We start from the raw sequence: 458,943 nt of genomic DNA on the forward strand, positions 1-458,943 counted from the left end.
ACCCAGTAGCTCACACAACGGCCGTCATTCTGGGTCATGCAAAACCATCTGCCCCAGCACACGCCCCCACAGAGGGTGTGATTGTAATTTAATCACTGCACAGTCTGACAATGTAAACTTGTCTAATTACTATACAAAGCACAAAACGATTGAGTAAGAGCAGTCAAGCACAGTGTGTGGTGGTGTATCAGTTATTGCAAAGACTTATTTTTAGAAGTCAGAACGAATTATGACATCAAATAGATTATGTAATTTATAATTATATATCAATATTTAAATATTTTTGTGTTAATAATATTGTATGGGTCAATACAGTTATAGTGTATAGTGTTTCCTCTGTATATAATTTACTCACCCCCATTTTGATCAAAACCTGTATAGCTTTCTTATACAGAAAACAAAAGGAATTAATGAATATCAAGGGCCGTCTTTTTTAATACAATGGCAGTGGATTGTGCCTCACTTTAAAGCTTAAAAGAGGACCCAAAAGTTTATAAAAGTAGTCCATGCAACTCATTTTCAAAGTTTTAGAGAGAAACGACCTGGAATTTAAGTCACTTTTCAGCAAAAATGTTTACATCTATTGCACGTTCATGAGTGCTACTGTATGAGACAAACTCGTTCACATAAACTTAGGCAATTCCATTGCAGTTGTATTTAAAAGATCTCCTATTGTGTTTTGCAAAAAAAGAAAGTTATACAGGTTTGGAACAACATGAGGGACAACAAATTATAATAATTTCCTCTTGGGGTGAACTATTCCTTTAAAATGTTTTATGAAATCAAGTGTATTGACCCCTATAACTTATGCAGTATTTAATGTGTAATTACACCAAGTTTGCTCTGTGATAAGGCCCATTTTTTTTCTCTCTATCCTTAATCTGCAAAAGAAACAAGAATAGGCCATAGTTGCCCTAACAGAGTAAATCAGCACAACCGGTTGAGTCACGTTAATGTCGGATGCAGACTTCTCCACTGAGCCTCTTTTGTGTTGCTTCAATGAAGTCACATGATGTTTTTTTTTCTATCTCTCTTTGAGGGGTCAAAGTGTCTCACTTTGTGTTCCAGCTCATTCTTTTCATTTGCAAAGCAGCTATTTAGGCCAAAGCGTGCCCTTTCTTCTCAGTGCAACCCCACACACACTTCTCTCCCCCTCCCAAACCACTGTATCCACTCCAGCCATCTATTTGTTGGTGAAAGAAACCGGAGTCAGATTTCCTGTGCAGGAGCAGCAGCTGCCACTGTGCCACACCAGAGCTTGATGCATCAACCATTCTCTCTCTTGGGGGAATATACTAAGAAGGAAATGCGCCCATTGATAGCGTTGTTTATTTGCACATGCTGTCTGTGTTGTTTTAGCACCAAATTCACTGTACGCAATTTGCACAGAGCAATTCCTGATCGTGTGGGTCAGTTCTGAGTTGTAGGTGGTGACAGATGCAGCAGATCACCATGATCTGGCTCACTTCACTGAGGCTGTACAGCATCGCTCCACCACTGCAATCCAGACACAGAAACGGCTCTTTAAAGGGATGGTTCACCCCAAAATTAAAATTCTGTAATTTACTCACCCTCATGTCATCCAAACCTGTATGGCTTTCTTTCTTCTGCAGAATAGAAAAGAAAATAATTTTGGCTAAATTCAATACAATAGCAAAACATAGTGACACATTTTAATGCTTAATAAAGCACCCAAAAGTAGTCAATGCATCATATTCCAAGTCTTCTTAGGTATATGATCACTTTTATGATGAACAGACCATAATTTAAGATGTTATTCACTCTCAAATCAAATCAAATCACAGAGAAACCGCATTGGCTTTTGTGACATGACGTCTTGAGATTTGGCCACGTGACAGAATTGATGACAGAATGACAGATAACAGAATTTTAATTTTTAATCTTTCTTTAAAAAGCAGAAAGTGTGCTTGACTACACCATACATGTGAATATGTGCCTGATTATAACTTTCTTTTCCATCATTTTATGAATTTCAACTGCCAAGATCAATAGACAATAAAAAAAATTATTTTTTTAATAGATTCATTCAGTCTTTAATTAATTCAGTCTTTTTTCATGCGATAGTGCAACATTAATAGTGACAAACAAATAGAGTTTGTGAATAAGCGCAATTCATGATAAGCCAAATTTACACAGAAAGGAGGAGTGTTTGCACTGAACAGAATTACATCACTCGTGATTTCATCAAATCACATAATTGACTGTAAATAATCAAAGTGCAAAACTATTTCTGTGCATTTAGCACCTGGTTAAATTGGATTGCGGCTGGATATTAAATTAGATGGTGATTGTGAAATACTGTGTGCAAAAGTGGCACAGTTGTTTAGTGAATTCGCCCCTCTATTTATGCCAGTCTGACTGACTCCTTTTGTCTTTTGTGTTATGTATCTCTGGTTAGAGCAGTGCTCCATACTGGATGAGTATAGGATGGGTGCCTGGAGCCTGGAGCCTGGTTGCCCCACTTTGCTGGTCTAGGGCTGCCAAGGCAGGGAGAGAGAGAGAGAGAGAGAGAGAGAGAGAGAGATGGAAAGAAATAGAGAGACATGGCAGGGGCTGTACATTGTCTCTGCTTGGAGCCAGTGCACACGTGCTAACATCTCTCTAATCTTTTTGAACCAAAGCCACTGAGGCCTGAGGCAAAGGCAGCTGTCGAGGAACAGGAGAGAGGAGGAGGGAATCAGAAAGAGATAGACAGAGAGAGACAGAGAGAGACAGAGAGAGAGAGCACAGCTGTTAGTTCCCTCAGTCTGCCACTCATTAGGAACAATAGAGCTGAATGGGTCAAGAGGCCCCTCACTGGACCAAAAATCCCTTTAATGTCCACTTTTTTTAACAAAAGTGTGCAACAACTATTGAACTGATACATGACACTCCAAAACCGTCCATCAGGCAGCCAATGATAGGCCTAACCACAAATACTATACTACTGTTGGGTTACAGAACACTGTGGTTGGGAAATTGGTGTATCCATGTACTTTGGAAAAGCACTGATGACATCTAAAATTAATGTCACCAGATAAACTTAGGTAGTGCATCTAGCTGTACATTATGATGGCAAAGACAAAAAGAAAGAAAGAAATAAGTACAGTATAATAAAAAACAAACATGTATGTGTTTGTGCACTAAAATACAAAAGTCAGCCAATGTGCAATATACCTGTACTCTCGACAGCATCAGTGTTGCAACTAAAACCCCAAAACTTGAGTGTGTACATGTGTGTTAAGGCTGCAAACAGGGGAAATGTGAGTGGATAGAGATATGTTCTACTTTTGATGTGCTTTTTGAGAATCAGAAAGCAATGTTAGTTTATATATATATATATATATATATATATATATATATATATATATATATATATATATATATATATATATATATATATAATTTTTTATATATAATATATATATAATATTTATATAATAAATTTATATAATTTATATAATACATTTATACTATATATATATATATATATATATATATATATATATATATATATATATATATATATATATATATATCATATACATAATATTTTATATATTTTTTATATTTTTTATATATTTTTATATATACAGGTGCATCTCAATAAATTAGAATGTCGTGGAAAAGTTCATTTATTTCAGTAATTCAACTCAAATTGTGAAACTTGTGTATTAAATAAATTCAATGCACACAGACTGAAGTAGTTTAAGTCTTTGGTTCTTTTAATTGTGATGATTTTGGCTCACATTTAACAAAAACCCACCAATTCACTATCTCAAAAAATTAGAATATGGTGACATGCCAATCAGCTAATCAACTCAAAACACCTGCAAAGTTTTCCTGAGCCTTCAAAATGGTCTCTCAGTTTGGTTCACTAGGCTACACAATCATGGGGAAGACTGCTGATCTGACAGTTGTCCAGAAGACAATCATTGACAACCTTCACAAGGAGGGTAAGCCACAAACATTAATTGCCAAAGAAGCTGGCTGTTCACAGAGTGCTGTATCCAAGCATGTTAACAGAAAGTTGAGTGGAAGGAAAAAGTGTGGAAGAAAAAGATGCACAACCAACCAAGAGAACCGCAGCCTTATGATTGTCAAGCAAAATCGATTCAAGAATTTGGGTGAACTTCACAAGGAATGGACTGAGGCTGGGGTCAAGGCATCAAGAGCCACCACACACAGACATGTCAAGGAATTTGGCTACAGTTGTCATATTCCTCTTGTTAAGCCACTCCTGAACCACAGACAACGTCAGAGGCGTCTTACCTGGGCTAAGGAGAAGAAGAACTGGACTGTTGCCCAGTGGTCCAAAGTCCTCTTTTCAGATGAGAGCATGTTTTGTATTTCATTTGGAAACCAAGGTCCTAGAGTCTGGAGGAAGGGTGGAGAAGCTCATAGCCCAAGTTGCTTGAAGTCCAGTGTTAAGTTTCCACAGTCTGTGATGATTTGGGGTGCAATGTCATCTGCTGGTGTTGGTCCATTGTGTTTTTTGAAAACCAAAGTCACTGCACCCATTTAACAAGAACTCTTGGAGCACTTCATGCTTCCTTCTGCTGACCAGCTTTTTAAAGATGCTGATTTCATTTTCCAGCAGGATTTGGCACCTGCCCACACTGCCAAAAGCACCAAAAGTTGGTTAAATGACCATGGTGTTGGTGTGCTTGACTGGCCAGCAAACTCACCAGACCTGAACCCCATAGAGAATCTATGGGGTATTGTCAAGAGGAAAATGAGAAACAAGAGACCAAAAAATGCAGATGAGCTGAAGGCCACTGTCAAAGAAACCTGGGCTTCCATACCACCTCAGCAGTGCCACAAACTGATCACCTCCATGCCACGCCGAATTGAGGCAGTAATTAAAGCAAAAGGAGCCCCTACCAAGTATTGAGTACATATACAGTAAATGAACATACTTTCCAGAAGGCCAACAATTCACTAAAAATGTTTTTTTTATTGGTCTTATGATGTATTCTAATTTTTTGAGATAGTGAATTGGTGGGTTTTTGTTAAATGTGAGCCAAAATCATCACAATTAAAAGAACCAAAGACTTAAACTACTTCAGTCTCTGTGCACTGAATATATTTAATACACGAGTTTCACAATTTGAGTTGAATTACTGAAATAAATTAACTTTTCCACGACATTCTAATTTATTGAGATGCACCTGTATATAATTTTTTATGAAGAGCTTTCAGTGAATCTCTCTATGGGTCTGAATAGGAATTCTCTCCCTCAGGCTCCAGACTAACGTTTGTGAAACCGCATTTCCATCTACCTCTCCTGGAGACCCCAAATGTCATGAAGCGAGGAAGGGATGAAGGTGAACGAGTGCAAAGGGAGGAGAAGGGTCCTTTAAACGAGGTAATGGAGAAAGCCTAAGATGAATAGTGCCAGACAGAGCAGAAAAGATGGGTGGTTGATGCATAATCGACTTTATTTTTATCAATGTCAAGATTTTAGCTTAAAAATTCAATAAATGTATAAAGAAAAGTGTATAATTTACAAGCATATTTACGTCACCATTTTAAGTTTCCCATAACCATTTTTAATCGCCTGTTTTCTTTGTTTTTTAAATGGTACTGTGGTGTGACATGAATTTTTAAAAAGATAGATATTACATGTAGTCTCTCAATTAATATGAGGTCATAAAATGGCATGTATTATTTATTGGCTGTAAATCGATTACATTTTTGTAACTAATTGCACAATTTTCTGTGATTTATAGCAATTAATCATGGTACATGGTTTATTAAAATAAACATTAAAATATAATGTAGCGCTCATGAACGTGCAATAGACGTAACATGTTTTGCTGAAAAATGACTTAAATTCCAGGTCGTTTCTCTCCAAAACTTTGAAAATGAGTTGCATGGACTACTTTTATAATACTTTTGGGTCCTCTTTTAAGCTTTAAAGTGAGGCACAATCCACTGCCATTGTATTAAAAAAGACGGCCCTTGATATTCATGAATTCCTTTTGTTTTCTGTATAAGAAAGCTATACAGGTTTTGAACAAAATGGGGGTGAGTAAATTATATACAGAGGAAACACTATACACTATAACTGTATTGACCCATACAATATTATTAACACAAAAATATTTAAATATTGATATATAATTATAAATTACATAATCTATTTGATGTCATAATTCGTTCTGACTTCTAAAAATAATTCTTGGCAATAACTGATACACCACCACACACTGTGCTTGACTGCTCTTACTCAATCGCTTTGTGCTTTGTATAGTAATTAGACAAGTTTCATAAAAATATTGTCACAGTCTCTCCCTCACTTTCTTCAAGGACTCTTATTTTGAAGTTTTCCCCTGGACTACATCTCCCATGTTTCACTGCCCTCATCACTTCCATCTGTTCCTTATTATCCTCACCTGTCTTCCATTCCCTCATTTAGCTCCTTTTGTATAAATATCCTCTAATTTTGCCCATTCCTTTGTTCAGTCCTTGAAGTGCTTCGTTATGTTGATGAAGTGCTTCGTTGTGTTGATGAAGTGTTTCCTTGTTTTGTTATTTTGTGATATTTAGCATTATCATTTGTTCCACTCCAGCGTTTATAATTCAAATACTGAAAGAATCTACTCCTGCGTCTCCTCTCTTCCACTCCAAGACACCAGCATTACAGAAGGACTGACCTACAAAGAATTCGGTTTCAATTACCTGCTCTTCCAAACGTCCTCCTCTCCCAGAAAGCCAGACACCGACGAGCACAATACATTTAGTCATGGAGCTGACTGGTCCTTTAATGGAATTATTTCAACAAGACCTTCCTCTCCTGGATTACACTGCCAAATTCTGTCAACTCATCACTTCCTCCACTGTCTCGGACCCCTACCTCTGTGCCATTTATGGAATGGGCCTAAACTTCCATCATTCCACAGCCCTTCCACAAGTGGAAAATCTTCCCTTTTTAGAATCTGTCTGAGCCACGCTGTCCCTACATCTCCTCTCACCACTAACGACACACAAGGAAGACCCTCCTTCCAAGCCGTCCACGACTCCTCCCAAGCCGTCCATGACTCCTCCTTCCAAGCCTGCCACGGTCAACGAGCCAGCGCCCACGCCTGCCACGGTCAACGAGCCAGCGCCCACGCCTGCCACGGTCAACGAGCCAGCTCCCACGCCTGCCACGGTCAACAAGCCAGCGCCCACGCCTGCCACGGTCAACGAGCCAGCGCCTGTAGCCCCGACTATCCCAGAGCCAGCGCCTGTAGCCCCGACTATCCCAGAGCCAGCGCCTGTAGCCCCGACCGTCCCAGAGCCAACGCCTGTAGCTCCGACCGTCCCAGAGCCAGCGCCTGTAGCCCCGACCGTCCCAGAGCCAGCACCTGTAGCCTCGACCGCCCCTGAGCCAGCTATTGCAAAGTTATTAGACCTGGAATTTCTCCCCGCCCTAGTTCCCACCCTGGCTACCCTTCATCCTCCGCTGGTTCCAGCCAGCTTAATGGACATTCTGGTTCCGTCCAGTGCCCTGTCCCTTCCTCCTCCACTGGCTCCACTTAGGACATTTCCTCCTCCTCCTCCTCCTGGTCAGCCAGCTCCTCCCACGTCACCGGCTTGACCTTCGCTCCCTAAGAAACTACAGGCAAGGGGAACTGTCGACCCTCCGACTCTGCCTTGGCCCTCTGAGCCCTGAACTCCACCTTGGCCCTCCGATCCCTCATCAAAACCTCGGCTCTACATCCCCTCATCTCCACCGTGGGCCGTCAGCCTTCGGCTCCACCAGGGACCTCCTCCCCTCCAGCTGCGCCTTGGTCCTCAGTCCCACCAGCTCTGCCTCAGTCCTCCGATCCCCAGCTCCGCCTCAGACCTCCGAGCCTTCGGTGCTGCCTCGGTCCTCCGAGCCCACGGCTCCACCATGGTCCTTCGGGCTTTTGGCTACGGTCCGGGCACCAAGTTTCCTGGCTCCACCCCTCAGGTCTCTCATGGCTCTGCCTTTCATGGCTCCACCCCTCGAGCCCCTCACGGCCCCGCCTTCCATGGCTCCGCCTGCCTTTGTCGAGCCTCTCCTAGCTCCGCCCTCAGACTGTTCCATGGCTCCGCCCGCATCCCCAGAGTCTCCTCCTCCAGCGGTTCCACCTCCTGACCCAGTCCTTGCCCAGTGGCCGCCTCCCAGTCCTCCTGACCCAGTCCTTGCCCAGTGGCCGCCTCCCAGTCCTCCTGACCCAGTCCTTGCCCTGTGGCCGCCTCCCAGTCCTCCTGACCCAGTCCCTGCCCTGTGACCGCCTCCCAGGCCTCCTGACCCAGTCCCTGCCCTGTGGCCACCTCCCAGGCCTCCAGATCCATTCCCAGCCCTGAAGCCGCCCCCCAGGCCTCCTGATCGTCCTCCTTGGATCCTCCTTCAACTTCTGCGTCACCCTACCCTCATCCTCTAGTTTAACCCATTGCTTTGTTCAGTCCTTGAAGTGTTACATTGTGTTGATGAAGTGTTTCCTTGTTTTGTTATTTTGTGATGTTTAGCGTTATCGTTTTTTCCACTCCAGCGTTTTTCCTCTCTTCCTCTTCAAGACACCAGCGTTACATATATTTACTTTACAGATTGAATTCATTTCAAGCTTTATTGAAAAGATAATCTTAAGTGTAAATTGCCAATGCATTATTAGACAATGTACATACAGATAAAAAACAAGTTGAGTGATGAAGTTTAATTTGCTGAAGTTTTAAATCTCATATTTTCTCTTTTGACTGGTTCAGATGACTGTGAGCGTTTTTAGGCAATGCAAAGAGGTATGGCAGCTTGCCTGTATCTCTCCAATAACTGGCTCACCGCATGCAGGTGAAGTCTCCATTCTCTTTACAGTAAATCCACTCCCGTGTTATTGTTCCCGGGACATGCGTCATGTGTAATGAATAACCTTGCACGGCTCCACACAATCAGTTTCTGTGCTAGGATGTGCAGTGTACCTGAACGTGTACCTCCTGAAAATTTATATATGCCAATTTTAGCCACAAGAAGGAGGAAGAACATTAGTGAAGTTTACGAAAAATGGAATACTGCATTAATTGCATGTTTTTTAACATGTTAAACAGTCTTTTAATTGCAGATTAAATTTTCCAGCCCTAATTAATTATAAACGAATTTGAGAAATACTGTTTAAAATTGTTTAAGATGGAGTATAGCATGTCACACTGGAAGACATGCCAACTTCCCAAAAACTATTTCATGTCAACTACCCAGAAAACTGAATATTTCAACACGCAATTACTACAATTACACCCAACCCGTTCTCATTGCAAGTCGTAATAATTAGTATGAGATAATGTATGGCTTTTACTCACATAGAGAAAAATAGAGGAACCAACTTATTAATTACCATTTTTCCTAAGTTTAACCCCTGAGCCTAAACCTAATAAATTAGGAATGAGTAACCAAATTTGTTCACTGAGTTTGATAGGAGGCTAGCTAAAAAATGATGCCTGTATTGTATCGATTCTTGATTGGTTGGTCTCTTTAACAATAAAAATCATACTGTTTTGTACAAGCCAAGTCATACCATATCTAATGATTTTACCATCTTGCACGAATTATAACAATATGTTGTGAGACTAAGGTGATTACACTAGTTATTGCAAAATGTTGTTAATATTTTTATTGTTAAACCTCGTCCGCACTAATTTGTTTACATTTGAAAACTCAGTTTTCAGTTTCCTAGTGTTGTCATTTCCCAGAGTATGCGGTAACAGAGTCACAATCACAACAAACAATCACAAAACATGGTGTTTGTTTCCTTGCAGGTCCAGCTGATAGGTCCAGCTGCACAAAATGAGAGAGGCTGTGGTCTACAGGTACTTCCACAAATTTTAACCATCGTCTAATAGAGTCAGAGAATTCTTCTCAGCCCACCCCTCCATCACAGAAGCACGAGGGGGCTCTTTAATTTGGCGACATTACAGCCTGCTGCAGACCCTCAGGCACAGGCAAGGCCTTTGTGCTCCTTCTATTAGCTCTGGAGGAAGGACATCAGCAGTGCATGAAGGGAGGGAAGCCTGACCCACCCCTCTCTGCTTCAAAAGTGTATCTCCCACTACAAACTGTGTGCTGTTTTATGGTACTTTATATTCTTGTGGGTGGATGCTGCAGTTTCATTTCTACCGTGTAACCAGGGTGCAGCTGAACAAACCTAGAGGAAGATTTTTGCATCTCCAGTGCACTCTCCATTTAATCTTAATTAATGCCTAGGAGAAATATTTCAAATATTAAAGATATCTCATTTGTAAAAAAATATTCTCCAATGGGAAGGTAGCTATCCGATTACCACAGTGCAACTTGTTTACCTTTCTTCTTCCTCTCATACATCTATCTTTCTTTACTCTATCTTTATTTTCTGTCCATTTGAGATACATGATGTTGCACAGTCTTAGGAAGTGCAGTTCTGCCAGCTGCATCCTGTGTGTCTGAAAGCCGGTTGCTTTTAGCTGTCTCCTAGCTGTTTACACAAGCAGCATGTGTGGCCACACATCCCCATTCACATATACTTATGACAGCTCCTGTTTCTGCACAACAACATGCATAATAGTGCTGCAGGAGGGTGTTTACTACGCTATTGCGTAATCTTGACAGATACTGAAAGAATGTAAACTTTATTATTGCTTGTTCTTCTTTGCTGTTGTTGTTGGCATCACTGTCATTATGACAGCCTGTAGTTTACTCTATGTCAAGTACATTATCTAAATGTAATGAAAGTCTTGAATGACTTTCCACTTCCCACTGGACTCTAGACTGCGAGTCACAATGCACTCTTCCTGAAGTCTTTCATAATGTCTTTTGTAAACATGTTTAACAGCTAATATTACAGCTGCAATATTAAAAATATTAAATAAATATATATTTTTTATAAAATATAAATATTTATAGATTCAATAAAATAAATATAAAATAATAAAACTTTAAAAACATATAAAATAGGCATACAGATATAAGTACAAATTCGAAATATTGCCTGTTAGTTTTACGTAATGCCTTCTGTACATGTTAAAATAGCAAATATTAAAATATAAAAGAATATTATTAATAATAATAATAAATATTAAAAAATAATCAATTAATAAAAAATATACATATTTTTTAGATTCAATTAAATAAATATAAAATAATAAATCTAGAAATTAAAATAAAGTACACATTTAAGTAAAAATCCACAATATTACCTCTAAGTCTGTCTAATAATGCCTTTTGTAAACATGTTTAACACTTGATGCTAATATTGCAGCTGCACATATTTATAAAATGAATAAATATAAAACAATACAAGAAATTAAAATTCACATGTACATAAAAACCCAAAATATGACAATAGATCTCTTAAAATAAAATAGTGATACCTTTCCCACATGTTATTGACTAGCAAACTGTTCAGTTTCCTCTCCTTATCTCTGTCTCAGTGGGGGTTTTTTTCTTACAATGCAGAAAAATATGTTTACTATAATACTGCAGGATTTGTTCCCAAAGGGGTACAATCAAAGTTGCAACAGTCCTCAACCTCTGATTGGCTGACAGCTTAGTCTGTTTCCAAAGCAACAGTCTTTCCGAGGGTAAAGACATCCCATTCAACCATCTTCAGTTTGCATTTTCTCTCTCACAAAATAAGGTTTAACTATTAATTGCCCTTGAACTTTGACAGGCAAAGAAACTCTCCTGAACCCTGACAAGAATGTTTTCATTTGTAGTTCATTGTGTCCTAAAGGTATTACAAGTTACTTATTAACCTAAGTTAAATGTTTTTAAAACATTAAACATTTTTTAAAGTGACATCTTTTGGAGACACCTTTGAGGCTGAGAATAAAAGAAACATCCAAAATCAATATTGTAATTTGACCTGTGGCACATGACCTTGATTTGAGACATCAAAGACATTTGGTCTATCGTGGAAGGATCACTGGATACAAAAGGTAAATGATAAACACATGTGACATCATCAAATGGATCGTAAACTCTGTTCACCCCTTCTGATGCCAAATAAAAACAAGCTTAATCAAAACACCTCTTTTGATCAAAACAATAATAACTCTGCTCAAAACTCCCTGCTCTTTGACTCTAAAAACCAATCAGAGCTCTGTTACCACCAGCAACAACCAGCATGGCTATGAATCCAGGCTTCTGATTGGCCAAAGCTTCACTAGCACTCATCCGACAACTCCTCCTCCTACTCGCTATCATCCACACAGATTAAGCAACATCATCATAACAAACAGAGCTTAGGTTTGTTTTCCTTTAGTAGCATGGCTCTACACAACAACAGTGGGATGAGTTTTGCTCTTTAGTGAAAGGAGAGTCTTGTGAAGGCAATTGGAAAGTAGTAGGGGCGAATCTTTGTTGCCAGGGTTACAGCATGCTTTGAGGAAGCAGGAATGATGAGATCAAGTGAAATATAATATGTACTACCGAAGGCAGGGTATTGCATCAGATAAATTATGGTCTATCCTTATCAAAATAGTAACTTGCTACTGAAATAAATTGTGCATGCAAAAAGTGTATACTGTAAAATCTGTAGGTATATCCCAGCAAATTTCATCCCATGCATACAATGTTACAATACAAATTACAATACTTAATTCAATAATTCACGTGTGATGCCTCATGCCTCATATTAATTGTTCAAAACTGGTTTGCTTTGCACAGAGAAAAAACAAAAACCTCTTTGTATCTCATGTAAGCTGACAGTATTTCATGTGTAAAAACAAGTAAAATGTGTTTACTGGGCTTTATAAACCATGCACCACCTCTGTATTTATTTATTTTTATTTATTTATTTTTATTTATTTATTTCTTTATTTATTGTTATTTTTTTTATATTTTTGCATCCAATTCTGGATGGAAACCCTGTTTTGTTTTGATTTGTTTTTGTTTTGTTTTTCAATTCTGGATGGAAAGCCTTGTTTTGTTTTGCTTTGCTTTGCTTTGATGTTTGTTTCCAATTCTGGATGAAAAGCCTTTTTGTTTTGTTTTGTTTTGTTTTGTTTTGTTTATCTTTGTTTTTTGTTTTTTGCATCCAGTTCTGGATGAAAAGCCTTGTTTTGTTTTGTTTTGTTTTGTTTTGTTTTGTTTTGTTGTGTTTTGTTTTGTTTTGTGTTGTGTTGCTTTGCTTTGCTTTGATGTTTGTTTCCAATTCTGGATGAAAAGCCTTTTTGTTTTGTTTTGTTTTGTTTTGTTTTGTTTTGTTTTGTTTTGTTTTGTTTTGTTTTGTTTTGTTTTGCATCCAGTTCGGGATGGAAAACCTTGTTTTGTTTTGTTTTGTTTTGTTTTGTTTTGCAACTCTGGTTGAAAAACTCTGGTTCTTTTTTTTTTTTTTTTTTGACTATACAAACTTCTCGTGAGCTCCCATAACCATTCAAACATTCCTCCTAAGAGCAAAACTCAGCTCTCATCCACCTCTGTCTCCCTCCTATCTCTGTGCTCGGGACGCTCTCATTCACAGTGTGTTAATCCAGACGCAGCTGCTCGCAATTCCTCGTCCTCATTCCTAATCCAGCCCTCATCAACCCCTCTATGTTATCCAGGCAAGTACCAGCACTCTCAACACATTCTCTTCTTCATTCTGTTTCTCCATTTAATTCTGATCCTTTTTATGGAGCTGACACGCTACAAGACTGTTTTGATCATGCGGACTGGGAGATGTTCCGGTCTGCCTCTGATGACGACATCGAGATTTATGCTGATAGCGTAACTTGTTTCATCAGAAAGTGTGTAGAGGATTTTGTTCCGACCAAAACAATATGGATCTACCCCAACCAGAAGCCATGGATAAATAGCGATGTTCGCACGGCACTTGATGCACGGACCTCCGCTTTTAATTCCGGGAACATGGAGGAGTATAAACAAGCCAGTTATGCACTCCACAAAACTATCAGAGCAGCCAAACGCCAGTACAGGGACAAGATTGAAGGACAGTTTAACACCACCAACTCTAGAAGCATGTGGCAGGGAATTAATATCATCACGGACTACAAATGGAATAAAAACTCCGCCATGAACACCGCTGCCTCTCTCCCGGATGAGCTTAATACTTTTTATGCTCGTATCGTGGGAAATAACACCGCCCTCGCGGAGAGAGCTCTCGCAGCCAAAGCTACAGAGGTTAGTTCACTCTCTGTAGTGGATGTAACCCGATCCTTCCAACGGGTGAATATCCGTAAAGCCGGGGGTCCAGACTGCATTCCGGGCCGCGTCATCGAGAACCAACTGGCTGGTGTTTTTACGGACATTTTCAACCTTTCCCTCTCCTTGTCTGTGATCCTCACATGCTTTAAAACATCCACCATTGTGCCTGTACCAAAACAATCCAAAATCACTTGCTTAAATGACTGGAGTCCTGTTGCTCTGACCCCCATCATCAGCAAATGCTTTGAGAGACTAATCAGAGATTACATCTGCTCTGTGCTGCCTCCCTCACTGGACCCATTGCAGTTTGCAGAACTACTTCACTGATGATGCCATTGCATCTACACTACACACTGCTCTCTCCCACCTGGAAAAAGGAACATTTATGTGAGAATGCTGTTTGTAGACTACAGCTCAGCATTCAAAACCATAGTGCCCTCCAAGCTTGATGAAGAAACTCCGGGCTCTGGGCTTAAACAGCTCGCTGTGCAGCTGGATCCTGCACTTCCTGTCAAGCAGACAGCAGGTGGTTAGAATGGGCAGCAACATCTCCTCATCACTGACCCTCAACACTGGAGCCCCACAGGGCTGTGTTCTCAGCCCACTCCTGTATTCCCTGTACACACATGACTGTGTGGCAACACATAGTTCCAATGCCATCATTAAGTTTGCCGATGATACGAAGGAGGTAGGTCTGATCACTGACAATGATGAAACAGCCTACAGAGAGGAGGTGCACTTCAGGAGAAAAGACAGAGGACACAGTCCCATCACCATCAATGGAGCACCGGTGGAGAGAGTCAGCAGCTTCAAGTTCCTCGGTGTCCACATCACTGAGGAACTCACATGGTCCGTCCACACTGAGGCCGTTGTGAAGAAGGCACATCAGCGCCTCTTCTTCCTGAGATGGCTGAGGAAGTTTGGAATGAACCACCACATCCTCACAATGTTCTACACCAGCACTGTAGAGAGCATCCTGACTGGCTGCATCACTGCCTGGTATGGCAACAGCACCGCCCTCAACCGCAAAGCCCTGCAAAGGGTAGTGCGAACTGCCAGACACATCATCGGAGGTGAGCTTCCCTCCCTCCAGGACATATATACCAGGCAGTATATATCATCAGAGACTCCAGCCACCTGAGCCATGGGCTGCTCTCACTGCTACCATCAGGCAGGCTGTATCGCAGCATCAGGACCCGCACGAGCCGACTCCATGACAGCTTCCTCCAACCAAGAAATCAGACTTTTGAACTCTTGATCTCTCACGATCAATATACATCAGCACTGCACTTTATTGATCTTATTATCTCACACTGGACTGTCATAATTAACAACACACTGGTAACTGACTATCAACTGACAGCCCGAATATCAATACAGTACAATACAACCTACTGTATATTTATATATACTATATATACTATTTTTATTGTATAATGTGTATTCTATATTGTGTATATTGTATACTGTACATTGTTTATTATTATTTGTATATTGTGTTGTGTGTAATTATGTGTATATTAGATATGTAAATTGTGTTGTGTAAATCTGAAGTTTATTGTAAATTGGTATATGTCTCATCACTGTCATGACTGCTATGTTGCTCGGAACTGCACCCAAGACTTTCACCCATTATTGCACTTGTGTATATGGTCGTGTGACAATAAAGTGATTTGATTTGATTGATTGACACCTGTGTGAGGATGCCTCCTTCAAACTGTCACCCCTTCCCCCCATTCAACCTACTGCATCTAAGCGGAGAGCGTACCCTAGCGTGAGGCCGCCTCCGCAAACAGTACCCCCCGGGAGTGTTGCCAGCCCATACACTCGCTTCTGCAGCTCCTCTTCCAGCTCCTTCCCATGCAGTCGCCTTGGAACCACCTCCAGTCTAAACCCACCTCCGCTCCCAAATCCTATCAAGTGCTGACATAGATCTTCCTGCTCAGTTCCCACCAATGAATCCCATCATTCTTTTGACTGCGGCCCCTTAACCATCAACCTAAAAAACTCTACTTCTTCTACAAAATGAGTGGTCACTCGCAAAATTCTGCATAGCTTTCAAGTGAATTCAACAAAGTAATTTGCTCTATTTTTCCCACAAGACACAAGGAACTAAATGAGTATCTCTCCATTATAGCAGAGCTCAGTCTCTCCTTCGAAAGCAGTCACTTTTACACCTACCATAAACTTTTCCCCCCGGTCATCCTAAGCATATACCTTGCTGCTCTTCGCTCCGGTTTATTTTCCCCCAACAAAACAAGAACCTTAGATGCTATGTTCAATTTGGCTTTCTTTGGCTTCCTCAGAGTCTCAGAACTCACCATCAACTCCAACACTTTCAACCCAGTCATCCCTCCCACCTTCTCTGACCTTCAATTATTAAACCATGACACAATCCGTTTCAACATCAAACAGAGTAAAACCGATCAATTGAAATGCGGACATTCCATTTTCATTTTCAGTCTGCCATCCCCCATTCAGCCATACTAGTCCCTGGCATTTTTTCTACTCCAGAGAAACTCTCGAATCACCTCTCCGCTCGACCCTCTATTTGTAGATAACAAAAACCTCCCCACGTCTAGACATTGGTTTCAAAAGAATCTAAAAATCATCCTCATCAGATCCGGCATTCCTACCAAACATTTCTCTTCCCATTCCTTCCACATAGGGGCCGCTACTACAGCCACCAAGAAAGGTCTATCTGAACACCAAATAAAAATGCTCGGTCAGTGGTCATCCCACACCTTCGAAACTTATGTTCGATCCAACCTCCATCACATCAGACAAGCTCGGACCACACCTCCCTACTATTACGCACCTCGCCTCTAACCTAGCCCCGCTGGGCTTGTATTCATCTGGACGCAGCGAGGGCCCTCCCATTCAAATGCGTTTGAGCTACCATGCCTGGCGTGGACTCTCACATTCGAATCACCATGTGGGCCCTCCCGACCAGATGCAACACGGGCTCTCCCATTAGAATTGCAGTTTGGGCTCTCCTGTTCGATCACAGAATGAGCTTTCCCATTTATATATTGGGGGCTCTCCCTTTTGAAGCGCAGCGGGAGCTCTCTCATTCGAATCACAGTGTGAACCCTTCGTTCAGGTGCCATGGGGGCTCTCCCCTTCCGAATTGCAGTGTGATCCTTCATATTCTTGACCATGGAGGATCTCCCATTCAGATTGCAGTGTATATGAACAGCGGACTGGAGGTACCAGGATTTGTTTGTCCCCCGAGCGCAGTGGGCCCTCGTTCTCCTTATGTGATCCAGGCCCTCACATCGGAAGGATTGTAACTCTGTGTCTTATCTATATACCGTAGGCTCACTCTCTCTGATGCTGGGAGTTTTTGCTTTGGATATCGTTCAGCCCGTTCCACTGGGGACGAGGACCTCCTTCCCTGTCTGTGACATTTACCTTTGACTCATGGGCTCCATGTCATGGACGCTGCGGTGGGATGTACTCCAGCTCTACTACTTTAAACCCTCCAGTCCAAACGCTGCTCCTGCAGGAGCAATTTCAGAGTGTCACTTCCACAGCAGTGCTCGCTCACAACTCTTGGTCGATAAATGTAGCGGCGAGATGCGTCCTAGCACTAAGCTTCTGAAATCCTAATGCAGCTCCCACAAGCTTCCCGCCTTTCACACTGCCGCAACAGTACCTCAATTACAGCTTTCGTTGCAAACGCATTGCTGGGACATGCTTTTCAAATGCAGCTCCTGCCGGAGCTCCTTTCAAAATAATACTGTCGCAGCAGTACCCCGCTCATAGCTCCACATGGTGGACATAGTAGGGAGATGACGGTCCAGCCTAAGCAGCTCCTACTCACGACTCCAGGTTGATAAACACAGCGGCGAGATGCGTTAGCCTTTCGAATTTTACGCAGCCCTAGTTGCCACTGCCACTGCAGTACTCACTCCTGTCTACAAATAGAAAAACGCAGCAGCGTAGTGCGTCCTAGCATTACATACAGCTCCCCCGCAAATGGCAGCTTCCGCAATATCTACCTCCAATGCCAATGCGCAACAATGCCCCGCTCACATCTCCCGCAGAAACTAGGCAACCACCATCCCTCACCATATAATCTTCATCCCTTTCAATTTACTCCTTTTCTTCTGTACTTCCAAGCCAAATAATCATCTACATCAATTCAGCCTCTAAGCATCCAATACCTTTATGTTCAACTTGCTGTCCTAAACTCCTTCTGCATTTTTGGGGGGTACTTCAGAGCTTGAGTTGAAGCTGCTTCCTCGAGCCCCTCCACCTTGGACAGCAAGCCAAATAAGTTTAACCTTAACAGCTTAAAGATTATATGGGCAAACTAACTCGTGAATTGGATTGTTTTGCTTTGCTTTGCTTTGTTGTTTGTATCCAATTCTGGATGAAAAGCATTGTTTTGTTTTGCTTTGCTTTGCTTTGCTTTGCTTTGCTTTGCTTTGCTTTGCTTTGTTTTGCAATTCTGGATGGAAAGCCTTACTTTGTTTTATTTAGTTTAGTTTAGTTTTTTTTGTTATGTTTTGCCAGCTACTGCTAACATGCAATGGTTAAAGTTAAATTAAGGTTTAATAAGGTGCTAATAATTTGCATAAATCTTATTTGGGGTTATGTGTTTATTTCCTATTGCACAGTATATAATGTCTTTACAGTGTGACATAGATATGACACCTGTCAAAGGCCGGGGCATCTATAGGGTAAAACAGTTAGAGCTGGAGCCCCGAATTATTTTAGTCTAGCCCCGAATGTTTTTGTCAGTGAGCCTGAATTGGGAGGTATTAAGTAAATGTTGGTTATTAATACTCAGTAATTTGGCTAAAATCTTTAATATTTTTTCCTGTCACCTGTTTAGAATCTAAACTAACAATGCCTGATTTGAACATTAATTTGAGTCGCTTCTTTTCAATGAATTGCTCAAACGGGTTGGCAAAACGGTATAAATGGCTTCGCGAATCACTCGGACTCAATCGCGGACTGACTTTAGATTGGTTTCTTGCACCGTAAAACAGCAACAGGATAAGTTAGAACATTAAATACCCATACCTATAGCCCCTGAGGTTTTCAAATCCTAGAAATGATACTGGTCAAAGTCTATCCAACAAACAAGATTTTACCATGATCAATGGAAACATGTAAATGCTTCACGCTGCAACCCCCCCATTGTTCAAGCCAAATCTACGCCCTTGCACATAGCAATGGCCTAGCTTTTAATAGGATTCTCTGCATTTATCTTTCTATTGTCTCTTTGATATGTCACAAATGTATTTGATGACAAGCAGGTGCATTTCTGAGCCTATGGAGCTTAGACCATCATACAGATCCATGGAGTGATTGAGGCTTCTAGACTCCTTTGATACCCTTGAGTAATCCTGTTAAATTCCAGGGCTTCTTGCACTAAGACAGTTCTATCTTATCCTTTTGGATTAGAGAACGATCCCTAGTGAATTGTAGAAGCCCTTTATTCTGATTCACTCCCAGATAGCAAAAACTGTTGGGCCAAATGCGGAATTTAGCAGTCACATCTGGCCTAGATATGGCATGACTAAACAGATGTGGGCCAAACTTTCACCATATATGTTGTGCCAAAGCTTTAGAATTGGAAGTAATTTTTTCTAGGGTCACAACTGGCATTGAGATATATGGTCCAGATGACAACACATAGCTGAGAGCCATCTGTGACTTGGCCATGGCAAGCCATGGAAAATGTTAAATTGTTAACATTTGGTTTATACTTGGAAAAACACATATAGGCAGCCTGTTCAACAATGCCAGTGGTTGGTCTGGTTGTTGTAGCATCTTCTTTCAGTTCCTATTGGTGGAGGAGTGAAACTGTCACTGCAGCAGCTTTAATACTGGACTGTGGCCATTTTTCCCACTCTTTTCTCTCCTCACAATTGCCGTATCCTGACACACCCTTAAGTAGCTTCAAGTAAGTGAAGTTTTGGCATTTTAAAATCCTATTACTGATATATTCAGAAAAATAAAAAAATAAAAATTATCTAATATTTTATTAGTTTAGGACCAAAAGCGTTAGGTGTAGATTATGTGTGTAGTGTTTTTCAGGTTGTAAAGAGTGTTTGATATGTGACTAATTCTATTAATTCTATCTAATTCTATTTCCTTCGTAACAGGTTGTGATTGGAAACGATATTGCCCACTGGTGAGATTTTTCTAATATGATGACCAACTTTAATACACATTTTATGTGTTATATTTAACATTATCTTAAATGAAAAATAAAAATTATTTTGAGTATGCTCACATCATGCATTAGACAGTTCTAACCACTAGAGATGCACCGATACTACTCGGTAGTACTCGTACTCGGTATCGGCGTAGATTCCGGGGGGGAATTATATATATACATAACAACCATGGCAGTTCTATCATAGAAGAGAGCGTAACGGCTAGTAATGGTCAACTAGCGTGTTACAACAGTAAGTTACCATTTATGGATACCATACAAATGAATGGGGAGAGCCGGAATCTGACACCTGCATGTCGTAAAATCTCTTAATAAATCGCAATTTTATCATATGAAACTCATAGTTTACACCAAACAAATTATTTAGTGTAAATCATGTTTAAGATTAGCGGACAGGCGATCAATTCATTAAGTGATGAACTGTTTCCTCACAAAAAGCACTTCATTCAACATCGTGAAGAATCTTCTCCATAGACTTACATTCAAAAAGAACGGCCTCTTGTCTCCTCACCTGTGTACGCCCATAGAATGTCTATGGGACCGCCACGTTACGCTATTCTATGCTAACCTTGAAGGCTCAACTTTCAGAAGGGCTCTGCTTGCGCCAGATGGTCATTTTTGCCATAAACACCGCAACTCTAAAAATCATATTTTACGTGTAAAATGTCATTTTTAATTATTGAAAATGATAATACTGGCAATATTAAGATATTAAATGCATATAGAATGGCATATGTTTACAAACTCAAAATTACTCGTATCAGTACTCAGTATTGGCTGATACCCAAAACTAGGTACTTGGTACTTGTATCACCTTCAAAAATTGACATCAACACACTTCTGTAATATTTAACATGTTATTTTTACTTAAAATAAATAAGATTGTGATTTAATTTTGTGGTATATGTTTGATTCATTGTGCAGTAAATTAAAGTATTGAGTAAGCTTGGTGTTCTTCTGGTTAAATACTGGGAGAATACTGGCATTTAGTCAATCAGCCACATATGGGTCACAAAAGGGCCGTCAGGCCTTAACAGAACTCAGCCAAACAAGAATTACATATAAGGCCCATGTATGGGCCACACAAGCTTTACTAATTTGGCTTTCTACTGGCTGAATTATGGCACAGTTTTGGTTCAGTTCTGGCAAAAATTATCTGTACCAGATTTGGGCCATCATTCACTTTCTGAGCTGGGCTGCATTTCAGCTGTTTATCTGGGTCAAAGCTGTACCAAAGGAAATTTGCTGACTGCTGTGTCGAGCAGACTGAAATCAGTTACTGATACTGTAATATACTGATACTGTAAACATTCCCTTCATCAGATGGACTGGGACTGTTCCAGTGTGCTGACATTGGTCTTAGTATAGTGGAGCAATCAGTGACTGCAGATAAAGTGCTTTAGCATGTGCTAGACGGAAATGCTGTACTGTTATGAGCTGAGTATATCAAGATACTTTGGGCACCACAGCTGAAAATAACTCCTGGCCCAAATTTATCCAACTCTTTTTCTTGTTCTCTCTCTCTCCCTTTCCACAGTCTGTCATAAAGTAAACCTTCTGCCAAATGGGTGATAGTTCTGCAAAAATTTATCCTAGTACGAAAGACTGTCCTCCAATTTAGAGCTGAAGTGTGTCATTTCTGTGCCACTAACTGCTTTCCAGAACTCTTCCCCTGTCTTCCATGGACCCTTTTCACACGACTGCGTGGCACAAAGCAGAAGTCGTCAAAGTTGGCTAAACTTGAATGGCGGTGAATGGGGGACCACAACAAATGAAATTTTTGCTTACCCGTTTGCTCCAACAGCAAAATAAAAAATCCACGAGTATGCTTTCACAGCTTTGCAAAAGAAGATACAAATATAGAGCACTGGAAAACAGCAGTGAGAAGTGAGAAACAAGACAAATTTTCTGTCACTCCCTCAGGATCTGTGTTAGAAGCCTCATTGCAGCTGTGGTAACTGATTTTTTAAAACGTATTCTAGAGTAATGCAATACAAAGTACAATGTTCTAAATTTACAGTAAATATTTTGAAAATTGGAAATACACATTTTTTTGCTGCATTTACATTGTTAAAGAAGGCAGAAATGCATTATAATAGCTCTGTGAAAAGGGTCCATTTGTCGGTCAAGCAGATCATCCTGCACCATACTCCTCCCATTCCGAGTCAATGTTGCTGTGTCAGGCTGGTCGGGATACTCAACAAGAGCAATACTGAGAGGCCACGGAGACACAGTGTGTCCACTTTTCAGAGGAATCAATCCCTGAATGGTTTACTTATAACAAACTCTGCATATTAAGCTTGCACAGCAGACATTTTTTTACATCGATAAATTACACATTTTAACTTTAAAATTAAGATAGCTTAACAATGCAAGGACCTCTTGTCTAAGAGCCGATATATAGTTACTGCTCAAGTCTTTCACCTCATACTTCTATATCTAAGCTTCAGGTTTATCATGAAAAGCTGGAAACATTTTTTGCATTTCTTTAAAGTGCATATGTGGTAAGTATTTGGCAATCCCCTGCTGTACCTGCAGTGGCATCTGCCACAGACTGTCAGATATCTCAGGCATGTGAAGAGTCACATACTGCTGTTATCATGACATACCTACTGCATTTCATGTATATATGGACCGATCGTGTCCGTACAGTTCTCCAGTTGTGTTATTTCATTCTGATATTTCATGGATGCCAGCTTTGCATTCTTAAATAGCAGCACACATACATGCTTATATTGACAAATTTAGACACTGACTTTTAGCATTGCACAGACATATGACTGGACAAGATAACCTAAACATTTCTGGAATGTCAACACTCTCTTCCACCCTTCAGTTCTGCCTTAATAGTAGATCAATGCGAGGGAATGCAGAACAATCTGAGTAGCATGTGACTCTTTAGTATCTTGGCATCACACTGCCAAGAGCTGTACTCATACCACACGGCTTTGGCTTGAATGCAGTGTCTGTATCCTACAAGGCTATTCTGGGCCTGTTAGTTCATGTGCTCTCAGATCAGTACAGGTTACATAAAGAGCAGCCAATTGTAATCCAAGTGAGAAAGAACTGGCTCCTTTGGAATGGTACTGCTTTTTTAACAACAAGTACATTATGTTTATCTGTTTATAGGTGCCACAATACTGTTTAAGCATGCTTGTTTTGATTTATCCTTCATTACATGCTTAATTTTAAAATAGAGTAGAATGGACTCTTTATTGCCACATGACTGGGCTGGTGGAAATTGTTGTAGATACAGTTTTAATACATGCATTAGAGCCTATAGAAAAGGTTAGCATTGCATTAGCATCTTAAAACTGTGTGAATGTGCAAATATGCAGGTATGCATAAAGAACAAGTTTGAAAAAAGACTAGGGAAGATATCATATACAGTATATAAAGACTCACTGGGCACTTTATTAGGAACACCTGTACACCTAATTATTCATGAAGTTATCTAATCAGCCAAATGTGTGCCAGCGATGCAAAGCATAAAATCATGCATATACGGGTAAGGAGCTTCAGTTAATGTTCACATCAACCATCAGAATGGGGAAAAAATGTGATTTCAGTGATTTGGACCATGGCATGATTATTGGTGCCAGATGGGCTGGTTTGAGTATTTCTGTAACTGCTGATCTCCTGGGATTTTCACGCACAACAGTCTCCAGAGTTTACTCCGAATGGAGCCAAAACAAAAACAAAAAAACATCCAGTGTGCGGCAGTTCTGCAGATGGAAATTGATGAGAGAGGTCAACGGAAAATGGCCAGACTGGTTCGAGCAGACAGAAAAGCTACGGTAACTCAGATAACCACCCTGTACAAATGTAGTGAGCAGAATTGCATCTCAGAATGCACAACACATCAAACCTTGAGGCGGATAGGCAACAATAGCAGAAGACCACGTGGGGTACTTTATTAGGACCATTGTGTTAGTGAAGACTTTAAAGCTATTTCTGGCTTGAATATCTTTGAATGGCTTATGCACATTCATGCACATGCAAGCCTTAAATTCATAGAATTAATGTACCAAAATGACTGGACATCCGAAAATTTCATTCTAAAGGGCATTTGATTACAGTCATATTAAGTGTGAGGCAGCAGTTTCAGAATGATCTGCAAAAGAAAATCTTATATACAACTAAAATTCTATTTTCCTATCAGCAGATCTTATTGTTCCTGAGTCATTAGATCAGGAGAACACTATGTATGTGGCTGGTGAGTGTTAGTGGTAACATATGTCAGTACTACTGTCTGGGTTGAGTCAATAGCTGCAGGGCTAAAAAAAAAAAGGAGGGGCACATGTGTGCAACACAGCTGCAAAGTGGTTTTCAGAGTGAACTTTTTTTTCTGTGTTTTGAAGCCTTGTGCACCTGTGAACATAAAATGAAAAGACACAAAATGTTTTAATCAGAGGGGAGTAACAAGTCACTGCAGTTTGTATGGTGGTCAGTATTGTAGGGCTGAAACTTTGAAACAGCTCATTACTGCCTTGTGCATAGGGAAGTTTGGTGACCTTTTTCACTGCCGTTTCCTGAAAAGTTTCAACTTCACTGTGTGGTTTTCACAGAAGGTCTCTTGGTGTCTGAGAAAAACCATACGCTCTGGGCGGAAATATAATGAGAAATTTATTTCGTATTCAGAGCATGTGAGGGCCTGTCGCATGTGATCACATGCAGAGCACTCTCCGCTGAGCAGGTGACAAATGTCTGAGTTACTTGGATCATTCTGTTAATGCGATTCCACTGCATGGACCAAATGACCAGCAAGAGGAATGCAAAGACAAAACATGAAATATTACTGTAAATGAAGTGTCAAATCTGTCAGATATTTGAATGTAACTGAAGTAAGATTGTGTTGATTTGACACTGTCTTCTCCCAACAAACTGTAAAAAACACTTTGGCAAAGAAATTCGAACAATAAAGAAACTGCATTATCCAATTTCAGTAAATTCAATTAATAAACAAGCACCTACACAGAGTGGTTGACCAGGTCACTCATTCAGTTGGCAGCTACTCTGAAAGTCTTTCCTCTTTTAGTCTTAAGATAGCTATCTGAATTATGAGAAGACTCTGACGGTTGTGATGAAAAAGACAACAGGCTGTTCTATGATCATGTAATTTGAGATATAAAGGTTCACGACTGTTAACCCAAAACTAAACATTTTGACATAATTTACTTACCCTCATGTTGTCCCCATATGACTCTCTGTCTTTGTGGAATACAAAAGTAAATGTTTTGAAAGGGAGATGCAAAAGGTTAGCCTCAGTCACCATTCACTTTTATTACATCCTCTTTTTTTTTTTCATACAATGAAAATGAATGGTAACTGAGGCTAACATTCTGCATAACATCTCCTTTTGTCTTTCATGGAATAAAGAAAATCATACAGGTTTGGAACAACAAGAGAGTAAGTGATGACAGAATTTCCATTTTTGGTTAATGCACATACAAGAATATATCTGTCACTGATTGCTTTTTAATTGCTCTTTGTTTCATGTATTTAGGATGCTCCAGTAAATAGAAACAATGAGTCAATTCGCCCTTAATATTCCCCTAAATCGTAATTATCTAAATTTGGTTTAAGAGAAAAACAAACATCCAAGGTCAGAATACTACTGTATAGTTTTCTTTCAAAGAAAATGTTTTGTGGGTGTTTGATACTAGAATGACCATAAGGGGATCTCCATGATGATACATATGATGACTGTAACTGACCCAGCTTCTTGATTTCATTGCAATGTGTCAGTCAGCATATATTGATTCCTGTAGTTCAATTGGTAGAGCATGGTGCAAGCAATGCTAAGTTCATGGGTTTGATTCCTAGGGAACACACAAACTAATAAAATTTATATTCTGAATGCACTGTAAGTCACTTTGGATAAAAGCATCTGCCAAATGCAAACATTTTAATATATTTATCCAGTAATTAATATTATTTAAGTGCAAAAATCAATTAGAAATGGTAAGATTGTTATTATGAAACTGCTTTGTGAACTTGCTGTTGTTCTTTGTTTTAAAGAGCAGGTGTGTGCCGCTTTGTGTGCACACATTTATGCGCTTTGCAGAAATGCTCTCACGTCAGTTGACTTTTAAGCACTCGCAACAAAGACTTTTCATACTGAAATGCTCTTTCAAGTTCTGATACACTTGATACACAATGGTACACAACACCTGGTGCAGGTATCTACTGTTAGATGCATGCACCTCTTTTCAAATATTTCCAGTGATGTAATTTATTGTGAAAATCGAAGATTGCTGGTCAGCGTTACTAGAGATGAAAGATCAAACACACCACAAATGAGTATCTGTTTTACAGATAGGCTGGAACCCTTTCTCTTGTAAACCACAAACCACACGCATACAACGGCTGAGTAGAAATCGCCTTTTATGTTAGTAAAGAAAGTCAAGAAAGAAAAAGGTCTCCCATGTATTGGTGCTAATGCATTCCAAACTGTGAAAAGTCAATTTAACTGAACAATAGTAAAACAAAAAGCTTTGCATTATTAGATTTAAAATTTAGAATTGTCCTCAAACTGAAATGTTGAAATTATCATTGTAACCTTCAGTATGTGTTTGGTGAGTTGAGCTCAATTAGTCATTCAGTGGTTCTGACTCTACTCTGTCTCTGCTCCAAATAGAGGGTGCAAAACCTACACATGACAGAAGTCAGTGTGCATTTGCAAGCAGTCCTTTCAGTTGAGCAAGATGTTTAAAAAGAGCAGCTGGTGCATGGGTGGTGAAAGGTCAAGCAGAGCCTGGAAAGATGCCAGCTTCTCTAGAGCTGCTACCTTTCTCTCTCTCTTCCATGCAAACTCAGTTACTGATCTGCTATGATCTCCCTACACTGAATTTTTTTTAACAGTTTTTGTAATTGGGTGAAAGTAAGCGCATTGTTGCAAGCTGATAATATCTCAAAACAGACTTGGAAAGAAACATACCATCATTGCATTTTTAAAGCATTTATTTCAATTTTCAAAGATGTCTTTATGCATATTCGCCACAATTTAACATTGCATTGTGAATATTTGACAAAAATAAAGTACTTCATACACCAGCAAACAAGGAAAATCCATCTTTTTTTCCAATACAGCCAAAACTACAAGACAAGTTATTCTAGTGTCCATGTAATATTTTTCAGTCAACTTCCCAAGTGTCCATTCAACCACAAAACAATTAGTTCTTCAGTGTCACACTTCTTTAAAATCCATATCTTCGCATTCCTTATTCCAAGGCTTTTCACCTCCAACAATTTCATAAATGTGCTCTCACAGTCCACTAGTCCTCTATTGCCTCCACGATACCACCACAATAGACTTGAGTGGCATAAAAGACTTATCCATGCTCGTCCAAATAAGATTCTTAACTGCAGCTTTTTCAGGACGGCCAACTGTACGCTGGGACTGTCCACTTGTCTCTTCCCCTGTTTCAGGGTAATCCAGACAATATGTCAAAGCTTTTAGCTTTGAGCTGTGTACCTTCAGGACGGACGTCTTCACACCAAGTCTTCGACTTAAATTCCTGCTTCATTCATGAGAACATGCCAAAATGATCCCCCATCAGCGTTCTGGCAGAGTAATAGTAGGCAGCCATTCATAGACATTGCGACTCTCCTCACAAAACATGCCAAGTCTCTCAAGCGCAGAGTCCTTCAAAGAGTCGGCATTTGGGCTCTATGGAGAAACAGAAGAGAAGCAACATTAATATCATATGTAGATGCAGTGTAGGTGTGGACGAGGTGTAAATGTAGGTTTAGATGCAGTGTAGGTGTACATAATGCACTCACCGTTACAAGGATGCAGTGTGGGTCCTTAGGTTCCTCATCCTGGTCACTGCTCACGATGTCAGCAAGACAATCAATATCATTCACACGAACAATGTTGATGTCGTTGTCGAAGCAGAAGGCTTGGATGAGAGTGAAGTGGATCTGGAGGGCAATATCACATTCATACTCTTCATCCGTGGCCAGGACACAGAAAGCCACACTGTCCGGGTCACTAAGGTCACAGAGAACAAACAATGATTAGGGACCAGTTCAACATGCATACGAAAGGCAATACTATTACTTACCTAGTAAGCTTTGAAATAATACATAACAGATACTTACACATTCATGACTTGTGCAGACTCATACACCCCCACGGTAAGACAGTCCTGCTTTTTAGCGGAGACCAGGAGCTCCTTTAGTGCTGTTCCTGCAGTCTGCATTCTGGAGAACAAAACCGGCACATTAGCCCAAGTATGCTTTTTATAGCATTGTTAAAAACGTAAACAGAGAAAGTGGTAATAAACATTGTCAAATGAATAAGAAACGTACCTATCGCCAGTGGCTGCTATGTTGTCTTGTCCAGTAAATTCTTCAAAAGTCATTTTTTAAATCCAAGTTAAGTAGCTATATAATATATTAGTAAGTCTTTCCTCCGCTGGGAGCTTTGAGCGTGCGAGTGATGCGCAGTTAGGCGGTCGCTGGCTTATATAGAGGACCAACGGAGTGTCTCGACAGTGGGTGGATTTTCCGCTCATATCCGTTTCTGATTGGCCGGCACGGGTGTATGCCCATCTCTCTGATGCAAGCGCCTTTCCTGTAAACAGTCCACGTGGGTGTTTAAATATTACTCCATCAACACAAAGCACGGCGCGTGCTCTTTCTTTCTTACTGCACAGATTGCGTGCTTTTGGGTAAAAACTGTGTTAAGTTGTTATTGGTCCATGTTTGCAGAATGGGTGTTTCTTCAACTATGGGCACATTTAGCCTTACTGAATTTTTTCCACACTCTTGCTAGTTTATTTAATTCGTTTATTAACAATGTCCAACGGTGTTTGTACATTTAAGGAGATTTATGTAATTTTTTCTGAAATGATTAAACATTTCCCATCAGCATCCTTTCCACCTTATCTCAAATTCTGTATTGTGTTTAAAGGAATAATTCACCCAAAAATGAAACTTCTCTCATCATTTACTCACCCTCATGCCATCCCAGATGTGTATTACTTTCTTCTGCAGAACACAAACAAAGATATTTAGAAGAATGTCTCAGCTCTGTAGGTCATTCAATGCAAGTGAATGGTGACCAGAACTTTGAAGCGCCAAAAATCACATAAAAGTAGCATAAAAGTAATCAAATCAAATCACTTTTATTGTCACACAGCCATATACACAAGTGCAATGGTGTGTGAAATTCTTGGGTGCAGTTCTGATCAACATAGCAGTCGTGACAGTGATGAGACATATACCAATTTACAATAACATCAAATTAACACAACACAATTTAAAGTCATAATGTGGTAAGCAAACTGCAATAGGTCTAGAGAGAGAGGCAGCACAGAGCAGATGTAATCTCTGATTAGTCTCTCAAAGCATTTGCTGATGATGGGGGTCAGAGCAACAGGACGCCAGTTATTTAAGCAAGTGATTTTTGATTGCTTTGGAACAGGCACAACGGTGGATGTTTTGTAGCATGTGGGGACTACAGACAAAGAGAGGGAAAGGTTGAAAATTCACCCGTCAGAAGGATCGGGTTACATCCGCTACAGAGACGGAGAGTGAACTTACCTCCGTAGCTTCGGCCGCGAGAGCTCTTTCCGCGAGGGCAGTGTTATTTCCCTCAAAACGAGCATAAAAAGTATTTAGCTCATCCGGGAGAGAGGCAGTGGTGTTCATGGCGGAGTTTTTATTCCCTTTAAAGTCCGTGATGATGTTAATTCCCTGCCACATGCTTCTAGAGTTGGTGGTGTTAAACTGTCCTTCAATCTTGTTCCTATACTGGCATTTTGTTGTTTCGGAGGGCATAACTGGCTTGTTTATGCTCCTCCAAGTTCCCGGAATTAAAAGCGGAGGTCCGCACATTAAGTGCCGTGCGAACATCGCTATTAATCCATGGCTTCTGGTTCAGATAGATCCGTGTTGTTCTGGTCGGAATGACGTCCTCTACGCACTTTCTGATGAAACACATTACGCTATCAGCGTAAAGCTCGATGTCATCATCAGAGGCGGACCGGAACATCTCCCAGTCCAGTGTGATCAAAACAGTCCTGTAGCGTAGAATCTGACTGGTCCGACCAGCACTGGATCGTTCTGAGAGTGGGTGCTTCCTGTTTCAGTTTCTGCCTGTAAGCAGGCAGTAATCTTAACAGTTTTAATCCGTAGTTTTAATCTGTAAAACTACAGTGGTTTAATCCATGTCTTCTGAAGTGATCCAATAGATTTTGGGTGAGAACAGACCAAAACATATTTCCTTTTTCACTATTAATCTTGCCATTGCTGTTTCTAGGCACGATCATGATTTTAAGATCGATTACACCTCCTAGTGCTTGATACATGCACAGAGTACTAGATGGCGCTATAGGAAATGTAATCCAGCTTAAAATCATGATTGCCAAGGAGACTGCAGATGTCAAGATTTATAGTGAAAAAGGAGTTATATTTTGGTCTGTTCTCACCCAGAATGATTGGATCGCTTCCGAAGACAATTATCCCTATGTCCCCCCAAGCGCGAGTGAAGCAAACAGTCAGATTGTATCACGGTAACCCTAACCCTAATGCAATGTGCTTGAATGAAAGATATGCATTGACAGTAGACACGCGCAACACACGCAAGAACACACATGCGCACGAACCCCCCAACCCCCCTACTCCTGTCGACAACCTGCCCCTTCGTTGTATGTCATTGCCCCCCTAAAGTACCCGTTCTAGATCTGGGTCTGTGGATTAAACCACTGGAGTCTTTTGGATTACTTTTATGCTGCCTTTATATGCTTTTTGGATCTTCAAAGTTCTGGCCACCATTCACTTGTATTGTATGGACCTACAGAGCCGAAATATTATTCTAAAAATCTTAATTTGTGTTCAACAGAAGAAAAAAGTCTTACACATCTAGGATGGCATGAGGGTGAGTAAATTACGAGAAAATTTTCATTTTTGGGTGAACTATTCCTTTAACAGAATTCAGTATTGGAAATTACATTTTAACGTTTTTGAAATAAAATACCAGACTCCTTTGTCTTGCTAAGTCTAATTTCCTGTCTTACATTTCATGTATCATAAATATACACAATTAAAAATATTTTTACACTTTTTGCATAATTTGGCCAATTTACAGAGAGAGAGAGAGAGAGAGAGAGAGAGAGAGAGAGAGAGAGAGAGAGAGAGAGAGAGAGAAACAATATAAATGGGAAAATGTTTTGGTGTGTTGGAAACTACACCACAACAGTGCGACAGTCGTAATGGATACAAATCATCTTCACACAATATATACTTACATAGTTTATTTTTATTCCACTCTTTGTCACAAAAGTGCCTGAAGTTAAATGAACCCCCAAAAATGCCAGAATCAGTGTTTTAACTGCAAACCCACACCACCAACACACATGCGCACAGACACGCGCACAAAGCCTGCTGCGAGTGAGACGCACGCCACTCGTTTGCATTTGTAAAGGAGTCATCCTAATTTACGCTATAAGGGCAGGGTATAATAACCTCGTGTTCCACCTGCCCCTGCCTTTGTAACCCCCTGCAGGAAGTGTGTGTCCCAATGGGACCATAAGCCAACAACTTTTGTTTCTACTTGAAAGGCGCGGACTGGCCATTGGGAGAACCGGGACTTTTCCAGGTGGGCCGTCCGCGAAATGGGGCCGCATGGGCCGCCGCGTTATGCAGAGCGCGCCACAAGACGGCGCCACGATAAGCGGAAGGGGACTGCGATATGCAGAAAAGGACAGTTTTGGGCCAGTTTCTATGTAAAATCCCGGGCCGAATCCGCCCCTGCTACTTGAAGTGAGTAGGCTCAATGCAGTGGTGTAGTAGTGTCTGAAGAGGTGGTCATACTATGAATAAATGCACCCCTTTAGAGAGAATCTCTGTACGCTCTGTACAATATATATATATATATATTCACTTGTATTGTATGGACAGAGCCGAAATATTATTCTAAAAATCTTAATTTGTGTTCAACAGAAGAAAAAAGAAAAATCAGACAGGTGTCTGATTAAAATAATTAATCATGGATAATTTCTGATTCTAAAAGTTTCAGAAAGAGTCTGCTTATAATTTGTAGGCATTCATCTTAAAGTATTTTTTAGCATTTTAATTAAGTAGGATTATTCTAATTATTTTAATATTTCTTATTTTAAATTAATTTTAAGTCATCTTAAGCCCCCCTTGGAAGTGTGCTGAGGCCCCCTAGTGGTTCCCGGCCCCCTGGTTGAGAACCACTGCCCTAGACTACACTACTGGCATAAATAGCCTACATATTAATGTCGTGATGAACTCCACCCTTAAATCTGTGGTTTAGCTCTTAATACCACGTTTAACAAAAAGTCAAAAATGGTTGGCAACATTATTCCCGTAAATAGAAAATTATAAAGTATAAATAAATAAAAAAAAGCCAATTCGCTGTATCATAAAACTAGCCTACATCTTGTACTTACGGCCTAGAAACTAATTATGTATGCAGTAGTATAAACTGATGCCTATTTGCTACTTAAAGAGACACCTGACATAATCTCTACTAATATGACATACACTTTGCTTGCAGCAATAAAATAAGCATTGAGATTTGTAGTGTGCAAGGCGCCATCTAGCGGTGGTGGCCGAGTGATTCACGCTGAAGAGAGATACAGGACTCGCTTGCTCATCATCTTAAATAGCACTGGTGATTATTTGCTCATGTAAGACACCCCACGAATTAATGCAAGTGAAATGAAACCCGCCGGGTATTGATAAATGATACCACAGTAAAACTGTACAACTGATGACTGAGATGGAATGAACTAGTTTTATTGTTACATCAAAATTCTACCAGTGCTGAACTATTAATCGTAGTGTTCTGGAGACATCTACTGGTACAAAATGGAAATGACACAAAATGGAAAAAACAATCCTTTCATCAACATCACTAAGATATTTCAGCTATACATACATTTTCTGGTTTATACTCGGTTATTGAAAAATCAAGGATTTTTTGTTTTGTTTTATAGATTTATATTATACTAAACAATATATTTTACATTATGAATATGAACTGCATAATTCATGACGTTTGTTTTGTGTGCTCTACATTGCAACAAATGTTTGAGAGGTTATCAGAAATAGGTACAGATTTACTTCTCAGTTTTGTATTTTGTTCAGAGCATTTGCATTTAAGTTAGACAGGTTAATTGCGTGTACTATGGGTACATTTGTGTTGACTGGCACATCTAGAGCAGCTTAAAGAGGACATGTCTGGTCTAATAACAGGCTTGTACTCCCATTGTTTTTTAAATTAGTGCCATCATCATATTTAGAATCATCAATTATTAGATGTAAAGAATAAGATAAACTGCATTCATTTACTTAATATTTATTGTCCAATTTTTATTGTGTGATGCATGTCGAAAACTTAGAAAATGGATCATAGTCTTATAGTAAACTGATCCTTTTTAATCAATGTGCTCAGTAACATGATCAAGACAGAAATTAACATCTTATGGACGTTCCATGTTTACAGATACATCAGTGCATCATATTATGATATCAAAGACTGAAAGCAATCAACAGGTAAATAAAAAAAGACTACAAAAAAGAAACTTTTAAGAGACAAAATATCAACATTGAAAATTACATTAAAATGTGTATCTGACACAGAATGTCATGACATTTCTTTTATATATATTGTATTTACACACACATAAACACTATATTATTATTGTCTGTATATGTGCAACACTTTACCCCCTCTAAAAGATACATTTTAGCCAAAATTTACAGCAGTTTAATGGAAGGTGTTTTAAGCTACAAAAAAAAATGTACAATGAGAGCAAAAAAAGCAAGCTTTTACAAAGAAAAGTTGCTTATCCCTTTTCTAAACAGACTGCTATATCACCATGACTGATTTTTATTCCGTAGTGGAATCTCTAAGCAACTGGCTCCCTTTCTACAAGGGAAAATAATATTCTAATAGATGCCCTACATTGGGTAGACACACGAATACATTTCCTGAATGTATCTAAACTCAAAATGGACACAATGCAGAGTTGAAGATGATCAAATTCCTTCACCTTTCCATTGAAAGAGAATCGTAATTTGTGCAGATTAAAACGGACAATAACATCCAAATAAATGACTAGGTACAATGAAAGTGCTATTAAAGTATAACAGTAGATCCATATAAAAAAAATTGACAAAATGGTCAGACTGAAATGGCTCTAATAATGTTTTTATCTAAAACAACAGTGTTGTTTTAGATGATGAACTTTTATGTGCTTTCCTACATTTCATCAGAGCGGTGCTGCTGTATAATAACTGATGTGGGTTTCTGCTCTATCCAGCTTTCCTTGGTTTTGCTCTGCCCATTGTAGATTACCGGAGCTGCCGCTGAGCTTCTGTGGGACTCTGAGAGAGCTCCGTCTGCTTTGAGATCTGATTGGGCAGGAGTGGGGAAGTCAGAGGATGAGTTGCTGTTTACACCAGACTCTGAGTCCGACTGCTCAACCCGCTGGTAGTCAGGTGTATGGTTCTGACCGCCTGACAGCAGCACCTGGTTACTTTCCACTGTGGCCAGAAGGACATCCTGATCTGGCACTTCTTTAGCAAGCGTGGATACAATGTCATCTTTCACGAAGGCTGGATAAGACTGCAGGGCTCGGGACATCCCTAGAATGGAGCAGAAAGCCATATTGTTTACTAAACACTCTTGTGCGTCCACATGCATGGACGTTGTATTTTGGCTTCTCTATACGCAATGTAGAATTTAAATTCATTTAAACCAACTGATCTCAGTTCAGGAGACTCTGTGCTGTCAGTAAAGGGTTAAACTTTCGACATGAGGAGTCATGTGACAAATCAACATGGCTCCGACCACAGCAGAGTTTGTCTTTGGGAGAAATGCCAACAAAACTACATCTGGTAAGAAATCTAATTAAGTTTTTACATTGAAACCTGTTTGAGTCCAAAAATAAGAGTCTCTAGTTTCATCCGATGAGCAATTTTTAAAATTTGAGAGATTTTTCGCAAAATGCCACAATGCTAAACACAATGTACACGAATGTGTACTTTAGCGCATTTTTTCCTTAATCATATATTTACTGTGCACTATCACATTGAGAATCAGTGGGTTCATCCAAAAGCTGAAAAATGTTGCTTTCTTTATATAAAGTTTTGAACTGTTCTGAGACCAGTGCAGATAGACAGCAGACTGCAGATTAAGTCATTTACTAAACAGGGAGCAAGGGAGCATCCTATAGCTCTCTATGCAGCTAAGTGCATTCAATCCAAACTTCCTGTCAAAAGTTCAGTTTCAGGATTCAGATGATGTTTGGACCACTCAACATGCTTGGCAGACATGGGACAATGGTAATCAGTAGATTCTGAGTTTATCATGTATAATTTTATTTGAACACGGTTGGTAGTGATTGGATAATGCTGGCCATTACTTTGAATCAGAATTATTTATGCTAATTTCTGATGTAATGTCTGTAAAGTCTCAAAAACACAAATAACCAACACTTCTGGAAACATAATAAACAATTTGATTAAACAAAATCTGACTTTCTTTAGCTTGGTATTATTTTAAATTTCACAATTGAGTCCTACTGTCCACATATGTTGCCATCAATTTTTAGGAAAATGATTTGCTCGGTCACGCTCAGGTCTCAGGAGGAAACTGCCCTAAAAAGCCTGAAAAAAAAGCCCTAAAAATAATTACTGTAGAAGATCGTCTGAATCGGTTTTCTCTGAATCTGAGCCAAACACATCAGTCACAGGACAGATCATAGTCTAGGAGACTTAATTCAATTTTGGCAAGTTAGTTTATGCGTTTTACCTTTGCAGGGCAGTATAGTAATATAGTATATATTACATAATGGTTATCTAAAAACAATAGGAATATCACAATTGGAGTCACTCGCCACTGAAAAGAGACAGTAGAATCTGCCTTCAATGTAGGCGCAAGAACAATGGGAACACAAACATATTTAGTGCTCACCTGTTGATGACGTATACAGATCTTTCTGTCCACTGCTGCCAAAAGGATTGACTGAGGGAAAGATGATCAAACAGAAAGAAAGCAGGAATACCTGGAAAAATTAAAACATAGAAGGTCAAGAAACACATCTTACTTTCTCTGCCATCGTATTTATGTAAAACAGAAAGATTACTCTTAATACTTTCCATTCCTTTTATGAATAATAAATAGGTGGGGATTAAGACCCATTTCTCATGCCGTGCCCTGATGGATAAAAATGCTCACCATAATACAAGTGCTGGTTGTGGTGGTTTTCATTGTGGACATTTTCACCAAAGCCTGCAGTTTTCTTAGCTGTTCAATAAGGGACCTTAACATAAAAAAAAATAAAAAAAACCTTCTTACCTTCAATAACATTAATTAATGAATAGATGGATGTTGTGATGAGTCTACTGAATATGATTTGTGTACTGTTACACATGATGAAAGCTTACATGTTTTGCTTTTGAAGCATCTCAACCTTCTTTTGTAATTCCTGGTTGTGAGCAGTGCAGATCGCAACCCTACAGAACACACAATATATTTATTTAAATCAAAAGTAATTTAAACAAAATAAAATCACAAAAGACATTATGATTGCCATTGGTTTCAAGAGAAAGCATGGCATTGGTGCTAACCTGTTCTCTAATCCATCAACATAAACTTTCTTCTTCTTGCGACTCTCCTGAGCAGACTGCTTGTTACGGATCTTCCTCCTCACTCTCTTTAGGGTCCGCTCCTCTGCCTAAAGAATCACAGCATTTCCTTTAACATTATCATGCTAAGTTCATCTAATAAACACATCATTCAGTATGAAATCATCCTGGCTTTGAAACCGGAGGGATATACCAATCTATTTACCTTTGTAAGAGGCATGTGAGCTGGAATAGTAGCGCCTTCTTTTGCCAAAAGTCTTCTCTCCTCATCAGTCAAAACGATCTCTTTGAACTGGAACTGAAGACAAAAAAATATTACAATCACATTACGTCCAAGATAGCTGTCATGGTAAAACCAAGCTGTTGTTATCTGATTTTATTTGTGTATTGTTTACCTGGTTGTCTAGTTTGCAGCTATGTGTTGAATCTTCAATTGTGAGTGAGCAGGGCAGCTCATTGGAGAAGTCCTCTGTCATATCAACATCCAAATCATCTGAAAGGAGGAAATAAAACTTGTACGTGGCACTTAAATCAACCCCGTCAATTGCCCTGTCAAGGTAACACTTTACAATAAGGTTCCACTCATTAACATTAGTTAATGCATTAGGTATCATGAACTAACAATGAACCATATATATATATATATATATATATATATATATATATATATATATATATATATATATATATATATATTTTTTTTTTTTTTTACAGCATTTAGTAATCTTAGTTAATGTTTATGTATAATAATACATTTGAACAATAGTTCACTAATGTTAACATATACAACTTTTGATTTACAAAAATATATTATTTGTTGAAATATGCATTAACTTTAACATTAATAAATTAATTTAATTAATAAATGCTGTAAAAGTATTGTCCATTGTTAGTTTATGTTAACTAATGTTATTAATGTTGACAAATGGAACCTTATTGTAAAGTGTTACCGAAAAAAAAGTTTGCAACTACTGTATTAATTCCCTCATCTAGTAAGTTTAATTTACCCCTACCAAGTCTATGTTATAGTTTAAGAATCCCTTAACGGTTTATTACTAATCAAAGCACAAACAACACATACCAACATCTATGAAGACATCTGAATCAGGGTTCTCTGAGCGGACACTCAGCAGAGCATCAGTGTCCTGCTGGAGGGTGTAGCAGTGGTCTGTCTGCACCACCTGGGCCTCGTAGCTCTCTGTCACACACTCGGGATACGGCAAGGAATCGAAGCCTGGACTGGGGACGGTGTCTATCTCACTGCCATCGTGTGGACTCTGGCAGTGAGGAGGGGTGGTGTCCTCTGAGATGCCACTGTCACTGCCGTGAGGAGAGTGAGACAGGCAGTTGACAGACAGACCATCCTTGTCGTCACCCAGAAGACTGCTGAGAAAGTCCTCTGTATCCATTCCACTAAGCATCTGCAACAATAAAAGCTTTTGTAAATACTATCTACTCTACCTGTCTGTCTATCTCAGTGGCATTTTCTCAGAGGAGGCAAGGGAGGCAAAAAAATTTGGATGAGAAAAATAATTGACGGTAAATCGACCAGCCCGTCATGCTCGCAGCGGATCCGCAGATCTTGAAATGACTTGAAACAGAACATGAAATGGTCTGTAAGTCGGTTTTAGTGAGAACTTCTGTTCATTTAAAGGCGCACTTCCATGTGATTATGACACCTGGTGTAAATTATCCAAAAAATAAGGTGACTATTAAAAATAATTGCCAGACAACAATTAAAAGTAATAAATACTTGAAATATGCTTGTTGCTGTAATTGTAAGTACTATTTTTGTTGCAAAGTAGAAAAAAAAAAAATAGAACACATGAACGTAATTTTTTTATTATAATATTTGACCTGGTTTACTAAATGGTCTGTAATTATGAGCATACAAAACATTATAGTACTGAATGCTTGTTAATATCTCTTTCCATACAGAAATCTAATATATGGCCATGAACATTTAAACTATGGTTTATATATTTGGTCACACATATTCAAATTCCACTTTGATTTGGGAAAATATATGGTACATACATGAACAGTCACTTCTTTGTACTATTTTGAAATACATGCTCAAGAATGCTACTTTTTATATCAGTGAAAACCATACATGAAAATACATGTGTTTTACATATATTGTGATATATATGATTTCTGTATGGGTCTCGCCTGAAAACTAGGTAAACGTCAAACGGAACTGAAATATGAATTTACACTGGACTCAAAAAATTAAACCATGAAATGTCACTCTGCCTCCTCATTTCAAAAGTCCACCACATGCCACTGCATATGTAATAAATAAGTATCAATACTATAATAAATATTGATGTAGATGCATGCTCTTAAAAAAAAATAAAAAATAAAATAAAAAAATAATATATATATATATATATATATATATATATATATATATATATAATAGAATAGAAGAACAGGGAGCCCTGCAACAGATGGCATGGCCCTCACAAAATCCCCCACTGAACATCGGGTCAATCTGGGATTACACGAAAAGACAGAAATAATTGAGACAGCCTAAATAAATAAAAAGAACTGTGGCGAATTCTCCAAGAAGCTTGGAACATCCTATCTGCCAACAACCAAGAAAAACTGTGTCCAGGTGTTAGTAGGAGAATTGGTGCTGTTTTAAAGGCAAAAGTGTTCACACCAAATATTGATTTAGCTCTTTTTCTGTTTACTGGACTTTGTATGACGTTAATTGATAAATGAAAACTATTTATGTCATTATTTTTTGAAGAAATCCTCACTTTGTTAAACGTAAGAAATATGATATAGTGTTTCTTCAAGAAATGCATCTTTCCCCGCAGGAAGCTGAAAAATTTGGGAAGATATGGGGTGGACATATTTTCTTTAGTGCTGGCTCAATTAAGAGCAGGGGAGTCATTACATTGATAAGTAAGCATCTACAATTCAAAGGTCTCAAACAGATTAATGATAAATTAGGAAGAGTCATTATTGTTTTAGCAGACATTCAGGGGCAAAGTTGATTTTGGCTAATATTTACTTTTTTTATTTATTGTTTTATTATTTATTTTTTTACTTATGTGTGTACATGCTCATGTGACCACGGGAGTGTTTGTTGGGGGTCGGGGGTAGTGGTAGTGGTAGTGGTGGGGATTAAATGTTAAATGTTGATTCCATGTACAGTTGTGCTCAAAAGTTTGCATACCCTGGCAGAAATTGTGAAATTTTGGCATTGATTTTGAAAATATGACTGATCATGCAAAAAGTATTTTATTTAAGGATAGTGATCATATGAAGCCATTTATTATCACATAGTTGTTTGGCTTTTTTTAAATCATAATGATAACAGAAATCACCCAAATGGCCCTGATCAAAAGTTCACATACCCTTGAATGTTTGGCCTTGTTACAGACACACAAGGTGACACACACAGGTTTAAATGGCAATTAAAGGTTAATTTCCCACACCTGTGGCTTTTTAAATTGCAATTAGTGCCTGTGTATAAATAGTCAATGAGTTTGTTAGCTCTCACATGGATGCTCTGAGCAGGCTAGATACTGAGCCATGGGGAGCAGAAAAGAACTGTCAAAAGACCTGCATAACAAGGTAATTGAACTTTATAAAGATGGAAAAGGATATAAAAAGATATCCAAAGCCTTGAAAATGCCAGTCAGAACTGTTCAATCACTTATTAAGAAGTGGAAAATTCGGGGATCTCTTGATACCAAGCCAAGGTCAGGTAGACCAAGAAAGATTTCAGCCACAACTGCCAGAAGAATTGTTTGGGATACAAAGAAAAACCCACAGGTAACCTCAGGAGAAATACAGTCTGCTCTGGAAAAAGACAGTGTGGTTGTTTCAAGGAGCACAATACGACGATACTTGAACAAAAATGAGCTGCATGGTCAAGTTGCCAGAAAGAAGCCTTTACTGTGCCAATGCCACAAAAAAACCTGATTACAATATGCCCGACAACACCTTGACACACCTCACAGCTTCTGGCACACCGTAATTTGGAGTGACGAGACCAAAATAGAGCTTTATGATCACAACCATAAGTGCTATGTTTGGAGAGGGGTCAACAAGGCCTATAGTGAAAACAATACCATCCCCACTGTGAAGCATGTTGGTGGCTCACTGGTGATGTTTGGGGGGGCACAGGGAATCTTGTGAAAATTGATGGCAAGTTGAATGCAGCATGTTATCAGAAAATACTGGCAGATAATTTGCATTCTTCTGCACGAAAGCTGCGCATGGGACTCTCTTGGACTTTCCAGCACGACAATGACCCAAAGCACAAGGCCAAGTTGACTCTCCAGTGGTTACAGCATCAAAAGGTTCTGGAGTGGCCATCACAGTCTCCTGACCTTAATATCATCGAGCCACTCTGGGGAGATCTCAAAACGGTTCATGCAAGACGACCAAAGACTTTGCATGACCTGGAGGCATTTTGCCAAGACGAATGGGCAGCTACACCACCTGCAAGAATTTGGGGCCTCATAGACAACTATTACAAAAGACTGCACGCTGTCATTGATGCTTAAGGGGGCAATACACAGTATTAAGAACTAAGGGTATGCAGACTTTTGAACAGGGGTCATTTAATTTTTTTCTTTGTTGCCATGTTTTGTTTTATGATTGTGCCATTCTGTTATAACCTACAGTTGAATATGAATCCCATAAGAAATAAAAGAAATGTGTTTTGCCAGCTCACTCATGTTTTCTTTAAAAATGGTACATATATTACCAATTCTCCAAGGGTATGCAAACTTTTGAGCACAACTGTATATATGTTTTGTTTCTCATGTTTTCTGTGTGAATCAATAAAAATGTTAATCACACACACACACACACAAACAAAAATAAATCCTCACTTTGAATATATATGTTTATATAAACCTGCTAACAGAAGCTGCTTTTTGTTTGAAATTACTTAAAGTGAAGGTGACATACATCTTGCTCTGAAAGCAAATTGTCCAGCAAGTTATTCGCCTCTGCGAGGAACAGATCACTGGATCCATGGTTTTCATCTGGGAAAATTAGACCAAGCAGGTCTGCATTATCCATATCCTCACTCACTGACATCTGAAAGAGATTTAGATACTGTAGTACAAATCAAGAGACAGATAACATGCAGCAGCAGCAGCAGGATAGATCCGCAGTGATACTGCGCACTGACAGCTCGATCAAGTTCAGCCCCGCCCACTAATCACATGACTGGATTCTTTCTTAAACACAACACAAAAGACAACTTTACAAATTTACAGGATTTACAATCTAGCGTATATCATAGCATAGGTCACACACATAAAACGAGTCCACTGTGATCAATAGTTCTGAAGCCTATTAAAATCAACAGGAAGGGCTTACTGTAACACTATAACAATTGCTTAAAGCATCTAAAGGTTACTTATTCTAAATTCGAATGTTACGTTTAATATATAATAATTATAATAATCGCAATAGAACCATATCAATAACTATATACGTGGAATACATTACATCAACTAAATAATATCTGGTAAAGCATGTGGCAGGTTTGACGTTTGACAGCTTAGCAAAAAATACATTGTGATTAAATGCGAAGATTCTGCTGAGGAACTTCAAAATCAACGACTCAGAAAGGCGGTAAAATAAACGCTTACCTCTTTTTGATCGTATACCGAAACAAGATACGTTGACATACACAAAAAATAGGAAATCTCTTCTCTCTTTGTGTTGCAGTCCTTTTCCCGATGAAATCACCCTCCAACGAGGCAAAAATTACGTCACTACGTAAAGGCGAGGTAGCTCTGGCACATGTGGGCACGTCTTCTTCGCAAAGCTCCTTGGGAAATGTAGTTTAGTGCTTCATACCTCGAATTAGCCAAATAAGTGTGTATTTTTGCAAGATTTTACATGTGAAATCTGAATTGTAATTTGCAAGTTTAATTTAGAAATTCTATAAAATTTACAGTAAGTTATTTGAAAACAAAATTGTGTTATCGGCTGGCATTATGTATACACAAAAGGTAAAAGACTAAACGTGTTGTTAACTTTTGTAGTGGTATATTATGATATTATTACTGTATATATTCCACACTATTCCATGGAATATTGTCCTACTACTCATGTCTGTCTGCCTGTTACATTGTTTATTATTCATGGGAAGCTTATATCATTTAGTGTCTAATTCAGTCCTCTAGGTATATTTTAATATATGAAAAATAGTGTTAAAATATAGGTTAAAATAATAATATGAAATATAAATTATCAATCACTATTTCATCATCATTTTGCACAATATTAACATTTCTTCATAAAGGAATAATTCACCCAAAAATGAAAATTCTCTCATCATTTACTCACCCTCATGCCATCCCAGATGTGTATGACTTACTTTCTTCTGCTGAACACAAACAAAGGTTTTTAGAAAAATATCTCAGCTCTATTGGTCCTTACAATTCAAGTGTATGGTGGCAAGAACTTTGAAGCTCCAAAACGCACATAAGGCAGCATAAAAGTAATCCATAAGACTCCAGTGGTTAAACCCATACCTTTGGAAGCTATATGATAGGTGTGGGTGAGAAACAGATCAATATTTAAGTCTAAATAATACTTAATATTTAAGTTTTTACCATTTATTCTCCTCCCTGCACATAGGAGGCGATAAGCATGAAGAATACGAATCGACAAAAAAAAAAAAAGAATGTGAAAGTGAAAATGGAGATTGATAATTAAAAAGGACATATTGATGTTTCTCCAATCAGCTATTAATGAGCCCCTTAAATTTCCCAGTATTCATACAATTTAAAACAATGCAGTCCAAAGAACTTTATTACATATATAAACAAGACATGATAAATCCATGACATCAAGACAATAGTCTTGCTTCGCTCACTTTCAAAACACTCAGACCAGCTGCAATCACACTTTCCTTTAAATTAGACTACTTTATTAGAAGCATTAGTTGATCTAATTTCAATGAAAAAAGATAACAAAAAGAGGTATATCAAACAAAACTAGCTAAGTTCCAGTGAGTAATCCATTCCTAATATATATCAAAGGTTGCCCAGCTTTTAGCATCACAGAATGATGCAGAGTTTAGATGTATGTCTAAGGCTCCTGTATACCTTCAAACGGTCTTTTTTAGCTTCATTTCCATTCACTACATGGGTAACTACTGGCATGCTCTCCACTGCTTGTCGTTTGTGTGCCCGGTGTAAGAGAATACGATATACCCCAGTGATGGAGCTCCTGCAGTCTTTGCCCTGGTTGTTACGAATGTGGTCTGCGGTGATTCCAAGTGTCTCCAGGGCGTTCCTCAGCTCTATCTCATGCTCCTCTAGCTGCCCTGGCCCAGTTTCAGCCAGGTGGAGTGGGTCCAATTTAAACGGCTCAATGGCTTTGGGAAACTCCACAGGCAGCAGCCACTCACAGCCCATCATCTGTTCTACACTGTAGCGGTCAGCTGGCTGGGGTTGCAGAATGCCCCGGATCAGTTTCTGGCAAGGTTCTGGTACCCACGTAGGCACTGTGTATGCCCCATCCAGGATATAGCGCTTTAGCTTGGCTACCGTTTCGGCACGGAAGGGCATGGTGCCAGTCACCATGAAGAAGAGCATGACACCCAATGCCCAGATGTCCACACAAGCGCCTATGTAGTGTTCATCTCTGAAGAGCTCAGGGGCCGCATAAGGGGGAGAACCGCAGAAGGTGTTAAGGGTCTCGTCACGACGGCTGATGGTGCTGAAGCCAAAGTCTCCCACTTTAACACAGGTGCTACAGGTGTAAAAAACATTCTCTGCTTTCAGGTCCCTGTGGATAATGTTGTTGTCATGCTGCATTAGGGAAAGATAAACAATATTTTTAAGATATTTTGAGTCACAAGGCTGATAAATTAACTGATTAAACTGTATACTCAATTTTATATTTAGAAGTCTTAGCATATCTATACAGTATTAAATCAGATACAAATCATATAAAGTAGACAACAATCTGACAGGCATCCCTGCTACAAAGACCAGCCTAGCCAGCATGCAATTCTCATGCTGGTCAAGGCTGGTTTATGCTAGTTAGTGCTGGTTCAGTGCTGGTCTAGCTGGTAAAGCTGGTTGACGAGCATGGTATTTCCATGAAGCTGGTTAGGCTAATTTAAAAGCCTGATAGGGTCACCATCATCCATTGCTGGGGGACCAGCAACCAAAACACAACATAAGCTTCAGCAGAAATGAGAGACCAGGAAAAGCAGACAAGATGAATCAAATTGAGAATATGAAGCTTGAAAGGGAGGGTCAACAAAGTATGCATTTGTCCTACAATTATAATGAATTACCTCCTTGATTTAAATCTGGACACTCAAGTCACCCTTAAAATGCATGAATTTCACTGCATAGATTACAAAAAACAAATCAAAACCAAGAGGCATATGCAAATAAATGATGCTACCTTTTTTGAGCCTTTTTTTTTTTTTTTTTTTTTAGTTACTTTTAACGTTACACCAGAGACTATGTAGCAGAGACGGGCCACTTCTATTAAAATGAATGGGAGAAATTGGAACACCCAACGGTTGTAGACAGGAAGTCCCACCTTACAGGTAAAAGAGCCAGTCACCTTTTAGATACAGACATCACCTGTCAATCAACTCGAGAACGTGCAATTCCTAGACAAGCTGGGAATTTTTTTTTTTTTTTTTTTTTTTTTGTAATCTGATGTAAAGAAGCACATTTTATGATTCCAGTGTTGTCAGATTTTACTGCTGATTTGAAATAAGTTCTTTGATCGTAATCTTGACCAATCATTTGGAGAGATCAGTCTTTCCCCATTCAAGTAGATAGGAGCTGTTCTTGTATGCTGCTTGTATACAAAGGAAAATAGTTGCCCGAGAGCATTCCAAAGATGGCCACCAGTGGACTAACTTGCTAGAAAGAATTTGGGTGCACTGAGTCATTTTTGTATGTCATTTTGGACTTATACTGACCTCTAGGGGCATGAATGCAGCATCATTTAAAATCAATAGTTTTCAGTTGTGGACGCCATTGTTGAAATTCACTATTCATGGTCAGCCATGATTCATTTAATCCCTGTGTGAAAGAATCCAATAACAGGGCTGTTACTGAGATTAAGCGAGTAGTATACAATGGTCATGTGATACTAAAGCTGGCTCTACACTAGCTGATTTTTCCAATGATTTTCAGGTGGTCGCTTCATTAACATAATCACCGGCCAGGCAGAGCGATACAGAGCACCCATTAGCACCTCTGGATGGGAGGTGTTAATCACTTGACCATCAGGACTCCCTGCTGAGTTAATAGATTCAAGCACTGAAACCCACATCTGTTTTGTTAGAAAAAAATCATTCTGTCACTGAGAAGAACTGACAAGATGACAAGCTGATCTGAACTTTTTTTTTATCGTACTCAGCTGCATATCATCAGAAACGCTGATTAAAATCCATAGTGATTCTGTCATTCTGCAGAAATAATGCAAAAGCAACTAATGACAGTTAAAAATAACTTTGATGGACATTTTACAGTTTTGGTGCATTTCAAAATATAACCTTGTGAAAGCCAACCATGAAGAAAATGCAATGCCCCTGTTTCGGAACAATCAAGCAAGCTACAGATCTAAAAATGCCACAAATCACTCTATTGCAATTGCAGTTTTATTCATGTTGTAATTTTGTCAGAGAGAGATAGTTGCAGTGATTTCTTATGTGTCACCCCTCCACCATTTTTAATTGACAAGTGTGTCATACCTCTGACTGAAGAGAGCGAGATCTCAACAAAACAGTCTCAGGGTTCCCACTCTTTTCAAGGCACAATTTTCCAGGACATTTCATGTGCCAAACAGGTGTAATATGTCACACGGGTTATAAACACACAAAAGGTCATGATGTATATTGTAGTTATTGGAAGGTTATTTTTCTCTGAATTCCGTATTTGACAGTTTAATTAAATTTTATTATCAAAAGGAAGTCTAGTCACACAAATTTATCAAAACTTGAATCAAATAAAAATATAAAATGATTTTAAATATATTTTTCAACATAATGCATAAGCAAAGTGCTTTTATACAAAATCCTCACAACACAATCTCAGACAACACTGGAGATATTTTTGGCAAATTAAGTGCCACAAAACAGAACATCACAGATGTGAGATATTGCTTTAAATTAATAAATTATTATTATTATTATTATTATTATTAATTTACATAAACATTACATTACAATAAAGAAGTAATATATTTTTGTCTTTTTTCCCCCTCATTTTCCATTAAAATCTAAAGCTTTAAAGGTATGGGTTTCTCACCTCCCAATAACCAGTTTGCTACATGGCCCAATGTAAAAAGCTGTGATTTAACTAAATAAAAATGTAATCTGTATATGCCACGCACTTCAGCTTGCATGATGATTATGATGAGGTGTTTTCAGTGAATGAGCATGTGACTTCACACATTCATTTTGAAGAAACCAGCAAATGCACATAATATATTTATTAATTTATTTATTAAATCACAACCTTTTGCGGTTTAATAATCATAACAGGGCATATCTTTTTTAATTGGATTAATTGTGCATTCAGACATTAATTTTTGTCTTAAAGGTGCTGTAAGCGATTTTAGCTGTTCTGAAATTCCCACAAGCTGAGCCGTTGGATTAGCCATGGGTTTCTTTCCAAAACCCCGCACTTCAAAGATACCAAATGAGCTTAATTGAGACCGACACCAAGCAGATGCAGTTGTTAAAACAACATCAGCAAAATAGCACCCTCAACTGACAACTGTTATGAACAAAATGGCATACAAATGGCATTCCGCCTCAATAATTAGCTGAAACTACTATACTATGAGAACGTGCAAAATCATTTACAAGTGTCAGAGACTGCGGCCCACGGACACATTTTTGTTTGCTGTTTACAGAGTCTAGAGCTGTCACAAAGACTGGTAAGATATCTCATGACACTTATTTAAATCATATCTTTCAGGGAGTAGGAAAGATTTTTGCATAACTTTCCATGAAAAACAAAAAAATCGCTTACAGCACCTTTAAATATTTCAAATTCTGTCACATTCCGAGTTTTATAGCTAATGCAATTTTATTTTATGACTGGATTCAATGATTCCGTCCATGTTTTCTGCATCATGGAAATCATAAGGCCCTTCATGTGGTAACCGCAGTAAGTGGACTCTGATTGTTGAATTATTGAAAATGTATTCACATCCCAAGGTGTAAAGGCTGAAACACCACGCTACCACCTCGAGTGTAAATTCATTTTTTTTTTTTTAAACAGCGGTCTGACTGTCATCGTTGTCTTAAGTTTACAACTCAAATGTTTTTGTAGTTAACACAGCAATGTTTTGGAATGAAAAAAAAAATCACATTTTGAACAATATGAATATTTTACACAATGATCACTGTAAGACATTATAGATATTGCGGTTTAATTTTTTGTTTTGTTTTTGTTAATGCATGATTTCCTTAAAGCTGCTTTGAAACAATGTGTGTTGTGCAAAGTGCTTTACAAATAAAAATGACTTGACTTAAACTATTTAGTTGGAGCAAAGCAGAGATGACAGAGGATTAGCAGAGAATGTACCTGACTGGGTTTCTTTCATGACAGTCAACTGTTGATGTTGTTTCAATGCGCAGCCGCCGGCAGTGACAAAACAATATGAATTAGTGTATTTTACACCTATCCAGAGTCCCAATCGTTACCATGTTTTTGTACATGTAACAAAAGCCTTGTTACAATCAAAAAATATTTTAGCCTATTTTTAAGATTTACGCATTTTAATTTAATACCAAAATTCCATCATACTGAATTGTGTAATGTTTAAAAAATGTAATTAATAAAAATGTATTAAAGATTACACAATTCAATTTGATGGAATTTTGTTATGAAACTGAAATGTGTAAATCTTTAAAATAGTATTTTGACTGTAGCAACACAATCAAACTGTTTAGTTATGCTAAAATATTTGAGGACAAATAATTATTCTTCAGGACATTTAGGTATTTTTCTCATTTTCCATGACTTTTCCATGACTGGAAAACTACATTGCAAAATTCCAGGTTTTCCAGGACGTGTGGGAATCCTGAGTCTGCATGTGTGACACCCTCGGCCAAAACGAGTTGTATTGAGTCTGCTAGTGTAGAGCCAGCTTAACATGGCAGCCCCTAATGAGGAGACCCTCTCCATGTAGAATAAAACCACTTTTAAAAGGTTACTGATATGACTGAAGTCTTCATTTTAATGTGAGTGGTCATGATCTTATATATATATATATGTTTCAAAATTACAATTTATTTATTGAGTACAACTTTTTTAATGAGGAAAAATTTACGGTGTGCACCTTTAACCAATGGATCACTGTTTAAGTTCACACAAGTTTCCTAGCAGAGTAACCATAGGTGTAGTTCATCAAATTAACTAAGGACATGTTTCACAATGATGAACAAAGTTTTAATTTCTTTAAAATATATAACATTTGGCTTGATATTTTTTTTCTTTTTCTTAAGTTAAAGACATTCATACATTTGTATGAGTATGAAGTTTGGCTGAAGTGTACTTTTTGGAGCCACAGTATATTCATGGCTCTCAGTCTAAACACACATCATTTGCTTCCTAAACAACTCACCATATGCTTTACAGCTGAGAGAACCTGAGAGAAGACAATCTTGCTGTCTATGTCGGAGAGCTTCCCCTCAGTGTTGATCTTTGTATAGAGCTCCCCTCCGCTTGCGTACTCCATGACCAGGTGCAGACGGGTCAGAGTCTCCACTACCTCATAAAGACGGATGATATTTGGATGGTGCAGCTTTTCCATGCTGGAAATCTCCCGGGAGAGCAGCCTTTGGGTCTTCTGATCGAGCTTGGTCTTGTCCAAGATCTTAATGGCTACTTTGTCTATGGATGACAACAAAAACAGCTGTATTTCAGTTAATTAATCATGAAATATTCATCTTTTTTTGTCCTTGGGACTTCAAGGGATAATTCACTAAAAAATACAAATGTTGTCATCATTTTACTCACATCATGTTTGTTCCAAACCTGTATGACTTATTGTCTTCCGTGGACCACAAAAGATGGTGTTAAAGGGATGGTTCACCCAAAAATGAAAATTCTATCATCATTTACTCACCCTCATCCCGTCCCAGATGTTTGAGACTTTCATTCTTCTGCAGAAAACAAACAAAGATTTTTAGAAGAGTATCTCAGCTCTGTTTGTCAAGTGAATGGTGGCCAAAAAGCATATAAAAGCAACATAAAAGTAATCTTTTTTACTATAAATCTCCACTGTCATATTCACATCTGAAAGTCACATGTGGCACCTGTTTCATTTTAGTTGAAAGTGGAGATTTATAGTAAAAAAAAAAAAAAAAACTTAAATATTGATCTGTTTCTCCCACACCTATTATATCGCTTTTGAAGATATGGATGAAGCAACTGGAGTCGTATGGTCACTTCTATGCTGCTTTTATGTGCTTTTTGGACCTTCAGATTTCTGGCTACCATTCACTTGCATTTTATGGACCTACAGAGTGGAAAGATTCTTCTAAAAGTCTTCATTTGTGTTCAGCAGAAGAAAGAAAGTCTTACACATCTGGGATGGCATGAGCGTGAGGAAATGATGAGACAATTTGATACAATCATTTTGGGTGAACTATTCCTTTAAGCTGAATGTTAGCTTCAGTCACAATTCACTTTAATTGTATGGAAAAAGATGCAATGAAAGCAAATGGTGACTGAGGCTAACATACTGCCTAACATCTTCTTTTGTGTTCTATGGAAGAAAGAAAGTCAAACAGGTTTGGAACAACAATATGGGGAGTAAATGATGACATAATTTTGGGTAAACTATCCCTTAAATGCATTTTCTGTCATTTGACAGGGCCTACATAAGCATTTATTGTTTTTGCATAATATATATGACCGTTTCTGTATATACAGTATATGGCTTATATATGGCTCCATTATAATAAAAGAGAGACCTCTGAGTAGTTTTGTCTTAAGATATCAGATATGGTATGACATGCGATATGTAATGTCATTCTAAACCCTCACTTCAATATCTGCTGTGGCTCTAAGAAAAAACGATTTGCCAATGGAGTAAGAAAATAAACATATTTTCTGTTTGAAACAAATATTCTATGAACAAATTAATCTCTATTGTAATTGGATCAGTCAGTGTGAGCCCATTTTGAACATTTTATAATAACATCCACATTTTTTAAGATCCAATATTTAATATTATTATAAATTTTGAAAATGTATGTAGCTAATGAGAATCGCTGAAATTATCACATATATTTTAAGACAGAATACTTATTTGTCATTTTCAGAATAAAAAAAATTCAAAATAAAAATTTTCAATAACTGTCCAAAAAAGGATGGTATTTGGGGTAAAAAGCCCCCCTGTTGCTGGGGCTAAATGCCCCCATAAAACATATTGTTTTTCTTAAGTGGGGGGAATAGATTTGTTATTATAAAATGTTCAAAGTGTGCTCACACTGACTGGTCCAATTACAGTGGAGATTAATTTGTTTATAGAATATTTGAGATGCCATGAAATGCTAAATGTGATTGAAATTAAAAGAAAAAGTTGCACCCTTTTCTAAAATGACTTTTTTTTTTTAATCTTAATTTGTTACTCAAAAAGCTCTTGTTGTCTAAAAAGTATTTGTCTAATTGACAAATTTTGCCCTTTAACTATTGTCCCTATATTACCAAAGTGTGGGGTTAAAGGCTACCTTGCCACCTTTTTTAAAAAAAAAGAAGAATTTTAAGCAAAACAGCCTTCTTTTATTATTTCTTAGAATTATATCCCTAATTTTAATTTAAACTTAAATAATTATAATTATATTTCTTTTGATTTTGGGGTGATTTACACAGTCACTTTTACAAAAAGGTCAAATGAACTAACCATCAATTACATTACATAGACACACACCTTTCGTCAGAGCGTGGATGCCTAGCTTGACGTGAGAAAAGTTTCCACAGCCGATCTCACCGCGGATCTTGTAGAAGCCGATGCGGCGGCCCAACGTGAGCTCTCTCACCATCTTCTCATCTTGGCACATATCCAAATTTAGCTTTTCCAGCGGAGTAAGACGACGTGACTGGGTCCCCTCATCGTCCGTGCAGATGTCGGAGCTGTCCTGTCGACTCCATCGTGTGTAACGCTGGGGAACCGTGGCCAGAGCCGAGCCCCCAACCGAAACCCCCCCAGCCGGGTAGACGGCAGTCATCCTGCCACTGGGGGGCTTAGCTCATGGCAAGAAACCTGGAACTAAGGCAGCACCTAAAGATGCGAATCAATACACACTCTATCAGAATTAGAGGACAACAAAATGAGATGTCAGGACAGAATGAATAACGCCAAGATTTAACTATTTAAAATTGCACAATTTCAACCACAGAGAAAGAGTAGGTGGAAAATAAGGAGGTAGAGAAACCGCAGCTGGCTTATTGATCTATTGATCTGACCTTCGCTGCTTTTATTTATTTCTCTGACATTGAATGAGAAATATGTAACATGTAACATCTACAGAGCTTTATAAATAACAACCTACCTACAAATAAGTCAATTTTAATGTAATATCAACAGGGATCCCACACTTTTTGACCATTTAAATTCCATGACTTTCCAGTTGTTCATGATTACTGGACAATGATTTTATAAATCATTTTATGGAGATTGCATTAAAAAGGTCACAATTTCTGGCTAAAAAAATATTATAGAGTCGAGCATAATGTGAAAAATGTATACTCACTATAGAAATTTCCATGACTTGTCCGAATTTCCACATTTTCTCATATTTCCAGGTTTTCCATGAACATGGTTACCCTGTATCAAGTTGTGAATAATACAAATTAATTGAAAACTATTTGAAAATACTTAATTTTAATAAACTAAATTCACAACGAATGGCCAACTTGAAAAAATATATTATTACACTTCAACTCTGACAATAACAGATAAGTGCAACCTTTCTCACCTTCACATGTTGTCCAGAACTCCTGCGACAATTTACAAAACAAGCTCTTTATCGTCACATCTCAGCTCAAGGTTACACACATATCCAAGCGCAAACAAGCAGATGTTAAGGGACGTCTTTTTCTTCAGCCCAGCAGCTAGGTGCACAGAGAACTTTCCCTTTCTCTCAATCCTGCATCTGCTCGACCCTCACCAGATATGCCTGATTTAATTGGCGCGCTGCCTCAACCAAGGATAAAAATAGACCAGAGATCAGAGTGGAGTAGCAAAAAGGCTGTGATTGTTGCCTGGGTGCTATAACGAGGATCCACACTGCTCTCTTTGGCGCTGGCCTCTTGCATGTTGTTTCCTCCCATTTAACATCTTTGACGGGTTGGTCATTCAGAATTAGCCACTCCCTCACATTTGTTTATCTGTGCTTTATTTCTTTGCTTCCCACTCACTCTCTCATCTTCTGCCGGGATTAGTGTGTACACAGATCCTAATCCCTGCCTTTTTTAGTGGTCCTTAAGTCTCCAACTTGTAACTATTGGATGGCCTTTTCCCTGGGGAGAGAGAGATAAAGAATAAATAAAGATCATGGCACTATTTTTACTCTGTCCTTACCTCACCTCTCCTTTAGGTAAGCCAAGTACAACACTTGGTTTAGCTGTTCTCACAAAGAGGACAGAAACACTGTTTACAATGGATTAATTTGAGATAAATTTGGATTTTGTAAAGACATCCTAAAAATTATTTGCTTAATAAAAAATACATATTAATAACCTTTTATATTATACAAATATATTTATACATATTCATTGAATTTCTTACTACAACTGAATCTGAGATGTTACTGAAAATGTGTGTTTGTATATATATGTTTGTGTGTGTGTGTGTGTGTGTGTGTGTTTCAGGATGTAATTAGGATGAGTTTGCTGATGGAGATTCCACAACGTCCCTAAAGAGAAGAATATACGAAAGAACACAGAGTGCTCTCACTTCACTCTCTCTAGACCCACCGAGCATACATCAAACCTGCATTACACACTCATTACTCCATGCTGTACCTCCAATATTATGAGGTATGCAGCAATAACAGAATATATCTAATCTTACTGACAGCAAAATACTTATAAACTCTTTCACCATTTAAGCTCTGAGGGTGTTTTTACAGATCTCCTGTTTCAGTGGCCTGCCCAAAATTAAAGGCTTTTAACTCCACCAAAAAACAAAGCAAAAAAAGAGAGGGTCAAAAGTCTTGTATCATTTTAAAGAAAACTTTCAATTTTTTTAATTATATAAATTCTGAGACTCTCAGGCTGAGGAACTGTTAAAAAAATAAAATAAAATTGAGCCAAAAATGTACTTTTTTTATTCTTCTGATTTGACATTATATATCTCAGGGTGAAAATAAGGTAGCTCTTTTGTTTTGTTCCCAATCATGTCACCTGTAACCGAATACAATTTTGTTTTGATATGAGAAAGCAATCAAAAGTTACAGCATTACAAATATAATTTATCAAAAAACGTCTCAATATTTCCAAAGCCTCTCAAAACAAATAAAACATAATAATTGTACATAAAAACTATTTACACATGCAAAAACAATCATTACTAAAGGTATGCTCTCTCTCCAAAGCATGCAGGCAGAATAACGAGATCTTATTGATTTCCATTCTGTGTCATCTGAACCATCATTGAGTCTGTATCATGTATATGGCACCATCTCCTGGTGGCCACATGTAATTAGAGTGAACAATCCTCTCTGCCCATATTTGGATGATTTCCTCCTCTGGTTGCAGCGATCTGAATCCTAATACGACTGGTTTAGTGTTCCATGATGCTGGACAACGTACTACATCACTTCCGATAAAGTCATCTGATCCAGGAAAGCTAATGTGTTTTAGCCAGATGCATTATGTGTTGTGTGCACATTGTGCTTCGTGTGGATTATCTAATGATCAATGCATCTGATTAAGTTGTATGTGGGCTTGTTTTAAAGATAACCACCTCCTCTGCAACACCTGTTTACATGGAACATGAATGTCAAAGACATGTACTTAGCTATTACTCGCTATATTTTTGTCTGTGAGTACAACAAATAGGCTGATTGTACTCTACCCTTTGAGAGCTTTCCAACGACATATGACACATGGCTATTTGATCAGTTTTATGTTTTTACAGATTACAATAATATGTGCAGTGCAAATTTATTAATAAATTATCAAAACTTAACATTTCTGATTTGTCAGCAAATTTCAAAGCACTTGTGTAGTTTTGGTCAAAATGCCTACATGCATTGTAAAGTAGAGTCTTTAAGCTTTCAAACAATACCTATCTTTGTTTTGGTCAAGACTGCATTTATAAATATTTTAATAATTATTTTTTTCTCGCGGATCCAAGCTTAAAGGTTAATGAATATAAACATATTTCTGGTACTACTGACCAACTGTTCTGAATTATAAGATAAGTAGCAAGCATCACTATTAAAATCGCTTAATCTTAGTGATTAGGGATTTGAACAAACCCCTAAACATAAATACTGAACTTTGGCATTTAACTTGTCCTGCACCATTTGTGCTACAGACATAAAATAATGTGGCTATTACTTTTCTAAGTGATCAGACAAAAGTGTTTGCTTTTCAGACAAAAATGAAGGAGGGATATGGGCCATATCTATGGAACAGAATATAACAGAGACTTAGGGCTGGGTTCTTTCAACCTGGGCCAGTAAGCAACAACCTAACAACCATCCAGAACACCTTTAGCAACTGCACAGCAATGCCATGGCAACTAATCACAGCACAATAGTATCAAGGCGGTTATGTTCATAAACATAACAATCAACCTACAAATAAGCCCATTTCAATGATATATCAACAGGGTTCCCATGCTTTTTGACCAATGATTGTTTATTAGAAAAGGATTTTTAAAATAATTTAATCCAGATTGGATAAAATATTTTTGATTTTTGCATCCCCAAGCATCACTCATGTTTATAGAAAATGTAAAAATCTAGTAACGTGTGCAAAACGCATTTGTACAAAGAACCATGGGAGTGTTGAATTGATGCAGTTTCTTCTCACACCTGCACATACACTTGTGTTACAATGTCTCCCTCGCAGGTGCAGATGCTGATATAAGCTGCTGAGCTTGGTTTTGCAACAGGGTTCTTTGACGTATGTAATAGACCCAAACCTTTCTGGTTTTATTCTTAATGAGTAAACTCCCTGTGTTAAAAACAAGTTTTATAAAAATGTGACAAAACAACACTTATGTGAAGATGTGTCTTTAAAGGAATAGTTCATCCAAAATGAAAATTCTGTCATTATTTACTCACCCTCAAGTTGTTTCAAATCTGTATGACTTTCTTACTTCAGTACAACACAAAAGGAGATGTTAGGCAGTATGTTAGCCTCAGACACCATTTACTTTTATTGCATCTTTTTTCTGTACAATGAAAGTGAACTGTGACTTAAGTATCTCTTTTTTTTCTTTTTTTTTTTTGCACAGAAGAAAGAGTTATATGGGTTTGGAGCGACATGATGGTGAGTAAATTATGACAGATGTTTTAGTTTTGAGTGAACTTTCTCTCTCTAAGCGTGTGTGTGTGTGTGTGTGTGCATACCACAAAATACATTTTAGAGTAATTGCTAGAACTGTCCAGTGATTGGGCAATCCACACTCTTCTATGAAAAACAGCATGACTTTCTGAGAAGTAGGTTTAATTCCCCATCATTCACTCACTCAAAGCAAAAGCTTAATTCCACTAGTGTCAGCACTGCCATACGAAGTAATCAAAGAATAAGGGGCATGATTCAAGGCACACAACATCATTTTGTTTATTAAAACTACTGTATGAGCAAGGCTTAAATAGAAATCTGTGCATCTCTAATCAAAAACTGATCAACACTGGGAAAATCAAAAATTTAGTACACAAGTAAAAAGAATCAATAGATGTATCTGAGGTATTTGACCTACCTTATATTGTATCTTAGCCTATTTCCTTTTATTTGTGATTAGATCCTCTTTGATTCCCCTACTTCACACACTCTAATTACTGAGGCACAGGACACAAAATTAAAGTGGTGTTTCTCATGAGTACTAAAACTCCTCAGGCTTCAAACACTGTATGTGTGTGTGCAATGTGTGATGCAGACTGCTGAAGGGGCTGTAAAGATTCACCCACTGACAGACATCTCTTTTTAAAGTGTAAAGCAAGCAGGAATCCAAAAACGATCCTTTCAGTGCATGGATGTGCACGTGTCTGCATTATGCATGTGTTTTCTCTCAACAAGAAAATCCCCAGTTGCCAAGCAAACAAAAAATAAATTAGTAGATGTCAAATGCATTCACACCTTACTAACGTGCATTCATGTGTCTCAAACTGCCTCCCAATGTGGTTGAAGCAATCAGACTCCAATCTGTCTGTTGTGGAGTGTGGTTACATTTACACTTGGCTATCTAATCAACCCAAGACCCATGAAGTTTAAATGTGGTCCAAAACGCTTTACATAAAGGGGTCATAACATTAATTTTTTATTATTTGAATATATTCCTTGAGGTTCACTTATAATATTAGTAAAGTTTTTGGATAAAAAACAGTCATATATTTGTAAAACATGATCATTTTCCACCCATAATTTTGACCGTCTGTCTGAAATGTTATGATTGGCTCTCTGCTCTTAGCTGACCTGCTCTCTCTTCTTGGCAACTCACTGCTCACCACTGCTGGGCGGGTTACGGAAGTGATTAAAGGTAAAATAGGCGTTGATGTGTTGTTGTGGAGGCAGTAAGATGCAAATGTCTACCACAGTGTGACATCACAATGTGGAGGAAGGAGAGAACAAGTTATTTGGCAGCTTGGCTTCAACAAAAGCATTTTTGCAGTGAGTAGGAAGTTTTGAGAAACTTACAGTGTTTTTATAGTACAAATACCTTTTATATGTCAAAAGATCAAGGAAAATCTGATTCCTCATATCATGACCCCTTTAAAGGATCATCCCAATATGAAAACTGAAAACCCTCATGTCGTTCCAAACTCGTATTATTTAATGAATATTGTCTGCTATCTTTTCAGTAGCAGTGGATAGTGCCTCACTTTAAAAATTAAAAAAGCACCCAAAAGTATCATAATAGTATTCCATGTGACTCCTGTGTCATATTCCAAGTTTTCTGAAGCCATGCGGTAGGTTTGTTGAGAAACAACCTGCAATTTAAATAATTTTGAAAATCACTGAAAATCTTGACATCTGTTGCACTTTCACGAGCACTATGAGAGAAGCTCATTCAAAGTGGCTCATGTGTTTAGTGCTAAAAAAACAGTGTGTTGAGGAAGTTACTTTGAAACTGTCGCTTCCCAAGCTACAAACTACTCAACATAAAGTCGTTAAACTACTCAAGTTACTCTTTTGAAAAAGTACATTACTACCTACTGACAAAAAGCTGTTAACCAAATTGAAGCTATTTACAGAACACATTTTTAGATATAATTATGCTATAACTATGCTAATTCAATAATATCACCTGATAGCAATATAATGTATGGAATTTGGGTGACATTGCCTTACGAAAGGTAAACATGATTTACTATAGTAACCATACTTTTACCATGGTATTTGTAGTAAAACCATAGTAACTACAAAATTAATTATGGTTACTACAGTATAACTATGTTAAACCAGGGTTACTATATGGACACCTCAGTATTACTGTAGTAACTGTAGGTTACTGTAGGTTTCCACCAAAAAACATGGTTACTACAGTCAGAGTTACTACAATATTACTATTGGTTGACAACATTAAATAACAAAACAATTAAAACTTAATACATACTAATAAAACTAGAAAACACTCTATGTAACTGAAACAAGCAATTAACGAAATATTTATCTACAGAAAAGAAAACAGTGACTTATGGCACAGTCCCTTTAAGGCTGCATGGGGCTCAAGAGAATTAGTGAATCATTTATGGTAACTAGTTCATTAACATGGACCGTCCGAAACTAAAGAACTGACACTTTAAAATGAATCGGATCAATACAGATCAATATTTCTGTCCTTGTTTTACTATAAATCTCAACTTTTCCTTTCACTTTCAGATGTGAAAGTGAAACTAAACAGGCACCACACGTGACTTTCAGATGTGAAAGTGAAACTAAACAGGCACCACACGTGACTTTCAGATGTGAAAGTGGAAATTTATGGTAAATGTTTACTTAAATATTGATCTGTTTCTCACGCACACTTATATCACTTCAGAAGAAATGGATTTAACCACTGGAGTCTTATGGATTACTTTTGGTTTCCTTTATGTGATTTTTGGAGCTTCAAAGGTCTGATCACCATTCATTTGCATTGTAAGGACCTACAGATATTCTTCTAAAAATCTTTGTTTGTGTTCTGCAGAAGAAAGAAAGTCATACACATCTGAGATGGCATGAGTGTGAGTAAATGATGACAGAATTTTCCTTTTTGGGTGAACTGTCCCTTTAACTACTCTGCAAAACTGGCGAACACGGCCTGCGATATTCAATAAAACATATTTTGTGTTCTGCACAAGAAAGGAAGTCATACAGGTTTGCATATATCATATGATATGCATAATTGCATAAATTATGAATTTTCATTTTTTGGTAAATTATTCCATTAAAGAGTATATTAATTTCAACTCGAAAATAGGAAAATTAAAAGACATTCATTATTTAGGTCCTCTCTGGTACACCTCCATTAGCATGTGTCTCATGGTCAGTATTTAGGATGTGGTACCTACTTCAACTGTGTAAATCCATCATTCTCCCATGGGACAAAACACTAAGCATGAATCCTGTCCTCAGGGGCCCTTTAACCTAATCTAGCCATGTTCTATCTACAGATAAATACCTTTCACATGTACATCAGAGGAACCTGGGTGAGAAAAAGCCTTGTTGTATGTGAAGGGTTCAGCTAGCAAAATCAGCTAGCTCTTTCTATGGACATTAAATTGTTATTCAATATACTCTCTCCATCTCCTCACTTCTCCAGCCCTTGTTTTTATCTCCATATCGCTCTCACATTCTGCCTCTGTGTACACACACATAGACACAGCTTGCTGCACAAAGCTCCCCTGTGTGTGTTTTGATTGAGACACATGGGACACAGGAAAAAAAAGAGCTCAGTAGTGAAAAGACAGGGACAATAGGGGGCGTGGGGCCACAGGGGCCAATCTGGAATATTCAAATGCAAATACAGCCTTCACATTTACTTAACATGGCTACAAATGTCAAATTTCACCTCACTGACAACTTACATATCAGATAATCTATTTAGCAATTTGATAGATATCATCAAATTTGATCATTTGATTACTAATATCTACATATTCTGGTACAAATAAAAAAAAATTCTAAACATTCTACTCCAGTTTCACTGATTATGTTTGTAACATAGACAGACACTAATGAGTGCTGTGTTGATAAACCCTCTGCATGTTTCTTGTTGCAGATCTTCATGGCATTCAATTGAAGTCAGAAGTTTACATACAACTTAGCCAAATACATTTAAACTCAGTTTTTCACAATTCCTGACATTTAATCGTAGAAAACATTCCCTGTCTTCATTTAGGATCACTACTTTATTTTAAGAATGTGAAATGTCCGGGGCCTGGGTAGCTCAGCGAGTAAAGACGCTGGCTACCACACCTGGAGTCATGAGATCAAATATAGGGTGTGCTGAGTGACTCTAGCCAGGTCTCCTAAGTAACCAAATTGGCCCGGTTGCTAGGGAGGGTAGAGTCACATGGGGTAACCTCCTCGTGGTTGCTATAATGTGGTTCTCGCTCTTGGTGGGGTGCTTGGTGAGTTGTGCGTGGATGCTGCGGAGAATAGTGTGAAGCCTCCACACGCGATATGTCTCCGTGGTAACGCGTTCAACAAGCCACGTGATTAAATGCGTGGATTGACTGTCTCAGACACGAAGGCAACTGAGATTCGTCCTCCGCCACCCGGATTGGGGTGAGTCACTACGCCACCACAAGGACTTAGAGAACATTGGGAATTGGGCATTCCAAATTGGGGAGAAAAGGGGGGAAAATCAAAAGAAAAACAATAATAGTAGAGAGAATGATTTATTTCAGCTTTAATTTTTCCATCACATTCTCAGTGGGTCAGAAGTTTACATACACTTTGTTAGTATTTGGTAGCATTGCCTTTAAATTGTTTAACTTGGGCCAAATATTTTGGGTAGCCTTGCACAAGCTTCTCACAATAAGTTGCTGGAATTTTGGCCCATTCCTCCAGACAGAACTGGTGTAACTGAGTCAGGTTTGTAGGCCTCCTTGCTCGCACACGCTTTTTCAGTTCTGCCCACAAATTTACTATCATATTTTGGTCAGGGCTTTGTGATGGTCACTCCAATACCTTGACTTTGCTGTCCTTAAGCCATTTTGCCACAACTTGCTTTTCCATTTGGAAGACCCATTTGCGACCGATCTTTAACTTCTTGCTGATGTCTTAAGATATTGCTTCAATATATCCACATAATTTTCCTTCCTCATGATGCCATCTATTTTGCGAAATGCACCAGTCCCTCCTGCAACAAAGCACCCCCACAACATGATGCTGCCACCCCCATGCTTCACAGTTGGGATGGTGTTCTTTGGCTTGCAAGCATCACCCTTTTTCCTCCAAACATAACAATGGTCATTATGGCCAAAGTTCAATATTTGTTTCATTAGACCAGAGGATATTTCTCCAAAAAGTAAGATCTTTGTCCACATGTGCACTTGCAAACTGTAGTCTGGCTTTTTTATGGCGGTTTTGGAACATTGGCTTCTTCCTTGCTGAGCAGCCTCTCAGGTTATGTCGATATAGGACTGGTTTTACTGTGGATATAGATACTTGTCTGTCTGTTTCCTCCAGCATCTTCACAAGGTCCTTTGCTGTTGTAGTACTTGCGTACTATTGTTTTTACAGATGAACGTGGTATCTTCAGGCGTTTGGAAATTGCTCCCAAGGATGAACCAGACTTGGAGGTCCACAGTTTTTTTTTTTTTTCTGAGGTCTTGGCTGATTTCTTTTGATTTTCCCATGATGTCAAACAAAGAGGCACTGAGTCTGAAGGTAGGCCTTAAAATACATCCACAGGTACACCTCCTATCAGAAGCTAAATGGCTAATTGTCTATCATTTTCTGGAATTTTCCAAGCTGCTTAAAGGCACAGTTAATTTAGTGTATGTAAATTTCTGACCCACTGGAATTGTGATATAGTCAATTACAAGTGAAACAATCTGTCTGTAAATAATTGTTGCAAAAATTACTCGTGACATGCACAAAGTAGATTAAATCTGTGGAGTGGGTAAAAAAAGTTTTAATGACTTCAACCTAAGTGTATGTAAACTTCTGACTTCAACTCTGTGAACTGTAAAACGGGGAGAGCCGTATGAGCGTGCTCTGTGTCATATACAGCATATCCTGGGATAATCGTGTTTACCACAGGGGATGCCCACTATACACAGCTCCTGTGCTCCAAAAGTGCTCATTAATCATTCTGAATGGAGGACCATTTAATCTGCCTGAGCTATGTATTTTGTGATGAGGAGGAACAAACTGTATAAAGGGTTATGACGGTAAAATTAACTGGCTGCTGTCTAATGGCAGTGTTTAAAAAACAGCAGGCTACATAAAACCACAAGCATCATCATACATGCTTCGGAACATGTATTCAAATTTTGATACATGTCTGAATATGTCCATATTAATGAGTCCTTAAATAAGGAACGTAATAAAGCAGTTCAATGGATGTTTGGACCTTTGAGGGGAAAAAACATGCAGATTATGCGATGGAAACACAAAAAAGATGTTTCCGTTGCATTGTGCACTGTTAATGTATTCCCGACCCATCAAAGCAGCTTTAATCTCAGACCTATCACCATGTTTCATGTCATCCAACTAAGGAGTCATCAAAGGAGCCTGAACAAAAGTTGACATCAATCTGGAAGAAACTAGAAAGGATCATTCAATATCATAAATTAGCCTACCATTCCCCAGTGAATTAATATTCCCATTCAAAAGCCGTTTGGGATCAGTTCTATTCATTCAGAGATCCACACACCTGTACTTTTGTCCAAACACTTATGTGGCCGTATTATTAACACCTCAGACCCTCTGTATCACAAGTGCAAGCAGCCGTGTGTGTGATTCAGAGGATCTGAAAAATATTCAGTCAGAACGGTCGGTAAAAACGTCAAATAATATTACAGCTTAGGGGTCATTCAGAACGAACGCGTCCTTGCTTACAAAAAAAAAAAAAAAAACCTATTCGGCTAGACGCAACGCCACGAATAAAGCAGAACTCGGGTGTCTCGAGACTCGTTTTTAAAAGTTGAAGTTCTTTTTAATCTGGCGCTCCTGCGCGAGACGCTGAAAAAACAGAAACGATCAAAATACGTCCATCCATCGCGTATTTACATAAAAAATCATATAAATAAATACAATAATAAACAGCGCGGACAGACGCAAAAATGTGTTCGGTGTGAACGGCCCCTTAAGCTTCCATAACAACCGGTGCTGGGTAATAATGCCAGGTAAATCAACATTAAGATATGTCGATTCATATCTCAAAAAATATTTAAAAGGTCTTTTATTTGTAAACATATGCATTTATCGTGCTTTATGATTCATTTAATGGTAATGACGGTCTCTCTTTATAATGAGAATATTGAAGATCACAAAATTAAAAACACGCTCAATTTTCTTACCTTTCTTAAGCGTTACCCATTGAATTATCGTGCGCATTCTCTGCGACACAATTCTATCGGTTTAAACGCGGTACGTCTCATTGGCTTCATCTTCACCATGAATGTATTTGATGCGTGAGGACTGAAACAACCATCACAGCAACTGGGAGGCATATTGACAGACAGTTCTTCTAACCAATCACAGCTGATTAGGGGTGGAACTAAAGTATGTTTTAAACCAATAGGCTACTAGGGCATTCCTAAATTAAAATTGTGAATGTCCTTTGAGTACTGCACAGAATGCTGGATTTTTTTAAACATCGGAAATAGTGTACAATTGTAAGACTTTTCTTTAAATTAAAAACCAGTCAATTGTTAAAATTGTAACTTGGAACTATCCAAGGTCCTGATCATGGTTCGTTTTTTCCTTTTACCTTTATTTAAACAGGCAAGCAAATTAAGAACAAGATAGGTTTTCTTTTAAGCATCACTTAAAAATTTAGAAAATATACTACCTGTATTCTGCAACGATGAGGCACAAGTGACCCTTTAATCCATGACTATAAAGGGTCACTTTTGCCTCATCGTTGCATGTATGCCAGTGCATTTGGTCTAGCAGTGAGGAACTGCTGCATGTCACAAATACATTGTAATTCAAGTTCACATTTAAGGTGCATTCAGTAATTTTTTTCCTCATTAAAAAAGTTTAACTCCTAAAGAATAGAATTTGTAATTTTGCTATATACGTATGTAGGAAATCATGACCACTCACATTAAAATGAAGACTCCAGTCATATCAGTAACCTTTTAAAAGCGGTTTAATTCTACATGGAGAGGGTCCGCACATGGGGGCTGCCATGTTAAGATCACATGACCAGCCGAATACTACTCGCTTAATCTCAGTAACCATCCTGTTATTTGACACTTTCACTCATTCATTAAAGTAATCATGGCTGACTGTGAATACTAAATCTCTACAATGGCATCTGAAACTGAAAACTATTGATTTTAAATGATGCTGCATCCAAGCTGCTAGGTGTCAGTGTAAGTCCAAGATGACACAAAGGCAAAAGTTACTGAGTGCACCTTTAAACGGCACGACTGAACTGAACACAGGCTTAACATGCCTTATCATTACGAAAATCTTAGGAAGTGATGCAAACATTTCATACAATATTTTATTGCTCTGTACAGCTCAATAGCAAACACTTACATTCAAGACTTCTTGCTTCTGACTGAAAATGAAACATAAGAAAGACTGATCCTTGTAAATGAGCACTGACTGAATGAGGAGAAATGTTAGAAACACAAGCCAGAACTGCATTTATATGGTCTCTGGATCATTTGGGGACATATTTTGCACTTTAATTCTTTTACAAAAATAAGCTTCTACAGCATACATCCCAAAGATAATTTTAAAATCAAATATCTCAGAAACAGTCTGAGCGATCTGCACTATTCTTGAAATGAATTACTCCTCTTACCATCCTCCTTATCCACAATGCACATTAGAAGCATGACTAAACCTGTGATCAAATTCATAGTGGCCATGCTGTCAAATAACAGGCTTGTGTAAAAGCAAAGCTTTCTTGGCGAGCCCTCAGAGAGGCAAAGAGCAAAGCTGAAAAAGTAGGTGAACCGATTTCCACTGGATGACACCACACTGACCAGGTGCCATTTTACGTCTATTATGGTTGAATTATAAGAGGGCGGGAAAGGAGAAAAGGCCTGTTTCATCTTACATTCCATTCTCAAAGAGTCAATGCGCAGTAGAGGCTTTTCATACATTTGTAATCTTTTCTTCTTTCAAACCATCCACAGCCTCTTGTTGACCTTCAGAGTCCTCTGGCTCAGCTACAGACACATGTTCCATTTGGATTTCCATTGCTTGCTCTTTTAATCGCTCGTCCTCTACTTGTAAAACCACTGTCTCTTCCACCCCACCCACCGATGGAGAAGGCTCTAGCTGCGTCTCTTCCTCTACCACAAGAGTCTCCTCAACAGCAACAATGTCCACCGGTTCCACCATTACATGCTCCACCCTCATTTCATCCTCCAGAATAACCCTCTCTCCAACCTCCTCCACCTCTGCCATTGCTAAAACTGTTGTTTGGTCTGAAATCATTACTTCCTCTGTGACAATAACCTTCTCCTGTAAGCCGTGGAATTCTTGCATATGAGTTTGGAGGTCTCTGGGTTGTGTGAACCACTGATCACAGATGGTACAGTGGTTGGGTTTCTCACCCGTGTGGGTGACCAAGTGGTCCTTGAACTGCTCCCAACCATTAAACACACTGCTACAGACCTAAACAGCAAGAGAAAACCAAAACAAAGAAAGTAGTTATTCAGAAGGTCTGGAATAATCAAAATGTGTGTTTGGATACTTTGTCAAGGGTAAAAGCCAACCTGACATTCATAGAGCTTCTTTCGCCCCTTTTTGGCTCCAGAGCCATTCTGACAGGCCGACATGTGGCACTTCAGAGTACTGTTCCTGGCGAAACGTTCATGGCATTCAGGACATTCAAACGGTTTCTCACCTATACAAACATGATAGATGAGATATGAAGATTTTGAAGAAAGAGTTAACTTGGATTCTCATTTTATGGTCAAAAATAAACATTTGCTAGTGCTACAGCTGCATTAACTTCAAAGCAGTACTTTAAATATTCAATTAAAGTTGTGTGTAACCTTTGTGCCACTATGGTCACCAAATGGAATTGTAACAGATAAACAATATGGGGTGTGTTTCCTAGAAGCATCATTAGCCAATTATGGTCGCAATTTCCATCGTTACCAACATAATTCAACTATCTGGTGTTTTCAGAAACCGTAGTTTCAACATTCGCAAACAGCACAGAAGAGTGCGCATGTGCTCAAGTGCATCGGGGGAACCACAAAGTCTGATGTGGAGGGAAACCCCACTATTGCAGCCCAATGTATCCATCACATTTACATAGTGCAGCTTTTGTCTCTTTAAAAGTTTTCACACATTAAACATCTTTCAGGAGTACGTGTAAATGAGCTATTAAAATTTGATATCTGCAAAATTTATTACACCCCCTGTGTAATGTTATTAATGACAGCTCTATACTGTTGAACCAACGTTGTTCAAACAATGGAAGTGCAACAGTTACTACGGTTTCAGGAATCAGTTGTGACTAGCTAGTTAATTTCTCCAATGATGCATCGTACTATCGTGGTTAAGCAGCGAGTTACGTAGTTGTACGGTAAGCACACCCCAAACTGACAGATGGATAAGCAGATAGTCCCGCCCCAAACTCACGCCATTGGTCAAGCCGATGTTGACGTGTTGGGTTGCTCAAACAAACAGAGCAATGCTGTGACAGCGCCAATGAGTAGAAATTAATTATTTATAGTTGTATTTTCATATTAAGCTGGGATTGGAGAAAGTATTTTTAACAAAAACAAAATTACACACTTAAAGGTGTGCTCAGTAATTTTTTCCTCATTTAAAAAGTTTTACTCCAAAAATGTTTATTTTTTTTTATTTTGAACCATATGTATAAAATTATGAACACTTACATAAGATGAAAACTCTTGTCATATCAGTAACCTTATAAAAACTCTACATGGAGAGGGTCCACTCATGGAGGCTGCCAAGTTAGGATCACAAGACCAGCCAGCCTCGCATAACCTCAGTAACCTCTGTTATTGGACCCTTTACTCGTGAATTTAAGTTAATTATAGCTGACTGTGAATAGTGAATTTCTATAATGGCGTTGGTAACAGAGGTTGGTAACGGCCTAGGTGTCAGAGTAAGTCCAAGACGACAAATTAAAAAAACTACTGAGGGCACCTTTAAACTTTAACTCCATATATCTCCCCTGCCGACCCACACACCTGTGTGCTTCCTCAAATGCTCTTTGAAGTGTCCAAAGTGATCAAATTGCTTTTCACAGTAATCGCAGACGTGCACTTTCTTTTTCTGCCGCCGAGACTGCTCCTCTGCCTCATAATGGTAATTATTCAGGTGCTGTTTAAGAGCTCCTTCTCGGGCGTACGATTTGCCACAGTGCCTGCAGACAAAGCTCCTATCCGGGGTAGCCGTGTGAGTCTTCAAGTGCTGTTTCAGGTGGTAGTACAGTTTGAAGCAGCGGTCACACTTGTCACAACGGAAAAGGTTGTCCAGCTGAGAAATCTGGACCTCCACCACTTCAATATTCTCAAGGGTCTTGGAGGCTATCATAGCCTCTTCCTGCACAACCACTATGTCATCTTCATCCTTTTTTACCACATGGAGTGTCTGCTCTCCATGCTGGTACTTGCTGGTGATGTCGGCCAACAAAGCCAAAGCCGAGTCATCTGAGGAGGGTTCGGTACTCCTGGCAGCATCTAGCACTTCCACCAGGCCACTATCCACCACCTCGATATGTTCCTCGCCAACCTCTACTTCGATTTCAACTGCTTCAGTCTCAAGCAAAGGAAGTGTCTCAGTGATCACATTGGAGGTCTCTGCAATCTTCCTCTTCTTAGCCTTGCTCTTTCCAGCCAAGGCCTGGGATGAGTTTAATGAGGTTGTACCATTGCTTCTGGATGCGAGAAGATGACAACTGTTGAAACTATTTTATTATTTAATGGGATAGTTTAGAATAATATAAAGGTGCATAAATAATGACATAATTTGTATTTTTGGGCAAACTAACCCTTTAAAATAAAATCAGACACAATTAAACTTTCAAAAACTAGAATAAGTGAGTAACCTGTTATTTAAGGCCTTGATTGCTTCCTGCATTTGAAGGTACTCTGCAGCTCTCCAGACATCACTGACTTCTGCCTCACAATTTACAGCTAATGTGGCTGTGTAGGTGAATTCCATCAGATGGTGGAAGGCAGAGTTGCTTACCCCTTGTCAATACAACAGATATAAAAAGATAGATTAAGGGGAAACACTCCCATGTTTCTTTATTCCACACACACTTGAATGAATTGTTACTTACCCTCAATCTCCACTAGAGGCTCTAGAGTGAAATCCTGGAAGAATTTGTGGAAAAACTGACTGCAGGCTGCTAGTACAGCTTTGTGGGCTCTAAACTGATGTCCTGTTAAAGTAACCACAATAATCAGCCACTTCCAATATTTAAATGTATAACACTGCTAAATTCAGAGGCATTGGAGTGAGATGTACAGACACTGGCAACCTTACCATCCACAATGAGAGTGATGTCTGTGAACTGATCCAGTTGACGTTGCTCATTCAGTTTGTCAAGCATGACTTTATAATGGGCTGGAAACTTATGCCCACAGTCATCAACATCAACATCACCATCAACAGACATGGTTCAGCCCTTTCCCTGCTCATGCAAATCCTAAGGGGAAAAGAAAAACATTAAGAAAAAAAAACTACCATAGGACTACATACCATAGTCTAAAAAATAAAATTGTGCATGTTACTTTGCCTAATAAACAAGCAAATTAATGTTGTTCAGGTTTAATACAGTTCATCTAGCTTCAGTTCAGATCAGAAGCTTCAAAACTCAGGGTTCAAAACATTTTAAGCTCAACAGAGCTGATCAGCAGTGACGTCAATTTGTAAGCAAACCCAGAAGGCTAATTTGCCATTGGTTCCCTCAGAATTTTCCTATGGGTTTTCATAATAGTTCAAAACTGTTAGGCAATTACAATGGAATGAGACCAGTCCATAATAGGGATGGGCATTTAGGGCTGGGCGATATGTAAAAACTATTTTAGCGATAACTGCCATAAAAAAAAAATAGCACGATATCCGACTTCATCATCAACCCACCTGCCGAGGGTCAGTGATTTTTTTTTACTTTATTGATTTTGCTTTAAAAATTAAATTTATTGAAACAAAAAAAACTTCAAAAGAAATTTCTAAATTCAAATTGCACTTTAAACTAAACAAAAAAAAAGCAATAAAATAACGAAGTGATCAAAAAATCTTAACCACCTCCCCAAATCCAAAAATTTACCCTCACAAACAGCTCCATTTGCCATCACACAAGCATTTGTCAACGACAACAGGTGGAAAATTACCAATAGCCTACAGATTAAGAACTAAAGACAATCACAAATGTAAAGACAATGATAATCAAAATAAATAAGGCTAATAAATTCCCTTGTGTTCCCAAAATAATGCTGCCAAATGTGTGTTCTTATCGAATGTGTGTTTGTATTGTGTTTTGGTAATACGGTTAATGCTGCCTAAAAAAACTAAATAAAACTCAATTCTAGGTTCAAGGTGAACGTGTCTTGTATTTATTCACTTTTGTGTTTGTTTCTTTATTACAAAGATATACGTATATTACTGAACCTGCAGAAACAAAGTGAACTAAAGTCACAACAATGGTATGATCAGAGATAATTTGCAGCATTCTCATAGACAACAGTTTTCTTGCAAACAGTTTTCAGATGAATGAAACAGAGAAAAAAGTGAGTGAAAACACTTTACGTGTGCTTGTTCCACGAGACACGAGACCTGTTCCAGCTCGCACTTCACGCCTCTGAACAAACAGTGAATCAGACACAAGCAGTAGCTACAGTTGAAGTCAGAAGTTTACATACACTTAGGTTGAAGTCATTAAACATTTTTAACCACTCCACAGATTTAATATTAGCAAACTATATTTTTGGCAAGCCATTTAGGAATCTACTTTGTGCATGACACAAATAATTTTTCCAACAATTGTTTACAGAAAGATGGTTTCACTTTTAATTGACTATATCACAATTCCAGTGGGTCAGAAATTTACATACACTAAGTTAACTGTGCCTTTAAGCAGTTTGGAACATTCCAGAAAATAATGTCATGCCTTTAGACAATTAGCTTCTGATAGGAGGTGTACAGAATTGGAGGTGTACCTGTGGATGTATTTTAAGGCCTACCTTCAGACTCAGTGATTCTTTGCTTGACATCATGGGAAAATCAAAAGAAATCAGCCAAGACCTCAGAAAAATTCTGGACCTCCACAAGTCTGGTTCATCTTTGGGAGCAATTTACAAACACCTGAAGGTACCACGTTCATCTGTACAAACAATAGTACTCAAGTATAAACACCATGGGCCCATGTAGCCATCATACCGCTCAGGAAGGACATGAATTCTGTATCTTAGAGATGAATGTAGTTTGGTGCAAAAAGTGCAAATCAATCCCAGAACAACAGCAAAGGACCGTGTGAAGATGCTGGAGGAAACAGGCAGACAAGTATCTATATCCACAGTAAAATGCGTCCTTTATCAACATAACAAAATAAAAGCTGCTCTGCAAGTTAGAAGCCACTGCTCCAAAACCACCATAAAAAAGCCAGACTACGGTTTGCAAGTGCACATGGGGACAAAGATCTTACTTTTTGGAGAAATATCCTCTGGTCTAATGAAATACAATTTGAACTGTTTGGCCATAATGACCATCGTTATGTTTGGAGGGAAAAGGGTGAGGAAGGGAAGTTAAAGCTCGGTCGCAAATGGGTCTTCCAAATGGACAATGACCACAAGCATACCTCCAAAGTTGTGGCAAAATGGCTTAAGGACAGCAAAGTCAAGGTATTGGAGTGGCCATCAGAAAGTCTTGACCTCAATCCGATAGAAAATTTGTGGGCAGAACTGAAAAAGCGTGTGTGTGTGAACAAGAAGGGCTACAAACCTTACTCAGTTACACCAGTTCTGTCTGGAGGAATAGGCAAAATTCCAGCAACTTATTGTAAGAAGCTTGTGGAAGGCTACCCAAATTATTTGACCCAAGTTAAACCATTTAAAGGCAATGCTACCAAATACTAACAAAGTGTATGTAAACTTCTGACCCACTGGGAATGTGATGAAAGAAATAAAAGCTGAAAGAAATCATTCTCTCTACTATTATTCTGAAATTTCATATTCTTAAAAAAAGTAGTGATCCTAACTGACCTAAGACAGGGAATGTTTTCTATGATTACATGTCAGGAATTGTGAAAAACTGTTTAAATGTATTTGTCTAATGTGTATGTAAGCTTCTGACTTCAACTGTATGTTTCCATCCATGTTGTGAATTTAATTTGAGAAAAATCAAAATATCGCAAAAACAATGTGCGGATAAAGCAGCATTTCCATCCTTTGCGTTCAAAAGAACAAAATCGTCACTTTTGCGGAAACTGTAGTGACTGTGTGACTCTTTTATTAATAAAATCCTTGCAGTTTAGGACGCCCAGACAAAACCCTTTAGTAAATCATTTAATGACTGGAAATGACAATGCGTCACAAAGTTGTGGGAGCACTGTGTGTGCGCGTTCCTCCATCATAACTTTGATACTTTAAAAGTATCAATACACCGTCGGGGCCTGGGTAGCTCAGTGGTAAAGACGCTGGCAAAGTCAAGGTATTGACTTCGCTAGTTCGAATCCCAGGGTGTGCTGAGTGACTCCAGCCAGGTCTCCTAAGCAACCAAATTGGCCCAGTTGCTAGGGAGGGTAGAGTCACATGGGGTAACCTCCTTGTGATCGCTATAACGTGGTTCGTTCTTGGTGGGGGCGTGGTGAGTTGTGCGTGGTTGCCGCGGTGGATGGCGTGAAGCCTCCACATGCGCTATGTCTCCGTGGCAACGCGCTCAACAAGCCACATGATAAGATGCGCGGGTTGACGATCTCAGACGCAGAGGCAACTGGGATTCGTCCTCCGCCACCCGGACTGAGGCGAATCACTCCGCGACCACAAGGATTTAAAAGCACGTTGGGAATTGGGCATTCCAAATTGGGAGAGAAAAAAAAAAAAGTAACAATACACCTTCTCTTTGGGTAAAAGTGCAAGTTATTTGCAGGCTTTGGACTTTTAGGACACCGGTATTACAGAAGAACCAGGGCAACAATTCAGTTGCGATGATTGGTCCACTGGTTCGTCCAGTTATGAATGAATTGTTCAGTCACATGATTTTCTTTTATGTGCATCTTGTATTCCTGTTAAATTCAATAGGAGTTTATTCGGTAAATGTGCTTCTATCATAGTTTATGCTCATTTCTTTTCATCGAATAAAAAAATGTATCCACCTCAAGCGAGCGTATAAGTTTTCCATGCGCATTTTTGAGATTTTATTCACATCTTGGTGTTTCCATCCAGCAGATTCTATGCGATATCCAAAAATGCATATAAAAAAGTGTTGATGGAAACATAGCTATTGACAGCTTTTCTATTGACTGTTCTTAAAAATATAATAAAGTGTGTCTCTTCAAGCGTGTGTCTTTGTGACCAACAGCATTTCTTGTCATGTGTCACTCCGAGATGTCTTACAGGTCGCCCGCCTGTAGATGAGCAAAATTACCCGCACATGAAATACATTTGGACGAGGAACTTGCAAACTGGACTCGGGTGCTAGTTTCACACCCTGGCCACTGTTGAAAATATTTGGCAACTTTCCAGATCCATGGTTTTGCCATTTCCCAATATCGTCCATCATCGTCTGTTCGCAATCAGAATCGGGATCTTTGTAAGGCATCATTGATATCCGATCACATCGTCCTATCGCCCAGCCCTTTGGGCATTATCGGGTAATTTTGTAGTTGAGTACTCTAACTCACAAAAAACGAGTAAATGATTATTCGTAAATTAAAATGCAAGTTAAAATAACAGGTATGTCACATGAAATGTACGCATTTGTAAACATTACCATGAACAGTCTCAAACTAAGCTAACTTAAACTATGCTTTAAATTTTTTTAATGAACAATATGTATAAATATGTAAAATTGATAAAAAAAAAATAATACAAAAAAAGATAATTAATAATAATAATTTGCACTCACCCAGATCTTACATAAAAACCAATACTGACAGCCATAGGGTAATAAGTCCACATACTATACAGTATAATTCAGTGTTGTCTACTGCAGGTAAATGGGTAAAGGAAAACAACTTGGGATATTCGAGTAATGATTTTAATAGTTGACTAGTTTGTGCAGAACAAGTACTCGATTAGCCGATTTTTTCGTGCACTTCCCTAGTCCATAAACATTAAAATACACACTGTATCAAATGTATAGCAACAAATGTAAACATTGTAGGTTGTACATAATTTTAGTATGATTTACCAACGTTACAGTGTTTACCAGATTAATGTTATTTACAACAATTAATTAGTTGTAATATTGTGATATAACTTCACTTAGGTAAGGTTAGTAAGTGATTTTATCACACTAAAATCAGGTCAACATGTATAATGTTTATGTTTTGTGGCTATACTTTTGAAGCAATTAATATTTTATGTTAATGATCTTGCTCCAATCACTTCCATTGTAAGTGCCTGTCTTCTGTTAAAAAAAGAGGGATGAGTCAAAATTATTTTTGTAGTAATCAACATTACGCCACAAATGCTGTCAGTTGAGCTCAACTTGAACCTGTAACCTTGCTTTAACTGTTATGCTGCAGCATAATATTAAACTGGCTGGCTGTCAAAGCATTTTGAAAGCCAAACTATGTGTCTACCATCTCTCAGAGACATGTTTCATTTAACACAGAAAATACTTTAAGAAGGAGCAACATACTTTATAATGGCCCCTGTGCCAGCAGATCCGTAGAGAAGCAGGCATTTTTATTCCGCATGCCGAATAAGCGTTCATTTCTACAGGGAGATTCTCCACACAAGATGCGCTGCTTTGCACCGTGCGAGTAAACTGCTGCAAAAGCCACGTCCTTCAACAGCCCGACAGTACTATACAGAAATCCTACAGACATGTGCATATCAGGTTCATGTTACTTGTACGCTGGGCCTGTGGCAGGTAACGCATACGCCATTTGTTTTTGGAACATTGTCGTTACGTCATCAAATCGCGCATTAAAATGCACTTTTAATCAGACATTTCTCCGTTCGGCTAAACAATAAGTGACACCGAGAGCCTCGCATCCTGGAGAACTTACCCCGGGTGACGATCTGATGTTTAGTGTGGTTGTTTATACGCTTCGGAGGCCTGTAGCGATCAATGTGCTGTTTTTCCTCCTATCGTCAGAAAAGGGCGGTCGATTCTGCTCTGGCCTCGAGTTCCCAGAATCCCCTACTGAAGAGTTTTATCGCGCGAAGCTATACTTGGGTTACTGGGGCAACAAGGCCGAACCAATTCTTGAACAGAAATGCTACACATCTTGATATGTATAATTTACATATACATGTAGATTATAAAGGCTTATTAAAAAGCCAACCAAAGATTTTTGAAGTATCCCATATTCTTGATTATACTTGATCGATGAATCTGAAGTAAAGCACACTACTGCCCTCCTGAGGCACGACTGAGAGAGCATTCATGCATGTCGGGAGATGACATGCAGACCGATGCTTTTAAATGCACTATGTAGGCTAGTATGTTTATCAAGAAATAAGATTTGATTACTGGAAGCAGTATGCTAAATTATATTTATATATACAATACGGGTCAAAAGTTTAGGGTCACTTACTCATTCTTTATTATTATTATTTTCACATTTTAGAATAATAATCAAGTCATCAAAACTATGGAATAACATAAATTGAACTATGGGAATTAAGTTGTGACTAAAAAAATTCCAAAATAAATCAAAACTGTGTTATATTTTAGCATCTTCAAAGTAGTCACCCTTTGCCTAGAATTTTCAGACATGTACTCTTGACATTTTCTCAACCAACTTCTTGAGGTATCACCCTGGGATGCTTTTTAAACAGTATTGAAGGAGTTCCCATCTATGCTGAACACATATTGGCTGTTTTTCTTTATTATTTGGTCCAAGTCATCAATTTCAAAAACTTTTTTTTTTTTTACATACAATTTTAGTTTTGTAATGAAATAAATAAATATGTTGGCACAATTATATTTTTGTCTACAAAACGAATTTCAAACATTTAAGCATACACCTTCAGATCAAAAGATTTTTAAGATCATGAGAAACATTTCAGTCAAGTGACCCCAAACAGCAGTGTATGAATATATACTGTATATATATATATATATATAATATATATATATATATATATATATATATATATATATATATATATATACTTCCACTCTTTTGGGAAGGCTTTCCACTATACTGTATGTAGTAACATGGCTGGAGGGATTTGCTCTCATTCAGACAAAAGGCTATCAGTGAGGTCAGCAACTGATGTTGGTCGATGGGGCCTGACTTACAGTTGCTGTTGCAGTTCACCCCAAAAGTGATCAGTGGGTTTCAGGTCTGGGTTTTGTGCAGGCCATTCAATTTCTTCCACGCCAGACACAGTAAACCATTTCTTTATGGACCTCACTTTGTTCACAGGGGCATTTTCATGCTGGAACAGAAAAGGGCTATCCCCAAACAGTTGCCACAAATTTAAAAGCACACAAAGCCCAAGCCATTACATAAAGAAACATTAAGATTTTTCTTTACTGGATTTAATGGAGTAACCAAATTCATTAATTAGAAGTGGGTGTCCACAAACTTTTGGCCATATAGTGTGCATATTATAAAGTTGTCGCAGGGACTCCCGTAGGCATACATGGACTTTTTGAGTCTAGAGGGATGGACGCCGGTTGGCGCTGTCGTGCGTGGGGATAATGCACACGTTTTTCTTTTTTCTGTTTATTTGGTTCTGCGGGATGTTCGGGGTTTGATTGTTGCATTAATGTTGGAAATTGGTCTTTATAATCTTGTTTTTGACACACAATCTATTTTTTCTAATATGTCAAATGTTAATATGAGTGGATTGTCTCTCTCCACATGGAATGTGAATGGGTTGGGGCACCCCATAAAAAGAAGGAAGGTTATTTCTCTTCTTAAACGTAAGAAATATGATATAGTGTTTCTCAAGAAACGCATCTTTCCCCGCAGGAAGCTGAAAAATATGGGAAGATATGAGGTGGACATGTTTTCTTTAGTGCTGGCTCAAGAATGAGCAGGGGAGTCATTACATTGATAAGTAAGCATCTACAATTCAAATGTCTCAAACAGATTAAAGATAAATTAGGAAGAGTCATTATTGTTTTAGCAGAAATTTAGGGGCAAAGGTTGATTTTGGCTAATATTTACACACCTAACATTGATGATCAGGGCTTTTTTATAGATCTTGAAGGGATGTTGCACGATGCTGGCACCCCTCATGATATAATATTGGGAGGAGACTTTAATCTTTTGATGGACTCAGTCCTTGATCATAGTGAAGCAAAAGTGTGTAAGCCCCGTAGAGCAACACTGACGCTTCATAGGATGTGTAAAAATCTTGGTCTTACAGATATTTGGAGACTTTTGAACCCATTTGTAGGGACTATACATTTTTACATCAGTCCATAAGATCTATTCTAGAATAGATTTTATATATCTAAGTCCCTCATTTAATCTGTTGTGGATTGCTCAATTGGAAACATCTTAGTCTCAGATCACGCCCTGGTGTGTTTAGAGGTGTTGCCACATACGGAGAAAAAGAAATCGTATAGTTGGTGCTTTAATGTGTCCCTTTTGCAAAATCTTGAATTCCAACAAATGTTAAAGGCTGAAAATAATGTTTATAAGGAGACTAACTGGTCCTCAGTATCCTCTGTGGGCGTGGCTTGGGTTTCGAGGTTTTTGAGCGATGTGGGCAGGTGGGCTTCATTACATTTATCTATGATTGGGAAGGTTAATGTTATTAAAATGAATTGTATTCCAAAACTACCTGCTACAATCTCTCCCTGTAGATGTCCCCCTCTCTTATTTCAAACAATTTTATAGCATAGCGAAGACCTTCATTTGGAATGGTAAGCATCCCAGATTACATTTCAATAAGTTACATAGGCCGATTGACAAAGGTGGGCTGGGCCTACCCAAAAGTTTGTTTTATTATTATGCATTCAGTCTCAGACATTTGGCTTATTGGTCTCTTCCACCTGAGAGAGCCCCTCCCTGGTTTTGTACTGAACACGAAGTTCTTGCCCCTATTTTGTCATTGCAAAGCCTTTCTATCAAACAAATCGGAGAAGTTAGGTTGCACCCCGTTGTCTTGCATTTGCACTTGGTGTGGACAAAAGTGTCCAGAGTGTTTAATTCGGACATTTATTTAAATGTTGCCTCGAGCATATGGCTGAACCCCAAATTATGTATCAAAAAGTCCCCTTTGTGCTGGTCAAGTGGATTGTGAGGGGGGTTACTACACTCGGTGACCTATATGAGAGTGGAGTGTTGAGATCCTTTCAAAATTTGGTTAAACTTTTTGGGATTCCCAGATCTCAGTTCTTTAGATATTTACAGCTGCGCCTACTATTTTTGGGAGTAGCATACACCCCCTAAAGCAGCAGATACTCTGGGAGTGGTGATTACTGCTTTTGGAAAAGGTCATGAGGCATCAGTGTATTACTCCCTACTAATTCAGAGTCTGAGGGATGGAACTTCAACTTTTCTTAAGAGATTATGGGAGAAAGATCTAAAATTGGTATTGGAGGAGGGAGTGTGGGTTAGGATTCTAAATAACATCAAGTCTGCATTTAGAGATGCAAGGGTTCGCCTTACGCAATTCAAGATTTTACAAAGAGTCTATTGGACCCCCTCTAGATTGTATAGGCTTAGTCTTAAAGACACACCCACCTGCTGGCAATGTCAATCAGAAGATGGGCACACAACCCATGTCTTTTGGGGATGTGTTAAGATCCAAGAATTTTGGTTGAGGATTAAAAGTTTTATGTGTGACGTATTGGGCTCCAGACTCTGTATTTTAGGTGATGGGGTGGTAATTAATATGGAGAATAAGCATGTAAAAAACTGGGTCCTAACTAGTATTATGATTGCCAGACAGATCATTTTAAGGGGTTGGAAGTCGGCTGGAGCGCCCCCATTTCAGGAGTGGTGTTCAGAGATGGGCAGGGTGGCAGCTTTTGAGGAGGGGGCATCCAGAAGACTGGGGAGTTTAGACCTGTTTGTGGAGAAATGGGGCAAGTATCTGTCTTTTTTGGAGGTCTCTCGGGGAGGGACAGTGGAGAGAGAGGTGTAGTGGATGTGTGTGTTTATACATATATATATATATATGGGGGGGGGGGCAGTTGTGAGGGTTAAATATTGATTCTGTTTGTATATGTTTTGTTTTTCATTGTTTAATAGGTGAATCGATAAAAAATGTTAATCACAAAAAAGAACATGCTGAAGCATATAGCTGATAATTGTTTCAGTTAATCGTTATAAATGCTTTCATAATACTTCCAATTGAACTATTAACATGCAGTATACAGCAAACAGTAATTCATATGTGATAACTGCATCTAAAGTGCAACACTATAAGGTCAACCTGCCCTCTCAATGGTCACGGAACAGATCACGAGACCTGATTATATAAATTAACTAAGTGATAAATGATAAATCTGTCCAGCTAAATGACACAAGGACACATATTCGTAACAACCTGAGATAATCTTTGACTGTTTGAAAGGGCTTTGAATGATTAAATAAGTATTAAACCTTTTAAATCAGTCCCATGTGAATGTGTTTTATCATTGTTTCTCCAGTCTTACAGCAAAGGATGTTTATCAAAGTTCAGCAAAGACAGGAAGCTCTCAAAGTTTCATCTCAGCAGGAAAAAATGCTGACTCTAACTCAGCTGTGCACAGACACTGGAGCCAAAAATAACAGGATGTTAACAAAAATAAGAAGAATGCAAATCATTTACATTGATTTTCTATGAATGAATGCTTTCATAACTGCATTGTACACAGTTCCACAGTGCTTTAATACCTGGTTGTTATTTCTTTTCAGTGTTACGTGCAAAAAAAAAAAAAAAAAAGAAAGAAAGAAAAAAGAAACTAAAAAAGAAAAGTTTACTGTTTTATCAGGTTTTTCCACAAATGAGAAATGCACGAAGGGCTGTTTTGAAGAGAAAAATACAAATAGACTTTGGTTGAGAAACATAACAACATACAGCAGATAGCCCACTTAGAGCTTTTTTCTGTTTTGGTCCATCCCCTCAAACACATTATAGAGGTTACAGTACATACACTGTTTATTTCCCAAAACAGAAATTGTGGCAAAGACTGGCCACTTACATAAAGCACAATGAAAGACATTCTTGGAAAGCCACTCCTGAGACATATCTTTCGATGTTTTACTGGTCTTCAAAAATGAACTGAAAACTTGTTTATTTCACAGTCAGAAAAAAAAATAAGTAAAAACAATGACAGTTGTTACGTAAAGTCTTACACCCTTCAACCCTCCGCAGCTGCCACTGTGGGAAAGTCTTAGAAAGGCAATGAACATTTCATAAAGCTTTTATTTATTTATTTTTTTTAATTATTTTTGTTATTGAATTATATTCAAGAGTAATACAAACTTAAAATACATACATCTCACACAATAGTTATTAACACAAATAAACCAATTGAACTTACATTTTGCCAAGGATAAACATTACAATGTAGAATAAATTAAATAAAAGAACTGACTTGTGTTTTTCGTTTTTGTAAAGACATTTTGAACGTGGTTTAATTCTGAAACACTATATTTTCTTATGGATTCTAAGGAATTTAAGCCTTTTGTCCTTAACTTGTTCGACTGTTAATGAACCAGTTCAACATGTCTCTCACAAATATTCAGACAATCATTTCCCCCTAAAAACAGAATAAGTGACAGATTGTCAAGATATGTTCAATAATTATATATTTCGTGCTATATTTACGTATCCTCACATCTATTCTATTATTATTTCATGAATTTCACATTGGCATAATATATTACTTTCATTTATTTAACTTTTCCCAATTTTCATCCATGTGAGTTGGAAGCTTGCAAATTGGTATGATAGGCAATACCGATCACCTGTTCAGATTTACATAGTAGGTTAGTTCATTACCTCATTGCTGGTTCTCAAGGTAAAAAAAAATTAAAAAAAAATAATAATAAAATAAAACAATAATACATTTGCCAATAATTCATGTGGAAAATGTATTAATCCATACATTATACAGAAATATATATAAAGAAAGGCAGTTTTAAATGTAAAAACATTTTAGTAACACAAACTGCTTTCCTTCCAGCAAGGTGCGTGGAAGGCCTGAGAAACATCAGCTAGCTCCAGTAAGAAGGTATGTATAATTCTTGTTTGTTTGGGTAATGACATTTGTTATTTTAGATTGTTAAACATATTGACAGCCATGTGATGATAATAACTGGCTATTTCATTAATTGTAATTGAAGGCAGCATCATAGTAGCATCATAGTAGTTTTTGAGTAGGCCTATAAATGTAGTGAGCAAGCTTGGAGCAGGTGCTAGAACAATCTAATCTAGCTCATTTGTAAAGTTTACCAGTTATTTGTGTAACTGACAAACTTGATATTGAATAAAGGGTGCTTTCATAGTGTCAGCGCAAAATGTTCACTTGCAAAATGTGCTCACAGAATTGTTCTACAATCCAGGCATGCAAATACACAGACATGTCTCTAACGCATATTTTAAGTGCGTGTTACCTAATTGTAACAAAACCTTTGAAAAGTTTGAAACTTTCAAAGCTCGCACTTATCGAAACAAAGATGGCAAATCAGATGTGAGGTAAGTGTTGTTTGCCACATTTGATTTAGCATGCCATATTAATTTGTGCAGTATCAAGTATGAGAATTTGAAGAACTTAATCTGTCATCTTAAAACACACATCAGAGAGGGAAAATCTGTTCCTTGTCCATTTCGACAATGTGATAAATCCTTTACAGTTTTGTCCACATTCACATCTCATATATCTAAGAAACAGCAAGCTTCTTGTAGCGAGTCCTGCCTGTTATTCTGGGTATATAGCAGAGCAGTTTGATACACAGCTGTTTGCTCAAAGCAACACTGAAAGTACTGAGGAATATATTTGACCAGAAATTGTTGATGAAGCCGAGTTTTGAGAAGTGTTTCCCTGTTTTATTTGAAATTGCAGAGCAAATTGCTGTGTCCATCGTCTGTCATACAAACAATTGTAAAAAATTTTCAAGAGCTTTATGAGATAAGGCAGTCACATTTACTTTTCAAGATGAAATAAAAATTGATTACACTTGTAGTTCAGAAAGAAGACCTAAATGCGGTCATTGATGTCTTGAAAAGTGAAGATCTTTTTTTATGCTTGCAATTCTCATATGCATAAAACTGACCAAAGAAGGAAAACAGTTTTCAAGAGTATGTTTAATTACATTGATCCAGTACCAATTTGTCTGGGGCAGAATGATGCTGGTAAAGAGTGCTTTGTGCAGTATGTGCCAATTAAACAAACAATCGAATCTCTCTTTCAGATGAGGTCTGTTGTGGAGCAGCACAAACAAGTTCAAATTTCTGTCTGATCTAGTAATGTTCTTCGAGATGTGTGGGATGACAAGAATATGGCTGAAAATGTGTTTTTCAAAGAACAGATCTCACCATTTGGCTTGATCTTGTATCAGGATGCTTTAGAAATAGCAAACCCTTTGGTTCTAGGAAGAAGAAGCACAAGATACTTTCTGTATATGCCACTCTTGCAGATATTGCACAACACAATGGATCAAGCATTGACCAAATGCAACTTGTGCTGCTTTGCAGGGAGCAGGATTTCAAGTATTTTGGACAAAATTTAGTGCTAGGTCCCTTGGTCCAAGACCTTAAAGATCTTGAGGTAAGTGGTATTACTTTGCCAGATGGACAGATGTGCAAGGGAACATTATGCGCCATTGCCGGAAATAACCTGGGATCTCATAATATTGGAAGCTTTGTTGAAAATTTTAGTAAGAGTATGCACTTCTGCAGATATTGTGAGATCGAGCAGGCAACATTTCAAGTAGATCCTCTTGCCAAAGGCTGTATTAGAACAGTGCAATCATACAGTGGTTTTGCACAGCCTCAGAGTTGTGGTCAATCATGATATGGCCATGGAGGTGTCAAATTTAACTCATATTTAATGAGCCAGATACTTCCATGTATTAGCCATGATCTTTTTGAAGGTATTGTGTCATCTGATTTGGCATTATATATTAAGCACCTTGCAATAGCGGAGAAGAAATTCACATATCAAGAATTGAATAGATGCATCAATCATTTTAAATACTTAGGCAATGATGCCAACAATAAACCTTGATAGGTTCAATCTGAGTGCGAAAAACTCTCTGATCAATCAGTGCAAAACTGGTGCTTGCTGATAATGTTGCCAGTCTTGATTGGAGACAAAATTGCGACTCCTGGTGATGACAATATATGGCATTTTGTTTTACAACTGAGATGATAACGGAGCTCATATGTGCACCAGCTATCTCTGTTGGCCAGGTAGTGTATTTAAGAATTTTAATTGAAGATAATTGTTTTTTTCAATTAACTTTTTTTTATTGATTCATAGACATATAACAAAGAAAAAACACAACATATATACATTGAATCAACATTTAACATTTAAACCCCACTATTACCCCTCCCCAATCACCAACCCCACCCTGACCCCCAACGAACACCCCTGTTTGTCACAATAAGAATACACATACACACACACACACACCCACACACAAAAATAAAAAATAAAACAAAAAAGAAAATATAATAATCATATATAATTAAAACTAAAGTACTCTCTCCACAGCCCCTCCCTGAGAGTCCACCAGAAACACTAAGTAATTGCCCCATTTCCTATCAAATAAATTCCGAACCCCCAGCCTTCTGCTTGACCCCTCCTCGAAAGCAGCCACCCTCCCCATCTCCACACACCACTCCGGAAATGAGGGCACTCCATCCGACTTCATCCCCTTAAAATAATTTGCCTGCCAATCATAATACCGGTCAGAACCCAATTGTTTATGTGTTTATCCCCCAAAGTGCCCAAAACGTCACACAAAACTCTGAACCTTCAACCAAAATTCTTGGATCTTAACATACCCCCAAAGAACATGGGTAACAACAACAGGTAGGAGTGTCTTTAAGACCAAGCCTATACAATCTAGAAGGGGTCCAATAGAATCTATGTAAAATCTTTCCCTTGCATCTCTAGATGCAGACTAGACATTTTTTAGAATCCTAGCCCACACTCCCTCCTCCAATTCCAAGTTTAAATCTTTCTCCCATAATCTCTTGATAGAAGTTAAAGCTCCGACCCCCAGACTCTGAATTAGCAGGGAGTAATACACTGATGCCTCATGACCTTTTCCAAAAACAGTAATCACCTCTCCCAGAGTATCTGACGCTTTAGGGGGTGTGTGCTACTCCCAAAAACAATACAGAGCAGGTGGCGCAGCTGTAAATACCTATAGAACTGAGATCTAGGAATCCCAAAAAGTTGAACCAAATTTTCAAAAGATCTCAACCTTCCACTCTCATATAGGTCACCGAGTGTAATAACCCCCCTCACAATCCACTCTGACCAGCAGAAAGGGGACTTCAGCCATATGCTTGAGGCAATATTTCAGCCATATGCTTGAGGCAATATTTAAATAAATGTCCAAATTAAACACTTTGGACACTTTTGTCCTTACCGAGTGCAAATGCGAGATAACAGGGTGTAACTTAACTTCTCCGATTAGTTTGATAGAATGGCTTTGCAATGGCAAAATAGGGGCAAGAACTTCCTGTTCAATACAAAACCAGGGAGGGGCTCTCTCAGGTGGAAGCTGTCCAAATTCGAATCCAGGGCGTGCTGAGTGACTCCAGTCAGGCTTCCATAGCAACCAATTGGCCCAGTTGCTAGGGTGGGTAGAGTCACATTGGGTTAACCTCCTTTTGGTCTCTATAATGTGGTTCTCATTCTCGGTGGGGCACGTGGTGAGTTGTGCATGGACTCCGCAGAGAATAGCATGAAGCCTCCACACGTGCTATGTCTCCGTGGTAACGCACTCAACAAGCCACGTGATAAGATGCGTGGATTGACTGTCTCAGATGCGGAGGCAACTGAGATTTGTCCTCCGCCACCCGGATTGAGGCGAGTCACTACGCCACCACGAGGACCTAGAGTGCATTGGGAATTGGGCATGCCAAAAAAAATTCTCCTCCCAATATTATATCATGAGGGGTGCCAGCGGCTTGCAACATCCCTTCAAGATCTATAAAAAAGCCCTGATCATCAGCCTTAGGTGTGTAAATATTAGCCAAAATCAAACTTTTCCCCTGAATTTCTGCTAAAACAATAATGACTCTTCCTAATTTATCTTTAATCTGTTTGAGACATTTGAATTGTAGATGCTTACTTATCAATGTAATGACTCCCCTGCTCTTACTTGAGCCAGCACTAAAGAAAACATTTCCACCCCATATCTTCCAAAATTTTTCAGCTTCCTGCAGGGAAAGATGCGTTTCTTGAAGAAACACTATATCATATTTTTTGTGTTTAAGAAAAGAAATAACCTTCCTCCTTTTGATGGGGTGCCCCAACCCATTCACATTCCATGTGGAGAGAGTCAATCCACTCATATTAACATTTGACATTTTGACATATTAGAAAAAATAGATTGTGTCAAAAATAAAATTATAACGACCATATTCCAACATTAGTGCAACAATAAAACCCCAAATATCCCCCAGAACAAAAAAACAAAAAACAAAAAACAAAAACAGAAAAAAGTGTGCATTAACCCTGCGCATGACAGCGCCAACTGGTGTCCATCCACCTAAACTCAAACAGTCCATGAATGCCTACAAGAGCCTCCGCGACAACTTTGCCATCGGATTGCTCAAATCCGGTGCTTCTATACAAATTTTGTGAGACAGAATTACACAACAGAAAATAATCTATAAAACAAACTCCAGCCAATAGGAGGCATAAGCACAATGAGCGTGTACATTCATCCACATAACTGTCCTGAAGGTGTGTTATTCCACAAAACAAACTCCAGCCGCTAGGCGGAACCAGCACAAAAAGAAACAAAAAAGGCGCCCAGTTTCCTCGGGCAGTCAAAAGAAGGTTCAGTGAGCCAGCTCATTCGGCTGTTACATGAGTGCAACAACTGACCTAATCACTCCAATGTCCTGCAAGAAATATTCCACAAAACAAACTCCAACTGCTAGGCGGAACCAGAACAAATGAATAAAAAAAGGCACTCAGTTTCCTCGGGCAGTCAAACGAATGTTCAGTGAGCTAGCTCATTCGGCTGTTACATGAGTGCAACAACTGACCAAATCACTCCAATTTTGTGCAAGACATATTCCACAAAACAAACTTCAGCCAATAGGAGGCATAAGCACAAAGAGCGTGCAGATTCATCCACAAACTGTCCCGAAGGAGTGTTATCCCACAAAACAAACTCCAGCCGCTAGGCGAAACCAGCACAAAAAGAAACAAAAAAGGCACTCAGCTTCCTCAGACAGTCAGGTGAATGTTCAGTAAGTCAGGCCCACTTGGCTGCAACATGAGCACCACAAATAACATACTCAGTCACTGACTTTATGAAGGACATTGCTTGCTGTGGGCATGTAAATATTTTGCAGCCATCCTTAGTATCTATTCTCAATTTGAGTCAGTTCAATGCGACCTTCCATTGATGTAAGAGTTTCTTGCATTCCTTGAATCGGTCACTTTTCTCTCTTGTCGAATTCGCAAAGTCTGGGAACAAGAAAATGCTGTGGTTCTTCTAAGAAAACCTTCCTTTACTCTTCGCCTCGCATAACACAAGATCTTTATCGGATGATCTCAGAAATTTGGCCAGAACTGATCGAGGCCTGTCTCCCTCCATGGATCTATGAGCCGGAACTCTGTGAGCTTGCTCGATTTCCAGCTTATGGCCTGTTATGTCGAGCAGACTTGGGAAGAGGCTGTCTAGGAATTTTACCATATCTCGGCCTTCTTCGTCCTCAGGAATTCCAACAATTCGGATGTTGTTTTGCCAGTTACAATTCTCCAAGTCTTCCAACCTTTCCCAGACACGTTCCAAATCTGCCTTCGACGCTAGTGGGTTAGCAGCTAATTCCCACTCCAATGACTCCAGATAATCTATCCATTTCTCAACATCCGCCACTCTTGTAACCATCTCAGTGAATTTCATCTCCATGGCAGTGATCGATCGACGTGTTACAGCAAGATCCTCCAAGTCAACAACAAACTTCGTCAGCATTGCCGAAACATTCATCAATTTAGGCCAAATTTCCTTCACCTTCCAAACTGACTCCCGGGCTTGCGGTCTGCTGCTCAGGGGCTTCAGCTTGAGCACTATGTGTCTTTTAATATCTCCAGAGCCCGAGGATTTTGAATTCTTTGACATATTGTCTTCCTAGAACAGTTAAGAATCAGGGTGTACCGAATCTCACCAATTTATGACACAAAAAGTATTAAAACTAGCAAAGTGCGCAGAGCTCGCTGTTCACATGTCCGAAACTCGCACGGTGCCACGCGATTCCCTAATTGAAGAGTATTTATTTTTTCAATTGCAAGCCTTTCCTAATCATCCACTAAAGGTCAAACACCATTTCATTATTATCCAGAGCTGATTGTCCACTTTGACCCTCTCATCCATCTGTGGACACTAAGGTTTGAGAGCAAACACACATATTTCAAACAGTGTACCCGGAAATTACACAACTTTAAAAATCTCTGTGGAACCCTGGCTGAAAGGCATCAACTTTTACAGGCTTTCCTCAGTGCTGGCAACATTTTCCCACCAAATTTGGTAATGGAAAAAAGCACACATTTTTTTTTTAGGAGACTACAATGATGACATTAAAAAATCAGTTTCTCATCTGAACTTTGAACCTGTGAACTCTCAGATAGCACACGAAATGTAAAGGGAATAAAGTACAAAAAGACATGTTTGTTGCAATTGGTGAAGGTGATGAAGGGTTTGTATTTGGACAGATCAAAGTTGTTCTAATCCATAAGGGTTCAGCTGTTTATTTTATTACTGAACAGTATCAGACTGTTTGCTGTCCTGACATGGGTGTTTATTACCTTGCACCAATGCAGAGGATGCATTGTTGTGTTAACCATGAGCATCTACTTGATTACTACCCTTTGCCCAAGGACAGAGTCCATGGCATCCTGCTGCTAATTCTTTATAATTTTTCCTCTCTTTGTAGAGCAATGTCCACCTTGGATGATGAGCTAATAGACATCACTCAGAAGGCTTTGCCAAACACTGATGAAGAGACCCAAGTAAAGCTTATTTCTACACTAAAGAAGTGTGGTGTAGAAAGTAAAGGAGACTTGTAGTATGTACGTCAAGAGGACATTGATGGCCTCTTGCCAGTTATTCAACTTTGCAAGCTACTGGAGGTATTTAGATTAGGTAATTAGGTAGACCAATCATGTTTGTTTTACCTAGTATGTTAGCATGCTGAGAATGTTTTATATAAAAATTGCCCTTATTGTTTAATGATTAAAAAAAATAATAATAATAATTCAGACACAGAGACCGTGTCTCTGCAGTTAATTTCTTGCCCTTCAACAATGCCTGGCCCATCTTCACATACCAGCCCATCACCAAGTGCTTTCTATTTCCGGCTCATCACCTCACACAAGCACATCTTCAATTTCGTCATCTCCTGAGGTGGATTGTACAGGCCCAATAATTCTATCTTCTTTCACTGTGTCCAAATCATGGCCCAAGATATTTCAGTTCCCTTTGGAAAAAATGCCACAAGAAATCCATTCAGCAGTTCTGCTGGGATGAGGCCTTAGCCTCCAGAGGGGCACCAGATGGTAAGAATTCTAGTGGATGAGATGTGCAAATATGAGTTTAACCCTTCATGATCACAACGTGTAATAATCTGCAAAAACATCATCAGGCAGTTCACCAATAACTTTGCTGATTTGTTCCCTGATGGCACCTTAATGGCTGGAGGATATTGTTCTCTCTTCAATCAGGTGAAAACTCAGATTGAGAATGTAAACCTTGAAAGCACATTCACGCACCATAAGGTTTCATCACATTCTGCACACAAGAGGGGACCAAGTGACATATGGATGTGTAAGATTTCAGCATCGGATCCCACCTGAGGAAACTGAACAGACATTGGAAAACAAGCGACTGAGACTAGAGGAAATTTACAAAAAGGAGGGCATGGGTGGAGTGGAGAGAGCAAAGGTGATGAATACAATGGAGGCTACATACAATGACAGTATTTTAATGCATCACCATCCTCCCCCATTGAAGAAGTCAGGAGCCAATGGCCTTATCTTTTCCATTTAAAGTCCATCTTTACTCATTTTCAACTCCTAACTGACATTAATGTTCTGCGTTCCTTGGAGCTTTCCATGGATCAAAGTGGAAGATCAATCATTGAATACTTTAACAAAATCAAATGATCAAAATGTCAAAGCTGTGTTCTCTCAGTCTCATGCTGAGGATGTTGAGGTGGGACTCCATGTTGTGAAGTTACTGATGGCACACTTTAAAGAAAACACCGAAGGACTACTGTTTTTTGCTGATGTAAGTAATCTGTTCTTTTCTGTACACCTCCAAATGTTCTTTTTAAATTGAATGTTTATTGGTTTTCAGAGTTATTATACATACAAATTGACACACGTTAAGATTAATGAAGAAATTGTAACACCTCCAGATGTTATTCTAACAATTGTATTCCCTACAGGCATCTGCCAGTGCAGTAGACATTGAGATGACCCTTAGTTTCCCTGCAAGTCCTCGTCTCACACTGCTTGGTATGTGCACTATTATTAAGGAATTGGGGAAGTAAAAGCAGAGTGATTGAACCAGATTGACCTCATTACATATTCCTGCACAATGTGTTGCCTATTCAACAGTATTCAGCAGGGTAATTCACTTAGGTTACCACAAAATTATGTTTTCTAAGATATATCGTTTAAGGTTTCAGGTAGACCAGATCAGTTCTGCATTGAGTGTTGGATGATCAGCTTTGAGGGGCAGGTCATTTGTGAGAGCATCCAACCTACATTTTTGACAGGCCTTGCTGCTGTTTTCAGTGTACTACATTTTCAATGTACAGTACCAGGAGGAGGCATGCTGTACACTGGAATTCATTCAGAGGTAAGACATTTCCTATTTACCTCCACTTCAACTTTCATTTGGCACTCAAGCACATATCATTAAAAAATGAATTAATGCTGAAGTGTATCATTTCTGCGACACTAGTGTTACCAAACAAAATTGCAAAAATGATGTATTTTAACATCCAAAAATTATACGTATCAGCTTTATCCATTATTTTGCTTAAACTCTAATCTAACAATGATGTTTATACAATATAGACACTTTATAGGTATAAACACAGAAAGGAGGTCTAAAACTAGCTGGGCCAAAGTGGTTTCAGAGAGGACTGGGAAAATGGTCCTAAAGAAGACTGTCACAGTCAATCCCCATGTCTCCACCCTATTGAAGAAACTCATAGACTTTGAATGGAGTTTAATTTAGAGAAGTCAGCAATAAGTTCACATTCTCTCTCTCACACACACACACTCACTCACACACACACACACACACACACACACACACTCTTACATTGTCACCTATAGTCAAACATGTAGTCACTCCAATTCTCGCAATCTTTTGACACAAACTCTCATGCATTCATTGTGACTGTCATGGTGACTTAAAGGGCAAGTCTTGTTTTTGCTTAATTTGTTTTTAGCTGATTTATGTGAACATTTTTTCTTGAATTTTATTTCAGTTTGTAATGCTGCCATTTTATTGTAATTTTTGATGCTGAAATTTTGATATCTAATGTGAGTTTTTCAGTTGAATGTAATATGGCAAAACTCTCTGTTTAGACTATAGAAGACTATTTGTTGACAACCAAATTTTCTCAAATATGTGAAATAAATAAAAGAATGTTTTAAATAAAAACGTATTCAAGTCAATACAAACTGTGTCATGTCATGTTAATAGTAATTTTTAATCTGGGGAGTGTTTTTTGTTTGTTGTAAAATCTTGAAAGTTACGGTATTTTACTGTATTTTGAAATCACAGTAAGAATATGCAAACAAAAAAACGGTATTGATACTTCATAAAACCAGTAAACAGCTGTCAACCCTGCTGCCAGCTCTATACTGTGTTTTTAACATTTACAGTATTTAACTGTGTAGTGAAAAATACAGCAAGATGCTGTCAATGTAAAAACAGTACAAACTCCGCAGAAACACAGTATGGTGCTGGCACCCCGATACCAGTATGTTACTATATATATTTTTTTTTTTGTTTGTTTTTTTGTTTTTTACAATTCTTTACAATTTTTTACCGTGTTGGAGATTTACAGCAAGAAACTGTAAATTAAAAACAGCACAATCACTGTAAAACAACAGTAAGGAGCTGGCACCCCTGCTGCCAGCTAAATATATGTATTTTTTCATTTACAGTAATCTACTGATTTTTTATAACAGCAAAAAAATTTATTCAAAAACGTAAAAACCATTGTAGTAAAACAGTTAAGAGCTGGCACCCCTGCTGCCAGCACTTTGCTGTTATTTTACAAGGCAATTTTTTACAGCACTGCTGCTGATATGTGTTTCTCCTGGGGTGAATATGTGAGCTATTAATGTTTTTGAAATATAAGGACAGAGGGACCTTTGCCCCGATTTGAGTCAGGAAAAACAAGAGGAGTATAAATAGGAGGGGCTGTGTGGGAGTGGGTTGTTTTTGCCCAGATCCAGTTCAGAAAGAATCGCTGCTGAAGACTCTAAAGTAAAGCAAGTAAGTGCACTCCTAAAAAAATCTCATAAACTTTTTGTCCTGCTCAGCTAGTTTGTAAAACAACATCTTCTATGCATTTATTTTGATAAATGGGTGTTTTCTTAAATACGATTAAAGTTTTGATCTTTTGGGATGTCTTAATGTAGTTATTAATGCACTATATAAAATCAGCTTGGGCACATCAGTTTGGCTCAGTCAAAATCCAAATTATTAATGAATGCCACTTTCCTAAAGTCCTTAATTTGCAACATCCTCCCTCCATTCATATCTGAACGGACTGTATAGACTTTGTTCCAGACTCCAGTCAAGACGAGCTTTGACTGACTATCAAGAAATCTGGTTTACTGCAGTATTACTTAATTACATAACTGGCTACATCCATAATGACTATAATTTTAGTTTCATGATTATCAAATGGCTAATATTTATAAGGATTATATGGTTTGTTCTATAATTGCTGAATGCACTGTATTTTCTTGTAAATTCTTAATTACAACTATTTAAATGCCCCCATAACTTCCCTTTGATCAAGGAAATTTAATGAAATAATTCAGGTGCAAAGCGTTATAGGTATTCCCCATAGCCTCAAATTTGTACTCAAAAGTTTGAGTTAGTAACATTTAAAATCATAAGTCTATGGATTTTTCAGATAAATAAGTTCACTGAACTTAAATATTTCAGTTATGAGCCCAAAACCTGACATTTCAAGTAGTTCTTAAGACAACTTGATATTTCCAGTAATGACAACTTAAGGGTTTACAGTGTATTAAGTTAATACCCTCTATAAAATAGTTTCGAACAATATTGGGAAAATGCAATGTAAATAAAATTAAAATGAATGAAATATCAGTATCTTATTTTTTATATATTTGTGACTTTTTTAATTATTGAATTAAAAAATATTTTGTGATTTGTCAGGTTGGAATTGTATTAGCATTTTAAGTATTTGAAGTTGAATGACTGCTCCAGTGAACACTACAAAAAATAAAAAATTTCAGTGTATATCTTGCAGAAAATCTGTTCATCTTTGTATTTAGTTGAGTGGGTTTGTTGTTTGGAGCCATGTGGAAGGCACTTAGCCTTACTCTGGCTCTCTGTCTGCTAGCGGGCTGCAGTGCAGAGAGCGAGACAGACGTTTCCCGCTGTAAGCTTCCCCCTGTGTGGAGGATCGGAGAGGCAGAGCCCATGAAGGATGCCCTTGGACGTGTAACAGTGGTAGCTTTCCTCCAGGCCAGCTGATTGTTCTGCTTGGAGCAGGCATCAAAGTGAGTCGCTGATACGATACCGATTATTTTAATGATTAAGTGTCCGATAACCGATATATACAACTGATTTTTGATTATTGTTTTATTTATCTTTTTCTCTCTCTTTTTTTTATTTTTTTTTTTACAATGATAACAAAATAATCATTAGACTACAGCAATAAAAACATGCATTATGAATATTTGTTTAACAATAATAATCATTATCATACTGTAATTATATCCTTACTTAGTAACACTTTACAATAAGGTTTCATTCATTAATATTAGTTAATGCATTAGGTATCATGAACAAACAATGAATATATTGTTTACAGCATTTATTTGTAATGTTTAATGTGTGTGTTCATGTATTTCATGTCTTTTATTTTGAAAGTTTAGTTCCTGTTTCATGTCATGTGGTTCCCTTGTCATGTGATTTCATGTATTCTCTCCATGTTCATGTGTCTTGTTTTCATTGGTTTATTGTCTCGTTATCTTGTTTATCTCGTTTATATTTAGGGTTATTGGATTTCACGTTTGTTAATAAAATTGCACTTGGGCTCATCTTTACTCCATTGTCATCATCTTCGTTATTGCCGGCATCGTTACAGAATACCTGACCAATCAATGAACCCAGCAATTCAACTCATATGCCTACGTCAGGGGAATTGTCCCCTGGAGGATTATGTAGAGGACTTCTGCGATCTGGCCTGCCAGGTGGACTTTAATGAGGTCGCCCTCAAAGACATTTTCCGTTTTGGATTGAGTGAGCCAATCTCCACTTCGATGCCTGGCGGTCGCATTTCCCTCAGCCTCGCTCAGTATATCGACCTTGCCCTGCAGATCACTGGTTCTACGTTCACTGTGGGGGAGCGGATGCCGAGCCAGAGGTCCACGACATGGCCGCCGAGCCAGAGGTCCACATCATGGCCGCCGAGCCAGAGGTCCACGTCATGGCCTCCGAGCCAGAGTTCCTCATCATGGTCCATGCCATGTCACAGCCATGCCTGAGCCTGCTCCATGCCACGTGACAGCCACACCTGAGCCTGCTCCATGCCACGTCACAGCCACGCCTGAGCCTGCTCCATGCCACGTCACAGCCACGCCTGAGTCTGCTCCATGCCACGTCACAGCCACGCCTGATTCTGCACCATGCCATGTCACAGCCACGCCTGAGTCTGCACCATGCCACGTCACAGCCATGCCTGAGCCTGCTCCATGCCACGTCACAGCCACGCCTGAGCTTACTCCATGCCACGTCACAGCCACGCCTAAGCCTGCACCATGCCACGTCACAGCCACGCCTGATTCTGTTCCACGCCATGTCATGGCCACATCTGAGCAGTTGAACCTGGAGATGGTTCCCGCCCTTGTACCCACCTGAGTATGTAAGGGGAACTTTCAACCCTCCGACCCCACCTGGACCCTCCGAGCCCTGGACTCCACCTTGGCTTGTCGGTCCCTCGACATTGCCTCAGCTCTGCGTTCCCTTGGCTCCACTGTGGTCCTTCAGCCTGTCGGCTTTGCCAGGGTCCCTTGTTCCTCCGGCTCCTCCTTGGTCTGTCGGTCACCTGGCTCCGCCTTGGCTCTCCGATCCCCTGGCTGCGCCTCGTCCCTCCAATCCATCAGCTCCACCAGGGACCTCCTTCCCTATGGCTCCGCCTTGGTCCTCAGTCCCACCGGCTCCGCCTCTGTCTTCCGATCCCCCAGCTCTGCCTTGCTCCTCCAAGCCTCTAGCACCGCCTTGGTCCTCCCTGCCATAGGCTCCACCCTGGCCCTTCGAGTCTTCGGCTACTTTCCGGGCACCAAGTTCCATAGTGTCACCCTTCAAGTCTCTCACGCTCTGCTTTCCACAGCTCCACAGCTCCACCCCTCGAACCTCTCAGGGCCCCACCTTCCGTTGGCTCTGCCCTAGTCCCATGCCCCACGTCCTGTCTCACTAGGCCACGTCCCATGCCTCAAGACCCCCCCCCCAGCTCCCTACAGAACTTTGGAACTATGTCATGTTTTATGTGTTCGTTCATGTTTTGGGGCATTTGGAGCCACCCCTAGTGGGGGGAATATGTAATATTTAATGTGTGTGTTCATGTATTTCATGTCTTTTATTTTGAAAGTTTAGTTCCTGTTTCATGTCATATGGTTCCCTTGTCATGTGATTTCATGTTTTCCCTCCATGTTCATGTGTCTTGTTTTCATTGGTTTATTGTCTCGTTATCTTGTTTATCTCGTTTATATTTAGGGTTATTGGATTTCACGTTTATTAATAAAATTGCACTTGGGCTCATCTTTACTCCATCGTCATCGTCTTCGTCATTGCCAGCATTGTTACATATGTAGTGGTGGTGGCGTAGTGGACTAAAGCACATAACTGGTAATCAGAAAGTTGCTGGTTTGATCCTCACGGCTACCACCATTGTGTCCTTGAGCAAGGCATTTAACTCCAGGTTGCTCCAGGGGGATTGTCCCTGTAATAAGTGCACTGTAAGTTGCATAAATGTAAATTAATCTATTAGTTAATAAAAATACAATTGTTCATTGTTAGTTCATGTTAATTCATAGTGCATTAACTAATGTTAACATATACAACTTTTGATTTTAAAATGTATTAGCATATGTTCAAATTAACATTAACTAAGACTGCTGTAAAATTATTGTTCATTGTTATTTCATGTTAACTAATGTTATTAACTAATGGTAACAAATGAAACCTTATTTTAAAATGTTACCAATTACTTTATATTGTTATCCAAAATTTTTGTTTATATACATTTTATTTAAGTAATATTTCAATTTATCAGTATACCCGATGTTAAGGAACCAATAACCGATTACCCAATAACTGTTAACAGAAAAGTAGAAAAGTGTGAAAATCAGTTAAAATATCGGTCAAACTGATCTCTATCAGTGGATGCACACTATTTACAATAAAGTTAAAACATAGCAATGAAAAACAATTAAAAAAATAAATAAAACTTTCTTCCACTTTAAAAGACATGACCTTGTTTTTCAAACTCTTATCAGGTCACATTTGTGTTCTTTCTGTTCTGTTTACACATGGAGTAATGATCTAATACTCGTTGAATGTTCTTCAAGGCTTGATGGTTTGCTCCTGAAGTTGGAGAACCAAGGTTATGTAAATATAACCTACATGGTGGTAAACAACCGAGAGGAAAGGTCCCAACGGCTCCACCACTTGCTCAAGGAAAGGCTGTCAGCAGATATCACCCTCTATGCCCAAGACCTTAACCAGCCTGATGTCTGGCAGGCAGTAAATGCTGAGAAAGATGACATTTTGATCTATGACAGGTTCGGCTCACCTACTACAAAATCATTATATTATTTATTCAATATGTCACTAAATACCCTTTTCTGATAGGTGTGGCCGACTCACTTACCATTTATCCCTTCCCTACACCATCCTGACCAACCCATATGTGGAGGAGTCTATAAGACAAACGTATTGTAATGGTACTTGTGGAGAGTGCCACATTGAGGTAAACACATGGAGTAGTTGATAATCTTAAACTTTTGGAAATAGGTGGAATTACTGTAATTACACATCTCATAATTCAGAATGTTCGTTAAAGTTGACGTGTGTAATTATTTCAATATTAAAATATTTTCTTCTATTGTAGCTTAAATGGAGAGTTCACCCAAAATTGAAAATTCTCTCATCAGTTACTCACTTTCATGCCATCCTATATGTGTGACTTTCTTTCTTCTGCTGAACACAAACGAAGATTTTGAAAAGAATATTTCAGCTCTGTAGGTCCTTACAATGCAAATGAATGGTGACCAGACCTTTGAAGCCCCAAAAAACACATGAAGGCAGCATAAAAGGCACAGAAATTACACACTTCAGCTTTAAGGACTGGTTTAGACTGTAATAATTTATATAATTAAGCTTTACATTATTTTGATTCTCTGGTCATTACAGAGTTCATTTCAGCTTGATGAGTGCAACAAAACCACAAATGTGAAGTCCGATAAGGAGCCACATACAACAGCAGAAAATAGAGGAAACACTGAAGAGCACCACCGTCACCAGTCCACAGAGGTCCATGACCACCGTCATGGTCACCACATAGGTCATCATGGACATGGGCGACATGGCTTCTACCACCATGCGAGTCACCACCAAGGTCAGCAACAGGTCGATGTTGGTCAAGTCCACCAGGGCCAGAAGATCCTGGGCCAAGTGGAATTTGGTCAGATAGCCCACAATGAGCCACCTGTCATGAAGCAGCCTTGAGCTAAGCGCTCTAGGTGAAAAGTCCAGTACAGCTGACACTGACGACATTTGTTTCCTGGGGAGGACAATGGACGTCTGGCCGGCCTCTGACAGTGTCAGGAAGAGCTTCCAGCCTCCTGACGCTGACAGGGCCTGTCAGGGGAGGACAACAATATCAGGGAGACCTGACAATGACGTCCCACTCCCTCAAGTGACTGACAGCACTTGCAGGCAATCTGAGACTGACCAGCAGAGGTCACAAGCTGAATGTGACAAGAGAAGTAAGCAGGGACAACAGTCTGTTACAACATTGTCTGATCGTTTACAGCCTAATGCAAACATCCGTGAGCCCAGCACTACTGCTCAGTGCTCTCAATTGTGCTTACCAACTAGTATTTACACTTCAGAGTGTGGCAGAACTGGACCTTGACATTTCATTCAGATTCTCAAATTGGCTCTTAAAGGGACATTGTTCCCAAAAATGAATATTCTGTCATCATTTACTTACCGTCATGTTGTTCCAAACAGGTTTGGCATTATCTTTTCTTCTGTGAAACACAAAACGGGAGAAGTAGTATGTTAGTCTCAATTACCATTTAACTTTCATTGCATCCTTATTTTGAATACAATGAAAGTGAATGGTGACTAAGACTATTATTCTGCCTAATATCTTCTTTTGTGTTCCACTGAAGAAAGTCAAGCTTGGAACAACATAAAGGTGGTTCAGTGTCTGTTTCCTTCTGAGGGTGTTAGGTTCAGTCATGTTAATGTCATTTCACCTCTGTATGATTTATGTAGCTTTTATGAAGACATGTGCATAAACTATGAACTAGTGGTGCTTGTCTGATGTTATGCCACACAGAAAAGAGGCAAAAGTCATGTAACATCCTGTAACCCATGCTAAACCCAATCTAAGCTCCTATATGAAAGAATGGGGTATTAAAATCAAGTGCCTTTTCTGAATTAATTAATTCTGTATAAAAAGAAAAGATGGTGGTATGAGATATGATATGAGATGTGAAAGTAGTCAGAGAGATTCTGACCATGAAGGTATCTTCTTGAGGACCAAACACTGTTTAAATACATTATTAAAGACTAATGTAATACTCTAGAATCTACATCTGTTTTATCTTCATTCTAGTTACTAACACAGACATTGAAAAGGATATGGGATTGTAAATGTAGTGGTCAATATTACAAAATCTGACGTTATTACATCCTAGGGAAATGTAAAAAACTTGTAAGTGTACTGCACATTTATTAGAGAGGAATTTGTATCCATGTCTCTCAAAGGGAGTAATTGGAAAAGGTTAGGTCAGCTTGTTTAGGATTGTTTGAAACATTTTACATACTTAATGAAGGTCTCCTGGAAAACCTCTGATAAACTGGACAACCTGAGAAACTGTATGAAAAATGTATGATGTTGTGCATTGAGAAAGACATGTTACTTATTAATAAAATAATTTAATGTTTTTACTTTCAAATGTCTTTTTTACTCACTGACTTAGACACTGTACCTAACATATGTGGACCAGACACTTGGCTTTTGAATTTAAACTCAAATGATACTTAAGATGACCATTAAATTTGATATAATATAATATAGATTATGAATATTTAAATGGATTTTCTTATTTTTTATCATTTAAATAAATGTTATATTTGATAATTATGTATTTAATAATTTTAAATACATTTAATAAATTTCAATATATTATTTATATATTTTATGATTAAAATAAATTTGATACATGCAAATATATTATTCATATATTTCAGAATTAAAATATTTACTGAATAAAAATAAATTATCAATGTATTTAAATCGATTAATAATATGTTTTGAAAATCGCCTGTTCGATTTGATTAAGTTCACAACGAACAAATTTGCATTTTAAGACACTTGTCATTCTGAAACTCACCGACAGATGGCAAACGTGCTTTTATTCATCTTTAGTCCACGTTGCTCTCCCTTTAAGAGACCCCCTAACATTTTCCTCCCAGACCTGGACGCAGGAACTGTCTGCTGTGTAATCCAGTTAGACCCACAAATTATCTTGCCTCTAGGCAGAAAGCGAGAAAGGAAATGAAGAGGGAGATATTTGCCTTTTTAATAGCTGACATTCAACACCTAAGGGTCAAATAGGCTAACGTACGAATGTTCCGAATATTATTTATAATAATAGCAATGCCAAGATGGTTCTTTGAATACTGAATCTTACATCTAAATCAGCTCACCCAAATTTAAACTGCCTGATTTTTCCACTTTGTTAGATTCATTAGTAAAGTTGCCATCATTAGTTAGGAAAGAAACAGTCTAAATGGAGCTTATTCAGTAACACTACTTAAAGGGGCTGTTAGTGATATTTTTATGGAATGTTATGCAGAAAAATGTAATTGTCCTTGAAAATATCACTGAAACAAGTGTCCTGAGACATCTCACAGCACTATATATCTGTGACAGCACTATACTGTGTAAACAACATCAAACTAAAATGTGACCACGGGCCGAGGACACATTTTTTGATCTAAGAATGAAGAGTTCTCATAGTGTAGCAGTTGAAGCAGAATACTCAGGTTTAATGTCATATTCAGATTCATAACAGATGTTAGCCGAGGGTGCTATTTTGCTACTGTTGTGTTTAACAACTGTGAGAAGCAGGGGCACCATTAGTATATTTAGGCCCCTGACAACTTTGCACTCTGGGCCCTTTAACTTACAGCAACCCGTAATATATATATATATATATATTTACCAAAAATTATCATTATTGATAAATGTGAACATAATCATGATTGCACATTCAATAAGAGACACTAAAAAGTAATTTGAGTTTGAAAATTTAAAACTTAATGCATTTAATAGGAACAACTATACAATATATGAACAAAGGCCTATACATTCTTAGATGTTCAAAACAAAAGTCATCTCTTGGAATATCTGAAGGCAATCAAAACCAGATTTCCCACCTTACAAGAGCATTAGAATAGAACAGATTTTATACAGGTGAAAAACTGATAGCTTGGTCCATCTTTCAAAGAGGTCCAGGCCTTAAAGCCCCTGATTTTTCTTTTTAATTTTATAAGAATTACCACAGGTTGGACCATGGATGGCTCATCACTGAGTAGGTCGATATAACCATGGTGTCTATGAAACAAATATGTTTAAAAAAAAAAAAAAAAAAGTAGCCTAAACGCATTTAGAATCTACAATAAAAACTGCTTTGTTATAATAAAAACTAAGTAGACCTCCTTCCCCTATTATATTTTTAATTTAAATAGCATTTCTTTCAAATCATACCTATTACTAAGTTAGTGATGCAACAGCAATGGCACACACTATGTTTTTGTTTGTTTGTTTGTTTTTTTTTCTCGTTAGTGCTGTTTAGAATGTCGGGTCTGTCTGGCCTCATGAGATGTTTGACATTCTCCATAGTGCTTTAAAGTCAAAAATTATCTGTATAATTCCATTTTTGTGGTCTGCGCTGCACTGTTGAGGGCTCCACACGATCCAGTCAAGTTTGGTTTGAGTTGTGCTGCACTGTACAAATGGGAAGCGCATTTATCCTAAAAAGGGCTTTCAAGATAAACCACTGAACGTCTTGAGGGGGACCCCACATACTAGACCATCTTTTATCATTAAGTAAGAGCAGTGCAAAGTGGCCATTTATTACAAAATCATGCAGGAAAAGACTCAGGGGTTCACCTGGGCCCTTAGAATCGTTCTAACCTTCCCTCCGTTATGGCGCATAGTGATTTGACCCTGAAACATTTGTAGCAAGACCAAGAATCAAGCTCCATCTCTAGTCCTTAAGAAGCCAAGTAAAACACATCTCAAACCTCCCATTCAAAGCATGCAACTGAAAAGGTCAACAAGCAAGTAGAGGCAATAAATGGTCAGGGTTGGTGGCTTGATAGTCATAATTGGCCTGAAGATCCAATACAGGAGGGACGAGACTCATCTGCAATTACTTCAAATGTCCTGAGAGGCGGTCTGTGAGAGCAGGCTACACAGATTCAATCAGCCTCACACGGTGTTGCTAAGTATGCACCACTCGCCAAATTGCCTGATCTGCTTTCCCCATCAGACAGGTTCCTATCGCTTCTGTATCCACTTAGCAGAGAGCTTCAATTTGCTACTTGCTGGATGTCTACTCTTCCCCCTTTTCCCAGTACATTAAGACTTGAGCTGTGTTGACCTGGCCTTCATAATGCATCAAGCTCTCTCCACAGCATGGCTCTCAGTGATGTAGTTAAGCTTGTCTGTCATACACATCAGAACAACACTGAACTAATGGACCCCTTGTGCTGTAGGTAACAATTTGTTCCAATTTTCTATTACTATCCAATGTGAACTGCCTGTTGTTTTATGAACTGGATAATACATAGATGTTTCATTTATTCATATCCTAACCATCGTGTCCGTTATGCCAAACAGAATGACAAGTGTACACTATTAAAAGTGGATACATGTAGTTGTTACCTTAAGGAGCTATTTCTACTTGATCTAACCCTTTAAAGGGATAGTTCACCCAAAAATGAAAATACTCTCATCTTTTATTCATCCTCATGCCATCCCAGATGTGTATGACTTTCTTTCTTCTGCTGAACACAAAGATTTTTAGAAGTAGATTTCAGCTCTGTAGGTATCTACAATGCAAGTGAATGGTGACCAGACCTTTCAAGCTCCAAAAATCACATAAAGTCAGCATAAAAGTAATCCATATGACTTCAGTGGTTTAATCTATATCTTCACAGGTGATAAGTGTAGGTAAGAAACAGATCAATATTTAAGTCCTTTCTTACTATAAATCTCCACTTTCACTTTCACAATTTGAAAGTGAAAGTGGATACTTGTCCTGCCATTTCCCACAACAATAGTCAAAGGGACTTCCACATTATATATATTAAAAAAAGTTAAGTCAGGTAACCTACAAAAATTTGCTTTGGTAACAACTTAATTAACTGGTTTTATTCATGCTAAAAAAGCTATTTAGTCTGACAAATTAGGTTACACCAACAAAATTAATTTTTATGGGTTAGATCAAGTAGAAAGGTAACAATTACAGGTCACCACTGAAAAAAATGTCAACCTAAAAATGTGCTTCATGTGGTAACATCTAAATTAACTGGTTTGTTTCAAGTCAAAAAATATTAGCTAACATCACTGAATCAACGTGAATACATTAGGTTACACCAGCAAAACTAATTTTAAGGGTTAGATCAGGAAAAGCTCCCTAAGGTTACCACTTTTTACAGTGTAGTTTGATCCTCTGTGACAACATTGTGGGCTATGTCTTTGCTAAAACTTGCAGGTTTACAATGTAAGTCTACCACTTTATTTTATATAAAAAAATATATTTATATTTTTTACCACCTTATGTTTATAAATGAATTATTCTAACATGCTAAAGGCTTATTTTGTTCCATATAGATCTTGTAATCGGGGTTTTTTTTTCTTTTCTTCTTCTGTATTATATCAGTCTGCTCTTACCTTGAGCTATATGATGTTTGAAAAGCTGGAACATATATTTTCAGTCTTTTCTCCAGCTCTCTCACTACTACAGTAATACTCAAGCACTCACACATTCAACCAGAGCAAAAAATAATTTTACTTGCACTGAGATTCAATTAAGTCTGTCCACATCATTAAACAAACATGAAACAACCTTTAATTCAACAGCACAAGGCCACATAATATCAGAATGTCTGAAGCTATCTTTATTAAATTGAAGAACAAAGAACAAAGCAAATGCTGAAAATTGTTATGTTCATTTGAGGTACAATGAATTCAATTCCAATAGCAAACCATACAAATCGTTCCAATAACAAACCTGAATTGTTAATTTACTTTAATAATGCTTAGCTGTGTGCATCCATAAGTCAAACACATCATTTGATGAAAAATTGCCAGAAAAAAGTATGCTCCAAAAAATGCATAGCCACATACATGACTAACCATACAGAAGACCTATATATACACTAGTATTTCTATATGTTTTGTACATTTGCCATCTTGCATGTACAGACAGGCATTTCACAGCCATGTGTGCATTTTAAGAATTTTGCAAAAGAGAGAAATTCATACAAAAATGCTACATAAAGAGGAAAGAGAAAAGGAAATAGAGAAAGAGCAGCAGGAGCTCTGTAGATGTGCACAATAACATAATGCATATCGTACACCACATATCATGAGAGCTTAAGACATTTCCATTAAAACATGAACATGCTGGTTCCACAGCAATGGCAGCAGCAGAAAGAGCTGTATAATACTTTGTATTTCCCAATAAGGCAATATCTTTACATATAAAAAAATGGCACATTGCTTAGCACAGTGTTAGGATTGAATGCAACATGCACTGTACAGGCCCACTATTTTTTGTATATACACATAATAAACGTGTGTGCAGAACTTGTGACATAACAAGTGAAATGATTAAATATTACGGAACAGAGACGTACTGTATACTCTGTACACGGATTACTTCAATACACCTTATCTATACATTACTAATATAGCTTATTTATGTCCTGTTTTGTATGTGTGGAGGCACATTAAGTGTTGGCTGATGTGCAGTCAAAGTGGTTTACCTTTAAAATCTATATTCTAAACATTTTAATATATATATATATTTTGCATGTGAAAATATTTCATTTAGATAAAAGTATCTTAGTTTGATAAAACTATATCTGATATTATTTTTCAGCTAAGTTCAAAATAAGAAAAATCTTCTTTCTTTAAAGCAAACTGTACCATACAACATTCTATTTCTTTATACATTGCAATGTATCTTCAATACGAATTTAAGCATCATTCTGGCTCATTGTTCTAACTGTATTTGGTCAAATTTGTCTTAGGCGTACCTGCGTGTTCGAACAATAACAAAGGCTTAGCATCATAATTATCCAATATACTTCATTCTACTGCAGGACAATAGAACACACGAGCAGTATAAATAAATTATTAAATCAAACAAAAACACTTGATTAGCCTTAGCTGTTATTATGAAAACACATGCATTGCCCTCCAAAAGCAATTTTAAAAAGTTTAAGGAAGTAAACAAAACTGTGGATTTGAAATGATAAAGTAACTCAATGTGTGGACTGTCCGCTTCAACTCAAGGACATGCTACCCTACAGTATGTGCAGTTCAAAAATAACAGCACATTTTAGACCTTTCACATACTAAGGAAAAAAACTGACTGCAAAGTCTGCCCGAAACAAAGCAGGTTTTGCACATGGCATCTGTACAGATCTGGCAGAACATCTACACGTAAGATCAGCCATGTTCTGTGATGTCAGTAAATAGCACATTTCAGAGATCCAATAATTAAAGTGAATTTTTGTAGCTTTCAGTCCATGTCTACTAGCTCTGAAGCAGTCTATATGCTAGTGTACTCCAAAAAGTTGTCCAAATGAAACTTTATCAGATAAACACTTTGAAATATTGATGACTCATTCTGCACTACACAGAATTTTGTCCAATCAAATGCTTGTGACGTAACTAAAGCTTATTGGCTGTTTAAAAAACACAAGGACGATCCATTTGGATATATCCCACACAAACTTCCTGTTTAAATAGTAAATTAACTCAGGAAAGAAAAACGCATCTTTTAAGCCATTTCATTGGGGTCTTTAAATAAATATTGCGGGTTCAATACAAGTTAAGCTCAATCGACAGCATTTGTGGCATAATGTTGATTAAGACAACTCGTTCATCCTTTTCTTTAAAAAAAGCAAAAATTGAGGTTACAGTGAGGCATTTACAATGGAAGTGAATGGGGCCAATTTTTTTGGAGGGTTTAAAGGCAGAAATATGAAGCTTATAATTTTATAAAAGCACTTACATTCATTGTTCTGTTAAAACTCATGTATTATTTGAGCTGTAAAATTGTTTAAATTGTCATTTTTATAGTCGTTTTAGGGTTTGTTGAAATTACATTGTGATGGCAACGAAGTTGTAAAACTGGCTAACTTTACACAGAAAAGGTTAGTAAGCAATTTTATCACACTAAAATCATGTTGTTTATGTCTTGTAACTATACTTTTGAAATAGTGAGTTTTTTAATGTTTACAGATTGGCCCCCATTCACTTCCATTGTAAGTGCCTCACAGTAACCCAAATTTTAGCACATTTGTTATTTTATTTTTTTTAATAATAAGTCAGAATTATTTTTTGTGGTAATCAACATTATGCCACAAATGTTGGTGACTGAGCTTAACTTGTTTTGATCCCAGAATATTCCTTTAAGAATGGCTTTGTAGAATGGCAGTCTGAATACTCCCTGGGCCTGAAAAAGGTAAAAGATTTAAAATCAGAAGTGATGTGTGTGCCAAACACTTTTGGAAGCCACTGCAGCTACAACAGACACCTAAAATCATTTAGGACCCAGTATTCAAGCATCATAGGGAAACCAAGGACCAATTAAGTTTGTGGTCCAAAGGTTTCTTCTTCACCATCATTAACCTCTATTGTGTTTCTCTGAAAACAGAGAACATGTAAAACAGTCACAAAAGCACTCAAAATAAGCTCATCTATACAATGTAACAAGCAACCATTTTTTTGTACAAATTTTCAACAGCATAGAACATTTGTTATAAATCCATCAGCTTGGCTCATTATATAAAGAAAAGAATAATTCAAACAGGCTATGATTTCAAATAAAAAAATAAGTGTTTTTTTTTTTTTTTTTGCTCTCCAGTCATTATTCCTTATAATAATGCATGATTTCATAAAATAACTCTTGTTAAAAGCAGCTTTCCCCCTTGTGTAGAGGCTGTGGTGCACAAGAATATGCTGTTTTTAGAGGAGGTCATTGAATTTTTTTGTCCAGGAAAGAATTATAGCCTCATTTGATAGCAAGCTTAAAATCTTAGTCCAGTAAAAACATTGGCACTTCCTAGCTTTCCATTATGTAACTTCCATTGTAAATGTATTTATACATTTAAAGTGTAAGAGAACTGTCTTCATTGATATAAAACGGCTACATTTACAAAGGCAACAAATAAGAAAATCTGCCATAGAGTTTGCATTGCACAGCAAAGGCTAGCATCTTCAAGCGCTTTGTGTTTTCAATATTTTCCCTGGATATATTAATACAAATAAAGAAAAAGTTAATTGCTCACTCTTTGAACAAGCAGAACAAGAGTCTTCAAGACAAATAGCAAAAATATCTATCTAGTTAAAGGAATAGTTCACCTATAAATTAAAATTCTGTCATCATTTACACACCCTTATGTGGTTCAGATCCATCTGACTTACTTTCTTTTATGGAACATGAAAGGAGATGTTAGCCTCAGTAAATGATAGCCTCAGTCACCATTCACATTGTATGGAAAAAAGAGAGTGAACATCCCTTTTTGTGTTCCATAGAAGAAAGAAAGTATATGGATATGGAACATGATGTGGGTGAGTAAATGATGATATAATTTTCATTTATGGGTTAACTATCACCTTAACACTTTAACACAGAGGGCTATTATCATACAAACACTTGTCTCAAAATATGCTAACGTTCACATTTACACCACAACCACACATATTAGTTTCTTTGATGCATTCCTTGAGAAATTGCAAAGTTTACCAATCTGGCTATGGCACAGGATATCTGTAGGGTCGTTGTTGTGTTAAAAATTGCTCCCATATACCTGGGAAAGCATTTTCCTGTAACAATATCAAGACTGTGCAGAGATTTGAGTCTGAGAAAAATATATTGTGCGGTGCGAGGGATGACTCATATCTGGTTGAGGCATCATTCATCCACTTGGCCAGAACTTACGTGAGTAACCTTAATATGATGCAATGGAAATAATTTTTTTTCTACACTTAAAATTCCATATACAAGCATATGGGGTTGCTGAATCACAGTAAAACAATATGTCTTTCACCTGTGTGTAAACAGTTTTGTCTAAAGATATGCTTGATTTTATCTTATCTAAATTGTGTAAAAATCTATTTCATCCCAAATGCCACTGTAGCTCTAGATCTGTATCAATGTAATAAGGTAAACACGCTTTAAAAAAATTATCTAACAGAGCTGGCAAGCATATTTCTGTAGTGTTTATATACATACATTATATATATATATATATATTATATATATATATATTACACATACACCACTGGTCAAAAGTTTTGAAACACTTGACTGAAATGTTTCTCATGATCTTAAAAATCTTTTGATTTGAAGGTGTCTGATTAAATGTTTGAAATTAGTTTTGTAGACAAAAATATAATTGTGCCAACATAATCTTTAGACTAACTATCCCTTTAAAAACACTTTCAGCCTTATCCGCTTTGTAGCCTACAGCAGAGAAAACCCAATCCCAATCAAAACATTTGCAGAATTCCAAGAAAACAGCACTGGAATTTCTGTCCCATTTCTTTCCCCATTATGCAACTTTGGTTAGCAGCAGTGAAAAAAGTAGAACGTGACCTCAACTAATGACTTTCTACTCCCTGCAGAGGGATGATTTTCATGGGGTCAGATTGCCCAGGAGCTCTGGGGTGAGGTACCCCATGGGCATCGCTGGCATGGCAGGGAGGTGTTTGTTTGGGCTGTGCGGGCAGACCGTTGGTTGTGGGGCAGAGGGATTCAGGAGCAGACTGTGCTGGGCATCCACCTCCTGTACTACAGTATAGTCTGAAACTGGTGGAGCTTCAGGTAAAAGATACAGTGTTTGGGACTCACTGGGAGAAGCAAGGTACTCCCCATTCCAGCCGAGGTTCCCCTCAACAGCCTGGGGTTGAAATACTTGGTATCCTTGCTCAGGACCAGGGCTGGAGGGCACATCAGCAGCTGAGGTGTAAGCTCCATCGGAAACAAGCTGGAACTGTATCTTCTCCTCTTCCTCTTTCTTCTTCTCTGAGATGTTCAGTTGTCCAGGCGAGAGCACCACTCTTCCTCCAGATGTGAAATCACTTACTTGGGCGTAAAAGTCCATGTTAACCCAGCTTGGTGCATTGGGTTGTGTTTGAATGGGTGTCTCCACCCCTTCAGATGTTTGCTGAAGACTAGGGGTGGACGAACTTCTCCTAGTAACCAGAGGATGGTGCTCCCCCCGACCTGAATGGCCAGGCAGTAGGGACACTGTGAGTAAGTCCTCAGGGTCTGGGATTTCCGGGTCGTAGCAACTGGCGCGACCTGAATCATCGTCGCTTTTGAAATGGAGGACGTGAGAGGAGCCTGAGTGGGACAGGCCTAGGAGATGTTGTGTATCAGAACTCTCGTTTTTCTCTGCAGGGTCATCCAGGTCTAGTTGGATGAACTCCACCCATGGATCTTCATGGTACGTGCCAGGCTTGTACATATCCTGGCTGCTCAGCAAGGAGTTTAGCTGGTCAAGCTTTCCATTCTGTCGGTGAAGAAGAGAATATATGGGATTATTATTTAGGTCTAACATTAAAGCTGCAGTGTGCAATTTGTGCACCATAAGCAGCATCAAAGAGCACTGCAAAAATAATGACTGTTTTTAAATCACTTTTCCAAACACTTCCCATATATTCCATTGTTCGGCAAACCAATAATCTCATGCCAAAATCACAGCCATGGTTGAATTTATGTAGCTGTGTCAAACCATTCAAACAAACAGAGTAGTGTTGAAAGTGCCACAGAGATACGGTGTTTACATTTTTTAGGAAAACCAAACTATGAATTACTTATAGCTGTCTCTGCATATCAAAGGAAATTCTCTCATCATTTACTCACCCCCATGCAATACCAGATGTGTTTGACTTTCTTCCTTCTGCTGAAAACAAACTAAGATTTTTGGAAGAATATTTCAGCTCTGTAGGTCCAAACAATGCAAGTGAATGGTGGCCAGAACTTTGAAGGTCCAAAAAGCACATTAAGGCAGCATAAAAGTAATCCATATTCTCCAGTGGTTAAATCTATATCTTCAGAAATGATATGATAGGTGTAGGTGAGAAACAGATAAATATTTAAGTCATTTTTTCCTATAAATTCTCCTACCTTAACAGTAGGTGGTGATATGCATGAAGAACGCAAATCGCCTAAATCAAAAGAAGAAGAATGTGGAAGTGAATGTAAAAGTGGAGACTTATATTAAAAAGGACTTAAAGATTGTTCTGTTTCTCACCCACACCTATTATATCGCTTATGAACAAATGGATTAAACCACTGGAGTCGTATGGATCACTTTTATGCGGTCTTTAGTGTTGTTTGGAGCTACAAAGTTCTGGTCACCATTCACTTGCATTGTATGAACCTACAGAGCTGAGATATTCTGCAAAAAATCTTTCTGGGATGGCACGAGGATTAGTTAAAGATGAGAGAATTTTCATTTTTGGGTGAACTATCCCTTTAAGCTGGGAAAGGAGAAACGTCCTGGTTACTTGCGTAACCTCCGTTCCCTGATGGAGGGAACGAGACATTGTGTCGATGTAGTGACACTAGGGGTCACCCTTGGGAGCCCGAAACACCTCTGGTCTTTGAAAAAAGGCCAATGAAAATTGGCGAGTGGTATTTGCATACCACTCCCCCGAACATACGGGTATAAAAGGAGCTGGTATGCAACCACTCATTCAGGTTTTGTGCTGAGGAGCAGAGACAAGGTCCTGGCCATTTCAGCGAGTAGTCCAGCGTTGTGGCAGGAGGGACACAACGTCTCGTTCCCTCCATCAGGGAAGGGAGGTTACGCAAGTAACCAGGACATTCCCTATCTGTCACTCACTCGACGTTGTGTCGATATAGTGACACTAGGGGTCCCTATACGAAACGCCACAACTGGCTGAACTGTGTTACGTGAACTGGCGGTGTGTGATGGGTAGACCACTGTGTGCCTCGTAGCCAGCGCACCAGGCCGACACGTAACCTCCCCCAACGCTGTTATGAGTGTCGAACGGCCCTTCGGGGACAAGTTGACTGCCCAAAAGATAGAGCCAGGCTAGCCCAGTCGTGGCCTCTTATCCTCTCTTTTTTTTCTCTCCCCAAAAAAAGAGTGAAATTTAACCGACTGGGGTCAACGGGGGGGGGGGGGGGGGGGTGGTCACTCCCAAGGGGAAGACACCATGGAGACCACACCCTGCCCGGGGGGGGGGTATTTTGAGTGGAAATATGTCACATGGTCTTGCCAAGCTTTGTCGGAAGTATGTCATGTGGTAAGTATGTCTGTAGGTCCTACACTACAGGGGAGGAGTTTCTACAAACATGGTGACTGGGGCAGAGGGGCCTATGCAATTAGGTTCAATGGGGGAAACGCATCTTTGCCAGCTGTGTGCCAGCGCGTCTATACCGAGAGGTGCCTCGGTCAGGGCATACCAGAGCGGGCAATGGGAGGATTCTTGGGAAGCGAACAGGTCTACCTGTGCCTGCCCAAATCGACTCCAAATCAGCTGGACCACCTGAGGGTGAAGACTTCACTCTCCCCTGAGGGTAACCTGTCGTAACAGTGCATCCACTGCAGTGTTGAGGTCACCCAGGATGTGAGTGGCTCGCAGCAACTTGAGGTGCTGCTGACTCCAGAGGAGGAGACGGCGGGTGAGTTGTGACATACAATGGGAGCGTAAACCGCCTTGACGGTTGATGTATGCCACCGCTGCCGTGTTGTCTGTCCGAACTAACACATGCTTGCCCTGGATCAACGGCCGAAACCTCCGCAGGGCGAGCAGAATTGCCAACAACTTGAGGCAGTTGATGTGCCAACGCAGCCGCGGGCCCGTCCAGGAGCCGGCGGCTGCGTGCCAAATGCATACAGCGCCCCAGCCCGTTTTGGAGGCATCTGTTGTAACCACAATGCACCTGGAGACCTGCTCTAGGGGAACACCTGCCCGTAGAAATGTGAGGTCAGTCCAAGGGCTGAAGAGGCTGTGACAGACCGGCATGATGGCCACACGATGTGTCCCGTGGCGCTATGCCCATCTCGGGACTCAATTCTGGAGCCAGCGCTGAAGCGGTCTCATATGCATCAACCCGAGCGGAGTGGCCACCGCTGAGGATGCCATATGCCCCAGAAGCCTCTGAAACAGTTTCAGTGGAACCGCTGTCTTCCGTCTGAATGCCTTCAAACAGGCCAGCACCGACTGTGTGCGCTCGTTCGTGAGACGCACCATCATCGAGACTGAGTCCAACTCCAAGCCGAGAAAAGAGATGCTCTGAACTGGGAGGAGCTTGCTCTTTCCCCAGCTGACCTGAAGCCCTAGTCGGCTGAGGTGTGAGAGCACCAGGTCCCTGTGTGCACATAACACATCCCGAGAGTGAGCTAGGATTAGCCAATTGTCAAGATAGTTGAGGAATGCGACTGCCCACTTCCCTTAATGGGCAAGGTCTGCCTCTGCGACCTTCGTGAAGATGCGAGGGGACAAGGACAGGCCGAAAGGGAGGACCTTGTACTGATACGCCCGACCCTCGAATGCAAACCGCAGGAAGGGTCTGTGTCGAGGTTGTAGAATCGAGACGTGGATGTACGCGTCCTTTAGGTCTACCGCCGCGAACCAATCTTGATGCCGGACGCTCGCTAGAATGCATTTTTGCGTCAGCATCTTGAACGGGAGTCTGTGTAAAGCCCGGTTCAGTACTCGCAGGTCCAAGATTGGCCACAACCCACCGCCTTTCTTTGGTACAATGAAGTAGGGGCTGTAAAACGTCTTGGCCGGAGGGACAGGCTCTATCGCACCCTTCCGTAGGTGGGTAGCGATTTCCACGTGCAAGGTAGCGGCGTTCTCGCCTCTCAACCGAGGTGAAGTGGACACCGCTGAACCTGGGCGGACGCCTGGCGAACTGAATCATGTAGCCGAGTCGGATGGTCCGGACCAGCCATCACGACGGGTTGGAAAGCGCAAGCCACGCGTCCAAGCTCCGGGCAAGGGGAACCAAGGGGACAATCTCGTCGGACGTACCGGCGGGTGGGGCCTCATGGCGGTGCGGAGCTTGAGGTGCCACGTTGTGTCGTGGCTGTGCTGAGTTCAGGGACATCAAAGCACTTACCTGGCTCCTTGTGACCACCCCCAGAACAGCCTGGGACGGGGGAGGAAGAGGCCTGTCCTTGTGACCCGTGGAGACCGTCACATTGGGGGCAGATTTGTGCCACAGCTGGGCACGTAGGGGCGGGGAGACCGCCGCTGGAGCGCCAAACCTGCCAAAATGGAATGGTGGATGGTAGTCGTAATGACGGCCGTGTGCACCAGGTATGTGACCCAGGGAACAAGGAAACCGCTCTTTTGCTGAACTCTTGGGTTCCGCAGCCAATTGGGCATGCGGCGAAATTAAATGAAAAGGCAACAAAAGATTCTCCTCCAGGCCCTCCAATGGGGGATGGAGTGGTCTGCTTACCAGCTCCAGAGCAGCGGGTTTCCTCGTCCCTGGGTTGCCCGACTCAGGGGCGCTTCGAAGCCTTTCTCGGGTTCTTGGCGGCCGGCCGTGAGACGGGTGGCATCTGCTTCCTGTGGTGGGCTCCACGCCGGGTGCAGTCACCCCAGGAGGATGCCCTTGGCGACGAGTAGACAGGGTGCGGGATCTTGAGCCATGCCGGGGCAGGATGTGCTGGATAGCTTCCGTCTGCTGCTTCACCGCCGAGAACTGTTGGGCAAAGTCCTCAACGGTGTCGCCAAACAGGCCAACCTGGGAAATGGGGGCGCCAAGGAACCATGCCTTGTCGGCGTCTCCCATCTCGACCAGGTTGAGCCAAAGGTGGCCCTCCTGGACCACCAAGGTGGACATCGCCTGCCCGAGAGACCACGCCGTGACCTTCGTCGCCTGGAGAACGTGGTCGGTCGCCGAGCGCAGCTCCAGCATCAATCCTGGGGCGGAACTACCCTTGTGCAGTTCCTTTAGCACCTTGGCTTGATGGACTTGCAGGAGAGCCATGGCGTGCAGGATGGAGGCGGCTTGTCCAGCGGCACCGTAGGCTTTGGCCATCAGGGACGACGTAAACCTACAGGCCTTGGACGGGAGCTTTTCGCCTTATCCACCGGGGGGATCGCCGAATAGCCCTTGGCTGCCCCACCATTGAGGGTAGTGAGGGCGGGGGAGCTGAAAGATCAGGACCAGGCAGTAAATGGTGCCTCCCACGACCTTGTCAGCTCCTCGTGCACTTCCGGGAAGAAAGGAACTGGGACGGGGCGGGGCATGGCTGTGAGCGGCGCCGCGAGCCCAGGAACCAATCATCAAGCCATGAGGGTTCAGGGGAGAGCAGAGGGTTCCACTCTAGCCCGACGCTTGTGGCTGCCCGGGAAAGCATGTCCGTCATCTCCGCATCAGCCTATGACTGGGCGACCATACCCGAGAGGGGGAGCCCAGCTGAGGCTTCCACGTCTGACTGGACGAGCCCGCTCTCCGATGCTGCGCTCGAGAGCTCATCACCTCCGAACAAGAGGTTGAACTTGCTGTGAGACGAGCCGCTGGACTCATCCGGAAGCCCGATTGGGGCAGACAAGCGTGCTAGGGAATGGGAGGTCCATGGGGGGATATCTGGCGGAGGTGGTCCCACTGGGGTCCCCAAATCGCCCCCAGTGCTAGCCGCACTGGCCTCATACCCGTAGGTAGAAGGACCGGGGCAGGGAGCCGCTGGGGTGAGTACATGACCCATCCACGAACGCTGTCTCCATGTGGGCAGCGCCCAGACACAAAAGACAGCGATCGTGACCGTCAGAAGGCGAGAGATAACGACCGCAACCAGGAGTAACACACAAACGGAAAGGCATCTTTAAAAAGACGCGTCTTTAAAAAGACATCCGTGTGTGCCGCTCTTTTAGAGAAATATACTCTTTTTTGGAATATACTCTTTTATTTCTGCCGAAGCACCCAGGGGCATTCTCTGCAGTGCACCAGTGCAGAGGGGGGGAGAAGCTGCTGAAATGCGCCATCAGATCCAGCAGAGGTAATTCAGCCGTGGGAATTCAGCTCAGTGAGCATCAACCGTTCGGCTCTGAAGAGAAAATCTGACTTGAGTGGTTGCATACCAGCTCTTTTTATACCCGTATGTTCGGGGGAGTGGTATGCAAATTTTTTTTCATTGGCCTTTTTTCAAAGACCAGAGGTGTTTCGGGCTCCAAAGAGTGACCCCTAGTGTCACTACATCGACACAACGTCGAGTGAGTGACAGATAGGGAACAAATTATATAGCAGCTTTGAAAATCTCCAACAATTTCAAAATCCTTTTCTGGTAAAACATAGTGAACAAAATATGCATAAACATGCAAACATGCAAAAGCATTTTTACATTTCCATGTGGGCATAGGTGTGTGTGTTTTTGATTATTCTTAGGTTTAATTGTTTAATTAAACCTAAGAACGCTGTGCACTGTGCTCTAAAAATGGAGTATGAGGGTTTAATTAACAAGTTTCGATGCTTTCTGGAGGTAGAAAATTATGGAAGCACACCCACAATATGTCAACAACTATGACCATTTCAAAACCATCTCACTCTGCAACAATTCATGCCTTTGCTGCTGTGCACAGGAGCTCACAGTCTTTCAGTCTATTTTTATAATGCAGAGCTTTTAATTGTGCTTACGTAAGACTATACATTATGTACTCATTCATGGAGGCACCTCTCATTGTTTTGCCGACAATTTTTGTAATGCATTTTATCATGTGCTTACATGAAAGGTTTGCCATTCACTCAAAACTGTTTCTATTCATATTAATAACCAAAAAGTAGTATTATACAATGTCCATACTACACCTATTATTTTATTATAATGAATTACAATGGCAAAAGCAATAGCAATGTATAATTACAACCAGACCCACAAAATGACAAATTAAATTTACCTTTAGCAACTCTGGGTCAATGCCCTTAATTTTAGGTGCAGGAATAGGAGGTAAAAAGATCACCATCAACCTGTAGAAACAAATCAGCAAATTGTATTAAATTAATTTCATTATGTGTGTGTGTAATTGTCTATCTTTCCAGTGGTTCTGTTGTTATTGCAGGGCTTATCATATTACGGACAACCCCCAATTTTTTATGTAAGGAATAATTGACAACGGATCGTTGAATTATCGAAAAATAATGCACACCCGAGGTGGTAATGCAGTCATGACGCACAACTCGGGTGTGCATTATGTAAGGAATAATTGACTCCGGACCATTGAATTATTGAAAAATAATGCACAGCCGAGGTAATATACAGTCACGACGCACACCTCGGGTGTGCATTTTGTAAGGAATAATTGATTCTGGACCATTGAATTATTGAAAAATAATGCACACCCGAGGTGGTAATGCAGTCACGAAGCGCAGACTGTTGCACCTTGGGTGTGCATTATTTTTCAATAATTCAATGGGCCGGAGTCAATTATTTTGCTTATGTCATGGTTACCACACCTTAATACACTGTTTGGGTTTTACCTCAAGACATTTTCTAGTTTTCGTCCCTAAAACACTCTTGTGAGTGGAACTATTTCTTCCACCACGGATTTAGCATCTTGCTTTGAAACAGTCTGAGCCTTTGAAAACGTCACTTTGAACTAGCAACGGAGGATGGCGAGGCTTGCGTTGCTTTACTCGAGGATTTACTGGAGTAATAAGGTAGTGCGTTTGTGCATGTGTGTGTGAGTTTGTGTGTGAGTTTGTTTTGAGGGATTGAGAGAGAGAAGCTCATAAACTGAGATCGCTTCTGGAATTACCTTTTTTCGTTGCAGCTCACGTCAGAAGTATCATCGCTTCAAATTCGGCAAGACGTAATTTCATGCACTTCTGAGCAGCAGCGAGTGTCGCCATTTTTGTATATAGCTTCTCTGATGTAAACTGTAACAACTGTTTATAACCCTACTGAGATGCAGGTGTGAGCTGATATGACAGCTCTGTTTTTCACTCAAGAGTAAGTGTGTGCGTAATGCATATAGTGTATGTGTGTCCACGTGTGTTAGAGCTTAAAAGAGGTGGTGGGGGGAGCGCAAGGGTGTTTCCCACAGATATTTCAGATAATATAGAAACCAGGGGCGGGCTGGCCATCGGGAGCACCGGGCATTTTCCCGGTGGGCTGCTGGGTAATTTGGGCCGGACTGCTGCTGTGCAAGTTCTGGCCCGTCCTACAGGCAATATAGGCAATATAGGCCCGTAACAGAGCAAGATTTCAATAAAGTTAGTAAGGTCAAAACAATACAATGGCTTTTATTTTGAAATCACGTAATGACTTTTATTTTAAAGTCACTCATACAGTGGCGTGGTTTCCATATGCGCGTACATACTCCGTAACTCTCATGGACTTCATTATTTGACATACAAATCACAATAATGGTGACAACCAAAAACAACATATTAAGTATGAGCTCAGAATAATCACAAAATGACAAATAACTGCAAGTTACAACAAATACATTAACAGCAGTGTAAATAAAATCGGCAAACAGTAAAGCTATGAGCAGTACATAGTCATTTGCATAATTTATTCATACCGCAAAGCATTACTGGTAGCAGAAATGCAGCTTGCGGAATAATGCTCACACCTGATAAAAATGCAGAAAATAGTCATGAAAAATATTACTTTGTGGCTATTTGAGTCTTTGAGGCTTACTTTGGTTAAAGGATAGCAGAAACAGCACTTGTCAATGCATAGGGCTTTTCACTTTTTCTCAAGAATAATCTGGGGAAGGAATTAAAACACTGCAGATATAAAGACGCAACAAATTCACATAGAGGGAAAATATGAGCAATTAGTCTGCAAAATATCTGCAAAGATCTACACTGTAAGAGGTATGTTTATTTTATTTTTTTACATATATTTATATTTGTTTATATTTATGTATGTACATATTCTGGCCAACGATGTTTTATTAATTGTTTTTTTCTAAACATTTACACATAGTTATGTGGGTAACTGACATGACATCTTTAGCATTGTCATCAGTGTTCTGCTGTGTGACACTCTCTTCATTAACTATTTTAAACAACATTTTGTGATCTTGTACAGCTATACATATATAATATATTATTATTATACTTGTTGTTTCCACAACCTCATATTAACTAAGACAATAGTTTATTTGCACTTGAAAGGTGATTAAGACCTTTAAAAACTTTGAAGAAATGCTGACTTGTCACAGCACCTAAAATACACACATTCCCTTGTACTTTCATGTACATTTTAACCTAACATATGTATGTTGGGAAAAAAGTTTTCTGACATGTTATTTGTCTGAAATATAAAGTGCTTATTTTTAGTGCTTACACTAAAAAATCCACGCATCACATTTACAGTGGTTTTATATGTTTTAAAGTTATGAAAATTTTTGCACTGCTGGGATCCGTTTTCATGACTATCAGTCAACAGAATTTTTTTCTTTTTTTTTTTCTTTTACAAAAATCTGAAATTGAGTCGGAAAATGAAATCAATGAGCCAGTTTGTTATGGTGTGGTGTGGTGTGTTGCAGGCCGGGTTTGGTGGGCCGCTCTGTGCCAGAAAGTCCAGGGCCACTTTTTAGTCCCAGTCCGACCCTGATAGAAACTGTTGTATTGATCAAGTGTATCTAGCTTTGATACAGCTCAATCCTTCGTTGCTAGTTCGAAAACGTCACTTTAGAACTATCAATGGAGGATGCGCTGCTTTTCAGCATTGGAGTAAAAAGGTAGTGCATGCGGGGGTGTGTGTGTGTGTACGTGTGTGTTTATTTATGTGAGTGAGCGTGTGTAAGTGTGGGTGATACGAGGAGCACGAGGGCGCTTTTTAACTGAAATTGAAATAAATGTAGGATATTGTTGACATTGTTTGACGTTCTTAACCGATTTACTTTAACCACTGTCTTTGTTTTAATTGGTTATTTTGTTGTGGTAGCCTGTAGGGCTCTTTGAAATAACTGAAATAATTTGGCAAAGTGATATGGAACCGTTATGCGGTCAAGACCTGGAACTACTTCATAGCAGTGCATTTCCTTGAAAAAGTATTGCACACCTTAGAACATCCGTCAACCAATCAGAATCAAGCATTCAACAGACCTGTGGTATAATACCTAACTACTAACAATAAGGGGTTGTCAGTAATATCACGAAAATGTGCATAATTGTCGCATAAAATAAAAATAATGCACAAATGTACAATAATATAGTAGATTCATTTTATAACTTATTAAAAATATATAATTTCTTTTTTCTTTTGATTTTTGGCTGTAATATGAGCTAGACATTTCATTGTGAGATTCATCCTTGAAGGGATAGTTCACCCAAAAATAAAATTCTGTAATTATTACTCATGTAAAGGTAATTCCAAACATGTATGACTTTGCTTCCTCTGTGGGTAACACTTTACAATAAGGTTGTATTCAAAAACATTAGTTAACTACATTATTTAACATGACCTAATAATGAACAATACTTTTATAGTACTTATTAATCTGGGTTAATGTTTATTTCAACCAGGGGTTGCGTTATTCAAACATTATCCGTCATTTACCGATTTTTTGAAACATTGATGGATAATTCCAAATGCTGTCCATCATTTTGACAGATATAAAAAACAAAGAAAAGAAAACCATTGAACCTAGTGCATCAGTCTTTACTTCTCTCTCTCTCACTCTCCTGCTGTGTGTGCCCTTTTTATTGCCTGGTATGAAAGATGCATTTCGGGTGATCCGATCACAAGTGGACTGGCACCATCGCCATACCTGGTAATTTAAGTTTCTTGACTGCTTGTGTTGGGATTTCGAGTGGAGGGTCTCCGATTTAAAAACTGTATAAATAAATCATTGGGTCAGTGTGTTACTACATGATTATAAAGTGCAAAAACATATGAGAACAAAAAGAAAGTGCAGAAAAAGTGGCGCATCCAACTACTTATTATAGCCAACTTGCATTTAATTTAAGTGCAAACATGATCTTTAGAGCAGAATACTTTTAGTGACGCAAATGTATTAACTGAGCTTCAGATGTGTGTGCGTCTCATCTGTGCCACTTTATGTTGATATCAGGCACACTGAAAGAGCACTGAACTTGTGCCTGTATGTATGCACTTTTTTAAATTTTCCAATCGGATGGTTATTTCCTCTAAAGCCACACATAACAGGCAAAGTTTTAAAAACTTGTAGCTAAGCGGTTGATTGACAGGTAGAACTTTTTTTTTAGCACAAACTCTGATTTGAACATATACTAATATATATAAAAAAAAGTTGTGTACATTAACATTAGTTAATTCAGAAAAACTAACATGAACTAACGATGACAATTGTGTTTACAGTGTATTAATAAACATTAACCAAGATTGATTAATGTTTTAAATAATTCTTGTTCATTGTTATTTCATGATACCTAATGCATTAAGTAATGTTAACAAATAGAACCTTAATTTAAAGTGTTGCCCTTCCGTGGAACACTAAACGAGGTGTTAGGAATAATGTTTAGGACTTACAACCTCAGTCACCAGTAACTTTGACAACAGAATATTCATTTTTGGGTGAACTATCCCTTTAAGGTGATTAAAGAAATCCAGTCATAATATTTCAGTCATGAGCTTCTCTCACCTCTGCTGCTGGGAGAAGATGAAAAGGATAAGAAGGATCATCACCCCTACCACTCCAAAAATCAGCACTAATGTTGTTGGGAACATAGATTCTGTGTAAAAAGACAGGAAAAAAGTAGTCTTTCCTTACTCTGGAGCAATTGGTTTAATTGATTTATGATGGTTCAGTCAGACAGCTTGGTCCACCTTGTACAAACAAAAGGTCAATTTCTTGGCACCAGCTTACCTTTGATTGGTATCTGTGCCACATGCATAATGATGCTGTCGCTGAATTCGCCAAAGTTATCAAAGGCTGACATCTTGCAGCGCACTCGAACTTCATACTCTTTGTCAGTGTGCAGGCCATAGATAGACTGCTGTGTGCCACTCTCCAGGTCCAGCTGCAATAAAAGAGGAGGAAAAGTAAATAAGAGAACAAACAAGAAAAAACCAAAGGACTGAGCAATAAACTGGCATTTGTGGGTTATAATAGTGGTTCTAAACAGGTTTTGTGTCAGGGACAAGATTTTACATTGGACATCAAGTGGCGTAATCTTACAAAGGTAAACTAAAATGTTATTCAGATCAAACATTTAAATTTTTAAACATTACCAAGAAATGTATAGGTCCAGCAATATGCAAAATTATTTACCATACAAGGTCAAAAATATAAAATAAATAAATATCCTTAAAATTCAACACTAAAATGTATTAATATTAACATGAAATGCAAAGGTCCAGCAATGTGAAAAATTATTAAAGGAATATTCCGGGTTCAATACAAGTTAAGCGCAGTATAATAAAGCTCATAATATTGATTACAACAAAAATGTAATTTGACTCATCCATCCTTTTCTTAAAAAGGTTACAGGCACTTACAATGGAAGTGAATGCGACCAATGTTTGAAAGGCTTAAAGGCAGAAATGTGAAGCATATAATTTTATAAAAACACTTACATTAATTATTCTTTTAAAACTCATGTGTTTTTTGAGCTGTAAAGTTGTTTAAATCGTCATTTTTACAGTTGTTTTAGGGTTTGTTGTATGTCGTCTGGCAACAAAGTTGTAAGCTTGGCTATAACTTTACACAGAAAAGGTTAGTATGTGATTTTATCAAACTAAAATCACGTTAACACGCATATTGTTTATGTCTTGTGGCTATACTTTTGCAATGGTATTTTAATGTTTACTGTTTGGCCCCATTCACTTCCATTGTAAGTGCCTTACTGTAACCCAGATTTTTGATGTTTTTTTAAATAAAAGGAGGGGCAAGTCACAATTAATTTTTGTGGTAATCAATATTGCCACTTGTAACTTGTATTGAACTTGGAATATTCCTTTAATATGATCTACAGTAGGCTGAAGAGTAAAATGTACAAGTTTTTAATAGATGCTCATTTTATGTATATGAAAATCAATGGGCCTCTTGTGGATTTGGCTTCATTTTGCTTACCGTGTCAAAGTTTTATTATTTTAATTTACTGTCTATTTCATTTTCTTATTATTTATTTTATTGTTTTAATAAAGAATTTTCCTCGCTGTCTGTGACACTATCAGAATGGGCCTGTTACCCATTTTTGGGTTGTGAAGGAACTTGCGATCCATCAGTTTTATATTTACTCAGAGAGACAATCGAATATCAAAAAGTACCATACATTTTCTCCAAACGTAGCTTTGCAGAAGCTAAACGAGTAACTGTCCAGAATCTCACTAAAAATACCCCTAAATGTTTATAACTGTGAAAATCTCATGGGGGACACCAGAAAGGTAATGTACATGTCTGTGACCTCAGCAAAAGGGCTACAGGAATAAACTACAACAGCGAAACACTCCCCTCTAATCTATTCAGGCCTGCCAACATACGGCAGTGATTTAACATGTGGCTCAGTGTGGTTTTGCTTATGTCTGCTCAGTCTGGGCAGGACCGCTGGGCAGGCCAAGGGAAAGCGGATGTCCGGGAGTGTAATCTGAGAGGGCTCCTGAAGATCTTGCCAGATACAAAACTCCCAAAGCAGCAAGCCTGAATGAGAGAGCACATCTAACTGTGCTCTTGACCAGTGATCATTTTAGAAAGGGTAGGCAAATACTGGCTCATAATGTGTCTCCAACACAAAATCATGTTTCTCAAAATACAATAAACATATAAAAACTGAGAGAACAAGTCTAAAGTGTGTTCTCCACCGCAATGCCTGGAAGTCCACCAAGACAGCAAAACAGCTAACAAACACCACAGTGTTATTTTGCAACATAGATTTTCAAGGTTTACATTCTTTTATGTCCATCGATGGCAATAAAGACTCACTTTTAAAAGAAAGGTTCACCCAAAATTATAATATATTAGCATATTCTACAGCATTATCATTTACTCACCCTTGTGTCATTCCAAACCCACATGACTTTCTCTCCTTATTAGAACACAAATGGTGAATTTTTTAAGAATTTCCTGGTCCCTTTTTTCATTAAAGTGAATGGGGACTGGGGTTGTTATGCTTCTAAATGTACTACAAATAAACTGTTACAATTTTATGGACTACAAAAAATGGTGCTCCATTTCATTTGAGTGCTACAGTGGAGGGGAAGTTTTCAGTGAATAACGACTTAAATATCTGTCTCAAAGCACAAAGCTATAGTATGGCTTCAGAAGACTTGGAATATAGTACACGAATCATATGGACCACTTTTATGACACATTTATGGGGCTTTTTTGTCATTTTGGAGCTTGACAGCCCAAGTTTATGGAAACCGTGGAGTGCCAATTAAAAAAGAATGAAGAAATAACATATCAAAATATTAATTTGGAGCAAGTAATTTGGAGAAAGCTCGAAAGTTTATTAGTTGCCCCCATGAGTCAACTATCCAATGGCATTTTTAAACTCGGTTGTCAAATGGAGAAAGAAAAGCGATTGGCAAATGGAAAAAGAAAATCCAAAGTAAAACAAAAAAGAAAAGCCATTGGAAAATGAATGAAGAAATGCAATTGCCAATTGCTTTTTTAAAACACAATATAAAAATGACTTATTAATGCTATTTTATTGTTACATTTAATTGCATTTTAAACATGAATTAAATACATGATTTAATAATGCACAATTTCATTGTTAAATATAATTACATTTTAAAACATAAAATAAATACATTTTAATATGTTTATTTATTTGTCCATATAAATTGGTTTATTTATTCACATTTTATTTTCAAATACATAGATTGATCATTTATTTCTTTATTGTTTTTTAATTGGCACTCCATGGCTTCCATACAAGTTCCCTATCACTTTCACTATTCAAAAAAGAGTGTCCGGTACATTCTTTGAAAATTCCTCTTTTTTAGTTAAACGGAAGAACAAATGTCATATTTTAGTTTGGAATGACATTAGGATGAGTAAATGATGAATTGCCATTTTGGGTGAACTGTTCCTTTAATTTAATCTTTAAAAACTCCTTGTGAGTTACAATAGACAGTGTGTCACAAACCATCCTTAATATTTCTTCTCCAGTGAGGCTTCTAGAAACTTACCATCTCCCAATTGGATGTGTTCCTGACTCGATACTGAACCTGGTACACCAGACTCATCCAGCCCATCTGCACATCTGCTGACGGAGGCGGAGCCCAGCGCACAAGAACATCAAAGTGCAACCTGGAGCGACTGACGTTCAGTAGAGTCCAGTTCAGCCCAATTGGTGGGTCAGGATGCACTGAGGAGGTCACAAGAAAATATTAAGTATAAAAGACATAGTGATCCCAAATGTTAACAAATTACAAATATGAAATATGCAACAATGCACAGCTGAATTAACAGAGATTCTTTTTACTGTCTTTAAGCTTGCACAATGTAATTTTACACATATTAATCACTTAACACTTTTTTGCCCAGCTTACCTATGTTTTCCACTGTAAAGCAGTCCTCGTCATAGGTTATATTCTGGGGGAATGAGCGCAGCTGGATGCAGTAGGAGGTCCAGATGTGCGTGAAGGTCTTGTTGAAGTAGCACTCGTTCTCCACAGTGGATGTGTAGTCAGGACACTCCTGCCACTCACTAGAGAGGGCACTTAATACCAATATATATTTAAACTAGAGTTGGGGTACTCGAGTTTGGACTTGTCATGGACTCGGATGCATTTTTACTCGGACTTGACTTGGACTCGAGCCTTTGGGACTCTAGATTTCGGAGTCCAGCCGAGTCCATGACATTTGTGATGCAATTAAAAAAATATATACATAAAATAACAAAACAGAAATGAATGAACACATCTCTGTCTGGATGCAGCTGTATTAGCCCCTGAAGTCGTAGACATAGCCAGAGTTGTTTCACTGTGTTTAAGCAAACACATGCACACAAACATACGCACGTGCACAGGCACACTCATCAGTCAACCAATACGCATGAATGTTACTACAGAGACTACTGTATAACATTGACTACCGGCTGGCACAACGAAAACATAAAGACGGGTATGTATCCAATATAACAGAAACTAAACAAGGCAGTTTCACACGACACGGGACCTGACAACTAGTAAAATTGTGTGTGGCATTTGTGCAGCCATGATGGTGCTTGCACTGTGGTTTCATCGTGGTTAAAATCTTAAAATCAAGAACTTCACTGAGCCAAGTCACCCACATCATGACTCTCACAATTTACTAAAAACAGCATATCGAAATAAAAATACATAAATTTGACACAAAATATTAATATTGGATATTAAGTCTTTTTAGGCGTAATGTATCTACACATGTAGGATTCTGTGGTCTTTTGTGGTCCACGCAGTGTTGTCAGCTTTAACTGGTCCATAATAGCTTGATGAATTAACTGTGTAACTTTTTAAATAGTTGGGGGAAAAAGTGTTATTGCTAAAGCAGACAGCAACTCTAAACAGATAAACAGCACCTATTTATTATTGATTGACTATTTTCAAATCATTGACGAGCTGCTTAAAATACAGTCTTTTACAGCATTTGTCCACCATTCACAACATTCAACCATGCACAATAAAATATTAGGATATTTTGGGCAGTGAAATGTTTTGTTTATAATTTAATTATAGACTATAAAATAAATGTATTATTCGATGACAGAGTTTGTGTATGTAGCTAAACTTCATGTTACGAGATGAATTTAGTTGGTTATGACGTTTTTATTTTAAATGTTTATTTATTTTATTTTATTTGTATTTTAAACTAACGGGTAACTTATGCACATCTTTTTTTAGCCTTCATCTCTGACACTTTTGAAGGACAATTCTGTTAAATGTATGACTCAAAATTATTATTCTCCATGTTTTTGCGGTTAAAGAATAGTTCAATGAAATTTTCTTTGGTTGGTATTTAAAGATTTCAGATTGATTGCAGACCAACGTGGCTGCCGCTCAAGCAAATATAAATTATTATTATTTATTTATTTTTCTCTTCTGCGGCAGCTGCTGCGAGATGCACATGGACGCATCAGGGATTTAGGTACACGAGCAGCACGCAGAACTGCCTTGCATTGTGCTGTTTCCCGCAAATTAACTGTAAAATCATGTCCGTGATGACACGGCCCTAATATTATCAGTGGGCTTTTCCAGTGTTTTTGGATGTAGCATCTGCAGTCAAATCATGAGACATAACTTCTCAGCGAGTGCTAATTACTGCTGTGTTGACTCATTTGTATGTACTGTATTTTCCCAAATCAGTCGACAGATAGAGAAAAAGATTCAGAAAATATCTCAGTATTGACTATTATTTCTTTAGATACGGAACATTTTACATACAACTAAATTAAATTGAACTGACAAATTGAAAATGAAGTAGAAATAAAAACGAAATAAAAATTCAAAACATAACGTTGGTTTTAATGACTAACGCAGCTTTCACTTTCTTTAATCTATGTTTGAGGGGAGGGGAAAAAGCAACAAATAATTGAAAAGTCAACAGAACACAATAAGAAGTGTGTTGAAGGACAGTTTTGTCTTCATACACCTAAAGCATAAGCTTTCATTCTGAAACCACTTTGAAGTCTGTTCAGCAGGAAACTAATCATAAAATATACATATATATATATATATATATATATATATATATATATATATATATATATACGTATATATATATATATATATATATATATATATATATATATATATATATGAAATGCAACAGATGTATTTTTATTACATTTATACTGACAGTGAAGTTTAAAATTAGCTTAAAATATTGATGTTGAATTTACGGTTACAATTTTAATTCAGATTCATGAACAGATTCATTCTGACTAGACTCGGACTCGGCCTGTTATGGACTCCGACTCTGCCCCTTTTGGACTCGGACTCGATTGTTTAAAGACTCGGACTTGTCTTGGACTCGACTAAGGTGGACTCGAACCCGACACTAATTTAAATCATTAACAGACATATTCAGTACATGTAGTTTAAACACAATATTACACATAAGTATTATGTAATGTGAGGCACATTTAACAGTAATTTGACGGAATATCTAACAACATGAATTACTAGCTTAGTTCTTTTTGAACCTTACTTTTATAACACACTCACTCTGTCATATTGCTTCAGTAGAGTATTAATTATCTAAATAATCTAAAGAGTGTTCTCACATGTGACACATTATAAGGCCTGCAACATTATCCTAGCAGGAGGGACAATTTGTACTTATTTAATTAACTGTATCCTCCCCTGCCTTTGAAAAGGTAGTTGGTGTCTTGGGATGTTTTGTCTCTTACTTTTTGGTCTGGTAGAAGACCCTGAGGGCTCCAGGCTCAGTGAGGTTCTGAAAGGTCCCAGCGCTCCACCAGCAGCGGAAGGTCTCCTGCTCTCTGGATCGGCAGCCAGTGAAATGGGGACCTCTGGATGGATCTGATACAGAAAGGAATGAGAAAATTAAGCAGCCTATAAAAATCAATGCAGAGTAAAAGTTATGACAGAAAGGTAATCAAGTAAAAATGATCCAATTGGGGTATGTAAGTGGAATGGATCAACAGCAGTTTCCTCTCTCTGCCCATAGCATTCTGTAATCACTCCACAGCAATGCTCTATTGCAAAATTTGACCCCGTTTCTGATCCACTGTATAAGTTCTGTATATACAGTAAGTTCTTTCAATATGTTTTTTATTTTTATTATTTCACAAATCTTTGGGCACAAGATACACTCAAAAATATTTAAGTCTATTTCTAAGATTTACGCATTTCAACCGGTGAGATATCTCAGGACACTTATTTCATTAATATCTTTAGGGAGTAGGAAAAAAGTGTTGCATACTTTTCCATGAAAAAAATAGCTTACAGCTTCTTTAAACCATGTCTTTAAATCTTACTTTTGCCAGGAGTGTATTAAAAAAAACAACAACTAAATAATACTTAAAGAAAAGATTCTTACATAAAAAGTAGCCTGTTAGCATGTGTTATGCTCGTAAGAAAGTGGTATCAGAGTGTTCCTGGAGCGAGAGAAAACACACAGATGCTCTGGGTGTAATCATGCAGCTCCACTACATTTACATACTTTCTTTCAATATATTCATATTAAAGGAATATTCCGGGTTCAATACAAGTTCAGCTCAATCAACAGCATTTGTGGCATAATGTTGATTAACACAAAAAAAAATTTGATTCGTCCATCCTTTTCTTTCAAAAAAGCAAAAATCGTTACAGTGAGGCACTTACAATGGAATTGAATGGGGCCATTGTAAGGGTTGGAAGGTTTAAAAGGCAGAAATGTGAAGCATATAATTTCATAAAAGCACTTACATTAACTGTTCTATTAAAACTCATGTATAATTTGAGCTGTAAAGTTGATTAAATCGTCATTTTTGCAGTCATTTCAGGGTTTTAGGGTTTGGTGACATTACATCGTCATGGCAACAAAGATGTAAAATTAGTTATAATTTTACACAGAAAAGGTGATTGTAAAATCATGTTTACATGCATATTGTTTGTATCTTGTGTCTATACATTTGAAATAGTGAGTATTTTAACATTTATGGATTGGCCCCATTCACTTCCATTGTAAGTACCTCACTGTAACCCAGATTTTTGCTTTTTTTAAAGTAAAGGAGGGGCAAGTCAAAATGAATTTTTGTGGTATTCAATATTATGCTACAAATGCTATCGAGTAACCTTAACTTGTTTTGAACCTGGAATATTCCTTTAATTTCCTGTTCATATTCATAACTAATTAGCACCATAATAAATAAAAGAGTATTTTATTTTCTGTAATTAATTATCTCAAGCCTCTTAGTAACACTGTGCACACATATGATACGATGAATAACAAGTGCTTATTATTATATAGGAATGTATATTATTTGCTGGCACATTCTTAGCTGTGTCCTCTGCAGTTGAGCTCCTCTGGTGCCAAGTTTACCAGCAGTTCCCGCAGTTTTCTGCTTTTGCGCAGCCATAAATAAGACTTGGAGGGCGCAATTGATTTCTCGCCCTCTATGTCTCCGCTTCTTCCCTAACTGTAATATAAATCAGTCGAGCTAGCATGTGGCCCCAAATCAGCTTGGTATCAAGATTGTCTATGACACAGTGTAGAGATTAGGCCTCTATTTGATCCTCTTCCAAACCGTACCTGTGAAAGTACATCTAGCTTAAGTTAATGTAAGCTTTGGCAATAGAGAGGGCCGTTAAAAAATCTAATTTACTCTGAAGCAATGTTTCTGCTGAGAATCCCTCCCCCACACACCCATATATCCCCCGTCTCTTGCGTCCAGCCCTCCTCTAGTGACAACAAGATGTATTTTCTCCTGAACCGCAGCTGCTGAGCAGTACAGAACTGTGGCTCTCATCATGTGGGGAAGGGATTGTCAGCGCAAACTCAAAGTTTATACAAACACGCATTCAGGACACAAATATACACAAAGGCAAACCCACACTTTGCTGGTAAGGTTTGGTGAGCTTACTAAACTGAACAAAAATTGAGTAGTACAGACATTGGGCCTTATTTTGAGCAAATTTCTGTGTAAATCATATGTAAAACCATTCAATTCAATTGGACAATTAAAATATAACAGATTCATGATTTTTTCATGATGAAATGTTCAGAAATGTTCTACTTGTGTTTTTAATTATGTGAAGAGCTCTATTTTCGTAAGCGCGTGAAGCATAGCGCTATGTGCTAAGACAGTGTGCTATGTCTTATCCACTTTTCGTGAGAGCGCTAATTCGAAGAACAAGTGGCTGTGAGTGGGAGTGTTTGCACTATATGTGGGTGTATGCATGCAAATTGAAGGTGTACTGCATGTTAATGAAGTGGTGCAAAGCGCAATTTGCCATTTTCCTGAGAAATAGGTAATTGTGCAAAGATGTTTCAAAAGCAGGTCTTATCTCAACGCAAAGTCTAAACTCAGTTCTTGCATTCACAGTTTGGAGATTCCACCAGCAGATGGTAATAAAGTTCATGTCCAAACTCTGAAAATATAGTGGAACATCAAATTATGTCCCTGACAATCACAGTTTTATGAATCACGTTTTTATTTTTTTATTTGTGTTGGAGTAAAATGTTTGGATTTGGTATGATTTTTAGACCACTTTGCTACCTAGGGGGACAAGTAGCGAAGCTGCTGGAACCCTATTGTAATTGTACTGATTTTCTTCTTTTTCTTATCCGTATTTTTTTTTCCGGCCCTAAAAGTGACTGGGCATTAGAGACCGTAAGTCGTGGATACACCAAACTTGGCAGGATGGTTCCAAATTCCCCCCACCACTCAGGCACACAAACGCACACCAATCTGACCCTATGTGGCGCTATAATAAACACTTTTACATTTTGGCTCATATCTCTGCAACCGTCAATAATTTTTCTCCACCATTTTGAAGAAATTAGGTATACATCATCTACAGACCCCCCCCCCCCGACAAAAAGTTATAAAAATAATTTTGATACGTCAAATCGTTCCAAAGATATTAATGATATAATTCCTTCGCTTTAATGCGATTTGAGTAATTTATCAATATCTACTCAATACAAACTCCAAACGTAACCAAACTCGGTACACATAGTCAACAGGATGTTTAGAAGATGTCAGTAAAGTTTCGTACAATTCCACCCCTAGGGGATGCTACAACTAAAAAACTGTGATAACTCTGCAGCCGTTTGAGTGACAAAGTTCAAATTAAATATAAATTTTCTTTGGTTCAAATGCTAACAAATTCTTAAAAAATCGATTTGACAAATTCACAAAAATGGCTGCCAGTGGCCAATCAAATTTCAGCACCTTATAACTCCTATTGGGAATGGCCAAGGGTTATGGAAATTACTATACACAAGCAGGGTATCTACAAGAAGCCACATTTTGTAACAAACAGCCACACGGTGGCGCTATAATTAGCTAATTCGTGTTTTTGCTAATATCTTCGGAACCCTATAGGCTACAATAAAAACTTGTAGCTTCTCTGAATCCACCAGTGTCCCCAAATCATATGGTCACTTGAATTTTCATTTCCACAGGAAATGTTTTATCCAATTTAGATTTATTTGAAAAACATAATTTTTCGAACTCGTTCTAGGCCGTTTGCCAGATTCTTATGAAACTTGGTATACATCATTTACTGACCCTCCTGACAAAAACATATCAAAAGAATTTTGATATGCCATATCGTTCTGAAGATGTAAGCAAATATGTTTTGGGGCATGGCCTATAATGACTAATTAGCCTGTATCTTGTGAGTGCAATTTTCAAACTTAACAAATCTTTGTACATATAGACAAGAGAATACTCTGAGGTAACATGCTGAGTTTCACTCATTTTTGATGCTAGCAAGTACTATAACTTAAGAAAATCCTAATTGTGCAACAGTGCTCAAAGCAGTTGAATTAACTCCAGAACTGTAAAGGATAAAAAAAAATATATATATTTCTGTGAATCCATCAGTGCCTCCAAATCATGTAGTCACATGAATTTCCATTTCTGCAAAAAACTTTTCTACCATTTTCATTTTTTGAAAAACCTTTTTCAAACTCGTCCTAGGCTGTTTGCCTGATTCACTCGAAACTTTGTATACATTATCTACAGACATTCCTGACAAAAAGTAATCAAAAGAATTTAGATACGGTAAATCCTACAGAAGATATTAGCCGATAGGTTTTTTGGTATGGCCTATTATGACTAATTGACCCATATCTTGTGAGCACATATTTTAAACTTAACAAAACTTAGTGTACATGCACAAAAGATTCTGAGGTAACATGCAAAATTTCATCAATTTGGCATGGCTGTAACATAAGAAACACCTAATTTCTCAACTTCATATGCATAAAGGCAGTACTGTTTGTCCACCAGAGGGAGCCACATAACTATAAATCATTCAAAGGGTCCTAAAAGAGTAATTAAAGGTAATGTGAGTGGTGGTGGCTTAGTGGGCTAAAGCACATTACTGGTAATCAGGATGTTGCTGGTTCAATCCCCACAGCCATCACCATTGTGTCCTTCGGGACATTTTTGTCTTTTTCATTTTCATTTTTTCTATAATTTTGGCTGTGTTAATGCCAATGGCATAAATTTAGCCAAAGGTGTGTATTTTTGGGGGAATTTTGATATTTCAGCCTCAGTTCCTATAATAAATCTATAATACACTGTGTACACAAAATAGTTACACTCAGGATCTTCAGGACAAAAATGTCCCCATTGAAACTCATTAAAACTGCAATATTTCATCCCAGTGCCATTCAAGCATAAAATCACGAATTCTGTTATATTATGCTTTCATTCCAGAGCCCTTTTTTCAAAATGTAATTTTTTAATCATTTACACCAGATGGCGCCATTTTTCTCATGTTTAACCTATGGAGCAAATACATGCTTTTTTCCTATTTTCTGTTTGCTGTATTATAGAGCACTGCAGGCCAATTGAATAAATAATGCAGCTAAAATTGCGTGGGTGTGTTGGTATGGATGTCAGAGTGTGTTTTGTATGTGTGTATTGATAAATTTGTGTATGTGTGTGTAAAAAACAACAATGGCATTATGTAAACAAATGGGCATTTAAAGGGTTAAAATCCTGAAAATGAATGAATATTTGGTAGTTAAATAAAATAGTTAAATAACTAATTGAAAGTGGAAAACAATGTTAATATATAATATTTTTATTGCAGTTTTTTGACGCGGACATTTTTCTCCTCTAAGGACCTCTGGGTAACTTTTTTTTATTGATGCACATATCGCATATCATCAAGTAATGTTTACCACAGACCTTATTTTTCACATAAGTTCAAAAACCCCATTATAAAAACTCATAGGGAAATCCAAAGGGAACCAATGACAATTCTCTTCCGGGTTTTAGGACTACAAGCTGAACAGCTCTATAGCATAAAAAAAATAAAAAAAATCTGTTTTTAAACTACTGTCAGTTTTCCAAGCAAGCACTACCCACGTCTTCCATTGGTTGGACCATGATGTTAAAACAAACAGAGTAAAAACCACAAGGCACACTTTTCGGGGTGTCAGCTTACGAATGGCTAAAAGCTGTCTCTGCATATAAGCTTGAATAGGAGTATTTTAAATATGGTATAGTATTTAAATATTAAAAAAATGACACACTTCACCTTTAAGATTACAAATCATCAATAAATGCTACCTAATGCATGTTTAATCTCTCTTAAAGAACATCTTACAATATGGCTCACTTCATCTTACAAAACATCCAATATCCTAAAATCACATTAAAGTGCTGAATATAAATATGTAATGATTCTAAAAGAACCTGGCTATGATCTAAAACCCATTCTTTCAGATTAATATGGAGGTCAGTAAAGCTGCTCTAGAACATTTCATCAAGTGTCCTGCGCGCGCTCTCTCTCTCTCTCTCTCTCTCTCTCTCTCTCTCTCTCTCTCAAAACTCTGTAACTACAGCACCATCACCATTGAAATTCCTGCATGAGCAATAAAAAGTGCCTGCCATGAATCTTATTAGGTCTGAGATGAACAGATGATATGAGGGCCACTGAAGAAAGGCATGGCAGACATAGCAGATAAGAACATTATCACTACTAATTTGTTTCTGGTCAGTGTTTGGTTTTATGCTAGAAAGGGGACTTTCGGTGCTCGAGGACACACAATTTGCTCTTAAATATGTTGCAAAAGCATGGACCAGTTAGAAGTCACAGCGGGATACTCATTTTATGACGCTGACAAATCAGACGTGAAGAAAATATTACTACTCAAAGAACTACAGGATATAATGTATATATTCTAATACACTAATAGCATGCCAATTCACATACTATTGTCAATCACTTGCTTTTGCTAGAGGTATGATGGTGAAGTGAGCCAAAATACGTAAAACCAATGGCTCTTGTGCAAAACCAAAATACACTGATCAGCCACAACATTAAAACCACTGACAGGTGAAGTGAATAACATTTATTATCTCGTTACAATGGCACCTGTCAAGGGATGGGATATATTAGGCAGCAAGTGAACACTCAGTTCTTGAATGTCATGTGTTGGAAGCAAGAAAAATGGGCAAGCGTAAGGATCTGAGCAACATTGACAAGGGCCAAATTGTGATGGCTAGACAACTGGGTCAGAGCATCTCCAAAACGACAGGTCTTATGGGATGTTCCTAGTATGCAGTAGTTAGTACCTACCAAAAGTGGTCCAAGGAAGGACAACCTGTGAACCGGTGACAGGGTCATGGGCTCCCAAGGCTCATTGATGCACATGGGGAGCAAAGGCTAGACCGTCTGGTCCGATCCCATAGAAGAGCTACTGTAGCACAAATTGCTGAAAAACTTAAAGCTAGGGTATGCAATCTTTTCCAGAAATGTTTTTTGTTATACTGGTTGAAAGTCTCTTCACATCCTGATAGCAATCAATAATTTAAGTGGTCTAAATGTAAAAAAAAATATATGTATCTTCTGTGGAAGGGACAGGACTAAACAATTATTGACATTGCATTCGGTCCGAATGTAATGACAGGATGTCCTTCCTGTCTGTCAATCTATATTTGCATACCGCCGCGCAACTTGTTCGCGCAGACAATAATACGTCATCAGCGCGGGTTTCTTGACGCTGTGCAGAGCGAGTGGAGAATGGAAGGCGAACCGCAGCTACCTTATGTTCCTCCTGAACCACAAGTAGAAGGAAACAAGAAAAGAAAGACCGTGTTAGAAACTTCTACAACGAAAAAACTTCTGGATCAAGAGTGTGCTAAAAGCAGAATTAACTCTGCTCTTCGTGTGTTCATGTGTGATAGAGGAGGCGTGGCTTTGGAGACACCTCTGAAGCGAGGGCGGGCTCTATGCTTTCAAAGCTAGCTTGCTAACTGCTAGCCTCTCTGGATTACACACACTAGCTTTAATGCTGGCCACGATAGAAAGGTGTCAGAGCACACAGTGCATCGCAGCTTGCTGCTTATGGGGCTGCATAGCCGCAGACCAGTCAGAGTGCCCATGTTCACAGCCGAAAGCGCCTAAAATGGGCACGTGAGCGTCAGAACTGGACCATGGAGCAATGAAAGAAGGTGGCCTGGTCTGATGAATCACATTTTCTTTTAGATCATGTGGACAGCCGGGTGTGTGTGTGTCGTTTACCTGGAGAAAAGATGGCAAAAGGATGCACCATGGGAAGAAGGCAGGCCAGCGGAGGCAGTGTGATGCTCTGGGCAATGTTATGTTGGGAAACATTGGGTCCTGGCATTCATGTGGATGTTACTTTGACACATTCCACCTACCTAAAGATTGTTGCAGACCACGCACACCCCTTCATGGCAACAGTATTCCCTGATGGCAGTGGCCTCTTTCAGCACGATAATGCACCCTGCCACACTGCAAAAATTGTTCAGGAATGGTTTGAGGAACATGACAAAGAGTTCAAGGTGTTGACTTGGCCTCCAAATTCCCCAGATCTCAATCCGATTGAGCATCTATGGGATGTGCTGGACCAACAAGTCCGATCCATGGAAGCCCCACCTCGCAACTTACAGGAATTAAAGGATCTGCAGCTAACGTCTTGGTGCCAGATACCACAGGACACCTTCAGAGGTCTTGTGGAGTCCACACATCGATGGGTCAGAGCTGTTTTGGCGGCACGAGGGGGATCTACACAATATTAGGCAGGTGGATTTAATGTTGTGGCTAATCTGTGTATTTCTGAGGCTGCACTCTAATTAACTTATTTTTCTCTTCATGTGACAAAAAAACCATGTCAAATCATATTCATAATAAATGGAAAATGAAAATGATGTACAGTTGAAGTTAGAAGTTTACATACACCTTAGCCAAATACATTTAAACTGTCACAATTCCTGACATTTAATTGTTGAAAACATTCCCTGTCTTAGGTCAGTTAGGATCACTACTTTATTTTAAGAATGTGAAATGTCAGAATAATAGTAGAGAGAAATACTTATTTCAGCTTTTATTTCTTTCATCACATTCCCAGTGGGTCAGAAGTTTACATACACTTTGTTAGAATTTGGTAGCATTGCCTTTAAATTGTTTAACTTGGGTCAAATGTTTTGAGTAGCCTTCCACAAACATCTCACAATAAGTTGCTAGAATTTTGGCCCATTCCTCCAGACAGAACTGGTGTAACTCAGTCAGGTTTGTAGGCCTCCTTGCTCGCACACACTTTTTCGGTTCTGCCCACAAATTGGATTGAGGTCAGGGCTTTATGATGGCCACTCCAATACCTTGACTTTGTTGTCCTTAAGCCATTTTGCTACAACTTTGGAGGTATGCTTGGGGTCACTGTCCACTTGGAAGACCCATTTGCGATGAGCTTTAACTTCTGGCTGGTGTCTTGATATGTTGCTTTAATACATCCACAAAAATTTTCCTTCCTTATGATGCCATCTATTTTGTGAAGTGCACCAGTCCCTCCTGCAGCAAAGCACCCCCACAACATGATGCTATCACCCCCATGCTTCACAGTTGGGATGGTGTTCTTCGGCTTGCAAGCCTCACCCTTTTTCCTCCAAATATAATGATGGTCATTATGGCCAAACAGTTCAATTTTTGTTTCATTAGACCAGTGGACATTTCTCCAAAAAGTAAGATCTTTGTCCCCATGTGCACTTGCAAACTGTAGTCTGGCTTTTTTATGGTGGTTTTGGAGCAGTGGCTTCTTCCTTGCTGAGCAGCCTTTCAGGTTATGTCGATATAGGACTCGTTTTACTGTGGATATAGATACTTGTCTACCTTTTCCCTCCAGCATCTTCACAAGGTCCTTTGCTGTTGTTCTGGGATTTATTTGCACTTTTCACACTAAACTACGCTCATCTCTAGGAGACAGAATGTGTCTCCTTCCTGAGTGGTATGATGGCTGCGTGGTCCCATGGTGTTTATACTTCCATACTATTGTTTGTACAGATGAATGTGGTACCTTCAGGCTTTTGGAAATTGCTCCCAAGGATGAACCAGACTTGTGGTGGTCCACAATTGTTTTCTGAGGTCTTGGCTGATCTCTTTTGATTTTCCCATGATGTCAAGCAAAGAGGTACTGAGTTTGAAGGTAGGCCTTAAAATACATCCACAGGTACACCTCCAATTCTGTACACCTCTTATCAGAAGCTAATTGGCTAATTGTCTAAAGGCTTGACATCATTTTCTGGAATTTTCCAAGCTGCTTAAAGGCACAGTTAACTTAGTGTATGTAAACTTCTGACCCACTGGAATAGTGATATAGTCAATTAAAAATGAAACAATCTGTCTGTAAACAATTGTTGGAAAAATTACTCATGTCATGCACAAAGTAGATTCCCTAAACGACTTACCAAAACTATCGTTTTCTAATATTACATTTGTGGAGTGGTTAAAAAATGAGTTTTAATGACTTCAACCTAAGTGTATGTAAACTTCTGACTTCAGCTGTATTTCCTGTGGTATTTGGAGTGTTTAAACACTCTCTTTTCTGTTTATTATCCAAACTGTGAATTATGCCGTTTTTGTGCAAGCAACTGGAACTCTGAAGTGAAGCTTATGAGCCAAAGTACTTGCATAAAAAAGGGGCCATCTATCATTCTGATGAATACTAATCTCTGTATGTGTTTGTGCAGGCATGAATATTTTGGGTCCGTACTGACCAATGATTCCTTGTAGTGACTCAAGAGATGCCACAAATCATACAGTACAGGGATTTTGCCTCAACAAATCAAATAAAAATGACTCCTTAATGAAATTTCATAGTTGAACGACACTTAGAGTTTAATTTATTTATCTTAATTTATTTTTAATTAAAATGATTTCACCTATCCTAGTTTAATTCCAGATTTTTCCAAAAAGTGTAAAAAACTGTGGTGCTACTAAAACATTACAGTGTTTTTGTTTGGGTGTCCCAAACAGTCTGACACAGCAACATTGGCTCAATCAATGGCATGAGTTTGTGGTGGAACTATCTGTTTACTTGACCAATGGCATATGTGGGGGGTGTTCGTGAATCCTGTTATGGTGAAGCTAGAGGTGCAAAAATTACTCATCTTAATATACTGTACAACATAAAATATGCCTAGAAATGAAGAGGAAAAAGCATGAAATTTGTTTCTTTTTCAGTAAAAACTTTGACATTTATTTTTATTAATATGTGATAAAAAACTGTTTGGTATGGAATCCAGTTTCATTTTTTTCACGTACTTATAAAATATTAATTAACTTGTAGTTGCTTATACACACACCTCCGGCTTGGGAACTTAAATAAAGCTACATCTCAAATGGGCAAAGGTTTCCCGCAAATGAAAAACATGATGTTTACTCAACTCCCCACAAATTAAAGAAGACCACCGGTAACTAGGATACCAGCCCAGACTGACAAGCCAGGACAACTGTTCTCCACCTCATCCAGCTGCAAACTTAAATAGGCCTTTTATTGTGCCAATTAAGCCATCTTGATGGATTGTAATAACTCATTTGAAAAAGCACCGTTATCAGTGACTGAGCAGACAATGTCTTGATTGGCTTAGGGATTATGAGCTGTTCGACTGATGAACCATCTTTTCAAGCTCATTTACTAAAAGGAGGACAGTTAGTGGAGTTAATAGCACAATTTGAAAGTGCTTACTTCACCGAAGCTAAGAGACAGAGAGAAATAGCATATTTCATTCACGCAATGCCTGTTACATACGAGTACTTGTCACATTACTAATGTAACACCTGAGCTTCTGTGTAAGCTGTGTGCCATTCAGAAATCTGTGTCTACATCTGTCACATATTACATAAGGTACATGTACACTCACTGAGCACTTTATTAGGAACACTTGTACACCTACTTATCTAATCAGCCAATCGTGTGGCAGCAGTGCAATGCATAAAATCATGCAGATACGGGTCAGGAGCTTCAGATAATGTTCACATCACCCATCAGAATGGGGGAAAATGTGATTTCAGTGATTTAGACCATGGCATGATTGTTGGTGCCAGATGGGCTGATTTGAGTATTTCTGTAACTACAGATCTCCTGGGATTTTCATGCAAAACAGTCTCTAGAATTTACTCAGAATGGTGCCAAAAACAAAAAACATCCAGTGAGTGGCAGTTCAGCGGATGGAAATGCCTTGTTGATTAGAGAGGTCAATGGAAAAATAACCAGACCGGTTCGAGCTGACAGAAAGGCTACGGTAACTAAGATAACCACTCTGTACAATTGTAGTGAACAGAATAGCATTCAAGAATGAAGTACATGTCAAATCTTGAGGTGGATGGGCTACAAAAGCAGAAGCCCATGTCGGGCACTTTATTAGGACCATAGTGTTCCCAATAAAGTGCTAAGTGTAGTTATGTAAGAAATATTTTAAAAACAAAGGTGTCATAAATGAATTCTAATTATAAAACAGATAATTTCAGTGCTAAATTCTGATTGGACAAGTCACAATCCAAGCTGTTGTTAATATGCCTATAAACCCACACCTGATTGGCAACAGCAAACTCCTACAGTTTGGACAATGAACTACAATAATTGGAGAAAATACTGTTTATTCCAATTATTATAAATAATAAATGTCCCTGTTTATTGAGAATTTGTGTGTTTCATCATATTGCGGTTAATGCCATTTTGCGCCTTCGCCACCAAACTTGACATTGTATGTTCTTGCTCATATCTAAATGCCATAAAAATTGCCAATTTAAGTTATATAAACTTTCTCTACAATTTAGACAATTTAATATGGAAAGCCGCTCAACATCATGGGTGTATTACCAATCAGTATGTGCATTAATTTTCAATAATTCAATGGTCTGTTGTCAATTATCCCTTACATGTTTGAAATATGATGGTATAAGAAGACATCAAGGAATCTGGAAACATCATAAAGCCCCAACTCTGTGACAAAAACACTGCGAGGACATTTTGTACCATTAGCATATTGATTCATTCATTAACATGTTAACAAAACACATTACTGAAAGACATTTATATAACATGCAGGGATTCTGAGTCGTTATCATGGAAAAACAGAACATTGTAATTAAACATACAGTAGTTCAAGCATCGTTATCAGATACACAGCTAGTTGATTCTTTTTATATTTGACAGTAATTGCCTCTGGGAGCACTCTGACCGATGTGCTTTCAACAGAAATTAAATAACAAATGAACAAACAGTAATAGCTTAACTGCCTTCACTCAAGATGCAAATACAGTACCTAAACGAAGCTCAAACATCCTTATTATTCCTTATTTTATTTGCTCCAGAAACCTGACTTATGAAAGAACATAGAAAGCTGTTGGTCTTCATTAAATTACATGGTCAGGGTTGGATAATTCTAACAACAACAGGCCATTAATAGCTCCTGCATGTTCTTTTCATTGGAATCACCTCATATGTTGACACTGACTAAGATCCAACTGAGGAATCTATTTTCCAATGAGGTAATTAGGTTAAAAGAGTTTTCAGTATGAAAATTGATATTTTTGAGGAAAATTAAAGGACGCTTTAAGGAATGGTTTGGGATTTCTGCTGCTGTTATTGCCAGAAACACTTTATTGTTGCTCATTTTTTTGACCTCAGCTACAGTCAGGTCACCAGACTTGCAGACGCATTGTAAATAAACAAGCCAAGTAACAGGCACAAAATATGACAGCAGTGGTTATATAATTTTCCTTCCGTCTGTCCTTCAAAAATAATTACCAATTACACACATACAGTGACTAATGAGCACATATTTGTAAAGCCACATTGCATAACTGCAACTAAAGTGGATCAATATTTACTGCAAAATGCAATTAAAATAATCAATTAGGTTCCAAGAAGACAAAAAGTGTGGCAGCAACAGTCCTAACAAAATAACCCTTAGCATATTTAGTTTCTCAATGTAAACAACGATTTCTGATAACAAGAATGACAAGCCAACCTACATGCAATTAAAGAAAGTAACAGAAAGTTAACAAAAAGTTGAGTTTAAGTCCATTCTCAATGCTGTTTTTAACAAAGGCGCCTACACAGAGTTTATATGGTGTCAGAGAATCCATTGATTTTAATTGGTAAGTTGTATGGCAAGGATGTTGAGGGAAAACACAATGGTGCTGTATTCCAGCTTGATTTCAAACCAGCACGGCCCCTTCCATCCCTTCAAACTTAATCTTACGCATTTCTATCCATATCCATTCCAACAATCCATCACAGCTTTCTCTAGTGTGTAGGTGACCTATGTGAGGGAGCCGTGATTTTCCTTTGATGGTAAAAATTGATGGGGCCAGTGGACAGACTCTGAAACCATGCAAAGAAAGTGCTCTACAAGTTATGTCCCAAGGGGAGAAAGACTCTCTCAGAGAGATCCATTACTTCAGGGTCACCTGTGGTAACCATTTAAAATGATTCAAAATTACAAACACGCAAGATGTTTCAAGCACAAGAGTTTCATTTCTGGTAATTCAGCGATATCAACAGCCATAACACGCACAATGCTACAGGTTATGACAGCCATGCTAATATTCACTCCAACAGTCCAATCGCAACTGGAGTATTTGGAAATATTGTAATATTTAAAATAAAAATGTTCATGCCATTCTACCCCTGTGCAATCTTTTCCACATTTTTAAAGCCTTAACAGAAAACAAATATCTCTGTTATGATTCCAAGTTAAATATGAATAAATGACTTCTTAAGGTGTATGTATTATGCACACATGCACCTTAAAGATCCCGATATACTTCATACAAAATCGAAGCACGAACGCTAAAATCTAGCCAAGTTTTTGTGTTCATTTCGTGGTTCGTAACAGTTCTTACTGTTATTGGTCCACGTCATCGGTAGATGTTACCTAAAGCGCCATCTACTACATTTTATGTTGTTCAGTCAGTTTTCAACATGAACACACCGGCTGGCAGAGTTACTAGCAAGCAGGTGGGAATGGGGCCTTTAGATTAAGAAGTATGTCAATTTGACAATTAATCGTCATAATCATGACAAGCCCTAATACAGACAATAAACTGTTAATCACAATTATTTGTATGACTATTTATTAAACGTCAGCCAAATTGTATAATCGTGACAGTCCTACTAGGACAACTCAGAATAAAACAGATAACACTGTAAGCAGATCCTGTACATGAACTACAGCACAATCAGCACAAAATGTGAAAAACAGATTTTACCATCCAAGTTTCTCAAAAAAAACAAAAAAACAATTGGAATTCGAATTTGACTCCTAGTCTTTTTTTGCTTTCCTTTTGGACCACTACTCAGCATTTGTGATTCATTTACTATATTTTCTCTGTATTTTACTCTCTGAAAGGGATAGCAGATTACTAAAAAATGGCACTCAAACTCATGGGCACTCAAACTCATGGCAGCTACAAAAAAAAAATGTTTCATGCAGAACACTTAAGGGGGGCTTTTCAGGGGACTTTTATTTAAAATAATCATGAAAAATATCACAAAGCAGGGTCATCATACTGTACATGACCAAAACACACACAGAAACACATACAAACACTTATGCATGTAAGGAAGTCAAGTGCAGATATGCTATATTTTGTATATATTATGCTATATTAGATATGATACATGCAGTTTTATTATATATATATATATATATATATATATATATATATATATATATATATATATATATATATATATATACAGGTGCATCTCAATAAATTAGAATGTCGTGGAAAAGTTCATTTATTTCAGTAATTCAACTCAAATTGTGAAACTCGTGTATTAAATAAATTCAGTGCACACAGACTGAAGTAGTTTAAGTCTTTGGTTCTTTTAATTGTGATGATTTTGGCTCACATTTAACAAAAACCCACCAATTCACTATCTCAAAAAATTAGAATACATCATAAGACCAATAAAAAAAACATTTTTAGTGAATTGTTGGCCTTCTGGAAAGTATGTTCATTTACTGTATATGTACTCAATACTTGGTAGGGGCTCCTTTTGCTTTAATTACTGCCTCAATTCGGCGTGGCATGGAGGTGATCAGTTCGTGGCACTGCTGAGGTGGTATGGAAGCCCAGGTTTCTTTGGCAGTGGCCTTCAGCTCATCTGCATTTTTTGGTCTCTTGTTTCTCATTTTCCTCTTGACAATACCCCATAGATTCTCTATGGGGTTCAGGTCTGGCGAGTTTGCTGGCCAGTCAAGCACACCAACACCATGGTCATTTAACCAACTTTTGGTGCTTTTGGCAGTGTGGGCAGGTGCCAAATCCTGCTGGAAAATGAAATCAGCATCTTTAAAAAGCTGGTCAGCAGAAGGAAGCATGAAGTGCTCCAAAATTTCTTGGTAAACGGGTGCAGTGACTTTGGTTTTCAAAAAACACAATGGACCAACACCAGCAGATGACATTGCACCCCAAATCATCACAGACTGTGGAAACTTAACACTGGACTTCAAGTAACTTGGGCTATGAGCTTCTCCACCCTTCCTCCAGACTCTAGGACCTTGGTTTCCAAATGAAATACAAAACTTGCTCTCATCTGAAAAGAGGACTTTGGACCACTGGGCAACAGTCCAGTTCTTATTCTCCTTAGCCCAGGTAAGACGCCTCTGACATTGTCTGTGGTTCAGGAGTGGCTTAACAAGAGGAATACGACAACTGTAGCCAAATTCCTTGACACGTCTGTGTGTGCTGGCTCTTGATGCCTTGATCCCAGCCTCAGTCCATTCCTTGTGAAGTTCACCCAAATTCTTGAATCGATTTTGCTTGACAATCATAAGGCTGCAGTTCTCTCGGTTGGTTGTGCATCTTTTTCTTCCACACTTTTTCCTTCCATTCAACTTTCTGTTAACATGCTTGGATACAGCACTCTGTGAACATCCAGCTTCTTTGGCAATGAATGTTTGTGGCTTACCCTCCTTGTGAAGGGTGTCAATGATTGTCTTCTGGACAACTGTCAGATCAGCAGTCTTCCCCATGATTGTGTAGCCTAGTGAACCAAACTGAGAGACCATTTTGAAGGCTCAGGAAACCTTTGCAGGTGTTTTGAGTTGATTAGCTGATTGGCATGTCACCATATTCTAATTTTTTGAGATAGTGAATTGGTGTGTTTTTGTTAAATGTGAGTCAAAATCATCACAGTTAAAAGAACCAAAGACTTAAACTAGTTCAGTCTGTGTGCATTGAATTTATTTAATACACGAGTTTCACAATTTGAGTTGAATTACTGAAATAAATGAACTTTTCCACGACATTCTAATTTATTGAGATGCACCTGTATATATATATATATATATATATATATATGTGTGTGTGTGTGTGTGTGTGTGTGTTTGCTTTCACTAAAACTTTTTCTGTGACTTTACAGTAAATTCCTGGCTACTAATTGCATGACTTTCACAGTATATTTTACAGTAGCATTTCTACAATTTATTAAAATTAAATGACAACTGTATACTGTGACTTCACAGTGAAAAGGACAAATAAATTACTGTAATGTAACTTACAGTATATTACAGTGTTTGTTAATTGTCACCATCCTTGAGATTTGTATGCTGAGTGTTGATATCTTGTGTGCCGGACTGACAACTCATGATAAAAAGTTAATGAGCGATAAAACCAACTCTATTAGTTGGTTTTATAGCCTAGCTTTACAAACATCCCTTCCCCATTGTTCATTTAAAATGATACTGTTTCTTTACTTTCAAATGCATCATATGGTGTAGTTTATACATCATGGGCTGACATAAAGTCAACCACTAAACTGACTATTTTCTCCATACACTATAGTACAATAAATGTTGTTCTTAAACACAATTGCACCAACTGGGAGAAATTTCATTAGAATTAAATAAGAGAAGGTCCCATCCAAAGGGAACACTAAACACTATAATGGTGACTTCAAATGAAACACCATTTTCCCACAACGCAGTGCGGTATTCAAATGTTTTTTTTTTTTTTTACAGTAATTTGTTGTGTTGTGCCAGAAAATGACCTAGCCTGCATTGATTTACAGTAAAATATTGAAAATAGTATTTTATTGTAAGAAATTACTGTGAAAATGTTGTAAAATGCTGGCCATTTTTTACAGTGTATCTACTGTACATACATTTTGCATTTGCAGTGTCTTGTTTCTGAATGTCGTGCCACTGTGGGCCTCTCAGCCTGAGGCCCCCCGAGGCCCCAGATGGTTTGATGCCCCGGGGCACTGGCCCCATTTGCCAGGTTCATAATTCATCATTGCGAGTATGATATTGCTTTTATACCACAGTTCTATAAACTACAGGCTGATATTGAGCTACCTGAATTGTAGACACAATATGGCAAGTTATGTTGTCTACTTCTTCTCTGCAAAGAAAATAGTTTGAAACAAAGCCAAATTACCTAAATATAGAATTATATATATATTAAGGCTGTCAATATAATGTGTTAATTCAGCACAATTAATTATAAAAAAATAAATAAAAAAATCATGCAATTAAAAACACAATTAATCATGCCACTTAACCTTACATAAAACCCCTAATAAGAATTTTTCTACCAACAGAGCAATTTAATGCTAGGTTTTGTCAGTGATGCTAACCTTGTAGGCTCCCCTTGGGCTCTGAGCAGAGTGCATGGCAGTGTCTAGAAGGTAACAACCCTGCAGCCTAAGCCTTGGGAGAGTCTAATTCACTGTTACTATGGTTGGGTTTAGGGTTAGATTTGGTGGCAGGGATAAGGTTAGGCTTAGGTTTAGGGGTGGGTGAAGGGTTTCAGTAGGACTCTAAATAAAAACAATATCAGGAGGTTACCTTCTAGACACGACCAGTACAGTGGTCTTGAGACAAGTTGTAAAGTTTAAACACTACATTTAACCTGACACAGTGTCTTAAAAATGCAGCATTTATGGCTGGAGACACTGAAAACCAGTTAAACGTGATGCAGCCACAGTGAGTTAACTGAAATGTATCTGGCTGATGCACATGTGCACAGACCAACAAAAGTAGCGAAGACAGAAGCAACAATACGTCCTGTGAAAACAGCCCTTTCTACTTCAGAAAGGCTGAAACACTCACTTGCAAAATATATTGCTGTGGACTGTAGGCCAGTAATAGGCTTATGGTTAATTACATGGAAATAAAAAACAACAACAACAACAACAACAACAAAAAGCCTATAATGACTTTTAAAGCCACTTTTGTATTGCCTAATCTAGTAATGCTTTACTCATTTGCCACAATAATGTATGATCTTTGAATTATCTAAACTATTATATTAATTATCTATATTTCTAATTATTTTGATTATCATATATTCAATTATGGAGTGACTATTTGCACCTGGTAGAAATAGCACCTGCCACACTGCGACACTATTTGAACTCCAATAATCTGGTGGAAACACAGAAACTGAAGACAAACTGCACCCCCAGTGATGCTGTAGTGGCTTGGGGTTTAAAGATGGTGTTGATGTGCTTTTTTCATGCGGACAACCCGGGTTCGATTCTGCCTTATTTCTCACTTTTTCCACATCCTGTTTCCTGTCTCCACTTTTAATATTTCCTTTAATCCTACTTATAATAATAAATAAAAATTAATACAAAGGTTGATTTCATCGCAGTGGTCACAGTGAAGGTAGGGGAGAAGGGTTTGATCCCGGTACCATGTTTTTACTAAAGTAATATGGGAACCATATTTTTTTGAAGGAAGCCATAGTTTTAATGCAATTAATTAACCATAGAACTACAGTAATATGGTGTTAATATAGTAAGCATGTTTAATTTTGTGATTACTATAATTTTACTACAAAATACCATGGTGATACTATTGTTAGTGTATATTTTTGTAAAGGAAGGTTAGGGTTAGGTTCAGGGGTTGGTGTAGAGCAGTGCTTCTCAAACCTTTTAGGCTAAGTACCACCTTCGATCAAATCAGAACATTCAAGTACCACATACTGTAGTCACCACCAATGTTCACTCAAATACTTTTTCAGCATAGTCTTAAGGATTATGAGCAACATACACTTTGATTAATATCAATATTCCTGTAGTTCACACAATCAACAAGAGTGTGTTTCTACAAAACCAAACATACAATATTAACATTTAGAACTTTTGCAATCCAGTTCAAACATACTACTATATATATTTAGAAATTTGGAGCTTAGGCATTGCTAGACCCTGTTTTTCATCTCAGCCCCACTAAAATTATGCAGCTAGCATCACCCTTAAAAATATGTGATAATGTGCATGTGATCTATGAAAACAGCAGCTGCAGTAAGTTATCTGAGGTTCATTTTACTCTGAATCATGCCCTTACCAGTCGTTAACTTAAAAACTGGTCAAACTAAGTATTTTCCTTCCCTCTAGTCATAGACAGACTCAGCCATAGGTGACATAGCAGAAATGTTCTTCACATAGGGCTTCCTTGCGCACAGCTGTCAGACGTGCACTCCATTTCTCTGTCCCTCATCCGAGCAATCTTCCAGTGAAACCAAAAACAAAATACAGCCATATACAACCCAGGGTCTTTGAGTCAAAAGCACTATTTAAGATCATATACTTTAAGGAAGTCTGAGAATGTGTAAAATAAACGGAATGATATCTTGTCTCAATCACATCAGTTTTTGCTGTTCTGTTTTCTGCATGGGAATAATATTGTGATGTGTGCACAGAGACATCAGTGCAGCCGCGCACAACGAGAACGTTACCTTTTCACATCCTGCACTGCCGATGTAAAAAAAAAGAAAATGTTGGGCTATCTTAAAGATATATTACAATTGTAATCATACATTAGAAGTAAAACGTGGAAAACATTTGAATAAAACGTGTATTTTTTTAATGTAAATATCCTGGGTCGTGCTGCGTACCACTGGTACACCCTGCACTGATGCCACTATACTGTATTTCATTAAAAGTATAAATAGTATCTGCCACTATTTGCACAGAAGTTGCTTTTGGTTGCTATTTACACTTAGTCCAAATAGCCTCTGCCATTTAATTATCTTTATTTGGGGCTTTTTTCATCAAATACTAATATACGACTCATTGAATTAATCATATTATTTAACTGGCATATCATGTAAATATTTGCATAGAATTTTTGACACCCCTAATATATATATATATATATATAGGTGCCTATACATACTGTATGTATATATATATATATATATATTAGGGCTGACAAAACTTCTATGCAAATAGTTGCATGATATGCCAATTATATAATAATATGGCAATATAGATGCCTGCTAGTGATATAAACATGTGTTTCCACACACACACACACACACACACACACACACACACACATTGGTGCGGCTATCCTTATGAGGACTCTCCATAGACATAATGGTTTTTATACTGTACGAACTATAGATTCTATCCCCTAACCCTACCCCTAAACCTAACCCTCACAAAAAAAAATCTGCATTCATACTTTTTCAAAAACACATCGTTTAGTAAGATTTTGAAGCGATTTGAATTATGGGGACACTAGAAATGTCCTCATAAACCACATTTATAGCATAATACCCTTGTAATTACCAATTTGTAACCTAAAAAAATGTCCTCGAAAACCACCCAAACCCACACACACACTGGTGCTAATCATGAAATGAGACACATTTGTGTGAGTTCAGAGGTGCAGTATGTGTTTCCAGTCTTGTGCTGAGCATAAGATCAGACTGCCATCAGACCAGTGCATAAAAATACCACACTGACAGTTCTGCACTTGCACCATCTGCTGTGCTTTGTCTTTTAAAAAACATTATGCTGAAAGAGGGGCAAGTAGGAAGGGCAGAGGGAGCAAAAGAGACACAGAAATACAGAGCTAGAGAAAGCCCAACTTGAGAGACAACCTCCAAGTACACTTCTGTTATTGTCCTGGTGCCACAAGTTGACGCCACACAGTTGATCTTGATAGCCAACAGAGCTGACATTTTTAACTCAAGAGGTCAACAATCTTGGACACCAACATTTCTAGAATATAGGGAGAAGGTTACCGCTTCCCAGATATTGTGCATACAGTGGCCTCAAAAAGAATCTGGACACTTAAGCCACACTTAAAAATGTATGAATGTTGTTACACTGTCCATAACACAGTATCAACCCAAGTGACATTCATTTCAAAGAAAGATACCAAAAGCATACTTTTTAAACAAAACATTTCACAAAAAGAATTTTGTTAGGTTTTAAATGATAAAACAATACATTTTGTTTAGAATTGAGACAAGAAGAATTTGGGCACTCTCTGGATGTCAAACATAAGTGGAACATGTCCATAGTTAATGTGATGTACTACACTTGTGGCTACTCAACTAGGGCACCTGTACAAACTTGAGGGTAACTGACTTCATATCCACTAAAAATCACTTTCACACCAGTTGGTTAAAAGTAACTGCAAAAATGGCTGAGGAAAGTGAAATTAAAAATGGTCAAGAATCTTTGTTTGCAGATGCCACTTCATATTTTGTTAGCTACTGCAATGAAGTTTATGAATTTTTAGGGCCCTATTTTAAGAGCGCTAGCGCTAAGCGCAGCGCTATGCCACAAGTCATACACACTCAATGGGCATGGCCATGATGTTTTGGTATTTTCATGCAAGTATGCACTAAGTCTAGGCGCAAGTGGGTTTGGCGAAATTGTGCGCACAAAGCACTAATGGGCTGGGTCAAGTACAATTTAATTCTGAGGTTCTTCTCCAACACAGTCTGTGCCCTATTATATAGTCCATTCACTGTCAAGCACCAGTGATGTAACAAAAGACAGCACACTAATAAGAAGTTAGTAGTGTAAATGGACTATGTGCAATGAATTAGAAGAATAGAAATATAACGAAGGAAAGCCACGACTGCAACGTTGCCATGGTCATGTTCTCGCAGTGAGAACATGACCCATCCATGAACGCTGTCTCCGCATATAAGCACATGAGACAGCGATTGTGGCCATTGGAAGCGGAGAGGTAATGACCGCAACCAGGAATTAAACACAGATGGAAAGGCATCTTTAAAAAGATGCTCTCAGTCAGTGCCACTCTTTTAGTAGGGAACATATACTCTTTTATTGCAAGAATATATACTCTTTTAGACTGTCGAAGGGCCCAGGGGGGTCCTCTGCACTCCACCAGTGCGCGAGGGGGAGAAGTCGCTGTAATGCGCCTTAAACTCCAACAGTTTTCTAAGAGGTGAATGGAACGGCAGAGGGATTCAGCTCGCTGAACACAACCGCTCGGCTCCGAAGAAAAAATCTGAATGAGTGGTTGCGAGCCAGCTCCTTTTATACCCGTATGTCCGGGGGAGTGGCATGCAAATTCCACTCGCCAATTCCCACTGGCCTTTTCTCAAAGATCAGAGGTGTTTGGGGCTCCCAAGGGTGACCCCTAGTGTCACTACATCGACACAACAGACTGACAGATAGGGAACAAAAATTGCGCTTAGAATTAGCACTCTCACGAACATTTGAAAGGACGTAGTGCACAGTCGTAACGTGTAGCAAAAATAGAGAGCCCACTCATGAAAATAGAGCCCTTGGTGTGACTTTAGGTTCTATACACTCTTGTGTACTTGTACGCCTGCATTTGTCTCCATTCACTGCATTGTGGTGTATTGAATGCAGTTACCACCAAAACCCATTCATGTGTCAATACCAGATGGCCAAGAATCATGAATCTTGAATGGCCTAAAATGGGAAAAATCAGGCTATTGAGGTGAGAAAGTGGGAAGAGAGTGGTGAGGGTGGAAAGAGTCTTGAAGATAAAACAAAAAGGTTGACCGAATGTACTGGACACTTAGAGCAGAATGTAAACTGGTGTTAAAAATAACTGGCAAGAACACAAACACACACAGTCTACAGAAAGTGTGTGGGGGGTTGGGTGAAACTCAATATTGTGCAAGTGTTCACTTAACCCAAACTCCAGTGCCCAGATAATGTAGAGAGGGAAGTACTTGAATACACATTATACAGAATATTAGGATAAAATCCACCACAAACAGAGGCATCAATGTCAGATAGTGCTGCATAAGCGAATCATTTTCTAACATGCAAATGTCTGTTCCAAATTTAATATCAAAGGAATAATTCACCCAACTTCAGAATCATTCAGACCGGTTTTGTAAACCAGATCAATCGATTAATTGCAAAGATATGTACATTGCTTCTCTCATGAACGTTCCAAGCTAGGGCCAATGTAAAATTTTCAGAGAATAACGACTTCAATTACATTCCGTTCCTCTCAAAAAGCTATCATATGGCAAAAAATGACTTGGAATATAGCGCACAAGTCATATGGACTACAGTATGTTTATGATACTTTTATGGTGCTTTTGTGTCCTTTTTGAAGCTTGAAAGCTTCAGTACAAATTTACTGAAATTACACGAAAAAGAAAGCATAGTACATTTTTCAAAATCTCTTCTTTTGTGTTCCATGGAAGAAAGAAAGTCCTGCGGGTTTGGAATAACGTGAGGGAAAGTAAATGGTAACAGAATTTTCATTTACACAAATGTGAGGCCCTGAACTGCCCAGTGTAAGTCCATCATTAGTGTAACCCCTCTTTGATGTCCAATGAACACAAATCCAGACCCTTATGCAGAATTACAGCAGATTTATGTCGAGTGGAACTCAAACATCTATGATAATGACCATAATCCTTCCTAAACTATAATAATGAGACCACTAATGTAGATAATCTACTAAATAATTTCTTCATTGGGATTTGCCTCTTACAAAAAGAGTTTGATATGTTGAAGTACACCAATCACATATGCTGAGTGACCGGAGATGTTCTCATTAAATTGCTTACGGTAATAGTTTTTTCATTACCACAGTCAAATAAATTCACAGCAATTTTCCTCAAAATCTATCAACAAAACATTTAACATTTTCCCATCATATTTTTGCAAACCATTATGTAGATTCTGCAGACCAGTTTACCACAGAAATTTTAATGTGTTTTCAGATGCAGAGAAAATGTTTTATGGCCACACACCCAACTGAAGTTAACAAAATTTCATGTGAACAGCCCTGTGCTCCTCGCTGCTCTCCATTTGGAAACTGGACACTGTTTTGCTGAACAAAGAGAAAGCCAACTGCTGCCTTATATAACGTCAAGATCTGTCCTTCACTGTTCCACTTTCTTTATGTCTCAAAGATAGCAAACCTGGTCCATTCAGCCTCTCACTGATTTCACCTTGCTGCCTAGCGTAAATAAACTACAATCCAAAGGGCTCCGCCTGTGTCTGAAATGACTCCCTGAGTCACAAGGGTTGTGAAAGCAGGGTTATTTTATGATTTTGAATGTTTAATTTAGCCTAGTTGTTATTTCAATTTTATTTTCAGTTTGTCGTTTCAATTACTTTAGCTTTCGTTAGTTTTCACTCTATGACTGTTAGTTTCAGTTTAGTTTTAGTTTTTTAGAATTTTTTATTTTTAATTTGGTTTTAGCTTTAGTGTTGCAGACACTAATTTTATTGTACTATAAAGACAATTAATACACTATGTACAAAAACGTAAAAATAAAACAAATTTTATATATTTTTCATTATATTTATATAATTTTTAAAATGTTTTATTTGAGTTTTGCAGACATTTAGTATTTTAGTTTAGTTTCAGATTTTTCAATTATGTTAGTTTTAAAAATATATAATTTATATTGTTTTTATTATATTTACATCTTTTTATTTTGTTTTATTTTAGTTTTGGAGCCATTTGGTATTTTAGTTTTGTTTCAGTTTTCCCAATCATGTTAGTTTTTAATTTGATTTCAGTTAAGCTATGAGAATAATAAAAATATTTTATATATTTTTTTAATATTGCATTTAATTTGATTATTTGTTTAATTTCATTTTAGTTTTGGAAACATTTAGTGTTTTAGTTTTATTTCAGTTTTCACAGTTATGTTAGATTTTCATTTTATTTCAGTTTAGTTATGATAATTAAAACAAATATATTATATATTTTATTATATTTAATTTAGAAATATATATATATTTTAGTTTTGAAGCCATTTAGTAATTCAGTTTAGTTTGAGATTTTTCAGTTATGTTAGTTTTGAATTTTATTTCATTTTAGTTATTAACAAATATGTTATATATATTTTATTATTTTTCAAAAATATATATTTAGTTTTATTTTAGCTTTGGAGCCATTTAGTATTTTTGTTTTGTTTCAGTTTTCCCAATTATGTTAGTTTTTATTCTACTTTAGTTTAGTTAGTTAAAACAAACATATTTGATAGATTTGTATTATATTTACATAAAAAATGCTTGGAAGACATTTAATATTTTAGTTTAGTTACAGTTTTTCCAATTATGTTAGTTTTTATTTAAGTTAACAAACATATTTCATTTAGTTTTTGCTTTATTTTTTGTTAACTAAAAATAACACTCTCCGAGAGATATACAGCAGACAGCACAGTGCAAGGAAAATTAAGGAATCACATGCAGACATAATCATTAGGACTTTAAACACAAAAGAACATGCTTTGCAAAAAACATCGCCTCAGTGGTATAGTGGCTTTCACCACACTAGGCATATTTTTTGAGGAAAAATAGATTTCCATGAATCTGCACATGGTTCAGAATATTTCTTGTGTATGGACAGATTGCTGTGAAGCCTTTGGCACTGCTGTTTGTTTGTTTGTTTATTTATTTATTTAGAGGAATATTTAAGCAACCTGGCCTTGCTCAAGGAAGCAGTAATACATCAGTATGTGTTATCTGTAGCAGTTTTTGTTTCACAACCATCTTGAGACAGCAGCTCAGCAGCTCACAATTACCCTCTTATTCTGAAGTCAGATAGGGCAGAACAGCAGTGATATTTGCTGATTTTATTACCAGCCATTTGCACACCAATGTTTTATGCTTTCTGAGGTCTAGCGCATCAACCGCGTGTTGCGGTGCCTGATTATTACATACATATAGCCCCAAAAATTATTTTGGCACAAGTAATTAAGACACTTAAAAATGTATAAAACAACAGTCCTTTGACAATTCAATATGGTCTCTTCAAAGCTAATAAACTCAATAACATCTTGAGTCATTGCATGTTCCCAACCAAGTATTTAGTACATCTGAATATTGTAAGTATATGCAGTCTCAGACACAATCATCACAACTAATCTGCAAGTTGTTAATACTTTAAATTAGAAGCATTCTTATTCTAGTACTATCATGAACATGGTATTGTGCCAAGCAGAAGAACATTTGTGGCCGGGCAATAGGAGTTCCATGTGTATACAGTATGATTTATTAGAGACATATTAACATGCACACATGAGTTTGACAGTGCAGTCCTACAATAGCTGGCTCAGTCCAAGCCAACTCACACTCTCCTCCATAAGGCATTCTCAAGACTTTGAAATTCCAGCCGAAAATTGAAGACTCATGTTTGCCAGGCCTGCCAAGGAAAACGTCCTGGTTACTTTCATATCCTCCGTTCTCTGATGGAGGGAACGAGACGTTGTGTTGATGTAGTGACACTAGGGGTCGCCCTTGGGAGCCCCAAACACCTCTGATCTTTGAGAAAAGGCCAATAGGAATTGACGAGTGGAATTTGCATGCCACTCCCCTGGACATACGGGTAAAAAAGGAGCTGGCTCGCAACCAGCGTGCGGAACGTGAGGTCCGAGAACCAAGTCTGGGTGGGCCAGTAAGGTGAAACAGGTCTACCTGTGCTTGACCGAATCGACTCCAAATCAGCTCGACCACCTGGGGGTGGAGTCTCCACTCTCCCCTGAGAGTGACCTGCCATGACAGTGTGTCCACGAGGCAACAGGGACCGCCGAAAGGGAGGACCTTGTACTGGACATTGAAGTACGTGTCCTTCAGGTCTACCACCGTGAACCAATCCTGATGCCGGATGCACGCTAAAATGCATTTCCGGGGACCAAGGAGACAATCGCGTCAGACCTACTGGCAGTTGGGGCCTCGCAGCGGGGCGGAGCTAGAGGTGCCATGTTGAGGGGGCTCGGACCCCGAACTCATGGCCGTGCTGAGTCTGGGGACATCGAAGCACTTACCTGGCTCCGGGTACCCACCACAGGACCGGTCAGCAACGGAGGAGGAAGGAACCGTCCTCGTAATCCATCACAACCGCCTGGGTGGGTGGGTGTGTTGTGCCGCAGCTGGGCACACAGGGTCCGCCCCCGCAGCGTCATGCCTGCCATAAATGTGCGGTGTCCAGCGATCGCAATCACGATGGCCGTTAACACCGGCTGTGTGACCCAGGAAATGAGGAATCCGCTCCTTTTCTGAACATGTGGGTACCGCACCCTTTCGGGCATGCGGCAAGTCAAAGAAAAGGCAACAAAGGATTCTCCTCCCGGCCCTCCACCGGGGGAATGGAGTGGTCTGCTTACCATCTCTAGGCCTGCAGCAAGTCTCCACGTGCCTGGGTCGCCCATCTCAGGAGCCGTGAGATGGGGGGGGTGTCTGCTTCCTGCGTGTGGCTCTACACCAGGGCCGGGGACTGGCCCGGGCTGCAGCGGAGCTGGTGTCACCAGCAGGAGAGCCATGGCATGCAGGGCGGAGGCGGCCTGTCCAGCGGCACTGTAGGCTTTAGTTGCCAGAGACGACGTAAACCTACAGGCACTGGATGGGAGTCTCGGGCGCAACCGCTATTTCCACCTGGAGATCGCCAATTACCCCCTGGCAACCCCACCGTCGAGGGTAGTGAGAGTGGAGAAGCTCAGAGACCGGGTCCGGGCAGTGAAAGGTGCCCATCACGACCTTGTGAGCTCCTCATGCACATCCAGGAAGAAAGGGACCGGGGCAGGGTGCGGCCGTGAGCGGCGCTCCGAGCCCAGGAACCAATCGTCAAGCCGCGAGGCTTCAGGGGGGAGTAGAGGGCAAGCATGGCCGCCAGCTCCGCGTTGGCCTGCGACTGGGCGACCGCACCCGAAAGTGGTAGCCCAGTTGAGTCCTTGGCATCAGACTGGACCAGCCCGCTCCCCGATGTTGCGATCGAGGGCTCATCCACTACGTGAGCACCGAATGAGATCGCGAACTTGCCCTGAGACGAGCCGGCGGTCTCATCCCAGTGGGGCGAACGAGCGTACTGGGCAATGGGAGGTCCGTGGGGGGTTACCCGGTGGAGCGGCTCCCACTGGGGTCCCCAAATTCCTCTAACGAAGGAAAGCCACAACCACAACGTCAACCGCCCAAGCACGTAAGACAGCGATCGTGGCAAATGGAAGCGGAGAGGTAATGACCGCAACCAGGAAATAAACACAGACGGAGAGGCATCTTTAAAAAGACGCTTTCTGTCAGTGCCACTCTTTTAGTAGGGAAAATATACTCTTTTATTGCAAGAATATATACTCTTTTAGACTGTCGAAGCACCCAGGGGCGTTCTCTGCACTCCACCGGTGCAAGAGGGGGAGAGGCTGCTGTAATGCGCCGTAAATCCGACAGCTTTTGTAGAGGTGAATGGATCGGTGGAGGAATTCAGCTCGTTGAAATACAACCGCTCGGCTCCGAAGAGAAAATCTGAATGAGTGGTAGCGAGCCAGCTCCTTTTATACCCGTATGTCGGGGGGAGTGGCAAGCAAATTCCACTCGCCAATTCCCATCGGCCTTTTCTCAAAGATCAGAGGTGTTTAGGGCTCCCAAGAGTGACCCCTAGTGTCACTACATCGACACAACGTCGAGTGAATGACAGATAGGGAACAGTTGTTAGGAGGAGTTAAGAGGAGAGGCATTCTCATTAGAGAGTATTCAACTGGACAAAATTTTGGAGTGCAAGAGGTATCATCAATAATTTTGGTCAGTTTTACCAAAAGAGAGAGATTGTAATTTTTAAAAGTACTGTATATACTGTATCTGTTAAAGGAATATTACGGGTTAAATACAAGTTAAGCTCAATCAACAGCATATGTGGCATAATGCTGATCCGTAAATGTTAAAATACTCACTGTTTCAAAAGCATTGCTACAAGATGTAAACAATGTGTTAACATGATTTTAGAGTGATAAAATGGCTTACTAACCTTTTCTGTGTAAAGTTATATCCACTTTTACAAATTTGTTGCCATGACGACCCTAAAATCCTAAACTGACCATTCAAATAACGATTTAACCAACTTTACAGCTCATAATACACAGGTTTAACAGAAGCATTAACGCAAAAGCTTCATATTTCTGCCTTCAAACCCCCCAATAATTGGCCCCATTCACTTCCATTGTAAGTGCCTCACTATAACCCCAATTAAATAAACAATTTTATCAACTTTTAAGAGTACACCAGCATAGAGATGGCCTCAAAGCTGTCTGACATGTACTAAAAGCCACAAAAACTCAAAATGTTATTTCATATAGTCTTTAAAGTAACTTTAATATTAAAGAAATTATACAGTAGACTTAATTTCCCACAACAATTTACCCAGCACTCCAAAAAACTCCAAAGCTCAGGTGATAAGGTAATATATTTATTCAGCAGTAATTAAATATTATCTTAATATATTAAAGTAGAATATATTTAAACATGAAACACTAAAAATGAACTTTAATCAAAGTGCTAGTCTTTGCTCCACTTGTGTTGCAGCTACTGGGTCATTAACCCAAGTCATTCATTGCACCTGTGAAAGACTAATGACACAAACGTCACTCCCCATAACGTATCACTTATGAATTATCAATGTTTCTTTATCAATCTTTCCTCGACCCTCCTCTCTTTTATCAATGATTTGCTGTGCAGTGATGACATCTGAATTGGCTCACCATCACCCACAATTGTCACTGTATCCTCTCCCTGGACTTTGGATGACCACAGTCATGTGTTTACTTTAAACAAAACTATTTATTGAAGGATTGTTTGACTAGACCAAAGTAAAATGTTCTGTGTGCTCAAAGGTGAATAATCTTGACACAGGCGTAATGATTTTCCAATAATGACCTGGCACAGACTTCTACAGTTTTCTTCTGTGATTGATAAAAGCCATCTTTGTACATTTACTAATTTACAACATGGCTAATTAAGATATTAAAGGAATAGTTTACCTAAAAAAATGAAAATTCTGTCATAATTTACTCACCCTCATATTGTTCCAAATCATAACCTATATGACTTCCTTTCGTCCATTCAACATAAAAGGAGATATTCAGCAGAATGTCCAGGCTACTCTTCTCCAAATAAATGAAAGTGGATGGTGACCGGGGACAGGCATGTTCACAATTCACTTTCATTGTGTAAAAAAGAGGAGCTTGGCCATTCTGCTTGATACAGTAACTGCATTTGTGATCATTTATGAAGTCTTCTGTCATTTGTCTGTAAATTTTGTGTCTGTTCTTTTACTTTTTAAATGTATATCATTAACAAAAATAGGTTGTCAAATAAGCCAAATTAGGTTACAAAATCTCTCCTGCATTTATTTATCTTCTGTTGTGTGTACTTGTATTGATCATATATTCTCATGGTGCTAAATAACCAAAACAAAAAACAAAAAAAAGAGAGAGAGAGAGAAAGACATTTGGGCCTGGAAACATCAGGGTGACTAAATGAGAAAATTGTCATTTTTTAGTGAACTATCCCTTTAAAATTGACTCTTGCTCTTAGATGGCTGCAGCCTATATGTCCAGGCAATAACATCTAGCACAGGTCAGTTTAATTAATTTAGGCCAATCTGCAGTGTGAAATGACAGATGCTAGTGAGTGCAGTACCTGGTGCGAACAGCTCAGATCCGCGTGTAGAAACCAGTCCGTTCCCACAAAGCAAGCCCAGACAGAGCAGACTGAGAGAGAGAGAGAAAGCCATAGCTTCTGCTGTCTCCCTGTGTGGCAAAAAAGGAAAGAAAAATCATTATCAGTGGTGGTCATGGATGACACCCCTCTAAGAAAAACTGAGCTGCAAAACCCAACCCCCCTGGGTCATCTCATCCCCTCCACTTCATTTTCCAACTCCTTCAGGCCAAACACATTGGTTGTGAGCACCATTAATTTTTAGCTGGTCAATGTGAAACCCTATACAGGGACACCACACAATTAACATCCAGACACAACCTCTGCAATGCTCAACTCTTCCGGGTTGAAGATGGTTTTAATTTTCCACTTTACAACCAGTATTGGGCACAATTCATTTGTTCCGATTCTACATATTTCTCTCAACCACAATCAATATAGTGTCAAAACAACTAACAAAGCCATCAAAACAGCTTTCAGATCAACTTAAAAAATAAATTAATTAATATTGACATAAAAATTTGGGGTAAATAGTAATATGTTAAGTAATGTTTTTAAGGCGTTAATTTCTACGATTAATAGTTCACTGTTTAACGTGTTAAAAAAAGAAACGCAATTAACTCAGTATCTGTTTTTTGTTTTTCACTTACATTACTGCTCTGAAATAATATATTCTTTTAGTTTCCATATCAGAAATATGTTTTGTAAGGGGAGGGAGGGTGCCTTTAACATAAATTTTGCCTTGGGCCTCTTAATGTCTAGAACCGGCCCTGTTGACTCAACTGCACATCCTAGCACAGAAACTGATTGTGTGGAGAAGTGCACGCTTGTTCATTACACGCAACGAAAGCCATGGAAATAATAATCATGGGAACTGATTGCTGTACAGAGAATAGAGACTTCAGGTGTTTTTCTCCAAAACAGAAGGGTTAAGTGTCGGAGAGATTTGGGCAAACTGCCCGAAAGCACTCAGTTATCTAAATCAAAAAGAATAAAAAACATGCAAGAGACCCAGTGTGCATGAAAAAGACTGAGAAAATAATAGTTTTAAGATTTTAAACTTCAGCAAATTTAACTTCAGCACAGAATTTTTTTTTTAGTATATCTGTATGTATTGACCTGTTTCAGTGATGTCACTTTTTCCCTGAAACTGCCATATTGACCATATATATGACCATCACCCTAAAAATGATATCAAGAAAAACCTCAAAAATGCTTTTGATCCATGCCAAGTCCCAGGAAAGGTGTATACGTGACTAAGATTAGCACAAATATTGCCAAATTTGACTTTCGCGGACATTTAAATATATTTTATCCACAATTCATCTCCGTACGCTGGCGAGTCTGATGTGTGTGCTCTGATTTGGTCAAAATATTACAAAACGTCTGTGTATGTATGTAAGAACTGCATTTAACGCATAAAGAATACACAGAAAGCAACAGAGGCATATAAGTGTATATGAAAAATATGTTTACACGGTAGTCTGATGGTGGGAATAAAGTCTGTGCTTCATGATCTTAAAATGTATTGTTTATTGACTAACATTAGCACATATACATTAAATATACTGCATACTATATATTCACATTATAGTGCTTTTTTATTTATTACAATGTGTTACAGTTATGACATACTGGGTGTTATGAATAACATCATCCTATGTGCAGTTCCAGTTTAACTGTATACTAATTGATGATGTTATAAATATAATTGACACGTGTACAGATAACTGACATGTCTTAATAAATGAGCCACAAGTGTTTTATCCCTGCTCTCCCCCTACATCGCTACATGACTTTGGCAAAATGAAGCCGTGTCGCTTAATAGATAAAACATTATTGAAAGAAAAATTACATTTTGGCTATGGTAAGTTAACACCAGTATCATCTTTTCAAGATTTATAAATAGAAAAAAAATGTAGTCGGCTTTTGTATGGGATCAAAATCCCGTCAAAATATTGCGGTCACAGATCCAAAAATAATAAGCGTGAATCAAAAAATAATAAGCGCAGATAAAAAAATAATAAGTGCAAAAATAAATAAAAAGTGCAGATCAAAATAATAAGCGCAGATCAAAATAATTAGCGCAGATAAAAAAATAACAAGCATGAATCAAAAATATATAAACATTTAAAATATGCTGCTGCTGCTGCAAAAAAAGAAAAATTAAAGCAAAGTCATCAGAATTGCAAACAAAATCATGTTTTCTTGACAATTTTGCTCATATTTTCATTTTTTATACACTTACACTGTATTTTTCTTTGCTTTTGTTTCCAAATTCTGCACTTGGTTTTCCAAAACTTGTGAGTAGAGTTTCATGTAAATCAGGGGGCGTTTTGCATCCCCATTGGTCCACTAGTTCTTGATCGACAGCTCCTCCTCTAGCCAATCCTTCGAAGAGGGGAAGTGACGTCACTCCAATGCAACTCTGACAGCTGCTGCTCAATATTATATTATTTGTGGTTGATAGATACGCTGCTTGTGTCTGTTTTGCCAGCTCTAGCAAACATGTTGTCCGAGTAGGCCATTATCATAGTCCATTAACACATGTATCAAGTCAGCTGAATTTAGTTAGCAGAGTCTTTAGTTTAGGAATTATTTAAGACTTCCTTGTTTGTGGGTTATTGGCTGCATATCTAAAAAAAACAAGGCTGGGTTGGTGTGGATGTTTAATGCATGTTCAGAACCCAACTTGATCTGCTTTTCCATGGTGCTGAATGTGCCGTTATGTACTGATCCTACGTTGGCATCGTTGGCACGGCTACATGTAGTTTCTTTTTCCAGGATACTGCAGCGAAATCAGAAACAAGTGACCAAGTGTCCCCACGTCAATAAATAATGCAATTAAGTTGGCTTGACTTTGGACGTTCTTTATTCACACAAAGTCGCAAATTTAGGGACCGTCTCTAAAGATACAGGCAACATTGGAGCATACATATCCAAAACATTTACAAACATTTCCATAACATAGTGTACAACTTCAATAACATTTGAAGCAAATGACTTACAGGCATACAACCATTAGATATGCAGCCAATAACCTACAAACAAGGAAGTCTAAATAATAATGCCTAAACTAAAGACTCTGCTAACTAAATTCAGCTAACTCAACACGTGTTAATAGATAATGGCCTACTCGGTTTCCTAGAGCTGACAAAACAGACACAAGCAGCGTATCTATCAACCACAAATAATATAATATTGAGCAGCAGCTGTCGGAGTTGCATTGGAGTAACGTCACCTCCCCTCTTCGAATGATTGGCTAGAGGAGGAGCTGTCGATCAAGAACTAGTGGACAATAGGGACGCAAAATGCCCCGATTTACATGAAACACTACTCACAAGTTTTGGAAAACCAAGCGCAGAACTTGGAAACAAAAGCAAAGAAAAATACAGCGTAAGTATAAAATAAATAAATATGAAAAAAATTGTCAGAGAGCACAAAAAACAGTAATATAAACAAGGAAAACATGATTTTGTTTGCAATTCTGATGACTTTGCTTTCATTTTTTTTTTTTTTTTTTGTAGCATATTTTAAATGTGTTTATATATTTTTGATTCATGCTTGTTATTTTTTGATCTGCATTCATTATTTTGATCTGCGCTTTTTATTATTTTTTTGCACTTATTTTTTTATTCACGCTTATTATTTTGATTCACGCTTATTATTTTTGGATCCGTGACTGCAATACATTTGACAGGACGTGTCAAAACAACTGTCAGAATGTCAGAGTAATAGCAGAGAGTTAGTCAGAAGTTTACATACACTTTGTTATTATTTGGTAGCATTGCCTTTAAATTGTTTAACTTGGGTCAAACATTTTGGGTAGCCTTCCACAAGCTTCTCACAATAAGTTCCTGGAATTTTGGCCCATTCCTCCAGACAGAACTGGTGTAACTAAGTCAGGTTTGTAGGCCTCCTTGCTCGCACACGCTTTTTCAGTTCTGCCCACAAATTTCTGTCAGACTGAGGTCAAGGCTTTGACCACTCCAATACTTTGACTTTGTTGTCCTTAAGCCATTTTGCCACAACTTTGGAGGTATGCTTGGTGTCATTGTCCATTTGGAAGACACATCTGCAACTGAGCTTTAACTTCCCGGCTGATGTCTTGAGATGTTGCTTCAATATATCCACATAATTTTCCTTCCTCATGATGCCATCTATTTTGTGAAGTGCACCAGTCCCTCCTGCAGCAAAGCACCCTCACAACATGATGCTGCCACCCACATGCTTCACGGTTGGGATGGTGTTCTTCGGCTTGCAAGCCTCACCATTTTTTCCTCCAAACATAACGATGGTCATTATGGCCAAACAGTTCAAATTTTGTTTCATCAGACCAGAGGACATTTCTCCAAAAAGTAAGATCTTTGTCCCTATGTGCACTTGCAAACTGTAGTCTGGCTTTTTTATGGTGGTTTTGGAGCAGTGGCTTCTTCCTGGCTGAGCAGCCTTATAGGTTATGTCGATATATGACTCGTTTTACTGTGGATATAGATACTTGTCTAACTGTTTCCACCAGCATCTTCACAAGGTCCTTTGAAAGGGCACAACCCTGGAAGAAACTGTGGGAACATACTTCTAAATACATACACTGCTAATCAGCTTGCATGGGGGATTTTACAACAGGTTTCCTATGTTAAACATCAATTTCCATTATAAAATTACATTCGACTGACTGAAAACACTTCCGCATTTAAAACGTCAAAGGTTCCAGTGCAACATTATCCTACTGAATGAAGCACAGACAGGTTAAATTAGCTTCTACTTCTATTAGAGCTAGATAATGACAGAAACACTGTTGACAAGTTGCCATGCCCACACCATCTTTGCATTTGTGATTTACATTCTTACACGAGAAAATCTCATGATTTACCATTTGTCCTGGGTTGAGACATGGTTCTGTGGAAGATCATTGACTATGTTCCCTTGCCACTTTTAGGCATTACTCAATAACATCCCCCCAGAAAATATAATGGTTTGTGTGAAATCGTGATGACATTGTAACATGGTGACAAATTACTGTCATAAACATGTGGGGTGAACAGGTTGTATCCAGCTACCCCAAGAGCTAGGCTAAAAATAAGTACACTATTAATGTTTGGTCACCACCACAAATCATACAGCTATGAAGTAGGTGACTGGTTCTTTGAGGCTGATGGTTCCTGTCTTGATAGTAAACCAGAGGCTGGATTACAATACCCAACTTTAATACAGATTTTAGTCCCAATTTACAATCGATCTGAGTCGGCTACAGTAGGCAGATTTTGGGCAAGTCGGAGTCGACCCCGATCCAATTTCTTACTCTCAGACTATGATTTCATCTTGTCAGAGTATATCAAATGTGTTCCAAACGTGAAGTCATGTGACAAGCCGATGGAAATCGATCATACGGGGCCACAAAGCTTAAGAAATGGAGATGGTGAACAAGCTCTGAAAGAAAAAGCTCTATGATGGAGGAAAAATGTATTCAGTTGTAGCAGAAGCATTAGTCCCTCTACTATGATGTTGACGACAAGAGTAATTCAGATAGAGTAATTCAGACTTTATCAGTGGTTCTTAACCAGGGGCCTCAGCAAACTTCCAAGGAGGCCGTGAGATGACTTAAGATTATTTAAAATAAGTCATATTAAACTAACCAAACTTAAAATGCTAAAAACAGCAAAAACATGTAGGCCTATAGCAAATAAATTGACAGTCCCGAAACCTTTGGAAAATGTAGTATTTTAATCTATTGACATTCCTAGTTTCTGGGAGATGGGGGCCTTTGAACATTATCTTGGACAATGCAGCCGCTGACAATACTAAAATTGTATCACAAAATATATATATATTTTTTTTATTTGATATGAGCTCTATAATTTAGGTTTCATAATTTAGTAGGCATCTATAAATCATGTTCAGTCGGTAACGTATGATCAATGATAATGCTGTTAAATCCATAAATAAACACATCACGAGCAGGTACGTACACAATACAACAGGTAAAAATATAGCTTGCAAATCTGGGATATCCTACAGTGTTTTGGTGAAAGATGTTCTTCAGTTATTCTATTCATTTCTCTGAAGATTCTTCCAGTTGTAAGTATCACTGTTACCATCATGATTTACTGCAGAAGTTTCACAAATGATGCTGGCGATGTGCTGCGAACTGAACCAGAGGAGGTTAATGGTGGTGGACATCCTCCTCCCAGCGTGAACTGAAATTGTTTTACACTCATGTCCAACCATTTTTATTGACTTCTTGAACTGTTTGATTCACAAAAGAGCCTCCGATGACAGCAAAAACATGTGATGACAGTAAGTTCTCACTTTCTTTGAGATGCTATAGTGATTGCTAATTTAAAATTTTGCGATGTGAATGCACTTCATTCATAAAAATGATTTCATTACTGTTCCCCAGATGTTAACAACATTAACTAGAGGGTCTTGTGCCTTCCTTATATGGCGTTTACATGGGCGTGAATTATGATAATTTTGAATGAACGTGCACACACCCCATTTTTACAAATGTTTGGAATTCACTAATATAAAAACGTTTCACTAACAAATCTGGGGAGTATGAAGCGTTTGTGAATCTAGCGGAGAGTTTTTGGGAAGGTCCGTTTTACACACAAAATACTCCAAATGTACTCACATATTTATGAACGTTTCATGAATGAGGCCCATTGAGCATGTTTACATGCACAATCTTACACTGATTATGATTAATAATTTGACAATGTGTAAAGTCACGTTAAATAATTTTTCTTTATCAAGGTAACACATCTTTGTGGCTTTAATATCCAATGTTCTGGCCTTTTCAAAACTTGGAGATGGTTTATAGAAGAAAGTATTAAAAGCTAACTAGGAAAACCTGTTACTCTTGATCATTAAGCAAGTTCTAGCCTGAGCTTCAGTCTTGCATGCTGGTGTCTTTGTAATATAAGCAAAGTTTGTAATCAGTAAGCATTTGAATAACTGGTTGCTGCAACTGTAAGGTTCTAGTGCTGGGTTGCACTTCCACTCTTTGGATGACATTTTGAGGAAAATTCTGGTCAGAAATCACCATTTATCAATCCTTCCCTGTCACATAAATTTTGGGCACATTTGCAGTAGCCAAAAAGCCTTGATTTAAGTCATCTACTACAATAATAAATCTACAGCTCAAGCTAGAAGTCACAACAAGTGTAGCGTCATTCCAATTGGGCTAACGTCCAAGACTGAATTAACATCCAAATTTAGCAGTGACTAATACATGCAGAGTTTCAAACCTGTTGGTCTCTGAACTATATCATAAAAACTCAAGTGTCACCTAGCCATGCTCAGATGTGATGGTGCACTCCCAAGAGAAAGTGACACTAAATCTGTGTGCAGTGATGAGCTCTGTTATGAACTGCTCTGTAATGAACGTGAATGGTCAGGAGCGCCATTAGGCTTTTTGGGCACCCTTACAACTTTCTACTCTATACCCCCCTATCTTATCACAACCTGTAACAACAAATGTTTTTTTTAATAAACACTATCATTAATAAATGTAAACATAAACAGTGAGCTCATTTACATGTGTGATCTTACACTGATTTCGCTCAAGCCAACATGGAAGGTCATGTAAATGGTCAAAAAGATTTTCCTTTATTGGGGTACGGTCAAAAACGGTTTAGGCAAAAAATTATCGATACGTATGGAGTAAATTAACAGAGGTTTGAGAGGAGCATGTTAATTTTAATCTGACAAATCACAGCCCACGAGTAGAAGTATATAAGCTGCTGCTTACCTGCTTCCTGTGACAACAAGGGGGGCGTAATCAGGACTCGAGTCGAGTCTCGAGCTCCGAACCCTCAGTATATGGACAGCAAGCCAAATATGTTTACTGTTCCAACACAAGATTACATTTACATACGAACTACTGAAGTACATTTTTCCCATTACCCCAATTTCACATTGCATGTAAACAGCTTTACTGGCATTCTTACCAGCTTATCCAGTGTGTGTGAATGCCTGTTTATGTTTTGAAGTAGGGCTGAACAATTAATCAAAATAAAATCAAAAACGCAATATGACATAATGCTATTATCAAACCACAAAGTCTGCGACTTAATAAATAAATTAAAAGTCTGCATGCGCTGCTCGCTGCGCTTAGTGTATGTGTGAAGCTCTGTTCTGTTAACATTTAAAAATACACACTGCTTACACAATACACAATACACAAAATACACAAGGACGCGTGAGACTTATGAGCTGAGTGCATTAAATTTGCAGCACTTTAGATTCACTAATTGCACATTTGTGTCATCCTAAATATGCTTGGCCACTACAAGAACCTCATAACACCGTTAACATACAGGTTAAGAAAATATTATATAAATATAGTACTGTTTTATAATAATAACAGTTGTTGTTGTTGCTATTAATATTATACAAAAACATATTTCCTAACTTAATAATAACTTATTATTAGGTTACAAAAAATTACGAGACTATCACAATCAACAAAAACAGGTACACAGTGAACAGATACAATGTGAAGATGATGTGATCTGTTATTTTTTTCCCCCTCTGTGTTTCACTGTATTTTTATTTGGCTCATTTTAAGAGGACCCAAATGTGAACACCCATTCTTGAACAGTATTTCTAGAACAAGTAATTATTTATGTTAGCACTTTTACTTCTACTTGAGTAATTATTTTTTTTAAGTAAATGTACTTTTACTTGTGTACAGTTTTTGGCTACTCTACCCACCTATGCTCTGATATGCGTGACCGTTTAAATGAGACTGTGTTGCACACCGGCCTCCGACCTATTATTGTGGTAACACAATGGCACGTGACAACAAAACAAACTGTGATTTTTCATTTACATGCCTCAAATGGCTCCTTCATGTGCAAGCAGGTGATTTTCAGCGCCATCGTAGCTTAAGAAACTAATTGGTTAAATGGGAAAATGTATCGCCCGATGCAGATAATTTAAAAATGCAAAATATCGGCCAGATTATCGTAGTCTGCCATATATTGCTCGCCCACTATATATTATCCTTAAATGTAGGGCTGCACAATTTTTCTAAATAAAACTGAAATCGCAGTATGACCTTGTGCGATTATTAAATCGCAAAGGGCTGTGATTTAATTAAATAAATAAATAGTCTGCCCACCTCAAAAGTTTATTTGTGCTGCTCTGTCCAGTCTATATTAAGTTAGAGCATTATTACAGTGTTTTCAGAGCGGTTCTGTGCTCCATAACTCCATCTCATGCTTAGAGTAACAGAAGTGATCAAGAGTTCCTGCATGAAGCGGTTTTTATTATCATCTGCGGTGGCAGCATCTCAGTCTCCACCAGGCACAGGTATCATAATAATAATGTGGAATACAAATGGGGTATAATTCAAACATCTTTATTAAATGATTGCTGAGCAAACAGAATTAATAGTAGCACCTGCTGAGTCCAGAAACATGCACTCTTCCACCATTCACCTGTCATATGTTTACCTCACGAGAGAATGTGTCATCTTTATTACACTCCCAGCGGCAACAAGTGAAAGCAAAACTAATATTACCAACATCCAACAAAATGAAAAGGAAGGAACGTACATATAACAAATCTATATAAAATACATAGTAATATAATAAAATTCATTGTTAAAGGGATAGTTCACCCAAAAATTCTCTCATCATTTACTCACCCTCATGCCATCCCAGATGTATATTTTTCTAAGATATTTTTCTTCAAATGTTATCTGCTAAAGAAAGGAAGTCATACACATCTGTGATGGCATGAGGGTGGGTAAATTATGAGAGAATTTTCATTTTTGGTGAACTATCCTTTTAAATGAAATATAATATAATAATAAATAAAAATAATTAAATGAAATGGTGACAAACTAACCAAAACTTTCACTTTAAGTTTAATTACACCAATGGGTTATCAGTTCAACTTCATTTTGACATTAAGCCTTGTTCTTTAGGACTATCTTATATACAGTAGAGAATAGTCTGTTTAAGCCTACTTGTTTTTAAGGCATAAAGAGTAAAATAGAATATTTTATGTTTATTTAATTATTCAACCAACCAACAATATTATTGACAGCAAACACTAGGCAACAACTATGGTATTACCAACAGGGAAATTCAGTTAAAGTGACATTGAGCAGAAAGCTTACATATAACCAGTTTAGACAGAGCTGCTGATAAAAAGTTAAATGATCAGCATTGGACAATTAGATGAAAAGAAAATTGGAGATTTGTATCGGATGTTAAAATCCTGATTGGAGGATCCTAATATTCAAGTTGACTGGGTTTCAAAAACTAATAATGATGATTAGTGGGCTGAGACCCTACCACAAAATGGACAAAAACAAGTATACGGTGGATCGGTACAATTTGAATATGAAGAAGACAGTTTTTTTCTTTATTTTACTGTTTATATATTTATTTGTTTTTGGTTGAATTAAAAAAAAAAAAGAAAAAAAGAAAAAGAGTCTCAGTTTGGTTCTTTAAACCCCAGTAGCCTTTTGAGTGTTGAACATGTGAAAAACATGTAAAATAAATGTTTTGTCTATCATAATTGCAGTTCAAATCACAATCGCAATCTTTTTCAAAATAATCGCAATATGACTTTTTGTCCAAATTGTGCAACCTTACTTAAATGTATGAAATATATTTGTGCAAACACCTAAGAATTTACTGATCCAAGTCATAATAGCATAATTTACCAATGTGAATAGAGCTACAGAGATTTTAGCTATTGCACAAAAAAGAGGATATGAGACAGGATACAACCTTTCCTATTCTAATCGATTTAGTCAGTCGAGGAGGATGATATGCAAGGTTCAAAGTTGACATTCAGCCATCGCAGTTGCACAAGCAAGCAAATAATCTGTTATGGTGAAACAAGCACAAAATCCTTGTGTAAATCATTATACATTTATATCTACATGTAACCAGAAAATCAATGGAAAATGCATGTCCAATACATATGTGGCACAATGCTGTGGTTATTTTGGTGAAAAAGGGGTTTGACTGATGAGAGAATTATTGGTTACATAAGAGTTTAAACACTTCATTTACTCACCTTCATGTTGTTCCAAACCAGTATGACTTTCTTCTGAGGAATGCAAATGGAGATGGCAGAAGGGATGGCAGGAGGAAAGGCTGTATGTTAGGGACTCACAGCCTCAGTTACCATCATTGTATAGGAAAAAAATGCAATGACAGTGAATGGAGACTGAGGCTGTGACTCCAAAACATTCAGTCTTTTGTGTTCTTTGGAAGAATTAAAGTCATACACGTTTAAAATAGGGATGCGCAAAACTACCAATTTCCATAATCGACTAGTCGGTTGGTTGTATGAACGACTAAGTCGACTAGTCTGTGAACAATAATGCATAATTAGATCTGACGATCAGATGCATTTCAGTGAGATATACGGACACACTTCAACATGGTAACGAATGGATATTCAACAAAAAGGCTAAATAACTATAACATCATACTGCACAAAACTATCGAAGAAAAAAGTACGAAATAAGAAAGGCTCCAATAAAGAGCGGCTCAAAAACGCTTATGCGCATCTTGAAATGTGCTTTAATGTAACTGGAGTGCTTCAGGGCGATTCTCGCTGCGCATACAAAACTGCAAGATAATATTGCGTGTACATATATAGTTGACAACATCAAGCACTTTAAACCATTTTTACTGCAACTATTTATTTAAGCAGTGTCAGACAGTATCAGCATAAGACTTCTCTGTACAGCACCTCACACATATGGGAACATTACTCACGGCTAGGGCTGTCATGATTATGAAATTTGGCTGACAATTAACTGTCAAACAAATAATTGTGATTATGACTAATTGTCTGTTTTAGGGCTATGACGATTAATTGTCTCTTTAAGGGCTTTCACATTTAATTGTCATAAATTGTCATATTTCTTAAGGTGTGATTTTTTCTGCATGTGTGCTTCATACACCTTACATATTTAACTTTAAATATACAGTATAAATCAAATAATAAAATAGGGATATGTGATTTCCTTTAAAAAATTATGAATGACATGAAGAATAATTTTTTCTCTTTTTGAGCAACTTTAGGTTTGGTCAATTTTAAATTTACACTTGTTTTTTGAACTCATATTTTTCATTATATATTTTTATTTTAAAAAATTATATATATTTTATTATATTTATATAATATTTTATTATATTATGCAATAGTAAAATATTTCTGTCCTAATTTCTTCACTTTCACACTTTATTTTAATGCTCTGATTAAACCCAAGAGCCCTTATTTGTCATGAAGCAAAACCTTTGAGATTTAGTTTCATCATTTCATCACTCCACAGAAATAAAGAGTGTGTCTCCTCTGTCACTGCATGAACTAGGAACATCTGCCATTACACAATCGTTTAAAGTGAAACCGGAGAGCTTTGTGTTCATTATCACAGTGAGATTATACTTGTTCGTTTTTATATTCGCAGGAGTTTGATGCGAGCCTCTGCTGACAGCATGCGCATCAGAGCACTTCACGCGCTCTTCAGGACAGGAGCTGGTTGACCTCCGCGGTGGGGCTCAGTGACGCTCTGACTCGGAGTTCAACTGAATGGCACACAAATGCTCCGTTCATGGCATTTATACAGTATATTCGCTTAAAATCCCCTTATTTGGCCATTAAAATTTTATTGGAATTAGAATGCTCAATAATTGCGTTATCTCAAATAACCGCGGTTAGATCAAATAACTGCAATCAGATGGTTATTTAATAATTGCGACAGGCCTACTCACAGCAGAGGATTTCATGTCCCATAGTGTTCAACTTTGAAATATATTGTTAATACAGTGGTTTGCTGTATCAACAGGGCATAAAAAGACTAAAGAGACAAAACGTGGGGCCTGGGTAGTTCAGCGAGTAAAGACGCTGACTACCACCCCAGGAGTAGCGAGTTCGAATCGAATGCTGAGTGACTCCAGCCAGGTCTCCTAAGCAACCAAATTGGCCCAGTTGCTAGGGAGGGTAGAGTCACATGGGGTAACCTCCTCGTGGTCGCTATTATGTGGTTCTCACTCTCGGTGGCGCGCTCAACAAGCCAAGTGATAAGATGCGCAGATTGACGGACTCAGACGCGGAGGCAACTGAGATTCGTCCTCCACAACCCGAATTGAGGCGAGTCACTACCGCCTTGCAGAGGGGTTTACTGTGCTGACTCTTATTCACTTTTAAGCACAGCAAGATATCATCACACACACACACAAAAAAAAAAAACTCTCAAAGAAGTTGCGTCTCTTAATTCATTTGAGAATTGAGTCTCCCATTAAAACCACCACCATTAAAAATGTTTATGTTAATAGTCGACCCCACTAATCAACTAGTTAGCTGTTGGATGACTAGTCGATCAGTGGACCACCCTGGCACATACCTAGTTTGGAACAACAAAAGGGTTATTAAATGACAATGAATTTTCATTTTTGCATGAACTATCTCTTTAAAAGTGGACTTCTGCCTGCAACAGGGTATGGGAGTCTTTTCATTTTATGGTGGCATTTAGTTCTGGCCAGCGAGACCCGATCGTCTCTGCTGCTCTTATTTCACCAGGGCAGTGGAAAAGTCTGGGTCAGCAGAGCAGGCTACTGGAGTGGAATGCCACGACATGCTGTCAAACCCAAAAGTGCAGTTGAGCATGTATGTGTGTGTTTGTGTGTGCATGTGTGTACTGGCAGGAATTACTTTATTGATACTGACACCAAACAAGGAAAGAGATCTCAAACTTCCAACACTTGTGGTAAACTGGTCATGCAAGTATGTCGAAAGAGTGCTGCGAAGCTGTTTGCGTTGCAAAGCTCTTCAAATGTCTATATGTTTTTAATTCAGAGCCATAAGCTTGTGCATTGAAACACTTAAACACCTAATACATTGCTCTGGTATATAGCTAACCTGCATGGAAGAGCTAGGCAATTAATCAAATGTTATTTTCAATTACGATTTTGGACTCCAACAATTATGAAAACAAGATAATCGAGATAAAACGATTACTGTGCCGCATTCCGTTTTGCAATGAAACACCCCGGCATTATATCTTTAAAGCATCCTTTATTAAAGTTCAAATAACAAGGAAACGGTTTATGAAAATAAACTCAGAAACTGGCATTTCTCTGTGCGGTCAGCGCCATGTCTATGAGTTGCGTGAAGTGACTGGGGGAGAGATTGAATCTTCTCCCGGCTGATGCACGCTCTGCCGTGGGGACGCTCATCACTCGCACACGTTTGCTCCAACTAGATTATAACATGATGGCTCGCGACGTAGTGAATCATAATATATGTGTCACGTTCACTGCGTGTATCTTATTATGAAGAAAATAGGTGATACACAGCTCTATTAAGAAGAGAAAGTTTGTTTTTTGTGAGATAAAGATGGATCGAAGTGAACATAAAGGTGAGAGAGTTTAGTCTTAACTCATTATACACTGGAAAAAAATATGTTTTTGATTAGTCTTTTTTGGCTTGTTTACCAAAATAATATCTAAAATTCCTTTAAAACAATGTACATTTACTTTAGGAGCTATAATGCAGAAAACAAATTGTTATCGGAGAATGCTGAATACAACATTTAATCAGGGTTTGACATTAACACTTGTCCGGGACAAGTGGATTTTTGAAGGGGCAAGTGAAAGAGAATTTTACTTGCCCGACCGGACAAGTAGCCTGATTAAAACATCAATAATGAAAAAATAACCGGCTATATTTGTGATAGCCTAGGCCTGTGTCACTTATTAGAAAGTTCATATTATAATTCTGCTGTTAAAAGTAATCCAGAGCACAGAGTAATTTTATAATTCGCTAGTGATCTAGTAACAGCTGTGCCCTGTTCACCATTCTAAACAGCACTGTGGCAGCAGTGGAGTCATTCAGGTTCCTGGGCACTACCATCTCACAGGACCTGAAGTGGGAGATCCACATTGACTCCATTGTGAAAAAGGCCCAGCAGAGGTTGTACTCCCTTCGCCAGTTGAGAAATTCAACCTGCCACAGGTGCTGCTGATACAGTTCTACTCAGCAGTCATTGAGTTTGTCCTCTGCACTTCAATAACTGTCTGGTTTGGTTCAGCTGCAAAATCAGACATCAGAAGACTACAAAGGACAGTTCGGACTGCTGAGAGGATTATTGGTTGCCCCCTGCCCTCCCTTCAAGAACTGTACACTTCCAGAGTGAGGAAAAGGGCTAGAAAAATCACTCTGGACCCCACTCATCCAGCCCACTACATTTTTGAACAGTTGCCTTCTGGACGGTGCAACAGAGCACTGAGCACCAGAACCATCAGGCACAGGAACAGTTTTTTCCCTCAGGCTATCCATCTCATGAACAGTTAAAACTGCCCCATTGAGCAATAATTATGTGCAATAAACAGCTTAGTCTATTTATATTTATCCAACATACACTACCTCTGCCATACATTCCCTTGCATGTATATAATGGATTTGTATTTGTACATCCATATATATTATATATACATACATACATACATATATATATATAAGTGCCCGATATTATCAGCTGATATTAGCCTTTCACCGATATATCAGTATCGGTGTACATTTTATCAATATGCGCAGATATGAAAACTTTTTTTCAGAACATATAATGCAGAAAACAATGCTTTAGAATTTGTGTCATAACGTAGTTTGTCCAGCAGAGCGTGCTCCGACTCAACTGTTTACAGAGCTGACGCTGAGCTGACGGTGGCTCTGCAGACAGGGCGGAGTTAAACGGTGCGGATTTGAGAGGTCTCTTCTCGTTAAATTGTTGACTAGTTTGTGAAATACATACTGGAAAGTTAATAAAAAATGACCCCATCATTTTATAAAACTAATATCACATTAACCTTGTCCCTGACAACCATGTCACTCATGTTTATCACACCTGTTTGCTGTTAGCCAGCTATATTTTGTCAGTGCAGTCAGTAATATAGCAGATTGAAAGGTAAACATCAGAGCATCTTTTTGCAGCTCAGCAGACAACAGTGCGGTGGTGGATTGTGTGTGGTGTGTTGATTTCACGCTTCGCTGTTACCTAGTTGGTGAGACGCAATGCCGGAAAGTAAATAAAGTCCATCTTTTACTCTCCATGGCAACGAGCTTACAGCTAACTAGCTAACTAGCTAACCACGTAGCTACTTTCATACCTTGTCAGCATGTAAACATGTATTCACCAAACTGTTTTGTTCAGGATTCACAGCTTCGTACCCCTTCAACCGAACAATTCCAGTCGTTGCATTTATAAAATGTAATATTTAAAAGTCTGTTTTTCCAGACATTAAAATAGGATATGTAATAAAAGTACATTTGATAAATAGCATATTTGCCCTGTGTAAATAATAATATATAGGAACTGTATCTAAAACAAATGAGGGGTGATAAATACTAATACAACAGGCTGGAAAAATAGTATCTTAGTATTTTAATATCCTATACATATTTTGAATGTGTTGAAACTTGACACCGGGTGACGCACCCTAAAAAAAGCACCGTTAGAACGGTTTCATGCTGAAGAGCTGCTTAAAAGTAAGATTTTTTTCTCTCTCGTAAATGTAAACGAGTGTAAATGCCAACACCATCATATATGTCAAAAGGACTGATGCCTGTCAAACAAAACATGAGCTCATTGATGTCATTAAATGAGTCTGCTTTTTTATTCCATCAGTTACTCCTGGTCAGAGGCTGCCGTATATATTTAGTTTATACACAGGTTTATGTCCTACATAAATTTAATGGTGCAACACTCAAATATATAGTAGTGCATAAATTTTGACTTAGTGCCCATTTACGCCACAACTAGGCTAAGTTTTAACTTACATATAGCTGGTGCAACCGGCCCCTGATGTTTATTTAGCTATTTATTGTATTTTTATTTATTCTTTATTTTAATGGTCAGCATTTGACTGGTACTACTGTTTAGTATCAGTTCTTTATTTTTAAGGTGCAATATATAACTTTTTCATGTAATATTCGCCTTTTTTTTGCCAATGTGTGAACGGCTTGTAACACAACTTAAAAAATGAGCCCTTCCCGGACTTCCTAGGTTGCCTATTAAAGGTTGCCTGATTTTCATGTGAAGGGAGCGGGTCGCTTTTGCCGGGAAAATCCAAAGGATGTGACGTTTATGCGCGCTCCCGAGAGCCTTGCCTCAGTGCTCCCGCTATTCATAAGCGACAACAAAATGCAACACTAGGTAACGTTATCTTAGAGATGGAATTCAGCAAACTTCCGGCTCCCAGCACATCACCGACTCCTACACAAACTCCGAGTAAGGCAAAACAAACAAACAAAAAACATGTATCTAATGAATCCCATCTGGCTAAGCGTGAACGTGATCGTGATCGAGCGAAAATTAGAACATCGGCAGGGCATTTGATTTCTGGAGGGACCTTCGTTCGGTTTTGGGGATCAAAACCGACCCTGAATTGGCATTCTTCTTATTGGACAGGTACGTTTACATAACTGCAAAGCATGTGAAATATAGTGCCATAAGGATTGATCTGTGTAATTTTAGCTAACTTGACCTTGCCTGCTAACGCTGACGAATTGCAAGCTACCTTGCTTCGTAACTTTCAAATAATTTCAACGATCTTCTCTTAATACTAAAAGTCAGGTATGCTGATTCACAGTAACTGACATAAACAATGGTAATCTGTAATTATTCAGCAAGGTAAACTACAATAAGACATGAAATGAATGCTAGACAATGTTCAAGATAATGCAAAAAGACCCATTAATTAGTGTATCGTAACTTGGTTATACAGAAAATATATACATTCTATTATTATAAAACAATAGCGCATCGATATATCAAAATGACAGTTGTGATGGAATCACATCAATACTGAATTGTGTCAACATATTTATAATGTACAGTCTATTTTATAAACAGCTGCTGTCATCATCCACCAAATTTAGCTAACAGCTATTGATAAAGCTGGCTAGCTAGCTAACGCCGACATAGGCTATCGTATAAATGCAGTCAATGTATCATGCAAAGAAAAGTGATTACTTCAAACTACAGTCTCGCATAGTCAGACCTATATCCACACTTTGTTTTAGCCCTGTTCCAGCACTGTAGAGTCAAATATAATATACAGTCTCAAAGTTTGTAGTAAAACAATCATAACTGTGTAATTTTAATTATGCTACCTCATCTGTCACCATGAAGCCGGTGAATCACGTTCAGTCACTTTGTTTTGTTCCCTATGGAGTGCGCGCGATCACAAGCTACAGGCTGCAGTTCACTTAACGGCAACAGGTGTCATTAATAAGAAGGGTTTCCGAATCTTACATACTGCACCTTTAATGGTCAGCATTTGACTGATACTAAACATATAGTACTGATGTTTATTTAGCTATTTATTGTATTTTTATTTATTATTCTTTATTTTCTCAGTGTTCATTTCTAGAATTTGTTGACAATGTATAATAATAATGTCAAATATTCTTTGATAAAAATATTTAAGAAAGCAGCCTTCTGAGTACTTTTGCATAGTCATATTGGTGCAAAATCAGTGAAAAATCCACATATAAAAGGTCTGTTTTCATTCCAGGTCAAAAATTTAATATATCGGCTACCATATCGGTAATCGGCGAATTTTCCCTCTCTAAAATCGGTATCTGTATCGGTCTCAAAAATCCCATATCGATCGGGCTCTGATAGATAGACAGATAGATAGACAGATAGATAGATTGCCTTATTGTGTATTTCTATATATACTTATATTTTCTATTCACTTTTTATTTTTATTCTTTTTTTTATTATCTCTGTCTTGTTGTTGTATTGTTTGTGCACTGAAAGCTTCTGTCACCAAGACAAATTCCTTGTATGTGTAAGCATACTTGGCAATAAAACTCATTCTGATTCTTCTGAACTTTTAAACTTTTAAAGCTGTTAAAAAAGCACTGAATTTTCTTAATTTGTATTTTTTGTTCAATTATTCTTAATCTATTTCTAATCATTGCTGTTTTTTATTGTTATTTTATTACTTACTGTTTATTAGTTTTGAATAATTAAGAAGTAGATCGCATTCCATAGAAGTGTGAGCATCCCTGCTGTTAATGATGGCGATGGAGTATTTTCTTTTTTTGACCACCATACGTAACATAAAATAATTATCATATGACAACAGTCTCCTCCCCTACCCAGTGCAGTTTACATTTCAAGTTCAAGGAAATCCACTGTTAAAAAGACAATTTTTTTTTTTAAAGTTCAATAAATGCATTATGTTTCCAAAGTCAGTGAGTAATTGTGTTAAATATCGTGATCTCAATATTGACCAAAATAATTGTGATTAGGATTTTTGCCATAATCAAGCAGCCCTACTGCATGGTAACCATTTTCTGAGAATACCAGCACCCTGATATCTTCTCTGCCTCTTCATGTTATCAGTCAACACTAAATGTTCTTTAAAAACTTTCTTCAAAAAAGGCAGTTACCACAAACAGTATTTAGTTACAGACAAACCGTAGGTGAAGCAACTAATTTAATTACTGATGCCCACAATTTTGTTGAATTTATAATGAAAAATTTATTTAAATAAATAATGATTTTTAGGGTCAATCACTGCTGAACACATTTTGCAATTAGCATGTGAGAATCCGACCCCAAACAGAACAGTTTTTCTAAATGTCTGTTTGAACAACCTCTTGCATTATAAAATAGTAATATTTTGCAAAAAGAAAACCAACCAATGTCAAGGATAGAGATTAACATACAGTTGAAGTCAGAAGTTTACATACACCTTGGCCAAATACATTTAAACTCAGTTTTTCACAATTCCTGACATTTCACCGTAGAAAAAATTAGGATAGGATAGGTCAGTTAGGATCACTACTTTATTTTAAGAATGTGAAATGTCAGAATAATAGTAGAGAGACTGATTTATTTCAGCTTTTATTTCTTTCATCACATTCCCAGTGGGTCAGAAGTTTACATACACTTTGTTAGTATTTGGTAGCATTGCCTTTAAATTGTTTAACTTGGGTCAAATGTTTTGGGTAGCCTTCCACAAGCTTCTCACAATAAGTTGCTGGAATTTTGGCCCATTCCTCCAGACAGAACTGGTGTAACTAAGTCAGGTTTGAAGGCCTCCTTGCTCACACATGCTTTTTCAGTTCTGCCCACAAATTTTCTATCGGACTGAGGTCAGGGCTTTGTGATGGCCACTCCAATACCTTGACTTTGTTGTCCTTAAGCCATTTTGCCACAACTTTGGAGGTATGCTTGGGGTCATTGTCCACTTGGAAGACCCATTTGTGACCGAGCTTTAACTTCCTGGCTGACGTTTTGAGATGTTGCTTCAATATATCCACATCATTTTCCTTCCTCATGAGACCATCTATTTTGAGAAGTGCACCAGTCTCTCCTGTAGCAATACACTTTCACAACATGATGCTGCCTCCCCCATGCTTCACGGTTGGGATGGTGTTCTTCAGCTTGCAAGCCTCACCTTTTTCCTCCAAACAGTTCAATTTCTGTTTCATCAAACCAGAGGACATTTCTCCAAAAAGTAAGGTCTTTGTCCCCATGTGCACTTGCAAACTGTAGTCTGGCTTTTTTATGGTGGTTTTGGAGCAGTGGCTTCCTCCTTGCTGAGCAGCCTTTGGGTTATGTCGATATATGACTCGTTTTACTGTGGATATAGATACTTGTCTACCTGTTTCCTCCAGCATCTTCACAAGGTCCTTTGCTGTTGTTCTGGGATTGATTTGCACTTTTTGCACCAAACTACATTCATCTCTAGGAGAAAGAATGTGTGTCCTTCCTGAGCGGTATGATGGCTACATGGGCCCATGGTGTATAAACTTGCGTACTACTGGTTGTACAGATGAACGTGGTACCTTCAGGTGTTTGGAAATTGCTCCCAAAGATGAACCAGACTTGTGGAGGTCCACAATTTTTTTTCTGAGGTCTTGGCTGATTTCTTTTGATTTTCCCATGATGTCAAGCAAAGAGACACTGAGTTTGAAGGTAGGCCTTAAAATACATCCACAGGTACACCTCCAATTGACTCTATTTAGCCAATTAGCCTATCAGAAGCTGATTGGCTAATTGTCTAAAGGCTTAACATCATTTTCTGGAATTTTACAAGCTGCATTAAAGGCACAGTTAACTTAGTGTATGTAAACTTCAGACCCACTGGAATTGTGATATAGTCAATTAAAAGTGAAACAATCTGTCTCTAAACAATTGTTGGAAAAATTACCCGCGTCATGCACAAAGTAGAAGTAGTCCTAAATGACTTGCCAAAACTATAGTTTGCTATTATGAAATCTATGTAGTGGTTATAAAATGAGTTTTAATGACTTACACCTATGTGTATGTAAACTTCTGACTTCAACTGTAAGTTCCTCTGTGCATGCCGTACCTTGAGAGGGAAACCTGTACAATGTGTAATCTTTTCCACAAGGACGAAACTTGCCAAAAAACAGTGTAGGTTGCTGATTTAAGAGCCCTGTAAAGCTGCACATCTACCAACCTTGGGTAAAGATTAATGTTTAAATACACTCACTTAGCACTTTATTAGGAACTCTATGATCCTAACTAGTTACGGGCACGAGTACTCAAGTACTTGGCAGCAATGATCTATCATGAAAACGATGATCGATAGTGATCATGCATGATGTGACTTTTCACTTAATTCAAAATTCAGTGACAATTACCTGACAACTAAACACAAACGTGTCAAAGAGGCAGCTTATTTTTAATTTTGAGATTACATTGTGATTTTGAAGGGTACATTGATTATCAGAGATGTCTCATATCAACCAAACTGATACGATGCTGCAAAGCTATCGTTACGATCATCAAAACAAAGAGAGCGTAATTAACCATGTTTTGAATACCTGTCTCTGCAAAACGTTTGCTAAACACGTTTTATTATCATTTAATATAAGAACTTTGACTCGTTAATGGATATTATTTAATAAAAATGAATGTTTGTCACTGACTGTAAACCTCCCTGCCCTGCGTGACGTAACACACACCTGCATCTCGAAGAAATGAATGAAGACTTCCGTACGAGTTTACAAGTTAAATGTCCGTGTCATTCCGTTGCACTTTCCCCAGTTGAAAGGTGGAAATTCAGACACTCCTAGCTGAATGGATCGCTTCATGAATCACAGCAACAACAATACAGAGCATCGTAGCTTTCCTCACAAGAGCGAACATTTGGGGACACACACACACACTCACACACACCAGGCATGTGGCAGTGGACTCAACGCGCTGAAGCAACGAGTGGGGCAGTGAATCTTCACATAATGACAAAATATGATGCATTATATTTTGATTATGCAATCTTTTGTACATTTGGTAACATATTATTTTATAACAGCCTATAATAATGAATAGATGATACACTGGAACAACAAGACACAATGCAGCAGCCATAGACATTTGTCAGAAATGTTATTATATATACAGTTATGAACATTTAATTGCCCCTCAAGTACTCGAGTAATTAGTCCGTGTACTCGAGTAGACAAAATGACCAAAATGCCCATCCCTAGTCCTAACAAAGTGCCCTACGTGGTCTTCTGCTGTTGTAGACCATCCTCCTCAAGTGCTGTGCATTCTGAGATGCTATTCTGCTCACTACAATTGTACAGAGTGATATCTGAGTTACCCTTTCTGTCAGCTCGAACCAGAATGGCAATTCTCCATTGATTTCTCTCATCAACAAGGTGTTTCCATCCGCAGAACTTCCGCTCACTGGATGTTTTTTGTTTTTGGCACCATTCTGAGTAAACTCGATAGACTGTTGTGCGTGAAAATCCCAGGAGATCAGCAGTTACAGAAATACTCAAACCAGCCCGTCTGGCACCAACAATCATGCCACAGTCAAAATGACTGAGATCACATTTTTTTCCCATTCTGATGTGGACATTAACTGAAGCTCCTGATCCGTATCCGCATGATTTTATACACTGCACTGCTGCCACACGATTGGCTGATTAGATAATTGCATGAATAAGTGTACAGTTGTTCCTAATAATGTGCTCAATGAGTGTATATTTGAGTGATTTCAGATTTTACACAAATCTGACACACTATTCTCTCTCTTCGAGTTAATAGCTGCCTGTGCACATTGTTTTATTGAAAGACATGTTTTAATCAAGAACAAATTACCTTAAATTTCTGTTTAAGAGTCTGTAAGAGATAATGAAGGTATTGGTAGAGATTGTGTCTACATTGGAAATATTGATTGAAATCTGTCTGCGTCTCTTAGCTTAATGTTTACAATGCTTGGAAATGTAAAATGCATGGAGTAATGGATTTGCAGCCTCACTCAAATGGCACATTACTATCTGGAAAAAGTGCTTGTGACACTTTATAATAACTTTCATTTGCAAACATTACATCATTGTTAACAGGTCATTAGTTCATGTATATTCAAATATGAGTATTTGGCAAGTTTAATTGCAGCAGATAACTATTTGAATGTACCTTAACTAATGATCAGTTAAACATTTATTGATAATGATTTTAATGCAAACTGAAGTCTTATAAAAGTGCCCAATCTCTGTCACTGCATCTTACTATTTATACACTGCAGACACACAAAGCACAAAATAATAACTGTTAAATCAAGGAATACAAAAACAACATAAAGACAACAGACGTGTTGAATTGTGACACCCTGCGATTCTTCTGAAGCAGTAAAGAAATACCAGCTGGCTACATCGACTAATTCACATAAAGTGAACTTAAATACACCTTTAGTGACCTATATCATAATGTAATTACACCTGAAGCGTCATTATAACGTGTTAAGCATGCAGCAGACTCCTCCATGGCAGACGCCATGTAAATAAATCCAGCTACAATGTATATAAACAACAGGAATATACAACAACGTATCCATTCCGTTTAACATTATGATTTAGATTTAGTTTAACGAGTTCAATAACTATTAAAAATGACAATCCCGTGAACGAGACCATCTGAGGCTCCTTATGGAACATACATAGAAAAGAACAAGGCTTTGGAACAGGCAAAAAGTGCTTGTTTTCACCATTTGTTTATCGTCCTGTGCTCCACGACCAACGTGCAGCCCCACTACAACTCCTAAAATCGTGTTTTTTTCATGCACAGCATGCACGAGCCGTTGACAAGAAGAGAGCGAAACTCACTCAGACCAAGAGAAGTTGTCCGCGACAAAAATCTGTTGCGAGTTTACTTTTTCAACAGTTCGTTCATCCGGATCACCAGACTTCAGTGCTGCGGGTCCCTCGATATGCTTCCCTTTAACGATGCAATTTCGTGGCAGGATGACACCCCAACAAATCACCCGAACATTATTTCGGAAATACTGCTGAATGCGTAACCGCGTTGAGGGTTTTCAGATATTACGCGCTGGAAAGTGTTGACAGGATTTGTAGGAGGGAGTGGGGTTCACAGCGCGGATCCTGAAGGGACTCACGTTGTCTGCGTATCTGCTCGAGCGCCGCGTCATTGTCTCGCGCCCCCTGCCGACAGATATTTAAGTCCTTACACGAAATATAGATAGGGCTCCCACGCGCTGGGCGCGCGCAACATAAACATCCAGCAATTTCCAAACTGCATAGGGTCGAGTCTGGCCGTTCATTATGGTCACTTGTGGCCAGTTGTTTGAGAGAGCCAGCCTCTTTTGGTCACTTATTTGGAAGAGAGAGAGAGAGCAACGGTGGCCACTCTTTCACTCACGTGTGATCTTTTTTTAGGGAAACAGCATTGGTCACTTTTTTTGGCCAGTTTTTTTGAGAGAGGCAGTCATGGCCACTCATTCTTGATCACAAAAAAAAAAAAAATAATAATAATAATATACAAATATACATTATTTGACTTGATTTAACTTTTATGTTACAATGTTTTTTTCTAAAAAAAAAATGAAAAAAAAAAAATAAATAAAAACTGGCAGCTGTGGTTGCCAGGATAATTATGTAAAAAATACAGAAAAATTTAAACAACTTTACAGAACAACCTGTACATTTTACAGTTTAAAACGGTTGTTTTTATGGTATGTTTTAATGTTGTGTGAGTGGTGGTGGCATAGTGGACTAAAGCACTGAATTAGTAAGCCAAAGGTTGTTGGTTCAATCCCCACACCCACCACCACTGTGTCCTTGAGCAAGGCACTTAACTCCAGGTTGCTCCAGGGGGATTGTCCCTGTAATAAGGGCACTGTAAGTTGCTTTGGACAAAAGTGTCTGGTAAATGTGCAGTACCATCTTTTATATTATTAAATGTTACACTTAATATATTAACCTTCTAAAACTGTAAAAATCTACTTTTCACTTTATAAGTTAATGTTAATCACTGTAGTAATTACAGAAGGGCACATGATGACATGAAGTTCATCAATAGTGGCTCTTCCAGGAGCAGTGACCAATAAACATGTAGAAACATTGCTCAGTGTCACTCACACAAACACCATCAGTGTAACACATGTGAAATTAAAATAATGCAATAAACATTGACTAAACTACATCAAATATAACACAGAACACCCCAATGTATGTAACTGATATTAAAAATAAGAAGAAACATAACTATTCCCATAAAATATAATGAAATATGACGGTCACACAGGGAATTCTGGGAAGGCACGCTTACTGTTTTTTACCGTAATTTTAACAATAATTTACCATAAAAAGTACATGTACTCTCTTGTTAAACATAATATAAATTTTAAACGTTTCTTATATGGGGAAATCATAATTTTTACATCTAAATAATTTAATTTTTACAACATTTTACAGTAAAACTACATGTATTGTCTTTTTAAATATATTTTTAAAAATTTAACGTATATTTTACGGTAACTACTCATTAACCAATTTTAGTTTTTTTACTTTGCCATTTTTACAGTCTTTTACCATTAAAATTACAGACATTTTTTACAGTGTAGATTATTGGGACAACACTAAAACTGCCAACAACAGTACATTTTGAGTTGGTCTTCTCTTATTTCAGGGGTAGCAACAAATTCAAATGACTGCATATCTTTGCCTGGATAGATATATAAAATTGCATCATCTTTAGACTAGGTTAATGCTTATCATTTATAACTAATTGTTTACTGGATTTGGCTCAAATGGAATACTTTGACATGTTTTTAGACTGTGAAAGACCTTACATGCTCTATTTTGTTGTAAATTAGTCTATACATCTTCAAGAATGTTTTCACGTCTGGCTTAATTATGTTTCCTCATGCATGATCTCAGACATGAAAGGGTAGCAAGATGCTATAATATTCAAAGACCAAACTGAAGAAAGCGTTTTTTTACTTAAGCTTGACACATCTGCTTAATATGATTCAAAACATCACTGATAAGCTGTATTTCTGAATACCCACATGTGTCCTAAAATAATACAAATCCAAGATTAATTTTTTTTACATGATGTAGCCTAATTATTTATTAATGTTAGGTGCATTCATCATCATTAGATGCATTCATCATCATTTGATCTACAAATGTGATAGTGTGGTGAATTTTGATCAGATATTAGAAGGGTGGTCCATTTAAAGGGGCCCCCACAAAGAAACCCAAACACATTTCCAGCTCCCTATAATGCTTCAGTGAATAAGAATGGAAAAAAAACAACAACTTCACATTAAGTGAATGTGGCATGTGAACAAAGTTTTTGGATGAGACGCCAAACATCCACAATGCCTCCCTTATAGCAAACTTTTAATGAAGCGACTCTGTTTTGAATGCATGTTTTCCATGCCTTCATTATTTACAATGTGCATTACATGTTTTGCCAACATCTTTGTTGTTGTTAATTGATTTTGAGTCACAGTCAGGATCTTATCCTCTTCAACATTTTTAACCTATTAATACAACATTATACATGAACATGTACTTTTTACACAAGCACACCGTTATCACTATTTTAGCAAGCAATTTTCCTAGCAGACTTGCAATAAAAGTAAAGAGTTTGTACCTTTCAAATAGCCTTTGTTGTAAAAAAAAAAAAAAAAAAAAAAAAAAAAAAAAAAAAGTTGGTCCTTAAAACAGATATTGCATGCCTTGCAAAATGGTCTGAGAATGAAAATACATGTAAGGTTATCCTCTCCTCTTTCTATTTCTTAAGGAAGTGGCCTTTTGTTGCTCCAAATAAAGTGTAAAGCACTTTGTTGGTGTCACAAGCTAATTTCTGTTTACCTCAGTGTCAGTAGCTATAAGCCTCAATTGGATTAAGAGGGCTGTTGTGCATTGCCTGTCTTCTGGTTGGACACAGTCCGGGTTTTAAGTCCCTTAAGGCAGTAAGATAACAACATTTCAATAAGTTGCTGCGTAATTGAAATGACAGTAAGGTGTAAAGGGAGAAAAGAAACGTCAAATTGTTTGACAGGAATAGAGATGGAATGCTGCCTCCATCCATTTACAAAAGATCGGATGGCTGTCTGTTACTATATATGTATATACAGGATATACATTGGAAAGGAAAGGAACAGGGGGAGAATGGGGCAAGTTGTCAGATGGGGAAGTTGTCACAAGTGCTATTCCTCAGTAACTAAGGATTTTAGTCAAAAGTCCAATTACACAGATGTGTATGTTAATTAGAAACACTTAAATTAGAATAACATGTTGTGAATTATATCCTCCAAACTCAAATTCCCAAAGCATCATAATTTATAGCTCTTTTAGTAAACCTAATAAAATCGCATATAAACAATCAGACAAGGGTGAACTATGATATGAAGTTAGATTTCAACCGAAAGATTGCACTGTATTCTCAGGACAAGTTTTTTTTTCATAAATATCAGCAAGTTGTCACATGTGTTGTAATTATGATACTTAATTTTTTTAATGTTAATTTATTAATTGCTATATTTGTTGTCCAAACAATTTGATGTATCTTTTTTATGTTGCTCTTACCATTTTTGCTGTTGTATGAATTATCATTTTGCAATTTAAAAATGTAATTTTGTCAGTTAAAAATTGTTGTAATTTACTGTTCAAATTTTTCTTAAAAAGCCTGAAAATAGGCTGTTTAATGGCAGGTTCTTGTGACAACTTACCCCATATAGTGTGATAATATGCGATGGTATTGGGGCATGTTGTCACAAAAGTTAAATGTGTATCTTTTGTCCTGGGCAAAAATTTTAGAAATGCAATAGGTTTTTTGTAACCAAGACAAGACAAGATAAGATATGTAGAAACTGACTTTAATAAATAAAACCTACCTTGAGAAGTATTCACTGGAGTAAAAAGTGTTACAAGTAGTCAACCGTACATCATCAATGTAGGCCTACTATTGAACTTCTTTTGGATGTAAAAATCTGAACCAAAAAATTGTGACTGAGGGATTCAGTATTTTTGCTGAAGATACGGATATTTCTATATGGAGTGTGCATTAGTAATATTCAGTAACACCAGCAGTCAATGCAAATAACATTAATAAATTAACTAGATCTCCATCACTTTGTAGACAGGGTCAGGCTGATTTAATGAGCAATGGTGTGAATCAGGATGCCGCACATGTACATAGCACCCTTGTGAACTCAAAAGAGATGTTTTTACCCACCTGGTGACAGTCACAGTGGGCGAGTAAAAACAAAGCAATTAGCATCTCAGTCCCCGTCACTTTTAATACAGTATGCAAATGAAATGTTTTCCTCATATATTCTTGTGCATGGATAATCGTAATGAAGGTTAACATCAAGGAATCCAAATAGGACATTTAATCCTAATTAGCAGTGGAAAAAAGAGGGAATACAGCCAAGTGTACAAAATACATTCATCCAACATCAACTACACCGTGTCATAATTCATAAGATGTTAAATGTAGGTGGAAGGTCTGGTAAAAAATTCTTTCAAAATGTAGAGATCTGCTTCTAAAATGCAGCAGTGTTGCTGAATGCTGTATCTTTGTGTGAGGGGAATGGTAACCGTAACAATGCTGGTGGATATGCTAGAGGTATCATGAAAATAGAAAATAGGATTAATACATTTTGCTGGAAAAAGTAAACAGAATTATATGCTATTAGAGAAAAAACAACCTATTTACACATGGGTGTACGAGTGAAGAATCTAAGGCAGGTTTCATTGGCATATTATCAAAAAGGAAGGCAACGAAAAATACAACAATGCACCTGTAGACTCTGACCTCTTGTGTCATGATGGAACAATCAGAGTACACAACACAGATACTAACATAAGAACTGATATGCTAGTCACGCTGTCCCTGACCCGTCTCTTTATCTCTGTACCTCTGTCTCAGAGATGCATTGGATTTATGCAATTCCAGAGGTATTCATGCCTCTGAAGTGTTTGGTTGAGCCGAACTGCAACAAAATGATCACAGACATAGATGGAATTCAGCCCAAATATTTAAATGTTCCCATTTTTCTGAACACCCCCTGGATTTCACTGTGTGTAATATCAAGACTCTTACAAAACAAAAAAACAAAACAAGAACATTACATCCATTATCAAAGTAATATACAATGGACCATGTTCATGTCCACTTTGCTACTTGCAACATGTTCCAATGAGATAAAATTTGGTCTGATTGAACATGTTTGATCATTGTTTATTCTGTTGGAATATTCGTCTCCGTTGGTCTATTTCTGAACCAGATATGAGGACACATCGTTTTCACCTGAAGTAAATCATTAAAAGAAACACTGCTGGCCTGCTGTCTGGTCAAAATTAAATACAAATTGTCCCAACAGGAATGTACAGGTGATTACATACCACGGTTGTTGTATTTTGTTATTAATAAATTATATAATGTAAAGATTTTATATATATATATATATATATATATATATATATATATATATACACACACACACACACAGTATATACACTCAATAAGCACTTTATTAGGAACACCTGTACACCTACTTATTCACGTAATTATCTAATCAGCCAATCGTATAGCAGAAGTGCAATGCATAAAATTATGCTGACACGGGTCAGGAGCTTCAGTTAATGTTCACATCAACCAAAAGATACTGTGTGGCAACACACAGCTCCAATGCCATCATTAAGTTTGCTGAAGATATGACGGTGGTAGGTCTGATCACTGACAATGATGAAACAGCCTACAGAGAGGAGGTGCACACCCTGACACACTGGTGTCAGGAGCACAACCTCTCCCTCAACGTCAGTAAGACAAAGGAGCTTGTGGTGGACTTCAGAAGAAAAGACAGAGAACACAGTCCCATCACCATCAATGGAGCACCAGAGGAGAGAGTCAGCAGCTTCAAGTTCCTGGGTGTCCACATCACTGAGGAACTCACATGGTCCGTCCACACTGAGGCCGTTGTGAAGAAGGCTCACCAGCGCCTCTTCTTCCTGAGACGGCTGAGGAAGTTTGGAATGAACCACCACATCTTCACACGGTTCTACACCTGCACTGTAGAGAGCATCCTGACTGGCTGTATCTCCACCTGGTACAGCAATAGCACCGCCCACAACCGCAAAGCCCTGCAAAGGGTGGTGCAAACTGCCAGACACATCATCGGAGGTGAGCTTCCCTCTCTCCAGGACATATACACCAGGTGGTGTGTGAAAAAAGCTCGGAGGATCATCAGAGGATCATCTCTCACGATCACTATATATCAGCCCTGCACTTTATCAATCTTATTATCTCACACTGGACTGTCATAATTATATCTCTCTTAACAACATCTTGGCAGCTGACTATCAACCGACAGCCTGAATGTCAATACAGTACAATACAACCTACTGTACATTTTATATATACTATATATACTATTTTTATTGTATAATGTGTATTCTATATTGTGTGTATTGTATAATGTACATTGTATGTTATTATTTGTATATTGTGTTGTGTGTAATTATGTGTATATTAGATTTTAAATTGTGTTGTGTAAATCTGAAGTTTATTGTAAATTGGTATGTGTCTCATCACTGTCACGACTGCTATGTTGCTCGGAACTGCACCCAATAATTTCACACACTATTGCACTTGTATATATGGTTGTGTTACAATAAAAGTGATTTGATTTGATTAGAATGGGGAAAAAATGTGATCTCAGTGATTTGGACCGTGGCATGATTGTTGGTGCCAGAGGGGCTGGTTTGAGTATTTCTGTAACTGCTGATCTCCAGGGATTTTCACATTCTCTAGAGTTTACTCTATTTGTGCCAAAAACAAAAAACATCCAGTGAGCAGCAGTTCTGGGGACAGAAATGTCTTGTTGATGAAATCAGTCAACGGAGAATGGCCAGACTGGTTCGAGCTGACAGAAAGGCTAGGGTAACTCAGATAACCACTCTGTACAATTGTAGTGAGCAGAATAGTATCTCGTCAAACCTTGAGGCGGATGGGCTACAACAGCAGAAGACTATGTCTGGCACTTTATTAGGACCATAGTGTTCCTAATAAAGTGCTCAGTGAGTGTGTATATGTATTATTATATATTTATTATGTAAATATAGTATTTAAAGTACACTGCAAAAGTTCTAGGTAGTTGTAAAAAATGTAAATGTAAAAATGTATAGTGAGGATGTTTTTAAAAATAATGCCATGGATAATTTTTATTTATCAATTAACTTCATACAAAGTGCCGTAAACAGAAGAATAAAACAAAATAAATTTTTGATGTAACCACCCAATGCCTTTAAAACAGCACCAATTCTCCTATACACTTGCGCACAGTTTTTCAAGGTTGCTGGCAGATAGGTTGTTTCAAACATCTTGGATAATTTGCCACAGTTTTATGTATTAAGACTGTGTAACAAGGTTCTTAAAGGAATAGTTCACCCAAAAATTAAAATTTGCTGATAATTTACTCACCCTCAGGCCATCCAAGATGTATCTGAGTTTCTTTCTTCATCAAAACAGAATTTAAGTCTTTTAGGATTTCATTTCAGGCCTCCTCCTCTAAACAATGCAAGTGAATGTACTCCATTTATTTGATGGTCCAAAATGCATATTTAGGGTGCATCAAAATAATCCACACGACTCCAGTCGACAAATAAAGTTCTTCTGAACCCAAACGATTGATTATTTTGAGAAACAAAACAATACTTATATACTTTTTAACTACAAATGTTTGCTTCCGTACATCTCTGTGACCCACGCTTATGAGATGGATGATGTAAGCTCGTTGATAAGGTCATGCGTCACATGAAGGAGGAGTCAGGAAGCACGTCATTGTTTACATCATTTTTTTTTTATTATTATTTGGAAATGATATATATATATATATATATATATATATATATATATATATATATATATATATATATTATATATTGTTTTGAAATTGTTATGGACTGTTTTGGTTTATGAACGGCACAAATTTCTCTTGTAAACAATGACGCACTTCCTGCCTCTTCCTCCACATGACGCGTGACCTTACCAACGAGCTTACATCATCCAACTCATGAGCGCGTGTCACAGAGATGTACGGAAGCAAACATTTGTAGTTAAAAAGTATATAAGTATTGTTTTGTTTCTCAAAATAATCAATCGTTTGGGTTCAGAAGAACTTTATTTGTCGACTGGAGTCGTGTGGATTATTTTGATGCACCCTAAATATGCATTTTGGACCGTCAAAAAATGGAGGACATTCACTTGCATTGTTTAGAGGAGGAGGGCTGAAATGAAATCCTACAAGTCTTAAATTCTGTTTTGATGAAGAAAGAAACTCAGATACATCTTGGATGGCCTGAAGGTGAGTAAATTATCAGCAAATTTTCATTTTTGGGTGAACTATTCCTTTAAGTTGGGCAAGGAGGAGGCGGGAACCAGCTGAACAGTCAAGTAAATCTTTAACAAAAAGCTGAACTCAAACATAGCACAAACTGCAAAACAAACAAAGTCGCACACACACAGCTTTGTGCGTCTCTCTCTCTCTCTCTCTCTCTCTCTCTCTAATTGGTGTCCCTGGCTCCTCTTTATCCCTCTCCCGGCTGATTGCAAGTATCCCTGTCTGCAGATTGCAGAACATTGGGGAGTGGCCACACATGTCGCTCCGCCCATAGCTTACTCACATTGGCTCAGTCATTTTTATTGGTGTACATGTAGGAGATGCATTTTAAAATAGTGTAGCTCGTAAGTGATACGAATTTGTGTTGCACCTCACGGTTCATTGCAAACAGTTGTAGTAGGAGTCTGACTGAGCAGCTTGTTGTTGTTTCAGTCGTGTTGAAAGTGAAGGGCAAAATTCCTAATCCTACTATGGCGATGATTCAACTCTAATGCGGTCGTAGTCAGTGTTGAAATAATTAGAAAAGATCATTTAGATTTTAGTGCTATGACTTGTCGTAAGTGACTTTGTGTTGTACCTCACGTGTCATTTCAAACTGAGTCACATGAACTGATAACCAAATTGTGTTAATGTGTCTGCTGTCATACAAATCTGTAAATCAAAAAGATGTGCAATTTCACAAAGCCTTCATTATAACGCATGGTTACAGAAATTAATTATGAATGTAATTAATTATAAAATATGTTAATTGTTTAAATATCACAATAGAGTGAAAATGAAAAAAGTGTATCAGTGTTTTAATTCAACATTAACATTTTAATTTATAACCCAACATATGAGTTATGAAAACCAACAGCGCCATCTACTGTAAATTAACTGTAAATTACACTCCAATTCTAACAAAAGTTAAAAAGATGTAATATAAACATATTTTCAAAAATCCTAATATTGGGGGACAGAATACAAAAACCCATGTCGTTCGTTCAATCATTCATTCATAAGGCTTGTATGCAATGGGCAATTCTCGAAAAAACCAAGAGCATGCATACACTTTTAGTCTCTCAGTTTCTGCCATAACAGCTCATCATCATGAGTGATTATTTTGCATGATTAACAGTAGATTCTTTCATTGACCAAGTTTGCTTTATGCACGCCATCTGCATCTGCTCGATCTATTGATTAATCTGCATTTTAGGAATGTAATCATTTTAAGTGTTTTACTTGTTTTGATTATTGGGGGGGTTACCTTCACCCCCTTCCCCCCTGGAATCTACACCCCTGGGCATGAGCACCAAACACAAAAAACACATAGTTTACATCATTTTCAGTTGGCATTTGTTTAAGAACATTTTCTCGTCAGTTTGAGCCTTTATAAATCCAGATTTGTTCCTCACTTTTAACGTAGGATAAACTCCATGGAATTTAGGATTGAATATCACATACAAGTAAGTCCTATATTCAAATGATTTGGCTCAACTATACAATATCTCTCAAACAACGATAACACACCAATAACGACGACCACATCTCCTATCGTGTATGTCTATGAAAGATGAACGAGCCAATGAGACTATGTTAAGGGCGGGGCGACACGTATAGCTCCGCCCCATATGTAGCCCCGCCTCATTCTGCAGGCTGCAGCCGTGTCCTTCTCGCTAATTGGGCTGATTCAGCGCAGGGCGTCCATCGGTACGGCTCGGCCACGCCCTCCTTTTCGTCACAGATTGTCTAAATTGTTTTTCTCTCCTCATGTACTACCAGACTGACTCTACAATCTGTTTGCAGGACTACTTGTTATACTTCCATGTTAATCTTTTGGTTTGGAAATATACCTTAGATTTAATGCCAGTTTTACCCTGAAATATTGAATGGTAATAGTCATAACAGTTATGATAAAACCACTTCATTTTCAAAATAATCAGTACAAGCCAAGAAAATCAGCAGAAACTAAATCAAATCCAAAAAGATTTCTGGCTTGTCTTTCTTCTTATTGGTGCAGACTATGCATGGTTTGACTTGTTACTTGGGAAATAATGTAATGGGTGAGAGAGACATGTAGAGGAAAATTATTTACGAGAGCTTCGGGTGAGATGAAAGAGACATTTTTATATTTGGATAGGTCACCACTTTCTCCATTTTGATAAATTTCACTACAGACAAGCAGCCATTTCTTCCATTTAGGTTAGACTTAATGCATTCAAATTGCACCAATTACAATTTCATTTTAAAACTTTTTCCAAGACAACGATTATTGACGTAGGCAGAAGAATAAGAGCTTGCCAGAGAAACAATTCTGTTCTTCCTCCTGGGAAACACAAAATGACTAAGAATAATTTAATAATTTATATATATATATACACACACACACATTTATATATGTACTTAGTGCTCGTAAATTTCCCTTTTCATATAAAACTCCAGTGAAGTACCAGTCAAACCTTTAAAACACTCAACCTTTTAACACTGTGTTGGAGAGAGAGAAAAAAAAGACAATGACACATCTTACGAAACTGAAAGAGACAGTTCATTTTTTCAAGGCACTTAGTGCTTTGTCCTCCTACAGTATTTTGTCCTGTTTCACTAATTAAAGAGACTCAGAATGACAGTGCAGCCTTTAGTAAGTCTGAATTTTGGGATTACTCTTAATTACATAGCTTAGCATATTACCTTTGCAAAAGAATAAACTGGTTTTCAATGTAATTAAACAGAGAAAGAGAACAGGTAGTCAGCCACAAAGAAAAGACAAAGACAAAGCAATAGCTGAACACAACCAATGAATGACCTCCAACCTGAATAAAACTGGCCAGCAGGATGATGAGGTTATGCTAGGTCAGTGTTCTTATTGTTGTTGTCAACAAAGCTCTTAATAAAGCTGACACTGCTGCCTCTTTGTGGACGAAAGAGGGGAACAGTTTTCATGGTTGAAACACTCAAGACAAAAATGATCATATACATAGTGAACGGAAAACCTGAGGAATGATCACTGTTACACATTTAAAGTTTTTAATTGTATTATCTTTACTTACCAAAGATATATTCAGAAGGAAAAAGAAAAGTATATTTGTGCAAACATATTCATTTATCCACACTATAAATACTAAGATTTATCTCAAATATACATATAAAAAAATTGTTGACTCAATTTAAGCTTTCTTTTTTACTATTCTTACTAGTTTTAATTAAGTTACTGTTACTCTCTAAACCCTAAAGTTGTCATTAATAAAAAATATCAAGTGGTCCTATACTGAACAAAAATATAAACGCAACATGCAACAATTTCAAAGATTTTACTGAATTACAGTTCATTTAAGGAAATCAGTCAATTGAAATAAATGCATTAGGCCCTAATCTAATCTAATCAATGCGTATGGAACATTTCTGGGATCTTTTATTTCAGCTCATGAAACATGGGACCAACACTTTAAATGTTGTGTTTATATTTTTGTTCAGTGTAATTAAACAGTTCTTGAAATGTCACAGTTTGGAATTATAACTCAAATATACTGTATATGTTACTATATAGAAAAAGCATGAAAGGTCAACTAATTCGATTTTACAGTGCAGAGATAAATAAATAAATAATAGCAATAAAACATAATACAAACAATAAAATATTTTCACAGCAAAATAATTAATAATCTAAAAATCCCAATTATAAGACGCCTTTAAAACAAAAATAATGAGCATGTAAAAAGTATTACAGGAAAGTGTTGACTGAAATCCACTATATAAGTGCATGGCATACATACAGTATATTACAAAATGTTTTGGTAAAACTTTCTATGAAGCCTATATTTATAATGCATTGTAAAGGCATTATACTGAATTTATAATGTCTCATAATACACCTTATAATAAGTTATAACTTCTCATAAGTAATTATAATGTATTATAACTGTAGTTATAAGACGTCCCCTATTCATAGTTATACTTTAGAGTTTACTGCATTATAATACAAGCAACATCCTAATTTAACAAAGCAGAAGTTAATAAAGTTAATCGTATAAGTGCTGTATAGCGTAAACAGTCAAAAGTCTTTATGACGTAATCATATTATAAGTGGTCTTTGCCTGCTTTAAGTGAAGTTACAAAAGCAATATCTTCTTATAAACAGCCATAACATAAACTTGTAACACAATACATTACAAGTCAAACTTATATAATGGACGTTATTAATAAAAATATGTCTCCAAATAAGATGCGCAAACATTAAAGTTTATTGAATAGAGTCCAGTATAGAATCAGTTTGATTTTGTTTTTATTCTTGGGTGTGTTTACGTGTGATCAACATACATATTTAGAGCTTCTGATATATTTGAACCTTGTAGCTTTACAAGTGTTTTTCGTAATATCTCAAAATTTACCTTTACAATGCATTATAAATATGGGCTTCATAGAAAGTGTTACCAAAGTTTTATTTGATAGATGGAAAATAAACCACCTTACATGGTGTAATCTTGCTTGTTACTGATAATAAGATGTTTGAAAGGCCTCTATTAAATGGCCATTACATTGTGCAGCTTCATAACTGTCTTGGTGTTCACAGCTTGACTCCAGAATGCCTCAGTAGCCAATCAATACCATCCAGCAGTCCTGTTAGTGTTTCTGCAGTAGTGTCCTGAACCTACAGTATGACAAAACACACATTAAAACATTTGATATGACATTTAATATTAATACAATACAATACTAATATAATGTTAATGTCTTAGACATGTTAGTCCCACTTTGCAAAATGCACTGTGAGCACACAGTGTCTGGAAATTCTTTGATTATCTGATACACAGAAAGGGTTCAGAACAGTTCAAACAAGTCATTTATTGCACCTTAGATTACTCAATGGACCTTTTTTTTTTGCATATGGTCTTCTTACCATCCAGGGGTTGCACAGTGAGCTGAGCTGCAGCTGATAGGCCACAGTCACACATGGTATCCTTCGTCTGTCTGCTGTCTCTCTAGAAACACAAGAGAGCACCAGAATAGGCTGGGACACAGCACCTAGCAGAGGGTCTAACATGACCCTAATCTGAGCACTTTCCTCCTCCCACTCTCTGTTAGATCCTCCAATATAAGAAAGAAAGAAAGAGAGATATGCAAAACTGAGGATTTGCTTAAAGGTGCACTAAGTTTTTGTTGAAGTTGTCTTGTACTTACACTGACACTTAGTGCCGTGGATGCAGCATCACAACAGTTTTCAGTTACTGATGTCATTGTAGAAATTCACTATTCACAGCCAGCCATGATTCATTAAATCCCTGAGTGAAAGTGTCCAATAACAGGGCGGTTACCGAGATTAAGCGAGTAGAATTCGGCTGGTCATGTGATCCTAACATGGCAGCCCCCATAAGGGGACCCACTCCATGTAGAATAAAACAGCTTTTAAAAGGTTACTGATACGATTTGCTGTGCAAAATTCAATACTTGATTTCCTTTGAGTTAAATCAAATTCCACCAAATCCAGATCCACAATCTTCTTCAGTGGATTTGATTGCCCCCCAAGTTACTGTACATTTGTGTCTTTTGCATTTTTTTAAATAGCTGTTAAGTGTACAAACATAATATAATTGAATTGTGACCAAATTCTTAGATTTTAATATGCATAATTTAGTAGAAGATCATAACTGAATCAAATCATTGTCAAAGCAGATATTTACACCCCTACTTGGCAATGGTATGGTTTTGACAAAGAAGACATAAGCAATACCAAAACATTTTTGTTATACATTCAATGCTTAAAGGTATAGTAAACCCAATATAAAAGTCTGTCATCATTTACTCACTCTCATGTTGTTCCAAACCCAATATGACTTTCTTTCTTCTGTGGAACACAAAAGGATGTTAGCCTCAGTCACCATTCACTTTCATTGCATCTTGTTTTCCACACCATTTAAGTGAATGGTGACATGAGGCTAACATTCTGCCAACATCTCCTTTTTTATTTCACAGAAGAAAGTAAAGGCTCAGATATACTTCTTACGAAATCGAAGAATGAACGGCTATGATGTCATTTAGAACAAAATCTGGCCAAAAAAAAAAGTGTTTTTGTGTTCATTTCGGTGGTTCATAACAGCTCGCCTGGGCGAACTTTCAGGAAACTTCTAACCAGCTTCTAAACACCTTCTTACTGCGATTGGTCCACATCATCAGTAGGTGTGACCTGAAGCTCCACCTACTGCTCTGTTTACATTTTTCTTCCGGATTTAACTTGAACACACCGGCGTGCAAGACCATGCAATGCGTTTTTTAAATTTTTTATTAGTCTACAAAATGAACCAAATCTACTCAAATATTCTCAAGTGCCCATTCAGTCATGTTGCATCTGCAGCGAAAGCCATTCACACATCTGGCCAAAGTAAGATATGCCTCACTTATCATCATTGTTTTGTCTGTATTCTGCCCATTAACACTCTTTAATTCACCCATCTTTGCAGTAGTATCAGTGTCATCATAAATTACAATAACAGAGTGTAACCAGCGCATATTATGTCCGCGTATAGCGTGTTAGCGCATTAGCGTCATGAATTCCGAATCTAAAGACAAATTAAACATTTTCTACTGTATATTTGCTACTTTAATTCATCATCAAATTCACTTATTTTACTGACCTCATGTGAGTTCTACTCAAAGAATGAGGCAAAAAGTCATTGATAACACATTTTCAAGGTTTTACATGTAGCGTCCTCATATTTAAATGTACTTCTAAACACCTCCCACAGTGGTGTGGCGGGTGTCTGAATGTTTGCAAACAGTATACTGTTCCACACTGTTTATACCTTCTTTTTACCACTGAACGAAGAACGAAGAAGAACTTCTCCAGAAGTATATCTGGGCCTTAAGTCATATGGTTTTGGAACAACATGAGGGTGAGTAAATGATGACAGAAGTTTAATTTTTGGGAGCATATAAGCAAAAATAGTACGTTACGGCTTGTTTATTTATTTAGGATAATCATACCTCTTTTTGTCTCAGCATTTGCCACAAAGATGAATCCGTTCACAGCTTGACAAACTTCATTAAACATGGGGTTGAGACTTAAGGGCATATTGCACTCACTATCCTCCTGATAGACAAAAAGCTTACTGCGCAGACTGAGCTGCTCCAGGCGAGCCCTCTCTCTCTCTGTCCTAAACAAAGACATACAGATTCCCATTCAAACACTTTACTATGTGACACATTTTGACATCAACTCCCATAAAACTATTTAAAATCACATCCAAATCACATTTTGTCATCATAAACATATGAGAAAAAAAAAAACACTGTAAAAAGTGGTAACCTGCAATTGTTACAGATAGTTCACCCAAAAATGAAAATTCTCTCATCATTTACTCACCCGCATCCCATCCCAGATGTGTATGACTTTCTTTCCTCTGCTGAACACAAATAAAGATTTTTAGAAGAATATTTCAGCTATGTAGGTCCATATATTACAAATGAATGGGTACCAACATTTTGAGGGTCCAAAAAGCACATAAAGGCTGCATAAAAGTAATTCACATGAGTCTAGTTGTTAATCTATATCTTCAGAAACTATATAATAAGTTCTTTTTCTTTTAGAAATTTGCATTCTTTGTGTATATTTGCACCTACTGGGCAGGGAGGAGAATTTATAGATAAAAAGGACTTAAATACTGATCTGTTTATTACCCACACCTATCATATTGCTTCTGAAGACATGGATTAAAGCACTCTTATGGATTATGAAAAACTTTTATGCTGCCTTTATGTGCTTTTGGGGCTTCAAAGTTCTGGCCATTTTTACTTGCACTGTATGGACCAACAGAGCTGAGATATTCTTCTAAAAAATGTTATCGTTTGTGTTCAGCAGAAGAAAGAAAGTCATACACATCTGGGATGGCATGAGGGTGAATAAATGATGAGAGAATTTTCATTTTTGGGTGAAATATCCCTTTAAAGAGCTTTTTCGACATGATCTACTTGATCCTTAAAATTAGTTTTGTTGATGTAACCTAATGTATTCAGGTTGATTCAGCACATTTTTAGGTAATGCACACTTTTTTCTGTGTAATTTACATTTCTTAAAATAAAAATAAAAAAATGTCTCACCTGTTGATCGAATACAAAGTTATAATATTGAATCGGTGCTGATCTTTGTACTTAAAACTGATTCCAGATCCAATGCCTGAGAGAGAAAAAAAGAAAAGAAAAAAAATGGTCAAATCTACTAAAAGCAAAAACAACACTTCTAACCACCATTTATTCTGTTACGCTTAATTGTTAATTAAATTATGTGTAATGACTTGGCACCATCAATTTGGCGTTGAGGTATTCCGGCTATAGGCAGTACATCATGGGAATGCATGATCTTATTCATTAGGGAAACCTCTAACTGCTCAAGTCCGGGGCCAAACATGGCAAACTGTGGCTCTGCAACTGGTACAAGGGACTGGAAGAAGGAAGTCACAGACTCAAATGTTGAACTGGGTTGACATCGCCATTGGTTGCGACATGCTGGGCAGACCCGTAGATACCTGTGGGTGCAGTGTCAAAGAGTATATATTACCGAAGTTAAATTAATAATTCTATTTATATAAAATAGTATAGTTTTATTTTTTATTTTTTTTAACTATCTGTTATTTTTTTTTTTAGACATTCTTATGCAATGTGTCTATGCACAACAATCAGGGTACAATACATTTTTGCCATTGTAGTGCAGATGCCCCAACTTTATGCACTTACTCTGCCATATAATTAATTTGCTGCATCTCAGAGTCATCCAGCACAGATGTGCCGGTGAGCTTGACCTGAGGCATTGATAAATGGTCAACTGACTGCCAGAGTGGCATATCACGCAACAGGAAGTACTTCCACAGGACAGGGTCTTTAACCATTGATCGCCAGTATGTACTTGTGCCTCCCAGTCTGCAGAGGTCTTGTGGAGAGAGGAAGGTCATAATGAGAAACTGCATGTCCACCTGTGAAGTTTTAATAAGACAAATTTTTTTTTTAGCTTAAACATAATTAACACCTAATATTGATTGTCTGGTTTAATTGATTAGAGACATCAGGCCTTCGCGCCTATACAGCTGCAGTATGTAAGCTATAGTAGTAGGCTTTCTAGTATTAGTATATTATATATAGTATACAGTATGTAATATAGTCGCTTTGGATAGTTAAATGAAAAATGTAAAAAATGCATCTCGTGCCTTACCAACAGATTGTCCAGAGAGGGGCCGGTGACGTCATGATTTGGCACATCCTGAGCATCACTTTGGTCATTTCTTTGTCGTCTTGTATTAAAAAATCTATCTCTAATACTCCTGAGACTTTGCACGACTATAGATCGACTCAGCATTCCGGCGAGTGTTTTGAAAGAGGTTTTTAACAATTTCGTCTAGTTTTCTTCGTGTGCAAGCTTGTCATTAGAACAGAAACGTCAAAAGTCGCTTTCTTTACTACAAGACATTGATCACGATTTTAGTTTGAGCAATCTCAGCTATTCCTATGGCTTTTCCCGGAACTGTCAAAGTTACACGTCTCTATGTTTTCATCAGTGTGTGTGTGTGTGTGTGCAACGTATACCGTGTTGCATTGTGGGTATTGTAGTAGTTTTGGAAAACGTAATTTCCTGACAGCACAAAGTGTTGAAAGGATTATTTGTGATCATTTTTAGTTTGTTCAATACATCAAATGTGGAACCCCAATTTTTATTTATTATTTTTTTTTTAAATAAATGTAATACCACTATCTTCACTAAAGTAAAAACATAAAAGTTATGCATTTCCTTTGGGATTTTTGACATGATTTACCTCTAAATTACTAAATTATCCTATTCATGTTCTTACGAAATAAGCACATATTGTTTTCTTCACTTCAATAAAAACCTTCATTTCAGTAAACTGAATGATTGTCATAGCATCAAAATATGTCATACACTGAGGGTCTCTGGTGACGTGCTGGAATCAAAATCAATTACATGAGATGACACCTACTGCTAGTAGATGGCTTCAGTGCCCCATGCATTGGCTGATCTCTATAATCCAATGTTGAAACAAACTTAATATCTAAATATGATCACAAGTAATGCATTGTATATATATTTATACATTATAAAGTTAATTACTTGTTACATTTTAGATTTTTTTTTTAACCACTTGTGTTGAACAGTGAGATTTTGCAATGATTCCATAATATGCTTACAGTCAAACCTGACCATGGTGTGCAGCTCCCAAACCTAAACAGAAATTTTCTCACAGTGGGGTCAGACTAAGACTTTGATCTGACCTTGAAGTGTGTGTGTGTGCACGTGTGGCTGATTGATTTTTACTTGACATAAAAATCAATTGTTGATAGTCTTATCCATTCTCTCCTTTGTGTCTGTGTGTTCTGCATTGAGGTTGTGTTATAGTCTCACTCCTTCATTTCTGTGTTCTGAATTGTGGCCGATTGATTTTTATTTGACAAAAACATTCATTTCTTTGTGCGTTTGTTTGTGTACATGTGTGTATTTATGCGAGCGTGTTCTGCATTGTCTCACCCCTTTATTTTTGTTTGTGTGTTCTGCATTGTGTCTAATTTACTGAATTTGACCCTTACAGTGATTAAGGGTTAATACAACCGATGGTAGAAAAAGATCCTCAATGTTAAAATTAGCTTTTTTTAAAAAAATATATATAGGCTAGCGCTAGCGTATATGTAATTCTTATGGCTATATGTAAAGCCTTAATAATAAATGAAATTCATAAATTCCACATGCTCCCTTTTGTTTGCCCTTATATTGGTTATTAATGCAGCATGAAGTTGATTGTGGACTTTTTTAATATAAAAATACACTCACGGAGCACTTTATTAGGAACACTATGGTCCTAATAAAGTGCCCGATGTGGTCTCTGCTGTTGTAGTCCATCAGCCTCAAGGTTCAATGTGTTGTGCATTCTGAGATGCTATTCTGCTCACTACAATTGTGCAGAGTGGTTATCTGAGTTACTGTATCTTTTCTGTCAGCTTGAACCAGTCTGGCCATTCTCCGTTGACCTCTCTCATCAACAAGGAGTTTCCATCCACTCACTGGATGTTTTTGGCACCATTCTGAGTAAATTCTAGAGACTGTTGTGTGTGAAAATCCCAGGAGATCAGCAGTTACAGAAATACTCAAACCATCCCGTGTGCACCAACAATCATGCCACTGTCAATATCAAATTTTCCCCCCATTCTGATGGTTGATGTGAACATTAACTGAAGCTCCTGACCCGTATCTGAATGATTTTATGCATTGCACTGCTGCCACATGATTGGCTGATTAGATAACTGCATAAGTAAGTGTACAGGTAATACCTAATAAAGTGCTCAATGAGTGTATATCTATATAACAAATTCATGCAAATTCATGCCTGCATGAGGTAACGTTTTTTCCAGTATGGCCGTCAAACTAAAACAAGTGCATAAGTACAGTATGCTATAGATAAGACACAACAGAACACTTGGTTACTTGGTCAAATATTTCTATTTTTACGCTGAACATTCTGTCCCCCTCTATTCAGAAATGACTGTGACGTCCCTGCTTGGCATAGAATAGAGTTCACAAGACTCCACTTTAACTTTATTCAATCTGTGATGTGACTGGGTCTTAAATTATTCCCTTTCAGACAATGTATGATCTGAAGTTTTTAGGGGAAAAAAAAAAGGTATCAGTGAATGTTATTCACAATCTTCACTTACATTGGTCTACAGAATCAACAAAAATCATTTAATGTTATCCAGCAAAGCTACCACCATTTATTACAAAAGCGCTTACAGTTTGGCCATCTTATTAACAAACCAATAGGTATGTAAATTTGAAATCATGTTTAAGTATATTGTTAGGCATGTGAAAAAGATCTTGCCTTATGAATGTTATGCCAGCACCACAAGTGTGCTTGTGTAACATTCATAAGCATTTCCTAATTTAATATTGGGTAATGAAGTATATATCACAAACTTCACCGTGATACTTAAATTAAGTCTGAACTAATGTTGTTTTACTATGTGAATATTACAAGATTGGCAATAGCGGTGTGAAAATGACTTCCAGAGAAAGGGTTAGGGTTATGACTTTTTGATAATTACTAGGGCCTTGGGACAAGATTAAAAATGAGCACTCATACATTCATATTTCAACATTTCTTAACTCAAAATTTATTTTTGATGAAGACATAAAAACAAAAAAAGAACTTCATTTTAAAAAGAATATGACCAAAAAGTTTAGCTTTTTAAAAGTATATTATCAAAATATCGAAATTCCCATCTCTGAACATTACATCTTGTCAACAAAAAGAATAAAGATGCAGCTTTTACTAAGTGAGCAGAAAAGGTGTAATATACAAAGATGTTATTAAAAGAAAAAGGTCCATGCTTAAAAATGGTCATGAATACTTAAATATGCAACATATATTTGCATTCTACCCTCCTTTGTACCATTTATTTGAACATATATGACATATATAAATGTAATTAAAAATAAATAAATAAAAATTAAAATAAATAAAAAGAGTTGCGTGATGTTTCTCAGCCGGAATATTTTCCTTAAACAAATAGTTATTTGTTTATATTTTACATTAGAAGTATTATTCCACATCCTCAGCGAAACCACACATCCAGAAACAAGTCTGGACCGGAAGATAAGTGCCTTTTTTGTTTTCAGTATTTTTCTTTTTAATCTTTTTTTGTTTGTTTGTTTACTTTTTTGCTAGCTTCAGAAAAATGATATTTTGTGAACCTCCTCTCCTTAAAGCTCTCTCCATGTTTACTGTAAAATACTAAGAATCTCCTTGGCATTCTCTGTGTTCCAGCCCTGACCCTGAAGTGGCCCCTCACATGCCAGCACGTACTTATGCAGGATTTGTGTGCCAATATCCCGGAAATGAAGCCTGTCCTCTTTGCGCTCTGTGGTGTCCATGCTGCAGTCCTCATATTTCACTGCCCAGAAACACATCTCACCAATGTACATCATAGTAAGCAAGTGAGTATCGGAAAAGATACCTAATGGGGAAAAAGGGAATACAAATATGTTTTTATTTGAATTCGTCAGTTTTGACAAGAATATAAATACACACACACCTAACATTTTATTTTGGTTATATAAAAAAATAGCTCTAAAACATGAAAAATTGCTAAATTTCAAATAGAAGATGAATTGTTAAGCTCAGAACTTTTTTCCAAGCATCTAATAATATACTGCCCATTGACTTCAAAACAATGGATGTATGTATTGATTTTCAAGCATTTCCTTCCAGGCAGAACTGACCGACAAGTTCTCTGGCATGCCTACTTCAGAGTAATGAAGCAGATAATTTATTATAATATGGCAAATGTAATGTTAATTAATTCAGGCAAAAACAAACAAATGCAGTGTAAACCTACTAATCTTGAAATGTTAATTGCTTGCTATACATGAAAACAACCACAACAGGTGTGGTTTAAAGGCTGGACCTCTTTCCGAAATACACCTAAAATGTAATACATACTGATAACCCAGTAGCTGTGCCATTTAGAAATGTCATAAATGTCTTCATAATCTTCTTATGCTTTCACAGAGAGACTATTTTTTTTAAGTACAGACATAACTAAAGAGGTGGGCATTGAGGCATCAGATGGCATGGATAGACATTTTGGTTTCCAAATTAAAATAAAAAATAAAAAATCTCAAGAATTCAAGCTATCCATTTTAAAACAGAAAGTACATTTGCAAAGATGTACCTTCTACTAGAAAATTGGCGGTTGAAGAGTCATGAAAAACCACACCATCATTCAGCTTCACTGAGTTCCTCACTTGCAACATTCTCATAAGGTAACGCACACCCTCTTGAAGACACTGTGAAGACATGGAGCATTGCAACACTTACTCAATTCATGGCCACTAAAATATGCACTTTGGAGTGAGATGTTGGGGAAAGAACCTTGAGGAATGTGGCTTTGTTCTTCTTGATCCACTGCTTGCGCTGGTGTAGTGTGTGGCAGTACATATATAATAATGCCCCACGTCTCCAGTATAGGCACTCCAAGAGTTCCAGGCCCAGCACAGACTGCACCTGATCCCAACAAGAGAACCAAACAAGAGTTACTCACAACAGAGTTATCAAGATAGTCTTTCCAAAATGATTAAAAAGTAACCAAATAGTCTCTTTAGGCATAAACGGTTTTCTTATTCAGACCAAGCCAATTTAACTTCATGTCAGTTGGGAAACAGTCACGCCACTGAGATTTTACATGTCAAAAGTTTTCTAATCATGCAGAATTTCCATCTGATTTTTCTAACACAAGTCACTGATCACTCACTTATATAACACATAGCTAAGAAAACTTTTCATAACAGTAAGTTGCAAAACAATGCATTGCATATGCATTTATGTTGCATTCAGGAATCTAATAAATTATGGCATCTTTCCGCACTAAACTACAGGTGTTTAAACAAGAATATTAACTAGTGAGAGCGAATCTTGCCTTATGCTGAATAAGCAATGTGGCAATAAATAAAATAAATGAACAGGCATTTCAAGAAAAGATCGTCTACAAATAAAGAAATACAATACCTCTTGAGCAGGCACCAGGCGCCCTGCTAACACCTCTGGCTCTGTCAAGTCCTGTAGTAACTGTTGAATTTTAAAAGGTGAAGTATCCTCTGGAAACTCCTGATCTACAAGCTTATTTTCCTCATAGAATGTAATGTCCAAGACAACCTGTAAAAATGTGGGGAAAACATTTGGCCATATGATCCACCATACTAGAGATCTGGCAAAAATGACTACTGATGATGTTTAACATGCAAAACAGTTACCTTGTTACTTTAACTTAGCAAATGTGTTAGTCTACATGACCTAACATGAAGATTAACCTCTCAAAAAACAAGTCTGTCTTTCTCAACTGACTATTTAATTTTCACAATCTCTAAGAAGTCTTATTAGAGATGATGTTTTATTTTGGCTTCGCTATATGCAGCGCATAATTTAATTTCATTTAAACCGACCGATCTGAGTTCAGAAAACTCTAGGCTGTCAGTAAGAAGTCATGTGACAAAACAACATGGCGCCGATCGCAGTGGAGTTTATCTTTGGGAGAAACGCCAACAAAACTACATCTGGTAAGAAAACTCATTCAGTTTTTACACTGAAACCAGTTTGAGTCAAAAAATTATAGAGTCTCTAATATAATTTGATATGCCATTCTTTTTAAATTTGAGAGATTAATCGCGAAACGCCACACTGCTAAACGCAATGTACACTATAGAGGACAATAGCACTAAGTTTTATTAGAAATCCTATATCTACTATGCATTATCACATTCAGAAATGTTTTTGCTTTCAGAGGCTTTATATGGAGTTAGAATGGAAGTAAGGTGCATTTCAAACTGTTCCGAGACCAGTGCAAACAGACAGCCTTTCCTATGAAACCAAGTGCATTTTCAATCAAAAGTTCAGTTTCAGGCTGCAGATAATGTTTGGATCACTCAACATGTTTTGCAGACATGGGACAATGGTAATCAGTACTTTATCATGTATAATTTTATTTTAACATGGTTGGCAGTAGGTATTGGAATTGTTAGGAATTTAATGACTCCGGTTCCGATTCCTCTTAACGATTCCAGTTCCTTTACGGTTCCAGTAACGATTCCAGTAGTTCTTTTGAGGAAGAATTATATGAAAATGAGAAAAGCAATTTGTATTGGATTTACTGTCCTCTGCAGTCTGTTGCCAAATTATGAGACCCTTTAAGGTTTCTACAGAGCAGATATAAATTTAATACAATTCTTGTAAAAGGTATGTTTGTTGACTTTTTAGAGACATAAATCCAATCCAATAATTGATCCTTACTAGGCTATATCTGGACTGTATCTAAACAAGAAATGTTCCAACACTCCTGGAAAAATAAACAGTTTGATTAAAAAAAAAAAGATTCTTTATCTTGGTATTATTTAAAACATCACAACTTAGTTCCGCTGTCCACATATGACATTTTTTTAGGAAAACATTTTTTTTTTTTTTTTGCATGTTTATCAGGTGGTACTAGCTACAAATCAAAAAGGGAAATGGAAAATGCACACAGCAGTCATGCTCGGGTTTCAAGAGGATATATACAATATGAACATATGGCTAAACTGTCAAAATACAGCCCATGCTTAAAGGGATACCGAGAGGTGAGATCTGTGTTATGTGCAGTACCTGTGTAAAGTCCTGCAGCAGTTTTGGAAGGCTGCTGCTCTCTCCTCCATGTCTGTAATAGTTTTTCAACTTGTCTAGTATGGAAGAGGCATTCTGTAAGTAGTCATCATCTAGGAAGAAAAACGCCAACATGTAAATATCTAAAACAAGAGGTCACGCAGCATTAGAGTTGTAGAGTTGCAGTTTTAGAAAACAACTGAGAAGGTTATATTGTCCATTACATGCTGACCCTTTTAATGCATGTGTAATAAATGTGTAATCACATCTTATGACACAGGGCCTATTTTAGTGGCAGTTGCCTCTGTGAGAAGTGTAAAGACCTCTCAAGTTCTACTCAAAAACTTTATGCTCAACCTGCTCAGCATTACCTAATTTCTTTCAATATAAGAGGAAGCAATTAAAAACAAGAATGCATTCGTGTCTGTGTAAACTACTTATAATTGGCAGACCCTTAAACTCCATAGTGCACTTAAGCATTACATTAAGTTTGACTGTAGTAAGCAAACTGTTTTACGTGCTAAATTAAGATTATGACAGCAGCCCACTGAATGACTCATGTTTATTTAAGGGTTGTTCAAGTTAGTCGTGGCTGCACCTTTAATTCCACACCACATGCAGATAATAACTATAACCACACATGCAATATTTAACATGATATATGTATATCTCCTGTAATTCACGTGTGCTCATTACATGAACGCAAGCAACTTCACTCACTAAGTGCAAATAACTAGCAAGTCAATCGACAAACTAGAAAAAACCAGCTCGAAATAAATGTAATGTACCCTTTATAAAAGCGCAAGGCTTAGTATGAGTAGCGAGGCGCCTTACTGAACTATTTAATCAAACATCGGTAGTGTAAACAGGGAAATGTTTGTTGTGGTTCGCAGGGATGCTAACGCAGACAGGCTAAGCTAACTAGCTAGCAATGACAACACCGGGCCTTTTTGGCCTATAAACACGCGCATTCTTTACCAAAAGTGTCTGTGTTTACGCCTCTGACGGCACGATTATCGGCTACCTGGTTTCTCCGTCCGAAGAGTGGCACATTTGTTGTCTAACTCAAAAATCCTCCTCTCCAGCTCGACGCTTCGTCTGTAGTCGTCGGCCATGACTGCAAACGACAGTCACGTGACGGGCGCGCGATTATTCACGTGCGGAGGATTACTGAGCATATCTTCTTTTATTAAGAAAGGCATTTGACGTATTACCTGCAAATAACGATATACGCTTGCATTTGTATCAAAGAGAAAGTTAGCCGTGTCTACCCGAGCTCTAAATCATCTCATCCTCTGTTTATGATATCAGTGTATTGAAGTGAACGTTGGAAGCGAGAGGGTTAAATGCAAATAAGCAAACCGAGCCCCCGTCACTCCTCTATTTCACTCATATCCGCCCCTTTGTGAGATCAGCGAAGGAATACTGTCACCATCACTCAACCAGCACAAAATTGGACCTGTAATTTACAGACATGGCGACTCTCAAAGTGCTATCTAGAGCGGAGAATGTGATCTTCAGGAACGTGTCAGCCACGATCAAGTCGAGACACTCGCTTAGCAAGGTCAGTGTTTACAAACAAAAGACAATGTATACCGTATATTGCATGCATGAGGGTGAACGTAGTTCGAGTTTTGTCTTTTTTTAGCTCCCACTTCACATTGCATGAAAAAGCTGTAATTGAGTCGGATGTGAGTGCTATAAATAGTTCATCGGTCGCTTGTGTGCATGAGTTTGTATTAATGATGTGTTGCATTAAGTGTGTTTTAAAGTTCTGGTGCTGTATGACATTGGCCACCTTGAGACAGACGGCGCACACATGACCTTGATTTCAGAGTTAAAGACTAATTCAGATACAGAATCACTGGTAAACTCTCTTCCATTGCTGCTGTTGTGTGTCCATATCATTGTTTTTTGTCTATTTAGTTTTGTATGAGTAGGCCTATCTGATTCAGTTCCCCAAGATGTCAGTAGCAGTCACAACTTATCAAAGTAATTCATGTTGTCAAATATTTGCTTTATTGTTGCCCTGGAAACACGTGGTCACTAAGTGATTGTGTCCTGAGGCGAAAGGATGAAGTGAAATCTCACTTTCATGGGGAAATGCTTTCTTGACATCTGACAACAACCAAATGTCAGTTTCTCTCCAACCTTCATTGTTTCCCCCAGCTCTTTACATCTTGTAACATGTCAACTGGACTGCTTGATTAACAATACTAGCCCTCAGATCCTGCAGATGAATCATTCTCCAACCCTGGGCACACAGATATCCTCACAAGTCATGAAAGCGTTGGCCATTTCTTTATACAGCATACTATTTGGCAAAAGTCCATGCAAGTGTCATGTGGTCGTGAGGGTCACATGAAGTTGTTCCATATACAGACAGAGAAGAAACCTTTGAATGACTGTTTCAAGGAATAACACAGCGTTAGGTAACGCTCCATGTGTTAAATAAACTATAAAAAAATAGTTTCCTTGTTGAGAGAGAAGATATGGTCTTGGGCTCTAACTCTGTAATATTTTTGTCTATTATTTGGCAGTACTGCTTAGAGGCTGCCAATATACAAAATAGAAACATTGCAGTAAAAAGATGGGATTTTTCGTCTGCTTGACCTTTGACAGATAATTTGTGATATCAAACATGTACTGTTCTTTAAAGCACATGCATGCTGGCGTGTTTTGAAAGTAGTCAAACCAGCATAGTTGACCTTCTAAGACATTCTATGCTCCTAATGAGAGGAAACAGTTCTCAGTTGCCATCTACATTAAATGCCTTGTCAATGTATAATACAGGATTACCTAGTAAATTAAAAGAATATTCCAGGTTCAATTCAAGTTAAGCTCAATAGACAACATTTGTGGCATAATATGGATTACCAAAAAAAATTATTTTGACTTATCTCTGCTTTTCTTTAAAAAAGCAAAAAAGCAAAAATTGGGGTTCCAGTGAGGCATTTACAATGGAAGTGAATGGGGCCAATCCGTAAACATTAAAATACTCACTATTTCATAAAGTATAGTCACAATATAACATGAGCTTAGTGTGATAAAATCTAGGGATGCACACAAGTAATCGATTAATCAAGTACTCATTCATCTTTTAAAATTTGACTAGTAAAACCACTACTCGAATATTGCAGTTTCATTTTCCTTTGTGCCTTTACCTGCCATGAGCACCAATGAAACTCCTTCTCTCACCTAAATCTTGCCTAAAACTCGATGCATTGGTTGACTCTGTAGATGCATGATGTTGTTAAAGGAATTGTTCACCCACAAATTAAATTCGGTCATTATTTAGTTTATTAAGTATTACTGATTTAGTATAAAGTAAGTGTATCAAATAATAATAATAATAATAATAATAATCTAGAAGAAAAACTGGTTCAAAGGTTGAACTTAAATTCTAAATTTCAAGTTTCAAATAGATTTTTTTTTTATGTTTAGCGTACTTGACTAAAAATTGCTTTAAATGCCCATACCTAATAAAATCGCTTAGTAACCATTTATGTGTAAAGTTAAAGCCAATTTTACAACTTTGTTGCCATGACGGTGTGATGTCAACAAACCCTAAAAAAAACTAAAATGACTGTCAAGTATCGATTTAAATAACTGTACAGCTCAATTAATACAAGAGTTTAACAGAAGAAGTAATGCAAGTGCTTTTATAAAATATTAAGATTCATATTTCTACCTTTAAACCCTCCAAAAGAAGAAGGCTCTCGGGAGCGTGCATAAACGTCACATCCTTTGGATTTTCCTGGCAAAACCGATCCACTCCCTTCACATGAAAATCAGTCTACAGGCTTTAATAGGCAACCTAAGAAGTCCGAGAAGAGCTAATTTTTTTATGTTGCGTTACAAGCCGTTCACACATTGGCAAATAAAAGGCGAATATTACATGAAAATTGTTACATACTGCACCTTTAAAGAAAGGGAAGGACATGTCGAAATAATTTTTTGTTGTAATCAACATTATGCAACAAATGCTGTCGACTGATCTTAACTTGTATTAAACCTGGAAAATTTCTTTAACATATGGAGAGGAGCAGCACCCAAGGTAAATGGAGAAAGTCAACTTTGGATTTTGTAGTAGAGTGTTGTCCCACTAGGCTTTATTCCTCAAACCATATTTTCATGAATGTCTGTGCTTGGCAGATGTGTTGTGGCTACTTTTCCACTTCAAGTCAACGGTCAGCACGGTTTTATTCTGACCCTTTAGACGCTGTCAAAGATATTCCTAATGGAGCTACTGTTCTTGTTGGAGGTAAAAGTTATGATTTATCTTAAAATGCCTTTTTCAGTAATTGTCTGCTAATTACTTATTATATTATTATTTTTAATAACTTATTTTATTATAATATATTTGACCAAAGGCAACAAATGAAAGCATTTACTGACAACCCCATGATGAATGCCTGAGGTCATGCCAACAAATTTTATTTAATTTCTTTTTTAAATTTTTTTATTCACAGGTTTTGGCTTATGCGGTATTCCAGAGAACCTGATCAATAGTTTGCTGAAGACGGGGGTTAAGAGTCTGACTGCAGTCAGCAACAATGCAGGGTAAGAATTTGCAAAAGCAAACCCAGCCGAACACAGACTGATCTCACTGTGAATTCGGCGACACATCTTTAGCTGAAATCGGTCTTTGCCTACCGAAATTTGTAGCACTGGCCCCAGTGACCGAAGCTGGAATTGTTGTTTAATGTATAAGCACATGCAAGCTTCAGTTTCCGGGTGTAATGTCCACAGAGTGGCGCCAAAAGCGAGTTGTAAAACAACTTGTTTTTAGTTGTAAAAGATGTAATACAGTCAACAGGAATGCATATTTTATTAACCATATGCCCTAACACAAAGCCCAACTCTAATCCTAACCATTAGTGGAATACAAATGTGATCTTAGAGGGAAAATGCAACCACTGAATCTCGCTCATCACTGATTATGTGAATGTCCATGGGACCAGAACCCTCATCTCTGAGGCTGCTTGCGCAATGCACAGTCAGTAGCGGCACAAGAAAAGGTAAACACGTTTGAATTGTTGCAATCCAAACCAATGGTTTGATACATTTTTACAATCTTTGGCCCTGTTTTTACTTGGTATAAACTGATCTTGAAGATTCACTCTCTCTTGTAGATGTGCTTGGTCTCTCTCGTGGATTTGGTGTAGTTTCAATCACAATCCAATTATGATATTCTGATACATTGCAATGAATTGAATTACATATGTATTGCAATGTGTATCACATCATCAGGTAGTTGTCACCCAGCACTATACTTCACTTATTGGTCACAATGGAAAAAATAAATCCTTGAATACCAAACCTGGCCCACTTTCAGAGACTCCCCTATGATAGTGAAAGACAACAAACTTAGGACAATGCCAGCATAGACCGGCCTATTCATAGAACAGCCTCAAATTACATGTTTAGCCTGTATGAGCCAAAAGCAGCTGAAACACACCAGCAATATACCAAATGCCCATGTTCTAAAAGATTTAAAGTAGTAAACAGACTGTAACTGTAACAGTCATTTCAAAACATTTATACTGTCTAACAAGGAATTCTGATCATCAATCTCACTGTGTACACTTTTCTGTATTTACTAGTAGGCCTACTTGTCAGTCAGATTTCTCCTTCTGAGAAAAAGGTTGTGTGATGCTTCACACTGGTAATCTCTTTCTATTTGTATTCAGTTGTGCAAATATACTCATCAGGTACAGCACCTATTTTTACTTTTACTTGACATACACTTGTAGCCACATTTAGGGGAAAAATAGATGTTATAATTACTGTATATTTTTCCCATTGTGACAAGTAGGTGGAGTACGGCTGGATGTTGCCAAATACTTAACGATACAATACACATTGCGTTAAATTTTTTATTAAAAACATTGCAATGTTTCACAATATTGTAATTGGATCATGAAGTGTGTCAAACATGGGCAAGAGACCCAGAGTTTCATTTTCTTGTGCAGTTTAATTTGCTTTTGTCCAGTGTGGTGACCTCAATATTTCAAAAGAGTTTGCAAAATTGTGCAGTATAAGCCTATTTAGACAACCTGCTTCTTCATTAATTGAACTGTAGGAAATGTATGCTCACAAAAGATTAATAAAAAATATTGATACAAGGATCTAATGTATAGATGCAATATTTTAAGAAAAACAATTGAGATCAGAGGTAGACCGATATATCGGTTTTACCAATTAATCTGTGCCGATAGTTGCTTTTTTGGAACTATTGGTTATCGTCAAAAATCTCTGCCAATAGTTGCCGATAGTTTTTTAAAAATTTTTTATTCCTCATCAATAAACCTCATCTGGTAAAATTATTTATATATATAATATGGTAAATATATTGGTAAATACTTATATATAGAGCATTGTAACAGAGCCAAGTCGCCGGTGTATTTCACGTCCCGCATGACGCACCAAATCGTAATTTTTCTGGTTATGATTGGTGCACAATAAACTGCTTTTGGGATTTTATTTTGGTTGCACAATAAACTGCTTTTGGGATTTTATTCATTTTGGACTCTTGTAGCCTCAATGTCTGTGCCTGTTATAGTAAGGAAAGAATAAGAAATATTTTATAATTTCATAAATCGATTAAAAACTAGTGTCCGATTAATCGGTTATCGGCCTTTTCCACCACCTTGGTTATCAGTGGGGGGGGGGGGGGGGTCTCCTTTCTGTTGTCTCCTTATAACAGAAAATGGACTTCCCAAAGTCAAAAACACCAACAATGCTACACCTTTGTAATTTAATAGACCTGTTTTTGGTAAAACTCAAGATGTTTTGACCAATTTTAGATATAAAGTTGCACCAGTAACCTTCTTGGAGTATATTTTTTCCCCCAGTTTGACTGTTTGAAGCCTAGTGTTCTTCAGTAAATAGTTTGTTGTCAGAGACTTACTCTGTGAGTTCTGAATCTCAGGCTCGCTGTGGTGAAAAAAGCTCTTGGCCTACTACAGAGAGACTGCAATGTAGAGACTGTAATTTGAAACCAGCATCACAGCAGTACTTGGCATTAGCATGGGGTACTGTACTTTATCCTGTACAGATTGAGATTTTTCATGTTATGATAGATTTAGTTAAAAGTGCATCCACAGTCCTGTAGCAGTGTCATATACTCTATACTGTAGATAATTGCATGGGGATTGGTATGAAACAAACATAATGTTTCTAAGAGTTTTAGGAACAATCTTTTCAAGGGATAGCTCACCCAAAAATAAAACTTCTGGAATCATTTACTCACTCTCTCATGTTCTTCCAATCCTGACTTACTTTTCTTCCATAGAACGCAAAAGGAGATTTCAGGCAGAATACATTTTTTCATCTTTTTTCTTACATTGAGTGTTAATGGTGACTGAGGTTGTCATTCTGCTCAACATCTCATTTTGTGTGTTTATTTTTGTGTTTTTTTTTACAGAAGAAAGTAAGTCATATGAGTTTGGAACAACATGAGGATGAGTAACTTTATATATATATATATATTTTTTTTTTTTTTTGGTGAACTATCCCTTTAATGTACGAATGTAAGAATGTGAAAGTTGTAATTGCACTAGTAATTACATTGTGCTTTTCAAATGTAAGATTCAAATGTTTTTATCTCAGTAAATTCTGAGCACATTTGACCTAGATAGGGTGTTTGACAGAGTCTTTTATCCTCTTAAAAAAAATCTCTATGCACTAAAAAAGCTATTCTCATTTCTCTGCCAGGAGAAAAAGTGAAGAGGACACATTAGAAGAGAGTTAATGAGCAGAACAAGGCATGACACTGCATGCTTCTAATTGCAACCTTTCTCGGTCCAGTGAATGAATCATGACATGAAGTCTGTGCACCCTGTTGAGTGAATGAACCTAGAAAATATAAATGAGCTCATAAAATGTCTATATTAACTTGCATCAAACCTTTTTTCTCTCATGTTTCATTAGAAAATGAATTTTGTTTTGACAAATCAGCCCTTAATTAAAATCTATAAATTATCAAGATCAACTGGCACAAATATATTAGTCATTTCATGTCAGGCTTCATTCAGACAAAGTGAAAATTTTTATTTATTTATTTAAAAAAAAACAAACAAAAAAAAAAAATTGTTCCTGACTCTAAAATCTGAATCCTAAAAATTCTTAATTTCTAATTTTCTGTCCTCTTTTTCCACATTGACAGCCACAATACACCTGCATATTGACTACACCATCTAAACAAACAGACTAGATTTCATTACTTGCAAAATGAAAGCATTGACAGTCAGTCATTTTAGTGAGCATGAATTACCTTCTTGCTGTGTACCTTATTTCTCAAACATACAGGCTGCAGAATGCAATATTGCCATTAAAAATGAGAAGGCTGACAAACGGCTTACTTCAGTTTCATACCTCAGTGCATTTCAAGTCTCAATAAGTCATGCCACTTGTTAATGAATGACAAGTCAGTTTTGAGTCACTGCCCCACTGACTGTGCCAAGCCACCGCACACACTGAACTGAGACCAGAGAGAGCTGTAAAACATTTCATATGTTTCTTGCTGTAAAAATGATTTGTGTGGCCTTTGTCTCTGTATTCTCTGCATGTTTCGAATTTTAATGACTTGTTTGGTACAAAGTGTTCATTTGACACTGGATTTAAAGCAATGTAGGGTTAGGCGCTTATTTTCTAAATGTATAGCATAAAAGTTAGTTTTCTCGAAATGTATTTTTGTATGCTTCATGTGATTTCACTTTGTATAAAAGCATCTGTTAAATGACAAATTAGAACCTTGAACTTAAAGCGATAGTTCACCCAAAAATAAAAAATTCTCTCATGATTTACTCACCCTCATGCCATCCCAGATGTGAATGAATTTTTTCTTCTGCAGAACACAAACAAAGATCTTTAGAAGAATATTTCAGCTCTGTAGGTTCATACAATGCAAGTGAATGGTGACCAGACCTATCAAGCTCCAAAAATCACATTAAGGTAGCATTGAAGTAATCCATAAGGCTCTAGTGGTTTTATATATATCTTCTGAAGCGGTGCAAACACTTTGGGCGAGAAACACTTTAATATTTACGTCCTTTGTTACTATAAATCTACATTTTTACTTTCACTTTCACATTCTGAAAGTGTGGACCTACAGAGCTGAAATATTGCAGGTGGACAGTTTAGCCAGTGTTTGATGTTGTGTATGTTTTCTGCAGAGTGGATGACTTCGGCCTGGGTCTGCTCCTGCAGACCAAACAGATCAAGCGCATGATCTCGTCATATGTGGGAGAGAATGTGGAGTTTGAGAGGCAGTATCTCGCCGGTGAGTTAGAGGTGGAGCTGACCCCACAGGTGAGACCTGATCCTTCACTCTACCACATCTCCATTCTCTTGCCCACCCTCAGAATAAACACTTTGCCACTAGACCCATGTCTCATAGGCCCCATTAACACCTTACATTAACATGCGTTTCATAACCGGATAGTATCTGAATATTTTTTAGCTGGACTGCATTTACACCTTGCAGTCAAATAAGTATCGGATAAAGATCCGATCAAAGTTGCCGTGCAAAATGGAAAACATTACTTGCATATTACATCAGAGCCTGTGGTAACTGAAAATTCAAAGGCTTTTAAACTAAAGTCTTTTAGCTAGGGATGCACCAATATGGAATTTCTGGGCCAATACGATAACCGATAATTCACAGCCCATTGTGGCCGATACTGATAACCAATATATAAAAAAAAGTATTAATTTTTAATCTTTTAACCTGGAACTGCTAGCTAATTCATTAAAAGCTTCTCATTTGAGAAATATGTGTCTTGGACTTAGAATTTGCTATTTAAGGTTAGGCGGATGTAACATGAACCAGAAATGTGCCTATATTACAGATGTATGCTGATTTGAATGACAAATAAATGACAATCTGCATAAATTGTAGACTGCGAGTGCAGTGGTGGCTTGAGTGTGTTATGTATGTGTGGCATTGTGCGTATGAGCGTTTCATTCACAGATGCTTGTTACAGCACCCATCTGTGACAGTTCAACTGTATAACTTATGATTATGAAATGTGATCACAACAATCATAATGAGAATATGTTAGATCATACAGATCGAATAGTCATGAGTCATGATTCAACTACAGTCTCAACAGAAGTCTCAACTCGTAAAATAGAGCAAACACATTCGTTTTTTTTTTTTAATGGCCGATACCGATATCTAGAAAGCAGGATGGCTGATATAAATGCAGATAAACAAAATACAGTTTAACAACAGCAAATCAGATGTATACAAAATTTCTGAAGTAAAACAAACACTTATTTAGTGCAATATTTACTCACATTTGCATAAACTTGAAAAGACAAATATATTGGTAGATTTTGGAACTGACATAAGGGAATGTTAACCCTTCTGTTAATCGACTAAGCGAACACGGTTATCGGCCGATGCAGATAATCGCAAAACGACCAAATATCGGCCGATTAATCGGCCTGGCCGATATATTGCTCTATCACTAGTGTGCATAGATAGATGGATTGATAGATAAATAGTTAGATTTTATTGTAAGGTTCTTCTGAATGTTATTTGAAATATCCTATCAGGTGAGTGTTATTTACCTGTTTTACTGTTTTGATGGCAGGGTACACTTGCGGAGCGGATCAGGGCCGGTGGCGCAGGTGTGCCTGCCTTCTTTACTGCCACAGGCTATGGCACTCTTATCCAGGAGGGAGGATCTCCAATCAAATACAACACAGACGGCACCATTGCCATTGCCAGCGAACCCAGAGAGGTAACATAAGATGGCCAAATGATCTGCTGATGCACTTTGATTGTTGTCAGCTTAAATCTTTAATAATTTTTTAGCCCTAAAGAAATTAATAAAACATTTTAAAAAGTTTGTTTAAAATCGCTGGAGATGATGACGTTTTCTGAAAAGTCAACCATTTCTGCCACTGTTGTGTTTCAGGTACGTGAATTTAACGGCAGGCACTTCATCATGGAGAAAGCCATCACCGGTGACTTTGCGCTGGTCAAAGCCTGGAAAGCAGATAAAGCTGGAAATGTCATCTTCAGGTATCAATGTCTGCTTCTCCACTGTATTCCTGTCCTCAGTTATTTAGCCACATTACAGAGAGAATGAAAGACAAGGTTTCCTTTAAGGGTCAGTTCACCCAACAATTAATTTGTCATCATGCACTCACCTTCATGTTGTTACAAATCTGAATGACTTTCTACAGTGGAACACAAAAGGATACATTTTGAAGAATGTCCTGCTTGCTCTTTTCCATGCAATTACAATGAATTGGGTCTGGTCTTAAAAGCACTGTTGAAGTATTATCAAGTGGTACAACTTCTAAAGCCACATTAAATCTTTGGGTTTGAAAGAGACCAAAATTTAAGCCATTATTCACTTGTGAACCAGATCAGCCGATTCACTGAACAAATCAGACTCAAAAGAATGATTTGTTCATAAATCTGACTTTGCTACATCTCTTATAAATTCTCAAGTATGTGCCAAGAAGAGCTAGGGTGGATGTGAAGATTTTCAATGTATAATGATTGAAATTTAAAAAAAAATTTGCAAGCTTTTTGGAGCTTGAAAGCTTTAGTCCCTGTTTATTATAATAGCAACCAGAACATTCTTCCAAAAAAATTTTTGTGTTCTTTTGTGTTCCATGGAATAAAGGAATTCAAATGTGGTTGGAACGACATGAGGATGAGCATATGATGACATTTTTTTATTTTGTGTAAACTATCCCTTTAACTGAAATATTAAATCACATGTTCACTGGTGTGGTTGGTACTTTGCCCAAACCTTCAAATAGCTGTTAACTCTCACCTTGCTGTTTCCATTTACCACATGCCCACAGGCAACACTGCCTCACTGATGGCAAAGTGACAAGACATACTTTTTTGAAAAGGAGGCTTGACAACTTAAATAACAATTTATTAGCCAAAAAAAACACAACCAAAACACACAGTACAGCTGCCTGCAATTCTCTCTCTCTCGAACTGTCGTCCCCGGCCGCCTTTATCCCTCGCGCTCCCCATCAGGCTGATTGGGGACCGGGTGTGTCTCATTCCAGCCCGGCCCCGCCCTCCTCAGCTCTACACTCCTCCCGGCGTTGCCTCAGGCCGGGGAGCCCCGGCATGACGTACATCCACCCCCACCCTTCCTCTCCGGGGGGGGCGTGCCTTATGCCCCGACTGCCGGCGGGTCCTCCCCGCCTTCCTCGACCTGGGAGGAGACAGGAGGGGAAAAAACAACACAAAATGGCGAGGGAAAGGCCAACACGGAGCGAAAGAGAGAGAGAGGAGAGAGAGAAAAAGAAACTCACCGGTTCTCTGATGCGCCGTCGCGTGGTCCTCGATCACTACTCCACCCTCTCAGGCGGACTGCAGCCGCTCCTCCCCGGGCGGACCGGAGTCAGACCTCCGACCCCCAGCGGACAGAACGCCCCTCTGCGTTCCCGGCGTCCCGTGGGGACTCTCCTCCGCCCCTGGCAGCGGCCCTACCACTCCAGGCGGTCGGGGAGTCGCTTCCCTCCTCCCCCCGCGGACGGCGGTCTTCTCTTGACCCCTCCGCATTCCCGGGGGACGGCAGGGCACTCCTCCGCCCCCGGCAGCGGCTCCCTTGCTCCAGGCGGTCGGGGAGTCCCGTCCCCACTCGCCTTGCGGACGGCGGCCGTTCCCCGCGTCCGGGTGGTCGGGCTACTCCGTCCCCCGTCGGACAGCAGCTGCGCTCCCCTGGGTGGACGGCAGTGTTGAGGACCCTGCGACGGGAATCCCTCCTCCTTCCCGGGTTTCGGCACCAGTGTAAAAGATGAAGCGAGGAGCAGTTTTTCCTTCTTCAGGTCAGGCTTTATTTTCCCCTCTGGGCGACACCAATTTACAGTTTACCTTCACACACTAAATTAACACACACAGCTTTCGTAAATAAACTTTTACTTCTAGAAAAATCTTTGCTCAGCTCTGTCGTATCCAGTCTCTCTTCGCACTGAGTGTTGTGTCGCTCTCTTTATGCCGCTCTCCCTGTGATCACTGAAATTAGAGACAGGTGTTAGACATAATTTAGCTCAGGTGTAAGCGCCCTTACCTCTTTCTCTCTCCGGAGAGCTGCTTGACCACGCCCCCGCTGCCACAGAGGCTTAAACTGTTCTTTAGTTTAGACACATATGGTAGAAAAGGCAAACAGTTCAAATTACTGTGCCATTTTAAACCCAGGCATTTTTTTCCATCAGACAACCTACTCAGATAATAGTGTTTGTTATAAAAATAGCTGTGCGTTGGTGGATAATGATCATAATGATGCGCTCTATTGGATCTGAAATGAGTGGATTTAAAGATTAGTGACATTATAAGAATATTATTGTACTACATGTTCACTTTGCAACATATGATGTAATATGCAGTATTTTGTTTGACCACAAGGATGCACTGTGTCCTTTTCAATACAAATGAATGCTCCCTTGCTCTTCTTTGGTTGAAATATGAGCATTATCTAGGAAGATGATAGTGTTTTATGGATGATTACTTTACAGTAATGAGAGCTGCTTATGCACAAATTTGTATGGATTGTCATTTTGATATATGGCTTATTTCACCATTTCATCTTGAATAGAGGACAAACATGCCATACATCAGTATACAATATTCCATGTCAACTGTACATATTTCAAGTTAATTTTACAGAATCACTGTTGCTCTTACCCTGATCAGGAAAACAGCACGAAACTTCAACCAGCCCATGTGCAAGGCAGCCAAGATCACAGTTGTGGAGGTGAGTAGGTATCATATACTGTATGTTTCATGTCCAGTGCAACAATTACATGTATTACTATAGCTCTGTTTTGGTGACTTGTGCACATGTGCTTCTGTTAAATCCTGCTTGGATGTATTATTATAAGTGATAAAGCTTGCCTTGTAGCAGACATCATGTTGTCCATCCTATGAATTCAATTGCCCCTATGTACATCTCTTCTCCTGTGCTTCATTTCATCATTGTTTTTTACATAAACAAAACAAATTGTCATTTTCATCTGGATCTTTGAAGTTTTTCCTCCCTATTCACTCTATTTTCATTTCCTTTCTAGCGAGAGCCCTTTTCAAACACTTGTCTGCATATCAAATATGCTTTTATCTAAGCCTTTGTTCAAAACACGCAGATATGAACAAAAGACTTATCAAAAGGCATTTTCAGTTGCTGTGAACGAACTCCATTAATTAAACTGGTCTTCCAGCAGCCCCATTCTTCGTCTGCTGTGGTTAGAAACGGTTTACAATGTGAAGCAATCAGTATAGAAAACAAGCAGCATTTTGAGCAGATATTTCTCTCTGCAGTCTTCATCCTTTACACTAGCTGCTATCTGCCTTTGAATCAACCTATTACTTGAATTATCAGGAAGGAAGACTTTTTGGTCAATCAGATTCTTTAATTGCCTTCTGCTGCAGTCATGTCATATGCTATCGGCACATTAGAGCTTTTATTTGTGTTGTATCCCATCTTTATTGTGGTTATACAGCAATAAGAGCAGTTATTAGTGGCCAAAACCATTTGACAATATGGTTATTGCTGCGCCACTAAAGATAAGCTTATCTGTTCACTGAACACACTGTAATGGTTATATGGGTCATTTTCCATGTGCATCTGGTAATGAAAGCTGTCCTGCTAGGAAAATGAATCAGTCTGCGGAGTGCTGAGCAACAGTGTGTATCTTGCGTTCTGTCGCTGTTTGACTGGTTAAGATGCTGTTTGTGGCAGCAGCCCTTCAGCTTTAGCAGCAGGGATTCAGAATTAAGATTGACTCATGCCATGCTCTGCTATCCCTGTTGTCTGGGTATAAGAAAATTAAAACAGTCATTTGGTTTGCAACAGATGATATATATCTGACTTATTAGGGTATTTTGTTTTCTATCACATCTATTTCAAAAGGCTTATAGGAGGAGACTGTCTTAATGGTTTATACCTCATTGAAAATGTGGCTTTCAAAAATAAATTAGACTTGGAAATAATCTTTTCAAGACATTTGAAAAAAATTCAAATAAATAAATGTTATTATGTGAAATGCACTAGAAATATTTAAGATTCTGCACAGGTCACTATCTAATTAGGTAAGCAAATTTGTGACACTGACCATGTTAACTCCTAATTGCAAAAGGGCAGGTTTCAAGTTTTTGCTTCCATTTAATCACAAAAGCTCTTAGTAATAACATTCTCAAATTATAACATGGATCATCAGGTTTTGCACAAGCTTAAAGGTCCATATGAGGTTCAACTAAATAAAAATGTAAAGAAATGTAAAAAATGAAGTGTGCGTAGAAATAAATGTTCAAATGTGACAAATATTTATACTTTTATTTCATTAAAGGAATATTCTGGGTTCAATACAAGTCAAGCTCAATCGACAGCATTTGTGGCATAATGTTGATTAAATTGAGGTTGCAGTGAGGCACTTACAATGGAAGTCAGTGGTGCCAAATTTTGGAGGGTTTAAAGGCAGAAAGCTTATAATTAAAAGCATGTCTGTTATTCTGTTAAAACTCATGTACTATTTGAACTGTAAAGTTGTTGAAATCTTAATTTTTACAGTCGTTTTAGGGTTTGTTGATGTTATATCGTCATGGCAGTGAAGTTGTAAAATTGGCTATAACTTTACACAGAAAAGTTTAGTAAGCGATTTCATCACACTAAAATCATGTTGTTTATGTCTTGTGTCTATACTTTTGAAACGGTGAGTATTTTAATGTTTACAGATTGGCCCCCATTCACTTCCATTGTAAGTGCCTCACTGTAACCCAGATTTCCAGAAAAGGAGGGACAAGTCGAAATAATTTTTGTTGTAATCAACATTATGCCATAAATGCTGTCGATTGAGCTTAACTTGTATTGAACCCAGAATATTCCTTTAATTAATTGTTATTGTAATTTATTATTTCCATATTTATTTATAAATGTATTTCCATATTTATTGATTTCCACACTAACATATTTATACATATATTTATTTATAATTTGTTATATATATATAATTATTATTATTTTTTTTCATTTGGTAATGATGGGGTGTGTCTTTATACTTCAAGCATAGTAATCAAGCTCAGAGTGCTAGTATAGTATAAAAAGACATTTGTGTCAGATTTGAACATTTTATCTATTTGATTCATTTATATATTTAATTATTTTTAATTTAGGCAACATTGATCCTCCATACTCTATATTGTTTAGCTGATAATATAATTCATAATGATTTAAAAAAAAAAAAAAATAGAAGCTTTTTCACGAGTGGTTTTAGACTTTTGGACCCCACTGTATATAGTATGTAGAATAATTGCATTTCCTGTATCTGCCTGTGGTTTCCACATTTGATTTTCTTTACATTTCCACATTTGAAGAAACAGCCACCTTAATTTCACTTTATATGAAACAGACAGTGCTGTAATGTCACTGCATCCTTATTAACATGAAATCTGATAACAGTGTTTAGATAGAGCTGCTATTTTCATAATGAATAAAAGGAAATTATAATTAGCATTAACCAATACAGATTGCAAAAAAGTTAAATGAATAAAGCAGGTGAGAATAATCGATTCGGCCAGCTGGTTGCCAGGCAACGGAAGCCTGCAAGGCAGATCCGTGGCATATTCCAGCTATCCTGTTATCGCAGGTACAATGAGAGGCCCAACACATTGCGGGATGTGAGAACAGTTGATTCAACAAGGCCGTATTTGCTGGTCACATCAGTTGAAGTGAACCGACATTTTTTCACATTCATCACATTTTGTTGAAATGACATTTAGCATGAAATGGGTTTTCCAGGATCGGGCTAATTGGATATTGATGAAATTCTTCTTCAGTGTTATTATCTTGCCCCCTCCCTCTGTCCAATTTCAAAACGCTGATTATCCTTTTGGTTTGTTGCACATAAATTACCAGTGCAACAGCTGGGGCAATGTGAGCGAGAACAGAAGTGCAGTTTAACTGCCTTATGTATTTGTTCAGAAAGCTTGGAGATTGTCTATTTCTATCCAAATTTCTCACTTGAAATCCTGACTGGAACATATCTGGAAAGGTTCATTTAAAGGAGTAGGTTACTCAAAAATGTAAATTCTGTCATAATTTACCTCATGTCGTTCCAAACCTGTATGACATTCTTTCTAATGTGAAAAACAAAAGAAAGAAAATTATGAATATCCTTCTCAGTTCAATGGCAATTCATAGTGATGCGCTTTAAAGCCGAAGTGTGTAATTTCTGTGCCTTTAGCACTAAATGGAATTGCAAAAATATTCATTGTTTTTAAACAGCTTTCTGAATACACCATTCATCTGCCATTGGTTGAACTAACAAATAGTCCTGTCCCAAACTCGTGCCATTGGTTGAGCCAATGTTGTCGGGCTAAACGGATCACTCAAATCAAACAAAAGGAATGTTGAAAGTGCCACAGACCTGCAGTGTTAACAATTTTCAGGGAAATCAACCTACAAATTATTTCTGTATATTAAGCTGGGATAGGAAAAAGTATTACTTTCTTCTGTGGAACACAAACTGAGATTTTTTGATGGAGTTTTGATGTGTTTATATTAGTTCTGTCAGAATTAACACGTTAACACATGAGATTCATTAAATTCATGTAAATGCATAATTTTTCTTAATCGCGATTAACGCATTTACCCCTAATACAGCATAAACACTGGTTTGAAGGGCAGAACCTTTGTAATGTGTCCGCCTGGAGTCATTACACTGACGCACACACCACAGCACCAGAACCTTTCTACAAAGGTGAGCCTACAAGCTTAGCATAAAACAGCATAACACAGTGGTCCCATAGACGTTCTATGTGCGGAACTGTTGTAACATGCTAGTTGACCGTTATGCTCTCTCCTATGTTAGAGCCACGGAGGTTATCTCTGTAAATAATAAAATTTCAGTGATAAAATGGAGAAAGGAGATCTTAATGCAATTTGATGTACAAAACAAGTCCAGATGGGACTTGCTGTAGAAGTATTTTTCATCCTCAATAAGGTGCATTATAATTACCACAGAAGCATGCCAAATCTTAACTATCACCAAAATGCAGAATGAGACATACTTGTTTGAAGCACTTTTCATTATGAGTTCAAAGTGACGTTTGACACTGACTCATGAACGCAGCCTCACGATTGCTGTAACAAAGCGGATAGCCACAGTCTAATGGCAAATTTATATTGTGGAGGATGAGAGATTAAGAGATTTAATGCCCATTGCAATGAAAATGCAACCTATGTGGGGACTAGTTCTTTCAATTAGTCAAACTCCCACTTAGACTTTGGGAAACATTTAATGTTACTTGAATGGTTATATTATAGTGCAGTTCTATCTTTATATTGTGTAAAGGTTAAGGTCAATATTAGATCAAAATTGCAAAAAATAAACCGCTTTCTCTAGAAACTCATCAGTCAATCATTGTTTTGAGGAATGAAGTCTATACAATGTTTGAAAATGCCAAAAAAATGAAGATTTCATACAAATGTGCACACTACAGTCTTCAAAGACAATTTTGACAAAAAAAAAGAAGTATATATAGTGTCAAATTTCAGCACTTTTAAAATCTGTGATTAATCACGATTAACTACAAAAAAATGATGTGATTAATTGCGATTAAAAATGTTATTCGACTGATAACACTAGTTCATATCCATAAAATGCAAGTCAAATTTGGTCCTTTCAAGCTCCACAAAGGACATAAAGGCAGCACAAAGGTAATCCATACAACTCAAGTGATTTAATCCATTTCTTCTGAAGCGATACGATCTGTTTTGGGTGAGAACAGATCAAAATGTACCTCCTTTTTCACTATAAATCTTGACATCTGCAGTCTCCTTGGCACGATCATGATTTGAAGCTTGATTACACTTCCTCATGCTTGACACATGCACAGAGCGTGTGTACAGCATGCCTGGGTCTGAGAGGGGGGAGTGCTAGAGGGGCATTGCCCCACTAGATTTTCCCGGTGCCCCGCCCCAGAAACTTCTCATGCCCCTATCCCGATGAAGAGACAACCAGTTGTCCACCCTAATGATCAAAATGCCCCCCAAAGATCGCGTCCAATACTGCCCATGGTGTACAGCATGTGTACATTCGCAAAGTTCGAGATGACATTAAAGGGGTCATGAAATGGAGAATGAAATTTTCCTTGATATTTAGACATATAAGAGGTAATTGTACTATAAAAACATACTGTAAATTTCAGGACTCAAAACATCCTCTCCAGTCTAAAAAGAGCATTTATAGTTGCCAAGCTGCTAAAACGTCTAATTTTGAAATCTGTCTGTTCGTGACATCATGACACATTGCTCATTTGTATTTACACATCCACAACATGCGTCATTGCACCCCTGGCACGCAATTCAAGTCAAGATGACAGGCCTTGTGTGGCTAACTATTCCTAACATAACACCAAAGGGAACCCATCTGTGCTATTTTGATTTATTTTTAATTTATTTATGCACTAGACAGACATCTTGGACCACTTGATGCATATCTCACTTTTAAAATACATTGTGTCAAGTTACAACTCTGAAAGGGAGAAACAATTATCTTTCATTCAGTATGTATGTGCGTAATTTCACCATTCTTTGAACTATGTATGTGCGTTTTTTTCCCCCGGCTAATGTCAGCATGGATTCCTTATGAACAGACAAAATACGATTCTAGCTTTGCAACGGGACTGTTATTAAAGAAAGGGGCCGTTAAAAACACTTCAAAAACATAAGTAATTCATACATGAATATTTCAAATATCATGACTGTTTGATAGTTTATGGTGCTGAGTGTTAAGAGTTGTGCTTGAGATGAACAGTTTAATATATTCAGATGCAATGTGTTGGATGTACGTAATGTGTAAAACCTGCTATTTTGTTTTATAATGGTCTTCTGATTGAGTTTGCTGAATTTGAGGGGCTGCATGATGTTAGCCAATCAGAACAGTGGGCATTTACGTTGAAGTTTTAAGGAGGCGCTTAGGCCAAAACTAAGCGTTTCAGACAGAGGGCCAGAGACAGGGTGGAAAATGATCATATATTACTAATTTGTGACTGTTTTGGTGCAAAAAACTTTCATAACATTATCAGTGGACCTCAGGGGAGATAATGAAATTATGAAAAATAGCAATTCATGACCCCTTTAAGGTGGCTTGTCTTGCGTCATTTTTAACACTAAACAATGAGCTTCAAAGTGAAAGCTACTATGAACAAGCTTCTCTCATAGTCCTCATGAACGTGCAATGAACATCGAACAAGATTTTCGAGCTTCCTTCAGAAGACTTGTAATATGTTGACTGATCCACAGACTTACAATTTCTTAAACTTAGCAGACACTGACATAACATTTTAGAAGATGGACCAGATATTTATTAGTTTTTTTTTTTTTCTTTTGCATTCTGCAATAATAAAAAAAAAAGTTATTCGGGTTTGGAATGATATGAGAGTAAATAAATTATCATTTAAAATCATTTTATTTTTGGGTGAACTATTCCATTAAATCATACTATTCATATTGTAGATTGCAAGGTAGTATGCCGGTATTTGAAATGCTGAATTGTGTTTTATCAAGGCCCTTGGCACAGAATCGTTTTATGAAAATGTGCAACATATTGATATAAAAACTTTTTATAACATACCTGTATCTTCAGAGGTCCCCATCTCTTCAGTTGGTGCATATTCCCCTTAAGGGGCACTTGAGTGAAGTGGTGATTGTATTTAGCCTCAGGCTGACAGCCCTTCAAGGTGCATACAGCTGATAGTCAGAGCTTTCTCTTGCTTTAACATACCTGTTTTAAGCAGAAACCTGCCTCTAAAGAGAAATACCAAGAGAGCAGGGAGAGGCGGAAAACAAATATTTTTTCCTATATAAAAATAGATGTTTCCTCATTATTTTTAAACATACCTTTATTTGATATTTAAAAATGTCACATACAAATAGCTCAAATCTTCATGCTTTCATAACATTTTGGGATTTGGATTTGTTCATCTTATCAAGCTTAGTGACACAATGCCAGACTGTGTACCCTGTTTTTGGAGATTAGTGTTTATTTTTTTAGCGTCTGTTGCTTTTACTAGACATTTCAGAAAAAGTGAGACCTTCAAAAAGGAACAATGATCATTTTTAGCTACCTGCCTTGTAGCATACACTCGCTGAAATGCTTCTGAACAGAAACTGTTTCGTAATAACATTTGTCCATCAGCTTCTGCAGATTTAACTGGCTTTGACAGGGCTCACAGTCCAAAAAAAGAACAAACCCTTGGAAAAAAAAAAGGTTCCTCTGTATCCTCCAGGGATTTTGTATCCCTGTTTTCCTCCCTCCTTGACTACAAGCTTATTTCTATTCCTATTGAAGAGCAAATGGTACTTAAGATGAAGGAATATTAATGTGGATAATATTTCAGTTTGCTGAAATTGTGTTGGGAACTGCTGTAAAGCATATATAGTTAATTAATTATATGAATTGTCATTATTATGTAACAGATATCTCTTATATTTATTTATTTGGTATGTAGCCATGTAATAAACAGATAATGTACAGTCAGCCAGACTTCACGCAATAAACCCTGACACCCTGAAGAGGTTCATTTTTAAACAATGACTGTGAGCTGACTGTACATTACAGTATATCGCTTATTACTTGGCTACTTAACAAAAATAAATGGACATTAAATGTTGATTTGCGTTTAAATAATTTTACTACGAGAGAAGAAAGAGATAGTTATACGAGACAACTGCACATCTATGTAGGAAACCGATTGCCTGTGACAATGGTCAGTTATACGATTTAACCAATAAGAATCAAGTATTCAGTAACTAGGGCATGCCAAAAATCCACATGGTTGTCATGGCATCCCTGTGATTCAATAGCAAATGTGCCATCTATCTTTAGTATAATTAATGCTTTAATATATAGAAGTATTTATGTTCCCTATCTGTCACTCACTCGATGTGTGTCGATGTAGTAACACTAGGGGTCACTGGGAGCCCGAGACACCTCTGGTCTTTAATAAAAGGCCAGTGAAAATTGGCGATTGGTATTACGGACATACGGGTATAAAAGGAGCTGGTATTCAACCACTCATTCAGATTTTCTCTTCAGAGCCGAACGGTCGATGTTCACTGAGCTGACTGTTCATTCACCTCTGCTGGATCTGATGGCACATTTCAGTGGCTTCTCCTTCCTCTGCACTGGTGCACTGCAGAGAACGCCCCTGGGCGCTTCGGCAGAAATAAGAGAGTATATTTTTCTAAAAGAGCGGCACACACGGAACGTCTTTTTAAAGACGCATCTTTTTAAAGATGCCTTTCCATTTGTGTGTTATTCCTGGTTGTGGTCGTTATCTCTCAACTTCTGACGGTCACGATCGCTGTCTTTCGTGTCTGGGTGCGACCCATGCGGAGACAGCATTCGTGGATGGATCATGTACTCATTGCGAGAAAATGACCATGGTAACATTGCGGTCTTTCTACCTATGGGTATGAGGCCAGCGTGGCTAGCACTGGGGGTGATTTGGGGACCCCAATGGTACTACCTTCGCCGGGTATCCCCCCACAGACCTCCCATTCCCCAGCACGCTCATCTGCCCCGATCGGGCTTCCGGATGAGTCCGCCGTCTCACGGCGAGTCCGACCTCTTGTTCGGAGCCCGCGAAGCTGATGAGCTCTCGAGCACAGCATCAGAGAGCGGGAAGCCTCAGCTGGGCTCCCCCCCTCGGGTACAGTCGCCCAGTCACAGGCTGATGTGGAAATGACCGCTCAAAGCAGCCAAGCCCCGCTCCAGTTCCTTTCTTCCCGGAAGTGCACGAGGAGCTGACAAGATCGTGGGAGGCACCTTTTACTGCCCGGTCCCGATCTTTCAGTTCCCCCACCCTCACTACCCTCGATGGGGGCTATTTGGCGATTCCCCCAGTGGATAAGGCGCTCGCGGTGCACCAATGCCCGCAGAGCGCCGCCACCTGGCTTGGGCGCCCAAAGCTCCCGTCCAAGGCCTGTAGGTTTACGTCGTCCCTGACGGCCAAAGCCTACAGTGCTGCTGGACAAGCCACCTCCGCCCTGCATGCCATGGCTCTCCTGCAAGTCCACCAAGCCAAGGTGCTAAAGGAACTGCACGAGGGTAGTTCTGCCCCAGATTTGATGCAGGAGCTGCCCTTGGCGACCGACCTCGCTCTCCGGGCAACAAAGGTCACGGCGCGGTCTCTCGGGCAGGCCATGTCCACCTTGGTGGTCCAGGAGTGCCACCATTGGCTCAAACTGGTCGAGATGGGTGAGGCCGACAAGGCACTGTTCCTTGCTGCCCCCATTTCCCAGGTTGGCCTATTCGGCGACACCGTAGAGGACTTTGCCCAGCAGTTCTCGATGGTGAAGCAGCAGATGGAGGCTATCCGGCATATCCTGCCCCGGTGCGGCTCAAGATCCCACACCCCACCTGCTCGTCGCCACATGCAAGCGTCCGGCATCAAGATTGGTTTGCGGTGGTAGACCTGAAGGACGCGTACTTCCACATCTCGATTCTACCTCGACACAGACCCTTCCTGCGGTTTGCATTCGAGGGTCGGGCGTATCAGTACAAGGTCCTCCCTTTCTGCCTGTCCTTGTCCCCTCGTGTCTTCACGAAGGTCGCAGAGGCAGCCCTTGCCCCGTTAAGGGAAGTGGGCATTCGTATCCTCAACTATCTCGATGACTGGCTAATCTTAGCTCACTTTTGGGATGTGTTGTGTGCACACAGGGACCTGGTGCTCTCGCACCTCAGCCGACTAAGGCTTTGGGTCAACTGGGAAAAGAGCAAGCTCCTCCCAGTTCAGAGCATCTCTTTTCTCGGTTTGGAGTTGGACTTAGTCCATTTGATGGCGCGCCTCAGGAACGAGCGCGCACAGTCGGTGCTGACCTTTTTCGAGACTTTCAGACAGAAAACAGCGGTTCCACTGAAACTCTTTCGGAGGCTCCTGCGGCATATGGCATCCTCAGCGGTGGCCACTCCACTCAGGTTGTTACATATGAGACCGCTTCAGCACTGGCTTCAGACTCGAGTCTCGAGATGGGCATGGCGCCATGGGACACATCGCATGGCCATCACGCCGATCTGTCACCGCCTCTTCAGCCCTTGGACCGACCTCACGTTTCTATGGGCAGGCGTTCCCCTAGAGCAGGTCTCCAGGTGCGTCGTGGTTACGGCAGACACCTCAAAAACGGGCTGGAACGCTGTGTGCAATGGGCACGCAGCCGCCGGCTTATGGACAGGCCCGCGGCTACGTTGGCACATCAACTGACTCGAGTTGCTGGCGATTCTGCTTGCCCTGCGGAGGTTTCGGCCATTGATTCAGGGCAAGCATGTGTTAGTTCGGACAGACAACACGGCAACGGTAGCATACGTCAACCGTCAAGGTGGTCTGCGCTCCCGTTGTATGTCATAAATCGCCTGCCGTCTCCTCCTCTGGAGTCAGCAGCACCTCAAGTCGCTGCGAGCCACTCACATCCTGGGCGACCTCAACACTGCAGCGGACGCGCTGTCACGGCAAGTTACCCTCAGGGGAGAGTGGAGACTCCACCCTCAGGTGGTCCAGCTGATTTTTAGTCGATTCGGGCAGGCACTGTTAGGCCTGTTCGCCTCCCAAGAATCCTCCCACTGCCCGCTCTGGTACGCCCTGACCAAGGCACCTCTCGGTATAGACTTGGTGGCACACAGCTGGCCCCCTGGACTCTGCAAATATGCGTTTCCCCCAGTGAGCCTACTTGCACAGACCCTGTGCAAGATCAGGGAGGACGAGGAGCAGGTTGTCCTGGTAGCACCCTACTGGCCCACCCAGACGTGGTTCTCAGACCTCACGCTCCTCACGACAGCCCCCCCTGGCAAATCCCCCTGAGGAAGGACCTTCTTTCTCAGGGACGGGGCACCATCTGGCACCCACGACCAGACCTCTGGAATCTCCATGTCCGGCCCCTGGACGGGACGCGTAAGACTTAAGCGGTCTACCACCCGCAGTGGTAGATACGATCACTCTGGCTAGGGCCCCCTCTACGAGGCACCTGTATGCCTTTAAGTGGTGTCTGTTCACTAAGTGTTGTTCTTCCCGATGCGAAGACCCCCAGAGATGCGCAGTCGGATCTGTGCTTTCCTTCCTGCAGGAGAGGTTTGAAGGGCGGCTGTCCCCCTCCCCCTCCACCTTGAAGGTGTATGTAGCCGCTATAGTGGCACACCATGACACAGTGGACGGTAATTCCTTAGGGAAGCACGACCTGATCATTAGGTACCTGAGAGGCGCCAGGAGGTTGAATCCCTTCAGACTGCACCTCGTTCCCTCATGGGACCTCTCTGTAGTTCTTCAGGATCTACAGAGAGCCCCCTTTGAGCCCTTGCAATCAGCTGAGCTTAAGGCACTCTCTTTGAAGACTGCCCTCCTGACTGCGCTCACTTCCATCAAGAGGGTAGGAGACCTGCAAGCGTTCTCTGTCAGCGAAACGTGCCTGGAGTTCGGTCCGGGCTACTCATGTGATTCTGAGACCCCGACCAGGCTATGTGCCCAAGGTTCCCACGACCCCTTTTAGGGACCAGGTGGTGAACCTGCAAGCGCTGCCCCAGGAGGAGGCAGACCCAGCCCTGATGTAGCTGTGTCTGGTGCGCGCTTTACGCATCTATTTGGATCGCACGCAGAGTTTTAGAGTCTTTGAGCAGCTCTTTGTCTGCTTTGGTGGACAGCGGAAAGGAAGCACTGTCTCCAAGCAGAGGATCGCCCACTGGCTCATTGACGCAATAACTATGGCATATCACACCCAGAATGTGCCGCCCCCGGTAGGGCTACGGGCCCATTCTACCAGGGGTGTAACTGCCTCCTGGGCCTTGACCATTGGCACCTCTCTAACAGACATTTGCAGTGCAGCAAGCTGGGCAACACCCAACACCTTTGCGTGGTTCTACAATCTCCGGGTGGAACCGGTTTCGTCCCGTGTAGTGGCACGCACAAGCAGGTAAGTCCAGGACAGCTGGCCGGGTGTATCGCTTGTGCATAGCGCCTTTCACCTCCCCTGAGCTGAAGACGTGCGCCGTTGACTCCCAGTAGTGTTCATAAACTGTGTTCCCTGGTTGATTTCCTCCGAGCCCTGTGGCAGACGAGTTTGCGGAGGAAACTCGCTGCCGGCTCAGTACACGTGCTAACAAAGCCCTGTACTGGGGTAGGTGCTCCGCATGTGGTGGTTCCCCGCAGGTAACCCCATGCGACGTATATCTTCCAGAAATTCGTTTGCCTGTTGGTAAACTGCATCTTCCTTGGGCAGAGTCCCCTCTGCCCCAGTCACCATGCTTGTAGTAACTCCTCCCCCGTAGGGTAGGACCTACCATAGCACTTCTCCACATGGCATACTTCCGTCAAAGCTCGGCAAGACCATGTGACGTATTTCCACTTAAATACCCCCAGTCGGTTAATTCCCTTTTTTTGGGGAGAGGAAAAAAGGGGATAAGAGGCCACGACTGGGTTAGCCCGTCTCTATCTTTTGGGTAGTCGACTTGTCCCCAAAGGGCCGTTCGACACTCATAACAGTGTTGGGGGAGGTTACGTGTCGTCCTGGTGCGCTGACTATGAGGTACACAGTGGTCTGCCCGTCACACACTGTCAGTTCACGTAACACAGTTCAGCCAGTTGCGGCGTTTCGTATAGGGACCCCTAGTGTCACTACATCGACACAACGTCGAGTGAGTGACAGATAGGGAACATCCTGGTTACTTGCGTAACCTCTGTTCCCTGTTGGAGGAAATGAGACGTTGTGTCCCTCCTGCCACAACGCTGAACTACCCGCTGAAATGGGCGGGACCGTGTCTCGGCTCCTCAGCACAAAACCTGAATGAGTGGTTGCACACCAGCTCCTTTTATACCCGCATGAGTGGTATGCAAATACCACTCGCCAATTTTCATTGGCCTTTTATCAAAGACCAGAGGTGTTTCGGGCTCCCAAGAGTGACCTCTAGTGTCACTACATCGACACAATGTCTCGTTCCCTCTATCAGGGAACGGAGGTTACGCAAGTAACCAGGACGTTTTTAGTGCTTAAGTGATTTTAATGATTGAAACTTTTACATTTGGTCCCCCCAGTCTTGAATATTTGGTTACATTCTAGCTTTAAGCAGTATGGTATCCTAGTGTTTGTATCCTAGTGTGTGTGGTAACTGTGTATATAAAGGGTTAATGAGGCACAAAAATCCCCAGAGAGAGTGTTGCTAACTCCTACAGATTTTATTTTGTGCCCCGCCTTAGACCCTTAGGCAGTCTAGAAGCCTGAGCCCTTCAATCACTCCCTGCCCAGTGCAGCTTGGCTAATGATAAAATGCCAAACGCCAAGCAGTAACCATGACTACAGCTACACTGCTCAATCTAGGCTCAACTTTTTGCCCTCTCTAAAGGTGCTGTGTGCAGAGAACAACTCGTAATACACACCCATTTCAGGAAATGCCTCTTTTGGTACGACACACAAGCCTGTTGAATGTGACACGCAAAGTCACGCTGGCGTGCTGGTGGGGTCTTTGGAAGCCTGGCCATTGTTCTCTGTTTTTGCACATCTGTAGGGCTTAAACGTGCTTTGGACGTATTGATTTGGTTCTCGGCTAAGTGTTTTTTCCCCCGAGCCTTTATTAGAGCCTCAGATTTTTGTTCAGTATTTTAAGAGCTTATTTTGATAAAAGAGTGCTAAGCTTTGTTGTCACAAGCACTGACAGAACGGGTACAACATCGAAATTCAACACAGGAGAATGTGGATGGAAATGCATTTTTGCAACATCAGAAATACTTGATAAAACTTGATATTTGGTATGACCCCTTTTTCTTTAATGACAGAATGCACTGGACTCCACAAGTTTGTGCAAAAACCTGATGATCCACATTTTCCAGTATGATTTGTGAATATTCCAATAAGCATCTTGTCTTGTGTGCTTCATTGGAAGCAAGGAAAACTTACATTTTTTACAAAGGAGTCAACATTGTCAATGTCACATACTGTATTTGCTTATTTGATTAGTAGTGTACTGCAGAATCTTAAATATTTTGTTTTCCAGGTTTACATGAAAAAAAAAATCAATGTGGTCTCAGACATTTCGACCCCACTGTAGCATATAATAACTGAGCATAAAGCGGTTTAATCTCTTGCCATGTGAGACAAAGGGTCAATAGATGAGGTTTACAAACTTCCTTGCTTTTTTAAGATTAGAGGTGCATGGAAAGTTCATGATTTTTCAGTCTTGAGTAGCTGTCAGCACTTCATTTCACATTCATTCTCTGCATCTCATGTCCTCTGGTCTCCAAAGAGAGATAGGTTAACATTTTCCTATTTGCAGGGCAAACCCACCTCAATCAGGCTACTTAGGTGTGACAGGTTTATTGGTCCCTGTAGGGTCCAAAAGCTGTCAATAAGAATGATGTGTAAAGACAAGACCCTATGAAGGCAATATCTGTGTGTATACATTTAGAACAAAAGCTTTTTCTTACGCCTGTTTTACATTGCACGCCGAAGCAGAGCATGAGCCGAAGCAGTGCGACGCAACAATTTTGCAGCAAACAACGTGTGAGCTTTTACACTAGCAGCGTTTCTACTGCAGAAACTGCTGCACTCTATACAGAAAATAAAGTTATAAATTGGTAATCAGGAGTGAGCTATTGTTACAAAGTTGATTGCCATTAAATCTTATTTACATGATGCTGGTGTTATCTAATACAATCTTGTAGAATTATTTCATGTAGTGGCAGCATGCTTCTGCTTACGATGTAAATACAATTTTTTTTTTACATGGACAAAGAATAAAATCTAGTAAAAAAAAAGGTATTTTTGTGTTCGATCCGAAGGCTCATAACAGCTCGCCTGGGAGAACTTTTCAGAAAACTTCTAACCAGCTGCTAAACACCTTACTGACATTGGTCCACGTCATCGGTAAGTGTGACTGGAGTTCCACCTTCCTTGAGGCAGACAGCTAATTTTGTTTATATTGTTCAGTCAGTCAAGATTAGTCAACATGAACACACCGGCGTGCACCAGTGTTTTGTTGGTCTTCAGAACGAATCAAATCTACTCAAATACTCTCAAGTGCCCATTCACTCATGCAGCGAAAGCCATTCACACAACTGCCCAAAGAAATGCCTATCATCATTCTTTTGTCTGTATTTTGCCCATTAACACTCTTTTATACACCCATCTTTGCAGTAGTATCAATGTCATCATAAATTACAATAACAGAGTGTAATCGGCGCATATTATGGCTGCATATAGCGTGTTAGCATGTTAGCATCATGAATTCAGAATGTAAACAAGACAAATGAAACATTTTCTACTGCATGTATATTACTTTGAATCTTCATCGAGTGGTTAAAACAACTTCTTTTACTGATCTAGATTGAATTCTAGTCATAGAATGAGGCATAAAGTAATTGCGAACACATTTTAATGTCACATTAGCTTCTTGAGCGTTCTTATATTTAAATGTACGTCTAAACACCTCCCACAGCGGTGTGGCGGTGTAACAGTACAAAGGACAGGCAAGGAGGAGGTGGGAACCGGATGAACAGTCAATGTAAAGTTTAATAGTAAAACTCAACATAAAACAAACACACACACATGCAGCACGGCCACGTGCATCACTCTCTCTCTAACTGCCAGCTCCCCTTTATCTCGCTCTCCCACTGATCAGCTGATTCAGCACCGGCACGGCCTGAACACACCTTCCTCCTCGTCACACTCCTCCCCCGCCCGATTCAGGCTGGGGTGCCACCGGACTGACTTACTCCCCCACACCTCTGGAGGGAAGACGCTGTCCTTCCGGCCGTTTCATCAGCCGGTGGTCCACCCCGCCTCCTGTGAACCAGGGGGAGAGACGAGGGGAGGCGTGGGGAGAGGGAAAAGGCGAGCAGAGACGCACAGAGAGAGAGGAGAGAGTGAGAAGAATTTGCTCGCCGGCTCCCGGACTCGCTTTCATCTGGTCCTCAACTGCTCCTCCGCCCTCTGGCTGACCCCAGCTCGCTCCTTCCCTGGCGGAAGGAAGCGAGTCCTCCGGCCCCTGGCGGACAGAACCGCTCCTCCCTTTCTTCGGCAGACGGCAGTGGTTCCTCCGGCTCTTGTCGGCCGGCAGCAACCCCTCCATCCCCAGGCAGACAGCCGCGCCTGCTCCCCTGGTGGATGGCAGCGGCGGAGGACTCCGTGACAGCGCATCCCTCCTCCCTCCCGGGTTTCAGCACCACTGTAACAGATAAAGGACGGGCAAGGAGGAGGCGGGAGCAGGCTGAACAGTCATCATAAAAGTTTAATGAAAAACTCAACATAAAACAAACGTAAACAAACACACACATACAGTGAGGCCGTGTGCGTCTCTCTCTCTCTCTCTCTCAAACTGGCACCTCCGGCTCCCCTTTATCTCTCTCTCCCGCTGATTAGCTGATTCATGGTGCACGGCCCGGCCACGCCCTCCTCCTCATCACAGGTGGGTGTCTGTTTGTTTGCAAACAGAATACTGTTGCTCAGCTGTTTTGAACTTCTTTATATCCCTGAATGAAGAACGCAGAAGAATGTTTCCAGAAGTATATCAGGGCCTTTAGCAGAGAGCACTTGAAGAGTGTTATATAATGCACATAATTATTTTCTCTGAAATAAGTCTAAGACTTATTGTAGGGTCACCTAATTCATAAATTTTTTAATAACAATATATATATACACTCTTTGTATATTAAAGCATTTCAGCTTAACAAATTAAATTTTTCTAAGGCCACCAGGAGTTATGTAATTTTTAGTAATTTTTGTGAACATGTTAGTGTGAGGGTTTGTGTTGGCTTTAAATTTGACGGCCTTGATGAATCACGATTTCTGTATGAAAGCATTCACACACAGGGTTTATGCATAAGTACATGCGTGTACACTGTTAGTGAGTGTGGCATTTTCAGGGGCATTTTGACCTAAAATGTAGGGTAGTTTTTTTTTTCAACTGTAATGATTGATAGCAGATAGAGAGAGGTTGATTATTGGTGATGATACAGAGCAGTGAAGAAGCGTTTGACATTGAAACTGAGGCACAATGTGACCATCTGTAACTATTGAACATTCATCCAGCACAGTTTCCTTTAAATGGTTTCACACAGGGAGGTCTATTATACCTGGAGAAAGCTGGCCATTAGCATTTACATTTATCCCACTGAATTCCAATTCAATGGCAGAAAAACTTGATCTGCTTGCTGCCATCTTGCTCATGGACACACAGTTCTGGGCACATCACAGTTTTAAAAGTCCTCCAAAAAAATTGCCATAAGCAAAACATCTACTATAATATCATGAAACATTTGCGAGTTATATGGTGCTTGCAAAAATATTTATTTCATCAGCATACAAGGCTACCTTCATATTTCTCTATGCTTTATTATGGCATCTACTAGCTGGGGTTAACTGCCTATGCAGACCAGCCAAACCGGATCCCTTGGATGAAACATTGCAGTTTTTAGTTGCAATGTTCCCTGAAATGTATTGCATTCAAGAATCATAAGATCTTCTCATGGTCAACATCATGAGGTGTTGCACCCCTTTTCATGAAGATTGCTTTTATCTTTAGGTGGAGGAAATAGTTGACGTAGGCACATTCACAGCAGAAGACATCCACATTCCCAGCGTCTACGTCCACAGAATCGTCAAAGGAGAACACTACGAGAAGCGAATTGAGGTGAGGCGGCTTGACTGGCGCACTTATTTCTATTAATTTTCTTTTATCCATTTATCCCCCTTCATCTGTCTTTTACTGCTGCCCCTCTGTCTGACCCTCGGCAGAGGCGCACAGTAAAGAAAGGCCAGACTGAAAAGCCCAAACCCAAGAAAGACTCTGATGTTGTGAGAGAGAGGATTATTCGAAGAGCTGCACTCGAGTTTGAAGATGGAATGTATGGTATGTTTGTGAAAATTTACTGACATTCAGAGGCGTAGAAGTACAAAGAAATTATAATTAAGTTAAAGAATGGGTACTGTCAAATTTTAGCTCAATTAAAAGTCAAATTATCTAGCCAAAAACATACTTGAGTTAAAGTAAAAAAGTTTCCACATTTAATTGTAGTTATGTATTAAAAGTAAAAAGTAAACATTTTTCTTAAAGGGATAGTTCACCCAAAAATGAAAATTCTCTCATCATTTACTCACCTTCATCACATCCCAGAAGTGTGTGACTTTCTTTCTTTTCTATTTTTGGGTTTACTATCTCTTTAAATAGACTGATGAAATCAAGATTTTCTCATTAAAGTTAGGTTGATATTCACAATTTGCAAATCTATCTTTTTAATCACAATTTTCTTAATTTGCTTAATGTCCTAACCATTAAAGACTCCAGAATGCTCCAGATGTTGCAATCAGCCATAGCTGCTTTTTTAGTTGTTTGAATATAGTTTTTAGTTGCTTGAATATAGTTGTTTACAGACTGACTATAGTTGTAGAGTGTGTTCACATTCAAGTTTGTCTTCAACAAAAGTTATCATAAGAATGTGAGATGACAAAAAGATGACAAAAATATATTTTTTATTATGATGATAGATTTAAGTATGACCCCCCTCCCACCCCCACTCCCTTAGAAATGTAAATGTGTAAAAGTATTCAACATATTTATTTACTCCCTTGGTGACGACTGAGTTGATGTAAATTAAGATGGTTCAGGGTTGTATGTGAACTGCATGGAGGTTTTAGACCATGTTACTTATGTTTATTGTTTTAATCTCATAGGACTCCCATTTTATCTGTAATTTTAATGAATACTATTGCAAACAAATATGCTTAATGTTAATTAAAAATAAGATAAAGTTACTTTAGTCTCTCAAGGAAATCCATTAATGCAGTTTACTTACCTTTTTAGCTAACCTGGGCATTGGAATTCCCATGCTGGCCAGTAATTTCATTAAACCAAATATTACTGTTCACCTGCAGAGTGAAAATGGCATTTTGGGGCTGGTAAGATTACCTTTCACAGTTTTTTTTTTTTTTACTGAGAAATTGGTGTTAAATTCAGTTACAAAAGCAGTTGTTCTTATAGTTGCTTTTAAAAGGAATGGTTCACTTTAGAATGAAAATTCTTATCATTATTTACTCTCCCTCGTGTTGTTCCAAAATGTAGACCTTATTTTCTTCAATGAAACTAAAAACAACATTTTGAAGAATGAAGTGGTGCTCTCTTCTAAGCAATTATCATGAATTGGAAGATTATCAGTGAATACCAACTTAAATTTCAGTCTGTTGCACACAAAACTATCATATGGCTTAAGAATGTATAACGCACAAGTTGTATGGACCATTGTATAATATTTTAACGGTGCTTTTGTATCCTTTTTGAAGCTTGAAACCCATTTATTGTAAGTGCATGGACAAAAGCGACTATAATACATTTTTTTAAATTTCTCCTTTTGTGTTCCAAGGAAGAATGAAAGTGAGGTTTGCTGGTAAATAATTACTAAAATAATTTCCATTCTTGGGTGAACTATTCCTTTAAGATTTAATGTTGACTTGCAGAGGCATAAATTATAATGAAAATACTGTATATTTGAAGTACATCTGTAGCTAGGAATAATCATGGAAAATGTATTACCGCTATCTGATGTAGATATTAAATATGAAAGAAAAAATAATGAGTTTGGACATAAAAGCATTAGATCTGAGTAAATTTAATGAACAGTTAAATCCTTGGGTCCGTTTAACTTTAAACAATGATGTTGTTTGTCTTATTTATTTCTGATTTAATTTGAGCTGAGTGATTTTGCACTTATCATTAATGTATTCATGAGCACCTTTTTTGTGCCCTTTGAATAATTCAGGGCCCATACCCAACAGAGGAAGAGGTTGATGCAGATCTCATCAATGCTGGTAATAATTATCCTCACTTTCATAGTTTTACAAAGCATTAGCACAAATTGCCTTTTAATGTCCCTATTTGTCCATTCAGAACACTAAATTAAAAGCTCTTTCCATTTTACCCTCACCTTTCAGGTAAAGAAACTGTCACAGTTCTTACTGGAGCCTCCTATTTCTCTAGTGATGATTCCTTCGCCATGATCAGAGGGTAAGATGAAGAATCACGTCTGAGTTAAACATTATGCAAACTTGTATTCTGTCAGATGAACTGCTTGTAATGACTATATTCCTTATTCACAAAATTCAGCGCTGTTTGCCTGTCGCAGTAAACATTGTGCTAGTAAGTACCTGCATAAAACCGGCGGTAAATGGAAATGTTTTGTATACGTTTTTTATTGATCATGGCAGTACTTTTTCAAATGTTTTTAATATGATGGAGAACCAGCTAGACCAGCATCAAACTTTTCAGCTGGGTAAAGGAAGCTTTCCCACAAAATGCATCATAAATTACAAACATTTTTCACAAGTTGACTTTATTTTCAGTATGCAGTACTTTGACCCAGACTATGACACTTTTAAAGAAGCCAGCTGTGGGTGGAAGAGCCCACTTAGACATTCCAATAATAAACAAAATGGCCTTTTTTGTGCCGAATGAAGTGGTGTGGCTGTTTTGGGGGCTACGATTTGTTGTGGAGTGGCTGGAGGTTGTTTGCTGTCGTTTGAGTGTTAATGGAGAAAGTGTGGGACAGAGCTGAGGCAGAATGTGTAATAAATCGGCCGTGATGGTGGCTGCACCTTGGGCCACGTGGCTGACATTTTCAGCTCTGTCAAAATAGGAGGCTACTTTAATTGGATGCTTCTTGTACTGCTCAGTAGGGTGAGACGAGCTGGAACGAAGGTGCTTTGTCTCTGCCGGGGCCGATCTGGCTTTCACGGAGAGGACATGTGGCGCTGTCGATAAAGTAATTGACTCCTGCTGCTCCTAAGTGCGCGAGTGTGATTGTGCATCCTGTGTGTGTGTCTGTGTATATCAATTTCCTTACAACACCATTTTAAATGCTGTTTTGCTCAGCGTTCCATATTGATGTTAGTTTGAATCATTTGAATGATGTTAGATTTCCATGGAATACAAAGGGAGAATTTTGAAGTATGTTGAGACAGCTATTTTCCATACAACAACAATTGATGGGGACTACTTCTGTCAAGTTTCAAAAAAGCATCATGAAAGTAGTTCACATGACTTTTGCATTATATTCCAAGTCTTCTGAAGCCATATGATAGTTTTTGTGTGAGAAAGACTTAAATTTCAACCTGTTCTTATGGCTTCAGAAGATTTGAAATATAACGAACAAGTCAGAAGGACCTCATTTAGTATAGTTTCTTGGTGCTTTTTGCCATTTTGGATCTTGACAGCCCCAGTCCTCATTCACCTTGATTATATAGGGGGAAAAAAATCACCTTTTGTGTTCCACAGAAAAAAGTCATGCACGTTTGGAACAACATGAGGGAAAGTAAATTATAAATTAATTTTCATTTTGGGGTGAACTATTCCTTTAATATTTCTGTCTGCTATCTGAATCATTCCAGCCTGTTTTAGTGAGGTCATAGGTTTACATTAGTCTTTAATATTGCTTCTCCTGTGGGTGGAGCTATTTGCATGAGCTATATGTTAGACATTAGTCCCATGTCATTGAGAGTCCTCCATGTTGATATTTTATGGGTCTCATTGATTTTTCCGTGGACGGCTGACGCCTTCTTCCCATATGCCTTGCCGTTATTTCTGTGTTCACCGTCTGAATCCAGCAGCGGTCATATATTTAGGCTTTAATTGTCCGGTGCAGTAGGGAGCACAGAGAATGGTCATGGGGTTTGCTGTACCTGGCAAAAGGGGAGTCATGACAGCACATACATTAAGAATAGAGACCTTCCACCCACTTACAGTCTGCCCATAGATTCATGAACAAGACTATCTGATAAGCCAACCACTAAGTGGTTTAGTGGTGCAACATTTTAAACCAATAGGCTAGACATGTTGGCAGACAGGATCTTGCCCACTCAAATATTTTAGCTAGTTTGTAGGTTAGTAGGTATTGACTTTATTTGGAAGGTCATTTGGAATTGATAGTTTTGCCTAAATCAAATGCATATTGAGCATGAACTACTGCCTTTATTGGCATAATTCACACCAAAATTAAAATTCTGTCATCATTTACTCACCCTCATTTTGTTTCAAACCCGGATTAACTTTCTTGCCTCTAAGGAACACAAAATGTGATGTCTTGAAGACGTTTTTGCTACTCTTTTCAATACACAAAAAGCGTACTGTGGGGCAGAGGCTGTCAGGCAAAAAGGGCAAGAAAGCACCATAAAAATACCATAAAATTAGCCCATACAACTAGTGCACTATATTCCAATCCTTATAAAGCCAAAGGATATCAAATTTAAGTAGTTATTTGCTGAAAATATTCACTGCTTCCGAAGCTCTCAGATGCTTGGGAATTGTCAGTGATGCCAAAGCCATCGTCTATTGCATGTCTCCTAATAAATTCAGTCGCTCAAAGTTTGAATACAGAAACGCAATGAGATTTGAAATCTACAGTGATGGTGAAGACTTTCAGAGAATTATGACTTGTATTTCAATCTGTTCCTCACACAAAGTTTTCATATGGCTATTAAAGACTTGGAATAAAATGCACAAGTAAAATGGAATACTTTTTGAAGTATTTTTAAGGTGCTATTTTGTCCTTTGAGCTTAACAACACCTGCTTACTATATGCTTTCATTGTATTAAAAGACAACAAAAAATAGTGGCTTAAAATGGAAGAAAAAATGATGCCCCGGTGGATTCAGCACTGAATCCAAATTCTAATGTTCCACATACTTTAAATATCTCTTTTTAGTTCTATAATACAAATTAGTTAGACCAAACATAACAGCTAAAGGGGTCATGACATGCCTTTTTTATTATTTGAAATGTTCCTCGAAGTTCACTTATAATATAAGTTAATGTTTTTGCACAAAAAACAGTCATATATTTGTAAATAAATTTTCACCCTCATTATGACCCTCTGTCAGAAACGCTTTGTTTTGGTGCTGCTGCTTCTTTTAGACTTGAGAGTAAACGCCCAGTGTTATGATCTTTGCTCTTGACTGACTTGCTCTCTGCTTGTCATCTCACCGCTCACGGCTACGTAATTGATAAGGTAAATTATGCTTTGATGTGTTGCTGTGGAGGCAGTTAGATGCAAATGTCTACCACAGTGTGACATCACAATATAAAGGACATAGAGAATAAGACATTTTTGCAGCTTGGTTTCAACAAATGCTCTTTTTGCAGTGAGGAGGAAGTTTTGAGTTCTGAAACTTACAGTAAGTTTTTATAGTACGACAACCTCTTATATGTCAAAAGATCAAGGAAAATGTGATTGCTTCTGTCATGATCCCTTTAAAGGATAAAATTCAATATCCGGATCTGTTCAAATATTTAGCTATGATACTACAGAGCTAATTTTGATCATTTTTTCTTCTTCTTTTCCTCTAGGGGCCACATCAACTTGACTATGTTGGGTGCCATGCAGGTATCCAAGTATGGAGATCTTGCCAACTGGATGATTCCGGCAAGTTTAAAATTTCTTTCACTTCTTTGACAAAGCAGAATGAAGCTGAAACAAGATTACATTTACTATTATGCATATTGCAGGTGCTTTCATCCAAAGCTACTTAAAGTGCATTCAATGTACTATATTTAATCAATATGTGTTTTCCCTGTGAATTGAACCCATTTCCCTGGCGTTGCTAGTGCCATACTCTACCAGCTGTGCTATAGGAACTATATATACTGAACCACTATTTGCTTAAGCTTAAAAGATCCTCTGGCATCAGTTTAACTGTGTTTTATCCCACACACAGACAATGCCTTGGTTAATGCGTGTACATTCTTAGGAACATTGTGTTTGTAATTGCTTATTGGTCTGCTTATTGATGCTTATTGTCTCTTTGAAGTATTTGAAAAAAAACAAGACAAAAACCTAATCCACAGTTTCATCAAAGGCATTCAATGCTGAAGCAAGCCAAACTTTAAAACCATTGTAGCACAATTCCACTTCTTTTCTTCCTGTATCTTTTCTCTTAACCTCCTGCTGAAATTAAGTTAAGCTTTTCTTTTGTTTTATGAAATCACTGAGCATCTAATGATTGCATTCACAGTGTGAAATCACAAATGATTTATGTTGAAGATCATGTTCTCTGAGGAGCCCAAATTAGAAATGAGTGGTCTCATTTTACAGCTGTTACAATCTCTTATCAAGCACAATAAATAAATAATTTTCACTCAGGTAGTGCTAATACAAACACATGAAGAGTTTAAAACTGAAGTGTGCAGTTTCTGTGCTGCTGTTGTTACCTAACGGAATTGCAAAGCTAATGATTGTTTTCAAACAGGTTTCCCCAACATTTCCCAGGTCTTCCATTAGTCAAAAATGAGATGGTGCTGCCCCAAACTCACACAATTGGTTGAGCCAGTGTTGCTGTGTTGTGCTGGTCGGGATGCTCAACTAAATGCTGTAAATCCCTGACTCAAATTCTAGACCAGAACTGCCCTTCCATAAACTTAAATTGACAAACAAGACAACTAGGAACACTCAACAATTGAGATGTAACAATAGCCTTTTAATTGAATGTAAAGGGTTTCAGACCTACTCCATGTCAATTTAGTTTCCCTTCTCTTATTCGTGTACTTGCATTCACATTGTTCAGTAAAAATTTTTCTTACAAATGCTCAAGTACTGTCTGCAAGTCAGCTAGCCTGCTATCTTACTAAATCCAAAGTCATTGCTTCCCTCTAGGTTCACTAAAAGGTTTCGGAGTCTTAATGAGAGTCAATGTTGGCTATGGTTTTTGGAGCTGTTTTTCTACTGGCTATCGCCGGTGGCGCCTGGCGCTGCTGTCAGTTGAGGGGGCTGTTGATATGCAGCTGCTCTGCATGCAGACACCTCTGCAGGGTTATTTATAGTCCTCCAGGCCCCTCGCTCTGTCACTGACTGATGCCTTCCAGCCTCATGGCCCTCTGCACGTCTCACTTATCGAGTTTGGTTGAAGGTTATTTCTCACAAACTGGTACACATGAACCATGAGCTGCTCTCTACTTTCTGTGTTTTTTTTCCCTTCTGGTCTCTTTCTCTTTTTGCTTCTTTTTTAAGTCACCTTGCTTGCACTTTGCTAATGGCAAAATGTGAAGCAAACGCTGAAATGCAGAGTTGAAGTGATTATCTATTAAGAGATTAAGGAGCATTTTTTTTGTAATTATGCTTATGAGAAATGTGCTACTTAAGCACTATTCTGATGGAATGATTTTTTTTTTTTTTTTAACAATGTTTGAGTTATTAACATTGGATGTATGTGATATGGGGCTCTATTTTCGTGAGTCCGTAAAGTCTTATCGAATTTTCGTGAGAGTGCTTATTCTAAGCGCAATAGTCATGCCAGTGCAAATTGGGAGTGGGCGTGGGTGGGAGTATTTGTGCCATCTGTGGGTTTATGTTAGCAAACTGTGGGTGTATTGTATGGTGATGAAGTTAGTGCAAAGCGCAATTTTCTAATTTCCTGAGAAATAGGTAATTGTGTCACACAGAGTGTCACATTAAACAAGGACATTCAGTTTACATTACAAACTTCTTCTGAAGATGCTGTCTTTGTTTGTATTGCTGGTGCTTAAGGGAATGGACCATATAAAAGGACTTCGGTGCTGCAATAACCGGAGAAGAACCTCCGAATTAAATTGCACTTTACCCAGCCCGTTAGCGCCTTGTGTGCACAATTTCGCAAACCCACTTGCGCCAAGACTTGCCGCATGCTTGCACAAAAATACCAAAAGTTTGCGCTTATGACTCATGGCGTAGTGCTGTGCTTCGTGCTAGAGATCTTAAAATAGGTCCCTTCATGTTTTTACTAAGTAAAGAGTGTCTGTTGTCTAGATGTGGGCTTTACAGAAGGTCATATGCTCTGGATACACGTACATCACAAAAACGACCCAAAAAAACAAGACTTATAAATGTTATAATATAACAAGCATATCATGAAGGGCATTTATTAATTAAGGTAACAATCACACCTGACACTGGGACTTCTACAGTACCGATAGCTGTTTTGAGCAGTTTGTGATTGGACTCTGCTTATTGTTTTCATATATTTCTGATGTGATGTCAGAAGTACTTGAATGACTAAACATAATTTTACCCAAAAAGTTGTTAAAAAAGGTATCAATCTATAATGAAATGTATAGTCACCTGTATGACAAGGGTTTAAAAAAAAAAAGGATGCACTGAGAATTTTACCTGGACTTGAATAACATTTCCAGAAAAGCCATTTCACACCATTTTCTCAGATAAGCCATTTTTGCGCTCTTGTATACATCTGTCCTTTACACATTAGTATGCTGCATACGAACAATCTGGAATTCATTTCATGATCAGAAACACAAACACACCAGCGTTGTTTTAAAGTAGACTGTATTCTCACATGAGCATATGTTGTAGGCCAGTAGCTGTCTATGGGGACATCTGAGTATATTGTCAAACATAAATTGGCTTGCATGTAGCGCTACAGAGTGTGCTGTTCCAAGCTGTCTTTAGCCTTTAAACTCTTAATGAATCAAACAAGCCTGGCAGACTAATTACAATAATCCCTTCAATTACTGTGGGCTCCCCGGCAACCTCTTAAGACTACAGGGACATTAGACTGTAGTGGAGCCAGAAGGCCTGAAGCTGAAAACTATCAGTGAGAGAAGAAAAGGGACAAAACAAGACCCCTTCTTCCATCTGCTCGTCCGCTGATAGCAGTTCTCTCTCTCTTCAGCATCCCGGATGATGATGAAGACACATTACATCAAACAGTCATAACATGCTCATCAGGGAGCTGGTACCAATAAAGAGGAAGAGTTATTTCAGGTTGTGCCAGGATGGGTTGATATTCATGGAAAGATTTATGAGAAAGAGCGTAGACTGTTCACTCTCCAGGTTTCATGCTATGGTAGATGGGGATTTATGAATTAGCATTTGTAATGTTCCAGAATGGCTTGAAGGAATAGTCTGTCCAAAAATAAAATTCTGTAATTGTTTACTCACCCTCAACTGCATGACTCTCTATCGTCTGTGGAGCATAAAATTCAGATTTCTCAAGCTGCACTTCTCCATACAATGAAATTGAATGGAGACTACTGCTATCAAGCAAGATTTTCAGTGATTTTCAGTTGTTTCCTCACACAAAGCTATCGTATGGCTTCATAAGACTTGAATATAGTGCATGTGTCATATGGGCCACTTTTATGGTGCTTTTGTTTCCCTTTTTGGATCCACTTTTATTTCATGTATGTGTGCAGCTCCGACATTCTGCTAAACTTCTCCTTTTGTGCTTAACGGAATAAAGTAAGCCATATGGGTTTAAAACAGCATGAGGATGAGCAAATAATAATAGAATTTTCATTTTTGGACAAAATATCCTTTGAATCCAACAACAAACAGCAGAATATGAAATTTGTCTCTAGTTTTCAAATGATTTGGCATTCGCCAGTGAAGGAAGTCTTTGGTTGTTTTAATGGTCATGCATTGTTAGGTCTTTTATGGACAAAACATTTTCAAATGAGTGAAAATGGGGCCTTGTTCTCGATTTACAGTCACATGGCGTCTTAAATCATAGTGTACAGCCCTGATGCATAAAAATTGGGGGTTGACTGACTCGATGAAATAGTCCCGCTTGCATCCGCATCTCAACACCCACACACTCTCTTGTTAAAAAGATGTGATTCATGTGTGCAAACCTGAGCTAGGACTCTCAACTCTTGACCCTCATACAGAAATGGTGCTTGTGCAGCTTTTCAACAAGCCCAGACGCAAAATTATAGTCCACTTCAAATTACCCATTACCTGACAGAACTTAAGGGCAATAGTTTCTGCTAACTGTTCTGCATCAATCTTTTTTCATTTTTTGGCTTGACAGCATACAGCTGAAGAAAAGAAATGGGAGGTCTTTGGAATTACAAAGGATTTCTGCTTAAATGTACATAATATTTGATCTGATCTTCAGCTAAGTCACAACAATAGACATATAGTGTTTGCCTAAACAAATAACACAAACAACAATATATTTTCATGTCTTTATTGATTACACAGTGTAAATATTAACAGTGCATTGTGGAAAAAGTATATGAACCCATGGATTTTTAAGTAGTTGTTCCTCATTTGACAGCAATTAGGGCTGGGTGATAGGACGATGCAATCGGATATCGATGATGTCTTACAAATCTCCCGATGCCGATTTCGACACTTACTGACAGATGATGATCGACAATATTAGTAATTGACAAAGCCATGAATCTGGGAGGTCACCAGATATATTAAACAGTAGCCCAGGTTGTGAAATTTGCACCCCGATAAATGCAACGAGGCTGCATCTAGCTCCTTATTCTCAAGCTCCTTGTCCAAATGCAGGTATTTTACAAGTAAATTTGCTCATCTACCCGCAACAGTGGTGGGCGACCTGTAAGATGTCTCAGAGTAACACATGACAAGAAATGCTGTAAAACACAGACACGCGCTTGAAGAAACACACTTTATTATATTTTTAAGAACAGACAAAGAAAAGCTGTCAATGCACATGTCTGATGCGCTGTTTGTTTAGAGGCGTGCAGCGGGAGCGTGTCCCATGAACGTACATAAAAAAGATGTAAAGAGTGTCATGTAAAGTGTCCCATGTAAAGAGTCACTCTCTTTTCTGTTTCAGTCATCTGAAAACTGTTTGCAAGAATAGTGTCTTGTATAAGAATGCTGCAAATGACCTATGACCATCTCGATGAGGTGCTCGAAATGTAGTTAGCTTTATTTCCACAGAGCAGTTCACGCTTACGCATCGTAAACGCAACTCTGCAGGTTCGCTCAAATATATCTTTGTATTAAAGAAACAAAGATGAAAGGGATTAAATCATAAAATAATACAAGACCACGTTCACCTTGAACCTAAAATGTAGTTCTATTTTATTGTCTTTAGTCAGGATTAACTGTATTAATGAAACACAAGACAAACACAAATTCGATAAGAACATATTTGGCAGCAATATTTTGGGAACACAAGGGAATTTATTAGGCTTACACCTAATATGAAACTGTAATATGCTGAACTTTCTATATGTAATGATTTATTTAAAAAAATATGTATATTATTATTATTATTATAATTACTATTATTAGCTTTACATTTTTAATTGTCTTTAGTTCTTAATTTTTAGGCTGTTAGTAATTTCCCACCTGTTGATGTAGACGAATAGTTGCGTGATGGCAAATGGGGCTGGATTTGGGAATGTGGTAATAAAATATTTTTGATCACTTCATTATTTGAATTGCTTTTTTTCAATTAGTTTAAAGTGCAATTTGAATTTAGAAATGTCTTTTAAGTTTTTCATGTGTCAATAAATTAAATATTTTAAAGCAAAATCAATAAATCACAAATATTAAATGACCCTCGGCAGGGGGGTTGACGATATAATTGGATATTGCGGTATTTTTTAAGGCAATTGTCGACAAAATAACATTTTTTTTACATATTGCCCAGCCCTAGCAGCAATAACATCCACAAAGCATTTCTTGTAATTGCAGATCACACCTGTACAAGGGTCAGGAGGAATATTGCAACATTCCTCTTTACAAAACTTGCTTTATTTTTATTTTATTTTTCTATCCCCTTTTCTCCTCAATTTGGCATGCCTCATTCCCAATGCTCTCTAATTCTTCATGGTGGTGCAGGTACTCGCCTCAGTCCAGTTGACGATGGACAAATCTCAGTTGCCTCCGCTTCTAAAGACAGTCATCCTGCGCATCCTATCACTTGGCTTGCTGAGTGCGTTACCACCGAGACATAGCGCGTGTGGATGCTCACACTATTCACCGTTGCATCCCCGCACAACTCACCACGTGCCCCACCGAGAACAAGAACCACAATATAGTGACCACGAGGAAGGTAACCCATGTGACAACCGAGCCAGTTGGTTGCTTAGGAAGCCTGGCTGGAGTCACTCAGCACACCCTGGATTCGATTTTGTGACTCCAGGGATGATAGTCAGCATCTTTGCTTGCTGAGCTTGCTACCCAGGCCCTGTGAATTGCGTTCTTGATGTCATGTCAGTTATCTCAATCAGGTTGAGATATTTAAAGTCTTGCCAAAGCATCTTGCCAAAGCATCTCAGTCAGGTTCAGTTCAGGATACTTAAAGTCATTCCAATGCATCTTAAGCAATTTGAGGTCAAGATATTTGAGGTCATGCCTAAGGTCATGCCAGTGCATCTCAGGTTGGGTACTGGCATATTTTAAAGCCTGTTTGGGTCTTTGTCGTGTTACATCACCCAACTTGTGTTGAGCCTCAATTGGTTGACAGATGACAACTGTATTTTTTTGTTAAAGGGGTCATGAAGTGCTATTTTTTATAATTTCATTATCTTCACTGAGGTCCAATGATAATGTTATAACATTTATTTATTTTTTTTGCACCAAAACTGTCACGATTGAGTAATATATGATAATTTTCCACCCTGTATTTGGCCCTCTATCTGAAATGATTCGTTTTGGCCTAAGCGCCTCTTTAAAACTTCAACGTAAACGCCCACTGTTATGATTTGCCCTCAAATTCAGCAAACTCAACCGGAAGAGAATAAACAAGCCCCTCAACATTATCAAACAAAATAGCAGGGTTTACACTTAACGCACATCTAACACATTGTATCTGAATATATTAAACTGTTCATCTCAAGCACAACTGTTAACACTCAGAGTCAGCACCAAATATTCATGAATGAAACTGTTTACTTACGTTTTTGAAGTGTTTTAAACTGCCCCATCCTTCAATAACAGTCCCTTTGCAAAGCTTGAATTGTATTATGACTGTTTCACAAACAATCGACGCTGACATCAGCTGAAAAAACGAACACATCACAGTCCAAAAAAAACCTGTAAAATGACGCACACACATACTGTAGGCGCACGGAGGTGCACATCACTGGAAACACACCGAAACGGTCAAAGACGTCCATCATCCATCGTCAGAGATATGGACTATGTATACATACAACAACAATTAAAAACGGCGCAGATGAGCGAAACAATGCGTACATGACACGATTGTGTTCAAAACAACAAGAGGCAGCAGCTGAATGAAAGAGAATTGTTTCTCCCTTTCAGAGTTGTAACTAGACACCGCGTATTTTAAAAGTTGCGAGATACATGGCAGTGATCAAAGAGTCTGTGTAATTCATGTTTATATACAAAATAATTCAAAATAGTCCAGATGGGTCCCCTTTGGTCTTATGTTAGGAATTGTTAGCCACTTGTGACGTCCCTAACAGACAGATTTCAAAAAGAGACGTTTCAACAGCGTGTCAACTTTAAATGCTCTTTTTAGACTGGGGAGGATCTTTTGAGTTCTGAAATTTACAGTATGTTTTTATAGTACTGTTACCTCTTATATGTCTAAATATCAAGGAAAATGTCATTCTCCATTTCATGACCCCTTTAAATATAAGCTTAATTGTTTCCAGGAACCAGCCTTCTGATATTAATTAGGAAGTAGTGACAGAGGGTAACTTGCTGCAAAGATGAAAGACAGTTTTTCAAAGGTTATGTTCCCAGTTAATCGTTAAAAAACCCATTGAATGTAATACAATAAAGTTCACAGACTTCCTTCAAGGTGTGATAAGGAATTATACAATTGTCTGCAATTGTTCTGCTCAAGTAAACTACACATAGCCTTTTGTCACACTGACACTGGCACCTCGATAGTTGTCTAGGAAACGGCATTAGTGCTAGTCGCCGTTGAATTGCCATGCATTTAAATGTCCAGCCAATTTGTGTAGGAGAGAATGAGTTTAGAGGAGTGGATAAGGATGCGACTCGACAAAAGGAAATTGCCTGATGTGAAGGGCATAATGTTCCGTCTTCATCAGCACGTATGAAAAGCAAGTCTAGTGTGATTTACAGGGGAAATATTTGATAAGTTGTCATGGAAACTATTTCTGCTGTCCACTAAAGTTGCAGTTTTTCCACGAGAAATATCCCCTCCACACATATACACACACCCACGCACCACTTCTATCTGCCACTTCCCCAACGTGTAAACAGCTCTCCTTCTAGAATGTGCCTTCTTCAAAGCCTGCATAAATGAACAAGCAAAATGCCCAGGTGTCAGCACTTGGACCTTCTCTTGCTGCTTTCCTCCCATTTATTTATTTGCATGCTTGTCAACCTCTGTGTGTTAAGAGCCCTTTGTAGTGATGATGAGAGCTTGATGGTTGATTAATTAATTTGCTCTTTGTGGTTTTGATATAGCCTCTTAGACCATTTTCAACTGGTTAATGCAGTATGATCCATCGTCTGAAAGAATATAGTTCATGTCCCATGGTAGTATATGTCATTTGATGTCATTTCTGAACTAATTACAAGAATCAAAGCTACAAAAACATATGTTTTACATTACACCACCCCCTGAAACCACTTTAATTTGTTCTTATTATTAATGGCTCCAAAAAGAATATGGATACTTATGCAATGTTCCAGACAAGTCGGAGGTGGGAATACTCGAATTGAAATTCCCCACATCTGACCTCAAAGTGTTCCGCTCAATCATACGGCAAGGTCAAATATGAACAAAACAAGGTGTTTCCATGACTCATGAAGACTAATTTGTTTTCTTGTTCAAATTTTGGCAACTATAAAAACCATGAACACAGAATGCTTGCATTTTCGTTAAAAAAAAGCTGCTGCAAGTCTAAAAATGGGGTAACATTATAATTAAAATTGTTATATTAATATTATAATCATTCAGTTATTATAATTATATTACAATTAAGGCCTTCTCAGAAATAATTTAGATGGCATCTTGGAAATGATGTCAAAAGACACTTCTCACTGAAGTCTGGGATGATTGATCAGAACTTGAGCGCCAATCCAGTAGTTATTTTCAAATAAGAAGTAGATGAATTCTGAGTTGTCTGGAACGCAACAATAAGCCAAGCTTAAAATGTATGAATGTTATTACATTAGCAATGGAATGTTGCACTATGTTACGCTAAGTTTGACAACCATAATTCTTCTATTGTTTTATCATTAAAAACCTAGCAAACCGGGGGCCTGGTTAGCTCAGCGAGAAAAGACGCTGACTACCACCCCTGGAGTCACGAGTTCGAATCAAGGGCATGCTGAGTGACTCCAGCCAGGTCTCCTAAGCAACCAAATTGGCCTGGTTGCTAGGGAGGGTAGAGTCACATGGGGTAACCTCCTCGTTGTCACTATAATGTTGTTCGCTCTCGGTGGAGCGCGTGATGAGATGTGCGTGGATGCCGCGTAGAATAGCGTGAAGCCTCCACATGCGCTATGTCTCTATGGTAACACACTCAACAAGCCACGTGATAAGATGCGTGGATTGACGGTCTCAGACGCGGAGGCAACTGAGATTCATCCTCCACCACCTGAATTGAGGCGAGTCACTACGCCACCACGAGGACATAGAGCGCATAGGGAATTGGACATGCCAAATTGGGGAGAGAAACTATATAAAATATATCGGTTGGCCGATATTAGCCTTTCACCGATATATCTGTATCGGCATATGTCTACCGATATGCGCCAATATGAAAACTTTTTTCAGAACATATATTGCAGAAAACAATGCTTTAGAATTGGTGTCAAATCGTAGTTTGTCCAGCAGAGCGTGCTCTGACTCCACTGTTTACAGAGCTGTCTCTGAGCTGACGGTTCTGCAGACAGGGCGGAGTTCAGCGGTGAGGAGTTGAGCGGTCTCTTCTCGGTTAGTTGCTAACTAGTTTGTGAAATAACTACTGGAAAGTTAATAAACAATGACCCCATAATTTTCCCTTTTCAATATTACTAAAATAACATTAACCTTGTCCCTGACAACCATGTCACTCATGTCTGTTTGCTGTTAGCCAGCTATAGTTTGTCAGTGCAGTCAGTAATGTAGCAGATTGAAAGGTAAACATCAGAGCATCTTTTTGCAACTCAGCAGACAATGGTGCGGTGTTGGATTGTGTCTGTTGAGTGTTGATTTCACACTATGTTATTACCTTGTTGGTGAGACACAATGCTGAAAAGTAAAATAAACAACGTCCGTCTTTTACTCTCCGTGACAACGAGCTTATAGCTAACTAGCTAATCATGTAGCTACTTTCATTGTTGTCAGCTGAGTGGAAGCTAATGTGTAACCAAACTGTTTTGTTCAGGATTCACAGTTTGGTACCCCCTTCTACCGAACAATTCCAGTCATTGCATTTACAAAATGTAATATTTAAAAGTCTGGTTTTCCACCGTTGAAAGTTTCCCCTGAACTTGTACAGCAGAATACAGTGTAACACCGCTGCCGCTGTTTATCTTGACTCAGCAGTATTAATATAGTCAGCATTTGACTGATACTAAACAGTAATACTGATGTTTATTTAGCTATTTATTTAATTTGTATTTATTCTTTATTTTAATGTTAAGCATTTGACTGATACTAAACAGTACTGATGTTTATTTAGCTATTTATTTTTATTTATTCTTTATTTTAATGGTCAGCATTTGACTGATACTAAACAGTACTGATGTTTATTTAGCTATTTATTGTATTTGTATTTATTCTTTATTTTAATGGTCAGCAATTGACATAATAAACATACAGTACGGATGTTTATTTAGCTATTTATTGTATAAATAGGTCTGTTTTCATTCCAGCTCAAAAATTAACTATATCGGCCACCATATCGTTAATCGGTGAATTTTTCCACTCTAAAATCTGTATCGGTATTGGTCTCAAAAATCCCATATCAGTCGGGCTCTAAAAAAAACATTGTAACATAAAAGTAAAATCAAGTCAAATAATTTTTATTTGTATAGTTTTTTTATTTTTATTTGTGCTTTTCCCAATACACATTGTTCCAAAGCAGCTTTACAGAAAATCAGCTGTGATGTCTTTAACATCTCAAAAACATGAATAACCAACACTTCTGGAAAAATAATAAACAATTTGAAAACTTTCTATAGCTCTGTATTTTTTAACATTTCACAACTTAGTCCCGCTGTCCACATATGTGGACATTCATTTTTAGTAAAACTATTTGCCCTAGAATTATTATTTATATATATATATATATATATATATATATATATATATATATATATATATATATATATATATATATATATATATATATAATGCTCCCTATTTAGTGAATGACTTAACCTCCAATGTGCTGTCTGTCTGCACTGGTCTCAGAACAGTTCGAAATGCACCTTTTTTTCCTTCAAACTCCATATAAAGCCTCTGAAAACAAAATGTTTTTACTCAATGTGAAAATGCACAGTAAATATAAGATTTCAAAAGAAAACCTTGTGCTATTGTACACATTAGTGTACATGTGTGTTTAGCAGCGTGGCGTATCGAGATAAATAGCTCAAATTTTAACAATGGCATATCGGATGAAACTAGAGACTCTCTTTTGAATCAGACAGGTTTCAGTGTAAAAACGTAATAAAATTTCTTACCAAATATAGTTTTGTTGGCGTTTCTCCCAAAGACAAACTCCGCTGTGTTCGGCGCCATGTTGTTTTGACACATGACTCCGTACGTTGAAAGTTTAACCATTTACTGACAGCCCAGAGTCTCCTGAACTGAGATCAGTTGGTTTAAATGAAATGAAATTATGCGTTGCATATAGCGAAGCCAAAATACAACATCCATGCATGTGTACACGGGGTTGCACAAGGTTAAAATAAATGCCACTCTATTTGATATGTTGTTATCTACAACAATGATATTCATACACTTTTATGTATGGCTTGGGTGTCCAAATACTTTTTTCAGCCACTGTACTGCTGTGTGGCCTCTCAATTATCATCATTTTACACATTGTTATGTGGATAATGTGCTATTTTTGTGCAAAGTTCCACAAAGGGAAGGAGACCTTGACCTAGATTTCAATACTGTTTATATTGTGCCTATTTTACCTTTTTATAAAGCATGCCTCCATAACTGAACATGCACAAATTGGTACCTGCATACAGCTCTGGTAAGGAAAACCCCTCAAGTTTTTTGGTATTCCATTTGTATACACTCCCCTGTATTAGAGCAAATACTCAGGCGTTTCAAGAAGTACCTCTGGCTCTGTTAACTGAGACCAGAGTAAACATGCTGGTTGAGCTGTAGCCACTACTTTCAGAAACAGCAGAGCGGGACATTTTCTGAAATGAATTTTCACAGCCTATAAAATAGATGTTGGAAGTTGCTGTAAAATGACACCACAGGGGATCAGGCAGCATGAATGGTCAAGGCAATGGAAAAGAGTCACTATTCATACAGGAATTAAATCATTGGCTTTAAGCAATAGGACCTTTAAAATTATGATTGTGTCATCATTTACTCACCCTCATGTTATTTCTAACCTGTATGACTTTCATTCTTCTTTGGAATACAAAAGGAGATGTTAGGCAGAATGTTAGCCTCTGTCACCATTTACTTTCATTGTATGGAAAAAAATGATGCAATGAAACTGAAAGGTGACTAAGGCTAACGTTCTCCTTTTGTGTTTGGAACAAAATGTGGGTGAGTAAATGATGGCAGAATTTTTTATTTTTGGGTGAACTAACCCTTTAATATATTGCTTTGGAAACAGCAGTAATAGTTCTGCATTCAAATTAGAAACAAAATCCATGAGGCACAACACACATGTCATTACCAGAGCTTTGTGTTGACACGTTCACATTCACTTCTCACAGATTTTTTAGCGCTCATGTGACGTGTGTGTTTGTGCACATGCATGCATGCGTGCATGTTAGCAAAAAGACAATAAAATCAGCGTCACTGAAAAGGCCCTTTTGTTGAGTGACTCCAGCCACAGGTAATCAGGTTTATGGTTTCCTAGCAACAATGCCCATTCAGATTCCCCTCCAAAACAAACCTGACCAAGCTCTCCCGTTTTCTTTGAATTTAAATTAAACACACCATGGCCACTGTCGGATTTTGTTTTAATTCATTTATTAATTTTCCAATTTCTGTAATATTTGTTTCACCCAGCCTGTGCTAATATTTGCAATGTTAAAGTAAATGTATGTGTTGCTCATTTCTTGCACTATCTTTATTTGTATATCTTCTCCCCTCAGGGTAAGATGGTGAAGGGCATGGGAGGGGCTATGGATCTAGTGGCCAGCGCTGGGACTAAAGTGGTTGTTACAATGGAGCACTCTGCTAAGGTAGCTATAATCATATGTACATGAGACTGCATCATATTGGCTTTTTATTATCTTATAACTGTGTGTAGGTGTGTGTGTGTGTGTGCAATGGCAACATGAGAGAATGTAATATAAATTATGTTCCTCTCTCTTAAGAGGATTATGAAGCAGCTCTTGAAGATTAAAGGTATATGAACAGAATATGCATTGAATATATCATCCTATTGAGCTACACTCTTAAGGGTAATTTACACTGCCCCAACAAACACAGGCAAACACAGTGGTTGGGTTTTATTGGATCAGTGTGTTAGCACTGTTGGTGTTTGTTGGGACAGTAGGTGGGTTTCCATCCACGTGTTTTTATGCGCATTTTGGGATATCGTAAAAAAACTATACGCTCGCTTGAGGTAGATAAATGTTTTATTCGATAAGAAGAAATGCGCATAAACGCTGATGGAAACACATTAACTGAATAAATTCCTATGTAATTTATTAGGAATACAAGATGCGCATCAAAAAAGTAATGTGACTGGATAACTCATTCATAACTGGACTAACCAGCAGACCAATCGTCGCATCTGAAATGTTGCTTTGGTCATCCTAAAATAACGGTGTCTGGAAAATCCAAAGCCTGCATAGAGTTTGCAGAGCAAATTTGTTGAATACAAATGTGAACTGTGTCAAAGAGCAGGTTTATTGACACTTTTGATAAATATGTTATAGATCAGCATGGCAAAGACATAAGAAAGGAGGAACGCACACACATAGTGCTCCCAGAACTGTGTGACGCGCTGTCGCTCCCAGACATGAGACAAAATTCTTTACAGTTTTTGTCTGTGTGTTCTAAACCGTGGGTATTTTATTAATAATAGAGTCATAGTGGCCACAGTTTCTCCAGAATTGATGACGTGGCTTTATTCGCACATTGTTTTTGCAATATCATTGTTTTTCGCATAAATTAAATTTGCAACTTGGATGGAAACATAGCTAATGTGACGCTGATGGTTATGTTTCCCATCCATTTAAATCCAACAGCCAACTTCAGAATGCTTGAAATGTTTGTTTGTTGGCATATGTTGGTGCAGTGTGAAGCAGTTTTTTTAGAAGAACAGTATAGTGTTTGAAATGGTTGAACTCTCACGTGATGTTCTCCTGTTATAAATAAGCGCTGCTTCTGAATTCTCACGTGGACTCGCCGACGCGCTTGCGTCACACTACGGCAGCGTGGTGTGTCAGCTTCTGGCAGGAAGCACTTTTTAAAAGTTAATGACATTTTAATTATCAATTTATTTTTTACACAAACGTATCAATTTGCTTCAGAAGACATTCACTGATTGACTGGAGTTGTGTGGATTACTTTTATGATGCCTAAATATGACTTTTGGACCGTCAAAGTGCTGGCACCCATGTACTTGCATTATAAGGACCTGACAAATCTTCATTTGTGTTCTGCTGAAGAAAGACATTCATACTCATCTGGATGGCATCATGGTAAGTGAATAATGAGAGAATTTTCATTTTTGGGTAAACTACTTCTTAAACTTTTATTTAACCCGGAATATTCCTTTAAGTAAAATTAAAAGTAAAAGTTACAAAATTATCTTGGGATTTTAAGAATTGATATTTGGAATGTTCAAATGAAGATTACGATTATTCGGGGAATCAACATTTTTACCTAGCCCTAACATAGAACCTTTTACAGGCTTCAAACATAAGATCATAACATTTCAAAGATTTTTTTGTTGTTGTTGTTGCCAGAATAATTTTTTGCCAAAAGGGTTCTTTATTTGTATATAGAACCTAATTGGCATAAATGGTTCTTTTGAGTAAAGAACCCAGAGTCTACTGTATAAAGAACCATCATGAACCTTTTTTTTTCCAAGAGTGTGTGTATGGTGTGATATCTTTTCAGGATAACATGGAAATAACATGGAATTTTAAAACTGTGATTTTCATGTCTGTAAAGGACATGGAAATTAAGAAAATCATTGAGAGTCATATATGTTTTCTAGATAATTTATGCTCAGCCTTGAAGCATTTCATCAGCTAGAAGTAGCTCTTCTTAATCTCTATTAAATGATTTTTGCAGTAATCCCAAATGATTGGTAAAGTAAATTCATTGGTCAAAAGTTGTGAAACCCAGTTAGTTGTTATTCCTGCTGTGTGTTTGTTAATGTTTTATATGTAGAAGGAAGTGGTGATTCCATCAATCAGTTTTAATGAACACGTTCTTATTGAGGCACAATGCATGCTACATATTCTCTGCAAGAAGGGCATCATTATTTCCCATGAGTGACAGAATTTCTCTTGCCTAAGCAGACAGACTGGAGAGGTGTCAGTATTCTTTCAGCTTTCAGCTGTGCACAGTGGTAAGCTTGCACACAGTGCCAACAGTAGATGCAATGCATGTTTACAACCTTAAACAGTTCTTTAGGCAGTGGCACAGCTATAATAGTATATTCAATATGTTTGAAATACTTCAGTCAGAATAATATCTCCTACATGACTGCACACCCACGCAGTGTTGAGTAACGTTACTTTTAAAAGTAACTCGTTAGAATATTGCTTTACTCCTTAAAAAAGTAACTTAATTAATTAAAAAGTTATTTTTTATGGAAAGTAAAGCATTATTTTACTTTTGCATTACTTTTGTTTTTCCATCAACATGGCAGCCAATATGAATAATGAAGAATAAACACTGTCTTACCTAAAGCAGCAAAGTCCAACACTTGAACCTGCATCATATATGTCATCATGTGCTGTGCCCATCGAAAATGTCAGAGTCAACTTAAGATGTTATCAGGATAAAATTTAGTGAGAAATGCAGCCTAACATGTTCAAGGAAGAAGTCTGATGAATAAATGAATGTTTTTCACTTAAGTCATCTCAGTGCACGCTTGTTTTGTGTTGATCAACGGTGCATACAAACGCCACAACTTCAAAGGCGCATGTTGATACAACTTGAATGGAATAATATTTAATGCTACCAAAATGTCATAAAACCAGTTTGTTTCATGAATCAAACTACTTGTTTATTATAAAACAAAAATGTAGAATATGTTTAGAAACTAAGACATTTTCTCTGCGTACACAAACCATGTAGAACGTTGCTTGGAGTCAACGATCTAGAGTCAGCTTTTCTCATCCCATTCTCCCAGTTACAGGTAGCTGTAACACAGAGCAGTTTGGCTGCATAAGTCCATGAATTGAGCGAGTAATTCACCCTGTGTATCATGTCATGGCCAGTGGAAGACTAGTCTTATTATCCCTCTGCCTAAACACGCTTACTGATTTTTTTAATGCAATGTGTATTAACACATGAATCAGTCACGTTTCACTCAACCGAATGTTTTTGATTTCATATCACGCAAAAAACACTAAATGCGCATGTGCATAAGCGAGTTGATTGACAGGTGATGTCTGTATCTAAAAGGTGATTGGCCCTTTTACCTGCAAGTTGGGACTTCCGTTCTACATCCTTTGACTGTTGGGTGATAGAGCTTCTTGGTTGGGCGTACCAATTTCTCCCATTCATTTAAATAGAAGTGACTCGTCTCTCTCTGCTAAATGGTCTCTGGTCTCACACTCTATAGAAATACAATGCCAATCATGCACTACATCTCCTCCCCGAAGTTTTTCACTTTTACTCCTGATTTCTTGCAATACAGGGACAGTAGAGGTGTACAAAAGCAATGCATTACTTTATTTAAAAAGTAACTCCGATATTATGGTCTAAAAAAAAAAATTACATAACGCGTTACTTTTATCACGTTACCCCAACACTGCACCCATGTACAGTACAACAGATAGATTAGGGCTGACCCAAATCAAACCTTCATGCTTGTCATCATGCTGTCTGTTGTAAGAAGGCTAGTGGCAGTTTAGTGTTCTCCATCTGTGAAATGTGTTTAGATGTGTTCCAGGGTCACAAAATTTCTCGTCGGTAAGATTGTGAGTGTGGAGTCTCAGGTCTCATCTGTCCGGGCATTGAGAGAGTGAAAGAGATGGAGAGATATGGGCAGGGAAAGATAAGGTGATACAGTACATGCCGTTCGCATGCTGCCCTTGCTTTGTTCGTGCTGGCAGTGGTTGCCCTGGGGGGAGGGGGGCTTGGCTGGGTACGGGCTAAAAGGGCCAGCTGCCTGCCTATGGTGGGATGAACTCTCTGGACATGAGTAAAATTAACCACCATCAACTGTCTTAATTATTACCCCCTGATCCACCCCAATACATCAGCACATGAAGTCAGCAAGGCCTCTCTCTATGCATTATGGTTGCCGATGAATATAGTTGGCCTAGAGTGTTTTCTATACTCAAGGGCTTAGTGTTCAACAGTGCTCTGCTCACCTATTTTCTTGTTGGAAAACACAAGGGGTCATTCACACAGAACGTCTAAAAGAAAATAGATGGAGTGCAGCAAATGGAACAATGCAAGTGCCTCAAGATGCATTTTTAACCGTTGTTCAAGTTCTTTTTAACTTGACATGGTGTTTAAAAAACACGCATGCATGAGACACTGAATGAACAGCAAGATGCGCTGCAATGGTCAAAAATGTCCATCTAGCCTAGCGCAGGTTTAAATAGGACAGACAATTGCAAAACAGCGCAGAAGAATGGAAAACTCATTCAGTGTGAATGGCCCCTAACAATAGAGCACTTCAATACATAGAACAGATATTTTCTTGTTTTTAGGGCTGTCAAAGTTAATGTACATGATCAATAATGAATATTGAATTGTTAAATGGCTTTAACACATTTACTCTATTTGACATTATAACTGTGCAGATGAACAATGGAGTTCATATAATATGTTATTATTGAATTATTAATATTGTATTAAGTTCTGGGTTTGCATTTCCTTTGTGTTTTAAAAGAATCTGTTTGTTCAAATAAGACGAGGAAAGAGTGTGTTTACATAAATTTACGCTGTGAGTGTCATCCACACAATTTTCTGAACCTAATAATTACACATGGGCCTATTATTTAGTTTTCTGAAAGTAAAAGTTGAGGAAGATGTGTTGGAAATGTGTGCCAGTGCAATGTGTTACTTTGCCTGGTCTTAATGTTGTTTGATGTGTTTCTTAGGGTGACAAACACAAGATTCTGGACAAGTGCAACCTGCCTCTGACCGGAAAACAGTGTGTGGACCGAATAATCACAGAAAAGGTGGGTTTTGATTGGGAGGAATCATTGATATTGCCATTTTAACATAAGGAAACTGAAAGAAGCTTAAATCAACAGCCCACACCTTGTCTAAGCAATCTCCTTTGGTAAAGAATGTATGTAATGTATTCTGAAGTTTATCAATATTCTGAATTAACTGTGCACTAGATAAAACTTCTGTCACAGCATAAACAGCTTTGAAAGGGGTTTGCTATTTTCTCTATAACACGTGCAAAGGCATAAAGGAGCTGATAAATTGTTATGAAGCTGCACATAGGCAGTGGAAAATGAAAATCCAATTATTGGGCTAGCCATAATCAAATCTCCTGATCAGAGCGATGTAACATATTGACTGTTTTTTCAAACGCGGAACACCTTAATGTGAATGTTGCTTAATAATATTATCAACCATGCCACATGGCCTGGGTTTAGAGAGCTTGGAATCCCAGCTGCATCTTGGAGACTAATACTGTGTGTACACACTCGAGTTTAATGCTACAACACTGTGAATCCATTGACTCAGTGGGGAATGTGGCACAAGGACGTAGAGGGAAAACGCAAAGGTGCGCAAAAGTGACACTCCATCATGCTACCAAAAGTTGAGAAAATGTACATTTTTGTACATATTCATGTACAAAATACATATTCTGATGTAGACATCTATTCACCAATTAGAATTTTAGAGATGCGGTTCCAGTGCTTTCAGAAATCCGATTTGCTGTATCCCAATTACTGATTTCAAGACTGTGGCTGTTTCCAAACCATCAAAACGATCTTACACATTTCTATCCGTCAAATGGTCTGTGCTTTTCTAGTATGTAGGGGCCCTAAAATGCTCACATTAAAGGAATATTCCAGGTTCAATACAAGTTAAGAAATTAGCTTAAAAAAAACAAAAAAACAACAACTAGTGAACCTTTTGTAGGATTTCCTTCTCAACAGATTTTATTTTAATTTTACTATTCCTGAAATCTGTCCTCAAGCTCAAGGTTGATTGGTCCGTCATTACTTTGAGGTGACGTGCAGTTTCAAAACTTGCAGTATACTGTAGACAGCCTCAAGCTGTCGATGTCAGTCACTTCCAGTGCACACACGGTATATCTCATCAAAGGCACTGGGGTCTGTATGCTTGCATGAGGGCCTCCTAACGAGATGTTTCAGGGGCACTTGACTGATGCAGGCATTCACAGGTAATCTCAGCCAGCCTCTCGTCTCGCCACCAGAATCGCTGGACTATATAACAGCAGTCTGCTACTCTTTTTTTCTTCCTACCTTCCTTTCCTCCTTCCCCCTTTTCTTTCATGCCCTCTCTCTCTCCACACACACCTCTCCCCCTTTTCTTCTTTGTATGCTTTGCCAGTGCTGCCTTTTAGAAAAATTACACAACGTGGTTTCCAGTGAAAGGATTCTGTCAACATTTGGAAAGGTTAGACCTCTCCATCGACACTGCCACCGCCCTCTGTTCAACCTGTGTTTGTCATGCCACCCTGCTGTTTAACACAGCCCCTGTCTGTCAACCTAAAAAGCTGAGCTTTAGCTTTAATTCCAAGTAAAACCGGTCAGCTATTTAACCTCATTTTAGGGACCTTCCACCACAAAATGTTAACAGGAAACTGGAACTGTTTGAGACAATGAATGGGACTTAATGTATGTGGTTCAGATATTAGTTAATGGACTGCTTTATTCTTAGTTGCTTTCAGTGTGATCATTATCATAGAAATTAAACTACTATTCTGAAGGACAAACATCCCTTTAGTCTTGAATGCACATGAATTTAAAGGAATAGTTCCCCCAAAAATGAAATTTCTCACCGTCATGCCATGCCAGATGTGAATTTTTAGGGGAATTTTTTAGCTCTGTTGGTCCTTACAATGCAAGTGAATGGTGACCAGACCTTTGACACTCCAAAAAAGTAATCCATAGTCCAAGTAGTAACTTTTTGCCATAAATCTCCACTTTCACTTTCAAAATGTGAAAGAATATAAAATTGAAAGTGAAAGTGAAGATTTATAGTAAAAATATACTTAAATATTGATCTGTTACTCACCCACACCTATCGTATCACTTTTCGAAACATTGATTTAACCACTGGAGTCGTATGGATTACTTTTATGTGGTCTTTGTGATTTTTGGAGCTTCAAAGGTCTGGTCACCATTCACTTGCATTATATGGACAATAGAGCTGGAAAATTTCTTCTAAAAATCTTTGTTTGTGTTCTGCAGAAGAAAGATAGTCATTCACATCTGGGATGGCATGAGGGTGAGTAAATGATGAGAAAATTGACATTTTTGGGCGAACTATTCCTTTAAGGCCCAATTTGTAGTTTTACAGTTGCCTAAAAAGTATTTGGATACTTTTTGACAATTAAGTCACATTTAATAATGTATTCATTTCATTTGCATAGATAACAAAATATTAAATCAAGTGGCATCTGCAAACAAATGGTGCTAGACATTTTCTCAGAACTAACTTCCCTTTTCAGAGCCATTTTTCAATTATGTTTAACCAACTGGTCCCAAGGTCATTTTAATGCATGTATGAAGTCCATTCCCCTCAAGTTCACAAAGGTGACCTAGCAGAGGAACCACATGTGTAATTCAGCACATTATCTATGGATATGGTTAACATATTTGTTTCACATAAATACTTTTTGTCTTTGAGCAATATTTCTATTGTTTTATTATTTAAAATCTGAAAAGCCTTTGTTTTGAAATGTTTGCTTGAAAAGTGCTATATTTCTTTCAAATAAATGCCACTTGGTTTGATATTGTGTTGTTTAATGCTAAGACATTCATACATTTTTAAGCATGTCTTAAATGTCCAAATATGTTTTAGTGCCATTTTATCTCCAGTGATGGAAGTTTTTATAAAAAATATTGCTGGCAAGCTGTGATGTGATTGTGCCATCCATCTTTGCCATATTTTTATTGTTCAATTCCCCTTTCTCCTCCACTGATTGTTGAAAAAATAAACAAGCATGCAGTACAATATCTCTAAGAAGAGTAAACAAAATTTGGACTTTCAGAGTTTACAGCTGGGACTCTGGCAGGTGGATTAATCCCTTTGCTTTCACTGTTACACACTCCAGCAAATCCTCCAGCAATTAGAGACTTGTATTACAGGTGGAGGAGATGAAGACAGGAAATAGAGACAGCAGGATTGATGCAAACTAACAGCAAGCATGCTGCTCTTGGCAGGTTCATGCTCCACAGGTCATACGTGGAACGAGACAACGGGAGCATTAGATCTGGGTCACGTTACGTCAAAGCATGAAAATAGACTGCTGGTTTCATGCAAACTTAAGTGATTTGGTTCAGTAACAGCCATGCACTATGATCATGCATTTGACCCATCTGTAGGTTGTTGTGAGGCAGAGTATTGTGTATGCATATTATATTATCATAACAATTTTGGTCACACCTAAGGTTCTAAATATTAACACTACTTAATCCATAAAGCATTATGAACTAACAACGAACAATGATTTTTACAGTCAAGTAATTTTTATTTGTATAGCGCTTTTCACAGTACACATCGTTTCAGAGCAGCTTTACAGAAAATCATGCTGTAACAAAAAGTTTTAATTTATAAGTATGCTATTGTTCATTCATTGTTCGTTCATGTTATATCATAATGTATTAACTAATGTTATAATGTATACAATCTTAAATGTAAAAAATATAGGGCTGTCGATTTAACACGGTAATTCAGAGCAATTAATTATATAAAAATAACGTGTTAAAAAATGTACGCAATTTATCATGTCCCCGGACCGTAATAAGGAAGATTCCTGAGCAATTCAAGCTTTAAGTACCACCTGTTTTCTCAAGGGGGCAGTAAGCGAAACTTCAGCTGTATAAGCAATGCGCAGCTTATACAGAGAACAAACCAACCCTTCAGCAGACAGCACAACATGAGGGGTGCATTCCATTCCGAAGAGCTCATCCCTATGCCCTAATCCCTTCAGAGGGTTTACCCTCCTGAGTGAGAGCTTCAGAGGGTTGAAGGGTGTAGGGCTCAAAATTATCAGTAATTCGGAACGCACTTCAGCGTCATCTATCCAAGCCAAAGGAGCCACTGCTGTCGCACAAAGGCTGACGCTAATGAACATTACCTGCATGCACCTAATCAGAAATATTTACACATGATTTTGCATCACTAACTGCTTTCAGAATAGACACTGAATAGAAATGATTGTTTAAATATTTATGACTTTAGGAAAAAGTTAAGCTTCATGTTTAAATTTTTTTACATTTTATTTTAATAAAAAAGAAACCAAGATACAAATGCACAGTGCATTTATTAAATAAATAAATAATGTATTATTATTTTATTTAAACTCCTTTAGAATAACTGATCCAGCGAATTACATTAAAATAACACAAGCATTAACCAGTTTCAAACAAAAAGCTAGGGCTTTAAAATAATTTTTAAAAATTCTTTATAATAATTACAGACTTTTATGGACTATGAAGATGAAGGGATGTGACATGTATTTGTTTATATAAACAGATTGCAGTTGCAGCTAGTTTCATTTACACTAAATTAAACTTGGCAAACCTCCATATTTGTGACATATGCTCCGTTTCTGGTGCGCTTGGCAGCGAAGTGTCCATCAGTTGAACCCTACGGAAACGCCCGTTTCGAAGGGCCCTTCGGTTTGGAACGACCCTTCAACATGGTGGCCAGAATCGTCCCTCTTCGAAGTGCCCTTCGGAGGCAGATTTATCCCGTTTGGAACGCAGGGACAAGAACGTGTTCTTGCGTTCAAAAAACAGCTTGATGGAATGCAAATCCGAACTAAGGGATCTCAAGAAGCGTTTTTCTAAGTATTAAACTACGTTTAAATTTACACAGCGACCCAAAAATTTTATGTTTATGATGCAACACAACCAAAGTGAGATGCTCAGCGTCCGTCTGACATAGGTGTACATTGACGCATCCTTAGACAAGCCCTCCTATTAAATCTCAGACTGATTGACAAATTTAATAGCAAAATGGATTGCTGTGTAATGTAGGCCAATGATTGTCTTATGTTCAGTAATATGTAAATAAACAATACTTTGGATTCTAAAGCCACTTTTTGTATTGTCTTATCAATGCTTAACTCCTCTGCCACAATAACATAATGCATTTTAATTATCTGAATATATAAATTATATATATATATATATATATATATATATGCACACACACACACACACTACCGATCAAAAGTTTTGAAACACTTATTCTTTATTATAACTTTTTTTCTTCACATTTTAGAATAATAGTAAAATCAACAAAACTATGGAATAACATAAATTGAACTATGGGAATTATGTTGTGACTAAACAAAATCCAAAATAAATCAAAGCTGTTTTATATTTTAGCATCTTCAAAGTAGTCACCCTTTGCCTAGAATTTTCAGACATGTACTCTTGTCATTTTCTCAACTTACTTCTTGAGGTATCACCCTGGGATGCTTTTTAAACAGTATTGAAGGAGTTTCCATCTATGCTGAACACTTATTGGCTGCTTTTCTTTATTATTTGGTCCAAGTCATCAATTTCAAAACCTTTTTTATTTTATTTTTTATTTTATTTTTTTTATTAAATAAATTAATATGGTGGCACAATTATATTTTTGTCTACAAAACTAATTTCAAACATTTAAGCATACGCCTTCAGATCAAAAGATTTTGAAGATCATGAGAAATATTTCAGTCAAGTGTTTCAAATGTTTTGACTGGTAGTGTATATATATTATTTGTAATTATTTAAATATAACAATTTACAATTATTTCATCATTATATATTGAATTATTGTTATTTGAGGGGCTTTTTTTCAGCAAATATTTACAAATGCGATTAATTGTGATTAATTTGATTAATCGGCAAACCATGTAATTAATTCGATTAAAAATTGTAATCGATTGACAGCCCTAAAACATTAGTTTATACAATAAGGTTATCTTTGTTAACATTAGTTCACTATATTAGTTGACATGAACTAACAATAAACAATACCTTTACAGCACCTGTTAATATTGGTTAATGGTAATTTCTAGGGGTGTAAATATTTGCTCTGACTTTGATTCTATTACGATTCTTTACCTAACGATTGCGATGCATCGTGAAATCTTAAATTAAGTCACGATTCCAATTTGATTTGATTATTTTGGAACTATTTATATATATATATATATATATATATATATATATATATATATATATATATATATATATATATATATATATATATATGTATATGTATATATATATATATATATATGTATATATATATATATATATATATATATATATATATATATATATATATATATATATATATATAATATGTATATATTTAAATATGCATAAAAAAGATTCAAAGTTTTTGCTAAACATTCTTAATTTAGACAGTACAGACATGCACTAGACTTGAGCACTCGAGTCACATATGCATTTAGGACTAAGGAGGTTTGGCTTAGATGTGTATCGCTCCCTATCCCTATATTCTGTAGCATTCACTATAAAGAAAATGAATGAACGAGTGTGTTTTTGTTCAGAGCCACATGTCTGCCCACCAATCATATTTATTTAAACTGAGTTCTATTTGTGGTTAAACTAATTCATGGAGAAATAACACATTTTATGGAGATATAAAAGCAATAATAACATAATATATCATAATCCGGAAAGAAAGCAACAACAATGAGCTTACTTTGGTCAAATGGGCGCAAACAATTATGAATAATGACACAGAAAGCCGAATTTGGCAGTATCCATCCATCCATCAATTTACCTGCTTATCCTACGGTTCGCTGGGGGTGAACTCGGCAGCATGAACTTTCTTACTTTAAAAGTGAGCTTTTTCCCTTCAATCTTACATGCTCCACTCCTGTGGCAGGAAGGTTTGTGTAATCTGTCTGACACACTCTGTATTACATTGGGTATTAATATAGTAATGATAATCAGTTATTAAATTCCGTAATCGATGCATCAGAATTTCTTTGTCAGATCACGCATTGCAATGCATCGATGCATTTTTACACCCCTAGCCATTTCTACATGTACTTTTACATTTTTTTTTTATAAAAAGTTGTTAACATTAACATTAGTTAATGCCTTATGAACTAACATGAACAAACAATGAACAATGGTATTTTCATAAATTAACATTAACCGAGATTAATAAATGCTGTAAAAAATATTGTTCATTGTTAGTTCATGATACCTAATGCATTAACTAATGTTAACAAATGCAACCTTATTATAAAGTGTTACCAAAATGTATTAGTAAATGTAGAAAAATAACATTAAACAAGATTAATAAATGCTGTAAAATTATTGTTCGTTGTTAACTATTGAATGTAAACTAATGTCAACTAATATATACACAATCTTATTGTAAAGTGTGACCACAATAATAGCATTATAGGTTACTATTATATCAATAACATGTTCTGCTCACCTCAATAGTGAGTGTCCTTATTAATTGTTTAGGTGATATCCTTTTTTTTTTTTTTTTTTTTCTGTAAGCTGAATTAATTTGAGAATGCAAAAAAAGCAAAATGCAAAAACTGCCCCAGTTTACATATGAATAGTTCAATGTTCATTTAATCAAGCTGAAGTTAGAGTACATTACCGAAATTAGAGCAATAGCATTCGCGCCCAGCATTAAAATGAAACGGGGTGCAAAGGGCCATTTTGTTTTAGATCTGCAGTGCATGTATTGTCTAATTTTAAGACCATAACATTATAGTTTGTGCACTCCCTAAACACTGAGGTTTAGTTGTTTTCTACTGTGGGTTTTAGTTGTTTAAAAGGTTATGCATATTTGGATCATTTAGTGGGCTTAAGTAGTACCCATGTATACCTAAATTTACTAATATTTTAATTTAAATGTGTTTAACGTGTATTTTAGGAACATTGGGCCTCATTCATGAAACATAAGTAGAACTAATTTCTGTGCAAAATATTCATTAATACGATTTTTTTCAGGGATAGTTCACCCAAAAAAAATAAAAATCATTTACACTCAAGTTGTTCAGTGCATGAAAAAGATGCAAAGAAATGTAATGGTGACTTGAGACTAACATACAGCTTAACGTCTCCTTTTATGTTCCATGTAAGCAAAAAAGTCTTACAGATTTGGAACATAATGAGGTTAAGTGCTGATAAATGACAGAATTTTCATTTTTGGTTGAACTATCCCATTAAGTAAATTGTTGCATTGTTGAAAACGATTCACACATAAATTTGATCTACTCATGTGTCATGAATAAGGCCCAGTGCCTTTATTTTCAAGTCAAAACAGGAAGAATGTCATTTTATGCATTTTTTGTTACACTGCATTTTTCTACCACATCTGACCACATTCTCAAGGTCAGAGGAGTTTAACTTATGCGTGGTTGCACATTTAAGGGCACTTTTTTCATGGTTGCATTGTTCTTCATTCTTTTCCAGGCAGTATTCGATGTGGACAAGGACAAAGGTTTAACCCTAATTGAGATTTGGGAGGGTCTGACACTAGATGAAATTAAGAAATGCACAGGGACAGACTTTGAGGTGAATGACTTTATTGATAAATTACAGGAACAGTTAATGATATTGAACACCGTTTCCATTAAACAAGATGACGTTTAACAACAAATGATGCCCTTTTATGCTCTCTTGATTAAAAACTAACAATATTAGCTAGAATACAAAGTCATAAATCTGCCTTTTATGCTTTTTAGCCTGATTTAATTTTTGTTTTTGTTTTCTCAAACAGGTCTCTCCTAACTTGAAACCAATGCAGCAGATTTAACGCTTAGGCAAAATGCTTAAGGTTGTTGGGACTATTCACAGCTGGTGGAAACCAGACACTTGTTAAATCCCCCATGCACATCCTTTGGAGGCATCAACTAAAGATTTGTGTGGAAATTTGACTGAAGCATGCTCAAAACAACAAATATTCAATATGCTCCCCAAGCCACAACAGAGTCGTCATCTGTTAAAATAACTTCCATTAATGTGATATCTGAATGCGTAGTAAAAACCATCAGGTTTTTTTTTCAGTTTAGCAATTGATTTGAATGCAATGGTTTTGCAGAATATTCTCAAAGAGTATTGAATGAAGAATATTGTCAATAACATGTATTGTATTTAAACAGGCAGAATAATCTGTCTACATTTCACAAAACAGAATTGTCATGTTCTAACTCAAATTTACAGGTAAAATGTTTGGTCGGAATTGTGAGGCCTTAAATATTTTATTTACAGTGTACATATCCTTTGTACAAAAACAATAAACGTCTATTTGTCACACAAGTCAAAACATACCTTGTTTTTTTCATTACGCTTTTTATATCGACTCATCATTGATAAGTCTTTAAATATAGGCTATACACTGAAAAAATTTAATTAAATTGTAATGCTATAAAATTAAGTAAAGTCTACTTAATTTCATGACATAATATGGATAGAAGTGAGAGAGTAAATTTTTTCTTACAAATCTGATATACAGTTGTGCTCAAACGTTTGCATGACCTTGTAGAATTGGTAATATATGTACCATTTTTAAAGAAAACATGAGTGAGCAGGCAAAACACATTTCTTTTATTTCTTATGGGATTCATATTCAACTGAAGGTTATAACAGAATGGCACAATCATAAAACAAAACATGGCAACAAAGAAAAAAATGAAATGACCCCTGTTCAAAAGTCTGCATACCCTTAGTTCTTAATACTGTGTATTGCCCCCTTTAGCATCAATGACAGCGTGCAGTCTTTTGTAATAGTTGTCTATGAGGCCTCAAATTCTTGTAGGTGGTATAGCTGCCCATTCATCTTGGCAAAATGCCTCCAGGTCATGCAAAGTCTTTGGTCGTCTTGCATGAACCGCACGTTTGAGATCTCCCCAGAGTGGCTCGATGATATTAAGGTCAGGAGACTGTGATGGCCACTCCAGAACCTTCACCTTTTTCTGCTGTAACCACTGGAAGGTCAACTTGGCCTTGTGCTTAGGGTCATTGTCGTGCTGGAATGTCCAAGAGTGTCCCATGTGCAGCTTTCGTGCGAAGAATGTCTGCCAGTATTTTCTGATAACATGCTGCATTCATCTTGCCATCAATTTTCACAAGATTCACACACCCCCAAAACATCAGTGAGCCACCACCATGCTTCACAGTGGGGATGGTATTCTTTTCACTATAGGCCTTGTTGACCCCTCTCCAAACATAGCGCTTATGGTTGTGATCATAAAGCTCTATTTTGGTCTCGTCACTCCAAATTACAGTGCGCCAGAAGCTGTGAGGTGTGTCAAGGTGTTGTCGGGCATATTGTAACCGGATTTTTTTGTGGCATTGGTGCAGTAAAGGTTTCTATCTGGCAACTCGACCATGCAGCTAATTTTTGTTCAAGTATTGTCGTATTGTGCTCCTCGAAACAATCACACCGTCTTTTTCCAGAGCAGCCTGTATTTCTCCTAAGGTTACCTGTGGGTTTTTCTTTGTATCCGAACAATTCTTCTGGCAGTTGTGGCTGAAATCTTTCTTGGTCTACCTGACCTTGGCTTGGTATCAAGAGATCCCTGAATTTTCCACTTCTTAATAAGTGATTGAACAGTACTGACTGGCATTTTCAAGGCTTTGGATATCTTTTTATATCCTTTTCCATCTTTATAAAGTTCAATTACCTTGTTATGCAGGTCTTTTGATAGTTCTTTTCTGCTCCCCATGGCTCAGTATCTAGTCTGCTAGGTGCATCCACGTGAGAGCTAACAAACTCATTGACTATTTATACACAGGCACTAATAGCAATTTAAAAAGCCACAGGTGTGGGAAGTTAACCTTTAATTGCCATTTAAACCTGTGTGTGTCACCTTGTGTGTCTGTAACAAGGCCAAACATTCAAGGGTATGTAAACTTTTGATCAGGGCCGTTTGGGTGATTTCTGTTAACATTATGATTTAAAAAGGAATTGTGATAAAGAACTATGTGATAATAAATGGCTTCATATGATCACTATCCTTAAATAAAAGACAGTTTTTTTTGCATGATCAGTCATATTTTCAAAATCAATGCCAAAATTTCACAATTTCTGCCAGGGTATGCAAACTTTTGAGCACAACTGTACATGGTATTTAAATAAGATAAGTAAAATTTAATTGAACATTTTACTAGAAAATTTCACATTTTTAACTTTCATTATTAACACTTTAAATAATTTACCACATAACATACAGTATGAAAGCTTCATGCATGCACTGTAGTCTTTTAGACATCACCTGTTACTGATAACGGCATCACAATTGTTTGGGTCGTGAACGGGTAATTTTGAGTAGAAAATTAACTTCAGATTTCACAAAACAAGAAGTTAAACAACAAAATCAACAATAAAAATGGTGTAAATAAACTTGCAAACCCATTGTAAGTCCATTAATTATACAAACCAGATGTATGCTGGGAACAACAGTTTCGATAAGTAAAATGTACTTATTTTATTTACCAGTGAAATTAGCAAATAAATATAACAAAGTTGTCTATTGTATGATTGATACATGATGATGCATTGTAAAAATAACAAATAGGCTAATCATAAATCTATTTACTTGTAAGCTAAAGCATTAGTTTTTACAAGTTTGAATTAAAAACAAATGTAGTATTTACTTAATATTTTCAAGTTCACGCTTAAACTATACCTTTTCAATGTAGAAAGTACTTAATCTTTTCTGCTATATTTACATCACCAAAAATACTTTTTTCAATGTACTGTATGAGTGCGTATGTAAACAAGTAACATTAGAGGAACACATTAAAGCTCACATGAAATATGTATGAAATCTCTCTCTATTTTGAGCTTATTATTGTGTCATTTGTTTATGATATATCTGTTTTACACTTGTAGCACGACCGCTTGTTGTACCGCACCTTGAATTGCTTCTTGACAATTCAGAACCACATTCGTGGACAGCGACCATGTTAATATCCCAAAGACAGCGTGTACCGGTGAATGCGTGTGATGCACAGACGCCTCAGCACAAACAAACAATGATTGTTCAATAACTTCATATTAAATAATTAAAGCTCGCGCTGAACCCTGCATAATTGCACCCACACCCAGAACGACTTAGGAGGGAATCATTTCCGAAGGATATAGGCTTGTTACAAGCAACGAGCTCATTTATATTTGTGTAGACTGTTTTTAAGTGCAAAAGGCTGGTGAAAGTGTGATGTATGTGCGACACTCGCCTTCTCGGGGGTGTGGTAACGCTCGCGCTGTGAACTCGTGCGCGCACGGGCTATGAATACTCCGCACTCAGAGAGAGGAGCGCATAGCGAGCACCGGAGAACCGACGGCATGGCTGCTTCTAAGGGGAAGAGCGAACTCCGTTATGTGGACTGGATGTCAAGTTTACCGGCAACCCTGCACAGCATTCCTCTCACCAATCTCGCAATTCCGGGTAAGCGCTCCTTTTTTTGCCCTTAGAAGCAATAGTAGCAAGAGTGAGAAAGGGGGTATAAATATTACATAAAGGAAATATGCTGCTTGGGGCCGGATTATTTTTGAATGACTCAGCTGACCCTTTCAGAAAGTTTTTATTTTGGTTTCATTTAACGTTAATGGTAATGTCCGCGTGGGGTATAAACTCTTATTCAAACGCACATTGAAATGAGAGGTCACCCAAACGTAGTTGAAATGGATTGTGCCTCTGACACAATCTATTGTGTGACAAATGTGCTGGTCCAATCCAGCGAATGGGTTTTAAGAACGTTAAGATGTGTGACAGAAATTAAATAGGACACATGTTGCTCGGGGCTCGAAATCCGAGGTCTGTGTGGCGGATTAAGAGACACACCACACTGCACATGTGCTACAGCCCTGACCAGAAAAAAATAAATAATAAATGCACAGAGCTAACGTAGACATATATAGTAGTTGCCTGGAGCAAAACAAACAAGAAATAGGCGGGGAAAAGTAAAACTGTCAAGTCACAATTTTTTTCCTTAACACGTTATCCACAGTCAGTCTCCACATTACCCTCAAAAACCTTACGAAAAGGTAATACTCTCTTTAAATTAGCATTTTTGTGCACATAGTAATTTGCATGGATATATGCATGTACTATATCCTCCTGAGACCCGAGCGTTATATTGTGTGCATTTTCCATTTCCCTTTCTGATAATTAGCATCACCTAATAAAGGTACAATATTATTATTATTATTATTATTATTATTATTATTATTATTATTTATCAAGAGCAAATAGTTTTCCTAAAAATTGATGTCCACATATGTGGACATCCGGACTAAATTGTGAAATTTTAAGTAATACCAATATATTTTTTTTAATTATCAAATTGTTAACTATGTTTCCAGAAGTGTTGGTTATTCATGTTTTCGACACGTTACAGACATCACAGCTGATTTTCTGTAAAGCTGCTTTGGAACAATGTGTATTGGGAAAAGCACAAATAAAAAAAAAACTTTACAAATACAAATTATTTGACTTGATTTTACTTTTATGTTTAATGTTTTTCTTTTTTTTTTTTTTTTTTTGTTAAAATAAAAATTATACATTATAAATTCTGAATCTAATTATTGATAACCATTGTCCCATGTCTGCCAAACATGTTGAGTGATCCAAACATCATCTGCAGCCTGAAACTGAACTTTTGATAGAAAGTTTGGATTGAATGCACTTGGCTTCATAGGAAAACCATAGGATGCTCCCTTGCTCCCTATTTAGTGAATGACTTAACATGCATTGTGCTGTCTGTCTGCACTGGTCTCAGGACAGTTCAAAATGCACCTTTTTTCATCCTAACTCAATATAAAGCCTCTGAAAGCAATTATTTTTTAACGCATCAACACACTCTCACGGTGAAATCATCAGGATTCGTACAACATTTCTAAATTTGGCTAATTCGTATGATATGGTGCGACTGCACTCGTTTGAATTCCAACGACTTTCACTACAGCCACTGATGTCGCTGGACATCGTTTCCATCTAATACGTGACAAGTACTTGCTTCTGTCACACACAACAGCTTCCTATCAATCTTTATACACTCTACTGATTGGTTAAGTTTAGATAAGGGGTTTGGGTAAAGGCATAATATTCCTTAATGCCTTGTGCGCGGAACTCGCACTTACTTCCGCAATAGATATCCGGGAATTTGCATGTGATGAAGTTGTACAAGTTTATGCGAACAACATCGTGCAAGACAATATGAAATAGCCAACTTGTAAATTATATATGACTTTTCATGGTATCGGGTTGAAATGCATAGTAAATATAGGATTTCTAATGAAAAACTTGTGCTATTGTTTAACAGTGTGGTGTTTCACGATAAATTGCTCAAATTTAAAAAATGGCATATTGGATGAAACTAGAGACACCAATCTTATGACTCAAACAGGTTTCAATGTAAAAACTTAATTAGGTGCCTTACCAGAGATAAACTCGGCTATGATCGGCGCCATGTTGTTTTGTCATTTGACTCCTAGTCGGTTTAAATGAAATGAAATTATGCGTACGAGGAGATAATTACTACTGAAACTTTGCTTGTTGTCACTGTCAAGTCCTGAAGTCTAGAATAATGAAAACATGTTGGAAGGTCTGTTTGAATTAGAGGATGTAATCCAAATATATTTTTGCATACAGGTTTTGCCCATATTTTTTTGTTTAAAACCAATACCAATTTATCACTTGTTCAATGTCTATCAATAATTTCTTTTGGAACAGATGTTTCCATTTGGAAAACAGTAATAGACTTCTCAATATTCACTCTGTTCAAGCCTTTTCAGACTACACATAACATATTTTCAGCCCCAAGTTAAAGGGATAGTTCACCCAAAAATGAAAATTCGGCATCATTCACTCACCCACGTGTTGTGCCAAACCCATATGACTTTATTTCTTTACTGGAACACAAAAGGTGATGTTCAGCAGAATAGTAGCCTCAGTCACCATTCACTTACTTTGTATGGTAAAAAAAAAAAAAAAAAAAAAAAAAAAGCAATGAAAGTAAATGGTGACTGAGGCTCACATTTTGTCTAAAATCTCCTTTTCTGTTCTAATGAAGAAATCAATCATATGGATTTGGGGTAACACTTTATTTTACTTTGTCCTTGTTACACATGACATGTATTGATTATAGTAATAACAGTCAATTATGCATAATTACAAGCAACTAACCCTAAACCAAACCCTTACACTAACCCTAAACCTATTGTAAGTACATATTGGTAATTAGTAATAATCAGTAATTACTTGTGTAATTACACTGTAACAAGGATACTGTAAAATAATGTGTAGCCGAATTTTGTATCAACAAGAGGGTGAGTAAATGATGATTGAATTTTAATTTTTGGGTGAACTATCCTTTGTAGACAACTGAAGGCTTTTGTGGTGCTAAATCAAAATTGCACTGCCAGAATAAGGCTATACAGTTTTATATAGTTTTATCTGAATTACTAACCAAGGATAAAGTATAAACAGTGTAAAACACAGAACCAGTAAACCTAAGATTGCAATAACCCAGATTTGAAAATTAGCCAGGGTTAAGCATTTCAAGTTTGAAAACCCAATCACTGGTTTTCAGCTTTTACAGTTGAAAGCAGTTACTAAAAATCCACTCTTTAAAAAAAAAAAAAAAAAAAAATTAAATTTACTTAATTAAAATCAACTACAACACAACTCGATTTCATTGTGTTCTATCCATTTAAATTTGAAAAACGGAAGTTTACTTAATCCATTTGAGTTTGGACTACAGGAATACTTTTTGTGGTGTTAATTGTTTGTGGTCAAAGCATTAAAAAAACTGGGCAAGAGATTTCCATTTCCCAGCATGGCAGCATGCTTTGCATTGGACTCTAAAGGGAGAGTAAATATTACAATTAAGTGTAATTTATGTGTTTTTGTGCAAGATTAATATAAAGGGGGATACTTGTTAGTTTTTAATGTGAAGAATGAAAAGAGTTTCTGTTATGTTGGAGTTTTGGGGGTTACCATTATGGTGAACAGTGGAGGTTATATGGGACCAAAATCCCGTCAAAAGTATTGCGGTCACAGATCCAAAAATTTTAAGCGTAAATCAAAATAATAAGCGTGAATCAAAAAATAATAAGCGCAGATAAAAAAAGAATAAGCGCAAAAATAAATAAAAAGCGCAGATCAAAATAATTAGTGTAGATAAAAAAATAACAAGCATGAATCAAAAATATATAAACACATTTAAAATATGCTGCAAAAAAACAACAGAAAAATTAAAGCAAAGTCATCAGAATTGCAAACAAAATTGCATGTTTTCCTTGGTTATATTACTGTTTTTTGTGCTCTCTGACAATTTTGCTCATATTTTTTTTTTTTTTTTACACTTACACTGTATTTTTCTTTGCTTTTGTTTCCAAATTCTGCGCTTGGTTTTCCAAAACTTGTGAGTAGTGTTTCATGTAAATCAGGGGGCATTTTGCATCCCCATTGGTCCACTAGTTTTTGCTCTACAGCTCCTCCTCTAGCCAATCATTCGAAGAGGGGAGGTGACTTCACTCCAATGTGACTCCGATGGCTGCTGCTCAATCACACGATAGTAGATGAAGATGGATAACCATCAGTTAGCAAATCCTGGACAATCACAGGTAATTGAATATAACTATATTATTTGTGGTTGATAGATATGCTGCTTGTGTCTGTTTTGAGTATTTTCTGACAACTCTAGGAAACAATGTGTTGTCCGAGTAGGCCATTATCATAGTCCGTTAACACATGTATCAAGTCAGCTGAATTTAGTTAGCAGAGTCTTTAGTTTAGGCATTATTTAAGACTTCCTTGTTTGTGGGTTATTGGCTGCATATCTAAAAAAAAAAAAACAAGGCTGGGTTGGTGTGTATGTTTGATGCATGTATTTACTAGCTGTACCAATGTAGTCGCGAGTTCAGAACCCAACATGATCCGCTTTTCCATGTTGCTGCATGTGCCATTATGTACTGATCCTGCATTGGCATGGCTACATGTAGTTTCTTTTTCCACGATACTGCAGCAAAATTAGAAACAAGTGACCTAGCGTCCCCACGTCAGTAAATAATGCAATAAAGTTGGCTTGACGTTGGACGTTCTTTATTCACAAATAGTCGTAAATTTAGGGACCGTCTCTAGAGATTTCCATAACATAGAGTATACAACTTGCAAATGACTTACAGTCATAAAATCAGCTTCAAAGTGTGCATGTATGTGTCAGCAATAATGCACACCTTTTAGATTTTTGATAGAATAAAAAAAAAAAAGTCCAATCATATGTAAGCATTTGTATATTCATCAGTATTATAATAGGCCTTGGTGTCATAATTATTATCTTAAGTCAGGAAATACTTGTTTGTATGTTGCTTTGCAGGCTCTTTGTGCCTCACCCAAACAAGAGTAGCCTATTAAATTTAAACAAAGATACATCAACATTATATACTGTAAACACAGTTACTGAAGTACTGAAGGTTGTGCAAAAAAATTACTCTCAATTACAAAAATATGTTATATCCAAAAGGGTCTTATCTGGTGGCCAGCTGACAGAACTAAAATCCAGATCCCGACACCAAGGCCTATTACAATACTGATGAATATAGAAATGCTTACATATAATTTGATTTTTTTTTAATTATTATATCAAAAATCTAAAAGGTGTACATTATTGCTGGCACCTACATGCACACTTTGAAGTTGGTTGTATGACTGTTATTCATTTGCTTCAAATGTTTTTGAAGTTGTACACTATGTTATGTAAGTATGCACACACACTATGAGAAATTGAGATTATGTGTGCTACTGATTGAACTCAGACAAAACTAAAACTTTCTTGTGCATGTGCAGCATCTCCCCTCCACGACTCCACACATGACTCAAGTTCACAGACAAAATTAAAACAATTTCAGACAAAATAAACTAAATTTCAGACAAAATAAACATTTCTTGAAAGCATTGTTTGCTAATGGGTAATGCAGTCAGAGGCTATAAAGGTGCTGCAAATGACAGTACCCCCAGTTCTCTCTTTGCTGAAGCCATGAGTGCACATTTCAGTGCCCAAAAGGTCGTAGATCTGATTTCTTCAGATGTCCACGAGGAACAAGAGAACAATGATTTAGAAGAGGAGGAGGTATGTGAAGAAGAAGATGGGGAAGAATACAACCCAGAGCATGATGCATCATCTTCAGATGAAGAAGAAATCCCCCAAGCTGAAAGTGAGACATTTTTGTCAAAGAACAGCAAAATAACATGGTCCTTGTCACCATATGACAACCAGGGCAGGATGGCAGCACAAAATGTCATAAGGATGACCCCAGGGCCCACAAGACATACAGTTGCCCATGCACAGGACATCGCCTCAACATTCTACATGTTCATCACACCAGCCATCAAAAAAATAATCTTAGAGATGACAAATATGGAGACAACTAGAAAAGGATGGATGAGATTGACCTTCGTGCCTACATAGGGCTGCTAATCTTAGCGGGTGTATATAGGTCCCAAGGCGAGGCTACATGTAGTCTCTGGGATGCAGAGAGTGGAAGGGCGATTTTCCGTGCCACAATGCCACTGAAAGTCTTTCACACTTTCTCAAGAATGCAACGATTTGATAACCGTGAGTCAAGACCTGCAAGACATGTGAGAGACAAACTGGCGGCCATAAGAGAGGTCTGGGAGAAGTGGGTGGAGCATCTCCCATACCTCTACAACCCTGGGCCTGAAGTAACAGTGGTTGAGCAACTGGTTCCATTCAGAGGTACATTTTTATTTTCATATCTGTAATGTAAGTGATTTTCACTGTTAATTTTATTATGTATTGCTGTAATATCATTGATTTATGTGATTGTTTTCTGTGACACTGATACTAATTACTGATTGTAATCTCTTTTGTCAAAAGGTCGCTGTCCTTTCTGGCAGTATATGCCCAGCAAGCCAGCAAAGTATGGCATCAAGATATGGGTGGCCTGTGATGCACAATCCAGCTAAGCTTGAAAGATGCAAGTCTACACAGGGAAGCCGACCAGTGGAGGCCCGGAGAAAAACCAGGGGATGCGGGTTGTGCTTGATGTGACAGATGGACTGAGGGGGCACAATGTCACGTGTGACAATTTCTTCACCTCTTATGAACTCAGCCAGCAGCTCCTGAAGAGGAAGATCACCATGGTTAGAAAAGAAAAGGCACAGTTAGAAAGAACAAGCCTGAGCTCCCCCCTGCACTCCTCGCAACAAGGAGGAGAGAGGCCTTCTCATCAAAGTTTGCCTTCACCCCCATTCTAGTTTCTTACCTTCCAAAGAGGAACAAGAATGTGGTCCTCCTGAGCACACTGCACAAAACGGCTGAGATCAGTGATTGTGAGGACAGGAAGCCAGCCATCATCCTGGACTACAACCACAACAAAGGAGGCGTGGACAACCTGGACAAGGTGATTGGAACTTACAGCTGCAGGAGGATGATTGCCCGCTGGCCCCTGGTCATCTTCCATAATATCATTGATGTGTCCTCATACAATGCCTTCATGATATGGTACAAGATCAACCCTACCTGGATGCCTGATAAGCGGAACAACAGGAGGGTGTTCCTGGAGCAGCTGGGAAAGGCACTTGTAACCCCACACATTCAAAGAAGGGAGCGACTCCCCCACACAGCAGCCTCTGCAGCGCTTGTGAAAGCTGTTCAGGGGGCTGAATCTTGTCCTGATCCACCTGAGGCTGCAGCTGGGGCAGGCAAGAGGAGGAGATGCCAATTCTGCCCCTCAAAGAAAGACTGTAAAACAAATACTATGTGCTGCACATGTGAGAAATACATCTGCAAAGTCCATGCACACACACTTGCATACTGTCCTAAATGTGCTAATTAGAGTTGATTGATATACGTTCTTCACGTTTTTGTTTTGTATCTATTATATTATTTTATTCTTATTTATTGTTGTTGTTTATACACCTTGTGGGTGGGGGCAATGGTTCGAAAAATGGGAGAAGACTAGTATTTTGTAGTTGAATTCCTCATTGTACAGTATATAAGAATATATCACTATGTTGCCAAAAAAGTTCAAGACTGTTATTGTTTCCCTTCAATAAAATGCTTTCTGCACATTTCTGCTACTTTCTTAGGCTATACAAGTGCTATCTCTTACTAAACAATTAATGTTTACACCTATGCAGTACCTTTAGCAATAATAATAATAATAATAATAATAATAATAATAATAATAAACCTCAGTAAAGAAAACAATTATGACAGGTGTGTTGTAATAAAAACGAGTGGTGTCCACTGATTAAATGGAGTCTTTCTGCACTGTGAAGAGGTAAAACCCACATATTCACAAAGTTTGTGATGAATGACAGGTTGTTTCTTCATGCAAAATAGATTTGGGGTTTAAAATTCAATTAATCTGCTTTATTTTAGGGGTTTGGTGAAGGTGGGTCATTTTTTTACCCTTAGGACAAGGGGAGTATACAGAATGTTAAGACTACACAAGGGATAAACATCCACACCAACTCAGCCTTGTTTTTTTTTTAGATACAGTATGCAGCCAATAACCCACAAACAAGGAAGTCTTAAATAATGCCTAAACTAAAGACTCTGCTAACTAAATTCAGCTGACTTGATACATGTGTTAACGGACTATGATAATGGCCTACTCAGACAACACATTGTTTCCTAGAGCTGGCAGAAAATACTCAAAACAGACACAAGCAGCATATCTATCAACCACATATAATATAGTTATATTCAATTACCTGTGATTGTCCAGGATTTGCTAACTGATGGTTATCCATCTTCATCTACCATCGTGTGATTGAGCAGCAGCAGCCATCGGAGTCACATTGGAGTGAAGTCACCTCCCCTCTTTGAATGATTGGCTAGAGGAGGAGCTGTAGAGCAAAAACTAGTGGACCAATGGGGATGCAAAACACCCCCTGATTTACATGAAACTCTACTCACAAGTTTTGGAAATCCAAGTGCAGAATTTGGAAACAAAAGCAAAGAAAAATACAGTGTAAGTGTATAAAAAATGAAAATATGAGCAAAATTGTCAGAGAGCACAAAAAACAGTAATATAACCAAGGAAAACATGATTTTATTTGCAATTCTGATGACTTTGTTTTAACTTTTCTGTTGTTTTTTTGCAGCATATTTTAAATGTGTTTATATATTTTTGATTCATGCTTGTTATTTTTTTATCTACACTAATTATTTTGATCTGCGCTTTTTATTTATTTTTGCGCTTATTATTTTTTATCTTCGCTTATTATTTTTTTGATTCATGCTTATTATTTTGATTCACGCTTATTATTTTTGGATCCATGACCGCAATACTTTTGATGGGATTTTGATCCCATAATGTTAAGCTAATGAACAAGACAGGTAGATGTTGCACATTAAATTGATTGCTCGCTTTGTTGAGCAAATGCTGTGCTAACCATAGTATAGTTACTAAACTACACTTCTAACCAACATTTATATACCATGCAAACATTCGCTTTCACTAGTTAGTACTTAAAGAAATTTATTTGAGTTACACTGACATGTCTAATTTTGTTGGGTTTACACAATTCAACTTGTTTTTTCTACACAAAGTATTTGTGTTGAGATTACATAGTAATTTTAAGTAGAGAAAACTCATTTCAAACACGTGGAACTACTTTCCACGATTGAAGTTCAGCCAAAGAGCAATTTTTTTTAGTGCAAATGAAGATGGTACATAGCTACATCATTGTGAATGGTTCTAGAAGGAAATGTTTTTGCAGTTTTTATGGTAGCATAGGGGAAGTTACTCTGCCAAAAGCACCAGATAAACAGCGCTGGAGGCTGAAGCAATCAGCCAGACAGGCTTTGAGAGACTTGGGCTCTGATTAAAAGCCCTGATTAACGTCAACAGTGTGTCATGATTTCAAACCTTTGCCTAAGGGACTAATTTACTGGCCAGCAACCTCCAAATCTTAATTTTAACTATCAATTATAGATTCTGATTTCTTGATCATACAGTAAGTGCTCTGACTACAACATATGAATGTAAACTAAAATGCATCATTTGCATGCAATACTGCAGTGAGAAGATTTCCTCATCCCGCTAATGGCCTATAAGTCTGGTTTGGATTTCTGAAGAAGTAGCCTAATTCTGGAGAACTTTACCTAGTGCCATTTTCTCTCTTCTGTAAAACTTTTGTAAAATAGTGATATCAACAAGGCTGTGGGTGGGCTGTGGAAAGTCGTAGTGTAGTAGCTGTTTATCAAAATGATCTATACAAATTAAGCCTTGGATAAGAATTCTGGACATGTATCACTCCCACACAGATATCTTGCTTATCTGAAGGGAGCGTTTAAGTTTTCAAAATGCAAGGCTTAGATCTCACTTTTAAAGACATGGAAATTAAGTCTATGAAAATGTATACACCCTGTCCAAGCACTTATGTCCTCATCTGTAAAATAAAGAGAGACCAAAGCATTTATCCTGAGATCTAATCACTATGAGACATCAAATCATATAGGATCTGTCACGACTCTGACCCGCCAATTGATGTGGATTTTGTTTAACTAACCCTCTGGAAGTACAGTATGTTTTCAGCTGTCATACACAGATATAATTATAGAATCCAATGATCATTTTAGTTCCCCAGGACCAATTCATAAAAATACAGCCTAATCATTGATCTCCTGACTTTGTCTCATGCATATTTCAGTGACGCTTTATACTTGCCTCAGGTACTTTTGATCTTATGTTGTCATGATGACAGACTGCTGGAAGTTTACAAGATTTCAAAAGATGCATAGTAAATGTTATTACAACTTTATAAATGAATATCCATAGGCTATTTTTATAAAATAACATTAACTCTTTAAGGTGAATTGTGTAATTTCTGTGCCACTGTGGTACTGCAAAATGAATGACTGTTTTCAAACAGATTTACTGAACACTACCTTCATCTGCCATTGGTCGGATAAAGATATACTCCCGCCCAAAATTCACGTCATTGGTTCAGCCAAAGTTGCAATGTTGGCCTGGTTGGGTTGCTCAAACAAACGGTGTTTAACCTTTCAGAGGAATTAACCAATGAATGGCTTACTTATAGACTGCATATTAAGCTGAAATAGAAAGTATTTTAACACACATCACCTTTAACTCTTTATAAGTAAATCTTGAACTTCCAGCCAAAATGTACTTCAAATTAACCCTTTTTACATTTCCACATTTGGAACGCGGAAGTAAACCATAGCAGGGTAAACTTCGGTGAATGGGAGACCACAGCAAATATAATTTTTGCATTCCCCTTTTCTCCATCAGGAAAATTAAAAATTACTATTATGTTTCCATGATTGTCCAACAAGAGAAAAAAATATAGAGAGATAGATTACAGCAGTCAGAGTTATTGTCAAATCTATTGTCACTCCTTCAGCAGCTGAGAAACCACATCACAGCTGTGGTAACTATTTGTTTTGTTTTTTTATATATATTATTATTATTCATCTATTTTTTAATTAATGTCCAGGGTAATATAATACAAAGTAAAATGTTGACACACAAAATAATGTAATAGAAAATTATTTGCTAGACTTACGCTTCTAAATAAGGCGAAAACACATCATCATAATCTGTGAAAAGGTACGATAACAATTATTTCCCGTAGAATCTTTTTAGAAAGTAGCCATCTGTACCAAAAGTGTGATCTAAATCATCAAAGTCAGTCTGTAGATATATTTTGATGACAATTTGTATTATAAGACTATCAAACCTGATATTTTTAAAGGGATTGTTCACCCAAAACTGGAATTCTGTTATCATTTACTCACCATCATGTTGTTCCAAACCTGAATGACTTTCTGTCTTCCATGAAACACAAAACAAGATGTTAGGCAGAATAATAACCTCAGTCACCATTTACTTTCATTTTATATATATATATATATATATATATATATATATATATATATATATATATATATATATATATATATATACATAAAAAAAACAAAAAACAATGCAATAAAAGTGAATGAGGCCAACATTCTTCTTAACAACTCTAGTGTTTCATGGAACAAAGTCATGCTGTGGAACAACATGAGGGTGAGTAAATGATGACAGAATTTTTTTTCTATTTGGGTGAACTATCCCTTATAAGTATTCCAGACCAAAATCTCCAACAGCATCAAGGTCAGTGATTGCATTAGGAAACACTCTACTGTGACCTTTATTTCCTCTCTTGGAACTCTTTTTATAGTCATTCCAGTTGAAGAGGGCCAAGAAATTTTTGTAAACTCAAACCTCTTCTTAATGCTCAACTGATCCTCCTGTTGCAACTTAATGTTGTTTACCAATATTAGCAATATTGTAGGTAAAAAAAAAGCAATCAAAATATTTGATATTTGCTCTACCCTCAACATTTTCACCTAACTGATCTCTAAAGTTGTATTTGTACACCCTTAATTCCCCCCCCCATTCTTTACTATTCTTTTCTATATTTCTTTATCTATGTGAGTTAATGTTAATGAAAGCTTGAATTTGTGAATAATGACAATGTTTGTGAGATAAGTTTACAATAAATGTAATAAAAAAAATAAAATAAAAAAAATAGAGATTAGCTAGTTGTCCACAAAAACACACTTGCAGAAACGTAAATCATCCTCCCCAGAGGGCAGACTATTTATCCCAGTGATACATTTATCCCAGCACCCTGTAAGTCCCTTTGTTGGACACTGAACAGTGTTAGTGAAAGGTGTATATAATGAACGTATGTGTCTCTGCTAAGTATCTTAGAGAAATGTTTTTGTGCTTTAGCTGAGGCAGGCTTTTGTGTGGCTCTTACACCACTGCACTTGTCTGGATGGATGGCTTGATGAGGTCTGCTATACTTGCCATTGTCACCTGCGTGGCAAGACCGAGGTGGGGGAATTGTGTCAATGTAGAGGGCGGCTGTGCTAATCTAGTATAGTGAATACCGCTGCTTTATGTGCCACCAGTATATTTAGAAATTAGGCAGACTATTGCAGTTCTGAGACAGGGGTAGATCTGGTTTCATTCGTTTTAATGGACAGCCATAATTGTTATTCATGCTTTGACACACTTACTTTCATAAACAGATGTCCCTGTGCCCCTAAATCATAGATGGCAATGAATCAGATTTTGAATAGCAGCCACTGGCAGACACAGAAATCAATGTAGTCTTTCCCTAGTGGCCAAGCATAATTATTTTGTCCTTGAAAGATTTTTCATACATGGTAGCATATGTAATCTTCAGGGTTGGGCCAAAATCTTTCTAGCAAGTCAGTCCACTGGCGGCCATTTTTGGAACACTCCTAATAAGCTATACCCATGTCAGTGTAACTCCAGTCTACTTGAATGGGGAAAGACCAAAATGGTTGGTCAAGATTATTATCAAAGAACATATTTCAAATCGGCAGTCAAATCTGACAAGACTGGTATAATAAAATGTGCTTCTTTACCTCAGATTGTGCTAAAAAACGTAGCTCGTATGGCTAATGCACAAACACATTCTCGAACTGTTTGACAGACAATGTCTTATCTAAAAGGTGATTAGCTCTTTTACCTTTATGGCTGGACATCCTTTTTACATCTGTTTACCGTTGGGCGTTCCAATTTCTCCCATTAACTTGTGTTGAACCCGGAATATTCCTTTACGTTCATGAGTTGGAAATTAGATTGAATTAGTCACGCCTATGATATTGAATTGGAATTTGGATATGAAAATATGAAATATATATAAATTAATACAAAAATTCTGTAGGCTGCATTTCAAACATTGATTTTTAATATTATTTAATGTTTCTGGAAATAGCCCATGTGTTGGATGAGAACATGTCAATGAGTGATTCATATTAAAAAGTGAAAGGCATTAAAAACTACATTTACAGGGTTATACTTACTAAACCTGTCAAGAAAATGTCCATATTTGACTCCAAAATGATATATATATATATATATATATATATATATATATGTATATGTATATATATTTTGCATATAAAAAAGAAAAGAAAACTATTTTTAGAGCTATCGAGACTATTTCTATTGTGACATTATTTTCATGACAGTTATGCACATTCATTTTGAAAATAATGGCAAAATGGCAAAAATCTTAATGACCCTTAATGTAGGCCATATTTTCTTTATGCAAAATCAAATTCCAGATTTTTGTATTGATTAGGGGTTTAGTATGATCAAAAAAATTTCTTGACAAGTTTCGTGAGAATCATCCTACAGCAGTTATATTCTTTCCATTTTAATCCACTTAGTGAAATTCAAATTCGAATTGCCGAACAATTCTGCATCCTGTTTGCTACCTTGATTCAAATTCAGGAACTGATTCAGAATTCAAAGAGTATTTTCAATTCAGTTCTGAATTGCACACAACCCTGGTAATCCTACCTATTCACTATGACAAAACCATAGCTTTTTGTTGATGAGATACACAAAAGCTTGCATAATCTAACTGCAGTGGTATAATAGAAGCATTCTTCACAGGTCTAGACATTTGACCTTGAGACAGCAGCAGTGCCAATTCATCTGCTATGCTGAGTCTCTTTTCCTAAACACATGTAGCCTCCATTGGCACATTTTGGCTAAACTCTTTTGGTATGTTTATTAGATTGATTTTACATGCTCAGTTAGAAGCCAATAATCACCAAACTCAAATCACATCTTCTTTACTCAGATAATTGTTCTTTGCACATTATTTGAATTGCCCACTTTTCTCCTGTATCTCTATCATTATTATTTCACTGTAGAGTATTTCATTGCCTTGATGTAAAAAAAAATGCCTACCGAAAATCTGATAAGGTGTAGAAATTGTTTATTTTCTGATTGTAATGGCTTCAGACCTCAAGGGCACTAATTGCACTTGTCTGATACATCTTTAAATCTGTCCATCCATCAAACTGTTCATCCATTAATCCTGCACTTTAGAGCCAAAAGAGAGGATTTTCAGCCTGCCATGTCTCAATATCAAGATAAATTGAAAGTGACTAGACATGAAATTGCACAGCCACAATGGGGAAGAGTCTCTCTTTCCTTTAATAATATTTTTTTCTCGCTGTACATTTGGGCGGTCCTCTGTGGTTGACAATTACATGTCAATCTTTTCTGATAAGAACTGTTACATCATCACAATGGCCACTGCTGGCCCTACCCCATTTGGCACTCTAGGCGAGACCCTCCAGTAACCCCACCCCCCGCCTGATAAAAATTATTAGTGAGTTATGTAATAGTTTTTGCACACACACACACACACACACACACACACACACACACACACACACACACACACACACACACACAAAAGAGTACAAATTAACACATAATTAAATACATCAATGGGTATAAACTCAAAGAAGCCAAACATTAATAATAACAATGTTGGGAAGAAATATGCAAGTGCATGTTATGCCTTCGTAAGTAGGCATCATAATGATGTATAAAAAAATAAAAAAATAAATAAAAAAAAGAACGAAAGCAAAGGCGCACTGCCCTAAAGATCTATGCATATTATACAGTATGTTTTACAGCAGGGGCATTTTTAGGCTTTCGTCATTACTGGGGAGTCTGGGGCCCATCAAGTACACAATCTATTGTACAGTGATGTTGAAGGGGGTCTGGGGGCATGCTTCCTGGGGATATTTGTTTATTTGCAAAAACAGCACTAAATAATTAATTTCTGGTGATTTTAGGAGCATCATTTGAACATTTTCTTTAGTAGCCTACATATATTGTGTAGCATTAATGAAACCGTGGACTAAAAACGTATTGACACCTTTCTCATTACACAGCACAGGATTAAGTTTAACAAAGTTACCTTTCTCAAAAGCCTGCTGTGGCAGTATCATGGTACAGTGATGGTACAATATGGTAAAACCGTTGTATTTGAAAAATATATATTTCAGATGACAATGGCAGCCCATGGGGTCACATTAAACCCTAAAACAGAACCTGCTATAAGTTGTTGGTTTGCTTTTAAGCATGGCTTTCTTGTCAGTGGACTGCAGTGGAGTGGACCTTTAAACCAGGGAGGTTATTGTTCAAAATAAACAATGAATCTGATGATCAACATTATTTACTGTCAGTCATCTCTGGATTGGCTGTTTAAAAAAGAAATGAGACAGAATAATTGATGTTTTTAATCTGCTCTAATGCACTTACTCTCCGAGGTAAAACATAAGACCAGTCAGTTACCATCAGTTTTTTAAATGGTCCATTTTCCCAAAAATCATTCTCCTCAAATGTACCTAATATCAGCTCAGTATATCTCAAGACATGGATCCTTTAATAAGAGAATCCTCCTTTGCATTTAATTCATGAGCTGTTAGGACACAAAATAAATGCAGTGGGCTCTCATAGAATATGATCTTCCCAGGCCTGTTGAATTTCAGATTGTTCTCATCTGTTCAACAACTGAGTTTTTATGTGATTGCATGTTTAGGTCTAGGATGCAGCATTGGAGAAGCAATAACAAATATGATTAATTTAATTTCCTTTGACTTAAAGTATTGTACAACAGCAACATTAAAAATCATGAACTAATGTACTTTTTTAATAAATGTATTATTATGCACCTTACTCCAGAGAACAAAAACTGCCTTGGTAATCTTTCATAAAAATGCTATAATTTGCCCGTCTCATAAATAACTGTTAAACTGCTGTTGAAGAGAATGCAGGTTTTAAAAAAAATCTTGCCATTAGTTAACGCAATAATAGCTCTATATTTCCAATCAACATGAATGTAATAAAGGTTACAGCAGTAATAATAGCTCATGTAGATTTTTAAAAAAAGAAGCGTCACCATTGGAATACGTTGAGATGCTTTGGAGGATGAACCTGACCTTCGGTCTCCATGTCCCAGTCAAAATGTTTCAGAAAAGGAGTAGTTTTCCATAATCGACTGCAAATTAGCATTCAGGTCTAGCTGCATTCTGGTGTGGAACGGCCACTTATCACAATTCAATCAAGTCTTGATGGATAAAATCAAGTCCCTCCCTGCATTTCTTTCATGTTGAATAACACATTATGTCTATAACACATATAACACCTATGTCAAGGAGGAAAATTAGATATATTCTGTTACTCATTAATCTGAATTTACATTTACATTTAGTCATTTAGCAGATGCTTTTATCGAAAGTGACTTACAAACGAGGAACATAGCAAGCAATTTGTCATATAAAGTTCAACAACATCTGCAGTGTTGTACTGCCATGTTCTCAAGGTGGCTGGAGTAGTATAGGCACTAGCGCAGAAGAAAGAGAGAGTTTTTTTTTTTTTTTTTTTTGTACAGAAGTGCAAGTTCAGTAATAAGTGCAATTAGTGTGGATTGGTTAAGTGCTCACAGAACAGATGTGTTTTCAGCTGGTTCTTGAATTTTGAGATGTGTGAAGGGTGGAAGCTCATTCCACCACAGAGGAACAGAGAAAGTAAATGATCGTGAAATAGACTTTGAGCCTCTTTGTGATGGGACCACTAGGTTCCGCTCATTCATTGACCGCAGAGAGTGAGTTGGAGCATAGCCCTGTAGAAGTGAATTGAAGTAAGAGGGTGCGGTTCAGTTGGCTGTCCTGAAGGCCAGAGTCAAAGATGTGGGCAGCTACAGGTAGTCAGTGGTGTGAAATCAAGAGTGGGGTGACATGAGCACTTTTTGACTGATTGAAGACCAGACGTGCTGCTGTGTTCTGGGCCATCTGCAGTGGCTTAATCATGTTAGCTGGGAGGCCAGCCAACAAAGCATTACAGTAGTCCAGTCTTGAAATTACCAGAGCTTGGACCAGGAGCTGTGCATCATATTCAGACAGAAAAGGTCTAATTTTCCTGATGTTGTAAAGTGCTAATCTGCAAGACCGGGCGGTTGATGAGATCCGGGTGGTAAAATTAAGCTGGTCATCTACAACCTCTCCCAGGTTCCGAGCTGTTCTGGGTGGTGTAAGTGTAGAAGAACCATTATGAATAGTGAGGCTGTGGTCAACAGATGGGTTGGCTGGGATCATGAGGAGTTCTGTTTTGGCAAGGTTAAGCTGAAGGTGGCTTTCCTTCATCCAGGCCGAAATGTCCAAGAGGCAATTAGAGAGACGAGCTGAGACAGCAGAATCATCAGGTTGGAACGACAGGTAGAGCTGCATGTCATCTGCATAGCAGTGGTAGGAAAAGCCATGAGCATCAATGATCGGTTCAAGTGATGTTTTGTACATCGAGAAGAGGAGGGGTCCAAGCACTGATTCTTGAGGAACACCAGTGGTCAACTGATGTGACTTGGACACCTCCTCTCTCCAGGAGACCTTTAAAGATCTGTCAATGAGGTGTGACTCAAACCATCCAAGTGCAGTTCCTGTTAAGCCCAGGTCAGAGAGGGTGGACAGGAGAATCTTGTGGTTCACTGTGTTGAAAGCAGCAGACAAGTCAAGGAGGATGAGGACAGATGGTTTGGAGAATTTGACACAGAAAGTTAACATAAGGCCACAGCAACAAAGTGTGAATATGTATATTAGATGCTGATCTTAGTGTCATTAGTGACATAAGTGTCAGGACTGAGAATTTTCGATTGGGGTAAATCTTTTCCTTCCTTTCTTCCTTCTTTCCTTTTACCCTCCCTCCCTTTCTTTTTTTTGTTTGTCCTACCCTTTTTGCCTTCCCTCCTTCCTTCCTTTCTTCCTTCTTTCTTTTATTCCTTCCTTCCTTCTATTCTAATTCCCTCCCTCCTTCCTTCCTTCCTTTCTTCCTCCCTTTCTATTTCCTTCCTTCCTTCTTTCCTGTCTCCTTCCTTTCTCTTTCACCAACATGAAAAATATGACTCTGACTTTCCTTTCTTTCTTTCTTTCTTTCTTAATTTCTTTTTCTCTCTCTCTCTTTCTTTCCTTCTTTCTTTCTGTGCCTATTCAACTCTGTACCCATTAACGAGTGGTCCTTGGCTTGTTAAAAACACCATCTAATGCTCCCATCATTTCGATTGGTTTTGTTGTTGTGGTGATTGCTGAGATGTCTCTGCTGAGCAGACAGCTGTTGCCTAATGGCCCTTTGCCATGGTGAATTTTGATGGCTACAGTGCTGCTTTCAGATGGAGAGATGCATTGTTTATTCATCAAAAATAATATTTGGAGAGTCTTTATCACACTCTGCTTACAGCTTTCATTTTAATTAGATTAGCAATGAATCTATTTAAATAGGTTGTAGTTGTTTGTGATTTTTGAAGATCAAACATAGCACCTGGCTTTGCTCTGTATTTACATTGAAAGCATGCTTCTGAAGTCCATGTTATTATACTGCAGGCCCTGGCAACGGTTTTCCTGCAGGTCATTTTATGGTCCAGTAACAATGGAAGAGCTCGCTATTGCATTATTCCATTATACCACTGACTGTCAAGGCAGCTATTATATTTATTCTTAGCAGGGTTAAAATTTTTCTAGTTTCAGTTTAGTTACAGTAGTTTTTATTTTAGTTTTAGTATTTTATGGATGCCAAAGCCAAAGCGTTTACTGATATAATTTCAATATGCTTTTATGTTGTTACATTTTTCAGGGGAGTCTAGTGTTAGTGCTGTCTAGTAGCATTTTCATGTTTATTAAAAGCAGATTGTAAAAGTCATTTTTATTTCCTTAAATGGTAAAATACTAACTGTTTAAAAAGTTTAGTGACATGACATAAACAATATGCATGTTAATATGATTTTAGTGTGATAAAATTGATTACTAATCTTTTCTGTGTAAAGTTATATCCAATTTGACAACATCGTTGCCATGATGACATAACGCCAGAAACTCTGTAATCCCGGTAATTTAGTAGTCCACTGAAAAAAAACCTATAATTTAAACAAATTTACAGCTCAAGTAATACACAAGTTTTAACAGAAGAATTCCTATAAATGCTTTAATAAAAATAAAAAAATAAAAAATTTTAAAGAAAAGAGATGTGTTGAAATAATTTTTTGTGGTTATCAATATTATGCCACAAATGATGTCGAATGAGTTTAACTTGTATTGAACCCGGAATATTCCTTTAAAACATGCCTTTAGATAATACTTGAATTAAGTTTTTTGTTTTACCCCACTGGTAAATTTTTTCTTGTTCTACACACAAATTGAACATATTTTAGTGATGTTGTTTAAAATAAGAAAAAAATGCATCAAATAAATTTGATAGTTCACCCCCAAATTTTTACTCTCTCATTATTTACTCACCCTCATGCCATCACAGATGTGTATGACTTTCTATCTTCTGCAGAACACAAAATAAGATTTTTAGAAGAATATTTCGGCTCTGTAGGTCTATATAATGCAAGTGAATGGGTGCCAACATTTTGATGCTCCAAAAAGCACATAAATGCAGCAGAAAAGTAATCCACAAGACACCAGCGTTCTGTTCAGAAGTGATAATCCTTATGCCCTATTCCCTTCAAAGACTTTACCAGCCACTGTGAGAGCTTTGGTGGGCTAAAAGGTGTGGGACTAAAAAATAATGGTCATTCGGAACTCAATTTTTAAGTCATTTTTATTGGAAATTCTGTTAGAAGCGATGTTACAACTTGACTATCATAATTGTTTTCCCTTCAAAGTGCCCTTCGGACGGTGATTTATCCCATTTGGAACACAGGATTAAAGTGGAGACTGACTGAGCAGGAAGGAGAATTTATAGTAAAAATTTACTAAAATATTGAACTGTTTCTTACCTACATCTATCAAATCGCTTCTGAAGACATTGATTTAAACACTTGAGTCATATGGATTACTTTAATGCTGACCTATGTGATTTTTGGAGCTTCAACATTTTGGCACCCATTCACTTATGGACCAAAAGAGCTGAGAAATCCTTCTAAAAATCTTAATTTGTGTTCTGCTGAAGAAAGAAAGTCATACACATCCGGGATGGCATAAGGGTGAGTAAATGATGAGAGCACTTTAATTTTTGGGTGAACTATTCCTTTAATTCAAGATATATTCTCTGAAAACAATTATTTTTATCTTACATATTTTTTTCTCAAGTAAGTTTATCTTGTTCTAAGGGTGTCTTTTGATATTTTGAAAGAAAAAAAACAGATGCTGATAAAGGTTTTTTTTTTTTTTTTTTCAGAAATGTTGCAGTCATCTGAGACCCATTCAGTGGCCTCTCTTGAAAATTTTTGTGTAGTTATTTTCCCTTGTTAACAGTTTTCATCATCATACAGTATATGTGCTTTGTCTAAAAGAACCATATTAACGCAGAAACCCTCTTATCCAGGTTCCCATGACTCTTTTAGTTTCTACATTGACGAGGCCTCACCAGTTGGACCAGAACAGCCCGAGACAGTGCAGAACTTTGTCTCTGTGTTTGGCACTGTGGCCAAGAAGCTAATGAGGAAATGGTTGGCAACACAGACGATGAACTTCACCAGCCAACTGGAGGCAGGGATCCGCTTCTTTGATCTCCGCATATCCACCAAACCCAGAGACCCCGACAATGAGCTCTACTTTGCACACGGTCTGTTCAGCGCCACCGTACGTGAAGGCCTGGAGCAGATCAGCACCTTTCTGGCCTCTCATGCTCGTGAAGTGGTGTTCCTGGACTTCAACCACTTCTACGGCGTACAGAACCTCCATCACGAGAAGCTGGTCCAGATGCTGCGCACCATCTTTGGAGATCGACTCTGCCCAGTAGTGTTTGCTCAAGAGGTAAGCCTGAAGTACCTCTGGGAGAAGGAGTATCAGGTGCTGGTCTTCTATCACAGTCCCATGGCTCTGGAGGTTCCTTTCTTGTGGCCGGGTCAGATGATGCCCTCCCCTTGGGCCAACACCACAGATCCTGAGAAGCTTATTCAGTTCCTTCAAGCCTCTGTAAATGATCGGAGACGTAAGGGCACCTTTTTTGTGTCCCAGGTGGTTCTCACTCCCAAAGCAAGCACCGTTATGAAGGGTGTCACCAGTGGCCTGAGAGAGACCATCACAGAGAGGTAGGCACCAGAGTTTTTATGGTTTTGAAAATTCCACTAGTTTTAATTTTGTTATATGTTTTGATTTTTACATTTCAGGTTAGACTTAGTTTGTTGTAATTACGGATGCACTAATGTATTAGCTGCAAATATATATCAGTGAATTATTGACCAAATTAAAACCATCAGCATATTGGTTATAAGCATAAAAATGCAGATATGAAAAACCAATGGTTTATTTATAATTAATTAGTGACACACTTTACAGAAACTCTGTGAACTTAAATGCACAATCCAGAAACAATAATAGCCCTAATATGCAGAAGGGTTGGTAATCCTAAGAATATGTACATTTTAATTCTTTCTCGTTCTCATGTTAATGCATAAAAAATGGCATAAACAGATGTGACAGTTGTGAAAGCAGCACTTACCTATAGGCTACATGATAAGGGAAACTAGGGCTGGGCGATATGACGATATATATCATGGCGACGATATAAAGTGTCAATCGATAGAGATTTTGCTACATCGTGTATATCACAATATGTAAATATCTATGTGTGCAGCGTGGGCTTATCAGTTGGCAGGGCTTCACGTGAGACTGAGCGAATTTAAGAAATATAGACAGGGTTTGGTGATTAATAAGTGTTTAATAAGCTTATCATCTTACACACACATCTGTGTTTCATGTGAGCATCACGTGCGCTATCTCTGGAGCACAGAAATGCGCACAAGTCCAGCAGGCTTCACGATATTTCACGAGAGGGCAGAGCGGGATCACTCACGCTACTCAATCATTTTGTTCCACAGAACGGGATGACTCCAAAAGAAGTCAAGAAAATGAAGAGGAACTTGTTATTAAAACAAGTGTGAAATCTGTGGTGTATGTTCACAAAGCCAACACAGAGCAGAAAACTGTAATCTGCAAACTGTCACACGACAGTCTGGCCTTGCGCGATTACTAAACCTTTAAATGCTGTGTTTTAAAATGTGGGCTGTGTCCGAATCCTAAGGTTGCCTTGCGGACCTATCAGTCAATGACTTGACAGACAGCGTTTACGTGTGAAGGTACCTCCGGAAACTGGTTTTGGAAAGGCTTCTGAGGCAGTGCTACTTCACATCGTTGCTAGGATACCAGCATTCATTCAGTCCAACTGAACCACAAATGTCTAATAATCTAGAACAAAATCAAGAGAGTTTTGGCGATAACCAAGTGTATATTTAATAACTTCATCAAAGAAAAAAAACCTTACATTTATAGACAAACTGGCCGTCAACTGCCGCTTCAGCTGGCATTTTCTTTCTTCAGTTCAACTGCTGTGGAAACTCACGCACAGGATTGTGGAATTTCATAGGCAGCGAAGGATACATCTACGCGCCATTCAAAAATAGATCAGGTGAAGGTATCTCAGTAGACACAAACATTAGATTTAGACATGCCTTGATCCCTTCCTACCTCCGTATTCAGCCACCGAAGGCAGCATTTTCTAGTTTCTGGATGTAGCCATAGTCTACATTCAGCGCTTCAGTCAGCGCTGTGTGAGCAAGCGGCGCCCTCTAGCGGTCTGGGTGCCATTATAAATGATCCATTATTACACTATAATCCAGAATTTAAAAAGGGGTTTTGTTGCTTTGGTTAGAACTTTTTATTTTTCCATGATGTGGTTGACATTTACGTGTAATTGCCCAACATATGCATAGTATGTTCTATCATATACAGTACAACATGTAAAATGTGAGTTCTGTTGTTTTGAACTGCAAAAACAGAAGTGCAAAACTTTTTTAGATGTACAAAATAACCTTTTCTCATATCAATCATCATGTTATCATATTTAGTTTTTTTGTTGTACTTTTTTAATCATTTTATCTTCTATTTATCTTTCACTGTGCCTCTCTTTGAAATTTTGGCATCTAGCTTGTTTAAGAGATGCAATCCTTGTGCAGCAAGAAAATTGTGTTATTTTGTACATGTTTTAGATGTACAAAATAACCTTTTTTCATATCACTCATCATGTTATCATATTTCGTTTTTTTTTTATTTATTTATTTTTGTACTTTTTTAATCATTTTATCTTCTATTTATCTTTCACTGTGCCTCTCTTTGAAATTTTGGCATCTAGTTTGTTTAAGAGATGCAATCCTTGTGCAGCTGAAAGATTTAATGAATTATTTATTGTTAGAACAGTAAAAAAAAAAAAAAAAAAAAAAAAAAGCTTTTGTACCTATTTGTATATTTTTAAAGCATAATTCCAAAGTAAAACAGCGATCTGCCGACAAAATAATGTAAGTGGCAAAATATCGGTATTGGTCAATAGTTTTTTGTTAAAATTGAAATCTGCCAAAAATGTTTATATTGGTGCATTCCTAGTTTTAATAGTTCATTTAGTTTATATTTAGTTTGTTTCTTAGGAAAATAGCTAATTTAAGTTTTTATTTTTAGTTAGTTTCACCAAAGAGCAGTTTGTAGTCCTAAAGCCTGGAAGAGAATAAGCATTTAAAAAAATGGGTTCCCTCAGAAATTTCCAATGTTTATTTAGAACAGAAGTTTTGGATTTTTTAGTAAAATATGTGTGGTTAACTTACTTGAAGAGACTTCCATAAATTTTACACAGTCATACATAAAATGTGCATTTTTTTTTTAAACTTGCTAAATAAAGATCACAAGGATGCGAGTTTATGTGTTGGATGAATCAGACCACCAGACTGATCTCACTGTGAATTTGCCAACAGTAGGTCGAAAGTTTTGCAGATTAAATTCAAAACACTGCCCCCAGTGGCTGAAGCTGTAAGTTTTGGCACATGTGAGCTCTATTTTCCAGGTGAAATGTCCACAGAATGATGCCATAAGCAAGTTGTTTTTAAAACAAAAGCTTGAGTTTCAATTAGAAGCTGCTTCTTGTCTAATTGGTTGATTCTGTTTGACAGAATACAGAATAACTGCTCTCGGGCTTGGGAGTTTAATTAAATTAGTCCTTCCAACATTGATTGAAAACACGCAATTTTGAGATTTTGTTTATATTTTAGTGCACATTTAAAGTTTCAGTTTAGTGTTTGTAATTTAGCAAATTTGCACATTTTTGGATAGTTTTTTTTTTTTTTTTTTCTGTTTACATCTTCGTATTAGTTTTGGACGATAGGCTATAGCCAGGGTTGGGAGTGTTACTTTTTAAATGTATTCCACTACAGATTACAGAATACATGCAGTAAAATGTAATTTGTAACGTATTTCGTTAGATTACTCAGGGTCAGTAACATATTTTAAATACTTTGGATTACTTATTCAGCACTGGTAGATTTTTTCACTTGTTTTGACTTTAAAAATTCTGCCAGTACAGTAAGACAAAATACACATGTTAAAAATACATTCTCTGAAAAACCTCAATATCTTATGCAGTGTTGTTTCTAAAACAAATCAAATTGATCTTGTTTTAAGGATTTTTTGATATTTTTAAAGGAAAACAATACAACAATTATTATTAAGAATATGATTTTTGCCCTAATATCACAGATCTTACTAGAAAGAAAGAAATTATGATCCAATGTGAATTTTCTTGATAAAAAAATATGATCGTGCCTGGTAACGTGTGCATGTAAAATGACTAAAAATAGCATTTTAGCTTAGCGTAAAGCTGACAATTTACACAAGGTTTATTTCTATTTCTTCTGCTCCAAACTAACTTCAAACTTACTTCTCTGTCTGCTCGTATGAATGTAACACATCATAAGAAAGTGTTTCACCACTGTTCAAATGCACTTTGGATCGCATCATTTATATGTATAAATGTTTTCCATCTGAAAGGACTAAATATTAAATGAAACAAATGACAATAAAATGCAAAGTAATCTCTTTAATAATCAAAATACTTTTTGAATGTAACTGTATTCTAAATACCAATGATTTAAATTGTAACTGTAGTGGAATACAGTTACTTATATTTTGTATTTTAAATACGTATTCCCGTTAAATACATGTATTTCGTTACTCCCCAACCCTGGCTATAGCACATTGCTCTCCACTATTACAAAATCAATAAAGGGAACATGTTGAATCATTAGATCTCTCTCTGTTATTCTCTTATTGGAAAAAACAGCACCAGGCAGATATTTTACAGTCCAAATTTAATCTCATTATAGTTATTAGCCATTGCTCAATGGTCTCTTGAGCTTAACTGATCAGGATTTGTCAGGCTTGGATAGAAACATGAAACTCTTGGCAGAAAGCTGATTTTAAAATGGCTCTGCATGACAGAACCACATGTTCTAGAGTGAACCAATATTCTGCTCATTCAAATGACTGAGAGGGTATCTCTCCACTTCCTGTATGGAATACATTGGCATCTGCATCTGTCAGTAGATGATCTACTGTTGTTGGTTTTTGCCTGTCAGCATGCATGATATATATTTTGCCATTGTGCATGCAGTTAAGTCCGGCCATATGCATCATAACTTGTGATATGTTCATGTTATCCACATATGTATCTGAACCCCCCTGAGTATTTGGTATTGAGCAGCACATTATTTCTGCTTAGTATAACTGGAACATTTGCTAAAGGGCAGAGCTGACACCAGTGTTAGTCACCGTGGTTGCTGGAAGGCTTGTACAGAAGTCTCAGCATGTACGACACAACAAGCATCAATTCTCTTTATGTTTATTTTTGTCTCACTTGATTTTGTTACTGTTTTTAGCAGGGCCGTGTACAGACATTTTGTGGGGCATTAACTCAAACTGAGAAAAAGGGCACCCTCCCCCCTTTTTTCAACTTATTGAAGTCATATTGTTGATAATTGGGCTTAATACTACGACTATTATTGTACTGGGGTGGGGGGGGGGGGGGGTTAATATTTTATCTGACATTTCTTCCCACTGTCTGAACTGTTTGAAGTGGGCAGCGGAGCAAGGCAAAACAGTGCCACTCTAGGTGAATATAGCGGAAAAGTTTCTGACTTGTCACAGACTGGACTATTTTTTTTTTTTTTTTGGAATCAGAGGTGACAGAACACCGTGTCGAGGTGCCAGAATGCCCCAGTTTAACCCCTGGTTTTACTTAAAATATGCTTTACTTTCAAATACAAAGTTATAAATCCTACTTCCTCCTATGGCAAATGATTCTGTGAAAAATATACTATACTATAAATGTAACGGGAGCCAGCTGGTACATGATAGCTGTGTGGTATGTGTAAACCTCCTTCCCTTGTAGCCTTTAGCCTCCTCGTTAGCACGCCGGTATGTTTAAACCTCACTCCCCTGTCCTCAAGAGGTGTTCTAGCGATTGACAGTAGGAGCTGTAGCCTTTAGCCTCCTCGGACTGGGTCCATTAGGATATGTTACAGTGGTGCCGTGACCCAGATGGGAGTGAGGTTTAGGAGGGTGAGTGTAATGGGAGCCAGCTGGTACGTGATAGCTTTGCGGCATGTGTAAACCTCACTCCCCTGGCCTCAAGAGGTGCACTAGCGACTGGCGCTAGGGGCTGTAGCCTTTAGCCTCCTTGTTAGCGCCCGCCTCCCATGCCGAAGATGCCGGTTCAAATCCTGCTTGGAGCGGGTTGAGTTGGACCGGTTACATAGACACAGTGTGAAGGATATTTTCCTAAATATTTTCACCTGATTTGATACACCTGATTGCTTGCTGGTGCGTTAAATTCAGCTTTGTAAAGAAACTCACATTAGCAGTCTCCCTCCGCTCTGTCTCTTTGTTTCTCAATCTTCTTTTTTGTGAAGGCATGGTACAATAAACAGTGTGCAACACATAATGTGAACATATGCAATATGCACAGCATAATGTGATGCCTGATATGCAGGCCTGGTGTTATTTAACAGTATGCAGTTAAATTCTATTGTAACTTAATTGTTATTATCACTGACATTGTAGAAGACAGCTTGCTTCATTCAGTTCAGCAACAGTTCAATGGCTCACTTTATTTTTTATCATTTTTTAACATTTATATTATAACTTTATTATTTAGCTGTGCAGCATTTGTAGCATTTGGACAACCTAGATTTAAGTTTAACTAACAACAAAATAAAAGACATTTATTACTTTTTAGAGACTCACGTTAACTCTACGATCTGATCATTATCTTTATCAACTAATTCACGTTTTTAACGCATTTGGGCTGCTCAAGGAATGTCAGTACTAATTAATGCGCATTTGTGATGCATTTGGACCCGCTCAAGTGTCAAGCATTGAACCCCTCTATCCCACCCCCGTCACTCCTGATTCACTGCCCTGCAAAACAGAGATGTGATGCAACAGCCGAAGACGGCCGTCTATATTTACATAAACCAATAATAAAAAGAATTACCCAGACAGTATTGTACTATTATAAATCGCTTTGACACTTTGGATAAAAAGCGTCTGCAAAATACAGTAAATATATGCAAATGAAATTATCATATAGCATTCATTTATCTGGCTTTGGAACCTATCGCACATCCACAAGCTTGTAATATGCTCAGGGTTGCCAGATAATAGATGCAACACCCCAAGCAGAGATTTATAAATGCACAAATAGGAAATATTTCACCTTATGTCATACTTAATTTATGTAATCTGGCAACCATGCATGTGAGTGCACGTGCTCTCTCTCCTCTTCGAAAAAATTATAAAATACTTAGCCCTCAATAGTGTAATGTTATGCTCAAAGAAAAGTGTGATGCAGCCACTCTGTGTCCATTCGTGAGGCTGCATGTGCTGTTTAGTGCCAAGTCTGCGAGCAAACCTTTTCAGTGATAAACTTTAGTAAAATCCAAATAGATCTGCGCATCATTCACACAAGGAGGGGACACGCGAGCAAAACCAAGTGAGAGAGGAAAATGTTTGTTCTTTGTGTTATTTGTGAAATTCTGAAGTCTCTCACACCTGTATGAGACTGTTACTCTGGCAGTAATCATTTATCAGTGTAATGCAGCCTGTTTTATTCAGTTGTGTGCTGAATGGGATGCCAAATAAACCATTGATGAGACCCACATCATGACCCATGAGCATGTAAACAGGTTGATAACGCTTTCAGAATAAAACAAGTAAATGGGTCCACTTTGCAGCCAACTTTAAAATAAGCTTATAGAATCTATTATTTCCGAATATTTTATTTTACTATTAAACCAGACTCCTGATGTAGAGTGTTAAATTGAATAATAAATTATCACTGCATTGAAGTATGGTAAAATAAACAATTAATAATAGTCTTAATTCAGTTTTACTAACACGTGATAGAAAAGTAGCAGCAAAACTTCAAGCAATCACAGAATGGTCCCATCAGTCTGTATACACTTCAGAAAATTGTGCATCATTCATTGAGTGCATGAGTGCACTACTACTTCTAGGTTTAAAAGGTACAACTACGCAGAACTTTTTATCGTCTCTCTTCCATGTTGTACTTAACGGCTGATGTGGCCCCTGTACCAAAATAACTGCACACACCTGCTCAATTGAATATGTAAGACTAATACTGTAAATTGGCAAGCAGATTTCCTTGAATCCCAGCAAAAACTAAAATCCCTGCATTTTGTGAACACACAAAATGCTGCATCAATGTATCTCCTAATCTGCAGGTGCAGCATTTTACTGTCATTTTCAACAACAGATCATGTGAAATATATATATATATATATATATATATATGAAGCAATAAATGTGTTGTACATGAAAAACTGTTTTTATGTTGTTTTTATCGAATTTAAACATGATTTAGTCTAATATCGAATTTGTAATTACGATACATCTCCACTTTATACAGAGCACTCCCACTATTTTCAGAAGCACCCTCAGTGATTTTGATCTGGAACCGGGCCTGCCTATTTGCAAGGAAAATTTGCACTTTGGTTATAAGTATGAACAGCCATTTAATAAAGATCTAAACCAATGTGAGTTTGGTACAATGTGCTGTAAATTTTAGTATTGATTGCACTGATGGCAGATTAATTATAGATGAGGGTTGGGATGGGGGCACAGAGAGTAAAATGGTAGATCAGCCAGTGCACTGCAATTTTGACAGGTGTGGTGTCTTATGAGCTGATAAAGCCTGCTAACCATTGCATCATCTCAGAGTAAGCAGCAGAGCATGAGATGACTCCTTCTGAGTCATAGGGTTGTCTCAATCTACTCCCTAGTTCAGTAATAAGTTAATTGCCCAGGAAGTCAGCCATTTCTAGGGCTGCCGCTTTGTCATAATTGTTAGAGTGCACTGAAACGTTCACACAAATTCCCAGAATACACCATAAAAACCATTTAGCATTGGCTGTTAACTATGCTCACTTTCAGGAAATGTTGTCATGTCTTTGTAAGTCTTTCAAGTTGTCAGAAAACAAGTGCTAGTTTAAGTGCATCAAGACAAAGCCTATTTTTTCTATTTAAAAGGGATTCTAATTGTAATTTTCATTCATCCCTTTAGGGCACAAAAGGGAAAAAATCTTGCATATTTTAAAGGGATCGTTCACCCAAAAAATTTAAATTCTATGTACTTATCTTAATGTTGCTCCAAACCCATATTAATGTTTTTCTTTAGGTCTTCACAGGGTTTGACTCTGATCGGTCAAGCTCAAAAAAGAACAAAAAAACAAACAAACAGTAAAAGTAGAGTCACAGAATGAACAGAACAAACAAAAGTTGCTATTCACTCTCAAACCAAATCATGTTAATAAAGTAAGGTGCTTAAATCAAATATGGTGGCTACATCGATAACATCAAACCTCATTGGTTCTCATCGCGTCTCGTGACCAAACGTTTTGACGTCATGTTGCACGTTTGGTAACAAGACTCAGAGAACCAATGAGGTTTGATTTACTCAGGTACTAATATAGAAAGTCTTTTGTGACTTGCTTTGTTATATTTCTTTAATGTCTGAATTCCATTATGTATGCACTGTACATCATCAGTTTTTACTTAATGTTGTTGCTAATACCAACAATGGTTTAATGTGCGACCTCACATGACCTGTCACAGGTAATATAGTCATTAGTGTCCCATTTTTTATTTATTTGGAACTAGACCAGACTACTTTAAATTCGGCAACAGTAGGTCGATAGTTCTGCTTTTGAAATTGGTCTGTGCTTACAGAAATTTAAGTCACTGCTCCCAGTGGCCAAAGCTGGAAATGTTGTTAGACGTATGGGCACATGTGAGCTCCAGTTTCAAGTTAAATGTCCACAGAGTGGTGCCAAAAGTGTGTTGTAAAGCGAGTTGTTTTTAATTGTAAATTATGTAATACAGATATGTGCATATATTATTAACTATATGCCCTAGCCCACACCCCAACCCTAAACCTAACCGTTAGTGGAGTAAAAATATAATCTTAGAGGAAAAATTCAACCTCCAAATCACACTCACCATTGTTTATGTGAGCATGATTACTTCCTGGTTTCCACGGGACCAGAACCCACATCTCTGAGGTTGCTCACACAGTGTGCTATCAGTCACACAAGGGAAAGGTAAACACATTTGAATTGATGCAAATTGTCTGATGGGAGATGATGTTTGCATAATATTAACTTTGCAGAACAGGTCGATGTCAGGGTACTGGTATATTCGGTAGCAACGTGTCATCTTCACGTGTGATCATGTTGACTAGAGAGTGGAATGAGACACAGCTGCAGTATTGCCCTCACAGAGGTTAGTCTCTGTCTTCTGAAGTGACCAGGTGGAGCACCAACAACCTCCTAGACATTCAGTATGAGAACAAAACCCCTTCAATTGTAACTGAGTGTGTATGTGTGTCCTCTCAGGGCTCTTCCTAGCATGATGCAGTGGATCCGCTCGCAGCGACCTGGCGAAAGTGGCGTTAACATCATCACAGCTGACTTTGTGGAGCTGGGGGAATTTATCAGTGCCGTTATCACCCTCAACTACTACCTGGATGATGAGGAAGAGAATGCTACCTGAACCTCCAAATATCCCAAGTCGCTTGTGGTATTAACTACACATGCTCCCTTTCTCTTAAAATTTTGATGTATTCTTATTGATTATTATTTATTTTTCGGATCATAGATCTCTATTAATCTCTGACATTTTTAGGGCTAATAAAAACCATATAAGGTTAAGAGATCATAAGAGTAGAGAGCAGACATGGTCAGGTGGAGTTATTTCAGGTATTGTCTGAGAACTAGGACAAATCAGACAGATGGAGATTTAATTTTTTCTGGGCAAAAAAGTGCCTAGCCTTTTCTCATGTTTCTCTGCTTTCCATCTGTTGCATTCTACTGATTCAAATGTGCAAAATTTTCTCAATTCCGCTACTGATCAAAGTACCAATAACATTAACTCATTTCATGGGGAATAAATATTGTTTGTACAGTGAATGTGATGCTGACTCAATAGTAGATCTATTTCTAGTGGTATTAGTAACTTGTATGATTGTCAATTTGTAAATACTTGTAAACCTGTTGAATTGTAACTTTGCTTACTATTTGTCATGCTCAAACGTACTAGTTGAGGTTTCCTTCTGGGCCTCAGTCTGGTTTTACCATGTTGAAGAAGTGAACTACTAGATGTTTGTAATTACAACCAAAAATTGCCATTATCAACACTAATAAGTGAGGCTTTGTATCTACATTTTTGTAGTTGTCCTTTACTTTGTCCATGATTCTCCAAGAGATTCTTTTATATCCTTGAAGAACAAACAGTATTCATTGCATTTGCACTGCTGTGACTATGGACTGTTAAAGAGTGGCCATTGAGGTTTGCCGGCCAGTTAAATCCAAACATACAGTGCAGAAAAATCAGTCTATGTGCCAGTGGGGTAATAATGCCCTATACAATCCAGCACTTAATAGTGTATGATTGCATACATAAACAAACAAAGGATATCACTTAATGGGTGTGAACAGACTTATTATGATGCCATTTTCAAATTAGCCAGACTAATTGGATAAATGGCCATGCTAATGTTTTAATCACCCAGTTGCCAAATAATTTAATTTGATCGGTATATGAAATTTTTTGAACAATGATTCTCCCTCACTGCTGCCTTGTCCCTTTGTCTTTTCTTTTAGGACTATAATTGTTTGTAATAATAGGCTGAATCATTAAGATATTATGTGGAATTGTGCTCAAGACAGCATGGGCACTGGAAAATCCACTCTCAACATTTTGGGTCAAAATGTTTTCAACTTAATTTATTCATTCAAGTGTTGAATCAGGTTGATTAATGTGACAATCCCACTATCAGCCTTGAGCATGAACTTGAGTATAAATGCATTAATCATGCCTTTGTACTGTATGAAATTGCATGTAGTTATCAAGGTCGATAAATTGTATGTAAACTTTCTATGGATAAATGTCCTAGTCCAACATTTCTGACAAATCTGGTGTACAATAAATGTAAATACTGCATATACACTACACCGTTTCTTTGTTTATACAGATTTGGCAGTGACCTGCTATCAACTGTTCCCTACCTGTCACTCACTTGACGTTGTGTTGATGTAGTGACACAAGGGGTCACTCTTGGGAGCCCGAAACACCTCTGGTCTTTGATAAAAGGCCAATGAAAATTGGCAAGTGGTATTTGTATACCACTCCCCCGGACATACGGGTATAAAAGGAGCTGGTATGCAACCACTCATTCAGATTTTCTCTTCGGAGCCGAACGGTCGATGTTCACTGAGCTGACTGTTCATTCACCTCTGCTGGATCTGACGGCACATTTCAGCGGCTTCTCCCTCCTCTGCACTGGTGTACTGCAGAGAATGCCCCTGGGTGCTTTGGCAGAAATAAAAGAGTATATTTCTCTAAAAGAGCGGCACACACGGAACGTCTTTTTAAAGACGCGTCTTTTTAAAGATGACTTTCCGTTTGTGTGTTACTCCTGGTTGTGGTCATTATCTCTCGCCTTCTGATGGTCACGATCGCTGTCTTTCGTGTATGGGCGTGACCCATGCGGAGACAGCGTTCGTGGATGGATCGTGTACTCATTGTGAGAACATGACCATGGCAACGTTGCAGTCGTGGCTTGCCTTCGTAAGAAAGCAAGCCACCCCAGCGGCTCCCCGCCTCGGTCCTTCTACCTAGGTATGAGGGTATGAGGCCAGCGCGGCTAGCACTGGGGGCGTTTTGGGGACCCCAATGGGACCACCTATGCCGGGTATCCCCCCATGGACCTCCCATTCCCCAGCACGCTCGTCTACCCTGATCGGGCTTCCAGATGAGTCCGCCGGCTCATCTCACAGCGAGTTCGACCTCTTGTTCGGAGCTTGCGAAGGTGATGAACTCTCAAGCGCAGCATCGGAGAGTGGACTTGTCCAGTCGGACGCGGAAGCCTCAGCTGGGCTCCCCCCCTAGGGTATGGTCGCCCAGTCACAGGCTGACGCGGAAATGACGGACATGCTTTCCCGGGCAGCCGCGAGCGTCGGGCTAGAGTGGAACCCTCTGCTCTCCCCTGAACCCTCGCGGCTCGATGATTGGTTCCTGGGCTCGCAGCACCGCTCACAGCCACGCCCCGCCCCAGTTCCTTTCTTCCCGGAAGTGCACAAGGAGCTGACAAGGTTGTAGGAGCACCTTTTACTGCCCGGTCCCGATCTTTCGGCTCCCCCGCCCTCACTACCCTCGATGGTGGGGCATTAGGGGCTATTCAGCGATTCCCCCAGTGGATAAGGTGCTCGCGGTGCACCTATGCCCGCAGAGCACCGCCATCTGGCGTGGGCACCCAAAGCTCCCGTCCAAGGCCTGTAGGTTTATGTTGCCCCTGACGGCCAAAGCCTACAGTGCTGCTGGACAAGCCGCCTCCACCCTGCACGCCAAGTCCACCAAGCCAAGGTGCTAAAGGAACTGCACGAGGGTAGTTCCGCCCCAGGATTGATGCTGGAGCTGCGCTCAGCGACCGACCTCGCTCTCCGGGCGACAAAGGTCACGGCACGGTCTCTCAAGCGGGCGATGTCCACCTTGGTGGTCCAGGAGCACCACCTTTGGCTCAACCTCGTTGAGATGGGAGAGGCTGACAAGGCATGGTTCCTTGCTGCCCCAGTTTCCCAGGTTGGCCTATTCAGCGACACAATCGAGGAATTTGCCCAGCAGTTCTTGGCGGTGAAGCAGCAGACGGAGGCTATCCGGCACATCCTGCCCCGGCGCGGCTCAAGATCCTGCACCCCGCCTGCTCGTCACCAAGGGCATCCCCCTGCGGTGACTGCACCGGCTCCACCGCAGCCTGCCCCTGCGGCCCGGCCCCGGCGTGGAGCCCACCGCAGGAAGCAGACACCACCTGTCTCATGGCCAGCTGCCAAGAACCCGCGAAAGGTTTCGAAGCGCCCCTGAGACATGCGAACCAGGGATGACGAAACCCACTGCTTTGGAGCTGGTAAGCAGACCACTCCATCCCCCGGTGGAGGGCCAGGAGGAGAATCTTTTGTTGCCTTTTCATTTAATTTCACCGCATGCCCAAGTGGCTGCGGTACCCAAGAGTTCAGCAAAAGAGTGGTTTCCTTGTTCCCTCGATCACATACCTGGTGTGCACGGCCGTCATCACGACCACCGTCCACCATTCCATTTTGGCAGGTTTGGCGCTCCAGCGGTGGTCTCCTCGCCCCTGCACGCCCAGCTGTGGCACAAATCCGCCCCCGATGTGACAGTCTCCACGGGTCACGAGGACAGGCCTCTTCCTCTCCCGTCCCAGGCTGTTCCGGGGGTGGTCACAAGGAGCCAGGTAAGTGCTTCGATGTCCCTGAACTCAGCACGGGCACAACACGACATGGCACCTCAGGCTCCGCCCCGCCACGAGGCCCCACCCACCGGTATGTCCGACGAGATTGTCCCCTTGGTCCCCCTCACCCAGAGATTGGACGCGTGGCTTGCGCTTTCCAACCCGTCGCGATGGCTGATCCAGACTGTCCGACTCAGCTACGCGATTCAGTTCGCCAGGTGTCCGCCCAGGTTCAGCGGCATCCACTTCACCTCAGTGAAGGGCGAGAATGTTGCTACCTTGCACGTGGAGATCACTACCCTCCTATGGAAGGATGCGATAGAGCCTGTGCCTCCGGCCGAGATGAAGAAGGGGTTTTACAGCCCCTACTTCATTGTACTGAAAAAAGGCGGTGGGTTGCGGCCAATCTTGGACCTGCGAGTACTGAACTGGGCTTTACACAGACTCCCGTTGAAGATGCTGATGCAAAAACGCATTCTAGCGAGCGTCCGGCATCAAGATTGGTTTGCGGCAGTAGACCTGAATGACGTCTCGATTCTACCTCGACACAGACCCTTCCTGCAGTTTGCATTCAAGGGTCGGGCGTATCATTATAAGGTCCTCCCTTTCGGCCTGTCCTTGTCCCCTCGTGTCTTGATGAAGGTCACAGAGGCAGCCCTTGCCCCACTATGGGAAGTGGGCATTCGCATCCTCAACTATCTCAATGATTTGCTAATCCTAGCTCACTCTCGGGATGTGTTGTGTGCACACAGGGACCTGGTGCTCTAGCACCTCAGCCGACTAGGGCTTCGGGTCAACTGGGAAAAGAGCAAGCTCCTCCCGGTTCAGAGCATCTCTTTTCTCGGCTTGGAGTTGGAGTCAGTCTCGTTGACGGCGCGACTCACGAACGAGCGCGCACAGTCGGTGCTGACCTGTTTGAAGGCATTCAGACAGAAGACAGCGGTTCCACTGAAACTGTTTCAGAGGCTCCTGGGGCATATGGCATCCTCATCGGTAGCCACTCCGCTCGGTTTGATGCATATGAGACCGCTTCAGCTCTGGCTTCAGACTCGAGTCCCGAGATGGGCATTGGGCCGCGGGACACATCGCGTGGCCATCACGCCGATCTGTCACCACCTCTTCAGCCCTTGGACCGACCTCACGTTTCTACTGGCAGGCATTCCCTTAGAGCAGGTCTCCAGGCACGTTGTGGTTACGACAGACACCTCCAAAACGGGCTGGGGCACTGTATGCAATGGGCACACAGCCACTGGCTCATGGACGGGCCCGCAGCTACGTTGGCACATCAACTGCCTTGAGTTGCTGGCAATTCTGCTTGCCCTGCGGAGGTTTCAGCAAGCATGTGTTAGTTCGGACAGACAACACGGCAACGATAGCATATGTCAACCGTCAAGGCGGTCTGCGCTCCTGTTGTATGTCACAACTCGCCCGCCGTCTCCTCCTCTGGAGTCAGCAGCACCTCAAGTCACTGCAAGCCACTCACATCCTGGGCGACCTCAACACTGCAGCGGATGCGCTGTCACGGCAGGTTACCCTCAGGGGAGAGTGGAGACTCCACCCTCAGGTGGTCCAGCTGATTTGGAGTCGATTCGGGCAGGCACAGGTAGACCTGTTTGCCTCCCACGAATCCTCCCACTGCACGCTCTGGTACGCCCTGACACCTCTCGGTATAGACGCACTGGCACACAGCTGGCCCCCAGGACTTCGCAAATATGTGTTTCCCCCAGTGAGCCTACTTGCACAGAACCTGTGCAAGGTCAGGGAGGATGAGGAGCAGGTCCTCATGGTAGCACTCTACTGGCCCACCCAGACATGGTTCTCGGACCTCACGCTCCTCGCGATCTTCTTTCTCAGGGACGGGGCACCATCTGGTGCCCGCGACCAGACCTCTGGAATCTCCATGTCTGGCCCCTGGATGGGACATGGAAGACTTAAGCGGCCTACCACCCGTGGTGGTAGACATGATCACTCAGGCTAGGGCCCCCTCTATGAGGCGCCTGTATGCCTTTAAGTGGCGTCTGTTCACTAAGTGGTGTTCTTCCCGACGTGAAGACCAGTCGGATTGGTGCTTTCCTTCCTGCAGGAGAGGTTGGAAGGGCGGCTGTCCCCCTCCACCTTGAAGGTGTATGTAGCCGCTATAGCAGTACACCACGACACAGTGGACAGTATGTCCTTAGGGAACCTGATCATCAGGTTCCTGAGAGGCGCCAGGAGGTTGAATCCCTTCAGACTGCGCCTCGTTCCCTCATGGGACCTCTCTGTAGAGCTTAAGGCACTCTCTTTGAAGACTGCCCTCCTGACTGCGCTCACTTCCATCAAGAGGGTAGGAGACCTGCAAGCGCTCTCTGTCAGCGAAACGTGCCTGGAGTTTGGTCTGGGCTACTCATGTGATCCTGAGACCCTGACTGGGCTATGTGCCCAAGGTTCCCATGACCCCTTTTAGGGACCAGGTGGTGAACCTGCAAGCGCTGTCCCAGGAGGAGGCAGACCCAGACCTGACGTTGCTGTGTCCAGTGCGCACTTTACGGATCTATTTGGATTGCACGCAGAGCTTTAGAGTCTCTGAGCAGCTCTTTGTCTGCTTTGGTGGACAGCGCTGTCTCCAAGCAGAGGATTGCCCACTGGCTCATTGATGCCATAACAATGGCATATTACGCCCAGGACGTGCCGCCCCCAGCAGGGCTATGAGCCCATTCTACCAGGGGTGTAGCGGCCTCCTAGGCCTTAACCAGTGGTGCCTCTCTAATAGACATTTGCTGAGCAGCGGGTTGGGCAACACCCAACACTTTTGCGAGGTTCTACAATCTCCGGGTGGAGCCAGTTTCATCCCGTGTAGTGGCAGGCACAAGCAGGTAAGTCCGGGACAGCTGGCTGGGTGTATCGCTTGCGCATAGTGCCTTTCACCTCCCCTGAGTTGAAGATGTGCACTGTAGATGTGCACCAGTAGTGTTCACAAACTGTGGTCCCTGGATGATTTCCTCCGAGCCCTGTGGCAGACGAGTTCGCGGAGAAACTCACTGCCAGCTCAGTACATGTGCTAACTAAGCCCTGTACTGGGGTAGGTGCTCCACATGTGGTGGTTCCCCATAGGTAACCCTATGTGATGTATATCTTCTGCTAATTTGTTTCCTTGTTGGTAAACTGCATCTTCCATCTCTGCCCCAGTCACCATGTTTGTAGAAACTCCTCCCCCGTAGGGTAGGACCAACCATGGGACTTCTCCACATGACATACTTCCGACAAAGTTCAGCAAGACCATGTGACATATTTCCACTCAAAATACCCCCCCTCCCCCCCTTCTGGGTGGGGTTTGGTCTCCGCAGTGTCTTCCTCTTGGGAGGGACACCCCCCGACGTAGACCTGGTGGCCCCAGTCGGTTAATTCCTTTTTTTTTGGGGAGAGGAAAAAAAAGAGGGTTAAAGGCCACGACTGGGCTAGCCTGTCTCTATCTTTTGGGCAGTCAACTTGTCCCCAAAGGGCCATTCGACACTAATAACAGCGTTGGGGGAGGTTACATATCGGCCTGGTGCGCTGGCTACGAGGCACATAGTGGTCTGCCCATCACACACTGCCAGTTCACGTAACACAGTTCAGCCAGTTGCGGTGTTTCGTATAAGGACCCTTAGTGTCACTACATCGACACAACGTCGAGTGAGTGACAGATAGGGAACGTCCTGGTTACTTGTGTAACCTCCATTCCCTGATGGAGGGAACGAGACGTTGTGTCCCTCCTGCCACAACGCTGAACTACCCACTGAAATGGCCAGGACCTTGTCTCGGCTTCTCAGCACAAAACCTGAATGAGTGGTTGCATACCAGCTCCTTTTATACCCGTATGTCCAGGGGAGTGGTATGCAAATACCACTCGCCAATTTTCATTGGCCTTTTATCAAAGACCAGAGGTGTTTTGGGCTCCCAAGAGTGACCTCTAGTGTCACTACATCGACACAATGTCTCGTTCCCTCCATCAGGGAACAGAAGTTACGCAAGTAACCAGGACGTTTATATCTCTCTAAAAATCACTCCCCTTTCATGTCCAAATTGTTTAGCTTAAAAAAAATAGTTCACCCAAAAATGAAAATTCTGTAATTTACTCACCCTCATGTTGTTCCAAACCTATATGAAAGAACATGAAAGGATATATTTTAAAGAATGTTGCAATTGCAGGTTTCCATATAATAGCATTTGATAGTGACTCACTTTAAAATAAAATCTAAACATGTATGCTGTACAGAGCCCAGATTAGGTCTGATGTTATAGACACTTTGCCATATTTGATTTAGGCTCTGTATACTTGAGTTAATTGATAATTACATTTGAGAGTAACAACATAAATTTCAGTCTGCTTATCATACAAAGTGATCATAAGCTTTTAAAAGCCTAGTAATATGAGGCACAAGTGGCATGGACTGCTTTTATGACACTTTTTTAGCTTTAAAGTGAGTTGCTATCAACAGCTATTGTATGGAAATCAGCTCTGGCAACATTCTGTAAAGGGGTCGTGACGTGACTTTTTTTTATTATTTTAATATTTCTTAAGGTTCACTTATAATATTAGTAAAGTTTTTTTGCACAAAAAATAGTCATATATTTGTAAAAAATTATAAATTTCCACCCTCATTCTGACCCTCTGTCAGAAACTCTGGTTTTGGTGCTGAATCTCCTTAAAGACTTGACAGTAAACATCCACTGTTATGATTGGCTCTCTGCTCTTGACTGACCTGCTCTCTTCTTGCCATCTCACTGCTCACTTCTACTGGGCAGGCTACAAAAGTGATAAGGTAAATTAGATGTTCAATTGATGTGTTGTTGTGGAGGCAGTCACGTGCAAATTTATAACACAGTGTGACATAAAAATGTTGAGGAAGTAGAGAACGAGTAGATTTGGCAGCTTGGTTTCAACAAATGCTCTTTTTGCAGTGATGGGAAAGTTTTGAGTTCTGAAATGTACAGTATGTTTTTATAATACAATGAACTCTTAAATTTAAAAAAATCAAGGAAAATTGGATTCTTCAAATTCTTCATTACCCCTTTCAAATGTATCCTGTTGTGTGTGTTTGGAACAAAATGAGCAGGTATAAATAGTGGCAGATCCACAAATAGTGGCAATCCCTTTAAGGATTGGGTTTGCAATCATAACCACTGATGTTAAATTAAATGCAGTTAAATAACATGAGCTGAATTTTTTGCTCTAGGTCTTCTATGATATATCCTCCACTAAATTAGCCTTGACTGTTGTGTTCTATTGAAATGCTGATGAGAAGCTAATTTGAATAATAATGATAGAAAAAGTAACATTTGCAGAAATCTGCAGTTTGCCAATTCTATCTCTCTGTGATGCAGAGAACAGAGTCCATGGCCTCATTATATGTTTTCTCAATTACAGCTATTCATTGCTGGCAGAGGTCTGCTCGGCTTGTTTTGACAATGGCACTATGCAGCTGTGAAAAACCTCTCTGTCACTTATTCCAAGCACTATGTGCTTTCTATTCTGATTGTGAGCTTATTAGTTGAAGCTGTTAGTCTTTGTATTTTATTTTTAAACTGAAGTGAAAGAGTGTCTGTTTTTTCAGCTGTTTTTACACAAAGTATAAAACCTCCATAACTCTTATTTGTTATTCTCCACCATATAAAATATATTTTCTGTTTTATATTCATATTAAATAACTGACCATTTAAATCTTAAACAGAGAGGTTTATTTGCAGATGTTTACAAGCTGAATAAAGCAGATATAAGTGATTTAAGCCATTTTGCAAACTTCCAGAAATCTGTTAACAACCACATGGCCCTTCTCAAAAACACTGCCCTCCAGTGACATGGCAGCAAACCCAGTGTAAGCGAACCTGGACATGCAAAATGATTGACCAGCAGAGAGTGTTTCTGACTGGGTAGTTTTCTGATTGTCTTAAAAAGCATGGGCTGCCTCCCTATTTTTCTTTTTGTTTACAGAGTTTAGGGGCTTTCACAGAGACAAGTGTGATTTCTCATGACACCTATTTCAGTGATATCTGTCAGGTAGATCATTTTATGCACGGTATTAAAAAACAAAAACAAAAAAACCCCCACTAATATCCCCTTTAATTTGGCTAAAAGCAATGTTAATTGCATTATTAATATTGCAATAATATTATTAATATATTAACCACAATTATTGTTGAATACTCATGCAGCTCTTGTCATTCTGTGGACAGGAGTCTTATTTATCTTGATGTGACATCACCCTCTGAGAGAGTCTGGTGTTTTTATATTCAGACTGCTACGTGTGCTGTGCTTTGCAGCGTGGATGATAAAATTGACCGTGAAGAGGTTCTAGTAACATTATATATATAGAAATCTTTTAAAAGAGGGAAGAGCTGTTTAAGTTTAATAAGGATAACAGGCCTGCTTTAATATCCATGAGCTCCTCAGGTGTGATTATTGCGCTTTTACAGATTACAGCAAACAAAATCGTCAACAGCCATGACACTGTCTGACATTTATTTAGGCAAGTCTCAAGTTACAAAATGTATTTTCCTGAAATTTTGGTAGGATGCGTTTTATTTTTATTTTTTCATGTGTGTTATTGTAATTTCCTACAGAAGCCCTGAATTGCAAGGGGGAAAAATTCACTAGGTTAGAATATTTTTTTTAGTTGTCTTAGTGCCTTCCTGAGCCCATGTCCTTGGGCAAAAAATAAATAAATAAAGAAATTTATAATTTATATAAATTTTTTCTTCTCTGGACATTTTCATTTTCTCTCTGTTTTTTTTTCTCTCATTTTTTTTTCTCTGAATATTTTTTTCTCTGATTTTTTTTTTCTCTGACTGATTTTTTATTTATTTCTTTCACTTCAAGAGGCAATAAGAATTGGACTGCAGTGCTCTATAATACAGCAAACAAAAAATATGAAAAAAAAGCATTTATTTGCTCCATAAGCTAAACATGAGAAAAATGGCGCCATCTGGTGGAAAATATAAAAACTTTAAATCTTGAAACCAGGGCTCCGGAATGAAAGCATAATATCATAGAATTCATGATTTATGCTTAAATGGCACTGGGATCAAATATTGCAGTTTTCATGGGTTTCAATGGGGACATTTCTGTCCTGAAGGTTCTGAGTGTAACTATTTTGTGTACACAGTGTATTATAGATGTATTATAGGAACTGAGGTTGAAATATACAAATTCCCCAAAAATATACACATTTGGTAAAACTGGTGCCGTTGGCATTAACACAGCCGAAATGAGGTCGCACAAGGGTTAAATCAGTATTTCGTGTTAATTTACTTATGTATTTGGCAAGAAGTTGTGCAATAAGCTGGATAATGTGCAGTCAGCTAGTAATTATTACAAAATAAACCCCTTCAGAATGATTCATCATCCCTTAAACATTTTTTTAATTTTTTTTTTTATGAAAGTAATTCAATATATTCAGTATATTTGGCCGCTTGCACCACAATTCAAAGCTGTTTACCTAATGTGATGATTTGATTTGTTCCATCCTGTGTTATACAATTTATTGTTTCTCCTAATCATCAGCTACAAGGCTTGACTGTGAGATTTACTCCTAGCTGGATAGTTTATTCCTCAGCTCTCACAAACTGAGTGTTATGAATTTCCAGTCCCATTATAAATTATTTACATGATATTCCATAACAAAATTACATAAAATATATAAAAAAGTATCCAACGTTAATGAAGAAACATACAGTATTAAGAGACGGAATGCACAGTGAAAGTGACAAATATGATCAATCAATTCATATACATACACTTTCAGTCTCACAGGTACAAAGTGCACTCAGTATGTCATTTTCTGTGCTTTTTAATATGACTCCTATAAGCTCAGGTCTTATCATAATAGTATAAAGTGGGTATACACTCACTATGATCCTAATAAAGTGCCCGATGTGGTCTTCTGCTGTTGAAGTCCATCCACCTCTAGGTTCAACGTGTTGTGCATTCTGAGATGCTATTCTGCTCACTACAATTGTACAGAGTGGTTATCTGAGTTACCATAGCCTTTCTGTCAGCTCAAACCAGTCTGGCCATTCTCCTTTGACCTCTCTCATCAACAAGGCGTTTCTCCCGCTCACTGGATGTTTTTTGTTTTTGGCACCATTCTGAGTAAACTCTAGGGACTGTTGTGCGTGAAAATCCCAGGAGATCAGCAGTTACAGACATAATCAAACCAACCTGTCTGGCACCAACAATCATGCCATGGTCGAATTGACTGAGATCAAATTTTTTCCCCATTCTGATAGTTGATGTGAAAATTAACTGAAGCTCCTGACCCATATTTGCATGATTTTTTGCATTGCACTGCTTCCACATGATTGGTTGATTAGATAATTGCATGAATAAGTAGATGTACAGGTGCACCTAATAAAGTGCAAAGTGAGTGTATTTCTGTGTGTGTGTTTGTGTGTGTGTGTGTGTGTGTGTGAGAGAGAGAGAGAGAGAGAGAGAGAGGGAGAACAGGAAATGACTCTGTGACTGACAGCAACTTATTATGCACTACCTGCTCTCTGAACATGTTGCTAATAACAGCTTGCTAATGAGAAACTCAATTACCTTGTATTTATGCAAATTAGATCCTTAGAGGAACTGTGGATCCTGAGGTCTAGAGAGCAGAAAACTATGCAGATTAACCCCTGACCCACAGACAATATAGGGCAGTATTATTCACAAATGCATCTATGTGGTGGAAAAATGGGTGCTTTGAACTTAGAGGAATGAAGGGACAAAACCAGTAAACATAAGTGCCTATATATATATATGGGCCCGTTTCCACCTGGTTTTACAATGCATCTCGGGTGATCCAATCACATGTGGTCAGATGAGACACATCATTGTTTATACCTGGTCACTTACAGTAAATGCTTCTCCTGTGACCACTTGTGTTCGGATTTGTAGGGGAGGGTCTCTATTTCATGAAGACATACATCAGTCACTATGTCAGTGTGTTACTGCATGATAATAATGCACAACAAAGTCAGAAATGACAAAGAAAGCATGAAAAAACGGCACAAATCTAAACACAAACTCAACATGTCAAGCAGAATTATTAGTTATTTTTGTGGATTACCTGTATTAAAGAGCATCAGGAGTTCATGCTTCTCATCTGTTTTGATATCAGACACACTAAAGAAGATCTGTGAAGCTCTCGTGATTGTGTATGTATCCCCTTTTAAAAATGTTCTCACTGGACAGTTATTTCCTTGTAAAGCAGCTCGTAAACGGCAAAGTTTAAACTCTTGTTTAAGTGCAGCAGATGATTGACAGGTGAGGGGTGGTGTTTCACTGCTACCGGGACACATAAAGGAAGGATTAGCTTTTACATCTCAAATGCAATCTGGTCACATGCGTTTTTGACCACATTCGTATGTGGTTTTTGTGATCCGATCAGAAAAATTTTAGACCCCGTTTAGATCTGTATTTAGGGCTGACCACATGTGATTGGATCACCCAAAATGCATCTTGGTATTAATATCAAAATTGAATGTGATATTAAAGATGAAGCATTTCTGGGCATGTAGTGACACCCAGCAAACAAACAGTAATGCTTTGCCTGCATCACAGAGTCACAGAGGTAGGTTCCTTTCATGGAAAGCAACCTACCAATGGCCTACTCATAGTCTATCCACATTAATCTGGGATATGACAAAGAATTTTAATGTCAAAAAAGTTACTACCTCTTTAAAGATTCTAATAAAGCCTAATAAAGTGTGTATGATTGCAAGGAAAATGGTGCTTTGTCTCCATCAAGTGTTTAGTATGTACAGTATACATTGACACAGAAAATCAATAAATGTCTAACCTTCATTAGAAGAAAGACAGTAACCTGTGTGAACATGATTTTATATAACTATTTGGACAAATGGACATGCATAACTGACGATTAATTGTGCTACAGTGGCACAAAAAGGCAAGACAAGCACACAACACTTAATAAAATAACAACAATTAATAAAGAAAGAACATATTAAAAACAGCTTAACACAGAAATTCAGAAAATCAGTAATCATAAATAGGGCAGATGTACTACTACTTCTTTTTGGAATTGAGCAAGGAGATGGAAGAAAGATTTATGTGCTCTTTCTGCCTCAAGCCCCCCACCCCACACATTTCCGTGAAATGAGGATTGTGTTGCTACAGGCCTTTTTTGGCAGAGGAATGAGCATTTCCCGCTTATGGCTTGTTTTAGTGAGATAACAAACAGACTGGGTAGGTTCTTTCCATAGCAGACTGCACACAAGGAGACATAGTTGGATTGGAAATGTGCATGCTTCTTTAGACCATTACAATGAAGGTAAGCTAACTTTTTAAATTTTAAAAGGGATCTAAACAGACATTCTTCATTAATGTATTATGCAGGGTATCCATCTACATATGCAACATTTAGCCATTTGACAATCTTGATGTATTTGTATGCATGCAAATGATAAACTTTAGTATTAATTTAAAGCTTAGTGCAATTAAATAATAAGTAATTCAATGCATTTTAATTTTTTTATTTTACAATGGATTGTGCAAGGAATATTTGGAGGGAAACTTTTCTTCATTTAACTTGTTTTCTCAGTGTGTGTTCCTGCATGGAGCTGTTCTCTTTCTTCCCTGTCTGTTGTCTTTAGCAACACTTATACAGTAAGTAATTAAAAACATCTGTGCCTTTATCACCAATTTTTAAGAAAATCTCTTTTTGAGAAATTGCATAAGTCTCAGTAAATAATAATACCTCTAAATGTCTGGTGAATTTTAATTGACAATTTTGAAATATAGTATATATCCAAAATATTATTTAAGAAAAGTGTTATATCTATGGTCTTAAATTTTACCCGTATTAAAAAAAATAATAAAAATAAAAATAAAAATAATAAAAAAAGAATCTATGAATAGAATTTGACAAAAAAATATATGACATTTTAGTAAATGCTAGAAAATAGTACAGTATTGTGGGGCAATAGTATGTGCACATAAGCAGACAGAAGTTGTTCACACACACACACACACACACACACACACACACACACACACACATATACAGTGCATTCAGAAAGTATTCAGACCCCATCATATTTTTTTTTATTTTTTAAAAATTGTTTTTTATTTTATGTTGAAGCCTTATGCTATAATGATTTAAATTATTTTTTTTTTCACATCAGTCTATATTCCATACCCCATAATGACAAAGCAAAACCCAGATTTTTGATAACTTTTCAAATTTTTCAAAGAAAAAACTGAAATATCACATTAACATAAATATTCAGACCCTTTGCTATGACACTTGAAATTTAGCTCAGGTGCATCCTACTTCTCTGGATCATCTTTGAGATGTTTCTACACATTGATTGAGTCCACCTGTGGCAAATTCAATTGATTGGACATAATTTGGAAAGGCACACACCTGTCTATAAGGTCTCATAGCTGAAAATGCATATCAGAGCAAAAACGAAGCCATGAGTTCAAAGGAACTGCCTGCAGAGCTCAGAGACAGGATTGTGTCAAAGCACAGATCTGGGGAAGGCAACAAAAATTTCTGAGGCTGAATTGAAGGTTCCCAAGACCACAGTGACCTCCATAATTGTTAAATGGAAGAAGTTTGGAACAACCAGGACTTTTCCTAGAGCTGGCCAAACTGAGCAATCTGGGGAGAAGGGCCTTAGTAAGAGAGGTGACCAAGAACCTGATGGTCGAGTTCCAGAGATCATGTGTGGAGATGGGAGAAACTTGCAGAAGGTCAACTGTGATGAGGAGGAGGGCATGGCCGGGCCGTGAGGATGCATGGCTGGCGTGGAGTCAACTAATCAGCGGGAGAGAGAGATGCCAGTTCGAGAGAGAGGGAGAGAGAGAGACACACAGCCACATGTGTCTCTCTCTCTCCTGAACTGGCATCTCCGGCTCCCCTTTATCTCTCTCCCCCGCTGAATAGTTGACTCAGCACTGGCCGTGCACCCTCACGGCCCGGCCACGCCCTCCTCCTCGTCACAACAACCATCACTGCAACACTGCAAAAATCTGGTTTTTGCTTTGTCATTATGGGGTATGGAGTGTAGACTGATGAAAAAAAAAATAATTGAAAGTATTTTAGCATAAGCATAAGGTTCATTTTTGAATAAGAAATTTAATAAGAATGAAAGCAAAAATGCCACAACTTTTAGTGAATTCACTCCAAAATCTTCCCAAACAAACAAGCATATATATATATATATGTACAGGGTTGGGAGGGTTACATTTTAAATGTATTCCACTACAGATTACAGAATACATGCTGTAAAATGTAATTTGTAACGTATTTCGTTAGATTACTCAAGGTCAGTAACGTATTCTAAATACTTTGGATTACTTCTTCAGCACTGGTGGATTTTTTCACTTATTTTGACTTTAAAAACTCTGCCAGTACAGTAATACAAAATACACGTTAAAAATACATTCTCTGAAAAACCTCAATATCTTATGCAGTGTTGTTTCTAAAACAAGATAAATCTAATTGATAATGTTTTATATTTTTAAAGGAAAACAATACAAAAATTATTATCAAGAATACGAGTTTTGCCCTAATATCAAAGGTCTTACTAGAAAAAAGAGATTATGATCCAACGTGAATTTTCTTGTTAACAAAATATGATCGTGCCTGGTAACGTACATGTAAAATGGCTAGAAATAGCATTTTAGCTTAGCGTAAAGCTGACAATTTACACAAAGTTTATTTCTATTTCTTGTGCTCCAAACTAACTTCAAACTTACTTCTCTGTCTGCTCGTATGAATGTAACACATCATAAGAAAGTGTTTCACCGCTGTTCAAATGCACTTTGGATCGCATCATTTATATGTATAAATGTTTTCCATCTGAAAGGACTAAATATTAAATGAAACAAATGACAATAAAATGCAAAGTAATCTCTTCAGTAATCAAAATACTTTTTGAATGTAACTGTATTCTAAATACCAATGATTTAAATTGTAACTGTAGTGGAATACAGTTACTTATATTTTGTATTTTAAATATGTATTCCTGTTACATGTATTCCGTTGCTCCCCTACCCTGTATATATATATATATATATTCTGATTTATTTATTTTTTTGTGATTTTAAATGTTTAAAGGTTCACGAGTTGGTGTTGTTTCTTAGAGGGAATATTGGTGGTTTTTGTTACATAAACATATGTACTGTACAGAGTATATCCCAAATGTTATATTTGTAAAGAGGTGCATTTATTGAGCTCACTGTTGAATCAGTGCGGTGTCAGTGAGGACCTCTAGATCTTTGCCTGTGCCTGAACCTCTGCACTGCCAGTGGGGACCTTACGGAAGTTGGTCAGTCTGTGATGGCTGCTCCAAAACACAGGTGGGACAAGAGAGTTTTAGGGCACAGCACTGTGCTTTTAGTTATGTTATAATATATGGTTTAATTCATGGTGTAGATTAAACTTCATACTGTATTTACAATACCATATTGTCAGTTCCTTTGTTAGAACTTCTAAAAGTGTATCATTGTAAAAGCATGCAACATACAGTAAGTGTGATGTTATCTTACACTAAGTATATGCATGCACTCTAGTACATTGAGATATCAGTGGATAGTGTATTGGCAATATTTATCTACTGACATGTGAATGTAAGGCTCTTTTTGGGGGTACATTTCAGACACAGATCCGCTCCATCGAAGTCTTCTCTCAGTTTGGAGGTCGACCTTGTACTGGGAGCTCAACCCGCACACAAGAATGTCAATCGACTCAGGTCTGCCCCCTAGAGGAGGGCTGTGGAGAAAGATTCCGCTGCCAGTCTGGTGATACTTTTGCTAAAATTCCAATTCTTCCTTTTTATTTATTTCTCCATGGGCATGAGCTATTTTATAGGGTCTCAATTATCGCTCTGTCTATCATCCCTTCTTTTGCTGTCTTAAGGGAGATGTATCAGTAAGTCTCTGGTATGTAATGGTGATCAGGACTGTGAAGAAGATGGATTGGATGAGCAACAATGTGACAGTAAAGAGATCTGTGACAAGCAAAAGCCTCCACCGCAAGTAGAGCTAACTGGTCAAGGGTAAAGATTTCTACATTTCCTTCTCTTTTTCTCTTTGCCTCTTCACTACAACCAGTGTTGGGTAAGTTACTCTGAAAAGTAATTAATTACTAACTACTTATTACATCTTCTACAGTGTAATTAGATTACTGTACTAATTACTCTGTCTGAAAAGTAATTGCATCACTTATTACTAATTACTTCCTAAAACACTTATCAACCACAACCAGATGAAAAATACAAGGATAGGCATGAAACTGTTCTTTTAATTTTTTTCAAATAAATTATATAAAATCAAATAAATTATTAATGAATTTAAGAGAATTTAAGGGGGCAGCATTAAATTAGAAAACATATTTTAAAATTAGACGCTAAATTTCGATTTTAAAGTCACTATTGTTTTATATAGAATTGTTCTATAGTCTATACAGTATTTAACACAATTACATCAGAAGTAACTGTAATTAAATTATGAAAAATTAAGAGTAATCCCTTACTTTACTTTTTTCAATGAAAAAGTAATTTAATTACAGTAATTAATTACTTAGAAATGCATTACACCCAACACTGACTATAAGAAACCTTTTTTGCCATTGTAAAGGGGTCATGTTATGTTAATTTGAGGAATTAAATTTTCCTTGATATTTTGACAAATAAGAGGTCTTTCTACTATAAAACATACTGTGAATTTCAGAACTTAAAACTTAAGTGTGCACTCAGTAACTTTTGTCTTTGTGTCATCTTGGTCTTACACTGACACCTAGTGGCTTGGATGCAACATAATTTAAAATCAATAGTTTTCAGTTTCAGATGGTATTGTAGAAATGTAATATTCACAGTCAGCCATAATTACTTTAATCAATGAAAATGTCAAATAACAGTATGGTTACTGAGATTAAGCGAGTAGTATTCGGCTGGTCATGTGATTTTAAAATGGCAGCCCCCATGTGCGGACCCTCTCTGTGTAGAATAAAACAGCTTTTATAAAGTTACTGATATGATTGGAGTCTTCATTTTAATGTGAGTGGTCATGATTTCTTTAGGAGTTAAACTTTTTTAATGAGGAAAAAATTACTGAGTGCACCTTTAATACCCAATGCAATAAAAGCATATATTGAAACCAATCTGCCAAAATGCCTCATTCTTTACTTCCATGATATTGTGATGTCACAAAGAGTTCTCATTATTTCATGACCGCCTCTACAGCAACAACATCAATGCCTACTTTGCATCATCGCACCCTTAGCCCCGCCCACTGGTGCTTCAGTTCGTACTCATAGAAAGAGAGCAGGACAGACAGGCCTAGTTTGACATAACTATTCCTAAATACCAAAGGGGACCCATCTGGACAATTTTGAATAATTTTTGTATATAAACATTCACTACATCGACATCTTTGACTGTTGTCATGTCTCTGGCGCCACTTTTAAAAGGCATGGTGTCAAGTTACAACTCTGAAGAGGAGATGCCATTCGGTTTCATTCAGCTTCTGCATCTTGTTGTTTTGTGCACAAACTGCTCAACAAACTTCACTGTCTTCACTGTGCTTTGGACTACGTGTGTGTGTCATGTGGATGTGTCTTCTGCATATTTCAGCATGGATTGCATGTTTTTCGGCTGATATTAGCGTGGATTGCTTTCGAACCAGTTATAAAACGATTAAAACTTTGCAAAGGAACTGTTATTGAAGGATGGGGAAGTTAAAACACTAGGACACGATCAATGTGTTGGATGCGCGTTATCTGTAAACCCTGAAATTTAGTTTTATAATATTGTGGACCTTGTTTCAAAGATGGCTGAATTTCAGGGGCTGCCCGATGTTAGCCAGTCATAACAGTGGGCATTTACATTGAAGTTTTAAGGAGGTGCTAAGGCCAAATCTGAGTGTTTCAGACAGAGGACCAGAGACAGGCTGGAAAATAATCATATATTACTAAATTATGACTGTTTTAATGCAAAAAAAAACAACAAAACAAACACACACACACACACACACACACACACACACAAAGAAATTACAAACATTATCAGTGGACCTCAGGGAAGATAATACAACTATAAAAAGAGCATTTCATGACTCCTTTAAATTATTATTAGGCCATTTTCCTCCTTTGCTGGTTAAATCTTAAATTATTACATTTGATCCCTCACATACATGAATAGATCACTAAAGTATATCTGCCACTATGGTTGTGTGTTTGCACAATACTGTAGGTTTGATGCAGTGAGCGGGACAGCAAGAGGATCAGTTATCAACACTAAGAGCTTTGGTGGTTTGTGTAGAAAGACCTTCAGTGGAGACCATAATGACTTATTCAGACTTCCCCAAAGTGTCCTCAGATACACCTTCCTGGCAAGTTGAATTTCACATTTACAAGTTAAGAAAAGTGAAGTTGGCTCTGAGAAAAGGTATAGTATAATTTGTTTGCAAATGCCACTTAAATTGGTATTCCCAAAAATTAAAATTCTCTCATCATTAAGCATATAAAGGCAGTGTAAAAATTACCCATAAGACTCCAGTGGTTTAATCCATGTCTTCTGAAGTGTTATGATTAGTGTGGGTGAGAAGCAGGTCAATATTTAAGTACTTTTTACAATCAGTCCCCACATTCACATTCTTGTCACACAAAAAAGTTAAAGGGATAGTTTACCTAAAAACTTTACTCAGCCACCCTCATGTTTTTTTAACCCACATTACTTTCTTTCTTCCATGGAACACAGAAGGAAATGTTAAGCAGAATGTTAACCTTAGTCACCATTTACTTTCATTGCATGGGTGAAATTTCCCATTATGTTTCTAAAATTGCCCAAATACTTTTTGGGAGCACTATTTGCTGCCCATACAAGGTGTAGTTGGGGGCTGACTGCAGACTGCACTTATTGGTACACTAAGTAATTTTTTTCCTTACTAAAAAAGTTTTACTCCCAAAGAAATGAATAGTAATTTTGAAATATATGTGTAAAATCATTACCACTCACATGAAATGTGGACTCCAGTCATACCAGTAACAATATAAAAGCTGTTTTATTCTATATGGAGAGGGTCTCCTCACAGGGGCTGCCATGTTAGGATAACATGACCAGCCAAATACTACTCACCTAATGTCTATAAGTGTAACCGCCCTGTATTTGGACACTTTCACTCATGGATTAAATTAATCTTGGCTAACTGTGAGTAGTGAATTTCTGCAATGGCATTGGTAACTGAAAACTATTGTGTTTGAATGATACAGTATCCATGCCACTAGGTGTCTGTGTAAGTTCAAGATATAAATAAAAATTACTTAAATTTTTGTGCATCTTAAAACAGACAGAGCATGATAAAATAAAGAGAAGTTGTTTTGCACAGTCCACTTTTATCTCTGGCCAGTTTGAATTTTGAGGTGCTTAGTCTTCATTTTTGCTCAAGAGTGCAATACATTTAATAAGAACGAAAGTACAAAGGCCACAACTGCTTATTGAATTCACCCCAAAATCTTCCCAAACAAACAAGTAAATAAATAAAAGCATGACATTTTTTGATGCAGTATCCACATGTAAATATTTGTTTACTGTGTTTGCTAGGTGACAGCAAAAAATGATTTTTCAGAAGAATCCTATAAAAGCTCTTGGCACTACCTTTATCACGTTGAAAAACATGAAAAAACACACGGAACAGATTATGGGCATGATGATTACACCTTCCATGATGAACTGCTAAAGACACAGGTACGTTTGTTCCATTTGCCTGGAAAGGACAATATTAAAATGTCAGCAATGTTACCATGATTTTGTATAGTAAACAATTGATTCAGTGTGGATATTTGTAGTAACAGCATTCTCTTTCAAATAAGCACTTTGCAGTTTCATGATCTTGAACACAAGACTCAGAATGTCAAATTAAACTGTCAACCCTGTTACTTTTCTGAAGGCAAAATTATGTATAGTATACTTATATTAAAGGGGAATAATTTAGACTATACAAAAATAATTCTCCCAAAAAACAATTCTGTCATCATTTACTCCCTCTCATGTTGTTCCAAACCCCTATTACTTTCTTTCTTCTGTGGAACACTAAAGGAAAAATTTTAAAAGATCAAATAAAAAATAATAATAATGTCAAGCTCCATAAAGGATATAAAATAAATAAATAAATAGAAAAAGCCTCCATATCACCAGAGTAAAAGTAGTCAACGTAACTCATGCACTCTGTGTGATGAAAAGACCGGAGTCGTTATCACTCAATCAAATCACTATACATTTTTGGGTGAACTGTTTCTTTTGAGATGGCATTATGCAATATATATATATAGGGTTGAGAGGGTTACTTTTGAAATGTATTCCACTACAGATTACAGAATACATGCTGTAAAATATAATTTGTAACGTATTCCGTTAGATTACTCAAGGTCAGTAACGTATTCTAAATACTTTGGATTACTTATTCAGCACTGGTGGATTTTTTCACTTATTTTGACTATAAACACTCTGCCAGTACAGTAATACAAAATATACATGTTAAAAATACATTCTCTGAAAAACCTAAATATCTTATGCAGTGTTGCTTCTAAAACAAAATAAATCAAATTGATCTCGTTTTAAGGATTTTTAGGTATTTTTACAGGAAAAAAAAAAAAAAAATACAAAAATTATTATCAAAAATAAGATTTTTGCCCTCAATATCAAATTATGATCCAACGTGAATTTTCTTGATAAAAAAATATGATCGTGCCTGGTAACATGTACATGTAAAATGGCTAGAAATAGCATTTTAGCTTAGCGTAAAGCTGACAATTTACACAAGGTTTATTTCTATTTCTTCTGCTCCAAACTTTCTTCAAACTTACTTCTCTGTCTGCTCGTATGAATGTAACACATCATAAGAAAGTGTTTCACCGCTGTTCAAATGCACTTTGGATCGCATCATTTAAATTTTTCCAACAAAATATTAAATGAAACAAATGACAATAAAATGCAAAGTAATCTCTTTAGTAATCAAAATACTTTTTGAATGTAACTGTATTCTAATTACCAATGATTTAAATTGTAACTGTAGTGGAATACAGTTACTTATATTTTGTATTTTAAATACATAATCCCGTTACATGTGTTCTGTTACTCCCCAACCCTGTATGTATATATATATATATATATATATATATATATATATATATATATATATATATATATACAGTACTGTGCAAAAGTTTTAGGCTCTTGTGAAAAATGTTGCATAGTGAGGATGTCTTCAAAAATAATGACATAAATAGTTTTCATTTATCAATTAATGTCATACAAAGTACAGTAAACATAAAAAAGCTAAATTAATATTTAGTGTAACCACCTTTGCTTTAAAACATCACAAATTATCCTAGGTACACCTGGACACAGCTTTCTTGGTTGTTGGCAGATAGGATGTTCCAAGTCTCTTGGAGAATTCACCACGGTTCTTCTATCTATTTAGGCTGTCTCAATTGCTTCTGTCTCTTTATGTAATCTCAGACTGACACGATGTTCAGTGGGGGGATTTGTGGGGGCCATGACATCTGTTGCAGGGCTCCCTGTTCTTCTATTCTAATCTTTTCTATTTGTAAAAGTAATGTTTGGGAGTCTAATATTTATATTTCCTATTGACACACTAAAGCTGAAGATATAAATAACCATCTTAAGACAAATGCTTTTGTGAAACATCTTATGTGCCATCTTATATATATATATATATATATATATATATATATATACACTACCGGTCAAAAGTTTTGAAACACTTGACCGAAATGTTTCCCATGATCTTAAAAATCTTTTGATCTGAAGGCATATGCTTAAATGTTTGAAATTAGTTTTGTAGACAAAAATATAATTGTGCCACCATATTAATTTATTTCATTATAAATCTACAATTTAATAAAAAAAAAAAAAAGTTTTTGAAATTGATGACTTGGACCAAATAATAAAGAAAAGCAGCCAATAAGTGTTCAACATAGATGGAAACTCCTTCAATACTGTTTAAAAAGCATCCCAGGGTGATACCTCAAGAAGTTGGATGAGAAAATGTCAAGAGTACATTTCTAAAAATTCTAGGCAAAGGGTGACTACTTTGAAGATGCTAAAATATAACACAGTTTTGATTTATTTTGGATTTTGTTTAGTCACAACATAATTCCCATAGTTCCATATGTTATTCCATAGTTTTGATGACTTTACTATTATTCTAAAATGTGAAGAAAAAAAATTATAATAAAGAATGAGTAAGTGACCCTAAACTTTTGACCGGTAGTGTATATACAGGGTTGGGGAGTAACGGAATATATGTAATGGGATTACGTATTTAAAATACAAAATATAAGTAACTGTATTCCACTACAGTTACAATTTAAATCATTGGTATTTAGAATACAGTTACATTCAAAAAGTATTTTGATTACTGAAGAGATTACTTTGCATTTTATTGTCATTTGTTTCATTTAATATTTAGTCCTTTCAGATGGAAAACATTTATACATATAAATGATGCGATCCAAAGTGCATTTGAACAGCGGTGAAACACTTTCTTATGATGTGTTACATTCATACGAGCAGACAGAGAAGTAAGTTTGAAGTAAGTTTGGAGCACAAGAAATAGAAATAAACCTTGTGTAAATTGCTATTTCTAATCATTTTACATGCACATGTTGCCAGGCACGATCATATTTTTTTTCAAGAAAATTCATGTTAGATCATAATTTCTTTTTTCAAGTAAGATCTGTGATATTAGGGCAAAAATTATATTCTTGATAATAATTTTTGAATTGTTTTCCTGTAAAAATATCTAAAAATCCTTAAAACAAAATCAATTATATTTATTTTGTTTTAGAAACAACACTGCATAAGATATTGAGGTTTTTCAGAGAATGTATTTTTAACATGTGTATTTTGTGTTACTTTACTGGCAGAGTTTTTATAGTCAAAACAAGTGAAAAAATCTACCAGTGCTGAAGAAGTAATCCAAAGTATTTAGAATACGTTACTGACCTTGAGTAATCTAACAGAATATGTTACAAATGACATTTTATAGCATATATTCTGTAATCTGTAGTGGAATACATTTAAAAAGTAACACTCCCAACCCTGTACATATATATTTGAAAGATATGTTATAACTCTAACTTCACTTAAGTAAAAATAAAAAAGTGCATTTTTGGAAGGGATTTATTGGCATGTTTTTAATAGTAAAGTTGTACCATATTTACCTCTAAATTACTAAATTACACCATTAATTTTCATATAAAATAACATATTTTATTTTACTTTCACTTAATACATTCTTCAAGTTCATAAATGAAAAAAATATCAAATGTGTTATGCTTTGGGGGCAGATTGCTGCCTTCTGCTTGGGAAAAAAAGGAAAATCACATGTAATCACAAGTATAACCACTAGATAACTGCAGAGATCCACTGATTCATGTCTGGTTGTAACAAACTAAATGTGTGTGTTTTTGTGTGTGTGTGTTCTGCATTGTGGATTTGTTATGGTCTCACCGCTTCATTTCTCTCTCTCTCTCTCTCTCTCTCTCTCTCTCTCTCTCTCTCTCTCTCTCTCTCTCAGTGTGTGTGTGTGTGTGTGTGTGTGTGTGTTGCATTGCGGCTGATTTATTGATTTTATTTGACAAATTCCAAAATAATGCTCTGTTAAGTCTCACCCACTCATTCCTGCGTGTGTTGTGTGTGTTCTGCAGTCTGCATTGTGGATGTGTAATGGTCTCACCCTTTATTTCTTTGTGTGTGTGTTCTGCATTGTGGCTAATTTATTGATTTTATTTAACAAATAAAAAAAATAAAAAAAATTCTCTCTGTTATAGTCATGCCAATTCACAGTGTTACTTTTTTAATCATAAAACCTCAACTCTTTGAATCTTTATCAGATTTTTTTTTTTTTTTTTTTTTGTGAGTTCAGATGGCAAATGTAGGAAAAGTAATCTAACCTCAGACCACTTAGATGAAGGATGCCATTTTTATTAAAGCTGCACTACATAACTTTGTGCTCTCTAGCAGCATCTGTGATTGAAACTTCCTTTAAAAAAAAGGAAGAACACTTTACTTCAGTCGTGTTTTTGGCACTGCTCTTCTGGCGGATGAATCTCATGATCTGAGCTTACCTGGACTTCGCCTGTGTGTGATCATGACTGGAATTTATTCAGAGCTGGAGTCATAACATGCTATTGTCATGTTGATATTATGTTATACAATTAAACATTTAAAACTGAAAATTACTTGTTTTGATGAAGTTAAAATACACTCCTATTAACATATTTTAAATGAATGAATTTTAAACTTATAGCACTTTACTGACAGTAACTCAAAGCGCTTTTATATAGAGAACAGGTGACTCAATCACCTTAGTCACCACCAGTTACCAGTGTATTTTAATATCATTATTCAAATGTTTTATCAACTATTTCTGTTTGTAATGTACTACACTTATTCATTTAACAGGTGAAACTTGTGTTATGGCTGACACGAGTTCAATGGAAGACTTTTATTATTTTTATATGATATTGTACAGCCTCAGTTGATAATGCAAGTGAACCGTAATACTACAATAGTATGTCTGTGCAATGCTCATAATAACACCATAAACTAAAAACATAAAACAAGGATTCAATAATGATGGGCATAAAATATACTTTATTAAACATGAAAATAATATCCTTAAATATGCAATATAACAATCACAAGAAGTCAATTTCATACTCATACATATTAGTAAACATGTTAGCGATTTCACACCAACTCCAACAAGACAGCTCAAAATACAAATAATTTTTATTGGCTAAACATAGTGAATCAGTGTATGGTAAGGACATTGTTTTTAACACTGATTATTTATGTACTCATTAAATAATGGCAATTTGTTCATTTTTAACCACACAATCTAAAATGGGTCAAAAATGACCCAAACAATACATAAGGGTTAAAAATCACCTTTTCAAAATGGAAAAGGCCTCTGTTTCATAGCAATACTGTATGTCATATTGAGTATATAATATTGGCCAACACAAGTTTCTAGAAATCAACTCCTGAGCTTATAGAGGCATTGAGCTCATTCTGATTTGAAATCATGGAGAACACATTCCAAGGTACTGAAGTATGGAACTTTGTTTGTTTCACCCTTCAGTCCAAACATCTGATGATCATTAAGAGTGATATGGAAGTGGCCCAGTTCCAGAACCAGGCCCCAGAATATCTTCCCCTTTCAGAGGAGTTCTGGAAGGCTCTGCGTTCCTTACCAGTTACGTACAATTACGGAGCCTACCGAAATTTGCTAGAGAGATTTGGGACACATTATATTTCTGAGGGCACTCTTGGAGGTCAATTCAGATTATGGCTTGCATTCAGCCAAGATGTCATTGACAAATTAAGTAAGTGACTTCTGTCATATACTTATTCCAATATCACATAAGAAGAGACGTTTTCAAGACAAAATCATTGGACTGTCTAACTGTTGTCTTTTGTTTTTTGAACATAGAAACAGAGGAAAGAAACTTTAAACATTGTGTCACAACGAGCCATTCAGTTCTATTTTTCATCAGGTGGACCACAACAGATTGTGATGAAGATTATTTTGAGAAAAAAGAACACTTTGGTGAGTCATTTGGTGAAAATAAAACTAATTATTACCTTAAAGTAAATGCACATCTGATTTTTCTGGGGAGTATTTAAGTAGTTATGCATGCTTACTACACGGCTCTCTGGAATACTTCATCCTGACTGATAAATTGCAGCATTCTGCAGTCAAATATTTCGTTTTATAATGAAAACTGTATAATTGTCTGTTGTCCCAACAACCAATTTTCTACATTGCTATGCTTGTTTTGTGTCTCTCATATCACATGCCGGTGTCTGTCTTTTTATTATTCTCTTTTTTCGAATAAAATTATTTAAACTCAAATCAATATTTCATGTCCTCTTATTTATTTATTTGCTATGTAACCGTGAAGCAGAATAATGTATAGTCTCCTGGTTATAATCACAAAATAAACCCCTTCAGTATGATAATGTATGTGTGAAACAGCATCTGTATACAGGCAATATATTGATCAATAACATTCAGATCTGTGTCTTAAATTTCTCCAAAACAGCCAACAGCATAACAGACAGTTTTAGTAAAGCAGATGTCACTGGTGGATATTCTGGACATATAGCAAAACTGAAAATGTTAAACCAATACACAGCAAAGGAGAATGGCAAGACGTTCTCCCAGTGGTCTGGTTCAGTGAAGGACTTTCCAAAAGTCATCAAACAGAAGGTAAGATTAGAAAACTGATTCATGTATTATTAATGTATGCAAATACAATGTCTTAAACAAGCTGTAATCATTATAGAGTGTGCTATGTTAAAGGTATAGTTCACCCAGAAAATAATATTCTGTCATAATATACTCACGTTGTTCCAAACTTGTATGACTGTCAAAGGGACTATCATCCTCAGTCACTATTCACTTTCATTGCATCTTTTTTTCCAAACAATGAAAGTGAATGGTGACTGAGGCAGTCCCTAACATTCTCTCTAACATCTCCTTTTGTGTGCCACTGAAGAAAGAAAGTCATACTGATTTGGAACAACATAAGAGTGAGTAAATGTTGACAGAATTTTCATTTTTGGGTGAACTTTCCCTTTAATCATAGAACTTATTTTGAACTTGAACTTTCCATAAATTGACCCATGGATATACATACTAGATACACATGCAGTGGTTTCATTTTTATGTGAGAAACTGTGTAAATTTCTGATCTGAGCAGCTTAGACCTCTGAATGAGCTGGTGAAAGAGGTGTCATGTGCAGAAGTGAAGAAGCATCACTTAAAACGTGCTATTGAGAAATACCTGACTGAGAAACATCCATGCCACTGCAGAGAATGCCAGAACAATGGGCTGCGGGTACTTGTGGATGATGTCTGTAAGTGTGTGTGCAAGCCGGGTACTGAAGGTGAAGCATGTGAGAGGGGAACACCAGCTGATGAACAGCCAGGTAGCGCAAATACTAAACCGGAACATAATCACTTCTGAATGCTTTAGTTTTTGTTAAATAGTGACCAATAGTAAAATTAAGACACCCTTAAAGGGATATTTCACCCCAAAATGAAAATTCTCTCATCATTTACTCACCCTAATGCCATCCTAGATGATATGACTTTATTTTTTTCTGCAGAACACAAACGAAGATTTTTAGAAGAATATTTCAGCTCCGTAGGTCCAAACAATGTAAGTGAATGGGTACCAAAAATGTTAAGCTCCAAAAGCACATAAAGGCAGCATAAAAGTAATCCATAAGACTCCAGTGGTTAAATCTATATCTTCAGAAGCAAAATGATAGGTGTGGGTGAGAAACAGATCAATATCTAAGTCCTTTTTGTTCTATCAATTACCACTTTTACTTTCTCATTCTTCTTCTTTTGTTTCTGGTGATTTGCATTCCTCGTGCATATTGCCATGTACTGGGCAGGGAGGAGAATTTACCGTAAAAACACAAGTTTTACGTTTTTAATATTTAAAGACTTAAATATTGATCTGTTTCTCACCCACACCTATCATATTGCTTCTAAAGATTAGATTTAACCACTTGAGTCTTATGGATTACTTTTTGCTGCCTTTATATTTAATTTTTGGACCCCATTAAGTTGCATTGTATGGACCTACAGAGCTGAAATATTCTTCTAGAAATCGTTGTTTGTGTTCAGCAGAAGAAAGAAATTCATACACATGTGGGATGGCATGAGTGTGAGTAAATGATGAAAGTATTGTTTTATTTTTTTGGGTGAAATATTCCTTTAAGGACATTAGATAACAAAATATCAAACCAAGTGCCATCTTCAAACACATGATGCTAGACCTATTCATACAATTTTAGTGGATGAATGAAGTCAGTTCCCATCAAGTTCACACAAGTGTCCTATTAGATTAACCACAGGTGTAGTTCATCACATTAACTACGGACATATTCCGCTAAGTTTGACAACCAGAAGATGTCCAAATACTTTTATGTCTTAATTTATGAACAGTATATCTATTCATACCCTATTTATACCCTTCTTTATGTGAATGTTTTGCTTGAAAATTTTGCTTTTGTGCTAGTTTTCAATCAAATAAATTCCATTTGGTTTGATATTTTGTTATCCAATTTAATGACATACTATACATTTTTAAGTGTGGCTAAAGAACCTCAAATACTATTGGGCTCACTGTCCTTTTTTAGTACCCAGCAAGTATCTTTGTATGTTAGGAGTGATCCATGGAGACTGGGCCTGTTGGTCACCATGGAACACTTGCAGGGAAGGCCGAAAAAGCCGGAGTCGCACCTGCAGTCGACCGGCCCCTTCAGGAGGCAGGAATTGTGTTGGAAACACTGTAGAGACGACAGCCTGTGAGGATGAGATGGAACTGGATTACCTACGGTGAGGAGGGTCACTAGCCTATGTTAAACAGAATAAGCTCAGAACAAACTGATGCTGGAGACCCAGAGAAAATAACTATGCAACAACACTGCCACTATGTGGTGTAAGATCCAGTTGAATAGATCTCTCTCTCTCTCTCTCTCTCTCTCTCTCTCTCTCATATTGTCAGGAAATATCTTCTTTTTTTTTGTCTAAATATTTAAAGCCAGACAACACTTTGTCATTGTCATTAACATGTTAACTCTTCTAACAGGCAGGAGACAAAGTGATTATTAAAAATGAGCAGAATTTTTTTTAAATACTCATTGTTGCATTGTTTTTCTCAGTGCTCGGTATAACCAGAAACAGATTCAACAAGTTTTATTTTAACAAGCAAATGCAAAGGACAATTACTGCTTCTTGTGACACTGTAATGGATACATCCCCTTATTTCTATTTGTTAAAACAAAAATAATATAAAATGAAAAGTAATAAGTCAAAATTAATATACAAAATTGACATTAAGAAATGAGTAAATATAGATGTGGATAAGAGAACTAATATTTTAAGAACACAAATTCTTATATACTTTAGTGGGAACTTGACTAATTGGTATCGATCTGTTGATTTCCAGTACAATGGAGCCTCACTGCTTTGATGATTCATTGATGCCCAGGGAAAGTTGTAAAACACCCCCCTCAATCGCCAATGGGTTTGTTCTGGTAAATGGTTCTTGTATGACATATTCACCTCTCAAATCTGATTGAATGTGTAATGTGCTATAATGTTGTTCTTTTATCACAATTTCAGTACCCCAAAGATGAATATCCAGTGGGCAGTAAGATTGAGTATACCTGTATTGAGGGTTACAACTTGATTGGAGACCCTATTGCCGAATGCCAAGACAGTCTAAACTGGATGCAAAATCCAGTAGAGTGCAAGAGTAAGTGTATGCTTTTTTGAGCTCTCTTACTCAATACATTGTTTGAATAATAAAACTTGTTTAGAAGCTTGTTTAAAACTTGTTTAGAAACCCATGAAACCACTTGACAAGGGCAATTTCCGTTGAACCCGGAAGTTTGAACAGGACATATTGAAGAGTAGCCAATACATCTGCATTACTTGCAAAGTTGGTTGCAGTTGGTAGGCTATCAGGGGAGGGGCATTCTTATTCTAGAGAGCACTTGATTGGAAAGAAATCTCAAAATGTTTGGTCTGTTTTCCCGGAATTGAAAAAAATATACATTTTATAAGGGTCTAGCAGTGGAAAGTTTATTTTGTTAACTTTTAGTAGTACACTAACACATATAAACTACTAAACTAAAGAAGTCACAAAACTCCAGTTTTGATTTCATGGGGTCTTAAAGTATATATTACTTCTATATTGTGAAAAATGAAAAATCACAAGTTGGAAACAAGCGTTTTTATTAGGGCTTTTGTGCGTAAAACAAATGAACGCAATTAATCATGTCCCCGGACTGTAATAAGGAATATTCCTTCCATCTGAGCAATTCAAGCTTGGAGTACCACCTGTTTTCTCCAGGGGGCAGTAAGCGAAACTCGCTGTATAGGCAACGAGAAGCTTATACAGAGAACAAACCACACTTACTGAGAGCAGACAACACAAGAACACGTTCTTGCATTCAAACACAGCTTGATGGAGCGAAAATCTGAACGCAAGGATCTCAAGACTTGTTTTTCTAAGTTTCAAACTTTGTTTAACTTGACACAGCAACCTAAAAATATTTACGATGCGACGCAACCGAGACGCTCCAAAAACATCCATCTGATGCAAGTGTACACTGACACGTCCTTAGACAAGCCGTTATAATAAATCTCGAACTGACTGATGAATTCAATTGCAAAATGGATTGCTGTGAACTGTAGACCAATGATAGGCTTATGTTCAGTAATATGGAAATAAACAATATATTGCATTATAAAGCCACTTTTTGGATTGTCTTTTTTAGTGCTTTTATCATGTGCCAAAATAATGTAATGCCTTTTAATTACCTGTGTATATATATATATATATATATATATATATATATATATATATATATATATATATATATATATATATATATGTATATATATGTATGTAAAAGAAGAAAGGGGTAGAGCAAAACCTATTTGGTCTGATGTCAGATTCCAATAGAATGGCCCCTGAAGGTTTCTGTGTTGTTCTGTCTTTTCTGAGCGCTGAATCAAAACCACTTATTATTAATTTGCATTTTATCAATTGACTTCTTTATTAATTTTATCTGACTCCAATTTATACTGACCTCTAATTTAGATTACAGCTCTAATTAATTTCTGATCATTCTTTTAATTTGGTCTTTTTAAGTTATTGATTACCCTGAATCATCTTAATTTTCATTATCCTTTCATTTGGGTCCCGATTGTCGCTTAGAGACATATGCCGGCCGATTAATTGCATAGATCTCACGAACACAAAATTGCCAGCCCGTTCATAGTCAGCGGTTGCAGGGCTTACTAATATCATCTGATTCGGCCGCCTACTGCTTGCTCATAACCAGATGATAGTTTTATTTAGTCACGTTTCATACAACTTGAATGGACCAACAGTTCTTCTAAACATCTTCATTCATGTTCTGCAAAAGAAAGTCATACACATCTGGGATGGCATGAGGGTGAGGAAATGATCAAATATCCCTTTAACATTCACTTATTTTTACAACACATATAATGATGTCTTATGACAAAGTGAAAATATTAGTGAATGCCGAATGTGATATAATGACATGGAGAGCTTAAATAATTTTCAAGTAATTACATATATTGCGTATATATATTGCTGTTATCTTGTTTTATTTTTATCATCTTCACCTCCAACCCCCCTTTTGGGTGTGGGCTGACTTGGACATGACATCCCGGGCTGAATATGAATCTCACTCCGGCCCTGGTTATAAGTAGACCTTCGAAACTTGTGACTGAGAAGGTCGTTTGATGTTTACAAAGAATGTACCTAATCTGATAGTTCCTGCAAGAGATCTGGGAGGGGGGCATGCCCCGGATAGAATACAGTATTTTACTAAGTTCTTAAATCTTACTTGTGATTTGACTTTGCTGAAAGGGAATGAGACCGTTTTACCAGTTGCACTAAGACCTCTTGAATGATACCAAACATGTATGATCAGATTTGTGTTTTATGGTCCTTAAAAAGTAGAGTGTGATGTCTCAGGTGGAGATGCTCTTCTTTGTGAGAGTTTTATAACGTTGGCTCTCACAGAGCCTTTTGGGTGTAGACATCCCGGTGCCAGCCATATATATATATATATATATATATATAATTTATAATTATTTAAATATAACTATTTATAATTACTTAATAATTGTATATTGAATGATTATAATTTGAGGGGCTTTCTCAACAAATAATTTTGTATGCGATTAATCGGCATACCATGTAATTAATTCGATTAAACAGTGTAATCGATTGACAGCCCTAGTTTTCATAATATTATGTCCTGTTTGCTTCTTGTTGGCAGGATCAGAATGTGATCCTCCTAAGCTTCCTCCAGATGTCACTGGAATGCCATGGAAGCTCAGCTATAAGATTGGTGAGGCTGTTTCTCTGTCCTGCCCAGAGAGTAAAAAAAGAGAGGGTCCGGCTAAGATTCAGTGCAACTTTGGACTTTCCTGGTCACCTCAGCCAAAAGACACCAGATGCCTCCTAGGTACAAAACTGGAAGTTTGAGTCTGGAAGCTGAACTCTTTTGTCAAATATACCGTGACCTTGAAAGTTTATGGAAGGGAAGAAAATTGAGATTAACACATTATGCAACAGTAATGCTACAGGGGACAACCTTTACGAGTTGTTTTTACATAAAATATATTTAACAATAACTATATTAAATCTATTGATGCATAAGAATGAATAATGAATGAGAATGGAATTATGTGATTTGTTCTTAACTAGTGCACACAGTAAAACCGACCCCAGTGCCAGTGCAATGCCAGCCATGGGAGAACCTGGCAAAGGACAAATGTGTCTGTAAAGTGCCCCATGAGTGCAAGTATGTGTCCGTAACTACACAGTCCATTGCACATGAACATTGACACAAGAACAACATAATTTTGAAGTTTTAATTAGCATGCACATTACCCAGCACTGTGTTACAGGGGTCATGACATGAGGAATCAAACTAGCCTTTATCTTGTGACATAAGAGGTCATTGTACTATAAAAACTTGCTGTAAGTTTCAGAAATCAATACTTCCCCCTGTCAAGAATAGAGAGGATCAGGAATGAATTTATTAATACAAACAAAAAGGGCAAAAATCACACCAAAACTCCCACAAGGGGGAAAAACAAACATAAACAACCCCATAGGGGAAAAACAACAAAGGAAGTATAATCCAGGCTGGGGCAGAGGTAGGGATGAGGGAAACAGGACCGACTAGAGAGAATCAACCACAGGACCCACATGAACTGACCAACAAACAGACTGACTGGAACACACAAGACTGGAAACAAGACGAACTGGCACTGGACAGCAAACACGAGGAGACTAAAATAGGGAGAGAAATCAAACGTGTTAACAAGACAGGGCAGATGTGACTAATAAACTAATAATGGGCAAACAAGGAGGCGGGGTATGACATAAGACACACGGCAATACAGAAACAAAACAAAGCCACGTGCTCTCACAAGACAACAAAACACCCGAATGGCATGAGTGCACATCGTCAAGACAATAAGGCAATATATGCCCATGTCAACCGATAAACAAGATGAGAGAATGCATAGCAATGTCAAACAAAGCGATGCCACGCATTCTCACACTAAATGAAACCTGAGCGAGGCAAACGCCACACGATGCAAGCAACAGGCGACAAAAACAAGACAGGATACCTGTGCGAGTGTTCGGCCACACACACACTCGACACCTTAGACCAAAGTGACTAAACCTCAGCACAGCATAAAGACAGCTCGCAGCCCAAAGTGAGCGCAATGGGTGTCCGCGGTCGCGAGAGACAGACATAGATTATTGATGCGAGTGCATGCCACCAAGATGACAAGCGCGATGCACTCACGCCAATACAGGACAAGACATGGAGCATGAGTGTCCGGAGTCCGACACCAATACCGAAACCAAATCAGACAGAAGGGCCAGGATCCAGACACCATGCTCCAGACATGAAACAAGACCAATCGAAAAACAAGACAGACATGGGATGATAATTCCATGGTCCTCTCAGACAAAAACCCAGACTGATAGAGTGACAGGACCGTGACACCCCCTCACTGCAAAAACAGCATTTGTTGAAAAAACTCATTCTCTACTTTCTCCACATTGTGATGTTACACTGTGGTAGGCATTTGCATATGACCACCTCCACAACAACACATCAATGCCTACTTTACCTTTAATTACTTCCGTAGATAGCACAGTAGTGGCGAGCAGTGAGATGACAAGTAGAGAGAGCAGGTCAGCCAAGAGCAGAGATCCAATCATAACACTTGGCGTTTACTGTCAAGCCTTAAAGGAGAAGCAACACCAAAACTGAGCATTTCTGACAGAGAGTCAGAAAGAGGGTGGAAAATGTTTTTGATTTTTGAACAAAAAAACATTACCAATATTAAGTGAACTTCATGGAACATATTAAAATTAAAAAAGGCATTTCATGACCCCTTTAATGTTTCAATTTGACACAACACATGTAGGCCTAAAAGAAATAGCTCACCCAAGAATGCAAATTCTGTCATAATTTACTCACCCTTATATTGTTCTGAACCTGTATGACTTTCTTTTTTTCAATGGAACACAAAAGGATAAGTGTTATCCTCAATCACCTTTCACTGCATCTTTTGTTCCATACAATGAAAGTGAAGATAACTTTCTGCCTGACATCTTTTATGTTCCAAGATACTTTTTTTTGTCATACAGGTTTTTAACTACATGAGTGTGAGACAGAATTTTCATTTTTGGGTGAACTATCCTTTTCAAAATAGACAGAAATGTATAATTTGTACAAAGACACTCATGAAAATACACAAACAACCTCCTTCAAAGACTCAAAAATTGTATGTCATTTAATATTTAATTTGATAGACTGCAGAGGTGGGGCATTTTTCTCTTCTTTGCAGGCCATCTCTGGAGGTATGTGCCACTAATGTTGAGCGTGGTCAGACACAGAGACTGAATCTTTGTAAGGTACAGGCTATGAAGTGTCTGGGACACCAGTATACTCTTGCTAAAGACAGTGCCTGCAGGTGGCCAGATCGGTCTTCCACTGACTGCTCCCACTGCACGCCCTGGGAGATTTGTGATGGTGAGGGATTGTAAAATGTAAAATAACATAATGGTACATGACACATTTGAATTGTTCTGAAACTTGGTGTAATAACCACACTGTAAAATATTTTAGTGTGAGTTTACAGTAAATTCCTGGCTACTAGTTGCATGACTTTCACAGTATATTTTACAGTAGCATATCTACAATTTATTCAAATTAAATGACAACTGTATACTGTGACTTCACAGTGAACAGGACCAAGAAATTACTGTAATGTAACAGTGCTGTGTTGTAGAATATCTTTGATATCTTGCATGCCGGACTAACAACTCATGATAAAAAGTTAATGAGTGATAAAACCAATTATATTATAGCCTAGCTTTACAAACATCTCTTCCTCACTGTTCATTTAAAATGATACTGTTTCTTTACTTTCAAATGCATCATATGGTGTAGTTTATACATCATGGGCTGACATAATGTCAACCACTAAATTGACTATTTTCTCCATACACTATAGTACAATAAATGTTGTTCTTAAACACAATTGCACCAACTGGGAGAAATTTATAAAAAAGCGATAAGAGAAGGTCCCATCCAAAGGAAACATTTAACACCATAATGGTGACTTCAAATGAAACACCATTTTCCCATAATGCAGTGCGATATTCAATTTCTTTTTTTACAGTAATTTGTTGTGTAGTGCCAGAAAATGACCTAGCCTGCATTGATTTTACAGTAAAATTATGAAAACAGTATTTTAATGTAAGATTTTTTTTTTTTTTTTTTACAGTGCACACAAACAAAAACTTTGTTGGTCAACAACTGATAATGTTAAACTGTAGCAACTGTGTGATTTCAGATCAAACAAACAGCTGCCGCTGCAGGACGCGTGAGGAATGTTCACCCCTGGACACTTGGATCCGTGTGTGTGTACAGCTGCGAGATGTGTCTGCACCAGTGACAATGACAGAATGTGAGGTGGGTGTGAGCAAATGCAAAGGAGAGACTGTTCATATTGTCAGTATTAAACCCTGTCAGACAAGCTAAGAGTCTCACACTTTACCATTACTTCATCTTTTATTTTTGCTACTATTTTCAATACATGTAATTTTTTTTTAACACTTTGTTATCTTTTACTTTCAATTTTAAAATATGATAATCCATCATAAATGTATTATATTTTTTAAAAACTATGATAATCTAAATAAAAGTGAAATATTCAGAAACCATTTCAATATTTATTGTGTGTGAAAATTGTCAATTTTGTAGGGTAAATACAGGTAAATTGGGACACTTTCTGAAAATTTGTCATTGGCATTTTTTTTTACATTTAAATTTAATTCCATCCTAGTTTAGGAATACATTTTAGTAAATTATCTTTAGTATATTATCTGCAACTTTTAGGAATATTATCTACTACAACGTAGATTATTAGTAATTGAAGAATATACATGTATTAATAGATGATTACGGCCAGTGCTGGGTGTAATCAGATTACAGAGTAATTAGTTATTGCAATCTAATTACTTTTAGGCACATCAAGTAGTGCAACGCATTACATTTCAAATTCTTGTAATCAGAATACAGGTACTGACTTTTATTGAAAGCAATTACTTTTAAGTACATTACTTGGGTTACAAATATTTTTAGAAAATATTATTTATGTGTAATACAGTTAAAATGTGAATTAATATGTTCATATGTATATCTGTTCGCATTTCTGTGACAGCTGAAGGGTGTGCGACAATGAACAAGGAGAAAATATACATTATTCTGAATTTGAGTGAAAAAAAAGTTTGTGACAAGTGTTTAAGAAAGTTACTTAAAATTAAAGTAATTAGTAATGTGATTACTTTCTCAATGAAGTAAACAGTAAAGAAATATGATTATAATTTTAGAGAAGTAGCTTGTAATTTGTAGTGGATTACCTTTTTTAGTAATTTACCCAACACTGATTTATGCCTATGACCCACTTTATTACCCATGCATATTCTTTTTTTTTTTTCAAGGTAAACATCACAAAACCAGAATATTTTTTCTATGCGTCATTTGCGATCAAGCTGTAGATTTGTCAAATTATGCAAAATGTTGAAGAAACACCCAACTATTACTTATTAAAAAATGTAACCATACTTCAGTTTATAAAGAATTTAGTCAAAACAGGCTTTAATTTTGGTTTTAAAAAGCTGTCCATCTTACCATGATTTGATGGTCATTATTAGTACTTTGTTAAATAGGTTTCAGACAAAAATCAAGCCAAACTGTGTCCTCTCTTTCCTTGACTCTGTGGTTAGCCTAGGAATCTACAAAAAAATAAAGCATTTCAAGGTAAACATGGCCACATTGCTGTGTATTCCTGTAAGCCTATTCTGGCCTTCTATTGGGCTCTGAAAACTGTCATATTCAGCCAGCTCCATACTTCCTGCCAAACTCCTGTCAACCAGCCCAGATTCTGCCAACAGCGTGTCCAACTTCAGCATTGCAGCCAAATAATTACCTGAAAAGCATGTCCGTCCCTGTAAATGCATTTTTTACATCCTCCATTACTGCCTCTCCATTGCTGTGAGAAAGTAAAGGGTAGATGCCAGGTGTGAATTTCACAGCCGTCCTATTAATGTGCAAACCTTTCCAATTAACAATAAATAACTGAGATCCAAATATGATACTTTATTAATGGGAGATGCTGTTTTTGCCCTCTTGCAGGAGGAGGCAGTATTAATAACTTGCTAGAGTGTTGTTTTGAAAGTACTGTTGATATAGATAGATGTAGGTGGCATAGTGGACTAAAGCACTGAACTGGTAAGTAAAAGGTTGTTGGTTCAATCCCCATCAGCCACCACCACTGTGTCCTTGAGCAAGGCACTTAACTCCAGGTTGCTGCAGGGGGATTGTCTCTGTAATAAGGGTACTGTAAGTCACTTTGAATAAAAGCATCTGGTAAATGTAAAATAAACATCATGTTGGAATTTTCACTTTTAGATGAAGTAACATTTAACCTTTAATGGAATATTCTGGATTCAGTACAAGTTAAGCTCAATCTGCAGCATTAGTGGCATAATGTTGATTACCACAAAAAAAATTAATAATTTCAACTCGTCCTTCCTTTTGTTTAAAAAAACAAAAACAAAGATCAAGGTTACATTGAGGCTGTCACGTTCCGTCTCCCTCCTGTTTCCATGGACTCCTCATCATCCTCACCTGTCTTTCATCCCCTCATTAGTTCCTTTGTCTATAAATACCTTCCAGTTTTGTTCTTTGCCAGTTCTCGTCCATGTAAGACTTGTGATAGTTTGTTTATTTAGTTTATGGCCCTCCATGTTGTTCTATATTTCCTTCATCATCTTCATTAAAGCCTGCATTTAGATCCATTGCCTCTTCACTACCACAACTTGTGACAGAGGCACATACAATGGAAGAGAATGGGGCCAATTTTTGGAGGGTTTGCAGATTTCTATAACTAAACAACACATTACTCTTGTCCTCAACTAACTAACTAAAACATATCTGGATGAGAGTACATAGCAAAGATACTGTAGTTGGATCCAATCTTGTGCATGCAGACAAGGCATTTTTGATTGTGAAAGCAGTCTCATTCATAGGTTTACATGGCAATTTTTTTCTATTTAACAATTTCTTTCAGTCAGACAGAAATTTCATTTGGACAGAGCTCAATTGCATTGTTTTTTTTCCAGATTAAGTGTTTACACAAAGGCTTTTCATTATAATTTGGATTATTAATGGATTATTAGGCTGCATGTAAACATTGCTGGGGAAAGGAACAGAAGAAGACTTCCTAGTGTGAATTTCTCTGATAAGAAAGTAATATCTTAACTATTACGTAACTTGATTTTCTGTGACCCTTTGCTGATCATTACTTTTTTCTTAATATAATTTAATACAACAAAGACAAACCGCCAGTTCTGTTAAATCATTAAAAAAAAGATTTATTACAAATGTGAATTGAAACTGCACCTTTTCATAAATTACATTATATGTGCTATGCCTGACACATTTAGAACCAGGGCCGTAACCACAATAAACATTGAGGGGGACAAGTCCACCCCAATCAGCAGAAATGGCCAGATTGCCCCCCCCCTCCCCAATTGAGTGGGAACCTCGTGGATTATTCCAGCACCACACAGCAGGCACGCATCAGTGTCAGCAGTTCAGGTTAAGAGTGTTAGTGTCATGTGAAATGTAAGTATCTTACTAAACATGCAATATTTGACCACTGTTTTATGATTGAAATGTTGTACCGTCCGACATTAATTTCCAAGGGTGCAAACTATTCACCATTTGGTGAAATTCGCTGTATTGAATTTAAAATGTCAGGTACAGTACGTGATTCGTATGTCATTCATAATTTTGAATGTGAAAACATTAATGGAGCAGTTTTCAGCATGTCAGGCTAAAGATAAAGCATGTATGTGTGTATATTGTAAGGAATTGAATGAATGTGGTAATCTGGGAGGTTTTTGAAGGAGCTTTTTAGAAAATTCTCTTGACATTGTCAAAGAAAATGAGTAGAGCGTTATCACCCAGATCAGAACTAGAACATGGTAAGACCTGTGGCTTCCATTGAGTTTTTAGGTTGAGGCAAGACAGTGTAATATTTTTCGTGCAAATATTATTTGGTAATCATTAACAATCAATTTAAGATTTTCTTAAAGACTTTGTCTTTAATTCTAAATTTTGTACAGCACACTGAGGCATAACTTGAGGACAGTAAATAATTTTGTATTTTCTTTTTGCTAGCCAGCTGACAGTCGTGTAATTTTACAGATACATCAGTGATGAAAAGAAATTCAAATTATATTTGTCTTTTCTTTGATACAGCACAAAAAAGAAACCAAAAGATGTCTGAAACAGGCAAATTGCTAGCAATGCAGACACAGTGTTTGTCTTGTACTGTGTGAACTAAAAATAAAAATAAAAAAAACTTTTAAATCTATTAAAACCAAAAATTATAACATTTTGGTCGCATTAAAAAACGTAAACGCATTTAAAGCCTTTATTCAGAAAATTATAATTTGATTAAATAATTACATTTGTGACCTCAACACCCGTGACCCCCCACCCCCAAAATGGTTTGGTCCTCCCCAATGTTCAAGACATGATTACGGCCTTGTTTAGAACTGTTATTAATAAGCAAGACCCATGCTGAGCCCCTCCAATCTGGACATATATCACACCAGATGGATAGACATGCCACCCTTCACTAACAATCTCTTTCAAAGAACCAGTTTTGTCAAATAATTCAGCGCTAGGTTTACATTGTATATGTACATCTCTAAAATTTTACATTAATAGATATATTCTTTATTTACAAAGGCTTCTTCAGGTATTGTATTCTCCTAAAGGCTGAATCAAACAGAAAAAAGTTACAGGATTTTCGGTTTATGGAAGACTAAATAATACAGTAATAAAAACATGGAAACAGCACGAACGCATGCACGCACGCACACAAATCAGATCAAAGAAATCAACAGAAACCACATTCACTCATGTTGTGCTGTATTGTTTTGTGTTAAGTTAATGCAAATTGAGCATAAAAAATGTTTAGCATCAAAATTGTTACATATGTCATAAAGTAACTATTGTAACCTCTGTTCTAATTTGCAGTCTTGTACTCCTCATTACAACCCCTGACAATAAAGCACAGCACATTAATTGTGATAATGCAATAGAAACTGGCTTGTGTCATACTCCGCAAAAGCAATGGAACAGGACACACATAGTAGTTGTTCATACTAGAAACCATTCTCTTTACAACACATAATGTGGACGAACATACATTCACTTAAAAATTAAAAATCTGTTGTATTGATCATATATATTTTTATCACTACTGATGTTACAAAGATATTACTATTTATTCTCATAGCAGTAAGAAATTGGACAGAACTCACCAAAAGAAAGCACTGATTTGGGAAATGGCAGTAGTACTGTTGATTGGTGAGTATCACACATTGTGAGGAAATGCAGTTATTTGTGACTGGATTCTGGGAGAGAGCTTTCAGCTAGACACCAGACAACAGAGACCAAAGAAACGCCTCTTTCTCTGCCTGCCCAAGGGGTATGGCGTCAGATTCAACAAACTGCTGTCATCTGTATTGATACAAAAAACAGACACAGATAAGCCTGTAAACTGTATTATATAAATGTGCGGATATAAGCTCACTATAAGTAAACAAACATCAGATAACTGTTCAATGTTTTCATCTTTTATATACACGGGGGTTCAAAATGCTGAAACCACATGGAAATATTTAAATTTGTGTTCCATGGAAGAAAGAGATTCCGCTATATATATATATATATATATATATATATATATATATATATATATATATATATAAAACATATATTCCTCCAAATCATATATTAAAAATAATTAAATCATCAAAGCAACACCAAGTGTTTCACCCCTCTAATACCAATAGTGATAAAGAAACCTCCATCTCTGTTTTATTTTGTTTTCATCTTTAAATTTTATTATTTCTTGCTGGATATAGATTACTCTGGCAATTCATTAGTTTACTGTAAGTGAGACAATCATGAATAAAGATGTTTCTTTGTAGCTAAGCTTCTAAGAACCTTTTTTTTTTTTTTTTTTTTGCAAGAAGAAACTTAAAGATGCTGTTCTGTGACATTCAATTCTAATATTAGCCAAAATATATAAGAGAGCAGAAACTGAAGATGCCGAGCTAATATTACCTTGGTTCTTTAGTGGTAAAGGCATCGTCTCCCTGAGTTTGCTAAGCAGATTTTTCATTTCTGTCATGTCCCTGGAAACATTGAGCAACCATTTCAGATTCAAACTGTTAGTTTGACAGGTAAATGGCAAAAACAAATAGAAATGTCAGAAAGCTTCCACTTCAAAAGCACAGACTATTCACCTCTCGATGTTCTCCATGTCTGTGGCCACCAGGAAGAAGGTCTGCGAACAGTCTGGTGGAGTGGAGGAAGTGTCTTCAAAGATGGGGATGTTAGAGCTGTCCTCTTTCTTACTGTCCCCCTTTGTTGCCCCTGAATATTGTTTTCCTGGAACACACACAGTGAGCCATATTAGACTGACAGACTCTAGGAAAAAAAAAAACATTAAATTGCTCACTTAAATATGTTGTCTCAAGGTTTGACCCCAGGTTAACTGTCAACCTGCTTCCAGAACATTCATATTTACAGTTTCTGCTAAGCTTCAAGGTGCTGTAAGCAGTATTTTTATGGAATATCCTAATTATACAGATTTCACTAAATACCACACCTATCTCTGAGAGCAACATTATCACACTGGAAATCGACATGCTGCTTCCGAATGTTCTTGTACCCTGAAACCAACCCCATTCTGCCGAATTACTGACAAGTTTCGTCCCCCATCAGACATTTTTGCATAAATTAAATCCTTTTTACCTTTCCTTGTGGCACTACTAATGTCGTGTTTCACAAAATGGGTTCTAGTCCTGTGGAAACCAGGAAGTAATTGTGTTCACATAAACAATAGTGTGTGATTTGGAGGTTGCATTTTCTCTCTAAATCCATGGTTAGGTTTAGGGTTGGGGTTTGGGTTAGGAGGTTAACAAAATATGCATTCCTGTTGACTGTATTACATTATTTACAACTAAAATTCAAACTAGCTTTTGGCAGGCAGCCCACCACAACAACACTTTCATCTTCAGGTTTGAATTTCGGTAAGCACAGACCAATTTCAGCAGCAGAACTTTTGAAATGTGAAAATGTGACCACAGGCCAATTCTTATTTTAGCCACTAAGAAGACTTTGAGGCGCTTTCTGTCCATCAATCATTTTGCACATTCACAGGGCAGCCCTTATATGGGAACAAGAAAGTTGAGAGCATGGAAATTGAAGTGGCTCATTCAACTTTAAAGAGGCCCTATTATGCTTTTTGGGATTTTACCTTTCCTTTGGTTTGTAATATAGCTCTTTGTGCATGTAAAATGTCTGCAAGGTTACAAAGCACAAAGTCCATGCAAAAGGGAGTTATTCTATCCCACAGACAACACTGCTCAAGAACTACACGAAACGGCTGGTTTGTAGTCCAGCCATTTCTTCCGTAAAGTATCTACGTCACTGTGTAACACATTTGCATAATGCCCACCTAAGGGCTACTTTGGCCCGCCCTCAAACAAACGTAGTTATAGCAGAGGCCAGGATGAGTTGGGTTAGTGTTGTTGCCATGTCGAGAAGATGCTGTTTTCTTCACTGCAAAAGAATAAAACCTCTTTGTTTGGACTTCCAAAGGCAGACTAACTGAAGTATTAGTGGTTCAAATTTATTTTACCGCTATTCCTAGGCAGTAAAACCACAAACAATGCCGGATTTTCATGACGATTACTCCTGAAAGATGGTGCAGTTCCCACTTTGTTGGGACAATCTGGCACTTCAGTATTACAACCTGTAAGTATGCTTGATTATTTGTGGATTTATCTGCTACCAAGAGTTCAAATGGTGAGTTTTGTGTTGTAGCTATGGTGTACACCCAGTGCACAGCTGTAGGCCTCTGCTAACCTGCTAGCTAATGTTATTGTGTTGAAATAGTTTTGCTAATCAGCTGCAGGCCCATTTTTACCAACAATTGTGTAGAATTATGCAGATTGTTTGTAGTTCTTACTATCATGAATAGTGATCAAATGTGGAGATGGATTTATTCTTTACGGATGGTCATTTTACGTCTGCAATCCACGGTAGTGCTTGGCTAATTTGCTATGTAATGTTATTGTTTTGGTAATGGTTTACTGTTCAGCTGTGGGCCGGCTTTTACCTAAAACTGTGTAACAAAATGGTCGATCTCAAGAGTCTTATATAATTACAAGCTGTAATGTTACAGACGCTATCCACGGTAGTCCTAGTCTAACTTGCTCACCAACTCTCTAATACCCCCCGGTAACGTCCAACCGGGAGTAAGCCTCTGTTCTCCGTTCATATCTCGGGCGAGAAAAGTTTAGCTGCATCCATTCCAGCAAAAGATTAACTTAGATGCACTACGTGTCTTTTACTTGAAGCTTTGTTAGGTTCACAATAATCAAAATTGTACTTGTATGAAAGCTACAAAATTAAAACTTTCCACTGTGGAATGTACAGCTCAAGTCATGCTTGTGAAGGTGGTTCGGGTTGATCAACTTGTTCTTCCAAACTTTCATTATCGGACTCAAACTGGTACAGCAAAAACCGACGCCATTGTTACCATAGTTACAATAGTGTTTACAGCTGTTAAGGAAGCCTGAAACTCAGTTATGGTAAGGGGCGTTACATTTCCGACACAAATGTGGTTGACCAATCATAACAGACTAGGCCAGCTGACCAATCAGAGCAGACTGGGCTTTTTGGAAAGGGGGGCTTTAAAGAGACAGGACCTAAATCAGAGCATTTAAGCCAGAGGATGAAAATAAGTTTAGCAGGAATGTACAGTATGAGAAAAATAATGTGCTTTTTGAACATTAAAGCATGTAAACATATTCTAGTAGACCCCCAAAATATAATCGTGAACCTGTAAATTAGCAAAATATGGGCTCTTTAATGCCATATTCAGATTTTGTGAGCAAGAACACTATTTTGTTACCGTTGCTTTTGACAACTTTGACAACACAGAGATGATGTGCTGCTGCCCTCTTGCTCCATCTTTTTATTTTTATTTATTTAGTTTCTCCCCTTTTTCTCCCCAATTTGGAATGCCCAATGCACTCTAATTCCTCGTGGTGGCGTAGTGACTCAATCCGGGCGGTGGAGGACGAATCTCAGTTGCCTCTGCATCTGAGACCACCAACCCATGCATCCTATCATGTGGCTTGTTGAGCACATTACCACAGAGACATAGCATGTGTGGAGGCTTCATGCCATCCACCGTGGCATCCACGCACAACTCACCACACGCCCCATGGAGAGCGAACCACATTATTGCGACCACGAGGAAGTTACCCCATGTGACTCTACCCTCCCTAGCAACCAGGCCAATTTGGTTGCTTAGGAGACCTGGCTAGAGTCACTCAGCACGCCTTGGGATTTGAACTCGCAAACTTCAGGTGTGGTAGTCAGCGTCTTTACTCGCTGAGCTACCCAGGCCCCTCTTGCTCCATCTATGATTACAATAGTCTCAACAAAACACTGGTATCTTTGTAGAACATGGTTTTGGAAAGAGAGGCATGTTTAATTCAGTTGGAAGTTCCAGAACAGCTAACATCGCTTACAGCACCTTTAGTTCAGAGAAGCTAGTAGATTCAGTTCCAGCAAACATTGTCACGAAAAGGCTGCAGTTTGTGTCCCTGGTGTGGATGTTTCCTGCTGAGAGGCCAGGGGTGACCTCATAGCATTACCTTTCCTGTGGAGCTGCAGGGATCCCAGCAGGCACACTGACTTAAGCATTTCCGTCAGGTACATTTCCAAACAGCACTGCAGCTGGATGAAGAGACGGCAGATTTCCGGATGTATTTCTCCATCCTCTGAGCTGTAGAAAAGGGGAAGATAAGCATAAATAATGCATCTTACAACAGGATACTGCAGAGTTCTGGCCCTGAGCTCTGTAAACCTGACTAATTTCTACACAAGTTACACATACTGAGTGTTATGTTCCAATGCCCCAGCAATCCAGAACAATTGACCATGTTGTGACCTTTGTCAGCAGTCATGAGTTTTAGAATCATTGGATGTTAGAATGTTTCCTAACAGCATGGTTGTAGCAACAAAATAATGTCTAAACACTTTGGCTTATAGTGGAAAAGAAAATTCTCAGAAAATCATAGTTCTCAGAATCCTCTGCTTGTAATTACAGCTCAGTAAGTCCCAGGTGTAATGCTTTGGAATAGCGGACACTTTATTTTCCTGTATCCTGAATTCCAGGAAAAAGAAAGATGCACCAAACTCATGCGAGCCAATTCAGCTTGTAAAGTGTCCCTCAAGTGTACTCTTTGCTGTGCTTTTTTCTCATAACAGCTGTACTATTTTCTGTTTCTCAGCATTAAATTATATAATTTAAGTATGTTTATCGCTTTTTAAATTTGTCAGGGCTGTCTAATGTTATCACTATGTAGTGGAATTTTAATTTTTAAAGCTGAAGTGTGTACATTTTTTGATGTTAAAATGCTTTCTCCTATCCCAGATATGCAGAGTCAATTATGTCCACACTAATATGTTTTTGTTTGAAAACGCATCTTTTTCTCTACATTTTGGCCTTTTGTCCACACTGAGACAGTGTTTTTGACAGCGAACATTGAGCTTTTAGAAAACGCTCTCCCAAGAGGATACATTTTAAAATGCCGTCCTCGTGTTGTAGAGTGGACGGGGAAAACGGAGATACCTGAAAACGATTATGTATTTGTTGTCATGTGATGCAGTCATGTGATCCATACAACCCAAAATAATCAAGATGGCGGCCCATATTGTAGCGCCATTGTTGTGCCTGATATCCCCTTTGATAGCGTTGTTAAAGATAAATGTTACTTTGTACAACCTTCACATTGTATTCCTTCAACGGCGACGAGAAGATTACTCGAAATATCTGTGTGGCGACGAAACACGAGGACATTTGCGTTTCAGACTGGACACTGAATGGAGATTTTTCGCATGCGCAGTAAGAGGATTTAAGAGTTTTCTTATGTTTCAATGTGGATGAGAAACTTTAAGAAAACCCTTGAATAAGCCAGTTTGAGAGCGTTTCGAAAATGAAAACGCTGTTTTCAAATGTATCCGGATTACTGTGGACATAGCCTATTAGTAAGATATTTGTAGCTTAACTTCCTTGGAAAGTGTAAACACTATGACTCTGTGGCACTATAAAAATATTGCTATGTTTGTTTGTGCTCTCCGACTGCCTGACACAGCAACATTAACTCAAACAATGGAGTGAGTTTGGGGTGGGACTATATATTTGTTTGAAACTAAATATTTTGCTTATCATCAATTTGGTGATTTTATTTTTGCAATTTGGTGTATTTTTCCATATGGTGGCACTAGTGGTGCGAAATTACACACTTCAGCTTAATAAAGGTAAGTAAAGATATAGGTTTCACATTTTATAATATATTGTAAATCAAAAACAAAGTCAACTTAATTTTTGGTCATTTTTATTTTATTTAGCTTTGGAGTCATGAAAATGTATTTGAGTTTAGTTTCGGTTTTTCCAAGTGTGACAAGGAGGAGGGCGTGGCCGGGCCGTGACGATGCACAGCCAGTGCTGAATCAGCTGATCAGCGGGAGAGCCAGATAAAGAGGAGCCAGAGGTGCCAGTTTGGGAGAGAGAGAGAAGCATGTAGCCACTTTGCATGTATGTCTGTGTTTGTTTATGTTGAGTTATATGATTTTTTATAATATTACATCGATACTTAACCCCTTATATACATATTTTTTATTTATTTATATGTGCATTGCATTCATATTATTTCCTACAGTTTAATGAATAAGCAGGTGTTCTAAATAAAAATAAAAAAACTCTGAAACCTGCATTTCTCAGTCAAGTTACAGTATATTGCAATGTAATTGACAATACCCAGTGCCTCTGTAAAAGTATTATTAATTTTTTTATTTTATTTTATTTATTTATTTTTTTGAGAGAAAAAAATTAATTTAAAGGTGCACTCAGTAATGTTTGTCTTTGTGTCATCTTGGACTTACACTGACACCTAGCAGCTTGGATGCAGCATAATTTAAAATCAATAGTTTTCAGTTTCAGATACCATTGTAGAAATGTAGTATTCACAGTCAGCCATGTTTACTTTAATCAGTGAGTGAATGTGACAAATAAAAGGACAGTTACTGAGATTAAGCGAGTCGTATTCGGCCCCCATGCGTGGACCCTCTCTGTGTAGAATAAAACAGGTTTTATAAGGTTACTGTTATGACTGGAGTCTTCATTTTAATGTGGGTGGTCATGATTTCCTACATATATTGCAGAGTTACAATTCATGTCTTTAGTAGTTAAACTTTTTTAATCAGGAATAAGTTACTGAGTGCACCTTAAATCATGGCTATGTGAAAACTGTGATAAACATATGCACACATAAACAAACCAAAACTTTTGAAAGTCAGCAAAGTGCCAGGTATCACAATCCATGCTAAAAGATGTACAATAATGATAATCTCTATGAGAATCCTTTTTTAAAAACAGCAGAGAGTTTGTGTATCGTGGCAATACGGAAATTGTTTGTGTTGGATTTTGATATTGCACTGTAAGTTCTTTCATTGAAATAGTTCCCATATTCACATAATCATAAAATTGACTACTTGAATGACACTACCATTACCTCTGGTACATTATTCATTTCATTCAGCACATTGATGAGTGTAATATCTGTCCGTCCATTCAGGCTAACTTTCTTTAATTGACAGTAAAGAACCCGCTGTTAAAAACAGCATAGGCAAACAGCACTATGAAAGCTTTTAATGACACCAAAAAAAGAGAATGTCTCTAATGACGGATTTGTGTTGGCTAATCAAGGGGGTAAAAGTCTAAGTTCACATTATTTTGTTCTCAGACAAAATGGTTTCCATTTGCAAGAAAATGACATCATGTTATAGGCCTGTGATCAATGGTAAAAATACAGTGGGAAGCAACACTTCCACCTAAAGCAGCATTTATTTTATGATAAGCCAGTCATTAAAAAGAAAGTGAATCAGTTGGTGTGAAATTAATTAACTATTGAGAATTGTAGTCATTCATTAGGTGATGTGAAGCTGAGGTTTTGTGATATTAGAATAAGCCTTATATTATACAACAGTTTCAGTTCAAGTCCTCTAATCTGAATAACAAGAGTGCTGTTATTTTGTATAACGGCACTGAGACCCTTCAGCTGTGCATTCCTTGCCAGTTGATCTTCACTTGGCTTCTTTAGGAACTGTTTTCATTTGTGGAGCAAATATATACAAAATAACTGCCCGTACACTGCCTAAAATGTAAGTAACTTGATAGTCATTTCTTGTTTACAGAACTCTTGTATAAAAGCAATAACACACTTGCAAGTGTGCTGTTGTACTAAATACCAGCACGGTTGTGATTACACTGGCCGAATCACAGTCATGTTGATATTCAGTATGAAAGCATGCTTGTGTGATATTGCTTACATTTATAACAAAACACAGTACAACATCAATACAATTACATGTTAAATGATTTATAATATCTTACATGCTTATGTGATGTAATAGTTTGAAAATCAATGAAAGAATAAGCATGTGGACACAGATGATTATCATATGCTCAAAAAATACATTCATGTTGCACCAATCCAACTGTACAGAATTTAGAGCTACCATAGATCTTTGTGTATTCCATGAAAGGCTTATTCCTGAACTTACTTCTATACTATGACCTCCAAAATCACAAGGCAATTTACAACACTGCTTGTGTTTATGGCTTTCAAACATAGTACTTATGGCTGTATAGCTCAGTGGGGTTAGAATATGATAAAAGGTCAACTTGATAGTGACTTAACAAAATTAGATCTGTTTATTTGTGGAAACAGTATGTGTGGTATTACATCAGATATGTATATAGAAAATAAAAGCTGTTATCATGCATGTAAATGTGTATTTTACCCTGATATTGCAGAGAGGTTTTGATGTGCAGTCCTTGCTATCTCACACCCTTTCGTGCGTGTCTTTTGCATTTCAGCACGAAGAGAGGGACAATCCGCAGAAATCTCTCCAATAGAGATAACCATCTCCCTATAGAGGGCCACAAGTGTATTGAACTCCTGGACAACCTGACGAAAGAGAGGAAAAACAAAAACAAACAAGATGTGAAAATACGCAAGCTTGTGTCCCACTGCAAGACTCTTCTATCTTTTATTCACAAACACACTGGCTGAGACAAAACCTAAATTTAACCTTGAAAATAGATGGAGCAGATAAATGAAGCGTGACAAGATGCCAATGAAAGTGCATGTCGGCAACTTGTCAAGAATCTTTTATTCTCAACATGTACTGTAAAGAATGCCTTGCGCCTCCAAGAAATATCAGAAGATCATTCACATTGAAACTACACAGTAGAAAGTGGTAACCTGCAATTCATTTCTATCTTATTACATTTTGCTTTGTTGCAGTAACTTAAAGTATTCAGGATGATTCAGTGATGTTAAATGATATTTTTGGACTTAAATAAAACAAGTTAATTTAGAAGCACATTTTTTATTTTTTTTTTAGGTAAGCAAAGGTAAAAACAGGCTATTGTTGGAGAGTCCTGTCATAGTCGACAGATGCTCATGCCATTTTATAAATATTTGCTATAAAGGAAGCCTTCTGATAATGGGGCAAAGATTCCTCAAACGCAACAGACAAGCCTACAGTGTCTCTCTCAAAATGACATAACCATCAAAATGCAACACTGTTGTCACAACTGGAAAACCATCCCGAAAAGGATAGCTCACCGAAGGACAAGTCACAAATGCCAAACCATTTTTTTATTTTGCGTCCCTATAGTGTCGCATTATGTATATAGGATGTTGCCAGTTGCGGATATATGAGTGTGTCACATAATGGTCGAAGAATGACAAGAATAATGATGTACGGTCATGACGCAGGCATATAAGCTTTACCCACCATTCTGCAGTCCGCTGCGGCGCGGAGCGCTTCGCTGCTCTCCCTGCGCTCCGACTCTCTGCGCGCCAGGGGCTTATTGCCGATCTGGAAACTGGTCCCGGCAGTTCTGGGGCGGTTTTTGCGCCCATTCGGTGCAGGACTCATGCATACACATCAAGTGAAGAAACTGCCCTGATATAAAATGCTGATCAATCAATAAACACCCACTCGCGTTTATAATTTCTTACTCAATTGATCGGTCTACCCTTATCTCGCTCCTGGATTCTCCGCATTGCCGTGAATGCGAGTCACCTTCATTCACTCCCGCAAAGAGCCGAATCTTCCTGAAGTGTTCTTGCAGGGCTTCGTCTTCTTCTGCAGAGAGAAATGTAGTGATAACAAAGACCCGCATGCAAACATGTCTTAGGCAGAGATGCCCCGTGCAGTCCTTCAACGGATAAATAATAGCAGGTCTAAAAGCAACGTGGACAAAGAAATTGCTCACGACAATGATCACTGCTCGAAATAAGATGTATTGCAAGTTGCAATGCTACACTATAGAAGGCGTTTATTGAGAGATGGTGGCAGACGGGGATCTAAGAGCGCTATTCTAACCTTGATAGGTGCAGTTGCTTGAGGCATGACGTGGTTGAACACACTGCACTCTCATAGGATGAGAATACTAATGCAACAGATTCACCAACTCCAGTGTGTTTATGGCTCTATCAAATGTGGCACTAAAAGAAAGCAGGCTACCTACAGATTCAAAGGTAGCCTAAATAATAACTTTAAAATCAGCAAAATTTTGGGATAGTTTTCTATAATAGATAGGGTAGCTGTAGCAGTTCACACCAAACGCGCTCTTGCGCTAAGACGCAGCGCAATGCAGAGCACACAAGTCTCGAGAGGCCTTTATGTTAAGTATGTAATTGAATGTAAAGTTTTCATTATGTAATTTACTTGAAAAGCGACCTGAGCGCACTATACAAATTAAACGTATTATTATTATTATTATTATTATTATTATTATTATTATTAGCCTATACTACTACTACTACTACTACTACTACTAATAATACAAGTTGAGGTTCTTTTGGACTAGAAGGTAACAGTCCGGATACCAAAGTATCGCGAGAGACGCATATCTGTTACTAAGGTTAGGTTTAGTGTTAGATTTAGTGGTAGGGGTAATGGTAGGTGTAGCGTTTCTGTAGTGATGGGTCGTTCATGAACGATTCGTTCATTTTGAACGAATCTTTTATGGGACTCAGAAGAACGAGTAGTCTCAGAGAGTGATTCGTTCATTTTGTGTTGGCCGCGCATGCGCATTGCGCAACCTCCATTCGTTTGTTTGGGATTTGGCTATTGAAAATATAATTTTTTTAATTTAATTCTGCTCAAATGAACGAAATTACTTGAATAAAGATTCGTTCATTTTGCTGAACGAGACTCAAAGATTCAAGTCAGTAAAATGATCCGATCTTCCCATCACTATTCTGTTGGACTCCGAATAAACACAATAAACACAGTGTGTGTGAACATCGCATGTGACTCTCGCGAGACTTTAGGTTACCTGTAGGTTACCTTCTAGACACGACCCCCCTGAGACAGTCAATAAAAAAATTGTTTTTTAAAAACAATAGTGAGAAGTGGCACAATGGTCAAACAGGTCTGTCTACAAATAAATAAATAATATATATATATATAAAAAATTAAAATTACAAAGCCATTCATTGTGAATTATTAATTTCCTTTCTACATAAGTAGTGAGTGCAAATTACTATAGAAACTGCCATATCAAACGGTACAAAATTTGAAACAAACATTTAAAACATGTCTGAAAATGCACCTGCACAACTTTCAGTTCAGTGAAGGACAGTCAGCACTTACAATTTTACATTTCAACGATGTGTATGAAATACAAGCGAGATCTGAGGGAGGGTAGGGGTTGTCGCTGTCCTTTTTGGCATATCGCGGCCCCCATTCGGCATATCGCGACGCTGTTTTGCGGCCCTCTTCAGCCATTGCTGCCTCTTTGGCATAACGCGGCAGCCCTTTTCAGCTTATCGCTGCCCGTTCAGCCACATTTGGCACGTTTTATGGCCAGCCCACCGGGAAAAGTCCCGGTTCTCCCAATGGCCAGTCCGCCCAATGATGGAAACTCAAGAGACCTAAGAAGAATCCAACACAAAATAGTCTAGCATGAAGGAAATGTTTAAAAACATCAAGGAGCCTGTCTGTCAGTTTGACCAGTCTCTCCGTTTCTCTAAAAGAAGCATCCAGTCTCATACATTAGTTTTTGTCAGTAGTTTTGAATAAGATGGAAGCTGCTGTTTTAGTAAGAAATTGGCACAGTATGGAAAGGCCACATAAAGTAGCATTTTCTTCTTCTTCTTTTCTCTTTTTTTTTTTTTTTTTTTTTTTGCAAAAGACTACATTAAAGTAATACTGAATATACTGTAGCTAGCAATCTCTTGAAAGGTTTTTTATTTATTTTTATTTTTTTATAATATTGAACCTTTGAGTCTGTGATGTGGCACTTCTTTTAGACCCACATATCCTTTTATATTATTGTCTAATAATTTTTCTGGTAAGTGGGCATATTGTCCACCTAAAATGACCTATCTGATTTCTTTTGCAGGTTTGCCTCCACATTTAAAAAAAATCAGACATTTGAATCCTTTTGTGGCTTTTAGTGGCGATTGCCTGAGTCCCTCTGAATGGTTGACATTCTAAATAAATGAGGTATACAATGTGCTGTATATGGTAAGTAAATAGCATATTTATGTTTACCTTTGTAATTTAATATTTTGTGGTTGTTAAAGGGATAGTTCACCCAAAAAATAAAATTCTCTTCTCATTTAGTCACCCTCATGCCATCCCAGATGTGACTTTTTTTTCTTCTGGTGAACACAAATGAAGATTTTTAGAATAATATCTCAGCTCTGTAGATCCTTTCAGTGCAAGTGAATGGTGACCAGGCCAGAAACAGATCAATATTTAAGTCCTTTTTTACTATAAATCTCCACTTTCACTTTCACATTCTTTCCACATTTTGAATGTGAAAGTGAAAGTGGAGATTTATAGTCAAAAAGGACTTAACTATTGATCTGTTTCTCACTCACACTCATCATATCACTTCTGAAGATATGGATTTAACCACTGGAGTCTTCTGGATTACTTCAATGTGGCTTTTAAGTGAATTTTAGAGATTGCACCCATTTCAGTGATACAAAAATACAAATTTATACTGCTTTATATTGCAGGCTGGCAATACATGTTATCGTATAATTATCATTTATTATTATTTTAATAAACACATTAGTTTGGAGCGCATATAGTTTTACAGTATATCACATTTTGCATTTGTTTTATCACACGCAGGTGGCATCTGTCACGACCACCACAATCTTTACACAAACAGAAATAACCTTTTTATTTTTATCAGCTGTTTTTGTTATTGTTTTCCTTTTCAAATGGTGCCAATAAGTGCAAAAATGGGTGCATGCCGATCTTTCATGTTTGTTGACATGTTATCAAGAATAAACTGAGCGAGTTTGTGAATTAATTTAGTTATGTTATTTTTAAGCTGCATTTTGGGTGAGCTGTTTGAAACGTGACGATGATAAAGGCAGCTGTAATGGACAGTTTTTTGCTGTTACATGCAGATTTAAAGGCTGAAATAAAAAAAAAAGCAAATGCATGAACTTGTACAATAGGGACACCGACATGAGCAGCTCAGTTACAGGTACTGCACTAAAATTACTCAAAATTCTGTTCTAAACGTCATGTCACGCTATTAAATGTAAGTATTATTAACAAAAATGATGCTCCAGTTTTCAGCATGTTCTTTCTCGTCTTTACATTTTTTGCGCTTTATTATGATTTAGTAAAACACAGGCGTAATGATTGATGTATGTCCTCATGAATTCAGAGACTCTCTCCTGGAAATCCGAACACATGTGGTCAAAAAAGATGACCAGATGTAACGGTGATGTCTCGCTTGTACATTTGTTATCAGATCACCCAAAACTTATCTTAATACCAGGTGTACACATGGCCTCAGTCAGGGTATGGTCATGCAGTTGATACACCCAGTCTGCGTTCAGTCCTGTAGTATGTGCACCAGCACGATGGAAAACAAGACTGTGAGTCACAGGGCGCCGACTGCAAGTCATGTAGTGTACATTTGGCTTTACACCTAGTGCAAATAGTCACTCTTTAATAGAGTTTAATAAAAAGTTTACTAAAAAAATGCAGTCTTAAAGGGATAGTTCACCCAAAAATGAAAACTCACCTACGTATATGCTGTTCCAAATCAGTATTACTTTGTTTCTTCTGTGGAACACAAAAGAAGATGCTGTAGGCAGCATTTTAGCCTCAGTTACCATTTACTTTCACTGCATCTTTTTTTCCATACAATGAAAGTGAATGGTGTCTGAAACTAAAAATTCTGTTTAACATCTTTTGTATTCCACAGAAGAAAGAATCTCATACGGGGTTTGAACAACATGAGGGTTAGTAAATGATAATAGAATTTTCAATCTTGGGTTAACTATAATAACGAATAAAATGTCGCCATCCTTCTAGATTTCCCAAGGTTGCTGGAATACAGTTTGACTTTGATCCTTAAGCACCACCAGGGAGAAGAGTAATTCAAGGCCAACATTTGGACAGGAATAGGAAGTATTTGGTTGCCATCAAGGAATACATTTCAAACATAATTAAGGTTCAATATATAATGATGTGATTAGACACGTTTTTTTTTTTTTTTTGAAGTTGGGACACTTACAATTTTTTTAATTCAAGGGTAAGGATGGTTACTCAGTGTTTACCAGTTGCCCCCAACCGCTCAGACTCTATCTACCATTCTAATCAACCATTTTGAGTCAGGGAAGAATATCAAAGGCCTAAAGACATGCAAGTCAGATCATTCAACTGACTTTCTCAAAGTCTCAGGCAACCCATCTGTGTCTGCTAAGTTTCCAGTACAAATGATCTCAAATGACTCTTATTAAACATTTATAAATGTTAAGTGTCTACTTAAGGTTTGCTATAAGGAAATGTACTATAAGTGGTTGAATCATACTGTTTAGTGTAATAAATCATAATTGTATAAAAGCAAGAAGCAAAAGTAGACAAGCAAAAGTAATATCAGATGAACAGCTAATTGCAGTCTGTTGTTTTTTTAACAGTCTGCCAACCCACTATACAGAAACCATTGTGTTAGAGATTTTACTAATGTTGCTAATGTATCTGTGTGTGTGTGTGTGTGTGTGTGTGTGTTGTGTAGGCATTGAGACAAATAAAAGTGATATGATGGAGATGTCATTAACTGTTGTGCCAGCAAAAGAGGGAAGGTTAATGTGCATACCTAGAAGGAGAACCAGTCAAAAATAAAAGTTCACATGAAACAGTGTCCTGGAAACTTGGTTTGAATGCATGTGTTTTAGAACTGAGGTTTTAGCATAAACTGGACAAAGCCTCGAGAAACCGAGGGATGATACTTCATGCTTTTAGAATGAAATACCTGTATTTATTTAAACACAGGAAAAGTTTTCCATTAAGAAAGAATTCTCTGCTCACAGCTAAAGGTCACTATTATTATAATTTCTCTGGAAATGTTTAATATAGCAATACTTCCATGTAAATGAACTTCTAATGCCAAGTGCAGAGTAAAACACCTTTATATAATTAAAAAAAGTTATTTCCTAATGCAAAAAGAAATGAAGAAAAACTGTGATCTAATTACAGAAGATTTTCGAAGACTTTTGGCACATACACTTAGACATCAAACCAAGCATTGGTTTTTGAGACCAGACTTAGAACCATCATGGCCAACTGACCAAAAAACATCAAGCAATAAAAGTATTAAACAAATCACAGCCTTCTGTAATTTTTAGATTTCAGCAACATGTTGAGTGTTCTGCAGATAGTCTAGATGTACAGAAGGGTTGCAAAAGTCTAACACCAAATCTGGGATTCAAAATTTAATATAAAGCTGGAAAGCTGGAGCATTTTGAAACAAATAAATATTTCCACTATTTCTAGGTCACTAATGTGAGCAAATTTATGGCATTGACCATGTTAACTCCTTTGTGCAATATCACTCTTTTGTGATTTTTCTTGCTTCCTTTGAAGCATACATTTTGAAACCATACTGGATATCATGGATCAGGTTTTGCACAAACTTGTGGAGTCCATGCCAGCTCGAGTACATGCTATCATTAAAGCTAAAGGGAGACAACCAAATACTAAGAAATTCTGAAAAAAAAAAAAAAGAAAAAAGCTTATAATCAACTTTTCTCTCAAATTGGAAAACCAATAATATCATTTAGATTTAAGAAAAATGTCAATTAGAAGCATTTTCACTTATGGTTTTCAGACTTTTGGACCCCATTTAACATTTTTACAAACCTGAACATTGCACTCAATGTTCATAAACTGTAAGCGAAGGCCTTTCATAAAAGTATTCACACTGAATAAATGTGAATGCAAATTGTGAAAAAAAAATCAATAAAAATAGTCCACTGGTGTGCTTAAAAAATAAAATAAAAAAATAAAAAATCCTGGTGATTATGCATACAAAGCTTTCCCCACACGGTTAGCCAAAATTCTGTTTCAAAGCAAACCACAAACTCATTTATGAATATGATTAATTATGAAAGTCCAGAAGTTTCAGTTTCAGCATGAGATGCCTTTCTTGCTGTCTACCCCATTGTCCTAAAAGATCTAAAACACTGCAGACAGCTTCCCTTTTGCCTCCTTTTCAAAAGGAAGGGAAGAAGATATAGCAGAAGAGGCAGAAGATAATGAAGCCAATGACCCAGTTGACAGAGTATATATAGATGATCACCATGTCCATGTCAAATCGCCAGCCATGTGAATCATCCTCGAAGTTGAAGGCATCAAGCCGATAGCTCCCGTGAGGGAACTGGCGCCTGCCAATTGGACTTGCTTGCCTTTGAAAGCCTAAGAAAGACAGACAGATAGATAGAGAGTGGGAGTGAGAAAGACAGAAGTCTTTATTTTCTGAGCATTAATGCAACATAAAAAATATTGGTAAAGCTTTACAATAAGGTTCCATTCGTTAACATTAGTTCATGTATTAGGTATCATTAATTAAACAATTAACAATATATTTTTTACAGCATATATTAATCTTTGTTAATGTTAGTTAATAAAAATAAAAATGTTTATTGTTTATGTTAGTTCATACTGTATTAATTAATGTTAACAAATACAACATTTGATTTTAAAAGTATTAATATATGTTGAAACTAACATTAACCAAGATTAGTAAATGCTATAAAAGTATTGTTCATTTTTAGTTCATGTTAACTAATTTTGCTAACTAATTTTAACAAATGGAACCTTTTTGTAGTGTCACCAAAATATTTAATATATATATATTATCTAGTTATATCAAATATATATATATAGATCTCTTACTGTTACCCTTGTTTTTCTTTGCCATTTTTTTTTTTGTTTTTTTGTTTTTTTTTTTTTTGCAAATGCTATGGTTTACCTCCAAAAATTCGAAACAGTTTACGGCAACTCGGAAGGGGCCATTTTGCACAGCACGCTTTCTGGAAATTCTGCTTCCGAGACAGGTATTCCTTTGGGAAGAATGTACGAGCTGTCTGGTTCAGTTCTGCGGAGAGTGGGATGTGTGCATTTATTTATCCATGAATCATCTGTGTGTTCAGTGCAATTAATTAAAATAGGTCAACATGCATTATTTTCAGAAAACCAGGACTCATTTTATGTGGATTTATATACATATATCTTATACAGTGGGATAAATCTGTCCTGTCTGCCCTTTTGTTGTGTTAGCTATGTCACATTTACTTTGGAAATCAACATAAGGGCCTCGTTTCTGTTCAGTCAGTGTCAAGAACTTTTAATGGCTTCATCAGAGCAGGAAGACTGTTACATGGTCTCTGTCAAAAATTCCACCTTTACAAAATATTTCATTGTCAACCCATGTTAATCTCCCAGTTGATATCCAGTTATTGCTTCAACCTGGAATATAAACAAATATCTGCCTTCACTTCATTTCACATAGTGAATAGGTGAAAGCAGAACTAGTTGTCACACTTTTTACTCAAACAGCTCCAGTCACCATTCACTTTCACCATTTCACATTCACTTGAGTGAAAAAAAAAAAAAAAAGATGTAATGAAAGTGAATGGTGACTGAGGCTGTCAGTCTCTAACATTCTGCCAAACATCTCTTTTTGTTTTTCATAGATGAAAGAGGTTTGGAACAACATGAGGGTGAGTTATTGATGACAGAGTTTTCATTTTCGGGTGATCTATCCCTTTAAAGTCTTGACTACAAAAAGCTTAACAGCAGGGCATGTTTTCACACTATATGGGGTAAGTTGTCACAATGGAACCTGCCATTATACAGCCTATTATATATATATATATATATATATATATATATATATATATATATATATATATATATATATATATATATATATATATAATAGATATATTTTTTTTGCAAAATTCCTTCAACAATTATGATACAAAACAATGAAAAACAAAAAACAAAAAGGTAACACAAAATATCAATATGTGGTGCTCACTTTTTTTTTTCTTACAACTACAGCATAAAATATAATTATATATTTAAAATTAGTTTGTAAATGTAGTTAGTATTCTAATTTAAGAGTATTATCATTTTAAATCAGGTGTTTGAAAATAACACATAAAACCACTGCTAGAGACATCTATGTTCTGTGTTGACTCAAAGCCTTATATTTACTGAGAAATAGCCCTTGTGACAACTTCCCCTTGGGACAAATAGCCCTTGTTGCCCATATACTGCCTTGAATGGGCATCTTGTGAAGAAGTGGCATCATAACTATGCCAACTGGTTAATGCAAACAAACCAAGCAAACAAAAACTATTCCAGAATCTTTAGAGGTTTTTTCCCTTATACAAACCTTTCTGGAAGAAAACATGTGTTATGGTTGTTCTGCACAATGGACAGGGTGTATTGGTGGGGCAGCTCTTGGCCAGTGTCCTCAAACAGGGCTCACAGAAGACATGATTGCAGGGGTGGCACATGTATGGACTGAAGTAGACATCCAGACAAACAGCACAGATATAACCTTCATGGTCTAGGCTGGGTAGCTCTTCATCCTCACTGCTGCTGGATGGGTTCCCTGTAGAGCTCTTAAACAGAGTGAGAGAGAAGAGGAGATGACTCAGTGCTATTAATCTTACTAATTTAGTGTGATTCACCGTTACTAGGGAGCATCATTTTCAGTTTAATGTTAATGCTTCGCATAAACAGTTTTATATGTAGACACTTCCTAGCTTGGGAAATCTTTGTCCTTTGGGATACCAAAAAATGTTCTACCAGATTTGCTAATTGGACTATTAAGCACACAATAAGAATCCCTTGATTTTCCTCTTTTAGACTGTCCTCAGATTGTCCCATGAGGTAAGAGCAGTGGAAGTGTGTCCCACACATGGCTCCTCTGGAGCAGAGGGCACATATCCATAATTACCACTCTCACACGCTCAGGGGCCTCCAGGGGCCTAGCCCCTCATTCCCTAGATGTGTCATTATCACTTAATGCACATCTCATAAAAGGATCCACATCCTCTATGACAACCCAGGAACACATCATGTGGACTCCAAAATCATAACAACAACATCTTTCTACAGTCTACTATAAAATAATTCCTGTGTTCAGGAAATCCAAGTACAACATTAAGAAAGTCTATCTTCTTTCTCTGCATAGAAAATGGGGAATAACCTAACTAGTATATAATTGTATTAATGATATAACCTTATGCGACCAATGCGTGGACATAGTATTTTGACTTCGCTATATGCAACGCATAATTTAGTTTAATTTAAACCAATTGATCTCAGTTCAGGAATCTCTGGGCTGTCAGTAAAGGGTTAAACTTTTGATGCAAGTAGTCATGTGACAAAACAACATGGTGCAGATCACAGCAGAGCTTGTTTTTGGGAGAAATGTCAACAAAACAACATCTGGTAAAAAATCAAATTAAATTTTTACATTGAAACCTGTTTGAGTCAAAAGATTAGAGTCTCTAGTTTAATCTGATATGCCATTTTTAAAATTTGAGCAATTTATCGCAAACGCAACACTGCTAAACACAATGTACACTATAGTGGACAATAGCACAAAGTTTTCATTAGAAATCCTATTTTTACTGTGCATTTTCACATTGAGAAAATGTGTTTTGTTTTCAGAGGCTTTATATGGAGTTAGGATGAAAATATGGTGCATTTTGAACTGAGACCAGTGCAGAAAAACAGCACACTGGAGGTTAAGTTATTCACTAAATGGGGAGCAAGGGAGCATCCTATAGCTTTCCTATGAAGCCAAGTGCATTCAATCCAAACTTTCTATCAAAATTTCAGTTTCAGGCTGCAGATGATGTTTGAACCACTCAACATGGTTGGCAGACATGGGACAATGGTAATCAGTAATTACATAGATTCAGAATTTATAATGTATAATTCAAGGTTGGCAGTGTTTGGATGATGCGGGACATTACTTGTATCAGAAATAATTATACTAATTTCTGATTGGTAAAATACCTTGTTTATGTGACAGAGCAAAGAGAGAACATTGAGATTTTAACATTGTAACATAAAAGTAAAATCAAGTCAAATAATTTTTATTTGTATAGTGTAACACATTCATGGAAAGGAGGAGGCGAGAACTGGCTTGATAATATAAATAATAGTTTAATAATGGACTTAAACCAAAAGACACAAACACACACAAGTGTCGGACAGCTGTCCGTAACTCTCTCTCTGTCGCACTGCCGTCTCCAGTCGGCCTTTATCCCTCTCGGGCTAATCAGCCTGATTAGGAACCCTCTTCCCTGCCACATATAGTTTTTTTATTTGTGCTTTTCCCAATACACATTGTTCCAAAGCAGCTTTGATGTCTGTAACGTCTCAAAAACATGAATAACCAACACTTCTGGAAACATAATAAACAGATTTTAATAAAAATAGATTTTTTTTTTCCTTTCTATACCTTGGTATTATTCAAAGTTTCACAACTTAAGTCATGCTGTCCACATACGTGGACATAAATGTTTTAGGAAAACTATTTGCTCTAGATTTTTTTTTTATTTGCATGTTTATTAGGTGCTACTAATTACAAATAAAAAAGGGAAAAGGACAATGCACACATTTGTCACGCTCGGGTCTCAGGAGGATCATGTATGATTTTTAATTAAATTTACACATTTAATGTAATACAATATTAATAATTTAATCATTACAATCTAAAACTTTATATGCATATAAAATATAATTCAATGTTTCAAAAAGCCAAACTGATATAGCATGTATAGTACCATATCAATAAGAATGCATATTCTGAAAAAATGTTAACTTAAAAAATGTGCTTTATGTGGTAACATCTAAATTAACTGGGTTTTATTAGTCAATTTTTTTTTTACACTGAATCAACCAGACTACATACACTATATTGCCAAAAGTATTCGCTCACCCATCCAAATAATTGAATTCAGGTGTTCCAATCACTTACATGGCCACAGGTGTATAAAATGAAGCACCTAGGCATGCAGACTGCTTCTACAAACATTTGTGAAAGAATGGGCCGCTCTCAGGAGCTCAGTGAATTCCAGCGTGGTACTGTGATAGGATGCCACCTGTGCAACAAGTCCATTCGTGAAATTTCCTTGCTACTAAATATTCCACAGTCAACTGTCAGTGGTATTATAACAAAGTGGAAGCGATTGGGAATGACAGCAACTCAGCCACGAAGTGGTAGGCCACGTAAAATGACAGAGCGGGGTCAGCGGATGCTGAGGCGCATAGTGCGCAGAGGTCGCCAACTTTCTACAGAGTCAATCGCTACAGACCTCCAAAGTTCATGTGGCCTTCAGATTAGCTCAAGAACAGTGCGTAGAGAGCTTCATGGAATGGGTTTCCATGGCCGAGCAGCTGCATCCAAGCCATACATCACCAAGTGCAATGCAAAGCGTCGGATGCAGTGGTGTAAAGCATGCCGCCACTGGACTCTAGAGCAGTGGAGACGCGTTCTCTGGAGTGACCAATCACGCTTCTCCATCTGGCAATCTGATGGACGAGTCTGGGTTTGGTGGTTTCCAGGACAACGGTACTTGTCTGACTGCATTGTGCCAACTGTGAAGTTTGGTGGAGGGAGGATTATGGTGTGGGGTTGTTTTTCAGGAGCTGGGCTTCGCCCCTTAGTTCCAGTGAAAGGAACTCTGAATGCTTCAGCATACCAAGAGATTTTGGACAATTCCATGCTCCCAACTTTATGGGAATAGTTTGGGGATGGCCCCTTCCTGTTCCAACATGACTGTGCACCAGTGCACAAAGCAAGGTCCATAAAGACATGGATGAGCGAGTTTGGTGTGGAAGAACTTGACTGGCCTGCACAGAGTCCTGACCTCAACCCGATAGAGCACCTTTGGGATGAATTAGAGCGAAGACTGCGAGCCAGACCTTCTCGTCCAACATCAGTGTCTGACCTCACAAATGCGCTTCTGGAAGAATGGTCAAAAATTCCCATAAACACACTCCTAAACCTTGTGGAAAGCCTTCCCAGAAGAGTTGAAGCTGTTATAGCTGCAAAGGGTGGGCCGACATCATATTAAACCCTATGGATTAACAAGGGGATGTCACTTAAGTTCATATGCGTCTAAAGGCAGATGAGCGAATACTTTTGGCAATATAGTGTATTTCACCAAAAAAAAAAAAAATCTAAATTTAAGGTTTAGATCAGGTAGTAATGGAAACAATAAGGGAACAATTTTTGGTTACCATGGTATATGAAACCTTATACAGTACAGTCATTATAATATTTGATTTTAAGATATCTGCAGTTGAAACCGTTGCTGATGCTGTGTGCACTCCAAAAGAATAAACAAAACAATACATCCTACCATCAATATTGAAAATGAAAATGCCATTGAAAATTATTTTAGGATTTCTCTCCACTATCCCTGTATAGTGAAGGACCCTTACCTCTTCCTGCCAAATCACAGCCCAACTCAAGAGACAATGACAAATGCTAGAGCAACATGACATCATAGCTCTTGAGCTCTATTAATCAAACCAAAAACAGTTATTATAAGGCCAACACTTTCTCGAAGTAGTTGTCTATGGTTTGTGATTTCTTAGAAGCTTTTTTGTGAGTGCATTGAAAGGTGTTGTGTAGAGGAAGGCATTTTAGTTTTGTAATAATTCAAATCTTTTCAATTTCCGTGCTTTAAATGGAAAGTTTACACCAGCAATAGTGTGGGTAAGTGCAGTATGACATGATTGCATTGAATGCAGAATCCCCAGAGCAGAACGTGTTGATTGTTTCAAGGTGCCCTCTGCTGGAAAATTATATTTCTTTCTTTCTTTTTTCTTTCTTTCTTTCTTTCTTTCTTTCTTTCTTTCTTTCTTTCTTAGTTTTAAGATTAAGAAAGCTTTATCAAAGTTTATCTTAGCTTATGACAAAGTTCTGTGCTTTCTGTCAGAATTGTTTTTCAGTACTGCAGAAATGCATCTCTCATGAGAGCTAATATTCTGACAAAAGCTTTGATCTTTCACAATTGCTGCAGATAACGCCACCAACTTGAGCTTCCCCTAAATGTTACTATTCCAATTCAGACAGCATATGTGTATGTGTGTGCATGTACATGTCTGACTGTGTTTACATCTCACCTGCACATTCTCCTGCAGCTGGCTCTGTCTGCAGCACTCTCTCCTCTTCTGTCTCCTCCTCACACTCTTCAGTCGTTTCCTCTCTCTTTTACTCAGACCGTGTTCACCAGAGGGAGTGGGCATAAGCAGGGATGAAGCCACACTGAGCCCTACTGGAGCTCTGCCAGCATGTTCTCCAGCCTCCTGTTCCTCCTCAGAGCTGCTGAGAGACATCAGAGGAGCTCTGTGGCTGAATGAGCTGCCTGCATCCTGATCCTCATTTGGGATCTGTGAACCTCTAATAACATCCACCCTAACAGGTTCTAGATCTGCCCTCCAAGACAGTATGTTGGCCCTGCATGGAGAGGTGGAAGCTTGCTGGCTGGCTGTCGACCTGAGCATATGCTCTGCCCTGGGATCACAGTATCTTTCCAGGGAGTCTTGTCTCCTGTTGCGAGCCTCTCGATGGATGTCAGTGCAGTCCAGACTAAAGGCCTTCCTGTGGGCAAGTCGAACACCAAGTGTGGCCCTCTGCAGAGGCCTGACCTCTAGACAAAGGGCCTCAGCTGTACGCCCAAGGTCCTCTCCTCCATGTGAGCCCATCTCCAAGACTGGACAACTGGACAGTTGTCCATTCTTGAGTAATCCAACAAGCGACTGTCACTCCGTAGCAGACCCGGGAACATTTGAGCTCATTGTCAAAGCCTCGCACACAGAGTTGAGCAGGAACATGCTGGCCCCCTGGGGTATTTTGCACTGTTGACAAAGGTAAAGCCTCCTAAATAGTGGCAGTTCAGCGACCCAATTGTCCTCGGGGGCCTGTAGAATTCACATATCCCACAATGCATGCATTGTATTATAAGGGTGGCAAAATTAGGTGAAATAACTAGACCAACCTTTTTGAACAGACGTGGTCAGCTCTTTTTCATTCAGAACGATCAGCAGCATATTGAGAGTATGAGTGTCATTTTATACAGTTTGACTGTATTTTTCTCCCTGAAGCTTAATTTGGTATCCCTCCCAATATTATTAATCTGGAGCAGCCTATTTAAACCCTAATTTATAAACAGCAGTACAGTGATTAAGTACAGTTACAACTGTAGATGTAAACTATTATAATTTACACTATTATAAAATAGCAGAATATCTACCACATCTTCAGGTTTTCCCTATCCCTTGTCTTCAAGAACAAGAAAAATAGCGAATTTCTGCTGGACAGCATGCCCCTAAATCGAAAGACAGAGTAAGTGGCACAGTTCTTGTGTGCAAATCGATCAAGAAAAAAAAATGTATGTTTAAATAGAGAAATTTGTGATTGTGTGCCCATGATAAAGCACATTATATAACTACAAGCTGTTTAGGTCATCTTAAGAGCTACATTTTTCATTCATTGTTATTCCCCTTTGGTGCTGCATTTTACGTCATTGATTAAAAGCCTGGTAATGCTCATGATAGTTTAATGGTAACACTTAATTATACCTTTCATTAATAAGTCATCTAAATTAACTGGGTTGATTTTGATTGGAAGTCAAAAATATGATTTAACATCACTGAATTAACCTGAATACATTAGGTTACACAAACAAAACTAATGTTAATGATTAGATCTGGTAGAAATAGCTCATTAAGGTAACAATTGTAGGTTACCACTTTTTACCATGTATAATGCTTCAATGTACATTCATGTGCATGATCAGTTGATCATTATATAATGCAATATTTATATAAGTAATATTTGCTAATGTTATTAATGAATGTGTGGTATCAAACACTTTCTTGTCTTGGTTATCATGTCTATTTGCTTTGAGAATACCAATGTAAAATGCATTGATATTGTTCATCTTCTGGCATTTTAAGTTGGAAAAAGAGGTGGTAGAGGGAAACATCAGTGTTGCATGGTGTTATGAGCAGTGGTGGAAATGGCCGAGATTCACTGGGGGGACCTTAATGGGGTGGAGGGGGTGAAAGATCACTGAACAACATTCATGAATTATATGTGCATAAAACACCTTTCATTCAACAGAATTTGTGCTTGGAGAGAATTGCCTGTGCAATTCCATCCAAATTAAAGATACAATGTGCTGGAACCTACACATGGGCTGCAGTCACAGAAACCTTTTAAATACATGTGTTAAAGGTTAAAGAAATCTGTAGAATGTTTCAGACCTCTCAGTTTAGTGTATTGTTATACGCATGTAAAGTTGTAGGGAAGAGGGAGGATGCAGTTGACACTGACTAAAGAAAGAGGAGACAGGAGTTTCTTTTCGAACTGTATTGACAGTAGCATAAATCATATGAAAATATAATCATCAGTGCATTGCAAGGAGCACTAGAGATTGCAAACAACAGAAGATGAAAACGATGCAACCATGCATTTTCTTTATGGCTATGGAGAGCATTAGAACAAACACTTGACCGGTCAGTGTAATAAAAAATAGAATGGTACAGTAAAAGTCCATAGTGGCTTGATAATCTGTATTAATGACAGCTAAAAAGCTTAATTACACATCTCTATATTGACATACATAGTTTCTATTTACAATACACATTTAGGCTAACATAACTATGGATATAGCTAGTAAGTAAGCTACTTTTAAAATAGTCTCAGTAGTGATGCACCCAAATGAAAAGTTCTAAATACATTTTTCTTAACAAAATAAATAAATAAATAAAAATTGCCAAATCTACTGGATATTTCTCCTTTTCCCGCATAATGAAGTGGTGGGTAACTGGTGTCAGCCATGCAAAACCATGCCCCCAGCATATGATGAAGCACTCGTGTGTGTACAAACGGCATTTATTTGTGTACTAAATGTCACATATTGCAGTTTATTAGTGTATTGTATTGTGACTCGTGAGTGAGGTATGTTTGTACATTCTTCTGGTTTGTGGATTTGTCAACTGAGCGTGTGAGGACTTGTTGCGTGCATTTGTTGATGCATTTGTAAATCTGTCACGCGCTTGTGGATCTCCATGCAGCTTTATCGATGTAATGTTATCGTTTCTGTTATCGGATCTGATAAAGTAGCGGATTCTGTTCAGATGATCGTTCGGTGCATCCCTTGACTCAGTCAACTTAACTGAAGTAAATTCTCAGTCTGAGCCTGAGGTGATGTGAGGACGCAGAGTCGCACACTGCCAGAGACGCATTCCCATTGGCTGCGTGTATTACGTAATTTCTGTCCATTCACGAAAGTCAACACAACGTAAGTTACGCAACCACAGACGCAATAGATCCCACCACATTTATGTGCGTAACTCGCATAGCTTTCGTAGGCTATTCAGTGGATAAAAGATAAAGAATAAATATCCTCTTCCTTCACTTAAAATGTAATCAGTTTGAACCGGAACGCCGTCCCCCCTCGAAATTCACTACCCGTACGCAGTGCCCCCGTGTCCCGTCCACCCCCCGGTTCCCGTTCAACACTAAGCTGTCATTATTTCCTTTCATCTTTCTTCCATGTTCTCACCAGATGGCAGCAAATTTCCGTTCTGGGTAACGTGGAACTGTCCGTGGTGCTGAAATTGCATTTTCACGATGCACACTTCCAAGATAAAAAGAGTATACCATTATAATATTTCGATAATAACCATCATAATAATACATATAGGAACTATGTAAAAGGTAAAAGGCTATTTTGATTTTATTTTCTCCCAAAACACTAAATAGCAACAAAAACTTCCGCAGTAGGCCTACTTTCCTAAACACCTGTTTGTCACTATGCACTACATAATTTTCTTGATCCATGAGATCTTTGCATGTGGTGTCTAAAGGTTGATTTTTAAGCAGTTTAATCTAATTATATATATATATATATATATATATATATATATATATATATATATATATATATATATATATATATATATATATATATATATATATTTCATTAGATATATAATTTGTCAAATGTATATTTAAATGTTGAAAATTATATATCTAATGAAATGTACATTTATTTTAAGACAAGATACTTATTTATCATTTTAAGTTTTGTTCAAGGTCATTAAATCAAAAGTTTTTTAATAACTGTCCAATAAGTGAAAGGATGGTATTTGGGGTAGAAAGCCCCCCGTTACAGGGGCTAAAGACCCCTATATAACACGTTGTTTTTTTTAAGTGGGGGGAATAGATTTGTTCTGAAAATTTTTCAAAGTGACCTTGACTGATCCAATCACATTGGAGATTGATTTGTTTATAGAAAAGGCCTACTTGGGATGTTATAAATGCCAAATGTGTCTGAAATTAACAGGAAATCGTGCACCCTTTTTAATTAATTATTTTGAGTAAGCATTATCTTAATTTGTTACTCAAAAAAAAAAAAAAAAAAAAAAAAAAAACATCTTGCTGTCTTAAAATTATTTGCATTAGTTGACAAATTTTGCACTATAACTATTGCCCCTATATCTACGCGATATCGATATAACCCACGCTAGGGGCCTTTTACCCCAAGTGTGGGGTAAAAGGCTCCCTCACCACCTTTTTTTAAATACTGAATTTTAATCAAAACAACCTTCAATTATTATTTATTTTCACACAAATTATGTTGCTCCATCGATATTCAATAAACATAAATACATTTTTTCGATCGTGATTCATTTTGTGACAATATAAACGCAATTTGTTCTTAAAGTGTGCCTTTAGCCCCGTTGTACCATAATAATAATAATAATGTATTATCATACATTTTTTAATTAGCATACTTTTTCAATTCATTACACTTTGTTCACTAGAATTAGCTATGTGAATAAAACCTCTTTTAATTTAGTAGGCCTACGTAAACCTTTTACCCTTATCACTAGGTAGGTCAAAAAAAAAAAAAAAAAAAAAAAAAAAAAACATTTGCTCATTACATGCAGGCACAGACGTGTTGTGGTTTAGCCCACCGGTTGAAATTGTTTCCACAACTTTCATGACAGCAACTGTTGAATATTTCTTACATCTCAAAACATACTGTAGTTACAACATAAAACATCTGCATCCAAACCTCTGTGCCAAAGTAAGCGCTCCAACGTCTCCGCCATCTCTGACGCACTTCGCACGACTCGTATAAATGAATTCACTTCATCACCGGGCGCCAATGATAGCAGCTCGATTGCGCGGCACTTCCTGAGACCGGAGACCGTCATGCGTCTTCAGAATAGCGAGGTGACGCTGGACAGAAACGCTGGCGTAACGGGCTGTTTCTGAACACCGTGACCGCTCTCACCATGGAGATTACAAACGACACCACATCAATCCAAACCCGGAGTGAGAACACGACGGAAGTTAGTGAAGTTGCACTGAGTTACCAAATAGTCGCCTCGCTTTTCCTGGGCGCGTTAATCCTGTTTGCGATATTAGGGAACGCGTGTGTAATCGCTGCCATCGCTTTGGAGAGATCGCTTCAGAATGTGGCTAATTATCTCATCGGCTCCTTGGCCGTTACAGACCTCATGGTGTCGGTGCTGGTACTACCCATGGCGGCCCTTTATCAGGTTTTGAACAAATGGACATTGGGGCAGGAGATGTGCGACATATTCATCTCTTTAGACGTGTTGTGCTGCACATCCTCCATCCTGCACCTGTGCGCAATCGCTTTGGATAGGTATTGGGCCATCACTGATCCCATTGACTATGTGAACAAAAGGACCCCCAGAAGAGCGGCTATCTTGATCAGCCTCACTTGGCTAATAGGATTTTCCATTTCGATTCCGCCCATGTTGGGTTGGAGGAAACCAGAGGACCGCGCAAATCCCGACGCGTGCACAATCAGCCAAGACCACGGTTACACCATCTACTCAACTTTTGGAGCTTTCTACATCCCGCTCATTCTCATGCTGGTACTCTACGGGAGGATATTCAGAGCGGCGAGGTTTCGAATAAGAAAAACTGTGAGGAAAACAGAGAAAGCAAAAATATCGGATAAATGCCTGAACGTGTCTCCGGCGTTGTTTCCGAGGAAGGCGAACGGCGAGGTGAGCAAAACTTGGCGGCGAAGCGGCGTGGAGCCACAGCCCAGCTCGTGCGTAAACGGAGCGCTGAAGCACGCGGAGCACGGGGAATCGTTCGAGATTACAGAAGTTCAAAACGTCTCCAAACAGCACCTCGCCCTGCCGAACAACCCACAGTCGTGCTTCGAGAACAGAAGCGAAAGAAACACGGAAGCGAAGCGCAAAGTGGCTCTGGCCAGAGAGCGCAAAACGGTGAAGACACTGGGAATCATTATGGGGACTTTCATTTTCTGCTGGCTGCCCTTTTTCATCGTGGCGCTTGTTTTGCCTTTCTGTAAAGACTGTTTTATGCCGGTGTGGTTGGGGGCAGTCATTAATTGGCTTGGATATTCCAACTCACTTTTAAATCCTATCATATATGCTTATTTTAATAAAGACTTCCAAAATGCGTTTAAGAAATTTTTGAGATGCAAATGTATCAGACAGTGAAATCTGAGGGACTGTTTCATCTCATCAAAAGGTGTTTCTTGAACAAAGCTCTTTAATGGAGGCTAATATGCAGACACTGATTGTGAAATAACTGGTCGCACTCAATCTGAAGGAATAGGGACGGTACCGCACAAGAAGAGGTAGAGTTTTGTCCTTGTGTATTTGTTTATCTGTTAAGTTTATCTGCTTCCACCACAGACAATGTGTATCAAGCCATTGGGTGGATTCAGATGATTAGACGATAACTCTCAGAACACAACTATTATTAGGAGCTGGGTTGCTGCATTCAACAATAAATCCCTGTCATTATTACAAAAGGGTAAGACACCGTTATCTGAGCAAGGAACTGTTTGTGGTATTGTAAGCACACACACACACACACACACACACACACACACACACACACTCACACACACACACACACACACACACACATGCAGAGAGAGAGAGAGAGCATGGTGCAGCTATCATTATGGGGACTCTCCACAGACATAATGATTTTTATACTGTACGAACTATAGATTCTATCCCCTAACCCTAAACCTAAACCTAACCCTCACAAAAAAATTCTTTATTTATACTTTTTCAAAAACACATCGTTTAGTAAGTTTTTTAAGCGATTTGAATTATGGGGAGGACTAGAAATGTCCTCATAAACCACATTTATAGCATAATACCCTTGTAATTACCAGTATGAAACCTAAAAAAAAGTCCTCGTAAACCACCCAAATCCACACACACACACACACACACACACACACACACACACACACACACACACACACACACACACACACACACACACACACACCAAGGTCCAGCAGATCATTTATTTACTAAATGTTTTGTGATTATTTCTATCATTTTTATTATTTTGAACATAGTTTTATTCAATTAGATGGACTGACTGGAAATAGCTTGAAATAAAAACATAAATATAGATCACAAAAACTGACTGCATTTGAATTATTGGAGGGGTCAGCTGTAAACATGACATAACATTCAAAAGTTTATAGAAATATGATACCAGTTGTAGCTTGTATCAAACTTTCTAAAATGGTTTCTTTCTTTATCCAGGCAAATAAAGAAGCTTCTGCAAAGTGTCAGAGCTTGTTTCATTTTCATATGGACCTAAATGTGTCTCATTCACATTAAATTAAAACAAGAAGAATTATCTTAGCATTTTCCATCAGATTTCAAAATAAAGCAATACAATTAAAGTGTTGCACTGAGAGGACAGATAGCATGTGTTAAATGGCTGTGACAGTTAGTATCATTAGTTTGCCTCAGGCACAGCTAGGCTGTGTGTACCCATGAGCCCTTTGTTGCTCTGATACTGCAGTCATGCTACACTCCATCAAACGAGCAACTTAAAACCCATAAACCTGTAGTAAATCCAAAAGCAAAGCTCTTCAAACGATTAAAAATTAAAAGCCTTATGTAGTTTCTCAAAAAGGGTTTAAGAGCCTAATACCCTCAGTTAAGTCTGTGGAAAAATAATAAGCCAAACAGACCTCATCTCCAATTATCTTGGTAGGAATCAGCTTATTTCACCCAATACATCCTTTACATCTTTCGTGATTTTAAAGGAATATTCCAGGTTAAGCTCAGTCGACATTTGTGGCATATTATTGATTACCAAAAAAATTAATTTTGACTTGCACCTCTTTTTTTTTTTTTTTAAGCGAAAATCTAGGTTACATTGAGGCACGTACAATGGAAGTGAATGGGGCCAGTCTGTACATTAAAATACTCACTATTTCAAAAGTATAGCTACAAGACTTAACAATGTGTGTTAACATGATTTTAGTGTGATAAAATTGCCTACTAACCTTTTCTGTGTAAAGTTATAGCCAGTTTTACAGCTTCGTTGCCATGACGATTTACTGTCGCCAAACACTAAAACCCTAAAATGACTGTAAAAATGACGATTTAAACAACTTTACAGCTCAAATAATACATGAATTTGAATAGAAAAATGATTGTGTGCTTTTAAAAAATAATAAGCTTCAAGTTTCTGCCTTTAAACCCTCAAAAAATTTACCCCATTCACTTCCATTGTAAGTGCATCAGTGTAACTTCAATTTTTGCTTTTTTTTTTTAAGAAAAAAAGGGACGAGTCAAAATTATTTTTTGTGGTAATCAACATTATGCCACAAATGCTGCTGACTGAGCTTAACTTGTACTGAACCTGGAATGTTACTTTAATCTTTAAATCTAGTCTTTGGCTTTTAAACTTCCCTGACTTCCAGTGGCATTTCACATGTATCAGTTCAGTGGTCACATGGACAGTGTGATGGGAGAAGCAATGGTGCAGAAATATTACTTGAACAACATCCTGAGGCTGTACCCACAGAACCTTGGCAAGATATGAAAAATGGAACAGGTAATAGTGGACGTATTACTAATTATTTGCCAACTTTATATTTGTAAATGTGCTTTGCACTGACAGACCTACCATTTACCAAGGAATATCCAGAATCTGACAGCATTATATAACTTGAAAATGGATATTATGTATGAACTCACAGACACTGTTTAATATTCTCTGTGGGACATATTTTCGGACTCACACTGCAACTTAACCTTGGCTTGATTGGAAAGGTCCCTTACTTTCCATTAGTGTGTATTTCTCCCACTTGTGCCCTGGAGTAAATTGAAATGGCCTTGAGGGACATTCACAAGGTCATTGTCTAAACGGCGAGAAAAAAGAACAGTTTGAGCACACTCACACCTTCTGAGGAATATCTCAGTTTGAAGACATCTAGTCTTTAAATGTTCTTGTTAGTTACTCAGCTGATCTTTGCTCTTGAGCAGTACGAAGAGATTAAGCAGTATGTTTATTTATTTTGGAAAAAAAGTGAAAATTGCAAAGATCTATGAATCATGATTACTCTGATGGATCTTTCCCTTGCCGGAAAGCATGAGATCAAAAGCATATTGAAAATTATTATAACACACCACAAACTTTGTGTGTGTTGCAAAATAATTCACTGGCCTTATTTGTAATTGTATATCTAATAAGTTGTGATAAAACAGTGATAGATTTTACATTATTGGACTGTACTGTAGCACATGGTTCTGTTGAATATTGAGTGGACTTATTACAGCTACTGTAAAAACAGACTTAAAGGTTTAGTTGTATCAACTAGCTTTTTTGAGTTGACACAACTATAATTTCATGGCAACTTAAGTTTTGATTAAATTCACTTGTACTTAAGTTGGATTAACAATGGTATTTGCCATTTCAACTCACTTAATAAAGTTGACTGAAAAAGCAAAGATTTGCCAGCTCCCAGCATGCATTGCAGCATGAATAATTAATGAGTTTAGTGTTGTAGGCTTATTTTTTTTATTTTTTAAAATTTATTTATTTGATTTTTTTTTTTTTTGCTATTTGTGGACTTTATTTGTGCTATTTTTGTCATCACTGTTAATTAATAGTTGTGTGGTGATGTTAATAGTTTATATTTTATTTAATGGTTTTGTTGAGTGTCACCATTACTGAGCCTTGCATTGAAAACTCTGTGCCTCCCATTCAAACAATTGGATGCCCAGCCTTTGCTGGTGTTCATGAACTTCTTTAATCAGTACATAACCATCAAAATTCTAGGTGCTGTAATGCATCCTGGGTAGCCTTGTGTGTCACAATATTAAAGTTATTTGAACAAAACCTGTAAAATCCAGATAACTAATAGTAAAGAGTTTTGTCAATGGATTGTTTAGTTTTAAAATTTTTGTTAATGTAACTTGACTGAGTCAAAGCAAAAAGACAGCTTAAGTTGAGTGAACTATTTTTTTTATTTTTACAGTGGAGAAAAGGCCTCAATGCATTATTGTGCATTGTATATGCACAATAGTGCTTTATATTTTGTATAGTTTTACCCTTGGGATGGCTTGTAACCCTTGTGTACATTGTTGTACCCTTGAATAAAATCATAAAAATGTACCTTTAAAGGTACACAGTACAGTAGGTTCTTAAGGTACATTTGTGTACCCAAAACAAGATATACATTTTAAATAGTGGAACAGAAAAGGTTCCCTTTGAGGTACTATGCCAGTAACGGCCCTTGTAACTTATACAGTACTATTTTTTTGAGAGTGGACCACTAATTCCTTCAAGCTTGTACAAAGCTGATTGTAATTTGAAAAAATAAATGGCCAGTTATTGCTTTTATTTAGCATTCTAAATTTGTTTAAACAATATATTTTTTTCTTTGCTGAAAAAATATATTATTTATAATCTAATTATGAATAAAGCTAGTCTTTCTCGTAAAAAATAGACATGTCTCATCAAAACAATTCTCAGAATAATTTTGATTTGATTGAGCTACAATTTATTAGTACACTGTAAACCCTAATGTTCAAAATAATTAATTGTTTTGGTAGGGAAAAATTAAATCATACAAATTAATTTAAATAAATTTACCTTGATGAGTATTTAGATCTTATTCTTTCTTTTGGGTTCACGAAAATGACACCTTTTAAGTAACCGGAATTGTTTTAATGTTTTGAGTTTTTGGAACAATTACTATACTAATCTTAGCATAGTGTTTCCATCAAATGCATTCAGCATGCTACCATTCACAGCACTAGCTAGTTCTAGCTAGTACTAATTAGTTAGGTTCCCCCTACTTGAAGTATTTAAGTTGGGTTTACATGGTAATTTTAAGTTCAGCCAAAGAGTTAAATTTGAAGTGCCATTAAAATGTATGAGTTAGCTTACTCAGTATTTCAAGTTATTATTAGTAGTGGTGTCATAGAGTTGTGTGTACTGTGAATTTATGACAGACACCCCCAACACAATATATATATATATATATATATATATTGGCTGTTGTAATTATAGTCCCACATTAACTTCAAAAATGTATATCAGGGTAAGATTCTTGATAGCATGGTGTACAGCAAGGGGTATGGTAACTTGATGTTAAATATGTAATTACATGAATAGTTGTCATTAATTTTCCTTTCATTAGGCTACTATGAAAATGGTTAATACTTTATAATTACTCTAATTAATAAACTAATACATACATAATTCGCAAAAAACTGTTAAGCATTGTATATCTTATATGAGTGTAGTAATGTTCACATTAACATGTTATCTTGTATTGCAAAATGTAGTCTACATAAGAATTTATGGTTATTTGTTTTATTTGTGTACTATTATGAGCTTTTCTGTGTATAGCTAAATTGTTTTCCTACTTAGAAATATAAACTGAAATGATTTGATATCACGAGAAAAAAGCAACACCGACAGCAGTAATAGGCAAAAAAAAATAATAAAAAAAAATACATTTGATGTAGGCTAATTATGGGACACTGATGTCCAGCATCTGCGAAGATCACATGCAGTATTTTCACAAAGTTTAATTGCACATGTTAAATTTAAATGTATATACATATATTTACGTTTAGCAGGGAAATAAACTTACAGTGCAAAATGTGGTTACTCCAGGGATACTTGTGCATCAGATGCTGGAAATGTCCCGCCACTTACTGAAATGGAAAATATGATTAGTTAGCAAATATCATAGTTTGGCTTAGTGGTTAGCACTGTTGCCTCACAGCACTGGGTTTGAGTTCTGGCTCAACTGGGCCTTTCTATGTGGATTTTGCATGTTCTCCCTGTGTTTGCATGGGTGTGCTCCAGTTTCCCCCACAAGTCCAAAAACATGCAGGTTAAGTGAACTGGAGACTCTAAATTGCCTTGTAGGTGTGAGTGAGATTCCCCCAGCCACTGGGTGCTGTGTCAGGAAGGGATCATGGATGGTCTGCTGTGGCAACCCCTAATGGGAGCAGCTGAAAGAAGAAGAAGAAAATATCCAATCATGTCTGAAATGAAGGTTCTGATTGGTGGATCAGCTTAGTCGGACTGTCTGTCTTGTTCATGCCATCAGTTGTGCTCTCGTGTCCTGCAGCTCCATGCCCGTTTAGAGAGAATCTCTGTACACTTTTCAAAGTAAATAAAAAACAAAAAAAAATTTGCTCACAACACAATTCACTGTGACATCACGTTAGTAGACTGAAAAAGTCCCAGGTTAAAAGCTAACCCAGTTCTTCTGGCGGCCATATGTATCATCACCACTCCATTCTGTTTAATAGACTTGAGAGTTGGCTTGGTATCTCTGGTACTGTGCTTAAATGGTTTAAATCTTACCTTACTGATCGTTCCCAGTTTGTTGCTTTGGGAAACAACAAATCTGACATTGGACAGGTCTGTCATGGTGTTCCTCAGGGATCTGTCTTGGGTCCTATATTGTTTAGCATTTATATGCTTCCTCTGGGGAAAATGATTAGGAATTATGGCTTAGGGTACCAATTTTATGCTGATGATACTCAGATCTATATCAGCTCTAAGTCTGATATTAATGTTACCTCTACAAAGAGTGTGTGCAGGAAATAAAAATGTGGATGCACCATAATTTTTTAAAACTGAATTGTTCAAAGACAGAGGTTCTTCTCATTGGCACACCAGCAGCTATTCACAAAGGTAGCAATTTCAATTTGATTATGGATGACAGTATCGTAGTTCCATCTACTCATGCGCGTATCCTTGGTGTGATTTTTGATGCTCATTTGACATTAGATTCACACATTTAGAGTATCACAAAATTTGCATTCCATCACCTTAGAAACATTGCTAGAATTAGGCCTTTCCTTACATTGCCTGATGCTGAAAGGCTTATTCACGCATTTGTTACTTCCAGGATTGATTATTGTAACGCAATATTTGTTGGTCTACCTGCTAAATCTTTACATGCCTTCTCGTTCTCTTCGTTCTGCTGATTCTTTTACTCTTCAACAGCCTCTTTGTAGACTAAAATCTATGGGTGAGAGAGCTTTTTCAGTTGCTGCACCTAGATTATGGAATACACTTCCTCTTGCTGTCAGAGATGCTGTCACATTAGACAGTTTTAAGAAGTTTTTAGAAACTTATATAGATTGAGATGACTAGTATTTTATTGTATTGATTAGTTCTATTGTATTGTTTAGAATGATTTATTGTTTTATACTGTATTACAGAACTTTTGTATTTTATTTGTCTTATTTGCATCTGTTTGTAGTGCTTTGGGTACTAGAAAAGCGCATTATAAATAAAATGTATTATTATTATTATTATTATTATTTTTATTATCATTTATTTTAGATTATTTAAAGATTCCTTTTAAGGCTGCCTAAGTGAGAGACCATATCCTAATCATGAGGTGAGATCATGCTTATGCATTTGTCACTAGAGCTTTAATTAGGTGGTGGTTTTGCAGTCAAACCAAGGAACTTTAAGAGATCGAACAACAGTACCAAATAAAAAATGACAGTCCTCCATTGAGACCACCACACAATTTATTAAAAAAAGAAATGCGATGCATGTTATTTCATTGAATGGACAGATTGGACAGAACCCAAGATGCGTTTAGCACAGACAAATATTTGTAGTTCATTAATGCTTTAGCTGTTTTGACAGGCTATACACATACAACAATTATACAGTTTATGTGGGCATTATGGTGGTCTGTTTGATTTTGGCCCTCTAGATACAGAATAAAAGGGGGGGAAATGTACACAAGCAAATGACTGAGAAATGTGGCTTGACACACTATAAAACTGAATTAGTTGACCTTACTTAGATTTTTTAAGGCAATCGGTTTGCATGCTTAACAGTTAACATACTTATTTGGCTCAAGTAAAATGAACTTAATTATTTAAGTACAATTTACTAGTAACAGGTAAACTTAACTCATCTGTGATTAAAGTATTGTTTGTTTTTAACTATTTAAAGTTATAGTTTATTGAGTAATAGCACGTCTTATACAGTATAAGGAAAATTATGACTGAACTCTAGGTTAGCCATATGGCACATTGGATTCTACTCAGTACTTCTTAGTGCACATAAATCTGCACTTTTGTAAAGTACAATTGAGTAGAGAAGAATGACTTAAATTTAACAGGCTCCAAGTGCACCAGAGGTACTGTAACACTAGCTACCCCAATGGTAAATTCACACAAATCACAACTGTCAAAGAACAAAACAAAAACAATAGTCATAAGAATTAAAACTATATTAATTTATTAACAACAAATATTATTTTTCTTCATATGTTCCTTTGTCTTGACCAGAAATACATAATTTATTCAAGCACAAGGGCTTACGGGTATCCCACACAGCCACAATTTTGTACTTGATCATTTTGATTTAGTAGTACTCGAAGCCAAAGTTTAAATAACACATATATTTCAGTTATGATTCCAAAATGTGACATTTCAAGTACTGTATAATTAGGAACACTTAAATGTGTTTATTAATGACAGCTTTTGGTTTTGAAGAGTAACAGTAACAAATAAAGCTAGTAAGAATAGTAAAAACTAAAGTTTAAATTGAGTCAACAATTATTATTTTTTATTTGAGATAACTGTATGTGTGTGTGTGTGTGTGTATATATATATATATATATATATATATATATATATATATATATATATATATATATATATATATATATATATATATATCCATTGTCCTTATTTGAGCTTCGCTTTCATAATTCAAATAAACCACAAATGTTTACAATACATATGCCTACTGTCTTTAGTACAATTTCAGGTAAATTGCTCTTTCTCACTCTGTTGGCTAAAATGTACTGAGCAATATGACTTAAAAAACAATGCAAAGAGAAAAAGCAAAATATCAATAGCAAAAATCAACAATTTCACATTTTGTTTGCATCTTTATAGAGACCAGCACCATAATTTCATTGTATGATTGGTCGTGTGAGTCACCTCTTCATGTCCCAAAGTCATACGTTCCTGATTCCCTCTGACTTCCGTTGGGGCTGCAGAGGTATTGTTTGCCTGATATCATGCTCTGTCGATCCTGTTTTTCCTCAGCCTTATCTCACTTTAATGTTTGTACTGGCACGGCTGACATGTAATTGAAGTTTTAACAATGTTTGAATACATACTGTCTTTAATAAAATGTGTGAGAGTTTCTTGACTCTCTCTCTCTCTCTCTCTCTCTCTCTCTCTCTCTCTCTCTCTCTATGCTGACTGTTTGGCTGATGTGGATTAAGCCATACAATTTCCCGCTCTGCTGCCAGCTCCATTAAACGAGTAATTCCATTAGCATTCTTTCACACATTTGACCCAGCCATTTAAGATGCAGCAGAACTTCTTGGCTGCCGACTGCTAACGCTGCTACTGGCCTGCAGCACATTCCAGCTAATTTCCCGAAGTGCCGGTGGTTTGCTCACAGAGAGTGCATGTGAACATTAAAGGAATATTCCGGGTTCAATACAAGTTAAGCTCAATGGACAGCATTTGTTGCATAATGTTGATTACCACAAAAAAGTATTTGTACTTGTCCCCCCTTTTCTTAAAAAAAAAAAAAGAAAAGAAAAAAAGAGCAAAAATCACTTACAACGGAAGTGAATGGGGCTCAATTATTTGAGCTGTAAAGTTGTTTAAGTAATAATTTTTCATTATTTTAGGGTTTGTTGACGTTACATCATCATGGCAATGAAAAGGTTAGTAAGCGATTTTATCACACTTAAATCAAGTTAACACGCTGTTGGGGCTTCGTTCAGGAGTGGGGTTTGGTTATTAGCAATAATTAATCATTAACAAATATAATTATTAATTATTAAAATCAATAGAACATTGATTAGAATCAACATTAGCTTATTAATCCTTCAAATCAACAATTATCAAAGATAATATTAATTATTAAAATCAGTAGAACATTGATTAGAATCAACACTAGCTTATTAATCCTTCAAATCAACAATCATCAAAGATAACTATCAATTATCAAAACCAGTAGACTATTAATAAGGAATAATATTGCCAGGGCACCACCCTGGAGTCAGGGACTAATAACCAGACAGTGTAGCAGTCTCAATATAGGATTGTTCCCTTAGGAAAGTCGGTGTCAAGAGAACATCGACATTCAAAAGGTAAACAATGAAGGCTTGAATCCGAGCACTGACATCCCCTGCCAGCCCTTGGCACAGGTGCATGCAGAACAATACTAAAGCACTTCTCTTTAAAGTATAACAAAGTTTATTGATGCAGTAATATCAGTTAATAATCAATACATTGCAGTTGATAAACTTCTGACTTCCAACTATAAATTAAACAGTAACATAATTAGATATGGTAACAAATAAGCCTATAATACAAGAGTGGAGGGTAGAGGTGTGTGTGTGTGTGTGTGTGTGTGTGTGTGTGTGTATGCATGTAAGGAGAGAAGGAGTGCACAAAATGTTGGACGTGGCTCTCGTGGAGAGTGTGTCATGCGAGGTTTCCGGCCAGAGAACATGGCCATCGCTGGTGCGATAACTTAGGGAAAAAGCTGGGCTCTATCGCAAAGTTATCTGTTTGCCAAATGTGTGTGCGAGTATGTTTGTGAGGGGTCGTGTGTGTGCAGTTAGTACAAGAGAGAGAACAGGATAATGGCACAGATGCCGGTTTAGCGATCGTGGTAGAGAAGGCAACCGTTAGTTTTATCACTCAGAGATGCGGTGAATGGCTCGTAATCTGTCCACCGTGGTTGTTGCTTCTTTAATGGATAAACTCAGTGTGCCGGTCTGACAGGCGATGGCGGAAATGCAAAAACAGCCCAACGTGGTTGGACAACAACACAGCAAATCTCATTTGTGGTAACAGTAAGTTACAATAATACCTTGAGTATTATTAGCAGCATTGAGTGGACTCGGCGGTCCATAAACTGTAAATAGCCTTGATTCACAAGAATAACACACTATAATAATTTATCTCTGTTTGCATGCTCGGTGGAACACGGAGAATCTCGGCTTGTCCAGTGAGCTGGATATTATATGGCCAAAGTTCAGGTACGTACGTTACTACCTTGGGCAACGAGGCAACACCCGGGAGCAGCAGGGCTGCAACTAGACGTGGAGCATACTGTCGCTGGAAGCAAGCTTAGGAGGAATCTCCGGGGTGTTATACTCTAGATGACATCATGATTGAGGGACGCGTTCTGTCGTGCGTTTCATCCAATAGGAGTTGAGAGTTCGATCCTTCAGAATTTCACACCTAGGTGTAAAGTGAGCAAGGCTTGATGGGATCTGTAATCTGTTTGGACTCCCTTTGTTTGATTTTGCCACCGTTTGGCTTTGAGTGTTCCTACAGGCCTCAGTCAGGCTTTATGACTGTATGTAGGCCTGCCTTTGTCTCCTATCTGAGCACATGAGGCCCAACAATGTATATTGTGACTATTGACCTGTTTCAGTGATATCACTTTTTCCCTGCAACTGCCATATTTGTGACCATCAGCAGGAGAAAGTAATGGTGGTCAATGGAAAAACACCCGTAAAGCGATATCAAGAAAAACATCAAAAAATAGCTTTTGATCCATGCCAAGTCAGGAAAGGTGTATTCAGGTCTTAAGTCAGGGCAAATATTGCCAAATTTGATTTCGCGGACATTATAATATACTGTATTATTTCCACGATTTACCTACATAAGCCGGCGAATCTATTGTGTGACTGGCGAGTACACACACCTACCAGTACATCACCGTAGACATCTCTCATTCAGAAGTTACAAGTGTTTTTGTGTTGTTTTCTGCTCTGATTTGGTCAAAATATTACAAAACGTCTGTGATGATCCCGTCTGTATGAATGTAAGAGCTGATTTTAACCCATGAATACACATAAAGCAACCAAAGCATATTAGTGAAAATGACAAATATGTTTACACTGTAGTCTGGTGGTGTGAATAAAGCCTGTTCTTTATAATCTTATGATGTGTTGTTTATTGACTAAGTATATGCACATTTAATATGTAGGACTGTATATTGACATTTATAGTGCTTTTTTATTTATTACAGTGTGTTACAATTATGATGTGCCTTTATACAGTCTGGGTGTAATTAAAAACATTGTTCTATAGCCAAGTGCATTTCCAGTTTAACTGTATCTGAATCGATGATGTTATAAATATAATTAACACGTGTAGGATAAGTGACATGTCTTAATTAATTAGCAAAGACCTACAAGTGTTTTATCCTTGCTCTCCCCAACATCGCTGCTTGTCTTTGACTAAAAGAAGCCGTGCACTTAAAAGATAAAACTTTATTGAAAGAAAAATTACATTTTGGCTCTGGCAAGTAAACAGCAGCAACACTTTATCAAGATTTATAAATAGAAACAAAAATTTTACCGACTTTTGTCACATCACATACAGTGACGTCACATGAAACAGGCCAATACTTTTAAAACAGTGAGTATTTTAAAATTTACGGATTGGCCACATTCACTTCCATTGTAAGTCCCTCACTGTAACCCAGATTTGAGCTTTTTTTTAAAGAAAAGGAGGGTTAAATCAAAATAAATCTGTGGTAATCAATATTACGTCACAAATGCTGTCGATTAAGCTTAACTTGTATTGAACCCAGAATATTCCTAATAAGACTGACAAAGTAGGACACGGCGGAGAATGAACAATCATAGCCCAGTTCACACAAGTTTCATCTCACACTTCCTCATAATGCTTTGTAATTGTTTTGAATTTCAGTTAATATAAAACAGTAATTGATGATACACTGAGGTACAGTCTTTGAATGCCCCAACATAGCAAAGCAAGCATCATTCATTTTCAAAACAATGAAATACCTTGAAATGCATTTTCTAATTGAATACAATAATTTTTTTAAGTTACAAATTATATTAGCAGCACAACATAATTTGAATAATTTTTTTTTTTTATTGATTAATGACCTCAAAATAGTGCAGACTGTGAAGTATTTCTTATTTATTTTACATAATTTATTTATTTTTATTTATTTCCAGATTATATTAGATTTTGAATCCCAGCTTTTCAATATGGACTCATATGGCGCATCCCATTATATTAATTATCAGGCTAATAGGCCATTTTTATTCTCAGTGTCTAATGAAGTACAACAAGAATATTACAACTTCCTGTATCACATTGACTCTAAATAATTACTGAGGCTGTGGATTGTCTTGTAATTATATGCTAATCTATTTAAATTGTCAACATGCAGGGTACAATGCTCAAATTTCATTCAGACCAGCAGCACAAAGAGCTATTCTCTGGCCATCCCTGTCAGATCAACATTCAAAATGTATTAAATGAGTATTGAACTTTATTAGACCCCCTCTGTGCACCGGACCTCTCTTGGTGCACAGAAATATCTGTATCTTAATCTGTGTCCTTTTTTTTGCTCCATCATAGGAAATAATTCACAGCTATTCGAATACTTGTAGGCAGTGGTAGCTGTGCTGGTCACCATGGAGATGTTCTAAAGCCGAACCTCCGCAGTTCTATGGGAGCAATTACCTGATGACATCAAAGCCCTTCAGTAGCACAATAGAAGCATGCAGGACAGACAGGCTTCAAACAAATTAGTGTGACGATTCCCCTCATTTGCATGAAATTTCTACACCATGTCCACTGCACAGAGAGCAACAGCAGGATGCAAATCAAATGTTAAGAGTAAACAATGTTTGATGTACTTGGAAGTATATTTGTATTTCTGGTGAACAAGGTGAAATTATCAACATTTGCCTCACTATTAAGGCATTCCAGAAAGGCCAACAAAGAACAGTAGTGAACATTGAAAAAGTCTTTGTAAGGGGAAACAGAGCATATCATAGTGAGATGATGTGGAAGTATATGGTGATGTACAGTGATGCAAGTGTATTGCTTATATATATTAAACCAAGGTACTACTTGGTACTGTAGCACAAAGGTATTACTAACCCATATTTCTCACAAATAGTAGTAGCATAGTTGGATATGAGTTACTAAAAAGGTTTTAACAAGTTCTAAGTTCAGGAATGGTAGACAGTAGCAAAGTATTTTTATTATACTTGAAAATTCTGTCATCAATTACTTGCTTTCATGTTGTTCCAAACCTGTATGTTCTTTAGAACACAAAAGGAGATGTTAGGTGGAATGTTAGCCTCAGTCACCATTCACTTTCATAGCATTTATTTTTTCTATATAATTAAAATAAATGCTGACTATGGCTTACATGCTGATTGAGGTTTGGAACAACATGAGAGTGAGTTAATGTGGGGGGGTCTATCTCTTTAAGTAAGACTTTCCAATATCTAAGTATTTTGATTTTGGGAAACTTTACATTTTACTTTATTATATTCCAAAGCATTATATCTTACTTTTGTTTGCTTAAGAAGTTGAACCCCAAATCATGCGTCTTAAATGTCTAAGGATAGTTGCCAAAAATCACTTACCTGTCCTCATTTTGTTCCGAAATAAGACTTTCTTTCTTCCGTGGAACACAAAACAAGACGTTTGGCAGAATGTTAGTCTCAGTCATCTTTCACTTGTATTGAATGGAAATACTATGCAATGAGAGTGAATGGCGACTGAGGATGTCATTCTGCCTAACGTCTCCTTTTGTGTTTCATGGAAAGTTTTGTTTGTTTGGAACAACATGAGAGTGAAGTAAATGACAGAAATTTCATTTTTGGCTATCCCTTTAAATACATTCAAAATTAATTACTTTTACTCAATTATAAATTTAAAATGAGTAGCCTACTTTTGGAGTACCATTTTATCAGGGCATCTGTACATTAAAGGGATAATTTAAATTTTTGGGTGAACTTTCTCATTTACTCAATTTTGTAAGTCGCTTTGGAAAAAACGTCTGCTATATGACTAAATGTAAATGTGTATTACTTTCTTCTGTAGAACACAAAGAAAGACTTTTAGAACAACATCTCAGCTCTGTATGTCCATACAAAGCAAGTGAATGGTGATCAGATCTTTCAAGCTACAAAACTCACATAAAGGCAGCATAAAAGTAATCCATACAACTCTAGTTGCTTAATATATGTCTTCTGAAGTTATTAAATCACTTTGTGTGAGAAACAGATCAATATTTCAATCCTTTTTACTATAAATCTCTACTTTTACTTTCAGAATCTGAAAGTGATATTGGAGATTTATAGTAAAAAGGGACTTAAATATTGATCTCTTTCTCATCCACTCCTATCATATTGCTTCTGAAGATATGGATTTAACTACTGGAGTCATATGGATTACTTTTATGCTGCCTTTGTGTGATTTGTGGAGCTTCAAAAGTCTGGTCATCATTCACCTGCATTGTATGGACCTACAGAGCTGAGATATTCCTCTAAAATTCTTAATTTATATTCAGCAGAAGAAAGAAAGTCTTACACATCTGAGATGGCATGAGGTTGAGTACATGATGAGAACATTTTCATTTTTGAACTTTCCCTTTAACTCAAGTACAGGATTTGTGTACTTTAACAGAAGCTATTTAGCCAGAGGCGGAGCACTTGTGTTAAAGTGAATGGGAGGAACTGGAACACTGGAACAAGACAGGCATCTTATAAACATCAAAAGAATTCTCAGAATATTTCAGACAATTCTAAGTTATTATCTAGTGTTTGCAATAACTCAATGACTAACACATCTGTTGTCATCTAATGCATTTCTCAACTTCATTGAGTGGAATGTGGTCTTGGATTGGCTCCCTTAACGTTTGCATGCCCTAATTGTACCTGTAATATCTCCTATGCACACTCATTTTGTGCATATACTTGTTACTATACTTGTTAGCTATCTGTGATCCGCCACATACGTCCCCTGCTGTGTCCTACTCTCAAGGTACTGAATCAATCTGTAAACCAAAGACACCTTAATCCTCCAATATCCGTCCTTGCATTTATTCAAAGAGTGATAATTAACTTTGCTTCACAATAAAAATGGCAATGCAAATTCTTTTCCTATAATCCTGTTGTTGTTTGAGGATGTTTTGTTCTGCATGCTAGAGATAACGTAGGTCTCATAGTGCACAACTCAGTAATGTGCATGAAGTTTCATGCCAGAAAAAGTTTCACGCTTCTCAAATTTGCAGACATAATAATGGTAAATAACCTGTGATGGTTACACATGGTATGTGCACATTAGTAATGCAGCATAAAACGCCACAGATTAATATGTCACGTGCCTTTCCTACATACCTTTGATCTGTAAAAGCCTCTATATTATAAACCTGGAAGCAGTAATTGCAATGCATACAGGATTACCATGATTACAGGCAACATGGAGACATCAAACTAGAAAAATACATGAACAGGGACAAGACTGAACAAATAAGTGCTTAGATAAAATCCAAATTATTAATGAGAATCTGGCTTCATTGCTGATGTACCTGGTTAAAACAACAAAGAATTAGGTCAGTGGTAATTAGTGAGAAATTAAAGACTCAAATGCTTATTGTTCAAAGTCATGATCCCTCATAGCATTAACACTTTTTATTAATTAAAATATGAATGAATAAAGCTAGTGAAGACATAAAAGGTGATTAAAACGATGACCATTTACATGACTATACAGTATACCCACTTTCCCTTATACATTCATATTTACATTTATCACATTGATAAATGGACAATTTATGCATCCACTAGCCATTTACAAATAATAGTATAATATATTGTCATATATTTCAGTTTGGCCAGAGATGAATAAAAGGTTTATTTTATTATATTAGATTTAATTTAAGATAACGAATAATATTTTCATATTCCATCAGTCACGATTCCATCATGAAAGATCACCATGGTCCACTAACTTCCCAACCTGATTCCCTTTCAGGTTTCAAACCACTCTATCACACAGATGGAAGACAATAAACTGATTATATATATATATATATATATATATATATATATATATATATATATATATATATATATATATATATATATAATGTTTGTCTGCAATTACTGTGTGTTTTTTAAATATGGTTTTAGATTGATTTACCATGTGGATGTGGGGCGTGTCTCTCCTAATTTTAGGACTCGTACATTTTTCGTCTAAGAGTAATTCATTGAGCATTACCTATGATGACTTAGAAGTCGTCCTGAGGACCCCTAAATCCCTAAAGAGTGAATCACAAACATGTGAAGAGTCAATTCACATCCCAATCGAGTCAGTATATTAGAATATTTTAATCACATTGATCTTTTAAAAATCATGAGGGTGTTTTCATTATTTTAAACTTAGTTAGGGATAAAATTACCTCTCCAACGAACTAAAACAATCCAATTACACCAAAGATAAAGGTTTTGAGCGATATATATATATATTAACAGAACCTAGCCTACTACAAAATTTGGGGTGAAGTGTCATGAAGTTCATGTAGCCAATGTGGGATAAATCTATATTAATTTTGTATTTGAAGATTTTGCATTTTTTATTTTATGCATTTGGCAGATGCTTTTATCCAAAATTACTTAAAGTGTATTCAACCTATATATTTTATCAGTTTGTGTTCCCTGGGAAGTGAACCCATGATCTTGCCATTGCTAGCGTCATACTTTACCAGTTGAGCTACAACAGGGACCCTAGTTTTACATACAGTAGGTTTTAAGCAGAAACTCGTAGCTACAAAAGCTTTAAAGAACTCATAGTGGTAAGATAAAAATCTTTGTGAATATGAGCCCTGGCCTAATCACTTCAGCTCTTTTTGGGGATATGCCATTTTTAGCGCATCGCCAAAAACACAAGCATTTCTTCTCAGGAATTTATTTTTAGAGAGAGTGTCCTTGCTCCCAAGAGAGCACTCACAGAAACTCAACTAGTGTGTTCACGCATGGGTTGAATATTCAGGCAATATCTGACTACAAAGCTATTCAGTTTGTAGTCTTAAAACCTGAATGAGAATTCACATTTTTAAAAGCACAGGTTCTCTTGTGAATTTCAAATGGATTTTTAGAATAGTGATTCTCAACTGGAGTAAAATAAGGTAAACTCACATGGTGTAGAGGGTATTTTGTTCAGTGTTAAAACACTTTCTCTTAACCCATTTTAATATGCAGACACCTACAAGTAAGCCTACACACAGTAGGTTGTTTTCCCAAAGAGTGTAAACACTGTGGTGCTTTCAAAACTTTTATTTTAGTGGTGCAATGTCAATTGTAGACAGCAACTGGGGCGGTTGGAGTGTTTGGGAAAGATGTTTGGAAACTACCATTTAGTTCTGTTAGTGGTGAAAAATGACACATTTTCATTTTTAAGGTACAAGATCATACATACTTTAATCTGATTGTCACATAAGCTGCGTCCATATTCCCATATTGCCATATTTAGCATATCCAGATGCGTAGATAGTGTAACAGTAATGCTAAAAATAAGACAGAGCTTCATATATGTATGTTTCAAATGGAAACCCTCAATGCAGAAGTTCATTTCCCTTGATTTTTGTCCTCATTTCACTATATTGATTACATCTACTTTTTGAAGCTGTCAACTAGTTTTGCCCATTATAATTACGGGATCCTCTGGGATTCCATTCACATTCAATTATTCATTTTCCTGCTTTGTTCCAAGTCACTGGGCCTTGTTCACTTGTTCTTTGTAGTCTATCATTTTAAAGTCCCCCTTATGAGTTCCTTTGCCAGAAGCTCAAAAAGTATAGCCTTAAATGTCGCAGACAGTGAGGAACTCTGGGCTGTACAAAGGGCAGTAGACAAAAAGAGAAAGAGAGTGAGAGATAGGGAGTGAGAACAAGAGGAAATTAAAACCTGTATGGGAACTGAGAAAATATCCTTTATGATAATGCAAATCTTCCACAGATAATAGTATTTCATTTCATCCTTCCTTCCTCCCTCCCTCCCTCCAACCATCCCTCTCTTTCATTCCTTCCTTCCTTTTTCATCCTTCCTTCCTTCCTTTCATTCTTTCCTTCCTTCCCTTCATCTTTCCTTTTCCTTCCTTCGTCTTTCCTTTTCCTTCCACCTCCCTCTTTCTTTTGACTCAATACATTTTATGTTTACACAAGGAAGAAAGGAATGGTTATGGTTTTTAAGTTTTGTAAAATTATTCCAGTTGGTTTCTCTAAATCACAGCTCAGTTCTGTGTAGTGTGATTGTTAAGTCAGTAAAATCTACAAGTGCCTATTGGCTGTTTAACACATCCCTGTTAAATGACAATAAATTTATAGAGACTTTTTACTTTGTTTTTTTTTTTAAATAAATTTTAAACAACAAAAACACTTTTATAATTCATTACAACAGTGGTGGGATTGTGGGATTTTTTTTTTTTTACAAGGGATATAGCTCAGTCAATGAAGAGATTAGAGACTGATATAATGGATTTACAGGATGTAATAGGATCCTCAAAAGATAAGAAACACTTTGATGTGAAAAAAGCTATTATGGCTGACATGTTGGGTGTCAAAGCGCAAGGAGCACTATTAAAACTATTACTCAAATGGATGCTCCTTTTAAATTTTTCTTTAATTTAGAAATGAAAAATGGACAGAGTACATTTATCCACTCATTATACTCTGCCACAGGGGAAGAGCTCACTGAGCCTGCTGATATACCCAACCTTGCTGTTGGTTTTTATTCAGATCTTTATAAATGTAAATTGGTGGAGTACAGTATTGCCTTTTGATGGCTTGTTGAAGGTGGATGTAGAGTCCAAGTTTATCTTTACAAGAGCTTCATACTGCCTTAATGAAAATGGACAATGGTAAATCTCCTGGAATCGATGGGTTACCTGTTGAGTTTTATAAAACTCTATGGCACATCATAGGAGTGGATCTAATGACAGTTCTTATTGATAGTTTGAAAGAAGGACTCCTGCCACTCAGTTGTAGACAGGGCAGTCATCACTTGACCAAAAAAGGGTGATCTTCAAAGTATTAGTAGTTGGTGCCCTGTGTCACTTTTGTGTTCAGTGTATAACATTTTATCAAAGGCTCTGGCCATAAGATTAGGCAATATTATGGGCCAGTTGATACATTATGACCAGTCTTACTGTATTTCCAAAAGGTCTATTTTTGATACTATTGCTTTGATTATAGAAGTCTTAGATACTTCAAAACTCTTGGGTATTAACACTGGTCTAATTTCTCTTGATCAAGAGAAAGCTTTTGACAGAGATGAACATCTATACTTGTGGAATATCTTAGAAGCTTTTGGCATCAGTCCAGAATTTATACCAAAAGGTTAAGGCTATGTACTTTAGCATTGAGAGTGTCCTCAAGATTAATGACTTTTTAAGTGCTCCCTTTAGAGTTCAGAGGGTAGTCAAGCAAGGATGTGCCATGACTTTAGACTTTAGAAATATTTCTTCAGCTAAAGTTAACTGGGGGAAAAGCGAAGCCTTAATGGTGGGGAACTGGAATGGTGATATTCCGAGTCTATATGGAGAACTGTCTTGGAAAAGAAGTGGACTAAAATATCTTGGAGTTTTAGGAAATGAAGAATTCAAAAAGAAAAATTAGGAAGGACTGTTTGAAAAAGTTAAAGGATGTTTAGAAAAATATACGTCGGCATGGAGTCCTCACCGTTGGCTGAAGTTATCCAGTCCCTCGGCAGCATGCATCATGCTCAACATCAGGCCCTGCTTGAGCTGCTCCAGGCTCAAGCAGAGGATCTGGCAGGCGATCCGAAGGTTACTGCACCGGGAGAAAGCACCGGCCGTGACCCTGGACACAACAGCCCCCATGCCTCTGGTCGCCCTCATGAAAACGAGATCTGGAGCTGGCCGCGTGCTCAGTGGGTGGTCAGACACTTATCACTCTTGTCTGGGGAAGCCCAGCTCATGGCACGACAACTACCAGCGGCGAGTATCCTGGTGTATGACATCCTGAAGAAGTCCATCTTGCAGTGGGTCGGTCACAGCACCGAACAGCACCAACAACATTTCCGTTTGATGAAGATAGGCATGCATAGCTGCCCATTTGCCTTCATGCAACAGCTCTGTGATGCCTGCCGGAAGTGGCTGCTGGCTGAGGACCACAATGCCGAGGGAGTCATTGATCTTGTGGTGCTGGAACAGCTGCTGGAAGGAATGGCGGAGTGGGTCCAGTGCCACTGCCCGGCGTCACTGGAGGAAGCTGTCCAACTGGCTGAGGACCATGTGTCGGTGTATCCGAGGGCGGAGCCCTCCAACTCTCTCTCCCCTCCCTCTTGTTTTCCCCCCTTCTCTTCTCTCTCACTCGGTCACAGTCATGCAGTCTGTCCTGGTACCCCGGAGGCGAGGAAAGGTACTGTCGAAGCCGGCTCCCCGTTCCCGGGGGGTTTCCCTGCTGCTGGTGACCCGATGTCTCTTCGCTCTCCCCCTCAGGTGGTTGAACCCACTGTCACATGTTCAGGTGTAACAACTGGGTTGGCCTTTTGGAGTCTCGGGGAATCCGGGCATTTCCCTGACAAATGTTCCCACCTTCATCACGATGCATTGGTCCCAGAAATGCCCGAGTTCCCCACGACTCCAACTGGCCAGACATTCCACGGGCTGCCCCTGATCGAGCTGGAGCATACAGAATACCTGTGAGTGTCAGGGGAAGCCTTGCTGGATACTGGCTGTAATCAGACCACTATCCAACAATATTTGGTTCAAGACAAAGCTTTGGGCACAAATAAAAGGGTGAAGGTGCGATGTGTGCATGGGGATATTCACAATTACCCTGTAGTGACACTCATTATTACATTTTGGGGGCAAAAGCATAGAGTGGAGGCTGCGGTTTGCTCCAAGCACAAGAACGACAAAGCCAACTGTATGATAGGGGAGCTCGGCTATGGGAATTCACACTGGGAGATAAAGTGCTTGTATAACACACTCCAAATTACTTGTCAAGTGGCAAGGGCCCTTTGAGGTCACACAACGAGTGGGGAATCTCGATTATGAGGTAAAACGAACAGACAGAGGCGACGCATGTCAAATATACCACCTAAACCTCCTGAAATTATGGAAGGAGGTGATCCCTGTGATTTTGGCTTCCGGACTGGGCGGAGCTCAGGCCAGAGGTGAACGTAAAAGCCAATCATGTCACCCTGGTCAATTGTGGAGACCACCTCTCACCGTCTCAAGTCACAGAGGTTTCCAAGTTGCAGAAAGAATTTCAGACGTGTTCTCACATCTGCCTGGTCATACAAACCTCATACAGCACCACATCAAAACTACGACCGGGGTAGTGGTACGTAGTAGTCCCTACCAGCTTCCCGAGCACAAGAAAAAAGTAGTTCGGGAAGAATTAGATGCAATGCTTGATATGGGGGTAATAGAAGAATCCCACAGTGATTGGTCCAGCCCGGTCATTCTAGTTCCTAAGAGTGATGGGTCGGTTTGGTTCTGCATGGACTACAGAAAAGTCAGTGCGGTGTCTAAATTTGATGCATACCCAATGCCTCGTATTGATGAACTGCTCGATCTGTTGGGCACAGCTCACTTTTATTCGATGCTGGATTTGACAAAGGGTTATTGGCAAATCCCCTTAATGCCAATATCCCACAAAAAACTGCCTTCTCCACACCGTTTGACCAATTTGTAACACTTACGTTCAGTTTGTTCGGGGCCCCGGCTACGTTTCAGGGCCTTATGGACTGAGTTCTCAGAGACCACACTCGGCTTATGCTGCTGCCTATTTGGATGACATCATCATATACAGTCATGATTGGCAGTGGCATATGCAGCATCTGAGGGCTGTTCTGAGGTCGCTGCAACAAGTGGGACTCACGGCAAACCCCAAGAAGTGCGCAATTGGACGGGTTGAGGTACGGTATCTGTGGTTCCACTTGGGTCACAGGCAGGTGCGCCCCCAAATTGATAAGGCCACAGTGGTTGCAGCTTGCCCGAGACCAAAAAGGAGGTGAAACAGTTCCTGGGGCTGGCTGGCTAGTTATTATAGAAGGTTTGTGCCTAATTATTCTGACATCACCAGCCCGCTGACTGATCTCATTGAAAAGGGAGCTCCAGACCCAGTCCAGTGGACGGAGCAGTGTCAACAGGTGTTTACACAGGTGAAAGCTGCACTTTGCGGCGGGCCACTTTTACATGCACCTAATTTCTCTCTCCCATTGGTTTTACAGACTGACACTTCAGACAGGGGGCTGGGGGCAGTGCTCTCGTAGGCGGAGGAGGAAGAGCGGCTGGTGTTGTGTACATTAGTCGCAAGCTATCGCTGAGAGAGACTAAGTACAGCACCATTGTACATTCACCCTCTGTTCCGACCACGTTGAGTGCGTTACTGTGGAGACCTAGCACATGTGGAGGCTTCACGCTGTTCTCCGTGGCACCCATGCACAACTCACCACATGCCCCACCGAGAGCGAGAACCACATTATAGTGACCACGAGGAGGTTAACCCAGCGTGACTCTACCCACCCTAGCAAGCGGGCCAATTGGTTGCTTAGGAAGCCTGACTGGAGTCACTTAGAATGCCCTGGATTTGAACTTGCAACTCCAGGTGTGGTAGTCAGCGTCTTTACTTGCAGAGCTACCCAGGACCCTTGGCTTTACAGCCTTTTAAGTTATAGTCAAAAACAAAATGGAAAATGTAAAATAAGTAATTTTATTGTGGGACAAGCAAAATATGCTGTTTATATCACCAGAAGAAATAGATTGGAACAGAAAGCAGGACAAGATGTTGCACCAGTGTTTAAAAACATGGTGAAATCAAGAATTTTTATTCATTTTAATTTTTATAATTTAATGGGTGCAATTGACAATTTTGAAATCCAGTGGTGTTGTGATAATGCTCTGTGTTCTGTTGTTAATGGAAAACTTGTTTTTGTAAATTAGCTAGTCTAAAAATTATTTGTAATTCAGATTTATTGAAAGACTTGTTTTTGTTTTTATTTATGTACTTTATTTTACTTTATTGAATAATGTAAATTGAATTGAGATTGTTTGTAATAAAATAATTGTAAAATAAAAAAATATTTTTCTTTCCTTCCTTCTCATCCTTTCTCTTTCTTTTCATCCTTCCCTTTCTCTCTCTCTTTTGTCCTTCCTCCCTCTCTTTCTTTCTCTCATTTCTCCCTCTTTCTTTCCTCCCTCTCTTTCTCTTTTCATACTTCCTCTTTCAATTTATTTCTCTCTTTTCATCATTCCTCCCTCTCTTTCTTTCTTTCCATACTTCCTCTTTCTTTCTTTCTTTCTCTTTTCATCCTTCCTCCCTCTCTTTCCTTCCTCCCTCTCTTTTCATACTTCCTCTCTTTCTTTTCGGGCTTCGTCTCTTTCTTTCTTTCCTTCCTTCCTTCTATTTAAATTTTTACAGTGTAACATGAAAAAAAAAAATCCTTTGGAATAGGTAATCTATGATTTATAAATTTGGCTTTGTAAATAAAATAAAAGTTGACCACTATGACTCACTTCTGTATTTTTGCACCTCCTATATTCAGAAAAGGTTTATTTTTATTTTAAAGTTTATATATATATTTTTATTTGACCCAAAACAGTAAGCAATGATTTTGGCAGTGACCAGGTGTGACTTTAGAATACCCATATTAAATGAAAAAGAAAGGTATTATTTAATTGCTTTAAACATGTGTTGCAATTTTGCTGCAGTGGTTCTCAGGGGTTAAATGTGTAACATTAAAATGTGTAATTACAGACTGTTTCACAAAGGAATTTCTTAAAGTAAACATTGTTCATTAGTATTACTCCGTATTTATGCAACTTCAATCTAACATGTAGACTAATGTAAAATAAAAAAAAAATAAAAACAGGACCACATTTAATTTTGGTTGTAGACTATTTTTATAGTTTTTTTTTTCTGTTGTCCCTAATTGTTCTCTTAGATGTAAATATAAATGCATACAGCCATTTTTCATTCAAGCCATTCAACAGTGAAATTATAATGTAGTGTAGCAAAGTGTAATTTTTTGTATTTCTTTTTTATTCTCATAAAGGGAAACTGATATTTACACTGTGCAGAAAAGCATGCTTAATGTATCCTGATGATGCAGTTTTTTTCTCTTCCTTCCTCCCCCTCCTCTCTCTCTCCGCATGAGTGAGCGTCTGTTGAGTCAGTGTGAGGAGCGTGTTGTGAGTGCGAGTGGTTTATGCCCGCTGTAGCAAAAACATTTGCTTTCTCTTTCAATTCTTTTCTATTTCTTTTCTTTTTTTTGAGTTTTGATATCTGTGGTGTATCGAGTGGTGACTAGTTTCCCTTGAGGAGTTTTCGGGCGTTGGCAACCAGTGCATCACTGGGAAGCATGGCAACCCAAAACACAAATGCTAATTTTGATTCTCTCACACGGCACCACGGAGTGAAAGTGGTGTCCACGGTGAAAGTGGAAGAGTGCAAAAAGGAACAACGCTATTGTTTTGTTTTTGTATTCAGTTGAGAAAGCAAACGAAGTAGTGGAGAAAGGAGTAGTAATTAGAGGTTTGTTTACCCCAGTGCTTCCCCTTTCTACCCCCGCTAAGAAAGTCACTTTGTCTAATGTTCTGCCGTTTATTAAAGACGAAATGTTAACAAAAGAACTGTCATGCTTGGGAAAGGTAGTCAGTCCTATGAAATAAATAAATAAAATGCTCTCGGAAGTAAATCGGACTTGATTAAGCGTGAAGTATCCTTCAGGAGATTTACTTACATGATCCTGAAAGATAACAGAACTGAACTGAACTTGAATTTCAAATTCAAAGTTGATGACTTTGATTATACTGTCTTTGTAAGTACTGATGTGATGAAGTGCTTTGTCTGTGGAAAAACTGGGCATTTAGTTCGTGCTTGTCCAGATAATAATGGTACAATCATGCAATAAGATGTCTCAGGTGGAAACGGTGTGCAAGTCAGGGATGGAGGAACAGATAATGTTCCTGAACTAACCCAAACTGAACCCAGGCCATCCACTAGTGGCTCAAATGATGTAATGCCTCAAGAGGCGAATCAGGCCATAGTTGAAAATAATGGGGAGAATGATTTAGTTATCCCTTTAATTGTCAGAGATGATTTGGGTTCTCAGATCACAGTCTTGTAATATGTATAGTAACCTTAAACTCTGTGAAGCCAAAAAGTGCTTATTGGCATTTTAATACAAATTTACTAATACATTTACATTTTTTTGGGAACATTTTAGGAATGATAAGGATCAGTTTCAGTCTTTGCAAAAATGGTGGGAGTTTGGTAAATCACAAACTAAGCAATTATGTCAACAGTACACTCACAATGTCACAAAAGATATGATTAAATACATAAAAGTTTTAGAAGATGAAATTCTCAAATTCCAAAAAGTGGCACAGTCAAGTGGAAATCAAACACACTGAATCCCCCCCCCCCCTCCCTTTTTTTTATCTGTTTTGTCTGACAGACAAAGAGTGAAAGCACAGGGGGTGCTAGTTCGATCACGGTTTATAGATATAGACCAGATGGATGTGCCGTCAAAATTCTTCTTTAGTCTAGAAAAAAAAAAAAAGAATGGTCAAAAACGCTTTATACATTCTTTATTTTCTGAGACCAGTTCACTTGTATCAGATCCTATTGAAATTCGGAAAAGAGCAATCAGTTTTTATGAAAATCTTTATAATTGTGAGCACAAGGAAGATCGGGTTGAACAGTTTTTTTTTTTTGTTTTTTTTTAAAGAGCTGCCAAAGGTCTCTGAAGACTCTAATGCAGCACTCAAGAGAGCCATAGGCCTGGGAGAACTGCATGAAGCTCTCCAAAATATGGAGAATGGTAAGGCTCCTGGGATAGACGGAATCCCAGTTGAGTTCTATAAAGCCTTTTGGCCTGTGATAGGGGAGGATCTGCTGGCAATTTTCAGTGACAGTCTAGTCGGAGGACTTCTGCCACTGAGCTGTAGAAGAGCAGTCCTTACCCTTTTGCCAAAAAAAGGTGGGAGACATAAAGAACTGGCGACCTGTATCTTTATTGTGCTGTGACTATAAATTGCTCTCAAAAGTGTTAGCTACCAGACTAGGAAGGGTTTTGGAGGAAGTAATTCACTCTGGTCAGTCCTACTGTGTACCTGGAAGATCAATTTTTGATAATATCCATTTGATAGATTTATTTGAGGTTTCTAAAATGATGGGTGTAGATATGGGTTTGATTTCCTTAGATCAGGAGAAAGCGTTTGATCGTGTAGAACATGACTATCTGTGGAAAACTTTACAAGCATTTGGTTTTAGTTCTGATTTTATAGGTTATATTACAATTTTATACAATGACATTGAGAGTTTACTGAAAATTAATGGTGGCTTATGTGCTCCTTTTAAAGTATGTTGTGGGGTAAGACAGGGGTGTTCTCTGTCAGGGATACTTTACATGTTGGCAATAGAACCACTTTTAAATAAATTGAGAAGAGTTTTAGAAGGGGTATTTTTACAAGCCTGCACAAGCACTTTCTGTTTATCAGCATACGCTGATGACATTATCATAATTCTTAATAAACAAAATTATGTGGATTTATTATTAAAAACATTGAGAGACTTTGGAACTATTTCTTCAGCAAGAATTAACTGGGATAAATGCAAAGCAGTGTTAGTAGGAAAGTGGGAAAGAGCAATACCAATACTCCAAATGGTTAAGTTGGAAAAAAGATGGTTTAAGATATTTAGGAGTGTTTTTAGGAGATGACACGATTGTTCAAAGAAACTGGGAGGGAATAATTGAAAAACTTAAAGGTCGTCTTATGAAATGGACATGGATTGTTAAGAATTTATCATATAGCGGACGCACTCCGATTATTAATAATTTGGTGGCCTCTTCTTTATGGCACCGACTGGCTTGTATTGATCCACCTGCATGGTTACTTGCAAAAATTCAGTCTCTTTTAACAGATTTGTTTGGGAAAAAATGCATTGAATACCTCAATGTATTGTATTTACCAAAAGAAGAAGGAGGGCAAGGACTTGTACATTTGCAAAGTAGGACTGCAGCGTTTCGACTACAATTCATACAGCGATTTCTCACTGGGCCAGAGAACTTAAACTGGAGACCAGTGGCCAGTATGATTTAAAGAATGCTGAAGGACTTTGTCTGGATAAATCATTGTTCTTTTTAGATCCCAAAAAAATAAACACGTCCAGGATGCCGGAGTTTTACAGGAATCTTTTTAGAGTATGGGCCCTCTTTCAAGTGAAAAGGACTGATTCTACACTTTCTTTATTCTGGTTATTGAAAGAACCTTTGATCTGCGGCTCATGTTTGGACATTCTAGGTGCATGTGGGACAATGACTACAGCATTCATCAAATCCAAGATCACAACACTTGGATGTTTAATAAAATTGGCTGGGCCAAGTTTTGGAAAAGTCAACGATGTAGCTCATTTTTTAAGGGTTAAATCCAGTTGTTGCACATGTACTACAGAAACTACAGTCTGGTTTTACAGCAGAGGAAAACAAACTGCTTCAACATTACTGTAAAGGAGAGTTCATCCCTAATGAAAAAGACAGTTTTCCAAATCTGCTTCTTTCACCAAATTTAGATGAATACACAGGATTTATTTTTGAAAAGTTGACATATGGATTTGCATGAAAGAAAAAAAAATTTGTATAAAGCTTGTGTAAAATCTTTTAACAAAAAAGGTTTAAATGGATGAATTGATACACCATGGCGTGATGTTTTTAAGATGAGTAACAATGTCAGACCAGAGTGGAGAGCACTTTACAAGCCACCGTCAATTAAAAGAGCTGGAGATTTACAATGGCGAATTCTACATGGTATTATTGCAGTTAATGCTTTTATTTCGGTTTTAAATCCAAGTGTTGGTCAAGATTGTCCTTTTTGTTTTCAACGAGAGACTGTTTTTCACACTTTTATGCATTGTTTAAGGCTGAAGCCTTTATTTGATGTTTTGCAAAATCTTAACTGTTTTAATGAGTTTTCTGTACAAACTTTTATTTCGGGGTTTAAATATGTTCAAAAACGAAAATACGAGTGCCAATTGTTACATTTTATTTTGGGTAAAGCCAAAATGGCCATTTACATTAGTAGAAAAGATAAAATTGAGCAAAACAGAGAACATAATGTTGAAAAGGTATTCGCAGCTTTGATTAAATCAAGACTTTCAATTGATTTTCATTTTTACAAAGCTATGGACTCATAAAAGGAATATGGTGTCATAAAAGAGCTTTGTGTTCTGTTATTGAAAATGAACTTCACTTTGCACTCTTTTTATAAAATGGATTTAAAAATATTAGTGTAAAATATTTTTGTATTGATTTTGTAAATAATTGTTAAATAAAGATTTGAGAAAAAAACTTTTCATCCCTCTTTCATTTTGTCCTTCATCCCTCTTTTCATCCTTCCTCTCTTTCTTTTCATCCTTCCTCTTTCCGTCCTTCCCTCTCTCTTTCTGTCCTTCCTCCCTCCCTCCCTTTCTGTCCATCCTCCCTCTTTATTTCTCTTTCTTTCCTTTTCATCCTTCCCTCTCTCTTTTTGTCCTTCCTCCCTCCCTCCCTCTCTTTCTGTCCATCCTCCCTCCCTCCCTCCCTCTTTCTTTCTGTCCATCCTCCCTCTTTATTTCTCTTTCTTTCCTTTTCATCCTTCCCTCTCTCTTTCTGTCCTTCCTCCCTCCCTCCCTCTCTTTCTGTCCATCCTCCCTCCCTCCCTCCCTCTTTCTTTCTGTCCATCCTCCCTCTTTATTTCTCTTTCTTTCCTTTTTGTCCTTCCTCTCTTTCTTTCCTCCCTTGCTTTCTTTTCATACTTCCTTTCTATTTCCTTTTCTTTCTTTTTGGCCTTTGTCGCTTTCTTTTCTTCGATTTTAGTTTTTACAGTGTAACATGAAAAAAAAAAATCCTTTGGAATAGGTAATCTATGATTTATAAATAGGCTTTGTAAATAAAAGTTGACCACTATGACTCACTTTTGTATTTTTGCACCTCCTATTTTCAGAAAAGGTTTATTTTTATTTTAAAGTTTATATATTTTTTTGATTGCTGCCCTTTTCCTATCACTAAACACTGTAAAAATATTACATATCAAATACTAACTTGAAAGATTGCTCAATTTGACCCAAAACAGTAAGCAATGGTTTTGGCAGTGACCAGGTGTGACTTTAGAATACCCATATTAAATGAAAATAAATAAATAAATACATAAAAATAATATTATTTATTTGCTTTAAACGTGTTGCAATTTTGCTGCAGTGGGTCTCAGGGGTGAATGGCAATTACATTCAAATGTGTAATTACAGAGTGTTTCACAAAGGAATTACTTATAAAGTTGTAATGGTGGCGGCCCCCAGAATCAATTATATAAATAATTATATATATCATTAATATTATAATAATTAAATAAATTGGGCGCCAGAAAGAATTTAAGTCTGTCAAAAATAATACCCTGACCCAGTATAGCTCGAAAAGCCACCGGCTATGAAATTGTGTAAATGAAGTAATTGTTTTTTCAATGAAAACAAATTAAGATGGTTCAGTTTTCTGAAATATATTTTTTTCTATAAACATAGCAAAACAATATTATTTCAGAAAACAAAGACAAATAATTTCCAATTACACAAACAAAATATGATCAATAACAGCAAATCACAATCAACAATACAATACAACAAATTTTATCACAGTGTGTTAGTGGGTGTGTATGTGTGAAAATGTATGAGAGTGTGAGAATTCAGGTGGGTTGGGATGTATGTGAATCGTGTACGCTGGGTCTGGAGTGATGAGATGTATACCTTAGGTGTATGGGCAGTGCAGCTGGAATGCAGAGGGAGAGTCAAAAACTGGGTAGGTCTGAAGATCCAGCAATCTAGCACTTCAACTTGAGACCCCTTTCTCCATTACACCTTGACAGTTGAGCTCTTCGGTGGGTGCTTAGACTGCTTGCAGTTCCTTCCAACTAACGCCACTCCACTTCAAGTCAGGTGCATTCACTGGCTCTGAATTTTCAGGCCACTCTTGAATGATGAGCACTGCTTAATTTACTCCCTTCATTGTTTCTTTGTTTCTCTTTCCTCCAATCACAGTCCTTAACTCCACAAGTGTACACCAAGAACAAAATTTCTTCCTCACACCAGCATGGTACACAACTCAGTGTCACCCCACACTTGTCACTCTCAGTGCATTAATGAGCAGCTAGCTATTTTATGTGCTAGCTCCCTCTCATGGTAATTGAATGGCGGATCCTTAACCCTGAAGATAAAATAGGTCTTTTAACATATTTTTATTTATTTTTTGACTGCAAAATTCTAACACAATGTGCTATCTTCAAGTGCAAGGTGTCCTTTTTTTCAGAAAACAATTGACTTTCAATACACAGTTTTTATTACAGTTTTTGACCATTACTGTGCGTGGTAAGTTTGTAATTAGAATTTAAATAAACAGGAGCAGTGCACATTTTTACTCCACCACAAATTAAATGTTGTTCATAAGTATTACTCAATATTTATGTAACTACACTCTAACATGTAGACTGATGTAAAAAACATGACCACATTTAATTTTGATTCTAGACTAGTTTTATAGCTTTTTTCTGTTGTCCCTAATTGTTCTCTTAGAAGTATAAATGCATACAGCCAATTTTATAACAGTGAAATTATAATGTAGTGTGGTTTTTTTTTATTATTTCTTTTTTATTCTTATAAAGGGAAACTGAAAAAAATGTTTACACTCTGCAGAAAAGCATGCTTAAAAATGTATCCTGATGATTCTGTTTTTTTCCTTCCTTCCTTCCTTCCTCCCTCCCTCTTTCTTTCTTTTCTTTAAATATTACTCCTTCTTTACTTTCCAAAAAGCAGGAGTAATTGGAGGAAACTGTGGGTGTTAGAAAAAAGAATGAAATTACCCAGTGCTGAAAGAGCACTGTGTGTATCACTCTTGAAGCCTGTCAAAATTGAAAGAGAAAAGAATAAAATGGGCTTCAAAAAGAGCAAAGAATACTCTGAGCACTCATAAACACACAATAAAGCACACACACACACACACACAAAGTCTTCACAGTCACTAATTCAATGAAATAACATCCTTCTGTGCAAAGAACACTTTGTTACCTTTGAGGTATTTTTGAGCTGTAATTACCATTTTAATAGTAGAGACATAATTTGAATAAGGCTGTCCTTATGGCTGCAAAATAAATAGTGGCATTTTAATATATGCTATTTAATATGTATCAGATGGTTGGCTGCCTGTGTCTATTTCTTTGGTTCATTGATGGTATAATTCACTTTTTTGCTTTAAAAAAGAAAAATGTTTTGGAAGGCACATTATGTACTAGGGAACAGGCCTGTCCAAATCCATTTTAGTCTTTGTGATTTAAGCATCCATTTTCCATTCTTCTGATCATGCTTTCTGAAATGAAGTAAATCCAGCATTCATCTAGGCAAAACATACCTGTTTCAGGATTTGGGGCTTGTGAAATATAACTTTGCATGTGTGTACTTGAGGCATCCAGAACTTCCTGCTCAAAACTTAAGGACCATAAAGACAGAATCTAATTCTGCACTGAAGAATCAAGGTTTATATATGATTTATTTTTTTCATTTATTTTTTACTTTAGTTATAAACAGCACATACGGTAGGTACAAAAAATTATATAATGCACATTCTTTATGCATTTGATGCTTAAATTATGGATTTTATTGCATTAGATAAAAATGATCAAACCAAGTCTGCAAATGAATGATGCTAGAGCACTTTTGAGTCAGTGTAGAGTAAATTTTCATGTTTAGTGTTATTATCATCAGTATTCATAATCATTTTGTAGCACTATTAATCATTTGTAATATACTATGTAATGTTACAGAGCAAGGCAGGACAGGCTGAACACAGGAGCAGAGGAAGATGATGAAGTATGAGAACCTAAGTGCAGTTTATTTACATGATGTGTAATCCAAAACATGAAATAACTCCAAAAGTGAAAACAAAACATCATTGTGAAGACTTGACTTGCACAACATTACACCAACACAATACTTGACAAAAGACAATGGCAAACATGAGGGCTTAAACACATGGCATGGGAACCAAGACAATGAAACATGAACCAATAACAAGACTAAACTAATAACAAGATAACAAGACTATAAACAAATGAGAACAAGGCACATGAACAAGAGGGAAACAAAAGTGAAATAATTTCAAAATAAAAGACCTGAAAACATGAACAAAAACACATTTAAACATGACACTATATCATTTATACTTTTATATTATGCTGTCAATATGCATGCCTAAAGCCTAGTTCACTTAATATAAGTCATTTATGCAAGTCTTATTTAAGTTGCATGCATTTGTATTGTTTGGACGTAAAGTTGCTGAGAAGGACTCTTCAGAGACATATGTTTCAAATTATGAGGGGAGATGAAGTAATATGGGCTCATTTTAAACAGTGGAAGGATGTTTTTTTTTTTTTTTTTTTTTTTTCAATGGATGTACTTAAATACGCCCTGTACAGTTGGCATCTTCAGAGAAAGATGGGAACACCATTGGAAGACCACTTTCTGATTGAAATGTTACTTTCTCTCCTATGTCTGATAACTCATTTTTTTTTATAAATGTGTTATTCTTGGCAAGTAACTTGTGTGTGGTTCTGTGACTTCACAACAGGGAAGAAGACCTAAATTTTAAGTCATCAATCAGTTTTTTTTTTTTTTTATGTTAGCCTGCTTTTAACCACACTGTAAAATAATAATAATAATAATAATTTTATTTTTTACAGTTTTTACCAATACATTTGATTTTTTCCCCCCTGTATTTCAAAATAACAGGAAAATTGTATTAAAATTACAAGAATATAATTTTTTTTTGTGACAATTTTAACAAAACTAACTGTAAAAATAAAGTATCCTTTATTGAAAAAAGTAGCATCATTTTCTCTAATTTTACAAAAAATTGCCTACTTCTGTTCAAACACATGCTGTCTCTGAGCACACACTTTTCCTCCAACAAGATGTTCGCTGCTGTACGAGTGGATTCAAAAGTAAGTCATTTCAAGTTCAGTCATAACTTCTGTTATTATTTTTGTAATACGGGAACTACACAAATATTAAATTGAGATGTATTACATAAATATCCCAAACAGTACTTAATGTTGGAAGGAGACATACAGCAAGTTGCTGGTTTAGGTAACTGAAGTAACCTCTTAGTTTAACTTCAGTTTAATGATGATATTTTAGTATATGTAGAATACAAAACAAACAGCAAAAGTTATCTAAAGAGCGTTTGTTTTGTCTGTCTACAGGATATTATTTTAAATGATACAGTGCATGCTTAACTTAAAACTACATGTAACTTTTTTTTAACAAAATGTTATTAATGAGTGCAACAAAAATCCATCTTCCAAACCATGTCTTTACCCAAATACACTTTGATAAACCTATAATAATGATATTATATTATAAATATATTAGAGCTGTCGGGACGGATTTCACAGGAAAATGCATACATACGTCATTTGCCCGTGCGTGTTGACGTCATATCCATACAGAGAGAAAATAAGGGGCCGTTTACACGACAAAGTTTTCAACTAAAAACGGAAAACTTTTTATGCGTTTTGGCAACAGCGTTTTGGGGCCTGAAAACGCAAACTTTTGAAAACGGGTTTCAAAGTGCAAGTTTTTGAAAACGATGCCTTTATCGTCTCCGTGTAAACATACAAAAACGCGAATTTGTGAAAACGATGACGTCATGCACACGCGTATATATATAAAGAATGATGGATTGATAGGCATCAATTTGAGATGTATAATTATCAATATGAATACTGGTGTCTGTGCAAATAACAATAATCAAAAATTTATACATTTGGAGTGTTTTGTATAGAGTGTAAACATTGTACAGTAGGCAGAACTTGCAGTTTGAAAATCTTGAAATTAATGTATGGATTCAGATGGGAAAAAATGTATTTGTATTTTAAATGTTATTAATTTATTTACTTAATTTTAGTTGATGTACCTTTACCCTGCAATTCATTCACCCACCGCTTATGTATATAGCCTATAGACAGAGATGTGATGCCATGTACAGTATTTAATGATATGCTTAGAATATGAAAACATGAAGCAGTGAAAATGCATGTTAGATCCAGTGTACACAAGACCTCTCTCTCCGTCAGAAGATATCCATATATCAGAGTTCTGTCTGATATCCAAAACCAGTCAACATCAACAGCTTGTTATGTTCACTTACTCTCCTACCAGCCCAAGAGTCAGCAGGGGGAGTATAGAAGAAGGCAGGAGACGAAGTGATGGTAAAAATGAGCAGAGTTAATTGAATAATCTTGAGTTCAGTCTATAGGCATGTGCGCGAGTACTTCAAAACAAAGCGCGAGACATTCAAAACTACAATGGTGGACTACAAGTCTGTGTTTATGCTGCTCAAGATTGAGTTTATTGATGCTTCTCCAGCAAAGTAATTGTAGTAATAAAGCAACCTCATCGTCCATCCAGACAAAATTGCTCTATGCTTTCACCATCTTCATGTTTGTATTCACCGCTCTGTGGAAGAATGCACTTACAAAGTGACATCGATAACTACTGGCCTGGCATGCATAATACAGCGTTTTTAGTCGTTTTCGAGGATCCGTGTGAACGGGGATCATTTTGACAACGTTGTTGTCTGTACGTGAAACTTTTCTGTTTTTAGTACATCGTTGTCGTGTAAACGTACCCTAAGATCCGGCTACTGCAGCGCGTGTGTGGGAGTAGCTGACGCTGAAAGTTTGTTGTCACAACGAACGAGAAAAATTGACCATGGATCATTCAAATCAGCAAGCCTCCAGGGAATCACTTTGTAAAAACAAAGAAACCCCGAACAGAGCAGAGTCTACAAGCAAAAAGGAAAGAATTCATAATAAAACCCGAATCAACATTGGCTTGGCTTTTCAGAGGTGGCGACAACTCCGAGATCTGAAAGAATTTAAAAGTGACCCAGAGATGGCTTTTTTCTTACTGAACAGGTAAGATATTTTATTGATTTGGTTTATATGTAGTTGTGTAATCACACACACACACCTGTCTAATGTTTTTTTACAACTTTGTTACAACTTTTGTAATGTAATTGATTTCAAAACATCAGTGTTTCCAATAAGTCAAAACAACAGCATATGGCATTTATCTGCTCAGATGACATGTTTTCGGATATCCTTTTTCTTTCTTTTGTTATTTATTTGTCCATTCACTCTGATAAGTCTGTCCTATATCCATGTGTACACCAGTGCCTCGAACCACATTCATTCACGCAGAGGAGCAGAGCCGAACCACAACCAAAATAATGTTCTTCCGCAGTTTTATTTTTTAACCGCAAGAAGTTACATAATATACAGTGCATCCAGAAAGTATTCACAGCACTTCACTTTTTCCACATTTTGTTATGTTACAGCCTTATTCCAAAATGGATTAAATTCATTATTTACCTCAGAATTCTACAAACAATACCACATAATGACAACGTGAAAGAAGTTTGTTTGAAATCTTTGCAAATTTATAAAAAAATAAAATAAAATAAAAAGTACATAAGTATTCACAGCCTTTGCTCAATGCTTTGTTAAAGCACCTGTGGCTCCAATTACAGCCTCAAGTCTTTTCGAGTATGATGCTACAAGTTTGGCACACCTATTTTTGGGCAGTTTCTCCCATTCTTCTTTGCAGGACCTCTCAAGCTCCATCAGGTTGGATGGGGAGCGTCGGTGCACAGCCATTTTCAGATCTCTCCAGAGATGCTCAATCAGGTTAAAGTCTGGGCTCTGGCTGGGCTACTCAAGGACATTCACAGAGTTGTCCCGTAGCCACTCCTTTGTTATCTTGGCTGTGTGCTTAGGGTCATTGTCCTGTTGCAAGATGAACCTTCGCCCCAGTCTGAGGTCCAGAGAGCTCTGGAGCAGGTTTTCATCAAGGATGTCTCTGTACATTGCTGCATTCATCTTTCCCTCGATCCTGACTAGTCTCCCAGTTCCTGCCGCTGAAAAACATTCCCACAGCATGATGCTGCCACCACCATGCTTCACTGTAGGGATGGTACTGGCCAGGTGATGAGCGGTGCTTGGTTTCCTCCAGACATGACGCTTGCCATTCAGGCCAAAGAGTTCAATCTTTGTTTCTCATGGTCTGAGAGTCCTTCAGGTGCCTTTTGGCAAACTCCAAGTGGGCTGTCATGTGCCTTTTACTGAGGAGTGGCTTCCGTCTGGCCACTCTACCATACAGGCCTGATTGGTGGAGTGCTGCAGAGATGGTTGTTCTTCTGGAAGGTTCTCCTCTCTCCACAGAGAAATGCTGGAGCTCTGTCAGAGTGACCATCGGGTTCTTGGTCACTTCCCTGACTAAGGCCCTTCTCCCCCGATCGCTCAGTTTGGCCGGGAGGCCAGCTCTAGGAAGAGTCCTGGTGGTTCCAAACTTCTTCCATTTACGGATGATGGAGGCCACTGTGCTCATTGGGACCTTCAATGCTGCAGACATTTTTCTGTACCCTTCCCCAGATCTGTGCCTCAATACAATCCTGTCTCTGAGGTCTACAGACAATTCCTTGGACTTCATGGCTTGGTTTGTGCTCTGACATGCACTGTTAACTGTGGGACCTTATATAGACAGGTGTGTGCCTTTCCAAATCATGTCCAATCAACTGAATTTACCACAGGTGGACTCAAGTTGTAGAAACATCTCAAGGATGATCAGTGGAAACAAGATGCACCTGAGCTCAATTTTGAGTGTCATGGCAAAGGCTGTGAATACTTATGTACGTGATTTTTTTTTTTTTTTTTCGTTTTTTATTTTTAATACATTTGCAAAGATTTCAAACAAACTTCTTTCACGTTGTCATTATGGGGTATTGTTTGTAGAATTTTGAGGAAAATAATAAATTTTATCCATTTTGGAATAAGGCTGTAACATAACAAAATGTGGAAAAAGTGAAACACTGTAGCTTAAAGCAGCTCCTCAGTGAATCAACAGAGGTACAATTTCTACATTTTACAAGCATTTTAACATTGAAGAAGTTTTGTTTAATGGAGTTAGCCTGTGATTCTTTTTTTTTTTTTTTTTTTTTTTAAATCACCTTTTTCTCCCAATTTGGAATGCCCAGTTCCCACTACTTAGTGGGTCCTCGTGGTGGCGTGGTTACTCACCTCAATCCGGGTGAAGGAGAACAAGTCTTAGTTGCCTCCGCTTCTGAGACATTAATCCGCACATCTTATCACGTGTCTCGCTGTGCATGACACCACGGAGACTCACAGCACGGAAGGCTCATGCTACTCTCTGCGATCCACGCACAACTTACCACACACCCCATTGAGAGCGAGAACCCCTAATTGTGACCACGAGGAGGTTATCCCATGTGACTGTACCCTCCCTAGCAACTGGACCAATTTGGTTGCTTAGGAGACCTAGCTGGAGTCACTCAGCACACCCTGGATTCAAACTCGTGACTCCAGGTGTGGTAGCCAGTGTCAGTACTCACTGAGGTACCCAGGACCCCCAGCCTGTGATTCTTTAGATTAAATTAAGTGTTTTTTTTTAAGGTTACTGTTGTGTAATTTAACTGATAGACTTGTATGCTATTTGTTTTTCACCCCATTCTAAAGAATATTGAAAGCTTAAAGGACTTGTTTGGACTAGTTTCCCGCCCTAGTTTGAACAAGGTGGATGTATTTTGTTGTTGGTATGGTATAAGTTTCCGATGTAAGTAACAAGTGTATGTGTGTGTTTACTGTAAAATAGCCGTATTTCTTTATTTGTTCTAAATGGGCAACATAAACTGTTGTGTACATGCACAAGTTTGATAATTTGTAGGGATGTCTTTCAATCAACTGTGAATGTAACTAGCCTTTATTATCTCTCTGTTTCAGGTGTTTGCTGAGAAGTGGTTTACAAACCAGAATCTACCAAATGCAGAGCTTGATCGGCACAGCCTTCGCCGATGACTTTATATTGTCAGAAGACATTGGTGTTGGAAAAGACTTCTGGTGAACTTCCTGAGATTCTCTTGATTCGTTAAGGTATTATGGTCTTAGTTGTTTAATACTGTTCTGTGGTTTAACAGACCTTGATTTTACACAGAATAATTCGAGCCTGTCTCAAACTTAAAGGGATAGTTTACTCAAAAATAAAACCTCTCTCATTTACTGACCCTCAGGTCATCCCTGATATGTATGACTTTTTCACCTGTACACAAGATTTTTAGAAGAATATCTCTGCTCTGTCGGTCCATACAATGCAAGTGAAAGGATACTAAATTTGAACAAATCTGTCCTTTTTTTAACTATAGGTTCAGAAGATATATATTTAACCACTGGAGTCAAATTAGTTCACCCAAAAATTAAAATTATCTCAGCATACCCTCATGCCATCCCAGATGTGTATGACTTTCTTTCTGCTGCAGAACACAAATTAAGATTTTTAAAAGAATATTTCAGCTCTGCTGGTCCATTCAATTCAAGTGAATGATAGTTGATAAAAGTAATCCATTCGACTCGAGTGGTTTAATCAATGTCTTCTGAGGTGATCCAGTTGGTTTTGGGTGTGAACAGACCAAAATAAAACCCATTTTTCACTGTGCATCTTGCCATTGCAATCTCTAAGCACAATCATGGTTTCAAGCTCAATTACACTTCCTGGTGCTTAATGCATTTGTACAGTGCTAGATAGCACTATAGGAAGTGTAATCGAGTTTGAAATCATGATCACCAAGGAGATTTATAGTGAAAAATTCATTATATTTTGGTCTATTCTCACCTACAATAAAAACAACTGGATCGCTTCAAAAGATATAGATTTAACTACTGGAGTCATATGGATTACCTTTTATGTTGCCTTTATGTGCTTTTTGGAGCTTAGGTTTTGGTCCCCATTCACTTGCATTGAATTAACCTACAGAGCTGAGATATTCTTCTAAAAATCTTTGCGTTCAGCAGAAAAAAAGTCATACATATCTGGGATGGCATGAGAGCGAGTAAAAGATGAGATCATTTTCATTTTTGGGTGAACTATCCTTTAATGGTTAGTGTACTGAAAAGTTGTATTCACATGTTATGTTTGAATATGTTTATGTTATAAGCCCAGACAGAATCTGTGTGTGCAGAAAACTCAGCAGAATTAAGAGGTCTGCACGGGCCTTAAAATTAAACATGACCAGGGGCCTGAGTAGCTCAGTGGTAAAAGATGCTGGCTACCACCACTGGGGTTCACTAGTTCGAATCCCAGGGCATGCTGAGTGACTCCAGCCAGGTCTCCTAAGCAACCAAATTGGCCCGGTTGCTAGGGAGGGTAGAGTCACATGGGGTAACTTCCTCGTGGTCACTATAATGTGGTTCGTTCTCGGTGGGGCACGAGGTAAATTGAGTGTGGATGCTGCGGTGGATGGCGTGAAGCCTCCACATGCGCTATGTCTCCGTGGCAACGCACTCAAGCCACGTGATAAGATGAGCAGGTTGACGGTCTCAGACGCGGAGGCAGCTGGGATTCATCCTCTGCCACCTGGATTGAGGCAAATTACTACGCGACCACAAGGACTTAAAAGTGCAGTGGGAATTGGGCATTCCAAATTGGGTAAAAAAAAAAAAAGAAACCTGACCCGTACCTGAGACTGTGTGGCCCGACCCTAACCGGCCTGAATGATACCGTCAGATTTTAAGCCCGAACCCGAAATCGCTTACTATCTAATTTCTTCTCCTAGCAAGTACTGTTGCAATAGGCTATATTTTATGTAAACATATAGGCAACATTTGTAACAGTATTGAAACAGTAAACATACACAGTTTTAACAAGGCACGGCAGCCCCTTACTACACTAGAGCAGAAGGGAAAAAAACACTGCCTTACCGTTTATGTGCTGAAACTTCACATGGTGCAGAACAATCTGGAATAAAATGAAACAATGCAACTATCCCCTCTATGCAGCCTGAACTTGTTTAGAATGTTGAATCTTTCTGACAACTGTGCTAAAAACAATCTAGACGTAGTGCAAAGAATTGAACAAAGCGCAGGTGTCTCAACATGCGTTTTTGAAAATCTGAAGTTCTTTTATAACTTTACATGGTGTTTAAAATGTGCCGGTCCTGTGCGAGATGCTGAAGATAAAACGAGACGCAGTGCAAATGTTAAAGACATTTGTCCAGCATGTGTTTAAACAATGGGAAAACAGAACAGACATGTGCAAAAACACAATCGGTGTGAACTCGTCCCTTCACGCGTGTTCTCATTTCTTGAATGTTCTACAAATTCCCCATCACTTGCATGTTGTTAGTGAAATAGTTTGGCTAATTGTGTGATGCTTTTAGCAACTATTAAGAGGACAGTACTCTCAGATTCATTTAACACATTTTACCATGTTTAAATCCCATCCACAAAATTCTGTATATTTTCCCAAAAAATCTGCTTAAGAGCCAAAAAAGTCCATCTGGGCCTAAACTTTCCTATCTTCAGACTATTGTGAAGGTTAGAAAAGCTATGAATTTGTGTTGGGAACTGAAGGGTTTTGGATCATTCACAATGTTTAGGCTGAATAACCTGTTCAACATTTAACACTAGATTAAAAATGTACTTTCAGGATCAACATAGTGTCCACACAAGTTGAACCACTGTGCTTCATGCACTTCCTGTGCTGCTGAGAAAAGACACCTCAAGATTCTTCAAAACATTAGGGGTAAATTACTTTATTCACACATTTCTAAATCATTTAACCATTTTTGAAAGTAATCCATACGACTCCAGTTGTTAAATCCATGTCTTCTAAAGTGATACTGTATAATTAGTGTGGGTGAGAAACCGATACATTTTTAAGTCCTTTATTACTATAAATCTCCACTTTCATGTTTACATCTGAAAACCTGTTTAGTTTCACTTTCACATCTGAAAGTGAAAGTGGAGATTTGCAATAAAAAAATCACTTAAATATTGATCTGTTGATCTGTTTATTGTATCTGAACATATGGATTTAACCACTTGAGTCTTATGGATTACTTTTATTCTACCTTTTTGTGCTTTTTGGAGCTTCAAATTTTGGTCACCATTCACAATGTTTAATGGACCTACAGAGTTTAGATATTAGAGCATTGTACGGACCTACAGAGCTGAGATATTTTTCTATAATCTTTATTTGTGTTCTGCAGAAGAAAGTAAGTCATAAACATCTGGGATGGCATGAGGGTGCGTAAATGATGAGAGAATTTTCATTTTTGAAAGAAGATGATTTATAAAAAACAAAACAAACAAACAAACAAAAAAAACTATGGAAGAAATAAAGTCATACAGGTCTGGAACAAGTGAGTAAATAATGACAATTTTTGTGAACTATTATTTTATGTATTTTTAAACAGATTTTAATCAATTGTTCTGTGATTTTGCCAGTTTTTTCTATTTCTGCATTTCAGGGCTGAAGATTCAGAAGAGCCAAATGTTGGATATTCACCAGTTGCTCTGTTAACAGTGGTCAATATAACTTTCTTCACGGCAGTGGAAAGGGGAAGCACAGGAGTGAATAAACCATGAATCACTACTCCTCTTTCCACCATTTAATTTGCGTCCTCTACAGTATTAAAAAAAACAGGCCAACTGCATTATTTATTTTTGATGCCGCTAAAACACACTTATATCCAACAACATCTCCGAAGGCCAAAATACACTCTAGGATAAAGGATAAAGCATTTGATGATAAAATGACCACCTTTAAAGAAGCAACGTGCTGTAATACTTGACATACAGGTTAATTATCAGTGCTTTAAATACTGAGTGATTAAATCAATAAAAATTCATAGATTTTTGCTCATTGGCCGACAAGTGCAAACCAACAGCTCTACTAGAAATCATTTCCAGACTTAAACATAAAAAACAGGTCTTTGTTAAAGTGCAGGGCATTATGTCAAGGTCCTCCAAACAACATTCTCCATAATGTAGTAGAAAGATCAATCAGGAGTATGTGGCCTGGATTAAGAGCCGACGAGGTAGTGAGTCTAAGCAATGACTGACAAAATTGATTTGTGTAACTGAGGGGCACATATTGCTCATGTGGTGGGATAAAAACTTGCCACACACACCTGTCAGAATTAAATGCCTTGGCTGAAAATTAGTTGTTGATAAGGAGGCAAATTGTAATCGAATTGCCAAACTACCACGATGAGTGACTTTAACATGTTATTGTGGAATGTTAAGTGTTTGAACTCTCCCATTAAAAGGATTAAATGTTTGGATTATCTACTTTGTAAACGAGCTGACGTAGCCCTCTTATAGGAATCTCATTTTAGGGCATCAGATGTCGCCCGTTGTCAGAATAAGCAACTCATAGCCTTCTCATCACATACTACTGCTTCCAGGGGAGTAATTATACTCCAGAATAGAAAATTTCCCTATTTAATAAAAAAAAAAAACAGGATGGGACAAACATGGTTAGTTTATTTAAGTTTTGGGATCTTGGAATAATTTAAAATTGCCTTTGTTTCAGTATATGCTCATGAGTATGATGCATTTTTTTTTTACTTCCCTCACTAAACTTTTGCTTGATTTTGCTGGTATAGTTTGGTTGTAGGTGTCACGGACCCATCTGACCCTTCTGCCACATTCGCTCAACCTTCACTCTCTCCTGATTATTAATTACCTGCACCTGTCTCTCATCACCATGTCAATCAGCTCCTCTACTTAAACCCCATTCTACTGTCAATCATTGTCTGGTCTCGACAAAGAATTCAGACTCACCTGGTCCTCCAAGGAACTTCTTCACAAGATTCTGAGCAATTCCACTCCACTCCTGCAATCCCGATCTCCTGACGATTCCTCTCCACTCCAGCGATCTCGATATCTTCCTTTCCTACATAAGCACCCAGTTGTACGATCACCACTTTAAGAATATCCCACTCCTGAATTATCCCAGTCCTTCACAGCTCGTCACTACACGTCTACACCATCTTGCTTGATTACAATTCACCTGTTGGTTTCTGTTTGTTTTTTGTGTTGCAATAAACTCCTACCATTGGGTTCAACGCCATCTCCGAGTCTGGGTATTCCTGACAGAAGACCAGACCGATGAAAGCCATGAACCCAGCTGGTTTGGACCCGGTCCAGGAGCTGATTGATGTGCTCCGACGAGCACTCATCCCTCCAGCAAATCCTTCCGAATCTCCGTCTATGCCCAGCATTTCTGCAATTTCTTCTCCGGTCTATTCCGCCAGTCCCGTGGTGAATATAGCGCCCTACTCTGGATCGGCGGAGGACTGCGGCGGCTTCTTACTGCAGTGCTCGCTCGCCCTAGAGATGCAGCTGCATCGTTTTCCCACGGAGCGCGCAAAAGTGGCTTATATTATCTCTTTGTTGGCCGGACGAGCGCTACAATGGGCCCATTCACTATGGGATCAAAACAGCCCCGTAACGCAGTCACTGGACAGCTTTATCCATCATTTTAAGGAAGTGTGTGGACATCCTGAGGGTGACACATCGGCAGCTGAACAACTCCATAATCTCTGTCAGGGTAACAGTTCCATCACCGACTATGCTCTCAAGTTCCGCACTCTGGCAGCATCCAGTGGTTGGAATGAGGCCGCACTCCTCACCACCTATCGCCTGGGGCTCGAACCAAAGTTGCGGCTGCATCTCACATCCTATGATGACCCCATGGTGCTGGAGCGATTCATCCAACTCTCCATCCAGGTAGCCAATCAAATTAAGAATTGCCTCCACAAGTTGCTCGCCAAACAGTCCCCTTCATTTCCTCCACGGAAGTTCCCTTACCACTCTTCAGAACCTGATGGCGAACCCATGCAGTTGGATGATTTTCGGCTTTCCCTGGCAGAGCGCCAACATTGGCTGAACCAGGGTCTGTGCTTGTACTGTGGTGGTAAGTCCTCCCCGTTCACTGGTAAGTCACGTAATCACTACTAAAATATGTGCCTCTCCTTTGTTTACCAGTGTAACGATAACTGTTCTTGGTTTCTCTTTATCAGTACCCGCACTCCTCGACTCTGGCTCAGCCGGCAACTTCATCTCAGACGCACTCTGCCACCGGCTCCAACTCCAAAGATGTTCATATGACCCCAAGCTCCAAATACACTCCATAGTCGGCAAGCCTTTGAGAAAAGGGATTATTCGTTACTGTGTGGGTCCCATCAAACTCCAAGTAGGAATTTTGCACACTGAAGACATCACCCTACTGGTTCTGGAGAGTTCCACCGCTGACATCGTTTTGGGATGTCCGTGGCTCATTCAACATTCTCCAGTCATCTCCTGGTCTACCGGTGACATCCCGAAGTGGGGATCCCGTACTTTCCTTCCTGTTTTCCACATCTTCCCTCTCCTAGACCCAAGGTCTCTGCCAAGCAAACCCTTCCTCTCAGTCTTAAAACAACCTCCATCGAGAGCCCTACCAGTCCCATCCCTGTGGAAATCCCATCCTGCTATGCCCGCTTTCAGGACGTCTTCTGCCCTCTATGCGCCTCACAACTACCTCCTCATTGACAATGGGACTGTGCAATAGACCTAATTCCCGGTGAGCCAGTGCCTTGTGGGAAAATCGACCCTCTATCTATTCCTGAGCAAAAGGCCATGGAGGAATACATTGAGGAGGCCCTCAATCAGGGTTACATCCACCCTTCTACTTCCCCTGCTGCTTTGAGTTTCTTCTTCGTAGCAAAGAAGGACAAAGGACTAAGACCCTGTATCGACTATCGCTCCCTCAACAAAATCACGGTCAAGTTCCGGTATCCACTTCCCCTCGTCCCTGCTGCTTTGGAACTGATGAGAGGAGCCACTATCTTCACTAAGCTGGACCTTCGCAGCGCGTACAACCTCATTCCGATGCGGAAGGGGGATGAATGGAAGACAGCCTTCATGACACCGACCGGCCACTATGAGTACCTGGTGATGCCATATGGCTTGGTCAATGTCCCCTCCATATTCCAGGGCTTCATGAATGAGGTGTTCCGAGAGTATCTCCATCGATTCGTCCTCGTTTACATCGATGACATTCTAGTATACTCCCGGAACGAGACCGACCATCATCTACACGTCGCACATGTGTTGGAAAAGCTGAGAGAATTCCATCTGTACCTTAAGAGAAGTGTTCCTTTCATCAAACCTCCTTCCGGTTCCTGGGTTACATCATCAGCCCGGAGGGCATTCAGATGGACGAGAGGGTAAAGCGAAGGATGTGCAATCCTGGCCCACTCCTATTACCATCAAAGAGCTCCAACGCTTCCTCGGTTTCGCCAACTTCTACCGTCATTTCATTCGGAACTATAGTACCCTCTCTACTCTTTTAACCTCCCTCCTCAGATCTAAACACAAAACACTATCATGGAACCCCGAGGCTTCACGCCTTCCAACTCCTTAAGGACACTTTCACCTCAGCCCCACTCCTTGTACACCCAGATCCTAATAAACCATTTGTAGTGGAAGTTGATGCCTCCATGAATGGCGAAGGAGCTGTCTTTTCTCAGCAGCAGGGGAAACCATCTCTACTTCACCCATGTGCCTTTTTCTCCAGAAAGCTTTCCCCGGTGGAGCAAAATTATGACATCAGAAACCGAGAGCTTCTGGCTATCAAATTCGCCCTGGAGGAGTGGCAACTTTGGTTAGAGGGGGCTCAACATCCCTTTTTAGTGCTGACTGACCACAAGAATCTTGAGTACCTCAGAGAGGCTCGTCGCCTCAACCCTCACCAGGCACGATGGGCCCTCTTCTTCACGCGATTCAGTTTCACCATCTCCTATCGTCCAGGTAATACGAATTCCAAAGCAGATGCCCTTTCCCGCCTCTACACTCCCGAGGAACATAACACCATTCTCCCTCCTCACGTTGCAGAAAGCCCCATCTGATGGTCCCTGGATGATAGCATTCGCGAAGCCACCGCCACTGAACCAGCTCCGTCAGGGTGCCCCGCCAACAAAACTTATGTCCCTTCCTCCCAGCGCTTATCACTCATTGACTCCGTACACTCCTCCTTAGGCACTGGCCACCCTGGGACCAATAGGACCCTCTCACTTGTCCAGGACCGGTTCTGGTCGCCACGCATGGATAAAGATATCCGAAGGTTCGACCAGGGATGTCCGGAGTTTGCAATATCTCGAACTTCATGACAACATCCTACCGGTAAACTCCTTCCACTGCCCGTCCCGCGCCGACCCTGGTCACATCTAGGGGTCGATTTTATATCTGATCTGCCTTCCTCTGAGGCATACACCTGCGTTTTGGTTACCGTGGATCGCTTTTCCAAAGCCTGCAAATTAGTCCCTCTCAAGGGACTTCCCACTGCCCTAGAGACTGTAGAGGCGTTCTTTAACCACGTATTCCAAAAATATGGCATTACAGAAGACATAATCTCCAACCGAGGTCCCCAGTTCATCTCCAGAGTCTGGAGGGCTTTCTTTTCTCTCTTGGGAGTGACCGTCAGCCTTACATCTGGGTACCATCCACAGAGCAACAGGCAGATGGAAAGGAAGATCCAAGAGATCAGCCACTTCCTCAGAACCTTCTGCTATCACCACCAGAACCACTGGAGTCATTTCCTGTCCTGGGCCGAGTACACGCAGAACTCCCTATGTCAGGCTTTTACCAACCTCATACCTTTCCAGTGCATACTCGGCTACCAACACCTTCCCCTGGTTTGGGGAGCCATCTGATGTCCCATCTGTTGACCATTGGTTAAGAGAAAGTGAGAGGGTCTGGGACTTAGCTCACCACCACCTGCAGCGAACGTTGCATCACCAGAAGTTCCATGCCGATGCCCGAAGGTCCCCAACTCCCATTTACCAACCTGGGCAGAAGGTGTGGCTCTCCACGAGGGACATCAGGTTATGCCTCCCTTGCAAAAAGCTTAGTCCCCATTACATTGGTTCCTTTACCATCACCAGACAAATTAATCCTGTCACTTACCTACTCCAACTCCCCCCCAATATCGTATCCACGCTACCTTCCACGTCTCCCTTCTAAAACCTTACCACCCATCTCTCTCTCCTCATCCCTCAGAACCTAATCCTTCTAACACCCCCCCCCCCAGCCGCTTATACTAGAAGACGGACCGGTCTACACAGTCCAAAACATCCTGGACTCCCGACGCTGCAAGGGTCGTCTTGAGTACCTTGTGGATTGGGAGGTTTTCGGCCCCGAGGAAAGATCTTGGGTTCCTCAAGACGACATCCTGGACCTGACCCTACTCTCTGACTTCCACGATTCTCACCCTAACCGACCAGCTCCGCGTGGACAGGGTCGGCCACGGCATCGGGAAACTCGTCCCTCTGGAGTGGTCCGTGGAAGGGGGCGTAATGTCACGGACCCATCTGACCCTTCTGCCACATTCGCTCAACCTTCGCTCTCTCCTGATTACTTATCACCTGCACCTGTCTCACATCACCGTGTCAATCAGCTCCTCTACTTAAACCCCATTCTACTGTCAATCATTGTCTGGTCTCGACAAAGAATTCAGACTCACTTACCTGGTCCTCCAAGGAACTTCTTCACAAGATTCTGAGCAATTCCACTCCACTCCTGCAATTCCGATCTCCTGACGATTCCTCTGCACTCCAGCATTTCTGATATCTTCCTTTCCTATGTAAGCACCCGGTTGTACGATCCCCACCTTAAGAATATCCCACTCCTGAATTATCCCAGTCCTTCACAGCTCGTCACTACACGTCTAAACCATCTTGCTTGATTACAATTCACCTGTTGGTTTCTGTTTGTTTTTTGTGTTGCAATAAACTCCTGCCATTGGGTTCAACACCATCTCCGAGTCTGGGTGTTCCTGATAGTAGGCATTGATGCGAATGCAGTTTGTAATCCCACTATCATCCATTACTGTGCAATTAGATTAGGCTTCTCAATCATTTAATGATCTTATTGTAGACAATTATCTGAGTGATATTTGGAGACCAAAGAATGATAATTGTAAAGACTATACATTTTATTCTTCATGTCACAAGATGTTTTCCAGGATAGATTATATTTTAATTTCAAAATCGCTTATTCAATGTGTAAACCATATTGATATTTTGCCCATATTGCTTTCTGATCATTCTCCTGTTATTTGTAAACTATCCCCTCCCAATAGACCTCAGAGACCAAAGAGATGGCGAATGAATATGACACTGTTATGTAATGTAGATTTTATTAAGCAGCACTGTAGTAAATTAACAGTGTTTATTTTGGAAAATGTTAGTTCGGCCACTAATGTAACCCTATGGGAAGCAACTAAGTGTTTTCTAAGAGGGAACTGTATCTCTTTTGCATCATTTGCATAAAGCTAGATTGCAAGAAATAAGCCGTCTTGAGGGTCAGATTAAAATAACAGAGCAAGATCTAAAAAAAAAAAAAAAAAAAAAATACATTTACTGATAAAAAACGTAGGGTTTTGGGGAACTTAAGATCTGATTATAAGGCAATTCAACTAAAAAGGGCAGAATTCTTGGTTCATTGTATTAAACAAAACTATTACTTCAGTGGAGAACACCCCACAAAATTGGTTGCCCTGAGGCGGAAGCGTAGTGAGGCTTTGTCCTCAATAACAGCCATTAAAGACAGTGTAGGTGTGCTTCACGCAGCTCCAGAGGAGGTGAATGATATATTTAAAAAGTTCTATGTTCATCTTTACTCCTCAGAGTTGGGTATTGAAGAACAACAATGCAATGTTTTTTTGAAAGAGTTGAACCTTCCTCATTTAAATGTTGAGCAGAGTAACCATCTTGATTAACCAATAACACTGACAGAATTAAAGGAGGCTTTAGAATCAATGAAGGTGGGAAAGGCCCCTGGTGTAAATTGCTTGCCCCCAGAATTGTATATGTTAATATGGGACTTAATTGGACCCTTACTTCTCAGTTCCATTAATTATGCCATGGTTTAATACGTATTTAAAACATAAAATATAAGTAACTGTATTCCACTACAGTTACAATTTAAATAAATGGTATTTAGAATACAGTTACATTCAAAAAGTATTTTGATTACTGAAGAGATTACTTTGCATTTTATTGTCATTTGTTTCATTTAATATTTAGTCCTTTCAGATGGAAAAATGTATACATATAAATGATGCGATCCAAAGTGCATTTGAACAGCGGTGAAACACTTTCTTATGAAGTGTTACATTCATACGAGCAGACAGAGAAGTAAGTTTGAGGTAAGTTTGGAGCACAAGAAATAAAAATAAACCTTGTGTAATTTGTCAGCTTTACGCTAAGCTAAAATGCTATTTCTAGCCATTTTACATGCACATTACCAGACACGATCATATTTTTTTTATCAAGAAAATTCATGTTGGATCATAGTTTCTTTTTTCTAGTAAGACCTTTGATATTAGGGCAAAAATTGTATTCTTGATAATTTTTGTATTGTTTTCCTGTAAAAATATCTAAAAATCCTTAAAACAAGATCAATTTGATTTATCTTGTTTTAGAAACGACACTGTTTAAGATATTTAGGTTTTTCAGAGAATGTATTTTTAACGTGTATTTTGTCTTATTGTACTGGCAGAGTTTTTATAGTCAAAACAAGTGAAAAAATCTACCAGTGCTGAAGAAGTAATCCAAAGTATTTAGAATACGTTACTGAGCTTGAGTAATCTAATGAAATACATTACAAAGTACATTTTACAGCACGTATTCTGTAATCTGTAGTGGAAAACATTTCAAAAGTAACCCTCCCAACCCTGGCCATAGATATAAACTCTTTTCACAGTGACCAAAATACAGCCCTTAGTTCTTTGGTTTTGAAAAAAGGTTATAGTTATAGGCCAATTTCACTGAGTTGCACAGATACCAAGCTATACGCCAAAGTCTTAGCTTGTTGTGTAGAACAGGTCGTAGGTCATTTAATTTCTTATGATCAGACAGGCTTTCAAAAAGTGCATTTAGCCTCAGACAATGTAAGGCGTCTTCTTGATGTTATTGATGCGTCCAAGCCAATAAAAGATCCATGTGCAATCTTCTCTCTAGACGCAGAGAAAACTTTCGACCGGGTCGAGTGGAAGTATCTGTGGTCGGCTTTGGCTAGATTCGGTTGTAGCTCTCGCTTTATCCACAAGGTCCTAACACTTTATATTAATTCTTCTGCCTTTGCGTCAACAGGGTTATGCTGCTCTACCATTTTTCAACTTGGTAGAGGTACGAGACTGGGGCGCCGGTTATCGCCTCTACTTTTTGTCATTTCTTTAGAGCCCTGGCGCAAGCAATTCGACAGGATCAAATAATTTCCCCTATTACTATACAGTATCTAGTTCTAAACATCATATTTCCCTCTTTGCATATGACATCATATTATATCTATCAAACATTTCTATTTCTGCCCCTCAGTGCCTTAAAGTATTCAATGATTCAGTAGCATTAGTGGTTACAAAATTAATTGGGAAAAGTTCACCTTAATGCGTTTGTCGGTATCCTGTTGTCTCTGTGCCATCCACAATTCCAATTAGCAAATCTCTTACTTATTTAGGAATTAAATTTTTTTAGTAGTAGTCAAGCAAAATTATACTACTTTAACCAGCAAAATTAGACAAGATTCGCAGAGATGGGATGCACTCCAGCTTTCTTTACAGGGCAGGATTGCGATCATCAAAATGAATATTCTTCCTAGACTCTCCTTTTTATTTTCTATGATCCCTTTCTCCATATAAGACTTTCTTTAAAGATATGGACTCTATGATATCAAAGTTCATCTGGAATAAGAAACACCCAAGAATTAGACTTAAAACTTTGAAATGAATAACTGTTAAAGAATGGCTGGCACTCCCAAATTTTCAGCTGTATTTTTGGGCATTTCAGTTACGATCACTTAGCACATGGTTGGACATTGACTCTGAGGATGCGTGGCGGGAAATAGAAGCTTCAAGTGTGTTTCCACACCGATTACAAGATTTATTGTTTACAGGTATTTAAAAAAAAGCCCAGAAGTTTGGACATAATGCAATAGTGGCAAACTCTCTTAATATTTTCCATTATGTCTGTAAACTCAGTGGCGGGCCGTGCATTAAAAGTCTAGGCCTTCAGTGTGATTCATGCATTAAGAAAACACAGTTTCACAATGACTAAGACACCCTATGCCTTTGGGCATCATACATTATGTCGCAGCTAACAGTAATACCAAATGACATTTTAAAAACACATCCATGCATGAAAGCCAGAACTTGAAACGACACTTAATGCTCAAGCAAGTCTAACTTTAACTGCAGGAGGACTGTTTTGTGACATGAACGTCTCCCGAACAGAGTGTAGACGTGTTTGTGTGACATCATGCCCAAGCATCTCAGCGAAATCCGAGTTGAGAATTTCTGCACGAGCCTACAAGTTGTAATTCTGACATCAAGATGCATTCCATTGCACTTTTCCTAGTAGGAAGTTGTAAAATCCGACTTTCCGAGTTGAATGGAACGCAGCACTGCTTTTCAAAACTTGATCCGACACTGAATGATCCAGCAGCCTAATTTACAATGCAAAAAGCACTTACCAATTTGCTTGAAGTGAAAATCAGTCTTCCTTTCATGATTAATAAAATAAGCAATCACACGGTCATGCAGAACATCTCAGGTTTGTAAATCCATAAGGATCTCTTTCTCAGTGACGACAGCGGCAGTTATGACAGTCCATTCGTCAGCAAGATCTTGCGTTCTTCGTTTTCAAATTGCATCACTTAAAGCATTATTGCGTCAATCAAGGACATCTAGAAGGCCTCGACCGGGACATATCCTAAAGATCACACCCACCAAGAACAAATAAATCAATCTGATTGGCTGATGAATCTGAGGGGGTGGAGCTCAAACTCACGTGCTGTTTTGGGTATGTGGTTTGTGAAACAGTTGTCACACTTTGCTTGTAAGCATCAAGGAATAAATTCTGACTGGATAAACTTTTATTTTTTCTCTGTTTGTAGATAAATTTAGAGTGGAAAGCGATTAAAAATGTATAGGCAAAAAGGTGATTGAGAATGAAAGGATGAAAAATATTTATTTATTTGGCATGTTGGGCCAGCAGAGAAGGCTTTGCTGGCCCTGAGAATTCGCCACTGTGTAAACTTATGGGATGCAATCACAAGTTCTCAGCTGAGTCTCCAATTTGGAATAAATACTATACACTATCTGTAAATAAACCTTTTGTTTTTAGGCCATGGTCTGATCAAGGTGTACATACCCTGGGTGATATATTCAATAATCATTGATTAAGGGCATTTCAGGACCTGAGAGAGTTTTTTAATCTTCCCAGACAATCCTACTTTTTGTGTTTAAGGTTAAGAAGTGCATTGCGTGATTATGGAGTACCTTGGGACTCTAATTTGGACTCATCCACTGTTTGAAAAGGTCACGGACACAAGGAGCAGTTTCCTTAATCTACAATATGTTACTTGACCATGGCTCCCAAACACTTCCCATAACTATTGTGTGGGAAAAAGAACTGAGTCTGTATAAACCTAAATGGGACTGGATATGGGAAGATATTCCTTTCATGTCTAAAAACCTGCCGCATCAACTCATACATTACAAACTGATCCATAAAGCCTACGCTACTCAATGTGTTTTGAATAAAATGCAGCATGTACCCAGCCCCTTTTGTTTAATTTGTAATTCTAATATAGTTGGGACATATCATCACATGTTTTATAATTGTCAATGCATCAGAACTTTCTGGAACGAGGTTTTTCAGGTTGTGTCAGAACATCCTAGCTTTTGTTTGTTGAATGATGATTACGATCTAAATCTTACTATTAGCCAATGCAGAATACTCTACACTGCATTAATGGCAGCCAAAAAGGTTATTTTTAAAATATGGCATCAAACCTAATTATCCTGCAAATAAGATGTGGCTCATAGAACTTAAAAATATTGCATTGCTAGACAGTTGGACTAAACAAGAATAGCACAGTTTAAAATCATGTTCACTCACATTAGATGAAGACTCCAATCATATAAGCCAAATAAAAGTTGTTTGAGCTGGTCGCCTCCTGAGGGCCGCCATGTTGAGATCACACGACCAGCCAGTTACTACTAGCTTTGTCTTTGTCTGCTAAATTTATCAAGGCTGACTGCAAGTAGTGCATTTCCACGGAGCCTCTTAGAGGACAGGGTGGGAATGTTTTTTCTGAAATAGTTTTGCGTGCCCTGGCAATAAGTTTTGCATTCCCTCTCAATAAGTTTTGTGTTCCCTTGCAATAAATTTACCATGGTTTTACTACAGTAACCATATTTTAACCATGATATTTGTAGTGAAACCATAGTGATACTACAGGAAAATGAAAACTATGGTAATAAAAATAATTATTTTGTGGTTATTATGGTTTTACTGTACAAATACCATACTTTAACTATGGTTTTACTATAGAAATATTGTAAACTGTAGTAACCATAGTTTTTTATGGAAATCATGGTTTTACTATAGTAATATTGTAGTAACCATGACTAATGTAGGCAAACCATGTATTTTAATTTTTGCCATGGTTTTACTATAGTGATATTGTAGTTTAATGTTTAATGTATTAATGTTAGTGATATTGTAGTTTAATGTTTAATGTTTAATGTATTAATGTTTTTTTTTTTTTTGGCAGAAACCACTTTTACTATAGAATAACCATGGTTAATCTTGTGGTTATTATGGTTTTACTACAAATATTGGAATTGATATTGGTATATATGGTATTTGTATTAAAACCATAATAACCACAAAATTATGATTTTAATTAACATAGTTGTAATTTTCCTGTATTATCACTATGGTTTCACTACGAATATCAAGGTTAAAATATGGTTAATGTAGTAATACCATGTTAAACTTATTGCAAGGGAACTCAAAACTATTGTGAGGGCACACAAATGATTGCAAGGGCACACATAACGTATTGTGAAAGAATGCAAACTATTTCGAAGGAATGCAAAACTTATTGAGAAGGAATGCAAATCTATTGCAAGGGCAAGCAAAACTTTTTGCGAGGGAACGCAAAACTTATTGCAAGGTTACACAAATTATTGTGAAGGAACGCAAAACGTATTGCAAGGATACGCAAATTATTGCGAGGGAACGCAAAACATATTTTAAGGTTACCCAAATTATTGCGAGGGAACCCAATACTTATTGCAAGGGAACACAAAACAAATTGTGAGGGAATACAAAACTTATTGCAAGGGTCTGCAAAATATTGCAAGGACATGCAAAACTTATTGCGAGGGCACGTCCTCTAAGGGGCTCTGTACATTTCTAGACTGTTATTGGTAACCTTTGCTTTTGTGTGATGTTGCATCCACGCCACTAGGTGTCAGTATAAATCAATATCTGCCAGGACAACATCAACAAAAAATGACTAAGTGCACCTTTAAGAGTTATGTTTTACATGCTGACTTGTTCATGAACTTTGTGTTTTGTGCACTGTTGGTCTGTTATACTCATACATGCTTCATAAAATGTTAAGGTTTTTCTAAAGTCATATCAAGTATTACTGAAGAAGGTGTATTCTAAATTAGAGATGTCCCGATACCAGTATCGAAATCTGGTCCGAAACTGCATTCACGTACTTGTACTCGTAAAAATGATCCGATACAAAATGAAATTGCATAAGCATTCAGTGCATTAATTAAAATCAAGATATGTCCTAGTGTGATTATTAAACTGCAAAGGCTGCAATTTAATGAAATAAATATATATTCTGCATGTGCTGCACACTTCAGAGTGAATGTGTGGAGCCGGCTGCTCATACACTGAAAACACCTCATTATGATCATCAAGCGTGCCCTGTGTGTGTGGTACATGGCCGAGAACAGAGCACACATTCACCTTGATGTGTGCAGTATATACAGACTACATATTTATTTAATTAAATCACAGCCTTTTGTAGTTTAATAATCAAAATGGTTCATGTAATAACCTGCTTTTCCGGAGGTGTGAAGCTATCGTCAAACATACAAACTGAAAGGGCTTCACTCGGTTTTCAGCCAAAATAAAAGCTCAATTTAAATGGAAATAAATATTACAGAAATATATCATTACTGTTTAGTTTGTTTATTTGTTTTATTATTATTGTTAATAATGTATTTTGAGTTATAGTTGCTGAAACCACTAAAGTCAGCAGGTCAGCTCTCTTGGTGTTGTTTATAGTGATTATTTTTATATACAAATTTTCTGTGAAATTTATTTGTGATTTTTGATATTTTTTTGTGAAAAAAAAAATACAAATGTTTTTGTTTTTTTTTGGAGGATTTCTTTTGAGTAGCATTTGCACAAACATAATAAACACACTGTCCTCAAATCATCAGTCTCACAGTATTGTATTTGAAAACTGCAACATTACAAAAAATATATAAAACAAAAAATAGGTAATGGTTTTGGTGAGTACCGAAAAAGAAGTATCGATACTCGTACTTGGTCTTCAAAAATTGTATCAGGACATCCCTATCCTAAATGGATTTAGCAGATTTTTCCATAATTTTTACAATTAGGTTTGTGGCTGAGTTTCATTCGCAGTGTGGCTTAATTTTTTGTCAGAAGGCAATATCAGCTAAAAGTCATGAAACATAAACATCTTTGAAATATGTCAACACAGTTCTTCAGGAACACAATGGCAGCATTTGTTTTCCATTCAGAGAGCAATTTGTCTCATAGCTGCCTTGATGTTCTTTTTCACTTACGTTGTGTCTTGTAAGAGCTATGGTAGTCCTGACAGACAATTTTCCAGCTTGCTACCTCATCAAAAGAATGGAAACTAAACCTCAGAACTTTAAAAACATATTACAGAGTGCAGTTTAAATTTGCATACAAGTGGCTTTGTCAGAGATATTCAGAATTTTCTGCCTAACGTGAATGCGATCTACTTCAGGAAGTGACAAACTCTTAAGAATCAGTTTGTTTAAGCACTTGGCTTAAATATATTAAATGTAATTCATATTGGTATCCGTGTATTGAAAATGATAAATTCTGTACTGATTTATCAGTTTCTGTACATCACAATGTTGTACTGGTGATATATTCTGTTTCTGGGTTACTGCAGACCATGTCGAATATTATTTTTTTTTTGCCCCAGAAATGGAGTCTAAATGCAAGCAGTGAGAATCTAAAATCATAAGTAAAAAAATATCTCATTGCAGTGACACTTGTGAAGTTTTGGTTATATTATGCAACAGTCCAGAACTTTTCTGTAAACTCACACCAAATAAAGCCTGAGGAGGGCAGAGTTGAGAACTTAAAGGTGAAGTGTGAAATTTCCAACCCGATCTCAAAAAAAAGTTGTTAGAAATGTACCTGATGCCATAGAGTATTTGTTACGCTTTTTTGGGGATTAAAACTAATGAGTGGCTTACTTAAACGGGGATAGGATAACATATTTGAACCTTTTATTAAAATGAAAAGTGATCAAGAAGGGCTGCTACATCCACAACTTAGATTTTTATACATCCACACTTTTTCTTATCAGTTGCTGCCACTCTGATCTCAAATGGCACATAAAACAAATAATAGAAGGATAAATTATTATAAAATACGACTTAATAAAACCACAGTTTAAGGCTCTGGTCCTGGTTTTGCAATTGAGTGAATTTACGGTCCATGAAAACAATGGTCAGAAAAGGCAAACAAACAAATGTACACACTGAAGGTCCAGGAATAGAATTTATTTGCCTTGGCCAAACAACTGCTTTTTGGCTTGGGACTTGTACCATCAGGATAACAAGATAAACCAGCAAAAAGCAGTAAAACTAAAACCACCAGCAAACTAAAAACTCAAAAAAAAAAAAAAAAAAAAAAAAAAATGCAACCAATAGGGTGACAATATTTGCCTTCAAATGTATGCCTATTTGGATTTTAATATCCAAATTAAATTTTATTATGAATGCAAAACTATGAACACATTTGTAACACCTCTGCCTGAGCATAAGCAGCATTGTGAATGGAAAGTTAAAACCTGTCTGAAAGTAATGACAACTGAATGGAAATTAATTTCCTATAACTTAAGAGCAGAATTTGTCAAGAGAGTCAAATTCACAAGCAGCATACAGAAAAGGCACAAACAAAAGTCTGACACTCCACTGATTAATATGACTAAGAATAATATGCTTTTAATCATAAGCCACATTAATATGACACACAAGTTTTGTTATTATGATCTAGGTATTTAAACTAGGCTTACCAACTAATTAGTATTCATCTATCCCACATGGATCCGGAAATATTGCTTTCAAATCTTAACCTAAACACAGGAGAAAAGATTGTTAAAACCCAAGCAAAGAATTTGGAATTAAAAGCTTGATCACTCTGAATGATTTTCTGAAAAAAAAAAAAAATTAAATTAAAAATAAAAAAACAGATCAAAAGTTTAATTAAAGCTTTCACTTTTACCTTTGCTAAGTGTGCAACTGTGTAGCTTCTAAGTATCTTTAAATCTCAATATCCAATACCACAGCAGAATTGTACACTTTGGGTGGAACTTAAACATTTGGAAACAAATTATCATTCAGATTCATCAAGAATATCCTGGCCTGAGTTAACCCATGCACAGAAGCTCACCTACTTTCAGAAGAGTCTTCCTTTGAAGAGTTATTTCAGCATTACACAATACCCACATCCTGCTGGTCTCTGTGGTTGATAGAATGTCTAGTGGATCCTTCTGCAGCCTCCTCCCTATTAACACAGAATGTAGTATGTGAATGCATAGTAAAAGAAAGGTCAGTTAGTAATGTTAGGGTAATTGACAGTTTTTTCTATGCAGTTACAATAAATGGTGAAAACAGAAAAAAGCTTCAAATGGATGCAAAAGCACCATAGAGGTATCATTAAAATGTTCCATACGACTCATGTGCTATATTCCAAGTATTCTGAAGCCATATGATAGCTTTGTGTGAGGAACAGACAAAAATTTAAAGCGATAGTTCCAACATACTCTCACGGAGAAATCGTCAGGATTCGTATTACTTTTCTAAACTTGGCTAATTTGTATGATATCTTGCGACTGCACTTCCTATGACTTCCAATTCCTACGACTTTCACTAAAGCCAATGATGTCACTGGACATTGTTTCCATCTAATACGTGACAATTACTTACTTCTGTCACACACAACATCTTCCTATCATGTTTACACACTCTACTGATTAGTTAAGTTTAGATAAGGGGTTTGGGTAAGGGCATAATATTAATAAGTATGTCCTTAATGCCTCGTGCGCGGAACTTGCGCTTACTTCCGCATTAGGCATCCAGGAATTTGCACGTGATGAAGTCGTATGAGTTTTTGCGAACAACCTCATGCTAGACTATACAAAATAGCCAACTCCTAAATTATGTACGACTTTTCATGAGATCAGGTTGGATAGTTCACCCATTAATGAAAATTCTCTTTTCATTTACGTACTCTCATGACATCCCAGATGTGTATGACTTTCTTTCTTCTGCTGAACACAAACAAAGACTTTTAAAAGAATATCTCAGCTCTCTAGGTCCTCACAATGATACCTATTATATCACTTCTGAAGACACAAATGTAACCACTGGAGTCTTATAGATTACTTTTATGCTGCCTTTATGTGATTTTTATTTATTTATTTATTTATTTTATTTCATTTATTTGTTCAGGGACAATTCACAGTATATGTATTGTAACAGTATTAGCTTAAAGCTAAATGTCAACTGTAGTCCCTGGAGAGCAACTGACGGTAAGTCATTAATGTATATACTAAAAAGGGTCCTAAAATGGACCCTTGAGGAACCCCTATAGTACAATCTAAAAATGATGACAGATGTCCATTAATTCTAGTACAGTGATCTATTATCCAAAGAGGATGTTGACCCGCATTTAGATGTGCTATTAATTGATTTGTGACCACCTTCTCTAATATTTTGGATAACATTGGGAGTATACTGATGGGTCTATAGTTAACTAGTTCACAAATATCACCTGATTTATAAATCAGAGAACTAACAATTAGGAACAATTCTTTCTCTAATAGATCTATTTATCAACCTTGTGATAGAAGCACAAAGAGACATAGCATTCCTCTTAATTAAATTAGAATCAATCCCAAATATATCTTAAACCTTTGAGTTAAATAATTGATGTAAGAATTTTCATAGCATCTTTTTCAGTAACTTTGACAAAGTCTAAAACAGGCCAAGTATAATCCGGAGGTGTAATCAATCTTTCTCTTTCACCAAAATGAACAGCCAGGTCCATTACTGAATCTTTAAAAAAGTAATTAAAAGATGTAGCAACTACTTTCAATGTGTTATTTATCATAAGTTCATATTTATTTAAAACCTTATCTTCTTTTTTTGAAGGTTTACTAATATGCTTCCAAAGCAGTTGACTGTTACCTTTTGATTGTTCCATAAGTGTGATAAAGAAATTAGCTTTTGCCTTTCTGAGTTCACTGACCACTTTATTTCATCAGTCTTTGAAGAGGTGCATATCAGAATTAAGGCTAGATTTTAAAGCATTTTTTAATGCAAAATCTCTTTTCTTCATAAGACTCCATATCTGTTCATTTATCCATGGAAGATTCACCATTTTACATTTATTAACACATTTTTTACTAAATTTATTTTAAAAGTTTTTTATCATGTCCATAAAACCTCTTGTCATGGTCTTGGTGAGTCCGCTGGTTTGTTCCAGTTTGTGGTTACATGTTCTCACTATTGATTCAGGTGTCGCTGGCTCATGTAATCAGCATTGCCATGGGATCCTTGATTGTTTCCATGGTAACGCTGATCATTCCAGCTTGCTGCCAGTGAGCGGCACCTGATCGTCATTAGTTCCCTGGCTATATCTACCTCAATCTGTTTTGTGTTCGTCGCTTGATTGTTGTTTGAGTCCAGTTATTTACCACTGTCTCCCCCTGCCTTAGCAATAATGGATCCAGCTGAGGAAACTGACCTGCGGACCGTGCTCGCTCAACAGGGAGGGTTTTTGGGTCGCCAGCAGGACCAGATCTCCACCTCCCAACCACGCCATTGAAATGATGGCATCTCAGCTAGCGGAACTCACATTACTGGTTTAATGACTCCCACAACTCCGTCAGCCTCCGGACTCTGACTCCACTGCTGAGGTTTCTTCACCAGACCTGGCGGTTCTCCACAGCACCAGACGCTCTGAGCCCCAGGTCAATCCTCCACCTCCATACTCAGGTGAGGCAGGGGCCTGCCGCACATTCCTCATGCAGTGTTCACTCTGTTTCTCGCTGCAGCCCTCAACATACTCCACAGAGGCAGTTAAGGTCGCCTTTGTCATCATGCTCTGGGCCGGGAGGGCTGACCAGCTGACCGTTAACATCCTCCCACTCCTGGGGCCAGGGTTTTGGAGCAGCTACCCGAAATGGATCACGAGAAGAGAGACGGCATCGCATGTCCAAGTATGGCATACCATGATCTGGGGCGGTGTCCAGTCGGTCCCATGCCACGACCCTTCCTCCTCATCGCCTGTACGATTGCGAAATCGATCTGCTCCCTAGGACTTCTGCTCCACGAGGTTGGTTGTATTTGCTCTCTGCTCCCGAGAGGGAGGCCATGAATAAGTATATTACTGATTCTCTGGCAGCCGGTCTCATCCACTCTTCCTCTTCCCCTGCAGGGGCAGGGTGGTTCTTCGTGGAGAAAAAGTATGGCTCGCTTAGACCCTTTATTGATAATCGGAGGCTGAATGATATCACGGTGAAGAATCGCTATCCTTTGTCGTTGATGTCTTCAGCTTTCGAACTCTTGCAGGGGGCATCCATCTTCACGAAGTTGACCTACGCAATGCTTATCACCTGATTCGGATCAGGACGGGGGATGAGTAGAAGACAGCTTTTAACACCCATGGGGGGCATTTTGAATATTCGGTCATGCTGTTCGGATTGGTCAATGCCCCCGCTGTCTTCCAGGGTTTCGAGAATGATGTGCTCCACCTCCACTCGTATCAAGTTTTGTTGGTCCTCGCAGGCTGAAGCTGCATTTTCTGAATTGAAATAAGTTTTCCACCACTCCCATTCTTAGTACTCCTGACCCTTCACATCAGTTTGTGGTGGAGTTGGAATGCGTTAGAGGTCGGGGCCAGTGCTGTTCTGTCAAAGCGCTCTTCCTCGGAAAGGAAGATGCATCCGTGTGCCTTTTTTTCGCACCACCTGTCCCCAGCCAAACAGAATTATAACATCGGTAATAGGGAGTTGTTGGTTGTCAGGTTGGCCTTGGGGGAGTGGCATCACTGGTTAGAGGGTTTGGGGGTACCTTTCGTGGTCTGGACTGACCAAAAGAATTTGGAGTATATCCGTGGAGCTAAGCGTCTTAACTCCAGACAGGCTCATTGGGTGCTTTATTTCACCCTTTTTGATTTTATTTTGTCTTACCATCCAGGCTCCAAAAACACCAAGCCTGATGCCCTATCCCGATGTTTTGAAGTTGGGATCTCCCCCACACCTCCTGATACCATCCTCCCCGCCTCCCGGGTGGTGGGCATGGTGTCCTGGGATGTGGAGACTAAAGTCCGTTCTGCGCTGCATAACACCACTTTGCCCACTGGATGCCCAACGGGTCTGTTATTCCTTCCTCAGTCTGGATGCACGTTCTCCCGTGGAGCCACTTGTCCAACGTCACCTGTCATCCAGGGGCTCTCGTACTCAGGCGCCCATTAGACATCGATTCTGGTGGCTGTCGCTAGTGCAGAACATTTGCCGTTACATGTCCGCTTGCCCTAACTGTGCCTCTAACAAGACTTCCTGTCAGCCTCCGGCTGGACTCCTCCAATCACTGTCAGTCACTTCAAGACCCTGGTCCCACATTGCCATGGACTTTGTCACCAGCCTCCCCCCATCCCATGGCAACATGGTCGCCATGACCATGGTGGACTGTTTTTCAAAGGCAGCTCATTTTATTCCCCTCCCCAAATAACCTTCAGCGAGGGAGACAGCGGTTGAAGTCATTAATCACGTCTTCCGCATTCATGGCCTCTCGATCGATGTGGTTTCTGACAGGGGATCACAGTTTGTGTCACTGTTTTGGACAGAATTCTGCCGACAGCTGAGGGCTACTGTAAGTTTGTCCTCTTGGTTCCATCCCCAGACTAATGGGCAGGTGGAGCGGATGAATCAAGAGCTTGAAAAGACCCTGCGTTGCATTGCTTCCCATAATCTGTCTTCTTGGAGCTCTTATTTGGCCTGGGTCGAGTATGCCCACAATTTCTCTCCGTCATCTATGGGGCTGTTGCCTTTCCAGTGTTGCCTCGGTTACCAGCCCCCTCTATTCCCTGCCCAAGAACCCGACGCTCAGGTCCCATCCGCACATGCCTTTATTCAACGGTGCCATCGCACCTGCCGGATGGCCAGAGAAGCCCTCCTCCAGACTAGATCGACACCGGTCTAAACCTCCAGCTTACATCTGCGGGTAGAAGGTCTGGTTGTCTACTAAAGACATTCCTCTCCGACACCCCTCTCATAAGTTAGGGCCCAAATTCATTGGGCCATTTCCCATCACTAAGGTTATTAGCCCAGTGGTGGTCCATCTCAAATTGCCCCATTACCTTAGTCATGTCCACCCAGTGTTCCATGTTTCTCATTTCAAACCCATTGTCCGGTCTAGTCTTCATCTTTCCACGCCCATACTGCCCCTACCTCATCTGGTGGAGGGCTCCGCAGCTTATTCAGTTAAACAGTTACTCAACGTCAGACGCAGAGGAAGAGGGGTTCAGTACCTGGTAGACTGGGAGGGTTATGGTCCTGAGGAGAGACGCTGGGTCCTGGCTTGGGACATTCTGGCCCACACCCTCATCGATCAGTTCCATCTTCATCATGATCACCCGACTGTGTGGAACGGAAGTCTAAACTTACCAAACCTTTTTCTAGAGACCTTGGCCTTTTTTTCACAGTTTTTCTGTGCATAATTTATCATACACATTACTCTGTTTTTTTTTTTTAACATTCCTCATCGCTGTCCACTTTTACTGATGTTACTGTGAGTTCTCATCTCCACGTCCTCATCGTCGCCGAGATTAATCTTCAATTCTGCTGCCAAAGTTCAGCAGAAAGGTCTGATAACCATTCACTTGCATTGTAAGGACCTACAGAGCTGAAATATTCTTTTAAAAATCTTTGTGTTCAGCAGAAGAAAGAAAGTTATACACATCTGGGATGGTATTAGGGTAAGTAAATGATGAGAGAATTTTCATTTTTGGGTGAACTATACCTTTAAGCATGGACTAACTTTATGATACTGTTATCGTGCTTTTGTGTACTTTTTAAAGACTGAAAGCACCAGTCTGAATTCATTTGCCACTGTAAATTCAGTCTGTGAAGTTTGTGCCTTTTGGAATAAATTTGGACTGTGTGTCAAATGGCTTCCTTTTTTGAGAAGCAGCATCCTAGGTTTACTCCTCAATTTAATTCACAGCAGTATGTGTGGGTGAGAGCACAGAAAGACCAAAACGAAAGGATTATATGGCATAATTTAAGATGTGGATGGTGAAAATGAGAGTAAAATAGAGTCCTGTTGAGCTTTGCATGTCCAGTGGCAGCTGGTTAAGGAACTAGTTTCTTGGCTGCAAAAAAAGCCACCTGTGATGTATTCCACAAAACATGTAACTTGTCTTGTTGAGCAGTATTCTCTGGAGACTTCTTTTCAACAGTAAATCCAGGAGAGTTTCTGGAAATTACCCTTCGGCAATGCCCCAGAGGCTTATTGCGTTATTTGAGATGTCAAGATTTAAGAATTAAAACCTTGTCAGTATAGTTTGTGGTCTCTGTGCTCTTTGAAGCTGACATAGAAGTTTGGGTCAGGAGCCTCTGGAGAGACGCAAAGGGCAACTGTCAGGCTTAGTCAAAGAACCCAGAAAACTGAGCCACAATACAGCACCCAGCATGTGAAACAAAGAGCCCAAGCTGGAATTAGAGAACTTAAGACATGCTGCAATTTATGGCAATTTACTCTATATTTTCAATTAATTATTACTGAGTACTACATAATTTATTTAGCGGTGTATTTAGAAGGCTGTTTTCAGTTCTGCAATTCCCTTCGGTGGTGCTAGTGGCACAGAAAATAACACTTCGGCTTTAAGACTTCAGACTTCAAGAAATATATACAAGGAGTTTTGGGGACTATTTAATATAATTTTAAATAATATGGAAAAGAAGAAAAATGTTATCCACATTATAGAGTTTTGATAAACAAACAGAAGAACAACTTGTGTGTGCATGCATGGTAAGACCTAACAGTAAAATTTACTAAATTAATTGAGTTCATTTCACTCAGATATTACAAAAAGTTCATTTAATTTAATAGAAAAAAGTTGTGTAAACTCAATAACTGATTATTTTATGCAAAACGTAATCTGAATCAATTACAATATTTTTTTTCAATTTATTCCAATTGAATAACGCATCCAAAAGCGCATATAACGCATCCAAAAGTGCGTTAAACACAGTAAACCTCAAAGACTCAAATAACCACAAAGTAGTATTTTTCATTATTTTCTGCATTTTTTTTTTCTGCAATGTGTGGAATATGTAGACAGTAATATATGCAATAAGGGTTCCCAGCAATGTACCGGAGCATGAATAAATTATACAGATTACTGTGCAGTGGCATAGCCAAGGGTGAGCCTGGGCCCACCCAAATTAGACCCAGACCCACCCAGAATATTACAGATTATTCTCTGACTTCAAATATATATTTATATAATAGTTTTAAAAATGCATAAATTCAGATTTCTTAAAGTGTGAAAGAACTGTTTGAATGCACCACCTTTCTGTTGTTAAGGAAAATTTGGTAAAATAATAATAATAATAATAATAATAATAACTGGGGGAGAAATTTTGGCCCATTCGTTTTTATTGAGGCCCACCCAAAAGTAATTTCCTGGCTACACCCTTGTTACTGTGTACTATGTTTTGTTTACATTTTTCCCATTTTATTTTTGCTGCTGTTGTATTTGTTGTCACTTTCAGTTATTTATCATGAGATGATTATTAAGAGCTTATATTATACTTAAAGGAATATTCCGGGTTCAATACAAGTTGAGCTCAATTGACAGCATTTGTATGGAGGATGTAACCTGCAAAAACAATAAATAATAAATACACAAATTTATAAATAAATCTGCATATTCATGCATAAAAAAATATTTAGATGTTCGAGGAGATATACAAATAAATAAATAAATGCACCAATCAATGCTAAAATAAAATAAAATATGAAACCTAAATAATTGGTTGGGGAAATGCAAATTGTTAAAGAAAATTATTTCTGTATGCTGCTTCGTATTTAATTTTCCTTCGCGCAACATGCTAATGAGATGTCAACAGCTGTACAGGCATCACACTCAAACTTTGATATGAGGTGCAACGGTCTTTGGTGGGAGTTTGCAGTTTCACCATGATGAAGAGAAGGTCAAATAGCAGAGTTGCTCGGCGAGGCAGTGAATAGTTTGGAAAATTGTAAAAGCGAGATCTTTTGCTAAACTTTTTTTAATTGATTGATTGTAAAAATTCGGTATTGTCCTTATTAATGTCATAGTCAAGCAAAGCACTTTTAAAATGATCAGCCAATGGTGTCATAAATTCCGCCTACCGATGTTTGATTGACTTCCTCTCATTAGCATGTTGCACGAAGGAAAAATAAATACAGAAATTAAAGAATTATTAAAGAAATACAGAATTAAAGAAACTTTCAATTTTGCATTTCCTTTAACATTTTTGCAATTCCTCAAACATTTTACTGTATATTGAATTATTTTGAATGAATGGGTGCATTTCTTTATTTAATTGTTTGTATATCTCCTCGCACATTTAATTATTTATATATTTATTTATGCACAAATATATGAATTTATTTACTTATTTATATATGTATTTGTGTATTTATTTATAATTTTTTGCAGGTTTCATTCTCTATACATTTGTTGCATAATATTGCTTAAATACAAAAAAATAAAAATAATTGTCTCTTACAATGGAAGTGAATGGGGCCAATCCATAAATGTTAAAATATTCACTGTTTCAACAGTATAGCCACAAAACATAAACAATATGAGTGTTAACATGATTTTAGTGCGATAAAATCAATTAATAACATTTTCTGTGTAAAGTTATAGCCAATTTTACAACTTTGTTGCCATGACAATGTAATGCCAATGTAATGCCAGTGTAACAAGGAAGGACACGAGGAACTGGATTCTTCAAACACAGGTAGGGAACTTTTAATTGACCACTTCTCTGGTTTACAGCTTCACAATAACACATCAGCTTCACACTAACTCATCAGCTTTACACTAACACATTAGCTTCACAGCTCTCTCCCTCCCGATGGACGCTCGACCATGCCCCCGCTGCCACAGCCAACAAACCCTAAAACCCTAAAATGACATGAGTTTGAACAGACAAATTAATGTAAGTGTTTTTATAAAATTGTAAGCTTCACATTTCTGCCTTCAAACCCCCCAAAAATTGGCCCCATTCACTTCCAATGTAAGTCCTTACTGTAACTCGGTCTTTGCCTTTTTTTTTTTTGTTTTTTTTTTTTTAAAGAAAAGGAGGATTGAGTCAAAATATTATTTTTTTTATTAATCAACATTATGCCACAAATGCTGTTGTTTGACCTTAACTTGTATCGAACCCGGAATATTCCTTTTATTTGTTATTTTTGGTTAAAATCATTTTTGTGGTTTGTGGGTTAAATATTAAGGTCAATGCCTGTAAATGAGATGAATGATACTTTTAATTCATAAAAACTTTAGAGGCTGCCTTTACATCGTGATGCATCAAAATGAATTCTGATAATTAAATCTTAACTTCGTTGATTATACTGACCCTGCTCACGTGCGCGCACACTTATTAACTGTGATATCCACCATTACGGCGTCATGGTTGTCATGGAATTTGGAATCCCTGCCCCTTTGACATCATAAAGCTTGGAATTTGAGATCGAACATCTGTTGGCTATATAAATCCCACGCTTCACCAGCTTTCTTGCCTCTCAGTGAGTACTCTCTTGTGGGTGCTAACACCCCGGTGCAATGATGGGGACACTATAATGTAAAAAATAAATAAATAAATAAATAAAACACTGTCCTTCAGATGAGATGCTAAACTGAGGTCCTGACTCACTGTGCTCATTAAAAATCACAGGGCATTTCTCATAAAAAGTAGGGGTGTGTCCCTGGTGTCCCAGCCAAATTCCCACACTGGCCCATATCAATCATGGCCTCCTAATAATCCCCATTCATGAATTGGCTCGATCACTCTACTCTCTTTTCTTTCCACCAATAGCTGGTGTGTGGTGAGCATACTGGCTCACTAGGGCTGCCGTCGCATCATCCAGGTGGAGAGTCTCCTATTCTCAATGTAAAACGCTTTGCGTGTAGTGTCAGAAAAAAAAAAAAAAAAAAATTTATGTATAATTGTAAAAATTCTAAATGTATGCATTGACATGACTGTATTGTGGCTGGTCCTTGGTTTATGAAACATTCATTGCTACAACTAACCCGTGTTACAATAATTCCCGGCCTGATTCAGACTTCTTGAAGTGAACAGGTAGCCATTGCTTGTGGCAAGCTGTTGTAAGAGACCTAAAAAGAGACAGAAAATAGCTGCCCAGAAGCATTATGAACATGTGAGGGACCTAACTTGCCAGGATTTTAGTTACAATTCCTCCCAACCACTGCTGCAGTCGTCCTTGTAATTGCCTCCATTTTCCCCTTCTCTCTGCTACCCCACGCATTTCACTTTTACTTGACCTGGCTGAGATGTCTGGGCTTTAACAATCTCTGTTGTGCATTTTTCTACCTCTTTCAGAGAAAAGATCCAGAATCACTGATGATAGCAAAGGAACACATGCTCCATAAACAGTGTAGACATCCCCTCAGGAAAATAACAGATCACTGCTGCTGATGTTAAAGGTGATGTAATGAATTGTTTTCCAGTCAGAAAGTCTCATCAAAAGCAGCATTTCTTGCTCCTAATTTAGGAGAGAGAAGTAATATAGCTGACTGTCTTGAGTCATTTCCTCATCACTTAACCACAGGGGAGCTTTGTAATTCCCTAAAGGAATTGTAGAAATGTGATTGAAAAGTGTTCAAATCAAAGAGTGGGTGGATGCCGGGTAAAGAAATATAATGAGTGCAATCAAAAATCATCCACCCCGAGCGGAACAGTTCAATAGTTCAGGTGAACAAGAGAATAAGAATTTAACTCTGACATCACTTATGGAACTGTTTTGACAGAAGTTAACATATGTTTTAAAGACTAGAAAGTTTTAGAGTGCAGAGCAACATGCCCCTTGCTTTATTGACATCAAAGTGTATGTCAAGCTTTTTCAAAGGGCATGATAAAATAATTGTTTGATAAAGATCAAATGTTCTTGCTGACTTTTTTTAAGTATCAATAAAAAAAATTAAAAAATAAATACACTTAGCAATATTTAGGGGCACAGTTGGAGTTCAGTTTAATACAACTGGTAATGTGTCACAACAGAGCATGCATGCATTAAAACTACTACAGAATTAATTAACAAAAGATTATTGATACATTACAAAGGACACCTTCTCTGATAAACCTTTTTCAAATGTTTATTTTTTAAATTAACATTACAGGCAGCACCAAACTACATCAGTTTTGACAGATGTCCTTAAACCAATAATAAACTAATAATATATTGATGACACTTTATACTTCCATTTGCCATTAGCAAACATATACTGTAGGTAGGCTTAATTCTTAATAGATTAGTAGCTAGTTCATCAACAATAAAATCATATCAAACTTTCATGACATTCATAACAACATTCATGTATTTTCAGTTTTAACTGTCTATTAAGCCTTGTATAATGCAATAATGCTTAATGGGTTATTCATGAAAGTTATAAAATGTTAATATATTTTATATGACATAAACTACCACAAAGAAGCAATTCTGCATCTGTATATGCTATAATAGTTTTTCTATGAAAATATGTGCCAGACCAGTGGTTTCCAACATTTCCAAGTCTACGGTAACATCATATATATATATATATATATATATATATATATATATATATATATATATATATATATATATATATATATATATATATATTTCTGTTGAATGTAATTCATAAAACCTGCATGAAGGAGAAAGCATACTCTGTCTTTAGTTCTGTTGCAGCTCAGAATTCAAGAGGATGAGCATGCACACACGAAAACAAAAGTTTTCAGGTAAAAAATCATTGCTGTTCACACAGAATACGTTCTTGCATTAAAAAAGCTAGATGCAGCACAAAGAATGTAACAGAATGCAGGCGTCTTGAGATGCATTTTTAAAAGTTAAAGGTTTTGACAACATCATGGTATCACTCATGGTATGCGACGCTGTAAAAGAGGCAAGAAAGCCCCATAGTCTTCTTCAGCTCACAAAAGATGCTCTCCACCCACGTCTGCAAGCCAAGTATATCAGCATCCCATTACTCAATTCTGACACCTAGAAACATTGTTTTGTTTCTTCTCCAGTTTGGAAACTTTAAATTGATGTGGCACTTGACTGGATAATAGTTAGATAGGCTTCACTGTCACCTTGAAGCTTTGCATATCTATGTAATCATACATTGCCAGACAAAATGCCTTTAAGGGATTTAATATGAGTTAGACATAAACCTAACAGACAGATGGACTGTTTTTTTATGAGTAGCCTAAACACTATCTATTAAAAACCTAATATATTAAAAGTTACTACATTTAGCCTTTGCAGAGTAGTAAAGTTTGAAGTATATAACTGCAAGCAGCAATGCTACTAACTTAAGCTGAAGTGTGCATTTTTTTTTCCCCCATGTTAAAATCCCAATTTAATATACAGAAGTATAGGTAAGAAATTACACACTTCTGCTTCAATAACATTTTTCAGTATTTTGACATAAGCTCAGCAGTTTCCTAAATAGTGAAGCTTTTACAGCAACATTACAGTATATATACTGTATTTAAAAATTATACATTTAAAAACTGCATTATTATTATTTTTAAATGCTTATTTAGATAGATCTGGAAAAACTGTGCAGTGAAATGGACAACTGGCAGAAATTGAAAAATTGTTATGTACATTTTTGCAATTACATTTAGTGCTCAATATATTCTAAATATATATATATATATATATATATATATATATATATATATATATATATATATATTTTCTTACTCAGAATTTATGTCTTGTTTTCCAATAAAACATTTTAAACATTCTTTAAAAAAGATACATTTACCTCAGAAGCAAAATGACAGAAGATATGCTGTCTTGGTTTCAGAGAATTTATTTATCTCGTTTTAAGAATGTTTGGATAATTTTACTTAAAAAAAGCACAAAAAATCTCAGTAAAAAATAATTATTTGCAGTGTAATTAAATGAGCAGACAACAACCAAGCTAGTGCATACAGTACACAGAGTGAGCAGAAGCACAGAAGAACAAGATATATACAAGAAGTATATTTTAGAACGTCGCTGCACAAATGCCTTCAGGAAGTTGTCTGGAATTAACTGGTTCAAAACAATGATTCACTGATTTATTTGAGTCTTCACTCAAAACTATTCCCAGATGTCCTTGTATTTGAGATAATCAGTAGTTTGTATTTTGGCAAGCGAAATTTTCAAAGGTCATCTATAATGACATGAGCATTTCTACACACCTGGAGGCAATGACTATGTGACCTTTAACCAGGACAGAGAGAGATTTGGCGAGGGAGGAGAAGGAGCTCAGTCTTGTCAAGATTAGGCTTGAGGTGATGAACAGACAGACAGTTTGATGTGTCAGAGAGGCATGCTGAGAAAGTCTTTGTGATTGCAATTGCAGAGACAGAACGGGGGATTGAGATACAACTGTGTTTTATCTGCATGACAATGATAGCAGTAAAACAAAATTGCACTCCCTCAGTGAGTATTCAGTTTCACTTAAGTATGTTGTTTTTGCCCCTTCTTTAGTATTGGGCTTCCTAAGATAGATATAGAAGTCGACCATTTGCAGACTATGCCTGGAATGGAGTCTGCTGCCAGAGTTTGAATTTAGATGACTACTTTATATACAGTAGGTTCAGTTTATTCTGATAAATAAAGCAATGTTAAAGACCAATTATCTCAGCAGATAAGAATATCCTACTTTTATCTAATATAAGGATTTGATGGCCCTTACCTGAACTTTCCATGCAAATCATACACTTTAGTGTTTGACAAAAATCTTTTACACTGGATTGCTTCTCCCATTAAAGACAAAGGAAGAATTTTTTTTAGACTGAATTTGAGTATTTTAGACATTTTTTTTTAGAACTGCAGACAGAAAAGTTTTATTAATTGATTTAAGTAGGCCAATGTTACAAGCAACTCATCAGGAAATGAGGGCAAGCTGTGAGGTGGAGATATGCCAGAAACATGTCTAAAATGCTTGGTGGTGTATCCATGACTTCCTCTGATTGACCTACTCTAATAACCACTTGTGGGTCACTGGTAAATAACTGCTCTTATAAGAAAAAAATTATAATTTAATGTAGGTTTGCTGAAATGTGCCAAGGGTTTTGGTCATTAAAGGTGTTGTACAGCATTTTCAAATTTCAAACATCTTTAAATGACCAAAACATTTTGCAATAGTTCAGTTCAATGAATGTAAATCTCATATATCTATTGAATACTGTTTAATTAAAATATAAATACTACACTACTTGTGTGTGAACACCCCCTTCTGATTGAAGTTTGGCCAAGCCCATTCGTTTTAGTGAAGAAATATCTAAAGGCTATTGCACACAATGAAATTCTAGAGAATTGTGTGCTTCTAACTTTGAGGCAGGGAAGGCCCTTTTGTGGGGAAGGATGTAAGGAAATTTTGGTTACTGTGAATGCACACAGTATGGATTAAAGTGCCCGCGTACCTCCATCATTAATCTAGGGAATTTATAATGGAATTAGTCCCATTCGACAACCATTATAAGAAAGATAAATGAAAAATAATTAGATTATTTGTCTGAATAAAATTCTCCACCATTAAAATTGTAATACAACAGCTTGTTGGATCCGCTCACAATTTCTATTGTAAGGAATTAGCTTTAATAAGGGAATTATGATTAATTCACTTATTAGAGTAATATTATTCTCATGGCTTATAGAAAATAATGTCACAAATATTTTAGGTATAGCGAGATTATTTATCAAAATATACCACAGCCAAATTATCTTTGAATACAAACAATACTTTATTGCTAAATTAACATAAAAACTAATCTAACACATACAAACATGAAACAGGTTGGTGAGTAAAGTGAACAGGGTGACTTGGATGGAATTTATCTATAGAGAGAAAAGGAACTTTATGGAGTCTGTAGACAATGCCTTAAGAACCATTGATACTTCTTTGAATCTAAATCAATCTGTAGTCGGATGACCCAAAGTATTTATATAATACACCAGCACTTTCAGCAAAAGTCTGGAGATACTGTACTTGCGTGTCGTTGCATTTCCTTGTGTTGCTTGGTTCTTTGGCTCTTTGTAGAAAGTTCGTTTTGTCAATGATTTGGGTCTCTGTTAAGATCGTGGATGTCTGTTGTGTTGATGGATGATGAGGCGGGCTTTGAAATGAGGCCTTCCGAATAGAAGACTTGCGACTCCTGTCATGTGTGTGGGTCGTAGCGCAGAGAAGAGAAGTTCCTCGGACTTTGGCATCCAAGCCTTGTTGGACTTCTACATGGTACGGAACTTGAAGGATGCCAGGGCGAGGCTGAAAGCCACGAGGGCCAGAGCACGGAGGATGAGAAGCTGAAAACGAAGTGGACGTGCGGAGCAAGAAAAGAACTCAGAACTCGAGGGGGTTGCTGCGGGCTGGCCTTTTAACCCATTCGGTTTGTTCACATCCCATAGAGGCTCTAAGCCAATCAGAGGCGGCTTTTCAGAATCACATGTTCAAAAGTGTCCTCCCCTCAAGATAATTAATTTATGGCCATTGTTCCAAGATTTGCCACTCAAAAACTGAACATTTTAATCATGAATTTCATAAGAAAATTATAACTGCAAATAACCCGAAAATACTTCACACAATCATTCTGGAATTTAAGAGACAATCAATTACATACCAAACACTTGTACATTCTTATTAAATTACAGTTATAATTCAGTTACAATATATGATAAAACTTCCTACTAATTAGTTTTTAGTTTTAACACGGATAATACATTACACGTTATGAGAAACATGATTGTCAGGGTATATTATCAGGTTAAACCTTGAATGAGAGTTCTAGGCACTTTAACAGATTATGTGCAGGACAAAATTACAGTAAAGTAAGTTTTGCGTTTGTGTGAAAGTTCCTAAATTAAGATGAGATGTCCCGAGACAACACTTCATTCAAAAAAGTTCATTTGTACATTTGAAGTTATGAGCAATAGTTTGTCCTGCTAAAGGGAAGTTCAACAGTTCAGATCCAGTCTGTTCAATCTATGTGTCTTGAACAATGATGATAGTCATGTGACATGGGAAATGTCTCATTTTTATGTGTTCGTGTGTTACTTAATGAATGAAGCAAAGGGACTTATTTTTTAGCTACTGTTTGCAGAATAATGATCAGATGTCTCGGGAACTCCTGATCAGTTTAGTTTAAGTGTAGCAAATTGGTTTATATTGAAGAACACTAGGTTTCCAACAATAGGTCTCTCTGGTGATCATGAAAAGAGTAGTCCCTAAGCAAATGGCCAGTCATGTGATGGCTAACCGAATAACAACACTTCCAGCTTTGGTCACTGTGGGCCAGTGATTTAAATTTCAGTAAGCAGAGATCGATTTCAGCAGCAAAACTGTCAACCTGCTGTTGTCAAATTAATGACCGTGCCCTGTGCACAAAGTAAGGTCCATAAAGAAATGGTTTTACTGAGTCTGGTTGGAAGAACTTGATGGGTCTGCACAAAATCCAGACCTAAACCCTACTAAACTGAGCTCCTTTGCAATGAATCAGAACAGTGACAGTACCTCACTGAAACATCTAAAGAAGATTTAAAGTAAGTTCAGACAGTAAGAGACATCCAATCTACTCTTTAAAACTTTCAACGTTAGTCACAGCCTCCAGTAGATCAGTGGACACTTAAACGCTCAATATGACAAATCGGACACTTTACTTAACTGAAAACAATACTGACCATTGAGTAAACTTTTTCAACTTAAATTAACTGGAATCTTAAGGTGCACTGTCAAGCATAGAATCCCAAGTCATTATTCTCAGTGATTGGCCTACACTGAAAACACTCTCAAAATAGCAACACAGCACTGCATTGTGGGAGCAGAAAATTAGTGTTGCTTGTTGTTCTGTGCTTTTGTGCCCAGAGGCTGATTTAATTATATCATAATCATCTCCTATACATTCTAAAGTCAATCTATCTTAATTTCTTACTATTATATTTTCAGTAATGGCACAGAACGTCTCCTTATCAGGATGATGAGGTAGCTAGCATACAACATGCTTGCCTTGAACCGTTTTGTTTTTTTGTTAAATCAGTTGCACTGGATGTATAGTGTGGAAAATGTATAAGTCACTCTGTACAAGCATAATTCCAAAATCCTTATCAAACAAAAAGGCTCAGCTGCCATGTTTAGTTTTATGACACACCAGTCAACAATCTCCATGTCAGACTCCTCACTGATGGATACACATTCAGACAGGCAATCCTCTCCATTTTAATGATTTTAATGCAACACAGTGCAGCAGCACTTCAGTGAAATCACTAAGTCAAAAAAATTCATGCTCTTCTCTTACAGCAGATTCTTGATCATTTCAATAGATTTTCTCTGCTCTGCATCATTTGAGTCAACAATGTTGCTGGCATTTTGTGAAATGTTTTTTTTTTTTTTTTTTTTTTTTTACACAGAGCTGTCACAAGATTTTGTACAAATTTGTTTTTTGAGGATTATATCTGGTCAAATGTGAGTACACCGAATGTACAACTGTTAAAAGAAGACAAGTCACCATTTACTTTCATTGCATCTTTCTTCTGTACAATGAAAGTGAAGTGACTGAGGATGTCATTCTGCTAAACATCTCCTTTTGTGCTCCACAACATGAGAAATAAATTAAAAACTTGAATGCCAGATCAAAGAAAGGGAAATTATATAGCAAAAGGGGGCATCATTTGAGTCAACAATGTTAATCATAATATCAGTAACTATTTTGCTTAAAATGCCAGCTTACAACCACACTGCTTTTATTTAAAAAAAATAATAATTTAATAACTAATAACACTTGAATAATAATGTGAATAATAACAGTAATTCAAAAAATGCCACATTTAATTGGGAGTGATTCACACATCTAACCATCGGCATGAGAGTGTGGGCTTTTTTATGGTGGTGGTAGAGAAATTGTTGCAAGCTGCCAGACCATTAAACTATTTGTACTAATTACCCATTTTTGAAAACAATGTTTCAAAACACAGCACATAAAATGCATTAATTAAATATTATAAACGTGCTATGAAAGATTTTAGTTGTTTTCCTTCTTTGGGCCATTTTTAATACTGTGCCAAAAAGTTTGGCTCTAATTTTCTCAGATTCCCTTTAACAAAACCATTAAAAGCTTTTAGGTTTGCACTGGTAAGCTTACAAAATGAGAAATGTTTGTTTGTCTGTACTGAATTTTACTGAAGATGCATCAATGAAAAATAGGGTTCATACATGAAAAAGAATCATTTCGGTTGCACTTTATTTTACAGTACGTGTAATTTCAGTATACTTACAGTGTACTTACCCAAGAAAGTACTGAGTAATATTAGGTAACTACATGTATTTAATATGGGTTAAGGTTAGGTTTAGTATCTTGTAATTACTATAGTTGTTGTAATTATATAGTATGTAAATGTAGAACAGTACTGTAAATAATGTAAATCATCACTCATACGTTTGCAGTGTCACTGATTAAAATAGACCCTCCCCTACCTGCCCCCCATTAAACTAGTGTTTTTGGTTTTCATGACCTCCTTTGAACCTCATATTAGAGGTGCATTTAGCAGCAATAGAGTTAATTGTTGGTAAAAATATAATTTTTTTAATTCATTAATTTCTGTCATGATATAAATAGGACACAGACGCAGCAGTAAAAATATAACAAAGTTTAATGAGTGAAAAGTTCAGGTATATGATGAAAAAATATGAAGTAGCACAAACAACGGAACAGTCCAGAAATGAGGTGGAAGAAGATGAAGGTTTATTTATTTAGTTATTTATGCAACAACACCTCTGGATGAACGCATGTGCAGAGGGGAGCATGATTTCAGGTTCCAGTGTTGAAAACAAAGGTGGTTGGTAGCCTAAACTAACCTGAAACGGAGAAAGACCCGTAGATGATACTGGCAATGAGTTGTGTGCATACTCCACCCATGTGAGCTATTGGCTCCAAGACATAGGTTTGTGAGAGGCCACACACCGTAAAGCTCTCTTTAGACCTTGGTTAGCCCGCTCTGCCTGTCCGTTGCTCTGGGGATGAAAACCAGAAGTAAAACTAACAATAGCCCCCAGTAGTTTACAAAACTCTTTCCAAAATTTGGAAACAAATTGGGGCCCCCTGCCAGAGACCATGACAGTCAGGAGGCCATGGATTCAAAAGACGTGATCAACGACAGCAACCCTGTCTCTCTAGCTGAGGGTAATTTGGGTAGAGAGATGACATGCGCTGCCTTCGAGAATCGGTCCACCACGGTCAAGACGACCGTGAACCCCTGCGAGGGGGGAAGGCCTGTAACAAAATCAAGGGCTATGTGGGACCAGGGTCTCGAAGGCAGCGGTTGAAGGAGTCCAGCTGGAGGGGTACAGGAAGACTTGGAAACAGCACAGGCAGAGCAGGAACCAACAAATAAGCAAACATCACGGGCCAAACCTCTGCTTGACTAGAGCCAGGGTACGCCCGACTCCAGGATGGCAGGCTAACTTGGAAGAATGGCCCCAATGGATAACATCTGAGCAAACTGATTCTGGCACAAACAACTGACTTGGTGGGTTTTTAGATGGGGGCGTTACCCCTTGTAAGGCCGTGCAGACCTTCGACTCGATCTCACAAGAAACCACCGCCACCATCATTTCAGTAGGAACAATGGAATCTGGGGAGGTCAGTTGCTCGGAACAATCAAAAATATGAGACAGGGCGTCCGGTTTGATGTTCTTAGCTCACCGAGCTTGCCTGGAATTCAGACATTTAGTAGAACGGATGTACTCAAGGTTTTTATGATCGGTCAAGATGAAGAAAGGTACCCCCGATCCCCTTTAACCAATGGCGCCATTCCTCCAAGGCTAACTTGATAGCCAGCAGCTCATGGTTGCCAGTATCATAATTTTGTTCAGTGGGAGAAAGACGATGTGAGTAAAAGGCGCATGGATGCATTTTGTAATCAGAGGGACTTCGTTGGGAGAGTACCGCACCTACCCCCACATCCGACGCGTCCACCTCTACCACAAACTGAAGAGAAAGATCGGGCTTGATTAGAATTGGGGCCGAAACAAAGCAGCCTTTGAGTTTGGTGAAGGCTTATTCAGCCTCCTGAGACCACCGAAACTCAGTTTTGGCAGAGGTGAGACCAGTCAGAGGCGCAGCTAGTTGGCTGTAATTGCGAATAAAATGCCGGTAGAAATTGCCGAAACCCAGGAATCTCTGCAGGGCCTCACGAGAATCCAGGGTTGGCCAATCCACCATAGCCTTAACCTTAGCTGGATCTACCTGAATTCCCTCCGGTGACACAATAAATCCCAGAAAATTTACCAGTCAGGAGTGGAACTTGCACTTCTCAGCCTTGACATACAGCCCATTCTCTAGCAGCCGTTGGAGCACTCGTCTGACGTGCTGAACATGTTCCTGGTGAGAATGGGAAAAAATAAAAATGTCATCCAGGTAGACAAAAATAAACTGATCAACCATATCCCTCAGCACATCATTAACGAGAGCCTGGAAGACTGCAGGGGTGTTGGCTAAACCAGAAGGCATTACCAAGTATTCAAAATGCCCCCTAGGGGTGTTGAAAGCAGTCTTTCACTCATTGCCCTCCCTTATGCGGACAAAATAATAGGCATTGCGGAGATCCAATTTCATGAAAAAGTTAGCTCCCTGCAGACACTCGAACGCCGAAGACATCAATGGTAAAGGGTAAGTGTTCTTCACCGTGATGTCGTTCAGCTTATGATAGTCAATAAAGGGACGAAGGGAACCATCCATCTTATCCACGAAAAAGAACCCCGCGCCAGCAGGGGAAGAAGAGGGCCTAATGATCTTAGCAGCCAGAGAATCGGAAATGTATTTCTCCATGGCCTCCCTCTCAGGAGCTGAGAGCAATTATAAAACACCCTTAGGGGGACACGTACCTGACTTAAGCTCAATAGCACAATCGTAGGGACAATGCGGAGGAAGAGAAGCAGCACGGGACTTACTGAACACCTCTCTCATGCCATGGTACTCCACAGGAACACAGGAAACAACCACCGGCTCATCCTGCAACACAGAACAAGAAACAGGGGAAGGAGCAGACAAAAGACAAGCAGAATGACAGTAAGTGCTCCAAGCCAATATTTTGTTTCTGGAACAGTCAATGTGGGGATTGTGTGAGGATAACCAGGAGTGACCTGAGACAAATGGAGCCAGGGGAGAGTCAATGACATAGAAAGAGGTGAGTTCAGTGTGGTTACCAGAAACGATGAGTCTGATGGTGGTGGTGACCTGGGTGATTTCGGTGAGTTGAGTGTTACAGAGGGTATTAACCGGAATCTTGTGTTCGATTGTGGAGGTAGGAATCTTGAGAGATTTGACCAGGGATGCATCAATGAGATTAGATTCTGCTCCGGAGTCTACCAGTGCGTGACAGGAATGATGAAGTTATCCCGCTGCAGCCGTACCGGGAGGAGAGTAGATGAAGAGGGTTTACGTAGAGAAGATCCACCCACCAGTAACCTCTGGACTACTGGTGGGCTCTGTCTTTTAACGGGCAGAAACGTAACATATGACCAGCGGATCCACAATACAAGCAGAGACCATGAGTGCGTCGTCGATCCCTCTCCTCCCGAGTCAACCGAGCTCTGCCCACCTGCATGGGTTCTCCTTCTGATGACTGGCTGATCGCACCATGAAGACAGGAACTCCTAGGTGGCAGAGAGCCGCTGGGAGTGTGCTCTGGATGAGAAGTTAATGCCAAGCGTGAGCAACATTGAAGATGTGAGTCCACTCGAATGGCGACGGTCGACCAACTCATCGAAGGTCTAGGGTAAGTCCAGAGCATAAATATAGTCCTTGATGCGATCAGCCAACCCATGCTGGAATAAGTCCCAATGCGCCTCCTCGTTCCAGTTACAGCTGGCTGCCAACATGCGAAACTCTATGGAGTAATCAGAGACAGACAAAGTACCTTGTCGTAGTTCCACTAATACTCCGGCAGCCTCTCTGCCGTGTGCCGAATGGTCGAAGACCTTCAGTAGCTCACTGGAAAATGACTGGAACGAGGAACAACAAGGATGTTTCTGATCCCACACCGCCGTACCCCAAAGGCATGCCCAACAGTAGTGAGGTGACATAAGCCACCTTGGAACCTTCAGTAGGAAAAGCAGATGGCTGCAAAGCAAAAGCTAGAGAACATTGAGACAGAAATGCTCTGCAGTATTTTGGCTCACCCGAATAGCTCGCTGGTGGGTTGATGTGAGGTTCGGATTGAAGCGTTGGCGGCATCGCTGGTTCTATAGACGTTGGTGGTGGAGGTGTGGGTGCAGGGGACTCACTGGGTGCTGGACCCTGTTGGATGATAGATGAGAGCTTGGTGAATCGCGCCGCCAGAGCCTCGATGGCTGTCCTGGTGGTTTTAGCCAGTTCCTCCTTTTGGGTGACGCACGATTCCTGGTTGGTAAGATATTGTTGTATCTGAGCGAGTCCTGCTGGGTCTATCTTAATCGGATTGTTATGTCATGATATAAATAGGACCCAGATGCAGGAGTAAAAATATAACAAAGTTTAATGAGTGAAAAGTTCAGGTATATGATGAAAAAATATGAAGTAGCACAAACAACGGAACAGTCCAGAGACGAGGTGGAAGAAGATGAAGATGGAGGACTCTGATGGTGGCAGCTGCAGCAGGGAGAGAGTAGAGGTAATGTATATTCCAGGGTGTGAGATGGCGACGACTGGAGCAGAGAGAAACAGAGGTGAGAAATTCTGGTGAATGGAGCTGATGGTAATGGCTGGAGCACAGGAAAATAGGCAAAAATATCCAGACTAAAAAATACAGAGAACAGCGTGAGAACACGAGTAACAAAGTAAACAACAAGAGAATGATCCGATACTGAACTCACACAAAAGGGCTGCTTATAATGTAGCGAGAAGATAGTATGCAGGTGCCGAGCTAATCAAGCAGCAGCTGGTAATGAGCGTTGCTGGGCAACGCTGCCGTGTGATTAACTCCGCACCAGCAACAACACGAGGGAGACACACAGAAACAAACCAGCTGAATGAATCCTCCCATGACAATTTATTATTGTGTGTATACAATATGAAAATACCTTCAATGAAAACATTTTAATCTTCGCAGTAGTTCTGATATACTAATCTTGGAAGAAAATGCAACTGGGAAAATCCACCCAA

The 458,943-nt window shown here is 38.0% G+C and overlaps 13 protein-coding genes and 1 pseudogene across 17 annotated transcripts; 5 read left to right on the forward strand and 9 right to left on the reverse strand.

Annotated features, from left to right (window-relative positions):
- Positions 1-27,263: 27,263 nt before the first annotated feature.
- LOC127414802 (growth arrest and DNA damage-inducible protein GADD45 gamma-like) lies at positions 27,264-28,758 on the reverse strand. The gene is made up of 4 exons (XM_051653124.1): positions 28,635-28,758; positions 28,425-28,526; positions 28,104-28,314; positions 27,264-27,990 (listed from the first exon to the last, which is right to left on the reverse strand). Exons 1-4 carry the CDS (start codon positions 28,685-28,687, stop codon positions 27,877-27,879), a joined length of 480 nt encoding a protein of 159 aa, XP_051509084.1. The 5' UTR covers positions 28,688-28,758; the 3' UTR covers positions 27,264-27,876.
- A 4,955-nt stretch (positions 28,759-33,713) lies between these two features.
- On the reverse strand, positions 33,714-42,726 carry LOC127415145 (cyclic AMP-responsive element-binding protein 3-like protein 4). Its single transcript, XM_051653731.1, has 10 exons — positions 42,581-42,726; positions 41,889-42,020; positions 38,032-38,371; positions 37,346-37,443; positions 37,156-37,248; positions 36,933-37,039; positions 36,750-36,818; positions 36,541-36,625; positions 36,277-36,367; positions 33,714-34,946 (listed from the first exon to the last, which is right to left on the reverse strand). Exons 1-10 carry the CDS (start codon positions 42,617-42,619, stop codon positions 34,561-34,563), a joined length of 1,440 nt encoding a protein of 479 aa, XP_051509691.1. The 5' UTR covers positions 42,620-42,726; the 3' UTR covers positions 33,714-34,560.
- Positions 42,727-43,743: 1,017 nt separating this feature from the next.
- nim1ka (NIM1 serine/threonine protein kinase a) lies at positions 43,744-63,765 on the reverse strand. The gene is made up of 6 exons (XM_051653183.1): positions 63,634-63,765; positions 52,918-53,461; positions 52,693-52,766; positions 51,870-52,220; positions 49,557-49,825; positions 43,744-44,755 (listed from the first exon to the last, which is right to left on the reverse strand). The coding sequence occupies exons 4-6, from the start codon at positions 52,165-52,167 to the stop codon at positions 44,000-44,002; spliced, it is 1,323 nt and encodes a 440-aa protein (XP_051509143.1). The 5' UTR covers positions 52,168-52,220; positions 52,693-52,766; positions 52,918-53,461; positions 63,634-63,765; the 3' UTR covers positions 43,744-43,999.
- A 440-nt stretch (positions 63,766-64,205) lies between these two features.
- LOC127415139 (zinc finger protein 131-like) lies at positions 64,206-74,594 on the reverse strand. Of its 4 annotated transcripts, XM_051653720.1 has the most exons (8): positions 74,469-74,583; positions 74,096-74,275; positions 68,777-68,939; positions 68,571-68,672; positions 68,334-68,478; positions 67,474-68,192; positions 66,019-66,149; positions 64,206-65,917 (listed from the first exon to the last, which is right to left on the reverse strand). In XM_051653720.1, exons 3-8 carry the CDS (start codon positions 68,907-68,909, stop codon positions 65,393-65,395), a joined length of 1,755 nt encoding a protein of 584 aa, XP_051509680.1. In that variant the 5' UTR covers positions 68,910-68,939; positions 74,096-74,275; positions 74,469-74,583; the 3' UTR covers positions 64,206-65,392. The 4 variants fall into 4 exon arrangements, with proteins under 4 accessions (XP_051509680.1, XP_051509681.1, XP_051509679.1 ...); XM_051653721.1 differs by lacking the exon at positions 74,096-74,275 and having other exon boundaries at positions 74,469-74,594; XM_051653719.1 differs by lacking the exon at positions 74,469-74,583 and having other exon boundaries at positions 74,096-74,434.
- A 16,405-nt stretch (positions 74,595-90,999) lies between these two features.
- LOC127415002 (selenoprotein Pa-like) lies at positions 91,000-98,030 on the forward strand (annotated as a pseudogene).
- Positions 98,031-102,153: 4,123 nt separating this feature from the next.
- On the reverse strand, positions 102,154-181,310 carry ghra (growth hormone receptor a). The gene is made up of 9 exons (XM_051653420.1): positions 181,051-181,310; positions 156,895-157,004; positions 125,666-125,798; positions 122,826-122,995; positions 122,463-122,641; positions 119,194-119,347; positions 118,969-119,059; positions 114,286-114,355; positions 102,154-107,909 (listed from the first exon to the last, which is right to left on the reverse strand). The coding sequence occupies exons 2-9, from the start codon at positions 156,986-156,988 to the stop codon at positions 107,031-107,033; spliced, it is 1,770 nt and encodes a 589-aa protein (XP_051509380.1). The 5' UTR covers positions 156,989-157,004; positions 181,051-181,310; the 3' UTR covers positions 102,154-107,030.
- Positions 181,311-192,582: 11,272 nt separating this feature from the next.
- fbxo4 (F-box protein 4) lies at positions 192,583-199,113 on the reverse strand. The gene is made up of 7 exons (XM_051653979.1): positions 198,775-199,113; positions 198,303-198,538; positions 197,871-198,094; positions 197,670-197,745; positions 196,557-196,726; positions 194,476-194,663; positions 192,583-194,226 (listed from the first exon to the last, which is right to left on the reverse strand). Exons 1-7 carry the CDS (start codon positions 198,916-198,918, stop codon positions 194,143-194,145), a joined length of 1,122 nt encoding a protein of 373 aa, XP_051509939.1. The 5' UTR covers positions 198,919-199,113; the 3' UTR covers positions 192,583-194,142.
- Positions 199,114-201,322: 2,209 nt separating this feature from the next.
- On the reverse strand, positions 201,323-207,033 carry rimoc1 (rab7a interacting mon1-ccz1 complex subunit 1). Its single transcript, XM_051653126.1, has 6 exons — positions 206,778-207,033; positions 205,757-205,866; positions 204,131-204,277; positions 203,498-203,629; positions 203,298-203,412; positions 201,323-202,580 (listed from the first exon to the last, which is right to left on the reverse strand). The coding sequence occupies exons 1-6, from the start codon at positions 206,866-206,868 to the stop codon at positions 202,345-202,347; spliced, it is 831 nt and encodes a 276-aa protein (XP_051509086.1). The 5' UTR covers positions 206,869-207,033; the 3' UTR covers positions 201,323-202,344.
- A 105-nt stretch (positions 207,034-207,138) lies between these two features.
- On the forward strand, positions 207,139-271,289 carry LOC127414804 (succinyl-CoA:3-ketoacid coenzyme A transferase 1, mitochondrial-like). The gene is made up of 17 exons (XM_051653125.1): positions 207,139-207,317; positions 209,909-210,017; positions 210,226-210,316; positions 214,933-215,068; positions 216,358-216,507; positions 216,685-216,791; positions 219,438-219,498; positions 237,299-237,406; positions 237,511-237,625; positions 238,577-238,671; positions 239,529-239,577; positions 239,701-239,773; positions 243,107-243,182; positions 256,752-256,841; positions 261,906-261,986; positions 270,435-270,536; positions 270,742-271,289. The coding sequence occupies exons 1-17, from the start codon at positions 207,228-207,230 to the stop codon at positions 270,775-270,777; spliced, it is 1,569 nt and encodes a 522-aa protein (XP_051509085.1). The 5' UTR covers positions 207,139-207,227; the 3' UTR covers positions 270,778-271,289.
- Positions 271,290-274,268: 2,979 nt separating this feature from the next.
- Positions 274,269-307,187, forward strand: plcxd3 (phosphatidylinositol-specific phospholipase C, X domain containing 3). Its single transcript, XM_051653178.1, has 3 exons — positions 274,269-274,414; positions 295,180-295,888; positions 305,588-307,187. The coding sequence occupies exons 1-3, from the start codon at positions 274,312-274,314 to the stop codon at positions 305,742-305,744; spliced, it is 969 nt and encodes a 322-aa protein (XP_051509138.1). The 5' UTR covers positions 274,269-274,311; the 3' UTR covers positions 305,745-307,187.
- A 12,471-nt stretch (positions 307,188-319,658) lies between these two features.
- Positions 319,659-343,382, forward strand: c7a (complement component 7a). The gene is made up of 18 exons (XM_051652892.1): positions 319,659-319,787; positions 320,058-320,122; positions 322,717-322,825; positions 323,125-323,266; positions 323,385-323,523; positions 325,717-325,855; positions 327,067-327,210; positions 332,636-332,879; positions 332,987-333,103; positions 333,600-333,766; positions 334,260-334,488; positions 335,740-335,911; positions 336,525-336,612; positions 336,701-336,833; positions 339,403-339,591; positions 339,834-339,930; positions 342,005-342,189; positions 343,016-343,382. Exons 1-18 carry the CDS (start codon positions 319,782-319,784, stop codon positions 343,201-343,203), a joined length of 2,553 nt encoding a protein of 850 aa, XP_051508852.1. The 5' UTR covers positions 319,659-319,781; the 3' UTR covers positions 343,204-343,382.
- Positions 343,383-343,520: 138 nt separating this feature from the next.
- On the reverse strand, positions 343,521-358,334 carry LOC127414701 (regulator of G-protein signaling 7-binding protein A-like). 2 transcript variants are annotated; one of them, XR_007892830.1, is made up of 7 exons: positions 357,700-358,334; positions 356,698-356,864; positions 352,485-352,615; positions 349,056-349,200; positions 348,874-348,944; positions 348,066-348,264; positions 343,521-344,716 (listed from the first exon to the last, which is right to left on the reverse strand). XR_007892830.1 is itself a non-coding variant. In XM_051652893.1 (6 exons), the coding sequence occupies exons 1-6, from the start codon at positions 357,841-357,843 to the stop codon at positions 348,173-348,175; spliced, it is 750 nt and encodes a 249-aa protein (XP_051508853.1). In that variant the 5' UTR covers positions 357,844-358,334; the 3' UTR covers positions 346,056-348,172. The 2 variants fall into 2 exon arrangements, 1 of the variants encoding a protein (XP_051508853.1); XM_051652893.1 differs by lacking the exon at positions 343,521-344,716 and having other exon boundaries at positions 346,056-348,264.
- A 4,715-nt stretch (positions 358,335-363,049) lies between these two features.
- On the reverse strand, positions 363,050-372,117 carry rnf180a (ring finger protein 180a). The gene is made up of 4 exons (XM_051654054.1): positions 371,401-372,117; positions 366,638-366,869; positions 365,207-365,332; positions 363,050-364,650 (listed from the first exon to the last, which is right to left on the reverse strand). Exons 1-4 carry the CDS (start codon positions 371,980-371,982, stop codon positions 364,448-364,450), a joined length of 1,143 nt encoding a protein of 380 aa, XP_051510014.1. The 5' UTR covers positions 371,983-372,117; the 3' UTR covers positions 363,050-364,447.
- A 4,473-nt stretch (positions 372,118-376,590) lies between these two features.
- On the forward strand, positions 376,591-378,057 carry htr1aa (5-hydroxytryptamine (serotonin) receptor 1A a). Its single transcript, XM_051654052.1, has one exon. It carries the CDS (start codon positions 376,591-376,593, stop codon positions 377,800-377,802), a length of 1,212 nt encoding a protein of 403 aa, XP_051510012.1. The 3' UTR covers positions 377,803-378,057.
- The last annotated feature ends 80,886 nt before the right edge of the window (positions 378,058-458,943 follow it).

Source organism: Myxocyprinus asiaticus, chromosome 24, assembly GCF_019703515.2.
Source record: "Myxocyprinus asiaticus isolate MX2 ecotype Aquarium Trade chromosome 24, UBuf_Myxa_2, whole genome shotgun sequence".
Lineage (NCBI taxonomy): Eukaryota > Metazoa > Chordata > Actinopteri > Cypriniformes > Catostomidae > Myxocyprinus > Myxocyprinus asiaticus.

Excerpts from the sequence above, each read along its gene's own strand:
- LOC127414802 (XM_051653124.1), bottom strand. The coding sequence starts at position 28,687 with ATGACTTTTGAAGAATTTACTGGACAAGACAACATAGCAGCCACTGGC. Across the intron at positions 28,527-28,634 it reads ATAGCAGCCACTGGCGATAG|AATGCAGACTGCAGGAACAG; the intron begins GTACGTTTCTTA and ends TTTGTTCTCCAG. Across the intron at positions 28,315-28,424 it reads TCTGCACAAGTCATGAATGT|TGACCCGGACAGTGTGGCTT; the intron begins GTAAGTATCTGT and ends CTGTGACCTTAG.
- LOC127415145 (XM_051653731.1), bottom strand. The coding sequence starts at position 42,619 with ATGTCAACGTATCTTGTTTCGGTATACGATCAAAAAGAG. Across the intron at positions 42,021-42,580 it reads CGGTATACGATCAAAAAGAG|ATGTCAGTGAGTGAGGATAT; the intron begins GTAAGCGTTTAT and ends AATCTCTTTCAG. Across the intron at positions 37,040-37,155 it reads CTCACATGCCTCTTACAAAG|GCAGAGGAGCGGACCCTAAA; the intron begins GTAAATAGATTG and ends GTGATTCTTTAG.
- nim1ka (XM_051653183.1), bottom strand. The coding sequence starts at position 52,167 with ATGACTGCCGTCTACCCGGCTGGGGGGGTTTCGGTTGGGGGCTCGGCT. Across the intron at positions 49,826-51,869 it reads CATCCACGCTCTGACGAAAG|ACAAAGTAGCCATTAAGATC; the intron begins GTGTGTGTCTAT and ends TGTCATCCATAG. Across the intron at positions 44,756-49,556 it reads TCTCAGCTGTAAAGCATATG|CATGACAACAACATTATCCA; the intron begins GTGAGTTGTTTA and ends TCCCTAATGCAG.
- LOC127415139 (XM_051653721.1), bottom strand. The coding sequence starts at position 68,909 with ATGTCTGTTGATGGTGATGTTGATGTTGATGACTGTGGGCATAAGTTT. Across the intron at positions 68,673-68,776 it reads CATCACTCTCATTGTGGATG|GACATCAGTTTAGAGCCCAC; the intron begins GTAAGGTTGCCA and ends TTACTTTAACAG. Across the intron at positions 66,150-67,473 it reads GCATTTGAGGAAGCACACAG|GTGAGAAACCGTTTGAATGT; the intron begins GTGTGTGGGTCG and ends ATGTTTGTATAG.
- ghra (XM_051653420.1), bottom strand. The coding sequence starts at position 156,988 with ATGGCTTTCTCTCTCTCTCTCAGTCTGCTCTGTCTGGGCTTGCTTTGT. Across the intron at positions 122,996-125,665 it reads GTCTTCTACCAGACCAAAAA|TGCCCTCTCTAGTGAGTGGC; the intron begins GTAAGAGACAAA and ends ATTGGTATTAAG. Across the intron at positions 107,910-114,285 it reads TTGACCCAGAGTTGCTAAAG|AATGGAAAGCTTGACCAGCT; the intron begins GTAAATTTAATT and ends CTTCACCGACAG.
- fbxo4 (XM_051653979.1), bottom strand. The coding sequence starts at position 198,918 with ATGCTGAGTCGATCTATAGTCGTGCAAAGTCTCAGGAGTATTAGAGAT. Across the intron at positions 198,539-198,774 it reads CCTCTCTGGACAATCTGTTG|GTGGACATGCAGTTTCTCAT; the intron begins GTAAGGCACGAG and ends AAAACTTCACAG. Across the intron at positions 194,664-196,556 it reads AAATGCTGAGACAAAAAGAG|GATCTAACAGAGAGTGGGAG; the intron begins GTATGATTATCC and ends CTTATATTGGAG.
- rimoc1 (XM_051653126.1), bottom strand. The coding sequence starts at position 206,868 with ATGGCCGACGACTACAGACGAAGCGTCGAGCTGGAGAGGAGGATTTTT. Across the intron at positions 204,278-205,756 it reads TGCTGCAGGACTTTACACAG|GTTGTCTTGGACATTACATT; the intron begins GTACTGCACATA and ends ACATTTTTACAG. Across the intron at positions 202,581-203,297 it reads CGCCAATTTTCTAGTAGAAG|GTATCTTTTCCGATACTCAC; the intron begins GTACATCTTTGC and ends TTTCCCCATTAG.
- LOC127414804 (XM_051653125.1), top strand. The coding sequence starts at position 207,228 with ATGGCGACTCTCAAAGTGCTATCTAGAGCGGAGAATGTGATCTTCAGG. Across the intron at positions 210,317-214,932 it reads GCAGTCAGCAACAATGCAGG|AGTGGATGACTTCGGCCTGG; the intron begins GTAAGAATTTGC and ends TGTTTTCTGCAG. Across the intron at positions 243,183-256,751 it reads TTGCCAACTGGATGATTCCG|GGTAAGATGGTGAAGGGCAT; the intron begins GCAAGTTTAAAA and ends TTCTCCCCTCAG.
- plcxd3 (XM_051653178.1), top strand. The coding sequence starts at position 274,312 with ATGGCTGCTTCTAAGGGGAAGAGCGAACTCCGTTATGTGGACTGGATG. Across the intron at positions 274,415-295,179 it reads CACCAATCTCGCAATTCCGG|GTTCCCATGACTCTTTTAGT; the intron begins GTAAGCGCTCCT and ends CCTCTTATCCAG. Across the intron at positions 295,889-305,587 it reads AGAGAGACCATCACAGAGAG|GGCTCTTCCTAGCATGATGC; the intron begins GTAGGCACCAGA and ends GTGTCCTCTCAG.
- c7a (XM_051652892.1), top strand. Across the intron at positions 325,856-327,066 it reads TCCTCAGATACACCTTCCTG|GTGACAGCAAAAAATGATTT; the intron begins GCAAGTTGAATT and ends TGTGTTTGCTAG. Across the intron at positions 339,592-339,833 it reads AGACACCAGATGCCTCCTAG|TGCACACAGTAAAACCGACC; the intron begins GTACAAAACTGG and ends GTTCTTAACTAG.
- LOC127414701 (XM_051652893.1), bottom strand. The coding sequence starts at position 357,843 with ATGAGTCCTGCACCGAATGGGCGCAAAAACCGCCCCAGAACTGCCGGG. Across the intron at positions 352,616-356,697 it reads AACCTCTCTGCAATATCAGG|CTCAGAGGATGGAGAAATAC; the intron begins GTAAAATACACA and ends CCTTTTCTACAG. Across the intron at positions 349,201-352,484 it reads CCTGCAGCTCCACAGGAAAG|GAAAACAATATTCAGGGGCA; the intron begins GTAATGCTATGA and ends TGTGTGTTCCAG.
- rnf180a (XM_051654054.1), bottom strand. The coding sequence starts at position 371,982 with ATGGGCTCACATGGAGGAGAGGACCTTGGGCGTACAGCTGAGGCCCTT. Across the intron at positions 365,333-366,637 it reads ACATGTTTTCTTCCAGAAAG|AACTGAACCAGACAGCTCGT; the intron begins GTTTGTATAAGG and ends CACTCTCCGCAG. Across the intron at positions 364,651-365,206 it reads ACTGTTTCGAATTTTTGGAG|GCTTTCAAAGGCAAGCAAGT; the intron begins GTAAACCATAGC and ends TGTCTTTCTTAG.
- htr1aa (XM_051654052.1), top strand. The coding sequence starts at position 376,591 with ATGGAGATTACAAACGACACCACATCAATCCAAACCCGGAGTGAGAAC.